At 40.0% G+C, this 576,716-nt stretch overlaps 2 protein-coding genes across 3 annotated transcripts in view; one reads left to right on the top strand and one right to left on the bottom strand.

The window, feature by feature from the left end:
* LOC136864521 (pickpocket protein 11) overlaps positions 1-158,230 on the top strand; it is a 248,834-nt gene extending 90,604 nt beyond the window's left edge. The window contains exons 2-11 of one of the 2 annotated variants that reach the window (XM_067141596.2): positions 51,769-52,034; positions 78,861-79,058; positions 115,433-115,574; positions 122,455-122,585; positions 129,040-129,148; positions 132,695-132,971; positions 154,755-154,808; positions 155,473-155,590; positions 155,682-155,773; positions 157,824-158,230. In XM_067141596.2, coding sequence (XP_066997697.2) covers positions 51,775-52,034; positions 78,861-79,058; positions 115,433-115,574; positions 122,455-122,585; positions 129,040-129,148; positions 132,695-132,971; positions 154,755-154,808; positions 155,473-155,590; positions 155,682-155,773; positions 157,824-157,942 — 1,500 coding nt within the window. In that variant the 5' untranslated portion in view covers positions 51,769-51,774 and the 3' untranslated portion in view covers positions 157,943-158,230. The remainder of the gene's footprint in view (positions 1-51,768; positions 52,035-78,860; positions 79,059-115,432; positions 115,575-122,454; positions 122,586-129,039; positions 129,149-132,694; positions 132,972-154,754; positions 154,809-155,472; positions 155,591-155,681; positions 155,774-157,823) is intronic. The other variant, XM_067141597.2, reaches the window with a different exon arrangement.
* Positions 158,231-181,395: 23,165 nt separating this feature from the next.
* Exn (Ephexin) lies at positions 181,396-438,300 on the bottom strand. Its single transcript, XM_068226056.1, has 18 exons — positions 435,648-438,300; positions 391,386-391,557; positions 382,124-382,218; positions 339,810-339,979; positions 331,103-331,274; positions 328,893-329,169; positions 317,133-317,347; positions 302,215-302,322; positions 301,367-301,480; positions 249,665-249,783; positions 231,337-231,511; positions 222,097-222,279; positions 218,809-218,980; positions 212,176-212,380; positions 201,926-202,188; positions 192,107-192,269; positions 189,786-189,990; positions 181,396-181,766 (listed from the first exon to the last, which is right to left on the bottom strand). The coding sequence occupies exons 1-18, from the start codon at positions 438,298-438,300 to the stop codon at positions 181,591-181,593; spliced, it is 5,637 nt and encodes a 1,878-aa protein (XP_068082157.1). The 3' UTR covers positions 181,396-181,590.
* Between the last annotated feature and the right edge of the window lie 138,416 nt (positions 438,301-576,716).

Here is a 576,716-nt window from a genome sequence, read left to right as displayed (position 1 = left end):
ATTCAAAGATTTTAAAATGATATGCATATCGAAACCTACCCCGGGATGAGTATACTCTAAATATGAAATTTGGTTGAGATCTATCCAGCCGTTTCGACGTGATGGTGGAAAAACCATTCTGGTTTTCCTATAAACCCCCCGTGTATTCAAAGATTTTAAAATGATATGTATATCGAAACCTTCCCCGGGAGGAGTATACTCTAAATATGAAGTTTGGTTGAGATCTATCCAGCCGTTTCGACGTGATGGTGGAAAAACCATTCTGGTTTTCCTATAAACCCCCGTGTATTCAAAGATTTTAAAATGATATGCATATCGAAACCTTCCCCGGGAGGAGTATACTCTAAATATGAAGTTTGGTTGAGATCTATCCAGCCGTTTCGACGTGATGGTGGAAAAACCATTCTGGTTTTCCTATAAACCCCCCGTGTATTCAAAGATTTTAAAATGATATGCATATCGAAACCTTCCCCGGGAGGAGTATACTCTAAATATGAAGTTTGGTTGAGATCTATCCAGCCGTTTCGACGTGATGGTGGAAAAACCATTCTGGTTTTCCTATAAACCCCCGTGTATTCAAAGATTTTAAAATGATATGCATATCGAAACCTTCCCCGGGAGGAGTATACTCTAAATATGAAGTTTGGTTGAGATCTATCCAGCCGTTTCGACGTGATGGTGGAAAAACCATTCTGGTTTTCCTATAAACCCCCGTGTATTCAAAGATTTTAAAATGATATGCATATCGAAACCTTCCCCGGGAGGAGTATACTCTAAATATGAAGTTTGGTTGAGATCTATCCAGCCGTTTCGACGTGATGGTGGAAAAACCATTCTGGTTTTCCTATAAACCCCCCGTGTATTCAAAGATTTTAAAATGATATGCATATCGAAACCTTCCCCGGGAGGAGTATACTCTAAATATGAAGTTTGGTTGAGATCTATCCAGCCGTTTCGACGTGATGGTGGAACAAACAGACAAACAAACAGACACGAACAATTTTATTTATATAGATTTCCAGCGACCATATTTACTTTTTTTAAACTCCCTCATGCCTGTCTTATCAGCCATATGGTACTGCCAAATAGTCCTAATTTTAATACCTTCCTTTCTTTCACATTTATTTTTAACTACAACAAAAACAGCTTCTTGATCACTAATACCATCTATTACTTCGGTTTCTCTATAGAGCTCATCTGGTTTTATCAGCACCACATCCAAAATATTCTTCCCGCTAGTTGATTCCATCACTTTCTGAATCAGGTGCCCTTCCCATATTAACTTATTTGCCATTTGTTGTTCATGCTTCCTGTCGTTCGCATTACCTTCCCAATTGACATTTGGTAAATTGAGATCACCCGCTACAATCACCTTCCTTTCCTTATCGTTCCCCACATAGCTGATTATCTTATCAAATAATTCTGAATCAGCGTCAACGCTACCCTTTCCCGGTCTGTACACTCCAAAGACATCAAGTTGCCTATTATCTTTAGAGATGAGCCTTACACACAGGATTTCATGTTTTTCATCCTTAACTTTTTCGTAGCTTACAAATTCTTCTTTCACCAGAATGAATAATCCCCCTCCCACCATTCCTATCCTATCTCTACGATACACACTCCAGTTCCGTGAGAATATTTCTGCATCCATTATATCATTTTTCAGCCATGATTCAACTCCTATTATAATATCTGGTAAGTATATATCTATTAAATTACTTAATTCGATTCCTTTGTTTACAATGCTTCTACAATTGAGCACTAACATTTTGATGTCATCCCTACTTGATTTCCAGTTCCCTGTTCGCTTAAAACCGCTATCTAGGCCACCCCATTTCCCTGAATGTACCTGCCTATAACCCGTCTAAGGGCGGTATTATAATTAGGGTTTAAACTGAGGATTGAGTTAAACTCTAACTTGAGTTTAAACCGATGTTGAGTCTTATAATAGCCGGCCTAAGTTAAACTGAGGTGAAGAAGGAAATATACGATCTTTATAGCAGTGACTTGCGAGAAAAGATGACTCGATAATGTTTTGCAGTGACTTGTAATAAAAGATGACTATCGATAAGGTTTTGTTTACTTCTTGCAGGTAAAGTGGCAGATAAAAGCAATAAGCATTGTCGTAATTTTCCTTGTAAGGAAACAGAATTGCTTGTGCAATTAGTACAGAATTATTTATATAATCCGTGAAACAGTGACCTTATATGGATTCCTCCGAAATCTCCCATTTTAATAAACATACGACAGGAGGCATAAAACCGCAATGCTATTAGTAGTTGACTGAGGGATTCTACTGCATGATTTCTGAAATAGAAGGACGTTCTTTATTTTCTAAAATTTCACTTTTGACATTCAAACAGTTCAAAAAGTCTTTTTTTACATTCTTACCTTTTCGTTGCATGTTTTATTCTAGCACCAATTTGCTTAAATAGGGTTATGACAGTCTGTTTTGTAAGGCTAAACCTATTTAAAAACTATTTTTCATTCCATATATGAAAGTGACGTCCCCTTGCCCGGAAAACTCGTAGTGCCCGCGGTCGTTCAATAATTTGAACCACTTCTTCGTCATCGCTTAGTATTTCTTCAAACACCTCAAAAATATCTTCGAGATCCATTCGTTCTGCCATGTTGTAAGGTTATGTATTCTTAAACATCGGTTTAAACGGTAGATGAGTGGCAGTAAAATTAATCTCTAGTTAAACTTAAGATTAAGTTTTATAATACACGATTAACAGATAAACCGAAGTTTAAACTGAACCAACAGTTTAAACCTCTATTATAATACCGGCCCTAAACAAGTTTCCTAACTTATATGTATCACTGCGGTTTAAGTGAAGGCCATCTGAGCGCAGATCACTGTCTCCTACCCACCCGTTAGGATCTAGAAATCTCACTCCCAAGACAGCTCAGGAATTACTCATGTCTTTATAACACGAATAAATGAAAACTAAAAACAGCATGTATTTACCTTTGTTTAAAGATATTTATGACACAGAAGTGCCCTGATGCTAATACCAATCATACTTTTGACACACTTTTTAGCAAATAATTATTCTTTTAAATGTAATCATGATATTCCTGCCAAGATATTTCTTTAAAATTGTACAAGAGCAATAATATTGATTTAACAAATTCTACTGTCAGTATATTTCTGTCATCTGTCCATTGTGAATTCATTAAATAAAAAATTCTTTACACACATGCATTATGGCCAGGTAAACAGAAATAGAACTGAGCCAGTTTAAGCAATTCAGAACATTGCTCACTGGATTTACATTGCTTTAAAAACTAAACCCATTTATTACTAGCTAACATGGATACAAAATAATTTTCATCATTATTCATCACGCTGCTCCCGGGCGGAAGTAGATAGCGTTAGCGTAGGTCAAGCCTGTTACCACGACAGCGTCAAATAATGACGTCAGAATCTCCTTCAGGACGGCCAACCAAAAAAATCCCATTCCTGTTTAAAAACATTTGATCAACATTTTAAATAATTTGCTCTGACTTTTAAAATTCAGGACATTTTAGGGATTTTTAAAAATTCAGTCAGGACGTCGGGACACATGCTCGAATTCAGGGCAATCCCGCTTTTTCAGGACGTATGGCAACCCTAAATGTGCTGTATCTTTTCTTTGTGCGTTCTGGTTATGAAGTCAAAACCCGTAGGCGACCTGTGCGTCATGATGAGGATGAAATGATGATGAAGACGACACATACACCCAGCCGCCGCTCCAGAGAAATTAACCAATGGTGGTTAAAATTCCCAACCCTGCCGGGAATCGAACCCGGGTCCCCTGTGACCAAAGGCCAGCACGACTAACCATTTAGCCACAGAGCCGGACCTCATTAGTGGTGAATTCTTGTGATATAAGATGTTACTTCGTATACAACAGAGTGTTTGCCGTGCCCGTAAATTATATCATTTGACATTTAAGTTTAATTGTTCAAAAAAGTTGTCTATTATGCCATTTACATCTTTTACATAAAAATGTGTTGACATACTTCTCTTCGGTTCGTTTAAAGACAGGTAATTAAATTGAATTAAAAGGTTTCTGTAAGATATTATGTCTTTATACGACGAGCGACTGTACTGCATGAAATATAGATACAGTATCTTAAAACTGTATTCCGTAATTTCTCCAATTTATTGATGTAAAATGTATAGAATGGCATCCAAACTACAAAAGCATATTCCAACCTACTCCGTATTAAGGAATTAAATAGCGCTGATATGGAATAAATTTCATTCATATCTTTGCTATTTCTTATAATAAATTCCAATAGTTTATTATGTCACATTACAAATGTTCTCAATAATGTGCTAATTAAAGGAAAGGTTCCAAGTTAATGTAACACAGATCCTTTATAGTGCTTTTCATTTTCACCTATTGATTATGTATTTCATCATCATCATCATCATCTGTTTACCCTCCAGGGTCGGCTTTTCCCTCGGACACAGCGAGGGATCCCACCTCTACCGCCTCAAGGGCAGTGTCCTGGAGCTTCAGACTTTTGGTCGGGGGTACAACTGGGGAGAATGACCAGTACCTCGCCCAGGCGGCCTCACCTGCTATGCTGAACAGGGGCCTTGTGGAGGGATGGGAAGATTGGAAGGGATAGGCAAGGAAGAGGAAAGGAAGCGGCCGTGGCCTTATGTTAGGTACCATCCCGGCATTCGCCTGGAGGAGAAGTGGGAAACCACGGAAAACCACTTCCAGGATGGCTGAGGTGGGAATCGAACCCACCTCTACTCAGTTGACCTCCCGAGGCTGAGTGGACCCCGTTCCAGCCCTCATACCACTTTTCAAATTTCGTGGCAGAGCCGGGAATCGAACCCGGGCCTCCGGGGGTGGCAGCTAATCACGCTAACCACTACACCACAGAGGCGGACGATTATGTATTTGATATTTAAAAATAGTGCAGCAATGCTAGTGCAGCGAGTTCGCATTTACGATCAACTGTGTCCTGTAAGAAGGAAGTCAGCTCCAGTACGAAACTATCTTTACATCGGTCTGTTTTCAGACCAACTTTGCTTTATGGGAGTGAAAGCTGGCTGGACTCAGGATATCTTATTCATAAGTTAGAAGTAACAGATATGAGAGTAGCGAGAATGATCGCCGGTACAAACAAGTGGAAACAATAGCAGGAGGGTACTCGGATTGAGGAGGAAAAGCTAAGTTAGGAATGAACTCTACTGATGAAGCTGTACGTATAAACCGGCTTCGTTGGTTGTGTAATGTGAGGCGAACGGCGAAGGATAGGTTACCCAGGAGAATAAAGGACTCGGTCATGGAGGATATGAGAAGTAGAGGGAGACCAAGACGACGATCGTTAGACTCATAATAGGTACAGAACTAAACGAGGCCAGACAACTAGTTACAAATAGAGAATTCTTGTGGCATTTTGTAAATACACAGGAGTTTGCAGACTGAACGCTGAAAGGCATAACAGTCTATAATAAAGATGTATGTAACTTCTTCTTCTTCTTCTTCTTCTTCTTCTTCTTCTTTGTCTGGTTACCCTCCAGGGTCACTTTTTCCTCGGACTCAGCGAGATATCCCACCTCTACCGCCTCAAGGGCAGTGTCCTGGAGCTTCTGACTTTGGCGGCCTCACTTGCTAAGCTGAACAGGGGCCTTGCGGGGGGATGGGAAGGTTGGAAGACATAGACAAGGAAGAGGGAAGGAAGCAGCCGTGGCCTTAAGTTTGGTGCCATCCAGGCATTTGCCTGGAGGAGAAGTGGGAAACCACAGAAAACCACTTCGAGGATGACTGGGTTGGGAATCGAACCCACCTCTACTCAGTTGACCTCCCGAGGCTGAGAGGACCCAGTGTCAGCCCTCGTACCACTTTTCAAATTTCGTGGCAGAGCCAGGAATCGAACCCGGGCCTCCAGGGGTGGCAGCTGATCATACTAACCACTACACCACAAGACGGATGTATGTACTGTATGTTTAAAATATAAATCATTGCTAATCATTGAGAACGTAATCGAAAAACTCTTTTTAGTTCTATGTCGAGCCACCCTTGTCCCCAGCAGTTAACCTGGTACTCATTTTTGGAATAGGTTGAGTGAACCTCAGGGCCATGTGCCGCTCCGGATGTTGAAATCTCGTTCCTAAATGTTCGACCTCCAGACGGGGAATGGAACACACTTCATTTCGGTTGAATCGAGCACGCCTTTACTGTTTCGTCTAGGCAGCATCTTCAGGAATGGAAAATGGTTCATATTTTAGGTACCATCCCGGCATTCGCTGGGAAGTGAAGTGGGAAACCAGTTATTTCATTACCTGAGGTTAAGTGAACCGTGGTTCACTCAATTAAACCGGTTTTAAACTCGTTGTACGATAGAGCCGGGAATCTAATCCGAAACACCCGGATGGGGATCTACATAACTGACCATTTGGAACAAAATAGGACTGTAGGGTCCGTAAATAATTAAGGTAACGCACCCCCGGTAAATTCTCTCCATTGCGGCACCTTACAAGAGACTATTCATTCGACAACAATGTTATCACTTCTCCATGATCATTTCTGGCGAACTGTCTGTCACGCTACCTAACGTCATTCACAATTCCACGCTATCACATTAGAATAGTCGAGGTCAGTACATCGTCAGACTTCCATAGAGCGAGCGCCTTCATTATCAGGTGAGAAGAATACTGACTAGTGCATTCTATAGGTTGATAGAATCCAAGGAGACTTTATACATAAAGGAACTTTCTTTGAGTTCCCTGTCCAGATCCATCTATGGTCAGATGCACAATATTTTCTGGTATGGGCTAGAATAACTTTGCTATTTACATAAATCCATCCCCGTCTGATCATTAGCTCAGACAATATGAAAGTGACGAGGAGGAGCCTATCTCACTGCCGGGGTCTGAAAAGCACAATCCTTGACATTGCTGAAAGCATCACACCACTTCTAGTTCGCATTCACAGTATTAGCTGTTAGTGGAAAACCTTGTCCACAGGAAGAACGGTGAGATGTTTGCCTTCGGGTGGTGCGAAAAAATAATCCGCTTTAAAATACATTTGAGATGGAAGTTGCATTTCACAAAGTGACCATCGTCGGAGTTCACACTTATGATTACATCACATTCTTAACAGTCAGCATCAGCAGAGACTGAAGAACGAGTCACCGCATTGGTCATGAAAATCGTAAACCATTCAGGACGGCCATATTTGATTGGCGTGCAGATTCAAACGTATGGTTGCACAACTGGTTGTCCTGAATAGTTTACCACACTGAAGGAGTCCATGTTCGATTTAGATGCAGTGAAATTTTGTGATGAGCGCACTTACTCGTTGTTCATTCGCTGCTCAAGCTGCAAGTAAAAGTCTGCTTTAATAACTTCGTGAAACTCTATAGGTTGATAGAATCCATGTAACTCATATCTACTACAGATCTTCTTCCTATTCAGAGGCGGATAATTTCCACACCACCCAAAGGTAATTTTCCATTGTTCTCCCAAGGACAAAGTTTTCCATTATCACCTAATATTTTTACATGAGAATTAGACGTTGTGTGGTGTTTTCAACGATATGAAGAACATTGTGCTTTTCCGACCTCGAAGTGGAATAGTTCCTCGTGAGGTATGACGATGCTAATAACACTACAATGTTCCTTTCTCACGCAGTCCCTGTGAAGAATGGTGTGAAAGTATGGCTTGAAGAGGTCAGATGGTTGTACTTTTTTTTTTTGCTAGTGGCTTAACGTCGCACCGACGCAGATAGGTCTTATGGCGACGATGGGATAGGAAAAGCCTAGAAGCTGGAAGGAAGGGGCCGTGGCCTAAATTAAGGTACAGTCCCAGCATTTGTCTGCTGTGAAAATGAGAAACCACGGAAAAACCATCTTCATTGCCGCCGACAGTGGGATTCGAACCCACTATCTCCCGTATGCAAGCTTACTGCCGCGCGCCCCTAACCGCACAGCAAACTCGCCCGGTATGTATATTTCAGTGGGCTTGTCAGACTGATACGTAATAGCATACTTTGTTCGGTGAAGAAAGCAAGGGCAAAATATTTCACTTCTCACTTCTCCATTACGCTTCTTCAATGACCCCTGAACGTTCTGTAAGTGGTATTGTTGGGAATCCAGTCAACCCTTAGGGGGAGGACTCGATATACACACACAGGCTGCATACTTTGTGCCTGCCTTAATTTTTTATTTATTAGTGATTCTACGGTCCCATTTCTTTTCTTGATGGTTGCAGTATTTTCACATTTGTCTCTTAGCAGAGGTAACAGTAAAATGTAGCTTCCACTGAAGTCTCAGTCTCATTTTTTTGGCTAAGGCAGTATGGAAGCTGCTGATTGAGTGATATTTGAAGCATGACTAGTACGTCTGGATGTTACGAAAGGTGCTGCCCATATGGCTAGCTGTACTGCGATAGCAATTTCTGGCCCAAATGAGTGATATTTGGAGCATGACTAGTACGTCCGGATGTCATGAAAGGTGCTGCCCATAGGGCTAGCTGTACTGCGATAGCAATTTCTGGCCCAGTGAGTAAATCAATCACAAACTACCTCACTCCTCATCTTGCCTGGTATGCCTCAATCTGACACTGTCATTAGTTTTTAAGGTGTCCCTATAACCACATAACCTTTGGTGCATCTATCTGAGGATTCAATCAACCTCCGGGCTGATGATTTGACATACAGGCAGACAGACAGACAGACAGACAGACAGACAGTGGTTCACCATCACACGGGGGCTGTCTAGCCGAGGCAGTAAAGACGTGCTTGGCTTGCGGGTTTGTTTCCCTTTCAGGAAGTTAAAACTTTGAGAAACGAGTCTCCCAATTCAGTGAAACATATAGCCCTATAGCGAGTCCCTACCGTAACAGAGAGTACGGAGTCAGATGGGGTATTTTCATCTCACTCGCATTCGTATGCCCTGCAATTAGTTTAGTCCTTTTCTAACCGCATGATGTTGCCATTTCCCGATAATCCAAAATGAGAAATGTACTAAAAGAATTGCATGGTCTTAAATACAATTTTCACCGGGCGAGTTGGCCGTGCACGTAGAGGCGCGCGGCTGTGAGCTTGCATCCGGGAGATAGTAGGTTCGAATCCCACTATCGGCAACCCTGAAGATGGTTTTCCGTGGTTTCCCATTTTCACACCAGGCAAATGCTGGGGCTGTACCTTAATTAAGGCCACGGCCGCTTCCTTCCAACTCCATAAGATCTATCTGTGTCGGTGCGACGTAAATCCCCTAGCAAACGATGTCAAATGTAAAATCATAAATAGGGTAGAGGGCCAATATCCGGATAGTTCCTATTTCCGGACACTCGTAACGTCTATGTGGTTTACATTTGAAATAAGTGCCAGATGCGTTTTCGAAACAGTTAACTAAATAGCAGTATCCTCTTGCAGTAGAGTGAAGCAGTAGTGAATGACAAGACTCGCGCGGTTCTTGCTCCAGACAATATCAAAAGAAACACGGTAAGACGTGCCTCCTATACTTTTCCTTCACTGTATATTTATTCTGATCTTTCGCTTTACTTAAAATTGAGGAAATGTACCACCTGAGCGTAAGAAAAGATGAAAGGTTTAACCGGGCAATGTGTGGGTGTTAATATGTAGGTCACAGCACGTGTGATCATGGCGCGATATTTGAATGATGGACAGATTTGTTCCTATTTCCGGACACTCGATTGTTCCCAATTCCAGACACCAATACATACCAACGATGTATTCAAAGCTGGTTAAATGTGCAGGTTATATACAGGCATAATTCTTAAACAAAATTACCCTTATACGTTTAACAACTTTGGTTTTGAAACAATCAGTTCAACTTAAAGGGTGCCCTAGATAAAGGGGTCTGACTTTTTCTTCACATATCAGTATAGTAGCGCTGTAGATACATTCTGAGATGACGAAATTGCATAGTAAACACATTATGCTATTTGCGTCTGACGGGAAGTCGCGGCAGCTTGTAGGTGCGGCAGGAGTAACATATACTGTATTCATTTCAAACATTACTCGTGAAAGAAAAAACAGATCCATGTGCATTATTAAGCTGTTCATTATGCAGTAATTATAATCATAGCAAGTGTTTCACTAAGGCACACTTTGAAACTTCAAACCTCAATTCGCAAGAGGCACCACGGACGGAACAGGTGTTTACTGTCAGGCCTCGAGAACTGAGATAGAGACATGCGTGGCAGCAATGCATATCCCTCGCACCCCTTACCCCGAAACCACATGCCTTCTCTCACTCGCTTCTTATTCGAATGCCAGGTGGAATATGGAAGATAACAGCAACAAGGAAAACCTATCCTCTCAAGCTATTTGTCTAAGGCCGTTGTGTATTGCATTCATGATGACCGAACCCTTATCGGGCAATTTAGCACTTTTAAGAGGACAGACTTGATATGACCCTCAGGGCTGACCAGCTTCAGTTATAGAGGGGTGTCCAAGATAGAGGGAAAATGAGCCCCTACATCAACCCCGTCCTGAAAAATTGTAAAATGATAAGGGCAATACATGTTTATGTGGCTTTTGTGGTATTGACTATTTCAGTGACGTTTCTGCACGAATGTACGTTGATGACTACTCGGGAAGAAATTTTTATAAATGCCTGAAGTAATTTTTAAATTAAACCAGAGCTCGGTGTCAGATAGCATTCATAGTGCGGCCTGTGCCAAATATGGTTTCGCGAAGTATGTGTGGGAACAGCATGAAAGCGTGATTTTGTGTCTGGCCAATATATTGTAAAACATTATGAAATGTAAATAGTAATGTACCGTGCGTGTGTTAAGTTGAATAGTGGGGAGCGAAACCGTCGTAACTGGCAAAAATATGATGCACCGGTACGGGAAATGGCAAACTTGTTTCAGTGATGTCCGGATTTAAACACATCTGTTCCAATTATCGGACTTTTCGGTTAATTTTTAAAATGTTGTTTTTATGCGAGTATGTAATATTATCTGAATGTTATTAATCCCACTAGTATCATTAAAGCATATTATATGAAACTGTATATATTTCAGTGGTAGAAATATTTACTACTATGTGCTATATCCAAGAACATCTGATTCGTCGCCATAAGACCTATCTGTGTCGGTGCGACGTAAAGCCCTTACCAAAAAAAAAGAACATCTGAATCGTCCGGATATAGGGCCCCCTACCCGTTAATACTAGGCCTATGTTTCACAATTATGTTATTTTGGCGTGAATACAGACTATATTTTTGCAGATACATAAAAACAATCGGGACGTAAAGCAAATAACATTATTATTATTATTATTATTATTATTATTATTATTATTATTATTATTATTATTATTATTATTATTATTATTATTATTATTATTATTTAAAACAATCAAAAAATAAAGATGTTTTTGGTTGTCTGATATTGGTAGAAAATGCTCTCTTTCTCTAAACAATAAATTTTACATAAGAAGAAAGCTCTTTTTTGTAATAAATACTACTTGGCAATTCTCGGATGTTAACACAGAAAAGTTAGGTAGTGAGTAACCTATTTTGTTATTGAGTGCACGTTGATGACTACTCGGGAAGAAATATTTATAAATGCCTGAAATAGTTTTTAAATTAAACCAGAGCTCGGTATCAGATAGCATTCATAAGTTATTGTATTTCTGCCCAGCACTACAAGTCATAACATGACTCCGCTGAAAGTTTTGCTTACTCACTCAGGTGTTCCTTATCTTGTTACATTTCGACTGAGTTTAATGGAGGGATGGTACTTCTTAGAGCTCAGTGCTTTAATATTAATTATTGTGGTGTAAGGTTCAACTGTGAAGTGGTTATTATGTTATTTATAATTTTATATTAATTAATAGCATTTGTACCCGGTCTTCGCACGGGAATTTGCAGTGGATTACATGTTCCCTTCAGGAATTTATTCGAAGTAACGTGCCTCTATTTACAAGTTAAATGCGAAATGTTAAAAATGATATTTTCCTACGAAAGCGCGTTGCAGTAACGTGAAATATGATGAGCTGAACAAATTCGGAAGAGAATGAGGAAGATTTCAGAATTTATTGCACGGTACAGTTCGTGGTGCGAGGTAGTATGTATCTCCCTGCTTCTCAGGTTGCATATTGTATCTCTGACCACTGGCGTGGCACTCAGACCTTGATGTTGCCTCCCTTAATATCTGTGCTATCGAAAAGAGTAAAATGGCCGTTAAGCTTTTCCCTTTACCCACTCTGAAGTTTCATGCAGGACATGTCCCACGGGACTTTGACAAAAATACAATTTTTCGTAATCATCTGCGTTATTATCCGTCGTACGATAAATACGTACATGACATACAGGAACGGAAATAACATATTCTTAAATGTTTGTTATATACAGTATTTTGATAGACCTGTTTGAGAATAATTTTCCTATAAATACCATGAGATTACCATGACATCATATGCACCTGATAACACAATCCTGAGTGAGTAGATCCCAAATACATAGGCCGGTAGAAATAAGTCCAACAGTTTTGCACTTTTAGGAATATACAAACAGATAGATAAACAGACAGACAGAAATACAGACTGATGACAAAGGGAAAAGTTCTACCTCATGTTTCCTCGGTGTTAAGTTAAATAATGGGGGGATTTAAGTAGTATAATGGGAGAGTTCGGGCGCCTCCTCCTCCTCCCGCCGCCTCCTCCGCCGCCCGCGGGAAATTTGAATTTTGGCGGGAAATTTGAATTTTGGCGCGAGATTTGAATTTGTAAACAAAGCCACGTGCTTTTTGACAGCTGTCATCGACAACAACGCAACGCTAACCTCACTGCTGCCATCTTGACGGGCCTAAACCTCACTAGTACCAACTTAACCTAACTAGCATGAGGTAAACAAAGCCACGTGTTTTTTGACAGCCACGTGCTTTTTGACAGACAACAACGCATCGCTAACCTCAGTACTGCCATCTTGACGGGTCTAACCTTAGTGGTACCAACTTAACCTAACTAGCATGAGGTAAACAAAGCCATGTGCTTTTTGACAGCCACGTGCTTTTTGACAGATTTGTAAACAAAGCCACGTGCTTTTTGACAGACAACAACACATCGCTAACCTCAGTACTGCCATCTTGACGGGCCTAAACCTTAGTGGTACCAACTTAACCTAACTAGCATGAGGTAAACAAAGCCACGTGCTTTTTGACAGCCACGTGCTTTTTGACAGCTACCATCCGCCATCTTTAAACTACAGAGCGCTGTGCTGCCCTCTTGCGTCACCTGTCATCGGCAGTGCTGCCATCTTGGCGGGCCTAAACCTTAGTGCTACCAACTTAACCTCACTAGCTCGAGATAAACAAATCCACGTGCTTTTTGACAGCCACGTGCTTTTTTTTTGACAGCTGTCATCAGCCATCTTTGAGCACCGTGCTGCCCTCATGCGGGGCAATTTCGTCAGCTGTCATCCGCCATCTTTAATCCAGAGAGAACAGTGCTGCACTCTATGTGGTGGCGGCAATTTGAAAAATTCTATGTGCTCTTGTTGGGAAACAAAGCCACGTGCAGCTGTCATCGGCCATCTTTGAGCGCTGTGCTGCGGGCAATTTCGTCAGCTGTCATCCGCCATCTTTAATCCAGAGAGAACAGTGCTGCACTCTATGTGGTGGCGGCAATTTGAAAAATTCTATGTGCTCTTGTTGGGAAACAAAGCCACGTGCAGCTGTCATTCGCCATCTTTGAGCGCTGTGCTGCGGGCAATTTCGTCGGCTGTTATCCGCCATCTTTGAGAACAGTGCTGCACTCTATGTGGTGGCGGTAAATTCCACGTGCTTTACAAACCTATGCGCTTTTCTGACAGCTGTCATCCGCCATCTTTGAGAACAGTGCTGCACTCTATGTGGCGGTAGCAAATTCCACGTGCTCTACAAAGCCACATGCTCTTTTGACAGCTGTCACCCGCCATCTTTGAGCACTATGCTGCGGGCAATTTCGTTAGCCGTCATCCACCATCTTTAATGAACAGAGCACCGTGCTGCCCTCATGCGGGGCAATTTCGTTAGCTGTCATCCGCCATCTTTTAATGAACAGAGCACCATGCTGCTCTCTGTAGTAGCGGGTAATTTGAAAAGTTCTGTTAGCTGTCATCCGCCATCTTTAATCACCGTGCTGCCCCGGTGACGGCAAATTCCACGTGCTCTTGTTTGGAAACAAAGCCATGTGCAGCTGTCATCCACCATCTTTAATCACCGTGCTGCCCGGTGACGGCAAAATCCACGTGCTCTTGTTTGGAAACAAAGCTATGTGCAGCTGTCATCCGCCATCTTTAATCACCGTGCTGCCCTCTATGTGGTGGCGGTTAATTCTATGTGCTTTACAAACCTATATGCTTTTCTGAAAGCTGTCATCCGCCATCTTTAAGCTGTAAATCCCCGATTCTCGTGTTAGAAGTTGTAAAACAGATTCTTAATCCGAGTTGTCAGGAAGGGCAACCGGTCGAAACAATAGTGTATGACGTGAGAGGCTAGATACTGCCAGTTTTGCATCAGGAAGGGCGACTAGTCTTAAAACAAATTCTTGTGATTTAAAAATCTTAGTTTTGCGTCAGGAAGGGCATCCGGCCGTAAAACAATAGTTCGTGATTTAAAATCTAAGAAGTGCATCCAGCTGTAAATCCCCGATTCCCCGTGTTAGACGTTGTAAAACAGATTCTTAATCCGAGTTGCCAGGAAGGGGCAACCGGTTGAAAACTATAGTGTATGAGGTTAGATACTGCTAGTTTTGCATCAGGAAGGACAACTCAACAAATTCATGCGATTTAAACACATTTTTATTCCCAAGAGAATCGAACCCGAGACTACCGGGTGAGAGGCATGCATACTGTAGGCTATAGATTTGTTCTACAGTCCTTGAAGCATCGGCACAGTCATTCTGAGCGAGTTGTGTGGAATGCGTGTGTTAGCTGAAATTGTACACGTATCTTCCGGCTCGACCTTGAACGAGGACACTGCGTGCTTGTAACTCGCGAACGTCTTCTTAGCTGAGCCCCATGTAAGCTCTTAAAACACAGTACTAATTAAGGTTGTAAAATATTCTGAAATAGTACTCCTCTGTGGTGTAGTAGTTAGCTGCTACCCTCGGAGGTCCGAGTTCGATTCCTGGCTCTGCCACGGAATGTGTAGCATTTAGCCTATGTAAGTTCCTAACGTAAAATATCATGATTGTACGGAGAGGTTAAAACACACACAGTGCCTACTCCTATCGAAAGAACCTGCACGGTACCGGCATGTAGGCTTCTCCTGGTGAAGGAGCCTGCACATAGTTTAACGCCCCCATCAACAGCCCTTACTTAATGCTGGCTTTCTTGCACACCCCGCCTCACACCATAGTTTTACGACCGGCTGCCCTTCCTGACAAGGATTTTAAATCGCAGTATACGTGATAAATTTGTTGTAGCGGGTTTTATAACTAGATATCCCGGTACCGACACATAGCCTACTCCCGCTGAAGAAGCCTGCACAAGGCTTATTGCCTCCATCCGACAAATGAATCACCGTCAAGTCTTGTACTCAAAAAATCATTTTCGAAGGAGTCTGCACAAGGTTTAACGTCCCCATCAACAGCCCTTACTTAATGCTGGCTTTCTTGCACACCCCGCCTCACACCATAGTTTTATACGACCGGCTGCCCTTCCTGACTAGGATTTTAAATCGCAGTATACGTGATAAATTTGTTGTAGCGGGTTTTATAACTAGATATCCCGGTACCGACACATAGCCTACTCCCGCTGAAGAAGCCTGCACAAGGCTTATTGCCTCCATCCGACAAATGAATCACCGTCAAGTCTTGTACTCAAAAAATCATTTTCGAAGGAGTCTGCACAAGGTTTAACGTCCTCACACCATAGTTTTATACGACCGGTTGCCCCTCCTGACTAGGATTTTAAATCGATATCCCGACATAGCCTACTCCTACCGAAGAAGCCAGCTTAACACCTCCATCCGACAAATGAATCACCCTCAAACACTCTTCAATCATTCTCGCTACTTCGGAAGATAGCGGGTTCGAACTGGAAGCCGTAAATGTTAGGCGAGGGACCTGTGCGATCGTCATAACATGATCTAGCTAGATGCCCTTCCCGACGGTATAAGTTGCCAGGATTTGAATCGCGTACCCCGACTAGAAGAAGCCTGCACATAGCTTAACGCCTCCATCCGACGAATGAATCACCCTCAACACTCTTCAATCATTCTCGCTACTTCGGAAGATAGCGGGTTCGAACTGGAAGCCGTAAATGCTAGGCGAGGGGCCTGCGCGATCGTCATTACATGATCTAGCTTTAGCTCGATACCTACAGGTAAGGAATACCGCGGATGTACCCTCGAGAAGTCGAGGATCACACGCTAACTTTCCAAGGCTCGAACTCTTAAATTCTGACACCTCGGCATCAACAGGAGGTTCGAATACGTCAGCCTGCAGGTGGGTGCTCTTGTTGCATTCGTTCCGACTGTACCGCAGTTGTCAGCTCAGCGATTTTTCCACATCCGCTTGGTAACAAGCAGAATATTTAGCCGCTGCAGTCTGCGCGAAGTGCTTACAGTTCTCTGTATGCGTTTATTACGTACACACACATCTCCCGTCTGCTGTGAATATTATTCTTCAGCCTTTATCTTAAGGTAAGGTAGAACTGTTAGTTACTTTTTTTATTTGCAAAGCAACTTCTACGCTAGACATCTACATTCATATATGTTTATTCTTTTTAGGTACCGTTCGAAAGTACACAATTTTATTCATCCGAGTAACAGTCTGCAGCACGTGCATTTTTTTTAAAGGTATGTTTTCGAACTTTGAGTTGTAAAGATAATTAGGTTAGATGATGCATCCTACACTACATTCATATATGTTTCTTCTTTTTTTTAGGTACGACCAGAATATTATCATTCGAGTTTCAGGCTTGAACGCACGCATTTTATTCATCCGAGTAACAGTTTGCAGCGCGAAGATTTTAAGGTATGTCTGACTTCTATTCGTTGAAACTTGGTTTCTTCTAAAACATCGTAACTTTAGTCTATTGATAAATAGTTGTTCTCTTTAATCCTCACGCGGGGTACGTACATAGCTATGTCCGCCCTCAACAGGCTGAAACTTGGTTTCTTCTAAAACATCATAACTTTAAGCAATTGATAAATAGTTGTTCTCTTCAACCCGCGTACTATAGACGTGGTATAATTTCAAACACGTACACATAGCTATGTCTGACCTCAACGGGTTGAAACTTGGTTTCTTCTAAAACATCATAACTTTAGTCTATTGATAAATAGTTGTTCTCTTTAATCCTCACGCTATAGACGGGGTATAATTTCAAACAGGCACACATGGCTATGTCTGACCTCAACGGGTTGAAACTTGGTTTCTTCTAAAACATTGTAACTTTAAGCTATTCATAAACAGTTGTTCTCTTCAACCTGCATACTATAGACGAGGTATAGCTATGTCTGCCCTCAACAGGTTGAAACTTGGTTTCTTCTAAAATATCATAACTTTAAGCAATTGATAAATAGTTGTTCTCTTCAACCCGCATACTATAGACGTGGTATAATTTCAAACACGCGCACACATAGCTGTGTCTGCCCTCAACAGGCTGAAACTTGGTTTCTTCTAAAACATCGTAACTTTAGTCTATTGATAAATAGTTGTTCTCTTTAATCCTCACGCTATAGACGGGGTATAATTTCAAACAGGCACACATGGCTATGTCTGACCTCAACGGGTTGAAACTTGGTTTCTTCTAAAACATTGTAACTTTAAGCTATTCATAAGCAGTTGTTCTCTTCAACCTGCATACTATAGACGAGGAATAATTTCAAACACCCGCACATAGCTATGTCTGCCCTCAACAGGTTGAAACTTGGTTTCTTCTAAAACATCATAACTTTAAGCAATTGATAAATAGTTGTTCTCTTCAACCCGCATACTATAGACGTGGTATAATTTCAAACACGCGCACACATAGCTGTGTCTGCCCTCAACAGGCTGAAACTTGGTTTCTTCTAAAACATCGTAACTTTAGAGTATTGATAAATAGTTGTTCTCTTCAACCCGCATACTGTAGACGTGGTATAATTTCAAACACGCGCACATAGCTATGTCTGCCCTCAACAGGCTGAAAATTGGTTTCTTCTAAAACATTGTAACTTTAGAGTATTGATAAATAGTTGTTCTCTTCAACCCGCATACTGTAGACGTGGTATAATTTCAAACACGCGCACATAGCTATGTCTGCCCTCAACAGGCTGAAAATTGGTTTCTTCTAAAACATTGTAACTTTAATCTATTGATAAATAGTTGTTCTCTTCAACCCGCATACTATAGACGTGGTATAATTTCAAACACGTACACATAGCTATGTCTGACCTCAACGGGTTGAAACTTGGTTTCTTCTAAAACATCATAACTTTAGTCTATTGATAAATAGTTGTTCTCTTTAATCCTCACGCTATAGACGGGGTATAATTTCAAACAGGCACACATGGCTATGTCTGACCTCAACGGGTTGAAACTTGGTTTCTTCTAAAACATTGTAACTTTAAGCTATTCATAAACAGTTGTTCTCTTCAACCTGCATACTATAGACGAGGTATAGCTATGTCTGCCCTCAACAGGTTGAAACTTGGTTTCTTCTAAAACATCATAACTTTAAGCAATTGATAAATAGTTGTTCTCTTCAACCCGCATACTATAGACGTGGTATAATTTCAAACACGCGCACACATAGCTGTGTCTGCCCTCAACAGGCTGAAACTTGGTTTCTTCTAAAACATCGTAACTTTAGAGTATTGATAAATAGTTGTTCTCTTCAACCCGCATACTGTAGACGTGGTATAATTTCAAACACGCGCACATAGCTATGTCTGCCCTCAACAGGCTGAAAATTGGTTTCTTCTAAAACATCGTAACTTTAGTCTATTGATAAATAGTTGTTCTCTTTAATCCTCACGCGGGGTACGTACATAGCTATGTCTACCCTCAACGGGCTGAAACTTGGTTTCTTCCGTAACTTTAGAGTATTGATAAATAGTTGTTCTCTTCAATCCTCATACTATAGACGTGGTATAATTTCAAACACGTATACATAGCCATGTCTAGTCTCAACGGGCTGAAACTTGGTTTCTTCCGAACATCGTAACTTTAGTTGTTCTCTTCAATCCTCATGCTATAGGCCTAACTCACAGCCATGTCCAACCTCTATACGCTGAAACTTGGTTTCTTCTGTAACTTTCACCTAATCTCTATCGGTCGTTCTCTTTTCAGATGTTCCCCTGCTGCGAGGAATGTAATGTAACGTTTGCAAGGCGTGATAACTTCATGCGCCATATGAAATCAAAACACCCTAGCATAACATCTGCTTTATGTAAAGTTTGTAGTGTGTATTTCGCTAACGTAGAGCGATATGAGGATCACTTAGCAGAGGTACATCAAATATCTACTCGCCCTCAGGTAGTAGTAGGGAAAAAGCGTGCAGCTACTGATGTAGCTGTAGAAAGTACTAGTAGTAAAAAACCTAGAAAAAATCATGAACAGATGTCCCCCTGCTGCGAGGAATGTAATGTAACGTTTTCAAGGCGTGATAACTTCATGCGCCATATGAAATCAAAACACCCTAGCATAACATCTGCTTTATGTAAAGTTTGTAGTGTGTATTTCGCTAACGTAGAGCGATATGAGGACCACTTAGCAGAGGTACATCAAATATCTACTTGCCCTCAGGTAGTAGTAGGGAAAAAGCGTGCAGCTACTGATGTAGCTGTAGAAAGTACTAGTAGTAAAAAACCTAGAAAAAATCATGAACTTCAAACTATTCACTGCGAGCACTGTAACACTGATGTACCATCTTCGCATTTTCAGGGGCACTTACGGAGTAATGCGCATAAAAATAATGCGTGTAGAAGTGGTAGTAACGCAAACATCGAGGAAATTAATACAGCATTTAAAAGTAGGATTGCTAGTTACCGAATTCGCACCAGTCAAAAGTTTCAGAGCACTTCAAACTTTTTAAATTGCGTTCAACCGGATGTACAACAGCTTCTTGCTAAATCTTTGTCCAATCATAGTTTATTTAAAGTTAATTTTGAACTTTTCGCCTTGTACATTAAAAGCACGGATGAATCCGAAATAACGGACATTAAATCATTTAATACGAAGAATTTTATCATAAGTCAGTCGACTAATTTTGGTGATGTACTTAGGGATGTCTCTAACATTATTTCAACTAAGAGCGAGGAATTTCAGGAAAAGGAATCAGGGTGGGCTTTAGTTGAAATAATGTATCTAGAAGTTAACATCAATAAGTACAATCCTATGCGAGGTTCATCGTACATTGAGCTGCCGACATGGATTCAGCGAAAAGAAGCTGTTGTAAACATCCAAAACAATGACGAAGCATGTTTTGCATGGGCGGTGATGTCAGCTTTAAATCCTGTGAAACGGAATGTAGCGAATAGAACATCATCGTATCCACACTATTCAACGCAGCTAAATTTCGATAGTATAGAATTTCCTGTACAGATAAAGGATATTAAGCACTTTGAGGAACTAAATAACATTAGTATTAATGTATATGGTGTAGAGAAAAAGTCTGTAGTAGGTCCTCTGTATTATACATGTCATAAGAAGAGTACTCACGTTAATTTACTCTATATTGAAAACAGTGAGAATAGCCACTTTTGCTGGATTAAAAATCTGAGTAGACTTGTTGGCAGTCAGTTGTCAAAACGTAATGGTAAAAAGTGGCTATGTGATGGATGCTTGCAGTATTTTAAAACTGAAGATCAGTTAACGAAGCACTCCAAGAATGACTGCAATCATGTACGTACAGAGATACCTACTACAGGTAATAATGTTTTAAAATTTACAAATTTTCACAAGCAGATGTGGGTACCGTTCGTGATTTATGCAGACTTTGAAGCCATCCTCACGCCATGCAACACATGCTCACCTAATCCTGACAACTCTTTCACTAATACTACGCACATGCATGTCCCGTATAGCTTCGCGTATTACATCAAGTGTAGTTACGATAGTACGCTTAACAAGTTAGAGCTGTATCGAGGACATGATGCTGCTAAAGTATTTTTAGAAAGACTTGAAAGTGATGCAGTTCGTCTCGGTCGTATTCTGAATAGTAATATTCCTATGAAGCCACTCACCGAAATTCAGTTAAATGATCATGAACGTGCTACAAAGTGTAGCATTTGTGATGGGGAATTTTCCGAAAATGACCCTAAAGTTTTTGATCATGATCATTTAACTGGTTTCTACAGATGTGCCGCTCATTATAGCTGTAATCTTAAGTATAGAGTTCCTAAATTTATCCCTGTAATTTTTCATAACTTATCTGGTTACGACTCTCATTTCATCATTTCACAATTTGGAGCTTCGGATGAAAAAGTAGATATAATCCCTCAGAATAAAGAGCGGTACATTGCGTTTGCAAAGTCTGTAAAAGTAGATGCTGAGCATTCTATAAAACTGAGATTCCTTGACTCGTTTCGCTTTATGGCGAGTAGCCTCGATAAACTTTCTAGTCATTTACAGCCTGAACAATTTACAGAAATTCGACGCGTTTTCCCTGAAGAAGCGCAGTTTAATTTACTTCGGCGTAAGGGTGTTTTTTGTTATGAATATCTCGACTGCTTAGACCGCCTCGAAGAACGTGCCTTACCATCGAAACAATCCTTTTACAGCTCGCTGAATTCAGCAGATATTAGTGATGATGACTATTTACATGCGCAACATATCTGGGAGCAGTTCCACATTCAAACGCTGGGTGAATACTCTGATTTATATTTAAAGACAGATGTACTTTTGTTAGCTGATGTTTTTGAAAATTTTCGCTGTGTTTGCATGAACACCTACAGCCTTGACCCATGTCAGTATTTTACTGCACCTGGGTTAAGTTGGGACGCGATGTTAAAATACACGCGTGTGAATTTGGAACTGCTGTCCGATATCGATATGGTGCACTTTATAAAAGCATCCATTCGAGGCGGTCTGAGTCAGTGCAGCGGCCGGTATTCGAGTGCTAATAATAAGTACATGCCGAGTTTCGATTCCAGTCAGGAATCTCGGTATATCGTTTACCTCGATGCTAATAATCAGTATGGGTGGGCGATGAGTCAGTATCTACCGGTGAGTGGTTTCCGCTGGCTGACGCAGTGCGAAATTGATGCTTTACAGCTACACGCCCTAGGTGATGAAGCTGATAAAGGTTATTTCCTCGAAGTTGACTTACAGTATCCTAAAGAGTTACACACTTCTCATAATGACCTACCGTTCTGCCCTGAAAATATGAAGTCCCCGTACATTGCATCAACGACGAAAATGCTCATTGCTAATTTATGCGATAAATCTAAGTATATCATTCATTACCGAAATTTAAAACAGTGTTTGCAGCATGGTTTGAAGTTATCCAAAATTCATCGCGTACTAGAATTTAATCAGTCACCGTGGCTAAAGCCATATATCGATCTGAACAATAATTTAAGAACGAATGCGGTTAACGAGTTTGAAAAAGATTTCTACAAGCTCATGAATAACAGTGTGTTTGGTAAGACTATGGAGAATGTTGACAAACGCGTTGATGTAAAATTGATTACAAACTGGGATAATATTAAGAAAAGGTATGGTGCTAACTATTTAATAAGTAAACCAAATTTCCACAGCTGCACCATCATACATGAGAATTTAGTTATTATACAGATGAATCGTGTCAAGGTTAAGTATGACAAACCTACCTACGTCGGCTTCACAGTACTTGAATTGGCTAAAACACTCATGTATGAATTCCATTACGATTATATGATGAAGAAGTACGCGCATAATGCGCAATTGCTCTACACAGATACCGATTCGTTTATTTATCAAATCAAAACTGATGACTATTACAATGATATAAAGCCTGACTTGGGTAGGTTTGATACAAGTAACTATCCTGCAGATAATCAATATCATCTACCGCTAGTGAACGAAAAGTTTCTAGGTAAAATGAAAGATGAATGTGCTGGGAATATTATCGATTCATTTGTAGGTACTAAATCCAAGTCATATTGCATAAAACTCTTAAATGAATTACAAATAAAGAGATTGAAGGGGGTTAAAAAGAATGTCGTTCAGAATCAGCTAAGTTTTGAAAACTATAACAATTGCATTAAAAGTAATCCACCTGTTTTGCATAAGCAAATGTCTGTCATTAGAAGCAAGAAGCACCAGTTGTACACACATTTAATTAGTAAGGTAGCCCTTAATAGCGATGATTGTCAACGGTTTGTCATCCCAAATTCTACCAACACGCTAGCCTGGGGGCATAGTAGTATTGATAAGTACTACTTTACATAAACATTATGCTAGAGGTGTGTGTGTACTTACGTTACGCTGTCTTACATCACAATTCGGGAGAGGAACGCTGGTACGGCAAGTCTAAACTTGTACATTCAAGAATTGCATCGAGAAGTACGCTAGGGTAAAATGATTCGAGATAAAACTTGTACATACAAGATGTAAATAAATAATGTAGAATTGGCATATTCTTTTATTTTAGGTTAGGTATCACCTTCCTCCCGCTCCTTATTTGCAGGATAGAGTTTTTGTTTATTACTCATGGAAGAAAGAAGGTGATGAGCAGTTTCGTAAGTATAGTTTGGTAAGTATCTCGAGAGCAGAATTTTTTTTTTGTCAAAAAAGCACATAGCTTTGTAAAGCACGTAGAATTTGCTACCACCGGGGCAGCACTGTTCTCTCTGGATTAAAAGCTTTGTTTGCAAACAAGAGCACGTGGAATTTGCCGTCACCAGGGCAGCACGGTGATTAAAGATGGCGGATGACAGCTAACAGAACTTTTCAAATTACCCGCTACTACAGAGAGCAGCATGGTGCTCTGTTCATTAAAAGATGGCGGATGACAGCTAACGAAATTGCCCCGCATGAGGGCAGCACGGTGCTCTGTTCATTAAAGATGGTGGATGACGGCTAACGAAATTGCCCGCAGCATAGTGCTCAAAGATGGCGGGTGACAGCTGTCAAAAGAGCATGTGGCTTTGTAGAGCACGTGGAATTTGCTACCGCCACATAGAGTGCAGCACTGTTCTCAAAGATGGCGGATGACAGCTGTCAGAAAAGCGCATAGGTTTGTAAAGCACGTGGAATTTACCGCCACCGCATAGAGTGCAGCACTGTTCTCAAAGATGGCGGATAACAGCCGACGAAATTGCCCGCAGCACAGCGCTCAAAGATGGCGAATGACAGCTGCACGTGGCTTTGTTTCCCAACAAGAGCACATAGAATTTTTCAAATTGCCGCCACCACATAGAGTGCAGCACTGTTCTCTCTGGATTAAAGATGGCGGATGACAGCTGACGAAATTGCCCGCAGCACAGCGCTCAAAGATGGCCGATGACAGCTGCACGTGGCTTTGTTTCCCAACAAGAGCACATAGAATTTTTCAAATTGCCGCCACCACATAGAGTGCAGCACTGTTCTCTCTGGATTAAAGATGGCGGATGACAGCTGACGAAATTGCCCCGCATGAGGGCAGCACGGTGCTCAAAGATGGCTGATGACAGCTGTCAAAGAAAAAGCACGTGGCTGTCAAAAAGCACGTGGATTTGTTTATCTCGAGCTAGTGAGGTTAAGTTGGTAGCACTAAGGTTTAGGCCCGCCAAGATGGCAGCACTGCCGATGACAGGTGACGCAAGAGGGCAGCACAGCGCTCTGTAGTTTAAAGATGGCGGATGGTAGCTGTCAAAAAGCACGTGGCTGTCAAAAAGCACGTGGCTTTGTTTACCTCATGCTAGTTAGGTTAAGTTGGTACCACTAAGGTTTAGGCCCGTCAAGATGGCAGTACTGAGGTTAGCGATGTGTTGTTGTCTGTCAAAAAGCACGTGGCTTTGTTTACAAATCTGTCAAAAAGCACGTGGCTGTCAAAAAGCACATGGCTTTGTTTACCTCATGCTAGTTAGGTTAAGTTGGTACCACTAAGGTTAGACCCGTCAAGATGGCAGTACTGAGGTTAGCGATGCGTTGTTGTCTGTCAAAAAGCACGTGGCTGTCAAAAAACACGTGGCTTTGTTTACCTCATGCTAGTTAGGTTAAGTTGGTACTAGTGAGGTTTAGGCCCGTCAAGATGGCAGCAGTGAGGTTAGCGTTGCGTTGTTGTCGATGACAGCTGTCAAAAAGCACGTGGCTTTGTTTACAAATTCAAATCTCGCGCCAAAATTCAAATTTCCCGCCAAAATTCAAATTTCCCGCGGGCGGCGGAGGCGGCGGCGGAGGAGGCGGCGGGAGGAGGAGGAGGCGCCCGAACTCTCCCATTATACTACTGATTTATTTTCAAACCGAGCGAAATATTATGGATCCTCTGATTTTCTCCTGTAGGTCTGTCCGTCACTGGCTGCAGAGCATGAATCCCGTAGAAATTACTAATCTTCTCCGTCATTTGAAGAGTAAGCAAAATTACGTACATAACAAAAATTATTTAAAATGAAGGGGCGTTTCAGACATACAGTCAACAGATTTTATATGTAATCAATAGTGTAAGAGAAAGTTGAACAAAACCTCTTATGGTCATCGTATAAACCCCCACCCATTTCAGTGATTTTTAAATGATAATGCACATGGAAACCTCCTCCTCGATGAGTAGACTCTCAATATGAAGTTTGGTCGAGATATGATCAATAGCGTAAGAGAAAATTGAAAAGAAGCCACTTCTGGTCTTCGTATAAACCCCCAGTTTATTCTGTGATTTTTAAATTATATGCACTCCAAAACCTGCTCCTCAGTGAGTAGACTCTAACTATGAAGTTTGATCGAGATATAATCAATAGTGAAACAGAAAATGGGAAAAATCTCTTGTGGTCTTGCTATGAAACCCCAATTTGTTCAGTGAAGTTTAAAGTATATGAATATCGAAACCTTCTACTGGATGAGTAGACTCTAAGTATGAAGTTTGGTCGACATATAATCAATAGTATAAGAGAAAATTTTAAAAAACTCTTCTGGTCTTCCCATAAACCACCAGTCAGTTCAGTGATTTTTAATTATATGCATATCAAAACCTGCTCCTGGATGAATAGACTCTAAATATGAAGTTTGGTTGAGATATAATCAATACCGGTAGTGTAAAATAAAATTAAAAACTCTTCTGGTCTTCCTATAAACCCCCAGTCTGTTCTGTGATTTTTAAATGATTTGAATCTAGAAACCTGCTCTTGGATGAGTAGACTCAAAATATGAAATTTGATCGAGATATATTCTATAATGTAAAATGAAATTGTAAAAAAAACTTTCCTGGTCTTCCTATAAAACCCCAGTCTGTTCTGTGATTTTTCAATGATTTGAATCTAGAAACCTGTTCTTGGATGAGTAGGCTCAAAATATGAAATTTGATCGAGATATATTCTATAATGTAAAATGAAATTGTAAAAAAGCTATCCTGGTCTTCCTATAAAACCCCAGTCCTTTCAGCGATTGTCGTTGTTGTTGTTCAAGTCATCAGTCCATAGACTGGTTTGATGCAGCTATCCATGCCAACCTATCATGTGCTAATCTTTTCATTTCTACGTAACTACTGCATCCTACATTTGCTCCAATCTGCTTGTCATATTCATACCTTGGTCTACCCCTACCGTTCTTACATGTCTGTTAGGTCATCAGCCAAGAGGCTGGTTGGATCCTCAAATAGCACCACCAAAGGTTATGCGGTTATAAGGAAACCCCAAAAACCAATGGCAGCACCAAAATAACGCGTACTAGGCAAGATGAGGAGTGAGGTAGTTTGCCATTGCTTTCCTCACTGAGTCAGAAAGTACTATTGCAGCACGACTGACCCTATGAGCAGCACCTTTCATAACACTCAGATGCACAAGTCATGCTCTGAATGTCATTACTCAGCACTACCCATACCCCACCAACTTCCATATTGTCACACCCATGGGTGTTGACTGGGACTTTGGTGGAAGCTACACTTTACTCTGGCCTGTGCCAAGAGATGGATGCAAAAGTACTGTATCCATCAAGAAATGACAGCAGGCAGACCGTTCTTACCACCTACACGTATTTCAAAAACTAACTGAAAAAGTCCTGGGTGTCTTAAGATGTGTCCAATCATTCTATCTCTTCTTCTCGTCAAATTTAGCCAAATCGATCTCCCCTCACCAATTCGATTCAGTATCACTTCATTCGTGATTCGATGTATCCATCTCACCTTCAGCATTCTTCTGTAACATCACATTTCAAAAGCTTCTATTCTCTTTCTCTCTGAGCTAGTTATCGTCCATGTTTCACTTCCATACAATGCAACGCTCCACACGAAAGTCTTCAAAAACATCTTTCTAATTCCTATATCAATATTTGAAGTGAGCAAATTTACTTTCTAATGAAAGTTCTTCCTTGCTTGTGCTAGTCTGAATTTTATGTCCTCCTTACTTCTGACATCGGTAGTTATTTTACTACCCAAGTAACAATATTCATCTACTTCCTTTAAGACATCATTTCCTAATCTAATATTTCCTGCATCACCTGCCTTCGTTCTACTGCACTCCATTACTTTTGTTTTAGACTTAATTACTTTCATCTTGTACTCCTTACCCAAGAGTTCGTCCATACCATTCACCAACTTCTCGAGATCTTCTGCAGTCTCAGATAAAATAACAATATCATCGGCAAATCTCTAGGTTTTGATTTCCTCTCCTTGGATTGTGATACCCTTTCCAAATTACTCTTTGATTTCTTTTACTGCCTGTTCTATGTAAACACTGAAAAGGAGGGGGGACAAGCTGCAGCCTTGCCTCACTCCTTTCTGAATTGCTGCTTCTTTTTCAAAGCCCTCGATTTTATCACTGCATACTGATTTTTATACAGATTGTAGATAATTCTTCGTTTTCGGTATCTGATATCAATCATCTTCAGAATCTTAAATAGCTTGGTCCAATCAACATTATCGAATGCCTTTTCTAGATCTACGAATCTGTGTACGTGGGCTTGTCCTTCTTGATTCGATCCTCTAAGATCAGACGTAAAGTCAGGATTGCTTCACGTGTTCCTACATATCTTCTGAAGCCAAACTGATCTTCTCCCAACTCAGCTTCAACTTGTTTTTCCATACTTCCGTAATTAAAACGTGTTAGAATTTCGCAGGCATGAGATACTAAACTAATGGTGCAGTAGTTTTCACACCTGTCAGCACCGGCTTTCTTGGGAATAGTTATAACAACATTCTGCCGAAAATGGGATGGGACTTCTCCTGTCCCATACATCTTACACACTAAATGGAATAACTTTGCCATGCTGGTTTCTCCTAAGGCAGTCAGTAATTCACAGGGAATGTCATCAATTCCAGGTGTCTTGTTCCTATTTAGGTCACTCACAGCTCTGCCAAACTCTGACCTCAAAATAGGGTCTCCCATTTCATCAGCATCAACAGCCTCTTCATGTTCCAGAACCAAATTATCTACATCTTTGCCTTGATACAACTGTTGGATATGCTCCTGCCATCTTTCTGCTTTGTCTTCTTTCCCTTTCCATCCGAGCTCTTAATATTCATACACCTAGATTTCCTTTCTCCAAAGGTTTCCTTGATTTTCCTGTATGCAGCATCAACCTTTGCCAGGACCACACAACCTTCCACACCCTTGCACTTCTCCTTCAGCCATTCTTCCTTAGCTACCTTGCACTTTCTATCCACTTGATTCTTTAATCGCCTGTATTATTTCTGCCCTCTTCATTTCTAGCATTCTTGTATTTTCGTCGTTCATCAATCAGGTCTAGTATCTCCTGAGTTATCCACTGATTCTTAGTTAAATTTTTCTTCCTTCCTAACATTTCTTCAGCAGCCCTACTGACTTCATTTTTCATGACTATCCACTCTTCCCCTATTGTGTTTCCTTCAGCCGTTTCATTTAGTCCTTGTGCAACATGTTCCTTGAAACAATTCCTCACACTCTTTTCTTTCAACTTGTCTAGATCCCATCTTTTTTAATTCTTTCCTTTCTTCGATTTCTTCAACTTCAGATGGCATTTCATGACCAACAAGTTGTGGTCAGAGTCCACGTGTGCTCGTGGGAAAGTTTTGCAATCAACACCTGGTTTCTGGATCTCTGCCTAATCATAATGAGATCTATTTGATACCTTCCAGTGTCTCCAAGTCTCGTCCTCGTATATAGCCCTCGTTTGTGGTGTTTGAACCAAGTATTGGCAAGGACTAAATTATGATCAGTGCAGAATTCAACCAGCCGACTTCCTCTTTCGTTCCTTTGTCCCAATCCGAATTCTCCTACTGTATTACCTTCTCTTCCTTGGCCTACCACTGCATTCCAGCCTCCCATCACAATTAGATTCTCGTCACCTTTTACATATTGTATTAAATCTTCTATCTCGTCATATTGTACCCATCCCGGGCATATCAGGGCAACAATTACATAATCCGTTTTCACAAACAGATGTATAAATGGAATTTTTGGATGAGAACGTTCCGAAGTCATTTCCCGGGCTCAAAGTCTCGTCCTCCCTACTTTCATTGTGTCTTCGGCTAGAGCTCAAAAGCATCTGGGCAATGGAATGTTCGTAAGATAAAATAGGCACTACATAAAATATAACGAAAGTAGGGTTCTCTGTAATGTGAGAGGAATACACTAATATTATTAAATGAGAAGAATCTTTGTTGAGAATGTTTGCTAAACATTTTATTACAGGTAGTGATAAAATCACTCGGTAAGTACACGAGATGATACCATATTACAACACATAAACAAAGAAATAATCAAGACTGAAGCAATAATTATATATAGTATGCCTTAACGTCCTTTAAGTTTATTTACAGTTGTAGTTGTTCCTTGGCATGCCTTAAATCATTTTATTAATACGCACTGATACGTGGATTTATTTATCTATAACAGTGATACTAAATGGCATCTATTACTTTAATACGCTGATCAAAAATGGCACCATCTTGTTGAATCATATCGTTTATTAACTATCATGGTTGTGGAATGTATGCATTCCACTAGTACATTTTCTTTTACACACGAGATTGCATCGCCGTATATCAAACACATGGTCTATTTGACCACAACAATTACATATTACATTGAACACATACGCGTATCCTGGGTTTACCTAACAAATTATATTCAAACTAAAATCAACCAACGCTGGTATCGAACCAATCACCATAAAACACTTTGGGAATAATAAAACACGTAAACACATTACATAGAAAAATATCAAACATATAGCACACAATACATCTTGAAGATATGGCTTAAACAAGCCATAGTATCAGGTTAAATCCATGGTTCCAACGTGAGTCGAACCCATGTACTTCAGCTTCCGAGGTAAAAAATCTGAAACTGCTATAACGAGCTAATTTAATGCATAAAATGGGGAGGAATCCATCCTTCGCAAAATCATGAAATTATCCACGTTACTCATAATGTATCATTAGCATGGAATCGATACTGCATTGGTAAATGAAAGAAGGGTTGCAGGTAGACGTTAAGACTCTTGGAAACAACACAATCTCCCTTCAGACCGTGCAAATCCTTACATCGTAAATCCGTCAATCTATGACAATGGCTGTGTGCCCTGCTCTGCGGCTACAAAGACATCTTGTATTCCTTCTTTCTTTCTTTCTTTCTTTCTTTCTTTCTTTCTGTCATCTTGGCTCGTTCTCAAGTAAGCATTCATCTGAGAGCCACCACTTCTTATTATGTATTATCTGACTATATATTCAGCCTAATTCAATATATCATGACAGCCGTAATCATTATAATCCTTTATCATTCCAACATCTCAAACATCTCACAAGCTTCACCTTCCCACATCATACCACTGCATTTCAAAACCGTTCTATTAATTTACAGAGAAGACTCCATTCTCACACGCTATTTAACTAATTCATTTTCACACACGTATCTATATAATTCACATATTACCTCGCCTAGAACATCTTCAATGATCATTTATTATTATATAGGATTTGAAATACCTGAATCACCTTGAAGAAAACATATAGTCTATATTCAAATTACTATGGAAATCTTTACCAGATAGTAACATTACGAAGAAATTATAAATTTAGCTAAAGTGCTATTCTTCTCAAAATATGTGCTTCATATGCAGTAAGAATTTATGGGATCCATATACTAATTCATGCAAATAAGCCCACTAAATATCAATTATTATTCTTGAATCATCAAGAAACCCTAATTAAAATAATAAATAATCTTTTCCCAGTCACACGCGTATAGTGTTCCCTACATTTAATATTATTGATTATAACATTTTAATATTTACAAAATAAAAATTACAACTTGCATGCAAATCTCGTGGTTTAATATATTCAAATTAAATGTACTCATCGAATGCTGGGTATGGTTTGGTGTCATCTCGAGGTACACTTGAGATTTTATATCATCATGATGACTGCTCCTCTCTTTGATAGTCCTTGGTTCCTCTTCATCATAACACGATCCATATCTCGAACTGTGGTCTTCTTACTGGAGTCTCTAGACGTTCCCTGTAGAAATGGCTGCAGGCACTTAGGCGCGATTCTCGTATTCTCCAGTTCTCGGGGTTCGATGATCACTCACGAACATACAGGCAAAAATGGGAAAATCAGTTACTAAACACTGTTTATGTGCTTTCAAAGATTCTACTGGTGATTAGATCCACTAGATTAATGCAAATAGTGGCAAGTTTGTATAAATCACTATTCATTTCCCCATCAATCACACAGTCTAACTAATTATCACCACGAGTGTCCATGGAGTATGAAAACGCTAATTTTGTCAGGAATATCGTTATTTAATTTTACTGCAGGTCACTCACTCTTAAAATGCTTTAGATCGGTCAATGTTAATTACTGAACGCAATTAGCTGTCTCACTACTTCTAAACAACCTGATGCGTTTGCCCTTTCACTAATGATTGCATCATGAGCCGCAACTGACTGTCGTTGATATTTAAAAAAATAAACGTTTAGATAAGACTTCTATTCATCACCACTGTACATTATCTTGTACCACACGGCTTATTTCGCGATATTTTACATCGCACTGATGTGTTTTTCTTACTCAACACAACACTTCATACACTGATATCCATAGTTCACTCCTAACGTGTGAGTACTGCGGCTACACAAATTACAATGGGATATTGCATCTAGGTCCGGGTTTTATTTATAGTATCTAGACTGAGTGGTCGGGGAGGAGGTAGACCACGCCCCTGATCGAAATAAAGCTCCGGTAAATGGAATCTTTCAGCGACGAGAAAGCAATCAAATTATAGCTCGTGACCCCTATTTTCTACTGATCTCATTTAAAACCAATACAATCAGCGGGTCAATCACAATCTCAAAAGCGTCCTTTTAGAACTTCACGCGTAATGGTTCATCTCGCAAGACCTCCCACCTTTTTTCCTAATGTTGCCAGATTTCGGCAGTCATCTTTAGTCTGCGTACCATTATATGACAGGCGTCATTACCGATCCACTATTAAAGTATTACATTTATATGCATCAACAATTAGCATTAAATACATCGGTTCGAATGAGACCTGACTCATAAATTTCCAGAGATTATCTCAGATGAAGTTCTTCTTTTTTCCTCTTTTTAGTTAAATATGGTGAAGAGGCACCAATTAATGCGGTGTTGAATTAGTAAAGGATATTTATTTCTTGGGGGTTAACACACCTTAATTCAGCCCATTCTCCAACAACCTACATTTCCACGCGTAGCGTCATCTCTCCTCCTCGCTGACACGAAAAGAAAGCGCGATTTCAAGGTTCAGCAGTAATGCGCTATTCTTTTTTTCGATACAGCTCAGAAAACTGCTCCCTTCGGGCTGGCGTATCGCAAGTCACATCCCGGTTCGGCATGTAGACTGCTAACTACGACATTATATGTCGCAGAATGTTGCGGGAAACGGCATATATAATTGACTAAACCTCCTAACATGCCTATGGCATAGTGATGAACGGTCACAATAGATTCCTTCGATATCCTCATCATCCGCTGAACTAGTAGGCATAGAGACCTGCACTATTGTGGTGGGCATTGATGGTGTCTATCTTGACGACAATAATTCTTTCACTATGCTGGTCGTAGTAGCTTACCCGCTGCCCTATTTTCTTATTATTAAACCAACTCTTTCATTTCCCCTGTTTGATTTTGTGTTGATAATTCGGTAGTCGCCTGACCAAAAGTCCTGTTCTTCCTGCCAACGTACTTCACTTATGGCAACTACATCTAACTTTAATCTATCCATCTCCCTTTTCAGAATCTCTAACCTACCACAACGATTCAAACTTCTAACATTCCACGCTCCGACTCGCAGAATGTCAGTAATCCATCTTCCTGATGACCGCCACCTCTCGTGTAGTTCCCACCCGGATATCCGAATGGAGGACTAGTTTACCTCCGGAATATTTTACTCGGGAGGAAGCCATCATCAGTACATCATTCATGCAGAGAGAGAGCTGCATGACCTCGGGAGTTACATACGGCTGTATTTTCCCGTTGCTTTCAGCCGTGTAGCAGTATCAACACGGTAGGCTATGTTGAGTATCATTACAAGGCCTTATCAGTCAATCATCTAGACTGCCGCCCTTGCAACTACCGAAAGGCTGCTACTCCCCTTTCGACTGGCTTTACGTCGCACGGACAAAGATAGGTCTTATGGCGACGATGGGATAGGAAAAGTCTAGGAGTTGGAAGGAAGCGGCCGTGGCCTAAATTAAGGTACAGCCCCAGCATTTACCTGGTGTGAAAATGGGAAACCACGGAAAACCATCTTCAGGGCTGCCGACAGTGAGATTCGAGCCCACTATCTCCCGGATGCAAGCTCGGCCAACTCGCCCGGTGAACCATTCTTTAGTGTTGTCTCTCAACAGATACCCATCCAATATGGTTGCACCTGCGGCTCGGCTATCTGCTTCATTGGGACACGCAAGCGTCCCCACCGCGAAAAGGTCACATGGTTCGAAGGGGAGGTTTCTGTGATTGTTCAATGATATGCATACCTAAACCTGCTCCTGGACGGGTAGACTCTAAATATGAAGTTTGGTAGAGATCTATTCAGCCGTTTGCCCGAGATGGTGGAACGAACAAACAAACAAACAAACAAACAATCAAACAAACAAAGAGAAAGACGTGAAAGCTAAAAACTATGATACGATCTTGAGTTGACCTAAAACGGATAAATATATGAAAATATAGCTGAATAAACGACAATATAGACAGCGCCCTACAACTTTATTTATAAGAATAATACAGAAACTAGAAAGCGGAGTCCGTCGCATCGTACATTCCTTGTTCTCTCACAACATATCACCAACATTAAATATACTATGAAACAGGGTAAATGGAGATAATACTCCACCAAATTGTTCGAAGTCCGCTATAATTAGATTGCTTCACGCCATTGTGTTTGAATATGTAAGAAGGGCCAACGAATGTGCCCGTATTGAAAGGGATAATATAATCAAATGGCGTCATAAGTTATTTCAAGGACTTGAAAAAATTACGAATGAAGGGAAAACCAATGTCTTTATTGACGAGTCTTGGGTAAACATAGGAAACACAGTGACAAAAGAATTGGGAGACACCAAAATTAAAAGCGCACGCTAGTCAACAATTGAGCGTGTTAGCACAGGTCTTAGGCTACCTAGACCTCGAGAGTCTAGGTTTGCCCTAGTTCATGCCGGGAATGAAAAAGGGTTCGTTAATGGTACCGAGTCAACATTTCTGTGTCAGATGAACTCGGCAGACGCACACGATGAAATGACAGATGTAGTGTATGAAAAATGGCTCACCGACCAGTTGTTGCCCAATGTTTCCATAGGATCTGTCCTAGTAGTAGACAATGCAGGCTATCACAGTCGGAAAAGCGAACTTTTACTTACAGTTTCATGGAGAAAATACCGGATTATAGACTGGCTCACTCAAGAGATGATATGTTGAAACGGGAGCACCTTTTTATTGTGACCGAAAAAAGAGAAAAATATGATAAATACATCAAATGACGAGATGGCTAATTCAGTAGTAATACACGGTTTTCGCTTGCCACCATACCATTGAGAACTTAATCCTATCGAAATGGTAGGGGCGCAAGTGAAGTGCTATTTAAAAATGAACAACGTATCATTCAAAAAAGAGCTGCATACCAACATGTTACAATACAAAATTGGGTAAACTACATGGACCACACAAAAAACTTGAAAGTGATCTCTGGAAAGCGGACGAGATTAAAAATGATGATGAATATTTTGTTCATTTCTTCTTCTTCTTCTCCTTCCGATGCATCATCAAATGGTTCCAATTGATTGAACCTGAACCATCCAGGAACATGGAGGAATTTACCACTACCTGAGGATTGTGGACAGGCCTAAAGGTAGGCCTATGTAATATATACTTTCCTAATACAATTATATTCGTGAACATGTAATTATAATAACATATTATTCAGTTGTAATCGAGATAGCGAAGCGAGAGGTAGTATTATATTGTGAGTGCTGAGTGAGATGAATGAGTATTGCTGTCCAACAATATCGCGCGGCCACACGTCGATGAAATGGCGTATGGCTTTTAGTGCCGGGAGATCCCAGGACGGGTTCGGCTCGCCAGGTTCAGGTCTTTTGATTTGAATCCCGTAGGCGACCTGCGCGTCATGATGAGGATGAAATGATGATGAAGACAACACATACACCGAGCACCCGTGCCAGGGAAATTAACCAATGATAATTAAAATTCCCGACCCTGCCGGGAATCGAACCCCGGTCCCCTGTGACCAAAGACCAGCACGCTAACCAATTAGCCATGGAGCCGGACCAAAGGTCGATGACACGGGCTAGTTGGGTGTGTGCGCACGGCAAGCGGGAAGATGCATCTACAACAAAGTGGGCTGTAGGTAACTACGATGGCAACAGCAGTGGTGGGAATTTTCTTGTAATAGGAAGTGTAGAAGTGAATTCTGGACCAGTAGGAGCAATTAGTTGGGAAGACATTGAACAGATGAGGGAAATAGACTGTCAGGCTGAACAAATGGGGGCGCTAATATCATGAGCAGAATAATGAAATGAGAGAAATAAGAAAATGTACCAAAGAGGAGTTAAGAATTATAACAGACAATGTGGTGGAGAATTCTGGTGAAGTATAAATACTGAAGGCTAAAGTGAGGGGGCTGGAAGAAGAATTGGAAAAGTCAAGTCGCAACAGAATACGATCATTCAGGAAGCTAAGAGAAAAAACTATTCTCATCTACGGTATGGAGGAGAATGAAAAGGAAGATTTAAATGATTTAATGAGCAAAATGTTGGACATTATAAATAACCATATAAAGGTAAATTGTAAAGAAGAAGACATTTATGAAGCACACGGGCTAAAGACCGATTAAAGTTAAGTTGATCTCGGCTCTGAAGGCAAAGAAAAATCATCCTCAGTGCTAGGAACTTAAAAGGAGAAAGGATTTGGGTGAGAAGAGATATGGATAAAGAGACCATTTCGGAACAGAGATTCTTGCTGTTTCATTGAGTAAAAGCTAGGAGTTACAGACTTTTTTTTGCTAGGGTCTTTACGTCGCACCAACACAGATAGGTCTTATGGCGACGATAGGAGTTACAGACTAAAAGCATATATAAGAGGCAAGCGCCTTATAGTAGGTGACGGAAAGTGGTCGCGAACTTGGACTAATACTCAGCTAAAAGAAATGGATAAGCAGTTGAGTTCATCGCCTCAGGAAGTGCGTCCGCACCCGATAGAACAAGGAATCTTCAAGTCAGCTACCAGCGTCCATGCTGCTAACATAGAATCAGTTGACAACAGCAACCTTCAAACTGTAAGGCAGACGAATGGAAGAGGGCAGTGGAAAGGGACGGACAACAACTGACTGCCGAGTCGACCCGACTGCAGGGCATAGTGGATCACCAGAGGTCAGAAGTAAGACACTGGCGGCTAGAGATAAATCCTTGACTTTAATGGACTTCTGGACAAAGAAGGGCAAAGGACAGAAAGACAATATATAGACAAGGAAATTATTAGTGCACCAGAAGGTAGTATTTTAGAATTGGAGGAAACGAGAGTGACTAGAAGTAAGAAAAGTAACTTGACAGAGAGTAAACGTAAGAAATAACTAGAATGGAATATTGGTTCAGTCAATATAGAGGGTTTTTTGAATAAGATAGGGAATGAACAGGTGACTTTTTAATGGCAGAAATGCACATCATTACCCGGGATATGAAGTATATATTGAAGGTTTTAAAACCTATAGCAAGATAAGGGGTAGTAATGCACGTACGAGTAGATATTCCGGTGAAAATCTAAAGAAATGAGAAAATTGAAATAATAGAAACAGATATAGGAGAAACACTTTGGATAGGAAGAAGGATGAAACAGAAGGTAGATGTTAACCTATGTTTCAGTTTTGTCTGTGACCCTCCCGAGGGCTTGACATTTGCAAACAAGGATTTTATCACTGAGTTAGCATTAGAAATAAGTAGATTAAATAACATATATCAAGACAGAGGTATTGTGATTATGGAGGACTTCGATGCGAGGACTGCAGACTGAAAACCAATATATTGTAACGAGGCATAGGAAATGATAATTTGAAAAAGAAATAGAGAAGACATAAGTTATAATAATTATGGCGAAATATTATTAGAACTATGTGGCACAAGAAGAGCTCTATATTTTGAGTGGGTGGTGGTCAGGAGATGAAAGGGGTAATTTAACGTTTTTAACAGAAACGAGAGGTAGTGTTACTGATTTAGTAATATGTTCGAAGGAGGCCCTATCACCCATCAAGTGGATAAATCTTATTAAAGGATGGGGAGAATCTCATCACTTACCCATTATATATCTGGTAAGTAAGGAGAAGAATAGCGGGGCGTCTTATCAAAGGAATTTTAGAATAATTTTAGTGCCCAAGTTTATATTGAGGGAAGACTACATGACGACTTACAACTTACTCGACCCACTACAATCTGGATTTCCTCAAGCACACAGTACTACAAGGGCACTACTGAAGGTCAAAGAAAACATTCAAGAAGCAATGGACAGTAGGGTATTGACAGCTGTAATACTTCTAGACTTGACCAAAGCTTCTGACTCTATGGACATTGACATTTTGCTGTCTAAATTGTATTCCCTCCATTTCTCGGAGAGTGTCCTCCTTTGGTTGCATTCCTACCTGCATGGCCATTGACAAGGTGTTACAGATAGGATAAATAAATCAATTTGGACATCCGTGCAGTGTGGTGTACCCAAGGGTCGTGTTAGGACCCCTTGTTTTTTCTATTTACATTAAAGATGTCTCCCAAAACCTAACGCACTGCAAATACCACATTTACGCTGATGATATACAAATTTACCTCGACACATCTCCAGATCAAATATTTTTGGCCACATAAAAAATCAGTCAGAATGTAAGATCGTTTTCATCTTGATCTTTGATATGTGGTCTTGCGTTAAATCCACCAAAAATGCAAGCAATCATCCTTGGATTCCGAAATTACTCTCGAAGATCAATCGCCCGGAGATTCCATCTATATTATTATGTAATACTAACATGCCATTCATGTAATCAGTAAAAGTCATAGGCGTTACTTTCCATGATGATGACATGTCATGGAAAGCGTATATTACGAACATCACCCGGAAAACATTCTCTGCATTACACATGCTGCGTGGGTATAAATACTTATTTCCTGAAAACTTAAAAAAATGCTGGTAGAAGTTCTGGTATTTTCCTCATTTTGACTATTGTGATGTGATTTATAGAGACGCTGGACGTAAGTTATTGAGCAGATTGCAGCGTGGTCAAAATGCATGCGTAAAGTACGTCTGTAACCTACGGCACTATGACCATGTAACTCCTTCATACAACCAACTATCTTGGCCCCGACTAGAAATCCGTCGTACTGTGCATACCCTAAGCCATCTTCATGAAGTCCTTCATTCTTCACACCCGTTTTACCTTATTTCATATTCAAAATATCACTCATCCTATCGCAGTCTTAACACTAGATCTACTAATTATTCCATCCTTTCTTTACCTTCCCATAGAACTGCCATTTACGGTAATTCATTCACAGTAATTGCCTGCCGTGAGTGGAACCTCTTTCCCAAAAGTATTAGAGGGTTAAGCGCTATTCGCACTTTCGAAGAAGCACTTTGGAGACAATGTACGCACCAATAATGATCATATGTAAACTTCAGGCTGCTACACACTACCATTCTATTCTCATGGATGCCCTGGAAGAAGATTAGTTTAAAATTCTGAATCGTTTCAGTTTTATAAAAATTCTTAAATTGTATACACTATTTCCTTTTTGACATGTAGGGCACTTATAAGTTTTAAGAATTTTCCTTTTATCATATTTAAATTATTTGTATTTATTTTTGTATAATTATTAATTTGTATTTAATCTAATTATGTCAATGAAATGCAATGTAATATACGTATACTTCAGTGCCTGTTTAGATGGAAGAGAAGGCCTGAAGGTCTTAATCTTTCCAGGTGTATAAAACAGTACTAACTAGCTAAGACTTTAATCACAGAATTCACGGAATATTTTGAAGGGAGAACTTTAGAGATTATGAAGACTGGAATAAGGCTTGCGATTGAAAATAACCAAGTAGGTGAGACAATAAAGCTAATAGAAAACACAGTATTGATAGCAGGACATAAGATGCGTGTACAGGGGATAAGAATTCAAAGAAAAGGTGAGTGGTACAATGACGAAAGCAGAATAAAAAAGACAGAATTAATGAAAGCACTATAAACGTTTAGAACAGTAGGAGGACATGAAACAAAAATTATATTCTGCAGTAAAAGAAAAGAGTATAAAGAACTATTGGTAATAACAAAAGACTTGTGGCAGAAGAAACACACTGATAACTTAAATAAAGATGCTAAGAATAACGATGTTAAGAAAGTATGGTATAGAATAAATCAAATTTGTAGAAATAGAAAAAATATATAACACAGTCATGGAGAATGGAGAAAATTGTTAAGTGGTGAGGATCGTTGGAAATACAATGTAGAGAGGATGGGGGTCTCGAGGGGGTTGGAGCGCACCCAGCCTAATTTAAATGAGGACATTTCAGCTGACAAAGTAAAGGAATTATTAGAGAAAGGACGGAAGGGGAAATCAGGAGCAATTTCAGTTACAAACAATGAATTCTGGAAGGAAGCAGGCAAAAACAGCTTTATCCTAGCAAGTACACTCAAAATATTTAACAAAATTTTTGAGGGAGCAAGATTCCTTTAATCATGGCAAGAAGGAATCATTAGCCCTGTTTATAAGATACGTGGGGAAAGATCTAGCCCAAGTAACTATACAGGGATAACGTTGTTAGATTATTTAAGCAAGGTATACACAGGGATATTGGCAAAACGATTAATGAATTGGGCAGAGGAGTGCTCGATCCTTTAGAGATTTCAAGCAGGATTTAGAAAGGGAATGAGGACCAGTAACAAAATAATGGTAGTAAAACAATAATAGATAAATATATTAAGAAGAAAAGAGGAAAGTTGTACATTACTGTAATCGACTTAGAGAAAGCGTTCGATTCGGTGAGTAGAAGGGCTGTCGTCCACAAGTTGGGGCACATCGGTGTATCAGTGAAAATTACAAGAGCAATTAATGACATATATTCGGAATTTAAATGTATTGTCAAAGTTAAAGATGGTGTAGTAGTGGGGGAGATAATTTCAAAATTGGGTCCTAATCATTCATACATACATACATATCTTTATTACCCACCCTAGTGTACACCATCGGCTTACAGGTAATAAAAACAGAGCGAAACACAGAACAAACAAACAATAGGCACACAATCTCTCCTAAAACTACTTAACTAAATTATCTACCTCTACATCTACTCATTGTCCTCCCATACGTACGCGGATAGCCAGCATACGTGCAGGAAGCACCACACTACAAACTACCCTAATCCCCTACTCCTACCTACCACCTAAAAAAAATTAGTAGACTGGTCGCTGCGTCAGCCCTGGTATGGAATACATGTCCACCAACCCGCTGACCGCAGCCACCAGCCTCGCCAAGTGAGAACTGATCTCATATCTCACCTACACTTGCTGACACTGTATTCCTACCATGTGTGACAAGCCAGCTTGGCGGAAACCAGACCCAACACATGGTCTGCCACACACTTCCGCTATGTATGTCACACCTACTCTGTTCATTGTAAGCTCTCTATCTTCCCTCTCCTTTTTCTTCCCGTGCAGACATGCTCAAGCCTAACTTTTCTTGGGTGAGTCAAGTTCCCTTGATACGTCACTTTCTCCTCTCTCGCAATATTCTCGCCCACTACATCTCACCTTATTAAACTTAAGACTTAAACATCAACTAACAATCATTTTACATCCCTCATCATCGCACTTAAAACAATTTAACTTTTTTCACATCTCACTTACACACAAACAAACAGTTTCCATTCTAAGTCCATTAGTTCACTCAGTCTTCTCAATCTACAGCACCACACTTACATCAAACTGTTAGACTTATCCCAGTTCTTCCATCCTAATAAACTTAGTACATAAACATCAAGAATCCATCATTTTACAACCCTCATCAAGGCGTCTACACCATTTAACTTTTTTTCATATGACCTACTTTCATAATTTTCATGCTGCCAACATTTTCTCCTTAACTGCAGTCCCACTTAATCTATCTCAATTCTATTACATACACCTTCTTTATACTCCCTCCTCACAGAAATACACTTAAACAATCCATTTTTTCACTCTTCATTTACACACAAAGAGACAGTACTCCAGTAGCGTAGCCAGGATTTCAGTTTGGGGGGGCATTGATTTTGATAGGTGTCCAAACTTCCAGAGTTTAGGTGGTATAGAATACCTAAAAAGGAAATGAGTGTCCTTGGTTCCAAGTAAGAGTGGTGGATTCGTGCGGATTCCGGAAGCTAATAGTAATCATCATCATCATCATCATCATCATCTTCTTCTTCTTCTATTTCTTTTTCTTCTTATTCCGTTTTCCCCACATCTGTGGGGTCACGGGTGCGAAGTGTGTCGCACATGTGAATTTGGCCCTGTTTTACGGCCGGATGGTCATGTGATAAGCTATAAAGAAGTGACATTTTATACGATTAATGCGGCAAAGAAACACACACATACACGTCGAATAAAGGTTTCTCGCCCTTCTTCTCCATGGCTAGATGTTGAAACCAAGAGAATGATGGCCCACCGTGACTCGTTATTTCGACATTATAAACAAACCTTAGATTACACAGACTTCGAATCTTACCGCATCTTAAGGGGTCGATGACCTCGATGTTATGCCCCTTTAAACAGCAAGCATCATTATCATCATCATCCTACCGCATCTTAAGAAATCGCACAAAGCAGTTAATCAGAAATTTAAAAAATGTGCATATTTCCGGAATTTAGCTAACAACTTTAATTCCAATCGCGCATGGGACCAATTTAGAGCTCTGCGAATAGGAAAACATTAACAGAGCCTGACAACTCCTGACATTCTACTTGGCGAACCGAACGATTACTCTAGTAGAATAAATATTCAACCTACCCCAATTAACTGCACCGACTCACCGCCCTCCCCTCCAGCCAATCCACCATTCACATTTCACAGTGTCACAGAAAATCAGGTTAAACATCTTTGTACACGATTAAATCAAAGGCCACGCGTGTATATGATATTCTTATTACTTTTATACATAACATTATGGGTGCTGTCCTGCCTATACTGACACACATACTGAAATACTGTTTACTAAACAGAATTTTCCCTACTGTCTGGAAAACAGACAATATTGAATATTATACTGGTACCTAAGAGTTTAGACCCACAATCACTCTCTGGCATTCGTCCTGTGTCCATACTCCCTGCGCTTTATAAAGCCTTTGAACGTTTAGTATACGAGCAAGTTCTGGAATACCTAAATAAAAATGCTCCTTTGGACCCTTTGCAATCTGGATTTAAGAAGGGTCACAGTACCGCGACAGCACTTTTCAAGGTAAGAAGAAACGCTATAGACAAACGACTGCTCACTATACTTATCATTCTTGACTTCAGTAGCACCTCTGACACTATAGAAATTCCGACTATGATAAAGTAAATGGAACTTCTAAATTTCGACCTGGCTGCACTTAAGTTTTTTAGTTGTTATTTGAGTAACCATCAACAGCGTGTAACTGTAAACGACAAGACCTCTAAATGGAAAATGAAACTTAGTGGTGCCCCACAGGGCAGTATTCTAGGGCCCTTACTTTTCTGTATTTATATCAATGACATACCATCCGTGACAGGAAATAACATATCGACACTGCAAGACAAGATATTAACAATGGCCTCCGATGACTCAGTATATATGCACAACGAAATTATCATATACTAAACTCCACAAAATCTCAGGCAATCATAATTGGATCACGAAAATCACTGAGCTGCTGAAACAATGTCGCAATCCCGCCTATCCTACTGAATGGTAACATTATTCCCTACAGTAAAACGGTTAAAAATCTCGGCTTAATTATGAATGAAACACTTGATTGTTCTGGTCACACAAAAGAAATACGTAAAAAGACTTTTGGAATGCATCACCCTCTTAAACGGCAGAGGGATATGTTTCCATTTGAGCTAAAGGCCAAACTAATACAGACAATCATTCTCCCTGTTCTTGATTATTGTGACGTTTTAGTTGATATGGCGAGAGAAGAAACACTTAAACTTCAACGAGCACTGAATTCCTGCCTGCGATTTATTTACAACATCGGGTACGAAGTTCATACCACCCCATACTATCAGGCTGTCTCATGGCGGAAGCCTGATAAACGCCGGCAGGTACACATTTTAACGATGGTGTTTAGGAGTGTTAGCTGAAAGTCAGCCACTGTATATTTCTTCTAAATTCGCCTTTTTATCATCATTTCACAACTTAAATACGCGTTCTAGATCCTTTCTTTCTATTCCACTGCACCGCACAAATAAAATTAATAGATCATTTGTGGTGATCGGCGCCACATTATGGAATTCCCTGTCAGCTTAGGTCAGAGATCAAGATTTAAGGTCACCTGCCGAGACTACCTGCTGAGGACAGCTGACTGAATGGTTGAAGTGTTAATGTGCGCGTGCCTGAGGATTAGTCATTTTTAAGAGTTTTTAATATTGAAATGAAATGGCGTATGGCTTTTAGCGCCGGGAGTGTCCGACGACGTGTTAGGTTCGCCAGGTGCAGGTATTTTTATTTGACTCCTGTAGGCGACCTGCGCGTCGGGATGAGAATGAAATGATGAAGACGACATATACACCCAGCCCCCGTGCCAGCGAAATTGACCAATGATGGTTAAAATTCCCGACCCTGCTGGGAATCGAACCAAGGATCCCTGTGACCAAAGGCCAACTCGCTAACCATTTAGCCATGGAGCCGAACGTTTTAATATTAATTCGTTTTAATATTAATTTAGTTAATAATTTATTTAAATTTATTTTAATTATATTAATTTAAGTAGTTTTAACTGTTTTACGTATCTCAGTATTTTATTTAAGATTTTGATTAGTGTGTGGTTAAGTGTACGAGAGGGCCTCGAGCCCTAACTTCGCCACTGTAAAAAAGGCACTAATTAAATAAATATAGAATGTAAGGGTATGGGCATAGATATTTTGTTAGTTGGTAAAGAAAAATATACGTCACAACATATGCTAGGGAGTGTTTACTTTGTCCTATTAGTTTCCCTAGCGGTTAGGGCAGCGCAGCTGTGAGCTTGCATCCGGGAGCCAGTGGATTCGAACCCTTCTGTCGGCAGTCCTGAAAATGGTTTTCCGTGGTTTGCCATTTTCACACCAGGCAAATGCTGGGGCTGTACCTTAATTAAGGCCACGGCCGCTTCCTTCCCACTCCTACGCCTTTCCTATCCCACCGTCACCGTAATGCCTATCAGTGTCGTTGTGACGTAAAGCAAATTGTTAATTCGTTTCCCTCGCAAGTCTGGGGTGCAGAATATAGTTTTATGACGCTAATATTCGTATGTATAATTTTTATTAACGTGCCAGAAACCAACAACATGGAGCTGTTGCCATTTCAACACCGTTTTGAGGGCCACCGACCAAAGTCGGGATTTGAACCTGCGTAACTCGGACTCAGAAGGACAGCGACTCAACCAACTGAATCACATGAAAAGGAGGCGTTTGTGATTATTGTTATAAATAGATTCAGTTAGTATGTTTACACGGGTTTAATAAAGAGCATTATTAAGGCGTACGTTTTCCAACTGTCCTAAATGCACGAGACCGGACGGAAGAACTAGCTGGAAGCTAAAGAGCCTTGCAGGGGTGTCGCTTCCTTCTCTGTACACTTTTCCAAACCGAACTCCATGGCATAACAGCCCCGAAGGGCCATCGCCTACCAAGCGACCGCTGTTCAGCCCGAAGTCCTGCAAATTACGAGGTGTCCTGTGGTCAGGACGACGAATCCTCTCCGCCTTTATTCTAGGCTTTCTAGACCGGGGCCGCCATCTCACCGTCAGATAGCTCCTCAATTATAATCTCGTGGGCTGAGTGTACCTCGAACCAGTCCTCAGATCCAGGTAAAAAAACCTGACCTGGCCAGGAATCGAACCCGGGGCCTCCGGTAAGAGGCAGGCAAGCCACCCCTACACCGCGGGGTTGGCTTGTTACTTTTAGGTCTCCTTATTTTAGAATTAGACTTAAGGTATCCTGCATTCGATGCCCGCCACTGACAGAGTTAAGAAAGGCATGGGATCGGGAAGATACAGCCTTGTTTGTGGGTGCAATAGAGTTGGCCATGAGTCTCCCGTGATCGAAATATCTACGACCTGGTAGGTAGTCACCTTCACGGGGCGTAGTACCAAAGTGGTTCCTTTTTTAAGAAAAAAATTAAATGAAGATTCTACTTCTTCACAAACGAAGAACGGTATTATCAATTTTACGAATAGTTTCAATAATGCAGCCGGTTTAGAGTACAGAAGCTATGATTTCGATTGTTGGATATAATTACATGGTAAAAATCAAAACCATCAATATCTACAGAAGATCCGTCACCGCAATCGGTAGGAGCGGCTTTATTTTCACATCCACCGGGCGAGTTTGCCGTGCGGTTAAGGACGCACAATTGTGTGCTTGCATCCGCTTCGAACCCCACTATCGGCAGCCCTAAAGATGGTTTTCCGTGGTTTCCCATTTTCACACCTGATGGCGGAGCTGTTGAGGATCTAACCAGCCTTAGGGCTGAAGACTGAACATACGGCATACAATTAAGGCTACGGCCGCTTCCTTTCCACTCCTAACCCTTTACTTTCCCATCGTTGCCATAAGACCTACGGTGCGACGTAAAGCAAATTCTAAATACAAAATAAAACATCTTTTCACAACCCCTTCCAAAGAAAAGTTGTATCCACGCTACTGGCCTAGACTCGGCCACTGAAAAAAGTTCGTGGGTACGCCACTGCATCCTCTCACCATTTAAGGTACGAGGTAAGCCCGCAGAATGGTTGATACTCAAAATGCACCATCATAAATGATGCGGTTTTGACTCAAAAGTACTAAAAAAAAGGTAAGGCACGCGACCTAGTGTTTTAAGTAGAATCTGAATAAATAGAACGTGACTTCCCATTTTAAAAATGTTTCATGCATCGACTGCGACTCAAGCCTCGGCCGTCTTGATGAGAAGATAGAACCATTGGAACTGAGTTATCACGTCCGCTAATTACAAGATAGTCACATGCACTTTTGATAGTGCCATTTGAGGTTCCAATCAGTCCCCGGGCATTTGACAAAATATATAGACCTACCTATAGAACTAAGGCACGCATCTGTGATCTGTCTTGCTACTGTTAGAATTTTAAAAAATACTTACCGAGGATGCACATCATTTTGCCCTTAGTGACAAAACGGTCCGTCTTAAAATAAAGTTACTTATATGGCACAAAATGAGGAACTAACGTGCAGCTCACAATCCTGTCACAGTCTTCCGAACGCTGCAACTTAAATATAGCACATCTTTCAACCACGCTACAACCCCAGTTTCCTGGAACCGATCTGCAAAAGCTGACACGATGTTGTAAGCTTTGAACTGTTTCTGGCCGTGGACGCCGTTATCTCGGTGGTCACGTTCTGTCCCCCTATTGAGTAATCCCTGGCTAATTGCCCTTTTCCTCATCTTTTGGCATTTGTCAACACACAGTTTCATTCCCAATACTGAGGCCTCTACAGTGAAATATCCCCGCGCATCACAATCCTAAGTGTTTTCCTTTCATTCAAGCAGTACAAATATGGAGAATTATGAATGGCCGTATTGAGCCCTGCTAGTAGATTCTTTGTCGCTACGTTAATTTAATATTCCGGCGTAAGTTTTTAAGTTGTTCGTACCGTACGTAAAACAACGGCTGATCCTCGCTCTAGTTCAGGAAACATTTTGGTGGGGGGGCCCGGCCCCACTGCGCCCCCCCTTGGCTACGCCAGTGCAGTACTCCATTCCAAGTCCATTAGTTCACTCAGTCATCCGAATAATTATTTTTTTAGCTTCCACCAAAGCTTCATTTCAACTATCCACGATAAACTTAAACTATATACCAGCTTCTTAAATTTACACTACCCTCAAGCCTACTCAATCTCCCCTTTTCTCAACTCTTACCTAATTTTCTCAGGCTTTCCCTTGTTACCAACTCTTCTCATAAACACATCTACACTCATATTCCTCCAGTCATTAATCTATCACCTCCTCCCATCCTACTACTTCTCTATCTCCTTCCCAACAACTTGCCCCAGGCGGATCACCTTTCCACAGGGGAAGATGCTCTCCTCTTTTCCCCTAACACTACAGCCCCCTCTTCTGATATCCTGGTTACCATGATACCCTTCCTGCATCTGCTCAGGGCGGATGTCCATTCCTCTGAGCAGAATGCCTTCCCCCTTCCTCCCTCGGCAAGAACCACATTATCTGCACAACCCCTGTTACTCCCTCAATTTCTTTATGAATCTAGCTCTGGCCACATTTAGAAATGTCGCTATATTCTTTCCTTTCTCCCAATCTCTACATAGCCAAGATGTCATCTTATAGCTTTCCCCTACCATATCCAGCTCCTTCTTACTTAGTAGTTTGATCTTTATATCCTCCAAAGCTCGGCATTGATTAAAAATATGCAGGTCCTCCCACTTCTCTCCACATAACACACGTCTATCACTGTTCTCACTACCTACACATCCCCTGTTCCTCGGAACACCCAATACCCACCAATACAAACCTCTCTTATCCCTTCTACCCTCAAACTCCGTTTTCGGGTTTATTACTTCCACCAGTTGATTTAATACTGATAAAGAGACTCTCTCTCTACATTCCCCTATTAAGCTCTGTCTTTTAATATCTAGTAGTCTTCCCTTTATCCTTTCCCATACCCATTTATTCCTACCCCCCCCCCCCAGGCCTCCTCATATACCTCCAATCCAATCTTTTGTAACCATTTTTTGCACTTATTCACCCAGTAACCTTCATTCGTCATACCTTTCTGAAAACTAAACGTTTCTTGTACTAATGCCCCACCCTTCCCTTCCTACAATCGAATCCAATACTTGAACACCCTCTTAGCTATTTCAACCTCTATCGATTCTTTACAGATTAATCTGGCACCGGCATTGGCTGTACAGTTCGCGACGTCCATCATGATCTTGGGTCCTAATCAAGGGTGTAAACTGTCTCCTATATTATTTCTATTGTTTATTAATGATATCCTCCAATCAAAAGGTTTGAAGAAGGAGCTTCTCCACGTCTTGAGAATCAAGATATTCCAAGCCTGATCTTTGCGGACGTTATCATTCTACTCGCATTAACGCTTGTCAAGATGCGAAATAGTACTAATGAGATACAACACTATTTTAAAGAGCGGAATGTAATGGTTAATCCACATAAAACCAGAGTAATGGTTTGTAAAATGGGTGTCAAGCGTTCTAAGGGTGAACAATTGTGGATGGATAAGACGAAGTTAGAAGTGGTTAAAAAAATTGAATATTCAGGAACGATTATAAGCAGCAATGGTAGATGGTCAGATCAAAAAAAGAGAAAGTGAAGGGAGTAAGTGATTTGGCTAGTATAAATATACTGGATAAAAAGATGCCTAACATAGAATACAAAGTACAGAAAAACAATTTTAATTCAATAGTCAAAGCTAAAGTATTGTATGGAGCGGAAATATGGGGAATAGATCATGGTAATCATTAGTAAACTTTCCAAAATAATTTTGGGATTGCCAAACTGTACCGGTACTGAAAATAGTGAAGTAAGAATGATGTGTGAAGGAGTGAGTATGCAGGCTGATATTGCGAAACGAATAGTCAAGTACTGGTTGAGATTAAAAATGGGGAGAGGTGGTGAAATTTTAGACATAGCTTATCAGCGCCAAAAGAAACATCTAAACGAAGACTACTGGGTGGAGGGGGGTGAAGAAGCTTCTAGAATACATAGGAATGGAATCATACTGGGAAAGCAATGCATCAAGGGATGACAAGAGATTGTATAAGAAAGTTGTCCAAAGAGTGAAAGATATAGAAAGTCAAATAATAAGAACAAAATGTAACAGCAAAAGAACACTAATAGAATTTTGCAAAATAAGTGAAAATATGACTATGAGGACGCAAATGTTAACAAAAAGGGAAATAATAGGAAAAATTTAGTGGTTGATGGGAGTTTACAAAAATAAAGCTTTAAGAGAAAAAAAATGACGAAAATAAATGTATTTTATGTAATTCGCATATGGAAGTGGCACATCTGATTAAGGACTCTAAAGGAACGATAGATATTAGAGAGAAATATATAGATGGGAATGATATGGATAAAATTACAAATGAACACGAACTTTACCAAAACCAAACCCCATGGCACTACAGCCCTTGAAGGGCCTTGGCCTACCAAGCGGCCGCTGCTCAGCCCGAAGGCCTGCAGATTACGAGGTGTCATGTTGTCAGCACGACGAATCCCCTCGGCCGTTATTCTTGGCTTTCTAGACCGGGGCCGCTATTTCACCGTCAGGTAGCTCCTCAATTCTAATCACGTAGGCTGAGTGGACCTCGAACCAGCCCTCAGGTCCAGTTAAAACTCCCTGACCTGGCCGGGAATCGAACCCGGGGCCTCCGGGTAAGAGGCAGGCACGCTACCCCTACATCACGGGTCCGGCTCATGAACTTTACACAACTTTACACACTAACCCAGTAAACACAGAATGGAAGAAACCTGGGAAAACAGCAACATTATTTAATATTATTAGAGTTATTTGGGAAAAGAAATGTAAAGAAATCAGAGAAAATTAATACAGTAGAGTCAATACGCGACACTTCCGGATTTAGTCTTGTTAAAATGGGACACAAGTCGCAAGTGGCGCTCCTAGTGGCTTGACCTGAAAATTCGCGCTAAATTATAATATCAATGGAAATGTATATACGGAAATGGATAAATAAATTACGCCTAGAAAGAAAGTGTACTAAGATATTAACTTCAAAGTTGCTAAAGAAATTCTGGATAAATGAATGAAGAATTATTTAACAGGTTATTATTTAAAGACTGAAATTAGACATAAATAATCAAAATGTGAAATGGACTGCTGTGAAAGGGCTTGATCTTTCGTTTATGCATTACTTTTTTAGCTTTAGAATTCCTGCCTGAACGTTCACGGCTAGACTTTTCTGTTTTCTCATTTAAAAGCATTGTATCATCATACTAAAACACTTGTCAACTTTCTTTTTTTTCTAGTGATCAGACAGGAAATGCCTAGTGTTGAACGCTGAGTCTGCTTCCTTTCTAGAGATCAGACAGGAAATGTGCAGTGTTGAACGCCAAGTCTGTTTCTTCTCTAGAAATCAGACAGGAAATGCCTAGTGTTGAACCCCGAGTCTGCTTCTTTTCTAAAGATCAGGCAGGAAATGTTCAGTGTTGAACGCCAAGTCTGTTTCCTCTCTAGAAATCAGACAGGAAATGTCTAGTGTAGAACGCCGAGTCTGCTTCCTTTCTAGAGCTTAGACAGGAAATGCCTAATGTTGAACGTCAAGTCTGCTTCCTTTCTAGAGATCAGACAGGAAATGTTCAGAATTGAACGCCGACTTTCTTTCCTCTCTAGAAATCATACAGGATATGCCTAGTGTTGAACGTCGATTCTGCTTTCCCTCTTGAGATTAGACAGGAAATGTGCAGTATTGAACGCGGAGTCTTGTTTCCTCTCGAGAGATCAGGCAGGAAATGTGCAGTGTTGAACGCCGAGTCTGCTTGCTCTCTGGAGATCAGACAGGAATTGTTCAGTGCTGAACGTCGAGTCTGTTTCTTCTCTAGAGATCAGACAGGAAATGTTTGGTGTTGAACGCTAAGTTCGTTTCTTCTCTAGCCAGTGCATATTGGAAGGGCTCAGTGTTGAAACACTCGTCCTATTTGTTCAGTACTCTGGGTTTGGTTTCTGGCTACCGAAAACAGTTCGATATAGAAAATGCATAGCAGCCAATATTGATACACAAGTCATCTATATTAAACTCGCGGAATATATTTTCCGTCTAATGACGGCAGACTGAAAGATCACTGTAGCAAGCTTTGATACACGTACAAGATAAGGAAATCATACTCAGAAGGAACCTGGATAGTCACCAAGCCTAGGTTCAAACCACTCAACTTTCACTTTAGATTCCCGTCGCGATGTACAGGATCCGGTGCGTAGTTGTAATTAGAGAACATTCAGTCTCCACACTGTTAAAACTATACATTCTATGAGAAATAATGTTTGTTGCAGGTCACCATGTATCTAAGCGAGCTGACACCCAACTCCATGTACTCCAAGCCAGTCTCTATGATACACAGCCGAACAAGACGCCTGACCAACAGAAGTCAGCCCGAAGTTAAGGAGCCTATGTTCCAGGCTGTCACTAAGAAAGTACCCGAAGGTTGGCCAAGGAAGATGGTCCAAGCCTCATGCGAGTTCTTCTACCTCTTCATGGAGACATCTTCAATTCACGGCTTTAACCACCTGACGACGAGGAAGCGCAGCATCTGGGAGTAGTAAGATTTTCCAAACAATACCTCGTGAGCTAACAAATATTGTTATTGTAAAATATATAGCCATTATTTAAGTAACAAATTATTGGCATTTGTGAAATCTCGATGAGAGGACCACTGTACTCTCGTAGTTGGTTGGTGGGGACTGCACATCAGTTCAACATCCCAGACTCCACTGTCCTATACAGCGTGATTCAGCCGCCCCTTCCAATGTAGTTTTATGCAACCCACAATATCCATTCCGTCCTGAAAACATCTACCCTGTCGGTACGCTCAGACAACACAACCGGATATCTTGGTATTTACCGCCTCAACAGGATAGGACGCCATAATGTTATACTCGTATTAAACACTGGAAGACATGTGTGTGCCTTCTAGAACATATGAACCTGACACGCCGGCGATACAATAAATGATATTGTGACCGCAATAAATCGAATACTTGCTATAAGCTGCCTAGCGTACCGTACGGAAACGTAGTGTAGTTGGTAAAGGCGAGGCGGAGCGGGCTTCCATGTCAGGTGCAAGGTTCAAGTCAGGAACGAAGATTAACCATTTTTTAAATATTTGTTTAATATGTACCGCAGGCAATGTAAGTTCAACACCCGCTTTCATGCAAATTGTGTGTGAATGATTGTGTTTGTGGCCATAAGAAGGGCCGATTAGTTAGCAGGCTGGGCACATACAGACCGGAAATAATAGGAACACAACTGCCCTGACATTGTTTTATCGCAGATGCTCAATGTGATGACCGTTTTGGTTTATGCACATTCGGGCCCGGAATCCAATAGATCGTCTTACGCGCTGAAGCAAGGTGTAGTTGCTAGGCAGGCGTCCGTGATGAGTTGCCGGAGCTGGTCGGGGCTTTCCGGCGCTTGAGTGTAAACGACGTAATGAAAATGTCCCCACGAGTAGAAGTCTAACGGCGTTAAATCCGGTGATCTGGCGGTCCAAGAAACAGGGCCTCCTCGACCTATCCATTTCCCTAGCAGTTCGCGTTCAGATGGTTAAGAACGGGCGAAGTTGAATGTGGTGGAGCTCCGTCCTGTTGCAACCACATTGTCGAACGATCGTGCAAGGGCACATCCCCAGCAGCAGTGGGAGTTCCTGGTGCATAAATTGCAGGTAGCGTTGGCCCGGCTTTGGCCCTCAAAGAAATAAGCTCCAATCAGGCGATCCCCCAAGATTCCTCACCAAACACTCATTCCCCATCACACGTGATGGGCCACCTGTCGCACCCAGTAACGATTGTCCGGACTCCAATAGGACATGTTGTGACGATTGACGTTCCCATTATTGTGGAAGAGTGATTCGTTCGAGAACAAGATATGGGATATGAATGCTGCATCATTGTCCAGCTTGCCTAAATAGCTACCGGCAGAATTCCATTCGAGCTTTGAAACCCCGTCCATGGAGTTCTTGGGTGAAATTTAAGTTCATGCAGTATTCGCCAGACGGACGGCTGGCTGGTGTTCGCCCTTGTACTGATGTGTGGATTATTACGAGCTGCCTCCAGAACGGCCTCTTCTGTTTCACCCGATGTAACGGGCCTATCGCGGACTGGTGGCTGGTTGGATATCACGTCTGTTGTCCATAGACGTCTTTCAACACGGCCGAATGTCGTAGCAGCTGGGTGTCGTCTGTCGGGATACCGTTCCTGGTACAGACGTAGTGCATCGCACGCGTTTTGTCTTGCTTCCCCATAAATAAGGAGCATATCAACGTATTCTTCTGTGAAAAACATGCCGGATGACAGCAGAGATTACATTCAGGCCATAACCAGCGGAGTATGCGCAGGGCACAAGATGAATAACAGCGTCATTCTACTTTTTGAATGTGGCAAACATGGGCCAGTGTTTATGTATTCAAACATCATACCGATGCAAAAAAAATTGAGCGATGCAGGATTCGAACCGACCCTGGCACATTCCGTCGATTGCTAGGCGATCGCCTAACCACCTCCGTTACGCTACACTGCTACAAATGCGCTGGTAGTACGACGAGAGCAGAGTACATTCGCCATCCGGTTCGGTGTTTAAGACATTAATTACTGCACTGTTACTTAGTTTTATGCATTGATTCCCCTCTTCGTTACACCCGGTCACGAGGCACGCCACATTAACATAGTTACATGGTAAAAGGACGTTGCTACATGATTTCAAGGCGTCATGTTCTGCGAACGGATAATGTAACATTTCACTAGGGTTCAGAACCGCATACGGGCTGCATGGCCGAGGCGGTAAAGGCGTGCTCGGTTCGCCCGGAAGGACGTGGATTCGAATCCCCGTCAGGAAGTCGCAAAATTTAAGAAACGAGATTTCCACTTCCGGAGGTGCATTTGGCCCTGAGGTTCACTCAGCCTGCAAAATGTGTTCACTGAATAATAGTACCATACAGTATAGAATAGCACCTCTATAACTATGTGCACGTTACTTGGGCTGCTGAATCACACTGTATATACCTACATACACTTCTTATTTTCTAGAAATATTAAATGCACTAGAATTTTCTTTTTTTTTTTTTTTTTTTTTTTTTTTTGCTAGTTGCTTTACGTCGCACCGACACAGATAGGCCTTAGGCCTTACGGCGACGATGGAACAGGAAAGGGCTAGGAGTGGGAAGGAAGCGGCCGTGGCCTTAATTAAGGTACAGCCCCAGCATTTGCCTGGTGTGAAAATGGGAAACCACGGAAAACCATTTTCAGGGCTGCCGACAGTGGGGTTCGAATCCACTATCTCCCGGATGCGAGCTCGCAGCTGCGCGCTCCTAACCGCACGGCCAAATCGCCCGGTTACACAGGTACTAATAACATCATTAGCAGTAGAAGCTTCCAGTGGATAGCTGATGTAGAGCGGATGTCTTACGACAGAACAGTGAAGTCTTGCAGGAGTTCTTTTACGTGCCAGTAAATCTACCGACACGGAGCTGACGTATTTGAGCACCTTCAAATACCACCGGACTGAGCCAGATTCGAATCTGCAAAGTTGGGCTCAGAAGGGCAGCAAATAACAAGGAGAAGAGAAAAACCCTGCGAAGACCCAGAAGACATTGGCGTGACCAGATGACGGAAGACCGTACTGGTGACTGGCGCTTACTGGCATATTTTATTTATTTATTTATTTATTTATTTATTTATTTATTTATTTATTTATTTATTTATTTATTTATTTATTTATTTATTTATTTATTTATTTATTTATTTATTTATTTATTTATTTATACAATTCACCGGTGGTCCATTACCCGTTAGAGGAGAGATCATCACTTGGACTATGTGCAAGTAGGGCAGCATCCTGCTTCATGAATTTACCGAGCTCAGAACCCTTTAAGCAAGCCTCGGACCTATGGGAGTAATGGTGTCCCACTCCCATTTGACAGGCGAGGGACTCCTTGGAAACAACTTGGCGAACGAAATGGAATTCGATGGGGAGCTATCAATATTAATGGGGCTTATGGAAGAAAGAAAGTAGAACTGGCTGAGTCAGCAAAGAGGATGCATCTGGATGTGCTAGGAGTAAGTGATATTCGGGTAAGGGGAGATAATGAGGAAGAGATAGGAGATTATAAAGTGTACTTGACGGGTGTTAGAAAGGGAAGGGCAGAGTCTGGGGTAGGGCTCTTTATCAGGAATACCACTGCACGAAACATAGTTTCTGTTAGGCACGTAAATGAGCGAATGATGTGGGTAGATTTGTCAGTGGGAGGAATTAGGACAATAATTGTGTCCGTGTATTCACCATGTGAGGGTGCAGATGAGGATGAAGTTGACAAGTTTTATGAAGCATTGAGTGACATCGTGGTCAGGGTCAACAGCAAGGATAGAATAGTGCTAATGGGCGATTTCAATACGAGAGTTGGGAATAGAACTGAAGGATACGAAAGGGTGATTGGTAAATGTGGGGAAGATATGGAAGCTAATGGGAATGGGAAGCGTTTGCTGGACTTCTGTGCTAGTATGGGTTTAGCTGTTACGAATACATTCTTCAAGCATAATGCTTTTCACCGCTACACATGGGAGGCTAGGGGTACCAGATCCATAATAGACTATATCTTAACAGACTTTGAATTCAGGAAATCTGTTAGGAATGTACGAGTTTTTCGTGGATTTTTCGATGATACAGACCACTATCTGATCTGTAGTGAACTAAGTATCTCTAGGCCTAGGGTAGAGAAAGTGAAATCTGTCTGCAAACGAATAAGGGTAGAAAGTCTCCAGGACGAGGAAATTAGACAGAAGTACATGGATATGATTAGTGAGAAGTTTCGAACAGTAGACAGTAAGCAGGTTCAGGATATATAAAGTGAATGGGTGGCATACAGGGATGCTGTAATGGAAACAGCAAGGGAATGCCTAGGAACAACTGTGTGTAAAGATGGCGAACATCTTGGTGGAATGATGAAGTGAGAGCAGCCTGTAAAGGTAAAAAGAAGGCTTATCAGAAATGGCTCCAAACAAGGGCCAAGGCAGACAGGGATTGGTACATAGATGAAAGAAACAGAGCGAAACAAATAGTTGTTGAATCCAAAAAGAAGTCATGGGAAGATTTTGGTAATAACCTGGAAAGGCTAGGTCAAGCAGCAGGGAAACCTTTCTGGACAGTAATAAAGAATCTTAGGAAGGGAGGGAAAAAGGAAATGAACAGTGTTTTGAGTAATTCAGGTGAACTCATAATAGATCCCAGGGAATTACTGGAGAGGTGGAGGGAATATTTTGAACATCTTCTCAATGTAAAAGGAAACCATCATGGTGGTGATGCAAACAGCCAAGCTCATGGGGAGGAGGAAAATGATGTTGGTGAAATTATGCTTGAGGAAGTGGAAAGGATAGTAAATAAACTCCATTGTCATAAGGCAGCAGGAATAGGTGAAATTAGACCTGAAATGGTGAAGTACAGTGGGAAGGCAGGGATGAAATGGCTTCATAGAGTAGTAAAATTAGCGTGGAGTGTTGGTAAGGTACCTTCAGATTGGACAAAAGCAGTAATTGCACCTATCTATAAGCAAGGGAACAGGAAGGATTGCAACAACTATCGAGGTATCTCATTGATTAGTATACCAGGCAAAGTATTCACTGGCATCCTGGAAGGGAGGGTGCGATCAGTCGTTGAGAGGAAGTTGGATGAAAACCAGTGTGGTTTCAGACCACAGAGAGGCTGTCAGGATCAGATTTTCAGTATGCGCCAGGTAATTGAAAAATGCTACGAGAGGAATAGGCAGTTGTGTTTATGTTTCGTAGATCTAGAGAAAGCATATGACAGGGTACCGAGGGAAAAGATGTTCGCCATACTGGGGGACTATGGAATTAAAGGTAGATTATTAAAATCAATCAAAGGCATTTATGTTGACAATTGGGCTTCAGTGAGAATTGATGGTAGAATGAGTTCTTGGTTCAGGGTACTTACAGGAGTTAGACAAGGCTGTAATCTTTCACCTTTGCTGTTTGTAGTTTACATGGATCATCTGCTGAAAGGTATAAAATGGCAGGGAGGGATTCAGTTAGGTGGAAATGTAGTAAGCAGTTTGGCCTATGCTGACGACTTGGTCTTAATGGCAGACTGTGCCGAATGCCTGCAGTCCAATATCTTGGAACTTGAAAATAGGTGCAATGAGTATGGTATGAAAATTAGCCTCTCGATGACTAAATTGATGTCAGTAGGTAAGAAATTCAACAGAATCGAATCTCAGATTGGTGATACAAAGCTAGAACAGGTCGATAATTTCAAGTATATAGTAAAATAGTAAGAGAGATTGAATCAAGGTGTAGTAAAGCTAATGCAGTGAGCTCGCAGTTGCGATCAGCAGTATTCTGTAAGAAGGAAGTCAGCTCCCAGACGAAACTATCTTTACATCGGTCTGTTTTCAGACCAACTTTGCTTTACGGGAGCGAAAGCTGGGTGGACTCAGGATATCTTATTCATAAGTTAGAAGTAACAGACATGAAAGTAGCGAGAATGATTGCTGGTACAAACAGGTGGGAACAATGGCAGGAGGGTACTCGGAATGAGGAGATAAAGGATAATTTAGGAATGAACTCGATGGATGAAGCTGTACGCATAAACCGGCTTCGGTGGTGGGTCATGTGAGGCGAATGGAGGAGGATAGGTTACCTAGGAGAATAATGGACTCTGTTATGGAGGGTAAGAGAAGTAGAGGGAGGCCAAGACGACGATGGTTAGACTCGGTTTCTAACGATTTAAAGATAAGAGGTATAGAACTAAATGAGGCCACAACACTAGTTGCAAATCGAGGATTGTGGCGACGTTTAGTAAATTCACAGAGGCTTGCAGACTGAACGCTGAAAGGCATAACAGTCTATAATGATAATGTATGTATGTATTTATTTATTTATTTATGTTACAATTGGCTTTACGTCGCACAGGCACAGATAGGTCGTATGGTGACGATTGATTATGAAAGGGCTAGGAGTGGGAAGGAAGCGGCCGTGGCCTTAATTAAGATACAGCCCCAGCATTTTCCTGGTGTGAAAATGGGAAGCCACGGAAATCCATTTTTAGGGCTGCCAAAAGTGACATAAAATAGAAGTGTATGACGAGCTATACTGAATGCGCCCAGAACTTATCCTGACAGGTCGTGCCAAATTAAGTAAAGTAAGCCGGGCCAGAGCCCAGGCCCACCCGTTTCATGATCACTTATGCCATCTGTCACTTCAGTTTCTCTATAGAGCTCATCTGGTTTTATCTGTACCAAGTTCAGGATACCTTCCCCTCTAGTTCGTTCCATCACTTTCTGATTCATCTCTCCTTCCCATATTAACTTATTCACAATTTCTTGGTCATGCTTTCTGCCATTCGAATTCCCTTCCCACGACAATAACACTCCATTCTTTTTCGTTCCTCACACAGCTGATTTATCTTGTCAGATAACCCCGCATCAGCACCAGAAAGGAAAGAATGAAGTGATTTAATAGATACAGGGGAATGTCGGGAGGTATCGGACAGTTTAACTTTTTTGTCATCATTCTTTTATGGAATAGGAAAAAGTCATGTAATGCATTTTATAAGCATCTAAATTATAATATTATCTTACTCACTAGAATATATTACATCACAATTAAAAACACGGGCAATATTAACAAATTAAGGGTTCAAATTTCGAAAAAACGTAACATTAGAAAGGATTAACGATAATTGAAACCATGCATTTAAGATACGAACACAACATTTTCATTACACTCTCGTATGTTTAAAAATGGAGGGTGGTATCTGACAGTTGTTATCTTAAAAAAGAGATTTTTCACATTGAAAATGCAAACAAATTAACGTTTAGCCATCCTGCAAATGTCACACTCATTAGCGTTGAAGATTCTTGATGGACTAAACAAATGTTTTTTTTTCATAAGGTCATTTAATGTATCAAAATATTTGCCCACTTGCTCCTTGTTGAGGCCTACTGCTCGCTGCAATCTAGTAGACTGACCCGTCGTAAAACGGAGGTCCTGGTGCCTCTCCATAAAATCATAATAAAATTCCTGTCATCATTTTAGTTTTGTTAAACCTATGTTAAACTCTCAATTCCCATGGCAATGTCTTCCACAACAAAATATGCTGTTAACAGGGTGTATGGTTAACCCTAATGGCCATACATGCTTCGTAGCGACGTGGCATGCTCTCTGTCAGATGGCCCAAGAGCTCTTGTGGCAGTCGATACCATTCCTCTGAAGGGGCAATGAGAAGATCTTGGAGGGTCATTGGTGGAGGCTGACGGGATGCAATTCGCCTCTCCAATGCATCCCAGGCATGTTCTATAGGATTCACATCCGCAGAACTCGCTGGCCAGTCCATACGATGAATGTCTTCCCCAGCCAGAAATTCATCCACCAGAGCAGCGCCGTGCGGTCGGGCATTACCGTCCATTAAGAGGAAATCTGGACCAACCGCACCTCTGAAGAGTTGAACATGTGGTCTCGGTACCTCATCCCTGTATCTCCGAGCGTTAACAGTGTTTCTCGGACCACCCATGAAGATGTGCAGATCCGTACGCCCATTCAACATGATGCCGCGCCACACCATGACGCCACTACCACCATACTGGTCCCGTTCCACGATGTTCCTGTGGTTGTATCGGCTACTCGGTTCTCACCAGATTAATGTGCGATGGCAATCGTTCTGCAAACTCTAGCGGGATTCATCTGTGAAGAGCACATGTCTCCATTCACTCATGGTCCAGTTTCGATGTTGACAGCTCCACAGTAAACGGTCCCGTCTCTGTGCTGGAGTGAGCGGAAGGCACACCGCTGGACGTCGGAAAAAAGCCGTGCTGTTCTGAGCCTCCCGTACACAGTTTCCCGGGAAACGGCAACCCCTGAAACGGCTACAAGCTCCACCGACAATTGTCTTACAGGTGCACTCCGATTTCGTCGGGTGGTTAAGGCCAGATATCAGTCCTGCTGAGTAGGGGACCTGTGAGAGATCAACTCCCAAGCGTCAGCATTTTTTCTGCTGCATCAGCAGGTTAACAAACCGTGACGTCAGCACCCAGGGGAGCAATGCATGTTCTCACCCGAGGTCATTGACCCCTACTTGAGTAGTAGGGTGCGGATTCTGCATAAGAGACCGAGCCTAACCTCACAGTCGCCATCTTGAGGGGCCTAACCTCACTTTAACGGCTAGTTGCTCTTCCCGACGCCTAAGAGAGCGAGCCTAACCTCTTATGGAGCTCTTATGGAGGAAGCTAGTCGAGGGGCCTACTGCGGAAGATGACGGCTATACACAGGCTCTTATGAGACGGCCTAGGTTTGCTTGCGAAACGATGGCGGCTATACACAGACTCTTATGGAGAAAGATGCAGGCTATGGGATTGCAAGAGATGGCGGCTATACATAGACTCTTATGGAAAAAGATGACGGCCATGGGCGATTGCACAAAATGACAGCTATAGGCGATTTTGCACGATGACGGCTATACACGGGCTCTTATAGGGAAAGATGACGGGCATGGGCGATTGCATAAAATGGCGACTATACACAGGCTCTTATGAGACTAACTCCTAGAACCTGGGTCAGAGGTTACTGTGCAAGATGGCGGCTGTACATAAGCTCTTATTAGACGGCCTAGGGGTGCTTGAGCAAGATGGCGGCTATACACAAGCTCTTATGAAGAAAGCTGGCCTTGGGGCTAATGCACAAGATGGCAGCTATACATACACTCTTATGGAGAAAGTTGGTAAGAGGAGACATAGGATTTAAGGAGACGGCCTAAGGGCGTTTGCGCAAAAAAGAGCAGCTATACACAGGCTCTTATGGAGAAAGCTAGCCCAGGGGCTACTGCAGAAGATGGCGGCTATACATAGGCTCTTATGGCCTCTTCCTCCTCCGACGGGACACAGCCGCCCTTGTCCTCCTCCTCCTCCTTCCATATAGCAAAATGGCAAAAGGGCTCCTCCTCCTCGCCAAAGGGCAAATGGGCAAAACGGACACCTCCTCCTCATTCGTAGGGCAAAGGGGCAAAAAAGGCTCCTCTTCCTGGCAAAATGGGCAAAAGGGCACCTCCTCCTAGCAAGAAGGCAAAAGGGCTCCTCTTCCGGACAAAAGGGATCTTCTTTATACGTATGGCAAAAGGATTCCTCCTCCTAGTAAAAGGGCAAAAGGGCAAAAGGGCTCCTATTCCTGGCTAAAGGGCTCCTCCTCGTCCTCATGGATAAAGGGCAAAAGGACTCCTCTTTACAGTTACTGAAGTTAGCTTAATCCCTCCTCCTACGGACAGATGCCTTCCTGAATTGATCGTCACATCACAAACAAATATACTTAAGTTATGTAGCGTTGTCCTCGTCGCGTATGTTTTTCGACTGAGAAGGGAGCGGTAGGGGGGAGAAGGCGGTAAGGAGAAGTAATACTTGTTCAACATGCAAAAATATTGTAGGATAAGCAAATGCTGTATCCGACAAGACATAACTGGCTCAATCTAGTTACAGAATGCAATTGCAAAATATAAAATTGGCATGCTGTATGTCTTTATCCGAAAAGACAAAACATGTTGACCAATAAACAGAAAACTTTTAACGCTACTGTGCTGTATGTCTCTATTCGACAAGACAAAACAGGTTCAATCCTATTACAATTAGAACACACTAGAATTGATTGTAGAATAATCTAATGCTGTATGTCTTTATCCGACAAGACAAAACAAGATGACTATTTGCGTTTAGAACAGAAAAACGTTTACCGCCACTGTGCTGTATGTTTCTATTCGTCAGGACAAGATACAATTAGCACGCACTAGAATTGATTGTAGAAAAAGACAAGTCATTTTGGTTATTAGTGTTCAGAACAGAAAAATTTATAACGCAAAACATTATATGATTAACCTCTCTGTTGATACTATCGCACTTCTATGTAATCAGCGCGCACACATAGAACTGCAAATGTTGCATATCTCTATCCGACATATTTTTTCTTTATCACAGCAGATAAAATGATTACTATTTAGCAGAGGATACATTTGTTCTAACGAGATGTATTTTGCGGGATTCGAACACATGCAACAGAGAAAAAATATCGGTTTAGTTACCGTAACGTAATAAAATATCATACTACTGAGCAGATAAAATGATTTTACTACATAGAAGGGGATACCTTTGTCCTACATCATAGTGTGTTAAAGAGAAAAATTATGTATTCAAACCCTGTTCTAACACAACAAATATTTATAGGATTGACACTCTTTTTACAAAGGAGAGGAATAGAAGTGCACTTCCTTTTAAGTCAATAATCGAGGCCGATGACCTTCGATGTTAGCCCCCCTAAAACAACAAGCATCATCTCAAATCAATAAGCACTACTATTATGCAGATAAAATGAGGTGTAAGAGGGATCGGAAATTTATATATTGTTAACTTACATTGATTTTAGGGACTACTACTTACGCGACATTCTTTGTAAGTCGACAGGGGTTTTGAATTGATGTAACCTCGAAGGATTTACTTCTACGAATCGAACCCTCAGCCTCATAAACTACCACATAGTAGGACGGAATGCTGGCACTTACAACAGGTGTTTTTGTGTTTAGAACCCTGATGGTCTGATTGAAACATTTTATGAATACAGATTTAAACACATGAGTTATTTCATGGTCTACTGTAATGTTTGCAAGACTAGAAAAGGGCAAAAGGACGAAAGGACTCTTCCTACTCCTCCTCACCGCGTCCTCCTCCCCACCGCGTCCTCCTCCTAGGGATAAAGGGCTAATGGGCTATGGTGCCTCTCCTCTCTTTATCCGATCTTGAGACCGGCTCTACATCTAGAGGCGGAGTTAACACCCTTAGGAAGGGAGAATGTTGGAAAATAATCTATACCAATATAGCTACTCGATCGACTATATACTATAAAAGGATGACTTAGGTGAGGGTAAGCGCTGGGTATGTTGGTAGGTGTTTAGACTGTTGTGCTGTCGAGAGAGAGAGAGAGCTATTACTCAATAATACCTACACGAGGTAATTCTTGCTCTATTTCAAAAATATCTGCTTTATACTCTGTGTAACCAGCATCTTGATAGGCTCTTAGCAGTTGCAAACGTTTTACGTGGAATTTAAAATCGACGTGCTTTTTTGACATCTGTCAAGATAACAGCTGCCATCTTTAAACAACAGAATATCGCTAACCTCACTGCTGCTGGCTTCTAGACGGGGCTAAACCTCACTGTTGCCACCTTGGTTGTACGCTTTTGTGTTAGTTTACTGTTAATCGTTAAGCTGTTCGCATCATCGAATTAGAGAGTAACAAGTGTCTAGTAGATTTAACTTGTATCTTTCAAATAAGAATCTGTTAGCAGAAGATAAAGTCCTTCATGGAAAAACCTATTTCAGGCTATATTTGCGAAGAGTGTAGAAAAACATTTTCCCGAGGCTATCACAAAAGATGTTATGAGATATCATGTAGGACAATTTTTAATGAAAACATTGTAGAAGAGAGTTCAAGAACGCATACAACGCTCAACGTCACGAAGCCGCATGTAATGTAGCTTCATCAAGAAGAAAATACAAAAATCTCAACCGTAGTCAAGCAAACATTGATTTATTTTTTAAAAGTACACCTCTGCGAGAGATTTTTAATTCTCCCTTGTTGTCTAGACCTGCTACAAGTTCTGTTACTAAGCACACATTTCGAAATAAAGAGAGGCAAGATCATGATTTTGATAATAAGGATAACGATGCTGATAATAATAGTGATAATAAAGGAAAAGGAGAAGAAGAATAAAAATAAGATCTCAATGTTTCATTGCCATTAATGCTTTATTATTTTACTTCATTTTCTAAGCCTACTACACGTTCTGTCGCCGTGAAAACATCTCAAGAAGAGATGCAAGATGAAGTAGAAGAAAATTTCAACGCTTCATTGCTATCGAAACAAGTTAAGTTTGTACCTGAAAAAGCTACTGCTGAAGCACGTATTACATTAAAACAAGTCCCTACAAACCAACTGTCTGCATATAGGCTCAAAGTTCACAACAAGCCTCTGTTACCCTATGTAGACGTAAGACACAGTAAAGAACCCAACGTACTCGTAAAACGTTTGCAACTGCTAAGAGCCTATCAAGATGCTGATTACACAGAGTATAAAGCAGATACTTTTGAAATAGAGCAAGAATTACCTCGTGTGGGTATTATTGAGTAATAGCGCTCTCTCTCTCTCTCTCTCTCTCTCTCTCTCTCTCTCTCTCTCTCTCTCTCTCTCTCGACAGTACAACAGTCTAAACACCTACCAACATACCCAGCGCTTACCCTCACCAAAGTTACCCTTCTATAGTATATAGTCGATCGAGTAGCTATATTGGTATAGATTATTTTCCAACATTCTCCCTTCCTTAGGGTGTTAACTCCGCCTCTACGTGTAGAGCCGGTCTCAAGCCCGCATAAAGAAAGGAGAGGCACCATAGCCCATTAGCCCTTTATCCCTAGGAGGCGGGCGCTGTGAGGATGAGGAGGAAGAGTCCTTTCGGGCTTTAGCCCTTTTCGAGTTTTGTAAACATTACAGTAGACCATGAAATAACTCTAGTGTTTAAATCTATATTCACAAAATGTTTCAATCAGACCATCAGTGTTCTAAACACAAAAACACCTGTTGTAAGGGTCAGCATTCTCTCCTGCTATGTGGTAGTTTATGAGGCTGAGGGTTCGATTCGTAGAAGTAAATCCTTCGAGGTTACATCAATTCAAAACCCCTGTCGACTTAAAAAGAATGTCGCGTAAGTAGTAGTCCCTAAAATCAAGGTAAGTTAAAAATATACATTTCCGATTTCTCTTACACCTCATTTTATCTGCATAATAGTAGTGATTATTGATTAAAGAGGAAGTACCCTTCTATTCCTCTCCCTCGTAAACAAAGCTTCAATCCTATGATTTTTTTATTGTGTTAGAACAGGGTCGGTATCCATAATTTTTCTCCTTTACACAATATGATGTAGGACAAAGGTATCCCCTGCTAAGTGGTAAAATCATTTCATCTGCACAGTAGTATGATTTTTTTCTGTTCCGGTAACTAAACCGATTTCTTCTCTGTTGCATGTGTTCGAATCCCCCAAAATCCATCTCCTTAGGACAAAGGTGTCCTCTGTTAAGTAGTAATCATTTTATCTGCAGTAATAAAGAAGAAGCATGTCGGATAGAGATATACAACATTTGCAATTCTATGTGTGCGCGCTGATTGCATGGAAGTGCGATTGTATCAGCACAGAGATTAATCTTATAATATTTGGCGTCATAAGTTTTTCTGTTCTGAACACTAATTGCCAACATGTTTTGTCTTTTTCTACAATCAATTGTAGTGTGTGCTAATTGTAACTTGTATTGACGAATAGAAATATATAGCACAGTAGTGTTAAAAGTTTTTCTGTTCTAAACACAAATAGTCAACATGTTTTGCCTTGTCGGATAAAGATATACAGCAATAGCTTATTCTACAATCAATTCTAGTGTGTGCTAATTGTAATAGGATTGAACCTGTTTTGTCTTGTTGAATAGAGACATACAGCACAGTAGCGATACAAGTTTTCTGGTTAATAGTCAAAATGTTTTGCCTTGTTGCATGAAAACATACAGCATGTCACTTCTGTATTTTACAATTGCATTCTGTAACTAGATTGAACCTCTTTTGTCTTGTCGGATACAGCATTTGCTTATCCTACAATATTTTCCCATGCTGACAATAGTATTACCTTCTCCTTACCGCCTCCTCCTCCTACCACTCCCTCCTCAATCGAGAAACATGGAACGAAGACAACGAAAACATAACGTAAGTATATTTGTTTGTGACGATCAATTCAGGAAGGCATCTGTCCGTAGGAGGAGGGATTAAGCTAACCTCAGTAACTGTAAATAGGAGTCCTTTTGCCCTTTTGCCATGAGGAGGAGGAGGAGCCCTTTTGCCAGGAGGAGGCGCCATTTTACCCTTTAGCCCTTTTGTTAGGAGGAGGAACCCTTTTGCCATACTGATGAGGAAGAGCCCTTTTGCCCTTTTGCTAGGAGGAGGTGCCTTTTTGCCAAGAGGATAAGGAGGAGCCCTTTCGCCTGGAAGAGGAGCCCTTTTGCCCTTTTGCCCAACGAATGAGGAGGAGGTGTCCCTTATTCCCATTTGCCCTTTGGCCAGGAGGAGGAGCCCTTTTGTCCTTTTGTTATACGGATGAGGAGGAGGAGGGCGGATGTGTCCCGTCGGAGGAGGAAGAGGCCATAAGAGCCTATGTATAGTCGCCATCTTGCGCAGTAGCCCCTGGGATAGCGTTGTCCATAAGAGCCTGTGTATAGCCGCCATCTTGCGCAAACGCCCTTAGGCCGTCTCCTTAAATCCTATGTCTCCTCTAGACAAGCTTTATCCATAAGAGCTTAAGTATAACTACCATCTTGTGCAGTAGCCCCAAGACCAGCTTTCTTCATAAGAGCTTGTGTATTGACGCCATCTTGCGCAAGCGCCCCAAGGCTGTCATCTTGTGCAATCGCCCATAGACGTTATCTTTCTCTATAAGAGTCTATGTACAGCCACCATCTTGTGCAATCGCCCATGGCCGTCATCTTTCTCCATAAGAGTCTAGGAGGTGACTAATAATAAAGAAGTATTAAAATTTACCTATGACAGCAACGACATTTACAGTAAGATACAGAAGTTGAAAACTAGAAAAGTAGCTGGAGTTGATACGGTTTCGGGGGATATACTAAAGACAATGGGTTGGGATACAGTACCATACCTGAAGTACTTGTTTGATTATTGTGTGCATGAAGGGACTTTACCAAATGAATGGAGAGTTGCTTTAGTAGCCCCTGTATATAAAGGAAAGGGATATAGACATAAAGCTGAAAATTACAGGCCAGTCAGTTTGACATGCATTGTATGTAAGCTTTGGGAAAGCATTCTTTCTGGTTACATAAGACATGTTTGCGAAAGTAATAACTGGTTTGATAGAAGGCAGTTTGGGTTTAGGAAAGGATATCCCAAGCCCAAATTGTAGGATTCCAGCAAGATATAGAAGATATCCAGGATTCAGGAGGTCAGTTGGACTGTAACGCGGTTGACATGTCTGAGGCATGTTATAGGTAGATCATGGGAGACTACTGGCAAAAATGAATGCAATTGGACTTGAAACAAGAGTGACTGAATGGGTGGCTGTGTTTCTAGAAAACAGAACTCAGAGAATTAGAGTAGGTGAAGCTTTATCTGTCCCTGTAATAATTAAGAGGGGAATTCCTCAAGGGAGCATTATTGGGCCTTTATGTTTTCTTATAAATATCAATGATACGTGTAAAGAAGTGGAATCAGAGATAAGGCTTTTCGCAGATGATGTTATTCTGTACAGAGTAATAAATAAGTTACAAGATTGTGAGCAACTGCCAAATGACCTCGACAATGTTGTGAGATGGACAGTAGGCAATGGGGATAAAAGTCAGGTTGTGAGTTTCACTGATAGGAAAAGTCCTCTCAGTTTTAATTACTGCGTTGATGGGGTGAAATTTCCCTATGGATATCATTGTACATACCTAGGTAATACACTGACTGACAGAGCAAATGCAACACCAAGAAGGAGTGGTCAGAACTTTATGCTAATTGCAGGGTAGACTGACGTCACTGAGGTATGCACATGATGTGAAATGCGCCGCTGTGCTGCGCACGTAGCGAACGATAAATGGGACACGGCGTTGGCGAATGGCCCACTTCGTACCGTGATTTCTCAGCCGACAGTCATTGTAGAACGTGTTGTCGTGTGCCACAGGACACGTGTATAGCTAAGAATGCCAGGCCGCCGTCAACGGAGGCATTTCCAGCAGACAGACGACTTTACGAGGGGTATGGTGATCGGGCTGAGAAGGGCAGGTTGGTCGCTTCGTCAAATCGCAGCCGATACCCATAGGGATGCAGCGCCTGTGGCGAAGATGGTTGGCGCAGGGACATGTGGCACGTGCGAGGGGTCCAGGCGCAGCCCGAGTGACGTCAGCACGCGAGGATCGGCGCATCCGCCGCCAAGCGGTGGCAGCCCCGCACGCCACGGCAACCGCCATTCTTCAGCATGTGCAAGACACCCTGGCTGTTCCAATATCGACCAGAACAATTTCCCGTCGATTGGTTGAAGGAGGCCTGCACTCCCGGCGTCCGCTCAGAAGACTACCATTGACTCCACAGCATAGACGTGCACGCCTGGCATGGTGCCGGGCTAGAGCGACTTGGATGAGGGAATGGCGGAATGTCGTGTTCTCCGATGAGTCACGCTTCTGTTCTGTCAGTGATAGTCACCGCAGACGAGTGTGGCGTCGGCGTGGAGGAAGGTCAAATCCGGCAGTAACTGTGGAGCGCCCTACCGCTAGACATCGCGGCATCATGGTTTGGGGCGCTATTGCGTATGATTCCATGTCACCTCTAGTGCGTATTCAAGGCACGTTAAATGCCCACCGCTACGTGCAGCATGTGCTGCGGCCGGTGGCACTCCCGTACCTTCAGGGGCTGCCCAATGCTCTGTTTCAGCAGGATAATGCCTGCCCACACACTGCTCGCATCTCCCAACAGCCTCTACGAGGTGTACAGATGCTTCCGTGGCCAGCGTACTCTCCGGATCTCTCACCAATCGAACACGTGTGGGATCTCATTGGACGCCGTTTGCAAACTCTGCCCCAGCCTCGTACGGACGACCAACTGTGGCAAATGGTTGACAGAGAATGGAGAACCATCCCTCAGGACACCATCCGCACTCTTATTGACTCTGTACCTCGACGTGTTTCTGCGTGCATCGCCGCTCGCGGTGGTCCTACATCCTACTGAGTCGATGCCGTGCGCACTGTGTAACCTGCATATCGGTTTGAAATAAACATCAATTATTCGTCCGTGCCGTCTCTGTTTTTTCCCCAACTTTCATCCCTTTCGAACCACTCCTCCTTGGTGTTGCATTGTCACTGTCAGTCAGTGTAATATAAGGAAAGATCTTCATTGGAGTAATCACATAAATATGATTGTAAATAAAGGGTACAGATCTCTGCACATGGTTACGTGGGTATTCAGGGGTTGTAGTAAGGATGTAAAGGAGAGAGCATATTAGTCTCTGGTGAGACCCCAACTAGAGTATGGTTCCATTGTATGGGACCCTCACCAGGATTACTTGATTCAGGAACCGGAAAAAATCCAAAGAAAAGCAGCTTGATTTGTTCTGGGTGATTTCCGACAAAAGAGTAGCGTTACAAAAATGTTGCAAAGTTTGGGCTGGGAAGACTTGGGAGAAATGAGACGAGCTGCTCGACTAAGTGGTATGTTCCGAGCTGTCAGTGGAGAGACTGCGTGGGAGGACATCAGTAGACGAATAAGTTTGGGCGGTGTCCTTAAAAGTAGGGAACATCACAATATGAAGATAAAACTGGAATTCAAGAGGACAAATTGGCGCAAATATTCGTTTATAGGAAGGGGAGTTAGAGATTGGAATAACTTACCAAGGGAGATGTACAATAAATTTCCAATTTCTTTGCAATCATTTAAGAAAAGGCTAGGAAAACAACAGATATGGAATCTGCCACCTGGGCGACTGCCCTAAATGGAGATCAGTATTGATTGATTGATTGATTGATTGATTGATTGATTGATTGATTGATTGATTGATTGATTGATTGATTGATTGATTGATTGATTGATTGATTGATTGATTGATTGATTGATTGATTGATTGATTGATTCATATCCGCCATCTTGTGCAATCGCTCATAACCGGCATCTTTCTCCATAACAGCCTGTGCATAGTCGCCATCCTACGCAGTAGTCCCCTCGGCTAGCTTTCTCCATAAGGGTTGTGTATAGCCGCCATCTTGCGCAAGCGCCCCCAGACGGTCTCATAAGAACAGCTGCCATCTTGCGCAAGCGCTCCTAGGCCGTCTCATAAGAGCAGCCACAATCTTGCGCAAGCGCCCCTAGGCCGTCTCATAAGAGCCAGTGTATAGCCGCCATCTTGCGACGTAGGCCCCTCGGCTAACTTTCTCCATAAGGGCTTGTGTATAGCCGCCATCTTGCGCAAGCGCCCCTAGGCCGTCTCATAAGAGCAGCTGCCATCTTGCGCAAGCGCTCCTAGATCGTCTCATAAGAGCAGCCGCAATCTTGCGCAAGTGCCCGTAGGCCGTCTCATAAGAGCCTATGGATAGCCGCCATCTTGCGCAAGCGCCCTTAAGCCGTATTTGAATTGCCGCCATCTTCCGCAAGCGCCCTTAGGCCGTCTTATAAGAGCCTATGTATAGCGCCATCTTGCGCAAGCGCCCTTCGGCCGTCTCATAAGAGACTATGTATAGCCGCTATCTTGCGCAAGAACCTTTAGGCCGTCACATAAGAGCCTATGTATAGCCGCCATCTTGAGCAAGCACCCCTAGGCTCTCTCGTAAGGAGCTGTGCATAGCCGCCATTTTGCGCAACCGCCCCTAGGTCGCCTCATAAGAGCAACCGCCATCTTGCGCAAGCGCGCTTAGGGCGTCTTTGTATAGCCTCCATCTTGCGCAAGCGCCCTTAGGCCGTCTCATAAGGGCCTCTATATAGCCACCACCTTGCCCAGCCGCCTCTAGCCGCCTCATAAGTGCAGCCGCCATCTTGCACAAGCGCCCTTACGCCGTTTCATAAGAGGCTATGTACAGCCGCCATCTTGCGCAGGAGCCCCTAGGCTATCTCATAAGGAGCTGTGTATAGCCGCCATCTTATGAAATTGGCGTCGGGAATGGCATCTTGCCGTAAAACTAAGGTTAATAAAATGAGGTTAGGCCCCTCAAGATGGCGACTGTGAGGTTAGGCTCTCTGTCTTATGAAAAATCCGTGCCCTACTACTCAACTAGGGGTCAATGACCTGGGGTGAGAACTTGCATTGCTCCCCTGGGTGCTGACGTCATGGTTTGTTAACCTGCTGACGCATCAGAAAAAATGCTGACGCGTGGGAGTTGAACTCTGACAGCTCCCCTACTCTGTTGTGGGGCGGTTACCCTTTGTCCACCCAGTACTGGCCTACGATTAACATCTCCTGTGTCTCGAAATTGTCTCCAAAGACTTGAAATGTCACTTTGTGGCACATTCAAGGATATGGCGACTTCGGTCTGTGTCTGGCATGCTTCCAGGCGGCCGAAGATTCTACCCTGCAAAATGGGGTCCAAATGACGTCGTTGTGCCATCATATTGTCACGTTCACCACAAGGCTACACTCCGCACACTATAACAGAGCAAACAGGACTGGGGGAATATGGGGCTTTTTTTTTCTTCGGGGGGGGCCGAAGCCCGCTCCCCCCGCGTGACCAACGACTCAGTCTACATGGCCTCCGACATGCTATTATTTCTAAGAAGAAGAAAGAGATAGCAGGGAGGAGTGGGAAGTGATAAAAGGAGTATCTGCCGGTTTCCGAGTCAGACTCGCTACCACGGCAAGAGTTCGTGTTAGGTATATGGTATTGAAGTATGGTATTGAAGGGTCAGAGAAAAACCACATAGGCAGAAAGAAGAAAGAGGCTACATGTAAAACCTGACATCTTTTGATAGTACATGCAAGGATGTGGGCTGGAGAAAGACCAGAGGTTGTGTTAGTTAGGAACAGGTAACATGCACAAAACATAAACCAATTCCTTGCCATTCCATCGTCTGGGGATCAGTCCGTCTGGGCACTGCTGTGACTAGCACGGTCCTTGCCGGCTGCGGAGCCATGCGTCGAGTACCACTAGGGCCTGTCGCACAGCTCCACCTCCTTGGGGTACCTCGTACCCAGTCTCCGATCCCGGAGAGTGAGGCCAAGCCCGCCGAGGCGGGGGCCTCCTGGAAGGGGGTGGGTCATGGCGCCGGGCCTCCCTCCTCTCTGCCCGCGCCATGGCCCTGTAGACTGGGCAACTGCGGTGGGAGGCCGGATGGCCCCCCGCGCAATTGGCGCACACCGGCGCCTCCTTAAGTGTTGCGCAGGCCGTGTAGTGGTGATCACCACCACAGAGGTTGCACTTCACTTGGAGTCCACAGCTAACTTGACGGTGGCCCCACCTCAAACAGCGGAAACACTGCAAGAGCTGCTGAGGGGGACGTTTTAGTCTCACCTGTCTGCCGCTACCCGCTGAGGTCCTCTCCTGATTTGCTCCACGGTTGACTGCTGTCCTGGGAGCAGTCTTGGGTTGCGATTGGGCGTTCCTCTCCTGATGAGCCAGCGTCGCCTTCTGGTTCCTGGTGCGGCGTCGTCGTCTACTTCTTCTTCCCTGGGGCTGCTTCTCGGCTGCGGAGGAGGCCTCGTCCTGGTGGCCCTCCTCCCGACCTGGTGACCCCGGGGTGGCTGGTGGTTCCGCTGCGTTGCCATCTGCTTCTTCCTCCTGGCTGGCGGCGGCGGCGTCGGTCAGTGCTAACACTCGACTGCGTTCCCTGTCCTGTGGGGCGCACATCGAGGTCTGCATCTCGAACGACATGTTGACTGGCAGGGCCTGGACGGCGGCCTCAGCACGCCAAGGGGCGTCCTTGTCCACTGCCGTGCTGCTATCCACCATCACGGGCGCTCTCCTGGTTTGCGCCCGGGTTACAGGCCCCTCCTGGTAGGCCTGCGTCTGCGACCACTTCGCCTTGGTAGGTGGTCGACGATCCTGGATGGCGGCCTTGTTGGTCTGCGTGTACTTCGTAAAGTACCGCATTCCAACTGAAGTCGCGCCGTCGCGGCGCTCGGGAGCGCCGCCGTCGTCCTCGGTCCTTGGCTCCGTCTGCGTGGCTGCCTTCTGGTAGCCCGAGACGTCCAGGTGCTCCCTGAGTCCTGGTAGTCGGACTACTTCGTGCTGCTGGGACGCCAGCTCTTCGTATCTCCTGAGGCTGGTTGCATCCCTAGGGCGGATGATGACCGCATAGCCAGGGATCACCTCGCTGATGATCTCGAAGAGCGACTCTCCGATGAACTCCGCGACGGCTTTAAGGAGGTCGATTATATAATTCGTCTCCTCGTAGGTGTGTTTCCCCCATCGGTTGTACACCAACGGCGCCGGGCGTCGGAGATCGGGGGCGTCCGCAGCTATGAGCGCCGCTTGTAGTTTCGCTACGGCTCTCCCGCAGTCGTAGTCGGCCGGTCTCGCTGGAACGGTTAGCTTCTCCATCCTGGTCCTCCTGAAAATAAAGCTCCTGAAAGAGAAATAGCTAGCACTGAAAAGTGCTCAGCTCTGACAAATGCTCTTTCGCAGATGTACTAATAAGTACAAGAGCCTGACTGATACTTGAAAAGTACAGAGCGCCTGGCAAGGAGAGAGAGAGCGCAGCGAGAGGCACGTACGTCCTTTCACTTGGGCAGTCACCTCGTTTGAGGCGCAGACACTGGCTGTGTATACCTTGTTGCTCTGCTTACTCGTTACTTATTCTTAACTTTTGGACACTACGTATATCAGATGTAGCACTGTAACCCAATCCATTTTCTTTAGTACAGGGTGATCGGAAACAATAACAGAGTTGAATGGCTAATCTCCGTTATCTTTTGACCTAATAACCAAGTTCCTTCTTATCTCCCCGAACAAGTTTCTCGCTTACATAACAGAGTCAGGTAGTTCACTTTCTATCTCCAAAGTTCACGATCAACTTTCGTAGCTACTCTAACAGACGTGCGACTGCACCATAACATTTACAAAGTTCCACTTTCATGAAAATATCAAACTCCTTCCTTCTTTTCTCCTCACTAATGTCTAAGCAAAATCAAATTGTTTGTTCATAGACGACTAACCGGTTCCACTGGCAAAGACTTTATAAATGTTCAACTCTCTGAACATTTTGTTGTTGTTGTTTGAGTCATCAGTCCATAGACTGGTTTGATGAACCCATCCATGCCACCCTATCCTGTGCTAACCTTTTCATTTCGACATAACCATTGCATCCTACATCTGCTCTAATCTGCTTGTCATATTCATACATTGGTCTACCCCTACTGTTGTTACCGCCTACACATACTTCAAAAACCAACTGAGCGAGTTGTGGGTGTCTAAAGATTTGTCCTATAATTCTATCTCTTCTTCTCATCAAATTTAGCCAAATCGATCTCCTCTCACCAATTTGATTCAGCATCTCTTCATTCGTGATTCGATCTATCCATTCTGCATTCTTCTGTTAACACCACATTTCAAAAGCTTCTATTCTCTTTCTTTCTGAGCTAGTTATCGTCCACGTTTCACTTCCATACAATGCCACGCTCCAGATGAAAGTCTTTAGAAGCATCTTTCTAATTCCTATATCATTGCTTGAAGTGAGGAAATTTCTTTTCATAAGAAAGCTCTTCCTTGCTTGTGCTAGTCTGCATTTTATGTCCTCCTTACTTCTGCCATCGTTAGTTATTTTACTACCCAAGTAACAATATTCATCTACCTACTTCCTTTAAGACTTCATTTCCTAATCTAATATTTCCAGTACCACTGGCTTTCGTTCGACTGTACTCCATTACTTTTGTTTTTTACTTATTTATTTTCATCTTGTACTCCTTATCCAAGACTTCGTCCATACCATTCAGCAACTTCTCGAGATCTTCTGCAATCTCAGATAAAATAACAATATCATCGTCAAAACTCAAGGTTTTGATTTCCTCTCCCTGGATTGTGAATCCCTTTCCAGATTCCTCTTTGATTTCCTTTACTGCCTGTTCTACGTAAACAGTGAAAAGGAGGGGGGAAACTGCAGCCTTGTCTCACTCCTTTCTGGATTGCTGCTTCTTTTTCAAAGCCCTGGATTCTTATCACTGAAGACTGATTTTTATATAGATTGTAGATAATTCTTTGTTCTAAGTACCTGATCACAATCACCTTCAGAATCTTAAATAGCTTGATCCAATCAACATTATCGAATGCCTTTTCTAGATCTACGAATGCCATGTACGTGGGCTTGTCCTTCTTAATTCGATCCTGTAAGATCAGACGTAAAGTCAGGATTGCTTCACGTGTTCCTACATTTCTTCTGTCTCCGAGGACCGTAAAAGTAGTTAGTGGGACGTAAAGCAATCAACACTTCTTCTGAAGCCAAACTTATCTTCTCCCATCTCAGCTTCAGTTTGGCTTTCCATTCTTCTCTAAATAATGCGTGTTAGAATTTTGCAGGCATGAGATAATAAACTAATGGTGCGGTAATTTTCACACTTGTCAGCACCGGCTTTCTTGGGAATAGGTATTACAACATTCTGCCGAAAATTGGATGGCACTTCCCCTGTCTCATACATCTTACACACTAAATGGAATAACCTTGCCATGCTGGTTTCTCCTAAGGCAGTCAGTAATTCAAAGGGAATATCCTCAATTCCGGGTGCCTTGTCCCTATTTAGGTCCCTCACAGCCCTGTCAAACTCTGACCTCAAAATTGGATCTCCCATTTCATCAGCATCAACAGCCTCAGCCTCTTCTTGTTCCAGAACCAAATCATCTACATCATTAACTTGATACAACTGTTGGACATGTTCCTGCCATCTTTCTGCTTTGTCTTCTTTCCGTAGAAGTGGACTTCCATCTGAGCTCTTAATATTCATACACCTAAATTTCATTTCCCCAAAGGTTTCCTTGTTTTTCCTGTATTCAGCATCTACCTTTCCTAGGACCATACAACCTTCAGCATCATTCTACTTCTCATTCAGCTATTTTTCCTTAACTACCTTGCACTTTCTATCCACTTCATTCTTTAATCGCCTATATTCTTTTCTGGCCTCTTCATTTCTAGCATTCTTGTATTTTCGTCGTTCATCAATCAGGTCTAGTATCCCCTGATTCTTAGCTGATCTTTTCTTCCTTCCTAACATTTCTTCAGCATACCTACTGACTTCATTTTTCATGACTATCCAATCTTCCTGTATTGTGTTTCCTTCAGACTTTTCATTTAGTCCTTGTGCAACATTTCCTTGAAACAATCCCTCACACTCTTTTCTTTCAACTTGTCTAGATCTCATACCCTTGCATTCTTTCCTTTCTTCAATTTCTTCAACTTCACATGGAATTTCATGACTTTTGTTTTCGAATTATTTATTTTCATCTTGTACTCCTTACCCAAGACTTTGTCCATACCATTCAGCAACTTCTTGAGATCTTCTGCAGTCTCAGATAAAATAGCAATATCATCGTCAAATCTCAAGGTTTTGATTTCCTCTCCCTGTACTGCGGTCGGAGTCCACGTCTGTTCCTGGGAAGGTTTTGCAATCCAACACTTGGTTTCTAAATCTCTGATAATCATAATTAAGTCTATTTGATACCTTCCAGTGTCTCCAGGTCTCGTCCACGTATACAGACGCCGTTTATGGTATTTGAACCAAGTATTGGCAAGGACTAAATTGTGATCAGTGCAGAATTCAACCAGCCGATTTCCTCTTTCATTCCTTTGTCCCAATCCGAATTCTACTACTGCATTACCTCCTCTTCCTTGGCCTACCACTGCATTCCAGTCTCCCATCACAATTAGATTATCGTCACCTTTTACATATTGAATTAAATCTTCTATCTCTTCATATATTCTTTCGATTTCCTCATAATCCGCTGAACTAGTAGGGATATAGACCTGCACTATTGTGGTGGGCATTGATTTGGCGTCTGTCTTGGCAGCAATAATTCTTTCACTATGCTAGTCGTAGTGGCTTACCTGATGCCCCATTTTCTTATTCATTATTAAACCAACTCCTGCATTTCCCCTGTTTGATTTTGTGTTGATAATTCTGTAGTCGCCTGACCAAAAATCCTGCTCTTCCTGCTAACGTACTTCACTTATAATACCTACATCTAACTTTTGCCTATCCATCTCTCTTTTCAGATTCTCTAACCTACCACAATGATTCAAACTTCTAACATTCCATGCTCCAACTCGCAGAATGTATGTATCCATCTTCCTGATGATCGCCCCCTCTCGTGTAGTCCCCACCCGAAGATCCGAATGGGGGACTAGTTTACCTCCGGAATATTTTACCCGGGAGGAAACCATCACGAGTACATCATTCATACAAAGAGAACAGCATGTCCTCGGGAGTTAGTTACGGCTGTAGTTTCCCGTTGCTTTCAGCCGTGTAGCAATGTCAACACAGCTAAGCCATACTGAGTGTTATTACAAGGCCATGCCCTTGCATCTTCTGAAAGGCTGCTTCCTCCCTTTCGATGAACCATTCGTTAGTCTTGTCTCTCAACAGATACCCATCCGATATGGTTGCACCTGCGGGTCGGCTATCTGCTTCATTGGGACGCACAAGCCCCCCCCCACCACCACCACCACCACCACGGCAAGGTCACATGGCTCGCAGGGGTAATCTCCGTTATCTTTTGACCTAATAACGAAGTTCCTTCTTATCTTCCCAAACACGTTTCTCGCTTACATACCATGAGTCAGGTAGTTCACTTTCTATCTCCAAAGTTCATGACCAACTTGCATAGCCACTCTAACTGACGTGTGGCTACACCATAACATTTACAAAGTTCCACTCTCATAAAAATATCGAACTCCTTCCTTCTTTCCTCCTCACTAATGTCTAAGCAAAATCAAACTGTTTTTTCATAGCCGACTAACCGGTCCCACTGGCAAAGACTTTATAAATGCTCAATTCTCTGAACATTATAACTATAATTGGTGTGCAATGCAAAGTTCGATATTTAGTGCAGAATTTTATCTTTTTTTATAATTATGATGTTTCCGTAAAATTAATGTTTCGAATAAAACACTTACTCTTTTATTGACTTGATTTAAGTTAATTTAGAATGACTTAATCATTACACTTTCGAGAGGTCATATTTGATTCAATACATATACGTTCTGATTAATAAGTTCCTTAAGTAAGTAGTAACTTGGTGTTACATGCTTAAAGTAATTGCATAAAAGAGTACAATTCATTACGCTCTTTTACATCCCAGTAAGATCTTTCGCAAAAATAAGTTAATAGGCAGTATATTCAGTTCGAACCCCACTGTCGGCAACCTTGAAGATGGTTTTTCATGGTTTCCAATTTTCACACCAGGCAACTGATGGGGATGTACCTTCCATGGATGCCTCCTTTCCAACACCAACCCTTTCCTATCCTTGAGTCACTGTAAACCTTTGATGTGTTCTTGCGTCGTTAAACAACTTGCAAAGAAGAAGAAACGATGTCCCTTGAATTACTACAGATTTTTAGATTCAGAAGTGTATCAGAATTTTGTCCCATATGAGTTATTGAACATGCCTGAAGGCGATGACAAGTTGTTGTCCCATTTTAACGCCCTCAAATGCCACAGACCACAGCCAGGACCGAACCTGCTATCTTAGGAACAGAAAGGTAATGACTAACCAACTACATCACTAAGATCAAATTTAATAATTTTTGGATACCATACCAAATTCAAATTTCCTGTAATTTCTAGGAAAGACAACACAGTTCAAGTCAGTCATAATGTGTATCACCAATTATTGCTTTTCAGTATTATATGGTTAGCGTTTCTGATCATGGGGACTGCAGGTGCTATCTCCATCAGCCTGTCCACATGGAATCGCTATCAGGAGAACCCAACTGTCATTTCCTTGGAGCGGGACAGTACCGAATGGAACACTACCTTCCCGTCCACAACTATATGTCCATACAACAAGTTCTCCCCGCCTGCAGTAAAAAAGTTTGCTCAGTAAGTCTCCTAATATAGGCTATAGTCCATAGCTCATCTCACTTTAAAACTTGTACATGCTAAGTTCTCATATGGCGGTGTAATAACACATCGGCTACAAAGTGAATTCGGACTTTGCAGTATGATAACATATACATACACTGCCTGACAAAAAAAATTGAAGCACCAAGAAGAAATGGTCGGATTTCAATGTAACTTCATAGACGTACACACCATCAGCAGCTATGATTACAGTTGCAATTCTCTGTGCCAGATAGAACAGCCACCAGAGTGCATTAGCGTTGCTCGTTGTTACTAGGCCTGGTGGAGTAGGCCTATATAAGAGGCGTGTTCATCGACCTCTCAACATTGGACACTTCAGAACTCCGCAGCAAATCCTCATAATTTGTGATCGGCCGGGTGGCTACTCTCCTATCACTACAGCTCCCCGCCGAACTGACATAAGCAAGTCGCCGACTCCACAGTTGGATGTTAGCCTTCCCAATGTACTCCTCTACCATGACCACCACCACCATCACGACCACAACGACGTCCACCCTCACCTCGTCCCACACTCCCATCACGATTCTTACATTTTCCCATCCTTCGCCTATTCTGACGACATCACTTCCCATGCCACCAACCCCTGATCCACCCAGTTTCCTACATACCCCACCCCACCCCCCGCTACTTTCACCGTCCATCATCCGTAGATGCGTCAGCAACACCACCAGTCACAACAACCCCAGCGAAAGTCGCACGCCAACCATCGTCACCACCGACAACACCAGACCAAAATACCATGTACATTTGTGTCGTCTATGGAGTAGATCCTCTCATCCCGGAATAGGAAGTCGCCCATGAACTCCGCCTTGAAGGTATACCAGTCCGGATAGCATTTCGAATCCAGAATACCTATGGACCAACCTACCTAGTACGTCTCCATCTACCGACTTCAGAAGACGTCGATCAACTCATCAACAGCGGCGCACCCCTCTATGGCCGTATCCACAAGGTAGAGCCATCTCGCTCCCCTCCCCACCTTTGCCTAGACATCCCCCCACCACAACATGTTACCGCACGCGGCCTGCTCCTCCTCCCTCTCAACCTAGTCACCACGTCCGTCCACCTTTTCCCCCAACTAGCCTCTTCTTCCCACCACCGCCGACACTTGACCTCCCCAAACTCCTCACAACTTCACTTTGCAACATCGCCTCAACACTTCACATCCTCACCCTTTACCTCAACCTCAACCCTGGCACTCTAGTATAAACCTCTACTTCTTCCCATCCCCCTAGCCAAGAGGCCTCATCATTCCTCCTCCCTCATTTATACACATCTATTTTCCCATCTTCTTTATCCTTCACCTCTACCGTTCTTTCCACTTCTCCTGGCCCGTGAGAGACCGTTACCCTCTAGGGAGCCTGCCCTGCCCTTCGTGCGCGGAATGAAAATGACTTTGTCGTCATCGTCAGATGAGTGATCACTGTGAAGGACACGGAGATAAAGTGGGATATCAAGAGGACAAATTGGTGCAAATATTCGTTTATAGGAAGGGGAGTTAGGGATTGAAATAATTTACCAAGGGAGGTGTTCAATAAATTTTCAAATTCTTTGCAATTATTTAAGAAAAGACCAGGTGTAAAACAGAGAGGGAATCTGCCACCTAGGTGATTGAACTAAATGCAGATCAGTCATGATTGATTGATTGATTGATTGATTGATTGATTGATTGATTGATTGATTGATTGATTGATTGATTGATTGATTGATTGATTGATTGATTGATTGATTGATTGATTGATTGATTGATTGATTGATTGATTGATTGATTGATTGATTGATTGATTGATTGATTGATTGATTGATTGATTGATTGATTGATTGATTGATTGATTGATTGATTGATTGATTGATTGATTGATTGATTGATTGATTGATTGATTGATTGATTGATTGATTGATTGATTGATTGATTGATTGATATGCCATGTACTTGTGTCAGAGAGCATTATCAGCAGCTGACAAGGTTTGAAAGGGGCCTCATTGTGGGTCTCCATTTGGCCAGCCAGCCGAATGCTGCAATCTCCAGATTTATGAGGCATCTGGATGTAACAGTGGCCCGATGTTGGACTGCATGGAAACGTGAGGGCAGGCATACTCTTCATCAAGGTTCCGGTCGACCACATCTGACAACCACAAGGGAGGATCGTCATATACACTGACTGAGCAAATGTAATGGGATAGCGGAGCACTGATGCGCAAGTTTGTTGTCTGCGCACCACACGCCCCCTATGCCAGCGGCAGTTGTATAGGAGACCTTGTGAGCAGTGGCTGTGCATGTGACAGGTGTAACATGGAACGTCGTCGTGAACTGACACCGTTCGAACGGGGTATGGTGGTCGGTGCCCGACGGATGGGAAGTGCGATTTTGGAAGTGGCGCGGGATTCGGCTTCACACGATCAACCGTGTCCAGGGTGTATCGTGAATGGTTGAATGCAGGTGTCACCGTCCACACCAGACGAACGACCGACCGACCAGCCACCCTCGATGACCGTGACCGGCGACATCTGAGACGGATTGTCAATAGTGACAGACGGGCAACCGTGCAACAAATCACGGCTCAATTTAACACAGGCCGTGCTAGACACGTCTCCCAGTGGAGAATCCGTAGGAAGATGGATTCTATGGGGTATGGGAGCCGGCGCCGCACACGGGTGCCACTGTTAACCCAACGTCATCGGGCACAACGACGCGCATTTGTCGCCAGTCACCAGGGGTGGACACTGGAACAATGGCGTAACGTGATATGGTCGGACGAATCACGACTTCAACTGCACCATGCCGATGGGAGGCACCGTGTTTGGCCCAGACCACATGAAGCGATGGATCTCGCCTTCCTCGAAGGTATGGTCCAGGGCGCTGGTGTCTCTGTTATGGTTTGGGGTGCATTTTCCTGGTATGGAATGGGCCCCCTAGTTGTTCTGGAAGAGACTTTGAATGGTACACGGTATGTTGAGCTGCTCGGAGACCATCTCCACCCATTTTTGGCCTTTCAGCGCCCAGACGGTTTGCGGTGTTTCAAGATGATAACGCGCCGCCACATCGCTCCCAAATGGCCCAGGAATGGTTCCAGGAATATGCAACGGAGGTCCAGCAACTGCCATGGCCGCCCAGGAGCCCCGATATGAACCCTATCGAGCATATCTGGGATGTTCTGGAACGCAGGCTCCATGCCATGGATCCTGCACCCACGAACAGAGCAGCATTGGCGGCCGCTCTGCAAACGATTTGGTGTCAGCTGCGTCCAGAGGACTACCAGGGACTTGTCTACTCACTTCCACGGCGTCTCACTGCAGTTCACAGGGCCAGAGGATGCCCCATACGCTATTAGGCGACTATCCCATGATATTTGTTAAGTCAGTGTAGTGCACCCAGCACATCGTAACCCCTTCACATCTTTACCTGCCATCCGAGAATGGACTCCCTGCATCATCCTGTGTCATCCCGCACCATTGGTCGGAGACTAGCAGCGGCTGGATTAAGGAATTACCATCCCCTGTGTAGGCTGCCGTAACACCATGACTCAAACGGCTGCGTTCGGAGCGATGTCGTGACCGGGAAGCATAGACTGCTGATGAATTGCGTCGCATTGTTTTCAGCGATTAATCGCGGTTCCGCACTACCCCGGATGGCCATCATCTGCAAGTATGGCAGTGATCTGGGAAGAGGTTCCATTCTTCCAATATTTTGGAGAGGCGCAGCAATGTTACTGCCTCATGGTGTAGGGTGCCATCGGGTATGTCTGCAAGTCACAGCTGATAGTGACTGAGGGAACTCTGATGGCACAACGGTACGTCACAGACATCCTGCATCCCCATGTGTTATCTCTCATGCGACAGTATCGTGGTGCCATTTTTCAACAGGATAATGCTCGTCCACACACAGCACATAGCTTAATGAACTGTCTGCGTGGTGTTGAGGTGTTCCTGTGGCCAGCAAGATCCCCATACCCGTCCCCGATAGAATTGGAACCAGCTCGGACGTCAACTTCGTCCCAGTGCCAGTATCGATGATACCAAGGACCAGTTACAACAGTAGTGGACCAGCTTGCCTCAGGAGAGGACACAGCGGCTTTATGACACTCTTCCCAACCGAATCAGTGCATGCATCGAGGTCCGAGGGGGTGCAACGTCATACTGATAAGTGGGCTCGTACTGTCAAGTTCCTTGTAAATTTGATTCGATTTTGCAATCGCTGAAATAACACCACATACCCTTTCAATACGTGAAGTTTCATTTCGTTTCCTCCTCCCCTTCTGGGTGCTTCAATGTTTTGTTACGGTAGGTAGTGTAGTAAATGTTTTGTCTTGATTGTGTGACAGCCTGTTTCCTCTCCTGATAATGTGACGGTAAGTACACTGTATGACCTTTCTTGATAATGCAACAGCTTGTAAGAGGTAAAATTTTCATTATACAAGGTGTCGTGAAATTGGTCTTACAAAATTCTAGGCATTGTTGAAGTGACTAAGTGGATAGGTAAATAAATTATCCATGTCGGAAACATAATATGCTACAAAGTCAAATCATATAATAATAATAATAATAATAATAATAATAATAATAATAATAATAATAATAATAATAATAATAATAGCACAAGAGTTTTCAAGAAAATCCGAGGCTGAAGGCAGGGAAGGCGTGGAACGAAAAAGGAAAGGAACAACCCCGGCAACGAATTCAAGAGTACTGGGTAAATGTTAAAGCCTCGGGAAGGAGACAGTTGAAATGACGTGATACGTAGTTGACATGAATGAATGAATGAATGAATGAATGAATGAATGAATGAATGAATGAATACTAATAATGATCATGGTGCTATTGGTTTTACAGCCTACTAACTACTTTTATTGATGCCAAGAGTCTGGAAATTTGTTCGGTAAAAGTTATTTCACGTGCTTGTAAACCTACCAACACGAGGCAGGTATATCTCAGAACCTTCATATATCACAGAAATGAGCAGGGATCAAACCTGAGAACTTGACCTCAGGTGGCCAGAACCGTCTGAGCCACTCACCCCAGCATAAAAATAACATTCTTACTTCTGTGAGGTCAAAATCTATTAGATCTAAATACATAGAACCCATACTTTATGTTCACTTGAATGGTAGACAACCACGTTGACAACCAGCAGGTTACTCACGTCAGAGGACGATAATTCTTGTCACATGTCATCTACATGTACTTGTTGTCTGTCTGTTAGGTCATCAGCCCAGAGGCTGGTTGGATCTTCAAACAGTACCTCCAAAGCCTATGCAGTTATAGGGAAACCACAAAAACCAATGGCAGGATCCAAATGAGGCGTACTAGGCAAGTTGAAGAGTAAGGTAGTTTGCCATTGCTTTCCTCATTGGACCAGACAATGTTACCGTAGCACGACGAACCCTGTGAACAACATCTTTCATGACACTAAGACACACTGATTATGCTCTGAATATCATTACTCAGCACCACCCATACCCCCGCAGCTCCCATATTGTCACAGCCATGGATGAGACTGGGACTTCGGTGGAAGCTACACATGTTACATGGCACTTCAACTCACCTGTCAGACGTACATGACTGTCCGGTTCACCGACATAATGTTCATTTGTAGGGACGTTCAATGTAATGTGAGAGCTGCCCGTCATCAACAAAGGCCATTCCCACACCATTACATACTATATTCTTTTTAGTTAATCAACGATTCAGAGAACCTGATACTTGCTTACTCAACAAGACCAACTACAGTACTACAAGGAGATGCTGTACGCTTGTCTTTGAATAGGATGTACTTCATCACGATGACAAGACCTTGTCGATGAGTACCTCAGTCATCACAGTATCATCTGGTGTGTTTTGTATGATCAGAATGTATATCCGTAACATCTCCAGAAGGTACGTAATACGGGTCCAGCCGACTTTACACTACGTGTGGGTATTGACTTGTCTTGGTTTCAACAACGTAGTACAGAAGAATCCCAGGTTCCACAGTATTCTCTTCCCTGATGAAGCAAAATGCACTATGGAAGCTAATTTCAGCTCTCAAAACAGCCACGTTTGAGTTGAAAACTACCCTTAAGGCACGAATTCCATTCGGTTTGAGAGCACTGTCCTCCATACCACCAAATGTGGGAAACATGTAATGATCCGCTGACAATTCATCAACAACATTATTATAGTTTCAAAACCATGGTCAACCTTAAGGCTTTGTGCTGCCGCCAAAGATAATATCGATCAAACATTCGAAAGAATTTATATACATGACACAGTAGAAAAGAGAATCTACCTTTTGTCTATGTGGCTTCATACATTATAATGAAACTGGAACCTTACAGGAGCATCAAGAAGGATGGGCTAAATAGTGAAATGGAATGAAAATCGCTGTGGCTCTTGGGAAAGGTACCATCCCGGAAGGTGTAATAAGAAACCATCGAAAATTGTAGCGCGAGGTAGTCCAATCTTTCGAGTTTTACTCAAATCGGATTTAAAGCCACTCGATTTACAGGACCTCTGTAGAGTCGAATAAAGTGATGCCTGCAAGAATCCTAGCCATAACAAAAGAATCCTAACCTCGTATTTTCGAGCAAGTGCAGCTGAAGACGTTTCCTAGACACAATGTCTGCAACGAACTTGGTTGTTACCACGTCGAACAGCTCTTATAGAGGAATAGGATTTCGAAACATTATATATATTCCACCAGTAAGGCTTTCCCAAGAAATTGACGATTTAACATGGCATACCTGTAACAACAATCTAAGTACAGGGTGGTCAGAAACAACGTGAACCGAGTACATAAGCACGTGTCTTGGTCAGGCTTAAGAGCCATGCCGAGAAATGAGCATCAAACACTAACACACGGTGGGTTTCAGCCAATCCCACCATAGCGTGCTTGTTGTGGGCTGAGCCTATCAGCAGAGAGTTCCTTGTTCAAGTTCCTCCTCTGGAGAATTTTATTTCTTCTATTTGACTCTCAAGCCAGTCAAAAGCCATGTACAGATTTAACAACACCGCCTCGCAAAGCCCATCTGAAATCGCCCACAAAGCAATCTGATTGGCTATCTTCAGCAGCTGATAAAATGAAAAAGGCGGAGATATCGAAGTATTTGTTCAAGTTCCATATCAGTACGACCTCACTCTAATGCTCATATACCCGGTTCACATTATTTCCTGCCATCCTATATAGTCGTTCTAAACAATGAGAGCATGATATTGTATGTTCTTTGAACATACTCTTTTATAAGACTTAATTATTATCAAAATATAATTCAACTCCCATGCAGATATAAACCGTACAGATACCTACAACAAACATTATATCTATATAGGTTCAATTGTTTCCGAGAAGACGGTACCTGCGAGGAACTTACACAATACCGTGTGCTCATTCTTTCTTTGAGCGACTGTTCAGAATTACACTCTTCTGTCTTCCCTCTTGATCCCTTTACTAATAAGCACTAATAAGACAGTGAGAAGGATTGTTCAACTAACTGCTGCAACAGACGGTACCGGTACCTTGGAATTTATGTGTGGGATACAGTTGGGAAAGGGAACCTATCTTTTGTTTATGAGATTTTATATGTTATAACAAAACTGGAGTCTTACTGGGACATAATGTGCATGGGTTAAACAGGGAAATGGAGCTGAAATTACTGTGGCTCTTAGGGAAGGAAACATCACAGACATGTGGCAAAATGACAAACCATGGACAAACGGACAATCATTTTAGTGACTGTCAATGGTAGCATTCGGAACAGTATGTTCATTTTGAGTTGTGGCAAATGTCCTGTTACATTCATGAACTAAGTACGAATTCTATGGGCTACACCTCATTGTGCCTGTGTATGTATAAATTTTGAAGAAAGAGATATATATGGGAGTAAACACCTCCCCTCTTTCTCAGTTTCTTTCTTTCTTAATCTGTTCAAGCTCCAGGGTTGGTTTTTCTCCTCTACCGCCTCAAGGTCAGTGTCCTGAAGCGTGAGAATTTGGGTTGGGAGGATAGAGCTCAGGACGAGGACCAATATCTCGCTCAGGCGGCCTTATTTGCTATGCTGAACAGGTGCCTTGAGGAGGGGGGAAGGGAAGATCAGAAAGGATAAAAAGGAAGAGGGAAGGAGGTGGCCGTGGCCTTAAATTAGGTACCATCCCAATTTTTACCTGGAGGAGAAGTGGGGAAACTACATGAAACCACTTTGAGGATGGCTGAAGTGGGAATCAACCCTTCTACTCAGTTGACCTCCCGAGGCTGAGTGGACCTCGTTCCAGCACTCGTACCACTTTTCAAATTCTGTTGCAGAGCCAGGAATCGAACCCAGGCCTCCAGGGGTGGCAGCTAATTACATTAACCACTACACCACAGAGGTGGTCCTTCTCAGTTAACTCACTAAATGACACAGATAAGAACTTTTGTAATAGGAGAGTTTTGAAAGGTGTAGGGCCTAACACAATGATCATAATCATATGGAACAAAATCCAAGCGACCCTTCGGAAATTCATCTTATCATGCCATACTTCTGATGTATAACGTTGCTTCTCACACAAGTATCATCAATTCACTTTTGATATTGTATTTGAAATGCCGTTACAATTTCCGTATCGCCAGGCCAGGAAAAGTCACTCATCTTACAAAAGCATTTCAGTAATATCTATAAATTTAAGCCGTCAAACCTGTTGGTATTGGGGTTACTACTGCATTTACTCGATTGCTGAAGTTCTTCATTGTACATTATTCAGAGTTACAGTTTCCATCTCCGTACTAATAATTGTTGTATATATCTGCTCCAATCTCTTTGGACTCACTGTTAGACTAAAATTTAACTGATTAGTAATCACATTTAAAGTTAAGAACTTCATTTTGGTCCGTATTGAATCTAGATTTACACTATAAATTGAGGATAATTATGTCCACCTTTTCAATACCTTTGAATACCTTTGTATTGAAAAGGTGGACATAATTATCCTCAATTTATAGTGTAGTAATCACATTACCAAAATAATCAAGAACAAAGTTGCAATGTAATTAAAAGCAGTTATTTATAGTTACATGTAACTACAATTACAGGTTACTGCCATTGCATTGTATTGTGAATGTAATGTATTTGTAATCTAGTAATTGCAAACCTAACACACACATTTGTAATTACATGAGAATGTGTATACATGAAATGATCAGGGTCCACAGTCTGCAAATGAATTATTCTTTATATGGTTACTGTGACTTACCGGTATCAATTGGTGGTATTATTTTTCTTTCTTTCTTTCTTAACCCGTTTACACTCCAGGGTTGGTTTTCCCTCGGACTCGGAGAGGGATCCCACCTCTACCACCTCAAGGGCAGTGTCCTGGAGCAAGAGACTTTGTGTCGGGTGATAGAACTGGGGAGGAGAACCAGTTCCTTGCCCAGTCAGCCTCATCTGCTATGTTGAACAGGGGCCTTGTGGGGAGATGGGAAGATTGGAGGGGATAGACAAGGAAGCGGCCATGGCCACAAGTTAGCATTTTCCTGGAGGTGAAGTGGGAAACTACAGAAAACCACTTTGAGGATGGCTGAGGTGGGAATCAAAAACCCCTCTACCGAGCTCGATAGCTGCAGTCGTTTAAGTGCGGCCAGTATCCAGTAATCGGGAGATAGTGGGTTCGAGCCCCACTGTCGGCAGCCCTGAAAATAGTTTTCCGTGGTTTCCCATTTTTCACACCAGGCAAATGCCGGGGCTGTACCTTAATTAAGGTCATGGCCGCTTCCATCCACTTCCTAGGTCTTTCCTATCCCATTGTCGCCATAAGACCTATCTGTGTCGGTGCAACGTAAAGCAAAAAAAAAAAAACCTCTACTCAGCTGACCTAAGGCTGAATGAACCCCATTCCAGCCCTCGTATCAATTTTCAAATTTCGTGGCAGAGCCGGGATTCAAACCCGAACCTCTGGGAGGGTGGCAGCTAATCACACTAACCACAACACCACAGAGGCAGATGGAGGTATTACCGGTGTTAAGAACAAGTGCCGGTAACTGATGTTTAGTGTTCGTGGCGTTCATCTGTTTTTACCATAATGGGAATGTAGTTGGGTATATCACTACCCAGCCTCCTATGCAGACACCACCAATTCCGGAGCAGATTTTAGGGTACTATAGGCCTACATAATTATTTCCTACTCACTGGGAAGACTGTGGGAGGAGGGAAACATTAGTATTCCTGGTGCACCATCTTAATGCGTACCACATTCACAATATCAACTAGATGACTGTGTTGATTGGATTTTAGTGTCGGGCTCTATGGCTAAATGGTTTGCATGCTAGCCTTTGGTCTAAAGGGTCCCAGGTATGATTCCCGGCTGGGTCGAGGATTTTAACCTTAATTGTTTAATTCTTCTGGCTCTGGGGGGTGAGTGTTTGTGCTGTCTTCAACATTGGAATTCAACTTAGGTAGGGCCCCATCTTTACAGATGTGCAGGTCGCCTACAGGGCATATATTCAAAAGACCTGCACCAGGCATTTATTATTATTATTATTATTATTATTATTATTATTATTATTATTATTATTATTATTATTATTATTATTATTATTATTATTATTATTATTATTATGATTAATGGGTATTAGTCAGTATAACCTCCAAAGGTGCGGTAATGAGCTGCAATGTACACTCTGCTAGGTTCTCACAGCACACAACTCTGCCCATCTACCATCTACCACACTCATTCTGCCTGCTTCGTGCCTCCTCGGTCTGGCATCTCTATTGTACTGTACAACCATATATGAAATCTCAAGAGCATTGAGTGGACTGTGAACAGTGATGGTGGTGACATCTAACAATATGGTGTGACAAACCTGGCAACTGCATACTCTTCTTTGTTACAGTTGAGAGAAATGTGTTTCCACTCATTGGAATTAGTTGAACAATTAATAATGATTTTTCAAAATATGAAATACCTCCTTCATAAACCACCAAATGAGCATTTTACTAGCTGTGTCTTTCAAAATGTCTTAAAAATTAAAAGTAGAATTTGTCTGAGGATCCACCCTCCCTCCATGAGGAATACTTAACACCTACTCTCTCCTCGTCCTTCTGGCCTTTCTCCCAGTTACCTGAGGTCAGCACTTTGTATGGACTTGGCCTGGTTTGCAAAGAAGCATCGTGCCTATTTTTGTTAATGGAACATCATAATATCATAATATATAAATATTATTTAATTTGGAATATTCATTAAATCCTTTATAACTTTATTTACGACTGCTGTAAAAAATGTAAGTAATCTGTACTTCAACTCAGATACTTAGCCTCGTGATGTTTCGTATTGTCTCGGATCTGTTCGGAAGGGAATGACTTTTATATTGCATTTCTATACCGCTCTTTTCTTGTGTGCTACAGTTAAAAATAATGTTTCAATAGAAAAAGAAAGTCATGCTCAATCGTATTGATTAATAATACATAGTAAATATTTTTAATCTATTGATTGGCTGTAAGAATATTTACTTTTATAGAAGAACTATTTGCTTTTCTATAAACTAAAATTGTATTCCATGTTGGAAATAATATTTGCAGTTTTATGCATAGGGTAATAAACATTGAAATACTGTAAAGAAGAAAATAAAAAATTCCGCATTCCTGTAGCTATATTAGGCAAGTGATATATCTGCACATTCTTAACTGTCAACAGTTATCAGATACATACTACCTCACAGAGAAATTGCTGAATGGTTCCTGGGTTTTGCAGACGTCGGTGCAAATCTGAAACACCTTGAGAAATGAAAGGCTTAGAGAAAAACATTAGAGACGGATATCCTGACACACTATTCGTCCACTACTTAGCACATCAAATTAGTTTAATGCTCCCCTAGTCACTGCCAAACATAAACGAATGTAAATATTTGTCATGGCTCTTGGCAGTTTTTCCTACTTTTTTACGAAGTCCGCCAAACATATGCCAGTGATTGGTATCCTTAGTAGATTGAGGTATAAATTTTCTCGTGGGTTGTTGAGGGGTATTTATTACGCTCTTACTGAAAGCTGTACCTCTTATATGGTACATGTTTGGGCATGCTATAATAAATCATTACCGTATTTGGGAAGATAAAGATTCTTAGGAAGAGAGCATTAAAAATCATGTTCAAACTGCTCATGCCGACATCGATTAAAGATTTCAATCAAAATCAAATCAAATCAATCAACACTGATCTGCATTTAGGGCAGCCGCCCAGGTGGCAGATTCCCTATCTGTTGCTTTCCTAGCCTTTTCCTAAATGATTTCAAAGAAATTGGAAATTTATTGAACATCTCCCTTGGTAAGTTATTCCAATCCCTAACTCCCCTTCCTATAAATGAATATTTGCCCCAGTTTGTCCTCTTGAATTCCAACTTTATCTTCATATTGTGGTCTTTCCTACTTTTATAAACGCCATTCAAACTTAATCGTCTACTAATGTCATTCCACGCCATCTCTCTGCTGACAGCTTGGAACATACCACTTAGTCAAGCAGCTCTTCTTCTTTCTCTCAATTCTTCCCAACCCAAACATTGCAACATTTTTGTAACGCTACTCTTTTGTCGGAAATCACCCAGAACAAATAGAGCTGCTTTTCTTTGGATTTTTTCCAGTTCTTGAATCAGGTAATCCTGGTGAGGGTCCCATACACTGGAACCATACTCTAGTTGGGGTCTTACCAGAGACTTAAATGCCCTCTCCTTTACATCCTTACTACAACCCCTAAACACCCTCATAACCATGTGCAGAGATCTGTACCCTTTATTTACAATCTAATTTATGTGATTACCCCAATGAAGATCTTTCCTTATATTAACACCTAGATACTTACAATGATCCCCAAAAGGAACTTTCACCCCATCAACACAGTAATTAAAACTGAGAGGACTTTTCCTATTTGTGAAACTCACAACCTGACTTTTAACCCCGTTTATCAACATACCATTGCCTGCTGTCCATCTCACAACATTTTCGAGGTCAAGTTGCAGTTGCTCACAATCTTGTAACTTATTTATCACTGTATAGAGAATAACATCATCCGCAAAAAGCCTTACCTCCGATTCCACTCCTTTACTCATATCATTTATATATATAAGAAAACATAAAGGTCCAATAATACTGCCTTGAGGAATTCCCCTCTTAATTATTACAGGGTCAGATAAAGCTTTGCCTACTCTAATTCTCTGAGATCTATTTTCTAGAAATATAGCAACCCATTCAGTCACTCTTTTGTCTAGTATAATTGCACTCATTTTTGCCAGTAGTCTCCCATGATCCACCCTATCAAATGCTTTAGACAGGTCAATCGCGATACAGTCCATTTGACCTCCAGAATCCAAGATATCTGCTATATCTTGCTGGAATCCTACAAGTTGAGCTTCAGTGGAATAACCCTTCCTAAAACCGAATTGCCTTCTATCGAACCAGTTATTAATTTCACAAACATGTCTAATATAATCAGAAAGAATGCCTTCCCAAAGCTTACATACAATGCATGTCAAACTTACTGGCCTGTAATTTTCAGCTTTATGTCTATCACCCTTTCCTTTACACACCGGGGCTACTATAGCAACTCTCCATTCATCTGGTATAGCTCCTCCGACCAAACAATAATCAAATAAGTACTTCAGATATGGTACTATATCCCAACCCATTGTCTTTAGTATATCCCCAGAAATCTGATCAATTCCAGCCGCTTTTCTAGTTTTCAACTTTTGTATCTTATTGTAAATGTCATTGTTATCATACGTAAATTTTATTACTTCTTTGGCCTTAGTCTCCTCCTCTATCTCGACATCATCCTTGTAACCAACAATCTTTACAAACTGCTGACTGAATACTTCCGCCTTTTGAAGATCATCACATACACACTCCCCTTGTTCATTAATTATTCCTGGAATGTCCTTCTTGGAACCTGTTTCTGCCTTAAAATACCTATACATACCCTTCCATTTTTCACTAAAATTCGTATGACTGCCAAGTATGCTTGCCATCATGTTATCCTTAGCTGCCTTCTTTGCTAGATTCAATTTTCTAGTAAGTTCCTTCAATTTCTCCTTACTTCCACAGCCATTTCTAACTCTATTTCTTTCTAGTCTGCACCTCCTTCTTAGTCTCTTTATTTCTCTATTATAATAAGGTGGGTCTTTACCATTCCTTACCACCCTTAATGGTACAAACCTGTTTTCGCATTCCTCAACAATTTCTTTAAACCCATCCCAGAGTCTGTTTACATTTTTATTTACCGTTTTCCACCGATCATAGCTACTTTTTAGAAACTGCCTCATGCTTGCTTTATCAGCCATATGGTACTGCCTAACAGTCCTACTTTTAAGACCTTCCTTTCTATCACATTTATTTTTAACTACCACAAAAACAGCTTCATGATCACTAATACCATCTATTACTTCAGTTTTCCTATAGAGCTCATCTGGTTTTATCAGCACCACATCCAGGATATTTTTCCCTCTGGTTGGTTCCATCACTTTCTGAATCAGCTGTCCTTCCCATATTAACTTATTTGCCATTTGTTGGTCATGCTTCCTGTCGTTCGCATTTCCTTCCCAATTAACATCTAGCAAATTCAGATCTCCCGCTACAATCACATTTCTTTCCATGTCATTTCCCACATAGCTGACTATTCTCTCAAATAATTCCGAATCCGCGTCAGTGCTACCCTTTCCCGATCTGTACACTCCAAATATATCAAGTTGCCTATTATCTTTAGAAATGAGCCTTACACCTAGAATTTCATGTGTCTCATCTTTAACTTTTTCGTAGCTTACAAATTCTTCTTTCACCAGAATGAACACTCCCCCTCCCACCCTTCCTATCCTATCTCTACGATACACACTCCAGTACCGTGAGAAAATTTCTGCATCCATGATATCATTTCTCAGCCATGATTCAACTCCTATTACAATATCTGGTAAATATACATCTATTAAATTACTTAATTCTATTCCTTTCCTTACAATACTTCTACAGTTCAACACTAACAATTTTATGTCATCCCTACTTGATTTCCAGTTCCCTGTTCCCTTATCACCGCTCCCTAGGCCATCCCGTTTCCCTGAATGTACCTCCCTATTACCCTTCCAAACAAATTTCCTAACTTATACGTACCACTGCTGTTTAAATGAAGGCCATCTGAGCGCAGATCCCTATCTCCTACCCACCCATTAGGATCTACAAATTTCACTCCCAGTTTCCCACATACCCACTCCATAGTCTCATTTAAATCCCCAATCACCCTCCAGTCAGTATCCCTTCTACGGAGTATTCCACTAATAACAATCTCCGCTTTCTTAAACTTCACCCGTGCTGCATTTACCAGATCCCACACATCTCCAACTATGTTGGTACTTATATCAGCTTGCCTTACATTGTTGGTACCAACGTGAAACACTACCACCTTCTCCTTCCCCTCCTCCCTCTCTTCTACTTTCCTCAACATCTGCCTCAACCTAATTCCTGGATAACACTCTACCCTGGTACCCTTTCCTCCACACACTTTCCCCACGTGTCTAACGATGGAATCCCCCATGACCAGAGCCTCAACCCTACCCACCTCATTTGATCCCCTCCCCTCCTGGTCAGCCCTATCTTTCCTGATAGCTGCAGAAGCTACTTCCTCCTCCCTTTTCTCCTTCCCATGACCCTGTTCCACCTGTCTTTTCCTATCCTCTACTCTACATTTTCCTTTCCTACCTTTTCCCTTCCTCCTACTTCCACACATCTCAACAACAGTTCCCTGTCCCTCATCTTCCTTCTGTTGTTCTACCTGGAGTGACTCGTACCGATTTCGCACAGACACCTGTCCTGAATTCTGATCCTGAATAGAGCCCTTAGCCTGCAATCTCCTTCCCCTTAGAACATTAGACCACCTGTCTTCTACAACCCCTCCCTTTCCTCCCCCTCCCTCTTGTATACCTACTGTAACCTGTACATTGTTTGAGGGAGTCCTATCTTCCTTCCTTTGTATAAGCATTTCCACAGAATTAAAAATTAGATACCCCTTAAACACAAAACTAGTTAATGAGGAGGAAATAAAAGTATACCAGCATAGTAAAGCTGACCCCTTTAAATTCCACGAGTTTCTATGGCAAATATTTCCCAGCTGGGCATCACAAGGCAGTCACATAAATGTAATGTGGAATAATTTTGTTTGTGCCCTTTAAATTACTAAAATGGAACCCAGATCCAGAATACTACAATAGGAAAATTAGGAGCCTAAGGAAAGTAAGGAGAGCATACAACAAAAGGAAATTTAATTCAGAGCATATGAATAGCTTCCACAAGCTGTCCAAGGAAAACTTGCTTCTGAAAAGAAAGCTGCTCATGACAAATAAATGAAAGATATACTTTCTTCCAGGGAAACGAGTAGGAAAATCCTATAACTATGTTAGGAAAAGGAAAGGGGCCAGCCATGATGTGTCAGTGATAATGTCCAGAGAAGGTGAGGTAATTATTGACAATCTACTAATAGCTAAAGAATTAAATTGTTGATATGGGAAAATATTTAATGAGCAGAATAGCCTGGAAATAGACATTATCAATAACACTGGCTGTTCTCTCATCCAAATTAACCACAGAAAAATTCAGAAAATAATTAAGAACTTTCAGAAAAATAAGTTAACAGTACCTGATAATATTGCTGGGGAGGTTCTGAAACTAGGAGGTAGAGCTATTCTATGCTATTTGGAAATACTATTTACTGTGTCTCTCAGTAATTCACAGATCCCAGATGACTGAAAGAAAGCAACTGTAGACCTGAATTTTAAAGGGGGCAACAGGCTGCTAATGGACAACTATAGACCCATTAACCTTACGTCCATTGTATGCAAACAAATGGAACACCTCATTTCAGAATATCTAAAGGAACAATGAGGGGAAAGTACATGGATCAATGGCCATCAACATGGTTTTAGAAAAGGTTACTCCTGCGAGAGCCAGATGTTGTTGCTCTTTCAAGATATTAGTGAGTCATTAGACAAAGGTGTGCAAGATGATGCAATTGTAATTGATTTTGCTAAAGCGTTTCATGTATGTAGTACCATATGATATTCTGATACGAAAATTGTGAAAACAAACATTTATAAAAGGGTGGTTCAGTGGATCCAGGATTTCTTGACAGACCAGACGCAAAGGGTAAAGGCAGGAAGTAAATATTCTGACAAAGTTTCTATAATGTCGGGTGTAGTACAGGGTAGTGTTATAATGCCACTCTTATTTACGGCGTTTATTAATGGTCTGCCAAACGAAATTTGAAGTGAATGCAGATTGTTTGTGGATGACTGCATAATATACAGAAAAACGTAGAATGCTAGCGATAATAAGTTATTACAAACCGATATAAATATACTCCCTAAGTGGGTACTCGATAACAAAATGAAAATAAATTCTTGAAAATGCAGTCTCATATGAATGAGAAAGGAACAAAGGCAAGAGATCTAAAATGGCACACACACACACACACACATAGAAGTATAATATATATATATACTAGCAAGATACCCGTGCTTCGCTACGGTAATATACTGAAATTTATAATTGAATGCTTATCGTTTTATATACAACCCGCCGATATTCGTGATCTGACTCGTTTACTGAGAGATTACGGCAACGTTCCTCCCATTTTTCAATCTTTCTTTCCAGCAATCGATTTCGTATTTCCCGGGCTGGGTCCAGGTATTCCACCCGGTCAGTTGGGTTCCTAAATCTTAGCCATGCTTTCCTATAAGCATTTTTAATGTGGATCAAATCCTTGAGGAGATCCGGCGTGGTGTCCTCTTAGGTGCCTTGGCGGTACTAAACCGGCAGCCGGACTGCAATCGTAGTCATTACCCGTCCAGGACCCGTTTCCAGCACGGTCCCCACATGTTGACCACGGTCCGGGATATTATTATTATTATTATTATTATTATTATTATTATTATTATTATTATTATTATTATTATTATTATTATTATTATTATTATTATTGTTCTGGACCCCACAGCAATATGCAAGACCACTACTTGGCGGTAAAATACATCTGCTGCCATTGTCATTGCTAACAATGTGACCAGCACCATTGTTGCGCGTAGGCAAGTGTGCGGAATTTCTGGCGATACGAATGACATACCTCCGTGTATTATTGACCTTATTATAGAGGTGAAAAATTTGACGGCCAATCTCATTCCTATCGTTTATTTCAAATGTGTTTAAATTTTTATTTATATGCCAGGAGAATCTTCTCTAATCTAAGAACGTTCTCCAAAGGAAAATATGGCTGTTGAAAAAGAACCCAGGAAAGGTTAAAAATGATCGGTTTATGATCAGAATAAGTACATCGCAAGTCTACAGCCTGTTTCCTATCATTCGACAGGATCAGTGATGGAATGAATAAAGCCCCATCTAGCGGCGACAATAGAAATTGTGCCGGCTGCCGAAGCTCCCCTCTGGGGCAATGATCGATGAGTGACTAATGAAATGAAATATTGGACAGTGTTGCTGGAATGAATGATGACAGGAAAAGCCGGAGTATCCGGAGAAAAACCTGTGTCGCCTCCATTTTGTCCAGCACGAATGTCACATGGAGTGACCGGGATTTTAAACACGGAACCCAGCTGTGAGAGGCCGGCGCGCTGCCGACTGAGCAACGGAGGCTCCTTATAAGTACATTACGAACAGTAAAATCAATTGGTCTCACCTCCTTTTACACCCCACCGCCGTTAAGTTTATTTAACCCCACCCTCCAAAAAATTAAAAGAAGGCGTGTTTCTTTATGTTTAAAGGAGATTCCAAATACCAATGTTCACGTTTATTACCTTCAGTTTTGAGATATAAGTATCCCCTTAAAAATAATTCACGTTTTTAACTTCCTTCCACACTCCCCCCACCCCTCCCTCACAAAGTGATATTAAAGCAGAAAATACTTGTTCCTTTAATAGTAAAGGATCTTCTAAATACCAGTTATCACCACTCTAACCTCTTCAGTTTTTGATTTATGTGTCCTCATGAAAGGAATTCAACTCCTTTTCACTCACGGCCCCCCCCCCCCAAGATTGTTTCCCCCACAAAACCCGCTTTTCTTTGTTTTTAAAGGAGATCAAAATACCAATTTTCACGTCTGTAACAACTTTAGTTTTTATTAGATGTATGTATTCTCATACAATTAAGTCAATTAATTTTTTCTATCCTTTAACACTCCAAAACCCCTTCATTGGATTTTCCGAGAATACGTGTTTGTTTACTTTTAAAGCAGATTCCAAAAATAAAATTTCACGTGTGTAACATCTTCATTTTTGAGATATCAGTAGCCTAATTAAAAGAATTCAACACCATTTTCAGTCACTTTTACGCCCCCACCCCCCACTACCCAAGTTGTATTTCCGAAAACTAAAAGTACACTTTTCTTTATTTTTAATAGGATAAAAAATGACCATTTTTCACTTCTGTACATGTTAAGTTTTTTGATATATACTGTAGAAATTCTCATTTTAAAATTTCACCCCATTTTAGTTCCCCTTAAGTGGAGTTTCCAAAGACAAATCACCTATGTTTCTTTACACTTACAGGAGATTACAAATACCCACTATTTACGTCTGTAACATTTTACGCTTCTCAGATATTCTGTAGATATAGTCTTTCAAAAAATTCACCCCAATTTGCCACTCCTGTTTAACCGCCATTTATTGAATTTTCCAAAAGCAAAAATATACGTGTTTCTATATTTTTAAAGGAGATCCCATATACAAATTTTCAGTTCTGTAATATCTTCAGTTTCTGGGATATATGTATCCTCATTAAAGGCATTCAACCCATTATTCACCCTTTTACACCCCTCCTATTGGGATTTAGAGAATACAAAGAAATACGTGTTCCTTTATTTTTAAGGGAGATTCTAAACACCAATTTTTACATCTGTAAACGTTTAAAATTTTAAGATGTAGACACACTCATTTTAAAAATTCACCCCCTTTTCACTCCCCATTATTTGGATTTTCCAAAAACGAAAAAATACCTGTTTCTTTATTTTTAAAGTAGATCCCAAATACCAATTTTCAGGTCTGTAATATCTTCAGGTTCTGAAATATAAGTAGCCTCATTGAAGGCATTCAACCTATTTTTCACCCTTTTCACCCTTCCTATTAGGATTTTCCGAAAACGAAAAAGTACGTGTTTCTTTATTTTTAAAGGAGATTTCTAAATGCCAAATTTTACATCTATAAACTTTAAAAGTTTTGAGATATAGATACACTCATTTTAAAAATTTCATCCCCCTTTTCACCCCCCATTATTTGGATTTTCCCAAAACGAAAAAATACCTGTTTCTTTATTTTTAAAGTAGATCCCAAATACCAATTTTCAGGTCTGTAATATATTCAGTTTCTAAGATATAATTATTCTCTTTAAAGGCATTCAACCCATTTTTCACCCCTTTTCACCCCTCCTATTGGGATTTTCCGAAAACAAAAAAATACGTGTTCCTTTATTTTTAACGAAGATTCTAAATACCAATTTGTACATCTCTAAACTTTAAAACTTTTGAGATATAGATGCACTTATTTTAAAAATTCACCCCCCTTTTCACCCTCGCATTAATTGGATTTTCCAAAAACAAAAAAATATGTGTTTCTTTATTTTTGAAGGCGATCAAAAGTACCAATTTTGAGGTCTGTAATATCTTCAGTTTCTGAGTTATATGTATTCACTTTAAAGACATTCAACACATTTTTCACCCCTTTTCACCCCTCCTATTGGGATTTTCCGAAAACAAAAAAATACGTGTTCCTTTATTTTTAATGAAGATTCTAAATACTAATTTTTACATCTCTAAACTTTAAAACTTTTGAGATATAGATGCACTCATTTTAAAAATTCACCCCCCTTTCACCCTCGCATTAATTGGATTTTCCAAAAACAAAAAAATATGTGTTTCTTTATTTTTCACAGCGATCAAAAGTAACAATTTTGAGGTCTGTAATATCTTCAGTTTCTGAGATATAAGTAGCGTATCCTGATTAAAGGCATTCAACCACTTTTTCACCCTTTTTCACCCCTCCTATTGGGATTGTCTGAAAACAAAAAAATACGTGTTTCTTTATTTTTAAAGAAGATTCTAAATACCAATTTTCACATCTGTAAACTTTTAAAGTTTTGAGATATAGACACACTCATTTTAAATTTTCACCCCCCTTTTCACCCCCTTAGCGACGGAATATCCAAAAATCCTCTCTTAGCGAGCACCTACATCTTAATATAAATATATGCCCAAAATTTCATTTCTTTATGTCCAGTAGTTTTGGCTCGGCGATGATGAATCAGTCAGTCAGTCAGTCAGTCAGTCAGGACAAGCTACTTTATATATATAGACTAGCAAGATACCCGTGCTTCGCTACGGTATTATACTGAAATTTATAATTGAATGCTTATTGTTTTAGATATATAATCCGCCGAAATTCGCGATCTGCCTCGTTTTCTGCGAGAATCCTCCAAAATTCCCGATCTGACTCGTTTTCTATTATTAAACAGCACGTATCCTCCCATTTTTCAATATTCCTTTCCAACAATCGATTTCGTAATTCCCGGGCTAGGCTCAGGTATTCCTCCTGGTCAGTTGGGTCCGTAAATCTTTGCCATCTTTTCCGTTAATCATTTTTAATATGGATAAAATCCTTCAGGAGATCCGGCGTGGTGTCATATTGGGTGATTTGGCGGCACTGAACCCGCGGCCGGACTGCATTCTTAGTCATTACCCGTCCAGGAGCCGTTGCCAGCGCGGTCCGCACATTTGACGACGGTGCGGAACATTATTATTATTATTATTATTATTATTATTATTATTATTATTATGTGTTGCTGGAATGGCTGATGACAGGGAAAACCGGAGTATCCGGAGAAAAACCTATCCCGCCTCCGTTTTGTCCAGCACGAATGTCACATGTAGTGACCGGGATTTGAACCACGGAACCCAGCTTTGAGAGGCCGGAGCGGTGCCGCCTGAGCAACGGAGGATCCTTATAAGTACATTAATAACAGTAAAATCAATTGGTCTCACCTCCTTCTACACCCCACCGCCGTTAAGTTCATTTACCGCCACCCCCCACCCCCCGCCAAAATATTAAAAGAAGGCTTGTTTCTTTATGTTTAAGGGAGATTCCAAACACCAATGTTCACGTCTATTACCTTCAGTTTTGAGATATAAGTATCCCCATAAAAGTAATTTACTTTTTTCACTTCATTTCACACTACTCCCCCCCCCCCCCAAGTGAACTTTCCCGAAAAAAATACTTGTTTCTTTAATAGTAAAGGATCTTCTAAATACCAATTATATCGACTCTAACTTCTTCAGTTTTTGATTTACGTGTCCTCATGAAAGGAATTCAACTCCTTTACACTCCCGCCCTCCAAGATGGTTTCCCGCCCAAAACGCGTTTTTCTTTGTTTTTAAAGGAGATCCAAATAAGAATTTTCACATCTGTAATAACTTAAGTTTTTATTAGATGTATGTATTCTCATACAATTAAGCCAATTAATATTTCAATTCTTTCACACACACACCCCCCCCCCCCCCCCCGGCTCATTGGATTTTTAGAGAATACGTGTACTTTTACTTTTAAAGGAGATTGAAAATATCAAATTTCACGTCTGTAAAATCTGCATTTTTTATATATCAGTAGCCTAATTAAAAGAATTCAACACCATTTTCAGTCACTTTTACCCCCCCCCTCCACCCAGGTGATATTTCCGAAAACTAAAAATACACGTTTCTTTATGTTTAATAGAGATAAAAATACCATTTTTCACTTCTGTAACATGTTAAGTTTTTTAGATATACTGTAAAAATTCTCATTTCAAAATTTCACCCCTTTTGAGTTCCCCTTAAGTGGAGTTTCCAAAAACAAATCACCTCTGTTTCTTTACATTTACAGGAGATTCCAAACACCCACTTTTTATGTCTGTAACATTTTACGATTCCAAGATATTCTGTAGATATAGTCTTTCAAAAAATTCACTCCAATTTGTCACTCCTGTTTACCGCCATTAATTGGATTTTCCAAAAACTAAAAGATACGTGTTTCTTTATTTTTAAAGGAGATCCCATATACAAATTTTCAGTTCTGTAATATCTTTCGTTTCTGAGATATATGTATCCTCATTAAAGGCATTCAACCTATTTTTCCCCCTTTTACACCCCTCCTATTGGGATTTACAGGAAACAAAAAAAAATATGTGTTCCTTTATTTTTAGAGGAGATTCTAACTACCAAATTTTACATCTGTAAATTTTAAAGTTTTAAGATGTAGACACACTCATTTTAAAAATTCACCCCCCTTTTCACCCCCAATATTTGGATTTTCCAAAAACGAAAAAATACGTGTTTCCTCACTTTTAAAGTAGATCCCAAATACCAATTTTCAAGTCTGTAATATCTTCAGGTTCTGAAATATATGTAGACTCATGAAAAGCATTCGACCCCTTCTTCAACCTTTTCTTCCCTTCTTATTAGGATTTTCCGAAAACAAAATATACGTGTCTCTTTATTTTTAAAGGAGATTCTAAATACCAATTTTCACATCTATAACTTTTAAAAGTTTTGAGATATAGATACACTCATTTTAAAATATTACCCCCTTTTCACCCCCTCCCTTAATTGGATTTTCCAGAAACAAAAAAAATACGTGTTTCTTTATTTTTAAAGGAGATCCCAAACACCGATTTTCAGGTCTATAATATCTTCAGTTTCTGAGATATAAGTAGCCTCATTAAAGGCATTCAACCCTTTTTCCACCCCTTTTCACTCCTCCTATCGCGATTTTCCGAAAACCAAAAAATACGTGTTTCTTTATTTTTAATGAAGATTCTAAATACCAATTTTTACATCTGCAAACTTTAAAACTTTTGAGATATAGATGCACTCATTTTAAAAATTCACCCCCCCTTTCACCCTCGCATTAATTGGATTTTCCAAAAACAAATAAATATGTGTTCCTTTATTTTTCACAGCGATCAAAAGTACCAATTTTGAGGTCTGTAATATCTTCAGTTTGTGAGATATAAGTAGCGTATCCGGATTAAAGGCATTCAACCCCTTTTTCACCCTTTTTCACCCCTCCTATTGGGATTGTCTGAAAACAAAAAAATACGTGTTTCCTTATTTTTAAAGAAGATTCTAAATACCAATTTTCACATGTGTAAACTTTTAAAGTTTTGAGATATAGACACACTCATTTTAAAATTTCACCCCCCTTTTCACCCCGTTAGCGATGGAATATCCAAAATTCCTCTCTTAGCGAGCACCTACATCTTAATATGAATCTATGCCCAAAATTTCATTTCTTTATGTCCAGTAGTTTTGGCTCGGCGATGATGAATCAGTCAGTCAGTCAGTCAGTCAGTCAGGACAAGCTACTTTATATATATAGATTAATAACACGGAAATAGGTGAGGTCGATCACTTTAAATATCTGGGTCTAATAATAGATAAACATTTAAGCTGGGTAGAGCATGTTGATTACATTGCGTAAAAGATTTTTTCAGTATCTGGGCTATTGAGAAGATTAAGATATGTTGTCCATAGGAAAGTTCTACTTACAGTATATTACTCACTCATTCACAGTCACTTACAATACCTAAACGTAATTTGGTCTCGTTGCAGAAAGACAGTCCTGCATGAACTTATGGTAATACAATATAGAGCAATCAAAAATATCTATAATCTTCCTCTTGACATACCCACACGAGTTTTATACGCTAATAGTAAAATTATGCCCTTATCTATGTGCACTGCATTTAGATCATCACAAAATTAAGCTAAACAGTGTCCTGCACAATAGTAACTACACACTGAATTTAGACATTCATAATTATAACACACAACAAACAGGTGACATAGTTCTCTTTCAAATACACTCATATAAGTATAGCAACTCTAGCTATAAGTTCTCAGCCATTCAATCATATAATCATTTTCCAAGAGATTTAAAATCAGTTTCCAATCTGTCATCTTTCAAAATTAAACTAAAGAAAGTGCTATGGAATCAGTACCTAAGTAAGTAGACGACTTTCTTGATAAGACTTTGTGTAATGGTAATGTAAAGGAAATATTTAGAGTAAAGTTCATTATAACAAATATATATATTTATTTGCAGCCGATGTATATGTATTATATTAATTTTAGATGCGAAACAAATTGTATCGTACAATTCCAGTAATATGAGCCTTTGGCTCATTAGAATTAATTGATAAATAAAAATAAAAAATTACCAAAGCATACAAGTCCTTCCACTTCGTGATGAGGGTGCTAAAGGGCAGCAGTTCCCAGGCAAAGGTGCAGGGGTATATATCACTCATTAGGCCAGTCCTGGAATATGGAGCAGCTGTATAGGATCCATACCAAACAAGACTCATTAAGGAACTTGAGATGGTACAGTGAAAGGCTGCAAGATTTGTGTTCAACAATTTCAATCTTGGAAGTAGTGTGACAAGTTTGACAGAAAAACTTGGGTGGGAGACACTGGGGACTAGAAGGAAACAAACACACTTATGTGCCATGTATAATGCCTAAATGAATAAGCCAGCTTGGGGAGAGTTTAACAGTTGACTAGGAAAGCTCTGTTACATAAGCAGGGCACATAATCCGCATAAAGTAAAAGGTAGATTGCAGAAAACTATGGTAAATACTTGTTTGTAAATTGGGGAATTGATGATTGAAATGCATTACCTGCAGTTGTCTTAGAACTTTTACCCAAAAATGTAAGATGCTTCAAGAATAGACTCCAGCATTCTGTAAATTTTGTATAAATTTTTATGTGATGGTATCTTATTTTAATGTAATGCTCAACCCACTGTAAATTGTAGTATTACCAGGTGAGTTGGCCATGCGGTTAGAAGCGCATGGCTGTGGGCTTGCATTCGGGAGATAGTGGGTTCGAATCCCACTGTTGGCAGCCCTGAAGATGGTTTTCCATGGTTTCCCATTTTCATACCAGGCAAATGCTGGGGCTGTACCTTAATTAAGGCCACGGCCGCTTCCTTCCAATTCCTAGGCCTTTCCTATCCCATCATTGCCATAAGACCTATCTGAGTTGGTGTGACGTAAAACCAATAGCAAAAAAAAATTGTAGTATTAAGGCAACTGAATTATTTAAGGTCTGTGCGAATTTGTATATGAAAGAGCTGTATTTACAATGCTAAGATAATAGTAATCGGACTGCTCAATCCACTGTCAGTCATAGTGTAAAATTTTGAAATACTTAAGGTACATGTGAATTTGTATATGATGATGCTGGATTTTGAATGTTAAACTAGTAGTATATCTTGTGATATTCCCTTTCCATGGAATTGCTTCTTCTTCTTCTTCTTCTTCTTCTTCTTCTTCTTCTTCTTCTTCTTATTCGTATTCTTCTTCTTCTTCTTCTTCTTCTTCTTCTTCTTCTTCTCCTTCTTCTTCTTCTTCTCATTGTTGTTGTTGTTGCTGTTGTTGTTTAATTATGTTTTAACTTTATTATCACACTACTGTACTGGTAAGTGATCATTGACACTGGGATATTTCCCAATTGTGATCTATTTGTTAATAATATGTAATATAATCACTTCTAGTATTGTGATCTATAAACTTAAAATAAATCAGTCTGTTCAAAAACACATCAATTATTACCAATTCACAGATTCATACTTATGAAACAAAATTGTTTATAATATTCACTACAGCCAGATTCATTCTGCTAGTTATGGTCAAAATTTTCTATGGCATGTTTCTATAACTAGGCCTATGTATAATTCACTTCCAAGAAATAGAAGAACTCTATATATTTTCAAGAGTAATGCAACTAAATAAAGTAGCATAGTAATTAATTTCATGAAGCTTTGTCCTGTCATATCTATTACATCACATTACAGTATATAATATTTACCTTATTTTGTTGTTTAATTGTGAAACATGGCCATCATTGTAATTCCTCTGTATTGCACCAAGAAGAGCCTTTGCTCAGGTTTCTATATAGAAATGAAATTAAAAAATATGGTAGCAAAAGGAAGATTACAAAAAACATGTTGGATTTGACAAACTTTTCTTCTGATATAATTAACAAAGCAGAATAATGGGATAAAAACGTTTATTATGAGGCTAGAAGTTTCAGATCAGCTCTGTTTGGTTTTGAGACCAATTTCCTATTAGTTAGTCACGTTTAACAAAATATTTAATGTGACCACTTCAGGTCAAATCAGGTTCCTTGGTATAACCTATTGTATTAGAAAGACAAAGGAAACAGAAACTCTCCTCAATAACAAGACAAATGGTTTTTAGTCCACCTGGCAGAAATGCAAAGATGCCATTTGACATCCCCGAAAGAGACGTTGCGACAGTTGTGTCACTAACGGCAGTGATGTTAAAACATACTGCCGCCATTTGTATTGTGATATTTACTATAATGTGTGCATCTGTATAGGTCAGTAATTTGCATAATTTAATGTTTTTGTGTTAGCTGATAGAAGAAAAATAAATTATAAGTTCCCATACGAAGCATTTTCTTCACTAAAATGGAGTTATGGCCCACACTTCAATTTTGTCTGTCTTAGGAATGAACTCAACCAATGAATATTTGCTCATGGGCTTCTCTAAATTATTTGTGTATGGTATTTGAAGCAGTCAGGCTTCTCATCAACTGCATTAGAAGAATTTTCCAGTTTTTGTGGGGTTTTTTTTTTTTTTTTTGCTTTAATTCCCCACCCTGATGGGATGGGATGGGCCACCCTCTCTCTGGCCAAGAGATGCGGGTGGGTTGAGAAGATGTGATTGAGAAGGGAGGTGGGTAAAAGGATGTTAGAAATTAAGGATATGGAGGAGAGGCCAATTGTGCCTCCTGGCTAAGGTTTTTATTTTTAATTTTTATTGTGTATTTTTATAGTTCATGGTGTGGGTTACTGTAGTCATGTCCTAGTTCATGAACCATGGGCAACAGCTGAATGGCCTAGTAAGTGGTCCTGAGAGTCGGGATATCAGTTGCTATGGAATGGGAGTAGGAATCTTGGACATATTCTGAGTCATGGCCCTCCTTGTGCTCAGGCAGCTAGGACTATACAATCCACCATGGTCCCTAACCCGTTAGAGGAGAGACCCTCACTTGAACTATGTGTAAGTAGGGTAGCATCCTGCTTCACCAATTTACCAATCTGAGAACATTTTAAGCAAGCCTCAGACCTGTGGGAGTAACGGAGACCCACTCCCATTTGACAGGCGAGGGACTCCTTCGAAACAACTTGGCGAATGAAATGGAATTCGATGGGGAGCTATCAATATTAATGGGGCTTATGGAAGAAAGAAAGTAGAACTGGCTGAGTCAGCAAACTGGCTGCATCTGGATGTGCTAGGAGTAAGTGATATTCGAGCAAGGGAAGATAACAAGGATATTGGAGACTATAAAGTGGACTTGATGGGTGTTAAAAAGGGAAGGGCAGAGTGTAGGGTAGGGATGTTCATCAGGAATACTATTGCATGCAACATAGTTTCTGTTAGGCACATAAATGAGCAAATGATGTGGGTAGATTTGTCAATTGGAGGAATTAGGATGAGAATTGTCTCAGTGTATTTACCATGTGAGGTTGCAGATGAGGATGAAGTTGGCAAGTTTTATGAAGCATTGAGTGACATTGTAGTCAGGGTCAACAGCAAGGACAGGATAGTGCTAATGGGTGATTTCAATGCGAGAGTTGAATTTAGAACTGAAGGATATGAAAGAGTGATTGGTAAATGTGGGGAAGATATGGAAGCTAATAGAAAAGGGGAGCATTTGCTGGACTTCTGTGCTAGTATGAGTTTAGCAGTTACGAATACATTCTTCAAACATAATGTTATTCACCGCTACATATAGGAGGGTAGGGGTACCAGATCCATAATAGACTATATCTTAATTGAATTTAAATTCAGGAAATCTGTTAGGAATATACAAGTTTTCCGGGGATTTTTCGATGATACAGACCACTATCTGATCTGGAAGGTGGAGGGAATATTATGAAAATCATCTCAACGTAAAAGGAAATCTTCCTGGTAGTGTCACAAACAACCGAGCTCATGACGAGGAGGAAAATGATATTGGTGAAATTATGCTTGAGGAAGTGGAATAGGTGGTAAATAAACTCCATTTTCATAAAGCAGCAGGAATAGATAAATTAGACCTGAAATGGTGAAATATAGTGGGGAGGCAGGGATAAAATGGCTTCACAGAGTAATAAGATTAGCATGGAATGATGGTATGGTACCTTCAGATGAGAAAAAGCAATAATTGCACATATCTATAAGCAAGGGAACAGGAAGGATTGCAACAACTATCGAGGTATCTCTTTGATTAGTATAACAGGCAAAGTATTCACTGGCATCTTGGAAAGGAGGGTGCGATCAGTGGTTGAGAGGAAGTTGGATGAAAACCAGTCTGGTTTCAGACCACAGAGGAGCTGTCACAATCAAATTTTCAGTATGCACCAGGTAATTGAAACAGCAAGGATAGGATAGTGTTAATTGGCGATTTCAATGCAAGAGTTAGAAATAGAACTGAAGGATATGAAAGGGTGATTAGTAAATGTGGGGAAGATATGGAAGCTAATAAGAAAGGGGAGTGTTTGCTGGACTTCTGTGCTAGTATGGGTTTATAACAAAATAGATCATGTGATTTTCCATGTAGGTAGTACAAATGAATAGAAAATTTGTTGTTTCTGGAAGCTAACTGAATATAACAATTTTCTGGTAACCTGCTTTTAAACAAGTGGATTACTTGATTTGCACATGAGCAGCACTTGGAATAAATGTTAATGGAGTGCAGCTTCTCACTGAATAATATTTAAAAGAAGAGATTTAAGTATTTAAGTATTAGGAGATTTTGTTCCCCCAACTTGTCCTGAATACTTTGTTTTAACTGTCACATACCTAGACTGATATGTGTTTGGTTTGCACAATCATTTCACTAAGAGATGTAGAAAAAAGTATTACCACTATCATGCGCACTGAGGTAACGCTGTAGACTGAAAAGAAGTAGAAGAACAAACCTACATTACACAGTAGTTTCTAGTCGGTGAAACTGAAAGTGTGTGTTTAAGCCAGTGTGAATTACTTGAAAATGCAGATTTAATCCCTGATTTCCTGCAGCTTGGAGGTGGGAAATATGTAGGGGATGGTAGTATGGGAAGATATTCATCAAAGATAGGGTGAAAAATCAGATGATTCTTCGTGGTAGGGATGGACAGATGGAGTTTGTCGCAGGTGTGGTGGGGTCAATTGTTCTGATGGGGGCTATGAGGTCAGGGCTGTCTGGTGGTGAGGTCGGGCAAGCTTTACACTGTCTTGAGTAAATTGCATGAAATAATCCACAAGTGTGGCACTGCGGAGGCGCTTGTTTGTTGGGGCATTGAGAAGAATAGTGAGGCTGATTACAATGTCTACAGTTTGGATTCTCTGCTGACATTGGACTGTGACATGATCATTGTACTGTAAGCAGCTCTCACAGCATAGGGGCCCAATGATGAAGAGTAGGCAAAGGCTCCACTCTGTGATGTTGCGGAAATATGTACACACTCTGTTCTAGTAGTCTGTCAAGATCAGTGGTGAGCAGTCGAAGGAGATGCATCATGAATGTCGGTCCAGGGGTGTTTTTGATATGGATGGCCTTCCGAACTGAAATACCATCTACTTTTAGTTTGTTGAATATAGATTCTTCTGAGAAGGCCAGGTCTACTCCCTTAATCATGTGGCTGTGAGGGGGTGGAGGATTGAAGACAGACTGTGGTAGGTGCTGAAAAGGTACAGATGACCCTAGATGAGCTGATCCTATCGTGTGTAAGACCTTGTTCGCAGCTTTTTCACCATTGACGTTGATGATAATCCCTTTTTCCATGGGGTGAATGTTGGCAACTTCTTCCCGGATGTTGAATTGAAGAAGAGTGACAAGGATTTTCTGAGCAGAATGAAAAGCTTCGATGGGATTAATGAGAAGGAGAAACTGGGTTTGTGGTTTGATTGTCCATACTGATAACAAGCGCTGCTGCTGAACGTTCTTTATGCACATTTTGACACATACACATGTACTCCTGAAACATGCAATGATAAGAGACTTTCACTCCTGTCCTTAACTTTCATTGAACTGACAGTCAGTAAAACTGAACTAGGCTGTAAATGAATTGACAAATTTGGGAGGAAAGGGAGAATAGATCTAAGTGCCACTGGACCCCAGAAAGTGTGATCAGCATGCTTAAAGAGTCCACACCATACCACTGTGTGAGTATTTGTTATTATTGCTTCCCTTAGTACAAAAGCCAATATATTTCTACTGTTGCTGCTTTGTTTACAGGACTTGGAACATCATAGTCAAAATAATAATAATAATAATAATAATAATAATAATAATAATAATAATAATAATAATAATAATAATTTTTTAACTTTCTTTCAATTGCTATAAGTAGTTTTCAGGGTGTCAGACTTTTGTCACAAAGAAGGGCTTAAATACACCAGAAGCCAGGGAAGAACGTAGGCTACAGGTAACGCATTTAAACAACCTCAAATGCCATACACCTCAGTCAGGATCAAACATAATATCTTGGGAACGGAAGGATAATGACTAATTGATCACTCATTTGAGGTCAACGTTTCTTTACCACGCCATTAAATCTACTGACACGTGCTTCTTGTATTTAAGCACTATTTAACGTCAATCGACACGATGCTAAGATTCAAACCTGCAGCTTTAAGCACAGGACGTGAGTACAAAATGAAGTATGCTACACAAGATGATAAAGATATTATTTTTATGATTATTATTATTATTATTATTATTATTCATATGCCAGCCCCAAGGTATAGGGGTAGCATGCCTGCCTTTTAGCCAGAGGCCCTGGGTTCGATTCCCAGCAAGATCAGGTATATTTACCTGGATCTGAGGGCTGGTTCGAGGTCCAGTCAGTCTATTGAAGATTGAAGAGCTATTCGACAGTGAGATAGTGGCTCCGGTCTAGAAATCCAAGAATAATGGCCAAGAGAATTCGTCCACACCACACAACACCTTGTAATCTGAAGGCTTTCGGGATGAGTAGCGGTTGCTTGGTAGGCGACGGCCCTTCAGGACTGTTGTGCCATGGGGTTTATTCTGGTCTTCTCTTCATCCATTCCCTTTTCCAGATTTTCTCTGGGTAGGATAGTGTACCAAAACCCTCCACCTTACTCGATTTTTCCACCATTCCTCTTCTAGTACTTTATTGCTATCAACTCCTCTATTTGCAATACAGTCCTCCTCCATCTCATTCTAGGATGTCCCCTAGGCCTCCTTCCAGTCTCTGTATCCATGAATGTTCTCTTTAGTATTCTCTCTCCTGGCATTCTCATCGTGTGTCCAAACCATTTTAGCTTTGCTCTAACAATCTCTTCTTGAAGTTTACACACTCACACGCTTCTCCTTATTTCCTCATTTTGTATTCTATCTCATCTTGTCTTTCCCTGTATGCTCCTCAAGAACCTCATTTCAGCTGCCTATATCTTACTTTGGTTCCACTTAGTTAACGTTCAGGCTGCTGAAGCATAGGTCGGTATAGTTTTATAATAGGGCGAGTATAAAACCTTCTTGCACTTCATTGGCACATCTTTGTTCCATACAATGTCTCTAACACACTGGTAGAGTCTTGCAGACTGCTGTATTCTTAAATCAATTTCTCCATCCAAATTTCCATCTTGTGATATCACACTGCCCAAATATTTAAAAATTTTCACTACTTTAAGAGGTTCATTTCCTATTTTTATCGATCCCCTGGATTTTCTGTTACCTCTTGCCATGATCAAAGTCTTACTTTTTTGCAGTACTAATCTTCATTCCAAAATTTTGTATCTCCTCATTCCATAAATCAACTTATGTCTGTACTTCCTCCTCATTATCTATCCCAAACTACAATGTCATCAGCAAATAGCATAGACTTTATTTGCTCTTACATCATCTTCTCCTTGATATAATGTAGAATTCTATCCATGATGATAATGAAGAGTAAGGGAGACAATACACTTCCCTGTCTTAAGCCTGTCTCAACTCTGAACCATTCAGTTTGACCCATTTTGTTTCCAACACAGCTTTCACAATTTTGATACAATGCTATTACCATCTGCATTGTTTCATTCCCAATCTGTGCCTCTGTCAATGTTTTCCATACCAAATTCCTTGGGACACTGTCATATGCCTTTTCAATATCTAGAAACATTGCTACCATGTCCTTTCCATATTCCCAATACCTTTCCATCATTTTACGCAATGTAAATATTGGGTCAAATGTGGACCTGCCTCTTCTGAATCCATACTGGTGTTCTGCCAATTTTCCCTCTAGTCTGCCTCTTATTCGTCTATCCAAGATTCTTTCAAGGATCTTAGCTGTATGAGGTATCAGTGTCACTCCTCTGTAATTTTCACATTGCTTCCTGTCTCCTTTCTTGAAAATTGGTATAATAACCCCTTTTGTCCACTCTTTTGGAATAGTCTTTTCTCCCCATATCACTCTGAAGAGTCTATACAACCACTGTAGACCAACAACTCCTGCTGCTATTATCATTTATATGGTAACCTCGTCAATTCCAGCTGCCTTGCCTCATTTCATTCTTTTAGCGGCCCACTCAATCTCTGCCATGGACACCTTGTTTCTCTTATTTTCCATCTGCACTAAATCTGGTTCTTCGATTTCTCCTTGTACCGAGGTATTTTGCACGTTGTAAAGCTGTTCACCTCTGCAATATATCCTGCTTCTGTGTCATCACTTCCTCCTGTTCATTTTTTGGGTTTTTTTCTTTTTAGCCAACTGGAATAAGATCATTTTGTTTCTGGTTGTATCTTCTTGCAGAGATTCAGTGAATTTTTGCCAACATTTCTTTTTCTCTTCTTGAACCACCTTGGAGCAGTCCTTCTTGCAGTGCCTGTATTCTGTTTCACATTGTGTTGTTCTGTTTCTCAGCCATCTTTTCCAAGCTCGTTTCTTCCTTTTCACTATATCTTTTACCCTGTCATTCCACCAGGGCGTTTCTTGATCTTTCTTCCTTCCTGACACTCTTCCACAGGTCTTTTCTGCAGACTCAACCATGACTGTTTTAAAGCATGACCATTTTTCTTTGACTCTTCCGATGTCTTCCTTAGGTATACTCGTTTTAATGTGTTTGTGTGGAACTCTTCATTTATTTCCTTCTCCTGCAATTTTCACACCCTTAGCTTTCTCAGCCTAATCTCTGTCATCTTTTGAATCTTTCTCATCTTTAACTTAGCTATTACAACTCTGTGATCTCCTTCGAAAGATTCATTTAGGAGGGCTGTTACATCTACCAACATTTTCCTGTTACCTTTCCCAACCAAAATGTAATCTATCTGAGTTTTGATTTTGTTATCCTAACTATAGGCCTATCTGACTGTTTTTCTTTTGAAACCATGTGTTACGAATGATCAGCTCATTTCTTCTACAAAAGTCTAGCCAAATATCTCCAGCCTTGTTTCTCTTCCCATATCTAAATGGACTTATAATCACTTCACCTCCTTTTCTTTCCTGACCTACTTGGGCATTCATGTCTCCTATAATTACAACCTGTTTTTCCTTTATATGATCTTCCAGATATTCAAGATATTCCTCTAGATCTGTATCTGCATTTCCTGTTTGTGGAGCATAACCTTGAACTATCTCTAACACCAGTTTCAAGTCTCAATATGACCTTAATCAACCTTTCATTTATGTTTTCCACCAATTCTAGGTATTCCTTTAGGTCTTTTCTAATTATGAGACCTACATCATTTTTGGCTTCTCTTACTCCACTATAGTATAAGGTGTATCATTTCTTTAGTTTCCTCTTACCTTTTCCTGTCCATTTGGTCTCACTGAATCCCAGCAATTCTACATCTTTGTCAACCATAAAATCTACAATTTCTTCCACTTTCCCTGTTAGTGTCACAACATTGATAGTGGTTGCTGGTCGCCCATTTCTCATATTTCTCCCAGCATCACAATAATTGCACGTCGCTTGTGGGGAACACTTTAGCATTTTCCTAGGCTTCAATACACTTGTCTTCATATAGGCTTTTATTACGATGGGTTTGCCATTCCCAAAGGCATTTTAGAGCTACTGCCAGCCGAAACTTGTAGGCCACTCCTAACATGGAGAACAGATGCCATTTGTAGCTGCTCCTCTGGAGTACCTGATATGGGGTTTCAGTGGCATTTCCTCCACTAAGGGCCCATTTCCCTTCTATGAGGACTCCTCTGCCCTTAGCCGTTGGTCCTTATAATGGGTCAGGCTATTTACCGCCACCCAACACTCAGCGTGGAGACACTGGCTGTATGGTTTACTCTATTACCTTAGCAGATTAACTGGCCAGACTATTTGGTATATTATTTGGTATATTATTTGATATTATTATTTTTTTAAAGCCCTTATGTCATCAACTCCAATATTTCCCAGTATAATTGTGGCTAGAATTGGGAAGAAAGTGACTGAGACTACACCATGCTCACAGCCACAAGGAATTGAGGTATAAAGTCATGAAGATCACTTCAAGGGTGACTGAGAGTGGGATTTTAATCTTCTAAAGCTGAATCCACCTAATTCCAATCCCCATACCAGGTAAAAATCCTCTCAGGTAGTGGCTGAATTAAATCTGGACAAGCCAGATGGAAATTTTCTATACTATCACCTTAACCATCAAAGAGACAGAAGTTCATTTCTCTCTCTGCCTCCTCAATCTCAAGTTGATCTCAGTGGTGCTGTCAGTTACTCATTTCCCTTCTATATTCAAGACAGTGGGTTTGATCTTAGTTCACATCAGTGGATTCTGATAGTGTTTAAACATGATAACTATGGTCATTAGCTTCCAGCATGTTAACGAACTCCTGTTGGTCATAGTTCTGACAACCTGGCATTTCTCAAAATCTATAGCAATACATGGAATATTAAAATCTCTGTTTTATGAGGTGCTAGCTTTTTATCACTTACTCTACTCTATCCAAAATAATGAACAAATTCCTGTTTTTATTTACCTATAGAATTGTAGCTGCTTTCTCTACGTTCATTTGACTATATCTCATTACCTCGGCATTCCCTGGACACAAGCATAGCTGTCAGCTCCAGTGCTCTGCCTAGTGCCTGCTGAAAGTAGTTGAATGATATCCAGACCAAGGATGAAATCAACAAGAGGAAGCAGAGAGAGAAAAAAAGAAAGAAAGAAAGAAAGAAAGAAAGAAAGAAAGAAAGAAAGAAAAAAGAATGAACTGCTATGTTTGCAATTTTGTGATACTAAAATTCTTATTTTAATAAACTGTAGTTGTAATTTAAATACTCTTCAGATTGTACTCTCTGTTCATTGTGTACAAGGACACTGTGTATGTTGTAGATCAACTGCACCAGACTCACAGGATAAGATGAAGGATTTCTTGGCGCGACTGTTCAACGCCACATACCACAGCTTTGGTCAAGTGCCTGATGACCCCTCAGGAAAGGTGCCCCCCAGCGAGTACGTGGCTGTCACATATGATGTGAGTGTCTATTTATTGTAAGATAATGACTGTATGAATAAAGGCTATTTTAATTTTCTTGACATAGCATCCTAGAGAACAGCACCATTTTACTTGTAACATTATTATTATTATTATTATTATTATTATTATTATTATTATTATTATTATTATTATTATTATTATTATTATTATTATTCCTAACATTGTCTTGCAGGTGTACGGTCCATTTTTTTGATCTCAGAATGCCATTTTGATCTGTCAAATACATCAGCTTGGTGTAAGATGTGGCATTTCAAATTAAACTTATTCATATCCAGGCATAGTTGCCTTGGTCTTACTCGCAAGCATTGACCATCAACTTAAAAATTGTATGTAGTGCCAGTGACAGGTTCATGTGCAGTACATCTGACATGGTTGTAACTCTTTTCATAGATTGGTACGACACTTATTCCCAAAGTCCATCAAAGTCACCCCATCTCCATTACCTGGAGTTGGTGCTTTACCTACCTTCTTCGTTGCTGGCCAACATTTTGACCCATAGAGCACAAGCAGGTGTACCAAGGTGCTATATGTCCTGGATTTCAGATGGATTGGCATGTGACAGTATCTGAACATACCAGTGGTGTCTCTGCATTACATCCAAGTAGTGTTTATTCTCACTCGTACTTCAACATTCAGAATGTCATTACTCCCATGAATCCCAGATACCTGAAGAAGATAGACTGAATAAATCTACACAATTGATTAGAAAAATACCATAATTCAGATTGGTCTCCATGTACTCACTCTTCTTGTGTTGAGACAAAGGTCATACTGTATTAGCAGAGATAGTTGTTCCATGACTGGAGTTGTGAAATTTACTTGCAAGTGGAATGTCGGCAGCTTGAAGGAGAGTCCATGGAAGCTCACTCTGTAAGTCAAGTATGATCATAACCGTGGCAAGAATTAAGAGCAAAGGTAAGAGCACTGATCCTGTATGTACACTGACAGTCACAGGAAAGCTGTTGAACATGCCAGCTGCACACTCAACCTGGCTGCTACTGTTTACATAGAGCATTCATATCCATCTTATATGTTCCTCAGACACTCTGAATGCAGTGCAATGACCCAGTGTGGGTCATGATTAAAAGCCTTTCCTGGACCTATGCTTCTCGCTGGATACTCCTCTCTTTATAACCCCCTATCCTGCTGACAACACAAGGTATCATTTTCTTAAAGAATCCTGCTTCTTAATAGTCTGCTACAACATGCAAAATATAATTGTAAGTCCTGTCATAACAATTTTCCATAAAATTCACTAAAGAAAAGGTCAGAACTATAAATTGCTTTCTACTTTTTCTATCCTCTATGGTTAAGATAGAATATGAAACATTTCCTGTTCTGGTTTCATTTAAATTTCCAATTTGCAAGCTATGTCAAAAAAAAAAAAAATGGTGTAATCTAAGAGTGACCGTGACTATGCCAAAAATTAAAGGCAAATCTGTTCTGAGTTTTGATATGTTCATTACAAAGTGAAATCAGAATTCTATGACTTCCTTCTTAGACAGCAACAGTTGTTGAAAGAAGTGCATTCAAGTTAGAAGTATGAATTAATGATTTTCTGATTGTCAAAGATAGCCATGCTTTACTGTAAAAAATTATGAGCATGAATTATAAATGTACACTGTATGACTTTACACTCCTTCTTAACAAGATTAAGTACCAATACATTGTATCTTATTAGTATATTAATAGTCAGGCCGACAATATTTCTTTTGTTACATACCAGTACTGTATTTGTAACATTGCCTTGTGTTAATATCAATCATTACTTTATAAATGTAATTTAGATATTATGATACATAATGAAAATGCACATGGCAAAAACTAAAGTCTGCATTTTACTTGACCACTTTCACAAATAGGTCCTACTTTCTGTCTCTGAAATTCTGGTCACCTTAACCTAACTGGTCATACAAAACTTTGTTTTGTTCAGCTTTGGCTTTGGTGATGGCCTTCTTGCCCTCCCTCATTGCAGTTGCATATATTTCCTTGTTTTCATTGGTCTTGTGTGCATGCCAAGTGTTGTATGCTGCCTTCTTTTCTTATAGGTTTTGCCGTCCTTCATCTGTGTGATCTGTGCTTGCTAGTTGATATAACATCAGCCAGAGTTTGTGGTGCTCAAAACAGATTTTGTGGCAGTTATGATGGAGTTTTGGAAAGTAGTTCATGTAGCATCAGCCTAAAAATGGAAAATGTGACACTGACCGTGACTGTCATTGTTTGATTGCATACTTTCTACCATTTATATTTTCTAGATCAGTTGCATTACTCCACCATGTTCTATATTTCCATATACACTATTAGTGTTGACAAGTAAAATCTGCTGCAATTCCTAACATTCTGACAGTAAGACCTCTGGGTTGTTGTTGTTGAACATAATATCTCATAGTCACATTGATATGAAGTCGATTTGGTTTGTGTAATTACTGCTGGAGTAAGTGACAAAGTGGCTTTTTTGTTTCTTGAAGAAAGTGTTGATGAAAGCTAGATAATTTGTTTCTTCAAAATTTAAAAGCCAACATCCATCTTTGTTACATATGCCATAATTGTTGTTTCCATGGCATCTGTAGCAATCCTGATTTCTTCCAACATGGCCAGTTAGGTCACCACAGGATAACAAAAATTCTATTGGTGGCACCATGACAATGAGGACCTGCATTTTGTTTAAAGTTATTCCTTCTCTTCCCCGTCTCACCCCACTTGTGGAGCATAGGCATAGAAAACTTGTACTTGGTGATTCATGATTTTGATGCTGACAAACATAAACTGATCTGAATGATGTTGGCCATCTGCTACACTGTTTTGCCAATCAGCGTTAATGACTATGGACACTTTTTTTAGTGTTTGTATTGCCCAGTTGTACTTCTGAAAACAATTATCAACACTATCATCTCTCACAGTTTCTTGGTAGATATGCTTGTAGCCATTATGTAGTTACTGCTGGCATAAGTGACAAGGTGGCTTTTTTGTTTCTTGAAGAAAGTGTTGTTGAAAGCTTTGGCTTTCCCACCATGTCTCCTGTATCCATATAATATCCAGTTTGTCCTTCTGCATTTCTGCCAATTCAAGACTGAATCCAGTAATTGTGCCAACATTAAATTTGGGTTGTTGTTGTTTCTTTAATTTGATTTGTATTATATATATATATATATATATATATATATATATATATATATATATATATCTGAATCCATATCTTGTCAGTTTTGACTCAGTTAATGTATAAATGTTAGGTTCCACAGTCTGCTGAAACTAACTTTGAATAAATAAATTTATAAACTATCCTATACAGTATATTTCCAATTATAAATAAGTATGATTTGACAGAATCTGATGTTGTTCTTTCAAGAACAAAACATGCAATTCTATTTTAATTAAGTTGCTTCATTTTCAGATATAATTCTTTTACCATATGCTTTCTTTTTCAGATAGTTTACAAATTTGTTTATTCAAAGTTAGTTTTGGCAAAAGGATTAAAAATAAGTTGCAAGAAGATGGAGTACATGTTCTTCAACTTTGTGCAGCGAGGGCAAGCGGGCCCATACAACACTGTCTTCCTTGGTGGAGAACCACTGATAATGACCGACAAGTTCAAATATCTTGGATCAGTCATCACATTTGATGGTAATATCAATGCAGATGCCAAGCACCACGTCAGTGTTGGTTGGATGAAGTGGTGGTCTCTTACTGGTGTTCTGTGTGATAAGCGGATGCCAGTCAAATTAAAGGACAAAGCGTACAAAACTACTGTCTGGCCTGCCCTCATGTACGGCTCCAAATGTTGGGCAAGGCAGAAAAAGCATGACCAGCGAATGCATGTCACAGAGATGCAGATGTTACAATGGTCGGCAGGAGTTACTCTGCATGACAAAGTGCACAATGAACATGTGCGAGGATCTTTTAAAATTGTGCACATCAGCGACAAGATGGAGGTGAAACAGCTCCGCTGGTATGGTCACGTCAGAAGGAGAAATGAGCACCATTTAGTACAGAAAGCTCTTGCCATCGAAGAGCCAAAGAGAGGAAGAGGGTGTCCTAAGGCAACATGGACACAAACTGCTGAGGCTGCTTTAAGGAAAAGTGAAGTGCCATTAGATCTGGCACAAGAACGTCGGACATACTCTCTCCGAGTCAGATTAACTGACGCTGAGTGAGCTCGGGAGTGCCCATTTTATGGCCAGGAAAATAGAAGAAGAAGAAGAATAACAGGAGTTAGATTTGGCAGACTAAAGAACCTAAAAGTCATAAATTAACATTAAATGTGGCAAAACATAAGTTTTGTTTCAGTTTGAGCTAGCTTCTTTAGGTGGTTTTGCTATTCAACCAGTAGCCTTTCCTATTATCTCATTGGTCCAGCACACATCACCTTCATGGGATGTTCAAGTATTATCCAACAAAATGACCTTGTGACCCATGGTTGCAACTAATATAACCAACTGATCTTTCGCTCATGTCTGATGTTTAGTATTTTATACTTACTACGAGATTTCTATTAGGCTTCCCCTAACATGGAGACAGATGTATTTTGCAGATGTCTTTAACATGGAGAACATACACTGCATGATGGTTTTCAGTGGTGTTTCATCCACTATTATAATAATGGTATGTGGCTTCCGAAGAAGCCCAGTGTACGTCATTGAAGTTGACACCATATAGGCCCTACCTAACACGAATTCTAATGTTGAAGATGGCACAAACACCCAACCCCCAAACCAGAGGAATTAACCAAAGAATCTGACAATCCCCAATTTTTCCAGGAATTGAACCTAGGACCCCTTGGACCAAGAACCAGCATGCTAACCGTTTAGCCAAATTTCCTCCACTGAGGGACCATCATCCCACTTAGGACATGCTCCCCTGCTCAAAACCATTGGTTTCTCCATTAGGGAGCCAAGGTGCCCAATCCTCAGTGTTGAGTCACTGACTGTACAGTGTACTCCATTATTGTAGCAGGCTGTACTACACCCTAGCAAGACAATATTTAAAACTTGCAGTGCTAATGTTTAAAAGCCACCATCATAGTTGTAAGTTTAAGAGACCTTTTGTGACAGAACGTTTTTTTCTTTTGAGAAATTCCACACAAGGTCATGAAAATTTTTCCTCCAAGCAGAGATAATGGACTTTTTTTTTACGTCTCAAGGCACTTACCATAATATCAGGTCTAAAATAATTGAAGTTATGCAAACTGCTAGCAAGGAGAAGAACCACTTCTTGCAACTCTTTTTGTCAGAATAACAACTAAATAATAATAATAATAATAATAATAATAATAATAATAATAATAATAATAATAATAATAATAATAATAATAATAATAATAATAATCCAACGATATAGAGGAGACTACTCACAAACTACAGAGCCTCTGAATCATAACAGTTAAGACTGATTTGAAGGTCAGCATATAAAAAGAAAAAATAAACTGAATTCATGACCAATATAAAGGGAACCCCTCTACAACCCTACTAGAAAACACTACCATATGTAAAGTACCTAGAAGAGTGGATCTCCATCTCAGCAAACAAGAGTGAGACCCTGGCCATAGACACCAGGTGCTCCAAGTTGGAGTGGGCCTATCACTCCTGTAGGAGCATTTACACCTCCAAGTACCTCTCCAAGAATCTCAAGCTCAAGCATTACAGTAGTACGACCTTCTGTGCTCTGCCTCTGAATGCCTCTTGATGAATAGGAAGTGCCAATCGGGAAACTAGAAATCAAGGAAAGAAAAATCCTGAGCAGGGTACTACAATCCATACGAGAGGAGGACAACTTAATCAAATCCATGAGGAAAGGGCAACTAACCTTCCATGGACACTTGACCTGCATCAGCCCCTGCAGACTCACCAATAGGATCTTCACCATGACTGTCAGATGTAAGGCCCCCAAAAACAAATAGATCACCTGAGTGAAATCAGACCTGAAGCAACTGGACATTCCATTAGAAATGATACATGATCGATCCCCCTTCTGACAGATCATCCTTCAGCTAGTCTTCCCATTGCCTCTCAAAAGCAAGAACAACACAGGGATCACAGGATTCAAGTGAACGCCAGAGAGAAAAAGATGGCACATAGCCAGAAAATGATAGCTTTCAGGGGCAAGATAAAGCAGAAATCCCTGGTAATGAGTTGAGAAGAGCCTCATGATCCTCAGTAAGCCTAAACAGCCTGAAAAGAAGTTAAATAATAATAATAGTAAGAAGAAGACCTCCTCCTCTTCCTCATTGCCATCACTACATATAGTCATTCAAGTTATTAAAAAAATGTTGTTACAGTTTGCTTTAAGTTGCACCAACACAGATAGGTCTTGTGACAGTGATAGGATAGGAAAGGGCTAGCTGGGCTTAATTGAGGTACACCCCCAGCATTTTCCTGGTGTGAAAATGGGAAACGATAGAAAACCATCTATCTCCTAAATGCAAGTTGACAGCTAGATGACCTAAACCATGCAGCTACTCACTCGGTATTATTATTATTATTATTATTATTATTATTATTATTATTATTATTATTATTATTATTATTATTATTATTATTATTATTATTATCCAAATGGATTCAGCCATATCTGTTCAATTCATATTAGTTTTTCACCCTGCTCCTGAAGTTAAAGAAGATACAACCTTTCTTCTTCATTAACCATATACAGCAGAACAAAGTTTTAGACAATCCTTCACTTTTATTCATGTTGAATATTGTAATGATGTTGGCAACCTCTGTTTAGAGATACATCCAAGTGATACTATAACCTACCTTTGTGTCTCACACACTGGGACTCCCATTTGAGCCATACACCTAAGGGTACAAAAGAAATTCAATGAATTTTAATTTGAGTACAGTCATTTTATACATTCCAGAACAGGTACATTTTCCAATATAAGGTGGTGGACAGTGTTGATGGAGCCCCATCAAGTGTCATCGATCACCAGACCGAAATGGGTCTCTGCTACAGCTACAACTCTGCAATAGCAGTCTATAATTCTCCACTGTAAGTTTGTTTCCTTCATTTGTTATATCACTCAACCATTTATATAACTTAAAAGTTATAGTTGTATATTTTATCCATGCTTTTTACAAACTAATAAAGTATAATATTTTAAAATAATATTTTCTAATTAATTTTTAGAAACGTCATCCCTTCTGAAAGCAATATCAATGTTGTGACGTCAACAAAAAATGCTGTTGTTCCTCCTTGTCCATCAGAACAGCCTTGAGCTACACAGGCAGTGATTCTACAGAACCTTTGAAGGCCCTTAAGCTGCTACCAGGATAATGCCTTTTAACATTCTTAATAACTAATATAACTCCATGTGAGATTTGTGCTGGATAAAACAGAGGCGGGACAGGTTTTTCTCCAGGTACTCTGGTTTTCCCTGTCATCTTTCATTCCAGCAACTATCAGTCATTAATAAATCACTTTGGGAGTGGCGACCCCATCGTACTAACAGCCTATATGTGATTCATTCATTACATCCCTGACCTGGTCAATGATGGGAAAACAGGTTGTAGGTTTTCAATAACTAATATAAATACCATGGTTGGGGTGTGCACATCTCATCTCGATGATGTTCAGTTGGATTGACATCTGGCAAATCCAGACAACGTACAAACACTGTATAAGTCTTTCTGTGTTAATCCACTTCTGGTCAATAAATCCAGCATAACACAGCACATCATCATACTGAATGAGGGCACTTCTAGATACCCAGTTGCAAAAATTCTCTGTTCGATGAACATGTCTTCTTGTCATACATTTTAATTAACGTGGCCAATCATTTAAAGGCATCATACTCTCTACATTGGCCGGTCCTTGAGCTGAAGTCCATTATTGTGCCATTCATCTTCAGATGCAAGAAGAACGAATTTCATGAAAATGAAAAAAAAGGGAACAGGCAACACTCCCTTCAAGGTCCACTCAATACAATTTGTATAGCAGGTGAGCCACTGGCAATGGTGAATAAATTTAAGTGCCTGGGCTCAAATATTACCACCAATACAGCAATTGATGACGACATGAAGCATCGCATCAACTTTGGATGGAACAAATGGCGTTTGCTGACTGACATCTTACGTGACAGGAGGATGCCTATAAAGCTCAAAGGCAAGATATACAAGACTGTTGTTAGCTCCAAGTGTTGGACAAGGCAGAAGAAGCATGAACAGCAAATGCATGTAACGGAAATGCGGATGTTGCGATGGTCAGTAGGTGTCACCCTCTTGGACCGAGTCCGCATGAGCATATACAAGGATTATTTAGTATGGCCCCTATCAATGAAAAATTGGAGGAGCGGCAGTTGTGCTGGTACAGACAAGTACAACGTCAAGGTGAAGATCATCCTGTTAAGAGAGCTCTTGCAATCGATGAACTAAGGAGAGAACATGAGCATCCAAGAGCAACATGGTGGCGTACAGCCCAAAGGGCCTTGAATAGAAACGGCATTCCAATGGTGGAGACATCCAACTGCAGGAAGTACTCTCTAAAGATCAAAAGAGCCGACCCTGAGTGATGCATGGGGTGGGCACATATACGGCCAGGAAAGAAGAAGAAGAAGAAGAAGGCAACTTTCCCTGCATTGTTATCTAATTTTGATAGTTGTGTGCCCAGTATGCTTCTGGGCAGTAATCAATTAAAATGCAAATGATTATTAATCACAGTACCAAAATAATAAAGTACAATGTAGTTAAAAGTACAGTTATTTATAATTATATGTAACTGCAATTCCAGGTTGCTTGCCCTTGTATTATAATTATTGTTAATTGTGAACGTAATTTTATTTGTGATCTAGTCATTGTAATCCTACTGCACATATTCATACCTATTGTACGGGTTGGGATATAGTGCCATATCTGAAATACTTATTTGATTACTGTTTGCATGAAGGACCACTACCAAATGAACTGAGTTGCAGTAGTAGCCCCAGTGTACAAGGGAAAGGGTGACAAACATAAGGCGGGTAATTACAGGACAGTCAGCTTGACATGTGTTGTTTGTAAGCTCCTGGAAAGCATTCCTTCTGATTATATTACACATGTTTGTGAAATTATTAACTGGTTTGATAGAAGGCAGTTCAGATTTAAGAAAAGTTATTTCAGTGAAGCTCAGTTTGTAGGATTCCAGTAAGATATAGCAGATATTTTAGATTCAAGAGGTTGAGCTATCCTATGCTTTTGATAGGATAGATCATTTGATAATAATTACTGACGAAAATTAGGGCTATTGGACTGGACAAAAGAATGGTTGACTGGGTGGCTACATTTCTCTTGATGGGACATCCAAGGAAACATTCTACAGATGAGAAACCCGTGACGCGGTTAACCCTCTGTCTGATGGTCAGAAGAGACTCCTGTATGTGTTGGTCCCACTTGGTATGTTCTCTGTCGTCTAAGTGGATCTGAAACATCTCCTTTATCTCCTGGTATCTTCGTTCAACGGGATTCACCTATGGATGGTAGATCGGCGTAGTCCAGTGTTCAATTCCCCAATCCAACAAAGCTTGTAACCACTGTCTCGAGGTGAGCTGACTGCCATTGTCCGTGAATAGACACCATACTGGCTGAACAGGTTTTGAGGTACCAGGGGAGTTGGCCGTGCGGTTAGGGATGCGCACCTGTGAGCTTGCATCTGGGAGATAGTAGGTTCGAGTGCCACTGTCGCAGCCCTGAAGATGGTTTTCTCTGGTTTCCCATTTTCACACCAGGCAAATGCTGGGGCTGTACCTAAATTAAGGCTATAGCCGCTTCCTTCCCACTCCTAAGCCTTTCCTATCCCATCATCTCCATAAGACCTATCTGTGTCGGTGTGATGTAAAATAAATTGAAAATAATTGAGGTTATACAAATTTACAATATGTATTTACTGGGAAATCATATGTTAATCCCACTTAGCATTTAATAGAAGACAATTAACATACATTAAACATAATAATTGAAGGTTTTTGTAAGGGTTGGGTTAGGTGTAAGATAGCATATATATGGCAATTTAAGTTGTTTCGCATGCAAAAATCAATGAAATTGTCTCCTTTGGAGTTTCTGCTCTCAGAGTCATGAGGTCCAATGATGTTTTCATGACTTTCTCTCTCTTTACCAACTTTGGTATTCAAATCACCCATAATTATGGTGTTCGCCTCCGTCAATTGTTCTTCAAGTTTGGTAAGGAATTCTTTCTCATCTGTGGTACATCCTGTTTGAGGTGCATAGACCTATTCTTGAAAGAATGTGTGATCCACATTTCCATCCTATAATCTCATCTGGATGATCCTATTGTTCACAAAGGTGACATCTGTCTATACATCTAAATCTTTGTGAAGGAGGAGATCAACTCCATTTTTTGATTCACTCAAGTTCCCACTACAACATAACATAACATACATCCATTTATCAGAGATTTCTTTCCACAGCCTTTCCACTTGGTCGTACTCAACTCCAATATCTAAAACTTGCGCCTGTGCATAAGGTCTATGAGTTCTTCACCTTTATTATTGAGAGTGAGGATGCTGAGGGTCCCAATTCTCAGCTTTTTCTTGGGTAATGTCTGTCTCTTCCTGCACCTCTGATGAGTTTTGGGTTGTTGGCCATCATAATTTCGTGAGCTGCTTGAAGAGTTGTCATGTCCAGTAATTTTAACACTTATACAACTGAGGCTTGTTTTAGTTTTAAAAGCAACATTTGTTTACCTTGGTGCAATCGGCTTGCTAAGCCTAACACTGCAGAGAGTTTTCTGTCAGGGTAATCTCCCTTAGCCTTTGGCAGTCTCCTACCACATCTACAAGGCAGCAGCACTTGGATGAATTTATATGTCATTTCCTACACAAAGGCTTCATCCGGCCTCCTAATGAAGAACTCCTCCACCCTTAGCCATTGGTTCTACCATAATTTGTCAGGCTTGGTTCTGGCCGCCTGACCCTGTCATATATGGTAGCAGGATTTCTCCTGACCTGCCCTGACCTGTCAATGGTACATAACTTTGTTAATGTTTTAATTAATTAATATAGGTCATAGAAGATGACTCATAAGTAGTTGAAACATGTCTGATAAACTTAATACTTCATCTTAAGAGATAAAAATAATTTATTGAATAGGAGGATCAATAAATACATATATTATTGTAAGAGATGTCCTGGAACTCATGAATAAGTTCCTTAAGCTCCTTGAACTGCCCCGCATCAAGGTATTTCCGGGTTTCAGAGATAATCGTCCAGAGCTTGTCCAAACTTTCACCTGCTTTCAAGGCCTGTGTATTTTCAATATCCACTGGTACGATGCAAGTGACTGGCTTAAATTTCCCATGCTCAATTCTGCTGGGTAACCTCTGATTCCTCAACATCAAATTCAGTATTCACACCGCCATGCAGTTTCATCCTGGGATGAGCATCCTGGCCAGGAAAAGTTGCTGTTCGCTGGTTGTCAGTCCAGGTTCTAAGAGCATGCTGTCTCTTTGTACAGGTCCCTCCAGCCATGCTGTTAACATCACCTCAGTGGTGGCGAGTATCTCCTCTTCACTGGGAAGCATTAACCTCTCTACTTGGGGTTGCATTCGTGGGTGTCGAGCTTTATCTCTTACCTACCAGGTCATAGGACACGTCATCCCACATCGACAGTCGCCTTGTATGCCTGTATTGCATTTAGGCTCAAGATGACCTCATCCGTGATGGCAGCGGTGAAGGCCCAGACTTGTAGGCGTCGTCGTCCCAGCATCAGGTTGAGTTGTACCTCCTTCAGGATAGGAATGCTTTTTTTTTTGCTAGTGGCTTTACGCTGCACCGACACAGATAGGTCTTATGGCGACAATGGAATAGGAAAGGCCTAGGAGTTGGGAAAAAGCGACCATAGCCTTAAATAAGGTACAGCCCCAGCATTTGCCTGGTGTGAAAATAGGGAACCATGGAATACCATCTTCAGGGCTGCCAACAGTGGGATTCGAACCCACTATCTCCTGGATGCAAGCTCACAGCCACGCGCCCCTAACTGCACGGTCAACTCGCCCAGTAGGACAGGAATGGTGTCTTCTGAAGGTGTCCACAGCATGTAGGGGCAGTTGGACTTGCTCTCTGGCTGTCCCTCAGCGATGTCTAGCTCAGCAATGGTTAATGCTGCCCACGTGTTTATATGACCTAGCACGACCTCTCCCTGAGTCATCCAATGGCAATCAAGCTGTCATCGCTATGCTTGGTGACAACATTTAACATGAAGCAAGGGCATGGTAGTTATGACGCCAATGAACACCTCTCCTTGTCGGCCCTTAATCGTTTCCCTTTACTGCTCCCATCCCCAAGGCTATTGTCAGGGCCCCTTTAGGTTATGCTTCCAACTAAGCATCAGCCTTTGATCAATTTTGGTTGCCTTACACTGGATGTGACATTAAGGCAGCCCATCCAGAATTATTTGGGCTAGGTGTTTGACCTCTGTGGTGAATTCCTGCAGCATCTTGTTAGTGCACTGGATCTTTTCCTTAGATGGACTCTGTAGGCAGCTGCCAGCTGGTGGTCACTGTAGGATCAGGCGAGCGCTCCCACAGTCTCCTCATAAGTGACCCCCCTTTTGGAGGCTATGTAATAACTCAGCTGCTTATCTATGCAGCCCAGTGATCATATGTATGGTTCGTTGCCATAAGACCTATCTGTGTCGGTGCGACGTAAAGCCCCTAGCAAAAAAAACATATGTATGGTCCTCTCCTCCAATGTCCAACCGCTGTGCCTTACACGGTCTCAAACTGGGTCTGGAACGTCTTCCAGGAACTGGTCCCATCGTAATGTGGGGCGTTTCCACCTTCATAACCCTGGAGCTACCATCATTGCTGGTGGGTTTAATACATAATTGTTAATGGCAAAACTTCCAGTAGCCTGTTGATACCTGATTGGCATCACACACCCACATGTATTACTTCTTTCAGTTAATTAAACAACCATTTATATGCTAGAGGAGATTTAAAAAAAATACAATTTGCTATATATCACACTGACACAGATAGGTCATATGGTTGATGATGGTATAGGGAAGGGCTAGTAGTGGAAAGGAAACAACTGTGGCATTAATTAAAGTACAGCCCCAACATTTTCCTGGTGTGAAAATGGGAAACCACAGAGAACCATCTTTAGGGCTGCCAACAGTGACCCACTGTCTCATAAATGCAAACTGATAGCTATGTGATGTGCAGCCATTCACTTAGTGAGATCAAATAATTTAGTCCTTTGTATTTATTGAAATTTTCTGCTCTGCCAATCATTTCCAAATATTTCTTTAAATTATTCGCACAAATGATTTGCTCCATTGTGGATCATAATTATGTCATGCTGATAACAGTGTCATCAGCCAACTTCAATTACTGTTGTCAATTATTAACAGTGCACAATATGAGGACGTGCAAAACACTTCTCTTATGTTTATACTTAGGCTACCTGTACATGTTAAACCAGTATCATTGTGATGTTCAATTTCTATTTTAGGGTATGGTTAAAGAAGAAACCTGTGAGGAAAGATGTCAGAATCATCAGTGGAAACAACCTGGATGGAGATTTGTTCTCTCAAATAATGGAGATGAACTCTCCTGTTACTGTAAGTTTTGTCACATCTTCATTATGAAACACTTATTATTTAAGATAAGGATTCCAAATTAATGGGTATCAAATTGAGTGTGAAGTTTGATGTCCCATTGCAGCTGATAATCTAACTGTTTCAGGAAGTCAGGGCAGCTTGATAATCAGCCAAAAATATTTGTGATTGCTCAAAGTAAATTTAGTCATGAGGAGGTCATATTTATTTTATACATGTACTGGTATACAAGCTACACATAGAGCACATGCTAAACTAGTATCATTGTGATATACAGTTCCTGTTTTAAGGTATGTTTAAAGAAGTAACCCTTGAGATCAAATGTCAGGATCATTAGTGGGAACAACCTGGTGGAAATGAACTCTCCTGTAACACAATGTAATGTTACATTATAACCAAACATACCCCTGATCTTGGTAGCCTATGTGATGTTCTGCAGGACAATAGCCGCCATTTGTTTTGAGTAGAAGCCGTGCTGGTATTTCTGATTGTCAGGATAATCAAATTGAGAGTGAAGTTTCATGACACATTCCAACTTATAATTTTGTTATTTTAGGAAGTTAGTACTACTTGATCATCAGCTGTATCTATTTGTGAGCATTCAAAGTAGAAAATATTAGTCTCATCTAATTATTTAAATTTTGTGCTCAGTGGTGTTTCTGTATCAGATTCATGATTTCAGTCACAACCCTCTTTCCTTGAATTCCTTGAGTAGTGTGTATTAGTAGTTGAGGTTAATATTGGGATAGATGCACAGGTCACGAGATAAAAAAACAGTAGTGGCATTTTCCTGGAGGAAGTTTTGAAAAGGACAGGGAAACATTCATTTAGCGCATATTATCATGTATACATGTTTCTAGATGCAAACCAGTCAGCAGATGGGAGTTAAATGACATGCTAAAATAATCCCATTATACTGCACAAGAAAGGAAACAAGGCTTATACATTGGAAGTTCAACTTATTTGTCTTTCAAGAGTAGTATTATTTCAAATATACTGTAAATACCAAAATACTGAGGAGGTGAGGACACAAATGATAGCAGTGGATAGAAAGCAGAAGGGGGAGGGGATGATGGGAGGACTAGGACTCATAATGGGCTCTTTGTTATTTTGTCCAAAGCTATAAACACATACAAGCACATTATATGTTCTCACATCCGCATTAATATATTTTAATATCTAAGTCATTGCATTTGAGCTAGGTGGGGCAAAATGATGCCAGTACATGCAATGCCCATCCTGGCCTATTTTCTGGCTATACGCCTGAAACATAGCGATACCAGGCAATTAGATGCTATATCCTCCCAGACACACTTCTTCATCTTGGACTTGAAAATATTCTAGTATCACATTTTCTGTCCTACATGATCATGTTTTTCATTTTACAGTTTTATTGAGAATACATCACTTGCTTTGGAAGGCATGTGTTAGACATGTGAGACGTGTTTGATAATCATAGCCTCAATGTTCATGGTACCAGTATTTACCTCATCCTAGACACTGATGTTTGTTCAACGGTCCTGCCATTTTACTCTGAGTATTCTTCTACGACAGCATGGTATTTTAAGCATCTGCTGTAAATACTCCAAGTCCCAAAACTACACTAGTGTCCAAAAGTTAAGCATAAGTTACGAGTAAGCAGGGCTACAGGAAAGAGACCGCAAATCGCACGACATATGCATCTACCAACCTTACGTTTTTGCTCAGTATAGGAAAGGAGTGTTCCCTGCTTTGACTAGCGGTATAACCACAGGGTACACACAGCCAGTGCCTGCGCCCCATATTCCCCTCAGTCATGTTTGCCCTGATATAGTGTACGTAGTGTAGCCTCATGGTGAACATGACAACATAATGGTACAACGACGCCATTTGGACCCCATTTTGCAGGGTAGAATACTTAGCCGCATGGAAGCAGGCCAGACACAGACCGAAGTCGCCGTATCCTTGAATGTGCCACAAAGTGTAATTTCCAGGCTTTGGAGATGATTTTGACACACAGGAGATGTTAGTCGTAGGCCAGTATCAGGTCGACCAAGGACAACCATCCCACAGCAGGACCGATATCTGGCCTTAACCCCCAAAGAAATCAGAGTGCACCTGTGAGACAATTGTTGGCGGAGCTTGCAGCCGTCTCAGGGGTTGCCATTTTCTAGCACACTGTGTACCGGAGACTCAGAACAGCAGGACTGTTTGCCCGACGTCCAGTGGTGTGCGTCCCGCTCACTCCAGCACAGACACGGGCCTGTTTACTGTGGAGCCGTCAACATCGAAACTGGACCATGAGTGAATGGAGGCACGTGCTCTTCACAGATGAATCCCACTTCAGTTTGCAGAACGATTCCCATCGCACATTAATCTGGTGAGAACCGGGTAGCCGATACTACCACAGGAACATCATGGAATGGTACCAGTATGGTGGTGGTGGCATCATGGTGTGGAGTGGCATCATGTTGAATGGCTGTACGGACCTGCACATCTTCATGGGTGGTCCGAGGAACACTGTTAACGCTCGGAGATACAGGAATGAGGTACTGAGACCTCATGTTCGACTCTTCAGAGGTGTGGTTGGTCCAGTCCAGACTTCCTCTTAATGGACGATAATGCCCGACCGCACCGCACTGCTCTGGTGGATGAATTTCTGGCTGGGGAAGATATCCATCGCATGGACTGGCCAGCGAGGTCTGTGGATCTGAATCCTACAGAACATGCCTGGGATGCATTGGGGAAGCAAATTTCATCCCATCAGCTTCCACCAAGGACCCTCCAAGACCTTCGCATTGTCCTTTCGGAGGAATTGGATGGACTGCCACAATAGCTCTCAGACCATCTGATAGAGAGCATGCCACATCGCTGTGAAGCATGTGTGGCCGTTAGGGGTAACCATACACCCTATTAACAGCATATTTTGTTGTGGAAGACATTGCCATGTTTTTTTAGTTGTTGTCAAATGTGAACCTTAGCTATGAGAACCTTTCTGACACTGTTTTTTTGGACAAGTTGTGTGACATATTGTGTGTGAGTCAGCTTCCGTTTGTTCAGCAATCCGTCCGACATTCCTAACAGGCGGTATGGCCTCATTTAGTGATTATGCTTAACTTTTGGACACTAGTGTATAAGGAAATGTTGGTATTAATATGGCAGTATTGTAAACATAGACTTGGACACTGAGGTCATGGTTGTGTAAGATGTCTTAAGGACACAAGGTGATACTGTATTTCAGAACCTATGCTAGCATTTGTTGAGAGGTGGCTGCCAAGGTAAGGAATGAAATTTATATTGTGCCACAACTGTATTGCATTGATATTTCACAGCCAGGGAATTTATTACTCATAGTTCAACAAAGATTTTATGAAAATAAGCTGAATTGAAATGACAGCTTGTAAAGAAAATCTTTGTAGAAGATAACCTTAGAGAGAAGATTTTACTATCAGTAGTTCAGTACATTCTCTAAATATTTTGATATTTACATGGTCAGCAAAACTTGTTACTTGATCGTAGGATGAAATTATTTTCTAAAAAGATATGAAACCACATGAACTATGTTCCCAGGTTTACATTCACGATTCCTGGGAGATTCCGGACTGTGCTACAAGGAAACTCTTCCTTCCAGATTTGAAGTACAAGACATTGGATATGAGTGCCCTCTCTGTGACTATATCAGAGGAGACAATGAAACTCAGTGTTAGACAGCGCAAGTGTCGTCTGTTTGAAGAATCAAATCTCGAGTTAAGTCCAGTATACTCATACAACCTGTGCCGAATGGAGTGTCGCATGAAACAGGCTCTCAAGCTTTGCAAATGTGTGCCATACTTCTACAAGCCACTGCGTGAGTAAATCCTTCAGTGAGAGGAGGAGAACCCTTTAACCTAGTATCACATCTATGAGATAGGTACTGTTAGATCCAGGTTGTTATATTTAGTTATAATTGTCAAATATTTTTTTAAAAAAAAGAAAGTGCTGCCTCCCATAGTATTAAAATTATACACATAATGCCACTCTCCTCAGTAGACTGTCCAATAGTCTTAAAGGAAACAAGCTTTTCATCAGAACAACATTGCAATACAAAGCAGATACCACAAGAGCAACATATTAATATGACACTCTCTATGCTATACCACAATCAGAAAACATATATGATCACATATTTAATAGTACATTAGTAGGTAACCAAACAAAGACTCATGAAAGATAATATGTAAATGCCAATTGTTTGTTTTATGACAATATGGTAATATGTACATTGAGAAAGTTTATAAAATTGCACCAGTGTGTCTTCTAAATTGGGCATTTTACAGGATGAATCTATCTGGAAACATCTCCCACTTCAAAATTTGTTGTTGTTACTGAGCTCGATAGCTGCAGTTGCTTAAGTGCGGCCAGTATCCAGTATTCGGGAGATAGTAGGTTCAAACCCCACTGTTAGCAGCCCTGAAAATGGTTTTCCGTGGTTTCCCATTTTCACACCAGGCAAATGCTGGGGCTGTACCTTAATTAAGGCCACGGCCGCTTCCTTCCCACTCCTAGCCCTTCCCTGTCCCATCGTTGCCATAAGACCTATCTGTGTCGGTGCGACTAGCAAAAAAAAAAAAAAATTCATAATAATTGTTGTTAAATAACATTGAAAGCTACAAGCTTGAAAGAATTTCTCATACCCTCAAAAATGATGTACAAGTCCCTGAATTTCAGCAGTGATGTAGGTGCTGTTGTAACTTCAAGAGTACTAAAAATGTCCTTAGACCTCTACACTGATGCAAGTATCTATACACTCTCAATAGCAGAGTAAGTGTCCTTGCACTTTCAATACTGATGCAGTCATTCTTGCAGTCTTGACTCTGACCTAAGTGTCCTTGTAACTTCAACAATATTGGAGGTGTCCTTGAACCTTTAACACTGATACTGATGCCTTTGTGGGTAACTTTTTCCAAGAATACCATAGGTATCTTTGTACCTTCAACACCAATGCGAGTGTTTTTATAAGAAGAATATCACAGGTATACTTGTACCTTAATAATAATATTGTTATTTGCTTTACATCCCACTACCTACCTTTGTGGTTTTAGTCCCGCAGGAGTTTTTTTACGTGCCGGTAAATCTACCGACACGAGACTGACGTATTTGAGCACTTTCAAATACCACTGGACTGAGCCAGGATCAAACCTGCCAAGGTCAAGCTGGGGTCAGAAGGCCAGCGCCTCAACCATCTGAGCCACTCAGCCCTGCACATGTACCTTCAACGGTGATCCTGGTGTCTTTGTAACTTCAAAAATACCAGAGGTATCCTTGTACCTTTGATGTTTACATAACGACACACACAAAATGCTATCACTTGTGTACACTGTTTTATTTACAAGTTATTTACACAAATTCACACATATCAACTAATAAGATGCCATCATAAAAAATAAAAAACATTACTACAAAAGAATAAGAAGAGACTGCAACATATGCATGTCAACTACCAACCCAACAAAACCAATTCACATACTTTACTTCAAACACTCACTAACATGACTTCCACACAAGTCTCATCAAAACAACTCAACTCTCACTCACAAGATTGCCTCTTTATATATACTGCCTGGCCAGGCTTCTAGAAGAATATGGCACAACATATTTTCTCGTAAATTTGAGAGTTTCCAATAGCCTAGTTAATATGTAAGGAACTTTCTACATACTTCTGGTCACACATAGCACTGTTCTGGACTTATTACAGTGTGTTGCACAATGTTACATTGGATTATACATCATATATCCAGGTAATAATAAATTATATAACATTAATTATGTGTTCTTAAGATAAACAAACTCATATTAATATATATACATGTTTCATGACATAACCTCACAAATAATACAATTGTGAGTTATACCAAATAACAGCCGGGTAAGTTGGCCGTGCAGTTAGGGGTGTGCAGCTGTGAGTTTGCATCCAGGAGATATTGGGTTCGAACCCCACTGTTGGCAGCACTGAAGATGGTTTTCATGGTTTCCCATTTTCACACCAGGCAAATGCTGGGGCTGTACCTTAATTAAGGCCATGGCCGCTTCCTTCCCATTCCCAAGCCTTTCCTATCTGTGTCAGTGCAACATAAGAAACAGCAAATATATATAATGTCCAGGCATAACTACATAAATAATAATACTAATACTAAATGGATGTAAACACTTCATAGCCATACCTCACAAGTAATAATAATAATAATAATAATAATAATAATAATAATAATAATAATAATAATAATAATAATAATAATAATAATAATAATAATAATATTTGCATTATTTATGCAAGGGTTAAAGAATATTGTTTCAAGTTATATTAGTCTATTGCACATGCATCACCTTCAACACTGATTCTGATCTCCTTGTAACTTTAAGATTACCAAAGGTATCCTTGTACCTTCAGCACTGATGGCGGTGTTTTTGTAACTTTGACAGGACTGAATATGTCTCAGCATTCCCAGCAATGATGTAGATGCCCTTGTATCTTTGACAGTACTCAAGGTTCTTTCCACTTTCAACAGAGATCCAGGTATACACATACTTTCATATGTTTCCTGACTGTTAACAGTGTTGCAACTGTCCTTGCACTATATACATTGCTGCAAGGTTCCTTGTACTCTGAACAGTGCTACTAATGTCCTTGCACTTTCTTCAGCAGTGCTGAAGGAGTCCTTGTACTTTCTATAATAGTGGCAATGACCTTTCTCTCTTAATAGTGTCAAAGGCATCCCTGTAATTCCAGTAATGCTGAAGGTGCCCTTGTTCCTGTTGTTATATACTCAAAGAACTAAGGATAAAAAGATAAAATCAGTACACTTGCCATGTAATGAATGGGCACACCATGAAGCATTATGTGACTGGAACAAGGAGTAGAATGATTAATAGAATGTATTAAAAAATCAACTAGTAAATTATTCAGAGTTTGATGGTCCATAAATTCTAATGCAGAAGCCACCTGTGGCATTATGGTAGTTGAAAACGCTTCTTTGCATGAATACCCTTGTCAAGATACAAAAAGAATAGAAATAAACATGTAAAAGCCAGATCGTCAAATCAAGAATACAATAGATTTTCTCATCAGTAAAAAGTAATGTTACAAGGATGTTACATTTAATAGTCAAACTAGACAAGCTATATATTTTGAGAAGATGTGTTTGATAAACATCAAATTTCATTGAAATAAGCTCTGTCTGAAAAATTCTAATCATTATGAATGAATGATCTCTCTTCAAAGGTATACCATTCCACTCACTGAGAAAGAAAAAAGTAATGGAGAGGGATACAGGAGAATACAGAGCTTTAAACAATATCATTCACAGAGAAATACAAATAGATCTGAAGAAACTGAACAACTGTTGAATTATACAGACAATAGAAAATTCAACATTACATAACAGTGATTTAACGAGAGGCACTACATGCTTCAGGAACCCTCAATCTGCGAAATAAAAAATTAAAGGATCAATTAGAAATTAAGGAATGAAAAATTGTGAGAAAAATCTTAGGACCAAGAGTTTAAAAGGAATTCATTACCTTAAACCTAACTGCAAACTATGTCTTTCCAAAATCACAGATATGATGCGACTGCAATGAATCCAATGGCGTGGGAGGACATCAGTAGATGAATAAGTTTGAGTGGTGTCTTTAAAAGTATGAAAGATCACAATATGAAGATAAAGTTGGAATTCAAGAGGACAAATTGGGGCAAATACTCATTTATAGGAAGGGGAGTTAGGGATTGGAATAACTTACCGAGGGAGATGTTCAATAAATTTCCAATTTCTTTGCAATTATTTAAGAAAAGGCTAGGAAAACAACCGATAGGGAATCTGCCACCTGGGCAACTGCCATAAATGCAGATCAGTAGTGATTGATTGAATTTACAGGGCATTTAGAAAGAATGGACTCCACTAGACTTTCCCATAAAATTACAAATTTCTGCAAAACAAGGCCACTAGACCTAAGTGGTATAAACTAATGGAGAAAAACCTTATTGAACTAGAAACACCAACTCTACAGATTGGAATGAAATCAAAATTATAGTCAACACAGACAACTGAGGAAGAAGAAAAGGAACCTATATGAGGTAAATGGCCAGAGGAATGGGAACTTGCACAGTCTTTAAGAATGAAGAACTACTGGAAAAGAAGGAAAGCTGAAGAAATGTTGATTCCACATAGTCCTACGTGACCCATTCACAAAGAAGAAGAAGAAGAAGAAGAAGGAAACTGGAACATGAAACATTGAAGATCCTGCATGTTCACTTTAAGATCTAATATAAAAATGAAAACAACAGGAGTGATCACTAAGGTTAAGCAATGTATTGTTGGTACTGCCTAAGATTCCTTTTATCGCAATCTGTATTACCTCAGTTATTACTCGACTACTAAAAGACCAGGCAAGTTGGCAGTGCAGTTAGGGGCATGCAGCTGTGAGCTTGCATCCGGAAGATAGTAGGTTCGAACCCCACTGTCGGCAGCCCCGAAGATGGTTTTCCGTGGTTTCCCATTTTCATACCAGGCAAATGTTGATGCTGTACCTTAATTAAGGCCACAGCCATTTCCTTCCCACTCCTATGCCTTTCCTATCCCATAGTTCCCATAAGACCTACCTGTGTCAGTGTAACGTAACGCAAAATTGTAAGAAAAGAAAAATACTAAAAGATGAATTACCAGTCCTGGATAATAGCTACCCATACATTGGTAGTAGTTCCGCAGGCACGGTTCCACCCTTGTGTCACATGATCACGTATCCTTACATCCATGAAAATATTCAAAAGAACATTTTTTTAATGTTAATTTTTTAAACATGTTTTTGTAGTCTTTATGTTACGCTCCTATCTCATATGTTGGAGCAAATTTGGCAACATAGCAATTGTCACAATCTAGCAGTGGACTTCTGCTCTCATATGACAGTACCATACCTTCACTAAGAACTGCATGAGGAGGAATGGGGTGACCAGTGAATAACATCACAAAGATTTGAGACCGAATACTTCAGCACTGTATAGATCTTCTGCGTAGTTAATGTTCTGTACACTACGTGATGGCAGGAAAAGTTTTTTTAACTTCCTTTAGAGCAGTCTGGTAGGTCAAAGGAAATTTCCTATTTTTTTAATGTAGAAAGTTTCAACAACATTCCTCCAATAAAGGAAAGCTTTCTCGTGATAGAAATAGTATGAATTTACAAATACAGGGTCTTTTTTTTTAAGCTTGCTCCGTACGTCAGGGGAACATGCACGGAAGGCGATAGCACGGCCGGGTGACTCATTTGCTGAGAGATATATTGCTTCATGGCTGTCTAAAAGGATCTAATGCAGTACGGTATCGATAACCATTGATTCACAGCAATAGTGTAGTTCATCTGTGGTATTGGTAGCATGTTCAATGTGTTCGCTTTAAAATAGCATAGTTTCTGTAGGAATACTAAAGTAATCATGTGTTTAATGAGTTCCTTGTGTTGTGCTATGTAAAGCATTCTTCTTATACAGAGTGCCGCTTTCGATTCATTAGCAAATTTCCTGGCATCCTCCCTCCCCATAGGAGTATGGTACATAAATTAGTAAAAAAGTTCCACACCACCAGGTCCATTCTAAACAAGAAATCAAGCAGAAGATTAACCGTTTTAACAGAGGAAAATCTTGATGAAATAGGAGCTCTCTTGGAAAGAAGTCCAATAAAATCCCTGTTGTGCTTCGCCGTACAAGCTAATGTGTCATTACCTTCTGCCCACAGAGCAACAAAACTGTTAAAACAAAACAATACAAACCCACCCCTGCCCAATATTTAAGAGGACCTGACAGTTTCGCTAGGGTTCAGTATTGTAACTGGTTGCTTCAGTCAGTTCACGATGGGTATGTTGACCCAGACCTTTATTTCATAGTGATGAAGCATGGCTACACTTAAGTGGCTATGTAAATACTCAAAACAGTCACTACTCAGGTGCAGAAAATCCCCACCAGCTGCATGTCCGTCCACTTCATGATCTAAAGATAGGAGTTTGGTGCGCAATAAGTGCTCGCAGAATTATAGGGCCTATGTTTTTTTGTGAAACAATAAATGCTGGTCGATATATAAACCTCATTCTCAGACCATTCTTTCAAGAGCTGATGGAAGAAGAAAGGAGTAATGGTTACTTCATGCAAGATAATGTGACGGCACACACTGCTAATCGGTCTATGGAGGTAATACGGGAAGTTTTCAAAAACTATGTGGTTAATTATTTCCCCTAGATCTCCTGACTAAATCCCTGTGATTATTACCTGTGGAGAATGTTGAAGGGAAAAGTGTATGTGAACAAATACAACCCTCACACAAGAGAAGAACTACAAGAGAACATTACACAAGTTATTTCGAACATCATACAGGCTGAGATTTGTGAAGTGTCTGCAAACCTATTTACAAGGTGTCAGGCATGTCTGACAGCTGATGGACCATATTTTGAACATCAAATGTAATGCCAGGTAGGTTTGAGACAAATAGTTTCACTAGAAATGGATATCTATAAGTGTGAATTGACGTGAGTAGTGGGGAGGAAAAGCACGCATCATACCAGCTGGGGGCGGAGTATCATTGCGCCAGCCGTGCCGTGCTCTGAGTGGTGCTGCAGAGCGAGTAAAAAAAAGACCCTGTACAAATAATGTGAGAAAAAATATAAACTGAAAAGAGAAATGTTTGTGTAGTATTTGTTTTCTCTGTTTTAGAGTGAACCAAGCCACTGGTGCTGATGTAACAATTTTTCCACTAGGCCTAGAGGATTCGAGATATTTTTAGGCACAGGGAATTTTTAAACAATGTAATGCACATGCAGGGATTTAGTGGCTATTTTAACTTCTTCTAGCAGCATAGAAACATTCCTTTCCATTTGTGATAAAGGAATTTAGCAGATTTTCATTTCATACTTGTGTGTATTCCATGCAGTTGTGTTGACCAGGCTAAACCAAACACAAGTGGTATGTGGGAAGTAAACACATGGTTACTGTTTACTGTAGTACGTGGTTACGGTGCATGTTGCTGTTAAAAATGCTTTAGAAAAGGTTTTTGAGAATATTGAAGTGTTATCTGTGTGTGATATGTCAGTTGTAGTAAGTGAAATGAATCAGGTGAGATATTTACAAACTAAAACTCTAACTTACCAGGACTGATTACTTGCCCAGGAATTAGGTCCAGCATGACCAGAACTTTGTATAACTCAGGTGATTAAGGACAAAAATAAAACTTCTATCCTTTTATCCTTCATCAAAAATATATAAGAAAAATGGGAATGGATGTGCAGCCGTCTATTAACTAACTCACTATTTTGCTTTCCTTGTATTTTGTTCGGTGGAGAAGAGACCACAACTGGCGTAAAAGTCCTAAAACATTGTGGCATATTTCTTGTGAACCCAACAAATCACCACTGTATTGCTTGCAGGCTTTTGTGATTGGACTGGCCAGTGAATTTTGGCCCATGACAATCCAAGATTGATACTGACCAATAATATGAAAAGAAAAATGATAGGCAAAGCAGTTATGCTTCCTGTGATAGGCCAATATTGTATGTTAATGGCATAAAATTTAAATAATCCTGCATGTTGGCATAGCTAATACACCATCAGCATGTTGAAAGTATTAGCAATCATAAAGAACAAAAAGCAAAGCAGTTCTGTACACAGTGTGAACAAAAAATGCCACACGTGGAGGTCGGCATGCGGTTCCTCATTGAAATTCAGGACAAAAGTTTATCTTGCAAAACCTAATAACTCCAATAGGTTTAATAGAAATGCGAGTTAAGAAACTAGGCTCTGGCAATGCTGTAACGGCATGCAGCATGGCCAAGCACAGGTCGCATGAACTCAGCGCTCTGCCGGAACTGTCTCATTAGCTCAGTGAGACGAGGTAATGCCATAAATGCCGGTTGTGTGGATGCGCCGATGTTCGAGTCGCGTTCGCGCCAATTTTTTTTCAGTTAATGTATCAAATTGTATTCCAAAGTACACCTCCACTATGCAATACACTAATGTTCTGTCTTACCATTACAGTTACCTTTATATAAACATTCAAACATAACATGAAGTTCATACAGATGAAAAGGACCACTTTGTTTCGTCCATGGCACAAATAAAGCCAATATGTAGAACATAATAGTGGATACAGTATCATCGTCTCTATCCAATGCAGTACAAGGAAACACAATAGAGTACAGTAGATAGGTTACACTGGATTGCCCAATATGCTACGCACAATAATTCCATAGGGTGCGTGTGACATCCAGTCTTATCTTCACAGAGCTGACTCATACACTTACGAGCAACGTTCACTTCACAACAGATGTTCAAAGCGACCACCTTGCATTTGCAAACACTTCGCCACTCGCTGGAGCATACTTTGCCAGACCCTACGCAACATACCTGCATCCACCATTGCCAATGCAGAATGCACGCAAGCTATTAGGTCTTGTACATCCATGGGTGGAGTACTATAAATATGTTCCTTTAAGTATCTCCACAAATAAAAATCTAGTGGATTAAGGTCCAGGGAACGTGGAGGCCAGAACATTGGACTTCCACGACCAATCCATTTCTCTGGAAACGCTTCATTTAACCAGTTACCCACGGTCATTCCAAAGTGTGGCTGTGCACCATCATGCTGAAACCATAGCTGTCGCTGAACGCCAAGTGGAACATTTTCTAAAGCGTCAGGCAAAGTATTGCCCAGAAACGTATGATAGCGGGGTGCATTCAACTTGTCCAGCAATAGGTAAGGGCCTAAAAGCACACCTTCCATGATTCCAGCCCACAGGTTTATGCCAAAGTGTGCCTGAAAGCTACGTTCACCGGTGACATGTGGGTTGTGGTCAGACCAATAATGGTTGTTATGATGGTTGAAAATACCTTACCGAGTGAAGCTACTTTCGTCACTCCATATCACATTTTTTATAAAATGTTCGTTATCTTCAACTTGTTGCAAAAGCCATTCATAGAACTGTACTTGTTGAATGCGGTCTTCTGGCCGCTGGTGTTGAGTTAACGTGTAATGATGTGGATGCTGCGTTTCATCGTGCAACACGTCAACAACCAGTGTTTGAGATACCTGGAACTGCCTTGCAATATCACGGGTACTTCGCCGAGGTAATTGATGAATGGCTTCAAGATTGTTGTCCTCTGTTTGTGGAGTACGTCTAGTTCTTGGATGACCTCTGTCCACTACTTGCGGACAAAGAGTACCGGTTTCCTGCAGGCATTGCTCAAGGGGACGAAAAATATTCTTATTGGGATGGCGCCTTTGAGGGTACCGTGCTGCATACTCACAAGCAGCAGCAGAAGCTTGGTTATCGGATGCACCCAACACTAAAAGCATATCGACGTATTTGCCATCTGTGTACTCCATCAGGAAGCTGCACTACATGCACTTGACAAGACCAGTTATGGTTGTTCCCATTTTTACACCGGGCAAATGCTGGGGCTGTATCTTAATTAAGGCCACGGCCACTTCCTTCCCACTCCTAGACCTTCCCTGTCCCATCGTCGCCATAACACCTATCTGTGTCGGTGCGACGTTAAAGCAACTAGCAAAAAAAAAGTTATGGTTGTGCACTGCATGGTTAGTCAACTCATGCATTCAGTTGAATGGATCACACTGTCATGTGTTCGACTATTGTCATGTGACAACAGGATATCATGCTTACAAACGCAGTTACACGATGGGACCTAGGGACCTAACGTCTCACACACACACAAAAGAAAAAACCAACCTGACGTAGATTCGAGCCGTAGCTCCATGGTGCATGTGGTTTTGATAACCCAGCCGTCTACTCAGTAAGCTGTGATGGCGGGTACGGTAGAGTGGGATGATGCACGTTTCTCTATTACATTCCGATGCACTGCAGGATGTGACAGTGTTGCCAGCTTCTCGTTTTCGACGTGTTTTCCAACAGCATGAGATCCGATTTGGCTATAGAAACTTTTGTCTTGCAATGGGATGAGGAATCGCATGCCGACCTCCAAGTGCAGCATTTTATGTTCACCCTGTATAGCAAACTATTACAAGTGGTCCACCCACCTCTTGTGATTTAGATTTATACAACTTGCCACATTTATTGCAGTTCTGAAATAGATCTTTCCCTCTTCCTAAACCAGGGTAATATAACGAGATGTGTAGTTACGGGCTAGAAGAGATGTGGAATTGTGAGCGCCTCTTTGTAGGATACAGGTAGAGCAAATTGGAATTATAACATCATGCGATGGCAGGTAGGTATGTAGCCCAACAAATTCCTCTCTTTCAGGGCATGTCACAACACAACACAACAAAACACAAAACTTACTCACTGCCTCGTGATGAATTCCAGTAATGAGCATGTGGATACATTACTCATCTATGGAGAAGCTAGACAGAATTCATACCAAGCACAACACCTGTATGAAGAACGCTATCCACATAGACGAAAACAAACAGGCATGACATTTTGGAGTGTGGAAAGACGTCTGCAGGCTACTGTATCCCTGAGAAGGACACAGCCTGTTCAAGATCATCCTGTGACGTCTACTTACAACAAAGAAGTTGTATTGGACAGTATCTGGCATAACCCTAACACTAGCACATGGGCCATTGCACAGGACATTAACATCAGCCAGGTGTCTGTTATGTGGATATGACATGCCCAGCATTTCACCTATATTACAGTATATGCACCTACACCAGGAGCTCCATGGTTATTATTTTTAAGCCCGTCTGATGTTCTGTTAATGGGACCCTACAGTATGTGGACACTGATCCTGCCTTTGTAGTTACCATCTTATTTACAGACAAAGCACAGTTACACAAAAATGGAACCATTAATTGCCATAATATGCACTACTGGAGTGTGGATAATCCCTATTGGATTAGACAGGCAGCTGTTCAGATACAATGCTGCATGAACGTATAGTGTGATATTGGGGGTTACCACCTCATTGGTCCCCATTTCTTTGAGGTTCACCTTACGGGAGAACGCTATCTGCGATTCCTCCAAGGTGAACGACCACTGTCATTGGAACATATGCCACTCTTTGACCACTGCAGGATGTGGTTTCAAAATGTCGGAGCTCCACTGCACACAGCGGTGGTAGTTCGGAACTATCTCCATGCGACGTATCCTGATGTGGATAGGAAGGGGACGACTGTCCCCTGGCCCACCAGATTGCCCGCTCTTACACCCGTGGATTTTTTCCTGTGAAGCCATGTAAAACAACTGGTGTATGCACCGGAACTGGTCAGTCCTGGTCACCTTAGAAAACTCATCACCAAGACATGCCAATCCGTTATGCTGGGGATGTTGCAATGTGCAGGACGGTCCTTGCAACATCATGCACAGCTCTGTATCGACCATGGAGATTAGCAGTTTGAGTAGGTGCTGTGTTAAAATTCAAAGTTTACTGAAATCCTGTCACATGTTTCCTAGCCTCTTCCATACCAGCTCCATACCATATACCATGATACCAATGGCCTCTTTCAGGGCCAAATAAACAAATTTGCCTTTGGAAATTATTAAGTATTCAACTTTATCACATCCCAGGCAACTGGCAGTTAAAAAAAAATCCTTGCTTGGGACTCAAACCTCCATATTCTCTAGTACTGCCCACTATAACATCTCCGACAGTGCTCCTACCAAAAGAGCTATTGTGAGGCTCGCCATACAGCGGGCAGTACAAAACCTATACAATACCTGTTCCTGGTCTGTATGTGCACCTCCTGATTTTTGTATCTATGATCATTTCTGGGGTTCATTTGGGGTACCCATAATAAATTAATAGTGGCGTTCACAATTCCTTCTGTCTTCTAGCCCATAACCACACATCTCATTATATTACCCCAGTATAAGGTGAGGGACCGATGTATTTCAGAATTGTAGTAAACGCAGCAGGTTACATAAAACTAGATTACGTTTCCAGTTCCTCTAGCTGGTGCTCTACTTTTTAGATACACAGCAGCTCAACATGCCTCAACCTAGTAACATTTAGGCAAGTTACACTCTGATAGCGTGCTCTTGGTCCTTTCTACGATAACTTGATCGGCCCTCTCCGCAGACCCATTTTGCTCAGGATTGCACGACACTTTCAATTCATAATTAATCCCACAAAATCTGACCTCCTCCTGTAATGCCTAGCCTTTGTACTCTCTACCATTTTATGTCTGCAAACATTTAATCCTATTCCCTCTTTCATTCTCTAGGCTAGCTTTAAAGGTTCTGAAACATTCTGGGACCACTTGAGATTCCTTACTTTTGAGAAAGAACAAAGACCTTTCTAGTACTACCATCAATGAATGTGAGCATGTACAATTCCCCCCCTATTGATCTATTGCCCCACAAAGATTGGAAAGCACCAACCTCAGCTTTCCACTCTCTCTTTTGGTTTTTGGTCCTATTACGAATGGTTTCCTAGAAAGCTTTCCTTTGACACATGGAGCACCTTATTGGTTGAATAATCCAGACAACTGGCAAGCCCCTTAAATACCTGCATGTTATTATGCCCTAAATGTCTGAACTGCCTATGCCATAACGTACTGAATTATCCCCTTAACCCTAGTTGCTGAAACTGTCATCCAACCTACTTTGTTTTAAATCTAGACTGTAGATTCCATTCTCCCCTGTTGCTGTGGCTAGAATGACTCCCTTGACCAGCAAAGTCCTGGCCTCAAACAACCTGCTTCTAGACGAGTCAAAAAAAGACAGCTGTACCCTTTTGTACTAAACTGCTCACTGCTAGCATACTTGTTGATAGACCTGACACATGACATATATTTGAAACAGTAGCCAAATTTCTCTGTACCAAGTCCATTTCTACATTACCAATCCCTGTTGCACTCATTTTTTTCACTATTAGCAATGGCCACATCATCACTAACAGTATCAAATCTAATATCAGTGAAACAGTCCCTATTTCTAGTCATGTGGGCATTCGTCCCAGAATGAATATACCATATATCACTTCCGATCTCACAATGAAGAGCTGTTAACTGAGTAAAAGACTTTTCTTGGCTGGCACTACTGTTTTCTTGATCACTTTTACCTGACAGCTTCATCCCACCTTTGGTACACTCCCTCTTGAGGTGACCGGTGACTTTTCTTGGATTGAAGTTGGATTTCTTCTTACCTGTGCTCTCACTTGACCCTGGTGTTGAGGATGATGAGTACCTGTTCTGCTGCTCTTCTTGATGCCTCTGGTTCTTGGCACAAAAAGCAACCCTCTCCCTTGGACTCTACTGTCCACTTGAATCTGTCCTGTACCAGCCTCTGCTTGACCATGTTTGATTTGATGTCTCCAGTGATGGTGTTCTCTAGTGCCATCCAAAATGGTCTGTACTCCAGCGTTAGTCCCCAGAGCATCAATTAGTGATCAGCTCATTGCCAATCTTCTTCGCAATGCTTTTCAGTTTTGCATCAACCTTGGTGACCTGCTGACACTCAAGCACGTTGCCGAATTTATGTCAAACAACTGGTCTATAAGGGCAACATGCTGATTTACACCCTTATCCTTGTATGTTTGCTCCTGTTTGTCCCACATAATTTTGGCAGTTTTGCACTCCATGACTTATATATTTGGTCCCTGATCCAGTAACAAATATATTTTGCTCTTGCACTTTGTGACTGCTTCATTTTGTGTTGTTGTATCAGTGGTCACATTTGCCTCCACGTAATCCCACAGATCCTCATGGAACAAATACATCTCCATATCCATTTTCCATTGTTCACAGTTGGCCAATCCTCATAGTTTTTCAATTTGTGGAAGTGAGCTTCTGTATGTAATATTGTTAGTAACGTTGGATTCCATACCGTATGGTAAATTTTTAGGCAAAATGTGCCAAGTACAAGACACAACTTACCACGAGGTTAAATTACACATGTCCAATGCAAAATGTCTTCAAAGCACAACACACACAAAATATACACTTCCACTTAACAACACTTCTATTTCTGCATATTGCGCCCATAACCTGATATTATTTTTGGTTGTAGAAGTGGTGACTTAGGATATTTAAGCAGTTGATGTATGGAATCAGGTGACAGAAGAGTCTGGAATGAGAATAAACATAGAGAAGAGTAAAACAGTATGGATGACAAGAGGCAGGAAAGAAGGGGAAAACCAACGGAAGTTGTGAAAGAATTTCAAATACATGGAAAATATAATCTCAGAAAATGGGAAGAAAACTGAGAGTATTGGAAAGAGAATACAGCAAGCAAATGGCTTAACCAGAATGCATGGGTTATAGTGTGGCACCGAGAAGTTCCAAGGAAATATAAAGAAGTTCTGTAATTGACCTATTATATACCAATATTAACATACAACGTCGAATCAAAAAGTTCCTGCACTAGCTTTGCAGTGCACCAACAGATGCTAGCACAGGGTTGCACTTGATGAGGTAGTGTCTCAAGAGATATTGCTGTGTTAACATTGGGAATTGTTATAGTGGTATTTTTGTGAACATGTGTGTGTGGTAGTCTGTGACTATACCATGAATAGAAAGGTGCAACAAAGAGCCAACGTGAAATTTTGCATTAAACTGGGCAAATTGGCCAAAGAGGCATTGAACAGGCTTTGGCAAGCATACGACAATGAGGCAATCAGTTGTATGCAATGTTTCAAGTAGTATAGGTGCTTTACTGGTGAGATAATGTCTCTTGTAGACAAGAAGTAATCTAGAAGACCTTCCATGAGCATCAACCCAGAAAATTTGGAATGATTCAGGAACTTGTGCATGAGGATGATTGAAGGACAATCAACAACATTGTAGACATTGTTGGTGTGTCGTGTCATTTGGATCAGTACAGACAATCCTAACATCAAAATTGAACATGCACCATGTCACTTCCAAGGCTGGCTCCCCTGACTGTTGACACCTAAGCAGAAGAAACATTGCGCCGCAGTGCGCCAAAATCTCTTTGAGCATGCCATGGATGATCCATTCTTTATGCCCAAGATCATCCACTGGTGACAAGTCTTGGGTGTACAGGAATGACCCTGAGACAAAGCCCAACGAAACATGCTTGCTGAAGCATGTTCAATGTCTCTGTAGCCAATTTGCTCAGTTAAATGCAAATTTTCAAATTGGCTTGTTATTGCATATTTCAGTTCAGGATGTAATCACATACTACGACACATACATGTTCACAAAAACACCACTATAGTATTTAGGTTTTATTGCTGAACATAACAGGCTTCTGCCCAAATACATGTTCTCATTCAAACCAGATTATAAATTAAAATGAAATAAATAAATAAAATAAAATATAATTCTATATCTATATGGGCCTTGAACAACTCCTTCTCAGAGGTCCAATGGCCATGGCATTGCAGCAAACGGCATATGAGCTAACAATGACAATTAGGCAAAAAATAAAATGGCAGGATAGGATAAAATTAATTAGCGTAAAGTTAAGACAAAAGATAATAAAAGAACAAGATGGCGCAACCATGTAAAACCTACTTCTACCTCCTACCCTGTCAGCATGTCTAATGGAATTATGACTACACGCAGACATTATCCTAACATCTAAAATGCTGAGTGCCAATATCTTACTGACCTATTTATGCTAGCTACTCCACTGTTTACATTCCATGTCATTACATCATATACTTACCTCGTATTTCTCTGAGACATTGTTTTATCACTGCGCATGAAAACTTGTTCAGGCCACTGTCATTCCTCCACTGTTTTGCTATCCATACAATAATTTTTTGCTCATCTTTTTGTCTACACATTTTTTGTTGCTTAACATTTAGGAATTTTGCCCTTAGTTTCTCTGTTCCTATACAATCACAAAGTAAATGTAAGCCATCATGCTCAGCCTCACATAGTATACACTGAGAGTTCGTTTTGCTCCTGATCCATCCTTTACTTCTATGCATCGCCATCAGCCACCATAATAACCCACCCTTTAATCTTCCATCCCCAAATCTGATCCTTAAGTTGGAGATCTGGTATACCTTATAGAATAGGCTGAGCGAAGGCCTTTCTTTACATTCTTCCAAACAATTCTGGATCTGTATGTCCTTAATTCTCATTGTCAAGGCCCACTGCATTCTGCTATTGTTCCCCTTCCATCCCTCTTGCCAAATATATCCCATACCCAATTCCTCAACGTAACTTTTGATTTTTGCTAGCCAACACTCATCATAGTTTCCTTCCAGTTCATATCTATATATTTTCTGCAGCAGAATGCCACCGCTACCCCGTCTTAGTCTAGTCCAATAATTTAATATCCTTTTAACACAGTCCAACTCAAACTCTCCGCATAAGATTAGAGACCCCACATTAGCTGTACATTGTGGTAGTCTCATAACAGCCTTACTGAATTTATATATTATTTGATTCAGGCTGTCCCTTTTCTTTTCTAATCCCCACAATTCAACCCCATATAAAGCTCTGCTTAGGACCAGAGATTTTAGTAATAGCCTAAGTATTTTATAGCTTGCTCCTGGATATTTGGCAACTAGAATTTTTATTGCTGCAAGGGCTGCAACCCCTCTCAGCTTACATCTCTTTATGTGGTCGTCCCAACCTCCTTTTCTATTCAGTATTACTCCTAGATATTCTAATCTATCTACTTCCTCTATTCTTGCCCCTTGTATCCACCATTCCCTTACTTTTTTTACCCTCCTTCTCTTACTTGCAATCATCACCTTTGATTTATAATAGTTAAATTTCAGCAACCACTTATTTGCATAATCTACTAATTTATCCAAACTTTTCTTCAATCCTCCCCTAGTCAGCGTCATTAACAGAATATCATCAGCGAAAATCAGGCCTGAGATCTCCATATTACCCACTGCCGGTACAGCCCACCTAGCCCCTCCATGCTCATCCAATATAACATTTATAAATAGTATAAATAATATGGGCGATAATTTACACCATTGTTTAAGGCCCTGTTTGCATTCTATTGGTTTGCTTATTACATTGTTCTCTAGTTTGACACTACTATATACTCTTTGATACAGTGCCTCTACCTCACGTATCATATTCCTAGAGACTCCCAGCCTCCCTAATTTTTCTATTAACACCTTTCTGCTCACCGTGTCGAACGTTTTCTCAAAATCTACTGCTGCCAGAAATATGCTGCCTCTTTCCTGCAGTGTATTTCTCTGCTAGCATTTTCACAATCATGATATTATCTATTGTTTGCCTCCCTGATATTTAGAGATTATACCATTATTTTCAGCCCAATCCCTTAGTCTATTAGCTAAGACTCCTGTGTAAACTTTGCTCAATGTATCTAACAGGGTTATACCTCGGTAGTTATTAGGTAAATTTCTATTCCCTTTCTTTTAATATATTGGGCATATTATCCCATATTCCCATTCCTTCGGTACCTTCGCCCCATTGAAAATCCTGTTGAATAGCTTTACAATACCTTCTACCATTTGACTGTATTTACTTATTTGTTTCCAGCATACATTACTAATACCATTCCTCCTCCCCCCCACCCCGCTGATTTTATCTTCAGTTTCCCAATCAAACCCTGTACTTCTTCTATCGTGATATCCCTATCTAGTTCGTGGATACTTACTTCCACATTAGACCACAAGGCTGCTTTCTTTCCTTATACTCCCAATCGTCCCTTGCTCCTAATAGCTCGCTGAAATATGTCACCCATTTTACATAGTCAATATTCATTTTCTTCGGACCCTTCCCTCCTTTATTGATCATATTTATTCTCTCCCATATTTTTTCAGTCCGATTCATACTGCATTCCTTATTTATTATCTCTGGTTGGTCCTTCAACCACTGCTTCTTCTTCTTCTTCTTCTTCTCCGCAATTTTCCTTTTATACTCTTTCCTCAGCCTACAAAATGCTTCACGATCTTTGTTCCTTCCTTTTGCTCTGTACTCTTTTAATGCTCCTAGCGCTGCTCTTCTACAAACCTCACATTCCCTATCATACCAACCATCCCCTTCTGTTTTTTTTCCCTTCTGCTGTGCTCGACGCCCGTGTCACTCTCCTTACAGGGTCTTGTAACAACTCCAACACTCCGTCTATGTTATTTTCCATCAGCGCCCTTTCCCAGCCAATTCTAATTAATTGTATCTCCTTATCCATAAATGCATCTAGCTCTCCTTTTGAATTCTCTGTCCATATATATTTAATATAACCACTATCTCCCTCTTATCGTACTTTTCTTCTCTTCCTCTTTGCTTTCCTCTCCCCTCGCCAAACTCACCCATACCGGAGCATGGTGCGATTTGATCCAGTCCTCCACCACTATGCTTTTGATGTTATCTAGCAAGTCCTCTGAACTCATTACTAAATCAATAATGCTCCCCCCCTGTTCAGTAATATAGGTCTTTTTTCCTTCTCTGTCCCCCTCTCAATAGCCGTTCAAAATGCAGAAATTCCCGACTTCGCACAATTCTAAAAGTTTTCTACTGTAGTTATTAATTACCTTATTGTTATTACTTCTTCCTGATCCTACTATCAATTCTTCTTCCTTACTATACCTTGGGATTCACTCACCTATTCTGGCATTCCAGTCTCCAAATAACAATATTCCGTCCACCTCATACCTCCCTCTAATGATACTAATTTCTAATAATAATTCCTCGAATAACTTATCATTTGCACATGGAGATTCCTTGGGGTGTTAGTAGGCAAAAGCCAAGCATAAATGTTTCTCTCTCCCTGCCTCTCTCCCCATGTTAAATCTTATCCATATCACACCTTCAATGCCACTCTCAATATATTCTATACATTGGTTCAAATCTTCTTTAACTAGCACGACTATTCCTCTGGGCGTGCGGCCCATTTTGCTTAATCTCTTCCTTGACTTGTGCCTCACCGTAAATCCTCCACAAGTTATCTCCCTGCCTACTTCTAGCCGTGTTTCCAAAAGCGCTACAATATCAAAGCCTTCTATTAAATTTTTCACTTTTATATTGCCTATTTTACTCAATACACCTTCAATATTAACAAAGCCTATCTTCCAGCCTAGTTACGGCTTTTTCTCCCTACCCTCCAAACCACCATCTTTATTCTTACTCCTCGTCACCCTCTCACTCTCAGCTTCTACCTCCCTTCCGTCATTCTTTGACACTTTATTGTCCTCCTTCCTCTCTTTATCTTCTAAACCTTTATTCCTTTTCCCGCACAAGTCCTTCAAGCTCCTGCTTCTCCCCTTGCTCATAAGGTCTCTCTCTTTCCTGTCACCCCCTAGGTCGGCAATCAATGAATCCTCTTTTCCTTTTGGAACACTATCCAATAACACTTCCTGAACCTGCACGTTTCATCTTCCACTCACACTATCTTGCACTGAACTGTTTTCTTGTCTCGGCGCTTCAGCCATTGTTACCGCGTTTCCTCCCTCCTCTTGGGCGTACTCCTGTCTGTCTTTTGGTCGCTTCAATTGTTCCTCTTCCCGTTTCAGCTCTTCCTCCATACCTTTTTGTTTTGTTGCCGACCAAACATGCCACCAGATACCACTTGTTACTACCAGCCTTTGGTCCTTCATAATTGCTTTAAGGTCTTGATGTCTAGCTCGGCATAAATGATTTCGAAAGATTTTCCTATTCTCAACTCCTTCTCTTCCCAAGTCTTTGTTTATCCAGATCCTTTCACCTTGTAAATTCCTTGCATTTTTTATCACTATATCCGCCATTATGGTTGACATCAGCTTCACTTTCACTGGTCTTCTACCTTTCACCTTCCCTACTCTTTTGACATCATCCATATCCACTTCACTGAAGTTAAGTTTCAGCTTATTTTGGACGAGGTCCACCACTTTATATATAAGCTTCACTTTATTTTCACTCCGCTCTTCCTGTAATCCTTTCTTGGTTGACAAGGCCGAGCTCATTCTTCAGAGACGCCACTTCCTTCTCCAGATTTTTTCCCTGCTCTTTTAGCACTCCCGTTGCTCTCTCATTCTCCTCTATTCTGTTTTCTGTAACTCCCCACTGTTCCTTGAACCATATCTTCATATCTTCAAAACCCTTGGCTTGTTCCTTTCTCAATTCCTTTACCAGTGCATCTCCAGTATATGTTTTTATGGCATCTCCTATCAGCCCTCTGATTCTATCCCAGTCCTCCCAGCTCATGTCAGGGCCTGGATTCATCTCCACGCCCCCTATAAGTAATAGCATAGTTATCACCGTCGCTGCCAAATTAGCCTCGCCAATCTTCTCCAGCTCTCCCTTGTTCGTCGCATGTCCCTTTATCTTCTTCTGCCTGCTCTGCCAGCCGCCAATCGCCGAACGATATTGCTCAATAGCAATCATGTTATAGTGCACTCGCCTTACCACACATCCACACTGGCCGGTTGCTCAAGTAGTACGAAACACCACAAGAAAACTCTCTACATTATCATAGCAATGTCTCCTGGCATACTGCCTTATCAAGGCTGAAGGTCAATAAAGCTAGTAGCATAATCCTCTGCTGCCATCTGTTGTGCACAACAGACAAAAATCCCAAAGATATGTCCATGTTCATGTTTTGTAGCTCGTAGTATTAGTAATAATAACAACAATTTCTTGTGGCTATTTCTAACCTGGTGCAGCCATTGTAAGGTAGACCCTCCGACAAGGGTGGGCGACACCTGCATGTATAGTAAACTGCATGTTGGATAGTGTTATTTGTGGTGCATGAGTTGCAGGGACATTGGAGACAGTACAAACCCCCAGTCCCCGAGCCAAGGGAATTAACCATTTAAGGTTAAAATCTCTATCCCATCTGGAAATTGATCCTGGGGCCCTCTGAACCAAGGAGCAGGGCAGTATTAGTAGTCAGGATGCAATAAGACAGTCAGTATGGGATGGAAAGAGAACTATAGTAGATGATTATGTAAATATAGATCCTGCAAACTGTCTTGTTGTTCTAGTAAGTAGTGCAAGACAGACACTTAGCAAAGAATTCTCCAAATGGCTGCAGAGCTCAAATGACAACAGAAGAATGCACAACCACCACCCAGCAATTTGAGAACTTCTCGTGTAAGCAGCCACGTTTGAGCTTCTTGGCTACCCGCTTGACACCACTGTTTCAAACAATGCATATGCACTGCAGCAACTTGTGCTGAGAACAATGTAAAGTTGAGAGGCAATGTAACCAACACAACTGATAGGGATGAATTTAGAAGTCTTCTAATCCTGAACAAATAATACTTGATAGAAACCTTTTAATATGTTGTATAAACAGATTTTTTGACCTTGACGGATAATGTACTTACCCACAGTGAATAAATTCTATATGGCTCCTCCTTCCTCACTCTTTTCTGATTAACACCATGCATTATTCATACGATTACCATTCAAGGTATTGTACCATGAACCAATGTTTCAACATGGATAATTTACTGGCAAGGAAAGCATGCTAGAAAACATTTATCATAAACAACTATGGACTGTATGGCAAGGAGACGGGCTTTTCTTACTTTTAGAAGCAAAAAAATTTCATGTGACTAAATCTTGTGAATGTAAGTCAGATGCCTTTGCTTGAATTCTAAAATCTTAGCTGAATTGATAAGAATTCACATCACAATTCAACATCATTCATAAAATCACTTCTGCTTACACCAATGCACAAAAGGCAATCATGAATATTACTGGCATTTACTGTCTATTCATTTGTATATTTTACTTTGATATCCAATATTACATTTTAGCCAACTTGAAGGTGTGTGATCCTGGTGGTATGAGATGTCTCTCAAAATATACCGGTAAGTACATATAATAATGTTATCACTAATTAGTTCTATAAATAGTTCTGATCTAGACCGCTTTCATTTCAACATGCAAGCATATCTATGCTTAGTAAAAGCTATAATTAAATAAAACAATGTACAATGAAACAAAGAACTATCTTTTCACGTATTTATAAGTTTTTATTTTATAACCTTATGTTCAATGCCATTCTAGAGAGTTTTACTATACAAATAGAAACCTATGATACGTGAAAGGATTCTGTTCTTGTTGCAGTACACTAACAGCAGTCCTTACCTTTCTAGAAGACTACAGTGAAAATACACACAATTTTAATGGCATCCATTCAGTACAAACTCCTCAAGATCTTGGATTTAGTTTCCATCAACATACTTATTTAATTTACCGTACCTAATTATTTCTCACAGTTATTGACGTGTGTGTGAGCGTGTGCGTGCGTGCGCACGCATGCGCGCGCATTGAATACAAATGAATAATGCACTGTCTTCTATCTGCATGAATTCTGACCCATTTTAACCTTTCTTTCTTTCTTTGGTACCGTACTTATTTCTATCAAAGAACAAAAATTATTTAAATGTTTCATTAAATGAATTAATTTAATGGAAAATGTAAAAAATCACTAACAAGGATCTTCAAAATACTATGTTCATTTCACTGCAGAGACTCTTATAAGACTGCAAGAGCCTAATTCAAATGATGAGAAACAGATCGACTGTCAATGTCTACCCAGCTGTGAAGCTGTCAACTATGTCATTGAAATGCAGAGTGACATGCCCTGGTAACTTGAATTATTTTCTCTCTAATTTTATTTGTTCCATAGACATAATTTTAAAAAGAATCACTACCCATTAACAATATTATTCTTACAGGTTTCTTGGTACAAATTTCAAATGGAGCTTGACTCGATATCCACTGATGAGACTTAAAAGAGATGTCCTGTTTGGTTTTACAGATGTACTGGGTAAGAAATATTTAACCCTTCATCACTAACCTCTCCCACAACCAACGTTATCACTAACCATTCGTCTGTGGGACTATGCAAATGAAACCACCAATATCTGCAACTGTCACCTTTATGCATATAAAAAACTAAACCAAAACTTAAAAATACACTTATACAAGCACACTTTTCTATTTTTGAAATCCTAGAAGTCATTACCACATGGAAAGCACTTGTTCGATTCTTGGCTGCTGTATATCTCCATCGTAACCAATACACTAAGAAAACATCAATTTCAATACGTTCAAAGGAAAAAATTGCGCAGATTTTCTTTCATTCACTCTGTTTTTGGTTCAATCACTCTACCACCGCATTTTCTCCATAAACATCAATCAGCATCACACTGACTGGCCTTCATGAAACTGAACACAGGATCATGTTTTTTTATCATCAGCTTGGTTGACTTTACTTTGAGGTCTGTCTATTTGCTCTTAACTACCTACATATCACTTAAACACACTACTCAGGTATTTCATCAATGACCACCACACACTGCCCAACTGCAAGCAGTGCAAAAGAAGCGAGTCTGCATCTTTGAAGGAGAAAAGACAAGTTTTCTTCTTGTAGGGTTGCTCTTGTTCAGGTTTGCATGTTTCTGCATTTACTTTGAGTATTCCACCTAACATTGCTCTCAACGGCCAGAACAAATTTGTCTGCATAAGCCGGTGCCAATGGTGAGGTGTAATCAGATCACTTCTCAGCTGGTGTGCATAGGTCATTTGCGAGATTGATTTTTCTCCTTTTCTCAGAATATTGTGGCAGTATATAATGTAATTCTTGACAAGGAACATGTTGATTATGTAGAAAGAAATACATAGAAGGCAGTGTTGGGTCTTTCTTCTACAGTTTATACTGTCACGTTATGTCTAACCATTCGTTCCTTAGACGACGGCAGCTCGGTAACACTAAAATGAAATGAGGTACAAAAGAACTTCCACACTTTCTCAAGTTAGGACGCATTGTGGGAAAGGTACTGAGAATGAATAACAAAACATTTTACCAGAAGGGTGGGGGAAGAACATTCATCTCTGTGCATCGTCCAGCAGGCAAATGGTTAGTGATGCAGTGTTAAATTAATTTCCAAATTTCAAATACATTTTGTATCAATTAAGTGACTCAAATTATGGTGGTGGTAATGATTGAGTTTATTTAGTTAGGGCTTTCAGAGTCCAGCATACTAGACACAGTAATATTATTTAGTTCAAGGTTTTCAGAGCCCAATATACTGGACAAAGTAATTTCTTTTCATCTGTAAAAGTGCCCAGCATAAAACAATTAAAATTATTCCTGGGAATCTATATGTTGCATACCGTACAACCTTCAAGTAATGATATTTTCTTTCCTATACCCCTAAAAGAATTATAAATGAGACCAAGGAGTATTCTCTTTGCTGTTACTTATAGTTCCTCCAGAAGATTATGATCTACATTTACTCTGATAAACATCCAGATTTTCGTTGTTTTTGTACCACTCAAGCGGCATAATCTCAAAAGACTTATCATATAATGTAATTTAATCGATTCCTGCCTAGCAAAGGGTAATGTAATGATGTTATAACTAGCACTAAGGTACTGGGAATGCATTTGCTCTTAAGAGCAATCTCTTGTCCCTGGGACAATGAAAAATGATCAAGAATTTGAGGAATGAAAGTGACTAAGATCCTAGATAAAATCTGCCCCCACTGTATGTTCCACCATTAATTATTTCATATAAAAAATTAATATTTGATCCAGGAGTGTAGAAGTGAAAGACAATATCTTATCATACAAGCCTCAAATGGGCTCATATCACAACATAGTTTGCATGTATATTTATTTATTTCTTTTTTAAAATTATGTTTTGTTGGGGATTTAAATGTTCTTGGAGACTCCAAGTATTATAACATCATTCTTCTTACAGATTTTCATTCTTTACACAATTTTACTATATCTGAAACTTTAGTAAAATATTGCTTCTTGACAAATCAACACAGAAAAAAAAATTGTGACATGAAATAATTTTTTTTTTCCAGTGTCTATTGGAGGAACAGCTGGTCTATTTCTAGGCTGCAGTATTTTAAGTTTCATGGAAATATTCTATTTCTTCACTCTACGACTCTTTTTCCATATAATTGGGTGGAAGAAGAAATAAGTTTGAAGTAAAGAAGGTGGTAAAAATTGTATAAGCACTGCTCCTTTTTGGAAGGAATTAACACAACATCAAGAACAAAAAAGTTTTAAATCAACTGTAGAATATTCTATTGAAAACAATAACATGCACATATATTAAACATTAGTGCAACTTTTTTTCATCTTTAATAATTTGGAAGTTTTCATATTCTTAAAGCTTTTACAGCATTCAAATATGTATGTTGATTCTTGCACTCACACCATTTCTCTGCATGTCTTTGTTGTTTTAACAATAAATTAGATAATAGTAGCATGATGGTGATTTCTTATTCCTTATCAGAATTGCACCTTGCCTTCTACTAGAAAAATAACCTTAACTAGCCAAAAATCATCAAAACATGATGGTCAATGGGGTAAATATTTAGTGAAGGATTTCCATATATAAGACATTTATTTATTTATTTATTTATTTATTGGTGACAAAAGGTCCCATGAGCCTCTGGCTCATGATAGGGACAATACAGTACATACTTTTTTATGGCAACACAATAATTACATTTCATATACAATGGCTTTTCTGTAAAGTGACAAGTACAATTTTTTTTTTTTTTTTTTTTTACATGTTAGGATCATAGTTTTTCAGAAGTATATTCAGATATTGCATGGCTGTAATATACTAAATATGGACAATATATATATATTATTGTATTAATTAAAGCAAGTTATATAGAGATTATATTAAGATATCTGTAAAAGAGTAATATTCCTTCAGTTTTTTTTAAAACATATAACCGATTTAGAGTTCTTTATAACAGGAGGCAACACATTATATTCCCTAAACATTGATGATTCTATGCCTTTCACTCCGTACTTTACTGAATTAGAATGAGAGGGATATATCCTTAATGATCCTCTAGTTTCATATCCATGAATTTCACTAAAATGGGAGAAGTTAACAGTAGAATGGGTTAATTTCCTGTCTAGCTTATACATAAAGACTGCTGATGAAAATGCAATTTGTTTATGGAATGGCAGAATATTTGACTCTGAAAAAACTTCATGTGATGGTTTGAGGAAGGGGAATCCATACATTCTTTGTATAATTACTTTTTGGCAGTATTGCAACTTTAAGGACATAAAACGTTAACACTCTTGACATTACAATTATGCCATGGCTGAAAACAGGCCGAGGTAAATTGAAACCTGCATGTTCGAGTGTTTCCCCTTCAGCTTTATTGATACAAAATGCCAAGTGAATTGGAAATTGGTGCCACTTAAAAGAAAATGAAAGTGTTTTATTTCATGGAGTTAAATCACCTCAAGGGATTATAGCTCTCTGCCTATTTAGAATGTACAGCGCACTGGGCTACTGGTTTGCTCCGAGGAAAATGTCGGCCAAAGCGGAACTGTAAATTGGTACATTAGTAGTTTGCTCATAGTAAAGGTACAATCCTTCAGGTTTCCATAACAGTAAATTATGACACGGAGGATCAACTCACTTTCCTAACTGCTGGAGTGGAAGAATTCCACAGCCTTAGTGTTAAAATTATTATATGAGGAGAAGGACTTTCACATTTCTCAGACATCACTTCAGGCTAGCAAATATAGGGAGAGCTACAAAGGGACAGTAACATTGCACTGAATAGCTTCTTTTGGACTAAGCAACAGAGTTGCCAACTGCATTTGGCACAGTGCCACTAAATGGCTGTATAAACCTGCAAATTTTCTCCAAATCCTGCTAGAATTTCAATGTAATAATGTTAGTGGCTTTACGTCCCACTAACTACTTTTACAGTATTCGGAGACACCGAGGTGCTGGAACTTACTCCCACAGGAGTTCTTTTATGTGCCAGTAAATCTACTGACAAGAGGCTGATATATTTGAGTACTTTCAAATACCACTGGACTGGGCCAGGATTGAACCTGCCAGGTTGGGGTCAGAAGGCCAGCGTCTAAACCGTCTGAGCCACTCAGCCCGGCAGAATCTCAAGCTATTACTGTATATTTATTGGAAATGGGGTGTGGTTGAATACAAAGTGTGCATATTGAATGAGATGACTACCAATATATCACAGTTTACATTAATTTCCGAATTATTAAAAAAAAAAAAAAAAAAAAAGTTAAAGGCATGTGAACTATATAAACTTACCAAGATGCCACTGAAGTAGATACATTAACTCCTCAGCCTCGTTGCAAGGCAGCACTAAGGTCACTTAAAATTTGAAACTGGTATGGTCACTAATACAGACATATATATATATATATATATATATATATACAGTGCATAACAGTCTTGTTTGTACACCAACTTATTGCAACGAAATAACGGTTAAACTTTTGTATACAATTATTGTGATGTATTTTATTGCCCATATCGTAATAGATGCACTAATAAACATTGTAAATAATAAAAAAACTGATCTGTGATCTTACAATTTAACACAAATTCAAGCAATGTACAAAAACCGGGCGTTTCATCATGCAACAATCTTGTTTGTACACTTACAGAAGAAAGCAAAATGTTCACACAAAAACACTCGTTAATACCCCGATGAGTATCCTCTGGCCTTGAGAACTGCTTTGCACCTTCGCTGCATCGAATGAACCAGTTTCTCACATATTTTTGGGTCGGTTTTATCCCATTCTTCGTTGACTATACTTCTTAAATGCTCTAGTGATTGAGGTTTCCTTGCATGAACCCTTCTTTTTAGATCGACCCACAAATGTTCTATGGGGTTCAAGTCAGGGGATTGGGCAGGAGTTCGCAGTTGCGATGGTACGTTCCATATCAGCCACTGCTTGCAAATATCAGCTGTGTGCTTGGGATCATTGTCTTGCTGAAATATATAGTAAGACCCCAACCCCATTTTTACTGCACTCTGTTTGACATTGTTCTTTAAAATGTTTAAATAACCCCATCTGTCCATGATGCCACTGATGATTTCTATATTTCCCACTCCACAAGACGACATGCACCCCCAAATGATAATTGATCCACCTCCATGTTTTACCGTGGGTAGCGTATTTGCAGGTTTATTGGCTGTATTAACTTTTCTCCATACATAACTGTTTCCATCCGAACCGTATAGAGATATTTTAGTCTCATCTGACCAAATAACTTTGTTCCAGAATGTGCAATCCTTGTTTTCATACTCTCTGCAAAATTTCATTCTGGCTTGTCGATTTTTCTTAGTAACAAACGGCCTTTTCCGTGGTCGTCTACCGTGATAATCATATTTCCACAATACCCTACGAATTGTCTGACTTGACATTTTCTTCTTCGTCCTTTCTTCTAGCATTACGCGGATCTTAGGCGCACTTAATTGTGGATTCTGTTTTACTTGTTTCACAATATAACGTTCATCTCGCCTATTCAGTATCTTTTCTTTTGCTTTCCTTGGCAAATTCTTCGTGGTTCCTCTATATCTGAATTTATTCAACACATAGTGTATTGTGGAATGAGGTTTATTTACTTTGCGTCCAATTTCACGCAAAGAATACCCTTGCAATCCGAGAGATACAATTACATTTTTTAGTTCGTCACTTAACTCTGTTCTTTTACCCATTAGGCCTATGTAACACACGGTCTGGTGCACTAACTGCGAAACTATACACACTAGCACAGCACAGATACACACCAACTAGCTAGGAGTGTTTCCGAGCGACGAGGTAGCTAACGTGTACAAACAAGACTGTTGCAAGCAAATAGGCCACTACACAACATATATCACTCATATTCTTTTAAAATGGTGTACCGAGACTTTTGATCGCTAACATCAAGTTCTCAACACCTTGTGCAATAACTTATGTCTTGTGCACTGGTTACGTACTATTTAGAAATTATAAAGACAGTATATCTGCTAAGTGGGGTGTACAATCAAGACTGTTATGCACTGTATATATATATGAAAACACATAACATAGAAAAATTCACCAGGTATCTCCAACAACCAGTCTTTAAATTTCAGGTCCGATAACCACTCCTTTAGAAAACACTGTTGGTAACTCGATTTTGTTATGATCTCAGAACAGTATGTACGCTATGTAATACCGTACTTACACTGCAACTGTTATAGGATTTGGATAGGTTGTCAGTTCTCAGGGTAACCTGAATTGTTACTGATGTGCGACGTATTGTCGTGTTTAGTAGGTGGTTTGACAGAGTATACTATACTACATGCAAAATCGGCAATCATCCTACACTTCCAGAGACTTTAACATTCTGGACAGTGACATACCATAGACTACAGCACTATAGGCTGACAGAAGGTAAGTGCTGTCATCACCTGGCAACAGGTCACTGAGACACAGGTGCCTCACCTTTCATCTGAAGTACAACTGCAAGGAGCTAGGCAGATGATTATACGGGAAAGATTCCAATTTCCTATTTTCAGTAAAATAAAAAATATATAGCCATGATGCAATGTTATGCAGACCTTTTCTCTTTATTAGCATTAAAATACAAAGTGTCTCACTTTTTTCTTTTTACAATTACCTTTACTTCACACCGACACAGATAGGTCTTTTGACAACAACAGGATAGGAAAGTGCTAGGAGTGGGAAGCGGCCATAGCCTAAATCAAGGTAGAGCCCCAGCATTTGCCTGGTGTGAAAATGGGAAATCACGGAAAACCATCTTCAGGACTACCGACAGTGGGGCTCGAGCCAACCTCCCAAATGCAAGCTCACAGCTGCGTGACCCTAACTGCATGGCTACTTGCTCAGTAAAATATATTTCAAATTTTTAGTACTATACTAATACTCAGCCATTGTCCGGTACCAAGTCCAGAATGAGAAAGGAGGAGAGTTTGCTGGTCTGGCACCCAGCTGTAAAACTGCCAACGCCGAGTATTGGGCGGCGGGAAATAACCTGACTCCCTAAGGGGGCCGACGGCTTCGGGCGAATGAGCCCCTTTAGGTGGGGTGATGGCCCCCACAGTGGAGGAAATGCCACTGGAATCCATTATGCAGCGTCTGTTCTCCAGGTTAGGGGCGGCTGCACAAGGCATCTGTACTCCAGAGGAGCGGCCTCATTATCACCTCACTGGATCACATCCAGAGTTGTAATTCGGGACCTAGTCCCACACAGGTGACACCTTGACTGTCAACCATGGAAGGTCTTTTAAGGAAAACTCCACTGGCTGAACCAAGAGTTCAAAGAAGGCAGCATTTGGATACGGTGGGCTGCCACCTAAAAGATATCGTGAAGTTGGAGGCATGTAAATACCCCAGTACTTCATGCACGAACGAGACAAAATCAAGAATCAAACCAAAGCAGATAACATACTTCTCTACACACAATATAAACTCACTCATGCAAACCGGTAAACTAAAAGTGAACACCGACATAATGGACCAACATAAAATTACAGGAAATTAGAAACACTGACCAGGATGCCTTGGAATCTCAAGGGTACAGACTTTAGAAAGGTATACCGGGAAGAGAGTGATGAAGAATGTCCCACAATTTGGAACAGGATTTTTGGTCAGCCTTAAAATAATAAACTCAGTTCAAGAATTCAAATCACAGTCTCCACCACTCTCAACGCTCGCCTTAAAGGCATCTAATAAAATCTATACTATAATAAATGCCCATGCCCCCAATAATGATAAAAACAACTCCTCAAAAGACAATGAGGAAACAGAAGAATTTTGGAACCTATTGGACCAGACTACAGATAACATCCAAACCCACCAACCTGGGCCCAGTGTTTGGGAAGCTAGGCTCTGCCTGTCACAAGTCAGGACAAAGGGTGAATGAGAGAGGAGTAACACCTCTTTAAAAAACCTTGGTCCAGCTGACCCAGCTGGTAGTCCCATGTAAGGGTCCCTTGCCAGGGTTACGGTGAAGACCTCAACGGCAGTGAAGTTGGAGAAGAGGGACATTGGAACGGTGGAACTGACAGAAGAGGCAACCCTCCTATTCGGGGAAAATAGAACAGGAACTGCTGCCTTGTAGTCAGAAGTGGGAACTTCAAAGGCTAAGGGAAGAAACCCCGACAGAAAATCAGTAGGCCAGGCTACTTAGAAGGCAGCCCCTTCACCAGGCTTTGGGTGCTGAAGGCCAATAACCTACACGCCCGATATTAACCTATTACAGAAACATCAATGAATAGAAGCCGGATGGATACAATGGATTTGACCTTTAGCATGAAATCGGACACGAGAATTGGAATGTGGAATGTACAGACAATGTGGCAGGCAGGAAGATTGGCTGAAGTATCTAGGGAGATGAAGCGATGCAGGTTGGACATACTAGGCTTAAGTGAGATGAGATGGACTGGGTTCGGTGAGATAAAGACGCAGGAAGGGGACACGCTGCTGTACTCAGGAAGAGACGAAGAACATAAAGGGGGTGTTGGATAACTGATCACTCAAAAGACAAGGAAGAGTTTGATAGAATGGTACCCAGTCTCAGAAAGGATTGTAGTAGCTCGATTTGCATCAAGAGTTAGACGAATTACAGTGGTGCAGTGTTATGAACCAACAGAGGTAGGAGAAGAAGAAAAAGAGCAATTTTATGGTCAGCTACATCGAACCCTGTTAAAGGCAAAGAAAAGAGATATTATGGTCATGATGGGAGACCTGAATGCGAAAGTTGGCAATGATAACCAAGGAGTAAAAAATATAATGGGAAACATGGTATAGGTAATAGAAATGAGAATGGTGAAAGACTTATTGAATTTTGTAGTAACCACAGGTTGATGATAGGAGGCACTATCTTCCCTCATAAGAATTGCCATAAAGTGACGTAGGTTTCCCCTGACATTAGAACAGAGAATCAGATCGACAATTTCACTATCTGCAAGACAAGGCGAACCTCCCTTGTGGATGTGAGGAACAAGAGGGGGGCAGATGTGGGAAGTGACCATCACTTTGTAGTAGCTACGCTCCAACTGAAGATTGCAAGTACTAGTCACATTCATCAGAAGAGGAGGATAAAGTATAACTGGGATAAACTGAAGGATAAGGAGGTGCAACAATATTTTTCACTAGAATTGAGTAACTGATTCCAACAGCTAAGAGAGAAAGAAGGACAGCATATTGAACATAATTGGAAGAGCATAGAGAGTACCTACATTAATACCTGTGAAAAGGTCTTAGGCAAAAAGGAGAGAGGAAGAGAGAAATGGATTACTTCTTAGACATAGGAAGCCGCGAATCAAAGGAAGGAATGTAAGAAAAGACTCAATACCACAAGAACACAAGAAAAGAAGGCACAAGCTAGAACTGACCTTAATGAACTTAACAAAATAGTGAAGAGGAGATTTTGACGTGACAAACGACCATTTATCAATAACCTTGCAACACAAGCTGAGATGGCAACACAAAACAAAGATAGTAAGACCCTTTACCACATTACCAAGAGACTAACAGGAAAGTTTTCTAGATCTGACAAGCCAGTGAAAGCCAAAACTGGGAGATTATTGTCCACACAAAAAAAAACAACTAGAAAGATGGAGAGAACACTTTCTGGAGATCTTGAATCGTGGAACAATCGAGGAAGGGGAGACATAGGTGATGACAGTAGAACAGGAAGATGTTGCTATCAGTACAGAACCGCCATCAAGAACAGAGATCCAAAGGGCCATTAAACAACTAAAGAACGGCAAAGCGGCAGGTGTGGACAATATCGCACCGGCGGCCTTGAAAGTGGATGTGAGTACTTCAGTGGAGATTCTGTTCCCACTTCTCAAGATGATCTGGAAAGAAGAGAAGATCCCCACAGATTGGAAGAAAGGACTGTTGATTAAACTTCCGAAGAAAGGAGATTTATTGGAATGCGATAACTGGAGAGGGATTACCCTTCTTTCGATACCAAGTAAGGTAATCTCATGAGTAATTTTAGAAAGGATCAAAAAGCGAGTTAACTCAAGGCTGAGGAAAGTACAAGCAGGATTTAGAGAAGGTTACTCCAGTACAGACCAGATCAACACACTGCGCATAATTATAGAACAATCCACGGAGCTGCAGTCGTCACTGTATCTACTATTTGTAGACTTTGAAAAGGCATTTGATTGAGTAATGAGGAAGATGATGTGGAAAGCCATGACAGAGTTTGGGATTCCAAAGAAAATTATAAAGATAACCCAAGAAATGTATGAGAACTACACATGCCAAGTTTTACATCAGGGGATGTTGTCTGAGCCCATCCCAGTAAACACATGAGTAAAGCAAGGATGTTTGCTGTCACCTATACTATTTCCGATGGTGCTGGATCTTATGATGAAGAAGGCAATGAATCGCCAAAGAGGAATTCAATGGGGACTGACAGGCAGGTTGGAGGACTTGGACTTGATATAAAAGTTGATTCCAATAGGGAAGCTGAAATATTTGTCCTGAATGAGTAAATTTATAATACCAATATAAATGGTCCATTATTGGACATTATAAATTTTCCAACTAACTCATTCCTGGCTGCCAGCGTTTTGCCCCCCATGTGCTAGGTTGGGCTCATCAGTTGGCACCTAGAACACCTACCAAGACGCTGGCTAGTGCATACCGTGGAGGCCACTGCGTGGGCTAGTTGGAGCCACCGGCAGTGCCAATGTACTACGAGAGACTTCAGCCAAGCAGGCATCAATTTTTTGGAGATTACTTGTGGCCACCATATCCTCAGGATATTCCTCAAACTTCTGTTCACGAATGTTTGAAGTCTGCTAATCAGTTGTGTGTTAGTCTTCCATGTTTCACACCCATAGAGCAGTACTGACTTGACATTTGTATTGAAGATGCATAGTTTGGTGTAGGTGTTAAGTTCCCTTGATTTCCAGATTGGTCTCAGCATTGCAAATGCTCCTTTAGCCTTATTTACTGTGGAAAAAAAAAATATCAAACACCCATTGATATTGAGATGCGTCATAGGAAATGGAAGTGAATCGGGCATACATTACGGCGAGATAAAGACAACATAGCAAGACAAGCCCTGGGATGGAACCCACAAGGTAGCAGGAGAAGAGGCAGACCAAGGAACACATGGAGGAGTGTAATAGCAGAAGGGATGGAGAAAGGAGGGAAGACCTGGACAGAGATCAGGACGATGGCGCAGAACAGAGTCCGGTGGCGGAAGTTCATTAATGCCCTATGCTCCACTTAGGAGATACAGGAAATAAGTCGGGTAAGTCATAGATAACATCCCCAACACCATGTAAAATTATTAATAGGCGACTTCAATGCTCAACTAGGCAGAGAAAGAAAATACTGTGACATCATTGGAAAATTGCCAGCACACAAGAAAATAAATAAAAATGGAGAGAGACTAGTTGAATTGTGCAGAAACCATCATTTAGTCTCAAAATCTACATGTTTTAAGAGGAAACTTCAAAAACTCAAAACATGGAAACACCCAGACTACACTAAAGGAGAATGGCAACTGGATCACAACTACATGGACAAATACCACCACAAAGAGATCTATAACGTCAATGTCCTCTGAGGAATAGACACAGGTTCAGATCACTACGTAATTAAAATTAAAAATTAAAGTTAAAATATAAAAAAACATGGCAAGAAATTTTTATGCTCATTTATGCAAATCTACAGGCCAAGAACTTTCGTCAGAATGCTTTACGGTGTCAGTCAGTTCAGCCGTTCTCTCACACTTGCAGTCACAAAAATCAGCCTAGTGAATATATAGATTCAGTGAAGGTCCCTTTCCATCATTTGTACAGTCAGAAAAGGTTTATAGTTAAGACAGCAGAATGCCATAGTCACGACACATCAAAGAAAAGTACAATAAGTTCCACCTTTTCAATACATTATATTATGTGACAGTTTTACGTTACAGTTAAACCTTCACATTTTTATACACTCGGGACCGGTTTCGACAGTGTATCTGTCATCATCAGCCAAGAACAATTAATCGAGGACAATAAACCTTACAATACTTCAGGTATGATATAACAGTGAATATAAAATTATACATTATCTATCTACAAAAAGGTGTGAACATGTCCAAGTAAAAAATCACGATTTAAGAAAATCATAGTCCTGTAGGGTGTACACTTATAAAATTTCTAATTAAAATAACGTGTTAAAAACTTGCTGTTATATAGCTATAGCAGAGGTGTTTATAGGTGTAAATCTATGGAGTTTTGGCACTCAAGACATATAGCTGTGTTTGACAAGTTAAAGTGTTCAAACATTTAGTTAAATGGTGTTCCACTCAGAATATGTGATACAGTTCAGCTGAGGTTATAGTAATATGTTTGTAGGCTTAGTTTTGGTATTTTTAACACTCGGGACATATAGCCATGTTTTACAAGTTAAAAGTTGATAAAACATTTAGTTAATGGTGTTCCACTTAAAATATATGGTAAAGTTCAGCTGAAGCTACAACTTGGACTTGAGGAGCAGATAATTATGTAAAATATCAATATAAGTAGAAATGAACAATTTGAATGGGTCACTGCTTGTTGATGTAGATGATCAGCGAGTCCTATTAAACAATTATACATGTCGACATGTGGTTGTACATCATCTTGCTGAGAAGTAACAAAGGTCCTGGCTAAAATGGTGCTTGTAGATCTTATGTTGTAGGTTGTGATTACATAAATTGACTAGAAGGGATCCTGATCCAAGTCGGAACCTATAAGAAATAAAACGCGATATAAAGTTACCGTATTTAAGAAACGAAAGGGAGTTAAATTTCGCGAAGTATTGGTGAATGAGAAACTCACCTCAGGTGCCAAGTTGATGGTAGACGGAACGTAGTGGAACTGACAGGCTGAGGAGAGACGAGGCCTAGAAGGGAGCAGGGAGGGGCGGAGTTACTGAGTTAGGGGAAGGAGGCAACGCGGTAGAGGCGGGACTGTGATCAGGTGGGCGCGTGCGATGGTAGGGGAAATATGTAAGCGTGTTGTGTATTGTTTTGAAGATGGATCGGTTTTTTGGTATTTTAAGAGTGTTCATTATTTTGATAAAAGTGTCAAAAAGTATTGTAGGTTTTTCGGAGAGATCGTTAAGGTTAAAATTTGGGTTATGGTATTGATCGAGTGAGATGTAGAATTGTTCGGTGAAATCGAGTATGGGGCCTTTGTTTATTATTTCAATAATGTCTATGTCGTTATTCATACCATAAAATTTATGTTTATAATCATGTATATGTTGGCCTATTGCGGAAAATTTTCTGTATTTTATCGCATTTACGTGTTCAGTATATCTAATTTTGAACGATCTACCGGTCTGTCCAAGGTAGGTGCTGAGACAGTCGTTACAGTGAAATCTGTAGACGCCTGATTTGTCAGAAGGGTTAGAGGTATTGATTGAGTTAGAATTGTATAGAATATCTAGATTTCTGTTATTAGTTTTGAAGGAGATGTTAATTTTCTGTTTCTTAAATATATTTGTAATTTTGTGAATATTACGGTTGTAGGTAAAGGTTGAAAAAGATTTCGATTTAGTAGCTTCTTTAATTAGGTTCGATTTTGGGCGATGTCTGAATTTACTAATTATATTTTCTATAAAATTCTTGTTGTATCCATTATGAGCTGCGATATTGCGTATGGTATTTAATTCTTTGTTGAGGTCTGATTTCGACATTGGGACATTAAATGCTCGATGTACTAAGCTATTATAAGTGGCCCGTTTATGGCTTATTATACATGTCGACATGTATAATTGTTTAATAGGACTCGCTGATCATCTACATCAACAAGCAGTGACCCATTCAAATTGTTCATTTCTACTTATATTGATATTTTACATAATTATCTGCTCCTCAAGTCCAAGTTGTAGCTTCAGCTGAACTTTACCATATATTTTAAGTGGAACACCATTAACTAAATGTTTTATCAACTTTTAACTTGTAAAACATGGCTATATGTCCCGAGTGTTAAAAATACCAAAACTAAGCCTACAAACATATTACTATAACCTCAGCTGAACTGTATCACATATTCTAAGTGGAACACCATTTAACTAAATGTTTGAACACTTTAACTTGTCAAACACAGCTATATGTCTTGAGTGCCAAAACTCCATAGATTTACACCTATAAACACCTCTGCTATAGCTATATAACAGCAAGTTTTTAACACGTTATTTTAATTAGAAATTTTATAAGTGTACACCCTACAGGACTATGATTTTCTTAAATCGTGATTTTTTACTTGGACATGTTCACACCTTTTTGTAGATAGATAATGTATAATTTTATATTCACTGTTATATCATACCTGAAGTATTGTAAGGTTTATTGTCCTCGATTAATTGTTCTTGGCTGATGATGACAGATACACTGTCGAAACCGGTCCCGAGTGTATAAAAATGTGAAGGTTTAACTGTAACGTAAAACTGTCACATAATATAATGTATTGAAAAGGTGGAACTTATTGTACTTTTCTTTGATGTGAATTCTGCTTCAATACGGAACCTAAATATGAAGTTTTTAACTTTAAATAATGTAGCCAACCAGGCAAAAACTAAAGCTCATAATTATATGAACTTAAGAATCAAAATAGGAAAATTAATCAAAGACATAGACTTCTTAAAGAAATGCATCGCCTACGATCTGACTCCAAACTTTCTAAAGAATAATAATAAGAAACATGTTTTACCACATCAATATAAAGTTAACCGTAAAACTAACAAACTATGGCTCAAAAATGAATTGAAATTTCTACATAAGAAAAAATCACTCTTAAATAACCGATTGTATGAAACCCACCTCGAAGTTGCCATGTTGTTATCAGACTCACAATGGAACATTTTCCAAGAAAAAATTTACAGTAAACTATCCACTTTGCTTGTCCAAAAACAGTCCACATTAGATAACAAATTTCAAACCCTCCTCAACAGATCTTCCATAACCAACAAACCATCTAATAACCTGATCAACCCAAACACTGCCAGTCACCCTATAGCTAACTTTCACTCTCCTTTCATCAATTTATCTAATACAACATTTGATGATGAAGAGATCACTATTTTGTCAAAAGGCCCTAAACACAACTGGCCTAATTATAACCCATTAAATGTTGCGAAAACACTAATAGTAGAAACGGAAACAGCGATAAAGAAGATGCCTCATGATATACAAGATGAACTCAGACACGAAGCCAACAAACAGCTTAAGAAAACCTTTACATCACCTATCCAAAGCATGACCAAATCTCAACTCGAAAATAGAAATAAAATCATTCAACTTAAAAATAAAATTAAAGATACTCATACTATCGTCACAAAAGCAGATAAAGGCAACACCACTGTTATTATGAATCAAACAGAATATGTATCCAAAACCAAAATGTTTTTCACAGACAGCACTTTTACAATAATTAACAAAGATCCTACACAAACTATCCAACGGCAATTAAAACAGACGCTTAAAAACACATCATTTCTTTTAACCGACAGTGAAAAAAGCAAACTAATTAAAATGAACCCAGGACTTCCCACCGTTAAAGCACAACCTAAAATACATAAACCTAATATCCCGATACGTCCTATAGTAAACTACAGACCGAGCCCATTGTACAAAGTAGCACAATTCACTCAACAATTTCTTAAAAGACACTACACCTTTAAGTCTAGAAAATCTATCAAGAATACACTACAACTTATTAAACAACTGGATGACTTTACACTTCAACCATACCACTCTTTACATTCGTTTGATATTACTAATATGTATACTAGTATTAAACCAGAAAAACTTCTTAAAATTATCCCTCAAAATTTGCATAACCATAGTCAACTTAGTCAACTTGAGATCACTGACTTTATGTCTATCTTGAAACTTTTAATCAATAACAACTATTTCACCTTCGATAAAACAATATACAAGCAAGACGGCCTAGCCATGGGATCCCCAGCCTCCGGCATTTTAGCAGAAATATACTTAGATTTTTTAGAACATACAAAAATTGACAATAACATAACATTTAGCAATATACATCTTTGGTCCAGGTATATCGATGATGTATTTATTATTATGGACCAACGCACTACAGACGCAGCTACCACCTTAACGCACCTCAACACTATTGATACAGACATAAAATTTACACTGGAATCCGAATCCAATAATACTATTAATTTTCTTGATCTCACTATCACCAGACTTCTATCTTCCTTCAAATATAATGTCTACAGAAAACCTACACATACTGCCACTACAATACAAGAAGACTCTATTCACCCCCTAAGCCATAAACGGGCCACTTATAATAGCTTAGTACATCGAGCATTTAATGTCCCAATGTCGAAATCAGACCTCAACAAAGAATTAAATACCATACGCAATATCGCAGCTCATAATGGATACAACAAGAATTTTATAGAAAATATAATTAGTAAATTCAGACATCGCCCAAAATCGAACCTAATTAAAGAAGCTACTAAATCGAAATCTTTTTCAACCTTTACCTACAACCGTAATATTCACAAAATTACAAATATATTTAAGAAACAGAAAATTAACATCTCCTTCAAAACTAATAACAGAAATCTAGATATTCTATACAATTCTAACTCAATCAATACCTCTAACCCTTCTGACAAATCAGGCGTCTACAGATTTCACTGTAACGACTGTCTCAGCACCTACCTTGGACAGACCGGTAGATCGTTCAAAATTAGATATACTGAACACGTAAATGCGATAAAATACAGAAAATTTTCCGCAATAGGCCAACATATACATGATTATAAACATAAATTTTATGGTATGGATAACGACATAGACATTATTGAAATAATAAACAAAGGCCCCATACTCGATTTCACCGAACAATTCTACATCTCACTCGATCAATACCATAACCCAAATTTTAACCTTAACGATCTCTCCGAAAAACCTACAATACTTTTTGACACTTTTATCAAAATAATGAACACTCTTAAAATACCAAAAAACCGATCCATCTTCAAAACAATACACAACACGCTTACATATTTCCCCTACCATCGCACGCGCCCACCTGATCACAGTCCCGCCTCTACCGCGTTGCCTCCTTCCCCTAACTCAGTAACTCCGCCCCTCCCTGCTCCCTTCTAGGCCTCGTCTCTCCTCAGCCTGTCAGTTCCACTACGTTCCGTCTACCATCAACTTGGCACCTGAGGTGAGTTTCTCATTCACCAATACTTCGCGAAATTTAACTCCCTTTCGTTTCTTAAATACGGTAACTTTATATCGCGTTTTATTTCTTATAGGTTCCGACTTGGATCAGGATCCCTTCTAGTCAATTTATGTAATCACAACCTACAACATAAGATCTACAAGCACCATTTTAGCCAGGACCTTTGTTACTTCTCAGCAAGATGATGTACAACCACATGTCGACATGTATAATTGTTTAATAGGACTCGCTGATCATCTACATCAACAAGCAGTGACCCATTCAAATTGTTCATTTCTACTTATATTGATATTTTACATAATTATCTGCTCCTCAAGTCCAAGTTGTAGCTTCAGCTGAACTTTACCATATATTTTAAGTGGAACACCATTAACTAAATGTTTTATCAACTTTTAACTTGTAAAACATGGCTATATGTCCCGAGTGTTAAAAATACCAAAACTAAGCCTACAAACATATTACTATAACCTCAGCTGAACTGTATCACATATTCTAAGTGGAACACCATTTAACTAAATGTTTGAACACTTTAACTTGTCAAACACAGCTATATGTCTTGAGTGCCAAAACTCCATAGATTTACACCTATAAACACCTCTGCTATAGCTATATAACAGCAAGTTTTTAACACGTTATTTTAATTAGAAATTTTATAAGTGTACACCCTACAGGACTATGATTTTCTTAAATCGTGATTTTTTACTTGGACATGTTCACACCTTTTTGTAGATAGATAATGTATAATTTTATATTCACTGTTATATCATACCTGAAGTATTGTAAGGTTTATTGTCCTCGATTAATTGTTCTTGGCTGATGATGACAGATACACTGTCGAAACCGGTCCCGAGTGTATAAAAATGTGAAGGTTTAACTGTAACGTAAAACTGTCACATAATATAATGTATTGAAAAGGTGGAACTTATTGTACTTTTCTTTGATGTGAATTCTGCTTCAATACGGAACCTAAATATGAAGTTTTTAACTTTAAATAGTCACGACTGTAAGCAATACTGAGACTATCATCATTCTGTTCACTGACAATGGTTACATCTTGCATAGTTGAGTTCCCCAGCTGAATGGTTAATTCAGCAGTGAGCCAAAATGTGTTCTCAAGACATCAGATATAATACCCACACAATGAAACCTCTAACCTGCGGTATAATTACAGTTACGATTATAATCAAAATCATCAAGTATCCGCCACAGGAGATAGTGCAATTGTTCTCCTGTATTGTATTTAAATACAAAATTTATATTCACAAGAATAAATTCCATTTTTGAAATTATATAAATTTCTACCCAGATATTTTCTTTTAGTTCTTCTAACATGTGGAGGTGCATAAAATTTGATGTTTTGGTCCACTTTTGAATACATTTAATGACCAACACTTAAAATAAGTTTAGTCATGTTATACTTGGGATATTCAGGTACGTTTCGACCTTATTGCGGTCATCAGCCTATAGGATTATAAAAATTATTAAACATTGGAAAAACATCTTAAAAACTATAATAAATCAACAGTTAAATGATGAACGAAGTAAGTTGGCTAGTATTTAAAAACACTCTGTGGAGTGGTTGTGCAGGATGTTGGTTAATTTTGAAATGTGATTTCGCATTTCAGAACAAAATCATAATACAGCACATATATCATAAATTATCTTTTTATTGTAAATAATATAATATACATTTACTTTATAAAATATATACAATATAACAATATACAATTAAATAATTTAATGAGTTCTTACATATTATTCTACAAAAATATATATATATATATATATTTTGAGTATTTTTAACATTAACAAGGAATGATATACAAATTGCAATGCAGGTTATTGAACAGGACAAATTTTGCCAGCACAGGACTAGCCCAGTGTCTTGACACTCAAGACGATGTATGAAAAAGAGACTCCATGAAATTGCAGGGTAGAGGATGAGAATAAAAGTCAGTACCACTTTATTTACAGAAAATTAATTGGGACATGCTTCGGCAACAAGATGTCTCTTTAACAAACGTAAGTATTTTCACTTCCAAAGTACCAACACTTACGATAACTTTCCTGAAAGATCATAAATGCAAATTTCAAAATGTTCTCGACATCCCTAGTTGTCTCCTAAGGTACCCTCCATTTCCTCAGATATAAACATACAATCACTTTAAAGGATTCTAAGAGAATCACGTCTTAAAATTTCTGACATATTCTTAAAATATATAAATATACACTGCATTTAACCTTTCTACTGCATTTTAATATAAATTCTCTATCTGTTTTATTGCCTACTGGTTACTGGGTCTCTCAATGGCAAAGTAAATACTATGTCATGGCACACTTATAAAATAATTCAACACCATGAGAGCATTTATAGACCAAGGCAACAGGAAAATCTTTAATGTTCACAGAATTATTTTCAAGATGTTTCAAGATACTGGAGAGTTAGGCAGTATTAACACACTAAAACTTACAATATACTTCAGAGTATTTGCTCCATTTCTGGCATAGGCCATAACTATAATTTTGATCATTTTTAACCATTCAATAACTGTAGAGCAATTCATTGCCTCTTTATCAGAGCTAACTGTAACCCAAAACTATATACTGTAACATCAGATTAATTTTATAACATAATATAAGTAATAAAATCAATCTTGGATTGGAACTTTCATCTGAAAATTCACATGGTATCATGAAGGACTTTCAGTTTTAAACCCCTGCCCAAAACCAAAAAGGAGCTATCGATCTTAGGTGACAGTGGCTTTTTGTACAAAATATTAAGGTGGGATATTTCACACAGCGATTTTCACATGTGCACGACGCTATATAAATTGTCATAAGTAAAACCAAATGCTCAAGTTAGAACAATAATTTGCCCAATTCCACTACTGGTGCTGCACAGTGGATACTTCAGCAGTAATGTGGTTTTGTTCTGTTTCTATGTTCCTTCATATCTGATGTGCAACTGATCAAGCAATGTATTGCCTTTACGAGAATTTCTTGATATAATGAAAATGAAGAATTCCAGAGAAAAAATTTCAAATTGGAAAAGACTACAAGAAGGTTATGAGGAGATGTGTGTAAGGCATGTGCGTTGTAATGAGACATACTGAAATTTTCAACTTAAATACAATGTTCACTGAAAACAATAAAAAGAAATAAGAGCAGCCATTAACATCAGGTCAAGATAGTACATGCTGTTGGGGGGAACTAGTAAGTTACTGTGTGTGAAATGTCAGAATAGTGTGCTTGCCTGTAGAGTTAAAAGAGGCCTGAAGGATGGAGAAAGAAGAATCAGTTACTGTATCTCAACAATGTACATGTACAGTCGATTGAAAAAAGAATGTGTGCATGATATTGTGTTTCCCTGCAGTTACACTTTCCCCAGAAACAACTGAACCTATAGATATGTTTGTTGTGGATATCCACAGCATTTGTATCTACATGGGAGGTGAATTATATTTTGATGATTAGAATTAAGTCTAATAAAATATTAAATGCAACGAACAAACAATACCATGTGTTCATTCTTTTTTCTTTTTTTTTTTTTCCAGTGGCTATACATTTGTCAATCTTTTATCTGCATTTCTGCAAAACCTCATTTTTTTAATTCAGTGGAGAAGCCTTAAGCATTCTGAAGTTCTTCAGTAGCTTATTTCTAGTTAACTCAGAATGCACAACAGCCTTAAGTAATACAATAATACAGAAACAGAACTGAAATAATCACAACAAAATCACTCATTAAAAATCGATGCTTACAGAAAAAAATTAACGTTAATACTGGGAGATTTATGTCCAATCAGCAATTTCATAAACAAGTGAATTATTTTCAACACACACATTGGTGATTTGCAATTGTAGGCATTTCATAACTGTGAAATGATTCAAAAGCTAAATGCTCTCCTCTGTATTTAGAACAGAGGTTGTCCTTCCATACTAGAAGTCTGGAATATTCCTGGCCATTAGCCCTGAGCGATTGCAGCTAGCCAAGGCTAGGAAGTGAACACACAGAAAATAGCTGTTATGGTAATTTATCATTTCTTTGAAGATGGACAAGATGAATGGAATTGCCTAATTACATGCAATTCCATATGTGAATACTGAGAAATAAGAAGAATGCATAGAAATCTTGTGTGTGCAATTTCTGTACTATTGCATACACATGTTCTGTTTGCTCTTTCTGATGAAAATGTCCTTGCTATTTTTACGTTCCAAAAACAAACAAAGCACTTCATGAATGATAATACACACCAGGATTAAGTTTTGTATGTGATGCATAAAGACTGAACAGGTTGGTATAACAAAGCAACAAGTGCATTGGCTTAACAGAATGGATGTGTAGCTGTACACTTGTATTCACGAGGTGGTGACCTCTAGCCCCAGTCAGAAGCCATGAACATGGTTTACCATGGAAATAAACAGAGTCTTGGCAATTTACCATCTAATCTTGTAGTTTACAGAACTAATAACAGAGAAAGCTTAAAGCAAAAATTTAGGTTTTTCAACTTTGTAGACTAATTTTCCACTCACTGGGCACTCAATTCTTACACTAGAATTTTCTACATCAGAAACATCTTTCACAATGTTATAAATCCGGTAATGATGGCATGTTAAGTTCAGCTATAACGAGAAGACTTCTCCAACATGTCCCCAGTGATATCCCCACTGTACCTACATAGCTCTAGATTCCATGAACGTTTAACAATAAGATACTCTTATTTCCAAGACAAAAAGGCAGATTTCTCACAGAGAAACAGATGACAATACACATTAGTCAACCAAGATTGTCAAAAAAATTTTACTGTGCATATCTTTAATGCCATTTTAATGTAAGAAACATAGAAACTGAACATTAAAACAAACCCACAGAAACACTATGGAGATGAGATTCATTCCGTGGATCACAAGCTTATGAAACAGAGGGCATGCCCGTTGCCCTGCGCATTCATTGTGGGGAATGGGTAGCAGGTGGTCTTGTGAAGTACTCTCGTCAAAATATTCAAACTCCACTTTATCGGAATTGGGTGGGAGTTGCACCTTGCAATTTGAACTGCCATGGCCAGCATACATATTGAAAATGGGTCAAATCAGTGAGGACACGTAAGCAAGGTCTCCTTGTAAGAAGAAATTCTTTCTTCACTTGGCTCACAGTTATATCAACACATGGCTACGAGTGGCTTAACAATGCTTAGTTGAAATACAAAATGAGATTGTTCTGTTGTTCACAAAAATTGAATGAATTGTAAAAATCGAAACTGTTATTTCAACAAATGGAACCAAACTGACGTATCTGAATAATACTGTCCTTCGTTACCCTTCTTATGAATACGAGGCTTTGCAACTGCCACTTTAAGTCAGATATACTGCAAAACGTTGAATTAAATTAGGTTGTTATTGGATTTTAAGCATAAAACAACCCCCTTTGCTCTCACATCACACATGTCTAGAGCAGCTATACTGAGGGTGATCATTTTCAGAGTTTATTCACATTCAATCATGGTATATACTGGTATAATGCTTTAAGTTCCAGGGTGCATATCCCATCCCGGTTATCAATGTCAATTTTAAGTGGTATGAGCATTGCTGTTCACCAGTTCTTCTTCCTCTTCCTCCTGGCCTTTTGCCAATTACTGGATGTGAATTAAACCCAGTTTTATGGCTAGATGCCTTTCCTCATGCCACGAACCCTATGTGGAAAGATTCAGTCAAAATTTTGTGTTTGTATGGCTATCTGCAGTGTGATGCGACTTATGTAAACGATTACAGTATAACTCTGATCTTGCGTGACCTTGATTTAGTGTAAACTCACATTTAACGGAAGAAATTTCAAGTCCCAAAAATTATTCCATATGAGCAATGCAATTTTACCTTCGATTTAACGTAATTCACATTAGTCAAAACCCGCATTTAGCATAAGGAAATGTTAAAATTCTCAAGTACTTATTTTTATTTGTTACGGTTTTGGGACATTAAGAACATATGCAAAAGATGTCATGACGATGATGATATTATTATGCCCTGCGAAAATTCCTATATTAATCTGTGCATTATCCTTCAGTTACAATGAGAACCCTTTTACTGATACATCTGTTAGTTTTTCCATTATCGATATTCATACACTCTACTCCAGCATTTATATCGAATGCGATCGATCATCTTCCGTATCGATTCCTCGCTACATGCACGAGCAAGCTTTCCCCAACATTCAAAGCCAAGGTGCTGTCAAGTGATGTAAACAAACATTGGGAGAACATGTTTTTGCAATAAGTGCACTGACAGCAGTTTTTAACTCATTAGAAATAAAGGCTAAAGTAAACAATTGCTTAATTTCAATACTAGGAACTGAAATAAAATAGAAATGTGATACTTCTCCTTCTCAAGATGCAGTGGTGTGCGTAGCTAATTTCAGAGGTTAGGTTACGCACTTTCGCGTCTGGTTAAATTTCAGAAAGGCTGTTCCCATGCAAATTTATAGTGAAAAGGTTATCATTACTCTACAGGGAGCTTGAAATATGTTTCCATAATACGTGCACGTAAACCTAGGTTAGGTGATGCTGTTTAAAGTAATTTGCCACAAGCCTCTGGAGTGATACTATTACAATTGTTACGAATGAAACTGAATATGCATGTTCAGACTATTGGAGATAGAAAATCCTATGCTAACGAGTAAGCCGGTGTTTGGAAAACATCCGTGAGAATTTTAAAACAAAACGACTGCTGTTTCCTACCGATTTTAATGTTTTTGTGCGAGTTTTGTATCTTTTCCAACTCTTATGGAAAATCGTGTATAACCTTATACGAACAATCTTAAACCAAAGCAGTTTTGCTTTCACTGTCAAAAGGTAGAGTTAACCATGGGCTCACTATTATCAGGAATAGCAAACGTATTCCTTAATAACATTGAAAACAATTTCTTAACAAGAGACATAGAAGTAGATCAAGTTTTAAAAGGTGCGCAACTAGAAAGAGCTACAGAGCTGATTACAAATGGAGGATTATGGAAGCACTTAGTTAATTTGCAGAGGCTTACAGACTGAATGCTAAGAGGTGTTAACGGTGTACAATGAAGATGTATGTGTGAGATAATGATCCACCATATAGCAACCACATTTCCCTGTGTAAGTGGTGAGGATCATCAACCACAGCCTTCAGCAATTATTCAGCTGGGTTCTGTTAATCCGATGATAGTGCAAAGGAACAAATTTGTTAGGCTGTACCCAAGCATGCATTAATTATTTAATTAAATTTATTTCCTAAGAACAATCAGAGCCAAAGCTAGTTATGGTGCTTAGATACCAGGGGTACTTTAACACAAGAGGAATCTTCACTGCAAACAATACAAAGTTGTAACTACAGTATTGTGTGTAAGGTACATATCTCCTTGTTTTATTGCTGTCACTGAGTAAACAATGTGTGACTGTGCATTATGTTCATACAGGCAAAGATTTCTGGAATAGGTGTGCTTTCTGCTGAAACCTCGACTTAAGGTAAACCTTCATTTAAGGTTTAAAAAATCTGGTCCCTGTAAAAATGCTAAATGTTCTACTGTATCTGTTTTAGGATGCATACAAACACCCAGACCTCAAGCCAGAAAAATTAACCAGACATGCTAAAATCCCCAGCTTGGCTAGAATCAAACCCAGGGCCCTCTGAACTGAAAACCATAAAGCTGACCATCCAGTCAAGGATTTTACCCTCTTATTATGATTTTGTAACCCTATAATTAAAGTTCAGACACCATTAGACACTCAACATAGGCCATTAAAAGGTAAAAGTGCACAAGAGGGTGATAATGGTTAGCTTCTACGCAAAGTAGTAGCAGCAGCAGCAACAAATCATTTTGTGTAATATTAAGAAAAAATATATTTATGTTATGATAGTTGTATTACTATAAATCTGACATACTTTACGGCATACGTGATTTCCCACGTTTCATGCAACTGTATTTTACGAACAACTCCCATTAGAAAGAAGTTAAATTTGACAAAGGAAGACAAAACTGTTACTAATGGGATTCAGAAGAATATTGTAACCCCCCATAGACTAAAGAAATATGAGAGATATCATTCAGTACAGTCATCAAACGACAAACATCACCACCACTAATGCAGAGGACACCTCCACGATTTCTCACAATGCTGAGAGATGTGGGTACTTTTGACAATATGTGTACATATAGATACTTATGTGGACTTGACAGTTTCAGCTCATGTCCAGTATTTGGAGTATTTTGGTGTAAAGTCATACAGAATACATACATCTCGAATAAATGCCAATGCTGACAATAACACCTTAACAAAACATGGTGTACTTAAATTCAATACCCTGCACTGGGAGTATCAATCGGTATTATTTATCAGGAGAATCAACTGTCACTACCAAGTAACATTTCCATGAGAAGCCTTTTACACATCACAGTTATCAGGAAGTAAGTAATTTTAGTGTGAAAAGAACCACAGAATTGTAGGTATCTTTAGCCTTTCTAGGTGTGAGCTTCATTCTCGATATACATTTCTTTCAAGATATCTTCAAAACAAAAATATATTTTTCTGTAATAAAATAACAAAAAGCTTCAACAATTCATCTACTGTCACTTCGCATGTTTTTCTTTCCGCAGGGACTCCAAGAAGTTCCCTGAAAGCGCTAAAAGTCTGTACCGCTGTTTCAGGTTACGAGCTCTTTTGTGAGCAGAAGCAATTTCAATGGTGTAGTTACCAGGGAACCAGCCCCTTTCTCCATCACGTATTCGTTCTCCTTGGTACCATCCTGTAAAAATAATTATACAATTAAGAATTTTGTAACATTTAGTAAATCTAAAAACTTTCAAATAAGAATTTAAAAATCTAAAATATTTACAAAGTTTCTAGACATACAAATAAACTTTCCAGAAACTTTTAGAGTGAGAACAATTTTTCACACATAGCAAGTATATGGACTAATGATGACAGAGCTTTCAACCCTAAATTAGAATAAATTTTACTGTTGATTTTATGAACATAACGAATGATGCTAAATTTCTCACGTCACAGATTTAATGTACTGTATCAGATTTATGCACATATGAGCCGGAGAAATATTTCACCTCAAATATCTCCAAACTAGCTGAAGATAGCGATACACGGTTTCATCAGTTTTATAGGCACTTTTAGCAAGTACCGAAGCAGCAAAGCCAACTGCTCTTCTTGAATCAAAATATACTCATTTCTGCCACATACACAGTTGGTCATAGGCAGCCACATTCAGTGATTCAATTATTTCCACAGTCAGACATGTAGCACTTGCAAAAGAGAGTATTGAAGCACGCACATTTTCAAACTGGGCACTGTTGGGAGTTAGTGACCTAAAGGTCAAGAAGACTACTACGTAGACTCATAACTTAGGTTGATATGTATGGGAAGAGTAAACATATTCTTCTCATGTTTTTTATGTTCAGAATGTTGACATAAGAAATGAAGGTCACATGGCTCACTGAACTTTACACATCCAAGAATGTTTCATGTTTTACAGTAACTAACAAAACTCTACATATCAAAGGAGACTGGTTAAAAAGGAAGCCTTTCTCTTTCAGTGCCAACTAAGTTAATATGACCTATAAATTTTCAATCTGTTGAGAACATGAAATACAACACTATGACGTACTGGTAAAATGTGGACAATTATAAAAGAAGTAGAATTGTATGTTCTGAACAGAAGCCCATGCCCAGAAACATACTATTTCTAAGTTACAGGTACAACAATTTCAAATCAAGTCTTTAAATCTCCTGCATCTTCTGAATGAATGTGCGATAGTTATTTTGCTGAGGCTCTTAATTAAATTTCCAACAAACTACCATTCACTAATTTGGTAACAATGTCCACTGTTAAAGGGGAAAATAAAATATATTTATTCACTTTGTCACATTAACAATTCTTTCAGTAAACTTAAAAAACTGTATTTTTTGTTTTCTCTTTTTGTGTGTAAAATGATGATTAGCATCCTGGTCTGCTAAAACAGCATTTCAATGTGGCAGCAATTTTAAATGGACAATTATACTGTAAGTAGAATTCTATGTTTTGATACTTGTTGTTTAAAGGGGCCTAACATCCAGGTCATCAGCCCCTAATGCTAAGATACAAAACAAAATTTAATGATAATTAAAATTTTAAGTTCATCCACTTACTAGAAGTTAAAAGTGAATGAATATGAATTTAAAACAATCAGTGGATCTAATTTGCAATGGCTTATTTTCTTATAAAATGATAGAGAAAATAGATTAAGGTAGAATAAGGCATTGCCTGGAGTGCAATCATATAAATATAATTTAAGTTGAAATAAGTTTTTATTTTTTGCTATTTGCTTTACGTTGCACCGACACAGATAGGTCTTATGGCGACGATGTTGAAATAAGTTAAAAAACATTAAAATACACAAAAACTAAAACAGACTCAACAGAATAAAACAGAGTTAACAATAAATTAAATTAAAAGCAGATAAAAACCCTCACTTTTATACACGATAAAACAGCCCACTACCCCTCATGAAATGGACGACTAGCTCTGCTGACTGCTCGTCATCTCGTACGATGAGGGAGATCTAATAGTGCGTCCTGGTGATCACTCTGAGTTGTTAGTTGCAAGTTTCAGGGATACTTCTCTGGTTTGTTAGTTTCAAGTGAATTTTTTTGTTGCTTTGAGTGTTATGATGTTGTTGCTGATGGACTGTGAGGTAGTAGAGGATGAAAGGCATGCAGTATTGTATAGACAAATGAGAGAGAATTTATAGGGTGCATAGCTACTTGCTGCTTGAGAAGGAAGTTGTCAAGCCAGTGGACAATGTAGTCAAAGCGTAGAAGAGTGTAGCATGTGTGGGTAAAGTAGGAGGGTTACAACTGTAACCTGAGACTCTGCTGTGACATTCTCACTGGGCACCAAAAGTCACTATGAACTGAATTCGAACCACTCAACCTTGCCTCCAAGAAAACTTGGAATGTGTAGTGAACAGGCATGATTACTGCATTACCAAGCTTTGCATTTTTCTTTACTTGTTAAAATATAAGCATTTCAACAGAGTTCTGAAAATACAGCTTGCGTTCAGGAGATGGTGGGTTCAAATCCCACCACCGACAGCCCTGAGGATGGTTTTCCATGGTTTCCTCTTTTTCACACCAGGCTGTAACTTAATTAAGGCCACGGTCGCTTCCTTTCATTCCTAGCCCTTTCCTATCCCATAGTCGCCATAGGACCTACCTGTGTCGGTGTGATGTAGAAAAGAAAATACATAGAAGCGCACATCCGGTCAGTATGTGTGCAAGGGATAGAGGACCAACAGCATCGCAGTAAGGGGACGAGTAAGACAGACACTGTCATCTCCCTTCTCTCTGCATGGCCAAGGGTGGTACTACTACTACTACTACTACTACTACTACTACCACCATCCAGGAGTGGAGCGAGTAATACTGATGAGCAATCCAGTTGTAGCGGTAGAGCGCACCACCGATCCCCTCCACTTACAACTGCAAGTACTCACGGAGGACCAGAGCACAGTGTACCGCATGACACATGTTTAACAAAGGGAGACGACGTTCAGATTACAGATTATCTTCAAACTTTGTACACTTTTAGTAGTCCGTTAGGACAACATAATATGCAAGTAGTAAGGCGTATTACTTAGGCGTTTTCGAGAAAATCGCAAGGGAATTTTTGCGTTTAATATGTACCGGTGCATTGCGGTCACGAGCACGAGATGGCGTCGATCGAGTGATTAGCGTTCAAGCTCCGTAACCTCTGGGTCACTGGATCGAGTCCCGCTCATCGCTTTTTTGTTTTTCAACACTGGACATATTCTTTCATATGTAAGCGTCCAGGTGCAAAGCAATTCCGGGTACCTTACCCAATTTCACTGTCAGGTATGAGGGATTTCGCAAATCACGACAGGCATACATTTTCAGGAAAACTTTATGCATTTGGTCGTTTACTTGTTTATAATTATAAATGTTGTTCTTGTAGTCCGTCTCTGTGGTGGAGTGGTTAGTGTGATTAGCTGCCACCCCCCGGAGGCCCGGGTTCGATTCCGGACTCTGCCACGAAATTTGAAAAGTGGAACGAGGGCTGGAACGGGGTCCACTCAGCCTCGGGAGGTCTACTGAGTAGAGGGGGGTTCGATTACCTCCTTAGCCATCTTCAAAGTAGTTTTCTGTGGTGTCCTGCATCTCTTCCAGGCAAATGCTGGGATGTAGGGCCCCTACCTAACGTAAGGCCATGGCCGCTTCCTCCCCTATCCCTTTCAATCTTCCCATCCCTCCACAAGGCCCCTGTTCAGCATAGCAGGTGAGGCCGCCTGGGTGAGGTACTGGTCATCCTTTCCAGTTGTATCCCTGACCCAGGACACTGCCCTTGAGGCGGTAGAGGTGGGATCCTTCGCTGAGTCTGAGGGAAAAACCGACCCTGGAGTGTAAACAGATTAAGAAAGAAGAAAAGAAAGATATTTTTTGTAATGATAAAAATTAGTAAAGAGCCAAATAACATTGGAAATCCAATAAAAGTTCATGCAAATACACCTTTTTCAGTATATTATCATTGAACTGTAATATACATGAAAGAATATGACCAGTGTTGAAATACAAAACGACAAGCGGGACTCGAAGCAACGATTACAGAGCCTGAACGTTAACCACTCTACCACCGCCATTTCGTGCTCACAGATCGCAATGCAACAGTACACATTCGAAGCTAAAACTTCTCTTGCGATTTTCTCAAGAACACCTTAGTAGTACGCCTTATGACTTGCACATTATCTTGTCCTAATGGACTACTAAATGTGTACAAAGTTTGAAGATATTCCGTGATCCGAACGTCGTGGCCTCCCCTTGTAAGTGTATTGTACCTGCATTCATTCTGTGCTTATTAAATTTGCGTCTATATTTCCTCTGCTTGTTGTGTTCTGTAGATAACGCAAAGTATATTAGATAATAAATGTAGTATTAGTTTGATATTTAATCCCATTTTTAAATGGTATTCATGTTTTAGAATATTTAAGGGAATTTAATAAATGTTTACAAAAATTTGTACCACAAATACCAAGAAGACCGTCTGAAGCATGGCATTTCTTTGAAATTATTGATGATAAAAATCAGCAAAATGCTAATTTTGCGGCCGCATTTACGCGACGGGTGGTGGTGTAGTGTCAAATTTGTAGGATCATATCAAGAAGCATCACTAGGATGAAATGAGCAAGTCAGCTTCTGCAGCAGAAAAAAAACATTGCTGTATTACGCAAAACAGTTATGTTGTGAGAAAAGGTCATTGAATAGATGGGTGAAATACCTTTACGTAGTCATGCCAGTAACGTGTTTAAACGTGCTACTACAGTACATTTACTCGGTAGTTTACTCAGTACAACTGGGTGATGTCACAACTGCTCCGCTCCGTATCCACTACTACTACTACTACTACTACTACTACTACTACTACTACTGACACCATGTTTGACTCTAAACAAGTATATTTCTCTGTAGGTCACAAAAACCGAAACGCAGCCAAGGGTAAATATCCCATATCCGTCAGTAATATGCAATAAATGATATTTATTTATTAAATATCCTGACAGTTTGAACCCTATTGTGCATGAGTATATTAGGGTTATAGTATTGATCAGTTTTTAAATTATTGGTCCTTGACACAAAATTAGGAAACTAAATTACTGAAGATGTGGTGAATGAACTTAAGGAACTGTATGTAGCAGCAGGATTTGCTGAACAGATGATATAATGACTTTGAAAGTTCCACATTACAATTGTTTAGGTGACACTCAAGTTCAAATCTTGTCCTTCCAAACATGGCACAAACGCACAAGTTCTTCCCCAGTGTGGTTTCAAGAACTGGTGCAGGTGATGATGTGTTTTTCTTCATGAGCGTGAGTTCAGTCGTTCCGATGGCACTAAAGAACAGGGGTTCAATTCCTGTGATGACAAGGGCTGCTTGTGTAGATATTGTGCGATAGGCATGAAAAATTTGAAGGATGATTCCTCTCTGAACCTGCAGATGTTTTTCCTTAGCCCTCTGCTTTTCAAGTGTAGGACGAAACGATAAAGCACAATACAGTATTAGTGGAACAAAGGTTGTGTAGTATATAATGCGGAGTACTGATACTTCTGATTAAACTGTCACTTCCTGGAATCCAGTCACCTTAGTAACTTCAAGACTTATACTTGCAGTAGCTGCTCGCTCAACCACGACTACTATATCTACACAGACGGCTCTCGCACACCTAATAACACTGAATCTGACAAAGTGGGATGTGCATTTTTTGTCTACGAGAATAACAGGAAAGTGTTTTCAGCCCAATACAAATTGTTATCCAGCTGCTCAGTATTTCAAGCCGAGCTATGGGCCATCAAGTCTGCTGTGGAGTGGTATAAATGCAACAAGAGTAGCACTCGGATACTAAGTGACTCACAGGCTGCATTGAACACAATCAACGACAAGCACAATGTCAATCCAATAGCTGCTACTATAAGATCTAGAGCACAGCAGTGCCCCCATGTCTGTCTTTCGTGGATCCGAGGACACACTGGTTCTCCTGCAAATAAGGCAGACATCCTCGCAAAAGCAGCCTCCTCATCCAATATAGAAATCACCCAAATCAAAACATCTCATAAGACAGTGGAACAACCTCTGGACATCAAGTACAAAGGGTTCTGTAATAAGTGAAGTATTTATTCCCCGACATATATAGTCTACTCCAGTGTAAAATATTAGTGCACAAATTCATTCTCACTCAGTTTCTCTCTGGCCATGGAAAGTTTAAGTGCTACTTTGAACGCTTCAAAATTAACATTGCAGGCGACTACTAGTGCTTTTGTGCCATATTTGGAAGGACAAATTTGAACTTCAGTGTCACCTAAACAATTGTAATGTGGAACTTTCAAAGCTATTATAACATCTGTTCAGGAAATCCTGCTGCTACACACAGTTCCTTAAGTTCATTCACCACATCTTCAATAATTTAGTTTCCTAATTTTGTGTTAAGGACCAATAATTTTTAAAAACAGATCAAAACTATAACCCTAATATACTCGTGTACAATAGGGTTCAAACTGTCAGGATATTTAATAAATAAATATCATTTATTGCATATTACTTGGTAAAATCTATGCCTCTAACTTTCTTCCATTTGCCACATGATACTGCCAACAAAGCTGGTTCATATCTTCAGCTTCGTGCAAAGTATTCATCTCAAATGTTGCCTTTATCTCTACATTATGATTAGGGATCAGAAGTTCAAGCATTTGCATAAATTTTTCCCACCAATGTATTAATATGCTGGTAAATTATTCATGCAAATCACTGATATCTGAACACAATATGACCACTTTCATAGTGCATTAAAATGCATATGTTGTCTTTCTTAATAGATGCATCATATTTAGGGTTTTATGCCCTAAAATGGCGTATTGAAAATATATTATCATTTTTATTGCGCTTATAAATGCACGCCCTCGCATTTTCTACTAATGTGTAATATGCTCTGTGAGTGTAAGCAAATGAGAAAGCTAAAGGTCACTAACAACACAACAGTAACTCCGTTACTCATCGATTCATTTAATTTGTTGTGGCCTGATAATATTAGATACAACAATGTACTCCTCATGGTAACAGACACAGCTAGTTGCTAGTTACATGATTAAATCAAGAATAAGGTTAAAAGGTAGTTTTCCTCATTTAATTCACTTAACATGTCTCGCACATGTACTCCATCACATAGCAGAGACTATTTGTTTATGCTATCCATTAGTGGAGAAGTCAGTGCCATCTGTTAAGAAAATATTTGTAAGAACTCCATCAGGGGTTCAGATATTCAGAACAGCACCACTTGATACTCCCTTACAACCACAACCTATTTTAATGCGCTGGGGATCGTGGCTTGAGGCTGGGCTCTATTATTTGAATATTTACCAAAAATTAGATAAGTTGTAAAAGCATTAGATCCTAACAAAGCATTATCTATTGACCTGGCTCAGCAAATACTGTCAGGTAAAGAATTAGAAAGTAACCTTGTATTTATAATAGCTCATTTTCATTGTATTCCTAAGTTATTATGCCATCAGAAGCAGCTGGGATTCCTTTACACCGGTCATTTGCAAAATTTAACAAAACCATGTTCACTTTAAAAGCAGTTCCAGGTGTTGAAGGAGAAACAGTGAAACAGAAAGTAACAAAGTTTTTTTCCAAAAATCCTGGGTATAATATACTGCCTGAAATTTTAGATGTTCTAGAAGGCAAAGCACCCACAACACCAACAGAACAATAATATAATTCATTATTTACAAAACAGTTAGCAGCACTTGTGAATGCCCCTGTAACTTCATGCAATGTAGAAGGGAGTTTTTGGTGCTACCAAGCTTTGCTGAGGAACAACAAGCAAAGATTGACAATGGAAAGCATCAGTCACTCCCAAGCTGCAATAGTGAAGAATTCACCAATGATGAGGCTGGCACTACCAAATCCATGGAATAACTACTTATGTTACAGATTATTTTATTTTATAGTAATAAACTCAAATTGATTATGCATATTTTGTTGTATATTTAGGTACTTTTAAGGGCATAAATGCATTAATATTTATACAGATTTTAGAGCATGAACTTCTGATCCCTAATTACAAAGGTGTCACTCACAGAATTTCTAAAATTATGAAGTGATCAGAAACAAAACGAACAAAAAATCAAAACACACCAAAAAAAACCCACACAAACCAGCATGTAAGAGCTTTAAGACAGCATAAGAATGGAAATGTAGTCCTCTTACCATCACTCATTTTCCTGAGTACATTTACCACATCCGACACATCTAGCGACAGCTCATCTGGCTGGCAAGCTGTATATGGATGAATAGCAGTCACCTGAGGACAGTCCCACTCTTCATATACCCTTTCATCTGGGTTATCTGACATAGGCTGACTCATGGCTTCCAGCCATCGTTGTCTGTCTGATTCAAGAGGACAGGATAGCACCTAGGGTAAAGGAAAACCTCTTAACTACAAAATAATATAGGATCTTAGGATTACAAGATTCCTGTATAGAATGTATCGCATCAATATCACACATGACACTAACATATTACTAGAGCAGTAACACACTTAACATCTCTACATTACAGTTAAGTAAGTAAGTAAGTAAGTAAGTAAGTAAGTAAGTAAGTAAGTAAGTAAGTAAGTAACTTAACAAAACAAACCCCATGGCACTACAGCACTTGAAGGGCCTTGGTCTACCAAGCGACCGCTGCTCAGCCCGAAGGCCTGCAGATTACGAGGTGTCGTGTGGTCGGCACGACAAATGCTCTCTCCCGTTATTCTTGGCTTTCTAGACCGGGGCCACTATCATCAGATGGCTCCTCAATTCTAATCACGTAGGCTGAGTGGACCTCGTACCAGCGCACAGGTCCAGTTAAAAATCCCTGACCTGGCCGGGAATCGAACCCGGGGCCTCCGGGTAAGAGGCAGGTACGCTACCCCTACACCATGGGGCTGGCTAAGCAACTTAACAATCTATTCAATATCATCTTCAAGAAGCAACACCTCTGACTCAAGATAATTCACTTATTTATCAAATTAACCAGAAATAAACAGGATGAAACAACTAAAATTAATTAAGGAGAAAAATTTTACTTTTTAAATAGCAATAGTGACATAATATACCCGCAACAAAGTAATAAATATTTGTACAGTAAAACATTGTTGATTTTAACCTGAAGGATCCAGAAAGAACCCGAATTTGAATTAAAGTATCGCATACTGTACTTACATCTTCAAATTAAACACAAATTTTTAACATTGTGTTGTACAGTAATGTCAAAAGACTGCAAGAGAAGTCTGAATTATTCATTAATTTGAATTAAAAACATTAGAAGTAACCGAGTTCTACTGTACTATATTTAGTAAAAATAAACAGACTGAGTGTTACTTCCAAAAATTGTTCTGTTGGTTCAGCATATGTACATAGTCAAATAATCAATTTTATTTTTAAAATACCGAGCTCGATAGCTGCAGTCGCTTAAGTGCGGCCAGTGTCCAGTAATCGGGAGATAGTGGGTTCGAACCCCACTGTCGGCAGCCCTGAAGATGGTTATCTGTGGTTTCCCATTTTCACAACAGGCAAATGCTGGGGCTGTACCTTAATTAAGGTCACGGCCGCTTCCTTCCCATTCCTAGGCCTTCCCCATCCCGTCGCCACTATAAGACCTATCTGAGTCAGTGCAACGCAAAGCAAATAGCAAAAAAAAAAATCTTTTTTCTTAAATTTAAAAAATAACATTCAGTTCAGTAACCAATGGTTGAAATTATCATTTAGTCAACAATCGAAATAACTGATACATGAAATCTTAGCGATTTCTACCAGAATAATAGATTGAAATGTTGCATTCTGTGAAAATAAGGGGCCATAATAAGATAAAAATGCATTACAATTTCATTTAGAGAGTTCTATCAGCCTAAAAATTGTTTACTATTTGTTTTATATTGCATTGACTCTGAGAAGTATTATACTCATGATGGGATGGAACATCGATAGGACTGGGAAGGAAGCAACCATGGTCTTAATTAAGGTACAACCCCAGCATTTGCCTGGTGTGACAATGAGAAACCACAGAAAATACTCTTCAGGGCTGCCAACAGTAGGGTTCAAACCTACTATCTCCCAAATGCAAGTCAACGTCAGCTCTTTCTTTTCTTTAAATGTAAAAGCCATCCCTCCCTCTATTAATATAGTAGAGTACCGGGCAAGTTGGCCGTATGGTTAGGGGCACGCGGCTGTGAGCTTGCATCCGGCAGATAGTGGGTTTGAGTCCAACTGTGTGCATTCCTGAGGATGGTTTTCCGTGGTTTCCCATTTTTACACACTCCTAGGCCTTTCCTATCCCATCGTCGCCATAAGACCTATCTGTGTCGGAGCGACATGAAGCAAATTGTAAAAAAATATATATTAGAACATTATTTAACTGATTTTTCCCTATCACAGCATAACCTCCAGCAGAGCTATATGAAGATCCAATCAGCTGCTGTGTTGAATACTTGGCAAACCAATAGACATAATATATAATTACTTTAACTCTTCTCAAACACACCGACTTACCATCTCAACAGTTTTCTTTTCATGGTTCTGAAGCATAGTAAGCAACATAAGATTGCGGCCACTGTCGGAAGAAAACTTGACAGGAATGTGAGACATGCCTTCAGCGCTCAGTACCTGCACCATGTTGCGTGGACAATGATCCACTACAGTGTAACACTCCTCGCTGCAATGAGAACAAGAAACTATTTATTTTAAAATTTCATTACCATGATACTGACATACATACCACAAAGATGTTTTCAAAAACTTCAGTGTGCATCATGATAATAATAATAATAATATATTAATAATATATCAATAATATATTATTAAAGCAGCATGGAATAGTGGCAACCTGTTACATGAGAATGTACGAGCTACGAGCGATAAGGAGTTTCTAAGCTTGACAAGTTTTTTGGCTGGAGCGAACTTCATGTAGGCTGGACTGCAGTGCGCAGATTATTTACGTGCAACCATGCTATATAAACACACCTATGAGCCTCCCGGTGCCAATACTTCTATCCAAAGCGCCAAGCCATCATTGTGCAGTTTTATTTCATTCTGAGTGATCCTGTGCTGTGCCGCGGTGGTGTGTGGCGATTACAATTTTATCTATCATTCGTAATTACGTTGCTTTCTCACTTTAGCTCCTGTGTATTATATTGTTATTCATGACATGTCACTTCCCGTGAAAAAGCAAGAACTCTCGAAGAACGATTGAAAATTATAGAAGAAGTTCAATCGAATACGTTCGAAAAAAGAGTAGATATCGCTAAACGTCATGGATTAGAGTTTTCAACTTCAAACTCCATATTTGCCAAGAACGAGATAAGAGAGCAAACTGATAAATGTGGCAATTCAAGTAAAAAAAGAAAACTGGAAGAGAACCTCCATTCACTCAGCTGGAGATTATCCTCCAATTCACTTGGTACTAGCAAGCAAGGGCTTCCAGTACTCTCATAGATGGAACCATATTACGGGAGAAAGACCAGAAGATAGCTGCAAGATTGAAAATTGATAATTTTACTGCACTGAATGGATGGGTCGCTCAATTTAAAGTGCAACATGGACTAGTTTTCAAGAAGGTATCCGGAGAAAGTGCTTCTGTGGACACGGAAGGTAAGGAGCTGTGGTTCGAGAGACTGCCATCACTACTGGAGGGGTATAAGCCACATGACGTATATAACGCAGACGAGACCGGACTTTTTTACAGTGTCCTTCCGCACAGAATACTAGTGCTGAAGGGTGAACCTTGCCATGGTGGGAAAAGTTCAAAAGAACAACTAACCATTCTGCTGTGAGTGAACAGTGATGACAATGATAAGAGTGTGCCAGTCATAGTGGGATAGTAATTAAAACCACATTGTTTTAAAAACACATAAAATCTACCCGAAATAACAATCAAACTAAAAACCTTGGATAACCACTGAAAATTTTTCAAAATTTTTAAGGTCATTTGATGCCCCTATGGGTGCACAAGGAAAAGTCATGCTCTTTGCGGATAATTGTGGTGATCATCCATAGGACACGTAATTTCTTCATAATGTGAAAGTTGTAAGTTTCCTTCTGAATTGTACAGCGTGTTGCAGCCTCTTGATCTTGGGGTAATAAAATGTTTCAAGCAAATCTACCATAAGCGCCTAACTGCTGTGTACTTGTTGGATGTCGGTAAAGGAATGAAGAAGAAAATAGATTTACTACAAGCGATTCATTTCAAGTAGCAGCTTGGCAGCAGGTGTCCCAGCCAACTGTCGTGAACTGTTTCCATAAAGGTGGTTTCAGCTTGCAGCTACGTGCGGCAGAAATAGACTCCACTGAAAATATCTGTGCTAATAATGAAGATAGTGATGACAATGTCTTTAATGAAGACTGGGAACAATTAAGGGGTAAAGTGACACTGTCCTGTTGATTTTGAAAACTATGTGCTGATCGATTCTCATGTGGAGTGGAAACAATTGAAGAGCTGTGTGAAGAAGGTACGGAGGAGAGGAGTGATGAAGGGGAAGAAAACGACTGTGAACCCCAAGTCGAAGCCGAAGCACATGCCGCCTTAGTGGAGGTGAAATCCTTCATGTACTCGCACGATATCAATGATCGTGAAGAAGAGAATATTATGCAAGTGGAGAAGGCTTTGTTTCATCTGAAACACAGAGCTTCGACAAAACAAAAAACAATTAATGACCTTTTTTACTAAAAAGAGCAAGTAATAAAATGAAAGAAATATGAAATTATACCATTATTTTTTGTTTATAACAAGACTGATATGCATTAAAATTAGCCTATTTGCGAGACTTGAACTTTTTTCTAGTGGCTTTACGTCGCACCGACACAGATAGGTCTTATGGTGACGATAGCATGGGAAACGCCTAGGAGTTGGAAGGAAGCGACTGTGGCCTTAATTAAGGTACAGCCCCAGCATTTGCCTGACATGAAAATAGGAAACCACAGAAAACGAAAACCATCTTCAGGTCTGGCGACAGTGGGATACGAATCCACTATCTCCCGGATGCAAGCTCACAGCCGCGCACCCCTAACTGCACGGCCAACTCGCCCCGTGGACAGATCTTCATTGGGGTGACCGCGTAAAGGGTACAGATCTCTGCACATGGTTATGAGGGTGTTTAGGGGTTGTAGAAAGAATGTAAAGGAAAAGGCATACAAGTCTCTGGTAAGATCCCAAGTAGAGTACGATTCCATTGTACAGGACCCTCACCAAGTTTACTTGATTGAAGAACTGGAAAAAATCCAAAGAAAAGCAACTCGATTTGTTTTGGGTGATTTCCGACAAAAGAGTAGCGTTATAAAAATGTTGCAAAGTTTGGGCTGGGAAGACTTGGGAGTACGGAGACAAGCTGCTCGACTAAGCAGTTATGTTGCAAGAAATCAGCTTCATTTCCCACATCAAATCTTATTTACATTAAATCAATAAAAGTAAATTTCCACCTGTTTGATACTACATATTTTCTTTAAGCAAATTAAATATTTGTAGGACATGTTTCATTCCTTATGAACATCTTCAGCTACATTACACTGCGCAGGAGAAATTACAGAGAATTTTCTTCTTCTCAGAAAACATCTTAAAATCGTACCTTGTTATGCTTAAAACAATATTAAATTTAAAAGAGAAAAATAATTAAAATATGTGAGTAGGGTTGAGTGGGGCAGTGAAATGGGAAGGGAAGATGGATCTTCTTATGTTCTAACCTAATTTAAAACAATTTCCTATTCACTTAAATAGATGTTGAAAATTTGTTAATATACAGCACTTTCATTCACCTATGATGTGTTTTTTTTTCCTATTTGTTCATTTTAAAAAATAGAAATGTTCATATTGATGTCCCGTCTTACTTAAGAAACTGTTCTCTTCAGCTGCTCTTCTTTACTGATGTGAGCATTATCGTTTGATTTAATTTGGTGAAAATGGGTCTGATGAATTTTGTTTATTAAGGGATCCTCTGAAGCCGATTGCTGTCTTATTGTAGTTACGAAAAAGCTTTCCCATAATCCGCAATGAAACAAAAATTGGGGATTGCTTTGTATTAATGTGTATTAAAATCTGCACAAGGGAACCTAGTGTTTAAATGAATGGTATCTCACCTTGTTATGTTGGCAAGATACTGCAGGGATTTCCCTCACCGGAAGAGTTAAGAGAACAGCTCCTGCCATCTCTGAGCATATTTGGGTACCTCCTCGGCTAATAAACCCGCGATTTTCAAACGGAACATATATGTTTCCGCCCGCGAAGAGTTAAGTATGTTATCACTATTATTTGCTCTTTGATCTATGACTATAAAGGTATCGTCTACAAAGCGTATCCATAGGTTAAACCCTTCTATTTGTCCTGTTATTCTGATATGTTCAAGATGATCCAGATAAATGCTGGCTAAAATAACACAGACTGTAAAAGAAAGCAACCGACTGAACCTCCATCCTCCCGAATATCCATTTCACCTACCCCCTCTTCTGAAGCCATTGAAACCATGACCGTAAGAGACACGCCTCCTCCCCACTCCACAGCCTTGCCTCTCCCGAGGGAGGACGAAGCTTCAGAACACACACATCGTTATTTCACTAGACGGAAAGCTGCATCTGTTGCCGCTAGACCCCTCCAAGGACACAGTACGTTACCAACATAACAAGGTGAGACACCATTCATTTAAAAACTAGGTTCCGCTGTGCAGATTTTAATACATATTAATACAAAGCAATCCTCCATTTTTGTTTCATTGCAGATTTTGGGAAAGCTTTTGCATAACAACATTAAGACTGCAATGAGCTTCAGAGGATCCCTTAATAAACAAAATTCAAGAGACCCATTTTCACCAAATTAAATCCAACGACAATACTCGCCTCGGAAAAGAAGAGCAGCTGAAGAGAATAGTTTCTTAATTAAGACGGGACATCGATATGAACATTTCTATTTTTTTAAATGAACAAGTAGGAAAAGCACACACACACATCACAGATGAACAAAAGTGCTGTACACTAACAAATTTTTAACATCTATTTAAGTGAATAGCAAATGGTTTTAAACTAGGATAGAACATAAGTAGATCCATCTTTCCGTCCCATTTCACTGCCCCACTCAACCTTTTACATATTTTAAGTATTTTTATCTTTTTAAATCACTATTGCATAACAAGGTACTTTAAGATGTTTTTGAGAAGAAGAATGATGGTGTGCGAGTCGCTATACTAGCTATGCGAGCTATACTACACACACCGCAGCGTGAGGTCCAATTTGGTTTCTGCCCAGAACTGAGAATTAATATATCCACGCGCAGTATCCACCTTCTTAACCAAAAATTCAAAAATAACTTCACGTCCAACAATCAACAACACAGCCGGTCAACACAGCTTTAATACACCAAATGCCTAATTTCTCTGCTTAAGCCAACTCGGCATTAAAAGAGTATCACTTTTTACTCTCCAGACTTTGTACATACTTGTATATATGTTTATAAGTGTTATTTTACATTGTATTCTTTAGTACGAGGACTACTGAAATCCATGAGTTCATATTTTTACAACACTAAGCACCCCATTTTTACTTTGTTCCAAACTTCTTTGTATATATATTCCTCGTATTATTAATTACTACTCACCGGTACCATACTAACATTTCTCCTCTCATTACCACACTTCACTTTATAAATTATGAAGTCCATAAGATTATTACAGTTAAAAATAACATGTTTTAGGTTTCGACAAAACTTATGTATGCTTTAATATGGCTGATGATGACCCCTAGGTGGGTCGAAACTAGTTCCATGTAATTTATAATATTGTAAATACATATTAATATTTAATAGGTGGAAACCATTACTGTGTTACTATTCATATGTTAAGAAAATTCTCTGTAATTTCACCTACCTATGTTATGTAAAGTAGCTAATGATGTTCCTAAGGAACGAAACACGTCCTACGAATAATTTGCTTAAACCAAATATATAGTATGAAACAGGTGGAAATTTACTTTTACTGATTTAATGTATGCGGTTATGTTCCAAGCTGTCAGTGGAGTAGATGAAAAAGCTTGGAGTTTTTAAAAGAAGGGAAGATCACAGTATGAAGATAAAGTTTGAATTCCAGAGGACAAATTGGGGCAAATATTTGTTTATAGGTAGCGTGATGGTCCCCTCAGTGTAGGAAATGACACTGGAACACATTAACTAGAGCTGACTCCATATTACGGGAGGCTGCAAAATGTATCTGTACTCCATGTTAGGAGCGACCAGATATCCTGCTGGCAATAGCTCTAAAATGCCTTTCGGAGTGGTGACCCCATCATAATAACAGCCTGAAATGAAAATTGATATTTTTAATTCAGCCTCGGAAAAGGCTAGGACGTTTCTCAGAATTGACACCCAGTTCTTATGCTGCGAAGAACTGTGAGAAGTGAAAGACCAGAAGGGAATATTATGAAGGTGTCAATAATGAACCTTGTGTCCCCGACAGGAAAGTCAGAACAGGCGATTGAGTTTACGAAGGAGGGGAAAATAGCTATGATGGGATTGAGTGAGGTTAAGTGGAGTGGAAAATGAAACTGGAAGTTGAGGAAGGGATATACTCTCTACTAGAGTGGAGGACAAAATACAAAAAGTGAAGTGTGGATAATAAGAAAGAGGATTTTAGATGAGTATGTAGATAAAGTGGACTACATAAAGGATAGAGTAATCAGCATACAGCTAAGGATGGAGGATGGAGTTAAGGATTTCATCATCTAAGTATATGCACCCCAGACTGGATTTAAAGAAGAAGGCATGGACAAATCCCTGGAGATACTGGAGAGGAAAATGGGGAAGTGACTGCTATGGGAGATTATAATGCAATGGTAGGATGCAACAGAAAAGGAATGAGGAAGTAACTGGAGCTTCTGGATATGGAAAAAGGAATGAAGAGAGATACGTAGGTTAGTGGACTTTTGTGTGAGAAATGGGTTAAATGTTGTCAATATGAGGCTCAAGAAAAAGAATAGTAGAGAGATTACAGGATATGGATGGGGAAACAGAAGAACAAAGACAGTAATTAATTACTTCTTGGTGGACAGTTGTTACACATAACAGCCTTTACAGAGGTGGCCTTAGATGGAGACCAAAGAGCACTGGTGGCAAAAATGAAAGTATGAAAAATAGTAAGAGTGAAAAAATGTATGTAAATTAAAAGAAATGCAAGTAAAAAAAAATTCCAATATAAACTGAAAACAATTACCTACACAGAATTGAGGCGGAGAGCGTGGAATTGGAATGGGACAAGTTCAAGCAGGCATTTGTAAGGTGTGCAGAAAGTGCTTGTGGCAGAATAACTGAAAAGTGAAAGATAAAGACACCCCATGGTGGAATGAGAAGGTAAAGGAAGCAGTGAAAAAGAAGAAGAAAGCATGGCATTCATTGAATAGGGATAAAATGGAAGAAAGTATTGGAAAATCAGAAGAAGGTGCAAGTAAGTAGTACGTGAAGAAAAGCTAGGAAAGATTTACACGAGAGATGGAAAGGGATGTGCTCAGTGGTAACAGAATGCTATGAAGACATTTTTTTAGAAGGAAGAGAAAAGGTCTACACAAAACAGGTGAAAGGAAAAAAGGAGAGAGAACTCAACCAGAAGAGATAAAAAAAAGGTAGGAGGACTTTGAAGTGAGGAGTGTTCATGAGATGATACAGGTAGAATGTAAGGAGACGAAATCCGAGACTGAAATTATAGTGGGTGAAGTAGAAACTGCTTGTCAAACGATAGAAAGTGGGAAAAACAACAGGACTGGATGAACTGTGTGTAGAAATAAGAGCAGCAGGACCTGTTGGTCTACAATGGCTGTATAGACTATTTAGACTTATTTGGAAGGGAAAAAAATGAAAAGATAAAACTGGTACCAAACAATTGGAGTAAAGGAGTAATAATTACTTATATTTAAGAAGGGGAAAAGGAGATACATGATAATTATCAAGGAATCACCCTCACATCTCGGGTAGCAAAAATATTTCTAACGGTACTACAAAAGGGAATGAGAAGAAAGGTACAAGGACAACTACAATAAGAGCAATATGGCTTTTGAAATGGAAGATCAACACAAGACCCCATCTTCAGTATGAGGCAGTTAATGGAAAACATTGGAAATACAGAAGAGAGATGTTGATGACTTTCCTCTGTTTAGAAAAAGCTTACATAATGTTCCCGGAGCAAGAGTATGGAATGTAACGTGGCAAAGGATTTGGAAAACATATTATAGGATATGTGCAGGAAATGTACAAGAATTGTTGCAGCAGTGTCCAGAGGCATGTGGGGAGGACAGAGTGGTTTTGGAATAAAACTGAACTAGGACAAGGAAGTGTGCTATCACCACAGCCATTCTTATTGGTTATGGACAAAATTGTGAAGGAGGCAAAGGCAAAATATGGGGACAGGGAGCTGGAGAAAATGTTGTTTGCAGATTATTTTGTGGTGTGGGGAGCAAAGATAGAGGAAGTAAAAGGGCAACTCAACATGAGCGAGATTATTGAAAATTATGGAATGAAAATCAGCGTGGGAAAGAGTAAGACAGTGCTGGTGACTACACGAGAAAGGGAAGGAAAAAGAATTATAAAAATAAAGGGACAATACCTTAAAACTGTGGAGAGCTTCAAGTGCTTGGGAAGCAAACTAATGCAGGACGCAGGGATGGACATGGAGATCAGCAAAGGGATTCAACAGGAAAATGTATTCTACCAGAGTGCGAGAAACCTGGTGTGTAGGAAGGAAATATCAATGAAGTGTAAAAAGGTGAAGAAGTGTAAGGTATACTAATGCCCAATAGCGACATATGCAGTGAAGATCTGGACACTGGCATAAAAGAGAATAAAATCCAGACCAGTAAAATTAAATTTTTAAGATGATAGGAACAAAGGACAGAGTAAGAAATGAGGACACCAGGAAGGAAATCAAAATGGAAAAGCTTTATGGCAGAATAGAGAGATATAAACTTAGAATGTCTGAATACCAAAGTGGATGATTAGGACCCAGATAAAAGGGAGGAGGGCAAGAGGGAGACCCAGACTGAAGTGGATGAAAATTATCAAAAATAGCATAATTAGAAAAAACCTGGATTGGGACACAGTTAAAGATGAAGAATGCTGGTTGGATAGAAGAAGATGGAAAGGTACCATAACCACTGCAACCAGGTGGGAGCTGGATGAAGTAACTGGATGATGATGATGATGATGATGATGATGATGATGCAACTAAGACTAAATTCTTGAACCAAGGTCAGACTAGGTGATTGATAGACTTTTAAATGAATGTTTTGGAGATAGCATAATTTACGAAAATAATATAAGAGTTTTGTCTGTAATGTGGTCAGAATTTTGAAATATTGGTATTTGTGTATCAGTCTTGTCCGAACTAAGAAGGAAATTCAATTTGTACATTTCTGTCATTTCTATACACACGAGAAAATGGCTGAACAGAACTGAATTAAAATCTGTAGAATATTTATGGTCAGGGGAGAAGGCAATCTAGTCTAGGTAATAAATCATTTTATTCACGCTGGACAAAATCGTACCTTATCTTTTCCCTGCCAAATTTTGAAAAAATATGCGTGGTTTATTCATGTATGTACAGTATGTTTTCTTCTCTAACTTTTTTAAATACGGTAACTGTATATAAGCACATTATGTAGAATAAAATTGTATTTTAATATTGCAATTTTCAGTGGGGATGGAGGCACATTCGTGAATGCAGGGGCTATGCCCTTTATCCATTCACCATCCTTGAAATGGTCTCTACAATTTGAGGGAATAAATAGACAAAAAACAAACAAACAAACAAATAAACAAACAAACAATTATGGATGGTTTAATAGCTTACTTATACATTTGCAGAATGCCGAACACAAAAGTCAACGACTAGCATACAAAACAATTAGACTGACAATGATGACCTGAGAGAAGTGCTGCACCATTTGAAGTGATTGGTGGAAATATTGGATCAAATCCAAATTAAACCTAATTTGCAAATGAAACCCAAAGAACCTGAAAATGAAATGATAGGACAGTCCAAGGTTCCTTTTGTATTTAACAAGTTATCACTAAGAATAATGAATATGAGCTTGCATTCAAAAGATATTAGTTTCGAACCCCACTGTTAGCAGCCCTGAAGATGGTTTTCCATGGTTTCCCATATTCACACCAGGCAAACTCTGGGGCTGTACCTTAATTAAGACTACGGCTGCTTCGTTCCCACTCCTAGCCCTTTCCTATCCCATCGTCGCTGTAAGAACTATCTGAGCTGGTGCAACGTAAAGCAAATTATAAAAATTTTAAAAAATGAAATTTAAAAAAATAACTTTTCATTAACTAATTTTTGAACTTACCTCTTCTTCTTGGTGATGACTAGTAAATCTGTAAAAAGGAACACATGCAATGTTATTTTTGAGACTTTCTTGCCAAAGGTAAGCTTGGCATCATCTCCTCGCCAAACAAGCTGGATCAGTTCACCACTTCTGACAAGCCAACGTGAGCTTGATATGATAGGCACATGTTTGATTTCACGAGGAAAATCCAGCTGTCGACTTAGGATTAGAATTTCTTCCATCCGTTCCATTCGGCGGGCTCCCTCATTACAATCCTGCACAACCTGAAAAAATCAGATAGATACAATAAGTTAATACTTGAATACAGGGAAAAAATTAACTATGATAGACTTTTATTATCTTCTTTCTAGAGCTATTTGAGGAATGGTGAAAATTTAAGAAAAAATTAATCAATAATTTCTGTATCAGAAATGTTATGTGCATTGGCTACCATAGTCAGCAGTACAAATGTTATTTATTTTGTCTTCTTAATCCAGTGACTTATGGAGAATGTATTATTTGCCAGTATTTTGAACAGTTATGGCAATTAATAACTTCCAAGGTGTTTGTCATAAGATTATGTGTCATATCAAATTGGGTGCGAGACAGGAACAAACATGGCGACAATATTTTATTTTAGATTTACTTGATCGCTTGGATGAAGCAATCAACATGGTTACTGCTTTCGATATGACGTTTTGTGGCACATAAAACAGTTAGTTTCCTTTGACTTTTTGTCTGGAGAAATAATAATAATAATAATAATAATTATTATTATTATTATTATTATTATTATTATTATTATTTTATTTTTTATTTTACATTTTATGGCCTACATTGGACCACTCTAGTCAATTATACAAAGGATTTCTTGATTTCCTATCAGCCCATATTTTTTCATTCTGAGAGATTCCCCTCTGTTCCATTGAAAATAACCTCCCATTAGACCTTTTATTGATCTTGGTCTGCAGCCTGGTGTGTGTGTCTTGAAGTATCTTAAGCTTTTCTGTTTTAATTTTGAGACTGTCTATTGTTATTTGTAGTTCTTTAATATCCTCCGTAATTTCTGGAGGTCCATTTAATCTTAGTTTTCCTATTCCATAATTTTTCAATTATTCTGCTAATTTTGGTATCCCGTGTTCTGATAAGATAACCAAAGAATAATATGTTTTTTTTCCTAATTGTGCTCAATACTGGTTCAATTTCCTTATAATCATCATATTTTAAAGGCAAGGCCTTGTCGCTGCAACCACATTTGTCTCTCCTCTGATGAGCATTTCAAGTCAACATATTTTTTCAAATTCAGCCTGTCCATCACAGAATCAAGATACTTCTTCCTCGGCCTTCCTCTTCCTTTCTTACCCAGAATTAAACTGTTTTATTTGATATGATTCTCCATTGTCCAGTAACTTGATACTGTTTATTTATGCATGTTCTAATCATGGATGGATATGTATAAACATGATCTCAGTTTTTTCAAAGATATTGTAAGACTTATTTTTTGTGCTATTTCCTGTAGAGATTTAATTTGGTATTGAGTTTCCTGAATATTGTTGGACAATAGAGCATGGTCATCAGCAAATTCTAAACAGTTTAAACTTAAATTTTGTTTGGGCTTCCACTTCTATGTTCTTTGGTTTGACCTTGTACCATTCTCTTATTATAAATTCTAATGCACAATTAAATAGTAATGGTGATAATGGTGGGGGCTTGTCTTAAACCTGTTTTGATCAAAAATGGTTCAGAAACCTCTCATCTAAACTTTACTTTTGATATGGTATTAGTTGAGGTAAATTCTATCAGTTTAATTAATTTAGGTTGGAGTCCAAAATTCTGTAAAAATTTTAACATCGAAGGTATATGTATACAATCATATGCCTTCTTAAAGTCAAATAATGTTATTATTACAGACCTGTTTTTGTTTTCCGTAGTATGCCATTATTAATTTTAAAATGATGATCTGCTTAGCACAACTTCTCCAGAGTCTAATAATAATAATAATAATAATAATAATAATAATAATAATAATAATAATAATAGCAGACTCCATTACAATATTAGAGTTCATACTGGTTGGGACTATTTGGATGATGTGTAAGGATGTTGCTGGTTGGCATATAATTGAGGCAAGAACTGATATTGATATACCGAAGTTATTAAATTGCCTTGACTGTTCAAATCACTGGCAAATGATATCTCCTCCAGAAATCACTGGTCTAAGAAGACAAAATATCTAATAACATTCTGGTTTTGTTTTACGAAGTCAATTATCTCTGATTTTGTACTGCTGACTACAGTAGAATATAAGGTTAAGAAAAGTACCTATTTATTAAACTGAAATTAAACCAAGAAGAATTAAAATAAATATTGAAAGAATGGAAATGTTAAAGAAGCTTGAGATGACTATGACCATGAAAGAGGAGAATATAAAGAATCTAATACAGTGAAACCTCGTTAGTGCGTTTAACACGTTTTCTCGCTTAGCACGTCGTAAATTCGAAGTCCCAATTCTCATCATATCAAATCTATACGAAAGTACCTCTGTTATCGAGTCACAAATTTTCGCTAGTATGCTTAGTACGCTCACATTTTTCCTAGCCCTAAAATGTTATTTGTCATCCCTTGTGAAACAAACGTGATTTTCAACTTGGGTAGGTTCTGTCGCCACAGTTGCGTGATTACGGAAAAAGACCTTAAATTCCTGAACTTCACAGGACAAGTTGCACGTTCGAGGAGCAAGGTGTTAGCCTCAGGAATGTTCAATTTTGCTTGCCAGTTAGCACGAAGATTGCTGAATAACACAGTGAGTTTATTTGTACTTGTATTTCGCATTCTATTCAGAAGTTAGAAATCTATTTTGTGTTGAGTGGTACAGTGAAGTGTAGTGAATATTCGTCGCGTGATACAGTAGTCTATATCTGGATTAGGATCATATAAACAAGTCTATCGCATCACGAATTTTCACTATTACTGCTTACTATGAGTATGATCACATTTTCCTTAGCCCTGAAAATGTTATTTGTCATCCCTTGTGAAAGGAACGTAATTTACAACTCAGGTAAGAGCTGTCGCCACAACTGCGTCATTACATAAAAAGTGAGCTTATATGCGCTTTTATTCCACTCAGAAGTTAGAAATTTATTTTGTGTTGAGTGGCACAATAAAGTTTCTTCGCGTGATACGGTAGCCTATATCTGGATTAGGAATATAATCGTGTGAAATTGACCAGCGTGGTGCACATTTCTCTTGTGATAGCCTAGGTATGGATACAGAAAAAGTTTAGATCTTTTTTTTAAGGGAGACAAAATTAAAATATTTCATAAAGTGGACCAGCATCGGCATCTTTAAGCGTACAGAGGTCGCGAATGTTGAACTCGCACCTTCGAGTTTTGACTCGATCGATTTTACTTGGTTACAAGTAACTATTCTCATTTTGGTTCCGTATTGAAGTTGACGTATATCTCAAATATTATAATAATATTTACAGGTCCACCTGTTCAATACAATACTTAACTTAATTTTACTTGGTCGAAGGTTTTCAAAATGACGGCCAAAGTCATTCTGTCACAGTCGCACATGGCTGAGTATAACCTCCAATTCATTGTCTAAAAGTGTGACCAGAAAATAATGTTTTACAACCCACTGCTCCAAAATAAAAGGCTTCTACTAACATTTGTCTTTAGAAAGAGTGTGATATGCAATCTCACTCCATGCGAGATTTGTGCTGGACAAAGCGGAGGCGGGACAGGGTATTGTCCAGATACTCGGGTTTTCCCTGTCATCTTTCATTCACGCAACACTCTCCATTATCATTTCATCGGTCTGTCATTAATCATTGCCGCAGAGGAGTGTGACAGGTCTCGGCAGCCGGCACAATTACTATCCTCGCCACAAGATGGGGGCTTCATTCAGTCCATCCCTGACCCGGTCACTGAATGGAAAACGGGTTGTAGGTTTTCATACTATTATTATTATTATTATTATTGTATAATTCATCATGAAGATTATGTCGACTGTGGTTAACGTTGCTTCAGTTGCAGGAGTTTCATCTTGTTTACTGTTCGGCCTATAGTGTACCTTCTGTTAGGAAACGAGGGAAGTCCAGTGACCCTTCTCCATTCATATTTTTCTTTCACCCAAGGTCATTCCACTGGCCTTTAAACTGTAATTCCAATGCTTTTCTTACCCCATTGCAAAATAATCTATTTCATTATTTCAGATTGCTTTGCGCTTTGTTGAACAAAGCAATTAATCTACACCAGCTGCCGTATTGTTGATCAAACGGTGGCGCGACATGGCTGCATGACAGCACTTAAAAAAGAAAATTCAGAAGAAAATCACTGATTTTATACAATGAGTGACATTATGTAAATATTTTAATGTCAATATACAGTATGCTCCTTTGCTTAACAGAGTTTATGCATTTTTATTTCAACATTTAACTTCCGAAAAAAATTTACCCTGTGTCATTCAAAAAAACACGTCAACCGAAGTGGCTCTGCCCCCTTTATTTCAGATAAATGAGGTTCTACTGTATATGTATAAATTAAGATGTACATAAAGCAAAAACTCATATTTACAGTGTTTCGAAAAATTGGATAAGTTTTCCTCAAAACAGTGTCTTCAGACCTACGTTGTTATTGCACCAATCGCCACAATTATTGCAGGATGCATTTCATTCTCCTTCGAGAACATATTCAGCTATTAAATATCAGTTAAACATCAAACCAAAAGGATGCTCATTACAGAGACTAAAATAACTATGTTATTTGGATCATCAATCCAGACACTGGTTTGATGCAATTCTCCATGCCACCCTATCCTGTGTTAACCTTTTCATTTCTACGTAACACCTACTACATCATACATCTACAAGTTGCTTTATGTCTCACCGACACGTAAGTCTTATGGCAACAATGGGATAGGAAAGGGCTAGAAGCTGAAAGGAAGTGACCCTGGTCTTTATCAAGGTACATTTGCGAGGTGTGAAAATAGGAAACCATGGAAAACAATATTCAGGGCTGCTGACAGTAGGATTCAAACCAACTACCTCCTGAATTCGAACTCTCAGCTGCGTGCCCCTAACAGCACGACCAACTCACTCAGTCATCCTGCATCTACTCTAATCTGTTTGTCATATTCTTACCTTGGTCTACCCCTGCTGGTTTTACTGCCTACACTTCCCTTAAAAACTAACTGAACAAGTCCCGGGTGACTTAAGATTTGTCCTTTGTCCTATCATTCTATTTGTTCTTCTGGATAAATTTTGCAAAACTTCTTCCTTTCACCAATTCGCTTCAGTATTTCTTCATTTATGATTCGATGTCCCATCTCACCTTCAGCATTCTGTCATAACACCACATTTAAAAAGCTATTCTCTTTATTTCTGAGCTATGTATCATCCATGTTACACTTCCGCACAACGTCATACTCCAAATTAAGATCTTCGAAAAAATCTTTCCAATTTCTATATCAGTGTTTGAAGTGAACAAATTTCTCTTCTTAAGAAAGGTCTTCCTTGCTTGTCCTAGTCTGCATTTTATATCCTCCTCACTTCTGCCATCATTAGTTATTCTACTCCCCAACTAATAATATTCATCTACTTCATTTAAGACTTAACCTTTTAATTTAATATTTCCTGCATTGCCTGCCTTTCTCCGACTGCACTCGTTTACTTTTGTTTTGGATTTTTTTTCTATCTTGTACTCCTTCTCCAAGACTGTGTGTATACCATTCAGCAAATAATATCGACAAATCTCACAGTTTTGATTTCCTCTCCTTGGATTGTGATTACTTTTCCAAATTTCTCTTTGATTTCCTTATCACTTGTTCTTTCTGGATCGCTGCTGCTTTTTCAGCTTTTAGCGTTCGAACCCACTATCTCCTGAATTCAAAATCACAGCTGCATGCCCCTAACCGCACGACCAACTCGCTCAGTCGTCTTGCATCTACCCGAATCTGTTTGTCATATTCATACCTAGTCTACTCCTCATCACTGCAGACTGATTTTTCTACAGATTGTAGATTATTCTTTCTCAGAATCTAATCCCGATCACCTTCAGAATCTCAAATAGCTTGGTCCAATCAACATTATCGAATGCCCTTTCCTAGATCTATGAATCCTATATACATGGGCTTGTCCTTCTTAATTCCGTCCTCTAAGTTCAGACGTAAGTCAGGATTGCTTCATCTGTTTCTACATTTCTTCTGAAGCAAAACCGATTTTCTCCCAACTTCATTTCAACTTTCCCTAGAAGTAGTTTTCCATGTGAGCTCTTGATATTCATACTATTAGTTTTCCTTTCTCCAGAGGTTTCTTTGATTTTCCTGTATGCAGCATCTACCTTTGCCACAACCATAAAACCTTCAACGTCCTTGCACTTCTCTTTCAGCCATTCTTCCTTAGGTGACCTGCCCTTTCTAACTACTTCGTTCTTTAATCACCTGTATTCTGTACTACTCTCCTCATGTTTTGCATTCTTGTACTTTTGCCGTTCTTCAATGAGGTCTTATTTCTTCTGAGTTATCCACTGATTCTTACTTGACCTTAACTTTCTTCAGAACTTTCCTTCAGCAGCCGTACTCATCTCATTCTCACAATTATAAAGAAGAACAATTATCACTTAAAATTGAAACCCAACATGCCAATGTCTTTTGTTGTCTTGTCACTTTTTCTCCTTGATGTGAAAAAACTATTGATACCATAATTGCATTTTGGTGAAAATTCTTACTGTAGTCATGAAACAAACACTTATACAAGGTAATGAATACACATTAAGACTAACACTATGTGTCGTTCTAAGATATAATTGGTAAATGTAACACAGGTTGTGAGTTTCACAAATAGGAAAAGTCCTTTCAGTTTTAATTACTGCATTGATGGGGTGAAAGTTCCTTTTGGTGATCACTGTAAGTACCTAGGTGTTAGTATAAGGGAAAGAACTTCATTGGGGTAATCACAAATATTATTGTAGATAAAGGGTACTTAGGGGTTGTAGTAAGGATGTTAAGGAGAGGGCATATAAGTCTCTGGTAAGACCCCAAATAGAGTATGGTTCCAGTGTATGAGACCCTCACCTGGATTACTTGATTCAAGAACCGGGAAAAAATCCAAAGAAAAGCAGCTCGATTTATTCTGGGAGATTTCCGACAAAAGAGTAGCGTTACAAAATTGTTGCAAAGTTTGGGCTGGGAAGACTTGGGAGAAAGGAGATGAGCTGCTCGACTTAGTGGTATGTTGCAAGTGATTAATATCATTGTAGATCCATAATGAAAGTTATTATACTTAATAAAATAATTGTTTATTGTTCATCCACCTATTCAATGGCCATTTCATCTAATATAATAAGGATAAAATCCTAAAATTTCTTATGACTTTAATGTATAGAAAAGGTGGATGAACAATAAACAATTATTTTAATAAGTATAAGTGGTATGTTCCGAGCTGTCAGTGGAGAGATAGCGTAGAATGACATCAGTAGACGAATAAGTTTGAGTGGTGTCTTTAAAGGTAGGAAAGATCACAATATGATCAAGCTGGAACTTAAGAAGACAAATTGGGGCAAACATTTGTTTATAGGAAGGGAAGTTAGGGATTGGAATAACTTACCAAGGGAGATGTTCAACAAATTTCCAATTTCTTTCCAATCATTAAAGAAAAGGCGAGTAAACAATAGAGGGAATCTGCCACCTGGGCAACAGCCCTAAATGCAGATTAGTAGTGACTGATTGATAGTTATCAGTCCTGTTTGTTGTTCAGAGTAAATATAGTACATTTGACTCAATACTGATGGACCGGAGAACACCACTTAAAAGTAGAAATATAAATTGACGAATCTTGAACTTTTTTTTTTTCTTTACTGCAAATGCAAGGTACAGTGAAACCTCGATTCTCCGTTTTTCGAGGGACCATGAAAATAAAACGTACAACACGGGAAAACGGAAAATCCAGGAATGAATGAAAACCATCAACAATTTGGCTAAACATCACAAAAATGAAATATGTATAATTATAATCTTACAAAAACTCCTAAACCAAACCAAACTACAGCCCCAGTAGAACTTTGCCTGCCAAGCGACCGCTGCTCAGCCCCAAGGCCTGCAGATTACGAGGTGCGCATGGTCAGTGCCACGAATCCTCTCGGCCGATATTCCCGGCTCTGTAGATCGGGGTCGTCATCGCACCATTAGATAGCTCCACAATTAAAGGTAATCACGTAGGCTGAGTGGAACTGGAACCAGACTTATATCCAGGTAAAATTGCCTGACCTGGTCGCAATCGCACCCGGGCCCTCTGGATGAGAGGTGGGCATGTTAGACCGCGAAACCGCATTAATTACCGGTACGCGAGTTCAAAATCTCGATACTTTATATTCAGTTTTACAGGGGAATCTTTGTCAGTTTCCCGTGAAAACTTCTTTCAGTTCAGCAACTTTGATTAGGCTAGCCAAACTCTTCAAAAAATCTAGTAACGCCAAGCCAAACGACAATCGACCACAAGTAGTTTTTAATTCTCTCATCTAATAAAATAAAGCACATTAGATACAAAAGCACCCAAAATGTTGGCGAAATCCATTCATTTCTTAATCTTTCATTGTAATTTGGTCTCCGGTATACTGTTCGTAGTCAGTTTCTGGGGAAATCTCGTACCGCGCAAATTAGGCCTACATCGACTTTTAAAGGTTATGTTGAACTCGAAAACATGGTTTCAAATGTAAGTATCGATTCTTAAAAGTTCTCGAATGCATTATATTCCATTCTGCGTGTCACAAATCCAATCAAATAGGAAAGATAAAAGAAATATCAAAGACTTCAGAAATTACGGTTATTCGTGACCTTGAGGTCATCTGGAAAGAGCGCTCGCTGCACGTCAGTACTAGTTTGAAATTATACCGACCATTTAAAATGTAACGCGCGCAAATAAAACGACTGCGGTTTTTGGTATTTTAACACGAAACGTAAAATTCCCAGTCTTTCATTAGGACCTAAACAGTAATAGGCAATCCCAAGACCTCCCATGGCTTTCTTTTTTTTAAATGTAAGGTGCAACATCTATTTTGGTCTCGCTAACATAATCATGTACGATAATATCAAAAATACTGAATTTGTATTAAGGAGCAGTTTCGATTCCTGCCTGAAAGCCCAGTTACTCTGCAGTGCCCTGAGCAAAGTGCCGAAAACCTCTTCGGCAGTACGATCGAAAAAATGTAAAAATATAAACATCTAACCCTGGACATAATATGGACGTTTTATAAGTGCGAACATTTGACGAAACTCGTTCCGTCTTCAAGCAGGGCTGTCAAAATCCGCCGTGTCTCCTTGCAGTTGTTGTGGCCACTGCTTTATGATTTTCCGAGATTCTCTAAACAATACCACCCGAATGCGATGCTAAGATCGTCCCTTATGGAAGTTCACCGCCGATCGCTTTTCCAGTACCAGTACAGTACTTGCTTTAATTATCGCAGTGACGGGGCGTTAACGCCAAGATCCATAAATATGTCATAGCCGTCCTTTCGTGAGATACAGTTTATTAAAAAACGACTGATCCAGGATTTAGCGTTGATGGGACTGGAATTTCTGGACGATTGATCCGGGAAATCGTTTCTTCGAGGAACGGATAATGTGGGACTTTTACAACGTGATTTAATGACGATGCTCGCGGGACCACGTAATTTGAACGCATATTCCGGGAAAACGTATTTTCCAGGAACGGATAATCTAGGTTCCACTGTATTTATATGTAGCCAACTCAGAACACTGAAGTTAAAACATAATGTAGTACACTGAGTGGAGCCAATTTGATGGGACCAGTGGGGAACTCCTCTATCATGCCCAAGAGATACAAACACATTAATTCACTGAGAATATCACCAACACACTCGTTTACCAGTTCGCAAAGAACATGACGCATTTATTAAGTCTATAAATATTCCATGGTAAAAATCTTGGTCTAGAAAAAATTCTTATTCAGCTATTTTTGGTGCAATAAATGTACTTCCTACAACAAGCTTTGAAATCTTTGACAGCGAGAAATATCATGCCGAAGCTAGGAAAGTGCGAGGACAGAACCATTCATCTAAATATCTAACCACTTCTAAATACTTCGATAGATGGAGAAGCAGTTAAATACTAAGAACAAATATGAGGTGGAAGTTGCAGAGGGTGACTGTTAACAAAAATGAAATGTAGTATGCACATATAATAACTGCTGTTACTCCCTGGGAAATGTAAAGGTGTACAAATATCAAGTTTATGACAAGGAATGAACATACCTTATTAAGAGTCGCCAGAGCCAACTCGCAAGTCTGGTACTCATCATCTTTGGGGTCAAGTCGAGTCAGTACAGCATCTATGAGAAGTGGCAATCGTGTTATCCTTTGCATTGGGAGCATTAGAAATGAATGCAGTGAGAGTGATTGACATTTGGGACTAGCTTCAAGGTGGTTTAAAACTTCAGCAAATCCCCCATGTTGCTCTCTGAAAGGGAGAGAAAAAAGTATTAGAAGAATCATAATTATGAGATGGTAAAGACACACATGGGAACTGGAAATTTAACAATCAAATTTAACTGGGACCATAACACATTTAATGTTTATCAATGTTCTCCACATGGCCAAACAGTTTATAGGCTGAGAGTTATCTCTTCACACGTAATCAAATGATGAAAGAATAACAATACTTCAAGCATGATCTTTCTATTCTATACCGCCAACAACCTTTGTCAAATAACTTCAAACATTCTAGTTCAGATAGAACTGAGCGGAGTGGCTACACGTGTTAATGTGCTAGAGATTTGGAGCCAAGCTCTGCATTCGGGTGACGAATGGGTTCGAACCTCACTGTCGGCGGCCCAGAGAAGGGTTTCCTGTGATTTTCCATTTTCACTTCCAGACAAATGCCCTGACAGGATCTATTCACATACCACAGCCAATTCCTTCCACCTCCATACCCATTCACCATCATTCATTTCATCTTCATTAGCTCCTCAACTGAGGTTGGCATCAGGAAGGGTATCTGCTCATAAAAGCATGCCATATAGTGTTATCTCACCTCATCCCCGACCCTATTATCAGGAAATGGGACTAAGGGAAAGATATACATACAGACATCCATCCATCCTAGTTTAGGTACGCCAAGTCTACAGCTCGAAGGCTGATCAGAACCCAACAGTTCCACCATTGGCTGTCATCACAGAATTTCCAATACTCGTTATAAAAAAACAGGACACAAATGGTGCATGAGTAAATCAGCTGAGCTGCACTGCCAAATCGAATGAGCAGATCTGAAACATTGTTTCCATGCGCAGATCCACAACACGAAAGTTTTAATGTGCATACTGTTGTTACTGTCTTTGGAATTCTATCCTCTTCTTTCCAAATCATAAAAAAGTCTCTTTTATACAACTCCGTTTCGACACTGGCAATATTTGCTACAGAACAAGAATGTCATTTCATGACGTATGTTTCATGAATTTAAAATAGTTTCAGACAGCTTTTAAGTGTCCTTGAAATAATACCCAGTAAATTATTTAAAACACACACAGAAAACTTATCAATCACAAAACGATAGTCAATACTTCATTCATCAGCAGAAGTACCAACTTTGGAGCTTTCACTATCACTGACAATCACTTTCCCACACAACTGTGCTTTCCCCGTCATCCATAGCATTAGAAATACTACATTTCTGGAAACTTTTTCCAGACAAGGTCACCAGGGATACAATCCCATGCAGTCTTTATCCACGAACAAAGAAGTTGAAGTTCCGAGTGCTTAATAGGACCAGTTGGCGTTAGTGCACGATCATCAGCCGCCACCCACTCTGTATACAGGTGTTTCAAGGCTGCTTTGAACGGATGGTTTACACAGACATATAACGGCCGGAATGATTGCTAAATCGGTTTTAGCATTCTTGGTTTGCTTCTTCATAGCTTCTGTTGTATGACCACGGTAGCTGTTCATACAAGTAAGCTTTTCCGTCCAAGCAATACACCAGGGCGACGTTGCCAAACACATTTCAGCCACCCTTCTACTAGTAGACTGTCCATCCAACCAGAGTCCTGAGCTCTGACAATATCACCAGCAGTTAGATTTTCTTTTGGAAGCATCTCTCTCTTCAACACAACTTACAGTGGAAGTTTAGTTCCATCAGCAAGTATACATAACATTACAGTACACCTCTGCTTTTCATTACCACCCATTCTGATGGTAACACCGTTTGACCCCTGAACACTCACGGTACTGTTCAACGGCATTTCAAAATAGATGGGCGTCTGATCAGCATTCCAATTTGGGAAAGCAGATACGATTTTTTTTTGCAACTGAATTACACGGCACTGGAAAAAACAGTTCTGTTTTCATAGGCAGTACGAACACACTGCGAAACTGTGCTACGCTTTCTAATGCTCAGTCCATTACTCTTAGAGAAATTTCTGATCCACCCTCGGTTTGCTTAAAACTCTGGCATAGCAAGTTCTTTTGCGATTTTTAATGCTTTTAATTGTCACATTTCAGCAGACACGCCATATCCCAATTCCCGCCTTTCAGTTACGTATTTGTACAGAATCCTTTCCATGTCAGGAAACTGTACACTCTGCCCGCGGAAAGCTGTACGATCACCACTACTGTTTAAAAATTCTTCGTCTTTCTCCAAATTCTAATACAAGATTAATCTATATCGTATTTCCTACCAACGGCACGATTTCCGATAATTTCAGCTTCTTTTATAATTTTTAGTTTTTCACTCACAATAAAAAACCACAAATGCTTTGTTGAATTCATGCTTGCACGTGGCACTCTACAACGTGAGACTGCAGACTGACTGCCGCCGAGCGTTTACGGTAAAAAAAAATATTTTAAGGTGTGTTTGGGGTTGGCGGAGAACTCACTGAAAAGCTCAGTTGCCAAGTCACGGCGACCATGAGTGTGCTGATGTTTAATTTCAGGGTTGTTCCGAACTTAAAAATAATTTTACTGAGCTTATAAACTACAGCAGACTTTTAGGAAAGTTTTGCACACATTTATATTATAGGACAAATCTCCATTATCACACAAAATACATATGAGAGAACAATATGGTACACACATGTCCACATGTTATTTTCAAACAAACACTGTCGGAAGACTAGTTGAATCCAGTGCCGACCCTTAAAACTAAAATACACTAAAAATACGTAACATTCCCTAAGATGCGTGAAGTACTGCGCCACGAAATCAAAGGCTTGAATAAGACCAGTACCCAATTTTTAGAAGCGATATTTTTGAAAAAAAGTGCGGGTGGTATTCAGGATTATACGGTACATGTGGGATTGTCCAGTCACTGCTTTCATATTTACCTAATTGTTCAAGGACTTGCACCTGTGTAAATAGAAGCTCTTATATTAGGGTATGTTACAGCTGCTAACAGTGTGACTCTACTGCACTCAGACACACAATCCTGTATCACATTGTTAATAACTTATTTCTCTGCTGTAAATTAAATGACGTGATGATACACCTTGTAAACGTAGAGCATCTTCATCCATTGTGACAACGTCAAGCTAATAAAGATGGATGGACTCTGCAGACACTTGCAACAATAAAATAAAATAACACTTTATAGTAATTATAACTTCTACATGCTCGTACATTAGCTTTACTCATAAACAACATTTGGTTATATGTTTGTCGTGTCGACAGTATTAGCACACCACGTCTATCATTGTCTTCCCCCATCAACTCATCAGCTCGGCCTTCACTACGCCACTTTACAAGTCATTAATCTCATTTTTTGGTCCGTATTGACAACAGTGATCACATTCAGTTTTACAAAGTATACATTTTATTCACCTATTCAATACCTACAATACCACGTTTTGTGGTTACATAATCATAAAAGATTAAAAAGTTGTGGACATATTTCGCCCTTCTTATTGGGCACCATCAGCACATTAGCTAATCTTAAAACAAAAAATTTTTTTTAAGAATGATTACATTATTGATTATGAAAAATTGTGATGAGATATGTTGTGATATTTAAAAAAATTTGTTTTTCTTTAAATCAGTAGTTAAGAAATTTGACATGGGAAGTACGAGCACATGATAAAATTATTGTAGTATATTTTACAATATTGTCTAAAAAATTATTTGTAATAAGCAGTTTTTAAAATCGGCATGTGTCTGGAACTGAAATGGATCCTTTTCTTAGTAAAAGTCAGTATGCCTAATATTTGCCGCAGTCGCTGCTAAGTAGATCAGAGGATGAATTTTGTTTTAAATTATACGTTCCAACTGTTGAATTTAGGTTAAGAAGAAACAAATGGTGTTTCTTCGTTGAGTTTAATTGATTTAAGATACACTCTGGCATAATCGTTGAAATGGAGTATAAGATGAAGATTTATCTGTGTTAGAAAGTTGTGTTGATTTTCACATATAAGGGTAGTCTTCCAGATGTTGTAGGAATCTCGACGGAATAGAATGTTGTTAAATCAAATGCCGTGTGAGTATCTATCTTGTTTTGTTAACAGCGTTGGTCAGACCAACCTTCTGGGATTATTACTCAATTGCTAATTAAAGATGCCTCAATTAACAATCGGGGACAGTACAGTGAAAGGAATAAAGAAGTACAAAACTAACATATTAAGTATGCATATATGCCCTAATGTATGTTGCAAGAAGAAAATTAGTTTGCAGACAAATTTTTACCCAGATAAATTTTTTTTTTTTACAATGGGCTTTATGTCGCACCAACACAGATAGGTTTTATGGCGACGATGGGACAGGAAGGGGCTAGGAATGGCAAGGAAGTGGCCATGGCCTTAATTAGGGTACAGGCCAAGTATTTGCCTGGTGTGAAAATGGGAAACCACGGAAAACCATCTTCAGGGCTGCCGACAGTGGGATTCGAACCCCAGATCAATATTAAAGCCATTTCTGCTGCACAGGTGTGAAACATGGGCAACTAAAGAATAATGCCAGTATGAACTGTAGATAACAGACAAGGGGGAATCAAGAAATGGTTTGGGTGCATGTAGAGGGAAACTGTCCTAAAGACAGATTTTTCCAAGAAACTAAAACAGCACGAAGGTGACAACCTGCATGCGGCAGAGGTGTGAGTGACACTACGAATGCTATTCCTTATCTAGCCAGTCCACGTCATGAATGGTGTGAAAATGCTGTCTCATTAACTTGCATGGGCTTGGCAGACTGATGTGTAATAGCAACTTCTGGCTCGGCGAGTAAGGCAGCGGGAAACTAGCTCACTCCTCGTTTCCCTAGTATGCATCTTCAGCGACGCCACTTATGACAGATAGTGGCGAAGCTGTTGAGGATCAAACCAGCCACCGAGCTGAATACTCAACATACAACGTACATCTCTTTCCGACCAAATACCAGGCAATTTCTTGATCTGATCTCTTTTAAAAAACCATTTCCAGGGTTAAATTTACTGAAAAGATATATATCTACCTTTCAAAACAAAATGGCACCATTATGTTCAAGCACGTGTTGCAAGGTACAAGACCATTTAAATCATTTCAATGAATCTGTCAACATTCTACTAATTTGGGATAAAAAATTGTGTGCAGCAGGCTTGTACGTGAACTGGTGATTCTTAAGTACAGTACAATACTATTTTTGTGTTGTACAGATAAAGATCTACACTGAGTCTTACGTACAAGATGGTCAGTCAGTTGACCAAATCCACAAAGTCGTCATTGATGAGGGATGGCCACCCACGGCCCTCTTCATCATGGACATTTTGACAACCTTCGGCAAAGCGCCTACACCTTCGGTCCATAGACCTGACACAGCTGACGACGAATTTCCATCGGCACTATGTTTTGTGCATTAAGGAACCTTATCACAGACCAAACCTTGCAGGCGGTGCAAGAAAGAATACGAGACTCCTTTTGAACCACTACTGCTATACTGGGTCACATAGCTGTCAGCTTACATTTGGGAGATAGTAAGTTCGAACACCACTATCAGCAGTCCTGAAGGTGGTTTTCCACTTTCATGCCAAGCAAATACTGGGATTGTACCTTAATTAAGGCCACATTCTCTTTCTTCCCAGACCTAGCCCTTTCCTATTCCATCACAACGATAAGACCTATCTGCATTAGTGTGATGTAAAACAAATCTTATAAAAAAAACCAAGTTGCTTCAGCTACAGAGAATCATACCCTAAATTGCGCAAGGTCTCAAAATATGAGCTGACAATACTGAGGAAGACATAAGTAATTTTCAACATGAAATTTGTGAAAAACATTTGCAGATTCAGAATAACTAATGCATATCTGAGAGACTGCTTAATCACTGCTATAACTTCGTACACTCCAGACTTTGAAAATATTTCACAAAACAAGACATGCCGCTTGTCTCACAAACTATATTTCAAATGTGCATACTGTTTTTGAATTTAACATAGCACTGATCTAAAATTTTGTTTCTATGTGAATGTATTGAGTGTAAATACTTCATTGCTTGAAATTTAAAAATGCATGTACACTGGTAATTGATAGTAATATACACTAAACCGGTGATTATTCACTTTTTTCTGTAATCATTTGGAGTAACCAATCACCGTAAGCAAGACCAGCACCAGTCTTACTAAACCAAATATTTGGACCCCAGAGTCCCTTTTATTGCAGTATCACCATCAATTTGACACCAGAGAAAAAAAAGTAACTGAAGACCCCTGCACTAGAGTAAATATTCAGAAACACACTTCAAAATAGATTATCACTTTATGAGATAGGGGGAGTGTCAAAATAAAAGAAGTAATAAAAATATTGGTCTATGCGAATCCCGAGGGCACATTACACAGGAACACATCTGATGAAACAATAATTTTGGCACTGTCTAATACATCTAAGAGAAACACAGGAAATAACTGTTACTGTGAAAAACAAAAAATGAATCACTTACTTCAGACGTCGCAACGTCCGATCCAAGTAGATCTGGTTGGAGCAATACTTGACATAGATGCTGAAGTGTTTTGTTGCATGCTGGTAAATTGTATCACATATTCCATGGAGCAATATGTTGTCTTGCCAACATCTTTCCAGGTCAGCTAGAAACTGCTCCGAGCAATTCTTGACTGCATATTTAAAAAAAGAAAAAAGGAAAGATCATAGTGAAAACCTGCAACTGTTGATTGTTTGAAGGCTAGGGACATTAAGACTATCAGCAACACATTATTTCTGGATGTATACAAGGTGCGACCCAGAATTTCTGAGAATTTGATCATAAAAACACCTAATTTCCACTATTAGCTTTACAGTTGCCATCCTGGGCTTGAATACAATGATTTCAACATGAGTTTCATGCTAGGGAAGAGGCAGAAGTTCCAGGAGGCCAGATTGGTCAAGTAGGTCAAGTACAAAACAGTGGTCATGTTTTTCTTGTTAGGAAGTCCCTCACAGTGAGCGAGGCGAGTGCACGCGCACTGTCATTGTGCAGTAATTGGCCTGCGTTTTTCCACACGCCAGGGCGTTTGCACCTCAAATGTTCCCCTAGTCACCTCAAAAGGTCTCTATGAAACTTCCCGTTAAAAGTCCGATGCAGTGGAATGTGGAACAAACTCCTTGTGAAGAATTTATTTATTTATTTACTTATTTATTATTTATTTATTTATTTATTCCCGACTTACATTTGTGGCGAAGTTAGGGCTCACGGCCCTCTCTTACACTTAACCACTTTAAACAATAAAATTTTAAAATGTTAACATAAAAGATATAGTAATTCGAATGTCAAATAAAATTATCAGCATTGACTTAATATTGCTGCAAACTAGGCACGCTTTTTTTCGGCTGCAGAGAGGAAGACTGCTGCTTTATTTATTAAGAATGAAGTGAAATTTAATGCAGATTCTTTGCTCCTCAACACAAACAATTTTTATATTTGCAGAAAAGCACTGAAAATGAAATACTTGCACTTATGAGGATGCCAGTTGATAGACTACTAATTGAAACATACACCAAGAGGCACCTAGCATCGGAACTGTCACAATTCGTTCACGTGGGATATTAAAATTCTTGGTTATAATTCTTGGAAATTATGGGTAGTACCTTGTGTAACCTGTCTGATAATTGCATTTTAAGAGGCATCAACATAGATGGGTGAAAATTATTACTTGAGGCAAGGACTGAGAGTCATAGTGTACAGTGTAACAAATGATAAAGTAGTTACCATCATCATACGTTAACTTTGTGCAAGTGTGTAACCTGACAAACATATCTTGTTCCAGAGCCTGTATCAATGTATTCCTTTTTTTTTTTTTTTTTTGCTAGTGGTTTTATGTCGCACCGACACAGATAGGTCTCATGGCAACAATGGGATAGAAAAGGCCTAGGAGTTGGTAGGAAGTGGCCATGGCCTTAATTACGGCCTGGTGTGAAAATGGGAAACCACGGAACACCATCTTCAAGGCAGCTGACAGTGAGATTCAAACCCACTATCCCCCGGATGCAAGCTAACAGCCGCGCGCCTCTCACCGCACGAACAACTCGCCTGGTATCATGTATTCAAGTTAGGTAAGTGTTTAGGGAATACGTAAACATGATCTATGAGAAAAGCATCAACTCGGTATTTGTCTTCCATTGAAACAGAAAACCATGAAATGCGAGAAAAGTGGAAATTTAACCCCTTATCTACAGAGCAGATGGAGAGCAGTTGCCTGGTTATCTTGTCAGGACATAATTAGAGAAGGGATATATATACTTGAGGAAAATAAAAGTACACAGTGATTAATCATTTCTGGCCCTGAATGATGTAAAATTTAAATAATTGACCTCATTGCTAGCTAGTGAGCCTCACCTTGAAAGACCCCGAGGAGGGTAGAGAATGAAATTCTTGGAGAAAACTATGCGACCAACCGGGTAGCTGAAGAACTAAGTTTAGTGACATTACCCTTGTTAAATAATGCTATCAGACTGCATGGTTGCAAGGCCACCACATTTGCATTACTGAATGTTATTTCCGATCAAGAAGGATTATCCAAGGAGAATAGCAGTACAGTGTTGTTGAAGCTGATGTTGCTCAAGGCTGAAAACAATTGATTACCCTGAATTACCCTGAAGTTATTGGTGGAAAATTCAAAATGAAAACTCACAACCACAATGGCCACCTAAGAGTGTGTTAGCCAAAATAGTGAGCACATCCGAGAACTAATGCCAGCAGGAGATGGTAGTGAAGAACTGCACGAGATAAACTGAAATCATCCAGGATGTAATGGCAATTCGGACAACAAAGTAAATAAAAGCAGATTATGTTTACAAAATACCTAAAAAATTGAATTGATTTCATGCTTCAAATATCCTGACAAGAAATATCTTCTCTTTGATTAAGGATTGGATGTTATCCATTCTGAAAGCTAAGGAATTCACTGAAATATCTGTATCGAGTTTTTCCTTGGCGGTCCTATATCTCGGATTCTCCTCCTTTTCTAGCCTTTCCTCAATTATCTGGGGTTGGCACTAACAAGGACTAAGCCCAGTCCTGATGTTAACTTTATGTGGAGGATGTATTAATTACTGTGTGTTTCTGTGGTGGTTGGTAGTGTGATGTGTTGTACGCAAATGAAGATGTGTATTAAAACTATCACGAACACCTTGTCCCAGAGACGGAGGAATGAATCAAACATGAGTTAAACCCCCCCATCTGGGGCCCTCTAAACCAAAGGTCACTATGGTGGACATGCAACCAAGGAGCTGGACATATCTCTCCTTCCACCACGATAACAAAATATTGCTTGCCATGGTAGACAATTAGATGGCTTCCGTTCAACCTACTTGTACCACTTACTTCAGTAAGTGTTCATCCTTTCAACCACACAGTAGTTTTTACTTATAATGCCTTCCTGATATCTTCAATCATCTCCCTATATCTCTGACTTGGTTCCCAGGAATGATTTTAAAATCTTCCCGTTTTCTTTAGACCTAAGTTTTGTTGCTGTACAATAAGGATGGTTTTAACACAATAATATGAGTCATCGTTGCATGTCTTTCCCCACTGTCTTTCCTAAGTACACTTTGATCCAGCAAGCATTTTAACAATATGGAATATGATCCTCTATACATAATACATGCTGCCTTAATTCCTTTCTGGAAAATTGATATAATTCTCTAAGTACAATCAATAGGTAAATAACTTGTGATTAAATTATAATATTGTAATTTAAATTTTCACATTTAAAGGTAAGATCAAACTATTCACCTGGTAAAACATTGCCAAAGAGTATACGCCTGTCATTTTTAGAGAGAACTGCTTCATCATTCAGTTCTGAACTGGACATGAAGTGGTGCTCAAGGACATTGAGTGAGTTCATATACGAAGCTTCAGATGTAATAATTTCAAATTTTGCTTCCTGCAATTTCTTCTGGTGGACACTCAAAGTGCCTGAAAACAGAAAGACATCATCTCAGTACATAGGATCACCAAGAGTACTACTAGAAATAGTGACTATTAAAACATAGCATAGTGGATACAAAGTATAATCAAATATACAGCATGAAACACTTAAAACTTACAACCCAAATATTTCTGAAATGGAAGATGCTATTGATGTGCTATTTTCACAGAAATAAAGTGAAAACAAGGGTTCATAATAGTAGCCCATACACAGATTGTAATAATTGAGGACTGGAATTTTCAAAGGTGTTAAGTGACAAAACATTACTTTTTAGCTATAAATAATGTTTTAATTAAGTATTTTTAATGGATCTTATACAAGGAATTATGCCAAAATAAAGTATGCTTACTGGACTATATACCATATTAAGCATATGTACATAACACTGAGCTAAAATGCATATACAGTAAATTAATATTTATATCTGAAACTAGGAAAAGTTGTAAACTCACATTTGGATTTCCTCTGAAAGGTGTTTACTGAACTAACAAATAATAATAAATTTTCAAACAATAATATAACTAAAATATCTATCAATACAAAACTGCGTTTAAACAGTATGAAACACAGAAGTGTCAAGTCAATGACATTACAGAAACATATTTTTCAAACAGTGATAAAACTACATGTCTTTACCTAGAAAAAACTGAACTTAGCAGCACGAAACATGAATACTTTTCACTACTGTTCCTGACAGAGTTCAATGTACTGTACACTGACTTTGCTTTTTCAGGAAGATAGTCCACCACTGACAACAGATGTTCCCTCTTTTCAGCAGATATAGTGCTCTAATATTTCAGGACAGGTATTTCAGCTTTCAGTGTATCTCTCAGAGACTTTCCTTTTTTCAAAACATGAAATTCATTCCAACCTTCAATATCACTGAAAGTTGATTTCATAAAAGGTTTTCCACAGTATCTCACATCTACTTGAAAATAAGAGGCTCTTGTAATGTTCTTTTGTTAATTGAAATTACGAAGTCTACAACAAATTGCAAGTGAAAGAAATTGTTTGCTTCCATACGTACGACTTTAATTTGTGTTTTTTGCTGATGTAGACACTTAAGATCTGCTGGAACAAAGTATTTCATTACTCATTTAATTTTCTCAACAAGAGTGAAATCTCTATTGCACCGTAAATAGCTGTGCCCACTAACAAGAAAATTATGCTGAATAACTTCAGAAACTCCACGGGAAATTAGAAATCAAATATATTACTCTATTTAGAGTATATTTTGTCCTACACAGTTATCATGAAGCACATTGGTTCCTTTTTTTTTTTTTTTTTTTTTTTCCTTCTGTAATATCAAGATTAATAATACACTGACTGACAGAGCAAATGCAACACCAAGAAGGAGTGGTTCAAAGGGGATGAAAGTTGGGGGGAAAAACAGAGACGGCACGGACGAATAATTGATGTTTATTTCAAACCGATATGCAGGTTACACAATGCGCACGGCATTGACTCAGTAGGATGTAGGACCACCGCGAGCGGCGATGCACGCAGAAACACGTCGAGGTACAGAGTCAATAAGAGTGCGGATGGTGTCCTGAGGGATGGTTCTCCATTCTCTGTCAACCATTTGCCACAGTTGGTCGTCCGTACGAGGCTGGGGCAGAGTTTGCAAACGGCGTCCAATGAGATCCCACACGTGTTCGATTGGTGAGAGATCCGGAGACTACGCTGGCCACGGAAGCATCTGTACACCTCGTAGAGCCTGTTGGGAGATGCGAGCAGTGTGTGGGCGGGCATTATCCTGCTGAAACAGAGCATTGGGCAGCCCCTGAAGGTACGGGAGTGCCACCGGCCGCAGCACATGCTGCACGTAGCGGTGGGCATTTAACGTGCCTTGAATACGCACTAGAGGTGACGTGGAATCATATGCAATAGCGCCCCAAACCATGATGCCGCGTTGTCTAGCGGTAGGGCGCTCCACAGTTACTGCCGGATTTGACCTTTCTCCACGCCGACGCCACACTCGTCTGCGGTGACTATCACTGACAGAACAGAAGCGTGACTCATCGGAGAACACGACGTTCCGCCATTCCCTCATCCAAGTCGCTCTAGCCCGGCACCATGCCAGGCGTGCACGTCTATGCTGTGGAGTCAATGGTAGTCTTCTGAGCGGACGCCGGGAGTGCAGGCCTCCTTCAACCAATCGACGGGAAATTGTTCTGGTTGATATTGGAACAGCCAGGGTGTCTTGCACATGCTGAAGAATGACGGTTGACGTGGCGTGCGGGGCTGCCACCGCTTGGCGGCAGATGCGCCGATCCTCGCGTGCTGACGTCACTCGGGCTGCGCCTGGACCCCTCGCACGTGCCACATGTCCCTGCGCCAACCATCTTCGCCACAGGCGCTGCACCGTGGACACATCCCTATGGGTATCGGCTGCGATTTGACGAAGCGACCAACCTGCCCTTCTCAGCCCAATCACCATACCCCTCGTAAAGTCGTCTGTCTGCTGGAAATGCCTCCGTTGATGGCGGCCTGGCATTTTTAGCTATACACGTGTCCTGTGGCACACGACAACACGTTCTACAATGACTGTCGGCTGAGAAATCACGGTACGAAGTGGGACATTCGCCAACGCCGTGTCCCATTTATCGTTCACTATGTGCGCAGCACAGCGGCGCATTTCACATCATGAGCATACCTTAGTGACGTCAGTCTACCCTGCAATTGGCATAAAGTTCTGACCACTCCTTCTTGGTGTTGCATTTGCTCTGTCAGTCAGTGTATGTAAAAGACATGAGGCTATTTTGTTATCTCCTCTATTAGCAATACCTTCATGACAAACGCATATAGGAAGTCTGAGTATCACCTAGGCTGACAGAGAAGTTAAAACAGCTCAACTGATGACAATAAAACTTCTGACAATGAGCAAGTGTAGGGACATTCAGTACTTGCTGCAAATCCATTGAACTAGTAGATTTTTCATTTCCTGGCATTTGAGAAAGAGCAATGTTGGCTTTCATCTTGTTTATAACACTTTCTGCTTTACATAGATGCAATTCTAGTGACTGTTTTCCCAGTACATTGTGAGGACTTTACCCTCAAATTTTGCATTGCAGTTTGTTCCAAGTTATACTAGTATCTACCCTTGGGCAGTGGAATTTCAGTTCAGGAAAAATTTTCTTAAACCCTTCTTATGGAATCTGTATCCATCATTTATCTAAAAACATTTCATTAAGTGCAAATAACACTGAATATTTAGGTTTGGACATAGAAACTATGTATTACTGACGATGCTTGTTGTTTAAAGGAGTCTAACATCTAGGTCATCGGCCCAATTATGTACTAGATCTGGCCCTTGCTTTCTTCCCTTGGTAATGACCTAATGATTTTTCATTCTGCACTCATCATCTGTATACTTGCACGGTACATTAGGTTTCCCGTTGTTTACATCACTTGTTTCTTAATCAGTAATTATCACGTCTATTTCTTTGCAGTCTACATCATACATGTTCATGAAAGTAAACCTGAATCAAGTCACCTTTCCCGTTTGGAAAACTGTACATTATAGTAATCTGCCATCTACTCGTACCTTCATGCTCCAAGGAAAACATATCGCATAAGAAAATTTTTCAGGCGTCTCCAATCTAGCATACAGAATTCCATGAAGACATGCAGTTTTGAATCTTTGTTGAGATCTCTGTATTGGAATTTGCATTTACATATTTTTTGCAAGAATGAAATTATAAAGATATAAGTTACCAAATAAATACCCAATCCCTAACCTAGATATTGGTTTCAGTTTTTTTTTTTTGTTTTTTTTTTTGTTTTTTTTTTGTTTTTTTTTGCTAGGGGCTTTACGTCGCACCGACACAGATAGGTCTTATGGCGACGATGGGATGGGAAAGGCCTAGGAGTTGGAAGGAAGCGGCCGTGGCCTTAATTAAGGTACAGCCCCAGCATTTGCCTGGTGTGAAAATGGGAAACCACGGAAAACCATCTTCAGGGCTGCCGATAGTGGGATTCGAACCTACTATCTCCCGGATGCAAGCTCACAGCCGCGCGCCTCAACGCGCACGGCCAACTCGCCCGGTTGGTTTCAGTTTTAAATCGCAATTCAGTATCATCAACTTTAACATGCAATTCACATTCCACAAGTGCTGAAGGTTTCTTCTCTTTGGATTTTGGATTAGAAGGCTCGATTACAACAAGAAAAATATATTATTTTCACTTTAAATAGCAGCTGATGTATATAATTTGGTGCCAATAAAACTTGAATCACACTGAAATGACAACTGCCAACATCAACAATATTAATTTCCATCATCTCATCAGCGATATTATCATTGTGGCGGTTAACATGCTTCAGGGGGCCATACCTGCTGGAGATAACACCAGTGCCATCTATCACCATCAGTTTCAACTTGAAGATGACTAACAGTAAAATAGCGCTGTTGAGAGGAAAATGGCCTTGGCTTAAAGCCCCTTTCTGAAGGAATATCTCAATTTTATAACTTTTGAAGCGTAACAACTACGAGAATGCCGGTCCTCAATTATTAGAATTCTTAAGAAGAATTAATAATGTTATTTGTTTTACGTACCACTAACTACTCTTTTACGGTTTTTGGAGACGCCAAGGTGCCGGAATTTAGTCCCGCAGGAGTTCTCTTACGTGCCAGTAAATCTACCGACATGAGGCTGACGTATTTGAGCACCTTCAAATACCACCGGACTGAGCCAGGATCGAACCTGCCAAGTTGGGGTCAGAAAGCCAGCGCCGTAACCGTCTGAGCCACTCAGTCTGGCAGAATTCTTAAGAAGAAAGAGAACTGGTCTTCAAAGGATGTGTTCAAAATGACTGCCACCAGCTTTGATGCATGCAGTTATATCTCCGGCAGATAGTCAAGGATTACCTTAGTGAAAAGATTGGTTGCATGGTCTTTATACCAGAGGCTGTGAATGTGCTTCCACCTGTGATCAATATAGAGGCTCTATGATTCAAATGAAGAGATTTCACCTAGGCATCAGAGTTTTGAGAGACGGCAGATGATTGGATGGCACGATGTTGGAAGGTTATATCGACAAATAACCTCACCTAGGCCGTTTTGACCAGACTGTTAAGGTGTATCAAGACCAGTGGATACGTGAGGGCATACTTTCAAGGCAGGATGCCCTCGACTCACACCAGATGAGATGATCACTTGATCCTTCGGCAAGCATGAGCAGATACAACTGTTATGGTACAGTAACACTGACACTGCCATTACAGAACCCTGTGTCTGCCCGAACCATTTCCAGATGCCTGGTTGAAGTAAATTACGTCTGACAGCGTCCAGCGCATGTCGTGCCAATGACGCCCACCCATAGTTATCTCCATTTACAGTGGTGTTGTGAACAACAATCCTACAGAGCTCGATAGCTGCAGTCGCTTAAGTGCGGCCAGTATGCAGTATTCGGGAGATAGTGGGTTCGAATCCCACTGTTGGCAGTCATGAATATGGTTTTCCATGGTTTCCCATTTTCACACGAGACAAATGCTGGGGCTGTACCTGAATTAAGGCCACGGCCACTTCCACCCTAGGCCTTTCTTATCCCATCGCTGCCATAAGACCTTTCTGTCACTAGCAAAAACAAAAACAATCCTGGACTGCTACAGAATGGAACCAGTTTGTCCTTAGCAACAAATCCAGAGTCAATGTACGTACAGACAATGGCCCTTTTTGTGTCTGGAAGCCTCATGGGGAGTGCCACAATCCTACCTTTGCTGAGGTGCTGGTCTGGGGGCCAATAAATATGACATTTTGTCACACCTAGAAGTAATACACCGGGGTGAGTTGGCTGTGCTGTTAGGGGGGACACACCTGTATGCTTGCATCCGGGAGATAGTGGGTTCGAGCCCCAATGTCAGCAGCCCTGAAAAGGTTTTTCTGTGGTTTCCCATTTTCACACGAGGCTGTACCTTAATTAAGTCCACAGCTGCTTCCTTCCTACTCCTAGGCCTTTCCTATCCCATTGTCGCCATAAGACTTATCTGTGTCAGTGGGACGTAAAACAAACTGTAAAAAAGAAAAAGTAATACAAGCTGACAGCACAGCGATACGTGGAGTGTACCCTGTGGCCGCATGTGTTGCCAGTCATGGCAGGACTTGCAAGAGGCACTTCCCAACAGAATAATGCTTCGCTGCACACAGCAAAGGTATCAGGTAATGATGACATTGTTGCATCACCGATGAAGGATATCTTAGAAGCTGTTCTGCCAATACTAACTCATATTTAACTACTGCCTGACAAACTGAGTAGAATGTCTGGAAAGATGCACCAATTCAACCCATCCCTAAGAGCTCGAAGTTAGATTCTCCTTCACATTATCGTCCAATATCCATCCTACCACCCTTATCCGAGGTGTTTGAAAGTCCAATTCACACACAACTTACTGAATTACTTTACAAGCATTCCCTCCAAAACCCCTTTCAATCCAGTTTCAGAAAAGGATACAGTAATGCAGCATCTTTACTACGAGTGACTGATGATATAAGATGTGCAATGGACCAATTGAACACAAATGTACTGACATCATTGAATCTCAGTAATGCCTTTGACACTCAACCTCAGTTACTACTGCAGAAACTTCCGAGAACTAAATCTTAAATTTTAACAGTGTGTCACTTCGGTCTTCTTCCTCTTATACTGAAAATTGTCAGCAACATACTGTATGACAGTGAACAATGTGAATTCAGGATGGCAAATGAAGTCCCTCTGTGTCCCTCAGAGGTAAGTCCTTGGACTACTGTTATTTAACACCAAAAAATGACATATCAGAAGCTTTTAAACTTTACAAATTGCAAGTGTTACACAGATTTATAGATTTACTACCATTAAGAAGAGTGATATAGATATTGGAATTATTAGAATAAATTTCGTCCTACAACATCTTAGCAACTATGTAAATAAAAACAGCTTATAAATAAACCCGAATAAAAGTAAAGTAGTTATTGGTACCAGTGAAAACCTATATTCTCGCAAGCAACAGGATATCCCTCCAATAATTTTAATAAAATCATACTGCACTTTACAGCTGTGACTAACTTAGGAATTATTATGGCCGAGACAGTAATTGGGCTCAACAGGTGATTAAATGAAATTGCATATGGCTTTTAGTGCCGGGAGTGTCCGAGGACAAGTTCGACTTGCCAGATGCAGGTCTTTAACTTGACGTCTGTTCCAGAAAGTGTCCGCACAAACTGTCCCACACTAGCATTGCTGGGCGTTGAAGCAGTGCCCCTAGCCGTGGTCCCACACCGTACGGACCCAGTCCTGGACAAGAGCTGTATCCAGCCATCCTTTCTCTTGAACCCATAAGAGAATGCCTTTGGGAAATTTCGCTTTAGACACTGTTTTTCCTTTTGAAAATAACGTACAGTGGCAATTTTCTTTCCCCTGTGGTTATTGCTCGCTTGACAGTGCAATGCTGTTTTTCACACCCAGCTGAATGTACAAGTAGGCTAGATTCTCCCTTCTTATTGATAGTGGTGTTGAATGGCATGTTGAAATTTGTCGGGTTTGATCTGCATTGCCAATCTGAGATAAGAGGTAATTATTTTTTTTCTACATTGCTATCAAATGGCGATGTAAATATATGATTTTGTCGCTGAAATCACTTGGTATTCTCTGACAGAGAGATGTTCGCCTTCGCAGACACAATCCCTTACGTGCCATGAATCCACGGATCCAACCCCGGTTCACTTTCAGATCCGAACAACTTTTAACGTAATGAAGCAACTCGTCTTCCGGCTTAGGAAACTTACCAGTTTTCGGCCCTCTGAATGCCTTACGTGTTCGGTTGGTGGTTTCTAGTGCAGCTTACTGTTTAAACCAGTCACAAACTCAGTCACACTGAATTCTCGACCGGCAGCTCTATTACCATGTTCTTCAGCATATTTTATCACTCTGAGTTTAAACCCTGCCGTATAACTCCAACATTTCTCCATAACTTAAAGATCGACCTACACGAAAAAACTTAACTGAGAAACAAAAATGAAGCGTGAAGACAGAATACTGGTACTTGTCGACAATACAACAGATGGGCAATACCCAATACCGTGATCACTTGACTGCCTGGACAGGGAAACACTCCCAGTTCACGTGATCAGCTCTGCCAGACTGGTAGCGAAAGCATATTGACAAAGACTGAACAGTGAGAGGGATGGGTGAGTGCAACTGACTGGATAGGAATGCAGCCTTAGAGGTGGAGGTTTGTGAGTTAGGTATTTTTGCTACAATAGCTAGCCTCAACCATTCTGCAGGTAGAAAGAAATGCAGCTCCTTCTTGTACTGTCATATAGAAAGTACCGTAGCAGCTGGTACAGTCCCGATATTTAATGTAGGCACGTCCACAGAATACCCAAACTTTATTTCGTGTAGGTACCTTATGTCTTTATGACAATGTCAGAATTTAATGAGAGTTGTGTGTGGGTATTTTTTGCCTGGAATTTCAAATGTTAAAAATGGGGTTTGAGATATACACAGTGGAGAGTTATACTGTATTTGCTTGCATATATTCTACTTTGTTCATCTTTCTCCTTAAAACTAGAATAAGATATTGTCTTGATGAACTCTTCTTCCTTTCTTTAATGAAAAATTTTCCTATATGTTACTATATCCATGTATCCTCCAGGAGTCCCCTAATATGCCCAGCATGGCACAAATAAGCGATGATTGCGCACTCTTGATTATTTTTGTAATGCTGGTTCTTCTATTATGTAACTTTGAATGTTACTACAGTTCGGAATCAGAATAGTTGAGGTGCCCGCTGGCCCTTTCTAACTTAAGCTCATTAGCCTTACTATCACATCTTGACCTATAGAGGAATAAATGTACTTCGAACGGAATCAATATTTCAAACGGAAAAAAGGACACTACACTTCCCAATCCTACCCCTTTCCCATTCTTGTCACCAAAAACCTTCAATGTTAGTGCAACATTAAACCACTAGCAAGGGAAAAAAAAGGGGTGAAAGGTACAGATCATTAAATATTGCTACACCAATCAAATTCTTCTATACACTTCTAGAAAAAAACAATAATACATACTCAGCACTTGACTGTTGACAACCTCTGGAATTTCACACCACAGGGTTCGATGCTGCCCTTCACGGGGCCGTATAAGTTCCATGGCGGAGGGTCGGCTAGGCATCTTTGGTCCCTTGTCTCCTATTTCCTCATAGCCGTCTGAATCAAAGTCACTGTTCACACCCCACTGAGCCCTCTGAAAGATTACAAACAAATGTTGGAAACAACAAAAGGTAATGCAAACTTTGAGCCAACCAACGAATGCTGCACTCTGTATCTGTTTCATATATTCAAGCACAGAATTAGTTACTACACTGTACCCCAGAGAGCCTGGAAGAATTGGTTGCTGGTGAAAAATGTACTCTCTGATGTCAGAAAATATACAGATTAGTTTCATATAAATGTAGTTTGTACAGAGTGCAATAATGTGCACGATAATTGTTTTTTTCACTTTTGTTAATTATGACCACATTATATCTATACAAACCAATAAATATGCAATTGTAAAGCAAGTTGAAATAACCACAAAATACAGAAGATAGGGGTACTGTTAACCAGCTAGAACCACACCCCACACAATTATTGTCCTAGATGCATTAGATTTCTTAGTAAGTAGTTCAGTCATGACTACGAGTTTTTAGTTTTTGTTAAACAGCAATAAAACGAAAAATCGTATTTAAAGGTTAGGATGGTTTTATTTTCATGTATTACAAGTTTCGTGTTGTACAGCAGTGAATTCAAACAACAAACTAACGAAAATTCTATGAATAATATCACAAACAGCACAATCTGCAAAATAAAAAAAACTTTTATAAATATTTTTCCATAACACTCCAAAGATTCTTGTCCACAAGCCGATATTCAAATTTTCTGGTGTAAATTTGAGAATGATCAATTGTATCGTTTCTCAAGGGGCAATCAATACTACGGTATATCGTCGATAGTCTCGTTACACTGCGACTATGTTGGATGCTAGCAGTGTGGCCAGTAGTGAAGAGCTGTTATCTCGTGGCATGAATCGTTCTGCTGGGTACCTCAAAATAGTTACGTGATTGTTTATCGAAGTGGGAACTCAGTTTGCCTCCTGTTACAACGGTAGCGAGTGTAATTCGTACTAAAGAATTCTACATACCGTAATTTTAAAAAAGTGCACAAATTGTGCTTTATCACTGAAGCTGGTGTGTTATTTACGTGAATCAGTTGGCTACCACGTTTTCGTCATGGTAGTTCCGAACTTAGCAGTAAGCAAAGATGAGATATTATGAAAGAATTCAGAAATAAATTTTGTGTGTGGTTACGATTTTATACTGGCATGTGACTACAGTCAACCATGTGATAAGTGTTTGTTACTGGATATTGCAAAATTGGGTTTTAAAATGCTGAAGGTAGCAGTTTCTGCTACAGACAGTCTTAAAGAATATAAGAATGAAGGACTTATAATTTCTCATGCTATTCTTATGTGCAAATATTGTGACTGTCAGATTATCACAGGAAAGATGCTTTAGACAAACACTGCAAATCGGAGAAGCATTCAAAATGCAGAGAAACTCTGCATCTTGAAGTTGGTGTTAATAGAGTGACCACTTTGAAAGAAACATGATCAAATGCTAGTCGTGTGAAGGATTCAAAAGAAGTTTATTTACGACATACCTACTATGTTCGTGAAAGCTAACATACCAGTAGAAAAAAATAGACAATCCTGCTACCCATACTTTGCTTGATGAGTATGATCGTAGAAGTGGAGATTTAGTATCAGCAAATCAGATCTGTCAGAAAACACCCCCATTATCAGTGAAAGGAGGAAGGAGGAAATTAAGGCAGAGCAAAAAAAAAAAAAACCAGTATTTCTGCTATGTGACAAAACAATTGACAAGAAGGGTAGGTGTGTTTAACATCCTACTTCATCCATCAGTACCATCAACTGAAATGAACACCCATCTGGCTACCTCTGTTCTTCTAGATACTGCCAATAGCGCAAATTGCACTGATGCTATATTAGACACTTCTAATTCCTACAAAATTAAATGGGAGTGTGTAGTGGCAGTAGATATGGACTCTGCATGCTACATGACAACATGTGTAATTTCTCTTCAAGGACCGATTACCCTGCCAGGAATCGAACCTGGGACCCCTGTGACCAAAGGCCACCACACGAACCATTTAGCCATTGAGCCAGACTAGTGTAGTGTAGTTATATTATAAATTATCATGCTTACTGTAGGATGCATAATATTTGTCCAGTAGGGGAAAAACCTCTTCTGTTAGCACCTAGGTGGAAATAATAATAATAATAATAATAATAATAATAATAATAATAATAATAATAATAATAATAATAATAATAATAATAATAATAATAATAATAATCTACATATTTAGCGTTGTTGTGTAATCCTTGTGGAGTCATTCTAAATTTCGAACTTTAACAGCAATTTTCATTTTCATTTGCATGTAGTAATAATTTACTGTAATTCAGATACATGGGTTGATTATTTAATAATGGCAACTGTTTTTTATTTAAAAACATAGCATACTTACAAAGTTAGGCGTTTTACAGGCCTTCGAAGTAATTGCTACCATTGTGTTACACTCGTTCCTAGCAATGTGGAAGCCGCTGGACACCGTTGAGAGCGCCTGATCTCTGGGGGTCGCGAACGGAGCGGTCGATGGCCTGGAGAATGTCGTCCACTGTGCGGAAGCGAACCCCTCGAAGTGGTGCTTTCATTTCAGGAATGAGATCATAGTAGCAGGGTCTGAGATCAGGAGAGTAAATGGGGTAGTAAAGCACTTCCCCGCCCCAGCGATTGAACAACTCAGTCAAAGCTTTTGCTGCATGCAGCCTTGTACTGTCATGCAGAACGATGTGTGGGTTATTCAGGAAGTGTCCTCATTTCCTTCTTAGAGCTGCTACCAGGTTTGTTTGCAAAAATGCACGGTAATACTCCGCATTAACAGTACGTCCTTGAGGGATGGTATGTTTTATGATAACACCATCCCAGTCACAGGCAACGATTAGCATGGCTTTCACACTGGTTCTGGTCGGCCAAAACCTTACTTTTCGCAGTGAGCCGTGATGACTCCAATCGTTCGATTGGCGTTTCAGTTGCGGATCATAAGCTATGGCCCAGATCTCATCAAAAGTGATTATACACCATAAACTCGTTGGCTGAATGGGCAGCATACTGGCCTTCAGTTCAGTGTCCCAGGTTCGATTCCTGGCCAGGTCGGGGATTTTAACCTTCATTGGTTAATGCCATTGGCCCGGGGGCTGGGTTTTTGTGCTGTCCCCAACATCCCTGCAACGCGCACACTACACATAATACTATCCTCCACCACAATAACACGGTTACCTACACATGGCAGATGCCGCCCACCTTCATCGGAGGGTCTGCCTTACAAGGGCTGCATTCGGCTAGAAATAGCCACACTAAATTATTATTATTATTATTATTATTATTATTATTATTATTATTATTATTATTATTATTATTATTATTATTATCCACCGTAAGAAGGCCACACCTTCGCGTTCATAGTGCTCCAAGTACGTACGAACTGAGTCACATCACAGCCTTTTTTAATGTTCAGTCAAATCATGTGGAACCTATTTGGAGGCGATTTTCTGCATTCCCAGCTGTTTCCCCCCCCCCAGTATTTGCAGTAGAGCCGAAGGCACCAACCTTTTATCGTTGGCCAGTTCACGAATTGTGGAGTTCCGATCCGCCAGCACTAACGCGTTCACATTCTGCACATCATCACCACTTACTGCAGGATGACCAGGCTGCGGCATGACTGTCACATTTTGTCATCCGTCTTTGAAGGCCTTGACCCACCATGCTACAGTATGGTAAGGTAATTCACTTTCACCCCAAGCCTCCTGAAATCCTTCATAACACTGCCTTGCATTACGACCTCTAGTGCAATCAACTTTCAACCAGCTCCTCTGATCTTGCTTCAAAATCATTACAGCTGTACTCCACGAGCATGTGCTAAAAATTGCATTCTTGTTGTTGTCGCTGCACACGTGTATGGCGTGTGGAGGGATAGTTCATTTACGCAGAGGGAAGGTGGGTATCTAATCTACTTCAGGTATACATTATATTGCCTGGCAATGATTCACGGCATTGTTACAGCATAGTTGCCACTATTAAAAAATCAACTCATGTACATCTAAACGCAGTACTGTAGTATAGTTATTTTATCAGAAATTACTGTGCTTATTTTATTATTGCAGAATATTGGTGTAGTAAAGGAAAAACCTTTCTAGAAATTTAGCTCTTACTAGAATTCTATTGTTGCGATTAAAATAGGTTTAACTGCAGTTTAGATTCCTACTAGACAGTATCTTGCTTTCTTTTTCTGTGTTGTAGTAGAAGTAGTAGTATGTCTATACCTATATGTATTTAGTGTGGCTACACATTTCTTTAGTTAGCCTCTTACTCCTAGTATTTTATAATCAAGACACATCTAAGTAGAATAATTGTAGTGTAGTAATTTTTTCAGTTCTGCATGCGTATTTGTCATGGAATCTTTTGCGTACTATAACATTATTTCCTTGCTCTGACATACATACATACATTTATTCATAGAATGTACTATTTTATTTCTGTTGATATTTCCACATTATTTCCCATTTCTTTGAAGACATAAAAGAATGGCTGAAGAGGCAGCTGTAAAGACTGTGGGTCTGAGTGGGAACTAAAGAAGATGAGGGAAGAGATAGTGAGTTTGAAGGAGGTAATTACTTGGTTTTAGTTTGTTAATTTGCTTTACATCACGCAGAGATAGATAGGTCTAATGGCGATGATGGGATAGGAAAGGGCTAGGTGTGGAATGAAAGAGGTCGTGGCCGTAACTAAGGTACAGCCCCAGCATTTTCCTGGAGTGAAAATGAAAATCCTTGGAAAAACAATCTTCAGGGCTGCCAACAGTGGGGTTTGAACCCATTCTCTCCTGAATGCAAGCTCACAGCTGCACGACCATAACTGCACGGTAAACTCACAGGGAAAAATTAGACTTTTAACGAAGAACAGGAGTGAAGATAGGTCTCTCTCAATCAATGTTCAGAATGCGGTACATAGGCAAGAGGGAGAGGAAGGAAGGGGAAATATTGGTGAAGATAGGCGGGCTAATTTAAGGGGAAGGAAAATGAGGGCTAAGGATTTCCCTCACGGATTGGATGCGGGAGAGGTATCTGCGAGGAATCGGTATGAGTCACTGCAGGTAGATCAGCAAAGGGAAGATGGAGTTCAGGAAAGGATTACAGAGCAGGGGCACTGCAAGAGGCAAGGGAATGGTAGGATAGGTAAATTTTGAGTAGAGGACAGGAAGAGGGAGATGGTAAAGGATAGTGAGAGGGAGAGAAGGAAGGAGGAAGTATGTTCTGCAGACCCCAGGGAAGTTAACCAGGAAAAGAGGGTGTGTTTGAGGTTCTGGTCATGGTTCACTCAATTGTTAGACATGTAAGAAAGTGCATGGAGGGAAAGGAACTACAGTAGAGTGTTATCCAGGAATTACGTTAGGGCAGATGTTGAGGAAAACAGAAGGGAAGGAGGAGGGTAATGAGAAGATGGTAACCTTCCACATTGATAATAAAGTAAGGCAAGCAGGAATAGGTTCTAACATAGTTGGGGATGTGTGGGATCTGGTTACAGCAGCACGGAAGAAGTTTAAGGAAACAGACATTGTTATAACTGGGACCCTGTAGGAGAGATACTGACTGAAGGATGACTGGGGATTTATGGAATGGGTATTTGAAAAACTGGGAGTGAGATTTATAGATCCCAATGGGTGGGTAGGAGATAGAGATCTACTCTCAGATGGACTTCACTTCAACCACAATAGTACATATAAGTTAGGGAGTTTGTTTTTATAGGGAGGTACATTCATGGAAACAGGATGGACTATGAAGCAGTGATGACAGGGTAGGAAACATGAAATTGTGTATCACATAAAAAATTATTAGTATTAAACTGTAGAAGTATTGTAATAATAATAATGTTATTTGATTTACATCCCACTAACTACTTTTTAAGGTTTTTGGAGACGCCGAGGTACCAGAATTTAGTCCCACATGAGTTCTTTTACATGCCCGTAAATCTAATTCAAATACCACCGGACTGAGCGAGGATCGAACCTGCCAAGTTGGGGTCAGAAGGCCAGTGCCTCAACCGTTCGAGCCACTCAGCCCGGCATAGAAGTATTGTAAAGAAAGGAGTAGAATTAAATAATGTAACAGGCGTATATATTTACAAGATATTGTAATAGGAATTTAATCATGGCTGGTAAGTGGTATTATGGATGTGGAAATTTTCTCACAAAAGTGGAGTGTTTATTTGTAGAGAAGATAAGAGGCGGAGTATTCATACTGGTGAAAGAAGAATTTGTAAGCTAAGAAAAAGTTAAGGATGAGAAAAATGAATTTCTAGGTTTAACGCTTATCTCTAAAGATAAAAGGCAACTTTATGCTTTTGGGGTGTACATGCTAGAGCTGACACAGGAATTATTTGATAAGATAATCAGCTATGTGGGGAACGACACAGAAAGGAACTTCATTGTAGTGGATGATCTGAACTTAAAAAATGTTAACTGGGAAGGGAACATGAACAACTGAAAGAATGACCAACAAATGGTGAATAAGTTAATATAGGAAAGACAGCTGAATCAGAAAGTGATGGAACCAACTAGAGGGGAAAATATTCTAGACATGATGCTGATAAAACCAGATGACCTCTATAGAGAAACAGACGTGATGGATGGTATAAGTGGTCATGAAGCTGTCTTTGTCATAGTTAAAAGTAAATGTGATAGAAAGGAATGTTGTAAAATTAGGACTATTATGCAATACCGTATGGTTTATAAGAGAGGCATGGGAAAACTTCAAAAAAATCAATTATGATCAATGGAAAATGGTTAATAAAAATGTAAACAGCCTATGGGGTAGGTTGAAAGTAATTGTTAAGGAGTATGAAAAACAGGTATGTACCTTTAAAAGTGCTAAGGAATGGTAAGGACCCTTTATATTATGACAGGGAAATATAGATATTAAGAAAGAAGTGCAAATTAGAAAGCGAGTCAGGTATGGTTACAGGAGTAAGGAGAGATTGAAGGAGCTCACTATGAAATTGAATTTAGCAAAGTCAGGTTAGAATAACATGATGGCAAATATAAATGGCAACATATGACTTTTAAGGAGCAATGGATGATAATAATAATGTTATATGCTTACGTTCCACTAACTACTTTCACCATTTTTGGAGTAGCCGAGGTGCCGAAATTTAGTTCCGCAGGAGTTCTTTTATGTGCCAGTAAATCTACCGACGCAAGAGCACCTTCAAATACCACCGGACGGAGCCAGGATCGAACCAGCCACGTTGGGAACAGAAGGCCAGCGCCTCAACCGTCTGAGCCACTCAGCCCGGCTGAGGAGCAATGGAAGGATATGTATAGGTACCTTAAGGTAAGAACAGGTTCGAGGAAAGATATTCCAGGGATCATTAATGAAAAGGGACTGTATATGTGAGGACTTACAAACGGCAGAATTATTCACTCAGCAGTATGTAAAGGTAGTTGGAGATAAGGATGTCAAATAAAGGAAGCAATTAATACTGGTGAATTACTGAAATTTACTTATGATAATAAAGATACAGTATTTACAAAAATACAACATTTAAAAACTAGAAAAGCAGCTAGGACTGGTAAGATTTCTGGTGATATATTAGAAGTGATAGGCTGGGATATTGTGACACAGAGGTGCCAACTATTACGGATGGTCTGTAATTATTACGGATTTTACCTCATGATTACAGAATTAAAATCGAAGGAGAATTTATTATGGAAAAGCTGACATTATCATTAAAAAATAATTTGGTACAGAAAAAAAGAAAAAATGTTCAATCCTTTCGAGCTTTTCTCCTAAACCGTCCTTGTTTCCAAGCGTGTGATTTGGCAATGATACTTATTTGATCGTGGCTTCCTTTTGCTACCCATAAGCGTTGTAAAATTCATTGTGTATGAAGGAGCCCAGGCACTGCTCTTCTCCACTATAAATCCTTCAGTAATGTTTTATTTGCTGTGAAGTGTACGTGACAGTTGACAGAAATATTGAGAAAGAAGTGAGGCCTTTATTAAGCACATCTGCACTGGAATCACTTATGGTTCAGAAGACGAAAATGTCATTACAGTAGGAAGGATGCTTCAAGAAAAACTACACTGAAAAGCAGCTGCTGCGTGAGAAACAAGCTACAAGAAATGTTTTATCACAGAACCAACAGGTTGTGTGCAAATGTTATTCTGTAATATGATATACTTTCGAAAAGATTGCTAGAGGGAAGGGCAAAAGGGGTGTCATTATTGAGAAGGAAGGAGCATACTTTGGAGTTAACACGAAATTTTTCTCGGGGAGGCGGGAGGTGATTACTGATAATCCACTTCAAAGGTTGGCACATCGGGTGACATATCTGAAATAAGCTCACTGGACAAAAATTAGTGACTCCTGGAGTAATCATTACAAGCATCATTTAATGCCGTGTAACGCCTCTGGACTTTATAACCACCTGAATTTGATGAGGAAGTGAGTCCACAAGGCTGTGCAGGTAAGTCGCATCCAGGTTAAGCCACTCGCTGAGGATTTGATAGTGCAATTCCACCAAATTGCGGGGATACTGATGACAGCGTTATACCCGATGTTCCAACATGTCCCACAGATTTTCAATGGGGTTCAAGTCTGCTGATTTTGCAGGTCAAATGAGAGGTAATAGGTTGGGGGATTGTTCAGAAAACCAGTCGCATTTGTGTCCAGCCTGATGAACTTCGCTGTTGTCATCTTGAAAAATCGGGGTATCAATAGCATACTCATCATTCAGATGTTGACTGAAAGACACCTGATCATTCACAATGTTTAAATAAAGATGCTGGTAAATGTTAGTGGTCACCTCAGTGAGCAGGCCCAACTCATGATACAAAGAACACCCTCGAAACATCACAGACATACCTCCGGCTTGAACCAGACCTTTCACACATACAGGATGAAATGCTTCACTTGGCCTTTGGTGCACTCAACGACATGCACCATTAGAATACAAGCAAAACCGTGATTTGTCAGACCTCATTATGTTCCGCCGTCACCTACTGTCCATGTTTGATGATTTCTAGCCCATCGAAGACATGCAGCTTTACGTGCCTGTGTGAGCAATGGTCTCTAGCAAGACGACCGACTCCAAATGTTCATTGCATGCAGTTCCCGTCGCAATATTCTCTCGAATACAGGTTGGAATGGACCTTCATTCACCAACTCCAGCAATTCCTGTCGGGTTTGGAAGCGATTTTGATTCACAAACCATGAAACGAGTCTCCGGTCCCTCTCAGTCAGGATATTTTTCCGACCACAATTCTGATGTCTTGTTTCATGGCCATGTGTAGCACACCACTGCTTATAGACACTTGGAACAGTCCGCTGCAAAACACCAACAAATCCATCAACTTCATGCACCGCATGGCCGTGCACACTACCAAACACGATTGGCCCTTGTTGCCACTCTGTCACATCCTTACATCTAACCATGCTGATGTACACTGCCCGCTCGAAACATCATGTCTCACTGATCGTTACTGCCTTATGTTCACATAGAAGCAGTGTGCGTGCGGTTGGGCACAGGACTCATTCGCTGCACCATCTACACAGGCGTAACTATCCACCTGTGTGTGCACACTACGGTGACTAATTTTTTGTACAGTGAGCTTACTTTTACGAAGAAGCAATACCAAATTCTAGGAAAGTTGTAATAGTAGCCCAAGTGTACATGGGAAAGGGTGATAAACATGAAATGGATTATTACAGGCCAGTCAGCTTAGTATGTGCTGTTTGTAAGCTCTGGGAAAGCATTCATTCTGATTACATTAAACAGGTTTGCAAAATTACAACAGTGAACCCTCGTTAGTGCATTCCTTATTAACACTTTTTCCTGCTTAGCACGTCGAAAATTTAAAGTCCCGATTCTCATCACATTAAATCTATATAAAAATACCTCACTTATCGCATCATGATTAATCGCTATTACTGCTCAGTACGATCACGTATTTCCTAGCCCTGAAAATGTTATTTTTCGTCCCTTGTGAAATAAACGATTTTTGACTTTGGTAAGATCTGTCGCCCCAGTTGTGCGATTACAGAAAATGGCTTTAAATTCCTGAACTTCACAGGATAAGTTGCATGTTGAGGGAGCAAGCTGTTAGCCTCAGGAATGTTCAATTTTGCTTGCCGGTAAGCAGCAAGATTGCTGAATAACACAGTGAGTCTCTTTCTGCCTGTACTTTGCATTCCATTCAGAAGTTAGAAATTTATTTTGTGTTGAGTGGTACAGTGAAGTTCTTTTGCATGATACGGTAGCCTATATCTGGATTAAGAACATAATCGTGTGAAACTGAGCAGCATGGTATATATCTTGCGATAGCCTAGGTGTGGATATGGAAAAAGTGAAATTCCTTTCTAATGAAGACAAAATTAAAATCTTCAGAAAGTGGACTGGCATCAACAGCTTTAAGCGCACAGAGGTTGCAAATGTAGAACTCTCAGCTTGGAGTTTTGACTCTATCGTCGACTTGGTCGAAGTCTTTCAAAATGGTGGCCAAAGTCATTCTGTCACATTCACACATGGCTGAGTATAACCTCCAATTCATTGTCTAAGAGTGTGACCAGAAAGTAACTTTTTACAACCCACTGTTCTGAAATAAAAGGTTTCTACTAACATTTGTTTTAGAAAGTGTGATCTGCAATAATACTTGGATATTTTTATTGGCTCCCGTGCATATGTTATCAAATTTGTTATTTGGTGTTTTCACAGCGTTCATTGCACTTATCTTATAAGCCCCAGCAGAAAAGGTTTCAATATTTGTTCTCTTGTGTTTTTCACACTTTTTAATACTTTCCTCTTACGCTGAGAAATAGTAGATTTAGTTTTCACTGTTCCTGCAGATACAAGACGTAAAATGCCTTCATGTGGAAGAAAATTTATCAAATGTTTCCATATCCCTGGTGGATAGTTTTAATTCGTATATTCAGTAGTCCGTTTTCTCACTGAACACGTTCTTTTTTTGTTGTCCCCTGCAGAATCATCTTGATTTTTTAGAAACTTTCGTGCCAGTGGAGTTGGTGCAGATAGTTGAACAAATCGGCATCACAAACAACCAGTAGAAAACATTTAACTATTACCACATTCCAGGTTTGGAAAGTATTTTAAAGTATCAACTTATATACTTCTAAGAAGTTACATGTATTAGTTGCCTACAGATTTTAGGAAATAATATTATTTTGGGCTCTTTACTTTGTATAAAGATAATGCACGCATGGGCACATAAGTTTAATTTTGTTTTTTCTTAAAATAATATTTAACATAAGTGTAGGATTTTCGATTTGCATTTAGATTTATAAACAACCAACATTTATAAACATTTTAAGCTAATCACCCCGCTGATAAGTTAAAAATTGATGCTTCTACAAAAATTTTTACATACGAATGAAAAAACTCAGCACTGAGGTACCAAACAGGTCAACTGGTAACTCAGCACTTAAAAGGTTAATTCCTCTGATTAGGTTGATGTCAGGAAGGGCATACGATCATAAAAACTCTCTACGAAAATTTGTACCACTTCGTACTGGACCCCGTACAGACAAGGGTTAAGTGTATCGTATTATCATATTATGCAATACTGATACAAAAAACTTAATGGTCAGTCATCTGTCTCTGTCAGTTGAGCACTAGGCCTACCACACAGTAAACCTGAGTATATCTAATCACTGCTTTCATTTAAATTATCGTCTTGTATCGCCAACTTCCCAGCTACCGGCATGTCGTCATTCCAAATAACGTCATCTTCGCTGCCATCTCCTCAACCATGCACTGAGAGCATTCGAGGTCCCGTCTTTTTGAAACTTTTAAAAACAGTTTTGTTCCCGACTATCAAGTCCAAACGGTGAGCATCTATTCTCGAATGGTTTCTGGAGAGTTTGTGTATGTGTAGCAGAAGCCACTCCTTCCAAATAAAGACATGCTGCAGAAAGCGTGCAAAACTGCCAACTGATAACTAACGTATGTTACAAGTTATACTTCTGAATGTAATACATAGTGACTGGAAGCGTTCTTTGCATAACTACTGCTATTGATAGCCAAACCCTTATTTTTAAGTATACTTCATGCTTGTTTTCCACATTTATCAGATCAGCTGTAAATGATATAAGAGGGATCGCATTGTTTAGGTTAGGTATGCTATCAAGAGCTCACATAGTGCCTGCAATTCCATGATGGGAAGATTAAAAATAAACAACAGGAAAGTTTACCGCATTTATGGATATCTACAGATGCGGCGGTAATGCGTTTTATCATCATAATGTATAATTTCATACGATCGTTGTCTCCGTTTTTATTAACGCATAGTATGTTTTGTTTGCTATCTCCGAAAATCGTTAAGTGCAGAGGTAAAATTATTATTATTATTATAATTATTATTATTATTTGTGAGGTACATTTCTTAAATATGAAACACAGATGTACCACATGACTTTGACAAGTGGTTTCGTTGCGTGGGTCGTACGGATGAAACTACCATATTTATTTGTGTATTAGGCCCCCCCTTGGCTTTTTGAGACGAAAACAAAAAAATAAATCTTGCATACAAGACCCCCCAATGTAATTCGTCAGAGAAGAACAACGATTCCACTTCGAAGCGGGTACAGGCCTTATGCAGCTTTGATGACATCACACAAATTTGTGAACAGTTTCGTCCGTATGACCCCTGCAATGAAAACGCGTCAAAGTCATGCGGTACATCTGCACTTTGTAGTTGAGAAATGACTGCCTCTGTAGCGAAGGCCTACCGCGGCTCTGATAACGTCGCACAGTAGGTGAATAGTTTCGTGTCCAACCCGCGCATTGCAAGCACGCATCAGTCATGTATATATGTCTGTGTTTTGTAGTTAAGAATGTCCGCCAGCATAATGGTTAGCACGATTAGCTGCTGTTCTCGGGAACAGAGTTCGATTTCCGGTACCGTATGGCCAGAGATTTAAGAAAGGCAGGAAGGTTAATTTGCAGTAAAAATGGTACATGCAACTCCCTTCCACTGGGGGCCTGTCTAAAAAAAGAGCTGCACCCCCTCGGTATGAGGAAACAAGTTTACTTTAGAAATACTCACAGTTGTTGCTAGGCCTATTAATGTAGGCAGAGATCATTAACAAAGTGATTGTTTAATATCTCGTAACTCAGGCCAATATATGGTTTTTTGGGAGAGAAGTAGGTTTAAAACGTGATAAAAATAATCCAATCACAATTGTTTTACTCGCCAACATACCTAACAAATAATAATACTGATTTATTGATGTCCCCACTTACTTTCAACGATTTTCGGAGACTTCAAACAAAATATACTAGGGTATGTGTTAATAAAAAATGAGAGAACGAACGTACGAAATTAAACATTATGATCATAAAACGCATTACCCCCCACCTGTATATATCCATAAATGCGGCAAACTGTCCTGTTATTTATTTTTATTTTTTCTGTCAAGGAACTCCTCGCATTATCCAGGCGATAGCATACCTAACCTAAACAATGCGGTCTCTCTTATCTCATTTACAGCTGTTTTGGTAAATCCTGATGTGATAAATGTAGAGAACAAGCATGATGTATACTTAAAAATAAGGGTCTGGCTTTCAACAGCCATAGTTATTAAAAGAATGCTTCCAGTCACTATGTATTACCGGTACATTAGGAAATAAAACTCTTTACATACACTAGTTATCACCTGGTGGTTTGTCACGCTTTCAACAACACGGCTTTATTCAGGAGTGGCTTCTGCTACACATACACCAGCTGGGAATGTCAGAGACCACATCAAAAAACCATCAGAAACCATCTGGGAATTGTTTCACACAGTTTGGACTCTACAGTCTGGAACAAAACTATTTTTAAAAGGTTCAAAAGGACGGGACCTCGAATGCTCTGTCTCAATTGCAGTGCATGGCTGACGAGATGGCAGTGAAGATGACGTCACTTGGAATGATGACATGCTGGTAGCAGGGAAGTTAGCGGAGCAAGACAATTAAAATTAAAGCAATGATTATGTTTACTGTGTGGTAGGCCTACTGCTTAACTGACAGACAAATGACTGGTCATTGAGTAATTTTGTACCAACATTGCATAATATGATAATACAATAACCTTATCCCTTTTCTCTACGGTGTCGAGTATGAAGTGGGACGATTTTTTGTGGAAAGTTTTTACAACCGTATGCCCTTTCTTATGTTGACCTCATCAGAGGAATTAATGAGATGAAACAAATGACTTGATATTATGAGTAGCTAAAGCGGATTATATTTTCATTATATGTAGGCCTAAAAGTAGTGTTCACCATTTATTTACTTTTTACATTTAGAAATACTGCCTTCCAACAAAAATAGCCAGTATAACACAAATACTTTCATAAGTTTTTTAAAGAACAGTGTAGAATGTAAAATGTATAGCCCTTTTTAGCCTAGAAGTCATACGTTCACTGCATAAAATTGGAGGTTATCGCATATTGGACCCCCCTTTACTTTTTTGGCTGTAAAAGTGGGGGGAAAAAAGGGGTCTAATACGCGAGTAAATACGGTATTCACAAATTTGTGCAATGTCAGAGCAACAGCAAGGCTTGTGCCCGCTTCGAAGCAGAATCGTTGTTCTTCTCTGACGAATTACGTTGGGGGGGTCTTGTATGCAAGATTTATTTTTTCATTTTCTTCGCCTCAAAAAGCCAGGGGGTGTCTAATACGCAAGGGGGTGCAATACACGAGTAAATACAGTAGCAGATATTGTAGATTCAGGAGATCAAATGGACTGAATTGCTATTTACGTATAAAAGGCTTCTGATACAGCAGAGCATGCAAGACTACTGACAAAAATGAGGGCTAATGGACTAGACAAAAGAGTGGTTGAATGGGTAACTAAATTTCTAGGTACAGTGGAACCTCGATTATCCATTCCCAAAACGATGTTTTCCTGGATTATTTGTTCAAATTACGTAGTCCAGCGAACGTCCTAAATAAATCATGTTGTAAAAATCCTGCATTATCCGTTCATCAGAGAAACGATTTCCTGGGTAAACTGTCCAGAAATTTCAGTCCCATCAACGCTAAATCCTCGATCAAGCGTTTTTCAAGAAACTGTATCTCACAAAAGGACAGCTACGGCATACTTATGGATCTTGGCGTTTATGCCCCTTCATTGATATATTTAGAGCAAATACTGTACCAGAAAATTGATCGGTGGTGAACTTGCATAAGGGACCATCTTAGCAACGCACCCAGGTGGTATTGTTTAGAGAATCCTCAGAAATCATAAAGCAGTGAGTGGCCACAACAACTGGAAGGAGATAGAGTGCATTTCGACACTTCTACTTGAAGACTGAACGAGTTTCGTCAAATGTTCGTATTTGTCAAATGTCCAAATTATCACCAGGGTCAGATGTTTATATTTTTACTTTTTTCGATTGTAACGCCGAACAGGTTTTCGGCACTTCCCTCGGGGCACTGTATAGTCACTCGGCTTTCAGGCAAGAATTGAAACTGCTCCTTCTTAACCCAAATCTAGTACATAATATTATCGTACACGATTATGCTATTGAGACCAGAATAGATATTGCACCTTACATACATAAAGCCATGGGAGGTCTTGGGATTGCCTATTACGGTACTGTTTTGGTCCTAATATAAGACTGGGAATTTTATGTTTTTGTGTTAAAATGTCATTTAAAAAACCGGTTGTTTTATCTGCGCACGTTACATTTCGAAAGTTGTATCATTTCCCACTCGTACTGACTTGTGCAGCGAACGCGCTTTCCAACTGAGCTCAAGGTCACGAATAACCGTAATTTCTGAAGTTTTGATGATATTTTTTCTCTTTCCAATTTGACTGTGATTAATGATGGGCAGAATTGAATATAATGCATTCAAGAAATTTTGAGAATCGATACTTACATTCAAAACCATATTCTCGAGTCCAACATAACCTTTAAAATTCTATGTAGGCCTAATTTACACGATACACGATTTCCAGAAACTGACTACGAACAGTATACCAATGACCAAATTACAATGGAAGATTTAAAAAACAGATTTTGCCATCATGTCGGGCACTTTTGTATTTAATGTGCTTTGTTTTATTAGATTAGAGGATTAAAAACTACTTGTGGTCGATTGTTGTTTGGCTTGGCGTTATTAGATATTTTGAAAAGTTTGGATGATCGAAGTTGCTGAACTGAAAGAATTTTTCAAGGGAAAATGACAGTTTCCCTAGTAAAACTGAATATAAAGTATCGAGATTTTTAACTCGCGTAGCGGTAATTAATGTTTGATGCTGGTCCTGCGGTCTAACTTGCCTGCCTCTCACCCAGAGGGCCCGGGTTCAATTTCCAGCCAGGTCTGGCATTTTTATCTGGATATGAGGGCTGGTTCCAGGTCCACTCAGCCTACGTGATTACCATCAATTAAACAGGTATCCAATAGTGAGATGGTGACCCCGATCTAGACAGCCAGTAATAATGGCAGAGAGGATTCACCACACTGACCAAGCATCACCTCGTAATCTGCAGGTTTTCGGGCTTAGCAGCGGTCGCATGGTAGGCAAAGAACCATTAGAGCTGTAGTTTGGTTTGGTTTGGTTTAGGAGTGTTTGTAAGAGAATGTATAATTATACATTTCATTTTTGTGATGTTTAGTCAGATTGTTTATGGTTTTTATTCATTCCCAGATTTTCCATTTTCCCATGTTGTACGTGTTTCTTTTTCTTTTTTTCTTTTTTTCTTTTTTTTTTTTTTCCGTGGTCCCTCCAAAAATGGAGAATTGAAATTCTGCTGTATATATAACTGATATGAATTTTTTTTTTTTTTTTTTTTGCTAGTGGCTTTACGTCGCACCGACACAGATAGGTCTTATGGCGACAATGGGATGGGAAAGGCCTAGGAGTTGGAAGGAAGCGGCCGTGGCCTTAATTAAGGTACAGCCCCAGCATTTGCCTGGTGTGAAAATGGGAAACCACGGAAAACCATTTTCAGGGCTGCCGATAGTGGGATTCGAACCTACTATCTCCCGGATGCAAGCTCACAGCCGCGCGCCTCTACGCGCACGGCCAACTCGCCCGGTAACTGATATGAATTAAGAACTGGAATCACAGATAAGGCTATCTGCAGATGATGTTATACTGTATAGAGTAGTAAATGACTTGCAGGAATGCGAGCGACTGCAGGAGCATTTAAACAATGTTGTGAGATGGACAGCGGACAACGGTATGGTGGTAAATGGGATGAAAAAAAAAAAAAAACAGGTTGGAATTTTCACAAAGGGAAAATGTCATATCAGTTTTAATTTTTGTTTTTTTGTTTTTTACAAATTGCATTATATCACGACACACATAGGTCTTACGGTTACCATGGGATAGGAAAGGGCTAGGCGTGGGAAGGAAGTGGCCTTAATTAAGGAAGGGTCCCAGCATGTGCTTGGTGTAAAAATGGGAAACAACAGAAAACCATGTTCAGAGCCCCTGACAGAGCGATTCGAACCCACTATCTTCCGAATGCAAGCTCACAGCTGAGCACCCCTAATCGCAACTCGCGCGGTAACACTGTAAGTACCTTGGCATTAATATAAGGAATGATCTTCATTAGAGTAATCATATTACGAGGTTGTTAGTAAAGGTTACATACTGTATCTCTTTACATGGTTATGAGGGTACTTGGGGTTGTAGTAAGTATGTAAAGGAGAGGGCATGTAAGTATCTGTTAAGACTACAATTTGAGTATGTATCCGGTGTATGGGACCCACACCAGGACTACTTGATATGAGAACTCGAAAATATGCAATGAAAAGCAGCATGATTTCCGACAATGGAGTAGTGTTACGAAAATGTTTCATATTTTGGGCTGGGAAAATTTGGGAGTAAGGAGACGAGATTCTAGCTAGAGGTAAGTTTCAAGCTGTCAGTGGAGAGATGGCGTGGAAAGGTATTAGTAGACGAATAAACTTAAGCGGAGCTTTTAAAAGTAGGGAAGATCATTATATAAAGACGAAGTGGGCTTTCAAGGCGACAAATTCTGTTAAATATTGATTTCCAGTATGAGAGTAAGGGGTTTGAATCATTTATCAAGGAAAATGTTTGATATATTTTCAAGTTCTTCGAAAAGTTTAAGAAAAGGTTAGAATCTGCCACCTGGGGGACAGCCCTAAACGCAGATCATTGATGACCGACTGACAAATTATTTTTAAATTTAGTAGTCTCCTAAATATTTATGGCAATATATTTAAACAGAAAATTATATAGTTACCTCAACAACATTAGCAGTATAGAACTGATATAACGGCTCATCCAGAAACAACTTCTGAGTAACTCCATAGTTTTCTTGACTTGCAGATGAGTCGCTGACATCAGTATGCTGACTTGTATCTGAAACAAGAAACACTATTGTTAATGATTACTATTAGGTGTTGGGACATATTTAGTTACAAACCCTGTATCCTGTACCACCAAAGGAATTCAAGATAGAAACACCTACAAAAGAACAAACACAGTAAGAGACACAACGTGGCAGACAAAACAACAGAAAGAACAATAACAAAACTTAATACAGAGAAGGCCAAGGACGGACTCCATATCTTCACACAATTTTCTTTGCAAGACTGATTTCTGTTACTTGCAACTTTGTGTGGCATGAATTTCTGGTTCATTGAATCAGCATAAACCAAGTAAAATGGAAAGGAAATTAGGACACATATTCCAACAGCCTACACAATGAATTTGAAAACATTAGTTAATATGTCGAGGAGCAGTTTGTTTGCTATAATCATTTTTCCAACCTTTAAATTTAATATATATTATTGAAGCAATTTAAACAAAAAAATAAGTAGGTCACAAATTACTGTGCACTTATAAGAACTACAATACCAAACTCAAATGATGAAAATTCTTCTTCTGAAGTTCTGTTCCATCAGCTACCAGGTCAAGTCATGACTCCTGATTCTGAATGCAATGCATTTAAGTACATTAACTTCCATACAAGTGTGAGACATCAAAAACCCAGAACATGCAATGAAATGGCTGGCTGGATGCAGCCTATGTAGAATTAAGAGACATTGAATATCGAAGAGATACTGTGAGTTAATAAATGAATATGTAAAAAAAAGGTTGCAGAAAAAAACCGTTCCAAGGACAATGAAGCCAGGGTTGCTAGATGTCGCGGATTTTACGGGACAGTATCCTATTTGTGTTAAATGTCCCGTATTCTGAACCTCGAGAGAAATACACCAGTGTTTCCACATCTGATAAGTACCAACAGCTTTTTTTCCTTTCGTTCAAAGCGTATAAATTTCTTCATTCCTTGGTTTCTTTATCTGGTGTGAGTTCATCGCTTTTTTAAATTGCTTTTTATTTTAATTTTTTGCAATTCTCGGGTTGGCCATCCTGGCAAATAAGACACGTAATAGCGGACAGCTACCTGAGGTAGTCCAAGTCCACTGCATGTTCATGTGAAACTGTCAACTGTAACAAATATTATGTTCTGTGGACTTGATTAGGGCTGAGCTGTACATTTCTGTAAATGTTTTTCAATGTTATGCAGAGATTTTTATGAAATTGCTAAGAATGATAAAGAACTGTGAAAAGCATATCATAGAAATGAAAAATATATTGAAATTGAAAGAAGTTGTATGAATAATTAAATAAACTATAATCATTTTTCCATATTAGTTTTACGTCACACCGACAGAGGAAGGTCTTGCGGCGATGATGGGATAGATATGGGCCAGGATTGGAATCGACAATGGCCTTTAAGACAGGCTACAACCCCGGTATTTGCCTGGTGTAAAATGGGATATCACGGAAAACCTCTTTAGGGCTACCAACAGTGGAGTTCGAACCCATCGTCTCCCGAATACGAGCTACGTGACCCAAACGTGCGGCCAACTTGCTTCATACTGTAAGCTTCAGTCCAAGTATAAATGTTAAGGCATGCATTAATAAACTGCACTCTAATGTCAACATAATAATAAGCATATCATTTTGAAACTTATTTTGTATCTTGTAGAATACAAGCCTGCTGATTTCCTCCATCGCACATCTGTCCTGTATTTTGATTTCAGGTATTGACAACCCTGAATGAAGCACATGTGGACAGAAATAAAATATCAAGGTCAAAAATGTCTACACATAACATCAAGCCACAAGTAATGAAGTTAAGAGTTATCATGGAAGTTAATAAACTGGAGGATGAAGTTTGATGCTTGTTGTTTAAAGGGGCCTAACATCTAAGGTCATCTGCCCAGGATGAAGTTTAGACACAGAAAGGGACCAATAAAAGATGGTGATCACAATAGCCTAGCACAATCAAACAAGGTTAAAATAACATCAAATAACTGAGACCAAAAACGTTCCTATAAAAAAAGTAATTCAGCCGATCAAGTTACAGCTAGATGCAGAGACTAACACGGGAGGAGGAAGAAGCTAGAAATTTATGGTAGACCTGCCTGGTCTGGGGGGATCAAATGAAAACTGAACAGGGGCCAGCGAATGAAATGAACATGATTTATTTCAAAAGTAATCTAGAATGTAACACAAGCACTTGCCCCACTGTTCCACCAAGCAGTGAATACCCTGCTTGCACAACTCGTTAGGTGGAGATTGGAACCAGTTGTGGAAAAGGTCGAAAACTTCATTGTCTGCGTAAAAACACCGACAGTTCAATGCCTTTTTCAACAGACCAAGGATATAGAAGTGATACGTTGACAGATCAAGGCTATACAGTGGTTAATCAAACGACGTCTACCCAAACGTCATCACCATATTCTGGATAACCGCTGCCGTATCTGGCCACACGTTGTCATACAGCAAAATCACTCCAAAGGACAAGGCCATTTGGCCTTGATTGCTGCACACAAACACTGAAGGGTACTGCAGTACTGAGAAGCATTGATCGTTAGACCATGGTATAGGAATTCAAGGAGAAGCGATTGAGAAAATTTGTTGCCATCACTTTGCAACTACTCTGCATCATGGACTTCTTCAGCAATGGGGAGGTCAAATATCTTCACTGTTGGCTTTGCAGTTTTCATTTAGTCATATGCAAGGTTTTGAGTGAAACAGGCACTTGAAGGTGAGGAGTGATATGGAAGACCCTCCACAAACATTACCCCTGAAAATGCAGAACAAATTCAGGAAATTGAGCATGAAGCTTATCAGAGGACAATCAATTGTATTGATTAGGTGGACAAATTAATAAATTCACTTACTGTTATTATATGGATCAAAAATGATATTTATCACTTGTAATGCACCTTGTCACCGAGCACTCCTAATTCGTGAATTTCTACACTTCCCATTACTAGCCAGATTTGGCTCCTGCCGACTTCTTCCTTTTCCTGCAGATGAAAAAGAAGCTCAAAGTTTGCCAGTTTCAAGCCAATGCTGAGATCCAGTGTGAATCATAAATGGTTCTGGACTTGCCGACACAAAATAAGTTCCAGGCTACATTTCAGCAGTGGCAGAAACAGCGAGACTGGTGAACTGCTGCATAAGGCAACTATTTCAAATGATATGATACATAGGTGCATAATGCACCTTTTTTTGACAAGAGAGAGTCTGGGAACTTACCTGATCTGACCTTGTATGAAATCTATAGAATCTGAGGACATGAACATGATAGCTTCAGCAATCCTAGCCACTCTTTACTACCTTTCTGCATATCTCCATCCCTTCTTCCCCACCCAATTATTAACTTCCCCTACCACCAGATTAATACTCACTCGCTCATTGGAATATTCCTCCTCTCAAACTGACCAAGATGTAATTTTAAAATATCTGGTTTCTGTGCACCCTCCTCCACAACAGGCCAGTCCAACTTCTAGGGGACTGGGGGCCATAATAAGATATGCAATTCTAATAGCAAACTACATGTTATAATTTAGATTTTGGAATTTAGTTTTATGCATCCCTTCCCATTTACTACAATTCTGAAAGACATCGATCCCTTTCCCTAAACTGGGGTAATATAACCAGATGTGTGTTCACAGGCTAGAAGACAGCAGGAATCATGAACACCACTATTTAATTCATTATGGGTACCTCGAATGAACCCATAAATCGAATACAGATATGCAGAACACTTACTTAAAATCAGGAGGTGGAGGCACAGACAGGGAGCAGGGTACTGTATAGGGTGGGAAGTGGGCGCCGTAGGTCAAGTGTCGCAGTAGCTCACATGGCTAGCGTGCGATAGGATGTGCGATAGTTGACAGTGTTCGAGGGTTAGAAGGTTCAAATCCCATGCAAGTATTTCTTTTAAGCCAGTTGCCTGGGATGTGGCAAGCTTGTATACTTAATAACGTGTTTTTTTTTTTTTTTTTTTTTGCTAGTGGCTTTATGTCGCACCGACACAGATAGGTCTTATGGCGACGATGGGATAGGAAAGGCCTAGGAGTGGAACGGAATCGGCCATGGCCTTAATTAAGGTACAGCCCCAGCATTTGCCAGGTGTGAAAATGGGAAACCACGGAAAACCATTTTCAGGGCTGCCGACAGTGGGGTTCGAACCTACTATCTCCCGAATACTGGATACTGGCCGCACTTAAGCGACTGCAGCTATCGAGCTTGGTGACGGTATTATTCACAGACTGATTTGTTTATTTGGCCCTGAAACGTGCCGTTGTTATGGAGCTGGGTTGATAGAGGCTAGGAAACATGCGACAGGATTTCAGTTATCCACATCGTTTAATGCAGCACCTGCTTGAACTGAAGACCTACGTAGTCGATACAGAGCTGCGCACGATGTTGTAAGGACTATCTGGGTCATTGTAACATCTCTGGCGAAACAGATCGGCATGCTTCGGTGAAGAGCTGTCTATTGTGACAAGGACTGGCCAGCTCCTGTACATACAACAGTTGTTTTATATGGCCTCACAGAAAAAATCCAGGTGCGTAAGATCAGGCGATCTGGTGGGTCAGTGTACAGGTTCTGCACTTCCTATCCATTTCTCAGGATACATCGCATGGAGATGGTTCCGGACGACCACCGCCCCGTGTGGTGGAGCTCCGCCATGTTGACACCACATCCTGCAGCGGTCAAGGAGTGGCACATGCCCAAAAACGGTGGTATTTCATCTTGGAGAAACCGCAGATAGCATTGGCTGGTCAGATGGCACTCTAAGAAATGGGGACCGATGAGGTGATCACCCATGATTCCACACCATACATTCACGCCCCACTGTACCTGAAAAGCTGTCTGTCGCACCCAATGGGGATTATCCACACTCCAGTAATGCATATTATGGCGATTAATGGTTCCATTGTTGTGGAATCATGCTTTGTCCATAAATAAGAGAGCCGCTGGAAAAGCAGGATCAGTGTCCACGTGCTGTAGGATCCATTGACAGACCGCCACCCGGGCATCAAAATCATGACCATGGAGATCCTGGTGTAAGTACAGATGGTATAGATGAAACCGGTGGGTATGCAATACCCGCACAACAGACACTTGGCTGATGTTCGTCTCCTCTGCAATGGCCTGTGTGCTAGTATGAGGGTTACGCCGGATAGCGTCAAACACAACCTCTTCATTGTCGGCCGAAGTCACGGGATGATCTCTAACAGGCTGTCCTTCCCAGGGATGCAGTATCTCGCAAGCATCTTTCCACACTCCGCAATGTCATACCAGTTGGTTGTTGTCTATCCGGAATGCATTTTTGGTACAGGCGTCATGCATGGTATGCATTCTGTCTAGCTTCTCCATAGGTAAGTAACATATCCACTTACTCGTCGCTGGAATACATCTCGAAGCAGTGAATAAACTTTGTGTTGTGAATTGCTTTGAAGGAGGGGAGTTCACGCAGCTACATACTTACCTGCCATTGCATGTTATTGTTCTAATGGGGCATACTTCACCCTACCTGTGGTCTACAAAGCTTGGAACATGTATGACGTAGCTAACCGGCCACAGACCATCATCTCCTCGTCCTCATCCAAACCAGCACCACACCCAATGCAACAATACATACAGTCTATTACAGGGTCAAATAAACAATTCAGTTCTTGGAAGCTATCAAGTACGCAACCTTACCAGATCCCAGGCAACTGGCTGTTAAAAAAATTATCTGGGATTCGAACCTCCTACCTTGAGCACTGTCCACTATCATATATCACCCCGCCAGCTTGCCATGTGAGCTACTGCAACACTTGACCTACAGCACCCACTTTCCAGCCTATCTGTGTGTCCACTTCCTGATTTGAAGTATGTGTTCTACGTATCTGTACTCATTTTACGGGTTCATTCGAGGTACCCATTATGAATTAACAGTGCCACTCACGATTCCTGCTGTCTTCTAGCCCGTAAACACACATCTCATTATATTACCCCGGTTTAGGGAGAGGGACTGATGTTTTTCAGAACTGTAGTCAAAGAACAGCAAAGGAGTGCAACAAGAACTAGATGTACTGAACTTTAAGTCAGAGTCTGGAAATTGTGGACAGCTTTAAATACCTAGGAAGTGAATTAATGCAAAATGCTAGGGTGGACATGGAGATTAGCAGGAGGGTACAGCAGGGTAATGCATTCTACCGAAGTGTAAGAAAACTTGTTTGGAGCAAAAAAGTACCAAGGAAAATTTAAAGAGATAATGTACAAAATATACAATGTAGCCATACTGACTTACACAGCTGAGACCTGGACTTGACTAGCAGGCAAGAGAGTAGAAGTCAGGCCAGTGAAATGAAATTCCTAAGAAGTATGATGGGAAAGACAAGGAAAGACAGAGTGAGAAATGAAGAAGTTAGGAAGGAAGTTGTGATAGGAAAGCTAAATGAGAGAGATAAACAGAATAAACTATGGTAGTTTGGACATGAAAAGACGATGGAGGAGAATAGAATTCCAAGACAGATGCTGGAGGCAAAGTGCAAGGGCAAGAGAGCAAAAGGAAGACCTAGAACAAGGTGGACTGAATCAGTGAACAGCAGCATAAGAAGACAAAATTTAGATTGGGACAAGAGCGTGGAAGAGGAATGGTGGAAGGAAAGAGGAAGATGGAGACGTACCATAAATACCCCGACCCAGCAGGTGCTGGATAAGGGGAAATAATGATTTCCCAGGTCTTTCAAAGATCAGTTTCACATGAAAACAAATACACCACTGATCCTAGGGATCAGTTCAGGTAGCCAATTAAGGGTCACCAATGCTGCCAGTACTTGCACTACCCCCTGGGAATGTGGAAATTCCTTAGTCTTACAACGTTTAGACTGAGTGTCACCTATTGCTATTGCCAAGCAAGGGTGTCATGTATTGGTACATTTACCTTACATTCATCATCATTTGTTCCCTATACTCTGCATTTTTTGGAGATAGTCTGATGAGAGAGTGGAACAGTTGCAAATTTTGTAAGTAAACTACGAGACATGTTTTTTACGCAAGGGCCATTTGAAAACTACACTAAAGACGATTTTCAAACACCAAATTTATTTGCAGATTCTATATACCTTACTATTCAACATAGCCACCTAGTTTGTTTAAACACTCACCATACCTTACAACTAGGTTTTGAATACCCTCTTCATAGAAACTTGCCGCCCGCTCTGATAACCAAGAGCTCACGGCCATTTTCATGAGCTTGCGCATCTCCATTCCAGGCTCTGTTGCTTCGATTCGGGTGTGATATGCGAAACCCATGTTTCGTCTCCCGTTACGATCTGACTCAACATGTCATCACCTTCTTCGGCATAACGAGTCAAAAAAGTAATTGAACACTCAAATCTTTTATTTTTGTGGTCCTCCGTCAGGAGTTTAGGGACCCAACGGGAGCACAGTTTCTTAAAGTTTAGGTTTTCAGAAACAATTTTGTAAAGCACTGACCTAGACATGTCAGGAAAGGCGTTTGAGAGAGCTGATATTGTGAAGAGTCCGTCCTCGTGAATCTTCGCTTTAACCGAAGCCACCGAATCGTCTGTGATCAGAGATGGGCGACTGGAGCGGGCCTCATCATCGATATTGTCACGGCCATCTCTGAAGTCTCGTACCCACTTACGCACTTTGCCTTCACTCATAGCTTTAGCACCGTACACTTCGCAAATCTGTCGGTGAATGTCTGCAACAGACACGTTCCTTGCCGGCAAAAACTGTATCACTGACTGAACCTCACACAGGGCGGGCGAGTCGATAACCTTGAACATTTGAACAAACGCACAGAACAGAAACGTACAGGTTAGCAACAGAGCGGCAACTGAGCACTGTTGTTCCTGAGGCATGCCGGCACAAGACGCATGCCCTTGAACTACTAGTGTCTACAACAAAACGGCCCTTACTTACGAAACATGCCTCGTATTTTCACCATATCCATTTGCCATTGCAACTGCACATCATTTAATTACTTCATCACTTCTTAAAGCCTTTTTCTTTATAAATTCCAAGGATACAAAATACAAAGCCCTTAATACTGTGGTCTGGGTAGAAAAAACTTCACTAAAAATACCTGGCGATGTTTGAGATTATTCCTACAATCTTGTAAAACTGCAGCTCCCTCATATTTCTTCAATTTTCCTCATTTGTAGAGATGCAATTTAAAAAAATATATTATACTCTTTACATGTACTTACCTACACTTAATGCTTGATGATGATGATGGTTGTTGTTTAAAGGGGCCTAACATCAAGGTCATCGCCCCTACACATAATGCATTGTACTTTACAATTATTATAAGTGCTGAAATAATCCAGCATACAGAACTTTATAAACTTAAACAACTCTAAGAAAAACTGAAGACTAAGCATACAAAACTTCAGGCAGGTAAACAAATTAAGGCTGACTAACATGTGACTGATCTCAACGCGAGTTTACTGCACGTAACAAACCTAAATATAAAAACTGTTGTCCCAAAGCCAAATCTCTAAAATGACGGCCAAATGGATGCTGGGTCACTTACAACCAGAGTTGCCATGACCAATGAGCTGATAGTTAGACAGGCCAGCTCTACTATTGCTGTAAATTCTAGTCTTTGCTTGACTTTGACTAAAACATGTAGGCAAGTCAGAAAGTAGAATTTCCAAATTTGGGGGGAGGGGGGGGGAGAGGAGGAGGAATATAAGATAAAGCAAAAGGGGGGGGGGGGAGGAGGAATATAAGATAAAGCAAAAAGGATAGTTTTCGTACAATTCCCATATCTTTTATGGCACCCATTATAGAAGCATTTAGCATAACACACAGTTATAGGCCCCATCAAGGCAGTGCAGAGGGTGGAAAACACAGGGTCAATGCCAGGTGCCCAACACAGCATTCAAACAATGGGAATATTTTGTAATATCTGAAGCTGTCTCTTTTCAGCTTTGAATCAGTCAATTTATAACTGCCCGGCTCTTCAGCCTGCTGAAACTATCCTTGAGTAAATAAAATTAGTAACTACCTGAAAGAGAAAACATACAGTAAAAGTTTTACACCTGAAAAAGTATCAACTTTATTAAATTAGAATGACATGTTTCGTTCTTGAAAGAACAACATCTGATTCTATCAAACCACACTCAATTATTTAAAAATAAACATGTTACATGTTTTCTATTTCAGTTTATAAACGTACTTACTCATGGTTAGTGTTGGCAGACTAAAGAGCCTGAGAGTTATAAATTGACTGAGAAATGTGTGTTATTAGCACAACTTCGCCAAACAAACACATTTTAATCACGTGAGTTATATCCTTACAGCAGAGCCATCCAGCCATTGCGCTCCGAGAGCGCACCCGGGCTCAGGGAGCACTAGGCAGTCAGACTAGCGCTCCTTCTCCTACCCCTACTACAGTGTGGGAGCAAGGAGACCTGATACGGGCGATGTTCGGACCGCGCTGACTAGATACGTACGTACAGTAGTACGTCAGACGGCTTTTGTGGGTTTGTTGACAATAATATTAATAGAGCTGTTTTGCCATAAGATATACCGCATGTACAAATCGAAAAGTACTCCTATCTATGGAATATGCAGGAAACGAAATTAAGTGTTAAGTAAAGAATACAGTCATGTGATTTATTCAAAACTGAAATTTGAACATATCTGAAAGGAAAATTCAACAAAATTTTACCAATATGAACATATAGTACACACCTTGAGTGACTTTTGCTCAAGTCGTTTTTACGAGCTTTTACTTTTGGAGCAAACAATCTTCTCCAAATTGAGTAGGCCTACAATCTTTCTGGACACAGCTATTCTTAAACGATTGCAAAAGTTTCTACCGCTTATCGTTGCACAATGTTTACTTTTGTTAAGCTTAAGAACCGAAAAGAAACGCTCACAAATGTACGTTGAACCGAACATTGACAGAACTTTACATGCATATTTGTATACAAAAGGGGGGTATTCTTCTTGCGGAAAGCCGCTGTAAAATTCTTCTAAACTTTGTGACATTAGAAAGCGGTCTGCGAACATTGCATTGCAGTTCAAACAACTCTAATTGAAATAGCTGTGGAGCACTGTCTGCACTAAGAGAACATGGTCGAACAAATACATTTAACACCGCTTGGAGTTCTGATAATTCTGAAAATCTCTTTTCAAACTCTTCTTGCAATTGGCAAATTATCTGCAAATACTCATGAAAGTCGACATCTTATTTCCTGTTTCAAGAAATGGAAAATGCCCCGTGTTCCCTGCACGCAACTGGTTTTCCCACAAAATCAATTTTCTTTTGAACGCTTTAATTTTCTCCACCAAATCGCAGATAATGCGCTTTTCGCCCTGAAGCGAAGTGTTCAAAGTATTCAGATGGGCAGTTAAGTCACTTAAAAAGGCCAAGTCCGCCACACTCTTAGGATCAAGCAAAAGAACTTCGGGCCGCCCTTTCATGTCATAAAAGGTATCTATTGCATTTCGCAAGCAAAAAAACTCTACGAAGCACCTTCGCGTTGCTCAGCCATCTTACTTCTGCATGGTACGAGATATCCGGATACTCCGCTTCAATATCATCCAAGAACTCTTGGAATCTCTTTTTTTTTTTTGTTATTTGCTTTACGTCGCACGGACACAGATGGGTCTTGTAGCGAAGATGGGACAAGAACGGCCCAGGAATGGGAAGTGGCTGCGGCCTTAATTAAGGTATTAAGGTACAGCCCCAACATTTACCTGGTGTGAAAATGGGAAACCACGAAAAACCATCTTCAGGGCCGCTGATGGTGGGGTTCGAACCTACTATCTCCCGATTGCGAGCTCACAGCTGCGCGCCCCTAACCGCACGGCCAACTCGCCCAGTACTCTTTGAATTGACGGTGCGCAAGTCCATGGGAGCGAAGAAAATTTACCATTCGCACAACTGTTCCCATTACGTCTTTAAACTTGGCGATTTTTGCACAGACTGCCTCCTGGTGTATCAAGCACTGGATCGCCGCCATTAGGGTACTACCACCCTCAGCCATTTTTAATTTTACATAGCTGAGGAACCCCGTGTGTAGACCACGTAAATCAGGAGCTCCATCCGTCATTACACTCGTCAACCGCTCCCATTTTAATCCCGTCGACTCAAAAACACCATTGAAATAATAACATTAAGTTATTTATTAGACCACCTAATCAATACAAAATCGTCTTGGATGATTTACATAAATTTGTTAGCTAATAATGGGACATGTTTCGCCTTCCCTGAAGGCATCATCAGCCATAGTCTTAACCTTAAATTAAAAATAAGCGTCTAAATAACATGTAGTAATGAAATGAATTTTAAAAATCTTGAAGAGATTTGAAGTAAAATAAAGTTAAAAATAACAATGATGGTTTGAAAATACAATGTGATGAGATACAATAGTGGAAGTATTAACAAAATTAACATTAGAAGGCTGCTAAAATAAGTACAATGGATAAAACAACAGATTGTTATGCAACAAGTAGTAAGATTGCATAAAAGTAAAGTTGATAGTCATGGCGGTTATAATTAGACGATGGCGAAAAATCTTATATAATCAAAGTAAAGAGGAGAGAATAAAAGTCAAAGTTAGTCGAGAGATCCAAAGTTCATCATGATCTTGAAGATAAAAGACGAAAGTCAGATGCATATGGTGAAGTTGTAGAACACGTTGAGGATATGAAGTTGGTGAATAGAAGTTGAAGAACAGTTTCAAATAGGATCACTGTGGACCATCTCAAAAATTGAAGTGATGTTCAAATGTTGTAAATTGTGAGTTTGTAGATATTCTAGTTGAAAAAGCATATAAAAGTGGAATCTGTAAATGGAAGCAAGAAACGTAGAGTTAATTGTGTGAAAAGATATTTGAAAAATATTGAAGTAGAATCGTATGCACTTACCATTTGATGGTGACAAAGATAGCTTGTAATATTATGAGTTAGAAGAATTTGCAACCGTAGACTTCTTGCTACGTGTGTTATAACTGAAGTTTTGTGCTGGAGGGGGATCTGTTTGCGTTGACGTAACTATTGGAGGGGGGCTGCTATTGGTGGGAGGGAAGGAAGAGAGTGTATTACTGCGCGTGTTGTAACGGTGTAAGGCTATTGGAGGGAGCGATGTTCCGGTGGGTGTGGCTATGGGTTTATTGGTTGTATTTGAATTAGAGGTACTAGCGGCGGGGGGAAGGGAGGGGGGTATATTAGCTGTAGGGGAGGTGGGAACTCTAATTGATGTGAGGTTGAAGATTTTTAAGAATTTGTTGGTGAGGGAAGTTGATTCTCGTAATAAAATAAGAATCTGTTCATACAAGGGGCTTTTTTTATCAATAGTGTCGTTTAGATTTTTATCTTTATTAAAATGTTGGTCGAGGAAAATAAATAAGTTTTCATATTCTGTCATGAGTTTGCTTTTATCAACTCTTTTTAGGATATGGAGGTCTTGTTCTATTGTGGTGAATTTATGCCCGGTGTCCCTCATATGGTTGGCCATTGCGGAGAATTTGTTGTGTCTTTGGGCATTGTAATGCTCGGCATATCTGGTAGAGAAGCTGCGGCCAGTTTGGCCAACATAAGAAAAATTACATGTAGAGCATTTCAATCTGTATATTCCTGATCTAGAGTAACTATTGTCTGTGATGTTGATAGAGTTGTGATTGAAGAATAAATTACGATTAGTGTTTTTTGTTGTGTAGGCTACTTTTATTTCGTGCTTCATTAATGAATTGGTTATCGGGTAAATGCTATGGTTAGTGAACGTGAATTTAGCGTATTTTGGTTTGACGGGTTTTAATGGGGTTAAATTGGTAGCTAGTTTCAGTTTGGTTTTATTGATGATTTTATCAATCATACTCGTGTTAAATCCATTGAATTTAGCTATTTCCTTGATGAATAGTAATTCTTTCTTTAAATTAGTAGAGGACATAGGGATCTTTAATGCTCTATATATTAAACTGTGATAAGTGGCTTTTTTATGTGAGTTGGGATGTAAAGAATCATTTTTTATGGTTGTTGGAGAAAAGGTGGGTTTTCTGTATATTTGGAAGTCGAATTTGTTCAATGCTCGTGTGATTTTGATATCTAAGAAGTTCAAAGAGTTATTGAACTCATCTTCTTTAGTGAATTTAATATTATTATCTAAGTTGTTGAGGAATGATAGTATGTTATTGCTGTTGTTGATTTGTTTATCAATGATAGCTATGGTATCATCAACATAGCGATGCCAAAGACAGAGTCCGTTGATGTTATTAATAATCTTACTATGTTCGAGATTATCTAAGTATATATCGGCTAGTATTCCAGACAATGGGTCTCCCATCGCTAGACCTTCTTGTTTGTAAATTTTCTTATTGAAGGTAAAATAGTTGTTGTCTAAAACGAAATTAAGTAATTTTAACCATTCATCAATTTCGATTTTACTCAATGTGCTATGTTTCAACAGATTGTTTTTTATGATGTTAATAGTATTGTTGATAGGGATATTAGTATACATGTTGGTGATGTCAAAAGAACATAAAACGTGGTTTGGTTGTAGACTGAAATTATTTAGGGAATTACAAAGTTCGATCGAGTTCTTTATGGGATTGGAGTTGTGAAATTTGAAGTGTTGTTTTAGGAATTTGTGTAGGAATTGAGAGGTTTTATAGGTAGGACTATTGATACTATTAATTATAGGCCGAATGGGGACATCATTTTTATGAATTTTGGGCAGTGATCTGACTGTAGGTAATTTTGGGTTCATTACAGTTAATTTCTGATAATCTTGATCATTTAAAATGAAGTTAGAATTTTTAAGAAGGTTCTTTAAGTTACGCTGTATTTTGTTTGTTGGATCTTTGTTAATTAAGGTATAGGTATTGTCTGAAAAAAAGGTTTCAGTTTTATTGATGTAATCTTGTTTGTTCATTATTACTATGGTGTTGCCCTTATCTGCTTTTGTAATTACTACGTTGTTGTTATGGATTTTGGATTTCAGGTTTAGAATTTGTTTCGAGACATTGTAGTTATTATTAGATGTTATCTCATTAATCAAAGTTGGGAGTTTCTTTTTTACTTCATATCGTACGTCATTCTGTTTATCAATTGGGATTTGTTTATCGATATTAGTTTCGGTTTCAGCGATGGTAGTGATGATGTCTTCTGCCTTTTTGTGATTGGTCCAATTATGTTTGATGCCTTTATCTAATAGATTTAATTCTTGGTTAGAGAAGGTTGCATTAGATAGGTTGATTGTAGTGGGAATGTTAGTCAAATGGGAAGGGGACATTTTGTTGTTTGTATTTTGGTCAGGAGTTTTACATTTGTTTTCTTGAAGACAAAGTAATTTATGGTTTAGGGTTTTCTGTTTCTTGTCTAATACGTAAGATAGTTTGATGTCAGTGTACCTTAAAAATGAGCTCCATTCAAGTGGGGGTAATTTCTGAGAGATGGTCAAATGAGTCCTATATAATTGTAAATTTAGTAAAGATTTCTTCTTGTATAATAGTTTAATTTCATTTTTCAACCATATGTTGTTTACTTTCTTTTGAGTGGCATTAGATTTTGAATAGGGATGACTTTTTCTTTGTAAAGATTTGAGAAATTTAGGTACCAACTCTAATTTCAAGCAATCTTTAAGAAACTTGATATCTCTAGAAATCTTGCCTATTTTAATTTTTAGGTTCAAGTACTTGTTAGGTTTTACTATTGCCTGGTTGGCATTGACATTACATGTAATAAATATCATTCTTGGTCCGTATTGATGATATTAGATTGAAATAATAACATTAAGTTATTTATTAGACCACCTAATCAATACAAAATCGTCTTGGATGATTTACATAAATTTGTTAGCTAATAATGGGACATGTTTCGCCTTCCCTGAAGGCATCATCAGCCATAGTCTTAACCTTAAATTAAAAATAAGCGTCTAAATAACATGTAGTAATGAAATGAATTTTAAAAATCTTGAAGAGATTTGAAGTAAAATAAAGTTAAAAATAACAATGATGGTTTGAAAATACAATGTGATGAGATACAATAGTGGAAGTATTAACAAAATTAACATTAGAAGGCTGCTAAAATAAGTACAATGGATAAAACAACAGATTGTTATGCAACAAGTAGTAAGATTGCATAAAAGTAAAGTTGATAGTCATGGCGGTTATAATTAGACGATGGCGAAAAATCTTATATAATCAAAGTAAAGAGGAGAGAATAAAAGTCAAAGTTAGTCGAGAGATCCAAAGTTCATCATGATCTTGAAGATAAAAGACGAAAGTCAGATGCATATGGTGAAGTTGTAGAACACGTTGAGGATATGAAGTTGGTGAATAGAAGTTGAAGAACAGTTTCAAATAGGATCACTGTGGACCATCTCAAAAATTGAAGTGATGTTCAAATGTTGTAAATTGTGAGTTTGTAGATATTCTAGTTGAAAAAGCATATAAAAGTGGAATCTGTAAATGGAAGCAAGAAACGTAGAGTTAATTGTGTGAAAAGATATTTGAAAAATATTGAAGTAGAATCGTATGCACTTACCATTTGATGGTGACAAAGATAGCTTGTAATATTATGAGTTAGAAGAATTTGCAACCGTAGACTTCTTGCTACGTGTGTTATAACTGAAGTTTTGTGCTGGAGGGGGATCTGTTTGCGTTGACGTAACTATTGGAGGGGGGCTGCTATTGGTGGGAGGGAAGGAAGAGAGTGTATTACTGCGCGTGTTGTAACGGTGTAAGGCTATTGGAGGGAGCGATGTTCCGGTGGGTGTGGCTATGGGTTTATTGGTTGTATTTGAATTAGAGGTACTAGCGGCGGGGGGAAGGGAGGGGGGTATATTAGCTGTAGGGGAGGTGGGAACTCTAATTGATGTGAGGTTGAAGATTTTTAAGAATTTGTTGGTGAGGGAAGTTGATTCTCGTAATAAAATAAGAATCTGTTCATACAAGGGGCTTTTTTTATCAATAGTGTCGTTTAGATTTTTATCTTTATTAAAATGTTGGTCGAGGAAAATAAATAAGTTTTCATATTCTGTCATGAGTTTGCTTTTATCAACTCTTTTTAGGATATGGAGGTCTTGTTCTATTGTGGTGAATTTATGCCCGGTGTCCCTCATATGGTTGGCCATTGCGGAGAATTTGTTGTGTCTTTGGGCATTGTAATGCTCGGCATATCTGGTAGAGAAGCTGCGGCCAGTTTGGCCAACATAAGAAAAATTACATGTAGAGCATTTCAATCTGTATATTCCTGATCTAGAGTAACTATTGTCTGTGATGTTGATAGAGTTGTGATTGAAGAATAAATTACGATTAGTGTTTTTTGTTGTGTAGGCTACTTTTATTTCGTGCTTCATTAATGAATTGGTTATCGGGTAAATGCTATGGTTAGTGAACGTGAATTTAGCGTATTTTGGTTTGACGGGTTTTAATGGGGTTAAATTGGTAGCTAGTTTCAGTTTGGTTTTATTGATGATTTTATCAATCATACTCGTGTTAAATCCATTGAATTTAGCTATTTCCTTGATGAATAGTAATTCTTTCTTTAAATTAGTAGAGGACATAGGGATCTTTAATGCTCTATATATTAAACTGTGATAAGTGGCTTTTTTATGTGAGTTGGGATGTAAAGAATCATTTTTTATGGTTGTTGGAGAAAAGGTGGGTTTTCTGTATATTTGGAAGTCGAATTTGTTCAATGCTCGTGTGATTTTGATATCTAAGAAGTTCAAAGAGTTATTGAACTCATCTTCTTTAGTGAATTTAATATTATTATCTAAGTTGTTGAGGAATGATAGTATGTTATTGCTGTTGTTGATTTGTTTATCAATGATAGCTATGGTATCATCAACATAGCGATGCCAAAGACAGAGTCCGTTGATGTTATTAATAATCTTACTATGTTCGAGATTATCTAAGTATATATCGGCTAGTATTCCAGACAATGGGTCTCCCATCGCTAGACCTTCTTGTTTGTAAATTTTCTTATTGAAGGTAAAATAGTTGTTGTCTAAAACGAAATTAAGTAATTTTAACCATTCATCAATTTCGATTTTACTCAATGTGCTATGTTTCAACAGATTGTTTTTTATGATGTTAATAGTATTGTTGATAGGGATATTAGTATACATGTTGGTGATGTCAAAAGAACATAAAACGTGGTTTGGTTGTAGACTGAAATTATTTAGGGAATTACAAAGTTCGATCGAGTTCTTTATGGGATTGGAGTTGTGAAATTTGAAGTGTTGTTTTAGGAATTTGTGTAGGAATTGAGAGGTTTTATAGGTAGGACTATTGATACTATTAATTATAGGCCGAATGGGGACATCATTTTTATGAATTTTGGGCAGTGATCTGACTGTAGGTAATTTTGGGTTCATTACAGTTAATTTCTGATAATCTTGATCATTTAAAATGAAGTTAGAATTTTTAAGAAGGTTCTTTAAGTTACGCTGTATTTTGTTTGTTGGATCTTTGTTAATTAAGGTATAGGTATTGTCTGAAAAAAAGGTTTCAGTTTTATTGATGTAATCTTGTTTGTTCATTATTACTATGGTGTTGCCCTTATCTGCTTTTGTAATTACTACGTTGTTGTTATGGATTTTGGATTTCAGGTTTAGAATTTGTTTCGAGACATTGTAGTTATTATTAGATGTTATCTCATTAATCAAAGTTGGGAGTTTCTTTTTTACTTCATATCGTACGTCATTCTGTTTATCAATTGGGATTTGTTTATCGATATTAGTTTCGGTTTCAGCGATGGTAGTGATGATGTCTTCTGCCTTTTTGTGATTGGGCCAATTATGTTTGATGCCTTTATCTAATAGATTTAATTCTTGGTTAGAGAAGGTTGCATTAGATAGGTTGATTGTAGTGGGAATGTTAGTCAAATGGGAAGGGGACATTTTGTTGTTTGTATTTTGGTCAGGAGTTTTACATTTGTTTTCTTGAAGACAAAGTAATTTATGGTTTAGGGTTTTCTGTTTCTTGTCTAATACGTAAGATAGTTTGATGTCAGTGTACCTTAAAAATGAGCTCCATTCAAGTGGGGGTAATTTCTGAGAGATGGTCAAATGAGTCCTATATAATTGTAAATTTAGTAAAGATTTCTTCTTGTATAATAGTTTAATTTCATTTTTCAACCATATGTTGTTTACTTTCTTTTGAGTGGCATTAGATTTTGAATAGGGATGACTTTTTCTTTGTAAAGATTTGAGAAATTTAGGTACCAACTCTAATTTCAAGCAATCTTTAAGAAACTTGATATCTCTAGAAATCTTGCCTATTTTAATTTTTAGGTTCAAGTACTTGTTAGGTTTTACTATTGCCTGGTTGGCATTGACATTACATGTAATAAATATCATTCTTGGTCCGTATTGATGATATTAGATTGAAATAATAACATTAAGTTATTTATTAGACCACCTAATCAATACAAAATCGTCTTGGATGATTTACATAAATTTGTTAGCTAATAATGGGACATGTTTCGCCTTCCCTGAAGGCATCATCAGCCATAGTCTTAACCTTAAATTAAAAATAAGCGTCTAAATAACATGTAGTAATGAAATGAATTTTAAAAATCTTGAAGAGATTTGAAGTAAAATAAAGTTAAAAATAACAATGATGGTTTGAAAATACAATGTGATGAGATACAATAGTGGAAGTATTAACAAAATTAACATTAGAAGGCTGCTAAAATAAGTACAATGGATAAAACAACAGATTGTTATGCAACAAGTAGTAAGATTGCATAAAAGTAAAGTTGATAGTCATGGCGGTTATAATTAGACGATGGCGAAAAATCTTATATAATCAAAGTAAAGAGGAGAGAATAAAAGTCAAAGTTAGTCGAGAGATCCAAAGTTCATCATGATCTTGAAGATAAAAGACGAAAGTCAGATGCATATGGTGAAGTTGTAGAACACGTTGAGGATATGAAGTTGGTGAATAGAAGTTGAAGAACAGTTTCAAATAGGATCACTGTGGACCATCTCAAAAATTGAAGTGATGTTCAAATGTTGTAAATTGTGAGTTTGTAGATATTCTAGTTGAAAAAGCATATAAAAGTGGAATCTGTAAATGGAAGCAAGAAACGTAGAGTTAATTGTGTGAAAAGATATTTGAAAAATATTGAAGTAGAATCGTATGCACTTACCATTTGATGGTGACAAAGATAGCTTGTAATATTATGAGTTAGAAGAATTTGCAACCGTAGACTTCTTGCTACGTGTGTTATAACTGAAGTTTTGTGCTGGAGGGGGATCTGTTTGCGTTGACGTAACTATTGGAGGGGGGCTGCTATTGGTGGGAGGGAAGGAAGAGAGTGTATTACTGCGCGTGTTGTAACGGTGTAAGGCTATTGGAGGGAGCGATGTTCCGGTGGGTGTGGCTATGGGTTTATTGGTTGTATTTGAATTAGAGGTACTAGCGGCGGGGGGAAGGGAGGGGGGTATATTAGCTGTAGGGGAGGTGGGAACTCTAATTGATGTGAGGTTGAAGATTTTTAAGAATTTGTTGGTGAGGGAAGTTGATTCTCGTAATAAAATAAGAATCTGTTCATACAAGGGGCTTTTTTTATCAATAGTGTCGTTTAGATTTTTATCTTTATTAAAATGTTGGTCGAGGAAAATAAATAAGTTTTCATATTCTGTCATGAGTTTGCTTTTATCAACTCTTTTTAGGATATGGAGGTCTTGTTCTATTGTGGTGAATTTATGCCCGGTGTCCCTCATATGGTTGGCCATTGCGGAGAATTTGTTGTGTCTTTGGGCATTGTAATGCTCGGCATATCTGGTAGAGAAGCTGCGGCCAGTTTGGCCAACATAAGAAAAATTACATGTAGAGCATTTCAATCTGTATATTCCTGATCTAGAGTAACTATTGTCTGTGATGTTGATAGAGTTGTGATTGAAGAATAAATTACGATTAGTGTTTTTTGTTGTGTAGGCTACTTTTATTTCGTGCTTCATTAATGAATTGGTTATCGGGTAAATGCTATGGTTAGTGAACGTGAATTTAGCGTATTTTGGTTTGACGGGTTTTAATGGGGTTAAATTGGTAGCTAGTTTCAGTTTGGTTTTATTGATGATTTTATCAATCATACTCGTGTTAAATCCATTGAATTTAGCTATTTCCTTGATGAATAGTAATTCTTTCTTTAAATTAGTAGAGGACATAGGGATCTTTAATGCTCTATATATTAAACTGTGATAAGTGGCTTTTTTATGTGAGTTGGGATGTAAAGAATCATTTTTTATGGTTGTTGGAGAAAAGGTGGGTTTTCTGTATATTTGGAAGTCGAATTTGTTCAATGCTCGTGTGATTTTGATATCTAAGAAGTTCAAAGAGTTATTGAACTCATCTTCTTTAGTGAATTTAATATTATTATCTAAGTTGTTGAGGAATGATAGTATGTTATTGCTGTTGTTGATTTGTTTATCAATGATAGCTATGGTATCATCAACATAGCGATGCCAAAGACAGAGTCCGTTGATGTTATTAATAATCTTACTATGTTCGAGATTATCTAAGTATATATCGGCTAGTATTCCAGACAATGGGTCTCCCATCGCTAGACCTTCTTGTTTGTAAATTTTCTTATTGAAGGTAAAATAGTTGTTGTCTAAAACGAAATTAAGTAATTTTAACCATTCATCAATTTCGATTTTACTCAATGTGCTATGTTTCAACAGATTGTTTTTTATGATGTTAATAGTATTGTTGATAGGGATATTAGTATACATGTTGGTGATGTCAAAAGAACATAAAACGTGGTTTGGTTGTAGACTGAAATTATTTAGGGAATTACAAAGTTCGATCGAGTTCTTTATGGGATTGGAGTTGTGAAATTTGAAGTGTTGTTTTAGGAATTTGTGTAGGAATTGAGAGGTTTTATAGGTAGGACTATTGATACTATTAATTATAGGCCGAATGGGGACATCATTTTTATGAATTTTGGGCAGTGATCTGACTGTAGGTAATTTTGGGTTCATTACAGTTAATTTCTGATAATCTTGATCATTTAAAATGAAGTTAGAATTTTTAAGAAGGTTCTTTAAGTTACGCTGTATTTTGTTTGTTGGATCTTTGTTAATTAAGGTATAGGTATTGTCTGAAAAAAAGGTTTCAGTTTTATTGATGTAATCTTGTTTGTTCATTATTACTATGGTGTTGCCCTTATCTGCTTTTGTAATTACTACGTTGTTGTTATGGATTTTGGATTTCAGGTTTAGAATTTGTTTCGAGACATTGTAGTTATTATTAGATGTTATCTCATTAATCAAAGTTGGGAGTTTCTTTTTTACTTCATATCGTACGTCATTCTGTTTATCAATTGGGATTTGTTTATCGATATTAGTTTCGGTTTCAGCGATGGTAGTGATGATGTCTTCTGCCTTTTTGTGATTGGGCCAATTATGTTTGATGCCTTTATCTAATAGATTTAATTCTTGGTTAGAGAAGGTTGCATTAGATAGGTTGATTGTAGTGGGAATGTTAGTCAAATGGGAAGGGGACATTTTGTTGTTTGTATTTTGGTCAGGAGTTTTACATTTGTTTTCTTGAAGACAAAGTAATTTATGGTTTAGGGTTTTCTGTTTCTTGTCTAATACGTAAGATAGTTTGATGTCAGTGTACCTTAAAAATGAGCTCCATTCAAGTGGGGGTAATTTCTGAGAGATGGTCAAATGAGTCCTATATAATTGTAAATTTAGTAAAGATTTCTTCTTGTATAATAGTTTAATTTCATTTTTCAACCATATGTTGTTTACTTTCTTTTGAGTGGCATTAGATTTTGAATAGGGATGACTTTTTCTTTGTAAAGATTTGAGAAATTTAGGTACCAACTCTAATTTCAAGCAATCTTTAAGAAACTTGATATCTCTAGAAATCTTGCCTATTTTAATTTTTAGGTTCAAGTACTTGTTAGGTTTTACTATTGCCTGGTTGGCATTGACATTACATGTAATAAATATCATTCTTGGTCCGTATTGATGATATTAGATTGAAATAATAACATTAAGTTATTTATTAGACCACCTAATCAATACAAAATCGTCTTGGATGATTTACATAAATTTGTTAGCTAATAATGGGACATGTTTCGCCTTCCCTGAAGGCATCATCAGCCATAGTCTTAACCTTAAATTAAAAATAAGCGTCTAAATAACATGTAGTAATGAAATGAATTTTAAAAATCTTGAAGAGATTTGAAGTAAAATAAAGTTAAAAATAACAATGATGGTTTGAAAATACAATGTGATGAGATACAATAGTGGAAGTATTAACAAAATTAACATTAGAAGGCTGCTAAAATAAGTACAATGGATAAAACAACAGATTGTTATGCAACAAGTAGTAAGATTGCATAAAAGTAAAGTTGATAGTCATGGCGGTTATAATTAGACGATGGCGAAAAATCTTATATAATCAAAGTAAAGAGGAGAGAATAAAAGTCAAAGTTAGTCGAGAGATCCAAAGTTCATCATGATCTTGAAGATAAAAGACGAAAGTCAGATGCATATGGTGAAGTTGTAGAACACGTTGAGGATATGAAGTTGGTGAATAGAAGTTGAAGAACAGTTTCAAATAGGATCACTGTGGACCATCTCAAAAATTGAAGTGATGTTCAAATGTTGTAAATTGTGAGTTTGTAGATATTCTAGTTGAAAAAGCATATAAAAGTGGAATCTGTAAATGGAAGCAAGAAACGTAGAGTTAATTGTGTGAAAAGATATTTGAAAAATATTGAAGTAGAATCGTATGCACTTACCATTTGATGGTGACAAAGATAGCTTGTAATATTATGAGTTAGAAGAATTTGCAACCGTAGACTTCTTGCTACGTGTGTTATAACTGAAGTTTTGTGCTGGAGGGGGATCTGTTTGCGTTGACGTAACTATTGGAGGGGGGCTGCTATTGGTGGGAGGGAAGGAAGAGAGTGTATTACTGCGCGTGTTGTAACGGTGTAAGGCTATTGGAGGGAGCGATGTTCCGGTGGGTGTGGCTATGGGTTTATTGGTTGTATTTGAATTAGAGGTACTAGCGGCGGGGGGAAGGGAGGGGGGTATATTAGCTGTAGGGGAGGTGGGAACTCTAATTGATGTGAGGTTGAAGATTTTTAAGAATTTGTTGGTGAGGGAAGTTGATTCTCGTAATAAAATAAGAATCTGTTCATACAAGGGGCTTTTTTTATCAATAGTGTCGTTTAGATTTTTATCTTTATTAAAATGTTGGTCGAGGAAAATAAATAAGTTTTCATATTCTGTCATGAGTTTGCTTTTATCAACTCTTTTTAGGATATGGAGGTCTTGTTCTATTGTGGTGAATTTATGCCCGGTGTCCCTCATATGGTTGGCCATTGCGGAGAATTTGTTGTGTCTTTGGGCATTGTAATGCTCGGCATATCTGGTAGAGAAGCTGCGGCCAGTTTGGCCAACATAAGAAAAATTACATGTAGAGCATTTCAATCTGTATATTCCTGATCTAGAGTAACTATTGTCTGTGATGTTGATAGAGTTGTGATTGAAGAATAAATTACGATTAGTGTTTTTTGTTGTGTAGGCTACTTTTATTTCGTGCTTCATTAATGAATTGGTTATCGGGTAAATGCTATGGTTAGTGAACGTGAATTTAGCGTATTTTGGTTTGACGGGTTTTAATGGGGTTAAATTGGTAGCTAGTTTCAGTTTGGTTTTATTGATGATTTTATCAATCATACTCGTGTTAAATCCATTGAATTTAGCTATTTCCTTGATGAATAGTAATTCTTTCTTTAAATTAGTAGAGGACATAGGGATCTTTAATGCTCTATATATTAAACTGTGATAAGTGGCTTTTTTATGTGAGTTGGGATGTAAAGAATCATTTTTTATGGTTGTTGGAGAAAAGGTGGGTTTTCTGTATATTTGGAAGTCGAATTTGTTCAATGCTCGTGTGATTTTGATATCTAAGAAGTTCAAAGAGTTATTGAACTCATCTTCTTTAGTGAATTTAATATTATTATCTAAGTTGTTGAGGAATGATAGTATGTTATTGCTGTTGTTGATTTGTTTATCAATGATAGCTATGGTATCATCAACATAGCGATGCCAAAGACAGAGTCCGTTGATGTTATTAATAATCTTACTATGTTCGAGATTATCTAAGTATATATCGGCTAGTATTCCAGACAATGGGTCTCCCATCGCTAGACCTTCTTGTTTGTAAATTTTCTTATTGAAGGTAAAATAGTTGTTGTCTAAAACGAAATTAAGTAATTTTAACCATTCATCAATTTCGATTTTACTCAATGTGCTATGTTTCAACAGATTGTTTTTTATGATGTTAATAGTATTGTTGATAGGGATATTAGTATACATGTTGGTGATGTCAAAAGAACATAAAACGTGGTTTGGTTGTAGACTGAAATTATTTAGGGAATTACAAAGTTCGATCGAGTTCTTTATGGGATTGGAGTTGTGAAATTTGAAGTGTTGTTTTAGGAATTTGTGTAGGAATTGAGAGGTTTTATAGGTAGGACTATTGATACTATTAATTATAGGCCGAATGGGGACATCATTTTTATGAATTTTGGGCAGTGATCTGACTGTAGGTAATTTTGGGTTCATTACAGTTAATTTCTGATAATCTTGATCATTTAAAATGAAGTTAGAATTTTTAAGAAGGTTCTTTAAGTTACGCTGTATTTTGTTTGTTGGATCTTTGTTAATTAAGGTATAGGTATTGTCTGAAAAAAAGGTTTCAGTTTTATTGATGTAATCTTGTTTGTTCATTATTACTATGGTGTTGCCCTTATCTGCTTTTGTAATTACTACGTTGTTGTTATGGATTTTGGATTTCAGGTTTAGAATTTGTTTCGAGACATTGTAGTTATTATTAGATGTTATCTCATTAATCAAAGTTGGGAGTTTCTTTTTTACTTCATATCGTACGTCATTCTGTTTATCAATTGGGATTTGTTTATCGATATTAGTTTCGGTTTCAGCGATGGTAGTGATGATGTCTTCTGCCTTTTTGTGATTGGGCCAATTATGTTTGATGCCTTTATCTAATAGATTTAATTCTTGGTTAGAGAAGGTTGCATTAGATAGGTTGATTGTAGTGGGAATGTTAGTCAAATGGGAAGGGGACATTTTGTTGTTTGTATTTTGGTCAGGAGTTTTACATTTGTTTTCTTGAAGACAAAGTAATTTATGGTTTAGGGTTTTCTGTTTCTTGTCTAATACGTAAGATAGTTTGATGTCAGTGTACCTTAAAAATGAGCTCCATTCAAGTGGGGGTAATTTCTGAGAGATGGTCAAATGAGTCCTATATAATTGTAAATTTAGTAAAGATTTCTTCTTGTATAATAGTTTAATTTCATTTTTCAACCATATGTTGTTTACTTTCTTTTGAGTGGCATTAGATTTTGAATAGGGATGACTTTTTCTTTGTAAAGATTTGAGAAATTTAGGTACCAACTCTAATTTCAAGCAATCTTTAAGAAACTTGATATCTCTAGAAATCTTGCCTATTTTAATTTTTAGGTTCAAGTACTTGTTAGGTTTTACTATTGCCTGGTTGGCATTGACATTACATGTAATAAATATCATTCTTGGTCCGGATTTAACACGAGTATGATTGATAAAATCATCAATAAAACCAAACTGAAACTAGCTACCAATTTAACCCCATTAAAACCCGTCAAACCAAAATACGCTAAATTCACGTTCACTAACCATAGCATTTACCCGATAACCAATTCATTAATGAAGCACGAAATAAAAGTAGCCTACACAACAAAAAACACTAATCGTAATTTATTCTTCAATCACAACTCTATCAACATCACAGACAATAGTTACTCTAGATCAGGAATATACAGATTGAAATGCTCTACATGTAATTTTTCTTATGTTGGCCAAACTGGCCGCAGCTTCTCTACCAGATATGCCGAGCATTACAATGCCCAAAGACACAACAAATTCTCCGCAATGGCCAACCATATGAGGGACACCGGGCATAAATTCACCACAATAGAACAAGACCTCCATATCCTAAAAAGAGTTGATAAAAGCAAACTCATGACAGAATATGAAAACTTATTTATTTTCCTCGACCAACATTTTAATAAAGATAAAAATCTAAACGACACTATTGATAAAAAAAGCCCCTTGTATGAACAGATTCTTATTTTATTACGAGAATCAACTTCCCTCACCAACAAATTCTTAAAAATCTTCAACCTCACATCAATTAGAGTTCCCACCTCCCCTACAGCTAATATACCCCCCTCCCTTCCCCCCGCCGCTAGTACCTCTAATTCAAATACAACCAATAAACCCATAGCCACACCCACCGGAACATCGCTCCCTCCAATAGCCTTACACCGTTACAACACGCGCAGTAATACACTCTCTTCCTTCCCTCCCACCAATAGCAGCCCCCCTCCAATAGTTACGTCAACGCAAACAGATCCCCCTCCAGCACAAAACTTCAGTTATAACACACGTAGCAAGAAGTCTACGGTTGCAAATTCTTCTAACTCATAATATTACAAGCTATCTTTGTCACCATCAAATGGTAAGTGCATACGATTCTACTTCAATATTTTTCAAATATCTTTTCACACAATTAACTCTACGTTTCTTGCTTCCATTTACAGATTCCACTTTTATATGCTTTTTCAACTAGAATATCTACAAACTCACAATTTACAACATTTGAACATCACTTCAATTTTTGAGATGGTCCACAGTGATCCTATTTGAAACTGTTCTTCAACTTCTATTCACCAACTTCATATCCTCAACGTGTTCTACAACTTCACCATATGCATCTGACTTTCGTCTTTTATCTTCAAGATCATGATGAACTTTGGATCTCTCGACTAACTTTGACTTTTATTCTCTCCTCTTTACTTTGATTATATAAGATTTTTCGCCATCGTCTAATTATAACCGCCATGACTATCAACTTTACTTTTATGCAATCTTACTACTTGTTGCATAACAATCTGTTGTTTTATCCATTGTACTTATTTTAGCAGCCTTCTAATGTTAATTTTGTTAATACTTCCACTATTGTATCTCATCACATTGTATTTTCAAACCATCATTGTTATTTTTAACTTTATTTTACTTCAAATCTCTTCAAGATTTTTAAAATTCATTTCATTACTACATGTTATTTAGACGCTTATTTTTAATTTAAGGTTAAGACTATGGCTGATGATGCCTTCAGGGAAGGCGAAACATGTCCCATTATTAGCTAACAAATTTATGTAAATCATCCAAGACGATTTTGTATTGATTAGGTGGTCTAATAAATAACTTAATGTTATTATTTCAATCTAATATCATCAATACGGACCAAGAATGATATTTATTACATGTAATGTCAATGCCAACCAGGCAATAGTAAAACCTAACAAGTACTTGAACCTAAAAATTAAAATAGGCAAGATTTCTAGAGATATCAAGTTTCTTAAAGATTGCTTGAAATTAGAGTTGGTACCTAAATTTCTCAAATCTTTACAAAGAAAAAGTCATCCCTATTCAAAATCTAATGCCACTCAAAAGAAAGTAAACAACATATGGTTGAAAAATGAAATTAAACTATTATACAAGAAGAAATCTTTACTAAATTTACAATTATATAGGACTCATTTGACCATCTCTCAGAAATTACCCCCACTTGAATGGAGCTCATTTTTAAGGTACACTGACATCAAACTATCTTACGTATTAGACAAGAAACAGAAAACCCTAAACCATAAATTACTTTGTCTTCAAGAAAACAAATGTAAAACTCCTGACCAAAATACAAACAACAAAATGTCCCCTTCCCATTTGACTAACATTCCCACTACAATCAACCTATCTAATGCAACCTTCTCTAACCAAGAATTAAATCTATTAGATAAAGGCATCAAACATAATTGGCCCAATCACAAAAAGGCAGAAGACATCATCACTACCATCGCTGAAACCGAAACTAATATCGATAAACAAATCCCAATTGATAAACAGAATGACGTACGATATGAAGTAAAAAAGAAACTCCCAACTTTGATTAATGAGATAACATCTAATAATAACTACAATGTCTCGAAACAAATTCTAAACCTGAAATCCAAAATCCATAACAACAACGTAGTAATTACAAAAGCAGATAAGGGCAACACCATAGTAATAATGAACAAACAAGATTACATCAATAAAACTGAAACCTTTTTTTCAGACAATACCTATACCTTAATTAACAAAGATCCAACAAACAAAATACAGCGTAACTTAAAGAACCTTCTTAAAAATTCTAACTTCATTTTAAATGATCAAGATTATCAGAAATTAACTGTAATGAACCCAAAATTACCTACAGTCAGATCACTGCCCAAAATTCATAAAAATGATGTCCCCATTCGGCCTATAATTAATAGTATCAATAGTCCTACCTATAAAACCTCTCAATTCCTACACAAATTCCTAAAACAACACTTCAAATTTCACAACTCCAATCCCATAAAGAACTCGATCGAACTTTGTAATTCCCTAAATAATTTCAGTCTACAACCAAACCACGTTTTATGTTCTTTTGACATCACCAACATGTATACTAATATCCCTATCAACAATACTATTAACATCATAAAAAACAATCTGTTGAAACATAGCACATTGAGTAAAATCGAAATTGATGAATGGTTAAAATTACTTAATTTCGTTTTAGACAACAACTATTTTACCTTCAATAAGAAAATTTACAAACAAGAAGGTCTAGCGATGGGAGACCCATTGTCTGGAATACTAGCCGATATATACTTAGATAATCTCGAACATAGTAAGATTATTAATAACATCAACGGACTCTGTCTTTGGCATCGCTATGTTGATGATACCATAGCTATCATTGATAAACAAATCAACAACAGCAATAACATACTATCATTCCTCAACAACTTAGATAATAATATTAAATTCACTAAAGAAGATGAGTTCAATAACTCTTTGAACTTCTTAGATATCAAAATCACACGAGCATTGAACAAATTCGACTTCCAAATATACAGAAAACCCACCTTTTCTCCAACAACCATAAAAAATGATTCTTTACATCCCAACTCACATAAAAAAGCCACTTATCACAGTTTAATATATAGAGCATTAAAGATCCCTATGTCCTCTACTAATTTAAAGAAAGAATTACTATTCATCAAGGAAATAGCTAAATTCAATGGATTTAACACGAGTATGATTGATAAAATCATCAATAAAACCAAACTGAAACTAGCTACCAATTTAACCCCATTAAAACCCGTCAAACCAAAATACGCTAAATTCACGTTCACTAACCATAGCATTTACCCGATAACCAATTCATTAATGAAGCACGAAATAAAAGTAGCCTACACAACAAAAAACACTAATCGTAATTTATTCTTCAATCACAACTCTATCAACATCACAGACAATAGTTACTCTAGATCAGGAATATACAGATTGAAATGCTCTACATGTAATTTTTCTTATGTTGGCCAAACTGGCCGCAGCTTCTCTACCAGATATGCCGAGCATTACAATGCCCAAAGACACAACAAATTCTCCGCAATGGCCAACCATATGAGGGACACCGGGCATAAATTCACCACAATAGAACAAGACCTCCATATCCTAAAAAGAGTTGATAAAAGCAAACTCATGACAGAATATGAAAACTTATTTATTTTCCTCGACCAACATTTTAATAAAGATAAAAATCTAAACGACACTATTGATAAAAAAAGCCCCTTGTATGAACAGATTCTTATTTTATTACGAGAATCAACTTCCCTCACCAACAAATTCTTAAAAATCTTCAACCTCACATCAATTAGAGTTCCCACCTCCCCTACAGCTAATATACCCCCCTCCCTTCCCCCCGCCGCTAGTACCTCTAATTCAAATACAACCAATAAACCCATAGCCACACCCACCGGAACATCGCTCCCTCCAATAGCCTTACACCGTTACAACACGCGCAGTAATACACTCTCTTCCTTCCCTCCCACCAATAGCAGCCCCCCTCCAATAGTTACGTCAACGCAAACAGATCCCCCTCCAGCACAAAACTTCAGTTATAACACACGTAGCAAGAAGTCTACGGTTGCAAATTCTTCTAACTCATAATATTACAAGCTATCTTTGTCACCATCAAATGGTAAGTGCATACGATTCTACTTCAATATTTTTCAAATATCTTTTCACACAATTAACTCTACGTTTCTTGCTTCCATTTACAGATTCCACTTTTATATGCTTTTTCAACTAGAATATCTACAAACTCACAATTTACAACATTTGAACATCACTTCAATTTTTGAGATGGTCCACAGTGATCCTATTTGAAACTGTTCTTCAACTTCTATTCACCAACTTCATATCCTCAACGTGTTCTACAACTTCACCATATGCATCTGACTTTCGTCTTTTATCTTCAAGATCATGATGAACTTTGGATCTCTCGACTAACTTTGACTTTTATTCTCTCCTCTTTACTTTGATTATATAAGATTTTTCGCCATCGTCTAATTATAACCGCCATGACTATCAACTTTACTTTTATGCAATCTTACTACTTGTTGCATAACAATCTGTTGTTTTATCCATTGTACTTATTTTAGCAGCCTTCTAATGTTAATTTTGTTAATACTTCCACTATTGTATCTCATCACATTGTATTTTCAAACCATCATTGTTATTTTTAACTTTATTTTACTTCAAATCTCTTCAAGATTTTTAAAATTCATTTCATTACTACATGTTATTTAGACGCTTATTTTTAATTTAAGGTTAAGACTATGGCTGATGATGCCTTCAGGGAAGGCAAAACATGTCCCATTATTAGCTAACAAATTTATGTAAATCATCCAAGACGATTTTGTATTGATTAGGTGGTCTAATAAATAACTTAATGTTATTATTTCAATCTAATATCATCAATACGGACCAAGAATGATATTTATTACATGTAATGTCAATGCCAACCAGGCAATAGTAAAACCTAACAAGTACTTGAACCTAAAAATTAAAATAGGCAAGATTTCTAGAGATATCAAGTTTCTTAAAGATTGCTTGAAATTAGAGTTGGTACCTAAATTTCTCAAATCTTTACAAAGAAAAAGTCATCCCTATTCAAAATCTAATGCCACTCAAAAGAAAGTAAACAACATATGGTTGAAAAATGAAATTAAACTATTATACAAGAAGAAATCTTTACTAAATTTACAATTATATAGGACTCATTTGACCATCTCTCAGAAATTACCCCCACTTGAATGGAGCTCATTTTTAAGGTACACTGACATCAAACTATCTTACGTATTAGACAAGAAACAGAAAACCCTAAACCATAAATTACTTTGTCTTCAAGAAAACAAATGTAAAACTCCTGACCAAAATACAAACAACAAAATGTCCCCTTCCCATTTGACTAACATTCCCACTACAATCAACCTATCTAATGCAACCTTCTCTAACCAAGAATTAAATCTATTAGATAAAGGCATCAAACATAATTGGCCCAATCACAAAAAGGCAGAAGACATCATCACTACCATCGCTGAAACCGAAACTAATATCGATAAACAAATCCCAATTGATAAACAGAATGACGTACGATATGAAGTAAAAAAGAAACTCCCAACTTTGATTAATGAGATAACATCTAATAATAACTACAATGTCTCGAAACAAATTCTAAACCTGAAATCCAAAATCCATAACAACAACGTAGTAATTACAAAAGCAGATAAGGGCAACACCATAGTAATAATGAACAAACAAGATTACATCAATAAAACTGAAACCTTTTTTTCAGACAATACCTATACCTTAATTAACAAAGATCCAACAAACAAAATACAGCGTAACTTAAAGAACCTTCTTAAAAATTCTAACTTCATTTTAAATGATCAAGATTATCAGAAATTAACTGTAATGAACCCAAAATTACCTACAGTCAGATCACTGCCCAAAATTCATAAAAATGATGTCCCCATTCGGCCTATAATTAATAGTATCAATAGTCCTACCTATAAAACCTCTCAATTCCTACACAAATTCCTAAAACAACACTTCAAATTTCACAACTCCAATCCCATAAAGAACTCGATCGAACTTTGTAATTCCCTAAATAATTTCAGTCTACAACCAAACCACGTTTTATGTTCTTTTGACATCACCAACATGTATACTAATATCCCTATCAACAATACTATTAACATCATAAAAAACAATCTGTTGAAACATAGCACATTGAGTAAAATCGAAATTGATGAATGGTTAAAATTACTTAATTTCGTTTTAGACAACAACTATTTTACCTTCAATAAGAAAATTTACAAACAAGAAGGTCTAGCGATGGGAGACCCATTGTCTGGAATACTAGCCGATATATACTTAGATAATCTCGAACATAGTAAGATTATTAATAACATCAACGGACTCTGTCTTTGGCATCGCTATGTTGATGATACCATAGCTATCATTGATAAACAAATCAACAACAGCAATAACATACTATCATTCCTCAACAACTTAGATAATAATATTAAATTCACTAAAGAAGATGAGTTCAATAACTCTTTGAACTTCTTAGATATCAAAATCACACGAGCATTGAACAAATTCGACTTCCAAATATACAGAAAACCCACCTTTTCTCCAACAACCATAAAAAATGATTCTTTACATCCCAACTCACATAAAAAAGCCACTTATCACAGTTTAATATATAGAGCATTAAAGATCCCTATGTCCTCTACTAATTTAAAGAAAGAATTACTATTCATCAAGGAAATAGCTAAATTCAATGGATTTAACACGAGTATGATTGATAAAATCATCAATAAAACCAAACTGAAACTAGCTACCAATTTAACCCCATTAAAACCCGTCAAACCAAAATACGCTAAATTCACGTTCACTAACCATAGCATTTACCCGATAACCAATTCATTAATGAAGCACGAAATAAAAGTAGCCTACACAACAAAAAACACTAATCGTAATTTATTCTTCAATCACAACTCTATCAACATCACAGACAATAGTTACTCTAGATCAGGAATATACAGATTGAAATGCTCTACATGTAATTTTTCTTATGTTGGCCAAACTGGCCGCAGCTTCTCTACCAGATATGCCGAGCATTACAATGCCCAAAGACACAACAAATTCTCCGCAATGGCCAACCATATGAGGGACACCGGGCATAAATTCACCACAATAGAACAAGACCTCCATATCCTAAAAAGAGTTGATAAAAGCAAACTCATGACAGAATATGAAAACTTATTTATTTTCCTCGACCAACATTTTAATAAAGATAAAAATCTAAACGACACTATTGATAAAAAAAGCCCCTTGTATGAACAGATTCTTATTTTATTACGAGAATCAACTTCCCTCACCAACAAATTCTTAAAAATCTTCAACCTCACATCAATTAGAGTTCCCACCTCCCCTACAGCTAATATACCCCCCTCCCTTCCCCCCGCCGCTAGTACCTCTAATTCAAATACAACCAATAAACCCATAGCCACACCCACCGGAACATCGCTCCCTCCAATAGCCTTACACCGTTACAACACGCGCAGTAATACACTCTCTTCCTTCCCTCCCACCAATAGCAGCCCCCCTCCAATAGTTACGTCAACGCAAACAGATCCCCCTCCAGCACAAAACTTCAGTTATAACACACGTAGCAAGAAGTCTACGGTTGCAAATTCTTCTAACTCATAATATTACAAGCTATCTTTGTCACCATCAAATGGTAAGTGCATACGATTCTACTTCAATATTTTTCAAATATCTTTTCACACAATTAACTCTACGTTTCTTGCTTCCATTTACAGATTCCACTTTTATATGCTTTTTCAACTAGAATATCTACAAACTCACAATTTACAACATTTGAACATCACTTCAATTTTTGAGATGGTCCACAGTGATCCTATTTGAAACTGTTCTTCAACTTCTATTCACCAACTTCATATCCTCAACGTGTTCTACAACTTCACCATATGCATCTGACTTTCGTCTTTTATCTTCAAGATCATGATGAACTTTGGATCTCTCGACTAACTTTGACTTTTATTCTCTCCTCTTTACTTTGATTATATAAGATTTTTCGCCATCGTCTAATTATAACCGCCATGACTATCAACTTTACTTTTATGCAATCTTACTACTTGTTGCATAACAATCTGTTGTTTTATCCATTGTACTTATTTTAGCAGCCTTCTAATGTTAATTTTGTTAATACTTCCACTATTGTATCTCATCACATTGTATTTTCAAACCATCATTGTTATTTTTAACTTTATTTTACTTCAAATCTCTTCAAGATTTTTAAAATTCATTTCATTACTACATGTTATTTAGACGCTTATTTTTAATTTAAGGTTAAGACTATGGCTGATGATGCCTTCAGGGAAGGCGAAACATGTCCCATTATTAGCTAACAAATTTATGTAAATCATCCAAGACGATTTTGTATTGATTAGGTGGTCTAATAAATAACTTAATGTTATTATTTCAATCTAATATCATCAATACGGACCAAGAATGATATTTATTACATGTAATGTCAATGCCAACCAGGCAATAGTAAAACCTAACAAGTACTTGAACCTAAAAATTAAAATAGGCAAGATTTCTAGAGATATCAAGTTTCTTAAAGATTGCTTGAAATTAGAGTTGGTACCTAAATTTCTCAAATCTTTACAAAGAAAAAGTCATCCCTATTCAAAATCTAATGCCACTCAAAAGAAAGTAAACAACATATGGTTGAAAAATGAAATTAAACTATTATACAAGAAGAAATCTTTACTAAATTTACAATTATATAGGACTCATTTGACCATCTCTCAGAAATTACCCCCACTTGAATGGAGCTCATTTTTAAGGTACACTGACATCAAACTATCTTACGTATTAGACAAGAAACAGAAAACCCTAAACCATAAATTACTTTGTCTTCAAGAAAACAAATGTAAAACTCCTGACCAAAATACAAACAACAAAATGTCCCCTTCCCATTTGACTAACATTCCCACTACAATCAACCTATCTAATGCAACCTTCTCTAACCAAGAATTAAATCTATTAGATAAAGGCATCAAACATAATTGGCCCAATCACAAAAAGGCAGAAGACATCATCACTACCATCGCTGAAACCGAAACTAATATCGATAAACAAATCCCAATTGATAAACAGAATGACGTACGATATGAAGTAAAAAAGAAACTCCCAACTTTGATTAATGAGATAACATCTAATAATAACTACAATGTCTCGAAACAAATTCTAAACCTGAAATCCAAAATCCATAACAACAACGTAGTAATTACAAAAGCAGATAAGGGCAACACCATAGTAATAATGAACAAACAAGATTACATCAATAAAACTGAAACCTTTTTTTCAGACAATACCTATACCTTAATTAACAAAGATCCAACAAACAAAATACAGCGTAACTTAAAGAACCTTCTTAAAAATTCTAACTTCATTTTAAATGATCAAGATTATCAGAAATTAACTGTAATGAACCCAAAATTACCTACAGTCAGATCACTGCCCAAAATTCATAAAAATGATGTCCCCATTCGGCCTATAATTAATAGTATCAATAGTCCTACCTATAAAACCTCTCAATTCCTACACAAATTCCTAAAACAACACTTCAAATTTCACAACTCCAATCCCATAAAGAACTCGATCGAACTTTGTAATTCCCTAAATAATTTCAGTCTACAACCAAACCACGTTTTATGTTCTTTTGACATCACCAACATGTATACTAATATCCCTATCAACAATACTATTAACATCATAAAAAACAATCTGTTGAAACATAGCACATTGAGTAAAATCGAAATTGATGAATGGTTAAAATTACTTAATTTCGTTTTAGACAACAACTATTTTACCTTCAATAAGAAAATTTACAAACAAGAAGGTCTAGCGATGGGAGACCCATTGTCTGGAATACTAGCCGATATATACTTAGATAATCTCGAACATAGTAAGATTATTAATAACATCAACGGACTCTGTCTTTGGCATCACTATGTTGATGATACCATAGCTATCATTGATAAACAAATCAACAACAGCAATAACATACTATCATTCCTCAACAACTTAGATAATAATATTAAATTCACTAAAGAAGATGAGTTCAATAACTCTTTGAACTTCTTAGATATCAAAATCACACGAGCATTGAACAAATTCGACTTCCAAATATACAGAAAACCCACCTTTTCTCCAACAACCATAAAAAATGATTCTTTACATCCCAACTCACATAAAAAAGCCACTTATCACAGTTTAATATATAGAGCATTAAAGATCCCTATGTCCTCTACTAATTTAAAGAAAGAATTACTATTCATCAAGGAAATAGCTAAATTCAATGGATTTAACACGAGTATGATTGATAAAATCATCAATAAAACCAAACTGAAACTAGCTACCAATTTAACCCCATTAAAACCCGTCAAACCAAAATACGCTAAATTCACGTTCACTAACCATAGCATTTACCCGATAACCAATTCATTAATGAAGCACGAAATAAAAGTAGCCTACACAACAAAAAACACTAATCGTAATTTATTCTTCAATCACAACTCTATCAACATCACAGACAATAGTTACTCTAGATCAGGAATATACAGATTGAAATGCTCTACATGTAATTTTTCTTATGTTGGCCAAACTGGCCGCAGCTTCTCTACCAGATATGCCGAGCATTACAATGCCCAAAGACACAACAAATTCTCCGCAATGGCCAACCATATGAGGGACACCGGGCATAAATTCACCACAATAGAACAAGACCTCCATATCCTAAAAAGAGTTGATAAAAGCAAACTCATGACAGAATATGAAAACTTATTTATTTTCCTCGACCAACATTTTAATAAAGATAAAAATCTAAACGACACTATTGATAAAAAAAGCCCCTTGTATGAACAGATTCTTATTTTATTACGAGAATCAACTTCCCTCACCAACAAATTCTTAAAAATCTTCAACCTCACATCAATTAGAGTTCCCACCTCCCCTACAGCTAATATACCCCCCTCCCTTCCCCCCGCCGCTAGTACCTCTAATTCAAATACAACCAATAAACCCATAGCCACACCCACCGGAACATCGCTCCCTCCAATAGCCTTACACCGTTACAACACGCGCAGTAATACACTCTCTTCCTTCCCTCCCACCAATAGCAGCCCCCCTCCAATAGTTACGTCAACGCAAACAGATCCCCCTCCAGCACAAAACTTCAGTTATAACACACGTAGCAAGAAGTCTACGGTTGCAAATTCTTCTAACTCATAATATTACAAGCTATCTTTGTCACCATCAAATGGTAAGTGCATACGATTCTACTTCAATATTTTTCAAATATCTTTTCACACAATTAACTCTACGTTTCTTGCTTCCATTTACAGATTCCACTTTTATATGCTTTTTCAACTAGAATATCTACAAACTCACAATTTACAACATTTGAACATCACTTCAATTTTTGAGATGGTCCACAGTGATCCTATTTGAAACTGTTCTTCAACTTCTATTCACCAACTTCATATCCTCAACGTGTTCTACAACTTCACCATATGCATCTGACTTTCGTCTTTTATCTTCAAGATCATGATGAACTTTGGATCTCTCGACTAACTTTGACTTTTATTCTCTCCTCTTTACTTTGATTATATAAGATTTTTCGCCATCGTCTAATTATAACCGCCATGACTATCAACTTTACTTTTATGCAATCTTACTACTTGTTGCATAACAATCTGTTGTTTTATCCATTGTACTTATTTTAGCAGCCTTCTAATGTTAATTTTGTTAATACTTCCACTATTGTATCTCATCACATTGTATTTTCAAACCATCATTGTTATTTTTAACTTTATTTTACTTCAAATCTCTTCAAGATTTTTAAAATTCATTTCATTACTACATGTTATTTAGACGCTTATTTTTAATTTAAGGTTAAGACTATGGCTGATGATGCCTTCAGGGAAGGCGAAACATGTCCCATTATTAGCTAACAAATTTATGTAAATCATCCAAGACGATTTTGTATTGATTAGGTGGTCTAATAAATAACTTAATGTTATTATTTCAATCTAATATCATCAATACGGACCAAGAATGATATTTATTACATGTAATGTCAATGCCAACCAGGCAATAGTAAAACCTAACAAGTACTTGAACCTAAAAATTAAAATAGGCAAGATTTCTAGAGATATCAAGTTTCTTAAAGATTGCTTGAAATTAGAGTTGGTACCTAAATTTCTCAAATCTTTACAAAGAAAAAGTCATCCCTATTCAAAATCTAATGCCACTCAAAAGAAAGTAAACAACATATGGTTGAAAAATGAAATTAAACTATTATACAAGAAGAAATCTTTACTAAATTTACAATTATATAGGACTCATTTGACCATCTCTCAGAAATTACCCCCACTTGAATGGAGCTCATTTTTAAGGTACACTGACATCAAACTATCTTACGTATTAGACAAGAAACAGAAAACCCTAAACCATAAATTACTTTGTCTTCAAGAAAACAAATGTAAAACTCCTGACCAAAATACAAACAACAAAATGTCCCCTTCCCATTTGACTAACATTCCCACTACAATCAACCTATCTAATGCAACCTTCTCTAACCAAGAATTAAATCTATTAGATAAAGGCATCAAACATAATTGGCCCAATCACAAAAAGGCAGAAGACATCATCACTACCATCGCTGAAACCGAAACTAATATCGATAAACAAATCCCAATTGATAAACAGAATGACGTACGATATGAAGTAAAAAAGAAACTCCCAACTTTGATTAATGAGATAACATCTAATAATAACTACAATGTCTCGAAACAAATTCTAAACCTGAAATCCAAAATCCATAACAACAACGTAGTAATTACAAAAGCAGATAAGGGCAACACCATAGTAATAATGAACAAACAAGATTACATCAATAAAACTGAAACCTTTTTTTCAGACAATACCTATACCTTAATTAACAAAGATCCAACAAACAAAATACAGCGTAACTTAAAGAACCTTCTTAAAAATTCTAACTTCATTTTAAATGATCAAGATTATCAGAAATTAACTGTAATGAACCCAAAATTACCTACAGTCAGATCACTGCCCAAAATTCATAAAAATGATGTCCCCATTCGGCCTATAATTAATAGTATCAATAGTCCTACCTATAAAACCTCTCAATTCCTACACAAATTCCTAAAACAACACTTCAAATTTCACAACTCCAATCCCATAAAGAACTCGATCGAACTTTGTAATTCCCTAAATAATTTCAGTCTACAACCAAACCACGTTTTATGTTCTTTTGACATCACCAACATGTATACTAATATCCCTATCAACAATACTATTAACATCATAAAAAACAATCTGTTGAAACATAGCACATTGAGTAAAATCGAAATTGATGAATGGTTAAAATTACTTAATTTCGTTTTAGACAACAACTATTTTACCTTCAATAAGAAAATTTACAAACAAGAAGGTCTAGCGATGGGAGACCCATTGTCTGGAATACTAGCCGATATATACTTAGATAATCTCGAACATAGTAAGATTATTAATAACATCAACGGACTCTGTCTTTGGCATCGCTATGTTGATGATACCATAGCTATCATTGATAAACAAATCAACAACAGCAATAACATACTATCATTCCTCAACAACTTAGATAATAATATTAAATTCACTAAAGAAGATGAGTTCAATAACTCTTTGAACTTCTTAGATATCAAAATCACACGAGCATTGAACAAATTCGACTTCCAAATATACAGAAAACCCACCTTTTCTCCAACAACCATAAAAAATGATTCTTTACATCCCAACTCACATAAAAAAGCCACTTATCACAGTTTAATATATAGAGCATTAAAGATCCCTATGTCCTCTACTAATTTAAAGAAAGAATTACTATTCATCAAGGAAATAGCTAAATTCAATGGATTTAACACGAGTATGATTGATAAAATCATCAATAAAACCAAACTGAAACTAGCTACCAATTTAACCCCATTAAAACCCGTCAAACCAAAATACGCTAAATTCACGTTCACTAACCATAGCATTTACCCGATAACCAATTCATTAATGAAGCACGAAATAAAAGTAGCCTACACAACAAAAAACACTAATCGTAATTTATTCTTCAATCACAACTCTATCAACATCACAGACAATAGTTACTCTAGATCAGGAATATACAGATTGAAATGCTCTACATGTAATTTTTCTTATGTTGGCCAAACTGGCCGCAGCTTCTCTACCAGATATGCCGAGCATTACAATGCCCAAAGACACAACAAATTCTCCGCAATGGCCAACCATATGAGGGACACCGGGCATAAATTCACCACAATAGAACAAGACCTCCATATCCTAAAAAGAGTTGATAAAAGCAAACTCATGACAGAATATGAAAACTTATTTATTTTCCTCGACCAACATTTTAATAAAGATAAAAATCTAAACGACACTATTGATAAAAAAAGCCCCTTGTATGAACAGATTCTTATTTTATTACGAGAATCAACTTCCCTCACCAACAAATTCTTAAAAATCTTCAACCTCACATCAATTAGAGTTCCCACCTCCCCTACAGCTAATATACCCCCCTCCCTTCCCCCCGCCGCTAGTACCTCTAATTCAAATACAACCAATAAACCCATAGCCACACCCACCGGAACATCGCTCCCTCCAATAGCCTTACACCGTTACAACACGCGCAGTAATACACTCTCTTCCTTCCCTCCCACCAATAGCAGCCCCCCTCCAATAGTTACGTCAACGCAAACAGATCCCCCTCCAGCACAAAACTTCAGTTATAACACACGTAGCAAGAAGTCTACGGTTGCAAATTCTTCTAACTCATAATATTACAAGGTATCTTTGTCACCATCAAATGGTAAGTGCATACGATTCTACTTCAATATTTTTCAAATATCTTTTCACACAATTAACTCTACGTTTCTTGCTTCCATTTACAGATTCCACTTTTATATGCTTTTTCAACTAGAATATCTACAAACTCACAATTTACAACATTTGAACATCACTTCAATTTTTGAGATGGTCCACAGTGATCCTATTTGAAACTGTTCTTCAACTTCTATTCACCAACTTCATATCCTCAACGTGTTCTACAACTTCACCATATGCATCTGACTTTCGTCTTTTATCTTCAAGATCATGATGAACTTTGGATCTCTCGACTAACTTTGACTTTTATTCTCTCCTCTTTACTTTGATTATATAAGATTTTTCGCCATCGTCTAATTATAACCGCCATGACTATCAACTTTACTTTTATGCAATCTTACTACTTGTTGCATAACAATCTGTTGTTTTATCCATTGTACTTATTTTAGCAGCCTTCTAATGTTAATTTTGTTAATACTTCCACTATTGTATCTCATCACATTGTATTTTCAAACCATCATTGTTATTTTTAACTTTATTTTACTTCAAATCTCTTCAAGATTTTTAAAATTCATTTCATTACTACATGTTATTTAGACGCTTATTTTTAATTTAAGGTTAAGACTATGGCTGATGATGCCTTCAGGGAAGGCGAAACATGTCCCATTATTAGCTAACAAATTTATGTAAATCATCCAAGACGATTTTGTATTGATTAGGTGGTCTAATAAATAACTTAATGTTATTATTTCAATCTAATATCATCAATACGGACCAAGAATGATATTTATTACATGTAATGTCAATGCCAACCAGGCAATAGTAAAACCTAACAAGTACTTGAACCTAAAAATTAAAATAGGCAAGATTTCTAGAGATATCAAGTTTCTTAAAGATTGCTTGAAATTAGAGTTGGTACCTAAATTTCTCAAATCTTTACAAAGAAAAAGTCATCCCTATTCAAAATCTAATGCCACTCAAAAGAAAGTAAACAACATATGGTTGAAAAATGAAATTAAACTATTATACAAGAAGAAATCTTTACTAAATTTACAATTATATAGGACTCATTTGACCATCTCTCAGAAATTACCCCCACTTGAATGGAGCTCATTTTTAAGGTACACTGACATCAAACTATCTTACGTATTAGACAAGAAACAGAAAACCCTAAACCATAAATTACTTTGTCTTCAAGAAAACAAATGTAAAACTCCTGACCAAAATACAAACAACAAAATGTCCCCTTCCCATTTGACTAACATTCCCACTACAATCAACCTATCTAATGCAACCTTCTCTAACCAAGAATTAAATCTATTAGATAAAGGCATCAAACATAATTGGCCCAATCACAAAAAGGCAGAAGACATCATCACTACCATCGCTGAAACCGAAACTAATATCGATAAACAAATCCCAATTGATAAACAGAATGACGTACGATATGAAGTAAAAAAGAAACTCCCAACTTTGATTAATGAGATAACATCTAATAATAACTACAATGTCTCGAAACAAATTCTAAACCTGAAATCCAAAATCCATAACAACAACGTAGTAATTACAAAAGCAGATAAGGGCAACACCATAGTAATAATGAACAAACAAGATTACATCAATAAAACTGAAACCTTTTTTTCAGACAATACCTATACCTTAATTAACAAAGATCCAACAAACAAAATACAGCGTAACTTAAAGAACCTTCTTAAAAATTCTAACTTCATTTTAAATGATCAAGATTATCAGAAATTAACTGTAATGAACCCAAAATTACCTACAGTCAGATCACTGCCCAAAATTCATAAAAATGATGTCCCCATTCGGCCTATAATTAATAGTATCAATAGTCCTACCTATAAAACCTCTCAATTCCTACACAAATTCCTAAAACAACACTTCAAATTTCACAACTCCAATCCCATAAAGAACTCGATCGAACTTTGTAATTCCCTAAATAATTTCAGTCTACAACCAAACCACGTTTTATGTTCTTTTGACATCACCAACATGTATACTAATATCCCTATCAACAATACTATTAACATCATAAAAAACAATCTGTTGAAACATAGCACATTGAGTAAAATCGAAATTGATGAATGGTTAAAATTACTTAATTTCGTTTTAGACAACAACTATTTTACCTTCAATAAGAAAATTTACAAACAAGAAGGTCTAGCGATGGGAGACCCATTGTCTGGAATACTAGCCGATATATACTTAGATAATCTCGAACATAGTAAGATTATTAATAACATCAACGGACTCTGTCTTTGGCATCGCTATGTTGATGATACCATAGCTATCATTGATAAACAAATCAACAACAGCAATAACATACTATCATTCCTCAACAACTTAGATAATAATATTAAATTCACTAAAGAAGATGAGTTCAATAACTCTTTGAACTTCTTAGATATCAAAATCACACGAGCATTGAACAAATTCGACTTCCAAATATACAGAAAACCCACCTTTTCTCCAACAACCATAAAAAATGATTCTTTACATCCCAACTCACATAAAAAAGCCACTTATCACAGTTTAATATATAGAGCATTAAAGATCCCTATGTCCTCTACTAATTTAAAGAAAGAATTACTATTCATCAAGGAAATAGCTAAATTCAATGGATTTAACACGAGTATGATTGATAAAATCATCAATAAAACCAAACTGAAACTAGCTACCAATTTAACCCCATTAAAACCCGTCAAACCAAAATACGCTAAATTCACGTTCACTAACCATAGCATTTACCCGATAACCAATTCATTAATGAAGCACGAAATAAAAGTAGCCTACACAACAAAAAACACTAATCGTAATTTATTCTTCAATCACAACTCTATCAACATCACAGACAATAGTTACTCTAGATCAGGAATATACAGATTGAAATGCTCTACATGTAATTTTTCTTATGTTGGCCAAACTGGCCGCAGCTTCTCTACCAGATATGCCGAGCATTACAATGCCCAAAGACACAACAAATTCTCCGCAATGGCCAACCATATGAGGGACACCGGGCATAAATTCACCACAATAGAACAAGACCTCCATATCCTAAAAAGAGTTGATAAAAGCAAACTCATGACAGAATATGAAAACTTATTTATTTTCCTCGACCAACATTTTAATAAAGATAAAAATCTAAACGACACTATTGATAAAAAAAGCCCCTTGTATGAACAGATTCTTATTTTATTACGAGAATCAACTTCCCTCACCAACAAATTCTTAAAAATCTTCAACCTCACATCAATTAGAGTTCCCACCTCCCCTACAGCTAATATACCCCCCTCCCTTCCCCCCGCCGCTAGTACCTCTAATTCAAATACAACCAATAAACCCATAGCCACACCCACCGGAACATCGCTCCCTCCAATAGCCTTACACCGTTACAACACGCGCAGTAATACACTCTCTTCCTTCCCTCCCACCAATAGCAGCCCCCCTCCAATAGTTACGTCAACGCAAACAGATCCCCCTCCAGCACAAAACTTCAGTTATAACACACGTAGCAAGAAGTCTACGGTTGCAAATTCTTCTAACTCATAATATTACAAGCTATCTTTGTCACCATCAAATGGTAAGTGCATACGATTCTACTTCAATATTTTTCAAATATCTTTTCACACAATTAACTCTACGTTTCTTGCTTCCATTTACAGATTCCACTTTTATATGCTTTTTCAACTAGAATATCTACAAACTCACAATTTACAACATTTGAACATCACTTCAATTTTTGAGATGGTCCACAGTGATCCTATTTGAAACTGTTCTTCAACTTCTATTCACCAACTTCATATCCTCAACGTGTTCTACAACTTCACCATATGCATCTGACTTTCGTCTTTTATCTTCAAGATCATGATGAACTTTGGATCTCTCGACTAACTTTGACTTTTATTCTCTCCTCTTTACTTTGATTATATAAGATTTTTCGCCATCGTCTAATTATAACCGCCATGACTATCAACTTTACTTTTATGCAATCTTACTACTTGTTGCATAACAATCTGTTGTTTTATCCATTGTACTTATTTTAGCAGCCTTCTAATGTTAATTTTGTTAATACTTCCACTATTGTATCTCATCACATTGTATTTTCAAACCATCATTGTTATTTTTAACTTTATTTTACTTCAAATCTCTTCAAGATTTTTAAAATTCATTTCATTACTACATGTTATTTAGACGCTTATTTTTAATTTAAGGTTAAGACTATGGCTGATGATGCCTTCAGGGAAGGCGAAACATGTCCCATTATTAGCTAACAAATTTATGTAAATCATCCAAGACGATTTTGTATTGATTAGGTGGTCTAATAAATAACTTAATGTTATTATTTCAATCTAATATCATCAATACGGACCAAGAATGATATTTATTACATGTAATGTCAATGCCAACCAGGCAATAGTAAAACCTAACAAGTACTTGAACCTAAAAATTAAAATAGGCAAGATTTCTAGAGATATCAAGTTTCTTAAAGATTGCTTGAAATTAGAGTTGGTACCTAAATTTCTCAAATCTTTACAAAGAAAAAGTCATCCCTATTCAAAATCTAATGCCACTCAAAAGAAAGTAAACAACATATGGTTGAAAAATGAAATTAAACTATTATACAAGAAGAAATCTTTACTAAATTTACAATTATATAGGACTCATTTGACCATCTCTCAGAAATTACCCCCACTTGAATGGAGCTCATTTTTAAGGTACACTGACATCAAACTATCTTACGTATTAGACAAGAAACAGAAAACCCTAAACCATAAATTACTTTGTCTTCAAGAAAACAAATGTAAAACTCCTGACCAAAATACAAACAACAAAATGTCCCCTTCCCATTTGACTAACATTCCCACTACAATCAACCTATCTAATGCAACCTTCTCTAACCAAGAATTAAATCTATTAGATAAAGGCATCAAACATAATTGGCCCAATCACAAAAAGGCAGAAGACATCATCACTACCATCGCTGAAACCGAAACTAATATCGATAAACAAATCCCAATTGATAAACAGAATGACGTACGATATGAAGTAAAAAAGAAACTCCCAACTTTGATTAATGAGATAACATCTAATAATAACTACAATGTCTCGAAACAAATTCTAAACCTGAAATCCAAAATCCATAACAACAACGTAGTAATTACAAAAGCAGATAAGGGCAACACCATAGTAATAATGAACAAACAAGATTACATCAATAAAACTGAAACCTTTTTTTCAGACAATACCTATACCTTAATTAACAAAGATCCAACAAACAAAATACAGCGTAACTTAAAGAACCTTCTTAAAAATTCTAACTTCATTTTAAATGATCAAGATTATCAGAAATTAACTGTAATGAACCCAAAATTACCTACAGTCAGATCACTGCCCAAAATTCATAAAAATGATGTCCCCATTCGGCCTATAATTAATAGTATCAATAGTCCTACCTATAAAACCTCTCAATTCCTACACAAATTCCTAAAACAACACTTCAAATTTCACAACTCCAATCCCATAAAGAACTCGATCGAACTTTGTAATTCCCTAAATAATTTCAGTCTACAACCAAACCACGTTTTATGTTCTTTTGACATCACCAACATGTATACTAATATCCCTATCAACAATACTATTAACATCATAAAAAACAATCTGTTGAAACATAGCACATTGAGTAAAATCGAAATTGATGAATGGTTAAAATTACTTAATTTCGTTTTAGACAACAACTATTTTACCTTCAATAAGAAAATTTACAAACAAGAAGGTCTAGCGATGGGAGACCCATTGTCTGGAATACTAGCCGATATATACTTAGATAATCTCGAACATAGTAAGATTATTAATAACATCAACGGACTCTGTCTTTGGCATCGCTATGTTGATGATACCATAGCTATCATTGATAAACAAATCAACAACAGCAATAACATACTATCATTCCTCAACAACTTAGATAATAATATTAAATTCACTAAAGAAGATGAGTTCAATAACTCTTTGAACTTCTTAGATATCAAAATCACACGAGCATTGAACAAATTCGACTTCCAAATATACAGAAAACCCACCTTTTCTCCAACAACCATAAAAAATGATTCTTTACATCCCAACTCACATAAAAAAGCCACTTATCACAGTTTAATATATAGAGCATTAAAGATCCCTATGTCCTCTACTAATTTAAAGAAAGAATTACTATTCATCAAGGAAATAGCTAAATTCAATGGATTTAACACGAGTATGATTGATAAAATCATCAATAAAACCAAACTGAAACTAGCTACCAATTTAACCCCATTAAAACCCGTCAAACCAAAATACGCTAAATTCACGTTCACTAACCATAGCATTTACCCGATAACCAATTCATTAATGAAGCACGAAATAAAAGTAGCCTACACAACAAAAAACACTAATCGTAATTTATTCTTCAATCACAACTCTATCAACATCACAGACAATAGTTACTCTAGATCAGGAATATACAGATTGAAATGCTCTACATGTAATTTTTCTTATGTTGGCCAAACTGGCCGCAGCTTCTCTACCAGATATGCCGAGCATTACAATGCCCAAAGACACAACAAATTCTCCGCAATGGCCAACCATATGAGGGACACCGGGCATAAATTCACCACAATAGAACAAGACCTCCATATCCTAAAAAGAGTTGATAAAAGCAAACTCATGACAGAATATGAAAACTTATTTATTTTCCTCGACCAACATTTTAATAAAGATAAAAATCTAAACGACACTATTGATAAAAAAAGCCCCTTGTATGAACAGATTCTTATTTTATTACGAGAATCAACTTCCCTCACCAACAAATTCTTAAAAATCTTCAACCTCACATCAATTAGAGTTCCCACCTCCCCTACAGCTAATATACCCCCCTCCCTTCCCCCCGCCGCTAGTACCTCTAATTCAAATACAACCAATAAACCCATAGCCACACCCACCGGAACATCGCTCCCTCCAATAGCCTTACACCGTTACAACACGCGCAGTAATACACTCTCTTCCTTCCCTCCCACCAATAGCAGCCCCCCTCCAATAGTTACGTCAACGCAAACAGATCCCCCTCCAGCACAAAACTTCAGTTATAACACACGTAGCAAGAAGTCTACGGTTGCAAATTCTTCTAACTCATAATATTACAAGCTATCTTTGTCACCATCAAATGGTAAGTGCATACGATTCTACTTCAATATTTTTCAAATATCTTTTCACACAATTAACTCTACGTTTCTTGCTTCCATTTACAGATTCCACTTTTATATGCTTTTTCAACTAGAATATCTACAAACTCACAATTTACAACATTTGAACATCACTTCAATTTTTGAGATGGTCCACAGTGATCCTATTTGAAACTGTTCTTCAACTTCTATTCACCAACTTCATATCCTCAACGTGTTCTACAACTTCACCATATGCATCTGACTTTCGTCTTTTATCTTCAAGATCATGATGAACTTTGGATCTCTCGACTAACTTTGACTTTTATTCTCTCCTCTTTACTTTGATTATATAAGATTTTTCGCCATCGTCTAATTATAACCGCCATGACTATCAACTTTACTTTTATGCAATCTTACTACTTGTTGCATAACAATCTGTTGTTTTATCCATTGTACTTATTTTAGCAGCCTTCTAATGTTAATTTTGTTAATACTTCCACTATTGTATCTCATCACATTGTATTTTCAAACCATCATTGTTATTTTTAACTTTATTTTACTTCAAATCTCTTCAAGATTTTTAAAATTCATTTCATTACTACATGTTATTTAGACGCTTATTTTTAATTTAAGGTTAAGACTATGGCTGATGATGCCTTCAGGGAAGGCGAAACATGTCCCATTATTAGCTAACAAATTTATGTAAATCATCCAAGACGATTTTGTATTGATTAGGTGGTCTAATAAATAACTTAATGTTATTATTTCAATCTAATATCATCAATACGGACCAAGAATGATATTTATTACATGTAAAATCAAAAACACCATCCACTGCTTGGAAGATATCGAAACTGGTAGTGGTGTCTTTGAGAGCTACTAAGTCTAGGAAATCCTCTGTGACCCGAAGATCGCCATCCACCCCTCAAATGAAATTAACGAGCTGAGCTGTGTCCGCAATATCGGTTGATTCGTCGAGGGTGATGGAAAAGGATACAAAATTTGCTGCCTTCTCCATTAATTGCTGTTCCATATCAACGGCCATATCGTCTATTCTGTGAGCCACAGTTTGAGGAGAAAGAGCTTTTGTAAAATTTCTCAACTAGCTCCATAGGACAAATACATGCCACCGCGTCCATTAGGCACTCCTTGATTACAAACCCTTCCATGAAGGGTTTCTCAGCTTTGGCAATTCGCGGTGAACATGTGCAGCTTGTTTGTAAAATGGGTCCACCAACCTCACCAACCGCACTCTCCTCAATCTCCTGTCAGACAAAAATGCGGCAAGTCACAATTTCAGTGTTCTTCAGATAATTCAATCATTTCTTCATTCCCGTTTGTAAACAAGCATTTAACAATTAAAACAATAATGCTGCTTGAAATTTTCTTTCATTTCATTCAACGCATCGCTGTGGTTGGCACTGTAGTGCCGTTCCAAATTGTGTTTTTTTGTAAAACACATTAAATCTCGGTGGCACAATAAAAATTTGGCATGCCCTTTATAAGCTGTAGAGAAAAATGAAATTTCCCATTCTGTTTTAAAGGCTGCTGCTTCACCACTCTTTTTCTGTATGATGTTCAATCATGACAACTGTAAAACTGATTTAGTTACACGCTGTCAACAAAGCGTATTGGACGAGACTACAGTGACTCTTCGGCGCGGCGGGCAGACCGCTCGCTCAGCCAGCCATGCTCCTCCCGCCAATACCCAAACTACCTTCCCCCAAAGCGCTCGGAGCACTGGCTTAGAGCGCGGCCAGAGCGCTAGCGCTCGGAGAGCGCTGTTCGGATGGCCCTGCCTTACAGAAATTAAATTAATGCGTATACAGTGAAACCTCGTTAAGACGTTCCTGCAGGGGACAAGGAAAAAGAAAGTGTTAAGCGAGAAAATGTACTAATGAATATACGAATAAAAATTATCCAACAAGGACATGGAAAAGCTAGATACGATTTTTTCAGACATGAGGGCATTTTACGTAGTGTATCCGCGGGTATAGTGAAAACTATAGGCATATCTACCATTTCTAAAGATGGAAGCATTAAAAGGTGTGAAAAACACGAGAGAACAAATATCAAAACATTTTCTGCTGGGAATTATAAAATAACAAGTACCGGTACACTGAAAGGTGTGAAAAACACCAGACAACAAATATGAAAACATGTGTACAGGGGCCAAAAAATATCTAAGTATTATTGCGGACCACACTCTTTCAAAAACAAATGTTAGTAGAAGCCTTTTATTTCAAAGCAGTGGGTTACTAAACATTATTTTCTGGTCACACTCTTAGACAATGAATTTGAGGTTATGCTCAACCATCTGCAACTGCGAGGAATGACTTCGGCTGCCATTATAAATTAAATAAAACTTTGACCAACTTGAGTGATCAAGTCAAAGCTCGAAGGTGCGAGTTTCAACCTTCGCGACCTTGGCGCGCTTATGCCAGGCCACTTTCTGACATATTTTAATTTTGCTTTCATTATTAAGGAATTTCACATTTTCCATATACATAACTGGGCTATCACAAGGCAAATACGCACCACGCTAGTCAATATCACAAGATTATGTTCCTATTCCAGATATAGGCTACCATATCAAGCGAGAAATATTAGTTACACTTCACTGTACCACTCAACACAAAATACAAGCACAAACAGGCTAACTCTGCTATTCAGTAATCTCGCTGCTAACCGGCAAGCAAAACTGAACATTACCGAGGCTAAAGGCTTGCTCCCCGAAAGTGCAACTTATCTTTGAAGCTTTGTGTCCATCACATACTAAACTACTTTTTAAAATCATTTTTCAAGCTATAGATGATAAGAAAAAAATACTATCACAACCCCAGACGAATAATGATATTAAGCACATACCAATTTCTATAAAGTACTGAGAGTAGAAATAGATGACAGATAAACACAACCATTTAAATCAACATCACATACAAAAAAGCTCTTACCCGAGTTGGAAATCAAGTTTCTTGCAGAAGGGATGACAAATACAGTAACAGGTCTAGGAAAAATGCGATCGCACTAAGAGGTAACAGCAAAAATTCATGACGTGATAAGTGAGGTATTTTTATATAGATTTCCAATTTATGACTAAGCAGGAAACGTATTAATGAAGAACGCACTAACGACGTTTCGCTGCTTTAACTTTGACTGTTCACTCAGTACCTTCACTATTCTTCTTAGAGTAGCTGTGACTAGAAACAATTTCACTAGCCAGTGCAGCAGTATGCCATTACATACAAACTTACAAACACTGCAGGAATGCACTCAACATTTGTGTTGGATGATTAAGGTAAAGCATAATTTCTCATTTGCTCATGCAGAGCTATGTCACTTAAGAATCATTAAACATTAATATTCAACAACACTGCACTCAAAGAAAGAAAATTTGAATACCATGTTCTGAGAGAGAGCTATCATTTTGGCTTGGCGGAGACATGTCCCACAACCCCACTGCTGCATACCAGCTATTTGAAATGGGCTTATCAGTCTTTGGCTTCTTCACTGAATCTGAAACAAAATCCACTTTATTTTTAAATTCCTGTCAGTGAGACAAATTTCCCACAAAAACTACGAACATTATTTTTCCATCACTGCTCATGAATACATTCAACACACATGTACAAAAGTGTTATTTAAACATTCTACACAAAAACCAAAGCAAAGTATATACAGGGAAATGCAATGAATTACCAAACCAAGAAATATCTCAGGGCGATCACAAAATGTGAATGAATGATAGAATGGTTAAAAGGAAAATTACATTATGATAAAGCAAGATATACTGTTATTTTCAAGCATGTCTGATTATAAGGAGCCCAAACAAGCACAAGTACAATATTTGTTCCCCCAACCAGTCATACATTTCCTCAACATTATTTTCCACTAGCAAAACAATCTGCCCCCATAAGGTATCTGATCACCATATGATATCCTTATATTTAGTATGTGCCCATCACATACTGAACTACTTTTTAAAATCATTTTTCAAACTATAGATGATAAGAAAAAAATAATATCATATCCCCAAACAAATAATGATATTAAGTACATATCAATCTCTATAAAGTACGGAGAGTAAAAATAGATGACAGATAAATACAACCGATTTAAATCAACACCACATACAAGAAAGAAAGAAAGAAAGAAAGAAGCAAATCAGATATTCTCTTCCAAACATTACATTCCTTTTAATACTATGGGAAAGAATTATCACTCATGCATATAAAGAAGTAAGATTTAACCTGAATTGTTAGTGTTCTGCACGTCCATTTGGTCGAAAAGACCACACTCCGTGTACCATGACGTATTTGAAATTTTCTTTCCTTTCTTGCTAGACTTTTTGGTAGAATCTGTAAGGGGGAGAATTAAAATTAGGATTTAACTCCAGACATGCCACAGCACATCATTACAGAGAACCCTATTTAAAAACGCTCAATTAGAATGAAAGCTGTTATATATTCCACTATCCCAACGAACAACCAAGAATTAATCCACCACTTTTACATGCACATTACGTACCAACACAAAGGAACTTTCAAAACTACAAAATGACACGATGGCCAAAAATATGACAGACTGTCATTAACGCCCAACCTGATACATGCTACAAGTGCAAAGTGGACATCTGATCCTGCATAGATCACTCACATCGTGCTTAGGATGTTTGGCTGGGTTCTATGAGAACAAGAGAACAGATAGCCTGCAACACACTCAACGCCCAAGAGATTCCTAGTGGATTATGCTGTATCTAGCTTATTATTAGCCTAGCCCAGCAGAGATACGAGACCATCCTACCTGGCTAGTTCAAGCTATCCAATGTTCTGCATTCTCTGTTACAGTGTTACATTAATTTGGGACTTGATTACACTTCTCAATCTCCTCCCCACATATTCTTATACTATCTCTGTAATTGAGACCAGGTGGCTAAGGTTAGTTCACATGGAGCAGAGGAAGGGTAGACTTAAATTTTATTTCTATATTAGTTACACGCACAAAGCAGACCATTTTAGAAATTGCACAACAAAGTTCTATTATAACAGCTAACAATTACAACATAGAGCAGTGGTTAAAATTAACGCAATTTAATAATAATACTAATAATTTAAAAATGGACCCAAATGGATTGTTTCCACAGCTATCTCTTTAATGTTCTTTCATGTTTTGGAACTACAACATGTGGTACAGTTGAGGCAGTTGAAAAACTGACACTCAAGAACTTTCCTGAAATCCCCTTCATACAGCCTCAGCTGTTTGCAACCAATAAATATAGACCAAGGGCTAGCACGTTCTGTGCTCGGAGACATACTTCCGAGCAGCTGTGCTCCCAGCTCTGCAGTCTGAGTGCACTAAGCACAGTGTGGATAGCAAGAGTGCACTAGATTTCTTTGAGGTAGTATAGTGGTAGTATAAATTACTCTCTCCACTGACTAAAAATTTCAAACCATCACATTTACAACTGTTACACATTTGTATGAAAATGAAACTGTACAACCATGGTACACCAGTGCGATAAAATATTTTACTACATAATACAGTACAGCGAACTGTAGAAGCGTTCTCATATGTAAATAAGGCTGAGAAACAGATATGAATATATTTTAAGTAGTAGTGTCACACGTTCCTACATGGAAACTTAAAAAGAGACATTATTTTTCTTTAACTTAATTGCTTCTACACAGTACATATTTTGAAAAATACAATCACTTCGTATCACAATGTACGTATGTTTACCCCTTAGTCCCATTTCCTGATATAGGGTCAGGCAAGATGAAATAATAAACCATTTGTTCATGGCTGAATGCCTTTCCTGACGCCAATCTCAGTTGAGGAGCTAATGAAGATTAAATGAACGATGGTAAACTAAACTGAATAAGGAGGTGGAAGGAATCAGGTGTGACCTATGAATAGGAACTGTCCCAGTATTTGCCTGGAGTTGAAAATGGGAAATCACAGAAAACAATTCTCAGGACAGCCGACAGTAGGGTTCGAACCCACTCTTCTCCCAAATGCTGAGCTTGATTTCAGAGCTGTAGTACGTCAATACTCCAGTCTGTACCGTTTTGTATCACGAGCTGTCAAGAATTTTTTCTACCTCTAATTTTGCGATAGTCATAGTCTAGCTAACTCTTATTCCTTCATACTGCTGCTCTGAACACTACTGTGCCCGTGTGCGTTCACAATAACAGGACTCCACTGCTCACCCTGTCTCGCTCTCTCCTCACGACTGGCTCTTACAGCATAACTTCAGCCTCTATCAACTGCAGACATACAGTAGACCCAACACCCTGTTAAAAATGCTACATTACCAATGACAGACCATACTGACAAAGTTCTAGCTGAAGTCTCGATTGCAAAATTAAGAATCTGAGAAAAATACATAATATATATAGAAATTGAGGCGATGGGTGCAATAACCACTTAAGGTTACTTAAGTCGTTTTTCCGGCGAATGCAAATCCTCCAAATATTATTTCGTTATGTCAACGCTAGATGATAGGAGCTTGCATTATATACAGATGTGTAGCAACTCATTCTTCCGGTGAACAGCTGGGCCGAATTAAGCTTTTCGACGTGGCGGTATTTCACACACGTGGGAATCAGCAAGTGTTGTCTTATGACTGTTGCGTGAGGTTTTGGTAGTTTTATTCTGTAAAAATGTGCGATTAAGAGGCAGATGAGAAATTAAATGAAGGAACAATGCAGATTAAAGGAAAGAAGATTTAACTTCAACGAGACTTTTGGAAAAGCGTGCAGAACAAAGCCAAGAGGAATCGCGGTGATAGCTATGCGAGTACTAATGGCAAGAATGTTTCCCAGAAAGTATTCAGTTACAGTATACTGAAAATTGTTGAACGAGAAACTGCCACACATTTTCTCCCAGAGAAAGACAGGAAGAAATGTTCAACTTGTGTTGGGAACTGGCCGATAGGAAAGTGCAGGACACTTTTCTTTGAAGCCTCACTGATAAAAAGGCTTGAAGTTATCAAAGAAAACTGATGTTCTCTCTTTACTCAAGTTTTTAAAACCAGATAATGCAGATGCATTAAGCATATATTAGAGAAAGAGACTGTTGTGGAGGAAAGTGAACTGCTAAGTCGAATCAGTGAGACTGAGGAAACCATTCAAGAACGGTTGTTCATAAACTCCTGTTTTAGAATAATAATAATAATAATAATAATAATAATAATAATAATAATAATAATATATGAATACATTTTACTTAACTTAGTCTACCTTATCAAGGCAATGCCAGTGTATAAGAAATCATTTAATCATTACTCTCCGATTGAAATTTCTTTTAAAAGTGCATTATTAAGAAAACAGTTTAATTTTTGTGTAAATTCTACATATAATGCATATATATTATGTTATAAAATATACTTATTAATCAGTACAGGGTAGCAGATTTCCATATTAAATATTTTGGACAAATCTACTGCCCATAAAAGACAATTTTTTTTTTGTTAGTGGCTTTACGTCACACTGACACGGATAGGTCTTATGGCGACAATGGGATGGGAACGGCCTAGGAGTTCGAAGGAAGCAGCCGTTTCTGCTGGGGATTATAAAATAACAAGTACCGGTACATTTAAAAGTGTGAAAAACACCAGACAACAAATATTAAAACGTGCACAGGGGCCAACAAAAATATCGAAGTATTATTGCGGATCACACTCTTTCTAAAACACAATGTTAGTAGAAGTCTTTTATTTTGGGGCAGTGAGTTTCTAAACATTATTTTCTGGTCACACTCTTAGACAATGAATTGGAGGTTATACTCGGCCATGTGTGACTGCGACAGAATGCCTTTGGCCGCCATTTTGAAAAACTTTGACCAAGGCGACGATCGAGTCGAAACTCCAAGCTGAGAGTTCAACATTCACGACCCCTGCACACTTATGCCAGTCCACTTTCTGACAGATTTTAATTCTGTCTTGATTAAGTTATTCAGGAATTTCACATTTTCCGTGTCCATAACTAGGCTATCACAGGACAAATATGCACCACACTAGTCAATTTCAAATGATTATGTTCCTAATCCAGATATAGGCTACCATATCACGTGACAAATATTAGCTACACTCAACACAAAATACATTTGTACCTTCTGAATGGAATACAAAATACAAGCACAAACAGGCTCACTCTGCTATTCAGCAATCGCGCTGCTAACTGGAAAGCAAAACTGAATATCCCTGAGGCTAATGGCATTCTCCCCGAAAGAGCAAATTGCCCTTTGAAGTTCAGGAGGCCTTTTCCCATAATCACGCAACTGTGGCGACGGCTCTTACTTGAGTTGGAAACTGTGTATCTTTCAGAAGGGATGACAAATACAGTAACATTGTCAGGTCTAGAAAAAATGTGATCGTACTAAGCGGTAATAGCGAAAATTCGTGACGCGGTAAGTGAGGGATTTTTATATACATTTAATACGACGAGAATGACTTTGAATTTACGACTTGCTAAGCGGGAAAACGTGTTAATGAGGAACGCACTAATGAGGTTTCACTGTATTAATTTTATGTTCCACTACATATATTTATGGTTTTCAGAGACATCAAGGTGCCAGGATTTTGTCCCACAGGAGTTCTTTTATGTGCTAGTAAATCTACCAACATGAGGTTGACTTATTTGCGCACCTTCAAATACCATCGGACTCTAGCCTGGATTGAATCTGACAACCTGAGCTCCGAAGGCCACCGCTCTACCAGCAGAGCTACTCAGCCGAGCAAACGCATCGATCTGTCGACGAAGATTGTGAAAAAGTTTCAGGGAGTATAGATAAGTACTGATCAGCAAGAACATTATGACCACCTTCTTAATAGCCGGTATGTCCACCTTTGGCACGGATAACACCAGCGACATGTCTTGACATGGAAGCAATGAGGCCTTGGTAGGTCACTAGAGGGGGTTGGCACCACATCTGCACACACAAGTCGCCTAATTCCCGTAATTTCTGGGGAGGCGGGCGATGAGCTGCTCAATCAGGTTAAGATCTGCTGAGTTGGGGGGCCAGCACATCAATTGCAACTTGCCACCGTGTTCCTCGAACCACTCCAACATACTCCTGGGCTTGTGACATGGCGCATTATCTTGTTGGAAAATGCCACTGCCATTGGGAAACATGAACGTCATGAAGGGGTGTAGGTGGTCTGCAACCAGTGTACGATACGTCTCGTCCGTCATGGTGCCTGGCACAAGCTCCACTGGACTCATGGGTGCTCACATGTATGTTCCCCAGAGCACAATTGAGCCGCCGCCAGCTTGTCTCCATCCTGGAGTACAGGTGTCTAAGAGCTGTTCCCCTGGAGGACCCTTCCATCGGCATGATGTACAAGGTATCGGGATTAATGACGCCACGCAACGCTCTGCCACTGTGCCAACGTCCAACTTGGTTTCGCCACTTGTTGAAGACACCACAACACTCCTCGAACACCTGACAAGTCATGCAGTTTCCGAAATGCTTGTGCTGAGAATTCGGGCTATCACAATCTGCCCTGGGTCAAACTCAGATCACACGCCTTCCCCATTCTACACACGGACAGCACACTCACTGATACTACATGCCCCGTGCGTGTGCCTGACTAGCAGTCATTCCTTGTCAAGTGACTCTGCTATCGCCTGGACGAGTTTATATCGAGGTCTACTTTCATTATCTCTCAATGCACAAAAAATTGCTGGGCATTGTGCAATAATATCACTATACTCCATCAATATATGTTTCACATTTTTACTCCTTTTAAATCCCATACTTTTTATGTCTCTCCAGTGTGTGTGTTTGTCCCCCCCCACCCCCCTGGAAACAGTTTTTTTTTTTTTTTTTTTTCTTTTTTCTTTTGACAGCAATAAGAATTTTCCATTAAGTGGGGAGTGCCTAGCAATAATATGCACAGTACTCTCACTTCCATTGATAGCTTTAGCAGTTCTTTCCACAGCTTTCTGAAGAAGGATGAAGAGATCTGTCCTCTTTTCCTCTTTACAAAACTATAGAACTTTATATATAAACTTCCTGCTCCGAGACTGAAGCATCTGTATTCTAAATGTAATGCAAGGACATCAGATATGCAATTTCCTCAAATGTTTACAAGCTCTCTAATACGGAATACCAAAACTGCATCCAACAAGCAACCGAGGTTAGTGCTAGTGGCACAATGATACACGTATGCAGACTGTACTGCGCAGTCTGATTCAAGCTACTCCACCACACACAACTGTTAGTTTGCTCGAATCCCGCTGGCACAGACTCGTGCAACATGCTATAAACAAAGAAAACTGGTAACAAGTGAAAGAGGGGAAAGTGATATTTCATAGTCAAGCACAAAGCATAATATTTTGCAAGCACAATATTTTCCAGAGAAGAAGAATACAATGCAAAACTTTATCCCTCCAAAAGTCAAATTCTCAAAGGTAAAAATAATTGCCATAAATAAATCCACGTACATGTCAGGAGGCCGAGAAGACAAATATAGAAAGTTCGTAGGACTGTCTTTGAATTTTATAATAGAGGAAAACTTCCAACCGCTCATAATGTTTCTGTAACTCTGATGGAAGAAGTTGCCTGCGAAGTTTCCACCGCCTTCAGTTAGGAATACTGAAAAGTCTGGATTTCAACATAGGAAAACTAAAGACTGTCATTAATTTTTAATGGAGTGTGGCAACATAGATGCAGCAAGAACAACACTCTTAAGGTGAAAGCATAAAATCACAATTCCACGATCTCAGACCTATATATTAAATGCATGAACTCTGGGTTAATAAAATGATATACCTACTTAATAAAATGATATACCTACCAAGATAACGAAATACCTGTGGGAAATGGTAGCTGACTTCCAATATGAAATATGTTTAGCAAGGACAGGTTTTGTCCCCACCAGATCATCAAAGGAATGAAGTTACAAAAAAAACTTCAATATCAAACTGAAAAATCTTTTGACAAAGCGCTCTACGAATATAACTCAAAACCTGTGCATTATTTTAGAAACAAAATAGGAGATGAGCATATTTTAGAATCTGTTACTGGTGTAATGAATATAAAAGACAGTGAAAAACAACAGACAGACTAACCTCTCAGCAATGGAGAATGTCAATACAATTTGGCAAATGATGAAGACACGCTGACAGTCAGTCATACTAGATTAAACTGATGAGGTATGTTGTGCCTGATTGACAATTTGTTTGCAGACATATCTTCTAGCATGAAGTGATTTTTTTTTTCTTTCAGTTTTAATAACAAGACCGGGTGAAAATTAAACAGAGAGCCAATTAAACGCAGGCATAAAATAACATACAGCAACATCAGCTTAAGTCTTACTCAAGATGGTAATAGTTTAGCAATAAACCATTCATGAGAAAATGATTACCTTATAATATTATCCTTGTATTTTTATCACTCTTGAAAAAGAAACATTCACCATTTTACATACCTTCAAATCAGTCGACCAAACACCAGAGTATTTTGCTTTAAACTTCATATGTTTATGATTGGAGTACAAACTGATCAATCATCCCCCCTGTACTTCTATCATGTAGAATATGTAGCACTCTGGCACGACAATACAGCATGCTATTCGAGTAGCCATTGGCCGTGCCTTAAAATGCTTACAGTTTGACAATGACTTTAGCTATGACTGCATCCATCGCTACATGTTTACAGTTATCCAGTGCACTTCTGTGTATGGGATCCATAAAACTTAAGAGAAAAAGGCAAAAAGATTTATGAAAATTTGATGAAAGGAACATGAACAGTCGTTCTTCACGTGACAAAGGATGGTTCTTAGTGTCATCAGTAGTTTCATTTTTTTGGGGGTGAAACTGATGACTGGGTTTTCCTTTCAACTGAGGAGTGTGGTGAAATGTTAGACAATGCTTCACCTTTTCAGACAAACAAGACACATCTGCACTTAGACTGTGTTTAGGAATTTTTTAAAGTCTCCAAAGTTCCCATCTGAGAATCCTTACTCACAATTTCGCTCCTGAATAAAGTAACCCAAGGGTCCCACTGCAGCAAAATCCTATCTAAACACCTTCTTAGTGATAACCATCAAGTAGGCACATGCTTCAGAATTTTCCTGATCTCTCGCTATAGTAAGTACGGCACATAGCGAGAACTTCGTTATACGAACAGCTTTTTTCTGTCCCTTCGAAGTCCCTATATTAAACTGTGTATTACCGTTCGGTAACAGCGAGAACCCTATCACTGATGCGTCCGTTATTACGAGCGATTAAGCATGCATAACTTTTTTCCATTATTAACATATGCACTCCAGCGATTATATTGAATGTGATCGATCATCTTCGGTATAGATTTTTTGCTATGAGCACTCTCGTCAACATTTGAACTTGAAGGCAATATCGGAGTCTATTAGTAATACTCGTCGACTGGTGTTCTATAAGCACTATTCGAAATGATAGAGAACATGTTTTCGTAATAAAGGCTGTAATATTTAATACTAAGGGTGTGGGGTAATAAGCTTGCTTTTGACAAAAGACCATATAAGTTCTGGGAAAAGGAGATTGGCATTCGGTTTCCCCATTAAATTTGAGGTTAAGAAATTTTACTGTTTAAAAAAAACGATGAATTAATTTGATAGAATAAAATATATTCTTGAAATAATTTCAATAAAATAGTGAGAACTGCTGCGATTAAACAGACAAGAATATAAAATTATGACATTGCAACTGAAAGAAACTAGGCACGAGTTTGAATTCTTCTTGACCGGACATTTACCAATTATACACGAAATTTATCCCTCACTGGTTCACTTGACTGTACCTTCAACACTGAGCGTAATTACGACGTATTCCTTTGATATGGTGCATACTGTAGATCTATCGAGCCTAATTTGGTAATTTATCCTTTTTGTTTCACTGACAACTCAGTATCCATGCGACTGCTTCTTCTCCATCGAGAGGACTTCTTTGTAAGTCTGTCCTGTATGCCTTCATGATAAGTGTATCCCTCTAACTGAACTGACCGACTGAGGTCTCACCTTCCACTTTACTTCTCTCTTCACCTTCCGTTTGATTAATGACTGACGCTACAAGATACAGCCACCTTATGTAGGCGTCAGTTGACACACCTACGCAATCTCCAGGAATAACTATGATCTACTCCCACCTCGCGACAAATGTTACACCCTATGGTGAAACCGCCGGCAGCACCCTGAGTATCTTCAAGAAAGTGAGCTCACCGCTAAATGCTCACGATGACGTAGCAATGACTCTGCAGTTACTCCAGCAGTATTTCGCAATATTACAATGTCAGAAGTTATAGCACACACTACATCTACATCTGATATACACAAGCGACAAGCATTGCAGAATTGAATTGAAAAATAATAATACAATAATAGTAATCACACAGATAAAATAACAATACTGGCATCATAACAATAATGATGATAATAATAATAATAATAATATCACAGATGAAATAATAATAATAATTATAATAATACAAATACAGATATCACCTTGTAATGGGATTTGAACCGTCACAAGGCGTAAATAATGAGGTCGATAGCTGTAGTTAACTCGTTAGAAATAAAGGCTGAAGTCAACGATCGCTTAATTTTAAAACTATGAACTAAGATTAAAAAAGAATGTGATACACCTCAAGATATAGCGCAGAGTGGATGACTGATTTCAGAGGTTAATTTATTCAGTAAAACCTCGTTAGGAGTTTCTACAGGGGACAAGGAAAGACAATGTGTTAAGCAAAAAAACATACTATTGAATACTCGAATGAGAACTATCCAACACGAATATATAAACACTTGATATGTCTTTCTCTGACAGGCACGCATTTTACGTCATGTATGTATGAGTACAGTGAAATATATAGGCTACCTACTGTTTCTAAAAATATGATAAGAGTATTAAAAAGCGTGAGAAAGACGAGAGAACAAACATGAAAACCTTTTCCACCGAGGCTTATTAAATAAAAACAGTGTATTAAAACCAAACCAGACCAAACCCATGGCGCAACAGCCTTGAAGAGCCATGGCCTACCAAGCAACCGCTGGTCAGCCCGAAAGCCTGCAGATTACGAAGTGTCGTGTGGTCAGCACGACAAATCCACTCTGCCGTTATTCTTGGCTCTCAAGACCAGGGCCAACATTTCACTGTCAGACAGCTCCTCAATTCTAATCACATAGGCTGAGTGGATCTCGAACCAGTCCTCAGATCCAGGTAAAAACCTCTGACCTGGCCGGGAATCAAACACAGAGCCTTTGGGTAAGAGGCAAGCATGCTACCCCTACGCTGTGGGGCCGGCTTAGTGTATTAAACGGTGTGTAATATACCCGACAACAAATATAAAAATATTTGCAGTGGGGCCCCGTAAAAATGTCAGTGCATTATTGCAGATCACACTCTTCGACCAGGAATTGTTTGGAGGTTAAACTCGGCCATGTGCGAGAGAAATGACTTTGACCATCATCTTGAACGCGACAACACTTCGATAGACTAGAGTTGAAACTTGAACGTTGCAAGTTTCAACATACGCACCACCGTTAAAAGATGCGGATGTCTGTCCACTTCCTTGATTTGTCTCCATTAATAAACGATTTCACGACTTTCAGTATCTACAACGGGTCTACCACAAGACAAATATGCACCACGCTAGTCAACTTCACACAATTATGTTCCTAATCTCTACGTAGTTTATCACGCAACAAATATTTGCTACCCTTCACTGCATCACTCAACACAGAATACATTTCTAACTTCTGAATGAAATGCACAATACACGCACAAACCGGCTTACTGGGTTATTCGGCAATATCATTGAAAACCAGAGAGCAAAACTGAACTTTCCTGACGATAATGGCTTGCTTCCCGAAGCTATAATTTACTCTCAACTTCCAGAATTCGAGGCCATTTCCCGTTTTTGCGTAACTTTCCCCGACCTGCCTCATGTTGCAAGGGATCTAATCTGTGTTGGAAAACACATTCCTTTCAAAAGGGCTGATGAACAATTTCAGAGCTGGGAAAAATATGATTGTACTGAGCAGTAATAATGAAATTTTGTGACGCGATAAATGAGGTATTTTTAAATAGATTTAATACGACGTGAATAGGGACCTCGAATTTACGACTTGCTAAGCGAGAAATCTGATTAATGAGGAACACGCACAACGCGTCTGGTCAAATTTCTGAAAGTCTATTCCCGAGTAACTTATAGCGAAAAGGTTACCATTACTGGTACTTGAAATATGTTTTCATGATACATACAAGGTTAAGTTAGGTTAGGTGCGATTGTTTGAATAAGGAAACTTAAGTTTGCCACAGAAGCCACTGGAGTGATACTACTCCAATTTTTCAGAATTAAATTGAACATCCGCATTCACGTTGTCTCGGAATTAGAAGAATAACTTATGAGTAAGCCGTAGTATGGAAATCTGCGAAAACCCAAGTTTTGAACAAACAAGTTGCCATTACATACCTATTGTAATGTGTGTGAGTGTGGGGGGGAGGGGGGTGTGGTTTCCCCCTATTACGAAAAATCAGATATAACGACAAACGCTATAGCGAGTATATTTTTCGCCGTTATGAATTCTTGCTATAACATAATTCTACTGTACTTTCATCTACATTTAAAGGCAAGCACGCTGTACCCTTCTCTGCAACAAGATTAACTAGATGACAAGAGCAGCCTACGATGATCTATATATATATTCTCTAGTATATTAAGTAAGGGACTAGAGGATATATATATAGATATCGACCAATATAACAATCCCGTCTATAACTTAAATGAAATCAACGAAAAGAAAAATATTTTATTGGAAACCTTTGTCCCGCTCATCTGCGAACAGTTCATTAATAAAAAAGAGTTTCACTACCGACATTCTAGAACAAGACCCGCCCTTCCATCAACACCCTCCTTCCGCGAATCACAACGTCCCTCCCTCCCTGCCCCTCCCCCTCCATTACCCCTCCCAACCACATCGACACAGATACACAGTAAGCCACACACAGGCTTAGTTGTCAATGTGACTTGAGACCGACAAGGTCATCTCCATTCGAGACGACAACTTTTAGTTACAAGTAAGTCATATGAGTTTTCTTTTCGTACATCATTTTTAACTTGTTCTTCATCCACTCATATATTCCTTTTTTCTCATTACAGATGTTACACGTTTTATTCGTAGTATTGACGGTCTCACTACACTCCTCAGCATAGTGTTTTATTTAACAGTCAGCAAGATCTATTAGACGAGAGGACTTTGCACCTCAATGTGTTTCTAACTCACTAATCATGATCACTGTCACTTCACATCATTACGTTTTTTAATTTGTTTGTATATTATGTAATCATTGTTTCACTACAGAAGATGGCCTTGAGATTACGCTGAAACATGTATAGACTTTGCTTCATCTAACAGATGACTTGAATTGTATTGATAGGAGGATTTTATAAATATTTTCTTTTGTAAAGTACACATAGAATGGGCCGCTGTGTTTATATCATCATATTCCAAGTCCCAGCCGGATCGAAAAGAGAGCTGCATGTTGTTTCTGTAAACTATCATGATGCAGGAAATGCTACAAACTGCTCTCGTGCTGTTTCAGAAGCTTTGCGCAGTTATAGTGTACCATATGATGCAGTTAAAGTGCCTGTTAGTGACAGTGCCCTGTACATAACCTGGTGTTATGGAACATTAAGTGTGCCATAGGGGATCATTTAATACATGTACATAAGATCAGCTTGGTTGGCAATAGTTGAGTCGCAGTGATGACAGATTTAAAACACATGGTTGCGATGGTAAAGTCTGCATTTTTGAACACAAGAAAGCGAAAATATAATTATTTACAATACTTAACATCAAAGTATGGTGCTTCAAAGGAAGCTAAATTTTCCAGCACCTGTCATAACCCAATGGAATAGCTGGTTCCAGGCTGCCTTTTATTTAAGTGCTTACTTTACTGATGTTACATTTTTCAAGATGTCTGACATGAAAGACATCAACAACTGTGGTATTAAGTACAGTGAAACCTCGATTATCCATTCCCCGAAACTACATTTTCCCGTAATATTCATTCAAATTACGTGGTCCCACAAGCATCCCATTTAATACCTGTATTAAAAATCCTGCGTTATCCGTTCCTCAAAGAAACGATTTCCCGCATCAACCGTCCATCAACGCTAAATCCTCGATCAAGCGTTTTTCAAGATTTCGAGAATGGACGGCAGGAATCGAATTTGCGAGTCTAGGGTATTTTAATTTCGTCGGATATCTTGCGCGATCATACTTAAAGAACATTCTGTAGCAGACTAACAACGAAGGCAAGCCACATTTCTCGCCTGTTTATTGGTCAAAAAAATCATTAATGGAAAGTACCGAGGCCTAAAACATGGGCGAACTCGAAGTTAAATTTCGCGCCGTAAGTTCATAATACAGCACGAAAACATTTACTGATAAACAAGTTACATTGTTCTTTTTTAGGTTATTAAAACAAAGTCTTCTAATTTACATGAGACTGTCGTCAGATAACAATTACTGTAAATAACTGTACCTGTTCCAATTAGATTTATTCAAGGTAAAAAACAGAGGTAGCTACCGCAGACTTGTTAAGTCGTCAATTAAGTGACTGGATTATAATGTTTTCCCGATCGGCATAATTACTCCGATACACTCTCCCTGCAGCAATAGTGAAACTGGAGTCTCAGAAGTGGTTTTAAATTTCTTAGATATCAATATAATTCTGATAACTTATTTTGTAGAATATTTTTCGATGAGCTTGGCTGATGGAAGTTGCTGGCCTGAAAGACGTTTTTACGGAAAAGTGATGAAGTTTCTCGTTAAAACTGAATTTACAATATATAAAGTTTTTTAACTAATGTATTTAATGCAGGCGTTTTTGTACAAATAAAATGATATATATTTAATTACTGTGAAGTACAGTCAAACTGTTGACTGTTTTAATTCGTTCCCGGATTTTCCACTTTCCCGTATCGTACGTTTTTCTCGAGGTCCCTCCAAAAACGGAGAATCGAGGTTTCACTGTATCTGACTTATCTGAGTGACTGAGAAGTGAATAGGCTTCACTCCCACATGGTTTTTGTCACAGATCATGCAGCTGGATTGGATGACCTCCTTACTGAACTTTAAGGGTCTTTGTATCCTACCTCTCATTTCTTTACCCCAAACTGTATAACCATGACGCCAGTTTTACCTTCATTTGTGAGGGGAATTTTTCTGCGGCAACTAATGATGCTTTGATTAAGCTCACTCCTCTACAGTAGGCTGCATGTAGAGACACATTTGTCAAAGCTGCACATTCTTAACAGTGCAAGCTAGCCACATTGAAAGCTAAAGACCCCAACCATAAGCATTTTGTGTCAATTCCTCAAGCTTTGGATCCAAAAAATATAATTTTGAATAAAAGTGATAAATTAGATGAGCTTGAGAAATTGTTTGGAGTAACTGATCTCTCACGAAACAATATCTGCTCTGAAACATGCAATTCAAACCCAGATGAAAGAAAGTGAAAAACGTGATGTCATGCTTGCATTAACTGCAGTTCAGACAGAGTTCAGCATATTTGCTAAATACCGTCTTGTGTTGTTGTGGACCCCAACGAACAATGTAGATAACGAGCACGTGTTGTCTCATTACAACACAGTGGTTGCAGACAGATGGTGCAATTTGAAAAAAAGCAATGCCGAAGTACCGACAATGCTTTCGTTTGAACAATGAATTTGTATTGTGTGTGAACCAAGGACAATACTTGCACTTCATAAACTTGGAATCGTTAAAATTAATAATACCTTGCAATTACTTTAACTTTGTAAATAGATGCTAATTTTGGAAAAAAATAGATGCTAATTTTGGAAAAAAATAGATGCTAATTTTGAAACAAAGAGATGCTAATTTTTCAGGTCCCTGACCAAGTGCAACCCTACCAGACTTCCTTTCTGGATAGTTGCTTCCTTCTCACAGCCCTTTATATTTATCACTACAGATTATAGATAATAATAATAATAATAATAATAATAATAATAATAATAATAATAATAATAATAATAATAATAATAATAATAATAATTTCTCCTAATATCAATTACATTTAGGTACACAGTAGACTACAGTCAATTTTACAACTTATTTATAGGCAAGATTAAATTCATTAGGTAACACACTGTCACCAACCTGCCACTGGCAATGGAGGAAGGGGAGGTGGAGAATTTGGCCGCACATTTCCACTACCCTTACGACCACTAGATGAAGATAAAGGCCTAGACTTAGCATTATTCTCCACATTATCCACAGGTGATATTCCTTCCGATCCATTATCGCACAAGGTCCTTGAACTGCTGCAGCTTGAAGGAGTTGTAGGTTCGTTGTTCTCGACAAGAGAATCTGTACTGTAGAAACAAGATTAAAATATTAAACAAAGCCTTAGCTCTAATAATAATAATAATAATAATAATAATAACAATAATCCTCTTAGAGCCAAACCGTTTCCCAAAACTTTGGCTAAAACTGCCAAGACATTGCAGTGTTTACAAAAATGTTCATAAAAACTTATCTTGAAAGATAAATGATTATTCATGGTGTATTTTATAAACAATACTTCACGTTTCAACAGCAAATTATCATAAGGGAAAAAAAATGTTACCAAATAATTTTTACATTTGCAACTACTATTTTTGAAGTTTAAGTCTCATTTCAGAAATACATGTGGCTCATTACATGAATCAAAGAACATATGAAATCTACACTCAATTCTGAAGAAAACAACATGAATATAAATCAGTTAAACTTAATTACAACCACCCAAAATGTTATTTTTTAAAATCTGCATTCACTCCTTCCCGTCCTGAATATCATGTTCTGCTGACTATCATACCAGGTATTAAACATTACGTTATTGCACATACTTAATGTAGAACATTCTAATTATTAATAAAACCTGCAACAATGGATATATTTCAACAATGTATACCCTTAATTTCCCTTCTATATGTGAAAGGAAATAATACAGTAAAACCTTGTTAATTTTGAATCGTTGGGACGCAAAAATCGGACTTCGAATTACGTGAATTTGAATTAGCCGCCAACTCTTAATTCAGAAATGCTAACCCTTGCCACGTCAAAAAATATTTTAAGACTCATACTGCATGCAATTAATCTCAATTCACAGTTTAAACCTTTGAAATGCCATGGAACAAAAAACCTTTTCCAAAATGTATCCAACAAGGTGCATTTACAGTATTCAAATTCACAATACAGTATTGACTTGGATAACTCACTGACAAACAAAACCTCACACAACGAAAGGAAAAAAAAAAAGCATGCAAGTCCTTTAATCTTTGGATTACTGCAATGAATGCATTTTAGATGTCCTCCACTTGCCGTAAAGTGCCCGACGCCCTTATAACATTGTGGCTTGTCGAACTTTCCTATGATGAGGGGAGACAGTCTCTCACTTCCGTCTGCATTAGAACACAGTACAGTGACTATCCTTGTATGATTTCCCGTCATGGTACTTCTCTCGTAATTCAGAAATGCGAACCCTAGCCACGTCACAAAGTATTCTACGACGCACTGATGCAGGCAATCACCTTGATTCACAGTTTAAACCTTTCAACTGCCTTGGAAAAAACTAGTCCCGACATGCATCCAACAAGGTGCATTTACATTATTCAAATAATGCACTTGGAGAAATCACGATCAAACATAACCTTACGCACACAAAGAAAGAACGCACAATTCAAAGACGAAGACAAATTATGCTGGCTACCTTGTGCGAGTCCTTTATTCATTGGATTACTGTACTGAATGCATTTTAGATGTCCTGTACTTGCACGGAAAGTGCCCGACGCCCTTAAAACGTTGTGGCTTATCAAACTTCCCTATGACAAGGGGAAGTATCATCTCGCTTCCATATGCAATGACCCCCCTTGTACGATTTCCCGGCTGTCACTTCCCTCCTATAAAACCGTAAGACCGTTTGGGCACGGCATAAAAAAACAATGCAGTTTCATCGGCACTTACAATATTATTCGGCGCATACGAATTTATTATATGAGCCACGCTTTTTCGCCAACTGTCGGCATCGCCGGTGTTCGCAGATTCTGCTTCTTGGCACACTGCCTGCCATGTGATATTGTGGTGTTCCTTAAAACACTGAATACAAAATTATTACGATTTTACTCTAACTTAGCAAATATGAAGTACATTGTAGACAAACCGAAGTGAGTGAAAGTACTAAAATCTACCCCAGCACGTTCCGAAAGACGCGTTCTATCATGACATGGATACATTTCAAATTTTAATTACTCTTAAAAAAAACTATTTATTTAAAACGTAAAGGTAGCTTTGAATTAAAAGTCAATTTCGGTAATGGGACCGACATTGTTCTTTGAATTATGAATTAAATAATTTAAATAACATGCAAAACCGTACCTTATGTTTCCGGGAACAAAAGCTTCTTCAAAATAGGCAGGATTTTGAATTAACCGATTTCGAATTATTGAGGTTCTACTGTAGTCACTGCCATCAGACCATCTCATCTACATTTTACAGTCTCGTGTTCTTCCACATTCAAATTACCATATTTACGCGAATAATCCCCACTTATTCTTTTAACAGATTTGAGGCACGAAATTGGGGTGCGGGTTTCATTTGCGTGAAGGTTGCCAACACACTCCTGGCTCACAAAGTTTTCAATGCTGAGTGCACAGTTATGCCTTGTGCAACTGTAGATGAAAGAAAACCGTCCCCATGTCATATTTCAACGGAAAACAATTCAGACTTTTAATTCTAAACTGACTTTACATTTTTTAAATAGTACCGTATTTTACAGAGTAATTTAAATTCAAAATTTCTCCGTGTCACGATAGACCGTGTCTTCCTGAACGTGCAGGGGTAGATTTCTGCAATTGCACTCACTTCAGTGTGTCAACAGTGTGTTTCATAGTTGAAAATAAAGTGAAATCGTAATTCTTTTGTATTCAGCATTTTAAGGAACGTCACAATATCCCATAGTAGGCAGTACACAGAAAAGCAGAATCCGCGAAAATTGGCGAGAGTTGGCATTTCTGAATTACAAGATGGCTGTTAATTCGAAGTCACGTAACTGGAAGTCTGATTTCTATATTACAAAAACTTCAAATTAACGAGGTTTTACTGTATCGCAAAACTAACATCAGATTTCGCTGGTGTGTCTATTTCAAGTGTTTACATTGCACGAAAAGAATTATCCACCACCGGTCGTGTTACTGTCCAGTAAAAAGAGACCACATGTGAGAAGTGTTTTAGACGTGGAGTGTGACGAACTTGTAATTTAGGACAGGATTCTAGAGTAAATCGCAGCGGGGAAGGCGGTTTGAAGAGGGTTGCGCAGTAAGATATGCGCACTTTGTAGTATGACGCGTTTTCCGCAGAGTCAATAGAATCATTTTAGTACGAAGTGCCTGTTTGTGCGGGTCACGATTGAATGTATCGAGTTTAATTTTTGTAAATATCATAATCAACGAATTTAGGGAATTATTTGCGTGTGTACAATGGATCCAGGAAGAGGAAAAAGACAAGTATTGTTATGACAGGCGAGGGAAACAATATTTAGAGTGCATTTGTATTTTGTAAGCATGCAGCAGCAGGCGTTCAGAGGCGGGGAAGGTGAGGAATGCCATGTTGCCACAGCTGAAAAGAAGACAACAATCACGTGTGGTATCAGCCTGCGAACAGTACAGAGGATAAAACAAGCTACGAAAATAAAAACAAATGTAGTTTTCAGGTCGCCAGGGAAAAACCCTAAGAGGAAGAAGCCAGTAACGGACCTCGATGATTTCAATAAAAATCGTACAACAATATTTGATATGTATTAAAACGGTGAATATCCTACAGCATTGAAAGTGGCACATCCATTTACCTTCCTTAGTATCTCGAAAATTTTCCTCAACACTTTCTCAGGGCTCGGTGTTAATAATTTATTTAGACTTTCAGGAAAATTTAAGGCCACGAAAAATATAGGTCATCGCTTTGGAATTCAAGATGTAACTGGATGAAAGAAGTTTACACTTTCGAGCTGTTACACTCTCTGCGCTTCGCCTTTCATCTCTCTCAACTTCCATTTACCTTCTTTAATATATCAAAAATTTCCCTAAACACTTTCTCGGGGTTTGATGTTAAAAGTTAATTTGGACAACAATATGTGCAACAATACAGCCTGCACTGTAAGTTTCCTTACACTGCTGATGAGAAAAACAAAGAGAAAAATTATCTCTGGCACCAGATCATTTTGCCCACATTTTGCTCTGGTGATGGACACAGTAATAATTTAATTCATTAACATCTTTGTTATTAGACGTTGTACGGTAAATTGTATCAGACAAAAATGATTGGCAATTGCATTTCTTACATTTACTGTATTGTTATTTACACATTTTAGGAAAGGGAGGGGAAGTGGGAGATGAGAGGCAATGCGCAACATACCACACACCCTAAACAGAGTCCAAAGGTCACTACGACAGTAGAACCTCGATAATTCGAAATCAGTTAATTCAAAATCTCACCTGATTCGAAGCAGCTCTCGTTTGCATAAATATGAGGTACGGTTTTGCATGTCATTTAAATTGTTTCATTCAAAATGCGAATAATTAGTCATTCAAAGAACAATGTTGGTCCCGTTACCCAAATTCAGACTTTAAATTCAAAACTGCCTTTATATTTTGAAGAAAAAAAAAGTATTTTACAGAGTAATTTAAATTCAAAATTTCTCAGCGTCATGAAAGAACGTGTCTTCCGGAACGTGAAGGGGTAACTTTCTGCGAACACTGGTGATGCCGACAGATGGTGAAAAAGCATGGCTTATATAACACTAGCCAACATGATTTTGCGGTAAAATTAAAAATATGTAATTCTTATGGAAAAGGCTGCCCTGATTCCGAAAATGATGCTATTTTTTTCCTATCACGTCTAGTTTTGAAGAAATTAGGTGTTTTAGTATCTGCATGAATTCGTAAGATGTAATGTTGAGAGATGTTCTCGCGCAACTTTTTTTAGAATACAATTATGTGATTTGATTTGTTATTGTTTGCATTTTATTATAGGTTTATTGCTGTCTAAATTTTCATTTTGTAGTTTGGGATTTCCTGGTAAATTCATAACAAACTCCACCCAGATACGCAATAGACCACGAGGTATGTAGGATTGAAGATAAGACTGTTGAGAGTGTGTCTTTCATCTTAGACCACTTGAATAATCAGACGTTTTAAAAGCCCCATCCCTTATGCAAGGTTTATGATGGACTGATAAAGCAGTTTCCTTTCAAAGATAACAGTCCGAAAGTATTATACTCAAGAAGATTAACTTTTATTTTGTACGGATGTTTCAAATCAACGTCGATTGGGAGAGAAAGAGTATGATCCTAGAAACTGGCATGTTTTTATTGACCCTTCCAAGATAAGTTTAAAGGCTGTTTTGCTTCATAATACAAATGTTCTGGCATCTGTCCACTTGCACACACTACAAAAATGTCTGAAACATACGAGACCTTAAAGTTGGTGCTTGAAAAAATTAAATATCATGAGCATGGGTGGCAAATTTGCAGTGATTTGAAGATCATTGGATTGTTGCTGGGACAATAGAAAGGCTATACAAAATTCCCCTGTTTCCTATGCGAATGGGATAGCAGGGCACGGGATAAACATTGGGATACAGTGAATTGGACAGAAAGGAAACGACTACAACCAGAATCCAAAAATGTCTTGAATGTAAGTCTTATTGACCGTGAAAAAATTCTACTTCCACCCTTGCACATCAAATTTGGATTGAGATAAAAGTAGCCTATGCTTCCAATATTTATCCACTAAATTTCCCTCATTATTAGATGCAAAAATCAAAGAAGGCTTTTTTGATGGACCACAGATTCGTAAACAGATGAAGGATAAAATTTTCACAGACACGATGACCAAAATTGAGAAAGAGGCATGGAACGCATTCAAAAATGTAGTGACTAAATTCCTTGGCAACATTAAGGACCCTCAATACAAAGAAATTGTAAGGAAAATGTTGGTAAAGTTTAAGGAACTCTGTTGTAATAGGAGCCTTAAGCTTCATTTCTTAGCTTTGCATCTGGATTATTTCCCTCTAAATTTAAGAGCTGTCAGTGAAGAACAAGGTGAAATGTTTCATCAGGACCTCAAAGATTCAGAACGACGCTATCAGGGATGTTGGGATGTGAATATGATGGCCGATTACTGTTGGTCGATTGTACGAGACGACACTTCTAGAGATCATTCAAGAACTTCAAAAACCCGGAAATTCCACGGAAAACGGGAAAAGACGGAGGTGTGAATCTAACCTGCACATAATGTAAGTAACAAAACTATGCATGTTTACATACATACATTATCATTATAGACTTATGCCTTTCAGCGTTCAGTCTGCAAGCCTCTGTGAATTTACTAAACGTCGCCACAATCCTCAATTTGCAACTAGTGTTGTGGCCTCATTTAGTTCTATACCTCTTATCTTTAAATCGTTAGATACTGAGTCTAACCACCTTCGTCTTGGTCTCCCTCTACTTCTCTTACCCTCCATAACAGAGTCCATTATTCTCCTAGGTAACCTATCCTCCTCCATTCGTCTCACATGACCCCACCACCGAAGCCGGTTTATGCGTACGGCTTCATCCATCGAGTTCATTCCTAAATTAGCCTTTATCTCCTCATTACGAGTACCCTCCTCCCATTGTTCCCACCTGATTGTACCAGCAATCATTCTTGCTACTTTCATGTCTGTTACTTCTAACTTATAAGATATCCTGAGTCCACCCTGCTTTCGCTCCCGTACAGCAAAGTTGGTCTGAAAACAGACCGATGTAAAGATAGTTTCGTCTGGGAGCTGACTTCCTTCTTACAGAATACTGCTGATCGCAACTGCGAGCGCACAGCGTTAGCTTTACGACACCTTGATTCAATCTCACTTACTATATTACCATCCTGGGAGAACATACAACCTAAATACTTGAAATTATCAACCTGTTCTAGCTTTGTATCACCAATCTGACATTCGATTCTGTTGAATTTCTTACCTACTGACATCAATTTAGTCTTCGAGAGGCTAATTTTCATACCATACTCATTGCACCTATTTTCAAGTTCCAAGATATTAGACTGCAGGCTTTCGGCACAGTCTGCCATTAAGACCAAGTCGTCAGCATAGGCCAAACTGCTTACTACATTTCCACCTAAGTGAATCCCTCCCTGCCATTTTATACCTTTCAGCAGATGATCCATGTAAACTACGAACAGCAAAGGTGAAAGATTACAGCCTTGTCTAACCCCTGTAAGTAAACTGAACCAAGAAATCATTCTACCATCAATTCTCACTGAAGCCCAATTGTCAACATAAATGCCTTTGATTGATTTTAATAATCTAACCTTTAATTCCATAGTTCCCCAGTATAGTGAACATCTTTTCCCTCGGCACCCTGTCATATGCTTTCTCTAGATCTACGAAACAAACACAACTGCCTATTCTTCTCGTAGCATTTTTCAATTACCTGGCGCATACTGAAAATCTGATCCTGACAGCCTCTCTGTGGTCTGAAACCACACTGGTTTTCATCCAACTTCCTCTCAACGACTGATCGCACCCTCCCTTCCAAGATGCCAGTGAATACTTTGCCTGGTATACTAATCAATGAGATACCTCGATAGTTGTTGCAATCCTTCCTGTTCCCTTGCTTATAGATAGGTGCAATTACTGCTTTTGTCCAATCTGAAGGTACCTTACCAACACTCCACGCTAATTTTACTACTCCATGAAGCCATTTCATCCCTGCCTTCCCACTATACTTCACCATTTTAGGTCTAATTTCATCTATTCCTGCTGCCTTATGACAATGGAGTTTTTTTACCATCCTTTCCACTTCCTCAAGCATAATTTCACCAACATCATTTTCCTCCTCCCCATGAGCTTGGCTGTTTGCAACACCACCAAGATGATTTCCTTTTACATTGAGAAGATGTTCAAAAGATTCCCTCCATCTTTCCTGTGATTCCCTGGAATCTATTATGAGTTCACCTGAATTAAACAAAACACTTCATTTCATTTTTCCCTCCCTTCCTAAGATTCTTTATTACTGTCCAGAAAGGTTTCTCTGCTGCTTGACCTAGCCTTTCCAGATTATTACCAAAATCTTCCCACGACTTCTTTTTGGATTCAACAACTATTTGTTTCGCTCTGTTTCTTTCATCTACGCACAAATCCCTGTCTGCCTCGGCCCTTGTTTGGAGCCATTTCTGATAAGCCTTTTTACGTTTACAGGCTGCTCTCACTTCATCATTCCACCAAGATGTTCGCCTTTTCCCATCTTTACACACAGTTGTTCCTAGGCATTCCCTTGCTGTTTCTACTACAGCATCCCTGTATGCCATCCATTCACTTTCTATATCCCGAACCTGCTTACCGTCTACTGTTCGAAACTTCTCACTAATCATATCCATGTACTTCTGTCTAATTTCCTCGTCCTGCAGATTTTCTACCCTTATTCGTTTGCAGACAGATTTCACTTTCTCTACCCTAGGCCTACAGATCAGATAGTGGTCTGTATCATCAAAAAATCCGCGAAAAAATTGTACACCCTAACAGATTTCCTGAGTTCAAAGTCTGTTAAGATATAGTCTATTATGGATCTGGTACCCCTAGCCTCCCACGTGTAGCGGTGAATAGCCTTATGCTTGAAGAATGTATTCGTAACAGCTAAACCCATACTAGCACAGAAGTCCAGCAAACGCTTCCCATTCCCATTAGCTTCCATATCTTCCCCACATTTACCAATCACCCTTTCATACCCTTCACTTCTATTCCAAACTCTCGCATTGAAATCGCCCATTAGCACTATTCTATCCTTGCTGTTGACCCTGACCACGATGTCGCTCAATGCTTCATAAAACTTGTCAACTTCATCCTTATCTGCACCCTCACATGGTGAATACACTGACAATTCTTGTCCTAATTCCTCCAGCTGACAAATCTACCCACATCATTCGCTCATTTACGTGCCTAACCGAAACTATGTTGCGTGCAATGGTATTCCTGATAAAGAGCCCTACCCCAGACTCTGCCCTTCCCTTTCTAACACCCGTCAAGTACACTTTATAAACTCCCATCTCTTCCTCATTATCTCCCCTTACCCGAATATCACTTACTCCTAGCACATCCAGATGCATCCTCTTTGCTGACTCAGCCACTTCTACCTTCTTTCTTCCATAAGCCCCATTAATATTAATAGCTCCCCATCGAATTCCATTTCGTTCGCCAAGTTGTTTCCAAGGAGTCCCTCGCCTGTCAAATGGGAGTGGGACTCCATTACTCCCATAGGTCCGAGGCTTGCTTAAAATGTTCTGAGCTCGGTAAATTCATGAAGCAGGATGCTACCCTACTTGCACATAGTCCAAGTGAGGATCTCTCCTCTAACGGGTTATGGACCACCGGTGAATTGTATAGTCCTAGCCGCCTGAGCACAAGGAGAGCCACGACTCAGAATATGTCCGAGATGCCCACTCCCATTCCATAGCAACTGGTATCCCGACTCTCAGGACCACTTACTAGGCCACTCAGCCGTTGACCATGGTTCACGAACTGGGACGTGACTACAGCAACACACAAACAAGGTACGGTATATTAATTTAAAAGCAACTGTACAGTCGAAACTAAATAGGCGCTTTATGCTTCAGTTTCAAGAATTTCAATAAACATTAAAAATATAATACATACTATCTACTTGCTTACAAAGCAGCATTTATGTGTATTCAATGCATGAAAAATATGATTACGTTTTGCAAGCTGAAATTTATATTAATACATCAAATTTAATCAATACTAAGTATCAACAATTTTACGTAAGAACATATATTTTGTAAAATTGCCACCAAACCAGACGTGATTCGCCAAAACTAATTTTTCTCTCGTATTCTGCATTAAGAAATTCATAAAACCCACCTAGTTTCGTTTTTACCGCACAAAAAAGTTTTATTTTGCATGCTAGTGTAATCAATTCATACGCACCAAACAATACTGTCAATGCCAACGAAACTGCAGTGCTTTGTTTTATATTTTTTAATGCTGAGGCAAAACGGACTTATGATTTTAAAGGAGAGAATTGCCAGCCAGGAAATGTCCTCTGTTGCTATGCAGAGCACATGGAAGTGAGAGACTTCCTTCCCCAGTCATAGGAAAGTTTGAAAAGCCACAATGTTTCAAGGGCGTCGGGCACTTTGCATGCAAGTACAAGGCATCTAAAATTGCAAACAGTACAATAATCCAATGAATAAAGCATTTGCACAGGGGAGCCAGTATAATTTGTCCTCGTCTCTGAATCACGTTTTTTTTCCCTTTCGTTGCGCGAAGTTATGTTTGCCATTGTTTTATCCAAGTGCATTATTTGAATAATGTAAATGCACCTTGTTGGATACATTTCTGAAACAGTATTTTTCATGGCGTTTGTACAGTTTAAACTGAGAATCAAGGCGATTGCATGCATTAATGTGTCTTACAAGTGCCATGGCAGGAAATCGTACAAGTATAGTCACTGTACACTTGTTGTAATGTGTGGAAGCAAGAGACTTTCTCCCCTCGTCATAGGAAAGTTCAGTACGCTGCGATGTTTCAAGAGCATTGGGTACTTTCCGTGCAAGTATAAGCCATCTAAAATACATACAGTAGAGTAATCCAATGAATAAAGCACTTGCACAGGGAAGCCAGTATAGATTTCTCCTCATCTTTGAATCATGTTTTCTTTCTTTTGATTTCGTTGCGAGAGGTTATGTTTGCCAGTGAATTATCCAAGTGCATTATTTGAATACTGTAAATGCACCTTGTTGGATACATTTTGAAAATAGTTTTTTTCCATGGCATTTGAGAGGTTTAAACTGTGAAACAAGGTTAATTACATGCAGTAACTGGTCTTAGAATAAATTGTGACGCTGCAAGGGTTGGCATTTCTGAATTACGTGTTGGCGGTTAATTCGAAATCACGTCATTCAAAGTCCAATTCTTGCATCCCAACGACCTTGAAATAACGAGGTTTTACTGTACACCCTTGTGAACTGTGCATCGAAGTAGGAAGGGGTTATATTGAACACCTACTCTAATCAAACCATTGGGCATACTGCTCCCTTCGTTCAATATTTCGTTCCATTTACAATGTTGTGATTGAAGGAGTACACAATCGTGGTTTGGCAGCATTGCATCTTCAAGCATGATAAATAATAAAGAATGTTACTGCGACAAACAGAGAGGAGAGGAGAAACGACCTGGTGCATTCCTTGAATGACAATGTGTCTTAATTACAGTGTGTTCTTGTACTGTGTGTGTGTGTGTGCAGTTACGACTGTTTAATAAACGGACTGTGGATATTGCATGTACAAGATGAGGACAATCCTGTGCGAGTCGAACGAGGAAACTTGTGTTTACATTCTGAGCATTATCCCCATCTCCGTCATACACTTCACTTCCCCTCCCTCCCCTTCTCTTCCCTGAAGCACGGCAGTGGCTTGTGCTCTGGAATGGCAAATACTGCCAAGTTCGTCAATTTGAATCATGTGCCCGGAAGTAACAAATCAACCTCATGTTCGAGAAGAAAAATTTTCTCTGCCAATATGATTGCACCATCGTTCTTAACATAACATGAAGAGCATCCCTGATTTTTATGTTAGTATAGTTGTGGTACACCCTGTATTAAGGCCAACAAAAATAGAGTGCCACCAATATCGCACTTCACAGTGCTGCTAATATAAAGTGTTACTTACACTTATTGTCATTCAATCTGTACAATTCAATTTCTAAATCTTCTTTTAGGTATCTAAATTTCTCATCCATTTGTGTAAAATTACAGAAAGGAGTGCTTCATACTTGCGAGCTCTTAATAAAATATACACACATCAGCTGAAGTACCTGTGTGATGGCAAGCCATTCTCAGCTACTCCAGTGTCAACGTTGACAGGTGGTGTTAAATAGAAAGTTGATGTTTTAGGTGATGCTGAATTAAGAGGGCCATTTGATGATGACGACATACTGCGCTTGAACTTGCTACGTAAAGTCCATGTCTTGCGGCCTGACAGATTACTAGCTGATGAAGACTTCTCTAATACTGATGAAGGAATAGATGGGGCTGACTGAGGAACTGGCACTGGCCTTGGGCTCGTTGGCAGAGCTGGCGCCTGAGGACTTACTATAAATGAGAATAAGAACATACAATTTTGATATTAAAGGAAAACTGTAAGTAGAATAACTAAACAAAAAAACTATTCACAAATTTGTTACTCCTTTCAAAATAGCAGTTGCTCAAAAGAATTCAATATTTTCAGTATACATAAGAATATTTTCCTTCACAGATAAACTTTATATCTGGATCGTTCTTTTCCAGATATCCTGAAAGGATTTTTCAAATCAGAACATACAGTACATAAAATGAAAATTTAAAAAAAATATATATATAAAATTGCCAAAATACATTATAAACCCATTCAAAAGCATTATCACCTTCTCTCAGGCAACAGAGAGTTTTCTTTTGCAGTATTAACAACCTTTCACTTTCATTCGTACACTGCAGAAGTTTCCAATGTATCTGAGAAAAATTATGTCATAAAATCCATCATTAAAATTGAATTAAGAATGTTATACATAATTATTCCAAGGAGTATAAAGTGTTATTACAGCACACAAAACACAAGATATGCATCCTTCAAAAACTCACCATCATTGACTAAGTTAAGACTATTACGAAAATTAGTCAACTAACACACATTGTTTTCAGAGAGACACAAAGTAACTATGTTGTTATTCAAGATAAAGTTCTGTGTTCAAGCACAGAAAACACAATACTTGCAGACAGACTGTTCATGTCATTTGGTAATAAGTAAATAGAAAAAGTGTCATAGGTTATGATTTTCATTTCCATGTTGACGTATGACCAATATAATAGAGCTTGAGGGATGTTCCACCATTCAACACATTGTAAAATATATTAAATTTATTGGGCGAAGACCAGTTTTGACTCCCTTGGAGTCGTCATCGGTTCTTGTTGAACATCAAATCAAGGGGAATCTGATAACATTCATCATTAGGTTTGCCTACATACAACTCAATTGGTTGACATAAGACATTATAATAAAAAATTATACACATAATGGTGATTGCCTAAAAACACATCAATGGGTTGCAAAACATACACCTTGAATTGTAACACACATAGTATGTGATACTTTCAATTTAAAAAGTTCTTAGATTCTTGTTGTTTGTTAAAACAAGACCAACAAGTCTATTCCATGTTCCATGAACACACAACAGTTTTTTTAAACCAGAACCAAAAACATTTTAAGTGCCAAGTAGTTTATGTCTTTGTGTGCATTTCATTTCAATGTGCATATATTTCATCCAGTTTAATTAGATAGAAACTAGACCATAAAGTCCAAAAACATTCTTAAAGCACCATGTGTTTCATATAATTATATGCGTTTCATGTAGATTTGTATATATTTTCAATCAGTGCATGTCTCCAATGTTCCGTGTTCCATGAACACACGATAGTTTAAACCAGAACTAAGGACTTTTTAAATTCCAAGTATCGCATACTATGTGTATGTTACTATTTAAGGTGTATGTTTTGCAATCCACTGATGTGTTTTTAGGCAATCGCCATTATGTGTATAATTTTTTATAATGTCGTCTTATGTCAACTAATCAAGTTGTATGTAGGCAACCCTACTGAAGATTGTTATCAGATTCCCCTTGATTTGATATTCAACAAGAACTGATGATGACTCCAAGGGAGTCAAAACCAGTCTTTGCCCAATAAATTTAATATATTTTACAATGTGTTGAATGGTGGAACATCCTCAAACTCTATTCTAATAGGAAAAGTGTGACACGACAAATCGAATAAACATTTAACTTTGTACAAATTTCAAATCTAATATAGTCCATGCATCATTATTTCATTTGCCTATTGCCAAGGAGGTAATCTGTCAATTAACTAAAAAAAAATTACCCATTGGTCAAAATTCTCCACTTATTTCATAATTTTAGCTAGAATCATATCTGGTGAACAATTTTAGGAGCATTCAAAGCTGTATAGAAACTGGGATTCTTAACACAAGACTTACCACTGAGAGGAACTTCACTATTTCCACTCGTACGTTTTGGGCCAATACGGCGCAGACTTCTTCCCAATTCTAGCATCTTCTTCCCTGCAACTTCTGCAATCTTAGTAATGCCATAGATATTCTGTCCAGGTGGTGGCTCAGGCAGACGACCACCTCCAGGCTCGTAACCATCCTGGAACAAAATTAAGAAAATAATAGAAAGGTAGTCTCTAAAATGTCTGAAATTGATTTAAGCTAATTCTACAAAGTCAGTTCATGCCAAGTGTATTATACAAGGATTTACCAGCTGATGTTTTTTTTTTTCAAAATTTGCTTTACGATGGGCGACGATGGGATAGGAAAGGGCTAGGAGTGGGGAAAAAAGTGGTCATGGCCTTAATTAAGGTACAGCCCCAGCATTTGCCTGGTGTGAAAATGGGAAACCATGGAAAACCATCTTCAGGGCTGCCGACAGTGGGGTTCAAACCCACTATCCCCCGGATGCAAGCTCATAGCTGTGCGGCCCTAACCGTACGGCCAACTTGCCCGGTATATTAGCTGAATAATGCATTATATGGAAAGAATACCACGATGTACACATCTGTTATAGCAATCATTATCTGGCTGTAGAAATTACTTCCACACCACTTAAACAAAAACTTACAATGAAGGAGGCGCAGAGGATACAACTTAAGGCATGTTATCACAAAGTTTGTCAGGTATACTTTAAATTACAAAATAAAGGAAATACAGGTAGTCCCATCTGCTGGAAATAGAATATCAATAAAGCCTAGACTTATAAGACTTCTCATTTTTAACATTTTTTTTTTTTTTTAATACAAGCACTTTTAAAACACATACTTCAGCAAAATCAAAGTTTAAAACAAACGTGAGGGATGCAGATGGTCTGAAAGAATGTCCACTTAAAGTACACCTGTCAGCACTCCCTAGTATGGTTTTGCAGAGGCGATGTGATGTCCATTCATTCCTTAACACATTGAATGCCACATCATTCATATACGAATGACACTTAACTTCCCGCTACTGCAGCGTCATCCATATATGAATGACGTGCAGATGACCTGTATCAGGCTTCATCATTCACATACGAACGACATTATGGTAAAATCAAATGGTAGCCTTAAAGTGTGGCCCACGGGTTACTTTTTGGTGTGCTTGTTTTGGCTGTATCTGTAATGGAATTGGGTATACCATGCTGAATGTAAACATAATATGCACTAATAAATTTGTTATTTATTCTAGTTGAAAACCAACGAAATATTTTATCAATTACACGTCTTTTGAATTATTATCTTAATTATTGTATTTTAAATGTATTCTAAATATCCTATAATATATAATGATACCAGTGGCGGCTCTAGACTTACAAATTTTACAATTTTAAAATTATTATTCAAACTGGGGGCATGCAGGCTGAGCTAGAATCATCTCAGGTAATGGTTTATTTTTATGTTTGTAGTATTTGAATTTGCCCTGTGCCTTGCTCAAAAATTTAAAAAAGTCTAGTTATCTAAAACAACCTGAATAAAAAGTTTGCAGTACAGAAATCACTGGTGCACAGAATTGAAACAGTCTAGACACAGGTGAGACATGCCTTGCAATAGGTGAAAACCATCTTTGCATGTTTTCTCACCTCAATCCTACCTCAGATAGTCTTTCTGTGCGATGCCTCTTACCCATTTTTAACAAATTTTAATCAATTCTGAAAAGATAAAAAGAAAAGAACATTAAAAAATGTCATTCATATATGAATGAGATGGCCACCATATGTAAAAGAATGCCTCCAAATTAACACAGGGCCACGTCATTCATATGTGCATGACAGTGAAAATCATGAAAATAAGGCCGTATAACTGTTACAGATAAAAATAAAATTCAAAGTAGCAATCCATATGCGCAAAACAATACAAATCACTTAAAAAATACATTTGGCCCCGGGGAAAGTTTTACGACTCAGACCTTGGCATTCAATGTGTTAAGGACCTGTTGTCTTCTCGTGCAGCGGTTTATGCAGGTGGTAACATTCTCTACGCGATATTGAAGATCCACCCTCAACTCTGTTGACCTTGGAACCCGAATTCGCATGTAATCTCCACAATGCTGTGACCAGTGCGCTGATGACCATCCCACATTCAAAGTCTGTTAACTCGCAACGAGTTGCCACCTTCAAGACACTGGTGTCAGTGACAGACTGCTCAGTTACGCCGCAGCTAGTCGCAATGCTCAGGGGCCTTACATGGCGCATTTCCTAATCGGACACCCCTTCCGTGACTTTTGGCCACTCAGTGTATACCGTATATGGAGGAGTCCTAGCTAAGTTTAAGGCCGGTGTTCAGATATGGAATAATTTCAGGGCAATGTATTACCACAGACCTGCCTTACAAGGTGACCGAAATAAAGAAGAGACTGGAGGTACATTCAAGAACTTGAAAGAGTTATCCAAATGCACTCTCTCCACATGGAACACATGAGGTGCACTGTAAATTATTTGTTACAATTATGGAATATGGCAGGATACCACAAGTGAAGTTACATATGCCTTGAATTTGTAGTGTATGAAAACAGCAGTTATTGGCATCTAAGCTGCAGGCGAGTTGTGCCAGATTCAGTGAGTGGAATGAGAATAGGACTGGTGTGGAAAGCCTGCCACCAGCCTAAATCTGCTGAGGTGGATGTTGTTCAGTTTATCAGAAACCAATTCATGTGCTGAACTGTATCCCAAAGTGCCAGAGTCCAACTGTGTTAAAATGTGTCCCTTTAACCCTTGACGCCGACTTCAATACGCTGTACGTTGTATCTTCATATGCTGCCGACATCCATGCGTGGTATAGTCCCCTGTAGACCTAACTTCATTTTGTTCTGGCGTGTAAAGTTTTTAAATTGTCGAAATGGAAATGGTGTATCGTTGAAGGAGAAGATCTCTGCCTTCCTTCTATGTATGAATCAACTCATATTAGTATTTCTTCTTTTCTTTCTAAAGAGTTTGAAATAGTCTGACCTCTTTCTGCTTGCGAGCATATAGACAAATTTCTGCTGCATTCTACGGATATATGAAACACTACATGATGTTTACTTACGTAGACTGACTGCATAAATCACCATCTTTTTTGCTGATATGCATGAAACGATGAAACACACCAAAGTACTGTACACGCCCTCTTTCTCATGAACTAGGCAATTAACCTGGGATTTGTGCTAAACGAATCTGAACGATTGTTCCCGGTTCTTCCACTCTATTTCCCCCAGGCAACGCTTACCCTAGTTTTCATTGCAATGTGAACGGACAACCCATGGAAATACAAGAATGTCACTTTCATTCCGTATAAAATGTGGAAGGTCTCTTCTCCATCAATAGACTATAAGATAATAAGACATCGAATGCAAACTACATTCTTTTGAGTCTCTACTATAAACATCTGAAAACAGTCTGACCGAGCTCGATAGCTGCAGTCGCTTAAGTGCGGCTAGTATCCAGTATTCGGGTGATAGTGGGTTCGAACCCCACTGTCGGCAGCCCTGAAAATGGTTTTCCGTGGTTTCCCATTTTCACACCAGACAAATGCTGGGGCTGTACCTTAATTAAGGCCACGGCCGCTTCCTTCCTACTCCTAGCCCTTCCCTGTCCCATCGTCGCCATAAGACCTATCTGTGTCGGTGCGAAAAAAAAAAAAAAGAAAAAAAAAAAACCAGTCTGAGCTAAACTGTTGTATCAGTGAATTTTTAAAGAAATCACTGCATTTTCTTAGTGCCCACACCTGAATCACCTCTGTCCACGGGTTAAAGCAGGTTTAAGAAACTTTAGAATATCAGTTTCTTAGCACATTTAATCATTAACTGCCACCTGTGTGGCTCCTATGTTAATTTATGGTTGAAAATGAGCCTCAGAAGTCATCAAGTGTCAACTACTTTAAGTGGAACATTCCCCAAAACAAGCTCAGAGTAGGAATGGAGTGTGTGCTTTCAGGAAAGAATATAATAGCAACCAAATGCAGTTTCTGCAGAAATGCATCCTGAATGGAACTTCCCATTTGTACCAAGTAGTCAGAAGCAGACCAAAAAGCTTGAATGCCAAAATGGTACTCTGATAAGAGTTGCTCTTTTCTTTGCATACCAACCAGGCTCTGTGGCTGTGAGGTTTTTCAGTCTGTTGAAACTAATGCTGTTTAAATAAAATTAGAAAATACATGAAAAGTAAAACATTTAGTAACAGATTATACCTGAAAAAGGATATAATTTCATAAATTAATTTTGTTTCAATTAATGTAGGTTTGTGTCTGACATTAGGTTTTTACAACACACAATATTCCCAGAACATGTAGCAGCTTAGGTGCAGCACAAAAATGCAAAGGAAACTAATGTATCACTATAGATGGTGCACAAGCTTACCTCTCTCTCTAGGGCAAACCAAATGAATACATTGTGATATTCAGTCATTTAGTCTCCGTTAACTACTCTTTCAAGAAGCTGACACACTGTTGCAAGAAATGGAACTATGTATTGATATTTGCCTGTGTCATGAAGTACCAACAGAAATAAAAAAATCTCAAACTAGAACCGAGATGTGGGTACATAGGTCTAATTCCGTCATTCTTTGAGTGATGTAGAAGAGACACTAGGTGGTTATCAGAAAGATTTTACTTTTATGTGATTGTTTATCACCAGCCTTATGGTGTGGAGGTAGCATGCCTGCCTCTTGCCCAGATGCCCCAGGTTTGATTCCCAGCCAATCCAGGGATTTAAATTCTGGACTGTGGGCTGGAACAAGGTTCACTCAGCCTCAAGAGACCAACTTACCCAGTCAAAATAGCCAAGCAAAAGAGCTTTTGCTTGTGCAGCATGAGCAAAGGCTACAGCTTCCTCCTAGCAATGGTTGGCAAAAACTGTCGCCAAACAGACAACGTACGTCTTCCGGGCAGTCTACATGTGTACAGCCGATGGGAATAAGGGGGCCACAAAAATCCCTATCCACAAGATGCTTGCTGGAGAACCTGCGGCTGCTGGGATTCATCCCCCAAAGCCCACATATTCTTCATCCAGAAAGCATTCCCCCCCCACCTCATCATAGAAATGCACCTCAAGACTACAATTACACCCAACTCTTTGTCTTCAAGGGGACAGATGGACGTACCAGGTCGCCTCCATTTTCAAATGAAGGAGGAAGTAGTTTGTAGGGTGGATGTCTAATGATGAAATTCTAGTAAACTAAGTAGTCCATCCTATTACACTGTCACTGTGGGACTGTAATTGTTATGATAGGCATCTGACAAATTGTACCAGTTTGTCATGAGACAAGTATGGTCAGTCTTCAGGAAATGAATCTCCGGCATGATTACCAAACAAGACACGAAGAATTTCAGGCTATGTTTGAAAAGGGGAATTTTCACAAACCCGACAGCCTGTAGCGTGCTCAGACATTTTTAGTGAACATGCTCCGTTAATAACCGAACTGGAAGCAGTCACTGTACGCATCTCACAACCTGTTATGACCACAGTTTGTACCGTACATTTTGCATCAAACCAGTCTCTTACTATTTATGGTATACTAGAACTCAATTCATCACTATTGCTATCTTCATCCATAAGCTAACTAAATCAGAACCTGCGATGGGATATTTTTAGACTTTCATACCAGAATATGTTGATGATGATGATGATGATGATGATGCTTGTTGTTTAAAGGGGCCTAACATCTAGGTCATCGGTCCCTAATGGTACGAAATGGGACAAAATGTAATGATAATTCAGAAATCCAAAATCCTTCAATGACCAGAATCCAAATCATGAGGACGAGGAATGAATGGATGGATTTGAATTTAAAACAATCAGTGGATCCGACCCACAATGTCTTACCTTCCCAGAAACTATGACTGACCAAGGGACTGTTCCCAAAGCACAATACTGAATCAATGATGCTTGTTGTCTAAACGGGTCCAAAATCCAGGTCGGCCCCTCATAATAGTACTTATCGCTAGGAAAGTAGAACCATGGTATTTGTCATGTTGCGGTACTAATCAAAAGAAGCGTAGACTTGCGGTATTCCACACTTTATAGTACTACTCACATGTAATGTGCACATGTAACACACACCTATGGTGTTCCGCACATAAGTGTACTAACCACAGGGACTCGTACTATCCCGTGGTGTTCCTCACATAGTGGGTACTAATCATAGGCAAGGCAGACCCATGGTGTCGCTCATATAGTGGTACTAATCACAGGTACTCTAAAACCCAGCTGGAAGCACACACTGTCGCTACTAATCACAAACCTATTGAGCCGATTGCAGAAACGACTAGTTTTAAGTCTTAGACAACGTCTACCTAAATGACGTCTAAATCGAGCACGATCTTTCATTGCATAAACAATGTTCAGTCGATGTTTAACTAGACATCGCTTAAAAGTTTCAATTTTGGTTTGAAACTGGAGATAGAAGTATCTTCCATGCAACTCTTTGCTTGTCGCAACAAATTAAATTCGTCGGTGCGCGCGCCGAACGCCAGTCAGCTGTTTGTCTTCCTACACATTACTCAAATATGGCTAAGCATGAGCATGATTTGCCCACAGATAAGAATATCGCTTTAAGTGGAAATTAAATCTCATCATAATAATATCGACTAAAGCGACGCGCCACCGTACGGGAAAGTGTAGCTTTGATTATAGCATTGTTACAGTGAGTGTAATCTACTCAATATGGTAGATTCGACGAAGGGAAGCTGAAGCAATAGTAATGTGTAACCGAGTGTGTTGTACGAGCCACACACATGTAGCTTGCATTCTGGAGATCGTAGGTTCAAAACGCATCACCTGCAGCCCTGAAGATTGATTTCCGTAGTTTCCCTACTTTTACACCAGGCAAATACCAGGGCTATTATTATGGCCTATCCTATCTGATAGTTGTCAAAAACTTATACAATTATATATATTAAAAAACCATACAACCTACTTTTTAGTTTTCACTATTGTGTGTGTTAACTTGGCAGTAAATATAAGTGAATTGCTCCCGGTTTATGTATGTGACAGCCCTCTGACAATCAGGACACGTAATCCTGATACGTATGTAGTCGAAGTGACCTATAATTCCATGGAAATTACCCGATGTATATAATAAAATATATCTGTTGCCAAGAATTGTATTCAAGTTGACAGTTACCGGACTGTCCCTTTGTCAGTCTCAAGAAACAAGTCCCTCGAAAAGCAAAACCTTATTTTAAGATCTATCTCCCCGTACATGTCAAATGAATTGCTACAATTTAGCAGCGGGCAACCCACAGAGAGGCCGTCGGACTAACCTTTCTTCCCGGAATCGTCTCAACATGATAATACAAATTACATGTTTCATGGTACCAGTACATAACCTCCGATAGTGATTCACTACTCTCATTTGAGGTTAAACAGTATTCTCGGCAGTGTTTACACATGACCGGTGGAACATTGGTTTTAGACAGTGTCTAAGTGATAAATAACGTCTCTGCAATGCGGCAGCCATACTTAGGCATTGTTTAACCATATACATCGTCTAAATACAGTTTATGCAATCAGCCCATTGCGTACCTAACATAGTGATATTACGCGCAAGTAAAAGCGACCCATGGCGTTATCTGTGTGATGGTACTAGAGTAATTACAAGTAGTCTCATGGTTCTAATCCGATCATCCCTTGGTCACCCCTTTTAGTCACCTCTTACGACAAGCAGGGGATACCATGGGTGTATTCTTTGTCTGCGTCCCCCACCCACAGGGATTGTGCGTTTGGTCCGCGAAAGCTATTTTATTTTGCTCAAGTCCATCAACAGGTCAGTTAGTCCCCCCTATCCGCCACCTGGGAGTATCAACTCTCCCCCTGCCAGGGTAGTACGTTCGTGGACCAGAATATGTTGTTGCATTAGCAAATACATAACTATGAGCTGTCTGTTGTGTGGGTTTGCCTGTGCCACTTGACATTATGGTGAAGTGTAGGCTTCTTTTCAGTTTATATTGTGTACAATTTTATTGTACTATTGATAATGCATAGAAATGTTCTTGATAGACTGAACACTTCCCCAGACCCATGTACGACATTGCTAAATTCCAAATTTATTAACTGATGAAAATAGCAGTTTTGAGCTTGCCTGATGGGCATGATTGTTAAGGCATGAAGTCTATACTGTCTGACACCATGGTTGGCCAGTTTGAGTTCCGTTGGTCGAAGGAATGTTCATCAGAATGTTGGCCGGCAGGGTAGGAGAGGTCGTGGTTTATAATTTCTAATCACTAGATTGCATGCCAAAACCCTGGATTAAATTCCAAACCTCTCTGCAGTGTTCTATGGAGTGAGGGCATACGATGCTGTTGATGGCGATTCGTCCATCGGAAGGGGGCGTAAGGCCTTGAGCAGACCCCTTGGTGCTATTCGACAGGAGTAGGTTATGTGACAGCACCGGGTTTCACCCTCTACCTTCTTATAATATATCTCGTCATTAATTTCATCTCATTAACTTCCCTGATGAGGCTGACGTCAGGAAGGGCATCCCATCATAAAAACCTCCTACGAAGATTCATCTCTTTTCATACCAGACCCCGCAGAAATGGGACAAGGGTTGAACATACACAGTAGTTTTGAGTGGATATAAGCTTCACGTGTGCAGGCCGAAAACAAATATAATTATGTGCGAACTTAAAGGTCCTGACCAAAGCCAAGTCAACCACAAAAACTGAGGCTTTCTACTTACCCGACATGGAGGTTTCGTGTATGTGTTGTCTTCAGAATCATCTGAATCGAAGGAGTCAAAGTCATCATACACATTATCAGGGGTGGCTGCATCACTCTTGCCATTGTTACAGGTCACATCCTCCAACATCTCATAGTGGTGATCATCTGAGTCAGAACTGTTATCCCCACCTAAACAGGTAATTTAACTGAATGATAAATCCAATACTTGATAATAATATAAGTGGTGACAAATAATAACTAACATCAGCACTAACCTTCTTTTCCCAAGAAAAAAGTCATCTCTTGACTCTCCTGAGTATCTCCAATATAAAGAATAGCTCGCAACGAGACAAACTCAGATGTCCCCATGCACAGGGATCCTGGCTTGTTCTCATGGTTGGGATCAGGTTCACCAAGATATAATACAGAAGAGGAAGAGATAAAGACTGCAAGGCAAGCAACAGAATCACAAGGGGTGGGTTTGCCAACTACACTATGTACAACATAGGTTATTAGAAATATAGCCATCCCATCCACCGGAATTCCATCGTAATGTTAAATTATCGTAACTAGTTCGTAGGCACGGTTAACTAGTTCAGTATAAATTTTTAACCATTAGCCAATACCTCAAACTTAATGATAAGTAAAAATTATCCAGGTAACATGTTTGTCATTTGCCTTCTTTCAATAAAAATGTCTGTAGAACTTCCAACAATCAATTACCATGTGCTCAATTCATGTTAAAGCTTCCAGTGAATAAAATACAGGTAATACTAAAATTCAGTACCTTGAAGCAACTAAAGAGCAACTAAACACCTCGTCTAAAAGAAGTCATCGGGTATCGGTAATAATAAGTTAGCAATAAGATTAACTTAATCCTCTCAATTATGTCGGATCACTGGCACTCTGAGGGAACAACCTGCTTCTCACAATGTAACTTGTGGGTAAGTCTCACCTCTGAGTGTAAGATTCATTAGATTGCACTTTATGTAGTAGAGAGGACAGAGTGCCTGCTTGCTATGTACCCTTTTACCAGTAAGCTTAATTCTCACTACTCCCACATGGGTAGTGGCCAAAAATAAAGTACTGTAACAATCGTATAAATACAATGACAATTTTAAATAGAGCAGAACGGAGTACTAAATCCTTGAAGGACTATATTTACCTGAAAGTGGTACTGCAACTGTCACTATGGTAATACCCTCAAAAATAGGCATGAACCTTGAAACTTCCACTGATGCAGGGTTTAAGTGTAACAGCCTTAACTAAGTTGCAGCCTCTATCTGCCTTGTGTGAAAATGGGAAACTCCTGAAAATCAATCTCAAGGCTGTTGCCAGTGGGGTTCGTGCAAAGTTGCTTTACGTCGCACCGACACAGGCCAGCGGGGTTCAAACCCATCTCTAGAATGCAAGCTTACAGTTACAAATCCCACACAATGTAGTCACGTCACTCAGCGAGTGTTGCATGAACAAACATTAAATCATCAGTGAGCTTGAGGAATTAGAAAATGCAGGCGACTATTGGAATATGCATACTGTAGAACTGATATAATATAAAACTCTGCCAGGAGATCCTTAAAATTTCAAATAGAGAAATCAAAACTGCATTATCATATACATCAAAACAGCTTAATCCCACTCATCCTCTCCAGTTTTGTAACGCACAAACTTTTCAGAGGAGGGTGCCACAGCCAAGGGCTTTTTTTTTTTTTTTTTTTTTTGTCATCAAACTGAGAGGGCTGTATGTGTGGGAAAATGAATAACATTGAAACTAAATATATTGGCAATGTTTTTTTTACTGGCATAGGGCCTACATAGTACGTGCAACTTTTAGTGATATATGGACACCCTAGTTCTGAATCGGTAGACCTCGGTTATCTTCGAGATTCTTATTGACAACATTTGAAACACAAACTATGAATGACTTATGCATCACCATGAGACATCTGGTGTACACTTTACATACTAGTACTGTTGTTGTTTACACAGCAAAGCCAAACTATAGAATTCATGCTAGGAACAAGATTTGCATCAAGAAATGTTCTATAATGTTATATAATGTGTGTGTGACACAGTTGTTGGCTGAAGATAATGAAGGTTTAGAAAATTCATATTGATCGATCATACTATCGATTCAATTCAGATTTAATTTCCATTCAGTTGGCAGTATTACCGGAACCGGGAGTGCTCCCTCCTTACTCCTCACCGCCATAACACCGGCTATCACTTAAAGTTGCGCGTACAGTATTTTAAGAGAAGGCCTAATGTACATCCTTAGTTATATAGCATTGTAAGCATCTGCCGACAAAATTCCCTTGTCCCATTTGGAGCGGGTGCTGCTGGCGACAGCTGTGTCATGTCATTAGCTTCCACCTTCTGTGACACGAGACTCCCAAAATCGAAAGAGATCCTCCACTTATTTAGAGTCCACATAAAAAACTATGTAAGAAAAGCTAATACTAAAAGAATCAAAGTAGGCTAATACAAATCCACAAATTACTTAAACAAGCCTGAAATTTTTAATTTCCACTGATGCAGGAGAAAGAGAATACAAAAGATGTTCCCTCAATGGAATTTCTGGTATTGTACTGGGCGTTTGTTTCTTAAATACAATGGGCTTCCATCAATGCCCACACTATAGAGAGATTTCCAGCCAAAGACGACAACTTCTGATTCTCAAGAAGCTTTCTTATACTACTGAATAAGAACCTGCATCTTGGCATGGAGTTTCTGAAAGGATACAACCACACACAATAATTAGTAAAATTCTCAATCTGAAAGAATCTACTCAGCATGCTGCTGATGAGAGAAGTATTTATAGGTGATGCATAACTAAAATCCTAGGATAGTTGAATTCAAAGGAACAACCTGCTTGCCCTGATCTAGGTACTAATCTCTAGTTAAACATCACTTTCAATTGACAGGAAAAATATGTATAGGCCTATCGGTATATTTAATAACTGAAGAGAATTCTAAGAATAAGTTTTCAAATTCTTTCATTCATTTCTGAACAAACCTCCCAAGTATTTGCCACAAACAGATTATTTCTATTATTTTTGAGTTTTTCTGAGTCAAGGTAGAGGCAATTCTTAAGCTTAAAGATAGTTACCATAGTTCTCATCCCGGCAGGTCATATGAAGTTCAAGAACAACTGGGCAAAATGTAACTGTCATCCAGTTGTGAAACTCAAGATAAGGTATGAACTTACAGAAAATTCAACTTGTGTGTTTAACAGCTACAAGTTAAACCAAATGATTTTTCTAAATAACTTTACAAAGCTTATTAGGAGAAAGTCAAGAATAATGAGTAATGTATTCCTGATATACTATAGGGTTCCATCTATACCCAAAATAGAACACTACTACTTTAATAACAATACTTATTTTTCCTTAACCTCCTCACCCATTCTATTACTGGACACTAAAGACAACGAGATCATTCACAAAAGCTAAATTAACATCCCAGCTAATACTTTTCAGGACAACGATAAATTTGCAGACAAGCTTGCCACCATGGCATTCTACACTGAATGTGAAGTCATGTTAATATAAACGTTTATTTTTGCTAGTGTTTTAACTTCACATTAATTCTAATAGTACCGGGCGAGTTGGCCGTGCGCGTAGAGGCGCACGGCTGTGAGCTTGCATCCGGGAGATAGTAGGTTCGAATCCCACTATCTGCAGCCCTGAAGATGGTTTTCAGTGGTTTCCCATTTTCACACCAGGCAAATGCTGGGGGCTGTACCTTAATTAAGGCCACGGCCGCTTCCTTCCAACTCCTAAGCCTTTCCTATCCCATCGTCGCCATAAGACCTATCTGTGTCGGTGCGACGTAAAGCCCCTAGCACAAAAAAAAAAAAAAAAAAAAAAAATCTAATAGTTTCCAGAGACGAATGGGATAGGAAATGGCTAGGATTGGTAAGGAAACAGCCTTATCCTTAATGACGGTATAAACCCAGCATTTAATTGGTGTTAAAAAAGGGACACCAGGTAAACTATTTTCAGGGTTACCAATGGTGGGGTTCAAACCGACCATTACCCAAATGCTACATGGTCCGTATCACACAACCAAGTTGCCCAGGATTGGTATTAACAAAAATGTCCAATACTGCCTGGTTTCTGAGTTAATGGGCAGGGTGAGAACTTGAGTACTTGGCAACATTGTAAGACTGAATATGATGCCGCTGTATTATTATGGCCATATGGCCAACATGACTGCTTCTAAATTTTAAGTCTCTGCCGGTACCAGGCATCCAAATTTCAGAGATTGTTTTTTTTAATCTGTATCGAATGTAGTAACTTTATTCCATTAAATATCAAAACGAAACCCCAAATGCTCTGTACTAATAGTAGCTTAATTATGTGATTGCTCCAGGTTTAATGCAATATATCCTGCAATATCCTTAATGTGCTTTATTGCATTTAATTAATTCACATTTAGTACAAAACACTGTAGGCCTAAGTCTGCCTGTGTTTACCAACATACTCCTGCTTCTGGTTTACAGTAGATAATGACAAAGGATCTGGTGAGGATTGTCGCTTTACCGGCTTTATCAGCCTCTTTTAGCATAAATCGTAGAAGAAAGTGTTCCAACCCCACAAAGGAGAAAGGGGATCCCTTTGCCAGTATTGGAATAAGAACCACCGGAGACGTTGGATCAACAATCCAGCATGTACTACGCTTGTGGCAATAAAACTACAGATCCTGCAATTAATTACTTGCATGGTAAGAATTACAGAAGTAGAGGAGGCAACAATATTATATGCAAATATATTTTAGAGGAGAAACTAATTTGTTCCAACAGTGAAAAGGAATACAGCTACGCAACGACTAACGAAACTACATGTAATAATACTTGAGACATAACGAAACTACAACCGAACAGGTTAGCTCCGTGCATTGTGGCATGGCAAATTACAGTTGCTAGCTCTGTATTCGGGAGACAGGTGGGTTCAATTCCCCCATCGGCCATCCTCGAAATGCTTTTCCTTTCTATTCCTAGCCCGTAAAATTATACTCTCACACAGTGGTATGCTGCATGTGGCTCACCCCCATAGGGTGTACTGGGAAAAAGCTGCTACAGAACTTGAGAACTGAAGCCATGCACTAACAACAACAGAAAAGTATAAGCAAATGTATCCAAAACTTTCCTATCTTATATTATCAACAGCAGCTTCTGATTTAGACCAGTACTGGGAATTATATTCTTCAGGAGTATTTCAAAGGATGCTAGAAATTATATCCTGTTTTGGCTAGGTACCAAGCTGAAATCTACTCTCTCTTTCAGGAATATGAAGTAGATGAGATGGCTATCGTAAATTAGACTATATCCGGATAATGTCTTACAAATAATCTACGGATAAATCTTCGTAATATGAACTTTGTTATAAATCAATTAACACTGTTCATACAGGTACTGTACGACTTAGCACCTCCTGCGACAGTGAAGATCATTCATAGTTAATCCTTTAATCCGGCACCCTGAATAGTCAAACATTTAAACGTACGTAATAATAAAATAACATAATAAAACTAACCTTGCTCCGCGCAGTGCGGTCTTGGTCGACGATAATGTGACTCAACCGAAAGACGAGATACGTTAGCATAAGAGTTTCTGCTACGGAAGCCACTAGTCATGTCTTCATTTCTTTAAGAATGAATCTGCAGAGCAACCGACGCAAAACGTGTGTCATGAAGACCTTGACAAAATTGCTTTCGTAATATTCTCTTTTCTACTCTCTTCTCCGCCTCCAGGCCAGGCTGGTATGTAGGCCTAGGTCTCAACCAAGAGTACTGAGAAAATTGGCTTGGATGTCACGGCTGCCCTAAGCCGGCATCTTAAATGTATAGCACTCAGTGAATTAAGATAACATTGTACTCCATTATTTATAACTTAAAACAAAGAAACCGATTAACATTCGGGTGAACGAGCAAAATACATCGTCTCAAGGTTAAGTTGTTTTCAGAGCATGACACTGGTTTCACAGGAAGCTTGCTGACCCACCCAAACATTTCGCCTCCACACGGAAAATGTTAATGATACCAAGGCATTCCAACACTGAAATTAACGATGGCACTGCCTGCAATCAATTCGTACTATTAGAATCACCGCTTCTGTCACATTAAAGCACCACTGAAAGCAACAGCGAACCTACAAGAACACTAACCACTAACTTTCACATGCACTGACAACCTAATGAGGCCACAGCTGTTCCCATGACAATGTGAACGAGACTACGACTAGTCGATAGTTCCCTCACTGTGCGATATATCGAAACAGTATGAGTCTGCCTCGACCATGAATAAATGATACACAAGGTCGAGTGCAAAGAGGTCGAGCGTCTTTTTAAGACCGATATAGGAAAGATTATAGAACCTTACTAAAGGCAAGTACGCGGCTTTTTCTGTGCCACCTACGTAGCCAAGTGGCTCAATTTGCTCCAAGACAGGATTTGTAAGCTGCCCTGTTTGGCAATAATTTACTTCTAGAGTCACATAGCTCGAGTCCTATCGATGACTAATACTCGACTAGTTTTCCCATACCTACTTTAAGATGAGGGTGACCGACCATACATTCCGTTTTCACATGGGCAGTCCTATGTTTAAGTGTGTCTACGCCATCGCGTCAGTATTCCCAAATATCTCCAATTGTGCCGTCCTATAAAAGTCTAGGAATAAGCTCGAGAATAAGACATACCTATATCGATGTTTTGATAATTTTAGATACGGTACTATAGTTCGGCCCACGAGAGTTGGAGCAAGGGCGCCCATACGGGGCAAGGGAGGGCGTGGGGGCCGCGGCCCACCCTCTAGCTCTCAGGAAAAGGAAAGTTGTAATGTAGTCAGGTGTTTTTCTTTCAAGAAAATGATTTAAAAGTCTGTATTACGTAGAAGTGGTAATACCGCCCCCCACCAAAAGGCAGGGGATCCCATCTGCCAAATATTAAAAATACTACATACCCTCAGGTCTAGCCCCCCCCCCCGCCGAAAACTGGCATATGGACGCCCATGAGTTGGAGTCTGACATTTGAGCGCGAAAGCAGTGACTACGAAGTACGCTGCGTTGTCATGTTTATCTTCATCTGCGGCATATCACCCTCTGTCCCTTTCCTACAGGCTGAGTGTGTAATAAAACATGTAATTCAATAAACTTTGACCCGTTCCTAAGATCGAGCTAATAATTCCAGCATTTAAGACAGAACATGTCATTGGCGATAAATATGAGATTTCAAAATCACTAAAATCATCATTTTATGATAATAACGTCAACAAATGCACATGCCAAATACAGAATAGAACTTTACAACTAGCCACTAATTAACTTACAAGAAAAAGAAACTAACAACGAAAATAATATTCAGAAAACAAACACGTAAATACATAAAGCAACAACAACTAACATAGCTAACACAGTACCACTCCGAATAATAATTATCACAGCAGCGACTGAGAGCAAGCCAACCCACATGGGGATAGTTTCCTTAAATGTGGCATCGCTGTTTTCGTTGTCATAGCAACTGACCATTTTCGAGCAGCGTTAGTCAAATTTTTCTCGCCGGTGCCGCTAAACGTCAGACTCCCTACTCTCGTGGGCCTGAATATAGTCTTATTGAGACGATGGAATAGAAAAGAGCTAGGAGTTGCAAGGAAGCGGTCGTGCCATAATTATGGTACGGCCCAAGCATTTGCCTGGTGTGAACTTAGGAAACCACGGTAAACCATCTTCAGGGCTGCCGACAGTGGGGTTCGAACCCACTATCTCCCGAATGAAAGCTCACAGCTGTGCGCCCCTAATCGCACAGCACACTCGCTCTGTTAGATACTTCAAATGACAAATGTGTTGATGAGAATTTAAATAATTGTAGCCTTTTTTTTAGTGCAGCAGATAAAGAGCATATTGTTTCGTCGGTTTTGAGTTGGTGACAATGGGTCAGGTTTTAATTTCCATGTTATTTGAAATCATTTAAGAAAAGACTAGCTAAACAATTGCTAGGGAATGTGCCCCCTGGACAACAGTCCTAAATGCAGATCAATGATTGATTAATTGACCATTGCCGAGCAGTAATTAAGTTCCGTTGGAATATGTATTAATCTAACAATATTGCATTACTGTGTGCAATTCACTTGAATTTAAAAGCAGTAGTGACTGGGGCAACGGTGAGAATGGCCGACAAGGAAAGTGCCTGTAGTTTCAGTGAAGATCTGCGGAAAGAATGTAAATTCCTGCGCTTTGTTTTGTTTCGAATTCAAAAGACAAATAAATCTCGTGTTTTTGTGTGAAACATGTGGTGTTAGAGATCAAGACAGGATTTTTGCTAGTGAAGGCGTGTTTGTCTATCATATTGTGCAACAAGGACACAGCTTCCGTTCCAGTGACTGTACATCTAAATTAACAAAGAAAATTTATGAACCGAAGTATTCTGCGGTTCATACTACGGGCGAAACAATTGCGTGTAACGTGTTGGCGCCATTGTCACTAGCAGAGCTGGAGAATGATTTAAAATCTTGCTCTAGTGTTGCATTGAGTACTGAAGCTTCCAACAAAGGATATGGAAAGCTGTTTCCTGTGTTAATGAGATCCAAAGTGGCATCACCACTAAAATAATCGAATTCAATTCATTGCCAGGCGAAACATCTGAATTTAAATTTGCATTGTTAGAAAAGGTAATAGAAACGTATGGTTTGTAGGATAAACTAAGACTTTGTGCCGACAATAACAATACGAACTTTGGTGGATCAACAGGCGTGGGAAACGTTATAATGTGTGGCAAAAGCTTCAATCTAAGTTGTAGGCTATAAGGAACTAATTGGCATTGGTTGCGGCGCACACATCGTGCACAATTGTTTGCAAACAGCTGTTTGCAGTAGGTAGCGAATATACAGCGCAAGGGTTTCCAAATGGTGTGCTTCGGCCACTGATCTCTATACCTGGATGGCTGGTAGCTTGGGTAGCAGTAAGCCGAATAGAAGATGACTGGCGCAGTAAGATGGCAGTGAGCGCACGGTGCAGTAGACCACGAGGAGCGCGCTTGCTTTGTTTATGCTTAGTTCAGTGACGCCAGGCCTCTTGATTGTAGTTCCACGAGTGTTCTGTGCTTTGTTATTGCAAAGTAAATAGTAGTGTATTTTACGAATTTAGGTTCGTTGCCTTGTAGTATACTTGTGGATTACAAGATTCAATTTAAATATGTATGTGTTTATCTGAGTCCGCCTCTGTGGCGTAGTGGTTAGCGTGATTAGCTGCCACCCCCGGAGGCCCGGGTTCGATTCCCGGCTCTGCCACGAAATTTCAAAAGTGGTATGAGGGCTGGAACGGGGTCCACTCAGCCTCGGGAGGTCAACTGAGTAGAGGTGGGTTCGATTCCCACCTCAGCCATCCTGGAAGTGGTTTTCCGTGGTTTCCCACTTCTCCTCCAGGCGAATGCCGGGATGGTACCTAACATAAGGCCACGGCCGCTTCCTTCCCTCTTCCTTGCCTATCCCTTCCAATCTTCCCATCCCTTCACAAGGCCCCTGTTCAGCATAGCAGGTGAGGCCGCCCAGTTGTATCCCCGATCAAGAGTCTGAAACTCCAGGACACTGCCCTTGAGGCGGTAGAGGTGGGATCCCTCGCTGTGTCCGAGGGAAAAAGCCGACAGATGATGATGCGTTTATCTGAAATATGAATGAAGAAACATTCTACAGGGTATTAACATACCGCAGTGTTCAGCTTATGGATGTACAAACAGAAACGATCAGTAGAAGGAGAAATCATTTCATCGGGGAGTTTTATACTGTACATAAGAATCTTCCTAGGGTAGTGTTTTGAGTTTTAGGTTTATTGTATCTTATTTCGCATATTCCGGGAGCAAAATGGCAATTAATTTTTGTAGGTTTCCTTTCTCGAGACCCGAACATCTAAGATCATCGATTAGGAGTATCAGGCGGGAGAATTGGGAGCCTTCTAAAACAGCTGTTCTCTGCTTGGATCACTTAGAGGAAGACTGTTTTGATAGAAATGGACAAAATGTACACCTTAGAAGTGATGTACAGCCAACTGTTTTCAATTTTACTGAACATTAACTGCAAGTAAAAATTTACTTATATTTTTTTTATTTCTCGTAATTAAACTGACGGTTTCGATGAAATAATTGACGTGACCTTACAACAATCTTAGAAAATGAAGTCTGGGGGAATTCTAGACCTTATTTACATCAGTAATAATTATGGATGGGAGAAGGGAAAGTGTGGTGGGTGTTTGGGGCTATCCCATTATACAATTCGTGGTATTTGGGACTCTTAACTGGTGTTACTTATATCTGATGATGACTATCAATATCGCTTTGCTAGCTGAATTTAATTAAAGAGGTCTGTAATAGTAAATTAAGCTGCAGGTAATGTGATATATTGACAAGTTTTGAATATTTGCTGGTTTTATAAATGTGTAGATTTGCTTCAATGATATTTTAATTTGATAATATGCGCGTTATTTCATGGAAACAGGAAACAGAAATTCATTATCAAGCACCGATTACGAATGTCGAATCTGGGTCTGTATAGTGAGCTACGTTTATAGGTACATCATTTTAAGAATGCATAATTTCATGGCATACATGTATACAATTTACAGCAATGTTTCCAGAAACTGGTTTTCACTTGTATTGTGTTACCGATCGCTAATTGCATGTATTCAGCACTTAAGTTAATATTTGTCGGCCGTTATTATACACTCATGTTTATTGCTATCCCGGAGATTTAGTGACCTCGGAATGACGTGTCAGTGATCCCAATGTCCTTATGCTTTGAGTGAACATGTCTCTATATTTTTAATTATTCCAATGCGCCATTAATTGCGACTTAAAATTGACTATATTATCATTGCTTCCCCATAAGGAGAGCTCTAGGTTGGGTACGCCAACATGGCGAACCGCGCGCTCAACTTGGCGTACTTTCTCCTGCAGCGGAGACCTGCCATCAGCGATCCATGTATAGAGATCAGTGGCTTCGGCGCACTAATTTGCCGCGAAATTTCTAGAGTGTGCCGCGAGAAACGTTATTGGAGAAATGCGAACACATGAAAACGGGTTTTTGTATTAAATATTTCAGTAGTGTTATTTATTAATCTCAAAGAACTGAACATTCTGTGACGTACCCACTTTGCCCACAGATGTATGACAAATTTATAGTGTGGCGGATCACTTTAATATTAAATAAATAAATGATATGTCATTGTTTCTCCAGAAACAGTATCCCAAGGGCGCCAGTCTTCAAGCTTATGGCTTGAAAACAAAAGTAGATAATTAATAATAATAATAATAATAAATAAAATACGTAATGAGACTCAAAAAACTCCCAGGGGTGGGGTGAACGGAACACAAATCATTAAGTACACTAACTTGGAATTTAAGGATCATTAATAATCATTTCATAAAATATAAATTAAAACAGCTATTTATTAAGATGAAAAACGTGACGTAACGGCGTATTAACGAAATCTGAACTTACGGAAGCAAAAGAAAAAGTGAATGAAATTAACTCTAAGAAAATGAACTGTTGCGCGAAGACTTGCAGTAACTTATGCCATAAGCTCACCAAATGTAGACTCTGTTGTCTTGAAGCTGAAAATGGGTGGATCTCTCGTACAGGCTGCCTCATCTGTTGTTGAATTCCAGTCCTACATCCACATTTCCTGTCCTTAGCACTTCCTACTGTACTCCTTACATAAAGTCGTAATGAGTCCTAATTTTAAGTGCAAAACCACCATGGGTTATGTTCATGGAGAGAATACACTTGTATTCTTCCTTATTACGGAAAAGTAGCGTAGCTAAACTCATAATAAAAGCTCTGCTCCCCTATACCAGTCAGAACCGGTCTCCCGTTGACTACCTCTCGTCATTGAGATAACAAGTCCCAATGAGAGTAACTTTTGAGTAGAATATACTCAGATGCGAAGTGAACTAAGTTAAAATCTTCTCCGATGTGTAGGCGTAGAATGAATAAGTATATAAATGAGAAAGTCCGGCTGTCCGAATGAATGTCCTCTCCAGCCCTTGTCGCTGGTATTTATCGGTTCACAAGTCTCCTTCCATCATCCATATCACATGGTCCAGTAAGATTCGTGGTCTCATCCCTTCTCCGATGTATAGCTGTCAATCCATCACGTTGCTTCATTACGTTCATTCGCATAGGCTGAACTTTCCCGCTGAAATAAAGCGTCCCCAAGCCGAGTTTGAAAAGTGGATGTTAATAATGTATCAACTGTATCTTCATGAGGTGGAGAGGGTAAGGTCTCTCATAATCTCGATGACGTACTTTTCCTGGAATTGGGCTGAAATTAGCCTGCTGACTCTGGTCACCTCACAACGGCTATTGGAAAATTTACTGCAAGTTATAAATATGCGTGATGTTGAAATACTTTACCCAATAATTTGTTCGTTCAGAATACGTTATAGCCGCGATACAAAGAAATGAAATGATGATTGAAATGGATGATAAAGACCCTATATATATATATATATATACATATTAATTTAAATATGACCTATCAGTGATTAAATATATACATCTTATCAATTAAATATATAGTTCAATAATTAAAAACCTTCAGTGATGTCCCAAACATCACAATTCTTGCAATACAAAGTAAAAAAAATTGAACGCCATGTCATTAATATTACACAAATTTTGCAGGATTTTTTTTTTTCTATTTTGCTTTACGTCGCACCGACATAGACAGGTCTTATGGCGACGATGGGATAGAGAAGGCCTAGGAGTGGAAAGGAAGTGGCCGTGGGCTGCCGACAGTGGGGTTCCAACCCACTGTCTCCCGGATGCAAGCTCACAGCTGCGTAACTCTAACCGCACGGGCAACTCGCCCGGTAGTTTTGCAGTTTACTGTGAAACATGGGCTTGTTTACTTTTGCACAAGTGTTCAATGTGTGGAAGAGTAAAAAACACACTCGCAATTCTTGGTCTACAGAAAGAAGTCGCTCACGTTTCTTATTTTTGATGTAGGTCAGTGTCGAAAATCCCTGTTCCCACAGATGTGTTGTTGAAAACGTAAGTAGTACAGATATAGCATGTTCTAATAACAGTGGGAACTCTCTTTTCACTAAAATCGAGAATTGAAGAAGAGTTTCTTCCCAAAATGTGAACTTCAAAGTTCGATCAGCCTTAATTTCAGTCAGCTCTCCTGCCACTTGTAATGGAAGGTGTTTTCGGTCCTCGGTAGTAATAGCGAAGGGATTGCGGACCCCGTCGAATTCGTTCACGTTGAGGAATGGAAAATATCGCTTCATTTTATCTTCCAGCACAGAAAGGAGTCTAAAATCAGATTGGTTCAAATGTAGCAATCAGCTGTAGGAGGAAATATTTTAACAGACATAAACTCAGACCATAAGGATAAAAAACACGCGTACCTAAGCCAAAAAATGGGCAGGCAGTTGGATGATGTAGCTGCTGAATGTTTGTAGTGAAAATAAATTTGAGGCTTGAATACTCTACAAAACGACTTACCTTTACAAGATCGGTCCTGAGAAATGTTCAAAAGGAGAAGTGGCATTTCCAGAACTCTACTTCATAGACATTTTGTTTTCTAATGGACGACTTCAGAAGTTAGTTTCTTAGGGAAACCTAACAGTTTTCAGCCATTATAAAACACACGTTTTAGGTTGTTGCTGTAAAAAGCATATGTAAAATATATTCGCAATAACACCGATTTTCGTGAGTAAACAGGAATCTCCACCAGAGGAAACCAATCCCTGTAACTACTGGTGAGAAAAGTTTTCTTTGAAAGTCTTCGACCAATCCTTCCCCACACTCTTTAAGGTCTAATTACACATATCTATGACGTGTCAATGCTGCATCCGATCTGTTCCACAAAATTTCATCAGTGTCAGTGATGAACAATATAGATTCTTGACTGACGCATCCACACACGTCAGGCGAAGTGCCTTATTTGTGTCAGTATCAGTGCGGTATCCGTTCCGTGACATTGTGTATCGTCGCCAATGATATGTTTGGGTGTGGGCATGTTTGAAAACAAAATGAATGAACAACTTATTAATCTGCTTCGTGATTTTCCTGTTCTTTTTTATTTATCGCAGCCAATGGCATGGACAGCAGTTTCAAAACTGAAATTTGGAATACGACAGGAAAACAAATGGAAACAGATAAGCTATACATTATTTCTTATCATTTTGACATACTGAGTAAAAGTAAACTCGTGTCCTCATCCCGAGGTGGTGCAGCTCTTTTCAGGCACACCCCCATTGGAGGTGAGCTGCATGTGCCATTTCAACCACATACCAGCCCTCCTGCCATTCTTAAATTTCTGGCAGTACCAGGAATCGAACTCGGGCCCCCGAGGACGGCAGCTAATGACACTAACCGTTACGCTACGGAGGCGGACGCCATACTGAGTGATTCCACGAAACTGAATTGTCAAAGTGTTAAAAAAATTAAGACATTCTGAATTATTTTTTTAAGTCTCGTCAGTTTTTTTCGCTGTACAAGGTAACAAATTGTATATCACGTAGGGCCTACTCTATTCTCCTGTGCTTCGTATACCTACTTTCACTTTTTCACCTCTCCATCTCCATCCAGAATGATAGCAGTCACTACCAATTCCATGTCCACAAATTGTCATCTCGAAAAATCACAGACTTTCAGGTATCTTTAAGACAGAACTTAAAAAATTAGTAATACATTCAGCATGCAGTGAATATGCTGTGTATCGGCACCTTGATGTATTGTGTAACAAATTTTTATTTCAATATGTTGTAGGTCTACGCATAGATGAGGGCAGCTACAGTAGTTTAATGAACATGCACTTTCCTGGTATGTAGTGGAACTCTGTAAGCTGATTGAATTGTGCTGGCATGGACAAAACAACATGAATACAGAAGGAAGAAAGAAAGAAAGTAGAAAAACAGAAAGGGTAATTTCTTCTGGACTGGGTGTTTGTGCTGTCCCCAACAGTCCTGTAACTCATACACACAACACGCAGTTTCCCATACTCCGCAAACGCCACCCACCTTCTTTGTGGAGGTCTGCCTTACGACGGCTGCACCAAGCTAGCAATAGCCATACGTAAAATTAAATTAAAAGTGCAAAATCATTCACGTTCTCTTTGTTGATAAGCATGCTTTCTAATTGGAATGGCAAAGGAAAATACACTCCATGCATGTTTTCTCAAACCATAGCATTACCTTTGGGCCCGTTTTCAGGCTACTGTCTGGAATATTTAAACAAGAGTTGAAAAGAATGTGATTAGTGTCTAGAATACTTCCAGCAGAAGAACAGAGATTACTTACTTAGAGTATTCTCAGAGCAGAAGTAGGTTTTTATCTTCGGTTTCAAATGACAGGACGTAATTGCTTGTCATGAAGGTCATATGGTATGGATACTACGTTTTAATTCCTTCCGCCTAAAGTCCTTTCGAAGTTCTAAAAGCTGTACAACACTGTAATATAAAGCTGCCTCTGTGGATCAGTGGTCGCGTGTCGGTTTCCAGATCCCAACACAGACGTTTCAAACCCGGCAGAGGTAGTCGGATTTTTGAAGACCGGAAAAAAGTCCATCATAATAATAATATTTGTTTTACGTCCCACTAACTACCCTTTTACGGTTTTCGGAGACGCCAAGGTGCCGGAATTTAGTCCCGCAGGAGTTCCTTTACGTGCCAGTAAATCTACCGACACGAGGCTGACGTATTTTAGCACCTTCAAATACCACCGGACTTAGCCAGGATTGAACCTGCCAAGTTGGGGTCAGAATGCCAGCGCCTTAAGAAGAAAGTCCATGGAACACTTCATGTCGTAAGATGTCGGCATGTAAAAGATCTCTGGTGACACATTTGGTGTTCACCCGACAAAATTCATTAATCATCCAAAGACGCCCAAGAGAGTTTCGGTTTACTCTGCTATCTAGAAGGCCTAGAGTAAAACGGAACGTCGAAATTGACGAGTAGTCAGCCAGATGGCGTCAAATTGAAATGTATGCATACGGTAGCGGAAGCCATATTATTATTATTATTATTATTATTATTATTATCATCATCATTATTATTATTATTGAAATACAAACACTGTGAAAGATTAAACAAAGTTCCAGGTTAATATATCTTCTATCAGGAATGCTAGCCTCTCCCTTCAATATAACGCTGCATTCAGCTATTCCCAGTAGCATAGCCAGGATCGACCGATGGGGAGAGGCTTATAGTTATAAACTGATGATAGAACACAAGGAAGGTGCTTGTGCGTGAGTGGTGCGCACATGCACGAGTGTCATAAGGACACTGATACAAGCAAATTATGTTGATATTCAGATTGCAGTACCGGTACATCACAAAATCTTACATTAAAACACAGAGCAAGCACAATATGATCAGAGTGAACAGTTATACGGCGAATGATATGTTTCAGATTTCAATCTAAAATCTACCTTTTGAGGCTTCTTAGAAAAGGGATTCAAAAGATCTGTTAATTTTACAGTTTTGTCTCTGTGAATGTTCAAAAGAGTCGGCTTTCACTTGTTTATTTTCAGTTTATGTTTATTTTGTTTTGTAAAAATTCTAGACCCCAGTACCACCCTCCCACCCCCCTTGGCTACGCCCCTGGCTATTCCGGTGGTGTTTCAGGCTCTGCCGCTAACACGAGAATTCGATTCAGTAACGTGATCACCTAAACCTACGGGAGATATAGCTACCAAAAAATCTAGTTGCATACTGGACTTGATCGGAACCAGTCAACAAAGTGGTACCTGGACATAGTACGAAAAAACATTTCAAACTTATTAACCTCTGGTAAACTAGCAATTTATGCCGCGCTGAGTGGCTCAGGCGGTTGAGGCGCTGGCCTTCTGACCCCAACTTGACAGGTTCGATCCTGGCTCAGGCCGGTAGTATTTGAAGGTGCTCAAATAAGTAAGCCTCGTGACCGTAAATTTACTGGCACGTAAAAGAACTCCTGTGGGACAAAATTACGGCACCTCGCCGTCTCCGAAAACCGTAGAAGTAGTTAGTGGGACATAAAACTATTATTATTATTATTATTATTATTATTATTATTATTATTATTATTATTATTGAAATGAAATCCACAGCCTGTTTCCGGTCATTCGAACAGGGCAGAAATGGAATGAATGAAGCCCCTATCTAGCGGCGAGGATAGGAAATATGCCGGCTGCCGAAGCCTGTCGCACTCCTCTGGGGCAATGATAAATGACTGGCAGATGAAATGAAACGTTAATGGGGAGTGTTGCTGGAATGAAAGATGACAGGAAAAACCGGAGTACCCAGAGAAAAACCTGTTCTGCCTCCGCTTTGTCCAGCACAAATCTCACATGGAGTGACCGGGATTTGAACCACGGAATCCAACGGTGAGAGGCCGGCGCGCTGCCGCCTGAGCCACGGATGCTCTATTATTATTATTATTATTATTATTATTATTATTATTATTATTAAATATGGAACTGCTCTGTGAAAAGGCAAGTAATAACACAACAAAGGAAAGGAGCTACGGAAATTTTGCTTGCTAATAGCCTTTTGTTAAGTACAGCAATGCCCACTCAAGATATCAACAGAAATCCTCTCTTAATAAAGAAAAGATACATCAACTAATGCTTTAAACCTTTCTCCTCTTCAAGTGACCGTCGCATTTTGTAACTCCAAGATTGTTCGACGAAGTGACAGGAATAGAACCTCTGATCTCCAGACGGTGCAGCTTGTGAGTCCTACGGTGGACCATCAGCTAACGTGCTTGATTAGGATCCACAAGACTGCAGTCGTGTTAGTAATGTTAGGTGTGCGTGTCGTATGGTATGTGACAATGTCGCGCAGAGAAAGTTCCTTTTCACTTTCTGGCAGGGAAGAAGGGGAAAATGATACTAATCTGCGTGCATACTAATACGCTCCTTTCTAGAGAAATGCAGAATGCCAGCAAAATACTAACAATTTGTCTGCCCTTGACTATGTGTAAGCCACGATAGCTCACGCAAAAACCAAAACGACAATTCATATAAGGTACTTAACACAGATTTTTATAACAATAATAATGTTATTGGATTTACGTCCCACTAACTACTTTTACGGTTTTTTGGATACATCGAGGTGCCGGAATTTTGTCCCGCAGGAGTTCCTTTACGTGCCAGTAAATCTACCGACACGAGGCTGACGTATTTCAGCACCTTCAAATACCACAGGACTGAGCCAGAATCGAAACTTCCAAGTGTGTGGGGGGCGGGGGTCGACTTTTATAACATTAATTCTGGAGTGATTTTATATGTTTTTTTTAAACTTAAGTGGGTAGGCCACAGCTATGGAGTCACCGATTTCATTCAAATGTTAGGAAGCGGATGTACGTCAAAGCTAACAAAATAATGTATCCGATGGTTGAAGACATTTGCCCCTATTTAACGAGAAATTAATCATTTAAATTTAACAGCTTGCATACCTGTTGGCAATTTGCGGTCGAGTGACTATAGAAACACTGTTCAAGTGGTCAGCGTCCAGGGCTTGGTCTCCGAAGACCGTAAAAGTAGTTAGTGGGACGTAAAGCAAATAGCATTATTATTATTCGTCCAGGGCTTACACGCGGCCGTCGTGGGTTCAAGACGGACCAACGTCTCATTTTCACGTTTCTCTTTCTTTTAAACGACTTCTTTGTCTATGCGGCTTATTAATTACGGAAAATTAATACAAACAGTATCATAACTTGTCATATCACATCATACCAATTACAATGATATTTCTTTCTTCACTGAGCTCGGTAGCTGCTGTTGCTTAAGTGCGGCCAATATCCAGTATTCGAGAGATAGTGGATTCGAACCCCACTGTCGGCAGGCCTGAAGATAGTTTTCCGTGGTTTCCTATTTTCACACCAGTCAGATGCTGGGGCTATGCCTTAATTAAGGCCACGGCTGCTTCCTTGCCACTCCTAGCCCTTTCCTATCCCCACTGTCGCCATAAGACCAATCTGTGTCGATGCGTCATAAAACAACATGTAAAAAAATATCTGTCATCAACTTATCACACGTATTTCTGGGGTCGCTGGAGCCACCCAGGCTCACTTTGGTTTTGGCCGGGGATTTAAGGCCGGATGCCACCCCTGACGCCACGTGATTTTTGAGAGGAAACTCCTAACCTAGGATCGACCGGGATTCGAACCTCAGTCTTCCAGGTGGTAAGCGAGCAACTAAGCCAATGACCTAATCACGCCCCCCCCCCCTACCATTTACTATGATATACCATAGCCTATGTTATTTTCTATCCTGGTATGTACCGTACGTTAACTTGTCAGTTCCCTTCTACTTCCCGTACACTCTCTGGCCAAGAATGAAGAAAGGAAAGGTTATTCCACTGAAGCTCAACTTCTAGGATTCCAGCAAGATATAGCAGATATCTTGGATTCATTTAAAGTTAAAAACTTCATGATTGTTCCGTATTGAATAGAGAAATAAGAAGATGTACAATATTATAGGGAAGGGTCCACCTTTCAATACTCCGTAGTAAAAAGTAGTTACAACCTGTTTATTGTGACCGGTTTCAACACATTTCAAGTGTCATCATCAGCCAATTAGCGAAGATCTTAAAAAACTAATATAATGAACATTAACTGAATTGCTACAATATGATACAATGTTAATATTTTGCCTGTGTTCAATATATTAGTTGTTTTAAGATCTTCGCTAATTGGCTGATGATGACACTTGAAATGTGTTGAAACCGGTCACAATAAACAGGTTGTAACTACTTTTTACTACGGAGTATTGAAAGGTGGATCCTTCCCTATAATATTGTACATCTTCTTATCTTGGATTCAGGAGGTAAAATGGACTGTATCGCGATTGACCTGTCTAAAGCATTTGATAGGGTGGATCATGGGGGACTACTGACAAAAATGAGTGCAACTGGACTAGACAAAAGAGTGACTGAATGGGTTGCTATATTTCTAGAAAATAGATCTCAGAGAATTAGAGTAGGCGAAGCTTTATCTGACCCTGTAATAATTAAGAGGGGAATTCCTCAAGGCAATATTATTGGACCTTTATGTTTTCTTATATATATAAATGAAATGAGTAAAGAAGTGGAATCAGAGGTAAGGCTTTTGCGGATGATGTTATTCTGTATAGAGTAATAAATAAGTTACAAAATTGGGAGCAACTGCAACATGACCTCGATAACATCGTGAGATGGACAGTAGGCAATGGTATGATGGTAAACGGGGTTAAAAGTACCTTTGCGATGTCATTATGCTTCCTTGGCCAGCAAGGTCCCCATACCTCTCGACCATCGAGAACGTTTGAAACCAGATCGGACGGCAATTTTGGCCTGCGGCAACTGCGGCAGATTTGGAGGGTCAGTTGCACCAGCTGTGGCATGATCTCCCTCATGAGAACATCCGATGTGTCTATGGTTCAGAGCTCGACCGTATCGACGCAATCCCCGTGCTACGGGTGGTCAACAAAATACGAAGTCCATCCTGCAAATGTATGTTACCCTGCAATGAATGCTTGATGTGATGCAATATTTTGATGGTTTTTTTTTTTGGTAGGAGCTTTACGTCGCGCCGACACAGATATGTCTTATGGCGACGATAAGATAGGAAAGGCTTAGGAGTTGGAAGGAAGCGGCCGTGGCCTTAATTAAGGTACAGCCCCAGCATTTGCCTGGTGTGAAAATGGGAAACCACGGAAAACCATTTTCAGGGCTGCCGATAGTGGGATTCGAACCTACTATCTCCCGGATGCAAGCTCACAGCCGCGCGCCTCTACGCGCACGGCCAACTCGCCGGGTTTGATGTTTTCTTTATAACATGTCTTGTGCCTATACCCACTTACGTGGCCCTGCAATGGCTCCTTCAAGGCGCGGAATTATTATTTATTTTTTTTTTAAAAAGAACGGTATATATTTGTATCCTACATATGATTGCCAGTCATTGAATGTGGGTATAATTCTAGTTTGATGAGTACTTGGTCGATGGATGCAGAGTGGGTCTATGTCCGTAAGTGGCCACGACTGGTCTGCAGTCCAACAGCTCTGCACTCTGACCGACCAACCGAGCAGAGGACGGGTGGCCACGGTTCTACCGTGGCTCTACGCCTGTGCATTCGGGAGACGGAACAGGACTGGACTGGATCTCACGGCTGGCCCCCAACCGTCGGCTGTCCTGAGAATGGGTTTCCGTGGTTTTCCATTCTCCTGCAGTAAGTCAAATGCCGGGACAGTTCCTAGTATAGGCCACGGCCGCCAACCCCCTCATCTTCACCGAGCATCTCCTTCACCGTAACAAACCTCCCGGCCTGAGAGACGGCGCCACCGTCTAAGAGGCCTGTTTCCCCCATCAGAGGAAGAATGAAAACATTTCAGTAGTACTATGAGTACTTTCTGACGATAGCACGTTAGTCCTCTTACCTGAGTAATAATTATGAACATCACTCCAATCACTTCTCTGTGTTAAATATTACTAAATACATAAACGAAATAATGATACTGGTAACGGTTTTACAGATTCGTTATTTGCTCAATGAAAAAGTGTGAATTTACGCCTCTACTAAACGCTTGGAACATTTGTCAGAAACTGATAATTAACTTTTAACAAGATTTATCCATGTGAATCTCCTTTAGACAATCAATGAAAAGGCGTTTGTAGGCTTCACAAAGGGCTGCCTTTGCTCATATGAACGTGGAGAACCTGCGCTCAGTCGAGGACTGCTTTTCCGAGCACGAGGTGTCACTACGTTCATACCAAGTGACCACAGCGATCCACGAGTGGACAAATATTAGATGTTCTCACTGTGGCTCAATAGTTTGTACTTCCATCAAAAACAGCTGACTTGCGATTTATATTTAAGGGCCTAAACGTCTTAGAAGAATGATAATTTATTTCAGCTATTCTGAAATGTATTCGGTCTTTAGAAAAGTAAATACGACTGTTGTACAGTAGTGCGAGTCTGAGGCGTCCTTGTTCACCATCGTCGTGTGTTTGAGTGGTTAAAAAGGGTCTCATAACATTCATTATAGTGGACAGTCAGTTCACTTGGTAAGAAAAAACACTTTCGTGGTGAACATCTTTTTAAAATTTTATATAACTTGCTTTACGTCGCACCGACACAAATAGGTCTTATGGCGACGATGGGACAGGAAACGGCAAGGAGTAAGAAAGAAGCAGCCGTGGCCTCAATTAAGGTACAGCTCCAGTGTTTTCCTGGTGTGGAAATGGGAAACCACGGAAAACCATCTTCAGGGGTTCGAACCCACTATCTTCCGAATGCAAGCTCACAGCTGCGCGACCCTAACCGCCGGCCAACTCTCTCGGTGGTAAACATTCTATGATTAAGATTATTCATTCTACTATTACAAACAGTCAAAGTTTGCACTGTCGTCCGGGCTAATCACAAAAAAGCTACTCGATATCTCTTCGTGAAACTTTCACAAACGTCGTTCTTACGATCGTAGGAGTGGCACAGGCTAGAATTTACTGAGAGAGTTTGAGAAGGTCCTCTTCAGTTTTTCACTTTACATATGGCCTTGAAATGCCATTTATCTTGTGGAAGCAGCCCAGCTGCCTTAATTTATAAAGAACATCTACTGTATAACTGAGTGTTATACTAAACACAGACTAAATTATTGCTATAGTAATACCGTTGAATGTATACAGCTAATTTTCCGGATGCTAACGATCATCAGTTTTGTCCCGCGGCTCTTCAGGGTAATTCTGAAGCTCATTCTCGCGCGTCTCCTATGCTGAAAAGGCGTAACATCTTCCATCGTGAATTTATAACTCCTATTGGAGAAGTGTTACATCCGCATTCCGTACAGCATACTTAGTTCACCGCCATCCGTTTCCTAACAACTTCATAGGCTTCGTCATCCAACGAGTGATTAGATAATTGTCAAATAGTGAAATACTATGTTCTGGCACCAATGACTGAAGATTTGTCACTCGCACAAAACTGTTGTCTAATAGTTGAGATTCCAAGAAATCTATCTTTTAAATACTGTTGTAAGGGCTAACTCAAGGTAGGAAATTGGTTAGGTTCTCAAGGCGTGTGCGGTACAGTAACAGGAACCAGGTACAGAGAGAGGATATTCTTGATGCCTTTAGAACAACTCAGTTTTGATAGCTTTTATTAAGCGAGGTCTCGAGTCTAGCACATTAGAGTGAGATAATAATTTATCTTCGTTTGAACATCTGCTTCTTACTAGATAGGGGATGCTCCAACACTCCCGTCACCGGGCTGATACTGAAGTTCCGGTCGGTCCAATTACGATTACGAAGATCTGTTCTTGTAGGCTCAAAGTATTCGAGTAATTCTCACATTCAAAAATAAATTTTACCAAGCTACGGTCTGCAGTCTCCGATTAAAAAAAAAAAAAAATGCTAACCTTCAGTAAACCTTTACACATCGTTAAAGCTTTGTTTTACTCATCTCACTCGATTGAGTCCAAAAATAGCGGGTAGAAGTTCCTGAGAAGGAATGTCATAAATAATTTACAAAATATTACTTCATATGTCTCAAATGATGGAATCAAAAAGTTAAAGAATTTGTTATAGTGGAAGAACCTAACGGTTATAATTTAGAAGTTACAGAATTGTCACAGTTATTGCACTACCACCGAATTATATCGAAAATGTTCCATCACTTTTCTTGATATATCGCGGTTGAAGTCAATCGCAAGTCCGTAGAGCTTTTTGTTGCAGTATTTTTAAATGCAACTTCGTTCGCGTTAATACTGCATATCGTCCTTTCACTAGGTCATCTGGCTCACAGCCGATCCATGCTGTACAGCTCTGCCTTGCAAACCGGATGACCAGGCCATGCCTCACGTCTCGAATTTTAGCCCTTCGACCCAATGGGGTCTTCAGTGCTCTCTATGGAACTGACTTTTTATAGGGTAGTTAAACGTGACGTAGGCTGCCACGTAGTTCATAATCGCATTGGCCATGGTTATAGCATGCTTTAAACTGTATGGAGCTTAATAGAATTGGGTCGCTATATAACCTATTAACGTTACTTTGCATTTTTACGAGGGCTGTAAATAAAGTAGTTGGCAATATTGATAGAACGCAATATTTAATTAACCAACAAGTACAATTGCATTACATTCCTTCCATGTAGCCACTCAAAAGATTTGTTACCTTCTGCCAAATGTCGGGAAACCGTTGGAGACCGTTGCCAAAGAGCTCTCTGTCGGTGACAGGGACAGAGCGCGCCACTGCGCAGAGTACAGATGCCATGTCAGGAAATCGGTGGCCTCGGAAGGGTTCCTTCAACTTCGGAAACAGATCAAGGTCACAAGGATTCATGTCTGGTGAGTACGGAGGGTGTTCCAAGACCACCCAATGTCATCGTTGCAATAAGAGTTTGACATTGTTTGCGACATGACAACGTGCGTTGTCATACAACACCATGGTAGCTAAAAAGAGACGGTAGGTGTCACGCGCAGCCGGCCAAGAGCGTATGACGTCAGCGGACCGTGGAGCGTCTGCCAGGCGCTGTAACTTCTGCAAATCAGCGTGCCGAGCACCCCGCTTATGTTCCTTATCACAATTACGTTAAGGTAAGGTAAGGGTTATTCTGCCCGAAGGCAGGTCCGAACCTCCACAGAGGTGTTCCTGAGCCGGAGTTTACGTGCGGTAGGGTGGCCAGTTCCTTTCCGCTCCTCCATTCCCTTACCCCCCACCAACAGCGCGTGGCAACCCATCCAACTCCTGACCACGCCCAATGTTGCTTAACTTCGGAGATCTCACGGGATCCGGTGTTTCAACACGGCTACGGCCGCTGGCACAATTACGTTCAGGTTGTAATAAAAAACATTCACATGAAAACCACTAAGATATTGCATAGGACTATTATTTTTATTATTTTGTTTATGTGCTTTCGTAAATACTGCAGATATACTTTGAAATCCAGAATAGCGAGACCTTTTGCTAATATGTTTAAAAATCAGTTTTAAATGTTCCAATATACCGGAAATGTTAGTATTTACAGTTCCCAATCCTATACACGTACAGATTAAACAAATCAGAGCTTAACAATCAAGAAATAATATTAACCGAAATAGGCTGGATTCTCAAAGTCTAAATAAAATACACAAGATTAAATAATGCATGTTGTTACTTTTCCTGAAAATAGTAAGTACTGTACTAACATTATTGCTTTTTTATTGCTAAGAAAATATAATAGGCCTACTAAACATAATAACAATAATAACATTGAATATCCAGTAGAGCATGAAGTCCTATTTGACGAAAGTATACTAGGGCTGGGATGGTTTGTACAGCCTGCCACCGCAGAGCACGGAATTTTAACAGCACAAGCACGACATGTACACTGGAATTCACTTCATTCACGAACGATATGCACAAGTTCACGATTTTCAAAACATTCGCAAGCCTCGAAATTAATTAAATAATTAAAGAAACAAAGTGCAGACCGCAGACGAACAGCAATGCACCGAAATTCACTGCTTAGAATGAAATCACCGACACCAAAGAGTATATAGACTGATATTAACGCGCCAAACAATGCGTATGGGAGCGACGGTCCAATGACGTCACGACCACGGCAGTCTACTGCGCATCCGCTTCGTGACACCTACCGTTTCTCCTCTAGCTACCGGGTGCAACACGATAGGGCGATCATCTCGCAATTAACACGGACGTTTGCGCCGCATAGTCAGACGCCGATGTCGCTCCAGAAAACGGCAATACGAGTAGCAGTCACTGTTGACGGTTTGTCCCTCAGGCACAACATGCGTAAGAATAACATCTTCGTAATAGTATGCCACAATCAGCACAAGCTTCACCCGAGTGGGTTCCTGAACTTGGGTGACGCCATTCATTCGATTGGTCATAACGGATTGCATATCGGCGGAGGGGCTATGAGGAGCAGGGAAAACATAGCCAAGGAATCGCTGGCAACTGGACCAGCGTAAGACACGAGTTACACTCGAGCAGCCCCGATATTAGCCGAAGCACTGTCTCAGAACGCGCGGTTAAAATTTGCCGTATGTGGTAGGTTTTGAAGGGATTTTAATTTCACAATTTTGTGGTTCTGATGTAATTAACTGCAATGAACCAGAATAATTTGGTAACTACGATTTGCATAGCATCAGTAGGCGTACGTAGTCTAAGTTTATATAATTCATGAAACTTCATGAAAACAGCAAAATACGTCAAGACACAAACCACAGTAGTCTAACATGTACTTGAAGCAGTTATTCCTACGCAAGCATAGTCTTCAAAATCAGAGGAAATTGGATCAGTTTAAAGTAACTGCACCTCATATTCTCTTTCGCTCTCTCTCTTTCATTATTCATTATTTTAGCAACTTCTTCGAGCTGCAGCCGTGTACCTTAAAAGGAAAGTTGCGTTGTTAATCAAGCAATATCGCTATTTTACATCTATGTAAACATCAAGTAATAATACATTTGAACAAGATATTTTCCAAAGCAGTGAACTCCTGGACGTTTTATCAACGTACCACCACTAACCAGTACAAACTCATTATTCAATTTATACAGCTACAACTTCATTATGAGACATATTCTGTATTAACAGCAGGTCGGTAAAGCAGTGGCAACGTAGTCCAGACACTGAGGACATCGGGCATGCGGGAATAGGATATATATACATATTTGCTATTTGCTTTACGTGGCACCGATACAGATATGCCTTACGGCGACGATGGGATAGGAAAGGCCTAAGAACTGGAAGGAAGCGGCCGTGGCCTTAATTAAGGTACAGCCCCGGCATTTGCCTGGTGTGAAAATGGGAAACCACGGAAAACCATCTTCAGGGCTGCCGACAGTGGGGCTCGAACCCACTATCTCCCGATTACTGGATACTGGCCGCACTTAAGCGACTGCAGCTATCGAGCTCGGTACAAATAGGATATGTCTTTTCACGGGAGTTTTATCCTGACGTAAACATAGTATGTCGACGCCTCCGCCAAAGAATGAGTTGTGATTCGCTGAGCGTGCAGTACCGACCTCCACCCCGTCAACGTCTCGTGTTTGGAAGTACAGGGCTGCGCATCGCATACGACAACAGTGTGAAGATATGAACTGAATAAACGACTATATCTGGATTCTGTTCACCTAATTTATTGAGCACATTCACGATGCACTGCCTATGGTCACTTCTGAGCGGTTTTCCTCTTTTGTGCTTCACTACACGCGATGGTCCTACCTCTTGCTCCATTTCTCTCACTATGAATACTGACACTGACTGCTGCTGCAAGATGCAACACCCTATCTCCACGCTGTATAGTTTGGGACTTTCCCTCACTATGAGAAGACTTCCTGTATTACTCCATGCCTTGTGCCTTCATTTCTCGTTATTTAATCACTATTTTATTAAAACAAAACCATATATACCGGTATATATGACAACCATATTTTAATTTAATTACGTACTCTTCCAAACTCTCTAAATGTAATAAACTAAAATCAAATAAAATTAATCCGACGTACTACTTTTCTTCGAGCTCGCATAGAGTCAAGTGAGTGCGACGGTTGCTTCTCCAATCAAATACGTCCATGTCCACGTGCATAGGCAAGGTGTTCCGCCTATTTGTTTACATCATGATTAAACTCTCGTGAAAAACGGTATAATCTCCTGGCCAGAAAGAGGTCGTTACCCTCTAGGTGGCCCGTGTCCCCCTTCAGGAGAGGAATGAAAACTAATTACGATGATGATGCATTTGAGGAACACTGCAGTAGTAATAGTCATGTATAGATGTATTAGATCCCGAGAACTATGCTGGGAAAAGGTGTCAGAAGGTAGGAAGATAATCGATTAAATATCTGGGAGGCGTAATAAGGTACCTGGCCTGTCGAGTTCTCACGCAAATGTGATGTGAACTGCATTAGCGACCTTGCCATGACGTGACGACCTTCGTGTCTACCTCCACTATGTTTTGAATCCGCACTCGGTTTTCAGAACCAATAACCTAGTGTACTGATTATCCTTGGATTGAAATCCTGTCGTAGTTGAAGATCAGCATGCACGAGTATGAATTCAGGCAGGTCGACTGAATTCTGAACTCTCTAACAAATTCATACGGAAATGACGTAATCATTCCAGTAATATTTTCTTCTTTCTTGAGTATATCCCAGATATAACTAGGGTCACTGGAGCCACCCGGGTTCCTATTGGTTTTGGTCGGGGGTGTGAGGCCAGACGCCCTTCCTCAAGCCACATGATTTTTCAGGCGAAAATTTGAACCCAGGATCTAACGGGATTCGAGTCTCAGTTCTCCGGGTGGAAAGCCAGCAGTTAAGGCACTGTGCTAATCACGTCCCCCAAGTATTAATTCCAATAATCAGTATCAAACTTTCACTCCCATGTAAACGTATACAAAACATATTCTCACGCGAAATTATTCCAGGGCCGATGATGACTTGCTTATTGCGCCGAGTCTAGAGAAATAGTAAGAAAGACACAGCTTTCAGTGAGCCTGAATTCTAGATGTATTCATCTTGTCACACTACGTTCCTGAAATGGAGGGCAAACAGAAATTTCAGAATATTAAGTCGTAGGCTCAGGTACCTTATTACGCCTTCCAGATTAATGCATCGCTATTTTTGAGGTTTACCTAATGCATCTATGAAGCTAACAATGTCAGATGAGTTCTCACACAAATGTGATGTCAGCTGCATTAGCGACCTTGCTATGACATGACGACCTTCGTGTCTGCTTCTGCTAAGTTTGTAATCCACATTCGCTTTTTTACAGCTAATAACTCCCCTGTGTACTGATTATCGTTTGTTTGAAATTATGTTGTGGACTTATCAATGATACGTTTTGAAGATCAACATACATGAGTACGAATTCAGTTACAAAACAAACCAACGTTCCTGAAATACCTATTCGGCTTCCATTTAAAAAAGTTGAATTTAACACTAAGGAGTAGATAAATCACTCACTCTGTGTCCGGCTCCATGGTTAAATGACCCTGGGTTCGATTCCCGGTCCTCCACCACAATAGCACCCCGTGTGTAACAGACTATATATATATTTTTTTTTAAATTTACTAATGGCGTTAGGCCTCGGAAGACCATACGGCCAGCATTTAGAGAGTAAGCATACATTTATGGTACATACATTTCGTAGTTAAAAAGAAAAGGTCATATCTTATAAATTAATATTACAGTCTGATAAATATTGGCAAATTATAGCGCATAATTGTGGAGTTACGTTTGATAACAGGATGGCAACTGAAGTTGGCAGAGGGGTATTTAACTTCACCAAAGAAGAGTACAGATGGTTCTGTTGTTGGGAGTAATTCTTACATGACAGTATGATGTGGTTCAAGTCTGCTATTTCTCCAGGGTCTTCTGGGCAGTGAGGTTTGTCGAAGACCTTGATCCTGTGCAGATGTCTCGGATGGCATCCATGACCCAAACGCATTCTTATTAAAGATGAAAGGTGTCTGCGAGTTAGTTTCAATTTCTTGAACCATATTTGCGTTGGTATGGTGGGATGAATTTTAGCATAGTGTTTTCCTCTTGTAAGCTGTGACATTTTCCAGTACTCTGACCATTCCCTGTAGATCTGTTGTTTGATTTGGGCAGGAAATCAGAGTATGGTAACTGTTTGTAAAGGCGGAGATCACAAGTTGTGGCTTTTTCACTAGCTGGTCTACTATCTCGTTCATCGTTATACCAGCGTGCCCTTTAATCCACAGGAGATGCACTTCCTGAGCTGCTTTCTGGGCGGCACAGACTAAGTTCAAAATGTCTAATATACAGGGTTATTCACCTAAGATATTACACGGAAATAACATCTAACCGCTAAAGGTATTGGCATTCTGTTTTCATATTCGTAAATGATACGTAGGAGCTTGTAAAATAATGTGCTACTTATTCTCGTGGGGTGATTAATAACCGAGATACCAAAACGATATTTTTCAACGGAACGGCACGAATACATGCAGCTGGCCTTAAAGTTGAACTGCGTATAAGTTCAAATATGCAAGTATTTTCAAAATCGGATAGTTACTTTTTGAGATATCAATAAACACCACATTTGGGCTTTTGCGTGCCGCATCAGACAGCGTGCGGTCGGCCAAGGACGTATTGGCACGCAAGCTGTTTCCTGGCATTGATTCCAGCCAAAGAACGGATACCAGGCTTGTACTGTAAACTATCGAACACATAATGTGATGTACTGTAACATACTTTGGGTGTCCAAATTTATTGTATGACTGGCGCACACACACACACACACACACACACAACTGGGGGGAGGTTAAAGTTCTTTGGTTTTGTTTTGAAATCCACGTGTAACAGGTTGCGCTCAGTTCGGCGTCTTTCCCCCACGGATGAGAATGGGAAGGATTTGGAAATGACGATTACACTGACGAGACGTTATGTTCCCGTGCCCACGCCCTTAGGATCATTTCCAATGAAGTCTACTTCGGATATTATTCATTTGCATTTCTAGAAGGAGCTCTTTAGGTATCCTGTGTTGTGTTTATTTCTCAGTTCATACAATAGTATGTAATGTACACTCAAACCAGTGACAATTATAGCTTTCGTTATGTTCCTTTGAAATCGAAGTAATTATTTTATTCCTTTTAAAAACATCAACCCTCCCTGTTCTGTCATGAGTTCGCCTGTCATACACACTCTGCAAACTATGTGTATAATATGCTTACATGTCTGGTATCCATTCTGTGGCTGGAATCACACCCAGGAAACTGCTTGAGTGTCAGTATGCCCTTGCCTGACTGCACGCTGTCTGATGCGGCGTGCAAAACCGCGCGTGCTGTTCTTCTTGATATCTCAAAAAGTAACTGTCCGATTTTGAAATTACTTACATATTTAAATCTGTACGCAGTTGAACATTTAGGCCTGCTGTATGAATTGTGCCGTTCCATTTAAAAATATGGAGTTAGTATCAATATCTCGGTTACTAATCACCCCACGAGAATAAGTAACACATTGTTTTACAAGACCCTGGGTATCATTTACGAATACGAAAACAGAATACCGATATCGATAATGGTTGAGACGTTATTTCCGTGTAACATCTTAGGTGAATACCCCCGTATACTTATCTGTAGACAGATCCCAACGAGAATTTTGTAGCTTTCGAAGGGCACATTGTGAGTCAGAAAGTATTAGAATTTTGCGGAAGTGACGAATTCCATAGCTAATGGCTGAGTGGATAGCTAAAATTTCTGAGGTAAAGAGCACTTTCTTGACACCTGAGATGCAACACAGAAGAATGCATAACCCACGCCAGTTGTGGTCTTGGATCCATCAGTATAAATATGAACAAAATTGGGCCAGGTGGTATTGAAAAAAGCTGATAAACTTTCATTGATGGAAACACTGTTAGTAATGAAGCATGGCAAGAAGAATATGGAAGGTATAAACGTAAGAAGTTCGTACATTTGTCGAAATACAGTGAGTCTTTCAGACTCAAGTACGAGGGAAATCAAGTATTTGAAATTCTTGAAGCTTCCCTGTTATAATAATGTCCGGTGTTTCTGACCGATGGTACACTGACTGACAGAGCAAATGCAACACCAAGAAGGAGTGGTCAGAACTTTATGCCAATTGCAGGGTAGACTGACGTCACTGAGGTATGCTCATGATGTGAAATGCGCCGCTGTGCTGCGCACGTAGCGAACGATAAATGGGACACGGCGTTGGCGAATGGCCCACTTCGTACCGTGATTTCTCAGCCGACAGTCATTGTAGAACGTGTTGTCGTGTGCCACAGGACACGTGTATAGCTAAGAATGCCAGGCCGCCGTCAACGGAGGCATTTCCAGCAGACAGACGACTTTACGAGGGGTATGGTGATCGGGCTGAGAAGGGCAGGTTGGTCGCTTCGTCAAATCGCAGCCGATACCCATAGGGATGTGTCCACGGTGCAGCGCCTGTGGCGAAGATGGTTGGCGCAGGGACATGTGGCACGTGCGAGGGGTCCAGGCGCAGCCCGAGTGACGTCAGCACGCGAGGATCGGCGCATCCGCCGCCAAGCGGTGGCAGCCCCGCACGCCACGTCAACCGCCATTCTTCAGCATGTGCAAGACACCCTGGCTGTTCCAATATCGACCAGAATATTTTCCCGTCGATTGGTTGAAGGAGGCCTGCACTCCCGGCGTCCGCTCAGAAGACTACCATTGACTCCACAGCATAGACGTGCACGCCTGGCATGGTGCCAGAGCGACTTGGATGAGGGAATGGCGGAACGTCGTGTTCTCCGATGAGTCACGCTTCTGTTCTGTCAGTGATAGTCACCGCAGACGAGTGTGGCGTCGGCGTGGAGAAAGGTCAAATCCGGCAGTAACTGTGGAGCGCCCTGCCGCTAGACAACGCGGCATCATGGTTTGGGGCGCTATTGCGTATGATTCCACGTCACCTCTAGTGCGTATTCAAGGCACGTTAAATGCCCACCGCTACGTGCAGCATGTGCTGCGGCCGGTGGCACTCCCGTACCTTCAGGGGCTGCCCAATGCTCTGTTTCAGCAGGATAATGCCCGCCCACACACTGCTCGCATCTCCCAACAGGCTCTACGAGGTGTACAGATGCTTCCGTGGCCAGCGTACTCTCCGGATCTCTCACCAATCGAACACGTGTGGGATCTCATTGGACGCCGTTTGCAAACTCTGCTCCAGCCTCGTACGGACGACCAACTGTGGCAAATGGTTGACAGAGAATGGAGAACCATCCCTCAGGACACCATCCGCACTCTTATTGACTCTGTACCTCGACGTGTTTCTGCGTGCATCGTCGCTGGCGGTGGTCCTACTTCCTACTGAGTCGATGCCGTGCGCATTGTGTAACCTGCATATCGGTTTGAAATAAACATCAATTATTCGTCCGTGCCGTCTCTGTTTTTTCCCCAACTTTCATCCCTTTCGAACCACTCCTTCTTGGTGTTGCATTTGCTCTGTCAGTCAGTGTATTTCTGTCGATTGCCATTTTTAGTAGTCTTAATTTGTTTATCAGTTTATTGGTGCCCAGTGTTGACCGGCGAATAAAGAAGGTATTCGTCAGATATTGTCTTCTTATCGTGGGAGGCATCTCCTTGGCTTCCACTAGGCGTGCGTTCGTAGGAGTAGAATTGTTGCCCCTAGACATATTTGGATAACACGATAATGTACTATATCAATTTTTCGGAGGACGTACTGTGGTGTATTTCAATAAAACATGCAGCCGTAGTCTAATATGGACGTATTAATGCTCGATACAGTACTAACAATGTCGTAGTGTCCGCACCCCATCAGATTCTAGAAACAGCTCGTAAGATATTCAAAACTCAATGAACTTTTGTTACTAGGTGCTTGACGTGCCTTCTCCAGGTAAGCTAACTATCGAAATGAAATCTTAATAGTTTCGTTGATGATTTTAAGTGGGAAGGAGAACGGACCGAGGCATATCGTGAGTGAAGTATATGGAATCCTTTTTTCGACTAAAAATAACAGCAGTTGATTTCTCAGCAGATCAGGTGAGTCCTGTCTGCGCTGTCCATTCCCCTAGGTGCGAAGCTGCAGAGTCTAGCCACATACATGTCAACCGGAAGCTAGGAGAGGTGGTGTAAATACATACATCATCCGCATATTGAAGCACTCTGATAGAAGGACCAAACATTTTATCCAGATCTTCCTTGTAGGCGGCATATATCAAAGGACTGAGAATACCGCCCTGAGGAAGTCCTCCGAAAAAGAACCGTTCGTGAAATAATATCTACTGGTTATGGCACTCTTCGTCCTTGTAGCAGCCTACAAACATCGTCGGAAGATTTGATTCCTGACTCTACTACGTAACTGTGAAGAGAAGTGGACTATATGATTCCACATCCTACAATGAGTTTTATATCGTCATTCAGTTCGATTTTGGGCGAATGCGGGAGAGAGATGTAACATATAGATCACAGCTACTAATAAATAAATAAATAAATAAATAAATACCTAAATAAATAAATAAATAAATAAATAAATAAATAAATAAATAAATAACACAAAGAATCAATCCAATCAATCACCACTGATCTGCATTTAGGGCTGTCACCCAGGCGGCAGATTCCCAATCAGTTGTTTACCTAGTATTTTCTTAAATGATTTCAAAGAACTTGAAAATTTACCGAACAGTTCCCTTGGTGAATTATTCGAAACCCTCTTCCTGTAAACGAATATTCTCCCCAGTTTGTCCCGTTGAATTCCAACCTTATCTTCATATTATAATGATCTTTCCCACCTTTAAAAGTTCCACTCAAGCTTATTCATCTACTAATGCCATCCCACGCCATCTCTCCAGTGACAGCTCGGAACATACCGCTTGCTCGAGCAGTTCGTCTCCTTACACCGAAGTTTTCCCAGCCTAAAGTTTGCAAAATTTTCTTAACAATACATTTTTTTGCTGGAAATAATTCAGAACAAATTGCGTTACTTTCCTTTGGATTCTGGTTTGGGTCTCATACAATTTAACCATACTCTAATTGAAGTCTTGCCAGAGACTTAAACGCCCTCTTCTTTACATCGCTACTACAACTCCTAAATATCCTCATAACCATATGAACCTTTATTACAACCTCGTTAACGTGATTAACCCAGCGAATACCTAGGCAAACTTGTAGATTTATGGGACCATTTATCCTAAGCTTTGTGAACATTTTTCCAGCATTCCGAAACAATAGGGCATGATCATTCCATTTCAAGATTCTCACTTAAGGCAACACTCCGGAGATAAAAATCGATATTTTGATCATTTTGGTGAAATTTTTTATGACTGAAATTGAAAGGATTGAGTTTCATTTTTCTTCTCACTAAGTTATTCCGCTGAATTCAAACAATTTATCACTGTAATAATGCTTTGTTTGCCAATTGTAATTTTACATTTCAATTCCATTTTTCTCCCATAATATTCTGCCAAATGTAACAAAATTTGTATAGGATATGTACCACAGCTGCGCATGCAATTTTTTATTGCAGAATTTTTTCAAGAAGTACAGATTTTTAAGTCCAAAATTTTAGAACGTAAAAATTACACAAACTTTAGTACTGTATGATATATCTCCTGGTATAAATTATGTACAGAAAAATCGATACGTAGTGCTTTTAAAAGAAGTATTATCTGCCCAATCACGAATTTACATTAACATGTTAATTAAATATCAGGAAAAAAAATTGAATTAAAAATTTCAAAAGAAATTGTTTTGGAAAAACAATTATATATGAAAGAAATATTCGTGATATCTCTACTTTTATGTAGGTGACATTCCCACAAAGTTTCGTGAAAATTCATACATTAGGTAAAAATATCTTTTTATCTCCGGAGTGTCGCCTTAAATCAACAAATTCGAACCATGGCTGCTTAGGCGAGCAGTTCCTATGCTAACACCTTGTCCCTTCCCAGTACATTCATCACAATAACAAAGAACCAATGGCTTCCTTTGCTTTTTAATAAAGATTTTTAAGTGCTCACGTGCTGCAAATAAACAGTGCTGGAGACTACAATGTTCACGTATTACAATCCACCAACTGCGAAGAACAACATAAATATCACTGGCTGGATCAGATGAAACTGTCGCTGCTCTTAATACCACCATGTTGTTTCGGAGTTCTAGCAAGCGTACTTCAGAGTCATAGCGATCATTATTGAAGTATATTCCGTCGATATGCGATCCGTTATGACCAGATGTGCGAGAGTTGTCTTCTCTTCTTTTTTACTTTCAAAGGCATTGCACGTTCAAGTTAACTCGTCATTGTTATCACAATAACAATCAACGAATATTTATTCTGCGGGACTTAGGTACAATTACCGATTCGTTAGAAACTCCGAACAAAGTAACGGTTACATACCTAAGTATACATTATGCCAGGAAATAAATCTACTCTCCAGTTTGCTTATTGTCGAAATGAAATTGTACGCAGAAAGGACAAATTAAAATCATATATCTTTTTTCTATATGTCAGAGAGAGCCACGAAAGTTGAGTGCACGTTGTGGAAAGTAGAATAAGAGAAATGGATTATTCTGCTAAATAAAAGGGAAGCAGGCAAGGAAGTAAAGAAAGTGGCAGAGACGCGTAACGAAATATAAAGGTACCGCACTTCATAGTTTTCAGAACTGAACAACGAACCTAAATCGTGAAATAGATGTCTTAAGAAGAGCTTATGCTCACTTACACATAAATACGAGTAACGATCTAGACGATTTGCGAATTTAAACATCCCTACACTACCACTCATAAAACATTGAGACGTAAAGAAAGTATCACAACTCCGCATTAATTTTAGAACTCTCCTGGAGTAAACCGGAAGGACAATTCTCGCATTTTAAATCGGTTCATTGCCTCAAACACCAGGAAGTTCTTGGTATCGGAAATTATTATCATGCATGCCATGGGAGTTCAAACTGATTCTCAGTGTCCTTGATGCAGAATACAACGATGTTCTGTATTTTTAGGAAAACAGTGGTTCTGCCGAGGGAAGGTGTTAAAGTGGTTCTTCTTTTAGCTGTAAGAAAAAAAATGTTCTTAAGGAAATGAAAAATTGTTCTGATCCCAAATTTAATAATATCTAAATTGAATTTCTGGGTGGAGATTTAAAGAGACCTGACAGAACAGGCAATTAAATGAAAAATGGACCTAACTATGAAGCTGAAAGCAAATGGCATCGTTCAATAGAAGGAGACGACAAACTATATTTTCCTTCTTAGCGTAGGGAGCTGCTGTGCCCATATAAACTAACAATATATAGAATTCTTGTCCACATTTTTGTACCATACAATATCTCGAGAATTTACAAGTGTATGCACGTTTCTCTACAGAAAACTTTCCATAATTTCACACATAACGACAAAAGTGCTACGCTTATTCTCCATTTTGAGGTATGTGAAGCTTTTTTTGCGAGCTGCTTTACATCGCACCGACACAGATAGGTCTTATGGCGACGATGAGATAGGAAAGAGCTAGGAGAGGGAAGGGAGTGATCGTGGCCTTAATTGAGGTACAGCCCCAGTATTTGCCTGATGTGAAAATGGGAAACCACGAAAAACCATTTTCAGGGCTGCCGACAGTGGGGCTCGAACCCATTATCTCCCGGATGAAAGCTCACAGCTGCGCGCCCCTAACCGCACGGACAACTCGCCCGGTAGTATGTGAAGTGTTCTTCATTCTTTCATCGGTTGTATCACCAACATAAATAACTGGCATGTGAAATGCTTGAGCGGTGCATGTATACATCGTTATGATTTACCGAGCGAGTACCGCGTGGTTTAGGGCACGTAGATGTCAGCTTGCATTCAGGAGATAGTGGGTTCGAATCCCACTGTCGGCAGCACTGAATATGGTTTTCCGTCGTTTACCATTTTCACACCAGGCTGTGCCTTAATTAAGGCCACGGCAGCTTCCTTGCCGCTCTTAACCCTATCCTATTGCCGCCATAAGACGTATGTATGTCGGGGCGACGTAAAGCAAATTCTAATTAAAAACTATTATTATTATTATTATTATTATTATTATTTTCAGTAATTTGAAATATTTGTGAAAGTGACTGTTTCTGCAGCTGAGAACACACATCAAAAAAGCTTTGCAACACCTTGGACAAAAAAGTTCCTGACTTTTTACAAAAAAAAACGAATGAGAGACATACAGAGGTACCATATCAGCGTTATGTATTGCCTAACAAAAGAAAAACGAAAGCCTTTAAGACAGTACAGCTCTGCTTTCTCAATTTTATTTACTGAATATAGCACACACCAGTACTTTGAATACAGTCCGGCTTCGTGTCTAAATGGTTAGCGTGCTGGTCTTTGGTCACAGGGGTCCTGGGTTCGATTCCCGGCATGGTCGGGAATTTTAACCATCTTTGGTTAATTCCGCTGGCACGGGGGCTGGATATATGTGTCGTCTTCATCATCATTTCATCCTGATCACGACGCACAGGTCGCCTACGGGCGTCAAACCAAAAGATCTGCATCTGACGAGCTGAACTTGTCCTCGGACACTCCCGGCACTAAGCGCCATACGCCATTTCATTTCACCTTGAATACAAGGTAACAAACCCCTTGCATTGATGAATGCCTGAATTCGTCATGGTATACTGTTCACCAAGGTAATATTGGTCCAAAATGTCCAACTCCTCAATAGTGATTCTGCGTAGATTCGCAGAGTGATTGGTGGGTCATGACGTCCATAAACAGTCTTCTTTAATTTATCCCTGACATGTTCAGATAGGGTTTATGCCCGAGCAGCATCTCTAGTTGAGTCATATCGTGATCACGAATGAAGTCTTCAAAGCGGGCAACACAACAGCCTCTCCAGTCGAGCGATATCGTGATCACGAATTACGTCATTAAAGCGGGGAACACAGCAGCCTCTCTATTCGAGCGATATCGTGATCGAAGTCATTAAAGCGGGCAACACAGCAGCCTCTCTATTCGAGCGATATCGTGATCACGAAGTCTTTAAAGCGGGCAACACAGCAGCCTCTCTATTCGAGCGATATCGTGATCACGAATGAAGTCATTAACGAGAGCCGCACGATGGGTGCGCGTATTTTCGTCCAGTAAGACAAATTTTCCTCCAAAATGCTGGCGATAGGGTGTCACCATTCGTCGAAGGAGGATGTCGTCCCTGTACCGTACTTCCGTGATATTACCCTGCATTACTATGAGTGGCGTATGATGGTCCCATATAATGCCACTCCAAAACATCAACCTTGCTGTATGTGTTTGACAGTGTGAGACGTGAAACCTGACCAGATTCCCTTCAAACATGTTACCGACGATCGCCAGGAACAGGGCTTATGGAATACTCATAGGTGAAGAGGACTTTATGCCAAATCTGAAAAGACCATTGAGCATAATGTTGGGCCCTTCTGTACCGCGCCCCATGATGTCCAGGTTTGAGTGCTGGGCCTCACCATGAGCCTGTTTCTCACAGTTTAATTTGAAACGCGGCGAATTGTGGCTGCCTGAGTTCGTTATTCAGTTTGGTGGCACTGGTTTCAGGGTTCCTTCGAGCTGCAATTCGAAGGTAACCGTCAGCGACTGCAGTCGTAGCCCTCGGACAAGTCATCAACAGTTTTAGTTTCCCTGTACCGCTTTCATTTTCGAACCACATCACTTTGATTACGGCCCATACGTCAAGCAATTGCCCTTGTTGACCATCCTTCTTAACATAATGTGATTCTGCATACACGTTCACATGTCGACACTGCACACCGTGCCATCCTAGACACTCATTACACTGTTCAGAACACACCTCTAATGCTTCCACACTACTGTAGTGATACAACTTAAACTGAAATACTGCCTCCCATCTGAGGGTGGCATTCTGCCTGTGTGTTGGCTTGGAGTACGTGCAGTTGCGATTATGTTTACAAATATCCTAAGCGTCTTATTTTCCGATCTGCATAGCGAGATACCAAAATAGTAAAATGACACACAGGGTGATGCCAAACTTTTCTCTGATGTGAGGCGAACGAACATTGTACGAGTGTAAATCACAGGGAACTTTTCCCTTCGTAAGTTAAAAATGGCGCTTTTTTTTTAAGCAGAGGTAGATATGGGTATATCTGCACATAATTGTATCAAGTTACTCAGAAGACTGTTTTACGCAATAGTCATACGTAATTATGCAAAATTCCAAGTGAAGCGAATTACTGCTTCATGAGGAAGACACAAGTACTGTTGTTGCAGAGTTTGACTACTGGCTGCCGAATTCTCAGCATAATTCGTAATGCATATTACTGTTTATTGTAACATGGCTAAAGACGACTAATTGTTCCGCGTAATGGAGCCTGAACATTGTAGAACAGAAGAAATTAATTTACTTAAATATGATTAATGAACTAGTCTTCTCGTCGAGTGTGATTCTTTTTACAAGAGTCACAAATTGCTTTGCGGCTAATGACGTGCTGCGAGACGAGTAATAATATATCATCCCAGCATCTCCTTTGAATGGATGTGGAGAAATTCGGAGTAAACTACACCCAGAATGATCACTATTAGTGCCGAGGAGAGGACGTTGAACCACCTCCGATCTGAGCAAAAGGGAACACGAAAACAAACAAACAACCAAGCTACCTTTCATCCTGTGTACTCGAACGTTACAGAAGTTACAGTTTTACGTGTAATCGAATTACAAGAAATGAATGTGAATTGTTTAAATCCAACTTTGAATGGCAAGGATCAAGCACATAACGCTCTTTCGTTATAATTGGTACTACATTGAGAAGTTTTATCAAAATATGTCCAATCACACATGCTACTATAAAGTTAATTTAACATTCATAACCTTCAAAGAGGCCCTACAGATTAACTAACTCATATGCCAGGTGTGAAAATACCAAGCTACCAAGACGGATACGTTACTGATAGAAGCTCTACAGATAAAAACATTAACGAGGCTTCCTATCTTCACGAAATATTAGTATATACAGATTGAGCCATCATTTTAAGGCATGCATCTTCTCTATTACCAGAATTTCCGTAAGTGCAGTAGAATGAAGAACACTTTCCCACCACCACCTCCCCACCCCAAAAAGAAAATCGAACAATGTGATTGAATGCAACTTATTTCTATAATATAGATGTTTAGCTTCATTTTCGGTCCTCAGCATAAGTAAAGGTTCAAATTTTGGGGGAAGATTTCTAATACATCAACGAGGTCCCGCATCTGTCGCACGAGATGTTGAATGGAACACTATGAATACAGCTGAAGTTCACAGTTCTACTTGCTAGCGAGTGCAGGAGTTAGTGATCCACAGAAATTACTATTCCTCTACCCCAAGAGGGGCCCTCTATATTGCTCCCTTTATTTATGCTTCTCTTCATCCAGTTTGTTTTTCTGTAAGTGTATAGGCCTTTATTATTCGGAGAAAAGGGCATTATTTCTTCTTCGTCCATCTCGTTCAAGAAAAATTTCGCTATAATTCTGTGCCCAACACACCACAAAAACCACTACTCGAAATGAGGGTTAAAAATATAAAACATCCTGTAACCTGTGTTATTAAGTACGGTAATCTGTGTTCGTGAGGGAAAGATAAGCGAGTTAGTCGCGAGATTTGAAATATAGCCTTCGACTTGAATGAGTCGAAAAAAAAAAACATGGGAAAATCACGTTTTGAGTAGTCACTGAAGGTTATCAGAGCTGACGATAGAACTAATCAGCTTCCTAGTTCTTTCATGGTAGATAACATATTAGGAAATACTTATGAATAAAATTAAGAGAGTTAAAACGAAATTTTTTTTTTTTTTTTGTTCTTTGTGCCATGTTTAGTTCCTGAACACTGAAAACATGATTTGTGCCTCCCAACTTTAGCCAGGGACCAACGAACAGTCATCATAGGTCCGCATTTACGAGCGATTGGGTAGCCAGTTTCTTCCACATACTGCCCCGTCTGTCACAAGCATCAAGCAGTTTCCTAATCTTCCTGACAAGACTTTGCTGAGCCCAAAATCAAACCCAGTGTTTTTGGTGAGAAGTCTGTTAATCTAAGATCTGTTAAAAATGTTATTGGCTTTACTTTTTTTGAGATTTTTGGAGACGCCGAGGTGCCGGAATTTAGTCCCGCAGGAGTTCTACGTACCAGTAAATCTACCGGCACGAGGCTGGCGTATTTGAGCACCTTCAAATACCACCGGACTGAGCCAGGATCGAACTTGCCCAGTTGGGGTCAGAAGGCCAGCGCCTCAACCGTCTGAGCCACTCAGCCCGGCACTCTAAGATCTATATAAGGATGGACATTATAATTAACTAATTATTTTCCAGTGTGGGCTATTTTAAATTAATTTTCAATTTTTACAGTAGTCTAATATATTTCATACATGCTATGATGTGGTATCATGGGTTACCACGGAGAGATCTCGCTTATCTACACTGCAAATACTTAAAATACAAACTGCCACTGTCCACACTTGAAGAGCAAGAATTAACTTCTAATGATACTACGTCGTCTTGAAATGAATAGAAGATAATATCTCGGTTCTCACGGTGAAACATATTTAGAAGCAAACTTTCATGAAAGCTAGGTAATGAATCCAAAAATGAAAAGTGCAACACTACGGAAATTAATGCCAGAGAAGTGACCTCCTTGATGTCTATATCTCGAGGCAGGCAAGCGAAAATAAGAAATGAGTGAAAATCAGAGAGAGCAAATAATTCATGTTTTTGACACCGCGGAAAACATGCTGTTAGAAAGCTTCGATGATAGAAAATTCCAGTCGAAATTAAGGCGTAACTATTTACTACATCATACACTAGGTTCTAACCGTATTCTGAACAATGAAGAAGGAACATGAGTGCAGCCACCAAGCGAAGGGAATGTTTACAGAAGTTAACAGCCGAAGACAGCAAAACTCAGTTGAATTGACATTACTTACTGTCGGCGTTATCCTCGCTTCGGGACTTGGACCACTGGTTACGTACTTTCCGCGACCAGCTTGGACTCCGTCGACTCCTAGGACGTTCTTGCACTCTGCAAAAAAGTAATCAATTATAAGTTCAATTTACTGGAAATATGAAGTAGTGTTTAGTAAGTGGGAGTAAAAGTACCAACGTGGCATTTAGCAGTACTGTATTAGTATTAATTGTCACTTTATAATAGTTACATTTCAGTATGTTTTGGAATAGCATTTATGTCAAGCAGAGGTTTGCACGGGTTTGGGCTTAAACTGACAAATCCTGTTGGGTTCGGGCTTGATTAAAAGAAACACATTTACGACGTTTATTCGATAAGTGAATTATTATTAACTTTAGAAACACATTACAGGTACAGTACGCGAACCTTTTCGTGACACCTGAGCTCCCTCGTGCTGCATCGGTAGACCTCGGTTAACTTCGAGATTCGTATTGGCAGCCTTTGGAACACAAATTATGAATTGCCGTGAGACATCTGGTGTACACTTTACGTACTAGTGCTGCTGTTTACACAGCAAAGCCAAACTATAGAACTCATGCTAGGAAGAAAATTCGCATCGAGAAATGTTGTATAATGTTATATAATGTGTGTGTGTCACAGTTGTTGGCTTAAGATAATAAAGGTTTAGAAAATTCCTATCGATCGATCATACTATCGATTCATTTCAGATTTCATTTCCATTCAGATGGTAGTATAACCGGAGCCGGGAGAGCTCTCACCTTACTCCTCACCCCCGTAAAACCTGGTATCAAGAAAAGGTTCGCGTTCTGTACGTAGATGTCCGGTTCCTGGCTGAATGGTTAGCGTGCTGGCCTTCTGTTCAGAGGACCCCAAGTTCGATTCCCGGCGAGGCCGAGTATTTTAACTGCGAATGGTTTATTCCTCTGCCTCGGGGACTGGCTGTTTGTGTTAACACACTTATCAGATACACGCAACAAACTAAAAACCACCACAGAAACACGCAGTAGTGAATACATCACCAAGTAGGATAATAATAATAATAATAATAATAATAATAATAACAATGAGCAACAGGCTCGTCATCCGGCCTAAATCCTAGCCGAATAAATACCAGAACCGAACCCAGTAAATTTGGAAAATCCCAGGAAGAATAATATTAAATGTGCGTAGATATGCCCAAAATAGCAGAATGATCGTAGTTTCTGTTGGAATTATATACCACCTAGGCACAGGACCTCTACCTGATTATTTTACTGAAACCATTTCAAATGTTCCAACCAATGTGATAGGATAGGTGTTAAAACAACCCTCACTCCTCAGCTACAATGTGAATATACACCAGCATCAACTGCGAGCTATGAAAAGACATTTTAGAGCAGTACAATTCGTTATTCAGGAGCGTCGAACAGTCTGAGTGGCCAGTGTGGACTAACAACTCAATTTGTTAGTCCATACATTGAGTACTCAACCCCAAGGCTGACTGGATCCTCAAAAGCTCCACAATCAGCTGCCATAGAAGACCTAGGCATCACAGAAGAGTGCAACGGAAATGGTGTAGTTTCTTGTTGCTTTCCTCACCGAATCAGATGTTGCTATTACATAATAGTGTGCACAGCCCACTGAAGTGCACGTACCAACTAACCCTATGGGCGACATTTTCACATCTTTCATCACAAGGGCAGGCTGCATAAGGAACGGCATTACTAGCATAACTCATAGCTCAGTCTCCCTTTTTTGTCATCAAAATTATATGATTAGTCTACCGTCTGCTTCGTTTTAAAACATATACAAACGTCCATCGCTAGAAGAAGAAAAGAAGAAGAAAGTCCACAATGCCAGTTGCATAAAACTGTTTAAAGCGTATTGGACAAACGGGCTGGGTCGGGTGGTACTCTATGGTTACTCTCGGGCTCGGGCTCGGTTCGGTTCAGGTCGAGCCGGACCGGGTCTAACAATCTCGGCCCGTGCAGATATCTAATGGCAAGACGAATAATGGAGGAAACATGTACTGAGAAGAAAAGTAATAAATAACAAATTAAAATTTACAGAAGACACTGTCTACTTATTACTCTATAAACTTGTTATAAGTTAACATCGTGATGAAACTGTAAGCGAGAAAATACAGGAACATTATGTTTGAAAATGATTTCTTGTATGCTTCAACGCGTATTCATAAGAGGATGATTCTTTAAGGTCTCTATTTAGAGACCAGGGGGTTTGAACCATGTGCTAGAATCTCAAGTTTGGTGTTCTAGCATGAAGTTTATATTTCTTAAATGGAACAATAACTATTAACGCTAAGAAAAAATTATGTAAGATCGGAATCACAGTGAGTTTTTTGTGCAAGATCCTAGTGCAAACAGTTAATGAGATATCGTTAATTTTAATCTATGAGTACTGTCTGCTCTATATGAACTGTCAGTGCTCGGGTATGTGTACGTTTAACAGTTTTGATCAAACTAAAGTAAAGTAAACTCGTGTCCTCATACCGAGGTGGTGCAGCGATAGCCATTAGCTACAATACAAGCTTCCAGTCGTTCACACAAAGATCGCTGCTGATCGTGTAGCATTTCAGAAGAAATAACAGTACAGGCTGCTGCCATACGGCTTTCCATATCTTCCGATGTAATCGAAGAAGACATCGAAACTTGAATCTTAATGATATTTAAATACAATCCAACTTCCGTTGGATGTACGTTGAGGATTCACATTACGAACCTTTGGAGACATTTGGATATAAATCACTCTAATACTTGGGTGTGCTGAAATTATCTCTCGGACCAGGTCCCGTCCATAAGCAGATGCTGAAACACCTCGGCGAGGGTAGCCTATGCTGTATCCTCTGGGGTTGTTCAACTGAATCTGGTTAGAGGGTGAGTTTCCGTCTCAGTGGCGAGAGGGGATGGTAACTCCTTCTCCTCAAGCCTGACAAAGACCCCAAATATGAAAGAAGTTCCAGACCTATTTCTCTTACTGTGTGTAAACTGTTTGAGAGGATGGTGAATCGACGACTTGTTTGGTGTCTGGAGAAAAGAGGACTTGCGTCCGAGTACCGGTGTGGCTTTCGAGCTGCTCGCTCCACCACTGGCCACCTGGTGGGGCCTACGCCTGGACGCTTTTCTCCGAAAACTGCATTTGGTGGCTATATATTTTTTACATTTGAACAAGGCCTACGACACCACATGGCGACATGGTATCCTTTTTAGCCCTGCATCAGTGGAAATTCCGAAGTAACTTGCCGGTTTTTATGGCGAATATTTAGTCCCTCCGTCTATTCCCTGTCCGAATAAGGTGGGTATATTCGCAATACCATGTTCAGGAAAACTAAGTCCCTCAGGGATCGGTTCTCAGTGTCACTCTGTTTGCGACTGACAAACTGTATAGTCGCTACTACGGGTTCAGCAGTAATACCATCTCTATATGTGGACGATTTTGCTCTGAATTATAACTCAAAGCTATTAGGAGAGTAGAACTGTGGACCTTAGGGCATGGCTTTCGGTTTTCAACGGATAAGACTTCTGTTCCTCACTTCTACCGAAAGCGCATTCTTCATCCCCATCCTGAGCTTTGCTGAGGGGGGAGTCGCTGTTGATGTAGTAGACACGTACCGATTTCTTGGGCTTCTTTTCGATAGTAAGTTATCGTGGGAGCCGCACGCCCGCCAAAAGTAAAATGCGCTAGGAAACACAATATTCTGGGGTTTCTTTGCGGTACTACGTGGTGGACTGGTCGTATAATCTAATGCTCCTAGACTTTTATAGGTCAAATCATTTTTATCCAGATTGACTATGGCAGTGCAGCATATGGATCAGCAAGGAAAACTGTTCTTAATAAACTGAATAGTGTCCAACACAGCTGAGTTGTGCTGGCAACGGAAGATTTTCGTTCTAGTCCTATAGCCTGCCTGCTCCCTGAGTCTACTTCACGCGTCAGAAGCAAGCAAGTGTTATCATATGCTGCAAATCTACGGCAGATGTCACTCCACTCAAGCAATCCTTGTGTATTCCATGACCAGAATCGCCGACTGTATGCTGCTTATCCACAGGCAACGCAGCCGGTTGGAATAGCTTGGATGGCATTTACACAAGGTCAGAAGTACCTTCGGTTCCTTGTGTTGTCAGAGCGCCTAGTAAGGTTCCTCCGAGGACAGTACGCCGTTCTGACACGCCCGCCCAAAAAAAGGTAAAAAACACTTCAATAAATCGAAGGCTTTTCAGGTCCATTGTGAGCCGATATCCAGGATCAAGTGTGTGGACTGTTCGTTCATTGTTAAACGAAAATATGTTTCTCTTTTCTCTACCGGAACCTTGCAGTGTGTACACAGCAGAGCAAAAGTGTCATCTTGGAAGTTCTGCGGTACGCACTGTCCAATGGACGTCAGCATTACTTTGTGTGCACTGACTCCTTGAGCTCATTGCAGTCTGTCGACTATCGATACGTGTTTCCCGCAATACCTCCTGGTGCAACATGTCCACGATCTGCTGGCCGGATTATGGGAGGTAAGCACAAGAATCACATTTGTGTGGCTTCCAAGCCACGGGGGTATAAAGGGAAGTGAGTTATTTGACCAGGCTGCAAAGGTGGCAGTCACAGTGCCCCCGTTGCTTTACAAAGTTCTCAACTGACACATCTGTTAGTGTCCCACTGGGAGGAGGAGTGGCAGGCCACCCCTCTTTCCAATAAGCTGAGAGGTATTAAAGGATTAACGAAGGTACGAAAGACTTCCTTTCAGGTCTTCCGTACAGAAGCAGTGGTATTTTGTCGTCTTTAGGATCGACCATGGTATAGCAATACATTCCCACCTACTGAAGGGAGAAAAATGCATACACACAGAGTGTGTGCACTTGCAGCGGCCATCTGGCCGTAGATGACATCCTTACGGAGTGCGTGGGACCAGGCCGATCTGCGCAGCTATCTAACATTTCCGAGTACCATTTCACTCATTCTGCGAGATGGCGAGCAGTCAGTAGGCCTCGTCATCCATTTTATGAGGGATGCTCGCCTCTTTAATCTGTTTTATAAGTGAAATTTGTATTTTAATTCTTTGTTTCTAACTTTTTAAATTGTGAACTACGCTTTCATTCACACGACTATGTTTTGTTTTAATATGTGTTTAGCTTTTAAATAAATAAATGGCTTTGCTGGTGAGACCTAATGTTTACAGTGCACTACGTTTTCTGGTACGGGCTAGAGCATTCTGTTACTTTCATTGGTATTTCTCAGCCTTATCCTTGGCTTTGACAATATGAAAGTGACTGAGGCATGAGCGATGCTAGTAATGCAATTCCGTATGGAGCCAGCCCATGCTATAAAAATCCACAGCCTGTTTCCAGTCCTTCGACCGGGTGAGGAATGGGATGAATGAATCCCCCATCTAGCGGCGAGGATGGGAATTGTGCCGGCTGCCGAAGCCTGTCGTACTCCTTTGGGACAATGATTAATTAATGACAGATGAAATGAAATGATACTGGAGTGTGTTGCTGGAATGAAATATGACAGGGAAAACAGGAATACGCGGAGAAAAACCTGTCCCCATGCCATGAATGGTGTGAAAATATTGCTCATGAGGTCGGATGGTGCATGCATTTCAGTGGGCTTGGCAGACTGATATGTAATAGTAACTTCTAGCTCAATGAGGAGAGCAACGGGAAGCTACCTCATTCCTCATTTTACCGGGCGAGTTGGCCGTGCGGTTAGGAGGGCGCAGCTGTGAGCTCGCATCCGGGAGATAGTGGGTTCGAAGCCCACTGTCGGCAGCCCTGAAGATGGTTTTCTGTGGTTTCCTGTCTTCACACCTTAATTAAGTTCACGGCCGCTTCCTTCCCATTACCAGGCCTTTCCTGTCCCTTCGTCGCCCTAAGACCTATATGTGTCGGTGCGACGTAAAGAAAATAAAAAATAAAAAATTAAGCATTCCTCATTTCCCTAGTACACCTGTTCAGTGACGCCTAAGCCATCTATGACAGCTAATGGCGGAGCTGTTGAGGATCCAACTAGCCTTTTGGCCTGGGGACTGAACATACACATACAAATTAAATAATATGCACGATTTTATTTGTAAGTCAGTGCCTTATTTTATTATATTTTAATTTACTACTTAATTATTTCATAAAAAATAAGGCATTGCGAATTAGATCCACTGACTGTTTTAAATTCACCGAGCGAGTTGGCCGTGCGGTTAGGATCGCGCAGTTGTGAGCTTTCATTCTTGAGATAGTGGGTTCGAACCCCACTGTCGCAGCCCTGGAGATGATTTTCCGTAGTTCCCCATTTTAATACCAGGCAAATGCTGGGGCTGTGCCTTAATTAATGCCACGGACGCTTTCTTCCCACTTCTAGCCCTTTCCAATCCCATCGTCGCCATAAGACCTATCTGTGTCGGTGCGACGTAAAGCAAATTGTAAAACATATATATATATATAATACCGTATATATAATTATAATATTGTCTGTTAGGTCATCAGCCCATAGGCTGGTTGGATCCTCAAATAGCACCCCAAAGGCTATGCAGTTATAGGGAAACCGCAAAAACCAATGGCAGAGCCCAAACGAAGCGCATAATTATAATTTTTCGTCATTATCAACAGAAACTAATAATAATGTTATTGTTTTTACGTCCCACTACCTACTTTTGACGGTTTTCAGAGATGTCGAGGTGCCGGAATTTTGTCCCACAGGAGTTATTTGTACGTGCCAGTAAATCTACCGACACGAGACTGACGTATTTCAGCACCTAATACGACCGAACTGAGCCGGGATAGAACCTGCCAAGCTGGGGTCAGAAGACCAGCGCCTTAACCGTCTGAGCCACTCAGCCCGGCTCATCAGAGACCTCCTGCTAACCTGTACTATTATGAGGTGTAATACTATATTTACGAGAACTTTTCATTACAAGTCCAGGATCAGAACGACTGAGCCACGACTTGGAATAAAGGATAACCGAACATTTGTCTACCATAAATATGGAGGCCACAATGGTTGTGAGGATAGCCACTGTCAGTGTCTGAATTGTTGACATTATGGTGCAATTTCTCAGCCCTCATTTAAGGCCGCGTTATTTCCTTTCCACTCCTAGCCCTCTCCCATCCTATCGTCGCCATAAGACCTAACTGTGTCGGTGCGATGTAAAGCAATATTGTAAATAATAATAATAATAATAATAATAATAATAATAATAATAATAATAATAATAATAATAATAATAATAATAATAATAATAATAATAATAATAATAATAATAATAATTCGTCCACGTTCATTGCAACTGCTAACGGTTTTAACATACCTACTCCAGAATGTCAACGTTTTGACCCGAAGGAGTTCTTTCAAGTCGCGGAAGCTCACGACACAAGAGTTGTCACATTAAGCGCCATTAAATGGCACCGACCCTCATCTAGGATCGAACCTGATATCATGGGTACAGAAAGGCAGCTAAGTAAAAATGTAAATGTCAGCGATATATATATACACCGTGCGGTACAGCTGCCCCTGTTCACTCAGTTTCATGCAATCCGCAGATTATAGCCTAACCTAAAAATATTGGCCTTGGCTACTCACAACAATGTCTAGTCTTACTACGCTATCTGCAATTCGTTTATTCGTGTCAACCAAATCAGCATTAATGATAAAATACCGAATGATGGAAAAGTCGTTGTAGAAACAAAAAAATAGCGCAACAGCCCCGAAACGTCTTGGCCTACCAAGCGACCGCTGCTCAGCCCAAAGGCTTGCCGATTATAAAGTGTCGTGTGATCATCACAGCGAATCCTCTCGGCCATTATTCTTGGCTTTCTAGACAGGGAGTTCGTTGTAGCCATTTTCCATATGAAAGTCGCATGTTATTCCTTTCTCATGTATGCTTTCTTTGTAAAGATGAAAAATGTCTTTTGAGTCTTAAGTAAGTTAAACATTAGTTACGAATGCCTTTGCGAGTATAATATAAAAATAAAATTGAGAAGCTCTTAACTAGACTCGAACTCCGTATCCCAACAAAACACCATATGCTGGCTGCGATTTGAACCACGTAGCCACTCCAAGCGACAAACGGTACGTCTCGGAACTCTGTATTAATGGAATAATCTAGGCTATCGCTTTGAAACTGTTGTATTTTACAAGTTCTGAACTCGAATGTGCAGGCAGGGTTACCTTAATGCAAACAACACAGTGTGCTAAAGGACCATGTATATCTTAAGCCCAAATAGTTGCAACCATTCCCTACGCGTAGAGATGTACCTATTACTTGGTTGAATGAGTCCTGCATAATGTTTCGGGTGATATTCACAATGCATTTACTTACGTGGCGATATTTATTATAACTTGCTTAGAAGAATACCTGAGAGTTCGTAAAATTCAAGTCTTCGTAGAGGATGCCAAGGCGAGTACAAAATGAAAATGAAAAAAAAAGACGTGACTCAAGTAGGGTTTGAACCCTCTCTTTTCCAACTAGCCTATCTAGGTACAATTACCATGCATATTTCCACGCAGCTACTTCCAGCGCGGAAATAAACTTCTTATAACTCAGTATTCACTAGAAGAGCGAAAGTTCCCGCTTCGAAAAGTTACTGATATGTCTTACCGCCCGGTTGTATACCTTTATTGACCGCTCTAACGGTAGTAAGTGCATGACATAAGCTGTCACATCTGCTGTGTAGCATTTACGTGTCAGATTATAAAATAGTGTGAAAAACACGTTTCTATCAATTTCGATGTTATGAGACTATAGAAAATGTCGGTGAATTGGCATGTCCGTACTTGGTCCTAACCTATCACGTTTTCTATGATACAGCGACCACCCTTTTCTATCAAAAGAAAATGGCCTCTTGGACCAATCAGATGTGCAATTCTCTACAGACATCTGTAGGAGTGGCTATGGTTTGTACAATACAGTAACATTTCGTAAAAATTACTAGAATATTGTACTCCATTCTACATAAAATGGTAGTGTTTTTGAGATGGGTCTCACTAACTGCCTCCCGTACAATGCAAAAACTGTACAAGAAAGCCTATATCGGGCTAACTCCACATAAATTTGCTGTAAGATGTTGCGTAAAATAGGACTAAGAGATATTTAATTCCTAGCAGGCTACATATGTTCGGAAAAAATAGGGGCTGCTGTACCACTCTTTATATGTAAGGAAAATACTCAAGAAACACGCCGATAATCTTGAAGTATGTATATTTCTTAAGAAACATTGCTATTTACACTAATAATAACGAAGCTCATCTCAAACAGAAATTATGGAACAACAGCAGTAAAGACTTACACTACAATGGTGTGGCCGTGTCCACGGACAGACTCCTCCATCTCCGAATCCTCGACATCCACCCACTCGTCACTCGTCTCACTCCTGGGCTGTCCTGGTCCGCCTCCTGGACCAGGTGCCGTTAGCTGATACGACCAAACCTCATGAGTCATCGGTCCATATTCTTCCGATACTGAAAGGAGAGAATAAGCAAATTATGCCACGAGTTCAACATGTCGTTAAATCTATTGGTATGGGCAACGTAACCTGTTAAATACCAACAGGAGATAATACTGCTACCATGAGTACCAGAATAGAGCACCAGTCAGATTACGGTTGTAATAAGAACTAATTACACATTAGTAAAATTAAACGGCGGCCCAATACGACCAATTCGTAAGGATTTATTATCCTATTTGACCTCATGTTTAAATATTCACTATGTTTACTCAGAAATCATATTTACATTTCCAGACTATCCCAGTATTTCCTGTAATAAAATGTGTCTGTATTTCCCTGAGAAATTACTAAATCCAGACGGCCTGTGTAGCCTGAAAACACTGATAATTCCGATGGAGTATCGGCCTAAGACTTATTCTGAAGTATTTTGAATACACTGCACTTTACACTGGAGTCTTCCTCCTCCCCCCCCCCCCCCCCCCCCCCGCTGTCCATGACTTCACCTCATATTTTCTCACACGTTCAGTTATAATATTGACAGAAGAGCACTACGATCTTACCATCACTTTGGGAAACGCTGATCTGGATCATTCTTGATTACCCTCTCTATATTCTTCTTTTTCTTTCTTCGTTTCGGCTTGCTGTGGACCACGTTATTTCAACCGTTTGCATCCTTGAGCTTTAATTCTTCCCCAGTACTCACGCATTCTCGTTCTGTGAGCCTCCTTCCTTTCATCAGTCCACTTCTTGCCTGTTTTCAACTTTGGCCTTTCTTGGAACCTCTTGTATCCCTGGAGCTTTTTCTGGAGAGGAGCACGTTTCTGGATGTCTTCGAGTGTGATTCCTATTTCTTGAAGGTCTTTTTCAACTTCGATAAACCAGGGTCCCTTGGTTTTCTTGTTAAGAAAGTAGGAAAAGATCCTATTGGTTTGTATCTGTGTGCTCATGCGTGCTATATGGCCATAAAAATGAATCCTCCTTTTCCGAATCGTGTCCGTTATCCTCTCCATATGCTGGTACAGATCGCTGTTGTGTCGTCTCCTGTACTCACCATTTTCTTTGATTGGTCCAAGAATCTTTCTCAGGATTTTTCTTTCTTTAGCTTCTAGCTTCTCCATCAGACCTTTTCTGTTCATTGCAAGGCATTCTGCTGCGTACAGTGCTTCCGGGCGTACAACCGAACAATAATGCCTAAGCTTGGCGTTGATGGACACTGATCTTTTGTTGTAGACATTCCTAGACAGCTGATATGCCACTTCCATCTTGTTGATTCTGCACATGATTGCTTCTTTCTCAGAGTTGTTAGGTACTATCCACTCGCCTAAGTACTTAAACTTTTCCACCTGCTTGATTTTTCCCTGTTCCACAATGAGCTCTCTGGGGGCTGGCTTGATGTTGGTACCCTCTCTATATTATTATTATTATTATTATTATTATTATTATTATTAATGATTTAACATTGCATTAACACATCGAAAATTTTCGGCGACGGATGGGAATGGGCTAGAATTGGAATGTAGCGCCCATGGCCTTAAGTAATGTACAGCCCCAGCATTTGCCTGGTGTGAAAATGGGAAACCATGTAAAACTATCTTCAGGGCTGCCGACGGTGGGATTAGAACTAACAATCTCCCGATTATTATTATTATTATTATTATTATTATTATTATTATTATTATTATTATTATTATTATTATTATTATTATTATTATTATTATATGCTTGTGGTGTACTATGTGAGATGGAAGCTATGATTACAGAGCTCCAAGTTATCTGTGCATTATTTTCACGTATAGAGGTACAGATTTCATTGATACGCATCCTCAAAATATCATCTAGCTTATGTCATTTACGGAACACCTCGAGATACTGGGGTGCCTAGGATGCCTGCATTACTGTTTCTATACAACTTTGTCTTCGACAGTACATTTTGGATATATTATGCATAGATTTTGAATCATATTAAGAGGATAGGAGCCCTAAATAATATTGAAATTCGGAATATTTTAGTTGTCTGTTTTGTAGAAATTGGTGGATTTACCACTTTGAAAATTACACGACAAACGTAGATACGTAACAGGACCAGAAATCCAGAAATTCCAAACACTGAAATATTTTGAGGTAACAGAAGCTTAAAGACTTCCCATAATTCGTTACCGTACGATGTATCGTTCTCAAAGTCTCTCAACGCAGAAACTGAGAAATTATCCACTTTTAGGACACATCCTAATACGGCACCAAAATTACACCATATAGTCAGTAGCTAGTCAGCACATAAAATGAAGAATGGTTAAATTAGCAAATAATAATACACACTGCTTCCACCTTCCTGGGCTCTGGTTTATTTTATCCACTGTCGGGACACATCGTCTAGGGTCATGATACGTATTACGTTTACGATAATGTATAAAAAGCTGCACACTTTCCATTTGCCGTACAGGTTGCTAGTCCTCTTAGCAGGACATGATGCGTGTCCGTATTGGAGAGTTTCCGCTAATACGGGAGATACGGAGTGATGGTGGCCCTGGACGCATTCAACATTAACCCACAGCTGAACTGAAAAAGCACGAAAATCTCAAAATGCTTTACGATAGAAATTGATAATAGGTCCAAATTCCGTTTAAGTGTAAATTAAACTTAACTTCAGCAAAAATAGGGGTTTGATTTTTTTTTTTACAACTAGCTTTACGTCGCACCGACACAGATAGGTCTTATGGCGACGGGACAGGAAAGGCTGAGTGGGAAGGAAGCGCCCGTAGCCTTAATTAAAGTGCAACCACAGTATTTGCCTAGGTGAGAAAATGGAAATCACGGAAAAGCATGTTCTGGGCTACAGAGAGTGGGGTTCGAACCCACTATCTCCCGAATGCTGACTTACAGCTCTGTGAAACCAAGAAATTGTAGCATTTTTGAAGTATACGGCGCATAGTGAAAATCGGATTCTGACGGCCCCTCTGTGGTCTGAAACCACATTGGTTTTCATCCAACTATATAGCAAACTCTCTTCCAAAATGACAGTGAACACCTTGCCTGGAATACTAATCAATGAAATACGTCGATAAATTTTACAATCCCTTCTGATGCCTTCCTTCCCTAGATAGCAGCAATCACTGCTTTTGTCCTATCAGAATGTACCTTACTGACCTTCCATGCTAATCGTATTGCTCTATGAAACCATTTCATCCCTGCCTACACAGCATATTTCACCATTTCAGGTGTAACTTCATTTATTCCTGCACTGGGCGAATTGGCAGTGCGGTCAGAGGCACGCGGCTGTGAGCTTGCATCCGGGAGATAGTGGGTTCGAATCCCACTGTCGGCAGCCCTGAAGATGGTTTTCCGTGGTTTCCCGTTTTCACACCAGGCAAATGCTGGGGCTGTACCTTAATTAAGGCCACGGCCGCTTCCTTCCAACTCCTAGGCCTTTCCTATCCCATTGTCGCCATAAGACCTATCTGTGTCGGTGCGACGTAAAGCAATTAGCAAAAAAAATATTCCTACTGATTTATGACAATGGAGTTTTTCATACTTTCCACTTCCTCAAGCGTAATTTCACTAACAAAATTGTTCCCTTCTTCATGACATCGATTATTCGCGACGTTAGCCGATGTTTTTTTTTTTTTAGAATATTTTCAAAATATACCTTTCGCTTGTCCAGTGATTCCCTGAGATGTCTCATGAGTTCCCCTGATTCACCAGAAACACTATCAATTTCCCATTCTAAGATTCCTTATTACCGTCTAGAAAGGTTTCCCCTGTCGCTTGACCTAGCCTTTCCCAGGTTATTACCGAAATCTTCCCATGGCCTCTTCCAGTTCAACTCCTTGGCTGAATGGTCAGCGTAGTGGGCTTCTGTTCAGAGGGCTTCAGGTTCAACTCCCGGCCGGGTCGAGGATTTTAATCTGAAATGGTTAATTTCCTTGGCTCGGGGACTGGTTGTTTGTGCTGTCCCCAAAATCCCTGCAATTCATACAACACTAGCCTCCACCGCAATAACACTCAGTTTCCCAGACACGAAGGTGCTGCCCACCATCGTCGGGGCGTCTGTCCTACAAGGGCTGCACTAAGCTATGAATAGACACACGGAGTGTATTCTTTTTGTTTCGGAATTCTTCACATGACTTATTATTGGATTAAACAACTATTTGTTTCGCTCTGTTTCTTTGAAGTAAGTACAATTTCCTATCCCCATCAGTCTTTGTTTAGAGCCATTTCTGATACGCTAGCCTTTTACGTGTACAAGCTGCCCTCACTTCATCATTCCAACTAGCTGTTGGCTTTTTCCCATCTTTGCACATGCAATTCCTAGGCACTCCCTGTATACCACCCATTCTCTTTCTATATCCTGAACCTGCTTACTGTCTATTGTTTGAAACTTCTCACCAATCATTACCAAGTACTTCTAAATTCCTTGTCCTTGTGATTTTCTATCCTTAATCACCTGCAGACCGATTTAACTTTCTCTACCCTATGCCTAGGGATACTTAGTTCATTACAGATCACATAGTGTTGTGAATGACTGAAAAATCCCCGGAATAACCGCACATTCCTAACAGATTTCCTGAGTTAAAAGTCGGCTTACCGGGCGAGTTGGCCGTGCGCGTAGAAGCGCGCGGCTGTGAGCTTGCATCCGGGAGATAGTAGGTTCGAATCGCACTATCGGCAGCCCTGAAGATGGTTTTCCGTGGTTTCCCATTTTCACACCAGGAAAATGCTGGGGCTGTACCTTAATTAAGGCCACGGCCGCTTCCTTCCAACTCCTAGGCCTTTACTATCCCATCGTCGCCATAAGACCTATCTGTGTCGGTGCGAAGTAAAGCCCCTAGCAAAAAAAAGTCGGCTTTGATATAGTCTATTATTGATCTGGTGCCCCTATCTTCCCATGTGTAGTGATGAACAGCCTTATGCTTGAATGTATTTGTAACTGCGAATTCCATACTAGCATATTAGTTCGGCAACCGCTTCCAATTCCTCTTACCTTCCGTATCTTCCCCATATTTATCCGCCACCTTCCCATATCTTTCAGTTCTACTTCCAACTCTCGCATTGAAATAGCTCATTAGCACTATCCTATCCAACGCTGCTTGTTGACCTAGACTACGATGTCACCCAGTGTTTTATAAAACTTGTCAACGTCACCCTCATCTGCACCCTCACATGGTGAATACACCAAGACAATTCTATCTGCTACCTGCTAAGAACTTTTTTTTTTTGCAATTTGCTTTACGTCGCACCGACACAGGTAGGTTTTATGGTGACGATGGGGCAGGAAAGGGCTAGGAGTGGGAAGGAATTTACCGTGGCCTTTATTAAGATACAACCCCAGCATTTGCCTGGAGAACAATTTATAGTCTATCTCTTCCTCGTTATATCCCCTTACCCGAAAAACGTTAATTACTAACACATCCAGACGTATCCTCTTTGATGACTCAGCCAATTCTACTTTCTTTTTTCCATACGCCCCATTAATATTGATAGCTCCCAATCGAATTCCTTTCCTTTTGCCAAGTTGTTTCCCAGGAGTCCCTCGCCTGTCAAACGGAAGTGGATTTCCGGTACTCCCCTACGTTCAAGGCTTGTGGAAAACGTTTTAAGCGTGCTCCATAAACATTCTGTGAAGTAGGATGTTACCCTACTTACACATAGTCCCAGTGAGGATCTTTCCTTTAACAGGTTAGAACCAGAATATGGCCGTAAAGCTCACTCCTGTTCCATAGCAACCGTTATCCCGACTCTCAGGAGCACTCATTAGGCCACTCAGCCGTTGTCCTAGTTCACGAACTAGAACGTAATTACAGTGACCAACACCACGAACCAGCCCTTTTTAATTTTATAACTTACAAAACATGTTAATAGATTCACCTTTAAAATTTAAAAGCAGAAGTGTGAACTAGAGCCCTGACGAGCCTCGGCTTACCAAGCGACTGCTCCTCAGCCTGAAGGCCTGCATATTACGAGGTGACGCATGGTCAGCGTAATGAATCCTCTTTCTAGACTGGGGTCGTTAGCTCGCCGTCAGACAGCGCCTAAATTGTTTTCAGGTAGGCTGAGTTGACCTACAATCAGCCCTCTGACCCAGGTGAAAATCCCTGACTTGACCAGGAATCGAACCCGGGGCCTCCGGGTAGAAGGTAGACTTGCTACCCCTAGACGACTGGTATGGCTCAAACTAAAATAGGAAATGCAAATTCAATCGTAAAACTGTGGTCGTTATTTCTTCCTTTCTGTTCCTCTTCACAATTTAGCGGAAAGGGAATATTACTAAACATCGAATTGAAGCGTATCACCTGTTAGAATCGTCTACTTTAAAAAAAAATATTGCCTATGAAAACTACAGCCAGTGATGAACGCTTTCTGCACTGCTATTGGTTTGTTCATTTGCAGCATTCAAAAGCAGTGTCTCCGACTTTTGACGTTATTTTACGATCCGGACTCGCGCATTATTTTAATTTTAATTTAATTTTTCAGCTTAAATGATAAAAATACCGACCAGGATATGTCAGTGTATTTAGGCATTTACCACGATTGCGATTATCAATGGATCCGCGAGACAGGCAGCATAGAATTGAACCGGTGAGACCAAGAAGGGGAAGATTCCACTTGACCCTACTTTTGGCAAATAAAAAACGCAACCAAACTAAAAGTTGGATGAAAAAAAATAAAATTACAAACCTATTCATTATAACCACAATAGCAATATTCCACTAGTGATTTGTTTTTTAAATCTTTATTTCAGCTCTGATATGTTTTCAAAGTTGGTGGAATCCTTACCTTCTTCGTCTCCACTGAGTAAAATAGTAAGGATAATACACAAACAATGTTTTCATTGTTAATTACAAGATGTTATTGCCTTAAAACACAAAACATGGATTATATAAGTTATAGAAACCTATTTAAATTTCAGAAAAGACAAATTCTTAACCTTTTAGTCTTTGCAGAATTTCTTAGTCCTTACTGTCATCTTCAGTCTGAGTAGGAGTAGCTAATAACGGGCAGTCTGGGACGGGGCTCAAGATTTCTCGGGACTGGCGCAGGCACTGTTTCTCCAGAGAAATTTCGAGAGATCTCAAGAGAGTTGTCCCCGCATTGTGTGGCGAGCAGTGTGTCATAGGCCTAAGGTAGGCTGAGCTGAATATTGTCTGTGCCGAGTATACGAACTGCCAACCACGGGCTTTCTCCACTCTGTAAATACGTGTCATCAAGCGACTAGGGCCTTTATTTCTTTCATTTCTGCCGAGGTCTATTTTGACGCAGAATAACAATTATAAACAATTATAAACGACACTCATTGCTGCATTGTATGCAGCAGTAAGTACACGAATTAGTAGGCTAAGTACAGAAACTGATGACTGCTATAGATATACCTACCTGGATACTACAGGCGTACATTTTCGAACTCGATACGAAACAAGATGCGCCTCGCTGCATATGCAACCACCATTACGCATGAGTGGAACGTGTAATCTAACATGCCTAAGTTTGCTCCAATTCTTTCGACAGGGTAGTGATGGGCAATGCTCGGGAAATATTTACCGGGTCACTGGCGCATGATGATTGGTGGAATGATTTCCTTTTTACTTCAACAGATGCGTTTTAAAACTAAGAACAACCTGGCTATTTCAGCTCATTTTGTCAATAAATAGGAAACTTTCCCGTCTTAGTCTTACAGATTCAATTATACTGTGAGCCCTCCTTGAAATTGCTTTCCGTTGGTTTAAAGGTACATGTACGCGAATTTTTCAAAAAATTAAAAAATGCTCCTATATCATTCCCCATTTCTTCTTGAATCCAGCCATATATCTGAAGTACATATTATTAATTGTTTTCGTGACTTTAAAACTCTATCCTTAAATGCCGGCAGAGCTCTGCCACACCCCTTTAAATGTCAGATGTAATCAACCTTCATACTGTACCTTCATAACCTCCATAGTATTTCCTAACTAAGATATTTTGGTGCAGTAAAGGCAAATGTCTAAGCAGAAACGGTAAATTGTATTTACAAAAGAGGTTAGGCACTAGACTGAGGAAGCTCTATGGTGGAAAGTACCGGAGTGCAAGGGGTCGCCTATTGATGGACAAATACCTATGTATACCTACTACAGAAATATTATGGACTGACCAGTAGGAGGAAGGACGGAAACCTAGTTGCTGTGAGAAAATATGTATGGGCTAGTCTTATACACAAATCATCATCTGATGCACATCCCTGCCATGCCCTTTGCCCAACAGGTCCCAATTCATGGTGTAAGTTCCAGAAAGCAAAGGTAAATGGTACTGAATATTAGCATAAGCATTCCTTGCCTTATTATGTTGAGGCAATAAAGCCTATTTTCAGGGATCAAAGTAATACAAAACTACTGGAGAACTGCCGTCTTGGATGGACTCAAAATCCCAACGAATATTGCAATCGTTGTATCCGGGGCAGTGTTCCTAAAACCGTTTTTATGTGTATAAGGACACTAAAAGTTGGAGATTAGATGGAGTGATATGTTTTTAATGAAGGGACTCCATACAGGTGCATGGTTCTGGAGCTGCTAGGTATGGAGTCAGGTACAACATGAAGCATGCACTCACACCTATTGACAGAGGAAGAGTTTCCGAGACAGATAGAATATACAAGGAGAGTTCCAAGGAGGCAAGAACCATAAAAAGAAATACAAAGAGGAAGAAGAAGGATGAAGAACTTCCTAACCAAGATGATTATGGGAATGGAGTGCATTAAACACATCAGGCTATGCCACAACCTTAGGTAAAAGGAATGTCCAACTTCAATTTCCCCGCCAAGTTTATTTTTCAGATACATTTAATTTAAAAATAATTACTAGAGCTACATAGCTGAAACTTTGTAGATACATTCAATATGGTGATTGAAGGAAAGAAGACTACAATCATGGACCTGTCCAAAAAATAAGTGCATGACTTTAGTTAAACCCATCAAAAATGTCGTAAATTTTATTGCAAATATTTAGTTAATGCTGTTAATACATTTATTTCTGTATGTTATCCACAATAAGTCTACTTTATGCACACGCGCATTCTCTGGATAGAGTTAAAAGTTTGGTGGATTTTATTGAAGAGTTTCCAAGATATGGGCACCTAAAAAACCTTTTGCACTTTTCAAAAGTAAATTTCTAATGGATGAAAAGTAGGCTAAATTGTGAAATATTTTGACACACTAATTCTTTCTTGTTATTTTATTGTTCTAAAAGGTCCTGTCCAGTTGTAAAGTGAATTTCTAGTGTAGACGAAGCGTACTTGTTGAGATATTTAACGTGTGATTATTAGTTAAAATTTCTTTCGACAGTGTAGTGATGGGCAATGCTCGGGAAATATTTAACGGGTTACTGGCGAATGATTGGTGGAGTGTTTTCCTTTTTAGTTCAATAGATGCTTTTTAAAACTAAGAACAACATGGCTATTTTACCTCATTTTGTCAATAAATTGGAAACATTCCCGTCTTGGTTTTACCGATTCAATTATACTGTCAGTCCTCCTTGAAATTGCTTTCCGTTGGTTTAATTGACGAAGGGAGGTAAGACAGGAGATGTCTGGCACAAGTAAATGGAAGTAATGCCAGTCTTAGCTCAAGACCTGGTGGTATCTTCGGCGTTTTACCCATTAACATTCCTAATAGGAGGGGAGGAGGTTGAAATAAGGCAGACTTCCGTGTCACTTAAAGGACGTGTGTAAGACCTTACACATTTGTGTATTTCATCAAAATAACAATTATAAGGCCGTATGTTGGCAAAAGAAATGGCGACCGAATATCTGATAAACCTTCGACGTCATATACAGGTGTTATTCTACCAAAAATATGTGTTCATTTACTCGAAACCTCTGTTTCTGTGACCCGAAGATCTTGATAAGGTCCCTGTATCTTCTTTGCTTAATAACTAGGCATTTAATTACCACCGTATCAGACTGATTGATTTTTATTTCCATATCGTTATAAGAAAATTGCAGTAGATGTTTCAATCAATCAATCAATCAATCAATCAATCAATCAATCAATCAATCAAGATCTGCATTTAGGGCAGTCACCCAGGTGGCAGATTCTCTATCTGTTGTTTTCCTAGCCTTTTCTTAAATGATTTCAAAGAAATGGGAAATTTATTGAACATCTCCCTTGGTAAGTTATTCCAATCCCTGACTCACCTTCCTATGAACTAATATTTGCCCCAACTTGTCCTTTTGAATTCCAACCTTATCTTCATATTGTGATCTTTCCTACTTTTAAAGAAACCACTCCAGCTCATTCGTCTACTAATGTCATCCACGCCATCTCTCCGCTGACAGCTCGGAACATACCACTTAGTCAAGCAGCTCGTCTTCTTTCTCCCAAGTCTTCCCAGCCTGAACTTTGCAACATTTTTGTAACGCTACTCTTTTGTCGTAACTCACCCAGAACAAATCGCGCTGCTTTTCTTTGGCTTGTTTCCAGTTCTTGAATCAAGTTTTCTGCCAAGATGAAGAATATGATATCCCTACACGTTTTCCTTACTCCAATGTCACAAGATAACAATATCGTAAGCCTGCCACCCCTAATACCTTCCTTCCTCTCCCTCAAACTGCACGCTCAACGTCATGGAAATACCAAAAACGGCTTCTAAGGAGTGTCCACAGTTTCCCCCTAGCAACCATTCTGTGTGCCCCTATGGACTTAAATGTTTGACTGTACATATAGTCCCAAGCACCAGAGATCTTTTTCCGCAGCGGGCCTAGTAATGGTCTGCTGTTAGAGAAAGCATTAATTTGGCAGCAGCAGCAGCCAGGTGGAGCCATTGGCATGGCTTTAAATGGAAAAGCCAAAGGGAAGATAGTTTCGGGAGGATTAACCGAGGAGCAAGCTGAATGTTAGGGTGAAAGGTTGTACGTGCCTCCCAGTCTCTCCCATAGCCAGGAGCAAAACTGTCAGGAGCGATTTATCTTTGTACTGTAGCCTACGTTTAAGTACACATCGGAAGCAACTGTGCTAGTATTCTTCAGTATTATTCCTTTTTCCAGGCATTTCTTTCAAAGGAGATAACGAGGAAATCATGCTTCCGACCGCGAGTGGTGAATTCCGACTTCAACTTCTAGCTCGGCTTCCAGGATTCTACATCTACCGGCAATAGTTCTGTACTATCGTCCAGACCAGGAGACTGCAGTCGAGAGGGACCACACCATCATCACCAAGGACTACCTTGCCAAGTTCCAGGGCGGTGGTGAACCGTCGCGGGGCATCGAGGCATTTCTGCCTCTGGGCCTTGTCATTCGGCCTCTCTCATAGTCAAGCTGTACGAGACCGAACTGCGTCACGTCTGGCCGTGCTTAAGGCCACGGCCGCTTCCTTCCCACTCCTAGCCCTTTCCTGTCCTATCGTCGCCGTAAGACCTATCTGTGTCGGTGCGACGTAAAGCAAATTGTAAAGCATACAACTATCCCAGATAGGTTACAGATAGTAGAAGCTATTACCTTCCTCTCCTCCAAGGGCCATTCGAAGCCTCTACAGAGATGGCTTGGATTGGCTCGGCTTACAGTCTCAAAGTAGAACGTAACGGCAGAAGGATACAGTTTACTGCGATAAATAACAAACAATAATGTGTTACATCCGTTCTGAGTTCGAATTACTCATAAGGCATATTCTCCTGTGTTAGTACTTCAGGTGAAACGCGATCATAATTCCACGCACGGCTGTGGAAATAAACTGCAGTTTGTTGGCAATCTGTAGTATTGAGTAAATAGAACTTTAAGTGTGGATATCAAACAATGATGCCTATGCTGGCAGGACCTAGTGTTTACACTGCACGAAGTCTTCTGGTATGGGCTAGAGGAATTTTGTTACTTTCATTGATCTGTCTCTGTCTTATCCTTGGCTTTGACAATATGAAAGTGACTGAGGTATGAGCGATGCTAGTAATGCCAATCCTTAAGCAGCCAGTCCCTGCTATGAATGGTGTGAAACTGTTGCTCATAGGGTCGGTTGGTGCATGCATTTCAGTGGGCTTGGCAGACCGATATGTAATAGCAACTTCTGGCTCGGTGAGGAAAGCGACGGGAAACTACCTCACTCCTCATTTCCCTAGTACGCCTCTTCAGTGATGCCTAGGCCACCTATGATAGCTCATGGTGGAACTGTTGAGGATCCAACCAGCCTTCGGGCTGATGACTAAACATAAATACACATCAAACAATGATGTTCTTCGGGCCAACGATGGCCATGATATTCTGAAGCATAGGCTTACTTTTCAATGTGTTATGTTTTATTTTAGGATATGGAGTTATTGTTAATGACTACGTTGAAACGGAACCTAGGCACACCTGCAAGCTATAGGAAGTGAATTCAGGGAAGACACCTATGCATTATGTGAACAGTATATCGCACTCAAACCAATTTAATAACAAAAGGGTGAAAAAGCAAGTTTGTCGTTTTACGCGACTCTTGATATCGTGTTTATAGCCACGGGCCTCCAGTTTACGGGAAATATGAACCACGGACACATGACATAATTCATTTATCCCACATGCATTGATAGAGATTTGAATCATGACCGCTGTTAGGGACCTATGCCTACCCGGTATAGGTATAACCAGTTGATCACATAATAAACACTCACAACTGCTATAAAATAAACACTATATTACGAAAATACAATTTCACACATTACAGTCCGTCCGCCATACTTGTTTTTTTTCCAAAGATCACCATAACAACAGCCAAACACTCATAGTGTATACATGACATACTCCCACCTTTTGATACCAATCAAAACACAATGTTTACAGACAGAGGCGAGAAGATATTTTAACTCTTCTTCCACTCCTGGTGAAGTTGCGGCTGCCGAGACTTAATGTCTCAGGAACCGTATCACTGGGTAAGGCCATCTCTTCACTCCCACCTTCAACCTCCAATGGATAAAGGTGCCTCGTAGGACGGATGAGTTCTCCTGAGGATGTCTTCACCCGAACTACCCTGATCACTTTGTCTTTACCTGGAAATATAGCTGTCACTCTCCCCAGGGGCCAGTCGATTCTTCTCTTGTCATCACTACCAATGATGACCACATCTCCTACCTTCCAATGCCGATCAGGCTCCTTGCCCGATGGACAGCACAGAAGGCTACCCAGATATTCCAGTCGGAATCTCCTCCTCAGTTCATTCCTCAGCTGTTGAAGGTACTGAAATCTTCTTGAGAGACTGCCCTGATCTAGTTTGTCTAAATCTGGAGTACCAACCATGGGAATGTCCTGAAGAAACATTGACGAAGTTAGAGGTACCAATTCATCACGACTTTCTGAAATGTAGGTGAGGGGTCTGGAGTTAATTACGGATTCACAATCAGCAATAACAGTCAACAGTTCCTCATATGTCAAGATAGCCTTGCCTAAAACACGCCTTAATAGTTTCTTGACCATTTGCACAATGCGCTCCCAGAATCCACCCCACCAAGGAGCTGAAGGAGGACTAAACTTCCACTCGATTCTAGTAACCGATGTTTCCGCACCTATTTTTTTCCAATCAATGTTGCCGAACAATTTGTTAGCCCCAGCAAAGTTTGTCCCATTGTCACTATAAATCACACGAGGCCTGCCTCGTCGGGCTATGAAGCGCCTAAGGGCAAGTAAAAACCCTGTGGTCGACAAAGTCATTACTATTTCAAAATGGACTGCTCTAACAACTGCACATGCAAATATCACAATCCAAGCCTTGTCTTTGGATTTTAGAAATAGTGGTCCAGCAAGATCGACTCCTACCACTTTAAATACACCTGCATCTCTCACACGATCTTCTGGAAGGGCTGGCGTTTCAGGAACTGATTTTTTCATTTCGAATCTTCTACATTGTATACATTTCCTGATGACTTTGCGAATTGTTCTTCTTCCCTTTGGTATCCAGTAGTGCTCCCGCAGTATGGCGAGTAGAATCTGAACACCAGCATGAGAAGCTCTCAAATGGTGTTCTCTGATTATCACCTCAGTCAGAGGGTGATTTGATGGCAATAAAACAGGTGTACGGAAATCGTATTCATCCTTCCTGTTGGTGATTTTTGTCTTAACCCTGACGAGGCCCAGCTGGTCTTTGAAGGCACAATGTTTGTTGGTTGTCCCTTTCAGTAAAGTTCTCTTCTTGAACAATTTTCAACAGTCGTCTCTCCGCCATTGAAATTTCCAAACAATTCAATTCAGAAGCAACATTCTGCTCTACGTCCTTTCTCGCATTGTTGATGAACCGCAGCATCCAGGCCACCATTCTGACGATTCTTGAATACTGAGAAAAGAATCTTAAATACCACTGCTTTCCCTGGGAGACAAGCATAGTAGTCGTAACAAGGCCGTTTTTTCTTTCTGCATTGACCTCCTCTTCATTAATTTCTACAACGCGCGATGGCCAACTGTTCCCTTCCAACTTTAACCATGCGGGTCCCTCCCACCAACGAGAAGAAATCAGCAGCGAAGTAGAGCAGCCTCTCGAAGGTAGGTCTGCTGGGTTGTCTGTGCCTGGTAGATGAAACCAACACTTAGGATTAGATAATACTCTAATTTCTTTCACTCTGTTAGTGACGAACACTCCCCAAGCTTCCTCTCTTCTTATCCAACATAGCACAGAAGAAGAGTCACTCCAATAGTACTCCGGGATGTCCGTCAGATTCAAACTTTCTTTCACAGAAAAAGCGAGACGTGAGCCTATAGTGCAGGCTAATAACTCCAGTCTCGGTATCGTTATTTTCTTTAAGGGGGCTACCCTTGATTTTGCTGCGACCAGTCGCACTTCAAACTCTTTTCCATTGAAAGATCTTAAAAAAATAACGGCTGCATAAGCCACTTGACTGGCATCACAAAATACATGCATACTCCATGACGATTTGTCCTCACAACTAGAAAACCTTCTAGGCACTTTAATTTCAGCAACAGAGGACAACTCCTTCAACCACTTATTAAATTTGATTTGGGTGTCTTCACTTAACGGACTATCCCAACTTACTTTCTCTCTCCAACTTTCCTGTAGTAAAACCTTAGGTACAATGGAAACCGGACACGTAAAACCAATTGGGTCAAAAATACTTTGAGTCATTGACAAAACTGTCCTCCTTGTGAGAACATCAGAGTCATTCAACTTCACCATTTTACATGACAAAACATCAGCTACGGGGTCCCACAACAAACCCAAAACAGGTGTCACTTTAGGTACTTCATCCTCCAGAGTCAACCTGGTGTACTCCCACCCTCTTAGGTCAAATTTTCCTTGCAACAGTAGCTCCCTCGACTCATACACAAATTGTTTAAGTTCTTCTTCTGTGTTCACGGAAGTGACGCAGTTGTCCACATACAGAGATGTTCTCAGTTTATCTGCGGTTTCACGGAAGCACGAATTGTTCTTTAAATGAAGATCCAATACCGCTCCAAGTAGAAACGGACTGCAGTTAACTCCAAAAACAACCCGTTTGTGGCGGTATATTTTAAGAGTTCCCTCAGCAAAATTCTCCCACCACAGGAATTTCAAAAAGTTTCGATCCCTTTCAGCGACTGCGATTTGAAGAAAGGCCTTCTTTATGTCCGAGATCACGCCAATCCTGTTTAAACGGAACCGGTTCAAAATAGATGGAATTACTTCTAATAGATTAGGTCCCTTCTCCAGACAGTCGTTGAGTGAAAGTCCTCCTTTCGATTTACATGAAGCATCAAACACCGGCCTCACTGCTGTAGTCGATCCTTCCTTAAAAACTCCTCGGTGTGGTAAAAAGTACCCAGCATCCTGAGAGCTTTCTTGGCCAACTTCTTCAATTATCCCTTCATCTTGCCAGTCATGAAACACCTGCTGGTACTTCTCAAAATTTTCTTCCTTGATTAAGCGGTGTGTTGCAGAAACCAGTCTTTTTAATGCAACATCCTTGTTGTCTGACAATAGCTGCTAATCTTCTTTCCATGGAAGCGCGATTTCATATCGTCCTTCCTCATCTATCTTAACATTTTCTTGGAAATGTTTCAATGTTGCCATTTCAATCTCCTTCTTCGACAACGTCTCGGTCGGATCACAAATTCCTATGCTTTCCAAGTTCCATAGTTCACCCAAAGAAGCCGTTCTCACAAACAGAGAGTTCACCATAGACACTGTGTTAGAGTTCTCAGTTGTCTTCCAGAGCTGCCCCATCACTGTCCAACCAAATGTGGTCCTAACAGCAACCAAACCAGACCTCAACTCGATTGTTTCCCCGGTCAATAAACTTCCCACGATGTCTGCACCAATGAGTAACTCAATCTCCGATGGCTCTGGACCATAATCAGAGAGCCAAATTTTCTCTTCTCTGATCTCATCCATCCAAGGACCCCCTTTTAAACGTGGGATTGTACCACAAATTACCTTTTGTCCCAGCACCTTAATGTTTTGAGAAATTGAATGACGTAGGTTGACAATAGCTATCTCATACAGGTTATGATCGTTTGCACCGATTGAAGCACCCCCAAAGAGCTTGTGTTCAATTTTTTCAGCCTTTGATGGAATATACCCCATTTCCACGGCAGTTTTCTCCAATAGATAGGATCTCTGCGAGCCTGTATCCAGCAATGCCCGTACAGTTCGTACTTTCCCTTGATGATTTAACCTAACTACAAGAGTTTGTAACAGTACTTCAGAAACATTACTGGTTTGGGTGTTAAGGGTTACAGTTGGGCCACCTGACAACTTTGAACCCCATTCTTGGTTCTTCTTATCAACCTTATAACCCCCTTTATTTACGTCTAATATGGGACACATAATAGCCTCATGTTTATCACTGCACACGAGATATTTTAGTTTCGTAATGCAATTAGCAGCCCTATGTCCCACCTTCAGACATGAAAAACAAGCTTTATTCTCTGACAACCTTTTATGTTTATGCCTTAAGTTCAATTCTTGAGCCAGATGACACCCTTTGCTGTCATGCGATTTATTACAGAAGACACACTCCAAACTGTTTCCTTTTCCAGCGAAAAGTACACTAGCAGTAGCTAAACCTTGCTCCTCCCGCTCCCGTTCTTTAATCTTGGCACTCCTCGATTTATTAGATAGTCCAAAACCAGCTTGAGCGAATGTAATTCTCTCTTCACTCTCTACTTCACCCTTCAGAAAACCAAGTAACGCGGTCAGTTTGTCAGCATGTCCATTATCCTGATCCGTTTTAGTCGTTGATGAACTCCTCATCCAGACACGTAACACTTCCTCAGGCAAGCAAGATTCTACTAACGGAAAGAGCATCGAGCCGTACTTATCTCGAGTAACGCCTATTGATTCTAAAGCTCTCAGCTGTGCTTCTAACTTGTCGTATAAGCTAGCAAGCATAGGCTTCTCCCTTGTTTGAGAAACATTTTTTACTACAAGACTCATGAGCTCCCTGACATAGAATTCTGTCAATAAATCTTCTCTTCCAAACCTACCCTTAAGGGATTCTACAGCCTTAGAGTAATTTTCAGCAGTGGGGCGGGAAACTGGTAACTAAATCTCTAGCTCGGCTATCAACCTTCGTGGACTGGATTAGGTATTGAAATTTATCTTCATCCTCAATTTCAGAGTCCTCATGGATGCGCCGAAATTGTCCCCAAAATTCCAACCAATTCCTAACCTCTCCATCGAATTTCACGAGTTCTATCTTTGGTAATTTCAATTGCCTTTTGTTTTTACTCTCAGCTGATACAGTTGATCTACCTGACACTACTTCCAACACATTGGCATTATTAGCTTGTAACCACAGGGCATATTTTTGTCTTGCATCATCTAATTTGTCTCTAAAACTGCCTATAGATTCGTACTCACAGTCATACTCGTCGTCTCCTTCTCTTTCCAGCAACAAATCTAACACTTTTACGTCCAACGGTGCCAGTTCCTTTCCTAACCTTTCCAATTTATTTATCAAGGTTTGCAACGTGTCTTCATGAATGCCGTCTTGTATTTCTTGACTTAAATTTTGCAAGAGCAAATTGTACGTTTTCGTAAAAGTTGCTCTAACCGGCCTCCGAGCTTTCGTTAACTTCTCCATTTCAACACAATCTACAAGTCGTGTAAATTAATACGTATCCTGGCAGGGTCGCCACAATTTGTTAGGGACCTATGCCTACCCGGTATAGGTATAACCAGTTGATCACATAATAAACGCTCACAACTGCTATAAAATAAACACAATATTACGAAAATACAATTTCACACATTACAGTCCGTCCGCCATACTTTTTTTTTTCCAAAGATCACCATAACAACAGCCAAACACTCATAGTGTAAACATGACAACCGCCTTGGTGTGAAGCCAGTGACAATACCATTCGGCTATCACGATCACATGACTGAAGGATTTATGGTGGCAATTCAAGATAGCGCTACAGTAAGTTTATTATTAAGATCGATCCATCCAATCCAATCCATTCATCCATCCGGTTCTCAGTCCAACTCGTCCTCTCTGTACCCCTGAATTTTCGTTTAATATCTTTTTAGGTACTTCCACGTCACTCATCCGTGCTTCATGCCCGGTCCGCCTCAATATCGCTGATTTCACTGTTCTTCTGAAAGGTGAATCTTTATAAATGACTAGCAAGATACCCGTGCTTCGCTACGGTATTATACTGACCGAGCTCGATAGCTGCAGTCGCTTAAGTGCGGCCAGTATCCAGTATTCGGGAGGTAGTAGGTTCGAACCCCACTGTCGGCAGCCCTGAAAATGGTTTTCCGTGGTTTCCCATTTTCACACCAGGCAAATGCTGGGGCTGTACCTTAATTAAGGCCACGGCCGCTTCCTTCCCACTCCTAGGCCTTCCTTGCCCCATCGTCGCCGTAAGACCTATCTGTGTCGGTGCGACGTAAAGCAACTAGCAAAAAAAAAAGGTATTATACTGAAATCTTTCTTTCCAGCAAACGATTTCGTTTCCAGCACAGTCCGTACATTTTGACGTTGGTCCAGAACATTATTATTATTATTATTATTATTATTATTATTATTATTATTATTATTATTATTATTATTATTATTATTAGGGTGGGTGATATTAGTCGAATTTAGGTTATTATTATAATAATAATTATTATCATTATTATTATTGTTGTTGTTTATGTTCTTGACCCCACAGCAAGATGCAAGACCGCTACTTGGCGGTAAATTATATCTGCTGCCATTGTCATTGCTGACCGCGTAGGCAAGTGCGCGGGGTTACTGGCGATACGAATGATATACTTCCGTGCATTATTGACCTTATTATAGCGGCAAAAATTGCACGGTAATATCATTCCTATAGTTTAGTTCAAATGTGTTTAAATTTTTATTTATATGCCAGGATATTTACTGTAATCTAACTAAGTTCTCCAAAGGAACAGATGGCTCTTGAGAATGAACCCAGGAAAGATTAAAAATGATCGGCTTATGATCAGAATACCGGGCGAGTTGACCGTGCGCGAAGAGGCGCGCGGCTGTGAGCTTGCATCCGGGAGATAGTAGGTTCGAATCCCACTATCGGCAGCCCTGAAAATGGTTTTCCGTGGTTTCCCATTTTCACACCAGGCAAATGCTGGGGCTGTACCTTAATTAAGGCCACGGCCGCTTCCTTTCAACTCCTAGGCCTTTCCTATCCTATCGTCGTCATAAAACCTACCTGTGTCGGCGCGACGTAAAGCCCCTAGCAAAAAAAAAAATCAGAATAAGTACATTATGAACAGTAAAATCAATTGGTTACAACTCGTTTTTCACCCCACTGCCGTTAAATTGATTTACCCCCACCCCTAAAAAAGAAGGCGTGTTCCTTTATGTTTAAAGGATATTCCAAATACCAATGTTCACGTCTGTTACCTTCAGATTTGAGATAGAAGTTACCCCATAAATAGAATTCACCTTTTTCACATCCTTTCACCCCACACCCCCACCCCCTTCATTGGATTTTCCGAGAATACGCGTTTCTTTAGTCTTGAAGCACATTTCAAATGCCAATTTTCACGTCTGCAAAATCTTTCGTTTTTGAAATAATAGTATCTTCATACAAATAATTCAACTAATTTTTCAATCACCCCCTCCCTTTAAGTGGATTTCTGGAAACAAAAAATACGTATTTCTTTATTTTTAAAGGAGATTCCAAATACGAAATTTCACGTCTTTAACATCTTCACTTTTTGAGATATCAGTATCTAATTAAAAGAATTCAACCCCATTTTCAGTCACCTCCCCCACCCCCCGCACCCAAGTGGTATTTCCGAAAACAAAAAATTCATGATTTTTTATTTTTAACACAGATAAAAATACAAATTTTCTCCACTGTAACATGTTAGGATTTTGAGATATACTGTAGAAATGCTCATTTTGAAATTTCACCCCCATTTTAGTTCCCTTTAAGTGGAGTTCCCAAAAATAAATCTTCTATGTTTCTTTACTTTTACACGAGAATCCAAATACCAGTTTTTAGTATGTAACATTTTACGTTTCTGAGATATATTGTAGATATTGTCTTTTTTAAAGTTCACCCCAATTTGTCACTCCTGTTTAACCCCCATTAATTGGATTTTCCAAAAAACAAAAAATACGTGTTTCTTTTTTTCAATGGAGATCCCAAATACCTATTTTCAGGTCTGCAATATCTTCTGTTTCTGAGATACAAGTATCCTCATTTAAGGCATTTAACCCTTTTTTCACGCTTTTTTCACCCCTACTATTAGGATTTTCCGAAAACAAAAAAATATGTGTTTCTTTATTTTTAAAAGAGATTCTGAATACCAATTTTTACATCTGTAAGCTTTTGAAGTTTTGAGATATAGATGCACTCATTTTAAAAATTCACCCCCTTTCCTCCCATTAATTCGATTTTCCAAAAACAAAAAAATCGTGTTTATTTATAAAGGATACCTCAAATACCAATTTTCAGGTCTGTAATATCTTCAGTTTCTGAGATACAAGTATCCTCATTTAAGGCATTCAACCCCTTCTTCACCCTTTTTCACCCCTCCTATTTTGATTTTCCGAAAACAAAAAAATACGTGTTTCTTTAATTTTAGAGGGGATTCTAAATACCAAATTTTACATGTGTAAACTTTAAAGTTTTCAGATAGAGACACACTCATTTTAAAAATTTATTCCCCATTTTCACCCCCTTAGCGATGGAATATCCACAAATCCTCCCTTAGCGAGCACCTACATTGTAATATAAATGTATCCTCAAAATTTCATTTCTTTATCTCCAGTAGTTTTGGCTCGGCGATGATGAGTCAGTCAGTCAGTCAGTCAGTCAGGACATGTTCTTTTATATATATAGATGTACAATTGAAGGGTACACAGGAAAAACGAACAATGTCCAAAAATTCAAAAAATGAGTTATTAGTCCCATTCGTTAGCTTAGTAGTGAATCTATCAACACGAGAAATATCAAAGAGAAACAATGAACGATGTCCGAGATATGCAGTAAAATAGAAATGGTACACAGAGGAAGAACGAACAATGTATGCATGGAACTACATTAAAACGAACAGAGTCCACCAACAGCTTGAATGCGCATGCGCGTGTCACCACCATTGCAGTTTAAGGTGATTTATGGCTATGTCAGTTGATTTGTTCTGTCTCTGTATTGTGTAGGTTTGTTACACTAATATTGTATGTAGTACGATGGATGCTGTGATGGACACTCATGTCTACAATTCAAGTGATGAAGAGACTCAAGTAGCGAGCATGGGGAATTCTACAAAGAAGAAACGTAAATTTGGTAGTGTGAAAAGTGTTATGAAGAGGTTACGAGATACTACGTATCAATCCGGTGAAGACTGTGACTGCAAACGATTAGAATGTTTTAAGCGGGTCACTGCAAGTGAACGGAATAAGCTAATACATGATTTTAATAAGTTAGGTGACAGAAATGCCCAGAACTCGTATTTGGCGGGATTAATTACCGTAATTCCTGTTAACCGAAGGCGACCACGGCAGCCAGCACAAGAGGCCCGTCTGCATAATTTTTCTTATGTGTATAAAGTTCGTGTCGTGCGTGAAGGGACACTCGCTGAAATTAATGTTTGTTTTAAAGCAATCTTATCTTTTTTGGTGTAACTGCCTGCCGTTTACACACAATTAAATCGTCCCTGGCTACAACAGGACACTCCCCAATTGACAAAAGGGGAAAACATGAGAACAGAGGCAAAAGTAAAGTTCCTGAAGAAACATATGAAGCAATGACTACATTTCTCAGTTCTCTTAAGGGACGCAAAGCTCATTATAGTTTACAAGATACAGGAAAAGTTTACCTACCTGAAGAACAAAATGTGAAAAAGCTACTTTTCATGTTTCTGGAACGCTATCCGCATGTTCAAATTTCTTATGAGACATTCAGAGTAACATTTGTCACAAAATTTAACATCTCTTTTGGGTATCCCCGAAGTGACACGTGTAGCAAGCATCAGCTAGTAACTTAGAAAAGGCTAAAGAAACGTCTTCTAATCTGGAGGAAATAAAGAAGATTGAAGAAGATTTGAAGAAATTGCATAATGAAATGAAATTGCACAAAGTTAGAGCTACAAAAGGAAGAGAAACGCAAGAAGAGAAGCTAGAAAAGATGCAACATACGAGGGAATAGCTATAGATTTTGGTAGAAATCTTCTGTTACCAAACATATCGACCAGTGAGGCCTATTATCGTAGACAACTTTCATTTTATGTGTTCAATATACATGTTTTAGCAACTGGTATGTCGGTATTTTACACTTAGGATCAGACAGTGGGAAAAAAGGGAGCAGATGATGTAGTTTCAATGCTACATCATTTCATAACAACCCACCTAGATCATTCTGTCCGTAAACTCCACATTTTCTGTGATTCATGCAGTGGACAAAACAAAAACTTCACCATGATTAGATTTCTCCACTATGTAGCAATAAATTTGAATCGCTTTGACCAAGTAGTTGTCACATTCCCAATAAGAGGACATTCGTACATGGAGTGTGACAAAAACATGGGCCTAATCCAAAAAAAATCTCCAGCAGAAACTCCAGATGACTGGCGGGAAGTAATTAGAAATGCTCGAGTGAAACCTTCTCCTTTTGAGGTAGTCGATTGTAAAACAGATATGTTCAAGTCCTGGGGTAACTTCCTAACACCGATGTATAAGAAAACTTTCCCTGCTGCAACCCGGCCCATCTTGGAACTTCGAATTACACCCAGATATCCACAGACTGTTGAACACCGTGAAACATACAATGGTCTCTTCAATTCCACCGTTATTACAGCAACAGGGCGTAAGAACGTGTTACACGGCCAACATGAAGTTGCGCAAGCATATTCAGGACCAATTCCTTTGCCTGAAGAGAAGTACAAGGACCTTCAAATACTGAAGAAGTTTTGCCGAGATGATGCACAGGAGTTCTTTAGTCGTCTACCTGTCGTAAAAGGGTCGACTAAGAACCAACCGAACGATGACGATAGTGATGTTTGATAAAGTACTGTGGTAAGGTGATTAAATTAAATCGATCATTACATAAGAGGACAGAGAAGTATTAAAATGTGTATTACGTTTCATATGTGTACGGCCATATTTAGTTATAAAAATGTTCAAATTATTTTAATTTTTGAAGTCGAAAGCCAAACTTTTACAAATTGAACCATTTTTAGAAAGACATTGATACAGACATTTTAATGTGAGCTATTATGTGCATATTTAAAGTAACATAACACATTAAATTCATAATTGACTGTAATGCTTTTATTTCTATTTGTGTTAATTTGAGTTTATTATTATTAATATTCTAAAACATTGTAAAATACCCTCAAAATTATTTTTTAACATATTGAGGTATTGTTAATGCTATATTGGAGGAATAATCAGTGTAATATCGTGCAAGTGCCCATTCTTTCAGGAGGATCCCGAGGAAAAACGCACATAGTCCTTGCACTAATAAACTAAAAAATTTATTACTAGAGTACTTGTTAACTTAGAAACATCATATTGATGGATGAGATACACATATATGTGACAATAATTTAGACACCTACATACAAAAAATTATCTCCTTAGTATTTTGTGTAGAAGTGTTCAAACTTTAAAATGTCTCTCCTGTAAAATTTGCTTTTTGTGACAATGTTCGTTTTTCCTGTGTACCCTTCAATTCATGATTGTACCTTCTCCTCCATGTTCTTTCAGAGATTCGGCCGATGATTCCAGTATCTTTTGCTGTTAATGGCTAAGTTTCTGAGGCATACGCAAGCACAGCTCTTATAAGTGTTATTTTATACACTGACTGACAGAGCAAATGCAACACCAAGAAGGAGTGGTTCGAAAGGTATGAAAGTTGGGGAAAAAACAGAGACGGCACGGACGAATAATTGATGTTTATTTCAAACCGATATGCAGGTTACACAATGCGCACGGCATCGACTCAGTAGGATGTAGGACCACCGCGAGCGGCGATGCACGCAGAAACACGTCCAGGTACAGAGTCAATAAGAGTGCGGATGGTGTCCTGAGGGATGGTTCTCCATTCTCTGTCAACCATTTGCCACAGTTGGTCGTCCGTACGAGGCTGGGGCAGAGTTTGCAAACGGCGTCCAATGAGATCCCACACGTGTTCGATTGGTGAGAGATCCGGAGAGTACGCTGGCCACGGAAGCATCTGTACACCTCGTAGAGCCTGTTGGGAGATGCGAGCAGTGTGTGGGTGGGCATTTTCCTGCTGAAACAGAGCATTGGGCAGCCCCTGAAGGTACGGGAGTGCCACCGGCCGCAGCACATGCTGCACGTAGCGGTGGGCATTTAACGTGCCTTGAATACGCACTAGAGGTGACGTGGAATCATACGCAATAGCGCCCCAAACCATGATGCCGCGTTGTCTAGCGGTAGGGCGCTCCACAGTTACTGCCGGATTTGACCTTTCTCCACGCCGACGCCACACTCGTCTGCGGTGACTATCACTGACAGAACAGAAGCGTGACTCATCGGAGAACACGACGTTCCGCCATTCCCTCATCCAAGTCGCTCTAGCCCGGCACCATGCCAGGCGTGCACGTCTATGCTGTGGAGTCAATGGTAGTCTTCTGAGCGGACGCCGGGAGTGCAGGCCTCCTTCAACCAATCGACGGGAAATTGTTCTGGTCGATATTGGAACAGCCAGGGTGTCTTGCACATGCTGAAGAATGGCGGTTGACGTGGCGTGCGGGGCTGCCACCGCTTGGCGGCGGATGCGCCGATCCTCGCGTGCTGACGTCACTCGGGCTGCGCCTGGACCCCTCGCACGTGCCACATGTCCCTGCGCCAAACATCTTCGCCACAGGCGCTGCACCGTGGACACATCCCTATGGGTATCGGCTGCGATTTGACGAAGCGACCAACCTGCCCTTCTCAGCCCGATCACCATACCCCTCGTAAAGTCGTCTGTCTGCTGGAAATGCCTCCGTTGACGGCGGCCTGGCATTCTTAGCTATACACGTGTCCTGTGGCACACGACAACACGTTCTACAATGACTGTCGGCTGAGAAATCACGGTACGAAGTGGGCCATTCGCCAACGCCGTGTCCCATTTATCGTTCGCTACGTGCGCAGCACAGCGGCGCATTTCACATCATGAGCATACCTCAGTGACGTCAGTCTACCCTGCAATTGGCATAAAGTTCTGACCACTCCTTCTTGGTGTTGCATTTGCTCTGTCAGTCTTTGTATTTTATTAGAAATAATAATAATAATAATAATAATAATAATAATAATAATAATAATAATAATAATAGCTCAAGTTGAAATTTTAAAGGAAATTGCCGAACAAACTGGTTTGCAGATATCATTTGAGAAAACAGAAGTAGTGACTAATATCAAAGAGGCCTCACCAAAACTCCATACAAAATACGGGGACATCACCCGAGTAGACAAATTCAAATACCTGGGTGAGATCATCATGAAAAATGGACTGGACAAAGAAGCACTTCAGGAGCGAGTACGCAAACTGGAAATAGCCTACCAAACATCCCGCACAATCTACAACAAAAAATGCCTTTCCCAAAACGCCAAGATACGTCACTATGAAACAGTTCTGAAGCCGGTAGTTCTATATGCAGCCGAAACCCTGTCTCTAAATGCTAACAAAGGACTCCTTGAAGAACTGGAGAAAAGAGAACGCAAAATTGTGAGAGGAATCTTGGGATCAAAGTACAGAAATGGAATCCATCAAAAGAAATCCAACAAGGAAGTCTACAGCAAAATAGAGAAAATTACCGACACAATCAGAAAAAGACGGGCACGATTTTACGGTCATCTGAAAAGAATGGACGGAAGAAAGTTAACTAAAGAAATATTTCACTTTTTTGATTCAAAACCCAAAACCACAATTCCCTGGCTTAGAAATACCAAAGAAGACCTGCAAATGCTACATATCTCAGCTGAAGACGCCCTTAACAGAGATCTCTTCCGCTAGAAAATATTGACGAAGGGGCTAAACCGAGACGAGCAACCGAAGAGAAGACACGGTGCCCCTTGGACAGAGGAACGTAAGCAGGCCCACTCACAAAGAATGAGGGAAATTTGGGCTCTAAAGAAGGCCAAGTTCAGTGTCAAATGCAACAAGACTTAACGTGGTCCTTGATGGCCCCAGCGAATTATATATAATAATAATAATAATAATAATAATAATAATAATAATAATAATAATAATAATAATAATAATAATAATAATAATAATAATTGTACCGAGCGGTACACCTCCACGCCGCTAATTCAAACTTTGCGCCTGTTGAAACTCCTCTGCTGGAGGAAGTCTGAACTGTATCTACTGTATTAATTTTCAAGTTTCTCAGAAGATGTCACTACTTGGAAATTTTGAAGTTTCTGAACTGGGTCGTTTTCGACGTATTTTTGTTTTACCTGTAGTAAGAAGTGTGAACTTTCTCTTCTAGAGGACACTACTGAAGAACTACAAAAGTGCACCCTAGTGCGAAGTGAAAGAACTGTTTATTGGAGAAATTTTTATTTCAAAAGTTTGTTTCTTGTTAAATTTCTTTCGGTTATTGTTTAAGTTGGCTGTATAACCCTTTCTTTCCCCTTGTTTTGAATTTAGCCAATCCCGAATTTCTTTAATTAAGTTATAACCAATCAGGTGTATCTTCCCCAGAGGGGATATATTGCTTAACCCTAGCCAATAAAGTTTTGTGGGAGGGTGTTCTCATTCCTCAAACCCCTCGAACTTTCCGCGAGAGTATATAAACTGCTGATTTTAGGGTCTCCGGGCCACTTCAGTACTATCTTTCAGTGTGTAAAGTACATAGCAGGGGGCGGGAAGCGCCTCTTTCTTCGGGCAGCAGTTCAACAACAAGGTAATGGCCGTTTAAGAACTTCTTTTCTTGCTAGCTCAGCAGTTTAACTCTCGGGGCGGGTCCGAAACCTTTCACCATGTAACTTTCCTCTAAAATGTAAAGACACTTAGTTTCAATTCTATCTTTTTAAACTAAAAATTTGGGATAGAGAGTGCTTAACCCTCTTGAACTCCCACGCATATTGTTTTGAGGTGAACTTATTTTTCACAACCGATTCTTCCTTAACGTAATGTAAATTGTTTCTTTCTAAAGTCACCTCTTTAGTATGGGATTAGCCCTTGCATTAGCGGCCTAGAGCCAGTTTAGGTTTTAAACAAATGTATTAGGAGTGCTGATTGCCTCCTCTCAAATTGGTATTTTTGAGGCCATGTAATTAACCTTTTCTCTCTTAATAGGCCTCAGTAGGTTGGGTATTTTACCCCTGTTTTCGTGTCCGTGGAGGACAACTTGAAAGTGGAGTTTGGTGTGGCCTTTGATAGGCGAGAGCGAGTGGCTCTTTCTTGAAAATTGAGGGTTGTATGCCTCGAGGAGGCTTTACTGTGTAATTTTGGAGCAAGTGCTCCTGGGCATGAATGGGGTTTTCTGCCCCTCTGTGAAAACTTATTTTGGAGTAAAGTTGGGCTAATTGCCCAAGAATTGTGAGTTCGGGGCTCGAAGCCCAAATCCTGTAAATACTGTAATTGCACTTTTGTTGCCTTGCTACTCTGTACCTGCCATGCTTGTTATTTCTTAATTTTGAAAAGAAAATATAACCTTGTTAAATTTTATCTTAACTTTAATTTCGTATTTTGAGGCCCGTTCACCCCCGCACCTTCTTTCACCTCTGCAAGTCCACGAAACTCCGTAACAATAATAATAATAATAATAATAATATGGTCTCAGTTGACATGTGCAACTTTCAATTTGACGCCATCTGGCTGTCTGATTGTCAATTTCGACGTTCCGGTTTACTCCAGGCCTGCTAGATGGCAGAGTAAACCGAATCTCTCTTGGGCGTTTTTAGGTATTTTAATTAATTTTGTCGGGTGAACACCAAATGTGTCACCAGAGATGTTTCACATGCCGACACCGTACGTCATGGAGTGTGGAAAGGACATCTTTTACCGCCCTTCAAAAATTCGACTTCCTCTGCCGGGTTTGAATTCGCTATCTTGGGTTCCGGAGGCCAACACTCGACCGCAGATCCATAGAGGAAGCTAATTATTTTCAAAATACGAGTATAATTCACCTCCCATGTAGATGCAAACCCTGTCGATACCCACCATAAACAAATCCATGTGTTAAATTGTTTCTGAGGAAATTGAACCTGCGAGGACCGGCCGAGTTGGCAGTGCGGTTAGGGGCGCGCAGCTGTGAGCTTGCATTCGGGAGATAGTGGATTCGAACCCCGCTGTCGGCAGCCCTTAAGATTGTTTTCCGTGGTTTCCCATTTTCACACCAGGCAAATGTTGTGTGTCTGCTTTGATTAAGGCCACAGCCACTTCCTTCCCACTCCTAGCTCTTTCCTATCCCATCGTCGCCTTAAGACTATCTGCGTCGGTGCGACGTAAATCAGCTTGTAAATAAAGAAAAACCTGCGAGGAACTTACAACATACTATAAGCTCATTCTTCCTTTGTGCGACTGTACAAGTGAATTTCTAATATTACTTTTCAGGCGGTGATGAAAGTAGCTAAGCAACCGCAATCATCAGCATGGTTAATACCTGACCACTTGGTTGTTTGTGTTATACTTAATATCGAGGTTTCAGGAACTTATCAGTTTACAGGTTACTTCTACCCATCATTTTCACCTGTTGCTATTTCATGATGGTTGCAGTATTTTTTCATCTGTCTGCCAGCACAGGCGAGAGCAAAATCAGCTTCCACAAAAGTCCCAGTTTCATCTATGACCGACGCTATGGAAGCTGCTGAGGTATGGGTAGTGCTGAGTAATGACTAGAGGGTGTATGTTGTTGAAATGTTATCTTTTCTTCCTGTTCCTTAGGATGTTGCTCAGAAGTATAGAAGTTCATTCTGTAACATACTAACAAACGATAATAACAAGTTTTTATTTTGCATTTTTTCGCCGATTTTGGTTGATCTGTCATTATTTCAGCTTTCAAGGAAGATTTAAAATCATTTTAATTTTTAAAATTAAAGTACGTACGGTATTCTTTTTTGTCAGACTGATAGAAGTTTACAAGTGAGAACGTAATAAATTACATTTTTGTCTTACCAAACCAAAAACCAAACCCCATGGCACTAAAGCCCTTGAAGGGCCTTGGCCTACCAAGCGACCGCTGCTCAGCCCGAAGGCCTGCAGATTACGAGGTGTCGTTTGGTCAGCACGACGGATCCTCTCGGCCGTTATTCTTAGTTTTCTAGACCGGGGCCGCTATCTCACCGTCAGACAGCTCCTCAATTCTAATCACGTAGGCTGAGTGGACCTCGAACCAGCCCTCAGGTCCAGGTAAAAGTCCCTGACCTGGCCAGGAATCGAACCCGGGGCCTCCAGGTAAGAGGCAGGCACGCTACCCCTACACCACGGGGCAGGCATTTTTTTCATACAATGGTTAAATTTGCTAAATATATTTCACGGCTAGGCAAACTGGCCAGCAGTTTGTGACTAAGAAAGTGTAAGGAAAGGATTTACACATGTGAGTCCTATGTTTGGAAAATATCTACAGGAACACAATACAGAACTCTGGTAATTAGGAGTTAGTATTTCCTGATGATGATGATGATGATGCTTGTTGTGTAAAGGGGCCTAACATCTAAGGTCATCGGCCCCGTAGGTATTTCCTAAAGTGTCTCAAGCACAAGGAATCCGACAGACTTCGTACCCGTCCCTGCAGCCAGTCATTCAATCTCGCGTACCTCAAGGCCAGGAGTAAATGGAAACGAGAAGGGTTTGGAAACAACAGTTATTTAACTGACCGCTTCAGTGCAGAAATATGTGAAAAATGAAACCACCACCTAGTGTACTTTTTAATTCAGTTAGTGAATGAATTTCGAAAGGATGTATTTACAACAGATGGGCGTGTTTTATTTTGTAAATTGTGCGGTGTTGAAGTGAGTGGGGAAAATATATATTTTTTGTACAACAGCGCATTGAACGAGAAAAGCGTCTGAAAGTTGTAACGAGTGCGAAGAACAAGTGTTTCCAGATTCTTCGGGTTCAAAGTGCTAGTACTACATCCGGAAAATTATTATGTCCATATTATATACACTTCCGAGTAAATTAAGAGAAAATTATTTCTGCAAAAACAAGAGCTGCGCAATGAATAGAACAGTGATAAATTACTTCTAAAGCCATTGTTACACGGACACCAGAATTCAGTATCGTCAAATATTTTTGTCATTTGTTACTTATTTTATAGCATTTTTCCATAAATTTAAGGGCACTTTATAGATCATTTTCAGTGATTTTATAGGTCAACAGCGAGTCTGAGTATTATGAAAGGTGATGCACATAGGATCAGTTGCGCTGAAAGAGCACTTTTGGGGCCGATTACGGAAAGCAATGGCCAACTGCCTTACTCATCTTGCTAAGCAGTACACCTCATTTTGGCGCCGCTATCGGTTTCTTGCGGTTTGCCTATAACCGGATGACCGTTGGTGGTGCTATTCGGGGATCCAACCAGCCTCCGGGCTGATAACCTGACAGTCAGGCTCAGCATTTCTCAACTTTCGTGGATTTTAAAATACTTTAAGCTTGAACATGGCGAAAATACAGAAATGTATACGTTAGGGAAAATACATACTTTTCAAAATGGCCTGTTTATTTAATAAATGATTTACTGAAAATGAGAAACAGAAATACAGGCTGCTCATTGCAAGTATAATAATAATTACCAATATAATAGACCTTTAACCTTTCAAATGAAAAAAAAAAGAATAAAAATGAGAAACAGGCTCATTGCACCAATATAACAAACGTCTAACCTTTCAGGTGTATAACATAAACCATTTCAAAGAATGAAATGAGAAATATACGGTCATTATAAGTATAATCTACATATATATATAAAATAACTTGTCCTGACTGACTGACTGACTGACTGACTGACTGACTGACTGACTGACTGACTGACTGACTCATCATCGCCGAGCCAAAACTACTGGACATAAAGAAATGAATTTTTGGGGATATATTCATATTAAGATGTAGGTGCTCGCTAAGAGAGGATTTATGGATACTCCATCGCTAAGGGGGCGGAAAGGGGGGTGAAATTTTAAAATGAGTGTATCTATATCTCAAAACTTTTAAAGTTTACAGATGTAAAAATTGGTATTTAGAATCTTCATTAAAAATAAAGACAGACGTGTTTTTTTTGTTTTCGGAAAATCCCAATAGGAGGAGTGAAAAGGGGTAAACAAGGGTTGAATGCCTTTAAAGAGAATACTTATATCTCAGAACCTGAAGATATTACAGACCTGAAAATTGGTGTTTGGGATCTCCTTTAAAAATAAAGATACACGTATTTTTTGTTTTTGCAAAATCCAATTAATTGGGGGGTGAAAAGGGGGCGAATTTTTAAAATGAGTATCTATATCTCAAAAGTTTTAAAGTTCACAGATGTTAACATTGGTATTTAGAATCTCCCTTAAAAATAAAGGATCATGTACTTTGTTTTCTGTGAATCCCAATAGGAGGGGTGTAAAAGGGTGAATAATGGGTTGAATGCCTTTAATGAGGATACATATATCTCAGAAACTGAAGATATTACAGAACTGAAAATGTGTATATGGTATCTCCTTTAAAAATAAAGAAACACGTATTTTTTTGCTTTTGGAAAATCCAATTAATGGCGGTTAAACAGGAGTGACAAATTGGGTTGAATTTTTGAAAGACTATATCTACAGAATATCTGAGAAACGTAAAAGGTTACTGATGTAAAAATTGGGTATTTGGAATCTCCTGTAAATGTAAAGAAACATAGGTGATTTATTTTTGGAAACTCCACTTAGGGGGAACTCAAAAGGGGTGAATCTTAAAATGAGAATTTCTACAGTATATCTAAAAAAAACTTAACATGTTACAGAAGTGAAGAATGGTATTTTTTCATCTCTATTAAAATAAAGAAACGTGTATTTTTAGTTTTCGGAAATACCACTTGGGTGGGGGGGGGGGGTAAAAGTGACTGAAAATGGTGTTGAATTATTTTAATTAGGCTGCTGATATCTCAAAACTGAAGATGTTACAGACGTGAAATTTGATATTTGGAATCTGCTTTAAAAGTAAAAAAACACGTATTCTCGGAAATTCCAATGAAGTGGGGGGAGTGAAAGAATTGAAAAATTAATTGACTTAATTGTATGAGAATACATACATCTAATAAAAACTGAAGTTGTTACAGACGTGAACATTGTTATTTTTATCTCCTTTAAAAACAAAGAAAAGAGCATTGGGGGGGACAATCTTGGGGGGCGGGAGTGAAAAGGAGTTGAATTCCTTTCATGAGGACACACAAAACAAAAACTGAAGAAGTTAGAGTCGTGATAATTGGTATTTGTAAGATCCTTTACTATTAAAGAAACAAGTATTTTTTGGTGGAAATTTCACTTGGGGGGGGGGGGGTGAAAGGAAGTGAAAAAAGTGAATTATTTTTATGGGGATACTTATATCTCAGAAGTGAAGGTAGCAGACGTGAACATTGGTGTTCGGAATCTCCTTTAAACATAAATAAAAACGCCTTCTTTTAATTTTTTTGTGGGGTGGGGGCTAAATAATCTTAACGGCGGTGGGGTGTAAAAGGAGGTGAGACCAATTGATTTTACTGTTCATAATGTAATTATAAGGAGCCTCCGTTGCTCAGACGGCAGCGCGCCGACCTCTCAGAGCTGGATTCCGTGGTTCAAATCCCGGTCACTCCATGTGACATTCGTGCTGGGCAAAACGGAGGCGGGACAGGTTTTTCTCCGGATGCTCCGGTTTTCCCTGTCATCATTCATTCCAGCAACACTGTCTAATATTTCATTTCATTTGTCATTCATCGATCATTGCCCCAGAGGAGTGCTTCGGCAGCCGGCACAATTCCTATTGTCGCCGCTAGATGGGGCATTATTCATTCCATTCCTGACCCTATCGAATGACTGGAAATAGGCTGTAGATTTTCGATGTACTTATTCTGATCTTAAACAGATCATTTTTAATCTTTCCTGGGTTCGTTTTCAACAGCCATCTTTTCCTTCGGAGAACGTTCTTAGATTACAGTATATTCTCCTGGCATATAAATAAAAATGTAAACACATTTGAAATAAACGATTGGAATGAGATTGACCGTCAAATTGTTCACCTCTATAATAAGGTCAATAACGCACGGAAGTATGTCATTCGTATCGCCAGAAATCCCGCACACTTGTCTACGCGCGACAATGGTGCTGGTCACATTGTCAACAATGACAATGGCCGCAGATGTAATTTACCGCCAAGTAGCGGTCTTGCATCTTGCTGAGGGGTCCAGAACATCTAATAATAATAATAATAATAATAATAATAATAATAATAATAATAATAATAATAATAATATTCTGGACCGTCGTCAAATGTGCGGACCGCGCAAGAAACGGATCCTGGACGGGTAATGACTAAGAATGCAGTCCGGCCGCGGGTTCAATACAGCCAAGGCACCCAAGACGACACCACGCCAGATCTCCTGAAGGATTTGATAAATAAAAAAATGCTTATAGGAAAAGATGGCAAAGATTTAGGGACCCAACTGACCGGGTGGAATACCTGGACCTAGCCCGGAAAGTACGAAATCGATTGCTGGAAAGAAAGATTGAAAAATGGGAGGAAACTTGCCGTAATCTCCCGTAAAACGAGTCAGATCGCGAATTTTGGCGGATTCTCGCAGAAAACGAGTCAGACCGCAAATTTCGGCGGATTATATATCTAAAACAATAAGCATTCAATTATAAATTTCAGTGTAATACCGTAGCGAAGCATGGGTATCTTGCTAGTCTACATATAAAAATTAAAATGTCCTGACTGACTGACTGACTGACTGACTGACTGACTGACTGACTGACTGACTGACTGATTCCATCATCGCCGAGACAAAACTACTGGACATAAAGAAATGAAATTTTGGGGATACATTTATATTAGAGCGTAGGTGCTCACTAAGGGAGGATTTTTGGTTACCCCGTCACTATGGGGGTGAAAAGGGGGGTGAATTGATTGAACGAGCTTATCAATCTCTCAAACTTAAAAAGTTTACAGACGTAAAAATTGGTATTTAGAATCTCCCTTAAAAATAAAGAAATACGTTAATTTTATTTTCGGAAAGTCCCGTTCGGGGGGGTGAAAAATTGGTTGAATACCTTTTATGAGGATACTTATATCTCAACAACTGAAGATGTTACAGACATGAAAATTGGTATTTGGAATCTCTTAAGAAGAAAGAAACACGTAGGTTACTTTTTGTTTTTGGAAAATCCAATTAATGTGGGGGAACAGGAGTGACAAAAGGGGTGAATTTTAAAAAATACTCTATCTACAGTATATCTCAGAAACGTAAAATGTTACAAACGTGAAAATTTGTATTTGGGATCTCCATGAAACTAAAGAAACATAGCTTTTTATTTTCGGAAAATCCATTTAAGGAGAACTGGAAAAGCGCGTGAATTTATAAAATGAGGATATCTACAGAACATCCCATTTGAAAAATTAGTTTAATTCTATGTATGAGGATATTTAAATCTCAAAAACTAAAGATGTTGCGGACGTGAAAATTGGTATTTGCAATCTCCTTTACAAATAAGGAAACAAGTATTTTTTTGTTTTCGTAAAATCGACTAACAGGGGAGGGGGTGACAATAAATAAAGGAATTGAATTATGTTTATGAGAATACTTACTGTATATTTCGGAAACTGAATATGTTACAGACGTGAAAGTTGGTATTTAAAAATATTAAACACGCATTTTTTGTTTTCGTAAATCTACTTAAGGGGTGAAAATAATTGAGAAAGCGGGTGAATTTTTTAAAATGAGTACCGGCATATCTACAGTATATGTAAAAAACTTAACATATTACAAACGTGAAACATGGTATTTCGAAAGTCCTTTAAACATACAGGAACATTTCTTGTTTGTTTTCGGAAAAGACACTTAAAGGGGAGGGTGAAAGGAATTGAAATAATTTAATTATTAAAAAATGGCTTTCACGGCCGCAGATCTTACAATCACATGAATAGAACCAGCTATTGGGTGGTTACGCCGTGTGCATTTTGCAGAGTTTCGCCCAGAAGTGCCATTTGGGCTCATTATTTATATGGGGATACTTATTTCTCAAAAACTGAAGGTTGCAGACGTGAAAATCGGTATTTGGAATCTCCTCTAAAAAATAAAGAAACACGCCTTTTGGGCGGTGGTATCAATTTGGGTGGGGGGTGTAAAAGGAGTTGAATTCTTTTTATGAGGATACATAGGCCTATATTTCAAAAACTGAAGATGTTACAGTCGTAATAATTGAGATTTATAAGCTCCTTTATAAATAAACACTTATTTTTTTGTTGTTTTTTTTTTCGGAAAATTAACTTAAGGGGGGAGAGTGAATGGAAGTGAAAGAAATTGAATTCTTTTTATGGGGATATTTTTATCTCTAAAATTGAAGGTTACAGACGTGAAAATTGGTATTTGGAATCTACTTTAAGAATAAAGAAACATGTATTACATTGTTTTCGGAAAATCGACTTAAGGGAGGGGGTGAAAATAAGTATAGGAGTAGAATTCTGTTTATGGGGATTCTTATATCGCAGAAACTGAAGATGTTACAGACGTGGAAGTTGGTATTTTGAACCTCTTTTAAAAATAAAGAAACACGCATTTATTGTTTTCGGAATGCCCATTTAAGGGGGTGAGAGGAGTGGAAAGAAGTGAAGAAGTTTAATTCTTTTTATGAGGATACTTATTTCTCAAAAACTGAAGATGTTACAGACGTGAAAACTGGTATTTAGAATCCCCTTTAAAAGTAGTATTTTTTTCGGAAAATCCATTTAAGCGGGAGAATTTTTTAAAAATGAGTACCGCTATATCTACAGTATATGTCAGAAACTTCAGTTACAAATTGAAACTTTGTATTTGGAAAGTCCTTTAAAAATACAGGAACATGTATATTGTCTTTTTTTGGAAAAGACATTTAACGGGGATGAAAAGAAGTGAAAAGGTGTTGAATTATTTTTTATGATGATACTTATATCTCAAAACTGAAGATACTACAGACATGAAAATAGGTATTTGGAATCTCTTTTAGAAATAATGTAACATATTTTTGTTTTTGTATTTTTTCGGACATGAGAGTAGACTGTTTCTCTCACGTGTACGGTTCTCTGCCGCATGGTCATCTTAGCCCCAAAAGGCAATACCACTAACGTGGTTTACAAAGAGTTTCTTGGATAAATGAAACTCAATTATTCGGTGTGATTTTATACTTTTAGGGATTTTCGGATAATGTCGTAGTACAGTACCGAGGAACGATTACTTTTAACAAATCACGAAATCCACTGCTAGTTAGCAATATAACAGATGTCTAATCTATCAAATGACAAAAATGAACATTATAAGTAAGTGGTTGATATCGGAACATATCAGTTGTTGACATCGAGGGTAATTTATTTTTTTCCCAGCAAGCAGTTTATTTATAACTAGCAATTACCCACGGCTTCGCTCTCGTGGATTTCGTCATTTGATCAAAGTAATCGTTCCTCGGCATTGTAAGTTATTAAGACATTATCTCAAAATTCCCAAAGCATGAAAACTCACCCAAAAATTCAGTTTCATTTACCCCAGATATTCTTTGAAAACCATGTTTGTGGTGTAACAATTTGACGACCACCAATAAAAAATAAACAATATATATATATATATATATATATATATATATATATATATATATATATATAACAAAATAATCATAGGTGACTAAAATAAGTGTAATTAACAAGACAGTGGGCGCCACCTGTAAAACAATTACAGGAATATATAACTATGTAGAACAATGAGTAACTCCCTCTCCCAAGGCGACGGTCATCAGCCTGACGAAGCTCCAGACTTACTTTATAACCTTACCTGTTTACCCCTGAAATTAGATGTAGGTAGCATGCCAGGTTCAACCTCACTCCACTGATAGAAGATTTACTGCAAGTTTGATACCAGAACTTTACTCCCAAAATAATAAACAAAATATAAAGAATACCACAATAATCATCACTTAAAGAGACCCCCTCCTGATTGCCGTCCACAAAGGCAAAGTACAAACAACTACGACCAACATTAATCATTACTTCACGAGACCTACTCGTTTGTCGTTTACAAAGGCAAATATACACACTACTAACAACAACCAAATCATTACTTCACGAGACCTACTCGTTTGTCGTTTACAAAGGCAAATATACACACTACAAACCATCAATTAAATTATTGATACTATATATACATTTCTTAACATACCTCCAGGTAAGAGTCGCACTGCACTCTACTTTTGCAGATCAAAAATCGTATTCTGGTAGAGAAAAGTACGACGACTTTCTCTACGTACGGATGCAACCTTCTTTACGAAGTGCATCCTTAACCTTATTTACACACTTCATCGACGTCTTGAGTTCTTCTCGAGTGCCGCACAGGTTGGTGTAATGCCTCAGGTTTCTGCAACTGAAAGTGGATACTCGACCGACGATTTCCTCGACCAAGAATCAGCTCTGTGCTCAAACACACATCCACTACCGAATCTCGATTCTGTACGCATCACCACATCCACTGTACATGATCTCGTAGAAGAATTGTAGTCCAACTATTATACAAAGTTGGAGTTACAAATAAACACTTAAGTAGCGTCTTTGACCTAACAGCTACCAGAAACTCATTAACATCAGCAACATATAGCGTGCTCACTCCGAAAACGATACTCAAGAACAATACAACATTGGGCGTAGGAGTGAGAAGGGAACGAACCGTGGCTTTAAGTTAGGTAAAATGAAATGGCGTATGGCTTTTAGTGCCGGAAGTGTCCTATGCGCAAAATAACTCCCACGCGCCGGTCCGAGTGAGAAACACACAGAATCAGAGACAGAAACACAATCAGAAACAGCATTAGAGTCCGAATCCGAATGACTTGCCGCACACGCGTACCTGCTTATATAGGCTTGCTGCACGTGGTTATAGCGTCCTGGAATGTTTACTGGTAGCAACGCTCTCACGGGCACTTCTTGACGCGTCACTCAGTCAACCCAACCTCGCTTAAAAACAAAGCCCTCGTATTGGCTATCGTGCGTCTGTTGTGACATCGAACGTCCACTCACGTACATCCACATTGATCCACTCCAATTCTTCAGCCTATACTACCTGCCGTACCCCGCGTTTCCAAGCCACTTGTTGCAACACATCCAACTGACTTCAACCGTCCTTCCCGATATAGTCGCAGTTTTCCCGGTTGCACAATCCTTACGGCTAGGCCATATTTACAGACTCTTACCCAAACGGAAATTTATAAAAAATATAATGATGTACATATGCAATATTCCCTAACTACACATTATTCTTATAATATTACGTTTTTACATTCTCAATAAACAAAATTACATGATTTTAACGTTACAAACTATATACGAAAATTTCCTAACCTAAAAATTCGGGATCGTACATACGTACGGTTACAGTGGTATTACCTTTTGGGGCTAACAGGACCATGCGACATAGAATTGTACATGTGAGAAACAGTCTTCTTTCAAATCGAAAAAAATAAATGCATGTATCTTTATTTTTAAAGGAGATTACAAATACCTATTCCCACATCTGTTACATCTTCAGTTTTTGAGATATACATAAGTATCCCCATAAAAAGAATTCAACCCCTTGATCAGTCCTTCCCCAACCCTCACCCCCATCTAAGTGTATTTTCCAAAAACAAAATACATGTCTCTATTTTTGAAGGAGATTCCAAATACCAATTTTCACGTCTGTAACATCTTCGGTATCTAAGATATAAGTATCCTCATAAAAATAATTCAACTAATTTTTACGTCCTTTCACCCCCTGTAAAGCGCCTTCTCCGAAAACAAAAATGAACAGGTTCCTGTATTTTTAAAGGACTTTCCAAATACCAGGTTTCTTGTCTCTAACATTTTCAGTTGTTGACATATAATGTAGATATACCGGTACTCATTTAAAATTTCACCCGCTTTTCCAATTCTTTCAGCCCCTTAACTGGATTTTTCGAAAACAAAAAAATATGCGTTTCATTATTTTTAAAGGAGATTCCAAATACCATTTTTCATGTCTGTCCGTCTGTAACACCTTCAGTATTTGAGATAAATGTACTCATAAGAATAATTCAACTTCTTCTTCTTCTTCTTGACTTCTTTCCACCCCTCTCCCGCCTAAGTGGACTTTCCAAAAACAAAAAATACGCGTTTCTTTGTTTTGAAAGAAAATTCAAGATACCATCTTTCACGTCTGTAACAGCTATAGTTTTTAAGATAAAGTATCCTCATAAACATATTTCAACTAATTAATTTATCTTCAACACCACAACCCTTACTTCGATTTTCCGAAAAAACAAATGAGTGGTTCTTTATTTTTTTAAATATATTCTAAATACTAATTTTCACGTTTGTAACATCTTCAGTTTTTGAGATATAAGTATCCTCATAAAAGTAATTCAACTCATTTTAACACCCCCCCTTCTACCCGTTAAGTTGATTCCCCTCCCCAAATGTGCGTGTTTCTTTATTTTTAAAGGAGATTCCAAATACCAGTTTTCACGTCTTTAACATCTTTAGCTTTTGAGATATAATATCCTTATACAAAGAATTCAACTAATTTTTCACTTCATTCACCCCCCCCCCTTAAATAGATTTTCCGAAGACAAAAGAAGACGTGTTTCTTTACTTTGAAAGAAGATTCGAAATACAAATGTTCATGCCTCTAATATCTTCAGTTCTTGAGACATAAGTAACCTTATAAAAAGAATTCAACTCCTTTTTCACCCCAGCCGTTAAGTTGATTCCCCAACCCCTCCAAAATGCGTGTTTCTTTATTTAAACGGGATTCCAAATACAAATTTTCACGTGTGTAACCTTAAGTTTTTGAGATATAAGTTTCTCCATAAAAGGAATTCAATTTTTGCACTTCCTTTCACCCTCCCCCACTTAAGTGAATTTTCCGAAAACAAACAGTACCCGTTTCTTTAAAACGAACTTCCAAATACCAATTACCACGACTGTAACATCTTCAGTTTTTGAGATATGTGTATCCTCGTAAAAGGAATTCATCTCCGTTTTCAAACACCCTCCGCCCTATCAAGTTGATTCCCCCAACAAATGCGTGTTCCTATATTTTAAAGGAGATTCCAAATACCAATTTTCACTTTTGTAACATTTTTAGATTTTTTGGTATATATACACAAATAATTCAACTAATTTTTCAATTCTTTCAACCCCCCCCCCACGTTAAGGTTTTTTCCCCACAACCAAAAAATACGCGTTTCTTTATTTTTAAAGGAGATTCCAAATGCCCATTTTCACGTCTGCAACATGTTAAGTTTTTGAGATATCCGGTACATATGTTGAAACGCGATACATTAAATCACATTTTAACATACTAACTAATTACATTGGTAACTGTGAGTAATATATGTACGTCTATTATGCATACTCTCTAGATGTATGATGTTTTATTCTCGTCCATACTAGAAATGGTTTTCCGAGTTATTCCCATTCAAGAGAAACGCGGGATGATATCCAATATACAGGCTCCAGTAGTTCCTTCCCAGTTTTAGCTGCAATTAATAAAAACAAAAACCTCAACAACACAGACTGTCCAATAAACTTTAATGTACTACGTACACGAGGACATGAACTTCGATCCAGTTCTCGCCCAGTGATCAAGTATCAGGCTGCAGACTGGGAAGTCCAACGCTCGAATCACTGCTTATGAAGGCAACTGAGGAGCTATAATTCTTAAAAGGTGAAGTTCGTATCCTAAGAAGCGACGTGATGGTTGGACCCACTGCTCTAATCTTGTGACACATAATTCAGCCTCTAAGGGTCTCATCACTTGTTGAGAGGTCGCGGACTTGCGAGAGCTGTTGTTTTGGTAAGTGTGCACACAGCTTCCTTCATTGATCTACGTATTCTGCACATGTAAGGTTGATCGAATGCCTTCTATCAGGTGCTGCTATTTTGATGGACGCTTTAAGGAGACGCTGGTGTGGCGGTCTATTGTTCTGAAGGAGTTCTGGCGTATTTAAGCACCTGCAAATACCACCGGACTGAATAGGGATCTAACATGCCAAATTCGACTCAGAAGGCTAGAGATTCTACCATCTAACCAACTGAGCCGAGCGTATGTATGTATGTATGTATGTATGTATGTATGTATGTAAATTAAAAACTCGAAAACGACGGAAATGAATTTGACACCCTCCATGTTACCGCATTATGGCTTTTGAAATGCGATGATATGTCAGAAGGAACACTTCACGCCAATTGGTGAAGGAAGTTTGTGTTTGGCACATGAAATTCCATACAGCGATTAAGATACGATTAAGGAGCTATAAGGAAATACATATAAGAATTTAAGAATTCTACAAGAAAAATACAGTAGTTCATAGCAAATATCTGTTATGTTAGACGCGACAGTCTTGTATTTCAGGCCGTTAAAGCATAAATCACTTCATTGGCTATGTTTGTTGTTTTCATTACCTTGGTTACATTCCTCTTGCTACAAGAAAGGATCAAGAACCGATTCTGATGTGGGAGGGGGGGGGGAGTTCTTCCGTTTATTGTACAGTACTGTGAAATGAGTTTAAGGTGAAGATTACCACAGTGAGACATTACGAGGCTAAACAATGAATAAACGTTGCAAAAGAGAGTAAAGCTGTGGGCGAACTTTATGTAAAGGAATATTCATAATCTGAAATTACGACTGTTCGCCTGTCTCTGTGCTCCACGATCACACCTTAATGGCTCATCCGAACAAAATTAAATTTTCAGGGTAGAATTGAAAACTTGGGATGAATTTAACAAGCTGCGTTTTATTGTCGAAAATATTGGGAGCGGTAGGAGAATATAGAGGGCGTAAATTTAACTTTGGTGTTAACGAAAGTGTTCCGTATATTATTTTAATATCTTTAAGACAGCACTTGAGCAAAATAACTAATGGTCTGAAATATTTTATTTCTCCTTAATCATTCGTCGTACGAGATGACCTAAGAGATTAGAAATTACTTTTTACACTCTTCTCAAACTTTCATAACGCCGTATACCAATACAAGAACTTTTAGACTAAGTTCCCTGAATTTAAGTACTGAACTATTGCAATTATGCAATATATAGAATATTTGTTTTAATCATCTGGTATTACATGAAAGCTAAGCACATTTCCTTGGAATCTCAATTCATTTAGCCTACTTAGTTGTAAATACCGAGCTCGATAGCTGCAGTCGCTTAAGTGAGACTAGTATCCAGTATTTTGGAGATAGTGGGTTCGAACCCCACTGCCCGCAGCCCTGAAGATGGTTTTCCGTGCTTTCCCATTTTCACACCAGGCAAATGCTGGGGATGTACCTCAATTAAGGCCACGGCCGCTTCCTTCCCATTCCTAGCCCTTTCCGGTCCTATCGTCGCAATAAGATCTATCTGTGCCGGTGCGACGTAAAGCAACTTGTAAAAAAAAGTTTTAAATAACTTACTCAGATAAGTTCGGGAGCCACAGTCTCCTCTGCGTGCATATTCTAAAGCTTGAGGAAGGCTATCAAGAATGTCTAAAATACAACACAGTCCTACAATAATGTTCGATTTTTTAGAGGGGGATATTATTAATATTATATATTTCAATTTTGAGTAAAAAGTGCGGGCTGACGACACGAAGTTTGAATCCCAGGTTCAAACATTTTTCTTCATAAATTGAAATTTATCAGGAGATGGTCCGGCTCCATGGCTAAATGGTTAGCGTGCTCGCCTTTGGTCACAGGGGTGCCAGGTTCGATTCCCAGCAGGGTCGGGAATTTGAACCTTAATTGGTTAATTTCGCTGGCACGGGAGCTGGGTGTATGTGTCGTCTTCATCATCATTTCACCCCATGACGACGCGCAGGTCGCTTACGGGAGTCAAATCAAAAGACCTGCATCTGGCGAGCCGAACTTGTCCTCTGACACTCCCGGCACTAAAAGCCATCCGCCATTTCATTTTTTCATCAGGAGGTGGGGTTTCCTACTGGGATCTGAATGCTAGTAAGTAATGTTTCAATGAAGTTCATTTCATTCACTGCCAAATAATTATGGGATACAGTCTTAATGCTAAAGGGCAGAATGATATCCGTTTCAAGTTTGTTTTACTGGATCTTAAAAACACTGGAGTACCGTTAAGTTTCCTCTAAAAGGAGGTCTTTAACGTGCCAATAAATATACTGAAACAGGTCTTATTGAATATCAATGATTGTGCTGGGAAACGAACCTGTAATCTTGATCATATCAGGCAGGCACCTAGCCAAATGCTGATGGATTATAGACAAGATATACGTCCAGATAATGAATCTGCGTCTTATCGGAATTCTGCGGTACTGTCATAGAATCTGAAAGCTGAGCTCCCTGCATTGAAAAGGACTGAAGAACTCTAAAGAGAATTGACTAACAGCCTTACTGTCTGTCACATATACCACAAAGCATGAGAAACACTGTCTTCCTGCACTCACTGATGGCAGAGAACCGTTCGTACTGATTTACAAGACTATTTATGAAATTATTTTACGTAGAGTGAGAGGAACAAAGGAAGAGGGTATGTTACTAGTCATCTGTTTTCTCAGATTTATACCAATGAACATCAACACGACATTTACAGCTCTAACTATAGATCAAAGATACTTCCTACCTGTAGACGCTTGCGAGCCACCCACACCGTACAGACTGTTACTCTGGTCACAGGAACTGCCGTGCGCACTGCGACTGCTACTGGAGGCTGAAGAGCTATTGCATCTCTCAGGAATTCTTCGACCACCGTAAATTGACTCGTAACAGTTGCTGATGGAAGTTGTTTCATCTGATATTCTCAACGTAGTCACAGATTTTACATCATCGTAAATATCCTCCTCTTCACACACTGCACCATCACCAATGAACTGGTAGCCTTCTCCTTCACAATCGTCATAAGCAGGCAATGAACAATACTCATAGCCGTTTTCGGGATCGGCATCGTCTTTCTTTCCTTCGGGAGGTCTATAGCCCACATCATCATACGTATTATCTTCGACAGTAGAATAATTGTGGCTCGTAGGGTCGCCATTAGCGGAGTATACACTGGGTGCTGGACGAATGTCGTCATAGATATCATCTTGAGCTGAAAATGTTTCTGAAATCTCTTGTTCTTTAGGTTTTTCTTGAGTTTCAGTTGGTGGAGGAGGAGAAGAAGAAGGAGGGGGAGGAGGAGGAGGAGGAGGAGGAACAGCACGGTATCTAAGATGCTCAACTGGTATACCCAATGGTTTCTTCGGAGGGAGTGGAGGTGCTTTCGATAAGCTACCACGCCAAAGAAAAGAGTGATTTGGTTTCATATTGTCCACCAGTTCTTTATAATGGCCTTCTTCATTGTCCGTTCCTCTTGAAACTGATGTGTCACTTATCAAATGTACTTCGGTAGTAGTACTCTGTCCTACATCATTAGAAATTTCAGAGGTATTTACTTCTTTAACAATAACTTCACACGCATGGTCTCCCGTCACTGGTAAGTGTGTAGTAGGGTGTTCACATGATACGACAGAGTCTCTGTTTCCTGCCTTATCTACATCTGCATTAACGTTATCTATTACCGTTATCACAGTAATATTACTAGCATCTGAGTCTTTCTGCAAAACGCCACTAGGATCATCTCTATCAATCAATACTTGCTCTGGAATGACATGATCTGAGCTCTCTTCTTTCAAAATTGCTTCCTCTGTTACGATTTTGTTCTCTTCACAATGTTTGTATCGGGAAGAAAGATTTGAATTGTTTGTGTCTGAGTGTCTTGTACTTGCTGTTGCACCTGAATCATTTTCAAGGGGAGTCTGTAAGAGATCTGGCTTTTTTGAAGAACATTCAAGAGGAATCTGAAGAATATCTGGCTGAATTTCGACAGTTGATATTTCTGTTAACTCCGAGCTCTTCACAATAACCTTCCTCACATCATTACACACTGATTTGCGACCACACTCTTCCTTAGATTCATTCCCTCCATTCAAATAAGTACTTTTCGCATCTAGTACTCTTAGAGATTGTGAATGTAGCGTTTTGGAAGCCGACTGACAGTCCTCAGTGTTCTTCGAGACAACAGACTCGACCTTGGGCCTTGTTACGTCGTGAGTAACACCAGGTCGGTCATTGTTTTTAGCTTTCATCTGGGAAGCATTCTGTTCAAATATTTGAATTGCAGCTCTAACATTCCCACTCCTAGTACCAAGAACAGAAGGTCGATATGTGATACTTATTTTTCTTTTCATATCTTTTAAGTTACATTTCGTCGTGTCGTCAGTCTGCACAGTGGGAAAGGACAGGGATTGTTTTTTCACTAAAGTATTCTTGGGTGAAGAACCTTCTTTTTTAACACTGCTATTTTTTCGACTAAGAATAACTTTAATTTCAGTTTGTTTTTTGCTCTGGGGTATCATAACGACCGTTTTGCAGTCCGAGTCGATCTTACGGGTGGTAGCATCGTTGTCGTTAATAAGTGCATTGAATTTTGTAGTGAGGGCCGCTACAGTATTGGAGCTCAGGGTAACACGAGACTCTACCACTTTTCCTCTGCGGGAGGTGGTGTTGTTTCCTCGAACTTTGAAACTTACTTTCCGCGGTGGACTTTCTCTTGTGTTCCCAAAAGTATGTTTGGTCTCTACAGGTTGTACTTTCTCCTCATCCTTCTTAATGTTCTCGTCAACTATTGCACACACTTCCTTTATATTCGTTTTGCCTACTGAGGATGATTCTGTAATATCCTCTGCATTTATTTCTTTGTCCGCATTGAGACTACCCTTATCTGCATGACACTGTTGTGATGTCCCCATTTGGGACTCCTCTTCACCAGTCTTGATTTCGCACAATAACTCCCTACGTTTATCACACGTTTCCTTATTTCCCTCGTCTTTCACAGTAGAATCAGTTACATTAGTACATTCAGAAAGGTTATGCGAGGTATTTTCAACAAGCACTTCATTTGAACTTTGAGCGACATGACCTGACGTGCCATGATGCACAAGGGGAGGATCATCACACGAGAGCTCGCAGTTTATTGTTGTTTTAGGTAGCGAAAGAGGTACCTTTTTGTTTTGTCCAAATTCGAGCAATCGATACAAGAAACTCGCCTTATCAGCAATGATAGGAGAGGGCACACGCTTGCATTCGACTGGTTGACGAATTTTGACGCAGCTGAGGTGAGATGCATTGGAGCTATCTGTAGTGGCAGTAGTCTGCTCCCTGGCCAGGGACATCCATTGTGGGGGCGTAGCGGTCATCAGCTCATCAACCGCCGGAGTCACCCCTCTCTTGGACTTCATGGTGCGGAGCAGTCAGCAGACGGCCGTATGCACCAGCCATGCGTCAGCCCATGGAGAGATACGTGTTCTCTGCAAAGGAACAACAAAGATTAATGTACAGACTAGTTTGTAATTCTACAAACGACACGAGTTGTTAAATGCACATGCCCAGCAATGTTATTCTTTTACAAAATGCGCCTCGAATATGAAGAGCGATATCCCAGTTCTATCCCAACAAACACAATGACATAACATTTCAAGCACATCGTATATATGGTAGATGTACAGTCACAAGAAAGGATTATCACATGGTACTGTAATGTCCCTTGCATTTAATATTTTATCGGACTTAATTTTAATTATTATCAAAATGTAATTCACCTCCTATGTAGATAAAAACTCTGGATACCCACAACAAGCATATCTACAGGGTCAATTGTTTCTGAGAAATGTTTACTTGCGAGGACCTTATAGAATATCATGCGATCATTCATTTGGTTTTGAGCCAATTCCTGATACGAATAATCGTCTGAAAACCAAAGTCCCCCGAGTATAAGCACGAACGAACACTTATGCTTTTATAAAGATTTTAAATGATAACATTCGTCACAATTTGCCCTAAGCGCCGCTTATCACTTTCGTAACATAATTGAACTAGTTTATGTTTTTGGCAGCCGGGCTGAGTGGCTCAGACGGTTAAGGCGCTGGCCTTCTAATCCCAACTTGGCAGGTTCGATCCTGGCTCAGTCCGGTGGTATTTGAAGGTGCTCAAATACGACAGCCCCGTGTCTGTAGATTTACTGGCACGTTAAAGAACTCCTGCGGGACTAAATTCCGGCACCTCGGCGTCTCCGAAGACCTTAAAAAGTAGTTAGTGGGACGTAAAGCAAATAACATTATTATTATTGTTTTTGGCAGAGGGTATATTGAACGTAAGTATAAGAAAGAATGAGACTACATACATTGTAATACACAAGACCATAGCTTTTTTTTACAATTTGTCTTACGTCTCACCGACACAGAAAGGTATTATGGCGACGATGGGATAGGAAAGGCCTAGGAGTGGGAAGGAAGTGGCCGTTGCCTTAATTAAGGTACAGTCCCAGCATTTGCCTGATAAGAAAATGAGAAAACACGGAAAACAATCTTCAGGGCTGCCGACAGTGGGGCTCGAACCCACTATCTCCCGGATGCAAGCTCACAGCTGCCCGCCCCTAACCGCACCGCCAACTCGCCCGGTAAAGACCATAGCAGGGGACATGTTATTTAAATTTCGACGGTGATTCTGTTGTGAGCAAGTCTGCTCAATTGTTGTGTTAGGAAGCGTGTATTATCTCTTGGCGGGATACAACTGACAAAGAAAATTTCACAGATTTTTTAAAAAGTTATATAATTTATTTAGTCTCCTTTACGCTCATTAATCTCAGCTTCATTCTTGGACCACACAAGATATCTTTACCATATTCAGAGGGCAATGTGTTGGAGCTGGTAGCTGATTGAGTATATATTGGAAGTAAAATGGTATCGATCGAAAATTCCAGACAGTGTCGTGGTCCCGTGTGCTTGAAATTAAGGGAATCGACGAAAGATCCTACGGCATGATAAAGATACCATTCATCCAACTGGTTGGAGACAAAATTGGAAACTACAGAAAAACATGGAGTGTAGCCGACGGTGAAATTTAATTCAGTTCCCTTCAGTTCTATAGTGATCAATGTAGGCTAAGTGAAAATATCCTTAGCAACCTTGCCATGTCGAATAGTTTTAACTCTAAAAGAAAGATGGACACGAGATCTATGAATTTACCACTCCTGGTTCTATTGTCCATCCACCTGTCTATAAGAACAGACAAGCAACTAAATAAACAAATCGTATCATGCTTAGGGTTAAAATACCCTTTCTACTAATATTCGGGTGTCAGGAGTATTTTATATACACGAAATTAAAACCACATTAAAATCAAATATGTTTTATTTGCAACATTTAGCTATTAGACATTTGTCGTAGCGTCGTACCAACTTTCCAATACCCTCGTCATAGAAGGCAGCCATTCATTCACCCTGGTCTGCAGCTCGCTGTCTGTGCCAAAATGCTGTACACCTAGCCAGCGTTTCATATGAGTAAAGCGAGGAAATTCAGACGGAGCCAAGTCCGGATTGTTGGTGGGTGATCAAACACTTCCCATCGAAAATGCTGCAGGAGCATCATTGCCGCACTTTGCCGTCACTCATGAAAGTTTCACTGCGCGCATTACTCATTCGTCGATGAATTTCGGCTTCACTGCACCCCTCAGCAATGACAGCACGCACTTCACACCTGGCGGAGGACAGGCATGTTTACGTGCTCACTGGCTGCTCAGAACCGACGGTCGACGGGTAAACTATTGATAGAGCCCTGCACGGATGCGGATATCCACCAAGTTAGTGTCTAGTCTAGACGGATGCAAACTGTATGGCAGTGCGGATAATTTTGCTGATACTTCCTAAACAGTGAAGTTCATTGAATTTTTGCTTGTGGTTAGCGCCCCTCAACATTAATATGGGATAATAGTGATAAAGAGCCTTGGGTCCTAACTGGCTCCTGCCCGAATTAGTGGAAAGATAAAACAAAGTAACCGAAAGGGAACCGCTCAGTATGTCTGTAGCTGTCGTGAGAAGAAATCCCTCAAACGTGTAACTGTTTAGGCCCTCTGCACACGGAGCTACTCATTAGAAACGTGACTGGTTTGTGACCGGGGTCACAAACTGGTTAGTAACTGAATAGTGACTCGGCTCCACACACGAAGCTACTGTACGGTGACGGATTCTTCCTGATTAGCCATTTGTAAAGTTTGTTGCGGTCTCGCTAGATCGCTTCTTAACTTTGCTAGAATGTCAACCACTGACTCGAGTGACGAAGAAGACATGATTGTGTTTCATTATTTCAGGAAAATAAAAATAAAATAGAAGAAGGTATTGGGTTCACCCATATCTTGAAAAGAACATCCACTGCAGATTATTCATAGCAGTAAAGGAGTTCGAACAAACGGATGCTAAATTTATTTCTTTTTATCGTATGAGCAAACACAGTTATATGGACTTAGTGCAGCTTATTGCGCCTGCCATTCGACAGCGAAATACAAATATGTGGGAATGTGTGAGTGCTGAGGAAAGAGTGCGAATAACTCTCAGGTAAGAAAAGTGATTTTTTTTTTTTTTTGCTAGTTGCTTTACGTCGCACCGACATAGATAGGTCTTATGGCGACGATGGGACAGGTAAGGGCTAGGAGTGAGAGGGAAGCGTCCGTGGCCTTAATTAAGGTACAGCCCCAGCATTTGCCTGGTGTGAAAAATGGGAAACTGGAAAACCATTTTCAGGGCTGCTGACAGTGGGGTTCGAACCTACTGTCTCCCGAATAATGGATACCGGCCGCACTTAAGCGACTGCAGCTATCGAGCTCGAAAAGTGAACTTTATTTTTACAAAAAATTTAAAAAACTTAGAAAATAATTCCATGCTTTCTCCGTAATGTCCTTTCTTGCGTAATCCTTCTGCGTACAATTGTTCAGTACGGGGGGTGTTTTTAATTTCTCCCACTAACTTTATGTTGAAAACTTGTTCGCTCGCCATCGTAAAAAGGCACTTGATCACTGGGGAACTGAGAAACTAAACTCGCTGGTGACTGGCTCCGTGAGTCACCTGGAACTGATTACAAACTAGTTACTAACAGATTACTAACTGGTAGCGCCGTGTGTGGCTTTCCATTGAAATACACAGGAAGTGACACTCAAGTAATCGGCCGGAAACTTCAGTTACCAATCAATTACTAATGAGTAGCTCCGTGTGTAGATGGCCCAAGGGGTCTGGTGCCAGATAGCAGGCCTGTTGTATTATGTTAACAGAACTATCCGCGTGAATACCTTCGGTGTAATACAGTTAAATAGTTACAATATCCACGGATAACTATTCACTGGTACGGGTGCAGATGAAGTGCGGATGTGGATAATACACTGACTGACAGAGCAAATGCAATACCAAGAAGGAGTGGTCAGAACTTTATGCCAATTGCAGGGTAGACTGACGTCACTGAGGTATGCTCATGATGTGAAATGCGCCGCTGTGCTGCGCACGTAGCGAACGATAAATGGGACACGGCGTTGGCGAATGGCCCACTTCGTACCGTGATTTCTCAGCCGACAGTCGTTGTAGAACGTGTTGTCGTGTGCCACAGGACACGTGTATAGCTAAGAATGCCAGGCCGCCGTCAACGGAGGCATTTCCAGCAGACAGACGACTTTACGAGGGGTATGGTGATCGGGCTGAGAAGGGCAGGTTGGTTGCTTCGTCAAATCGCAGCCGATACCCATAGGGATGTGTCCACGGTGCAGCGCCTGTGGCGAAGATGGTTGGCGCAGGGACATGTGGCACGTGCGAGGGGTCCAGGCGCAGCCCGAGTGACGTCAGCACGCGAGGATCGGCGCATTCGCCGCCAAGCGGTGGCAGCCCCGCACGCCACGTCAACCGCCATTCTTCAGCATGTGCAAGACACCCTGGCTGTTCCAATATCGACCAGAACAATTTCCCGTCGATTGGTTGAAGGAGGCCTGCACTGAGCACTCCCGGCGTCCGCTCAGAAGACTACCATTGACTCCACAGCATAGACGTGCACGCCTGGCATGGTGCCGGGCTAGAGCGACTTGGATGAGGGAATGGCGGAACGTCGTGTTCTCCGATGAGTCACGCTTCTGTTCTGTCAGTGATAGTCACCGCAGACGAGTGTGGCGTCGGCGTGAAGAAAGGTCAAATCCGGCAGTAACTGTGGAGCACCCTACCGCTAGACAACGCGGCATCATGGTTTGGGGCGCTATTGCGTATGATTCCACGTCACCTCTAGTGCGTATTCAAGGCACGTTAAATGCCCACCGCTACGTGCAGCATGTGCTGCGGCCGGTGGCACTCCCGTACCTTCAGGGGCTGCCCAATGCTCTGTTTCAGCAGGATAAAGCCCGCCCACACACTGCTCGCATCTCCCAACAGGCTCTACGAGGTGTACAGATGCTTCCGTGGCCAGCGTACTCTCCGGATCTCTCACCAATCGAACACGTGTGGGATCTCATTGGACGCCGTTTGCAAACTCTGCCCCAGCCTCGTACGGACGACCAACTGTGGCAAATGGTTGACAGAGAATGGAGAACCATCCCTCAGGACACCATCCGCACTCTTACTGACTCTGTACCTCGACGTGTTTCTGCGTGCATCGCCGCTCGCGGTGGTTCTACATCCTACTGAGTCGATGCCGTGCGCATTGTGTAACCTGCATATCGGTTTGAAATAAACATCAATTATTCATCCGTGCCGTCTCTGTTTTTTCTCCAACTTTCATCCCTTTCGAACCACTCCTCCTTGGTGTTGCATTGTCACTGTCAGTCAGTGTATGTTGGATATCCGCACGGGGCTCTAACAACAGACACTGCGCAACGCTTCATCGGATTCTCACTGTGGTTTTAATTTCGCGACCGATTGGACTTTGAAGTAAAATAGTCTTCGTATTTAGCTGAGGACATTCTTTCAACCCACGTTTGTAGCTGAGCTCACATAACATGGTAGAACTGTGGTGGTGCTGGTGGTGGTTGCCTTACAGTGAAGTACAAACATTGTGTGAAGGTACATCCCCAGGAGATTCAAGGCTCAAATCCCAGCGTAAACAGCGGCTACGCTATGTGGATTTTGTTCCCACACTACAACGTCAAGAATATGCTGAGATTGTATCACATTAGAATAACTCCCTATCAACAAGTAGGTAAAAACTGATCCGTACACGTCTCTGAATAGCGAAAAGTAGTTTATTTTTTTACAAGGCGCGCATGCTATTCGTCAAGAGCCCCCTGCAGTCGAGTCGAACCCAGATAGCCGAATGTGACCAATCTGCCAATCGTCGAAAGTAGAGCCAGCTTAACATTTGAGTCAGCGATTGATAGCGAGGAAAATGAGAGAGCTAGGAAGCAAACAAGCTTGTAGTTTTACTTGATTGCTGATGTCATCATGGGATGTCCAGTTTTACGTCGAATACAAACCACAAAGACATGGCTTTCCATTTCAAAAATCCCAAGCAATGGCTCGGATTCAAACCACGGCCATCTTGGTGAAAATACAGTGACACTAGGAATTGGAAGGGAGTGACTGTGCTCTATACGTCTCAGAGTTTTCACCAGGGTTAGTCTGTCGGGGAGGTGGCTACTTCGAAAAAGCACTCTTAGGATGGCCGAGAATGGGATTTTAAACCATGTAAGGTCTATCCTATGTGGCTGAGTGTTGCCCGTTCTTGTCGCAGTTCCTCAACCAGAGCCGTGAACTGAACGTCGGTCAACTGGGAAGGAAGGTACTACGGTAATGCCAAGACCATGCAGCAAATTCATACGAAATTATACTCCATCATTGGTCCGAAACTTAAATCAGCCATTCACTCATTTTTCGAGAATAGTATCCTTTGATTTTGAGCAAAATATGCCTGTTAATTCGTTATGTGACAGATTATAGTTTTTTTTTTTTTTTTTTTTTTTGCTAGGGGCTTTACGTCGCACCGACACAGATAGGTCTTATGGCGACGATATAGTTAATTTGACCAAGAGGAATTTTAATGTTTTTTTCTACCAGATAAGCAGGATGAAGGTAAGAGGAGTTGTTCTGGTTGATACAGGACAGCAAAAAGAGGTAACGAACTTTACAACGCTACAGTATCTGACGGCGTTGATACTATCGAGAAGGTAGGCCTAATTCCAGCAAAATGTAAAGATATAGCGCAACCAGTTGATGTGTTCTTTCGGCCTAAAAAGTGTGGTTATATTCAGTCACACTGATGGTCTTCGGGTATCAATATCTGGCGCAGAGATCATTCTCTTCGTCTTCAATCTTTTGTGTATTTTCATTTCTGGGCAGAAAGATTTGCAAACTTTGTCAGATTGGTTTTTGTTTTGTTTTTTCAATCTGGTTAAAGTAAAGACTATCCCGGCTCATTTCAAACACCGTTGGAGTACACTTTCGAAGGTGGATTAACTGTCGAGTGTTCCCGAGAAAACTGCGACCAACGTGCTTTCATTGCGTGTGCTCCATACGAGAATGGGTATGCATAACATGCGTGTTTCCTGCTAGTAGTCCTCAAGTCAGATAAACTGTTTCAGTTGTTGACTTACAGAATGTAATACTGGATTTCCAGTCTAACTCAAACTACCGAAGGAAGCGGTTGTGCTGAGTGGAGTGTGCAGAACAATGGTTGGTGTGGAGCACAGTACCAAGCAGCGATAGGAAGGTGGCTACGGAGAATGAAATGGAAAAAAAAATAAGAGTGCATTAGAGTGACTTATGGAAGATAGGACAGATGGTATTGGTGGCTGTGGTGGTTACGACGCTGTTAGTTATTGGGGGTGTGGAAGTTGGGACGACACAGAGGTTTTCAAAGGAATAGTCAGAGAAGAGATGAAGAATATCTGTAAAACAGAACAACTAAAGCAGATGTTCCAGAACCAGTCAAGTAAATTCGAAGAGCTGGAGAGATGGATAAAGGATAAAACTGAAGAGGTAGCTGTAAAGACGGGAAATAATGAAGAAGAAATCAGGAAATTGAAGGAAAAAGTCAAAAACCTGGAAGAAGTAACGAAATTGACGAAAGTAGAGGCGAATAGTGGACAGGAATGCGTAAAGAAATGTATTTTTATATACGGAGTGAAGGAAGTGGTAAAAGAAGCTAAAGTTGAACTCATATACAAGGTGGTCGATGTAATTCAGGCTAAGATGAAGATCAACTTCAGCGAAGTGGATATTGACGGTGTGGAAAGGGTTGGAAAAGTGAGAGGGAACAGGCCTATCAGAGTGAAATTGATATCAACCATCATGGCGGAAATTATCGTAAGAAATGCGAACAATCTTCAAGGCGAGAAATTATGGGTAAGAAGAGACATGGGAAGTGAAGGCAGTAAGTGCTTAAATAATATTGGCTATCCTTCGCAGAATAACCCACTGTTATCTTAAAATCCACGTTTTCCTATTTCTGAACTCGGAAGTAGACTATATACCAAGGAATCTACTTCGCTGAGGTGCCAGCGCGCAGGACAACTCGGTTCCCGAAAACTAATATTGCTACTATCCATACACTCTGGAGAATGTTTTACTCCAATCCATTTTTGAAATTAATTTTCCCTGGGTTCTCCGATTTTAATGATAATTATGATGATGTTTTGTTTAAAGGGGCGTAACGATTCTCCGATTTAAATTAATCTGACTGTGTCGATGATGCCTGGCTCAAAAGTCATGTAAGTCTCCCCCCCCCCCCCAAATCTAATTCCAGCCAAATGAGGCTCCAAATAGTGCCAAGATCTAGCAGACGGTCTGGCGCTCACTTTCTGGATGATAACAAAGGAATGGTAATGGAGTAGTCGTAGATTTAAAGATAAACGTGGAACCGCAGACAGCCTGCCCTCGTCCAATACAAATTAGGACATCTCTCTCTCTCTCTCTCGTTTCAAATTCTTAAGTAAAAGTTTGATCTGTCCGATGGCTGTGTCTAACATTGTAGTAGTAATAAAATTACTTAAAACTTAATAAAGGAAATTCGTGCTCTCGCATTCGCCGCGGTGGTATACCTCCAATAGAGATGACCTGTATGTGAAGTTTCAACCACATACAAACACCTCTACCGGCGAGTTGGCCGTGCGGTTAGGGGCGCGTAGCTGTGATCTTACATCAGGGAGATAGTGTGTCCGAACCCCACTGTTGGCAGCCCTGAAGATGGTTTTACGTGCTTTCCCATTTTCACACAAGGCATATGCTGGGGCTGTACATTAATTAAGGCCACGGGCGCTTCCTTCCCACTCTTAAGCCTTTCCTGTCCCGTCACCATAAGACCTATCTGCGTCGGTGCGACGCAAAGCAAAATTGTAAAAAAAACACTTCTGCCATACTTAAATCTCCAACAAGGCAGGCAATTGAACGCGGACACCGGAGGATGGCAGCTAATAATACGAATCGTTACACTACTGAGGTAGATTACAATAATAATAATAATAATAATAATAATAATAATAATAATAATAATAATAATAATAATAATAATAATAATAATAATGTGTCATCCCTTCAGTAGCTATGGATTTAAGAGACAAGAATGTCGAAACATTGTCCTGCAAGAGTTCCTTAACGCACTGAAAGTCTAGGACGCGGACTTCTCATCTAAACATCCACAAATGCTACTAACCTCAGCTGGGATCGAGCCCAGGGAACAGGTCAACAACGACTGTGCCACTGAGATCGACGAAACACATTTTTTTTCAATTATTGCACTTGTTGAAGACTACTGCTATGAACTGTACTTACAGGAAGAAAAACGAAGAAAGATCCTGAGCAGCAACAAAAACCACACCACAATTAGAAGAACGAGATTTTCTTTAGGGCGACGTAGACTGGCGTTGCAGCCGTCTTCCATCCCAGCTTCATTTCCACTAAACTAGGAAGCGCTGGTCCTACTCTTGTGCTCTACTCGAGCGTTCTCATTTGTTTCTCCGGCCGGATAAGCAGTTATCACCTTTTGATACAGAGCACGCTAGGGTTACCAACACAAGAACACTTCTTTAATGGCCGCCGATATGCAAATAATGTTCATTGTAGTCTAATACCTCTTCCTTTTTGGCGTCAGGAAAGATGTTTGTAGCAGTCAAGTATGAAAGAAAATATTTGCTAGGGTCTTTACGTCGCACCGACACAGATAGGTCTTATGGCGACGATGGGATAGGAAAGACCTAGGAGTTGGAAGGAAGCGGCCGTGGCCTTAATTAAGGTACAGCCCCAGCATTTGCCTGGTGTGAAAATGGGAAACACCCCCTGCGGGTGGGGGACGCACATGTAGAATACACCCGCGGTATCCCCTGCCTGTCGTAAGAGGCGACTAAAAGGGGCGACCAAGGGCTGAGTGAATTAGAACCATGAAACTAATTTTGAATCGTACCATCACGCGGGGAACACCATAGGTTGCCTGTACTTGCGAGTAGTGCCACTAAATTCGGTACGAAATAGGTTTGTGATTAGTAGCAGTAAAAGCCTGGCCTGGTGGATTCCAGTACCCGTGCGTTGTACCCATGTGTGCAACACCGCGGGTCTGGGCGTAGCCTGTGAGTTGTACCACTATATGAGCAGCACCGTGGGTCTGCGTTGCCTGTGATTAGTACCCACTATGTGAGGAACACCACGGGAATACCGGCGCCCGTGTTTAGTACACCTAGGTGGGGAACCTTCTCGGTTTGCGTTGGCTCTGAGTTGGGCCATTGTGTGAGACACACCATAGGTCTGCGTTACTTGTACGTATCGCAATACTTGTGAGTAGTACCATCTTTTGTGGAACACCGTGAGTCTTCGCTACTTCTGATTAATACCCCAACATGACACATACCATGGTTCTATTTTACTCGCGACATGTACCATTCTGTGGGGCCTTAGACATGGATTTTGCACCCCCTTTAGACACCAAGCATCATTGTGCTTTATAAGTGGTTCCTTGGTCGGTAATAATGTTATTTTCGATCTGTATTGAATCCGATCCACTGGTTTTTGTTTGTTTGTTTGTTTTGTGTTTTGTTGAGTTCCTGTCCATCCATTCATTCTTCATGCCACATTTTATTTTTATTTTGGTCAGTGGATGCCTTTGCAATTTTTGTTCTTTCATTTCGTACCATTAGGGGCCGATGACCTTTGATGTTAGGCCCCTTAAAACAACAAGCATCATCATCATCATCATCATCATCATCATCATCATCATCATCAAAATGGGAAACCACGGAAAACCATTTTCAGGGCTGCCGATAGTGGGATTCGAACCTACTATCTCCCGGATGCAAGCTCACAGCCGCGCGCCTCTACACGCACGGCCAACTCGCCCGGTGAGAAAGAAAATAATAATAATAATAATAATAATAATAATTATAATAATAATAATAATAATAATAATAATAATAATAATAATGTTATTGGCTTTACGTCCCACTAATTACTTTCTCGGTTTTCTGAGACGCTAGTATGAAAGATGAACTTCTTGAAAGATAATTGTAAGTACTGCAGCTCCAATGGGGTTAAACACTGGTGGAATATGTAATTATTATTATTATTATTATTATTATTATTATTATTATTATTATTATTATTATTATTATTATTATTATTCGAGTAACCGACTTCTGTGGAGGACCTTCCTAAGATTATTTTTGTTAGTGGTTTACCGTTGCTCTAACACAGGTTTTCGGCGACGAAAGGATGGGAAAGGGATAGGACTGGGAAGGTAGCTGTCGTAGCCTCAATTAAGGTACAATCGGATGTGAAAATACGAAACCACGAACAGCCATCTTTAGGGCTGCCGAAGGATAGGTTTGAGCCCACCATCTCCCGAATGCAAATTCAAAGCTGAGTGGCCCGAACTCCCTGAGAAAAGTGATAATGGCAATGTTTTGAACATTTGTGAGAGTAACAATGTGGATTTATGTAATGATTTTGGGTTAATGATCAATGGTGTCCTGGTCTAGTGAGATGAGTCGCTGCTAATTGCTGGAGTAATAGTGTCATACCACATTCTGCTCCTTAGCCGAATTCTCAGCGTTGTAGCCTTCGGTTCAAAAAGTCGCAGATTCGATTCCCAGCCTAACGGCTATTTTAGCCGTGTCTATTTTTTAAATAGTTAGTTCCTCTTACTTGGAGACTGGATATTTGTGCTTGATTAACATACACGTCTCCATTTACAAACCACACCACGCTGGCAACCATCACAGAAATAAGACATTTTAGAATAGGTATATTAACATAGGACTGGCGTCAGGAAGGGCATCCGGTCGTTAAACTGACCCAAATCTGCACGCTCGACACAGATCGCACCCACCACCCCACCAGGGTGTGGGAGAAGCGGCGAAAGGAGTAACTTAACTGATTTTACACCATCTCATACATTGTGAAGCCGGCCCCGTGGTGTAGGGGTAGCGTGCCTGCCTCTTACCCGGCGGCCACGTGTTCGATTCCCGGCCAGGTCAGGGATTTTTACCTGGACCTGAGGGCTGGTTCGAGGTCCACTCATCCTACGTGATTAGAATTGAGGAGCTATCTGACGGTGAGATAGCGGCCCCGGTCTAGAAAGCCACACGACCCCTCGTGATCTGCAGGCCTTCGGGCTGAGCAGCGGTCGCTTGGTAGGCCAAGGCCCTTCAAGGGCTGTAGTGCCATGGGGTTTGGTTTGGTTCATACATTGTGATAAGTATTCTAACATTGTCAGATGAACGCTGAAATATTCTTGGTAGCTTTAAAATCGTTCGGTGATTTTCCTTGCTTCAAGGAGCAGATCATGGAAACTTAACCGGAACTCGTTAACTACAGTAATCAGGATGGTACATTATTTCTTGCATCCGGGAGATAGTAGGTTCGAATCCCACTATCAGCAGCCCTGAAGATGGTTTTCCGTGGTTTCCCATTTTCACACCAGGCAAATGCTGGGGCTGTACCTTAATTAAGGCCACGGCCGCTTCCTTCCAACTCCTAGGCCTTTCCCATCCCATCGTCGCCATAAGACCTATCTGTGTCGGTGCGACGTAAAGTCCCTAGCGAAAAAAAAAAAAAGGTACATTATTTCAGGTCGAAATGTACCTTTTCCAAACTTACAACAGCTAGGACAGAAGAAAACCGGTTATTAAAACAACACTTATGCAGTAAATACTTTCCATGATGCCCTTAGCTGCTGAAACACGACTTATTCTTTGGGTTTAGACACTCAGAGTGAACAACAAGTCATATAAGCTATTTCCTCAGTCAGCAGTATTTTAAGCTTTTTGTTTTGTTTCTTTCAATCGGCTTTACGCCGCACCGACACAGGCAGGTCTTATGGCGACAATGGTATAGGAAAGGGCTAGGAGTGAAAAGGAAGCGACCGTGGCCTTAACCAAAATTCAGTCCCAACATTTGCCTGATGTGAAAATGGGAAAAAACGGAAAATCATATTCAGGGCTGCCGACTACGGGGTTCGAACTCATTATCTCCCGAATACAAGCTCACAGCTAAGCGACCCTAACCGCATGGCCAGCTCGCTCGGTAGTATTTTACGCAGGCCTACTCTTATCTCCTATAATAATTTACAAAGTTTGAAAATGTGAATCTCTGGTGTGGGGGTGTGTAAAGACACGTCAACAACTTGAGACACGTCGGATACCAGAATGTCGGCCCGCAAGCGGGTACAGAAACATGTTAGAAATTCAACCGCCACGGACCCCACACATCAGGTACATTTAAATGCCTACCGGCTCGCTACAATTCGATCCAACAACCTGAAATACAGAAGGCGAGTGATTTCAGACAAAAGAAAAGAGTTACGGAAATGTTGCGAAATTTGGGCTGGGAAGACTTGGGAGAAAGGAGACGAGCTGCTCGACTAATTTGTATGTTCTGAACTGTCAATGGGAAAATGGCGTGAATATGGAGTTAAAGTTGGAATTCAAGAGGGCAAACTGGGGCAAATATTCGTTTATAGGAAGAGGAATTAGGGACTTGAATATAATTTACCAAGGAAAATGTTGGTAAATTTCCAAATTATTTGAAATTATTTAAGAAAAGACTAGGTAGATAACAGATAGGGAATCCGACACCTGGGCAACAGACCTAAATGCAGATCAGTGGCGATTGACTGCCTGCCTGCCTGCCTGCCTGACTGAGAACGCCAAACCTGTTGTGCTACTAAGCCGGGTCTATTTAATTTGCGTCAACCATACCCTGGTCCAAGGCTTGAACTCCCGTCCAGGAGACTCTGGATTCGATCAGCGGTTAATAATAATGTTATTGGCTTTACCTCGTACTAACTAGGCCTACTTTTTACGGCTTTCGGAGACGCCGAGGTGCTGGAATTTAGTCCCGAAGGAGTTCTTTTACGTGCCAGTAAATCTACCGGCACGAGGCTGTCGTATTTGAGCACCTTCAAATACCACCGGACTGAGCCAGGATCGAACCTGCCAAGTTGGGGTTAGAAGGCCAGCGCCTCAACCGTCTGAGCCACTCAGCCCGGCGATCAGCGGTTATGCCGGCGACTGAGAAACAGTATGGTCCTTATCGGCCAGGATACTGACCATGTCTCTGGTAACTGCTAGTTGCGAGAAAGCAGCCGTAAGCCAGTAAGGCATGAGCCCATTTTAACAATTAGGACCACAGATATGGTAATATAACAATGGTATAGGCCTATGCCATGGTATCGAATGCCATATTTACTATTACAGAAATATTTTAACAGCCGTGTAGCACAGTTGATTAAGATTCTCAGCAAGTTTTCTAGCACAGTAACGAACATCCTTTCAGCAGAAACATTCCAGCACTGATATCTCTCTAAAACCTTTTTTTTTTGCTATGGGGTTTACGTCGCACCGACACAGATAGGTCTTATGGCGACGATGGGATAGGAAAGGCCTAGGAGTTGGAAAGAAGCGGCCGTGGCCTTAATTAAGGTACAGCCCCAGCATTTGCCTGGTGTGAAAATGGGAAACCACGGAAAAACCATTTTCAGGGCTGCCGATAGTGGGATTCGAACCTACTATCTCCCGGATGCAAGCTCACAGCCGCGCGCCTCTACGCGCACGGCCAACTCGCCCGGTCTCTAAAACCAAGAGAAGTTGAAGGAACATTAAACTTTTTTTTTCTATATTATGTTTTACGTCACACTGACTCAGATCTTGTGACGACGATGGGATAAGAACAGGGATACGACTGGGAGGGAAGCGACGTGGCCTTAATTATGGTGTTAAGGTGGCTTGTGTTAAAATTAAAAACCACGGAAAATCATCTTCGGTGTTGGCGACAGTGAGGTTTGAACCCACTATCTTCTGAATTGAAGCTAGCAGATGCCCGCCTCGAACCGCGTAGCCAATTCGCTCGGTAAAGCAAACATATTATTATTATTATTATTATTATTATTATTATTATTATTATTATTATTATTATTATTATTATTATTATTATTATTATTATAGTAAAACACCATATTATTAAAGTAGAACACCAATGTTTAACGACCCATCCCACCTTACCGCCAAGATAACCCATACTGGGCGAACCTGAGAATGCACTGATTTGAGAGTGGGACAGACTCGGATCTCGACATCCTAGAGTATTACCGTGTGTTGTCATTCAACATGTGACGTCGCGTCGTCCTGGATTGAGAAAAGCGTTATAACAAGAGTGATACTTTCGACACAGATGGTCCTATAGCCTAGTAAGTAACGTGCAAGACGGATATCATGAGCAAGCAGGACAAGGTTTCAAGAGGCACTGATTAGCCTAGGTGCGGCCACTGTTGTGAGAGCTACAAGACGGTCAACAGTAACAGACTGACAGCATAGCCTAAATTGTAGAACTGGGACCATTTCGAGGAAATAACTGACGAAGTAACAAAATGAGTGATCTACTTACGTACTTTATTCGGAAGTGTTAACCACAAGGCAGTGTGTCTCTATCGATAGCTCCACACTATTAATACATCTTATCATCAAAATCCACTGTAAAGTAATAGGCTTACTCAGAGTTTTACTAATCGATTCGAAATGTGTATTATTCCTCGCACCATGAGCAAGTACTTCCCGCTTTGACTTTTAATCAAAATGTCGATCCCAAAAATGTATTATTATTAGTAGTAGGCTAGTAGTAAGTTAGTAGTAGTATTTTACATTTGTTTTACGTCGCACGGACACAGGTAGGTCTTACGGTGACGATGGGGTAGGAAAGGGTTAGGAGTGGGAAGGAAACGGCCGTGGCCTTAATTAAGGTACAGCCTGGTGTGAAAATGGGAAACCACGGAAAACTATCTTCAGGGCTGCCGACAGTGGGGTTCGAACCCACTATCTCCCGAATGCAACCTTACAGCTGCGCGACACTAACCACACGGCCACTTGCTCGGTTGTTGATATTATTATTATTATTAATATTATTATTATTATTATTAAGGTCCATTCTAACAGTTAAGAGCTAAACAGTCACCGGGGTGTCGGAAGGTGCCCCTCAAGTATTCTTGAACGAGCCGGGTGCCACGCATTAGAACCAATAATGTCATCGACCTACACACTACCTTGTGAATACGACAACAGCTAATAGACTGTGCCACTGAAGTCGGCAGAGAAAATATATTTTCCTCCTCACACAGTCCGTGACGTTCGCATGTTAAGTTTGAGATTACACAGGCAGAGTCTAAGTGATCTTAAGAGAAGCCTTGACAAGTCGGACTATGTGGAGTAATTCGTACGAAATTTCTAGAACCAGAATAATACGCTAAATTCACTAGAAAACGTGTCAATGCGTCGGCCCTGATTCTTCAGCAAATACCATTAAGCAGCATAATTGCTGTAACAATGGTTTTCTGTACGGTATACTAGGCCTACTTTGAGGGTCTTAAATAGGATTCATTAAGTCTAAAGTAAAAATATTGTGAAGTGGGTTATCACTCCACTCTCAACCATCCTACAAGTTCCCTTTCATCATTTACCCACTTAAACTCCAAATAAATGTTTGGAATAATACCTAGCCTAATTGCTACGACTACTTTCTTCCCAAACCTTGCCCTAATTAATCACAAATACACACAGAAGCACAGGAATAATAATAATAATAATAATAATAATAATAATAATAATAATAATAATAATAATGTTTTGACGTCCCACTAAGTACCTCTGAAGGTTTTTGGAGACTCCGAGGTACCGGAATTTAGTCCCTCAGGAGTTCTTTCATGTGCCAGTAAACCTACGGACACGAAGCTGACGTATTTGAGCACCTTCAAATACCACCGGACTGAGCCAGGATCGAACCTGCCAAGCTGGGATCAGAAGGCCAGCGCCTCAACCGTCTGAGCCACTCAGCCCGGCAGGCATAATAGAAACACACTAAGTACGCAAGGCTGTGGATGAAGACAACGAAACCAGGACGAGGATGTTGAGATGCTTAACACAGAAAACGCGAAAGTCGTCAAGATCGTATTGGTCTGTAGACTACTGGGCGTCTGAATTTAATTTTAATAGAGATAAGGTACCGTACTGAAGCTACCAAAAGTCTATGGCTAGTGCATAAGGAATCCCTCCAAGCTGTTTGAGCCTACCAGAAATGATCCTCCATCCTGGTGGTCTTTCGGGATCGTCCATTCTCGAACCATTGTGCATGGGTATCTTCACGTGCCCACTGCTCCGAGCACGGTCTGACTCCGAAGTTCAAACCGCCTAAATGGTGGGCAATTCAGAGCGCATCCACCCTGCCTCTCGCAGTCCGATTTTATGACCTGCCACAAACTTCGTCAGTTCTTCGTACTTAAAGCCTTTTTTCTTTTTCTTTTCCCTTTTAAAATGCTATTTCTTCGGGGCGTGGACCCATGTGGATCTTTTGCCCCTACTGGCACCATATTGTATGAACCTGCATGTAACTGGAATGGCAGTAGTGGGGAATGTTGTGTGTGAGGAAAGGAAGATAAAGAACGTCACGAACACCCAGACCCCAGGCCAGGGATATTAATCATTAAAAAACCCTGACCCGGCAGAGAATCGAACCCGGCGCCGCCGGGTGACAGGCAGACACATTGCCGCCTACACCGCGGGACGGACTTCTTAATGCTTACTGTATCTGCTAAACATGTCTGAGAACACACCTGGCCGGTGTGTCACATGCACCTCGCTAAGCGATATGAAGACAGTGTGACCGAAGCGCACTGAAGCAAGTGTCACTGCGCGAAGCTTTAATCGTTTCCACCTTTTCCGCTGATGTAGCCATTTACTATTGCGGTTACCGAATGTTTCATTGCACAGTACCAAAATGATTAAGTAAAACACCGAGCGAGTTGGCCGAGCGGTTAGGGTCGCGCAGCTGTGAGCTTGCATTCTGGAGATAGTAAGGTCAAATCCCACCGTCGGCAGCCTTGAAGATGGTTTTCGGTGGTTTCCCATTTTCAATCCAGGCAAACGCTGGGGCTGTACCTTAATTACGGCCACGGCCGCTGCCTTTCAAATCCTAGCCCTTTCCCACCCCTCCTTCCCAAAAAACCTTCGATGAGTTAGTGCGACATAATAATAATAGTAATAAAAATAAGAATAATTAAATCAGTATATCTCATTTCAATAAATAATATACCCATCATCATTTCACAAAATGCATAAACAGACGCAACTAAAACTAGATATCCATAAGTATCTATTACAGTGTCCCAGTAGGTTAGTCGTTGTCCCCTGTTCCCAAGATAGCAGGTTTCATCCTGGTTAATGTCAGTGGCATTTGAGGGTGTTTGCGATAACTCCACCATGTTAAAGAACTCCGAGACAAAAATTCCAACATACCGATATCTTTTCTTTTCTTCTTCTTCTTTTTCTTAATCTGCTTACCCTCCAGGGTCGGTTTTTCCCTCGGACTCAGCGAGGGATCTCACCTCTACCGCTTCAAGGGCAGTGTCCTAGAGCGTGAGACATTGGACACTGGGTCGGGGGATACAACTGGGGAGGATGACCAGTACCTTGCCCAGGCGGCCTCACCTGCTATGCTGAACAAGGGCCTGGGTGGGGGATGAGAAGTTTGGAAGGGATAGACAAGGAAGAGGGATGGAAGCGGCCGTGGCCTTAAGTTAGGTACCATCCCGGCATTTGCCTGGAGGAGAAGTGGGAAACCACGGAAAACCACTTCCAGGATGGCTGAGGTGGGAATCGAACCCACCTCTACTCAGTTGACCTCCCGAGGCTGAGTGGATCCCGTTCCAGCCCTCGTACCACTTTTCAAATGTCGTGGCAGAGCCGGGAATCTAACACGGGCCTCTGGGGGTGGCAGCTAATCACACTAACCACTACACCACAAAGGCGGACCATCGCGATATCTCCCAAAATTTATAGAAATTGATGGAACGTTAAACATATTATTATCATCATCATCACGATCTTGGAACTTAAATGAATATGATATAAAAATTAGCCTTTCCAATACCAAGTAGGTCTTCTAATGCACCTAAGAAGAAAATCTAAGAACTGAAAATTTAAAGTCAGATAGGAAATACAAAGCTGGAACAGGTAGGTAATTTCAAGTATTTAGGAAGTGTATTTTCCCCAGGATGGTAGTATAGTAAGCGAGACTGAATCAAGGTGCAGCAAACCAATGCAGCGAATTCGCAAGTATTTTGTAAAGAAGTCAGCTCACGGACGGAACTATCTTTACACCCGTCTGTTTTCAAATCGACTTTGTATTATGGGAGTGAAAGCTGGGTGGACTCAGGATATCTTACACATAAGTTAGAAGTAAGAAGGTAAAGGCTAAGTCAGGGAATGCATTCGATTGATGAAGCTGTAGGCATAAATCAGCTTCGGTGGTGGGGTAATGTGAGGCGAATGGAGAAGGATAGGTTACCGGAGAGAGCAATGGACCTTGTCATGGAGGGTAAGAGAAGTAGAGGAAGTCCAAGACGACGATGGTTAGGTTCAGTTTCTAATGGTTTAAAGATAAGAGATACTGAACTAAACGAGGCCACAGAAGTGGTAGCAAATAGAGGATTGTGGCGGTGTTTACTAAATTCACAGAGGTTTGAAGACTGAATGCTGAAAGTCACAACAGTCGACAATGAAGATAGATTTATTTATTAATTTATTCATTTATTCATTCCAATATTATTATTATATTCTTTAGTGTTCGTTCCATTTGAATGAGTATTATTTCGCCAAATCTTGCGGGACCTATATCAACACCGATTTTGACTCATCTGAGGCGATAGGAACATTTTAGACAGCAATCGTCATACCCACACGTACTGTATGTCAATATAGGAAATCTCAGGAAATTAAGTCTCAGTAGATACCGAACGTCACCTAGACTGAATTCTAACTTCAGCAACTCATTATCACTATGAATCAACGTTTATCGTTCTAGGCTTCGTAGGTGAGTACAATCAAAATGGACAGCTCGACCAATTGAAGATTCTTTGAAACCGTAACGACAGTTTGCTTCTACACTGGAAGAGGGTGTGCCATTCGCGTCCCACAAGATAATCATTGGTTTCACCGTTAGCACTTAAAACCATTTTCGGAGAATGACGCCTTTCATCCTCTCAGAGCTGATAATACCATAATGTTCCTTCTTTAAACAACGATCGTTAACTCCTATTCTCCCTCGTTATTAATTTTAATCTATTTCGACAATGCTAATGTTCATAGTTTCCTAAAGCCGGCCGTTACTATATTATCAATGTGGCTTATTGGCCAACCCATCATCTCTTCATATCATCAACCAACCATGGTTTCTAACGTGACCAAATAAATTAATCCTTAGCTTAGAAAGATTAAACCTGCTTCCGAACGAGGGCAAGTCTCCTTCTGTTCACTTGGAGGGCTTCTCTTTGAAAAGGGCTTGAGAAACCTGATATTGCATAGGGTTCTCACTTTCTGCCGTGACAGGAGAGCTGTCGCACGTCAATGTCTCCATATCCTGAATAATAAGTTAAATGTACAGTACATCACAGATTCAGAGAATCATGTTGTTGTTGATGTTAACTAGCCCTGTGCGTGGACAGTGGCAAAGCATGAGTAATATTACTGACCCTACGGAGGTTTTAACCAAGTCACTGTGTATATGCAACGAGGCGAAGAAGCCATCCGAGATAATTTCAACAGCGTTAAACACACTGCATTCTTTTCCATTCAAACCGATAAAAAGAAACAAATGTAAGCCAGGTGGGGTAAAGTTGCTTTAAAATTGTGGGTATAGTAAGATACACTGACTGACAGAGCAAATACAACACCAAGAAGGAGTGGTCAGAACTTTATGCCAATTGCAGGGTAGACTGACGTCACTGAGGTATGCTCATGATGTGAAATGCGCCGCTGTGCTGCGCACGTAGCGAACGATAAATGGGACACGGCGTTGGCGAATGGCCCACTTCGTACCGTGATTTCTCAGCCGACAGTCATTGTAGAACGTGTTGTCGTGTGCCACAGGACACGTGTATAGCTAAGAATGCCAGGCCGCCGTCAACGGAGGCATTTCCAGCAGACAGACGACTTTACGAGGGGTATGGTGATCGGGCTGAGAAGGGCAGGTTGGTCGCTTCGTCAAATCGCAGCCGATACCCATAGGGATGTGTCCACGGTGCAGCGCCTGTGGCGAAGATGGTTGGCGCAGGGACATGTGGCACGTGCGAAGGGTCCAGGCGCAGCCCGAGTGACGTCAGCACGCGAGGATCGGCGCATCCGCCGCCAAGCGGTGGCAGCCCCGCACGCCACGTCAACCGCCATTCTTCAGCATGTGCAAGACACCCTGGCTGTTCCAATATCGACCAGAACAATTTCCCGTCGATTGGTTGAAAGAGGCCTGCACTCCCGGCGTCCGCTCAGAAGACTACCATTGACTCCACAGCATAGACGTGCACGCCTGGCATGGTGCCGGGCTAGAGCGACTTGGATGAGGGAATGGCGGAACGTCGTGTTCTCCGATGAGTCACGCTTCTGTTCTGTCAGTGATAGTCACCGCAGACGAGTGTGGCGTCGGCGTGGAGAAAGGTCAAATCCGGCAGTAACTGTGGAGCGCCCTACCGCTAGACAACGCGGCATCATGGTTTGGGGCGCTATTGCGTATGATTCCACGTCACCTCTAGTGCGTATTCAAGGCACGTTAAATGCCCACCGCTACGTGCAGCATGTGCTGCGGCCGGTGGCACTCCCGTACCTTCAGGGGCTGCCCAATGCTCTGTTTCAGCAGGATAATGCCCGCCCACACACTGCTCGCATCTCCCAACAGGCTCTACGAGGTGTACAGATTCTTCCGTGGCCAGCGTACTCTCCGGATCTCTCACCAATCGAACACGTGTGGGATCTCATTGGACGCCGTTTGCAAACTCTGCCCCAGCCTCGTACGGACGACCAACTGTGGCAAATAGTTGACAGAGAATGGAGAACCATCCCTCAGGACACCATCCGCACTCTTATTGACTCTGTACCTCGACGTGTTTCAGCGTGCATCGCCGCTCGCGGTGGTCCTACATCCTACTGAGTCGATGCCGTGCGCATTGTGTAACCTGCATATCGGTTTGAAATAAACATCAATTATTCATCCGTGCCGTCTCTGTTTTTTTCCCAACTTTCATCCCTTTCGAACCACTCCTCCTTGGTGTTGCATTGTCACTGTCAGTCAGTGTATGAATGAAAAGAGAGACTATAACTTATCTTGTACTAGTGGAGCTACGTTCCTCTTCTCTAGTCGTGTCGGTGTAATTATCTTCAACTGCTGCAGTACACATCTGAATCGAACATCTGATTTCATAGTAGCAGATTCAGGCGGTCGCATTCTAGATTGTAGGTTGTGGAACTGAATACCGATTAAGCCGTCTGGTATCTAAGAGTGCCTAAATTTGAGAGATCCGCGATTTTAGGTTTAATGGCTCTTTAAAGAACCCCTTTCCAGGAAAACAATTGGTACTCTATTGTCTCTTAAAATCTTTAGCAACTGAAGGTAAGTTTTAAACATGTAGCACACGCTCATTTTGATCATCTAATTACTAATATGAAAACACCCTTCAAATCCTACCGGTCACACGTCAAGTTGTTCTTTGCATGAATATCCCACTATTACTTGGTATTTCGGAAACCTGACACCAGGAGCATCAGACACCATTAGTTTCAAAAATGGTTCCGTATCGTAGTACTTTAGGAGCATATAATTCATGGGATACCAGTCTCTGGCTGTTTGTGTGGGGTTCAAACCTCATGAAAACGAACGTTATCAAACTTCACTAACTGCATTCGGAATTTTTTTTTAGAATTTCTGCGAATACCCAGGTCGTTAAATTTTTGCCGAACTCGATGTGTAACTTTCACGATGTGGCCATCTGGGCTGACATCCCCGCTTTGAATTCTGCAAACCATCTTCGAATCCTTTATTTAACAACAATATTTTCTCCTCACAATTCACAAATTTAATGTCTTTACAGCTCTGCGCAGGATTTTGCCCAATTTTATTTACATTACATGCTGAAATCGTAACATTTACCCATCCTCAATCAAATTTCCAAATTCCTTGCAATCATTTCAGGAAAGACTAGGAAAACAACAGATAGGAAATTTGCCAATTGGGCGACTGCTCTAAATGCAGATCAATTGTTGGTGTTTTTACGAGTTTCTTTACGTCGCACCGACATAAATAGGTCTTATGGCGATGATAATTCATTGATTGATTGATTGATTGAACTCTATATGCACACGCATCTTTTGTGCTGCTTGTAATCGAGCATTATTGAGGCATACTGCCATATCTCACCTTGCTAGAGGTTACACCATGGAGCATATTTTCAAACAACACGGCTGTCCTCAGAAACAAAAACACCCACCCACCCCCGTTCTCGGGCAACTCAATAGTAGTAAGTTCTTGGACTGGGAATTTAGCGGCCGTGACCTTAATTAAGGTACAGCCCTAGTATTTGCCTGATGTTAAAATGGGAAACCACGGAAAACCATCTTCAGGGCTGCCGATGTTGGGATTCGAAGCCGCCATCTCCCGAATGCAAGGTACGTGAATCAAGTCGCGCAACCATTTGCTCGGTCAGATTATTTTGAGGATGAAACAGAAGATGAGAATAAACGGCACGGGGTAGTTATATTCGATGAGGTTAAGCTAAGAGAAGAGTTTCAATGTAATGGTACTTCACTGAACAGTAGGTGGCTTGTATGAACTCAATCCAGTGTCAAAGAAATCAGATGGCAAACCAAGCATTACCTTTTTATGTTTCACCTCTCTTATCGCCATTTACGCAAACAGAAATACCACTCCAGGAGATATCCTTGCTAAAATTCTAATACAGTTTATACTGAATTGGGCATTAAATTGTAAATAATAGTAAGTTTTATCTATATTATTACTATAATTAATGAAATTTATTGTGTTTTAATTTCTTCGTAGGTATTACCTTATTGTACTTAGGAAGCAAAATGTTAATTTGTATTGTATATTGAATATTTTAAGTACAATAAGATAACATAGTAGCATAATAATTTGATTCAGTCCCTTATTTTTCTTCTTCTCCTCAATCCGTTTACCCTCCAGGGTTGGTTTTCCCTCGGACTCAGCGAGGGATCCCACCTCTACCGCCTCAGGGACAGTGTCCTGGAGCGCGAGACATTGGGTCGGGAGATACAACTGGGGAGAACGACCAGTACCTCGCCCAGGCGGCCTCACCTGCTATGCTGAACAGGGTCCTTGGGGGGGATGAGAAGACTGGAAGGGATACACAAGGAAGAGGGAAGGAATCGTCCGTGACCTTAAGTTAGGTACCATCCCGACATTTGGCTGGAGGAGAAGCGGGAAACCACGGAAAACCACTTCCAGTAAGGCTGAGGTGGGAATCGAACCCACCTCTACTCATCTGACCTCCCGAGGCTGAGTGGACCCAGTTCCAGCCCTCGTACCACTTTCCAAATTTCTTGGCAGAGTCGGGAATCGAACCCGGGCCTCCGGGGATGGCAGATAATCACACTAACCACTACACACGGTTTTAATATTTTTATTTTGTTATTTATGTACTTACTGGTTATGTGTAAGACAGGGACACGTGCTCCTAACTTTGCCAGTTAAAATAAACCATATCTATCTATCTATCTATCTATCTATCTATCTATACTTCAGTTAGAGAGGCTGATGCGAGAGGGGTAGGTATGACGTATGGTGGTAGTCAGTCCAGTAAGAAAGCCTTTATTTAAAGAATAAAAATAAAGAACTCAGCAGGTGTAAATTGAAAGATATGGCATTTTTCAGATTTTGTGCATATACTGAAATGTATAATAAACCTTTCCGCTTTTGAAACCCCATGTCGCGATTTGTCGCGATTGTTTTATCGACATAATATTAATCAGAATGACTTCGTAAGCATCAGCAAAAAATCAGTTCTCCATCAAACTTGCCATGATCACCGCAATCTCCACAAATACCCGGTCCTAATGATACCGAAATTCTGTCATATTTCTGAGTTATGCTTTAAAAACATACAATGTTCATGCATATACTTTTATTCACATTCTCAAAGACAATCAAGCCAAATCAAATTTGAAACTAATTTAATAGATGACACGAAAAGGACGAGGTAAAAGGAACAATTTTAAGAATAAAAACGATGGGGTTACCGCAAGGACAAATCAGCAGATTACAATTTTTTAAGGTAGTGTCTTAAGACATTCGCCAATTGAAAATACCAAATAAAATGGCAGAGGATGCGCGATTTTAGAGACGTGTATATACTTAAAATTGCATAAAAGACATCTTTAATTATACGTGGAAGTTAACCGACATCATAGTGAGACATATCTTTAAAATTTAAATGAGTTTCTAAAACTACATGTATGATATAATACGATCTATGTATAGCTATCTATTTACATTAAATAGCTTATGTTTGTTTGTTGCTGATTACACGTATCGGGGTTTGTTTCGTAACACACTATATCTTTTATATTTGTAGAACGAAGTTTATGAAGTAATTTATATAATAATTTACAGAAAGTCCTAAGTCTACAAAATGAGAAGGTAAACGTTTGAATACGGACGGAATTCCACCACTACCTTTGCCATCTCGGAGCAGAACTCAGCCATGCCCCGAAGAATTCCTGGACGGAACTCCACCTGAACTCTAATAGCCCTGATAAAAACTACCCCACCCTTCTAAATGTCACGTACGTCGTGAATGATTTCTGGGGCCGGGCTGAATGGCTCAGACTGTTAAGGCGCTGGATTTCTGAGCCCTAGTTGGCAGGTTCGATCCTGGCTCAGTCCGGTGATATTTGAAGGTGCTCAAATACGTCAGCCCTGTGTCTGCAGATTTACCGGCACGTAAAAATAAACCCCGCGGGACAAAATTCCGGCATCTCGGCGTCTCCGAAAACCAAAAGTAGTTGGCGGTACATACAAATTATTATTATTATTGTGATTTATTATTATTCCTGGGTAATTATAGCACACAGCTCCAAGACGATCTGTCATCAGTCATCCTCAGAGGGTCTAAAAGGGTAAAAACGTTACACTTCCATAAGGAAATATCTAACAGACTGACTTTTATGGTTTTCTTCACCTTGAATATGTTTCAAATCTGAATAAAAATAAAATAACTGCCACAAGTGTTGTGGAGGAGGGAAAAGAATTCTTATTGTTGACTAATTTTAGGTGTCAAGCACTACTGCCAACAGCTGTGTGTATGAACTCTTTATCTGTTACCCTACTGTCTGATTTGTCTAAATTTGTTGCTAATTCAGGCTAGGAGTGGGAATGAAGTGGCTCAAGCCGTGATAAAGGTACAATTCAATCATTCATTAGGAGATGAAAGTAGGAAACGACAATTTTCTCCAAGACAACCAACGGTGCAATACGAACTGACGGCGTGTTGAACTCGGCCCTCTTCGAGAACAAATACTTGACTGAGTTGTGCAACTTACGGTACAATATACTGTATTGTATTGCATTAATGTCAGAGGGTATACGAAGCAGTAACGAGAAATTTAGCTTATCTAAACGACTCAACTCTTGGTATTTCATCATTGAACACTGAATTGCGTTACTACGGTAGGTTCCGATGTAAAGACGAGCGGAGACGACTCACACTTAACAAAGCTTCTTTTCACGCGCGCAGAACTATTTCCTTCTTTTTTATAGGAAAACAGAATTACATAGCGAAAGATACAACTTTTTACTTACCCACGTTTCACATTTGGTAATAACAGAGTTCTTACAGACAGAGACTTAACGTTCCTAATAATCCAGTCAAACGTCAACTTGGAAGCCATCACCATTCACCACTGATCTGCATTTAGGGCTGCCACCCAGGTGGCAGATTCCCTATCAACTGTTTACCTAGTCTTTTCTTAAATGATTTCAAAGAAGTCGAAAATGTATATAACATCCCCCTTGGTAAATTATTCCAATCCCTAATTCCTCTTCCTACAAACGAATATTTGCTCCAATTTGTCCTCTTGAATTCCAACTTTATCTTCATACTGTGACCTTTCCTATTCTTAAAACCACCACAAAACCTTATTCGTCTACTAATTCCATTCCACGCCACCTCCCCACTGACACCTCGGAACGTACTGCTTAGTGGAGCAGCTCGTCTCCTGAATCCCAAGTCTTCCCAGTGGTTAAAACAATATGATTACTTAAAACAGCGCTCACGCATTTGTTCAGAAACGCTCACAACATTACAAAGAACAAAGTGAACACCGCGGTAGAGTGGCTCAGATGATAGAGCGCTGTCTTTCTGAGCCCAAGTCATCAGGTTCGGTTCCGGCTCACTCCGCCGGTAGGATTAAATTTACGAGCATTTTATCTGAGTGAGCACACTTCACTTTCTTGGACGAATTTCTTGCTCCGATTAGCCCATACCACCTGCCATCACAAATTACTACACAAGATTCAAGACTCACATATAAAATATATTTTGCCGAGCGAGTTGGCTACGTACGCAATTTGTCACGTAGCTGTGAATTTGCATTTGGGAGACAGTGGGTTCGAACCCTAATCTTGGCAGCTCTGAAGAGGGTTTTCCGTGGTTTCCCATTTTCACACCAGAAAAATGCTGGGGATATATACCTACCTTAATTAAAGCCACGGCCGCTTCCTTCACAACCCAAGCACTGTGCTATCCCATCGCCGACATAATTATGACTTGTGCGTTTCGGTGCGATGTAAAACAAATATTTATTCTACCGTCCGGCTGCTTGACTGAATGGTCAGTGTAACGGCCTTCTGTTTAGAAGGTCCCGAGTTCGATTCCCGGTTGTGCAGGGGATTTTATTGGCGTTTGGTCAATTCCTCTGGCTCGAAGACTGGCTGTCGTCTGAACACATCTACACAGAATGAGTATTTGGGAAAATTCCAGGAAGCAGAAGATTAAGATTATTTTCTGCTACAACGCTGAAGGACTGATAATTTTTAACAAAATGGTGTCTTGAAGGACGCCTCGGTTACATTTAAGTCTGTTGCGACATCGTAGTCTACACTCATATGCACCTAGTTCCGGAGATGAACGTCTAATAACCTGTAGTGGTGAAGTCAATACCTCTGAGAAGGGAACTGCAGTATTTGGATTGGACCTAGATAGATTTCAACGAAACTAGGGTGAATGATCGTTAACGCGACGCAGTATATTTAATGGTAATACTCATTTTGCCGTAAAATCAACGGCAGTGTTATAGTTAACATGAAAAATAGCTGGGGGGCCAGGAGCAGTTAGTGATGACATACGCACTGTAGAAATGTACAGACATTTCACACTCTACAAACTTAGTTTACAGTACATGAATATATAAATATATTGGGGTTTAAATACTTGTGTTACATTTATAATGGAAAATAAACTTACAGTACGTCTTATGAAATCTTTGTTATCTTTATATAAACGTGCATGCTATTAAAATGGCCTTTCATTAACACAAACGAGGAAACTGCCGGAGTCTTGTTCAGAATCAGTCAGTCATGTTGTGGACAGTGTGTAACAACGCCTGGTGTTCAGCGGTGTTCAGATTTCTTAATTACCGGGCGAGTTGGCCGTGCGCGTAGAGGCGGGAGATAGTAGGTTCGAATCCCACTATCGGCAGCCCTGAAAATGGTTTTCCGTGGTTTCCTATTTTCACACCAGGCAAATGCTGGGGCTGTACCTTAATTAAGGCCACGGCCGCTTCCTTCCAACTCCTAGGCCTTTCCTATCCCATCGTCGCCATAAGACCTATCTGTGTCGGCGCGACGTAAAGCCCCTAGCAAAAACAAAAAAAAAAGATTTCTTAATTTCTCTGCCACATTTCATTGCTATCAGTCTACTCCAACCCAAATAATTAATTTGAGAGTTATTAACAGGTGTTAAGACGGTGACAACCACGTCCTGTATGTTAAATATCGTCCTGGTATTCACCGAGCAACACTTTCACAGGAGGCTAGCGCCCAAGCAGCTGTACTACCCAACGTCGAAGTAGAATGTAGCCCTGTACATGTGAAGAAAGAACGTAATGCGGCTTATGTTACTGTTGTGGACTTAGTCTTGTAGAGGTTTGTTGAGAGAAGATAAATGGTGATAAATACATGTTCAAAGAGTTTTAGATGAAACGTGCAGGACAACGACATTTATGCCGAAGAAAGTCAACAGTTCTTCCCGGACTCTGATATTGGTATGGGAATAGAATCTCAGACAATGCCTCTTGTTTATGAACATCACGCATAGCAGTGAAACGTACTGTCACACTAGTCACATACTGATGAAGGCTCCAACAGTTTTCATGTTTTCTCTCTCGTAGCTATACTTAGCTCATCGCTTAATGACGGCGCCGAGCTCTTCTTAACGACAGGATGGAAAGATTCCATGAAACACCAATGTTCCACTGCGAACCACGAAAACGCTGGCCTAGCCACTACTGTCGGCACGTATGGCGTTAACCGCAGGTATTAATGAGTTTGATTAGGGTGTGAACGGTTCATATCTTCAATACAGACAAGCTGCGTACCACAGCTGGTCAAGGCGCTCACCTTTTATACTAAAGGTTGCGGGACACTTCTCTCTGAAATAATTCTCAAATGTTCAGAAGTATTTGTCATTCTAACCCGGGACATACTGGTTGCGAATCTACACTAGTGTGCAAAAGTTAAGCATAAGTTACGAGTAAGCAGGGCAACAGGAAATAGACAGCAAATCGCACGACATATGCACCTACCAACCTTACGTGTACGCTCTGTATAGGAAAAGAGTGTTCCCTGCTTTGACTAGCGGCGTAACCGCAAGGTAAACACAACCAGTGCCTGCGCCCCATATTCCCTCAGTCGTGTTTGCGCTGTTATAGGGTGCGGAGTGTAGCCTCGTGGTGAACGTGACAACATAATGGCACAACGACGCGATTTGGACCCCGTTTTGCAGAGTAGAATACTCGGCCGCTTGGAAGCAGGCTAGACACAGAAAGTCGCCGTATCCTTGAATGTGCCACAAAGTGTCATTTCCAGGCTTTGGAGACGATTTCGAGACATAGGAGATGTTAGTCGTAGGTCAGTACCAGGTCGACCAAGGGTAACCACCCCACAGCAGGACCGATATCTGGCCTTAACCACCCGACGAAATTGGAGTACATACGCAAGAAAATTGTCGGCGGAGCTTGCAGCCGTCTCAGGGGTTGCCGTTTCCCGACAAACTGTGTACCGGAGGGTCAGAACAGCAGGACTGTTTGCCCGGCGTCCGGCGGTGGCGTCCCGCTCACTCCAGCACAGAGATGGGCCCGTTTACTGTGGAGCAGTCAACATCGAAACTGGACCATTAATGAATGCATGTGCTCTTCAAACACGAATCCCGCTTCAGTTTGCAGAACGATTTCCGTCGCAAATTAATCTGGAGAGAACCGGGTAGCCGATAAAATCACAGGAACATCGTGGAACGGTACCAGTATGGTGGTGATGGCGTCATGATGTGGGGCGGCATCATGTTGAATGGACGTACGGACCTACACATCTTCGTGTGTGGTCCGAGGAACACTTAACGCTCGGAGATACAGGGATGAGGTACTGAGACCACATGTTCGACTCTTCAGAGGTGCGGTTGGTCCAGACTTCCACTTAATGGACGACAAAGCCCGACCGCACTGCACTGCACTGCTCTGGTGGATGAATTTATGGCTGGGGAAAACATTCATCGCATGGACTGGCCAGCGGAGTCTGCGTGTCTGAATCCTATAGAACATGCCTGGGATGCATTGGGAAGGCGAAATGCATCCCGTCAGCCTCCACCGAGGACCCTCCAAGACCTTCGCATTGCCCTTTCGGAGGAATGGGATCGACTGCCACAAGAGGTCTTGGACCATCTGATAGAGAGCATGCCACGTCGCTGCGAAGCATGTGTGTCCGTTAGGAGTAACCATACACCCTATTAACAGCATATTATGTTGTGGAAGACACTGCCAAGTTTTTTTAGTTGTTGTCAAAGGTGTACCTTAGCTATCAAAACCTTTCTGACACAGTTTTCTTGGACAAGTGGTGTGGCATATGGTGTTTGAGTCAGCTTCCGTTTGTTCAGCAATCCGTCTGACATTCCTATCAGGCGGTATGGCCAAGTTTAGTAATTATGCTTAACTTTTGACACTAGCGCCTCCAACCTCCGCTCCTGTCCTCAAAATCGCATGATATGGCTGATGATATTGTAGATCAGCCATTCCCAAACTGTGGATCGCGGACCCCTGGGGGGCCGGGACGATAATCCAAGGGGTTCGCAATAAGAATGTAAGATGTAAGTATTTAAAGAGCGTAATATCAATTCATAGATTGTTATTCTGAATTTAGGAACAATGTCTTCACTGATGTATAACTTACATACAGTACAGACCCATGCAATTCTTGACCGATAAATGGTACAAGTTGGCAGTATTTTGTGAAGACCTTGTATCACAACTCCACGTCTCTGATCGACTTTTGGGTCGATGACATCCCCTATAGCCTATGATTTCTAGGAAGGAAATACTGAGTGTAATGTCATCATGACAACATACCTGTATGAGTGTCCCTTTTCTGCTCTCACACAAATGAAAACGAAGTACAGAAACGGAACTAATGTAGAGGCTTATCTTCCGCTCGGGTGACTACGCCTGTAAAACGCTTGGTCTTTGGAAAACAACACCATCCGTCCCATTGATGCAACAACTGTACCAAGCGAATTTTCTCAAGTAACTTTCCATATCCAGTCTGTTGTAATAAAGCCAAGTGTCACATTATTTTATCATTTCTATGCATATTTAATTATCTTTATATAAATGAAGTTAAAATTGAATTTGAGGGAAAGTAAATATTAGTTCTAAATTATACGAATACAATCAAACATGGTAACATAACAAAAATCTGTGTTTTGTTCAATGAATTCAGAATTATGTTCTGTGGCTAGGGGGTCTTTGGGCATGAATGCAATATGCTGAGGGGTCCTCAACACAAAAAGTTTGGGAAACCCTGCCGTACATAATTATAGTTTTACGGGGCCTAACATCCAGGTCAACAGCCCATTAATAATTTTTTTTGCTAGTGGCTTTACGTCGCACTGACACAGATAGGTCTTATGGCGACGATAGGATAGAAAAGGCCTAGGAGTTTGAAGGATGTGGCCGTGGCCTTAAGGTACAGCCCCAGCATTTGCCTGGTGTGAAGATGAGAAACCACGGAAAACCATCTTCAGGGCTGCCAACAGTGAGATTCGAACCCACTATCTCCCGGATGCAAGTTCACAGCTGCGCGCCCCTATTCGAACGGCCAACTCACCCGGTATTAATAATATTAAAAGCAGCCGAAATATTAAGGAAGATTATGATGGCATACGTATGAGATCTATATGCTGGATTTCGCAGCGAAGGGGAAAGTTAACACAAATGTCGAATAAGTGTTTCTCAAGCACTGTTAGTTCTGGAGAGATTTCTTCACCTCATCAATTTGACGGAGTTGTTAAGAACTGGTTTACTCGGGCGAGTACTGCTGATGACGGGAGGGTCTACTCACACAGACGACTTCAGAACGGTGTTATCTAACAAGGTCGTCCACAGTACAGCTCATGTGTCTGGTACGGAATTTCTCAAACGTTCACACATTACAACCCTGGTTGACCCGTGGAGAGAACTCACATGCAGCACAGCCATTCTTGCACAACTACACATGATTGCCACCTGTTGCGAATTTCCAGAAACTTTCCCGAATCTGAGCAAAATTTCCCGGAATGCCCCAAATTCTGTTTGTTGTCCATGATTTTTTTTGCTATTTGCTTTACGTCGCACCGACACAGATAGGTCTTATGGCGACGATGGGATAGGAAAGGGCTAGGACTGGGAAGGAAGCGGCCGTGGCCTTAATTAAGGCACAGCCCCAGCATTTGCCTGATGTGAAAATGGGAAACCACGGAAAACCATCTTCAGGGCTGCCGACAGAGGGATTCGAACCCACTATCTCCCGGATGTAAGCTCACAGCTGTGCGCCCCTACTCGTACGGCCAACTCGCCCGGTGGCTATTAATTTTATACCAATAATGTTGCTATGTCTTCAGCCCATTGCTGGGTTCTGAACGTTAAATTACTAACTTGGTCAATGTGCGTGGTACTGCATTCGTAATGAACTGAAGTTTTAATGCAAAGGCGTTTCAAATTTATTTTTCAAAAGAACGAGAAAGTGCTAATGGGCAAGGTGATAAAGACTGCCAAGTGGACCGAGCGAGTTGGCTACGCGGTATGCGTCATGTAGCTGTCGGGATTGCATTCGGGATATAGTGTGTTGGAACCTCACTGTCGGCAGCTCTGAAGAATTTTCTGTGGTCTCCCATATTTACACCAGGCTGTACCTTAATTAACACCACGGGTGCTTACTTTCCAGTTCTAGCCCTATCCCATACCATCGTCACCATAAGACCTGTCTGTGTCGGTGCGACGTAAAACAAATAGCAAAAATCTGCAAAGTAGAGTGCATGAATTTTCCGAACGAAAAGACTAAACGACTCAACGTTTCGTAAAACTTGGGCTATTGACTTCAAATGCAAAGAAATTCTCAGTGAAATGAAAGGAAGTGAGATTTCATTTACGTGACTGGAGGTACTTTGTAAGCTGTAACAACTATAATAACATAGACCAAATGACCCAGCCGCTCCACAGCATTCGTTATGAACATCCACAGCCTGCTTCCAGTCATTCGACCGGGTCAGGATTGGAATGAAGCCCCATCTAGCGGCGAGGATAGGAATTGTGCCGGCTGCCGAAGCCTGTCGCACTCCTCTGGGGCAATGATTAATGAATGACAGATGAAATAAAATGATATGATACTGGAGAGTGTTGCTGGAATGAATTATGACAGGGAAAACCGGAGTATCCAGAGAAAAACCTGCCCCGCCTCCGTTTTGTCCAGCACAAATCTCACATGGAGTGACCGGGATTTGAACCACGGTATCCAGCGGTGAGAGACCAGCGCGCTGCCGCCTGAGCCACGTAGGCTCACTAGCATTCGTTATGAATAGGTGAAATAACGTGTTTTGATATAAAATTGCTCCGTGCGTTGCCCGGAATGTTTATTTTTGTGTCAAGTGATTTTTGTAGATTTCTTCATTGTGACGTTGATTGACATTTTATTAACTATTTGACATTTTACAATTATTGTTGTGTGTTTAAATAAAAGGTTTAGTTTTAGATTATTTAGTTTCACGTGGAAGTTTGTCCTTGTTGAAGCCCGTATTGTCTGGGGAATAGCCGGTCCTTTCGAACAGTTAACAATAAGTGATAATTGTATGTATTTACACGTCGCGCTATAGATATGATGTACACGATTCCAACTGTCATTGGAACCGTCACCAATTAGCCTAGCGAACGCGAGAACTGTGGATTCAACACTAATCTCGGTCATTTTGGATATTTTCTTTGTCAACCCTTCTGATTTCCATGCCAATGGAGGCTCAACTTGGACTTAAACGGCATTCAAAGTGTTGCAATTCATCTTAGCAATCCTGAAAAGTATGATTTTTACATATCACCCCTTCCCAACCCCGAACCGTTGGGGTGCTGGGGGTGTCTTACCCCCCACAGTATTTTTCTCCAGGTAGTAAGTCATATGTGTACGAAGTTTGGTTGAAAGCTATGCTGGAACATTCACGCACATGTCTACAGTCTGTCATTTTGGACATTTTCATCTTCACCCGTTTTCACCCCCAATGCCGATGGAGACTTATACGGCATCCGGAGTGCCACTGTTCGTCTCAACTATCCCGAAAGGTATGGATTCGACACTAATATTGGTCATTTTCGATGGTGAGGCGTACTAGACAAGATGAGGAGTGAGATAGTTTACCACTGCCTTCCTCACTGGGCCACAGAAACGAAGTAAGAGGCGAAAATTCGAAGTGCACACACAATGTAACTGTATTTATATCGATGAGTGTGAAAGAAATTCATGTCCTATACGTTACGAATCACCAGGCAGAGTTAGAGCGGAAAGGTCTTGTAGAAACACTTGTGGAATCGTAAATATTTTAACCTACTTCTCTTCTCAGTAGCTTTCCAGATTGAATGAATCCGTAAATTAACCAGACGTACATAATCAAGGGTCGTTTCCATGGAGGACAATAACTGAGGACCATTTTTCTTCTTTTCGATGCTCGATATTGACAATACTGAAGCTTGACAACACATGCAGTTCCTATCCATACTAATGTTCTGTTTCTGAACGCGGAAAGAAGCACATACTGGATTTTAAAAAGTTTCATCTGAGCAATCGGAAGATAGTGTGCACAGTGCAAATATGCTTTTAACGACGATCTACAACACAAATACCCTTTCATTCCGATACAGTACCGTTAGTCCAAAAATAAAACACTACAAGATAGGATTCGAATATATCGGCAGATTTACGATACTAAAATTTTCACAAGATGTTATCTCAATTTTAATGAAGTCACTGAAAATTGAAAATCACAAATTTAACAAACAAACAAACAAACGTGTAGAGCAACGGACCATTAAGGGTAGTGGCCTGCCAAGACAACCAGATACTGCAATGTTACATGGTCCGCGTCACTACATCCTCTATCATAATGCTAGACTTTCGCGGCCGGGTCAGCTGGCTCTCACGTCAGGCAGCTTATTGGGTGGCCTCAAGAGCTGAGTGAACCCTGTCACAGCCCACAATCCAGAATTAAATTTCTTGGACTGTCGAGGAAACTAAACCACGACTTCGGTGTAAGAGGCAGGCCCGCTATTCCAAAGAATATTAAACAATTAATAATGGGATAATTTCACTCAATCTAGGCTTCCCACCCCTATCTCTGTTTCTTAATATCGTTCTTCGTCAGACATAGAAATACCAGAGATTCAAGATCCCCTTTTGAGGCCGATTATGTCGACACTCCAGGTTCAATTAATGCAGGCAATAGTTGAATTTAACAGTTATATGGTATTGGTGCGTAAATGAGGATGTTTCTAAAAGCAAAACCATACCCCATGGCACTACAGCCCTGATGAGCCTTGGCCTACCAAGCAACCGCTGCTCATCCCGATGGCCTGCAGATTACGAGGTGATGTGTGGTCAGCACGATGAATGCTCTCTGCCGTTATTCTTGGCTTTCTAGACTGGGGCTGCCATTTCGCCGTCAGATAGCTCTCCAATTGTAATCACTAATCATGTAGGCTGAGTGGACCTCGAACCAGCCCTCAGATCCAGATGAAAATCCTTGACCTATCCAGCAATCGAACCCGGGGCCTCCGGGTAAGAGGCAGGCATACCCCCCCCCCCTATACCGCGCGGTCGACTTGGACGATGTTTTTATCTAATCTCGGTCATTTTGGATATTTTCTTTGTCAACCCTTCTGATTTCCATGCCAATGGAGGCTCAACTTGGACTTAAACGGCATTCAAAGTGTTGCAATTCATCTTAGCAATCCTGAAAAGTATGATTTTTACAACTTGAAATGAGGACGGAAGAAATTCGAGATTTCCTCCAAATTTCGCTTTTTTCTGGATTTTTTTAAAATGGAAAGATCTTCGGATATTTGAGAGGATCTGGCAATATTTCAGATAATTTTTAAAAATGGTGTAAAATAAATCATATATCTATTTTATTAAATATGTGGTGTAGATGTTAATTTAGAACATAGTCGTTCATTCGATGTAACGAACCATTTGAAACAGTATCCTATTCAATTAATATCAGAATCGAGAAACGAACCCAATCTACCTAGGCTGGAAGATAACCCCTAGACTCACAGTCATTAGGTTGAGGTGAATGTGACATGACCGAAAATCGACAGTAGATACCACCTTGGTATACCGCAGGCAAATTTCCATTGTCAGTGGGTTTAGCTATTATTATTGTACCGGGCGGTACACCTCCACGCCGCTAATTCAAACTTTGCGCCAGTTGGAACTCCTCTGCTGGAGGAAGTCGGAACTTTATCTACTGTATTAATTTTCAAGTTTCTCAGAAGATGTCACTTCTTGGAAATTTTGAAGTTTCTGAACTGGGTCGTTTTCGATGTATTTTTGTTTTACCTGTAGTAAGAAGTGTGAACTTTCTCTTCTAGAGGACGCTACTGAAGAACTACAATGGTGCACCCTAGTGCGAAGTGAAAGAACTGTTTTTTGGAGAAATTTTTATTTCAAAAGTTTGTTCCTGGTTAAATTTCTTTCTGTTATTGTTTAAGTTGACTGTATAACCCTTTCTTTCCCCTGGTTTTGAATTTAGCCAATCCCGAATTTCTTTAATTAATTTCTGACCAATCAGGTGTATCTTCTCCAACTTGAATATCTTGCTTAACCCTAGCCAATAAAGGTTTTGTGGGCGGGTGTTCTCATTTCTGAAACGCCTCGAACTTTCCACGAGAGTATATAAACTGCTGATTTTCGGGTCTCTGCGCCACTTCTGTACCAACTTTCAAAGTGAAAAGTACGTAGCAGGGGGCGGGAAGCGCCTCTTTCTTCGGGCAGCAGTTCATCCATAAGGTAATGGCCGTTTAATAACTTCTTTTCTTGCTAGCTCAGCAGTTTAACTCTCGGGGCGGGTCCGAAGCTTTTCCACCATGTAACTTTTCCCTATAATGTAAAGACTCTTAGTATCTATTCTCTTTTATGCTACATATTGGGATAGAGAGTGCTTAACCCTCTCGTGCTCCCACTCATATTGTTTTGAGGTGAACTTATTTTTTACAACCGATTCTTCCTTAACGTAATGTAAATTGTTTCTTTCCAAAGTCACCTCTTTAGTATGGGATTAGCCCTTGCATTAGCGGCCTAGAGCCAGATTAGGTTTTAAACAAAATGTATTAGGAGTGCAGATCGCCTCCTCTCAAATTGGTATTTTAGAGGCCATGTAATTAACCTTTTCTCACTTAATAGGCCTCAGTAGGTTGGGTATTTTACCCCTGTGTTTATGTCCTTAGAGGACAACTTGAAGGTGGAATCTGGTGTGGCCTTTTGATAGGCTTAAAGTTTGAGAGCGAGTGGCTCTTTCTTGAAAATCGAGTGTTGTATGCCTCGAGGAGGCTTTTCTGTGTAATTTGGAGCAAGTGCTCCTGGGCATGAATGGGGTTTTCTGCCCCTCTGTTAAAACTTATTTTGGAGTAAAGTTGGGCTAAGTGCCCAAGAATTGTGAGTTCGGGGCTCGAAGCCCAAATCCGGTAAATACTGTAATTGTACTTGTGTTGCCTTGCTACTCTGTACCTGCCATGCTTGTTATTTCTTGATTTTGCAAAGAAAATATAACCTTGTTAAATTTTAAATTCACTTTAATTTCGTAGCCTGAGACCTGTTCACCCCCGCACCTTCTTTCACCTCTGCTGTTCCACAGATACCTCGGAACAATTATTATTATTATTATTATTATTATTATTATTATTATTATTATTATTATTATTACTATTATTATACGTTATGGCGATCGTTAGTCATTTCCCTTCAGTGTGAAGACAGCGGGTTCCATTCCAGTTAATGCCAGTTGCATCTAAGGGTGTTAAAAGCAAGAACTCTTTGCCTTTGGCTTCTAGCACGTTAAAGAACTATTGTGGGACGAAATACTGACATCCCAGCGTCTCTTATAAACTCTACAATTTAAGGGATGCTAAACAAATAGCATCATTATTCATTACATTCATTGACGACACCGAAGCCCTTTGCACGTCCATTTCGATGTACCATTCTCAACAACGGGTCGTTCCTTTTTTCTTCTTTTCCTGGCGACAACGTCGCACGAACTCAGATCTCAGATAGGTTTTTGGCGTTTTAGGCAGGAAAGGCTAGGATTGGGAAGAAAATCGCCGTGGCCTTAAATAACGTACAGCCCCGACATTTTCCTGATGTGAAAATAGGAAAGAACGGAACAGTATTACGACCGCCCGTCCCTACCTTAATGCATAGTACTTCACAAGGAATATTCTACACCTGCGTGCTGGGCAGATCAATTTACCAGTGACAAGCTTAATAAATTAGTTGGTGTTTCTAACATAAGACTGGATAAACCAGAAACCCAGATTAGTGGGATCCGAATTAAAGGGATCCCTCTGCAGGACCCAAGAGACACGCTCAGTAAAATATTTATCTGACTTCGTTCCGCATTATTTGTATCATTAATGGGGAAAGTAGTCGTGTGAATTTTGAGGAATTCTCATGGCAAGCTCCTAGTTGTTCATGACGTTGCAGTGAGACTTCACTCTCGGGATGATGTTGGTAATTGCAGGAAGTGACACAGGAAGACCTCACCGGATTCTACAATCTTGTGTGCACTCCCCTCCAAGCTGTAATCAGAGCGTCCTCGCCTTCCTGGAGCATACGCACACTGCAAAATGCTTCATTAAATCATACAACATGACAATGTTCGACGGAGATTATGTTCGAGGTGGTCGTGTGGTGTCCGTGTGCTGTCTTGGACTGGCATCTGGAAAAAAGCGCTTGAGGTCTATGCGTTGCTGGCAAGGTCACTTGTCATTGTCACCAAGGGGGCCGCGGTTTGAACTCCAGACGATAGAAGAAGAAATTTTGAAATATCCCTTTAAATAAATTCAATTTTCATAGACGGAAGAGAGTCAGAATTTTGCCCTGCAGCAATTCGTCGGACACAGAATAGTAACATTTAAACATCCTATAATTATACAGACTTTATCCGGGATATAACTTGTTATCTTACGAAACGAAAGGACAACGACTTACATACTGAACCACTGTGGTCGACTTTGAAATAAAAATCAACGTCCCTGTGACTCGGGTTCCACGTAAAACTAGGGATCCTATGGCTAATGGTCGCAAAAAAAATGTCACGTAAAACCGAAAACCTGTCCGGTCTATATGTTATGGCCTACTCCAGCAATGGCCTGGAATTCAAGGGAGAATTCTATATAAAACCACTTGTAAAATTTTGAGATTTGAATCCACTTCTCTTCCCAGCTGACACATGATGGTGAGGGTACGCTGTACTACAACCCCACATCACCTACAGCTAGGCAGAGAACTCACGAACAGATAAATTATTATTATTATTATTATTATTAATGTTATTTGTTTTACGTCCCACTAACTACTCTTTTACGGTCTTCGGAGACGCCGAGGTGCCGGAATTTAGTCCCGCAGGAGTTCTTTTACGTGCCAGTAAATCTATCGACACGAGGCTGACATATTTGAGCACCTTAAAATACCACCGGACTAAGCCAGGATCGAACCTGCCAAGTTGGGGTCAGAAGGCCAGCGCCTCAACCGTCTGAGCCACTCAGCCCGGCCACAAACAAACAAATTATTATTATTATTATTATTATTATTATTATTATACTGCGAGGTCCCACGCAGTTATCGAGTAGTTTAAATCAATGCTAGTTCATTAGTGAAGTGGAATATGAACGAAGATATTTGCTATAATATGAGATGCAATGGATTATATATGAAGGGTCAGGAAAAAAAAAACCCAGGTAAGTCAGAACTCAGAAAAACGATATTTTAATTTCAAAACGTTACAAGACAAACAATTAAAACGTTACAAAATCGTATGCTTTGAATAACTGAAGTTCGAAATGTACTTAACTGAAATAAGTTTGGCGCGATGCCCAGTACATATCCGCTAACTTGATTACGACCAAAAGTTGACTTACCTGCCTTTTACCCCTGACCTTTCATATGACGGAGGGAAGTGAAAACAGATTTGCACTCATGCACGAACGAGGAAGTATTTGTGTTCGAAAGCTACGAAAATTGGTAGGAAAATTCTAATATGGACGCTGAAAACTGCTGCAGGGTTCTTTTCTGTCTAAAAAAAAGCCGCATTTGATCAAACGAGTAACTTCAAGTAGTTCCGGTTAGTAACGTCATGCTATGACGTTTGGGCGTAAACGTTGAAAGTGACCATAAAGCACCCTTAGGGTACAATACGATTTAATGAAGAAGCTATAATAAAGATGTGTATAATTATAAACCAATGCTTACACGAACTAATTATGCATTCAGTGAAATCTATGTGCATTAGAGGGGGTGAGTATCACTGGCCAGGGAAATGCTCTGGGGGGGAGTAGGTCTACCTGAGGACTCAGGAGGCAGGTACTGTCGATTCTGACCCCACTGTTCGCCATCCTTGATAATAATAATAATAATAATAATAATAATAATAATAATGCTTTTACGTCACACTAAGTACTTGCTTGGTTTCTTGGAGACACCGAGGTGCCTGGATGTTCGTCCTGCAGAAGTTCCTTAACGTGCCAGAAAATCTACCGACACGAGGCCGACGTATTTTAGCACCTGCAAATTCCATCGGATTGAGTCGGCATCGAACCCGCTAACTTGAGCTCAGAAGGCAAGCTCTCTACCACCTTAGCTATTCAGCCCGGCCATCCTTGATATTTTTATGTTTGGTTTCCCTCTTTCTACTTCGAGTTAAGCCTCAGTTTCATTCATCCCATTTCTAGACCAACCCTGTTCAGCAGAATTATCAGATAGAACTCACAAAAAGCACGAAAGCTTGCGGTTTTTACGTTACCGTCAAACTCGTGATAAGATAAGGGACCTACAATTTTACGTGCGAGTCCGAACCACCGAATGTGAGTTTTCGTTTCCAAATTTCTACATGCATGTGTTAGACTGGAACCCCGGTCACCCCGGCGTGAAGCCAGTAACGCTACTGTAGGGCTTTCGAGCAACTAGACAACATTCACGTGCATAGTCATCACGAACGTGACAAAAAATGATTTCCTGACTTATGGACGTCCCTTCAATTGTTATTGATTTTACGGGACGGAGGAGGAGGAGGAGGAGGAGAAGATGATGATTTACGACAGTGCCGAGCTGTGCGTTTTCGACATTGGAAGTGTTGAGCTTTGGAGCCCAAGGTGGCGGGTTCGATCGCGGTTCAGTCCGGTAGTATTTGAAGATTGTCAAATACGCCTGCCTCGTGCCGGTAGATTTACCGGCCGGCACCTTGGAGGCCCCAAAAATCTTAAATGTAGTTGTGGGACATTATTATTTTATTTTTTTACGACAGTGGACAACTTGGTCACTCTTGTTGTTGACAACGAACAGTTTCAATTTAATGGTCTTAGTTTCTACTCCACGAATAATGCACTATCATGTTAGCTGTATGTCCGGCCGCCTTTGCCCCTAAATAGAAACCCGGTATCAATTTCTATGAACATCATCAGAATAAACGGGAAAGGTCTTGAATTATGATAGATTAAGTCGTACATTTTTCCATTTAGTTTCACGAGATCGACTAATGTTGCCATGCACCAGATTTCCCTTCATCTTTATTAGAGGTCAGAGTCTTCAGCAAGTTTGAACTTTGTTTTTTTGTTTGCTAGTTGCTTTACGTCGCACCGACACAGATAGGTCTTATGGCGACGATGGGACAGGAAAGGGCTAGGAGTGGGAAGGAAGCGGCCGTGGCCTTAATTAAGGTACAGCCCCAGCATTTGCCTGGTGTGAAAATGGGAAACCACGGAAAACCATCTTCAGGGCTGCCGATAGTGGGATTCGAACCTACTATCTCCCGGATGCAAGCTCACAGCCGCGCGCCTCTACGCGCACGGCCAACTCGCCCGGTAGTTTGAACTTTGAACACCCTCTTCAGTCTTCACCTGAATACTGTTTGTCATGGAACGTTCCCGTTGTTCAGTTTCTATTCTGGGAATTTATTTCTGTATTCATGAGACGAATGACTTCCTCTTTCGTTTCATAACAGTAATTATAGCTGCTTCAGTTTTACTAACGTTCAATTATAATAAGCTCTACGGATTTGGCGTCTCCCCGGTATCCGTTTTCTCTTTTCTTCGGGAAATACTTTTACCTTCACCTTTAAATTTATCCTCTTCTTGTTAGTTACATAACTGTGTTCTTCCTCGTCCTAACGTCAACTGTATTGCCTTCATTTTCCACAACCACTTCCCATTAAAAAAGAATAAGCCTAATTGTTGACTGAAAGTGCACTTCTGGAAAGTATTCTCCTTTATGAAATTTAATGTTGAAGAAGACAACCTCCACAGAACTACGCCGTAGAAGAGTACCTTCATGCATCCAATGCGCCATATTCTTCCTATCACTATTCGTTCAGTCTAAAGAAAACCTCATATCTGCTATCTTAACCAGTAGCCATTATTCTGAATCATGTGGCAAAAATACAAATGAATGAGAGGGAGTTTAAAACACGAATTCATTTAGCACTTGTGTATCCTTTCTTTACTGGACTTACGGAGATGACGTCTTGCTGGGCGTATAATGGTTAATTAATGTTGAAAAAATTTAATATATATGAGAAAGGTTTCTCTCAGTCATATTATAGAATAGTGAATTAGTGCAATCTAACCCGAGAAGTGCATCTTTGTTAAGGCGATGATTAAGTTGCGTGTACGTTATCAAGTTAGTCAAATGAAGGATGAAGTGTGTGGCAAGATCTTGACTCCTGTTTCTAAGTTGCAGGTGCCAGCGAAATAACGGAAATATGTATCACAATGGGAAAAATGTAAAATGAAGCGCTAAAGCCTGGTCCGGGCTAAGATGAACGCAAATTGACCTAATTCTGCCAATAAAATGATGGACAGATGATATTAGCCGGCATGCGGGTGAGGTGAAGTAAACACCAATTAAGTGGTGAGTGTTATTTACGTTCAACGTAGATATTTTACTTCAATGTTATTCCTCCTTTCCTCTCTTTCTTTCCTTTTTTCTTTCTTTCCTTTTCACTGTAAGATAATTACCATATCTGTCGTTAAATGAGGATAATTAATTTGGAAAAAGAAGTAGCTTGAAGGAAACCAAGTGTCTTCCAACTAAAATAATGGTTTTGTGGTTTAATACGCGTTTTAATTGCAAACTCCTCTGGATGTGCCGGATATTCAAAATATCTTGGAAAGATGTAAATCTTCATAATTAAGTGATAATGGTGTTCAGACAGACATATTATTAACTTCATGCTGGAATGGACTTTTACATAATTTTATATATAAGAATGAAATCCGATTATTTTATATGTTGTATCGTGATTCCCACCACGTAAGTAATTGCCTTTAAATGTACGCTGTTACACTTGTAATGGTGACATAATTTCTACAGGATGCTTGCCGGTCATTTTCAACGTCGTGACCAAAAGTCATAGCATACTTTTACCAATCGCAACCAGTTGAAATTACTCGTTTGACAAATGAGTAATATTATACGGTAAAGAGGCCTATATCCGTTTTCAGCGGTCATATTTGAGCTTTCGTACCAGCGTTGGAGCATAAATGTTCACCTCGTTAGTGCGTATGAAGTCATCCCTCTGATTAGCTGCCGTATGGAGTTTATGGATCGAAGCGAGGAAGAGGTCAGTTCCTTTCGCTTCCTCTTCTGTCACATTAGGCAGGACGCTTCTTGGCGGCAAGAAGCGAGGCGACCCCGTACCAGATCATTCCAAGCCTCAAATTCTCAGCGGAACCAGGTATCGAACCCACAGCCTCCGGTCGGCAGTTTTTTTTGTGACTATTGAACAAGGAGGGTCTGACAATGTTTACAAAATTCACTCGACTCCTAGAAAAGTCATTTCCCAAGTAGGTTGCAGCTGCGATTCAAACTACAGGTTTGAGGTATATTTGGTCATCATTCCATTGTACTAATATCAGTTGAAGCTACGTTGTAACTAGTGAGACAGCAATGTCTATGATAGCCGGCCGGGTTGATTGAAATCTTAGAGCGCTGGCCCATTGAACTCAAATTAAAGAGATCCATCCAAGATCACTCCGGAAGTATGTGAAGGTCCTCAAATAAGTCTGTCTCATGTCGGTAGATTTACCGGCATGTGAAATTACTGAATGGTCAGCGTAGTGGCTTTCAATTCAGATGGCCCCAGGTTAGATTCACGGCCGGGTCGGAGATTTTAACCTTAAATGGTTAATTCCCTTGGCTCGTGTTGTCCCCAACATCCCTGCAACTCGTACACTAGCCTCCGCCACAATTACACTCGGTTTCCTATCACGGCAGATGCAGCTCGCCCTCGTCAGGTCTGCCTTACAAGGGCTGCACAAGGCTACCAACAAACACAGTAAATCATTATAAATCGATCGATGAACATTGCACTCACTGAAAGATACAAAATGTAGTTTCACTATATCAAATGTATTGTTACCGGTACCTTCTTTTGCAACTAAAACATGAATATTCCTGTTCTAATAATTAGTCATACAGAGTACGAGGGACACGTACGAGATTGGTGATGGGTACAACAACCACATCTTAACTACAGGACGCTGCTGTAGGACAGTTAAAATCTAAGAGGATTTCATTTTTTTTTTTTTTTTTTTCGTTTAACGTCGCACTAACACATTGCAGGTTTTCGGTGAGGCAAAGACTGGAAAGGGTTAGGATTGGAAATGTAGCGGCCGTTGCCTTAATTAAGGTACAGCCCTAGCCTTTGACTGTGCTGCCGACGGTGGAATTCGAACCCACTGTCTCCGAATGCAAGCGCGACTCCAACCACTCAGCCAACTTGCTGGGTAATCTAGAGAAAGAGTAGAAAATATCCAACCACCTGTAAATCACATAATTCCCGTAACTGCTTTCTTCTGCTTGTACCAGGTAGAACCACCTTGGCTCATTTTTAGGTTTTGGCCAGGGGATTAATGCTGGATACTCTTGCTAACGCCACGTGAATTTTTCAGGAGAAAAGCGCAACACGGTATCAACTTACCTCGTAAGACTGAGGTACGCTATTCCCACATCATAAAACTGGTTTATATTGCTTTGTGTACTGATATTTAATTCAGCTAAGATTAGGAACGAATACTTCGTGACTACTTTAAGTTTATTTTCATCACTTGCCAGATGATGAATTGAAAAAAAAAAAAAAAAAACAGAAAGGCTACATTTCAATCAATCGTTCACCAATGAACTGCATTTAGTGCTGTCGCCAAGTAGCGGATCCCTAACAATTTTTTATCTAGGCTTTTCTAAAAGTATTTCAAAAAAACTTTGAAATTTATCGAACATCTCCATTGGAAAAGTATTGCAATTCAAAATTGCTCTCCCTGCGAACGAATATTCACCCCAATTTGTCCCCCTGAATTCACATTATGATATTTCCTACTTTTAAAATTCCATTCAAGCTTTCTCGTCTACTAATATCATTCCACGCCATGTCTCCGCTGACAGCTCGGAGCATATCGCTTAGTCAAACAGCTCGTTTCCTTACTTTGAAGTCTTCCAAGTTTAAAGTTTGCAATATCTTCAGAAAACTGCTCTTTTGTCGTAAATCACCCAGAACAAATCGTGCTGCTTTTCCTAGGATCGTTTCAGTTCTCGAATCGATAAATGCTGGTGAAGGCCCATACACTGGTACCATACTCTAACTGGGGTCTTACCAATAACTTACATGTTCTCTCCTTTACAACCCCTCAATACCAACATAACACTATGAATAGATCCGTAATCTTGATTTACAGCCTCGTTAATGTGATTAACTCAATAAAGATCGTTCCTTATATCAACACTAGTACTTACAGTGATCCCCATGAGTAGTTCCACTCCATCAATACAATAATTTGAAACTGGGGGCACTTTCCACCTCTTTTACCAACATACCATTGTCTGCTGTCCATCTCATGACTTATTTCGTAAATGTTGTAAACTTTTAAAATGGACCAGAATGAGATTCAAATTCAGTTGGCATCACAGGGCTGAGAAGTCTGGCTATAGCTCAGGACAAAAAATAATTTCATTCAAGTCCATCATGGGAATCCTCCGAAATCGACCTAGGTGAGCCCCTATGTCTTAACAGTTATCGTTTATACACAGTTCAAAAATTAGGGGAACGTGTTTTTGAACGTACGCTATGCTCCATAAAACACTACCTCATACCCAGGTATACCGTTGAAATATACAAAATAATATCGATGGACTCGCGTTCATTTTCAGAACACAAACGGAAATGTCCCAATAGGGGCGAAAAAAGTGAGAACAGTCCTCCTGGGTGGATTTTCATCACAGTTGGAGAACTTCAGTATGGTGTATGTCCTCCCCGAGCATTTATCACAGCTTGGCACCTACGTGGCATGTCCGTGTAAGTCGACGGAGGTCTGCGGTATCAGGTCCCATTCTTCAATGAGAACCTGTTCGAGGTCTTTGAGAGTCTGTGGTGGAACAGGACGCCCACGAACACTTCTGTCAAGCTTATTCCACACGTGCTCGATTGGATTAAGGTCGGAACTCACTGCTGGCCATTCCATCTCTTGAATGTCCAGTTCTCGCAAGACAGCTCTGGTGATGCGCGCTACATGAGCCCTGGCATCGTCGTGCATGAGTACGAATTCAAGGCCAACATCGTATGCAGCAACCTACACATGCTGTAGCAGTATCTGATCGATGTACCCCGCAGCTGTAAGATTACTACGGACGACGACAAGATCCGTACAGCCATCAATACTGATGCTACCCCACACCATCACAGAACCTTGTTCGAATCGGTCGCCTTCCTGGACAACATTTGGCATGTACTACTCACCACGGCGTCTCCATACACTTCTCTTAACCTGTTCCTTACTGCCTGATCAGACACCGTGACTCCAGTGACCCTCCTGAGGTCTTGTTGCAATTCTCTGGAAGTTGCTGAACGACGCCGCCGCAACGTACAGATGGTCAGATATCGGTCATCCTGTGGGATTGTCATGCCTCCACGACCTTGTCCAACCCTCCTTGTGAACTGGCCTGTCTCAATGTAGCGATTCCACAAGCGTTGAATAACTGACGGAGAGACATTGAGATCCACAGCAACACGACGAAGAGTCCATCCTTCCTGGTTCAAAGTGACGGTCCTTGCGACTTGAACCTCGTTACGATGCCTCATGTGATGTGGTGGTATACGTACAACGTGCTCTAATGACCGCAGTAGTCTCTGTGCCTCACAACGACACATGTACGCACCGCTATTCACTTTGTTTTGAGGGATCACCTGACATTTTAATGCATGGCTACGCCTACAGATGGAGTGTAACTTCGATTTGACATATCATGAGTAGCAAAGGTCTCAAGGTATGCTGTACGACCATTGGAATCCCATCTACCAAATTAACGTTCACATATCAGACGTTACAAAACATGTTCCGCTAATTTTTTTGAACTGGGTGTCAATGACCCACTATGAAACTAGGCTATCCTGCGAATTGCTCTTTTACAGTGTAACTTATAACGCGTTAGAAACCCAGTACACCGAAACTAAAAGAAAAGAAAAAAAAGAAACCGGCCGTTGATATAGAAATGTGGACAAACATATTCGTTCAAGTAGATTGCGATGCCATCAGACAACTCTGCAGGAGAGAAAATCCCGATCGAGACCCACCAGAAAGTAAAAGCATGTGGCAGAACTGTGAATTGAGAACAATGTCATAGATTATAAACTATTTTACCTGCCACATCAACTTAATGTTGAACTAGGGTTTTCGCCGCTCAGGTAACATGCATTTTACATTGTAATGCAAAGAATTTCTGAGTTGAAGTTGACATAATTCCTGTCTCAACGCGACGTACGATCAATATATGAGAATGAGAAATATTATGCAACGTGCAGAGTATTGTCAAGGGGCTATACAATTCTTACACTTGCAGACAAAACATTCCTTGGAAGGTCGTGGCAATGCAAACCGTGTTATTAGCGTAATCATTCTTGCAACGGTAAGATGAAAATCCGCAACAAATGCATTTGGAATGATCTTAATTAACTCATCGCAAGACCTTAATACAAATAACTATTATAGAATTAATGCATGCTGGTAAGTTTTAAGGTTATGTTATACATAAGAAGTCTCACCTAATAAAATGTAGCCGTAGAAATACTTAAGGTAGAGAGAAGGAATTTTCACATACATCACGGAGAGTTATGACCGCGAAACTAGTTCTTCTGCGCACATTATCATTATACCGTCCAACAACTTTCGTTATGGCTCATTATAAAAGCAGGCCAGTGGTCAAGAGCCGGAGGACATCGAACACGCACGGCCAGTGAAAGTATTAGTCTTCATACGCACCTTACGCACAGCATTGAAGTGTTGCAATTTCCTATGCTTCTGGCAGGATGCCGACATTATCGAATCTAGCAGCGAACAGAAACCATAAGAAGTCAAGCGCTTTTCTACTCGTTTTGCGACTAAGGTTATCGAACACACCTCAAAAAAGTGTGCTGCGGATGAGTAATTCTCCTATTGATTGACACCCTCAGTTGTTTGATACACTCACTGGAACGAGTGAAATATTTCTGTCTTCAACCAAATTTTTAGTATTCGCCTGGTAATTGAAAATTTCTACGAGGGGAATAGACAGTTATGTTTTAAGTTTCGTAGATGTAGAGAAGTCATATGACAGAATAGCGAGGGTAAAAATGTTAGCCGTACTATGGTATGTGATTAAGGGTAGATTATTAAATTAAAAGCAGTCAAAGACATTTATGTTGACCATTGGGCTAGAGTGGGAATTGATAGTAGAACGAGCTCTTGGTTCGAGGTACTTACAGGGGTTGGACAAGGCTGCAATTTTTCACGTTTGTTCACAGTTTACATGGATAGTCTGCTGAAAGGTACAAAGTGGCAGGGAGAGATTCTGTTAGGTGGAAATATAGTAAGCAGTTTGGTTTATACCGATGCCTTGGTCTTAATGGTAGACTGTGCTGAAACCTGCAATATAATATATTGGAAATTGAAAATAGGTGCAATAAGTATGCAATGATAATTAGCTTTTCAAAGACTAAAGTGATGTCAGTAGGGAAGAAACCTAAGTGAACTGAATATTAGATTGGGAATACAAAACTGGAATAGATAGATCATTTCAAGTATTTAAGGTGTGTATTCTCCCAGGACGGTAGTATAGTAAGCGAGATTGAATCAAGGTGCAGTAAAACTAATGTAGTGAGCTCGCAGCTGCGATCGACGGTATTTTTCAAGAAACAAGTCAGCTGCCGGGTGAAACTATCTTTACACCGGTCAATTTTCAGACCAACTTTGCTTTATGGGAGTGAAAGCTGGGTTGACTGGATATATTATAAGTTAGAAGTAACAGACATGAATGTAGTGAGAATAATAGCTAGTATAAACAGGCGGAACAATGGCTGGAGGATACTCGGAATGAGGAGATAAGGCTAAGTTAGAAATGAACTTGATTGATGAAGCTGTACGCATAAACCGACGTCGGTAGTTAGGTCGTGGGAGACGAATGAAGGAGGATAGTTTAACGAAGAGAATAATGAACTCGGTCATGGAGGGAAGAGAAGTAGAGGGAAAACAAGACGCCGATGGTTAGACTCGGTGTCTAATAATTTAAATAAAAGAGTACGGAACTAAGCAAGGCCACAGAGCTAGTTACAAATCGAGGATTGTGGAGGCGTTTAGAAAATCCATAGCGGCTTGCTGACCGAACGGTGAAAGGCGTTAAAGTGTATAATGAAGATGTATGTTTTTCTTTCCATTAGATCTATACGTAAGAAAATACGTGGTCATCTGCCCTTATCACTAACCGTAAAATACATCTATCCAATAACCTTTTTCCTTGCGGACGGAGCGAGTTGGCTGCTCAGTTCGAGTTACGTTGCTCTGAGATTACATTTGGGAGAGGATGGATTCAAACCCCGCCATCAGCAGCCCTATAGATATTTTTCCGTTATTTCCCCTGAGTTTCCATTTTCACAGCCAGTAAATGCTGAGGCTGTATCTTAAGACCACGACCGCTTCCTTCCAAATCGTAGCCCTTTCCCATTCTAACACTGTCGTAAACCTAGGATGTGTTAGTGTGACGTTAAACTACTAGCAACAATGTCTTCCTGTGGTACCTGTGCTGGTATATAGGGAGAGGTGCCTGACCCTATAATCACTCTACCATTCTACGATCTTCTCTTGGATTCGACTATTCCACGTAAGGCTTATGATCGGATTCAGACCCACGTGTTTCCGGATTCCACGGACACATGCCACACTAGCTAGTATTTCGATACCCTGAGTCACTAAGGCCAGTATTATACTTACTGTATAGTGTTTTATATTGACATCTAAGGTGGGTAATCACCACATTACTTATTTTGCAATGGATAAATGACATTACATTGTAGTTTACCCTGAAAGCTATTTGACTTACGTCGTACTGGCTCAGGCAGGTCTTATGGCTACGATGGGATAGGACAGGTTCGAACCCACCATCTCCCAAATGCAAACTAACAGGTACGTCTCAAAACGCGAAGCCAAATCACTCGGTATATTATAAAAATATAGAGACAACGTTGTTAAGAGGTATCTGATGTACTACCACACTCCTAAGAGGCTAAAAACTCATCAACGTTTCTACATGTAGATTCTAATAGGAATATGGGGTGAAAATTGCAAATATCAAGTCTAAATCATACAGTATTCTATCCAGAAAGGATCTTAAAAAGTATTATAATAGAATAGTAATGAATTTCTTAACAAAGACGATGGTATGTAACCCTGGACGCGCAAGGCACTCGTCGAAGCTTTAAGGCGTCCAATTGAGTATAACGTGTGAAAGGCAGTTTTTGGAAACAAATATAAAATGAATACCAAGTTAATAAGGTCAGTGTAAAAGAGATACCTTTAACTGTGAAAACTGATTCAAATTTTAAGGGCCATTCTATGTCCAAAAAGTTATTAGGTGGATGATTATATTTTGCAGTATGGAGAAGTATGTCAACGTGAACTGAAATAAAATGATCCTATACATCTCATCGAGGATGACCAAAATTTCACTGTCCCCGAATAATCTGTTTCTAATTCGCTGGTCATATTTATTTTTAAGAAACATTTACACTGGCACATTCAGTCAAGTCAACTCAAGATTAAGAAAAACTTCCTACACATATGCTTTTATTCACTTTCCATACATTGCCCATATAACCTGGCATGTCATCATTGGAGTTGAAAGCTCTTTCAGGAAGAGCTCGCGCTTAAATGTCGTATCTTTGGCTCCCAGGACTTAATAGTGACGAGTGATCATGAACAACGAAAATCACCTTGTGATTTACTGATGTGTCCTATGTGGCCATCATGCAGAGAGGGTTGAACAAATCACCTCAGACTCCACACACTATTAATTCAACACTCAACGAACATGAAATAGAAACGCAAATCCACAACAACAGCAATTTATTTTATCTATGGTATTTATTGTGATTTTCCATAAGCTTGTGTTCTAGAGTTCTATGTGTTAACTGTTGGCGGTTCTATAATGATGTCGCTTGTCTAGCTGGTTGCCTAAATTGCTAGAAGAAAGCTGTAATCAGTATAACTTGAATACATTGCTTCATTTCAGTGGAATACAAGTGTTACAGAAACTCTTCAAGACCCTGCGGCCATTACAGTATACAAACACTGAACAACATAGTCTCAAATTAACATTCAAGTACTGTATTTTGAATGTAAACTTTTTTCAACATAAATAAACTATGTACCGGGCGAGTTGGCCGTGCGTGTAGAGGCGCGCGGCTGTGAGCTTGCATCCGGGAGATAGTAGGTTCGAATCCCACTATCGGCAGCCCTGAAAATGGTTTTCCGTGGTTTCCCATTTTCACACCAGGCAAATGCTGGGGCTGTACCTTAATTACGGTCACAGCCGCTTCCTGCCAACTCCTAGGCCTTTCCTATCCCATCGTCGCCATAAGACCTATCTGTGTCGGTGCGACGTAAAGCCCCTAGCAAAAAAAAAAAAAGAACTATGTCTAACGAAATGTGAAGAAACACTGTTTACGTACAGTTTATCATAAATGATCCTTAATGCCACACTCCCGGATGTGGAGCAACCTCACGGTGGCCCCTGTCTACCTTAAGAGGGGACTAAACGTGTCAGGTGTGCGAAGTCCGCCTGACCAAAGGACGCACAGGAACTCCGATTTTTAGGAGTCATGAACAAACGAGCCCGATGTATTACTAATCCGGGGGCAATTTAATTAATATTCAGGAAATTTGAGACGGGTCACACATCTCGCTTGACGCTCAGACTACTCAACATTATGCCTTTTACACTTGCCGACACAGAAGGAGAGTGCGCTGAAATACTCTGAAGTCCAGCTGCAGAGTGGCGAGCACAGTCAGATGCAACCACGATGCTGTGGTTCCAAGTTAGATACTCAGGGGCAACGAAACGTTAGGGTCTACGCATACAGAAGTTGCCTCAATAATGGCAGTATCTACGAGCGTGGGAAGCAACTAGACAGCACAATTTCCTGGAGAAATAATAAGAAGAATAAGAAGAAGATTAACCGGGTGAGTTAGCTGTGTGGTTAGGGGCACGCAGCTGTGAGCTTGCATTCGGGAGATAGTGGGTTCGAATCACACTGTTGGCAGTCCCGCAGATGGTTTTCCGTGGTTTCCCATTTTCACACTAGGCAAATGCTGGAGCTGTACCTTAAATATAAGGCCACGAGCGCTACCTTCCCAATCCTAGCCTTGTCCCATCCTTGCGTCGCCGAAAATCTTCGGTATGCTAATGCGACGTTAAACCACTAGCCAAAGGATCTATCACATATTAAGATAAAAAATCATTTAAGGACGAATTTACCCTTATAAATGACTAATATGTGCACACAATTTATATCAATATATATCAATAAATTCCTAATTTCTCAACGTGCCGTAAGGAGTCAAACTTCGGTTTGAGAGGGAACTGCTGCGGTTGCACCAGACAGATGGGCAATTGTTCAATTAACATATCCTAAATTTTATGGTGATAATAATTTTGTCGTAAAATCAACGGTGGTGTTATTATTAGTCGCTGAGAAACAGCTGAACGGCTGGGAGCAGTAAGCTGATGACGATTCAGAATGACCTTGCTTAAGCATTTTATAAATATACCGAGAGTTCTATTTTGATGTTACATAAACACTCTATACCGAAAATGATATTTTGATAACACTAACAGAATTTCGCACCCTACAACTCTATCATACTAACAGTACAGTACCTGAAAATATCAAAGCATTAGGGTTGTATTAATGTAATTAATACAACTTCCCCCATGAGGAGGTTGCCACAAGGACAAAAAAATATCGATTAAAAAATTTCGACATTGGTGAATTGTACTGTGTCGTTTATAATTGAAGCTTAAATAGTATGTAGTCTGAAATCGTATCTATACAGGGTGAAATTCGCGTACTCAGGCGTCGCAGCGCGACTCCTCGCATGCCAACAATAAAACAATGTTTCTCACAAAAGTTCGTCCTGGAAATATATCCCGCAGAAAAAGGACGTTGAAAAGTGGCAATCTGGCAACACTGTAACCACATGTAGTACAACTACCTCTGTCAGCACGTATTAGTCGTGCTGTACAGTTGGTGCAGTTGATACAGTTTTGGGTTAGCATGCAGGCGGTCGAGCGGTCGATCCTGGGTTGAGGCGAATGTTTTTTTTTTTTTCGCAAATGTAGTCCAGGTGGTATGGTATCTGGCATCTTAATCGTCAACAGCGATTGCAGCGGGTCCTCTAGAAACCAATTGCGCTTACATACTACGATCCTAGAAATGGACGAACAATCGTTTTCATTGGTCAGCTTTGAAAGACGCCCTATCCACGTCGTGGGCGTGAATTTATTCGCTGTTGACGATCAAGATGCCAGATAACACACCACCTGGACTACATTTACGAAATAAAAAACACACGCCTCAACCCAGGATCGACCCCTCGACCTCCTGCATGCTAACCCAAAACTGTATCCACTGCACCAACTGTACAGCACGACTAATACGTGCTGACAGAGGTAGTTACCCTACATGTGGTTACAGTGTTGCCAGATTGCCACTTTTCAACGTCCTTTTTCTGCCGGATATATTCACAGGACGAACTTTTGTGAGAAACATTTTTTTATTGCTGGCATTTGAGGAGTCGCACTGCGACGCCCGAGTGCGCGAATTTCGGTTCACTCTGTATACAGAATGGTCGGAAATAACGTGAACCTTGTATACAAGCATTAGAGTATTGGTCATACTGACAAATCATTTGGAAAAAAAATTGGCTTTGAGAGCCATGCCGAGAAATCAGCGTCAAATACAAACACAGGGTGGGAGTCTGCCAGTGTCACCGTAACGATCCTGTCAGCTCGGAACTCAGTCTTTAAATCCGCCCCATAGTAAAGGTTTTGTTTCTTTGATTGCTGCTCGCAAGCCAGTCTTCAGTCACGTACAGGTTGAGCAACACAGCCCCGCAAAACCAACCTGAATTCGCCCGCGAAGCGATCTAATTGGCTAACTTCAGCAGCTGCGCGAGATATCGCATTATTTTTTGAAATTATTTATCAGTGTGACCAACTCTCTAACGCTTATACACGCGCTTCTCGTTGTTTCCCAGCACACTGTATATATTATAGACCTACTTGTTTAACGTCGCACTAACACATCGAAAGTTTTCGGCGACGGAATGGTGCCAAAGGGCTAGGATTTGGAAATGAACAACCGTAGCCTTAATTAAGGTACAGCCCCAGCATTTGCCTGGTGTGAAAATTGCAATCCATGGAAGACCATCTTCAGGGCTGCCGAAGGTGGGATTCGAACCCACTATCCCCCGAATCCAAACACGCAGCTGTCATCCATATATAAACACGTATGCTATTCATATTGTATTAGCAGGCACGAGGGAACTGCCAAATACCTGTTCAGAATTGCTCATTCTGTCATGCATTGGAAAAGCATATGTAACAACGGTAGGCGAGCAGCGATGTTGCTCATCTTACCAAGTTTCATTACAATCGATGCCTTCTATACGCCATGTTTCATTCAAAACTGCAACAACAAAGTAGACTACGCTACTACTGTAAAGTTCGTGGATATTATTTACGGCAGAATAACTATCACCATTAAGTTTATAATGTCTTAATTGATCAGTTCTACCAAGTTTGTTTGCGATCGGTCTCGTCTGACCCAAACAGTTAAGTCACATGTTTTCAGACGACAGTGCGTTTCAGTCCTAACACAAGATGTTGATCAATTCCTTAATCATCTTTCAATATAAACCAAGCGCTTTCTCAAGCCTCCGCCATAGCGTTGTGTAACGCAGCCGGCAAGGCCCTCCAACACATCCATACAAGCGGCTGGGAAACTCCGCTCTATCATACAATGGTGGGTGTTACAACACGTTCGCTTTCTTCCCGGACCTCGGTATGCACACTGTCACCGGCTACTACTTTCCTAGTTTCACTTTTTTATGCATTCTACGAGATAAAAATACAAGGAATCCACTCACTGTCGTCCGTGTCACTGGAGACTGTCAGTTCGATGTAGAATGTCGATATTACTGGCATGAAGTATTAATATACCCGGTTTACTAACAATTCCTATAAAAATGAGTTACAATTCCACATTAAATTTTATAAATCAACTCCCGGATCCCTTCGCTTAACAATTTACAGAAGGAAAGTAAAGTTTCACTAATTTCAGGTTATTTCTTATGTAACAGTTACGAGTTGCGGTTAAGAACGTTACTTAAACTTCTCATATATGTGCAGTTTTATTTTGTTTTGTTTAGCTGTTGGTTTCCTCGCCGCACTAACCCAGATGGGCTTTCGGTAACAGAGGTATAGGGAAGGACTAGGACTGAAAAGGAGCGGCCTTGTGTGAAATTGGGAAAACACGAAAAAACATCTTAAGGGCTGCGGATGGCTAATTCAAGCTCACGGTAATGCGGCTCGCACCGCGCAGCCAATTCGTTTAGTAAACTCTATGTGCAGTCTTCTTGTTACAGTACACCTGTCGGACCCCTGAATAACCAGAAGGAACTCTTAATTCAAGGATATGCGTTTCTTCTGTCAGAAGTAATTTTTTTTTTATTTATTTTTTTTAAGGAAGCAGGACGAACAGGATCATCAATCTGAAGTGAATGTGGACCATAATCATTGCAATTACGGAGTCTGTACTAATTTAATATTACGTATAAGGATAAGTTTCTCGGAGCTGAGGAAAGGTAATGCCTACCTATTCACTTCGAGTTAATGCGGAAAGCTTCTGGGAAAATTGTACTCAGGACAGTTTAGAGGTTTACCAGCGTTTAAATGGGTTGGAATAAATCAGTCTCAAATTACGCAATATACCTGTATCGAAAAAGCTTTCAAAAATGTGTGTCCAAAAATCAATGTAGTAATTTATCAAGGGAGAACTTACGACTATTGAACTAACAAGTGAAATGTATTACTTTAGAAACTAAGTGCCAAATTAAACATTACCCAAAATGAATAAATACGCTACAGCTAGCTTTCGAAATACAAAGGCACAGGGACCGAGGAAAAACGTAGAGACTAAGACAGATCAGAGTATTCACTGACGGTCACTGAACACGCAGGACTGAAAGAGCCAAATCAAAGGATCTGCTGAAGGTCGCTGAATAAAGTAGGGTCAAGACAGGCTGATTAGAGGGTTCACCCAATGTCACTGAAATATTTTGTGTCGACCACAGACGGTACATTCTGATGTTTATGTAAGTCATAACAAGCTGATCGCATTAAATAGGTGTCAAAATTACACTGGCTATTGGGAAACACTTCAAAGGAGACTTCGAAAACTATCCGATTTTCTAATATGTATCCAGCTGTCGAGGATATGCTCATTACAGCTAGATATAACGTTGCTAATAATAATGTTATTTGCTTTACATCCCACTAACTACTTTTACGGTCTTCGGAGACGCCGAGGTGCCGGAATTTAGTCCCGCAGGAGTTCTTTTACGTGCCAGTAAATCTACCGACACGAGGCTGTCGTATTTGAGCACCTTCAAATACCACCGGACTGAGCCAGGATCGAACCTGCCAAGTTGGGGTTAGAAGGCCAGCGCCATAACCGTCTGAGCCACTCAGCCCGGCAATAACGTTGCTTAAAGAGGAATTTCGTGGAATATTTTCTGTTTAAAAAACAGGAGTCTACGGTCTTAACGCTGTGGGTGCTTCACATGGGAGGCACGAAATATCGTGGTGCGTGCGATAACCTTTCTGTGGTGAAAGATCCACAATTAACTGACGGTGGGTAGTAGACTAAATGACTCATGATGATCCTCCTACAGTCGACTCCCCGTCGAGCTGAATTGGGATTCATTCTTTAAATATACTGTATATTACTTCTGTTAATCTGAGACACGTTCTCAGAAATTCCCCACCACCACCAGTTTCTTCTGCAAGGTGTCGTGTTTCAGAAATTATAAAGATCATCTGTGTCTGAAATGATCACCGTCTTCTTTCAGATCTGGAGCAAGGCCGAGGCCAGTATAGGCCCTACATGAGTTATAAAGCTTCGTGACTAGTGCTTGTATGGCTCACATTGGAACTGGAACTACAAAATGGATCTGGTTACTTTTGACTGGAAATATACATCATCTTCGATCGATTACAAAAATGGAACTTTCAATCAAATGACCAAATTCGGTACAATCCCCTGATCATACATCAGATTAAGCGATCACTTAACATTATGTCTCAATCCATATCCTACACTATGCAACACACATCCTTAAATTGTTTTCTATATCTCGATGCCAACAATAACCGATTATTTGTGACTTAAAACAACAACAACAACAACAACAATAACTATACATCATATAGCCTACATTTGTTATGTGCTATCTCTGTGATCTGGCATATTAGTTATGAGTACGATTCCAGGCTCTGGTATTGTTCTGGATAATAATAATAATAATAATAATAATAATAATAATAATAATATGTAGCATTCCTAGATTTTAGGAGACCGTAGATTGCCGGAAACGGGTTCCTAGCATTTAAGAAATACTAAGCGACTGCACCAGATTCGAGCTCGCAAACTTGAGCATCGAAGAATAGTGCCTCAGCCAACTACAAAACAATGTCGATCAAATTTAAATTGTGGTGTGTGGGTTCGAACGGCTGCACTCAGCCTTGGGAGAACAACTGTTAAGAGATGGCCAGGCTGAGTGGCTCAGACGGTAGAGCGCTGCCTTCTGAACCCAAGTTAGCGGGTTCGATCCTTGCTCAGTTCGGTGGTATTTGAAGGCGCACAAATACGACGGCCTCGTGTCGGTTGATTTACCGACACTTGAAAGAACTCCTGTGTGTAAAAATTCGGGCATCTCGGTATCTCTGAAAACCGTGGGTCGCAAATTCCTCAACTTTATTGTTATTTATTAGTTTCTTACTTTAACTGTCGTAACATGATCAAGCAAAAGTCTGTAGATGCCTTAGCTTCGCGTAACCCCTGCATTTTCCCAAATATACTTTTTCTAGAAATGTTATCATTATCAGTCTTAGTTGCATTGTCGTCTACAAATTACAGTTTCAACATTATACAGTCAAGAAACATATTTGCGTAGCTGCACTGAAAATACAATGTTAAACGGATTGGCAGTCCTGAACATACATAAGAATTATATTCTAAATTCAGAAGATGTTTTGAGTGAACTAATGGAGAAGAACTGTCATATGGACTTTACAATGCCATTCCCAATGTGTAAGGACAACACTGCGTTTTATATTGATTTAGTTAAGTACTGGAACTTGGTTTTAACAGCTACAGTCAACACAAAGTGGAAGGAAGCTATGAGCAAGGAAACTTCATGGATTATGAATTCAACATCATGTTGCCTCCATTAATCTGAATGAGTTTTATACTTTCACTAATTCAAACAATACTTTTACAAATGTATTCTTTGGTGTGTTTCATATGCAGTAGTAGTAGTAGTAGTAGTAGTAGTAGTAGTAGTAGCAGCAGCAGTAACCATAATTAAAATCCCGGGGAATTGTAGGCTAGTTCAATAACCAGTCTTAAAAATGCGCCCCACTCCCCAACCTCCAAGCGACAAAATTCTGTGTACACTGTTCTAGTTTAAATACATTGTAAGTACACTGCTCAAGTATCACAACTGTAACGTACTGGGAGAGGACGTACTGGAGGATGTTGTAGCCACGTACGAATCTGACGGGGTTTGTAACCATCGTGGAGACCACATGGCACCCAGTTGATACCCCATGAAAGGCAAGCGTTCTTAAGTGGGCCAACGGCTCACGAGCCTTCAAATTGATTAGCCCAGAAGTGTATATGAAATACTCAGCCCAACTCCGTGTTGCCGGCTGATATTTTGTCTCTAGCATTTTCGTACCGGTATGCATTTTGGGATTCACATCCTGCAGGCTGAATACGTTAAATTTTCGACAGGCCGAATACGTGGTCTCCGACTATTAGCCTACTAGCCACATACTTTCCATGAGAATTGGAGCCATTCCGTTGGGAAACAACTTCCCATGTTAGCCTGGGACTGGCCCTGACTTGCTGCACTTGCATAACGCTCGGTCAGTGTGGGCGACCTGCCGGCACAAGGACGTATGCCCGCAGGAAGTGCACAACACAGGAAACAGGAATAAGTAGGCCTTTCTACCTTTACGAGCTCCTGTACACTACCTAATTAACTGATCTTTGAGAAGAGTACACACTGTGGAGACTGAACAGAGTAAACCACTACCAGCCTTAAGGCGGCTACACACGTGACTGTATAACTGGGTGATTTAACTGCAACGGTGAACTGCGCAGTAAAACTGAAAGCCCTATAGCCTCCATACGGTACAGATAACTGCGTCGATCGACGGTACTCAGACATTTATCAAAGCAACATGTATCTACGGACGATGATGACGTGCTAGCGGTATTGGGCCTATATGTGCCTATACTGAAAAAGCAAAAGAAGACACGCAGCGTGTGGTCTAAAGATTGGCTACTACAGAGAAAGCAATATTCACACGTAAATTTATTAAATGAGTTACGCTTCGTACCGAAAGATTGGCACAATTATTTAAGAATGGATGAAGAGGCTTATCTACATCTTCTATCACTGGTTACTCCATTTATAAAGAAAAAGGATACTGTGATGAGACAAGCTACATATCTCCTCATGAGAGATTGTCCGCTAGCTTAAGATATTTATCCACGGGTCGGTCATGCGAAGATCTGAAATACTCTACAACAATATCGCCTCAGGCTCTGTTATATCATTCCTGAAACCTGTAATGCACTGTATTAAACTTGACGATGCGAATATTTGAAGGTAAGGCTTACAAACACTTCTTTAAATTTAGAAATATATTGATATCTTAAAGAAACAAATACAGACAATACACATGACACCGGTATGAACAGTAGGCCTACTCACATGCAGTTCTATACATAGCAACACTATATGAAAATCTGTAGGCGGCGTCTTTTCTGTTCCGATTGTGATAATCTTTAGACTTCGTCTGCCAGAGACAAGATTCATTTCTATAGTATTCAATGAAAGCTTCTAAATTTTCACGATATCCGCTTTGGTCTTCATGAGACATGTTGTCATATCTTAACGAGTGACTCACTTGAACTGAGCAATCGGCAGTCGCCACGGTCCATACGTTGCGATAAAACTGTGCAAACGCAATCGACACAGTTTTATTGGTTAGAAAAATGAACTTGCTCCGAGGAACTGTGCAAGCAGAAATAACTGTAACGATTTACCATCCACAGGTGAGATAAATATCTGCAGTTCGGTTGGTGCAGTTAAATCGCACAGTTATACAGTAACGTGTGTAGCCGCCTTTACACTGTCGAGACTGCGCAGGATGAACTACCACCAGCCTTACACTGTGGAGACTGCGCAGGGTGAGCTACCACCAGCCTTACACTCTCGAGACTGCACAGGGTGAGCTACCACCAGCCTTACACTCTCGAGACTGCGCAGGGTGAACTACCACCCGCATTACACTGTCGAGAATGAGTAAGGTGAACTACCACCAGCCTTACTCTCTCGAGATTGAGGAAGGTACCTGGGTTGTCATCCCTCCCGAATTTTCTGGGACTTCGAATTTGAGCAAATTCCCCGGGTTCCGGATGAAAGCCTTTTGGGACGCAGAATGTCCCGAATTCGATATGTCGGTCATGAATTTATTTTTATATAATGCCTATGATGGATATTAGTAGATTTACAGAGTTCTGTCCGAGGAAAGAATGTTTGTCGGCAACATTGCTCAGGTTCTGCAATTATTACCTTTTAGCGCCTAGTACCGGTGTTATACCCTCAAACCGTTGTTGAGTACTGATGATGATTATGATGATGCTTGTTTTAAGGGGCCTAACATCGCAGGTCATCGGCCCCTGTTGAGTACTGAAGGTTTTTTAATATCTGAATTTTGTCGCACCGACACTGACAGGTCCTAGGACTGGGAAGGAAGCGACCGTGGCCTCAATTAATGTAGAGCCTGGTATGAAGTTAAGGAAACCATGGAAAACCATATCCAGCGCTACCGACAGTTGGGTTCGAACCCATCATCTCCCGAATGCTAGCTCACAGCTACGTGACCGAAACAGCGTGGTATGGTATTCGTACTATATATGTTTTAGTACAAAAATGTCCGGCTCCATGACTAAACGTTCAGCGTGCTGGCCATTGGTCGCAGAGGCCCGGGTTCGATTCCCGGCAGGGTTGGAAAATTCAACCTTCATTGGTTAATTTCGTTTGCACAGGGGCTGGGTGTATGTGTTGTCTTCATCATTTCATCCTCATGACGCGCAGGTCGCCTACGGGAGTCAAATCAATAGATCTGCTCCTGGCGAGCCGAACATGTCCTCGGACACTCCCGGCACTAAAAGCCATACGCCATTTCATTTCATTTTCGTAAGAAGGGACATTATATGCAATTAGTTATATTAGGGAGGTGATACAGCCGTAATGAGATGTTCATGGAGCAAAACTTCTTTTTGCGTGACACAGTTCCTAAGAAAATATTAGGAGTTCAAACGCTTATCCCAATAAAAGACGCATTAACAATTGGACTTAACGAGATCAAGAACTCAAAAGAACACATTATCTTTATTTCCACATTTTAGACGTTCCTCGAGAAGTGAAAGGCGCCGGGACCTGATACCTCGACAAACACCTTGTACGTACAACAGGCAGTTTCCACCCACAACAATGCACTACTAAAAAAATTAATGAAACTGTGTCCATTATTTTTCACTGTTTCACTGTTCACGATCTCTCTTGACACAGGCCAGACCAAAGTCCCCGTTTCATATATGGCTGTCACAATATGGAAGCTGCTGGGGTATGAATGATGTTGAGTAGTGGCATTTAGACTACTGCGACTGGATGTTATGGAGGTGCTACTTATAGGGACGGTCGTGCTGCAATAGCACTTTCTGGCTCACTGACGAAAGTAATGGCAAACTACTTCATCCCCTCATCATGCCTTGTTCGCCTCATTACAATGCCGGCATCTGTTTTTAACATTTTCCTATAACCTTAGTGGTACACTGTGAGGCAGGAGACTAGACATTTTTCATAGCTCTGCCGACACACAAAATTTTATTAAAATCGGAGGGTAACAGTTACGTAGCATAGTACAAAATTTTGATGACCGAGCGCTTACATAGCAAAAACTTGCTGTAGAAAACTATTTCAGATGACATACATCTAAATAAAATTATATTGTTTTCCGTACACTTCAAAACATCTTTTTTTTTTTGCTAGTTGTTTTACGTCGCACCGACGATGGGACAGAAAAGGGCTAGGAGTGGGAAGGAAGCGGCCGTGGCCTTAATTAAGGTACAGCCCCAGCATTTGCCTGGTGTGAAAATGGGAAACCACGGAAAACCATTTTCAGGGCTGCCGACAATGGGGTTCGAACCTACTATCTCCCGAATACTGGATACTGGCCGCACTTAAGCGACTGCAGCTATCGAGCTCGGTCAAAAAATTTACTTCATACTTAGCTTTTATCTCGGATTAGGTGCACAAATGTAAAAATAAAAAGAAAAAAGAAAAGAAAAGAAAAAAGAGAAAATCAGTTCAATCCATGCTTGCTTGCTTCGACACCACGAAAAAGGAAGGCTTATTAAAATTTATCGAAACCCGTTATTTCATTTCAAGAAAGACCGGGCTGACCACTGTAGGGTGTCAAAGCAACTTTAAGGGAACCAAAACAGGAAAAAAAACAAAAAACAATTGCACCGATAATATCAGGTGTGTCCAATAACTGTACATGATAAAGGTTGTGAAAAAACCGAGTTCATGCTTCTTTACCGTACGCTATTTTTTTTTTTTTTTTTTGCTATTGGCTTTACATCGCACCGACACAGATAGGTATTATGGCGACGATGGAATAGGAAAGGCCTAGGAGTTGGAAGGAAGCGGCCGTGGCCTTAACTAAGGTACAGCCCCAGCATTTGCCTGCTATGAGAATGGGAAACCACGGAAAACATCTTCAGGGCTGCCGATAGTGGGATTCGAACCCACTATCTCCCGGATGCAAGCTCACAGCCGCGTGCCCCTAACCGCACGGCCAACTCGCCAGGTCTTTACCGTACGAGGAATAATAACGGAAATATTTTCCAACTGTCATAGTAACGAACGAACTGGCGATAGTGATGTTTGCTGTCTTGACTGCTTTTATAAACTAAAAAAAAAACGCGTGGCCATTAGCCTATATTGGTCAGGAAGATAATGAAGATGGCCATCAAATTGAGAAGGAAAACGTGAAAGAATGATCACTCGAAGAATGACGGTAATAGATTCACTCAGCCTCGCGGGGCTAATTGAGGAGCTGTTGATATGAGGGACAGCGGGTTCGGTCATAGGGGCCATGCAATGTGGCTTAGGATATTATCACGCTGATCTTGTGACACTCCACTATATGCATTCTATCTGGTTGGGCTGCAGTAAAAGAACTCCTGCGGAACTAAATTTCTTCGGCGATTATGTTTATTATTGTTATTATTATTGTACTGAAGGTAGACCCACCCCGTACATTTAAATTAAGCGCCTTGGAGAATGCCATCTGATATATGAAGTTTGCTACAAGTAATACAAGAAGTTTCGACAATTCTCAACAGATGTCGCTACTATGAACTTACGTTATGCCCTCTGGTGTGAAGATGAACTATTAAAATTTTAGAGTAATTCTGTATGTTAAGGTTTCCTAAACTGAATCGTTTATTCTTTATTTTAGGTGTGTTAAAGTTGACAACACTCCTATCTCTTCCCGCCAACCTAAGATCTTGGCCAATAGAAAATTGGGTTAATTTATTTTTCATCCAATCAAAATTTTCTGGTATTTATTTAATTATCCAATCAGAATTGGGGTGTGTCGTGCCTTATAGCCCACAGTTTTCTGGAAATTTCCCTTCGGCTATAAAAGCTGGCACTTTTGGGACCAAGTTGTCTTAGTGATCGCTCCATTCTACAGAGTGTGTGTTAGTGAAGAAGGCGGGGGCGCATCTTCGAGAGGTCCACCAGCTCAAGGTAATGGCAGATCCTGACTGAAATCGTATAGTCTTTCAAAAGAAAATCGAGGGGAAGGTTTCAAATCTTCAGTAATGTAACTTCATTTTCTAAAAATGTATGTTTCAAACTTTAAATGTAAATTTCAAACTAGCTGAAGGACCTTAACAGAAATCAGGGAATAGAGAGTGAGCTACCCTCCCGGGGTCCCTCTCGACCTGATTCTGAGGTTACTATGATTTTGTAACCTTTTTTTCATTTTGTAATCTCTGTAACTTAAATATTTTCCTCTATCGAGTCACCTCAGTAGTATAGGCTTAGCCTCTAAGGTTCGGCCATAAACCCAAATAGGGTTTTAAGCTGTTCATTTCAATTCTGAAGGAGCACAAGTGTCCGCCTCCACACCATTTTGATTTTCGGGCCAGTAACTTTAACCTGTTGTTTTTCACAAAGGCCTGGTAGAATGGGTACTCGATACCTCTGTTTTTTTGTTTTTTTTTTGCTAGGGGCTTTACGTCGCACCGACACAGATAGGTCTTATGGCGACGATGGGATAGGAAAGGCCTAGGAGTTGGAAGGAAGCGGCCGTGGCCTTAATTAAGGTACAGCCCCAGCATTTGCCTGGTGTGAAAATGGGAAACCACGGAAAACCATCTTCAGGGCTGCCGATAGTGGGATTCGAACCTACTATCTCCCGGATGCAAGCTCACAGCCGCGCGCCTCTACGCGCACGGCCAACTCGCCCGGTGATACCTCTGTTAAACCCTATTTCATTCTTTTCATGTGATTATGATTTCGTGTGGTTATTTCTAGCCGAGTGCAGCCCTTGTAAGGCAGACCCTCCGACGAGGGTGGGCGGCATCTGCCATATGCAGGTATCTGCGTGTTATTGTGGTGTTATGTGTGGTGTGCGAGTTGCACGGATGTTGGGGACAGCACAAACACACAGCCCCCGGGCCACTGGAATTAACCAATGAAGGTTAAAATCCCCAACCCGACCGGGAATCGAACCCGGGACGCTCTGAACCCAAGTCCAATACGCTGACCATTCAGCCAACGAGTCGGACATTCTTTTCATGTAAAGATATTAGACTGCTGAGCATTTAAAATAGTGAATACTGTTCTATTTTGTAAACTGTAGCTTGTGCCTTTGATAGGCCTGGATGATGTGAAATTTTGAAAATAGATTACTAAGTGTAAATTTATAGAGCAAATACACTCTTCTTATTAATGTAAAGGTTAAATAGTGCCTGTGGAAGGCTGGAATGATATAATGTTTGGAGTGTAGCCTCCTAGATAATTGATAGAGCAATAACGCTCTTCGTAGTGGTGTAAAAAAAAAAAGAACCGAGCTCGATAGCTGCAGTCGCTTAAGTGCGGCCAGTATCCAGTAGTCGGGAGATAGTGGGTTCGAATTCCACTGTCGGCAGCTCTGAAGAGGGTTTTCCGTGGTTTCCCATTTTCACACTAGGCAAATGCTGGGGCTGTACCTTAATTAAGGCCACGGCCACTTCCTTCCCATTCCTAGGCCTTTCCTATCCCATCGTCGCCATAAGACATATCTGTGTCGGTGCGACGTAAAGCAAAATAGCAAAAAAAAAAATGGTGTAAAAGCAATTGGCAGATCCGTCTCCTTGACTGTTTGTTGAAAGGAGCCTCCGCGCTCACGCAGAATTTATAATTAGGGAGCTTCAAGCTCAAATTGGTTAAGTGATTCGATTTTCTAAAATTGTTACCCAATCTTACGAACTTTTGTACCTGAATTTGTAAAGCTGAGACTTTGAAAAGAAACCAAAAGATAGCAGAGAAAGAAATATAACTAATTTTAAAGTTTTAAATGAATCTTCTGACTGTCTTATATCCACCCGTTCATGCCCGCACCTTCTGTCACCTCTGTAAAGCACAGTATCCCCATAACAATTATTATTATTATTCTTCCAAGTAAGGTAACCTCCTCTACGCGCCCCACATGACCCCACCATCAAAGCTGGTTTATGGTTGCAGCCTCATCCAACGAGGTTATTACTATTTAGCCTTATCTCGTAATTCCGAATCGATTACCTTCCTGTAATTGTTCCCTCATGTTTGTACCAGCAAGTGTTATTGCTGTTTCCATGTCTCATACTTCCAACTTACAGGACAGCCTCAATCCACACAGATTCCACTCTCGCATAGCAAAGTCAGTTTGGAAACAGACCGATATACAGATAGTTTCCTCCAACAGCTTTCTTTCTTGTTTTCTTTTTACAGAATACTGTTAATCAGAATTGCGAGCTTAAGGTATTTAGCTCTGCTGCACTCTAATTACATTTCACTTAGTATACTACCAACATGATACACGAAATGATCCACCTGTTCCAGTTTTTGTATTCCCAACCTGATATTCAGTCCCACTATATTTCTTCCCTACTGACACCACTTTAGTCTTAGAAAATTTACATATATATTTACTGCATGCTTTTCTAGCTTCAAGATATTAGACTGCATGCTTTTAAAACATAATTAAAAGTCCTCCGCTGCAGAGCCAGGAATCGAACCCAGGAATATCGTTTTAAAACCTCTACAACTAACCTTAGAATATGGTGGCGGTCACCATATTCGTTAGTAAGGTGTTCCTACTTCTTCATCCTTGAAATATGGATTAAGAAATGTGCCTGATGAGTACGGTAGTCTAGCGATTAGCATGGAGTGAGTTTGGGAAACCAACACAACCACAGAGATTGGGCTTCATAGCAATCTCTTGGCACATTATATGTTAGTTTGTTCGGCAGAGGTACACACAATGCCGAGCAACATCTGACATTTCACTTCAAGAGTTCGTGTGTTGTATATTCACGTCACTGTTCATGAATAGAACATTACAGATTCAAGTGTATACGCGCTCTTCGTAGCACAGGCACGGAGGAGTACTAAGAGTCTCCGGGAATGGGAGAGTGCTGCCATCTCTCGGATCAAATCTCAACACCGACCACGCAGTCTGCGCCTCTGTCACATGCTGTGCTGTAGTCCATTCTGGGACGCTACGTCTGCGTGAATTACTGTGGGGGCGAAGTTATAACCTTCTCCTCAAATGTGGACTTTTGAAAACGGGAATGGGAAAGGACGTAGGTTTTATTTATCTATTGCTTTCTTTGTACGATACGTAATATCTACAATGCATTTTGAGTAGTAGGCTAAATTGAAAATTTTACTTTTATTCCACTCCAAACGCAATTTGAACAAAAATAACATGTATAAAATATTTTAGGACACCCTTAAAAAGATGTTATGTAGTATTGAAGTTGCTACTAAATTCTGATGTTACAAATTTCACGAATAGAAACTTATTATTTTCCTGAAAATTCAGCTAACTCTTCAACGAACACTAACAGGTAACGATTTTCACAGACACCAGATAATAATAATAATAATAATAATAATAATAATAATAATAATAATAATAATAATAATAATTTTCCCCACGAACTACTTTTACGGTTTTCGGAGACGTCGAAGTGCCGGAATTTTGTCCCTGTAAAGTCCTTATTGGTGATATCTACCAACAAGCTGCTGGCATTCTTAAGCACCTTCGGCCATCAGACCCATCTAGGGCGAAAAGAATTTGTGCAAAGAAACAGCAGCGAATTGTAGGGAGGGATGAAAAGAAAGCTAATTTGACATACATATACCGTAAAAAGAGGTGATTCCGTTCAGGCAGTGTGAATCAAACCATTTACATATTTTTCAACAATAGGAAATTTAATGCGGCACCGTTACAACAATCTTGTAGCTGATCACTGTTTTGAGTTCCAGGTGAACTGGTCTACAACAATTGTCATTGTTAGCAGATATTTCTCACGTGTGCCGCACTCGCGAAATAAAAACGTCAGTCAGATGAAATGAAATGGCGTATGGCTTTTAGTGCTGAGTGTGTCCGAGGACATGTCGGCTCGCCAAGTGCAGGTCTTTCGATCTGACACTCCGCAGGCGACCTGCGCGTCGTGATGAGGATGAAATAGTGATGAAGATGACACATACACCCAGCCCCCGGGCCAGCGAAATTAACCAATGAAGGTCGAAATTCCCGACTCTGCCGGAAATCGAACGCGGGACCCCTGTGATCAAAGGCCAGCACGCTAACCGTTTAACCATGGAGCCGGACATCAGTCAGATACATTTTGTTGTCGACAGTACAATACCTCAGTTGCAGAATGGATAAGTTGTGATATTGTTACCCTCATACGAACATCTTAAATAACACTCTTCATATGCATGTCCATAAGTTAACACCGTTTTGGTACTATCCGTATCTAATTTTAATATTGCAATTTTGCAGGGTGCATCCGACCATGCGGATTTATAAGAAGATTCTGGGACGAATTTGAAAAACAATATCCTACTAACACAACCTTTCCAACAATCTGTGTGTTTTCTGCCTCAGATACATGTTCCTTTTCCAGAAACACAAAGTAAATATTACTATCAACAACTTCCTTTCTCAAAAATGCCATTTCATATGTATCATCTTCAACGCTGCCAATAAAATATCTAACCCGCTTTTTGAACGAAATTTTACGATGGTGAAATTCTGCAATCTCTTTTTTTCCTCCTCGTCTGCTCCTTCATTTTCATTTGTCTCATACTCCTCTCCATCTCGGTTCCCTGATATGAAGGTAGAAGGCGTGATATACCGGTACATACCAAATATTTCTTTATTATTATTATTATTATTATTATTATTATTGCTGTTCGCTTTACGTCGCACAGACACAGATATGTCTTATGGCGACGATGGGATATGAAAGGCCTAGGAATTGGAAAGAAGCGGTCGTGGCCTTAATTAAGGTACAGGCCCGGCATTTACCTGGTGTGAAAATGGGAAACCACGGAAAACCATCTTCAAGGCTGCCGACAGGGATCTCGAACCCACTATCTCCCGATTACTGGATACAGGCCGCACTTAAGCGACTTCAGCTATCAAGCTGGGTATATTTCTTTATTTAATGCCATAAATGATGATATTGAGTAAATCATCCTTAATGATAACAGTGTATATTTTACCACTTGGAACTCGTGTAATTTAGATCTGTTTGGGAATCATTCATAATTCAAATATTTTTATAGCAGTAGTGCTTGAATTTTTACAATTTGAGACTAATAACATTTGATACATGGTTATAAATATTTAACATATTGTTTAAGAACAAAATGGTGCCCGAATTCACATACTGGTAGATGGTTTCCGTCTTTGATTTAGTTCTTATGTAAAAAAAATTAATGATCGGATTCACCACACCTTGTGAGGTGAAACAAACCAACAATTAACTTTAAATAATATGGGAAAATATGAACAAAATATATATTAATTTGTGGACCTAACACAATCAACGCAGAATAGTAAGATTTTCATATTTACGTTGTAATTTAACTTCAATGAATGGGATATTTTTAATCTCAATTGTTGATGGGATTCACAACAGGCTATGTATCCTAACTGAGATTACATCCTTCTTTCCCGCTTCTAAACATTACCTCATACGCACTATTCAATATGCCATGCGTACGTCTTAGGTTTTCAGTCGACCAGAACCTATTTATGTTTGTGGGAAACAATTTGGTATAGACAACAATAATAATAATAATAATAATGCAATTATCATCATCATCATCATCATCATCATCATCATCATCATCATCATCATGTGTGCATAACGCCCCTTCGCTACTATCCGTCTCAAGAGACGCCGAAGTGTTGGAAATTTGCCCTCGAAGAGGGTCCTTCATTTACCAGCAAATCTATAGAGAGAAGTATGTAACAGGAGTTCGAAGACCAAACTCATCCCACAATATGGAGCATAACATGACAATACATTTTATTCAGCAAGCCAATCAAACCGACAACCAGTCCTAAGAAACCATATGCCTTACATGACACTGTAACGTTCCAGACGTTACAGTGTAATTATGTTAATTTTATTATGTGTAATTAATTCAGGAATTTAACGTCATGATATTTATTTTGGTATGTAATTGTATTATAATTCATGTTTAATCATTTGCTCACTATCATTTCATTACTTTGTAACTACGACTTATAAACGAGGGCTGAATATCCTAATATTCACTTAGATTCTTGCGACAGTCGGTTAAAATTAACTTGCAGTAGATTTCAGTTATCTTGCCACATCACCGAGGAGGAAGGGAGGACAAATTTAGACAACAAGTTCTGAGAAATGCGAGCACGTGTTCACGCGTCCTAACGTAAGCTACCGTATTTCGACCAGAATTATTCGAACTGATCAACGCCTATATTTTCAAAGGAGCGTCATGTTGCCATGGATACTGAGTGAAAGGACGAATAGAAGAACAGTTGATATCTTGTGTGGAACCCATCTACTCTAAAATCTAGAGTGGGGAGAGAAGTGTCATCTGATTGGACCACGTGTAGCGGCCTGTAATTAGCGCGAGAGAAAGTTATAAAAGGACGTGTTGGAGCTCCTGGAGGCTCTCTCTACAACGTCTTATTCGCTTCTGCGAGTCTCTCTACATTATTCTACGATCTTCTACGAGGCTTCTACTTGATTTTCTACTTGATTCTGCGTCTCGATACTTAGAAATTCTGAATGAGGGGTATAGCCACTCTCATGAGGAAGTACGTACAGCACGGCTGCAAGACCAGTTTGAACCAGTCTAAGTCAATAGATAGTTTTAATCTAGATAGAAATGAAACTTCAGAGAACATTTTCAGTAAAGTTGGAAGGATTCTTAATTGAGTATCCTCTCCATATAACCCAAGGTGGTTCTTCTAACTGTGACATAGGGCTTATCTCCAATCTATGGGATAAAGCATAATAGGGAGTGTTAGTTTTGAAGTCATCTTCCAATTAGTGGTGGGTGCAATTGGCAAGGCAGGAATGGTACTGAGCTGCAGATGAAGAGATATCAAAGACGACCGGTGATGTTCCAGCTGCAAGGATGGAAGCTTTCCAAGGACCAGCAGAACAAGACGACATGGTGAGCAAGCGAGTTAAAGATATTGCAAGTTTTCGCGAAGTAGAGTCATTCAATTTTTTGTTAAATTCATTTTATATGTTAAATTCAGTTCTCGTTAAACCGTCGTCATTCATCTTAAATATAATAAATAGTATTTTTCTAGTTTACTTTAATCAATTTGCCTTAATTAGCCTTTTGATTTCTAATTCTCCTGCTTAATGATTAGTGTACTATCACCTCACCCCTGTGATAAGAGTCTGTCCAAGCTTGATTATAAATTTTATCTTTAAGTCCTCAACTTAAAGATTGGCGCCCTTTGCTTGCTTGGTTGCATTTCTCGTTTGATGATTGTTCTCCGAGAGGGGAAGTCACATAAATGGCGCCCAACGTGGGGCGAGAAAATCATTAAGTACGGAGCAGTTAATGACAGTAACGATATCAGAATTCGTATTATGGGCAAAATTTGAATATCCACGTTTCATTAAGAGTGTTTGATTGTGGGAAGGGTCATGGCTGATCAAACGAAAGAGGAGAGGATGTTGCGCAGTGGACGGGCGATAAAAGGCAATAACGTATTGAGTTCAGAGGAAGAGTTGTGTAGTCTAGTAGAGGAAATTGAAGATAGAAGTGTAAGTAGTATGGAGAGTGAAGGCAAGCAGAAAGAAGTCAGTATGGAGTCAGATGATAGTAGGATGGGGGGCGAAGCGGAAGTAAACACTAACAATGAAAGTAATAATAATGATCAGTTAATGGGAATGATGCAGTTAATGTTAAGTAAGATAGAGGACACTAAATCTGAGCTTAAAAGTGAATTGGAACAAATTAAAACAGATGTAGAACAAAATAACACTAAAATTGAGAGTATTAAATATGAACTTAAAGAACAGTTAGAGCAAACTAAAGCTGAATTAAGTAGGGAGATGAGGGAAAATAAGGAGGAAGCGAATCGGAGAATGGACGAACACAGTAGGCAGTTACGCGATCTGGTGTTAAAAAATGAACATTTTAATAAGCGATTAGAGGACCAGGAAAGTGAATATGTACGGCAAGGGAAAAAGGTAGAAGAAAAGTTTGCGGAACAGAGAAGTGAATTCCTGGAATTAATGGGGGAGGAAAACAACTCTACTAGGGAGGAAGTAATGAGGCAGGTCACTAGTATTGATAAGAGAGTTGAGACTCAAAGAGGGGAAATACGGATATTTAAAGACCACGTCCAACAAGAGATTGACACGGTAAAGCTTAGAATAGAAGATGAGACCCGGGCAAGTGAAGAAAGGTTTGCGATAGCTGAAGAGAATAAGATTGAAATTAGGACATTGAAAGAGAAGCAGGTTAATTTGGAGAGAGAAATTGATAGGAGAGACAGAGATGTAGAATGCCGGATGGAGAAAGCAGAAAATAAGTTAAAACAGGTGGCAAAGGATAAACAGGTTTTCACGGGAAGGCAATGTCTAGGAAATAGCTACATTAGGGAAATTGAACTACCTAAATTTAATGGGAAACAAACGAACCCGCTAGATTTCCTTAAGATGATAGAGAAACGGTTTGAAAAGCGTCTAGAGGAAGGGTCTATGGACTGGGAAGACGTTATGGAAAATATTGACCATGCTTTTGTAGGAGAAACTCGGTCTTGGTTCATGGTATATAGGCAGACGATGACGAACCTGAAAGAATTCAGAAATAAATTTAGAGAGAAATTCTGGAATGAAGCGATACAAGCTAGGGAGAGAGAAAGGGTGGTATTTGGGAGGTACAAACAGCATGAGGGAGTTACTATGACCGAGTACTTCCTGGCACATGTCATGATTTGTCAGAACTTAGATGGTATAACCGAGGGGTCTGATGTAGTAAGACTACTTTTGAGACATTTTCCGGACAGGGTGAGAGAAGCGGCCTGTATGCAAAAAGTAGGAACTATTCAGGAGATGGAGAACCTACTAGGCAGTTTTGATGCGTTAGGTAACCTTAGAAGTAGAACGGAGAATATTCAGAACTTTAGTCATCACAACGGAATGAGACATAACGGTAGTACACAGAATCACGAAGCTCGCAATCAGTTCAGACCTCAGCAGAACAGCAGGAGAGGAGCAGCTGAATATAGAACAGGAAATTCCCAACGGAGGCCAGAGCAATGTACTAATGAGTCCAACGTCAATACACAAAGGGAACCTTTAAACTAACGAGAGGCTGTAATGTTAGGTCAGAATTCCAGCCTAGTAAGAAGGTAGCGAAGTGTCTTGCCATGAAAGTGTTACCATATGACCTCGATGTTAGAGACGATTTGTTGTATGAACCCGAGCAGAATAATGGAGATTCAAGTAATAAAGAAGTCAATCCCGTTGTTAAATTGAAAGTTTGGGGGGCGTGGGTTAAAGTTTTGATTGATTCTGGTAGCCAAATATCATGTATTAGTTCTCAGTGGTATGAGTCATTAGTGAAACAGGGTATTCAGTTGGAGGAAATGCCTGTTAAGTCTACTTTCATCATTACGGCTGTTGGAAAGAGGTCTAAGCAAATTTGTAAACAAGTAGCTGTCCCGATCTGTATTAATAATTTTATTAGCGTTCAGATATGTTTGGTAATTCCGCATTTAATATTTGATCTTATCTTGGGATCTGACTGGTTAACGTTAAAATTGGCTCAGTTAAATTACAATGATCTAGTGCTAAATTTGAGGTGGAATAATGAGGATATTAAGGTCAAGTTTGAGGAGGAAATTCAGAGGAAAACGGAAGTTAGTACAGTGTGGAGAATGAAAGAGGTTTCTAAAGTAAATGAAGAGGCTAGTGAGGGCCTGAAGTTGTGTCAGTTGTGGATTCATGAGGATAAAATATGTGGCTTGAAAGAAGCCGTAAGTAGAAATGAGTTGAATGAAGTCCAGAAGGACAAGTTATTTGAAGTGTTATGTGAACACGTGGAGATTTTCTCCGAGAAACCTGGTGTTACCCATCTGTATGAACATTCTTTTTCTGTGCTGGATAAGACTCCATTCAGCGGACCGCGATATCCGATACCACACAAATATGCAAAAGCCGTAGAGGATCAAATTCAAGCTATGTTAGCAGACGATGTGATTGAATTATCAAACAGTCAATATGTTAATCCCTTGATTGTTGTGCCTAAGTCTGATGGATCAATACGTTTGTGTATTGATGGCAGGGAGATGAACCGACGTATTGGTGCTGATCAGTTGAGATCACAAACCATTGAAGAGTTGATACAGAATTTTCAGGGTAAGAGTTGGTTTTCTACGTTAGATCTTAGGAGTAGTTTTTGGCAGATACCTTTGAGATCAGAAGACAGGCCTCTTACTGCTTTCAGCTATAAGCATAGTTTGTACCAATTTAGGCGTGTTCCTTTTGGGACCCGTACGAGTTCGGCAGCTCTTATTCGCGCACTTAGTATTGCCTTGGGAGATGATACTGGAGATTATGCTACTATTTATATCGATGATTTGGTTATAGGATCTAGTACCTTTGAAGAGCACTTGGACCACTTGGAGAGGGTTTTTTCTAAATTAGAGTATGCTGGTTTTACTCTGAAACTTGACAAATGTGTTTTCAGTAGACGAGAGGTGACTTTTTTGGGGCACCGTGTATCGGCAATGGGAGTGACGCCTGAGAGCACAAGAATTGAAAAAATATTGAATACTACGACACCTAGAAATATTAAGGAGCTCAGATCGTATATTGGTGTATGTAATTTTTTCAGACGATTTGTAGTGAGATTTGGTAACTTACTAGAGCCATTTAGAGAACTATTGAAAGCTGGCAGTAAGTGGGAATGGACACAAGATCATGATAGAGCTTTCCTAAAATTAAAAGAAGGATTCAGGCAGGCAGTTGTTTTGAGATACCCTATGCCCGATAGGAAGTATGTGTTGCTGACGGACGCATCTCACTGTGGTACCGCTGGTGCACTATGTCAAGTAGATGATGATGGTAATTTAGGGATTGTGTCTTTAGCTTCCAGAGGTTTAAGTGCTGCTGAAAAGCGTTATACTATAACGGAACTTGAATTCCTAGCTATCGTATACTCCCTCAGTAAATTCAGGATGTATGTTTTAGGTACCGAATTTGAAATTAGGACGGATCATCATGCTCTTTCTTTTGTATCCAAGTGTAAATTATCATCTAACAGAGTTAGTAGATGGATACTCGCCCTACAAGAGTATGATTTTAAGGTAACTCACATTAAGGGAAAGAATAATGTCCTTGCTGATTTATTGTCACGTGATCCGAAGTTGTGCGAAGAAGGTAGCCTTCTAGAGCCACGTGAGGGCATTATTATATGTACATGTCTGTCTAAGGAAAATGAAACTGCTCTAAATAGACTACGTAACCTATTGGTTGAACAGTCGGTAGACGAAGAATGTCGGGAACCTTTGTCTGTACTTCAGGGAGGAGAGCAGCTCACCGTGTCGCATGGTAGGCACACGTACAAACTGGTTAACGGGTTTCTAGCCAGGAAATGTGGCGAGGATCTCTGGGGGATTTGTGTACCCAAAGCGCTACGTGTGGAATTGATTTGGTTTATCCACAAGGAATTAGGACATTATGGAGCTAATAAAGTTCTGTATGAGATCCGACAGAATTTTATATGGGACAAGATGGGAAGAGATATAAGAAAAATTCTTTCCACTTGCGATCTGTGTCAGCGTAGCAAAGTTCCTAACCGCTATTTAGAAGGACCTCGTCAGGCAGTAATCTCAGAAAGACCTGGTGACTTGGTGTGTACTGATTTATTTGGACCTGTGGTTAAGGGACAGTTCGGCTTCCAATATATTTTAGTCATTATTGATGCCTTCTCGAAATTGGTCAGATTATACGGTATGAGAAAAGCCACTGGAAAATCTTGTAGTCGTATAATCAAAGAGAAGTATATCCCTGAATTAGGTACTCCTCTTAGAATATTATCAGACAGTGGACCGCAATTTATTTCGAGAAAATGGAAGTCCATAATTAGAGAGCTAGGTATTACACAGGTTCATTCATCCATTAGATACCCTCAGGGTAATATGTGTGAGCGCGTTATGAAAGTGTTATCTCGCATGTTTAGATGCTTAGTGTTCGATAAGCATACAGCCTGGGTGGCTCATTTATCCCGCATAGAGACATGGATCAATGCAGTTCAACATGAAAGCACGAGATTGACGCCGTCACAAGTTCATTTTGGTTGTAAGCCTCAGAATGAACTAGTGAGAGTGTTAGGTTTGCCTGAGGAACACCCTCGTAATGCTGAATTTTACGTCCGACTGGCACGGGAGAACCTGATTAAATCTGGAGATAAACGTAAAAGGCAACAGAAACGTAAGGTACGGGATAACTTTGAGGTAGGTGATATGGTTTTGGTGAGAGTTCCCATGTTGTCAAATAGTGAGGATAAGGTAACAAAGAAATTTTTTCTTTTATATCAAGGCCCGTATAAAGTACATAGAAAACTAGGACCCTGTGCTTACAAGTTAGCGGATGGCGAGAGCGTAATGAATGGTTCATATAACATTAGTAGTTTAAGGAGATACCTGTCGTGTGAGGTGGCTGAACCGGATTGTGAGATATAGGTCAGTAACTCGGGGAAGTTGCCACTTGTTATGTCAGACTACGAGCGGTAGGTGTTTACGTCTCAATTGTGGTGGTATTTCCTAGTTGTGTTTGTAAACAAGGGAGATGTTTTGTGTGGCGGTAGATTTACGCGTTCATTGACGATAGATCATCTGTTTTCCGTATGTGAGGCCATGAAATTTTATATATTTGTTTTCTGAGAGGTTACATAAGGCTAATTAAAGCTGATGACGGCAAATAATTATTTTTCCCGTATGTGCATTTCTAACTTGCAATAGTTTTACCGTGAGCTTAAATCACGTGTGTATGTGTGTGAAGTGTATTACATCCTGCTTCAAGATAAGGTGAAACATTCGAAAGAGTGATAAAAGTGTAAATTATTTGTATCATATGTTTTCCATTTTTTAATGTAAAAGATTGGAAGAGAACGTGTTACTGCTATCTAGCAAAGCATGTCGGAAAGAGGGAGAGTAAAAAGACAAATAGACACTCGGCAGAGTTTGTAATCTGAATTGTATATATTATGTTATATTCTCTAGGGTAATCTTGTTTTTTCTTACAAAAGTGAAAAGTTGCTCATGATGGGCATAATTTAGCATCTAAACCTCAAGATGAACTGAAATAACAGACAGTCGCAATGGGAAGCAGTCTAAGCGAGATATGGAAAGAGTGAGATATAATTAATTGTATGAAAATACTGTCGCTCGTAATGGGCAGGTAATAGAGGTATTACAAGTCAATGTGGGAGTAAGTGTGTGAGTTCTCAACTCATGTGATATTTGTTAAGAACTCATGGGGGCGTATGTAACGTTCCAGACGTTACAGTGTAATTATGTTAATTTTATTATGTGTAATTAATTCAGGAATTTAACGTCATAATATTTATTTTGGTATGTAATTGTATTATAATTCATGTTTAATCATTTGCTCACTATCATTTCATTACTTTGTAACTACGACTTATAAACGAGGGCTGAATATCCTAATATTCACTTAGATTCTTGCGACAGTCGGTTAAAATTAACTTGCAGTAGATTTCAGTTATCTTGCCACATCACCGAGGAGGAAGGGAGGACAAATTTAGACAACAAGTTCTGAGAAATGCGAGCACGTGTTCACGCGTCCTAACGTAAGCTACCGTATTTCGACCAGAATTATTCGAACTGATCAACGCCTATATTTTCAAAGGAGCGTCATGTTGCCATGGATACTGAGTGAAAGGACGAATAGAAGAACAGTTGATATCTTGTGTGGAACCCATCTACTCTAAAATCTAGAGTGGGGAGAGAAGTGTCATCTGATTGGACCACGTGTAGCGGCCTGTAATTAGCGCGAGAGAAAGTTATAAAAGGACGTGTTGGAGCTCCTGGAGGCTCTCTCTACAACGTCTTATTCGCTTCTGCGAGTCTCTCTACATTATTCTACGATCTTCTACGAGGCTTCTACTTGATTTTCTACTTGATTCTGCGTCTCGATACTTAGAAATTCTGAATGAGGGGTATAGCCACTCTCATGAGGAAGTACGTACAGCACGGCTGCAAGACCAGTTTGAACCAGTCTAAGTCAATAGATAGTTTTAATCTAGATAGAAATGAAACTTCAGAGAACATTTTCAGTAAAGTTGGAAGGATTCTTAATTGAGTATCCTCTCCATATAACCCAAGGTGGTTCTTCTAACTGTGACATAGGGCTTATCTCCAATCTATGGGATAAAGCATAATAGGGAGTGTTAGTTTTGAAGTCATCTTCCAATTAGTGGTGGGTGCAATTGGCAAGGCAGGAATGGTACTGAGCTGCAGATGAAGAGATATCAAAGACGACCGGTGATGTTCCAGCTGCAAGGATGGAAGCTTTCCAAGGACCAGCAGAACAAGACGACATGGTGAGCAAGCGAGTTAAAGATATTGCAAGTTTTCGCGAAGTAGAGTCATTCAATTTTTTGTTAAATTCATTTTATATGTTAAATTCAGTTCTCGTTAAACCGTCGTCATTCATCTTAAATATAATAAATAGTATTTTTCTAGTTTACTTTAATCAATTTGCCTTAATTAGCCTTTTGATTTCTAATTCTCCTGCTTAATGATTAGTGTACTATCACCTCACCCCTGTGATAAGAGTCTGTCCAAGCTTGATTATAAATTTTATCTTTAAGTCCTCAACTTAAAGATTGGCGCCCTTTGCTTGCTTGGTTGCATTTCTCGTTTGATGATTGTTCTCCGAGAGGGGAAGTCACAACACTAGTATTCATGGCCTTATTGAGCTGGTCTAACAAAGAGAGACGTCAACTTACGTACCATGAATAGCTCCGTTTGTCCTCGTGCAGTGTTGAATGTTGATTGTGTAAATGAAGTGTTTGACAACGGGGAAGTCACAAGGTAAACCTCGATTCCGCTATGCAGCCAGTTCATAAAGAGACCCGGTTTGTCGCCCGGTTTCTACACCATACAGTATGTAATATGCAAATAACCTCACTGTGGCACATGCCAATACAAGAGCAGACTCCATAAAACAGACCATGAAGGCTACGCACCAGAACTGAGATGGGCATCCTCCTTTCCCACTTCTAAACATTTCCTAATACACACTATTCAATATGGGTTCGATTCCCACCTCAGCCATCCTGGAATTAGGATCTACGCATCGTTTAGTTTCCTGTGCATTTTATTAACACTGAATCTTCAAGTAACTTCGTAACCAAGAGTGGTCAATCACTTTCCTCGATAGGACTGGGAAGCAGCACCATTAGAGACAATGGTGTGTCTTTCTCAGGCCTTAGGGGATATGTCTACCAATACTCTAAGTCCGAGGCATCGGTGCCAATTACACGCACAACGGCAGACAGAAAAAACTCTCCAGTTTCCGAACAAGAAAGAAACTACAAAGAACTGATGACCATGTTACACAGGCCATGGATAAAAATCAACACTGTCAATAATTGGTCTACTGGTCGAGAGTGAACGCATATTTCACACCATTCTCAATATCTTAGACTAAGTCAAACAAGTCATTGGCGCAACAGCACATTAGGGCCTTGGCCTGTCGAGACGACTGAAGCCCAACCAAATGGCCTGCAGGTAGTAGTGCCACGTGGTCAGCGTGACACCCTCAGCCGTACTGCTTGGTTTTCTTGACCAGGTCCGCTGCTTCTCGAATCGAACACCTGCTCGGTTAGTGACATGATGCTGGGTGAACCACATTCCAGCCCTCAATCTGGAGGTAAAATCCCTGAACGGGCTGTGAATCGAATCCGGGGCCTCTGGATAAGAGACAGGCAGGATAAACCTGCACCTCGGGGATGGCTCTGGTGGTGGTGGTGGTGGTGGTGGTAGCAGCAGCAGCAGCAGCAACAAATAATTCAATTCTTTTCCATTGCGGAATACCTCGACAAGATCTATTTGACTTCCTGAAGAAGATATTGCGATATGAATGGAATAAAAAGTCAACTAGTTGACTTGTTGCCATGATTTGGCAAATATGTAAGTTCTATGTTAGAATCGCCATTAGTGGCGGTTCGTGCATGAAGGGCTTTTCGGGCGCCGCCCCACCGCCTTTTCAAAAACATTAATGGAAATCTATCATCCTTAATGGAAATCAATTTCTAAAACTTCTTTCTCATGTGCATCATTTCGATAGGAGGATTCATGAGGGAGATATCATGAACGGTGGGTTTTTCAGGCTGCCATCGTTATTTCACTCTGTAATTGATTACATAAAGAGATGGGCAAATGTAGCGAAGTGGTGTGCTGTTCAGTTATACAATGTTATCTTTATTATTTCGGCTGTAAACATTTTGCTTTTTTACTTTCAGACCCTTGCCGCTGTCCGGTACGCTCGATGTTTTCTCTTTAGTCGTGAGGCGTTCGGACTGTGGCAGCAGAGCCCTGAGCAGGTCCCGAACTTTGCAAGTGTGCGGGGTGCGGGAGGAGCCTGGAAGAACGATGTGGGCTCATTAGGGGTAGGAAGAGTGCAGGCGGGTGGAGCCCTCAGTAGGTTCATGGGGTTTAGCAAGTGTGCGGGGTGCGGGAGCGGGAGGAGCGTTGAACGATGATATCGGCTTGTCAGGGGAAGGAAGAATGCAGGCGGGTGGAGCCCTCAGCACATCGCCCAGACTTTGCAATGTACCTAGGCTCCCCCCCCCCCGGGCCTTATATTAAGTGGTGTTAGAGATTAATTCCAAAACATTTTACAAAACAATGAATTCAATTATAGTGACTATTTAAACAATTCAGTTCTATAAAGAAGCTAAAATAAAGATTCAAAATGTAACCACAACGTGACAGCACTATTTGTAGTGTGATCAAATTGATAAATACGTTGTCATGCTTTGAAATCTGAGCAAGGAGAGAGAAATTCGGGAGTGCAATATTTGTTTTCATGAATGTTGTTATTATCACTTGTGGTTGTGATCAGTGAAACAGTGCAGTTCCATAATAGTCGCGATTGCTACATTAGCTGTTAGCCTATTAATGAGTGTGGATACATGCCATTGTAGTGTAGATAATTCATGAAGTAATACTGTAATGCAAGCAGACTTCTATTCAGCTAGTACCATCGGATTATTATTATTATTATTATTATTATTATTATTATTATTATTCATCTAAAAGTATCGTGGTGCTGGTCAGTGAAAACTCTGCCGAATGTGGAGGGGAAAGAATGCGGCACAGACCTGCCAGAGTAAAATGTCACGAACCGCCACTGACCTCCATGTAGACAAAGATTAAAGTTCCGTTTACAGGGAACTGTATATTTGTGCTCGTATGTGCTCGAAATGCAGTGTACATGATAGAGCAACATACGGCACCCCTATGGAAATGTTACAGAAAGACAAACAAAAACTGACAAACAATAAACCACATAAACATTCAGAAAGATAATTGTAGAACCAACTGATCTGTTCAATCTATTTTCTAAGAAGCCTAGAAAGTTGGATTTTAGATTGTAAATGGAACATCCTCTGAGGTGTAGTGGTTAGCTGCCACCCCCGGAGGCCCAGGTTCGATTCCCGGCTCTGCCACGAAATTTGAAAAGTGGTATGAGGGCTGGAACTGGGTCCACTCAGTCTCGGGAGGTCAAGTGAGTAGAGATGGGTTCAATTCCCACCTCAGTCATCCTGGAAGTGGTTTTCCGTGGTTTCCCCACTTCTCCACGCAAATGCCGGGATGGTATCTAACTTAAGGTCATGGACGCTTCCTTCCCTCTTTCTTGTCTATCCCTTCCAATCTTCCCATCCCTCCACAAGGCCCCTGTTCAGCATAGCAGGGGGAGGCCGCATGAGCGAGGTACTGGTCATCCTCCCCAGTTGTATCCCCGACCCAAAGTCTCACGCTCCGCGACAATGCCCTTGAGGCGGTAGAGGTGGGATCCCTCGCCGAGTCCGAGGGAAAAGCCAACCCTGGAGGATAAACAGATTAAGAAAGAAAGAAAGAAAGAAAGAAAGAAAAAGAAAGAAACGGAACATACCATTCGCCGATAAAACTGTTGACCTTGGTTATATTGTTCTTGTTCTGTATTTTAATATAAGATTTTGTCGTGCATTGGTACCGCAATCTGAATATCAACATAATTCCCTTTTATGAGTGTCCTTATAATAACAAGTCTTGCATGCCCTCACCACACACGTACAAACACCTTCACCTTCATTGTGCTCCATTATCATTCTGTAACTATAAGCCTCCTCCCCACCACCACCACCACCACCACCACCACCATCGGCCGATCCTGACTACGCTACTGGTCTACTGCATTCAAATTTGTCCCTAGCCTTAGTTAAGACATTCCTTATTGAGAAGTGTCTTCTTCGAAGAGAATGACGAAGTCGTATTTGGTGGAGTCGAATGAGTGGTAAAAAAATTCCAGGTCGTTTGACCACTTATAACTCCTACTGCTAATTAATTTTTAAACGAATTTCATACTACTAACCGAGTGTCATTCCTACATCTGATGGAACTAAACATTTTGCAATAGCATCGCGATCACACTTTTTTCAAATTTAGAACATGGGGAGGCAACGCATTCCAGCATGAACTGTTCAGGAATTGGTTGAGAACCTGTACCATTTTGTCAGAAATGAAAATACAATCACTGATGTACCTTTTCTCTGAATCCGCTGACATTTCTATAATTTCGTTGTTAATGGTGTCGCGGTGTTGATATTTTTTTTTTTTTTTTTTGGCTATTTGCTTTACGTCGCACCGACACAGATAAGTCTTATGGCGACGATGGGACAGGAAAGGCCCGGGAATGGAAAGGAAGCGGCCGCGGCTTTAAGGTACAGCCCTAGCATTTGCCTGGTGTGAAAATGGGAAACCACGGAAAACCATCTTCAGGGCTGCCGACAGTGGGATTCGAACCCACTATCTCCCGGATGCGAGCTCACACCTGCGCGCCCCTAACCGCACGGCCAATTCGCCCGGTGGTGTTGAATTTTCGGAGCAAGAATTGCGTTATTTACTGTACACTGAAATAAATAAGTTATATTACCAAAACTTTCGGCTATGATATCCTTTGCAGATATAGTTACTGAAGGCATTTCAATCTCGTTTTCCAAAATGGAAATGGGGCCTGTTCCACGAACGAATTTTGCACCTTTTCAACTTTGCGCTTTTCACTTTTCAATTCTTGCAAAATGCAAAGTCTTTCTGTTCCACCATGAACTAGGTTGTACTTTTCAATTTCTTCGCAAAGTGAAAAATCTTTGCGAATGAGTGATCCGATCGAGTTTATTCCATGAGCAAACTGTATAGGCCTAATACTCTATGATTTTAAATGCTTTACTTTTCGCGGCGAACTTGACGTTATAATTGTCGTATCGTTAAAGTTTTTATCATGGGAAAGAAAGGTTATTACAAGAAGCTGGCTATGCTGGAAGTTGTCAAGGAGAAACGTGACATCCTTTTTGGCAACTTTAAAAATAACCGCTCAAATGATGACAAAAAGAAGTCGGTTCTTTCCGAAAAAGAACAAATTCTTATATGCTTACGTTGGTTAGTAAATGGTTCCCAGCTGCACGGTGTAGCAGCAATGCATGGGACATCAAAATCAATTATTTGCAGAACTCTTACCAAAGTCGTAGATGTTATAGTAAATGTAATATTTCCTAACAGTACGTTGGCCTGATAATGCACTTCATATAGTGACGGGATTGGAAAGATGACAAGAAATTTCTGTATTCTGCAAATATCGAGCAGCATACATTAGTGTCAATGCCGAATGTTAAATAATTAATGATCTGACAATTAGAAACTGAAAGTATGTAATATGTTTTGATGCTGCTGCACTGTCTACGTCCATGGCTAAATGGTAGCGTGCTGGCCTTTGGTCCAGAGGGTCCCGGGTTCGATTCCCGGCCGTCAGGGATTTTAATATTAATTGGTTAATTCCAATGGCTCAGGGGTATTCGGCATTAGAAATCATCCTACGAGAAAAAAGACCCGTACCAGGCCTCTCCCGAGGCCATATGCCATTATTATTACTGTCTACGTTACCGGCATGTTATCCAGCCCTACACGTACGCTTTCTGTAATCTGATGGGGTTTCTAGCCTGAAAATGGGTACAACTATAATGAAATATGAATAGTTAACCCAAAAACTAACAATGTTTTCAACAATCTAGGAACGTAATTCATTCTAGCATGCTGAGTTTGGTACAAAAAGAAGGAAACGCTCCGGAATAAACAGTTACCATCACCAACGATGGGTTATGATGTCGCCGTAGCCATAATACAATTGTGACTTCTCCTCTCGGAGAACAATCATCGAACGAGAAATGCAACCATTCAAGCTAAGGGCGCCAATCTTTAAGTTGAGGACTTAAAGATAAAAATTTATAATCAAGCTTGGACGGACTCTTATCACAGGGGTGGGGTGATAGTGCACTAATCATTAAGCAGGAGAATTAGAAATCAAAAGGCTAATTAAGGCAGATTGATTAAATTGAACTAGAAAAATACTATTTATTATATTGAATATAAATGACGACGGTTTAACGAGAACTGAATTTAAAATAGAAAATGAATTTAACAAAAAATTGAATGACTCTACTTCGCGAAAACTTGCAATATCTTTAACTCGCTTGCTCACCATGTAGTCTTGTTCTGCTGGTCCTTGGAAAGCTTCCATCCTTGTAGCTGGAACATCACCGGTCGTCTTTGAGATCTCTTCATCTGCAGCTAAGTACCATTCCTGCCTTGCAAATTGCACCCACCACTAATTGGAAGATGACTTCAAAACTAACACTCCCTATTATGCTTTATCCCATATATTGGAGATAAGCCCTAAGTCATAGTTAGAAGAACCACCTTGGGTTTTATGGAGAGGATACTCAATTAAGAATCCTTCCAACTTTACTGAAAATGTTTTCTGAAGTTTCATTTCTATCTAGATTAATACTACCTATTGACTTAGACTGGTTCAAACCGGTCTTGTAGCCGAGCTGTACGTACTTCCTGATGAGAGTGGCTATACACCCCTCATTCAGAATTTCTAAGTATCGAGACGAAGAATCAAGTAGAGAATCAAGTAGAATACTGTAGAATAATATCGATCAGAATCACGTAGAAGACTCGTAGAAGATCCGTAGAAGATGAAGCCAAGAGCTCCAACACGCCCTTTTATAACCTTCTCTCGCGCTAATTACAGGTCGCTACACGTGGTCCAATCAGATGACACGTCTCTCCCCACTCCAGATATTAGAGTTGACGGGTCTTAACCATGATATTAACTGTTCTTCTATTAGTCCTTTCACTCAGTATCCATGGCAACATGACGCTCCTTTGAAAATATAGGCGGTGATCAGTTTGAATAATTCTGGTCGAAATACGGTAGCTTACGTTAGAACGCTTGAACACGTGCTCGCTTTTCCCAGAACTTGGTGTCTAAATTTGTCCTTCCTTCTTCCTCGGTGATGTGGCAAGATAGAGGAAATCTACTGCAAGTTAATTTTAACCGACTGTCGCAAGAATCTAAGTGAATATTAGGATATTCAGCCATCGTTTACAAGTCGTAGTTACAAAGTAATGAAATGATAGTGAGCAAATGATTAAACATGAATTATAATACAATTATATACCAAAATAAATATCATGACGTTAAATTCCTGAATTAATTACACATAATAAAATTAACATAATTACACTGTAACGTCTGGAACGTTACAAATGGCTGGATTTAAGCGAAAAAGGGGGAATAATTCTGAAAATAAAATATTTTTAAGTGTTAAAAACTAACTGAAAGAAAATTCAAGGTCGAAGTATTTATAGCAACTGTGGAAACGACCGATTTCTAATGTCTGTTTCATATTTAATGAATTCAGTAACTGGCCGGTCTACGTACATCGGTGTTACGCAAGCGCAGCCGTTCCCTGCGCGTCACGGGTGCAATCGGAGAGAGACGAGAAACAAGTCTCTCTAAGAAAATACCAGTAACATTACTTGACAAATAGCAAACGACCGAAAAATAATTAATTCTATGGTCAGTATTTGGCAGTGTACTGAAGAAATGGACCTTATCGCTATAAGGATCGTTGAAACTGGCCAGCTAGAACGTTAGAGATAGTCATCACTTTCACAGACCTACCATGTGATAGATAGATAGATAGATAGATAGATAGATAGATAGATAGATAGATAGATAGATAGATAGATATTTCAGTCACCATAAGCATAAAATGAGCAACGCTTCGTACGTCCCCGTAAAGATGGCGGTCAACACATCAAGAGTTGGCAGTTTACCGTAGCATTGCAATACTCCAATAGAGTCCGGCTCCATGGTTAAATGGTTAGCATGCTGGCCTTTGGTCACAGGGGTCCCGGGCTCGATTCCCGGCAGGGTCGGGAATTTTAACCTTTATTGGTTAATTTCGCTGGCACGGGGACTGGGTGTATCTGTCGTCTTCATCATTTCATCCTCATCACGACGCGCAGGTCGCCTACGGAAGTCAAATCAAAAGACCTGCATCTGGCGAGCCGAACTTGTCCTCGGACACTCCCGGCACTAACAGCCATACGCCATTTCATTTCATTACTCCAATAGAGAATCAGACTTTTACCAACTCGAGCATTTCATCACTCTACATTTTTCTTATATATTCTCGAGCAATTACCTGGGATATCTCTAAGATTAGGTAAGTGATGGTGGTGCCGGGAAATTTCAGGGCGTTAAGAAATATTTCGCCGTTAATTCTACTTTCTTCGGCGAGTATGGAAGCCGTAAAATAAAGTCTAGACCATTTAGTTCTAGATGTAACCGTAATTATTATGGCCTCGAATTGGGGTACGTGTACCAGAATGTGGCATTTCCTTGAGTTGAATGAAGGAAAACTCAAGAGGTAAATAGCATTCGGGATAGCCACTGATCAACTCAGGACAGAGATTTAAGAATGGCAGGCTGGGAAGGGTTTCGGTCACGCAACCTTGGACACAGGAGGTGAATACCTAATCAACTCCTTCTCGAGGGCTGGGTATTTACTGTATATTCGTCTAAATACACATCTTCATTTACATAAAATACATCACACTATAGACAACCATAGAAACATGCAACAGTTTTGAAGCAAAACTAATGAAATGAAATAGCGTATGGCTTTTAGTGCCGGGAGTGTCCGAGGACATGTTTGGCTCACCAGGTACAGGTCTTTCAACTTGACTCCCGTAGGCGACCTGCGCGTCATGATGAGGATTAAATAATGATGAAGACGACACACAAACCCAGTCCCCGTGCCAGAGAAATTAACCAATGGTGGTTAAAATTCCCGACCCTGCCTGGAATCGAACCCGGGATCTTGTGACCAAAGGCCAGCAAGCTAACCATTTAGACATGGAGCAAAACTAATTAAATTGTTGCTACATTTGCGATGAATATCAGGTTTTGCTACATCCTCTTCCAAAGGTTCTATTTCCGTTTCGCACTGAAGAATTTCACTATAGATTTCACTAGAAGAGTCTACATTCGACAGCGAAATGAAGCCTTTATTAATGCATCAGGTCTGAACAGTACCATAATGCGGTGAGAAATAGAATTCAACACGGAAGATAAGTCTCGATATCGTATGTCTTGTATCCTGCAAGTCCTGTATAGTGTATAGAGATAGGAGTGTGGGAGGCATACACACAAATATAATAATAAGCGCCATTAACACTTGAACTTCCGTGTCGTTTCTGTTCAGGAAACGTTTGAAGAAACATGCTGAACTGATTCGTGAAAGTTGTTTCCACGCAGAAACCACATCTCTTAAGGATTGAAATAAGATGTAAAGTAGCGAGTTACGAGACCGCTAATGTCTTCGCTCATGTTTCCCGGTACACGAGCCATCAATCTGCTTGCTACACAGTAACTCCTCGTTAAAACGTTCCAAAATAATAAAAAATGAACTGCGTATTACACGGGAAGCGGCATTTAACCGTTTGATCTTATTCTTATCACTATTCTCCAACGCTTTCCCGCAACCTGATAGTGTCGCAAGTACGACCATGTCGTACATGTGGACCGGTTTAGTTCTACAGCCAGCTCACCTTCCAGACGCCAATCCTATGTGGAGGGATATGTTCACCTATTATGTGTGTCTGTCGTGGTTGGGAGTTTGATGTGTTGTGTGTATTTATGTATTTATACGAACACCTAGTCCCCAAGACCGAAGAATGAACCACACGCGGGAAAAAATACCAGGCGCGTCCAGGAAGCGAACACACGGCTCTCTGTATAGAAATCCGCTGCAAAGACAATTCAGATAAGGACCCTAATAATAATAATAATAATAATAATAATAATAATAATAATAATAATAATAATAATAATAATAATAATAATAATAAGTTTAATCTCTCTAGCATTGGCTTCCAGAGTGCCGAAATATTGATCTGAAATGGGGTTCATTAACATGCCAATAGAATAATAACAGGAGTTCCTCACATTTACGTTCTCCTAAAAGACAATGAAACGTGCCAGGATTCAAATACCCATCCTGTGGCACATTTTTTTTTTCCTAGTTGCTTTACGTCGCACCGACACAGATAGGTTTTATGGCGACGGTGGGAGAGGAAAGGCTTGGGAGTTGGAAGGAAGCGGCCGTGGCCTTAAGGTACAGCCCCAGCATTTGCCTGGTGTGAAAATGGGGTAACCACGGAAAACCATCTTCGGGGCTGCCGACAGTGGGATTCGAACCCACTATCTCCCGGATGCTCCTTTGGCAGAAGGAGAACGCCTAACAAATGGCAATACTCAGATAATATTGATGGAACTGACGTGTGGGATATCCTTCATGCAGGTCTTTTCGTTCCTCAATCAAGAGAAGCTCAACCACTTTCACAGACTGCTGATTCGCGGAACTTGGATTCGACGCACGTGTGTGTCATCGCAATTCTGAGAACTGCTGTCAGACGGGATCATTCTTACAACTGCTTTCACTCTCAGTGCATTTCTAAGTGTCTTACGGCAACCTGTAGTGAATCGACAGAATGCTCCGTGTAATGGGTATTAGGGTCAGCCACACCACTGCTGCCACTAATATGACTGGAAGTTGATAGAATACCAGAGAGACCACTACCACTGCTCAACCAAACCACTACTGCACTGCGGATATGATTGGATGTTGACAGCACACTGGAGGAACCACTGTCATTGGTCAACCACACCACTGCTTCCTTTACTGGCATATGACAGCAGACAGTACACCAGAGGAAAGACTACCACTGTTCAATCATACCACTGCTGCCATTAATATGACTGGATGCTGATAGTGCACTCGAGGAATCACTGCCTCTGGTCAGCCGCATTACTACTGCAGTGCGGATAAGACGAAGGCGGCCATACATACCAGCGTCGTCTAGGAAAACCACGACCTCTAGTCAACCATGGCATTATTGATATTTCCACGTACCTGTGATAACAGTGACTGTGACATAAATAATAATAATAATAATAATAATTGTACCGGGCGGTAAACCTCTACACCGCACATTTAAATCTTGCGCCAATTAGAACTCCTCTACAGGAGAAACACAGAACTTGGAATTAGATCTACTTAAACTTTTACTCAGAAGATGTCACCACCTTAATTTTGTGATTGTGAAGTTTCCAGTTTGTATGAAATTTTTCGTGTTTTGTTTACCATTTATCAAGAAGTCTGGACTTTCTGCAACAGATGGCACTACAAAAACTATGATCATGCACCCTGGTGCGAAGTGAAGGAACTTTATTTGAAGAAATTCTGTATTCATAAGTTTGTTCTTTACTAAATTATGTTCATTCATTTTGGGTTGGCAAAATTGATCTTTTCTTTCCGCCAGTTTTGAATTCAGCCAGTCCCTAATTTATGTAATTAATTTTCGGCCTATCACAGGCTGCTTCTTCGATTTGGTGTGTAACTTTACGCTAGCCAATAAAAGTAAGAGGGTGTGCCTTGATTATTCATGAAAGGTCTCGAACTTTCCCCGAGGGTTTATAAACTGCGGATTTTCACGTCTCTTGGCCATTTGATCAACATCATGTGAAGCAGGAGGCGGGAGGTGCCTCTCATCAGGCAATAGTTCTTCAGCAAGGTAATGGCCGTAATTTCTTGCTAGCTCAGCAGTTTAACCCGCGGGAAAGGTTCGAAACTTTTACCATGTAACCTACTTTTCTAAAAATGTTATTTCCTGCCGGCTTATGTAAAAACTTCATAAAATCTGCAACTGTAATTCGGGGATAGAGAGTGATTTACTCTCTCGAGCTCCCCTTCATATTGGTTTGAGGTGACTACGTTTTGTAACTGGTTTTCTTCCTTTCTGTAATGTCTTAAATTATTCTTATACGAGTCACCTCCGTAGTTTGGGAATAGCCCCTGTTTCATCGGCCTAGTGCCTTTTAGGTTTTAAGAATGCATATTTAGGAGTGCAAGTACACGCCTCCATTCAACTTGGTGTTTCGGGCCATTTACTTAACCTGTTCTTTTTCTGCTAAGGCCCAGTAGGTTGGGTACGAGATACCCCCGTTTCATTTGTTTAAGTTGTGCCTTGATGGCAAGTAATTGTAAAGTGTGATATTGCCTTGAATAGGCTTGAAAAACTGAGAGCGTGTCAGCTATTTTCTAGTGTTGTACGAAGGCCTCTGGGAGGCTTGACATTGTTAAGTGGGAGCAACTGATCAATGTTATTAGGGGATTTCTGCCCTTGAACAAATTTGTGCGTTGAGCTAGGAGCTCGAAATTGTAAAACTAGGGGCTTGTAGCCCAAGAGAGTTAAAATTCTTGGATCCTTCTAAGTTTTGATTTTAGATTGCTATGTCTTTGTAGTTTTCCTAAAGTGAAAAGCTATCAAATTTCTATTGTTTTCTGGAAAATATAACCTTTGTTAAAATTTTAAATTAACTTTGACTCTGTAGTTAGACCCATTCATCCCGGCACCTTCTTTCACCTCTGCTGATCCACCAACCACGGTAATAATAATAATAATAATAATAATAATAATAATAATAATAATAACAATAATAACAATAATAACAATAATAATAATAACAATAATAATAATAATGTTTTATGGCCCACTAACTACTTTCCTGGCGGTTTTTGGAGACGCGAGGTGCCGGAATTGTATCCCGCAGGAGTTCTTTTACGTCCCAGTAAATCTAACGGCACGAGGCTGATGTATCTGAGCATCGTCGAAACCCACCGGACTGAGCCAAGATTGAAACTACTAAGTTGGGGTCAGAAGGCCAGTGCCTCAACCGTCTGAGTCACTCAGCCCGGCGTGTGACAAACATATCTGAGACCTTTATCGGTGATCGTGCCACACCGACAGATTGTGCGCTTTTGTTTCTATTGTGAAGTAGAACAGGATCGCGTAAGTGTGAAGTACAATATCACTGTCATATTACTGACTTCAGCAATTTAATATTCCTATTCTTTTTCTACCGCTTTTTCCCCAACACCTGTGGGGTCGCAGGTCGAAACGTGTCGCACATGTGGATCTGGCCCTGTTTTACGGCCGGATGCCCTTCCCGACGCCAACGCTATATGGAAGGATGTAATCACTCTTGTTTCTGTGGTGGTTGGTGGTGTGCTGTGTTGTCTGAATATGAAAAGGAAAGTGTTGAGACAAACACAAATACCCAGTCCCCGGCCCAGAAGAATTAATCAGAGGCGATTAAAATCTCCGACCCGGCCGGAAATCGTACCCAGGACCCTCTGAACCGAAGATCTCAACGCTGACCATTTAGCCAATTAGTCGGACTTCAGCAATTTAATATTATCCATTAATAAAGAGGTATCTTCGTTGATTTGCTTGGCAGATGGTCCTTTGTTAAATAATATTTAAATGTGGATGGCATGTCTTTCATAGATGCGGAGTAATAGGGCACAGATTGGCTTTACGTCCCACTAACTACTTATACGGTTTTCGGAGACGCCGAGGTGCCGGAATTTTGTCCCGCAGGATTTCTTTTACGTGTCAGTATTTCTACCGACACGAGGGTGACGTATTTGAGCACCTTCAAATACCACCCGACTGAACGAGGAGCGAACCTGCCAAATTGGAGTCAGAAGGCCAGCGCATCAACCGTCTGAGCCACTCAGCCCAGCTCCTAAGATTCTAGCAAGAGGGAGGTAATCCCTTCTGAAATATATACATTCAAATGAAGACGAAGCCTTAGCTTCCATAAGGTTTCTAGGGAATCTAACCCCGGCCCCTGTGACCAAAGGCCAACACGCTAACCATTTAGCCATGGAGCCGGACTTGGTGCCAGTGATGGCCGTAGTTCAGTTAGAAAGAGACCAGGTGAGCGCTTGGAACCAAGCTATCTATGGCGTCGACACACTCGACTTACACCAGGAGTTGTGGTCTGGTGAGACATTTCCTTCGACAGCAGGAGCACTCTCGTCAGTATCCCAAGAACCTTGACAGCGGATTTGTAAGTCAGACTGGCGAATGAACCGGTTGTGCTGCCGTTCATTCCGCAGCACTCAAATGGGGTTTTCCAACAGGATAATGGTCGTCCTCATACCACTGCTGTCACCCAACGTGTTCTACAAAGTGTCGACGAGTTGTCTTAGCCTGCGAGAACACCAGACCATTCGCCCAATGAGCACGCATTGGACATTATGGGACGACAAATTCAGCGTCATCCAATACCAGCATTAACCGTTGCTGATTTGACTGAGCAAGTGCAACAGACGTGGAACTTCATCCCACAAAATGAAATACGGTTCCTGTACGATATAATGCATGGGCATCTGCATGCTTGCATTCAACATCGTGAGAACTACAGTTATTAAAGTACCACGATGCCTCATGTCTTCTCGCGCATACTTGAATCTGTGACCTGGAATCTTTAATCAAATAAATATGTTACTTGACAATTCCTTTGCCCACATTGCATTCCTCTGAACTAATGTCTTCTTGGAGTTGGGATTTCATTTTCCGCCAGTGTAGTTGGCACCTTTAATGTGAAAACAAGAGAGTCCAACTTCGCGTTTCGTAAATTTCTGTGTTTACCTGTGAAACGTACAGCTAATACACAGCTCAACAGCCTGAGCTGGAATTATTGGTTATTTTAGTAGTGTGCGTGCCTAGGAATCGTGAGGCATTGAGCTCAAAATCCGATAAATATGAGTGCAAATCTTACTATCTGGAATACATTTTTCATTACACAATCGTCCAATTTCGTGTTGTAATCTTCATTTCCACTACCGAAATAACACGTGTATAATAAAACTCGATGTATTTACGATCAGTTACCGGTAATAAACTTTCTATGGCCCGCAGCGCAACTATTCGTTACGAACTATTTGAACACAGAAACTGACGAAATTTGTAGTACGACTTTTTTCTTTTGCAAACTGCTTAACGTCGCACAGACACAGATAGGTTTTATGGCGACGATGGGATAGGAAAGGGCTAGGAGTGAGAAGGAAACGTCCGTAGCCTTAAGGTACAGCCCCAGCATTTGCCTGGTGTGAAAATGGGAAACCACGGAAAACCATTTTCAGGGCTGGCGACTGTGGGGTTCGAACCACTATCTCCCGATACTGGCAGCACTTAAGCGACTGCAGCTATGGAGCTCGGTGTAGTTAGACTAGCTTGCTTTCAAATTGAAGGGGACAACTAGATATGCCTTGTTTTTACTTCATGTAAGGGGCTGTGTACTTCAAGCATGTGAAATCTCACGTTGTGTAATAATAATAATCTTCCTTTCTTAATCTGTTTACCCTCCAGTGTTGGTTTTTCCCTCTGACTCAGCGAGGGATCCCACCTCTACCGCCTTAAGGGCAATGTCCTTTGGGTCGGGGAATACAACTGGGGAGGAGAGCCAGTACCTCGTCCAGGTGGCCTCACCTGTTATGCTGAACAGGGGCCTTGTAGGGGAAGAGGAAGATCGAAAGGGATAGGGAAGGAAGCGGCCGTGGCCTTAAGTTAGGTATCATCCCGGCATTTGTCTGGAGGAGAAGTGCGAAACCACGGAAAACCACTTCGAGGATGGCTGAGGTGGGAATCGAACCCCCCCTACTCAGCTGACCTCCCGCGGCTGAGTCGACCCCGTTCCAGTCCTCGTACCACGTTTGAAATTTCGTGGCACTCGGGCTTCCGGGGGGGGGGGGGCGTGGCAGCTAATCTCACTAACCACTACACCACAGAAATAAATTAATGATAATAATAATAATAATAATAATAATAATAATAATAATAATAATAATTCACCGGATCGATAGATATTTTACTAAAACTGTATTTCCATCAGTTATATTATTAAGTGTGGCCTATTTCAAGATAAGACTGATCCAATCCCTTGACTACTAAACAAATGGACGAACGAGCTTTTCAACAGGTGTGGTTTTTATCACCAGCGTCGCGCAACTACAGTGTTTTAATTGAGGCTCGTGATGACGTCGCTGGCGTAGGGAGAAAACTAAACAAGAGAGAGACTAATAAATGTTCCCACTCAATATTACAATGCAAGTACGAGCTGCGGGTGTCGGTAACTCAGTGCCGGTTGTTGGGGGCGCAAAGTTCTCCAAAACGTATTAAGTATTTTTTTTTTTTGCTATTGGCTTTACGTCGCATTGACACAGACAGGTCTTATGGCGACGATGGGACAGGGAAGGGCTAGGACTCGGAAGGAAGCGGCCGTGGCCTTAAGGTACAGCTCCAGCATTTGCCTGGTGTGAAAATGGGAAACCATGGAAAACCATCTTCAGGGCTGCCGACAGTGGGGTTCGAACCCACTATCTCCCGAATACTGGATACTGGCCGCACTTAAGCGACTGCTGCTATCGAGCTCGGTAATAACTATTCTTACTTAAGTTATAATAATAGTGGTTCGCGGTGTAGATTATTGTAGTCGCGACCTAGTTCGTGAACCATGGGCAACGACTGAGTGGCCTAGCGAGTAGTCCTGAGAGTCAGGATACCATTTGCTATGGAATAGGAGTGGGCACCTCAGACATATTTTGAGTTCTTACCCTCCTTGTGTTCCACCGGCTAGGATTATACTATCAACATGAGGTCTCTAACTCGTTAGTACAGGGATTATGACTGGGACTATGTGTGAGCAGGGTAGCATCATGCTTCACAGAATTTTTACAGAGCACGCTCAGAACGTTTTAAGCAAGTTTCGGACCTATGGGAGTAACGGAGTTCCACTTGCACTTCCCACTTGCGAGGGACTACTTAAAAAAAATTGGCGAACGAAATGGAATTCGATGAGGAGCTATCAATATAAATGAAGCTTATGGAAGATGGAATGTAGATGGCGGAGTCAGCAAAGAGGATGCGCCTGGATGCGTTAGCAGTTAAATATTATTCGTGTAAGGGGACGTACCGAGGAAGAGATATGAGATTATGAAATGACCTTGACATATGTTAAAAAGGGAAGGGCTGAGTGGGGTAGAACTGTTCACCATGTGAGGGTGCAGATGAGGAAGAAGTTGACAAGTTCTATGAAGCACTGAATGATGACATAGTCAGGGTCAACAGCAATGATACGATAGTGATACTGGGCGATTTCAATGCGAGAGTTAGAATTAGAAATGAAGGATATGAGATGGTGATGGGTAAATGTGGGGAAGTTGTGGAAGCCAATAGGAATGGGAAGCGTTTGCTTGACTTCTGTGGCAGTATGGGATTAGCAGTTACGAATGCATTCTTCAAGCTTCAGGCTGCTCACCGCTACACAACGGAGAGTAGGGACACCAGATCCATAATAAATCATTTTAAGGCCGAGTGCGGTGCTTCCATGAAGTTGTTAAGCACTTTGAACATTCTGTAGAAAATAAACTTTAAAATCTGGCGTCCGTGGGTCACTTAAGACTAAATTCAGGGATGGGGTTGGCGGGAAATGGGGGTTTTGGATAATTAGCTCAGTGGTTTGGCTGTTGGTGTCCAATCTGGAAGGCTAAGGTTCGAATATCGGTCGATTCTGGGTTCAGATTTTCATCTGAAAATTCACGTGGCGTCAGGTAGGGCATCCGGCCGTAAACCCCCGACCAAACATATAATGCACCTGGGTGGCTCCAGCGACCTCAGAAATTGCTGGGACAAACTGAAGAAAGCTTTAGACCGACTCCATAAATAGTCAGCGTACTGACGTTCGATTTTTAGGACTTCTGGTTCAATTTCCGTCCGGGTCGGACATTTTAACTGTGTATGATTAATTGCTATGACTCAGAGATTGAATGTGTTTGTCCCATTACATTCCTTTTGACATTCCCACAAAACGCTACAATACCAAGGACTACAGAAAGACGCAATAGTGAATACATTCCTCCACACAGGGTTGGCGTCCGGAAAAGCATGTGCGACAGAGTTCGCACCTGCGTTCCATCAGCGTGGGAAAAGCGGCAGCCATTAGCAAGGATCTCGCAGGAAGGTGATCGATCCACGATTGGGCTCGCGCTCTACGTTCAGGCGGGTTGGGTTGCCAGCAATCCTCGAGTGCGCGTGATATTGATAGTGCGCTCACAGTCCTGAATCGGGAAACACACAGCGCATGAATATGCAATACGATATTATACGGCGTATAAAAACATAGAAAAAAATATATTGTACTTCCCATATCAATAAAAATGCGAATGTTTTGCACTGTCTAAATTACATTTCTTCCCAAACCCCAAAACTCCATGGTGCAACAGCACCGAAGGAACATGGCCTACCAATCGACCGCTGTTCATCCCGAAGACCTGCAGATTATAAGGTGTTGTGTGGTCATCACGACGAATCCTCTCGGTAGTTATTCTTGATTTCCTAGACCGGTTCCGCCACCTCACCGTCAGAAAGCTCCTCAATTGCAATCACATAGACTGAGTGAACCTCGAACCATCCCTCAGGTCCAGATAGAAATCCCTGACCTGGCCGGTAATCGAAGTCGGGGTCTCTGGGTAATAGGCAGGCACACTACCCCTACACCACGAGGCCGGCAATTACATTTCTTAATGAACATAAATTGTACTGAGCACCTAACACAGGACATCCCTGTAGCCTACACTTCACTGAACAAATACTTATTCTCCAAAACACACTATAACCTGAATCAGCTATGATAGCCCTGAAGGAACTCTTACATGCTGGTCTACATATCCTAGCCCACTGAAGACTCGCTCGACAGGAGCTCTAACGGCCGATCTGCTGCCAGCTGTAAACAGAACACAGGTCGTAGTGGCACTTCTGACAAGAACTATGCCAGGACAGAACACAAAGCGGGGGATATATGCCTCCGAGAACGTGGGGTAACAGTACTAACTGAAGTGTTAATCTTACGCCGTAGTGGACAACAGAAAATATCCATACGTCATTTCTGAGGCGTGTACCTGCAACTCCTGCGACGCCAAAATTACAAATTCTCCAAACTAAGCAAGCTTTAAGTTTTAAGTGAATGTTAATCTTTAGTTCCGCCACCGCCTTCTTGGCTAAACGATCAACGTTTTTAACTTTGGAGGTTCCGGGTTCGATTCCTAACCTAGCCGGGGATTTTAACTGCGTATAGTTAATTCCTTTGGTTCGTGGACTGGGGTTATGTGTTCGTAGAACCATCCCTCAGGTCCAGATAAAAATCCCTGACCTGGCCGGGAATCGAAGCCGGGGCCTCTGGGTAAGAGGCAGGCACAATACCCCTACACCGCGGGGTAAAAAACACAGCACACAACCAACTATCACTAAAACACATTCCTCCAGATATGGTTGACGTCAGGAAGGGCATCCGGCTGCAAAACTGGGCGAAATCTACACAGAGTGCCGACTCCAGGAACTTGGCAGAAAGGCCAGGAAGAAGAAATTAATCTTTAGCTACGAAACATATAGTTCAACAAGGAATCGGAACGATTACAAAAATCCCATTGCACTGACCACCTTGGTGACAAGCCAGTCAGCAGTCGCGTCCAATCACAAATTATCCATGTGGGGAAAGTAGTAAGGAGGTGTCAAATGCATGCAAGCTTCACGTTTTGGGAGAATCCAAATGCTCATATCAAGTACCAAGGAACCGATCGTAGCGTGGACTCCAATACACTAGAATATACTTTACCAAAATTAACTGTAAATTGAATCCTGGCCAATAAGTTGAGAAAATTAAATGTCCTGAGACAGCAGTGAACCTTAAACATAACATTGCTGAAATCTGGCCGACACCGTACTGCACGAAGGGGGGTGTCTGGCTGATATCCGACCGAATCTTTTTGATTTCCCACTCGCTCAAGGACCTTCATTCATTGTCTGAGGGTTGGAATACGTTTCAATAGGCCTTGTGATAACAATTGAGGGGTATATGATCAATTAAATAAACAGTAGCTTAGCAAACCTACTGAGGCAAATTCCACGCTGAGAACGTGACAGTCCAATATCTGCATGCGATATGGCTGAACAGCAGTCGTCTTTGCAATCCTTAAGCTCTCTAGGGTCTGAACGAACCCCAAATTGAGTAAACAAATTTTGTGTAGTTATTTATCACTGAAACAGTTACCCTTTTTAATTTCTTAGTTCTTCTGTCAATGTCCAAACACGGTACTTGCTGTGGACAACTTAGAACTTCAGCATCCCAAGAGTTGTAGGTACAAGTCTCTTATACGATGTAAGGTAATTATCTGATGGCTTTATTTAGATGTTTACAGAACCACTCTTGAATTAAAGTTACAGAGAGGCCAGGCATCCGTATCACTACTCTGTTACGCATCAATTTCGCATGAACTGACCATGATTTGAATTCGTGGTGCTGCAGTAAAAATTAGGTATACAACTGATAGAATCGTGGCGTGCGTCACATCCTCTCGAATGACTATCATCCTAGCCGACCGGTTAAGTTCTCTCGAGAGGACAGCTCTAAGCTGCAATGTTCTGAGATACAAGGTTCGAATCCCAACGCTGGTATAGATTACCGCCAGTGTTACTTTCATTCACTTTACAAAAACTAGTAGCAAGGAAATACTTGTATAATACCTTATCCCAGGTTCAAATAATGACATTTATTCAGGTACTACAGTGACAAAGGTTACATCAGACACTCACTACTACTCATATTGGCATGGGACTGATGATGCTCCGAATACCTTAAAAGGAATCAGCAATATGGTGTGTTTAGCGCCGTGTCAACTGCTAGAAATACCAGGATGTCGAAATTTCGACCTGAAAAGGTTCATCATTATGTCGGTCAATCTGATGGCCAGTCTCTCACTTTAAACACTAATAAATAACACGTTACTCCGTCAGAATTCTATACCACCACTAAAGGAAATGTAAAAGAGGAAATCAACATTTATTGGACATACAGACACAACACTTTCATCATTAACATTCTTGAAGAGATAGTATTGGGGAAGAAAGGAAGAGGGCGACCTAGGGAGAAGTACTTGGAAGACATCGAGAAGAGACTATGATGAGACAATTACTCGTACATTAATCTGAACAGGACAGCAAGTGACAGAGGAGAGTGGTTGCATCGACAAGGTGTTGATTTTAGAATGCGAAAAATCTCCAGCACAGGAAGTGAGTGCCTTGTGAACTATGTGCACCAATAACGAAACCCCAGAAAATTCTCTGAATTCAGTTATTTCTTGATGATGGACATTCACTCGACACTACGCACTGAAGTGTGTGATTCATACGTAAATTTTCATGTGCATTCTAGTGCTTAGTACTGTAATTACTATGTGATACTTGGATTGGGGAAGAGACCCAAAATCTATCTTCAATGTGTAAGAAACTTCGAATTCAAAATGGCTATGGGAAGTTGGTGTGGGCATAATTCCAAACACACAACTTTAGGTTCATGGAACAAGAGTAAACGGATGACAATAAAGGAGGTCCTACGGTTAGAACTGGTCAAGAGTTATCTCCCAAGAGCCAACCGACCTCGCCACCGACTTCTTTGTAAGGTACTAATGGCTTTGATGGCATGCAATTTTAATTATTTCAAAATTAAAAATCACCAATCTTGTTGACTGGATTTGACTTCGGGGTCTGACCTGGTGTCTGTTATTAATTTGAAATGCATTGGAAATAATAATAATAATAACAATAATAATAACAATAATAATAACAATAATAATAATATGCCAAAGACGTCAAACATCACATTTCTGATCAACACTGCAATCGCTACTCCTAAGGACATCCGAAGAAGATTAGGTATGAATACGAAACTAAACAAAAGATGACAGTGATTGATGACGATTAATGACTGTTGTTTAAAGGGGCCTAACATCTAGGTCATTGGCCCTTAATGGTACGAAATGAGACGAAATGAAATGACAAATTAAATCCCAAAGTCCTCCACTGACCACAATTCAAAACATGAGGACGGACGGACGGACGGACGGACGGACATGAATTTAAAACGATAAGTGGAACCGACCCAGAGTGCCTCACATGAACAGAAGCTGGCGTAAAACAGTATTACTGACCAAGGGACTGCTTCTGTAGCACGATACTGAATCGATGATGCTTGTAGTTGAAAGGAGTCCAAAATCCAAATCATCGTCCCCTCATAATGGTACTTATCGCTAGAAAAGTAGAACCATGGTATTTGTTATATTGCGGTACTAATCAAAAGTTGCGTAGACTCGCGGTGTTCCACACATCATGGTACTACTCACAGGTAATGAAATTGGCACATGTATTACAGACCTACTGTGTTTCGCACATAGCGGCACCACTGACAGGCAACGCAAACCTATGGTGTTCATCACTTACGTGTACGAACCGCAGGGACTCGTACTATCCCGTAGTGTCCCTCATATAGCGAGTACTAATCATAGGCAAGCCATAACCATGGGTTCCGTCATCCCATGGTGTCGCTCATACAGTGCTACCAATCACAGGTACTGTAAAAGCCGTCGCGCTCTCGTTTGCTACTAATCACAAACCTATGTGGTACCTAGAACATAGTGGAACTACGCGCAAGGAAACGCGACCCATGGTGTTTCCCGCGTGGTGGTACTAATCACAAGGAGTTTCATGGTTCTAATATAATCATCCCTTGGTCGCCCATTTTAGTCGCCTCTTACGACAGGCAGGGTATACCGTGGGTGGATTCTTCGTCTGCGTCCCCACCCACAGGGGGTAAGATGACAGTGAACATACTTCGAACTCCTTGATCGTGACTTTGACGAAGTGCGTTGCTTGATTTTCAAGGTCACGCGAGATCATTAACAGCTTCGTGTACTCACAGTGTATGGATTCTAAAAATCTTATTTGAGTTCGGTATATGATCTGGTGACGGTAATTAAATTAGGGCCAAGTCCCCACCAGATGTATGATACAAGAACATCTACAATGCGCTGAAAAAGACTGACTTTATAAACCTACAATATTACGAGGAAAGTACGGCATAGGGATTTGAGAGATCCACAACGGGACAAAATTAGATCAATGGTGTTTCACTAGGTTTGGATGATAATCCCGCCTAATGTAACTGGACACAGGGGACATCCAAGATTGTCAGGATATTATTATTATTATTATTATTATTATTATTATTATTATTATTATTATTATTATTATTATTATTATTATTATTATTATTATTATTATTATTATTATTATATTTATTTACCTACCCTTCAATTACTACAGATTTCTAACAGATGTTCCAGTGCCTCAACTTCTGTCCCGAGATGATTTTCAACGTGTCAGTAAATCTAATGACACGAATCTTTCCCTTATATGCACTCTGAGATAACAACCAAATGTGCTGGGATTCGATCATGCAATCTTGAATATAGAAGATGAGTGCCTCAACCAACTACATCACTCAACTTGTCAATAATAATGTATGTTTAAGGCTCCTCAATTCCTAGCGGCCTTGAAGGTCGTCCGAGTGTCGAAATTATATACTGAAAGAGATTTATTTGAAGTGTCAACACATTTACTGACAAGGCTCTCACTCACATTTAAGCAGTCTCGAAAGTCAACCAACTGAACCGGGACTATGGACAACAACTTGAGCACAGAAGGCGAGATCTCTCCAGCTCCGTTTCTGAGCCAGTCAAGGAGAAGGAAGCAGCTGTGGACTTAAAACAGAAGCCATCTCAGCATTTGCCCGGATACCCCTAACGGTGGGATTCGAAAGAATCCGACTCTCAAAACTGTTTTTCCCTACAACTAGCACATCATCAGTGCCTGATTAGTTTCTTCGAGGTAGTCAAGAACGGAAAGTTCACGTAGAGATATTAACTATGAAAGAAATATGGTACACGTTTCGCGATCATAAAGAGGAGAACCATTGATAAAACAAAGCCAAAAGCCGGCGAGTTCAATATGCAGTCTCCCACGGCACTCTTCTATGCTTCGCGAGTTATACAATTCTACTTTCCCGTTACACCATCGTTTAAGTGCCCCTAGGACTCATTACTTTACAATTCTATTCAAATCACTTGTATCAAAGGCAATCAGCTATTTTTGTGGGAATTTCTTGATGGATGAACGGTATCAGACATAACTACAGGTGATGGTGAAATCATCAAAACAGCCGGAAGTGACATACAGAGATGCCCATATGAGAATGGTGATCAGAATGTGAAGTTATAATCCTTGTGCTTCAGTTAGCTCGTATATACTTTTAGTATTTACACACTTGCCCTCTTGTATATATGTAATGCTATCATCTTTGACCAAGAAACATTTGGTCATCAACATTGTACAGAGAAAATAAAACTAAATTACATAAAATGTTCTATTTCGGGATAGCTGTCGATTTGTTTTCATACTGATTGAGGGTCCCTGTAAAAGTAGGAAATAATAATAATAATAATAATAATAATAATAATAATAATAATAATAATAATATTGTTCCGGGGTTATCTGTGGAACGCAGAGAGGTGAAAGAAGTTGCGGGCTGAATGGGTCAATCTACGAAAGTCAAAGATTCTTTTAAAACTTTGAAATAAAGGTTATATTTCTTTTCAGAAAATCAAATTAACAAACAAAATTCTTCACTTTGTGAAAGAACACGGAATCAGGTACAATGACGATTTTGACACCTGAACAGAAAACCTGAGAATAGATAATTTACAAGTTCTTTTAGCTTCAAGTTCCAAATGTAGCGTTTAGTTATATAAGGAGAGATATATCCTAATAAATAATTTTCCACAGCACTTTGCTCCAACCGTTACAATTTTTGGCCCTCCAAAGGCACCACTCATTATTACACAAATCTCAGGAAAGAGCTTACATGCTCTCCAAATTTTACCTAGGAGGCTGGCTCCCAATTTCTTACAGCCTAGTCAAGGGAACGTTACACAAAACCTTACAATTTCTGACCTCTCTAGGCACAACCTACATTTTACAATACCTTTACACAGGGGTATCTAGTACCCATACTACAGCGCCTTCGTGAAAAAGAACAGGTTAAATTACTGGCCCAAACTCAAAAATGTATGGAGGCGTACACTTGCGCTCCTGGAAAACCAATTTTAAAACCCTACTTGGGCTTGAGGCCCGATGATGCAGAGGCTAATCCCACACTACTGAGGTGACTAGAAGGAAAGGGTAATTAATGCTTTACAGGAAGAGAAACAGTTACAAAATCGTAGTCACCTCAAGATAAATTGAAGGGGAATTCGAAAGGGTAACGCACTCTGTCCCCTATTTACAGTATAAGTCTTTATGATATTTTACATTAGAAGTAGTTTACATTTTAGAAAACAGATGGTTACATAGTTAAAAATTCGAACCTTCCCCTCGGGACAGTTTGCGGAGATAGCTACAGAGATAGAAAACTGGTGGCCATTACCTGGGCTGATGTTCTGCCTGCCGAAGAATGAGACACCTCGCCTCCTGTCTTAACACACACACACACACACACACACTCAGCGATTCGACGATCAATACGACAAGGTAACTTTGAAAAGCCGCAGCTTATATACCCGAGAGGAGGGTTCGAGAAGGCTCTGGACTAAATCCGGACACACCCTCTCATTTTTATTGGCTGAACAAGAAGCTACAAGAAGCCTATGATTGGCTGAAAAATAATTACAGATTATTTGTTATTGGCCAGACTCAAAAGCTAGTGGGATGAGAAGGAAGTGTTGCAAACGTTGACGTACCAAAATAAATGAGAGTTAATTTAGTTCTGAAAACCTATAAACACAAAACTTCTTTAAATCACTCGTTCTACCATCTTGCACCAGAGTGCATGACCTCAGTTTTTGTAGAGACATCTTTGGAGAAAAGTTCAAATTTCTTGATGTACCGGTACACCAAAACAAGACAAATAAATCCAATAAGTTTAGGAAACTTTAAAATAACATATTACCCAGTTATTGAGTAGTGACATCTTCTGATCAATGTCCCAACTTTATGCATTAGCAGTCGCACGTTTTGTTCGATAGATAGTGTTCCTCAAGGCGCTTCTTTTAAATGTGCGGGGTTGAGGTACACCTCGCGGTATAATAATAATAATAATAATAATGATAATAATAATAATAATAATAATAATAATAATTATAATTATAATACCGGAGGTACACCCGCACCGTGCATTTATTTCTTTTTTCTTTTTTGCTATTTGCTTTACGTCGCACTGACACAGATATGTCTTACGGCGACGATGGTAGAGGAAAGGCCTAGGAATTGGAAGGAAACGACCGTGGCCTTAATTAAGGTACAGCCCCGGCATTTGCCTGGTGGGAAAATGGGAAACCACGGAAAACCGTTTTCAGGGCTGCCGACAGTGGGGCTCGAACCTACTATCTCTCGATTACTGGATACTGGCCGCACTTAAACGACTGCAGCTATCGAGCTCGGCTGCATTTAAATTAAGCGCCTTTTAGAAGGCCATCTATGACATGAACTATGAAACTCATTTCGGAAGAAGTTTGAACATTCATCGACAGATGTATACTATCAACGTGTGTGCTACCTCTGATTAGAGGATGGACAATTACTTTCCAAGAGAAATTTTGTATAAACATTGGTTTCCTAAACTGTATTGTTTGTAGATTGTTTTTGATGTTCTAAGGTTATCAGCACTTCTATCTCTTCCCGCCAACTTAAAATTGTAGCCAATAGGAAATTTTGTATATTTATTTAAGTAACCAATCAAGGTTTTTGATATTTATTTGATTGTCCAATGGAAATTGTGGCTGTGACAGGGCTGCGGCCCTGAGAAATCTGGAACCTTCCTCTCGGCTATAAAAGCTGGGACCTTTCGGGCCATATTGTCTTTTGATCGCTCCAGTCAGCAGTAGAGTGTGTTAGTAGTGGAGGCAGGGGAGGGCTTGCATCGTCCATCTCCGGAAAATCCACCAGCTCAAGGTAATGGCAGACATATTGTGACCATGTAATAGTCTCAGAAAGTTAACTCGAGGGGAAGGTTTCAAAATTCTTTCTTAATGTAATCTGCTCACGTAAATGCTACATCTGGTTTAAGATCTTAATTTAACTTAGCGAATAAAGAGTGGGAACCCTCTTATATTCCCCTCCAACTTGGTCTTGAGGTTTCGTAAATTTAAATTTATCTTTTCTTTGTAATTTAAACTTTCTCTTCATCTATTCACCTCCGTAGCCTCTGTAACTGAAGGCCATCAGCCCAAATGGGCTCTTAGGTATTTTTTCAAGTGTACTGTATTTCAGGAGTGCAAGAATTCGCCCCCTAACATTTTGATTTTCGGCCAGTAACTTTAACCTTTTCTTTTTTAACTAAGGCCACATAGAATGGGCACTTGTTACCCCTGTTAAAGTTAACTTCCATTATTCATTTCCTTTTAAATGTAACTGTTGAGCAGATAAGACAGTGAAAACTGTTTGATTTTGGTAAAATGTAGATTGTGCCTTTAAGAGGCCTGGAACTTGTAAATTTTGGAGAATAGTCTCCTAGAGAGTAATTGCATGGAACAAAGACGCTCTTTCTACTATTGTAAATTTTGGAACTCAGTCTCTTTGAGGAGTTATTGAAGGGAGCAGTAGTGCTCTTATTGATCTTCAAGCTCATCTTAAGTCATGTTTTCTGATCTAGACTTTTCTCGAGCTCATGAGCTAAATTTTTGTACCTGAATATTTGCTATTGCTCAGAAAATGAAAATCCACAGCCTGTTTCCAGTCATTCGACCTGGTCAGGAATGGAATGAATGAAGCCCTTTTCTAGCGGCGAGGATGGGAAATGTGCCGGCTGATGAGGCCTGTCGCACACCTCTGGATTGCTATTGCTTAGCAAAGTGTAAAAACTGAAAAGGAAAGAAAAAACCTAGGAAAGAAATATATTCAGAATTTTAAAGTTTTAAATTACTATTTAATCTTTTCTCTATCAACCTATTCATGCCTGCACCTTCTTTCACCTCTGCGTTCCACCGAATCCCCGGAACAATAATAATAATAATAATAATAATAATAATAATAATAATAATAATAATAATAATAATAAATAGCCAATTATTCACACACATTGCGCAGTAAAAATTGGAGAGTTAATGAAATTCCACGGCATGTTTCCAGTCATTCGACCGGGTCAAGAATGGAATTAATGAAGCCCCCATCTTGCGGCGAGGATAGGAAATGTGCCGGCAGCCGATGCCTGACGCACTCCTCTGGGGCAATGATAAATGCCTGGCAGATTAAATGAAATGTTACTGGAGAGTGTTGCTGGAATGAAAGATGACAGGGAAAACCGGAGTACCCGGAGAAATACCTGTCCCGGCTCCGCTTTTTCCAGCACAAATCTCACATGGAGTGACCGGGATATGAACAACGGTATCCAGCGGTGATAGGCCGGCGCGCTACCGCCTGAACCACGGAGGCTCTGGAGAGTTAATGATTTTTCATATTTTAATGTCCCTTTTCTTCAGAAATGAAGCCATTTCCCACTATATTTGTATATCTCCTTCAACAGCAAGTTGAGCTGTTGTAGGCTGTGGAGTTCCGAATTGCACAAGAGCTTTAATGAAGTATGGTCGGTGGTATTAAATCTTCGGGCATTCAGAAAAATGTGGTTTACGTCACCAATATTTGTGGTACTACCGAAACAGTTGGACATTGCGGTGACACCTATCTTGTGCAGATGCGCTGGAAATGACCCATGATTAAACCTTATTCGTATGATAGTGGTTGTGTGTCTTCTGGCACACCGACGCTCAGTGTGAAATTTGAGCACACTAGCCGGACAAAAATATTTAAGTTTAAAAACAAACGTCTTCCTTTTCTAATCATAGTTACATAATTACTGTTACTTGCGTTAAATGTAGTGCATTTACCTGCTAATAAATTATTTTTGGATTAGGGGAAAATTGAATAAAATGGGAATCTTTATAAGTAGAGACCGAGAAAAAATTCCCATTAGCTTACTTGCTTTACTGAATTGAATGCAATGAACTGAGACTTCAGTGTGCTCCCGTTAAATGCAAGCAATAACAGAGATCAAATAGAAATACGGATTCAGTAACAAAATGTTTAAGATATCATACAGGTACTATTTACCCGGACTCTATAGTTCATTCCATGTTAAGAAATCAGTATTGCTCTTATGGCAACAGGGTTGCCATATCGAACGGCTCTGCTCGAGACAATCACGGGTAAACGGCGGCACATAAATTTGTAAAATTCCGTTCTTAAGTTGGAGATAAAAAGCGGAAGAAAGTAAGCTGCAAATTATTTTTATGAACTAAAGGGAACGGTGGCTTACAGGGGCTATGCTTGGTTTGTACAGAATCAGAGATAAACTACGGCAAAAAATAAAACCTCAGCATTGAAGTGTAAGGCAAATTGGGGGGGGGGGGATAAGAAAATAATATTGTTATGTGCTCGAGGGGTGAAGGATACATTTAAATGCATTTAATACATTTCCCCAGGCAACGCGGGGTACTACTACTGTGCTGTCGTATCGCTCACAAAAACAATAGTAAAAATTAAATGCGGTCGTGAAAAATAGTGGTAAAAATAAAATGCGCTTAAGAAAGAATAGCTCAATAACAAAACCAAGAACAAATAAAACACACGGCAAGTTTTATTAGCACAAGTTATGCCATGACGTATCGCTGCACTCTACAACACCAAAATCTTCAGTAACCACTTCTGTACAGTACGAAAATAATAGAACACACACAAATACCATGCAACACTAGATTAAATAACACTGGTGATAAGGGGTCTTCCTACCTTAGGCCTTCTTCGGTTCTGAAAGATCTTGACAGACTTCCCTGCACTTTTACCTGACTTCTGCTGTTCTCCAGGGTCATCTTAATCAATTTTATTAACTTCTGTGGGAATTTAAACTCCTTCATTGTTTCCCACAATGTCGATCTCTTAACTTTGTTATAGGCTTGTTTAAAATCTATAAAAAGATGCCCTAGTCGAACGTTGTATTCATGTGTCTTTTCCAGAGTCATTCTCATGGTGAAAATATGGTCCATCGTCGATCTTCCAGGTCTGAAACCAGCTTGGTACTCCCCTATAATTCTTTCCGCTCTACTACTAACTCTTTGTTATGGCTGTAGAGAGGATTTTGTATACTATACTCAGTAAGGATATACCTCTATAATTCTTGCATTGCATGCGTGACCCCTTCTTATGTATAGGACATATATTTGCTAGTGTCCAGACATCCGGCATTGTACCTGCTTCCCATACCTTTTTGATTATATCGTGTATTTTCTTCACCAACACTTCTCCTCCATGTTTTACCATTTCTGCTGTTATGAGGTCATTCCCTGGGGCTTTACTGCTCTTCAATTGTTTTATAATCTCTCTTATTTCTTCAATCGATGGTGATCCCATATCGTCTTCATCCTCATCTCCATTCTCCTCATCCATCTCTTCCTCCTCACATTCATCTCCATATTCACCCTCCTCATCTCTCTCTGAAGTTTCCATATGGTCTGATCCTTCTTTTTCTTCATTTATTGGTCTGACAGAAAGTAATGTTTCAAAATGTTTTGCTCATTTTTCCAGAATTCGTTCTTTCCCAACAATGAGTCTATCAGTCTCATCCTTAAGCATATTCACTCTGGGTTGATATCCTTTCTTTACTTGTCCAACCCCATGGAAGAATTTTCTGCCTTGTTTGTTTTCAAAATTCTTCTGCATTTCATCCACTCTCTCCTTTTCTTCTATTCTTTTCTTGTTCCTTATCAATGTCTTTGCTATTCTCCGTTTCTCTTTAAAAACTGCAATATTATTTCGAGTGGGTCTCTGTAGCATTCTTTGTCGGGCAAGATTTCTCTCTTCCAGAACCTTATCCACTTCTTCGTCATACCATTTATTTCTACTCTGTTTCCATCTCTCTCCAAGTACTTCCTGCGCCGTTGTATTTATTGCTAGCTTGGTTTCCTCCCACATTGTGTTGATGTCCACATCTCCGTTTCTGCCCATCTGTAGCTTTCTTTGCAGCCGGTCTCTATACTCTTCCTCCTTCTTCTCATCCCTTAACAGTTCTACATTATAGATCTTGCTCTGCTCAGCTCTGTCCCTGGGTTTAATTGCCAGTCTTTCTCGGAACTTTATCCTCACCAGTATGTGATCTGAATCACTGTCTGCACCACGCATGCTTCTCACATCCATTATATTGGAGGCATGTCGCGCATCTATCAGCACATGGTCTATCTGGTTCTTTGTCAGACCATCCGGTGATATCCATGTCTCTTTATGGATCCCCTTATGGGGGAAAACATGTGCTCTTAATCACCAGCTCCTTGCTAAAGGCAAAGTCAATCAATTTCCACCCGTTTTCATTTGATTCTTGGTGTTTACTATGACATCCTGCCACTGGGTGGTTTTCTTTCTCTTTGCCTACTTTGGCATTATAATCCCCTAGGACAACTTTAACATCATACTTGGGCAACTTGTCATATACTTGCTCCATTTTTCCATAGAAATGTTCTTTCTCTTCCTCATCGGCATCCTCTGTTGTTGCATGGACACTAATTAGTGATATGTTGGCAAATCTCCCTCTCAATCTTAACCGGCATAGTATGGGGCTTATTGCTTCATATTCAATCACATTATGACTGACCGATTTCTTGACCATAAACCCTGTTCCTATTCTATTTTCTTCCTCCCCACTATTGAACAAAATGTAGTGCTGTAGATCTGTCACCTCGATTGTCTTCCATCTTATCTCCTGTAATGCTGCCACATCTATCTGATATTTAAGTAATTCCTCCTCCAATTTTCTACTAGCCCCGGCCTGAAAGATACTTCTCACATTCCATGTTCCAATATATCCGTATCGTTGCCATTTAGCGCGCTTTAGTCGTCGTAAGTTTGGGACCGTCCGGTTATCTTGTTTTGGTTTCTGAACAATATGTAGTTTTGTGGTAGTGGAGTTGTTAGCCCCACGTACCAACCCCCAACCTGGAGGACCAGGGTATCACTCTTAGTCTGGATCATCACTTTAGACCTGTCCGGCTTGGGTGGCCCTACCAGGAGCATATGCTCCTGCCGGCATAGCTCTAAGGATCATTTGAACACGCAAGCCTCCAAAACACCCGGCAAAATGTATTTTGCCTTCGTCAAGGTGGTGATACCATCGGGAGGCTGGGGTTTTCTGCTCTGGATTATTCTAGTACAATTTCCTCAATTTATTAAATTTTTCTTGCGCGAGATGGAGATGCTGTTGATAGTTCCTTCACTAAACCTGGAGTATCCATTTTACCCGCTGATCGCATAGACATTTCGGCTGCTAACAAAATTTCCGAAGAACTTAGTTCCTCCACGAACTCCCTCACCTTTCGCTTTTTACTTCTGTCACCCGCTTCTTGAAAATTATTCTTGGCCTACCCCTCCTTGTACTCGGTAGGCTTAAATCCTCAGACTGTCTCCCTTAAAACATACCATATAGTTTCTCTGTGGGAACTTCACATTAACATCAATCCAAATTTTATGTTTTCGCTCAAACGAAGAAAGGTGTTTACCGCTTCGTATTATTTCGTTAAATTTACAAGAGATTTTCAATATGATTTTTTTATTTATTTCTTAATTTTTTATCCGATTCCTTCAAATTGTAAAGCTGAAGTACACATGACACTATGTTCAATATGCGTTCTGACTTAGAGGAATTTTTTCATACGACAAAGAGATCTCGTCTTGAAATTGACAGACCGGGTATTGAAATTTATGGATCGGCTTCTGAAAGATAATTCTAAAACTAAGTTCTACTCTTTTGCGAATCATAGTATTTTGCATACATGTAGTATGGACGCAAAGCTATTACATATATGCAATTCAAGGCGTGGAATGACTTGTTTCTTATAGGCCTCGTTAAAGAAGAAAAAAAATTCATATTTAAACAAAATTGTAGACCGCCGAATGCGTGAGAAAGAACCAAAATTAACAATTAATAACATCTAACTATAAATATTTAAAAGGTACGCACCTTAGTCTGTAAGATCCATTTTTCACATTGGAAATATCTTAACACAGTCGTTACCGGGCGAGTTGGCCGTGGGCGTAGAGGCGCGCGGCTGTGAGCTTGCATCCGGGAGATCATGGGTTCTAATCACACTGTCGGCAGACCTGAAGATGGTTTTCCGTGGTTCCCCATTTTCACACCGTAAAGCCCGTAAAAAATCCACGGTCGCTAGTTACGTAGATTCATCTGAACACACTGCAGACAACTGACAGTGCGAAACGCTAGGATCAGTAAGGGACGCAATGTTCACATAACTGTGGAGATACCACACACAGCTTTAAAAGCTATGCGACCAGGTATTCTTTGTATAGTCAAGAACTTAAAATAATGCTCTTTATAACAGAAATAGGTTAGTCGAAAATGTATTTTTGTCCAGCCAGATTTCCAAAATTTTACACTGTGGTGACGAAGACCTGCATACCATGGTTTTATCTGTATATTTGGCAGAATATAGGCGTAATATCTGCTATGGTGTTGCATGGCTGTATTCCCTCAAAGTTGTATCAACTTCGAATTACAGTATCATCTTCGCCGTTGAGTATTTCCAAGTTTTGTGACCCCCATGCACTTAATATGTTCTTGACGTGATTGTGCCATCCATTTCGATCTTTCACCCTAACCAATGAACACTGAAGAGATTCTCCCGTGATCATCTTAATTTGGTTTAGCCATCGTCGACCTGTCCTTCCCCGTCGTCTGTTGCTGTCAAATTCGCATTGCACAGCAATCTTTTCAATGTTCTCTCCATCTTGCCTCATGATATTATGACCGAAGAATTCCATATTCTCGAATAATAATAATAATAATAATAATAATAATAATAATAATAATAATAATAATGTTTCACACCCTATCATTTGACAACAGTCTTAGGAGACGCCTGAATGCAGGAATTTTGCTCTGAAATAGGGTTCATTAAAATGCCAGTAGATCTATGAACACAAGTATTTAAGGATTGTTAAATGCCTATTGTCACCGCCAGAATTCAAGCTGCTGCTATTGTTGTTGTTGTTTGTGACATTTTGATCATCAGCCCCATGATGAGAAACTTTCATAACCTGTGTCAATATAGCGTCTGTACCGGTGTATGCTTGTGTAACGCACTGTACTTGACTGGAGTTAGCATTGGGACATGATTATTAATGAACGGTCCCCATTCACTCTAGAACAGCATGAGAGAACAGAATAGTGTACGTTTGAAAGACATATTTGTAACCAATTAAAACTGGACCGGGCGAGTTGGCCGTGCGCGTAGAGGCGCGCGGCTGTGAGCTTGCATCCGGGAGATAGTAGGTTCGAATCCCACTATCGGCAGCCCTGAAAATGGTTTTCCGTGGTTTCCTATTTTCACACCAGGCAAATGCTGGGGCTGTACCTTAATTAAGGCCACGGCCGCTTCCTTCCAACTCATAGGCCTTTCCTATCCCATCGTCGCCATAAGACCTATCTGTGTCGGTGTGACGTAAAGCCCCTAGCAAAAAAAAAAAAAAAAAATTAAAACTGGGGTAAGTGTCGAATTTTCTCATCTGTCCGCGGTTCAGATAAGGAACATCAAATTATTGAGAATCCGTCCGAGACTCCAACTTATTCTTCACTTTAAGAGTAAGGACAGTTAATCATCCTGTCTGAGAAAGTTTCCATTTTCGGATATCAATAGTGGAAAGAAGGACTAACGTCTATATTTCACATTTTGAGTAACGAAAATAGAAAACACTAACACAATGCCAGCGCAGAGGTTTCAGTGGTTATAGTCCAAGATCGTGGGTTCGATTCTGAAGGAAGTTGACGGATTTCTGAAGACAGGAAGATACACAGTACGTGATATTGTTCCTATTGCCACATAAAGGCGCGTCCAGACTTGTAACAGAACATCGTAACGTAACCGCGTCGCGCTCCTGTCTGGACGGTACTGCGTAACCTCGTCGCGCAACCTTAGCCCGCAACATGAACGATACGGAACGAGGTTCGCTGCGTTCCACCGCTTGTCGGTTTTCCCGCGTCACATCAAAGAGCTGCGCGCGCGGAAGTTACAACAAGCTTGGACGTACACAGGACCTCGGCGCGTAACACACATTCGCCTCTGTTTGCTTGATAAGTAAAAATGTTGTGGACCGAGCAAAACACACTGCATTTTATTGAAATGTACAGAGCTAAGGAAATGTTGTGGCTAGCTAGCCATCCCAGGCATTTCAACAAAATTTTAAGGAATGACCACTTTCCCCATCCACTCCATTCTCCGGTTCACTCTACATATTCCCAATATCCCCATCATGCTGCACAACATAATGTTCATCAGCTGCCGAACCCATCACATTTTCAAGGTTACACCGTTTCAACACCCACTCCTTCAGCTTCCTTATCCTCACCGAATACTACTACTACACCCAATTCTCCTCACTCCAACTCCAATCTGTCCACTGAGTCAAATACAGTAAGCTATTCCCACGATGTGGATATGGATTTTCAGGACTTCATTAGACATACAAAGTAGTGTTTCTGTGTTGAATAAGCAATTAAAATAGATAGTGTTTGATGTATGAAACATAGAATATCCCAGCAATTAATTCCTTACTTACGTTTATATTTTCGTTTAGTGCTTCAATCAGAGCTTGACACATTCCGGTACGATAACACTAATCGACTGTTTGGATATTTTGAAAAGATACTGCAGACTAGTGTTTGAATCACCGGTTGCTAGAAATCGTACTGTCACTGCCAGTCTCTCTTGCACCGAGATAGCCTCTCTGAATGTGGTATCCTTCTTAGCAACTTTAGGCCCTATCAAATTGATGAGGTGGGATCTCTCGGTGAGTCTGAGGGAAAAGCCAACTCTGGAGGGTAAACGGATTAAGAAAGAAGGAAAGACATATATTATTATTATTATGGAATTTCTAATATGTTTTCATGTAATAAGATACGTATTTCCGTTCCATTGCTGTCATTTTTATTCAATTACTCTGAGTATAGCTATGCAGCATAACTTAACCTCTATAAATGATGTTATGGCAGTAAATACATTGCAAAAATGATGTTGAAGATAACTAAATTAATATTTTGCCCATGTAAATTGTGGTTTATTGCGCGTTTCTCTTCTTTTTAAGACTGTACCCCGCTGCTAGTCCAACAACTGTTTGCCTTTCCTCTATGTTAAAACGAAATGCTATCAAACCTTGCCAAATCTTTTCAAATCTTATCAAACCTTCAGCAATGTTGAACAGTCTTTGACAAGATTTGACAAATTTCTTTTGAAATGTTGAACTGACAGGAAAGTGTAATGGTGTACATCGCGCATAAGACAGTGGTATTTCCTGCCCCAGAAGTTCAGGCGTTGTTATAGATGAAATTTATGAATTAAATATAAGTCCGCACATTCCTCCACACCCTCCAAGAATTATTCAGATCACGAAATGAATGAATGTAATAGAAAGACATGGAGGACAAAAAAAGGAATAGTCTGCAGAGAATTACGACATCTTTCAAAGATGAAATGTGTATTTCGGCCAGTTCAGTCACTTCACCGTTCTAAAATCTTATATACTGTAATAATATAATATTGTAAAACTGAAGTACAGAAAACCGTCGCCAGGCCTGAAAATCGCTGAGCAGGGTCGGCTACAGTCAATCATTAGTTTATTTTCACTTGATGAAAAACGTGTTTAATAATTGTTTTACTATGCTTTCACTACCCATATTACCGGGCGAGTTGGCCGTGCGGTTAGGGGCGTGCAACTGTGAACTTGCATCCGGAAGATAGTGAGTTCGAACCTCACTCTCGGCAGCCCTGAAGATAGTTTTCCGTGGTTTCCCATTTTCACACCAGACAAATGCTGGGGATGTACCTTAATTAAGGCCACGGCCGCTTCCTTCCCACTCCTAGGCTTTTCCTATACCATCGTCGCCATAAGACCTATCTGTAAAAAAAAACCTACCCATATTGAAACATTTAAACCTCCGACTTGATTGCCTAAGCAATAATACTCTTGCGCGGAACTCGAAAACAAAAATCAACACAAAGCGTTGGAAACGGAAACGACGCCTTGGTCAGGTTTAGCAAGTAAAATGTTTATAATGCCCACTAACTGTCTGAAACTTCATGTCAGCCAGCAAATTTGAACCACCATGTGTAGTTCTACGTGAATATAGCTGAGTTTGCCACAATCGCCTATGTTTCCGTTTAGTTGCATAATGCAAAAAATATAGGCTGCTGCAGCTAAGTCCATCTTTCAAAGCTGCACTGTCAACTGGCGGAACGCTGGTAGGTTACGTGTTACGACCTGCGGCGCGGGGTAGAAAAGTTTACCTCGCAACCGCGGTGCGTAACATTGCCCCGTTTAACCTTGGCGCGCGACGTGGTTACGTTACAGAGTTAGGCGCGCATGTCTGTACCCGCCTTAAAAGAACTCATGTGAACATATGCAATGTACATTGAGCTAAAGTCTAATAACAACGTTAATGGTTTTACATCCCACTAACTACTATTACGATTTTTAGAGACGCCAAGGTGTCGACATTTCGAACTATTTTTACGTTCCGGCAAATCTACCGACACGAGGCTGAAGTATCTGAGCAACTTCAAATACAACTGCACTGCGCCGGGATCGAACTCACAAACTTAGGCGCAGAAAGCCATGGCTCTCCCGTCTAAAATACTCAGCCTGGCAGCTAAATTCTATCAGTATTCTATTCAGAGTTCCGGTTTCATTGAGGAAAGAGCTGACTAAAGTTAATTATAGCGTGACAAGCTGTTAGTGAGTACAGAACATCGAAGCTAACACGCAAGGCCCCAGGTGGCATAAATTCAGAAGGTTTCTATTATTATTATTATTATTATTATTATTATTATTATTATTATTAAATTATTTCCAAAAACCATACGTCATGACACTACAGCCCTGAATGGCTTTGACCTACCAAGTGACCGCTGCGCAGCCCGAAGGTCTACATATTCGAGGGCACAGAATCTTCTTGGTCGTTATTCTTGGCTTTCTAGACCGCGGCCACTATCTCGCTGTCAGATAGCTCAATTATATTTCTCACGTAGGCTGAATAAGCCTCAAACAAACCCTCAGATCCATTTAAATTTCCCTGTTCTGGTCAGGAATTGAACCCTGGGTGTCCAGGTAAGGAACAGGCTTGCTACCCCCACACCTTACGGCCAGCATTACTAATCCAGCCAAGATTGAAAACATTTAAGTCTTTAGGCGTTTTTAATCGTGTAATTACTAGCGTTTCTTACCAGTGTAGCAGTGGGCTCATCAGTTTGATTCCTACACCTTTCCAAGACGCTGGCTCTAGTGCGCCGTTCAGACACCACTGCAAGCCTCTTAGGTAGGACAATGCAGTGACGGTGCGCTAGGGGAAGCATGTGCCTCCACTTGCATAAATGCCTGCCTTTAGTTTCCTTTTAGGAGTCTTATTTTTGATACAGTCACGATTGTTTTTATCATTGTACCAGGGGTATACCTCACCCCGGCTATTTAAACTGTGCACCTTCTCCACTATAGCCATCTCTGACAGTGATTGAGTACTTTTAAGACTTTCTAAAACTTTCTTCTCCGATTGTTAGATGGCTCTGGCATCTATTTTCTAGCGATCTCTGGTGGGTTAAGCCCAAATTAATTTACGAAGAAAGTTAATTTGTGGCAGTTGGTATACCTTTTTATTGTTTCTTAGGTGCCGAATTTGTCAATACTTCACCTGGTTCCTCCTCTAATGTAATCTACCTATCACATGCCTGTAACTCAGTTCTCTAACCAATCAGTACCCGGGGGGGGGGGTGCATGGAAATTTAGCCTATCGTCGCTCTGGATTCTAATCTAGTCTACAACTTTCCCCTGCGGAGCTATTTAAAGACAGCGCTTTCTGGCTGTCTTGTCTGATTTGCTCCGGTTATTGAGAGTGCGACTTGATGAAGGTTAGAGGTGGCAGGTGGCAGAAGGTGGCCGGATTGAAGAAGTTCAGCGCTGACAGATAATGTGAGAATTTAACAAAATATGTGATTGTGCCGGCGTGTGTTTCGACAGGAAGATTTCAGCGGTTTTTCTTAAAATATAATATGTAATCTTGTCTTTTTTATCGCTGAAATGGAGGACCTTCTGCGAAGTGTTCGGATTCAATTTATATTTCCTACTGGGATAATATTTAATGTAAGGGAGCAGAGTGGTGACACTCGGAACTCTCCCCTTCTATTTTTGAACTGGGTGGCTAAAGTTTTTCAACATCTAAATTTTGGAAATTTGTCGGCCTTTAAGCGTTCCCCTTTAGGCACAGTTTTTTTTAGCATGGGATTAGCCTCTGTGTCATTGAGCCTTAAACCCACTTAGATTCTTGTTTTTTCCCGAATGTTCTTTAAGGAGTGCTGGTGTTATTTTGCCTCCTTTCCTGTTGTTAATGGCCTACTTTCCTGTAACCTTTTTTCCTTTTCTTTCTTAAGGCCTAGTAGGATGGGTAATAGGACCCTGTATATTCATTAGGGTTTTTCGGGTAACCATTGTATACATTTAGGTTCTATTGGGGAACAGTACTTTATTCTTTTGTGAAATGTTGTAATTGATAAGCCCGCCACTGGGGTCACCCAATTGTTTACTAGTGTAATGTACCATTCTGTTAATTATAAGAATGGATATTTAACGCTGATAAAATAATGCGCAGCAGGACGCTAACTGCAAAGGCGTGATGCTATACCAAGCGCGGGAACTGAAGGGGATTCCCGAGGCAAGGCGTGGTCATGTGTGACGAAGAAAGAATATGTGAGGAAGAAAGAATATGTGAGGAAGAAAGAAAGAGAGATGGGATTTTGTCTGGGGGAGAGACCTGCCATCTTAACAGAGATTTTCAGCGGGAACAGACAGGCTCACCACATTACGGAAATTGAGTCGTAATTTCTATATTTGAAGGTTTCCCAGGAAAGTAAAAGGATGGAAATTAGTGCCAGAATTTTACGAAGCCGTAGGTACATCAAAGTCTATTAATATATAATCGAATAAATAACTACGTGGGAGGCCGACTACCGTGAGAAAATATTTCGAAGCCACATGCCAATCTCAAGTTGTTTCCCGGGACTTCCCAGCGCGTCGCGTGGGTTCCTGGATTCTATAAGAGCAGAGAAAGGTGGAAGGAGGTGTTCAGTCCATGATAAGATCGCTGTCCGTGCGCGTCGCGTCTCTGCTGATATTCGCGCCAGAAACCTTTAAGACAAAGATTGTGACTAATAAGTGTTGTGGCGATAATTTGATTCAGTAGCTTCGAGATTTGTAAAATTCCCGGTAGCAATTTAAGTAAATGACAATTAGTGTTTAAGTATGTGACGCAAAGAGTGCTACCTGTGTAGACTTTCATTATGAGGCGATGAGAGAGGAGTGGCGACGGGCGAAAAAATACCAATAACAATGAGCTAGGATAGTTGGTTTTATTCCGGTCAGATGTAGAAGACTAGATTAGTGAAGCAGGAATAGTAAAGTCAGTTTCGAGATTCCAGATATCCTGGACTGATTCCCATGTCAAAGGGAATAAATAGATCGGGAGGTGGTGTGCTGTGAATAAACTGAGTATTTCATTTTAGTGAAGAGCGGTGAGGTGTGCAGGAGACTGGTGTTACGAACTGCCGTCCACGACCCAAGAAGGCGACCAACGGGCCACCCAGGCGGAAGAAGACATCATGAACATGGTACACTGGAAGACTGGACCTAAGGGATCGATCTGGGACCACGCTGCCGCCATGACTGCTTAAGCATTCGCAGTCAACCCGGACGGTGAGGAAGAGGTCTCCAAGATGATAGATAAGTGAACTATAATTAATATATATGTGTAGGGTCGGGGGGTTGTTATGCAGAAATGCGGTGATTAATCTGTAAATATAGTAGGGAATATGATTACGGCCCATTAGGCCATTTATTGAGGTATTTTCTTTATATATTTTAGGGTAAGGCATATACATTTTTATTAGGTGATAGTGTAGCTGTACACATAGTCGTAGGGAAGCTTAATTACGAGCTTAGATCAATGTTTCTTATCAGACGATATCTGCTTGTAATGATGGGTTATTAATGATAGTGTACCATTTCTTTATATTGGGAAGGGAATCTGTCTGCATAACTGTCGAGCACGTATGCGGCCGGGATTTAATTGTTTACTTCGTGTTTGTATTGAGTTTGATTGACTGTGAGTGTAATGAAACTACACCGTAGGCTATGTCACGTATATTTGCGACCCCTCATACTCTGCCAAGTAAGGGACTGAACCCTAGACTTGAGGGTAGCTGGAACTCGTGGCATGGGTTGACGGCGAGGTTGATGTGAATAACGGAATGTTATACTTCATATGTTATAATTGAGACCCAGGGCGGTCTGCCACGGGTGTGGGACAGTTAGAAAAAAGTAGATGATTCCTCACTCATTTATATGGCTATTTTTCGTCCTGTGTAGAAGAGGGTAGGAGCAGGGGCAAAGGTCTCTGCATGCTTGGAAACTAGGCTATGTTTTTTTTTATCTTCTTTTTTTGTTGTGAGGGTGTTTTCACGGTCGAGTCCTGGAGGTCATTCCCCAGCCTGCACGGCAGGGAGGCTCGACGCCATCTTTAAAAGGACTGCTGGTGTGTGGAATTCTCTCTCTCGCAGGCGAGACACGCCGCCGCGGCAGTTTCTTTCTTTCTTTCTTTCTTTCTTTCTTTCTTTCTTTCTTTCTTTCTTTCTTTTTGTTAATTGAGATAGGTAGGAACCGGGTACTAAGGAAACTAGCTTAATCAGTACATTTTGTAAATATAACGTTTGTTTAATGGACCTTGGTTCACATCCATAAAATATTATTTCATGCGAGACGGAATAGATATGCCTGTAGTTGTAGGTTCAAACTTACTATTTTGTTGTGTGTATTTCCCAAAATTATGTATGGAGACCTTTTTGTGGCTTTATTTCTGCAGGACAATTTCTCATCCTGGCATCATATACTCTATTTGTAGGTACAGCGATGCTGTTCCGTGTAAGGACACATTTGTTTCTTTGGTTCACTTATCGTCTCCCGCACGACATCGACCAGCTATTTTATATTTTTCGATGTTTATCTTTGGATTTATGATGTGAGCCTTTGGGGCATCCATTTTAGCACTATTAGTGCAATCAATTGTAATTTAAAAGAAAAGAAAATGTTGGTTTAAGAATACACAACTTTGGCTCAAAATGTTAGTAAATGCGTTTGTGTTCCTCAATTCGTTTTTTTTTATCTCCCTACTCTCGTTCACAAGAACCCCGTAAACGACCTTTTCTTGCCGACTGCAGTTGAGCTGGCGCATTCATCAGATAACAGGTAAGAAGGTAAGATCGATTATGCAGTGTTGTTTATGCCCTATAGGGTACAGTAAGAACGCAACAAGTGACACTTCCCTTTATTGAGGCTAGCCTCTATGTATTTTGGAGCTCAGACTCTATAATGTTGTACCTGTTAGGAGCAGTTATGCTCTTTCATATGTGGGTTAATGACTGGGAGTGTCTTCCAACTTAACTAGTACCTGATTAAGGACTGCGAAGTCCAAGGTGTTGTTGGAGCTGACGAGCTCTTTGTTAAATGTGAATATTCTCAATTAAATGTTTTATGTTTGTTGTTAAATCATTAAATTACTATATCTGGATTTTAAGAGAGAAAGGAAATAAAATTTCCAATGTTTGTTAAAGTAGATTTTTGCTCTAAGTGATCCACTGTCCAGCCATTCACCCCACGCACTTCCTTGCCTCTGCGTTCCACGATAACTCCCGGTAATTATCATTATAATTAAATGCATTCCTCAAGCTCACAGACACATAAAGTGGTTTTCTGTATTTCTTAAAGAGACACCAACATCAGACTTTTAAAGACACTTCTTATGATAATCTGTGCATCTTCAACACAATTTATTTTCAAGAAAATTTCAGAAAATAGTTTTAATCAGATGCAATCCAAAATTTTGAGAAAACGAAAGCTTGTAGTTCAAAGTGACTTCTGATATCGTAATCACAGCCGCAGAACCTACACTTAAACGCAAAATCCGAACCACAAAGACATGACTTCATTTCAAAAACTCCACGTGCACTGGGAAGAATTCGAACCACGGCCGCTTTGGCAAGAATCCATTGACTATGCCGCTCGGCTCTTACGTCACCAATAGAAATTTTCTAGTGAGAAAACTGCTACTGAAATCTGAACATGAATCAGGCGTATGTTAATTGCTTTGCCAGCCGACAATTATGAAAGTTTTACAGGAAATATCAGTATGTGTGTTTAAAAGTTTCGGAACGAACTTGAAAGACGGAGAGGACACTAACAAACTGACTTCTTGTGCACTTTTAAGGAAAGCAAGTAAGTCAAGCTTGTAGTTTTATGCGATTGTAGACATCTTGACCATTGCCACGTGGGATCCGAACCACAAGGACGTGGATTTTCCAGTTTTTTCTTCATTTCCAAAATTCCATATGCACTGGTGCGGGTTTGATCCACTGCCGCCTTGGTGAGGAGTCAACAACGATTCTGTACTGAATTGGATGGACTTAACTCAAGAAGGCTGAACATCATTTAAGAATTGAATTTGTCTTATTTTGGTTTGGCGAAGAACGAAGCTGAAGAGAAGGCTAGAGGAAGGAGAGCCCCTGCCATACCAATATGTCCTTGTCTTACGGCCGGAATTTTAAGTGATCGTCAAGAAGACAGCGCTTCCTCATGGGCATAGCTCCAGCAACACCCGGTACCGTTTATGGAAACTCCTTGCGTGTCATAAAGAACGCAACATTAATATCACAGTGCTCAGATAATGTTCATGCTATTTGTGCTAACAACATTGAATATTTACATTCTTTGAGAGTGGTAAATACGCACTCCAATAACATTACAGATCAAGACACACCCTACATGGCCCAACGCTTGCTCGTAAACAAGGAAGGAGCAAAAGAACAAAAATGAAATAAGACGAAAAGAAGGAAGGAAAACCATTTTTACTAGTGGTTTAACGTCGTACTAACACATCGAAGGTTTTCGGCGTAGCGTCCGAGGCCTTAAGGGTCAGCCTCAGCATTTGCCTGGTGTGAAAATTGGATTTTTTAAAAATCTGCTTTATGTCACACCGACACAGATCTAGGTCTTATGGCGACAATGGGATACGAAAGGGCAAGAAGTGTGAAAATGGGGAACCACGAAAGACAATTTTCAGGACTGCCGACAGTGGGGTTCGAACCCGATATCTCCCGAATGCAAGCTCACAGCTGCGCGCCCTTAACCGCACGGTCAACTAGCTCGGTGAAGTGGGAAACCACACAAAACCATCTGCAGCGCTGCCGACGGTGGGATTCGAAACCACTATCTCCCGAATGCAAACTCATAGCTACGCAACCTTAACCGCACAGCCAGCTTCATCTGTAGGAATATAAATAAATAAATAAATAAATAAATAAATAAATAAATAAATAAATAAATAAATAAATAAATAAATAAATAAATTTTCATTCTCTTGTCAAGACGGCTGCAAAACTGACTGCATGAAATTCTGAGTTATTGTGCTGGTAGTTCCAAGGCGCTTAGTAAAGCGCTGATGTACACAAAGATAACTCAAAATATGAATAAAAATGTAGACATAATCCACTGCATACATCCATTTCCGAATTATATTCTGCCAAGCACTTTCATTCATCTCTTGAAATTCGGTATGGAGATCGCAATGATTCAGGAAATATGCCCATATACACATCAAAGCGATAGTTAGAGCTCGCCGCATCAAGTCTTTCAATTAACTGCGGAAATGTGAGTTTCATAATAATGAGTTCAACACTTCCTTACCGGCTCCTTTCACAACGAGCTGCCTTCAGGTTCTCATGATTCTGATGCTGGGATTGCGATCGCTACGTTTTAGGGGGTCAGTCCTGAGTGTTTTCGGAAGTAAACGTAAATAAGAAATAAAATGGATATATCAATAGAAATAAAATAACTTATTCCATGAATAGAAGTCTATATGTTAGAGGAATGAAATTATATATACCTACTACACAAAAATTTCTCGACAATAATGCAAGCAAGATCTTACTGATAAAATAGCTACACTACAATTATTCTACTTAGATATGTCCCAATTTTATATATATTGGTACAATTTGCTTTACGTCGCACCGACACAGATAGGTCTTATGGCGACGATGGGAGAGGAAAGGCCTAGGAGAGGGAACGAGGTGGTCGTGGCCTTAATTGAATCGTTTATTTCAGAAACCACCTAAGTGACACTTTTATCAAAATTGAGTTTTTGAAGGGATTGTACTATTTGAAGATAAATACACTGTTTTTAGAAGAAACAAACCATATTCCACACAAGAATTCTGTTAGCGCCGTCGCTTAGGTTCTTTCTGCGGTAAATTCATTCCTCCACTCATGACGGTTGGTGGCCCTGTTAGGATAACCTGTTTTGTGACTCACGCAGAATCACGCAGTTGTGCGTTTCTTATTGAATCTCTGTGACAGAGGTCAGTTTGAGACGATTACGCATAACTTCCCTGTCCGTGGCCACTCTTTTTCGCCTTGTGACAGGGATTTTGGAAGTATTAAACGGCTCTTGAGGAAGGTGGTCAGAATTTATACTCTAGATGAGCATGCTGAGCAAGTCAAGTGTGTCAGGACGTTTCACCGTTTATCATCTTACCTCGGACGATGTCTTAAGTTTTAAACATAGGTGGCCTATATCGTACAGGAAAATAACAAGCTCTAATGAAACATTAGACAGGGAAGTACCAAGAGAACGTAAGAAGCTATTCAAGGTTTCTAGTTACAAACAGTTTCTGTACTATAAAGATACTTCAGGAGAAGTTGTGCCAGAGGCGTTTATTGGACGATTATCATCGACTTTCGCACAACTGAAAATGACAGCCCACCTGAGCTACCTTCCGAGGAGGCTTATCCTTTGAGAAAGGTAAGTTGATTACAATAACATTAAAGGGATATAAAATTATTGAGCAAGTAAAAGCATTTTGTAGCCTATAATAACTTTATAAACTTGTAATGGGTTCTGTACAACGCAATTTTTGATTTTAGGTTCCAATCAACAAAAAGAAAGTAGAAGACTTTGCCATTTAACTACGCCGTTGGTTATGAAAACTTATGATGGCATCATTCAGTGGCCAATAACAGAGAGAACATGCTGAGGATATGCCAGAGGCATTAACTAATTAACTAATGTCTATTCAATTTTGTATGAACAGAACGGTGTTATTTACGTAACCATTCATCTTTAAACTTGCATAGATTAATCAATTAGCTGCATTTTATTAATTGCTACAAAAATTAACAGGACAAGTTGTTTATTTCAGAAACAACCTAAGTGCAATGTTTTAAAAAAATTCATTATGGCATTTACAATTTTTTAAAACTTATTTCTTGTTTACTTCATTTTTATAGCACATTAAAGTTTAATTTAAAAAATTTAGAAGAAGGAGATCAGACTTCAACTTATACTCCCAAACAGTTTTTTTTTCACTTTCCCAACAGTATGAAAAAGTGCACTTAGGTGGTTTCTGCAATTAGCGATTCAATTAAGGTACAGCCGCAGCAATTATGATTTTTCCTGGCACTGCTTTATTTCTGTTTTTCTTTTAATTTTAAATGTTTTAATGCATAATTATGTTAATGGATATCAACATTTGTACACTGCATGTATCAAAAATAAGATCAGATTACAATAAACAATACCCTCTCCTGCTCTGTGTTTGCGAAATTATGGGAGATGGGTATTATCTTATTTCAGTAGCAACCAACTGTATCTCTCTTCCTCAGTCTCTCTTTCTCACTTCACCATCTCAAGCTCTCGGCGGTACACGATAGAGTGGAGGCTAGTATCAGCCCAGGAGATTTCCTTGTCAGATCTCCGTAAACAAGACAGATGCATTCATTTAAATTCTGGTCCTTCTACAAGCCTGTGTCTGTCAGGGAGGAGAGAAGTTGTCCGCCGATCAACACAGCCCAGATGATAAGAAAATGAGACTTAAATAGCTCCGGTATTTCAAGAGAACAAATTCGAATCCGTACACTAACAACCTGCCTTTCTCTAGCTTTATCCATATTCATTCCAAGTAAATGATCGATGTTACGGGAGAATCTTATCACAAATTTGTATCTCAGATAATTGCAAATACTACCATAAACATCATAACACACGTAATCAAAGAATGTTTTCTACAAGCACTCGAGACTGGTAAGTGACAACTATGAAGTGTCACAAAAATAAGAGATAACAATCCCACCTGCCAAGGCAAATGCAGCGCGTATTCTATAAGGGCGATGGCACACACAGCGGTTTTCACTAAGTCGGCAGCAGATAGGCGCTCCCTACTTAGCACTTACGTCGGTGAAACCACACACAGCGGTGATACCCGTCTCGCGGTGCTTGTTCAGTCTCTGTACATCGTACTACCCATGCGCAGCTAGCCGTTTTGTTACTCCAAGAGGTTCCTCCATCCACTGATTTCAGTACCACTGATCATACACAGCGGTTTCTGAAACTGCACGTGTTATGTTTTCATATAATTTGTAATTTGCTTATTGATTAAAACTAAATTCAGTTTAAAATACCAGTGTGTTTGGTATTTACCTCAGAGATAACAAATTTCCTCTCTGGAGGTATAAACTTACTGGTTCTCATACGAGTATTTTTCTTTGTTATTTTTGTTTTTAGCAAATTAAGTAATTTGTCGAAACAAGCGATTAACATCCGGGAGACCGAGCGAGTTGGCCGTGCGGTTAGGGGCGCGGAGCTGTGAGCTTGCAGCCCTGAAATTGATTTTCCGTGGTTTTCCATTTTCACACCAGGTAAATGCTTGAGCTGTACTATCTTAATTAAGGCCACAGCCACTCACTCCCCACTCCTAGCCCTTTCCTATCCCATCGTCACCGGAAGACCTATCTGTGTCGGAGCGACGTAAAGCAACTTGTAAAAAAAAAAACCATGCGGGTGAAATTAAAGAACATCTCTCGTTGCTTGTTCTAATAAGGTATACATTTGACCTTTTGTTACTCGATCACTCGCAACAGGATGGACCCACATTCATCGATTATTTTATTATTTATTCTCCTCCAAGATAAATAAATCAGAGACAAAATAATTAATAACTCTTCCTCCAATAAATAATTCCTGTCAGGGTCCATAAATATTTCGCCGCGTCGGCAATCACACTGCAGCTCATTCACAGGCACATGTGTTTTGGAAAGTGTTGCCACCGAATTTGCTGCCGACTCGGCTAAGTCCGTCGTGTGTGCCATCGCCCTAAGGAAGGAGACCGAGCTCGATAGCTGCAGTCGCTGAAGTGCGGCCAGTATCCAGTATTCGGGAGATAGTAGGTTCGAACCCCACTGTCGGCAGTCCTGAAAATGGTTTTCCGTGGTTTCCCATTTTCACACCAGGCAAATGCTGGGGCTGTACCTTAATTAAGGCCACGGCCGCTTCCTTCCCACTCCTAGCGATTTCCTGTCCCATCGTCGCCGTAAGACCTATCTGTGTCGGTGCGACGTAAAACAACTAGCAAAAAAAAAAAAAAAAAAAAAGGAAGGAGAAACTGCAGAAAGCCATTTAATAATAAGCAAAAAACTGTATATTCATTCAAATTAAAAACGGCATTTAAAGAGGAATTGGCCATTCCAGAACGCCGATCGGAAGACATCCGCATTAATGCATCTAACTATAGAACACCTATAGCTCACCTGCACCTGTGGTTCAGGGAAGAGATTTTATGTTCAAGTCTCAGTTCATGAACCATGTCCAACGGCCGAGTGGCCTAATAAGTGGTCCTGAGAGCCGAGATACCAGTTACGGTGGAAAATAAGTGGGCATGTCGGACACACTACGAGCTCTGCTCAGACAACTAGGCCTATAGAGTCTTTGAACCGGTAGATGTAAACGTCATGGAGATCTGTTCAGCTAACGTGTAGCAGTATGCCATGTAACAGCCACGCACTGAAAGTCTCAGGAATTACTTACAAATAATGAGGGAACATGAGGTCAGTGTGCTGAGATCCTCAAACATATTGCCTCGTTTTCTTGACTGGGTTAGCATTCTCTCATATCAATAGTTTCTGAGGATGAATAAAACGCGTTTCAACCCACAGATTCAACTCTTAAATCTAAATCATTGGACGATGCGGATATCTAGCCTTAAATCTCCATTTGTACTAATAACAGATGAAGAAAGTGCCAGTCTAATATTCCGGAACTTGATATGCAGCGCTTGAAAAAACAGCATTTAAAAGATTAAGGGATGACATTTAAGAAGAAATCCAACAAGGTTGAATACGAGGTAGGAAATACAAAATTGGGATAAGCACATCATTTCAGGTACGTGGAATGTGTATTATTTCAGGATGACTTACGAATATAGTTTAGAGACTGAAATAAAAACATGGTACAGTAGTGAGTTCACAATGGGATCAACGGTAATTTTGTAACGATGAAAGTGGTTAATAATAATAATAATAATAATAATAATAATAATAATAATAATAATAATAATAATTTAAAAACTAGGTTTTAAGGCCCAGTAACAGTTTGCGGACATGTCCAGGTGGCGGAATTTTCTTTCACAGTTATTTTACGTGCCGACAAATAGGTATACAGACATAAGGAGCACCTTCAAATACACCGGACTGAGCCGGAGTCACCCCTGCCAATTGGGGCTAAGAATTCCAGCGCTTCACCGTCTGAGCCACTCAGTCCGGCGCTATTAGCATGTACGTATGTCCGGCTCCATGGCTAATTGGTTAGCGTGCTGGCCTTTGGTAACAGGGGTCCCGGGTTCGATTCCCGGCAGATTCGGGAATTTTAACCATCATTGGTTAATTTCTCTGGCACGGGGGCTGGGTGTATGTGTCGTCTTCATCATCATTTCATCCTCATCATGACGCGCAGGTCGCCTACGGGAATCAAATCGAAAGACCTGCACCTGGCGAGCCGAACATGTCCTCGGACACTCCCGGCACTAACAGCCATACGCCATTTCATTTCAGCATGTATGTATGTATGTATGTATGTATGTATGTATGTATGTATGTATTTCTTCGTATTCTTCCACGCCTTTACCCAGTTAAATAGTGCCGGCTTTTTTTTTTTTTTTTGGTCGCTCTCCTCAGTTCATTCTGTCTTGGACCCGAGCAAAATCAGCAATGGAACTTTCCGAGTCCTTCATAATTCTGGCTATCCTTAATTTTGGTCGTCCCAGTGCAGGAGTTTTAATACCGCCCTCACAACTCTGTGTGCTTTGAAAACGTTTGAGAAAAGGCTAGGTACTGATAGTGAATCTGCCACCTGGATGGTACCCCTAAATACAGATCATTGATGGCGGATTGATTGAGCTACATATGATTCTGGTCTTCTTTCAACAGGACCTAACCGTCTGAGTCTGGTTTAATTTAATTTTTCTGAGACTGGTGTTATTCTCAGATAATGGCAAATAACATCATTTCGGATTTTGTCCAGCTTGCACACCGAGTCGATCGTAGTATCGTCATTTCAGTAACATTAAATGCTCGTCCTTTCCTTTGCCACCAAACATTCATATAATAATAATAATAATAATAATAATAATAATAATAATAATAATAATAATAATAATATGTCCCGGTAATTATAGCAGATTTTAGGAGGCACCAAAATGCTGGAATTTTCCCCTGGAATAGGGTTCTTCAGTGTACCGATAAACCTACTGATAAGGGTCTCCCACACTTAAGCACGCATAAATGTCAACTGAATGCACTGGGATTCGATCCCGCAATCTAGAGTATAGAATGCGGGAGTGTCAACTAAGTGCGCTATGCAGCTGGCTAGTTGTTTAATAGGTCGATAGTGTAACTGCAAAGAAAGCAGTCTTTAAAAGTAAATTACTAGACCTGCGCACGAGATGGAATCAGAACAAAGAATGTCATGGTATGGTAAGCAGAAACCTCATAATGGAGCTACATGATGCGGTCATGTTACGTGAGAGATCACTGAATCATGCTCCAATAGCTAGCGTACGGAAACCCGGTTAGTACCGAGAGAAATTGCACGGGCCAGTTGTGGTGGACAGGCGCCAATTGGGTAACACTATTTATTCAATAGAAGGAGTTACAGCATATTTTCAGGAACTTTCTATAGACCAGTTCGAGTCCTGGCAATGACTTTACCAGCATACGCCAACTGTGTGACCCTACAATAAGGAAACTGTATCAATGTGATACAGGAGAAGATATCTTTATTTTGTGCATGGTTACAGTAACAGTGTATTCGGAAGACTGCTTGAGGAAATGACCACCAAGTTATAAATATTTTGGATGGTACATCTTCCCACAAAGGGATCCAATAAATAAATGATTAACACGCTGGCCCTTGATCCAACGGGTCCCCGATTCGATTCCCGGCCAGGTTGGGAATTTTAACCTTCACTGGTTACTTCCTCCGACTCACTGGGTGCTTGTGCCGTCCTCAAGATTACATTTCTTCCTAGATAAGGCCCCATACTCACTGAAGCGCATGTAGCTCTAGGGTGCCAGCTCAAAATATATGCCACAGATCTGTTTGGACGCCACACGCCATTATTATTATTATTATTATTATTATTATTATTATTATTATTACATGTTTCAATTAGAATGCTACTGGTTTTATGCCGCACTCACTATGTTTACGGTTTCCGGAGAGGTCGAAGTGCCGGACGTTTGTCCCGCATGACTTCTCTTACGTGCTAGTGAATCTATCGACACGAGGCTAGCGTATCTGAACACCTTCAAATACCTCACGTCTCATTAGGGTTGCCACCAGTACCGTATTGTACGGGACATCCCGTATTTGAGGTGAAAATTTCGCGCTCCGTGTTATGAATTGTTGTCCCGTAAAAACGAGCGTTTGTCTGTTTTTGTCTCTAAATATTTTAAAATCCATATTTGATTTGAGCGCCACTGAAGTTCGATGTAGCTCTATTAATTTTTTTTCTCTTTTACAGCCTCAGAAGAAGGAAATCTATTTCTAATAATGTTTTTTCGACATGTTTTGTCATAACTTATCCAATGCATTGTACATACTGTTACGAAGGTGTAAGTTACTTTATTTTACGAACTTCAATAATTATATTATTCTGACAATGAAACTAATTATAACGTAATTGAAATTGGTACCCTAAATTCCGGAGACAGTGGGTTCGAACCCCACTATCGGCAGTCCGGAAGATGGTTTCCCGTTTTCACATCAGGCAAATGTTGGGGCTATGCCTTAATTAAGGCCACAGCTTAAGATTTATCTCTGTCGGTACGACGTAAAGCAGTTTTTAATAATAATACCTTACATTTGAATTTCAGTATTTATGACCCGTTCCTTATTTTTGTGAAAATTCCCGTATTTTTAGGTAAATGCCCCTTATTTCTCATATCAAAGAATGGCAACCCTACGTCTGATGAGGGATCAAACTCGCAACCTTGAACTCTGAAGACCGTCTGAGCTGGTCGTCCCAGCTTTACATGGTTCATATATTCCATTATGGCTTTTGGCCTGATAAGATAACTGATGACCAGCAAGTGGCCTACGAATATTGGAGTGTTCAGCGTTAAGACCTCAGCCATACTGCTTGCTGCCTTTCGTATCACATAGCTATTCACTTCGTCTCACGAGGGTGAGTTAAACCTCGTCCCAGCCCATAGTGCAGAATTAAAACCCCTCGACTGGCCAGGAATGGAGCCCGGGTACCATTGGGTAGATGCAAACACTACCTTTACACCTAAGGGATGATGATGATGATGATGATGATGATGATGATGATACCGGGCGAGTTGGCCGTGCGATTAGGGGCGCGCAGCTGTGAGCCTGCATCCGGCAGATAGTGGGTTCGAACCCCACTGTCGGTAGCCCTGAAGATGGTTTTCGGTGGTTTAACATTTTAACACCAGGCTGTACCTTAATTAAGGCCACGGCCGTTTCCTTCCCGCTCCTAGCCCTTTCCTACACCATCGTCGCCAAGACCTATGTGGGTCGGTCCGACGTAAAGCAACTTGCAAATAAGCAGAAGGAGAAGATTCTGAACGTTTACTCAACCGGCCGCGCTGAGTAGCAGAGACGGCCTGCTGAGTTCAAGTTGGCGGATTCGATCCCAGCTCAGTCCAGTGGTATTTGACGGTGGTCAAATACGTCACCCTAGTGTCGGCAGGTTTACTGGCGCGTAGAACTCTCGCGGGACGTAAAGCCAATCACATTAATAATAATTATTATTATTATAAATAATAATAATAATAATAATAATAATAATAATAATAATAATAATAATAATAATAATGTTATTTGCTTTACGTCCCACTAACTACTTTTACGGTCTTCGGAGACGCCGAGGTGCCGGAATTTAGTCCCGCAGGAGTTCTTTTACGTGCCAGTAAATCTACTGACACGAGGCTGTCGTATTTGAGCACCTTCAAATACCACCGGACTGAGCCAGGATCGAACCTGCCAAGTTGGGGTTAGAAGGCCAGCGCCTTAACCGTCTGAGCCACTCAGCCCGGCTACATTATTATTATTATTATTATTATTATTATTATTATTATTATTATTATTATTATTATTATATTATACCATTATTGGTTTTCTGAGACGCCGGAATGCCTAAACTTTTCCTAATGAAGGAATGTTTTCCGAGCCAGTCTTTAGTATTTACACTCTTGTAAATGATAGCCAACTGTGCTAGAATTTGAAGCCGCAACCTTGAATACAGTATCCGGCTGACCGAGCGAGTACGCCGTGCGGTTAGGGTCGCCCAGCTGTGAGCACACGTTCGGGAGATAGTGGGTTTGGAACCCCACTGTCGGCAGCCCTGAAAAGGGTTTTCCGTGGTTTCCCATTTTCATACCAGGCAAATGCTGGGGCTGTAACTTAAAGCCACGGCCGCTTCCTTCCCACTGCTAGCTCATTCCTATCCCATCGTCACCATAAAACCTAGCTGTGTCGGTGCGACGTAAAGCAATTTGTAAAAAGAATTCGGCTGGATATTACAGTGTCCCGGGCCGTCTATCGTAATGCATGTCTAAGTACATGTAATCCTCACTTAAACGTGCTACCACAAACTTCACAATATCCTGTTAATTTTCCATAAATTCGTAGGTGATGGTGTTATAAATATAATGCTAAACCAGAGGGAACTCACGTTACCGCTCAATCGACTGTAAATCATAGTGTTCAGTTGTAGGAAATATTTACTTGTATTTTTTTTTTTGTGCAACTACATTGTAATTATTATTCTACACTACTTGTAACGAAATATTTTAATTTTTATTTTGAATGAATTCTTGAGTGACTATATATAATTATGTTATGCGACATGTAAGGGAAGATTTTAATTTATTTTCCGTAAATTTAGTGATAATTCTTATGCGTTTGATTTTAATTACTGTGTTAAATTTTTTTAGTTAAATTGTTATGTATTTTTATTTCTTGTTTTCATGTATTTCTTTTTACTATTTTCCTTATCACAGCATCTCTTATTTTGATATTCATTCTAATATCTTTATGCACCTAATTATTTGTTGATATGTAAATTCTGCATACAATATGCCACGCTACTAGCAACCACAGAAACACGCAATAGTGAACACATTCATGTCGATTTGGTGTAGGAAAAGGCATCCGACCGTAAAACTGGGTGAAGTCCACACCACGTGCCGACACCGATAAATTGGGAAAAGCCCAAAAGTAGCAGATTATTGATTTGTAAATTATGTTTTCATTATTTTCGTTGCTATATTACGGCAAGCAGTCACTGCCGTGTTTCCCAATGTAGTAATAATAATAAGAAGAAAATAAAAGAAGAAAAAGAAGCAGAAGAAGGCAGTTCCTATACTCCCTACAACACGAATCTCGTGAACAAAATGTACAAGTTCTAATACGAATGACCCATATTTTGCCTTTTATAAAGTTTACTTCAGAGTTCTCCTTTTGCTAGATCTTAACGTCGCACTAAAAGAGATACGTTTACGGCGGCGCTGGGATAAGTAAGGGCTATGACCGCGAAGATAGCGGCTGCGTCATTTGGGGAGGTACAGCCCCAGATTTGTCTGGTGTGGAAATGGGAGTCTACAGGAAACCCTATGCAAGACTGTCAAATGCAGTGTCTCACCGGGCGAGTTTGCCGTGCGGTTAGGAGCGCGCAGCTGTGAGATTGTATCCGGGAGATAGTGGGTTCGAACCTCCACTGTCGGAAGCCCTGAAGATGGTTTTCCGTGGTTTCTCATTTTCACACCAGGCAAATGCTGGGGCTGTACCTTAAGGCCACGGCCGTTTCCTTCCCACTCCTAGGCCTTTCCTATTCCATCGTCACCATAAGACTTATCTATGTCGGTGCGTCGTACAGCAAATTCTAAATATAAAAATAAAATCAATCTTTATCACTTGCAGTTTGCAACCTGCTCTGTTTACTACGCCGCGCGCACAAAGAGAGAATTACCAGTTCAAGTATATAATAATGTTGTTCTCCTTTCTGTTTGCTCGATTAACTGCGGTAGGTAATTGTTTTGACTTCATTTTATGCGAAGAGATAAGCAGTTATACGATAGCAGCTAGCAATAAAAACCCCGTTAAAGTGGCATGTGTTTAACTGGTTTGTAAATTATTAAAATTGTTGCAGTCGCTGCTATCATTGTTGCGTGCTATTTTAGGGATTCAGGACATGGTGGTCGATTACTATCTCATTGGAAGCTGGGATTATCCATTACGAGTGTCCACATGTTCTCGATATGTGTTCCAAATTCAGTATCAATATACTGAACCCTTTAGGTCCATATTGAGGGATACCTACCTTCCTTACCTATCAGCAAAGCTCATGAGATCTGTCTCTTGGGTCGTTTCGGGTTCTTCGTCACTTGCTGAGGTAAAGGTAGGGTTCATTAATTCTAATCTATCTACTGGAATGAAAGGTCTATTTAAAATATTCCTATTTATTCAGGGAAATGAAGTAATTTACTATGTCAACGATGTCATAGTCAATTGTGTCCACTGGACACCACAATCATTTTTACATAAATGTCAGAACACTGGTGTGAGACTTTAACGTAACGGCCTGATGGGCAATCTTACTAGAAACCATTGTCTCAATTATTAATCATTTAAGAAAGGAAAGTCTGGAAATCCTTAAATTCGGCTTCCATGTGAGACCACATGTACCATCATAGTGATTCGTTATGGTCCAGCCCTCGTAACACGAACTCTGGACTCTGAGTATAATTAAGGCCGTCCAATCGGTGTGTGCCACACAGTGGTTCTACGGCATGGACCCTTAATTGAATCGATGTGACCTGCGTCTATGTCATGGACCGACCTCTAATCTTTTAAGTTACTTTAAAGTCATTGTGGATGATGACCGCAAGGAAATGATGCTACAATGGCATATGGCCCTAATCTAAGTCACTGAGGTTGATGACCCCCTGACCATCCAAGTTTCTAGGCTGAAGGCTAAACACAATTAAGTTACATCGGTTGATGACCAAAGTTCCACTTTACTATCCCCAGCACATTCACTGCTCAATCAATCAAAGTTCAATAATTACAACAATAGCAATGCTCACAAACTTTGTGGCAGTAAAATCCATTTCCTTCGGATATGTCCCTTTAATCTTTACTTTATTTTAATATTCCCCAGACAACAAACTAAAATTTCCAGAATGCATCTCCAAGTTATTCGCTTGATTAAAGTTATTTCAAAATGCGGTTTCACTGAATTTAATAATTTAATAAATTTAAATGATTTATCGAAATGTTAAAGAACAGTAAATTTTATCTCCGCGGACTCTGGTTTCTTCACAACTTTCTACGCAGCTGCGATGTGAATTCAATATTGCGATGTTTATCTGGCTGGAAAAGAATTTGTTACATCATTCAGGTCCAGCTATATATCTCATCTCGTGATATCATGCTTAAAAATCTAATCTAATCCTAACCGTTATTAACACTTGGATATCCTAATAATCTACGTACAAACCAAACAACTCGCCATATAATTACGATGTCATATCTCGTCATTACCATTATGAATTTTGCACACCCCTCGCAGACAAATCGATCATCACGACCATCGCTCTATATTTTGGACAACCTTGAAATTGGGTTACTCTGTTCCTTATACTCAAAGTTCATGGTTTCCAATGTTCATACGTCCCCAATTACAGTATTTCACAATACTTAGATCATTACCGGCTATGAATTTTCAACTAAATCCAGCATTTTAACGTTTTCCTGGCCGAGAATTGCAGTACAATCTCGACTCCACTCCTATTCCCATTATTATCCCCGCTGTCCGCTTAGGTCTCTCACCCCATGCTCGCTTGGCAGTTACATAAACCACCCGGTTCGTTCTACCTGACTGACTTCTCAAAATGCTCCCTTTAAAATCTGCCGACATGATTAAACAAATACGATATTCTAACCAACAAAATGCACAGATATGCTTCAAGATGCCCACACTAATTATACGCGTCGCCAATTATACCGCTATGGATTTCTATGAATTTCTTTCCATTCCCAACATTATAAAATATTCCTCGGGTTATCATATCCCGGCTTCAATGACAGGACTCTAACCTGATTCGCACATCTCATCTCAACTCATATAAAACACTCCTCGGGCTTCAGTGTCCCGGCTTCAATGACAGGTCCAACCTGATTCACAAAACTGACCTCTATTTCCCAGCTCCACAATTATCATCGACCAAGAACTGGAATAAAATCCCCACTAGAAATTCCGACATCTAATATCGCACAATGCATTAATCATGAATAACTTCGCATAAATGATATCGTATTTAATAACTTGATTTTTACGAGAAATGACTGAAACATTCTACTAGATCTTTTATTGTCAGTCAGACACAGTTTAAAATGGGCATTAAAAAAAAAAAAGAACGTTTCTCTCCGTGACCAAATTCATCCCCTAGGTTCTCACCCGACAGCGCGCTTCCACTCGATTGAAAATGAGTAACCATGGATTATTATTATTAACGTCAAATTGCAGACATAAGAATTTTACGTCGAATGAACATCTTACATTGACATCACAAAATACAGGCAGTACACTCACACGGATGACGATCTACATTGGACGTGATATCACTTCGGAACCCTATTCAATAACTTTTTACAACATTATATGGCACTCGCAAGACTTCAAAATTTTATCCAAGTGGAAAATAAAACAAATGACTCTTTTAGTCGTACTCTCACACTTACAAAACTTAGTAGGGGTGACCATTGCGTCGTATATCCCCATGCAAAATACACTTTTAGAAATCACGATACGAGATATAAGAGGTAGTAAGATGGAAAGTCACATTACCTTATGTAGTCACACCATTGTTCGTCATAGGGCTCACCTGTGACCCTGGCATTTTATTTAGCCATTTTTACATTCATGGCTGTACATATCATTGTGTTTCTTCAGGTTTCCTGGAATAAAGCATAAAAAAAAGAAAATACCCTTCACTTGATTGCTTGAACGCACACGATGGATTATAATTATTCCCGCACACGAATTACTTAATCACATTAGAATATTTCAGTACTTTGACCGTCCTATCTGATACACTTATTTCTCTCAAGAAAACTATCTCCCCATGGAGTCAAGACTTAGCCACACTGGCTAAAATCCGCAATCGAACTCAGTCTACTTTCGTTGGTTTGATTTCGCAGAGCAGCTCAACAATTTTCGTCCGCTTTGTATCACAAATGCCGGAGAAGGAAGCTTCGTCATGGCGTCCCTTCATATTTATAGCAGTTAGCCCCTCTCTTCAGGTCTCTCCCTTTGCCGCCAAGAAAATTTCTCTAAATTTTCTGACTTACCTAAACTGTAATTTCAAGAGTTTTGAAAGTGACTACATGCTTGCTACATTTCTGATGGTAGTGTTCATGGACATTTAAAAATTTTACGGGTTCGATTTGTGAGATGATTGACC

This window comes from Anabrus simplex, chromosome 2 (assembly GCF_040414725.1).
Source record: "Anabrus simplex isolate iqAnaSimp1 chromosome 2, ASM4041472v1, whole genome shotgun sequence".
Lineage (NCBI taxonomy): Eukaryota > Metazoa > Arthropoda > Insecta > Orthoptera > Tettigoniidae > Anabrus > Anabrus simplex.
The sequence above is the reverse complement of the archived record's forward strand: the minus strand, read 5'-3'. Positions and strand labels throughout refer to the sequence as shown.

Excerpts from the sequence above, each read along its gene's own strand:
- Exn (XM_068226056.1), bottom strand. The coding sequence starts at position 438,300 with ATGAAGTCCAAGAGAGGGGTGACTCCGGCGGTTGATGAGCTGATGACC. Across the intron at positions 249,784-301,366 it reads TAGCTCTCTCTCAGAACATG|ATACAAGTCAGCATACTGAT; the intron begins GTATTCAAATTT and ends TTCTTGTTTCAG. Across the intron at positions 231,512-249,664 it reads ATACTGCTAATGTTGTTGAG|AGGGCTCAGTGGGGTGTGAA; the intron begins GTAACTATATAA and ends GTAATCTTTCAG.